Raw genomic sequence first — 432,176 nt, 5'->3', positions numbered from 1 at the left:
AACAACCCAGCATTGGGTCAATAGGTATTCTATCCAATATTAACCCATTACGAGTCAAAATAACCCAGACATTTTTGAGTGAACAAAGAAATTAATACAGGTTCGTATAACATGAGTGTAAGTAAGTGATGACAGAGTTTTCATTTTTGAGTAAACTATTCCTTTATTTTTGACCCAACAATGGGTTAAAAGAAGCTTGCATTTTGGTTGAAACAACCAAACACAACCCATCAGGTTTGGTTTTGCCCTTTTTGACCAAAAGCGGGGTTGAAAATAACCCACCATTGTTTCGACAGTTAAAGCCCCACTAACGATACTGTATCCTACTGTATATCATTTTACAGTGGGTATAACCCATTTTAAGTGTATATAAATAGGTGCTATTAATTATGAATTACTTTAATGGATTTGGTAGATGCATTTATCCAAAGCCACCCTCAGGAACCAACTGAGCTACAAGCTTAGAATAGAATATTAATCAAAATCATCAAAACTAACTAACATATATGGCAACATTTTTTGCCTCATTGTCTACATTTTTCATTAAATTGAAAATAACCCTGCTGATTCAAGCTCACATAGCCTATGCTGACCAAATTTGAACCCCTTTCAGACTATGAGTTGATCCCATAAAATTGACAAATAATTGCCAGTGTGCCTTCTGTGTGAACACAAACACATGGAATTGATTCTGGGAATAATGGTGACCTTGCCATAACATTTTCGTGAAGTGTTCTGTGTGACCAAAAGGCAGGAACAATGCCATAAGTGTGTGTCGCAGTGAGGACGTGTGTGTCATCACAACAACACAGTTTTCACTTAGCTTTTTGACATGAGGGGTTTTAAATGCAAACAACGCTCGCAACGACAAATGTCTACTGAAAAGAAAAGAATGAAACAGCACGCAATGTTCTAGTTTATGATCAGAAACAAATCAGAAAAAATGCGTGGTTTCACTAGAGTACATATGTGAAGTTGTAGCTCAAAGTATCCCATAGATAATTTATTATAGAATTTTAAAATTGCCAATTTGTAGGTGTGTGCAAAAATGTGCTGTTTTTGGGTGTGTCTGTTAAATGCAAATGAGCTGATATCTGCACTAAATGTCAGTGCCGTGGTTGGATAGTGCAGATTAAGGGGCGGTATTATCCCCTTCTGACATCACAAGGGGAGCCAAATTTTAATGATCTATTTTTTCACATGCTTGCAGACAGTGGTTTACCAAAACTAAGTTTCTGGGTTGTTCTTTTTCACATTTTCTAAGTTGATACAAGCATTAGGGACCCAATAATAGCACTTAAACATGGAAAAAGTCAGATTTTCATGATATGTCCCCTTTAAAGCCACAATATGTAGATTTTCACCACTAGAGATTACAGACGGGATCTTTATGGGGATGTGTGTGAATCAGTTGATTGAGGGACCCCCTATAAATCACGAAAATATAAATTAGGGGAGTTCCCTGGTTTTATTCAAATTAAAAATACTACACGAATTTAAAATTCTCATGCTGCACTGCCACAAAGCGATACTGTCCATTATGTGCCCCAATTTTGCAATAAACTACAAAATGTTGATCCAGGATCACATCTTACTTTGTGAAATCACGACGGCTCTATAATGATGGGGGGCTGGGGGGCTTAACTAGGGGACCGCCATATCTAACATAATTCGAACACTGCAAGCACATATTCCAGAAACTTGTTGGGAGCAGAGGCGTCATGCCCATTCAAATTGAGGGGTTCTTGGTTTTTTTTGAGCCAAATGGATTTCGCATGCAACCTCAAAATCAAAGAAACATCCATTAATCTGTTGTCTTTTAATCAGTTTAATATGCACAACATTATCAATTCTGTGCTGCATCCTTGTTACTTTTCGGAGATTTTGCCATTTCAGATGTAAATATGATACCAATATGTCATTATTCTGATTGAATAGTATTTGATATGAAAGTTAGTCAACCCTTTATTTTGGAGGTTTTTGCATAAAAGCAGGGGTGTTCAGATTATTAGGAATGCACGTGCCATGGAAAAGATTAAAAGCTCTATAATATTCCGTTTGATGTCTCTGTATGCACAAATTTCTGTAAGCTTAAAAAAAATGGTGCATGACGCCCTGATTGGCAGTGTGAATGAACCAAAATCAAACGATTCCCGGACACATTTTCTGTCTATTTTCCTGAATCTGTGTGTGAAAATGACTTTTTTTTTTTACTTTTGTCTTCTACATATTCCAAGCATACCTACTTGACACATAAGCCCATACTGAAAGATGTACATATTATATACACTGTCACTTGTGAACATTGATGTACAGCAGATGCTCATATACACAGACTTCAACTCTGTTCCTTAATACCAGTTTATCCTTGTCACGGCATGATTAACAATCTTCCCGATGGCTCCTCTCATCTGCTTTAACCCACTGGGGAATGTGACAACTCTACAGGGGTTGGAGGGGGGGTGGGCGATGTTTAAAGGATCTACAACTGAAATGAAAGGAAGGATCCTGGCCCTGGTGTCCAAGGAATGCTTGGCTTGTGGTGAGAAGGTAACCTGTCCATCTGTCATTGGGTGTCCATTTCAGTGTCGCCATGAATTCTCCCGTCTGACCACATGGAGCAACGCTTAATGCCATAGCCCCCCGGATAACAAATAACAGCCCAGCCTAGTCTGAGGTCATTGTGGTTCACACTATACCCCATGAGATGGCTTTGGGTGGACATTAAACTTTAATACTGATAAATGACCAGCTTGTACTATCTAGAATGTTACACAGAAAGCCATGACTGGTCCCAGATCAGCATCCACCGCTGCATGGACACCCTATAGATGAGTGGGGAGGAAGTGAAACAGATGGTTCCATTGAATACTGTTGCTCGGAGCCACATATGTCATAGGTCAGTACTGGTGTGACCGGATGTCACTGAAAATTGCGGTGGACTTCCTTTCTTACAGAGTTTTCAAGGTGTTTCCTGCGGCTTGAACTCCTTGTGGGATGCACTATTTGCTTCTTAAGGAGTAGCTGTGACAGTCGAATTATTGGTTCAACTCTGCAAACTCCTCTGTAAAATCTGCAAATAATATAATAATAATTTTAATTTTGACTATGTTGTCTCTACAAGATGCAAAATGTACTACTGGAAAGTTTTTTAGAAGATTAGTTCTGGCTGTCCGACAATCAAAAAAAGTTTGTTATTGGCCTGTTGGAGGAAATTGGAGTACCCGGAGTAAACCCACGCTGACACAGGGTAAACATGCAAACTCCACACATAAAGGCCACCTGACCTAGCTTGAGCTTGAACCGGGATCCTTCTTGCTCTGAGACAACAGTCACTGAAGGAATTAACATGTTGGCTGTCTGGGCCTTGACTGAAAACAAATGATTACTGAGCGTTTGAGTGAAAAATTACCAAGTGAATGTCAGGAATTGGGTTAATTCAGTAACAGATCTCCAGGGCATTAATGATGTCTATTGTTATGACAACGCTTTGGTGCAGATAACTGCTGAAAGTCAAACAGATCAGTATCCTGATGGCAGAAGCTCACTGGGTTCAGAGAAATAGAGCAGAAAAGAACAGTAGATCAGTTCCAGCTTTTTCTGTCTCTCCTTCCTACTGGGAGCCAGATATAAATCATGTTTTTTAGTATCCGGTTTGAACACTATATTCCCTTAAGCTCTACTGTATATCCATCTCATTCTCTCCCAACCCATGCAGTTAATTTGTGGGATGCAAAAGTGGAATAGCGTTCTTAGATGATGAAAACTGCCAAGACTTACAAATCGGTTCTAGTCATTATGATCTACATGCTATATGATATTGATACATTAAATGTCCTGTACTTTGATTTATACATTCCAAGTGTCCATATTTGTCAGTCGGTTAAATATGCTATTGGTAGTTTATTCTTATATGCTTCAATTTTACAAAAAATTTATCTATAAAGTACACTTTTCTTGGCTTATTTATTTAAATTCATTTTTAAATGAAACATTTACAGCAATTTGGTTCTGATGTTTAGGTTCCTGAATATTTTTAAACTTAAAGGTTGCAGTGTGTAATTTTAAATGTGTCTCTTGACAGAAATGCTAAATAATATACAAAACTATATTATCATGGGTGTATAAAGACCTTTTTATAATGAACCATTATGTTTTTATTACCTTGGAATGAGACATTTTTATCTCATAGACCGAGGGTCCCCTTACGTGGAAGTTGCCATTTTGTGCCGCCATGTTTCTACAGAAGCCCTTAACGGACAAACTTTTTTACTAATTTGTCTCCGTCGATGACATGTTTTTCTGGTGGCGGCTACTGTAGCTTCTCTATTTGTTTTAAAAGCGAGGGAAGATCAGTGGACTGAACCATTGGTTGCAATTCGCAACCTCACCACTAGATGCCGCTAAAATCTACACACTGCACCTTTAAAGGAAAACACCACTGTTTTTTAGTATTTTGCTTTGTTCTTACATCAACTTAGACAATAACATACCTATCTTTTTTCATTCAAACTTTTAATCTTTGTACAGCGCTTTGTGAATGTGTTAGCATTTAGCCTAGCCCCTTTCATTTCTATGGCTCCAAACAGAGATGAACTTAGAAGCCACCAAACACTTCCATGTTTTCCCTATTTAAAGACTTTTACATAAGTAGTTACACGAGTAAGTATGGTGGCACAAAATAAAACTTTTGTTTGGAGCCATGGGAATGAATGGGGCTTGGCTAAATGCTAACACATTTACAAAGCGCTGTACAAAGATTAAAAGTGCACACATTGAAAATAGATAGGTATGTATTAATTCATCTAAGTTGAGGTAACAACATAGTCAAATATTAAAAAACAGTTGCGTTTTCCTTTAAATGTGGTCTTTTTTTATGTTAAGCACTTTAAAATCACCATTCTGTATAAAATGTAGTGTAGTTGTAGACGGATATATCTGCATGGCCAATATTGGCTGATATTTGGATATTTTTTCACTATTGGCCAAATAGAAAAATCCCGCACACTATCCACTGCAAAAATAGAAAAATTTATTGCAACGTTTCGATCTTTCGATCTTCTTCAGGCATCAAGCATCTATTAAATACATAATGTCACTTCCGTGTATTTTAAAAGGTTATCTTGACCAATCAAGGTAGGTTATAGGTTATCTTCACTATTGGCCAAAAAAATATTTTTGTTGTTATGGCGTACAGCTAAATATTATTTAAACAAGTAAAGAAAAGCAATACATCTTTTTTGATCAGATATATATACTTTGACTCAATTTAATAAAGTGAACCACCTCTTATTGGGTATAATAACTAGAGAAAGCTGCAGAAAATTTTATTTTTATTTGTACAAAGATCTTCCAAATATTTTAGAATTAATTTAGAGGATATATTAATAATTATGCACAATATTGTTAATTTTAGTTTAAAAAATTCAACCACAAAACCAGCCATGAGGGTCTTTGATAATGTTTTTGATGAGATTTATACATAATATTAAAACTCAACAAATAAGCTTTCCATTGATGTATGGCTTGTTAGAACAGGACAATGTTTGGTCAATATACAACTGGTACAAATCTGGAATATGAATGTGCAATAAAATAAAATAAAATCCAAAATATTAAGAAAATCGCATTTTAAGTTGTCCAAAATGAAGTCCTTAGCAACTGCATCCACTCACAAAATCAAGTTTTGATACAGTATTTATGGAAATATATCGGTAACACTTTATTTTACGACCCGCAAAGTACCGCATAATTAAACCGAATTTGCAGCGTGCCTATTTGTAACAACAGGGTACCTCTACAGTACGTACTTGTGGTTATAGGGGAACGGTGTTTTGAGTTTGGGGTAATAAGGGGGTAAGAATATATGGAAAATTATTCTCTTAGTATTTCATAACTACAGGGTACCTATTGTAATATTACGTGGTATGTATGAAGTGTTTTGTTTAGCCTATACAGTTGATGTCTACAAGCCACGTCGGCAAATAAAATATAACACACAATAAAAATAATAGCAACTTGTACCTCTTTGATCTGTATATGTATACATGAGTTACGAGGTAACTCTTATATTTGCGGGCTGTAAATTAAAGTGGGGCTTATTCCCCGATTGTTCTGTGTATGTACCAGGTAACTCTCATATTTGCGGGCTGTAAACTAAAGTGGTGCTTTGTTCACCTCTTGTTAATAAATGTTATAGGGTAAATACCTTAAACATACAGAATATTGTTATTTTTATTTTAAAACAACTTATTTCAAAACATCTTTAAAACACTATAATTAAGCCAACACTTAATGTTTATTATCACATAACTTTTATGTAAAATAAAAAGTCATGACAATTTTTAATTGTTTTTGCGGCTTGGCTTCCTCTGTTGGTGTTCTTGTCCACTCGGATGATGAGTTGATGTCGTCTCACAAATGCTGTTCTGCATCACATATAAAAAACATAAATGAAAGCCTTCAGTAAATGTTTCTTTACTGTGCCTTGACAGAAACAGAGTTTTCTGAGCCAGTTACGTTAATAACTTTAGGCTAACTTATGTGCTAGCTAACCTGCGTGAGTCATGCATTAACAAAACCAGTCACCTTATCCAGCATGCGGATCCTGCTAACATCACTCGCAGCCGTACTCCACAGTGTAGAACGTTTTTAAAACCTTTTAAAGAAATTTCACCTCAGGATCGCGTTCCAGCAAACCTCCTACAGACGGCCGCGCGCTCTACACCTGCGCAGTAGCCTACGCATGTAGTCGTCTTTTGCTTTAGCGGGAGCTGCTGTTGTTTCATTCTGGTTTGCCATTGCATAAATTATATTTGGCTAAAATACTTGTGTTTACAGTAAATAAATTTCAAAGCACCACTTCAAATATGTTCGCAAATGTAGGAGTTTCCTGGTAAATAGGAAATAAGTTGCTATTTTTATTGTACTTACCTTAAAAAAAGATAACCACATTAAATCAGCTGGACTTTTGTTATTAAAAGCAAGTATAGGCTACTAAAATAAAAGTGATGTGCTGTTATATTTATTTGCCGATGTGGCTCGTAGACATTGACTGTATACAACATTCAGTAGTCAATATGAAAAATTCACAATAAAAAATAAATAAAATAAAACATAATTTCCCCATAGACTTGACTAAGTCATACATACCACGTAATATTACAATAGGTACCCTGTTGTTATAAAATACTTAGAGTATAAATAATTTATAATTCTTCATATTCTTACCCCCTTATTACCCTAAACTTAAAATATTATTTCCTTATACCTACAAGTACGTACTGGTGAGGTACCCTGTTGTTACAAATAGGTACGCTGTAAATTTGGTTTAATTACGCGGTACTTTGCGGGTCGTAAAATAAAGTGTTACCGCTATTTGCTACAAATATACCTGTGCGACTTATGACTGGTTTTGTGGTCCAGGGTCAGAAATCATATGTGCTACTGTACATTAAAATCTCTCTCTCTCTCTCTCTCTCTCTCTCTTTCTCTCTCTCTCTCTCTCTCTCTCTCTCTCTCCCTCTCTCTCTCTCTCTCTCTCTCGATAAGCCAGTGAGTTCCAAATGGTGTTGCATTTACCAGTTGGGTCCAGCTGAGGTAAATCCTAAAGAAAAAGCTATTTTTCTTTAAAAAGTTAAACATCCAAAACAAAGAGATTGTCTGTCTTGGTGCCCAAATAACTCACATGCAACCGTTTGTGTACGTACTGTACAGTACATTCACAAACTGTCAAACATTTTCACACAGGTGGCTATAACGTACAACAACATGCACTTTATGATAGCTCTCGCAAACATGTTGTTGGTAAACTAATGTAGTTCTGCCACAGAGGCCATTAAGCAGCTGTTCTGAGGTCAGACCTTTTGCTTTAGAATGCTTCATTATATCATAATTACCAGACCTTGTCAACAACAGTCTCAAATAGCTACGAATAACGCTTGCCAACACAAACACTCACCATGCTAATCCCAATTTGACTTAGAAACCTGTTTGCTGAACCTCGGGGGGTTAGCCTATGCTTTGGGACATAGTCAAACTTACACAAGGGGTTTGAGAAAACCGATTTCAAAACATCCTGCAAGTGCTAGAGTACTTATTCCAACACCAAAAGATTTTTTGAGGAATGATCGGATATACTGTAATCCTCTCCAAGCCTCTTATTTTCACAAACATGTTAATACTGACATTGGATACACTGGCTCACTTAAAGTGGGTAAAATTATTAACTCTTTAAGATTGGTCAGTCTGAGTTACTAAAATACATAAACAAATCAGGGCTGTATTAACCCAATAGGTTTACCTTCTACCAACTAGCAAAGAGGCCACACTGAGCGGTTTGGCTCATTGCTGCGATGTGTCAACAACACCATCATAAACATATTCATTGATGTGACGTCACACAGTGGTGCTGGCACCATTTGTAGGACCGAACTGCAATATGCTTATATGGCTGTGTTAACAGCAAATCACAAAGAAATAGATTATTTTACAATATCCCACAAAACCCTGAGCATCGTCAGAAATGAACTGCTGCTATCAAGAGCTATATATCCAGAGCTTCTGTTGCATACAGATGGTATATTGTCTGGGAAACAATACTGGTATATTACCAAATGCATAATAAAAATAGTTTTTAATTGTGGGTGTAGGGTCGGCCAGAGCAGCCACGCAAGGTCCTATAGATGTTGGCAAAACAAAAAAGTCACATGCCTGAAACTTATTAATACAAGTGCATGGAGCAACCGCATTTTTTTGTGGGTGAAAAGCATGATAATGTTTACAGGACACTATTTCAACACTACTATTTGGGACACTCTAATTTGCATAGATAATTATGTGAATTTGGACACAGGGGCAGAACTTAAAAACATCTGAAACATTCCATATTTGCATATATCCATTTTAATTAGTACTGTATTTTGTAATATTAATACAGCAAGTATTACTAACCGTATTTGTAGTATTATATTATTTTTATTTATAAATAATACTGAATAAACAGCACTACATAAGAAATAATGAATAAAAAAGAATGAAAAGTTGAGTTATATTTTGATGTGTGCTTTCGGTCACACGCAATCCGGCCAACAGCGCCACCCTGAGGCGGATGCAAAACTTGCCGTGAGGTCAGTGAGGTAACTCGTTTACTTGTTGCAATTACGCAAAATCAGTAGCTCTAAGCAGTACGCTGACCCATCAATATAATGACATTTCTGTTCAGAAAGAAATATATTTAGGAGTTTGGGCTAAGATTTGCTTATGTTTTCAGTGAATTAACCATATGATGATGACGCTGACGGAGCGAGGCCTACAGACAAGAAAACATTGATGACGGTGGGTGAAGCATAATTTTTGTATTTGTTACCTGGCTGTTTTTGTGGTCTTTGTAGCACGCACAGCAAACGTTAGGGGGCGTATATAATATTAACTAGTACGTGCTGAATTGATGGTTATTTACAGTATGTCACATGAATCCAGAATTCACAATAGACCCTCGATACACTGAAAAGCTTTTGTACATTAACACAGTCCGCTGTAAATTATGGCATGACTTTTCAGCCCTACTGATAAATCCAGCAAAGACCAGCAAAGCTGGTAGCTGGTTTTAGCTGGTTTTAGCTGGTGCTTGCCTTCCAGGCAAAGCTGGGGAGTCAGCTGGTCTTCCAGCATAACCAGCTAGAACAGCTTAAAAATGGACCAAAACACAGCTACACCAGCTTGCTACACTAGCAATAGCTAAAACCAAGCTGGGAGACCAGCTAAAACCAGCTCACCAGCTTATGCTGGTCTTATCTGGATTTTTCAGTAGGGAGTGTAGGCTATTTCCACACTTTTCCTTACTTTGTTGTCAACACTTACACCAGATGGCAATTTAAGCTATATTTTCCGTCTTGATTTGGAAATGTAATATGCTTTATATTTATTTTTATGGATGATATATTTATTTTGTATTTAGTCGTGAATTTGTATTATGGCTCATGCTTGTCTGTTTTGCGACTGTGCAAAACGTTGTGTTCTTGACTTCTAAACAACCCCTGGGCAAATACATGAATGAAAACAATGATCTTAAAAGATTCGAGTTAATAGAAATAGAGATCAAGTCGATGCTGTTTATATATGCATATTGAAGTTGATTGGATAAAATCAATGCTATGAAAATTATTGTGTAAATATAAAATAACCTAGTTTTTGATCATAACTCTCTTGTGTTTACTTTTAGCATAATACTTTGTGAAAGATTTCTTCTTATGCTCTCTCTAACTCTCTTTGGTCAAAACAAATGTTGTGATGTATGATCAAAAAAGTAATAAGGATTTTTCAGTAAGACTTATTTTGTTTATCTTCAGTTTCCCAAGGAACATTATGTCAGTGATGTATTAAGATGTAATGGTCCAAGGAATACCTGTGTCAAATTAGCCAACAGGATTTTGTGAATATGTTCCAAAAATCAACGCTTACTGAAACGGCAAATTCTTCTAACATTCTACCCAAATAAACTGAATCATCTATATGTCAATAAATACATTTAATCTGAGTCTATTCGGCAGCTGTGATACTTGCAGCCCAGTGCTCACCATTATCGGTTTTCACAGCTGTCCGTAACCCATTAAAGTGTGCTGGCACGAGGCCTAAAAGATCCTGTTCTTTACCACCAAAGAAAAAACTCTGTTTTGAGATATCTATGTGCTGTCTTGTCTGTCTATTCTTGCATACCACACAGACACCTGTCAGATGTGTGCTTAGATTCTGTACCGTAAATGGATAAGCTTTGAATTGCAGATATTAAAAAGTAAAGTGCAGTCATATTCATACAAGATACACACAATTAATCAGCATGCTAACTAGAAAGAAAGTCATATTTTGATTCATTCCTAAAAAATTGCATAACAGATCAACACTAATTTGACAGTGAACTCTTCATTTCTTTCTTGTATTGTATCTAAAGTTTTTATGGTGAATGGTACCAGCTAGTGGACAACCTTTGCAACTTCATTCAAAAAGATAATGTGGTACACAAAAAAACTGAGTTCATGTGTTAAAGGACCCAACCTTCCTCAAAAGGACTTAAAGTTGCGAAAATAATTGTATTCTTTAAAAAAAATATATTTTATAATTTATATTATAATTTAAAAATGACACAAAACAAATGAATCGTACAAGATCTGATGTTTATGGGCATTGCTAAAATAAGTTTTATAGACTTTGCAGTTGTTTTTGATATACTTTTATCGTAGTTAGCTAGTAAATGCTGTAGTGACATTTGCATTCATGCATTTTACAGACACTTATATCCAAAGCAACTTACAGTGCTTTACAAGGCACTTTTCCTGCTGGGTTCAAACCCATTACCCTTTGCACTGCTGCTAACGCAGAGCTCTACCACTGAGCTAGAGTGAAGCTCTGAACGATATTTTGTAAGACACATTAATAACTTTTAAGTCTTTTAATATAGTGGTTTGCTCTAATAGATCCGATACTGTAGTGTGAAAAAGTTATGAGTATAGATAAAGGAGAATAGTTTAGTGAATCTTCTCTGTGTAAAAAGCTACATTGCTTGGCTAGATTTGGGCAGACACATTGCTACCCATTATGAACACTAGATTGTGCTGTTGATCTTTCACGGAATGGCAAAGCACAAAAATGATTTTACCAATGTTCACGTCCCAGTTTCCTATAGAAACGTGATCACAAGACAAAATTTGCATATCATATATTTAATAGCATCTATATGGGGAATATGCCTGTCAGAACATCACCACCATATTATCTATGGTATCACCACCATATTATCTATGGTATTGGCAGGCACAAGACCTCTAAATGTAGTTATGATTGAAATTGATATTGTAGCCTTTGATCTTGATGGCTCACAAGTCATTTCTCTCTGTCCCACATTTGTTACTGAAATGAAATTTAAACTTCGTTTGGAACAGGCACTTCATGCCTGGTGGATGTGAAAAGCAATACAGCTCAGGCATCCTAGGGGGTCCAGCTATGAAAGGTGACCAATGCCAACAAAGTGAGATTACTGTATAAGGTCCTAATGTGCACACCGTAAGTTTAACGTCACAATGTATTAAGAAAACAAAAAAATTAACCTTAAACAATCAGTTACTATTATAATTGTTCTTTGCATTTGCCAGTTTAAAGGCAATGCAGTTATTTACATCTGCACATTACATATATCATGAACAGATTCACAGCTTTTAAGCAAGATGCATTAAAAAATGTAAACTGTTGAGTGTTTATTTCACGCTATGTTTTTATGCTGTTGTATGCTCGTGCGCAATTCTACTGTATGCTCAACTGACATCAATTTATGCATTATAATCCCTTACTTAATAACATGAACAATATTAAACGATGCAGCTGTTGATTGAATCCGGTTGTTGGACTGTGTTGATTTGGAGGCGTGTTTTTGAATGGATCGCGTGGAATGCGCAAAGCATTTGCCGCTCGTCTGCGGTGTAACATCACTTGCCACAAAATCTGTCAGGGGTGCGTCGTAAGACTCCACAGTCTAGGTTACAACGCGTGCATGGGTTTCTTTCCAGTAGTGCAACAAGTTTGCAGAGGGCTACTACAAGTCGTGAAATCAGTCACAGCTCACACTGTCTCCCAGTGAATGAGCGCGCACCGGTTGGTGATCTTGGAAGTGCGCACCAGTATTACCAACGTCGCCGTAGAGAAAATCGACCTATTAGAGTGACAGAATAATCGTTTATTCTCCTTCCGTCGCTACTGGTTATTGCAAACAGTAGTATATGGTCGAGAAAGAGTCATGAGGGGTTTAGAAGCAAATAAAGAGTCCCGGAGCGCGGCGAAAATGGAGAGCGACAGCGGTCCTGGAAAGCGGCGGCACTGTCTGAAAGCTCTCGTGGATGTGATACCGTTTGTGTTTTCTGTTGTGTCCTTCGCCTTTTGCTTTTTGCTAAGTGTTCAGACCAGTGAGATTAAAGACAGAGTTGTGGATTTGGAAAGTGGAAGTGATGCGCGCCTATTAAGTCCCTTTCATGCGCTCACTATGGATGAGTTTAATTCATTGATACAGGAGAGATTGGACAAGCTACTCTCACAGGTGAGTAAACTCTTTATGCACCCATAGCCTCAACCCATAAAAGTTAACAGCAGCCTACTGTAATGGTTGCGTTATCCTATACATTTAAAATCTACCTAGGCTCCTACACCTGTCCGACAACTGTCCGATTTCTTTGACCAGTGCACCTGCGTGTTTTTACATGCATTGGTCACTCTAATGGTTTATTTGTTGATTTTGACAGCGCTCTTATGAACACATGGCTAGAGTGAGGACTGTCCGGCAAACCTCACCAGAATGCAACTGCCCACCAGGTAAAGTCGCATGGAATTTTATTGATTTGTGCAGTTCAGGATGATGTTTTTTTGTGAAAAAATATGGTTTAAAAAAATTGCATTTTTTGATTGGCGATACATACTTATATATGCGCGTTTATATTTTGGAAACATGCAGTGCGCACAGGATTATCAGATCTGCGCTTTATTGTTAGACGTAATGAAGCGTCATTCTGTATTTTGGCAATGTGACGTTACCAGTCAGTCTGGTTCCCCCCAAAATGATTTATTTAATTTTTAAAAGAAATGACATATAGCTTTATGAAAAATCTGAAGTCTGCTATGAATGACTTGGACAGCTGAATATTAGTGGTATTTAAAAGCTGTACATGAAAGCGCACGCGGTTTGGTGAGGAGTGGATGTCGGGGTGCGCTATGTGCTATGCTTAATACTACTGTAAGTTCATTTGATATCAGTCTGTTTCTTGAAAAAAATGTTTTTTAAAGAGCTTTATTTTGAGAGAGCAAAGTTATATATCAGTCCCAAAACCCTTTGCAAAGTTAAAAATGAGACAGAAATCTGAAAACCCTTAATTCAACCAGCAGATGGAAACACCAATGCTTGTACTGTACTGTAGTTGAGGTTTATCATGCAAGTACTACAAAGTCAGACTGGAACCTTAATGACCTGGAGGGTCACTGTAGTGGAACAAATGAAGTGCACTTAAAAGACTCGATGTGCCTGTAATATTTCTGCAAATGACACACTTTTATGACTAGTTTGGTTAAAAACCAACAACATTACAATTGATCGGATCAAACTTCCCATTTAAAGTTTCACACTAGAGACAAATCTTGGTGTTAATTTAATCTCCCCTCCTATAGGAATCAATTAAAGTGAATCATTAGTACTGGAAACATGGCAACTTTCAGAAAGTGGCATGATCAATAGTCCATTATACAGTACATTTGCTAAACCGTCTGAGAGGAAATTTGGAGGCACGTCAAATTTTGCTGAAAGGCGTCACTGTAAGTATACACCATAATGAGTTGCAGCCTCTTTTTCTCAAGCTCCATCAAATGTGCATAATTCATTTTTTGCCCTCTGGCTGTCTGGTTTGTGCAAAAATAAAACAAGCAAAACATTTCACACCAAGCACTGCATCAGCACAAAGTCTGTCCCCGTGGACCTCCCCTACAATCTGGCTGTCAAGCAGGGTTCTTTTGCATAAGCATGGCTTACAGTGAGACGCTCAACAACAGTCATTGCAAAACATACACTAGTACAGCTGAAAATAACATGAAAGTGATAAGAAAACATAGCCTATGGCTTATTCTTTGTCATGGCACAGTGTCTTCATAGTAGTCTATTCACAGTCTCTTTTATAAAAGATTGAGTGAACTAGTGTTCCCATAGCTTAACTGGTAGAACATTGTGTTAGTGGTGCAAAAGGTCATGGGTTACATCCCAGGGAACCCACATACTAATAAAATGTATAGCTTGAATGCACTGTGTCGCTTTGGATAATGCATGACATGAAAAATATACAGGGAAAGAAAAAACTAAGAGTTCATCTTTTACACACTTTACTGTCACTCTCCGTGTTTACATCGGGACATGATGGTTGCCAGATCATGCATGCTTCCATGAAGGGTGTTTCTCCAAACTGCCTTAATTGTTTCAGCATTGGCGGCACTTTCTGCTTTACTGTTCTTTTTTTCCACGTTCTCTTCCCTGAAATCTGCATTCTGCACGGGGGCCTGTTGTTTAATAGGAGCTTTAATAGAAAGGTGCAGTCAGCCAGAAGCTCTCTCAATCTCTCTTTATCTAATTCTTTCTGTTTTCTCTCTTTGTCCCTTCGATAATGCTATAAAAGCTTTGGCAGCTAGTTGCAGGCCTGATATGGTGGGTGAAAACAAAATGCAGAACTCTGCAGGGTGCCAGGTCTTGTGTCTGTGACATCTTCAATACTTGCATTTTCAAACACTGCCTGGATTTTACTTGGCCTGAAATATATATTCCGGTCTGCTTCCATTTTCTGTAAACTGTCAGAAACAAATGGTCAAAACACGTACCCCAGCTGTCACTGGGGCCTTTCAAAAGGTTTTTACCTAAGGAGTTTATATTAGTACAGTACCTTAAAGGTACATATTGGTACCAAAGAGAGTAGGTCGGATTTTTATTTATTTATTGTGATAACAGTATATGCAATATCTATATCTTAAAGGATTAGTCAATTTTCTTAAAAAAAAATACAGATAATTTACTCACCACCATGTCATCCAAAATGTTGATGTCTTTCTTTGTTCAGTCGAGAAGAAATTATGTTTTTTGAGGAAAACATTGCAGGATTTTTCTCATTTTAATGGACTTTAATAGAGCCCAACATTTAATACTGAACTCAACACTTAACAGTGTTTTTCAACGGAGTTTCAAAGGACTATAAACAATCCCAAACGAGGCATAAGGGTCTTATCTAGCAAAACGATTGTCATTTTTGACAATAAAAATAACAAATATACACTTTTAAAGCACAGCTTTTCGTCATGTAGATCCGGTCGTGATGCGCCAGCTGACCCCACGCAATACGTCATGACGTCAAGAGGTCACAGAGGACACTCCGCCCCATTGTTTACAAGTGGTTGAAAGAGGACCGTTCCGACGTTGTTGTATGTCAACTGATACTAATTAATGTCTTTGTGGCAGTTAATTGTTTAAAATGGTCCGCAAATGTGCATTTTATATATGTAACACGTGACCTCCCTACGTCACTACGCATTTACGTTAGGTCGCGCTGGACCGGACCTAGACGAAAAGTTGTGGTTTAAAAGTACATATTTTTTATTTTTCTCATCAAAATGACAATCGTTTCCCCAGACAAGACCCCAATGCCTCGTTTGGGATTGTTTATAGTCCTTTGAAACTCCGTTGAAAAAAAGTGTTGAGTTAAGTATTAATTGTTGGTGTCTATTAAAGTCCATTAAAATGAGAAAAATCCTGCAATGTTTTCCTCAAAAAACATAATTTCTTCTGGACTGAACAAAGAAAGACATCAACATTTTGGATGACATGGTGGTGAGTAAATTATCTGGATTTTTCTTTTAAGAAAATGGTATATTCCTTTTACTTAAATTTATTTTACGGGTCTATCATTTGTGTGTTGAACACTTAGATTGTCAAAATTAGACTAAAGGTGAACCTACCGGAAAGAGAGCGTAAAATAAATATGGCAGGAGTAGACGAGCGAAAAAAAACGGCAGTGATGACTTGTGCCTAAAAAGAACTCAAAAAAGTGGTGTAAAAATTGGTGTCAACTAATTTAAGGCAACCAGGTTACTTACTTTTTTAAGTTGAACCAACAATTTGTTTACAGTGTAATGGTACATATCAGGACTTTTTTAAAGGGAACTGCCCCTGTGACAGGTGGGGTACATATTTTGACAATTTGTTTGTGCGTTCACACGCAGAAGAGGAGGCAAGCGCGAGTGATTTACATGTTAAGTCAATGCAAAGACGCGAATAGGCATCCTGCGAATTGAGCATTGCCGCCGGAAACGCGCATGTTGAAAAATCTGAACTTTGGCAGATATTCGTGCTGCATTAACCAATCAGGAGCTTGACGTGATTACAGGAAGCGAGCAGAGTCGCAGAAGCCCCTCCCATGATGCGAATTTCCGCGTGAATGTCTCAAATGACTAGAATTTCACACGCGGCTTTCACGTGTGAATGAAGCGAGTAAAATGAAAACTTTCAAGCATCCAACTACGTGCGAATAGTAGTGAATCTGGTGTGAACACACATAACAGTGGACACTCTTAAAAATAAAGGTGCCTTAAAGGGTCTTCAAAATGGTGCCATAGAGGAACCACATTTGGTTCCTCAAAGAAACATTCAGTCAAAAAAACTATTTATTTTGGACATTTTCATAATCTAAAAAAAAACCAATCCTACAAAGTTCTTGATGGAAATGGTCTTATTTATTTGGCATTGTAAAGCACCTTTATTTTTAAGAGTGTAACAGGAACAGCTCAAACTCCTATTGAAATTCTTACTCTGCAAGCAACAATAAAAGATTATTCACTTACAATTTCCTCTGCAGGAACAGGCTAAAAGGCATCTGTCTCAGATTTCTGCATTTTGGATTTGAGCATCAACAGCCTGTCAATATTCCCAGTTTTTTGTAACCAAATTGTTCAGAATGATTAGACTGGCAGTTAATAAAAAGTAAGTGGGTTGGTTTCTGTGTGGGTTTTAGCCCTGAAAGGTTGGCTGCTTCATTACCACATGCTAGGTAAAGCAACGCAGATGCCTAGTTAGCCTAAAGACAGCTGCCAGCCGGCATGCGACAGTCGCAGCAACACGTGTGTTTGTTAGTGCTTGGAAAGTGGTGGTCGGAAGGAAACAGGCCCAGACCTTGCTACTGTGAACTGTTTGTTTTTTTCTTGTAATGTGGACCTGTGGAAAAAAATCAATTGTGCATATAGTATAATACTTTTTGCTTTGCAAACACCATATTTGTAAAATGAATTATACAAAATTAAGATTTTGTGAAACCTTACGAAAGCATTAGACACAGTAAGTTCCACAGTAGAAAATCGTATCTGTCTTGCCTCCTTTGGCCCTGTTTTTTAAAGTGACCTTTCCCCTCAGGTGCCAAGAAAAAAATGGGATAATAGTATGACAGTAGTATGCGATTAGCATTAAAACAGATGCCTTGCAGGCAGCCATAAAAAAGTAGTTAGTAAAAGCACAAGCGGAAGAACATGTCTGCTAATACAAAAGAGAATAGAGAACCGCCTCTGATGAGCTGTTGTGCCTTTCTTGGCTGCTTTCTATGGACAACAAACTGGAATCTTTTAGGAAGAGAAGTTGAGGCCACAACAGAGACTGCTGAAAGACACATGCTGCGGTAACTTCACCCCACAACATATGTGGCTCTTCTCCAGATCAGATCAGAGCAGCACCCTTGAAAGGTTTCTGACTTAACTTGTGGTTGAAATTCAAATATTTCCTAATGTTTCTTCTTAATAGACTGTCACAGAAAAAATTGTGAGACAAGGACTAAGGCAGAAAAGAAACCCCAGTAGATTAAGAGGTTGAATTAGTTATGAAGGTCTTAGTAATGGAAGAAGATTCTGACAATAATTGCTTTGGTTTTAAATGTAGTATCTAAATGTATGTAAAATCCAGGCTGAAGTGAGCATCAAATTGTGGTTTCAGTACTAGAAAGTTTTGTACTGCGAAAATGTACAGTAAGTCCAGTGTATAGTTTGTTTTTTACACATTTGCAAATGTACGGTACGCGCACAATTGAACGAACAGCCTTGTAAAGTATAGTTTATAGTCGCATTATGACAAATTGCAAAACCTCTGCAATGCCTTATACTGCATACTTCTGATGACAAAAATTGTGTCATGTGCACTGTACTCTACGCTGGCCTTAAAGGAAAACACCACTGTTTTCAATATTTTATATGGTCTTACCTCAACTTAGATAAATGAATACATAGCTACCTTTTTTCAATGCGTGCACTTCATTTTTGCACAGCGTGTTGTGAATGTGTTAGCATTTAGCCTAGCCCCATTCATTCCTTAGGATCCAAACAGGGATGAATTTAGAAGCCATCAAATACATCCATGTTTTCCCTATTTAAAGACTGTTACTTGAGAAGTTAAACAAGTAAGTAAGGCGGCACAAAATAAAACGTGGCGAAATTATAAAAAATGAGGAATGAATGGAGCTAGGCTAAATGCTAACACATTCACAATGCGCTGTACAAAGATTAAAGGTGCACGCACTGAAAAAAAGATAGGTATGTATTAAGTCAGTGCTTCTCAATTATTTTCTGTCACGCCCCCCCTAGGAAGAAGTAAACATTTCGCGCGCCCCCCCCCAACTCTCTGCCGCAACTGTAAATAGTTTAATTTATCTATAAAATTACACATCTGCAAAACATTGTATCCTTATTAACATTAAAGAAAACACAAAAAAGAAATATCAATCAACTTACAACAAATAATAACTTTATTAACATTGTTTTTTAGTCTGTAACAGAAAAGACTTAAAATGCATCAACTTGTCTGAAATAAAAAAAATCAACCCTTATTTGAAGTATAATATTTTTTGACCATTTGATACTGAAAAATTAAATTAAATATAATCAATAAATAATAATAAAAAACTCAAGCGGCTTATCAGCGTGATTGGGGTGTAATGTCTTTAAGTGAAAAAGTATTTTCCCCGGGGTCTCGTGCGCCCCCCCTGGTGTTGCTTCGAGCCCCCCCTGGGGGTCCCGCCCCACTATTTGAGAAGCACTGGTCTAAGTAGAGGTAAGAACATAGTAAAATATTGTAAAATAAAGTTTTCCTTTAACACCACATTAAATATTTTTAAAGGAACAGTATGTAAGAAATTTATATATAAAAAAAAAAAAAAAGAAATTTATATCAATTAATTATAAAATGGCCCTGATATGTCACTAAACATTAAGAAATCATTTTCATTTCAAATACTTATATCACTGACAACAGTGGTCCGGCCAGGATATTGTCATTTAAAAAGTGGAGTTGCAGCCCTCAACTGATGTTTATGTTGTCATTTTGTGTATTGGCCACCAGTTGGGTGATTGCAGTACCTGTTTTAGCCACAAGATTTGTGATTGCAATACCACTTTTGGCCACAATCCTACATACTATTCCTTTAATGTATTATTTTATCAAATTTTTTGTGCGCTATGCATTTTTATGCTTAAAAGAATATTAAGTAAGGTTCATTTAAAATAGTAAGATTAGCTTTAAAATAGGGCTGGACAATGCAGTATGTGATAACTTGCTAAAAATGTACGATATGATAATGCTTTACGTTTGTAAAATCAATTTATTTATTTATTTATAAAAAATATATAACCAACATACATTTCACATTCTTTCTGGGATAAAAAAACTTCCCAGTCTCTTATTGCAAACTATTACGGTATGAACATTTTATGATATTACAGTAATCTTGCAGCCCTACTTTGAAAATTGCTACATGTTAATGTCATCTAAAAATTTAAGTGCGAGTCTCCTAAGCTGAGCTCTATTTGTGTAGCTTGTGCATATTTAAAGTGTTTTCAAATCACTTACAGTATGAACTTTCATGATGTCATGATGAAACAGCTTACAAAATTTTGGAACAGAGCCTATTATTATATCATTCGCTTAGAAATAAGGTATAGTTACAAACAGTTGCCTCCTCCTTAATAACAGTCTATGACTATGAGGTTACACAAAGGGTTTCTGAGAGAGAGATCAGCACCTGTCATGTGTTCTACAGGGCGAATTTTTTTCATTTAAAATTTTATTCAAACTGTACTTTTGTCTGTATGCTTGTTTGTGTGTGTGGTTGATATGAATCAGTGGGATTCTCACCCACAGTCAGTGTTATGCTTCTGAAAGACCCCTCTGTCTTTCAGTGGACATATATCCACCTCTTCCTTTACACTGACCAGTATCTCATCAAAAGGGACTTCCCCTGACCTGGTCATTTTCACAATCGGTCATCTGTCTTGGTTTAGGCACTGTATGGGAGGTGGGTATTGGGTACAAGGTCTTACCAAGGATGGCCCGTAACCTTAGGGTCAAGTCTGTGGGTTCTAGACACTGAACCACTATGATCTGGTTCATGATTCTAATACTGAGTCTTTTGATTCTGACTTGAGTTAAGTCTGTGATCTGCTGTATGATCCTAATTTTAGCGTAAACTACTGAACAATGGATGACTAATGTATGCGAACAGCATCCCATGATCTCATGATGTGAAATCAATTCTTTAAAAACTCTTTAGAATAAAATAATTTATTTTCTTAGTTTTATTTTACTTTACTATTATTTCTTTATTTCCAATTTTTTTTTAAAGTCCATAGTGAGAAGTAGGTCACAATAAAAGTCCTAACAGGGGCCCATTCATGTGCTTTGGGGGGGGTCCTACCTGAAAACAAGGGTACTGCAAAACTTTGAAATAAGCGAGAGAGTGCGGCTTCATGGTTTTTAAATATGGTTTAAAATTTTAAATAAGATTTCTGTGTGTGTTTTCTGGAGTTCTGCTTTGTTGCGTCTATGAAAAGTTTCCGACTGACAACCCGTCAAACGGCACATCAGTTCCGGGTAGACCCAGTTCTGCGGTGGTTCCGCTACTTAAAAAAACCTGTTACCGATGACTTTTTTATGTTTTAGTAGACCCTGTACTTTTGACAACCCTAGCTCAGACAAAATCATAATTGGCTCTGGTCTGGGGGGGCAGTACCACCCCTGGCCCCCTAAACTCTGCCTATAGTCCTTTTATAATGAATTTTGGGCTTTGGCATGCATCATACTGTATAAAAAATATAACTTACACAGCTACCAGGGCTGGTGTCAGAAGGGAATGTAATCCCTAGTTGTGTGATAAGGGAAGCACAAAAGACTGATCAGCATTCGTGTGTTGATATGGAGGGGTTTAGTGATGGCAGAGAAAATGGCAGTCTATATAGATAAAATGTCCTTGTAATGGAGATCATAAAGAGAAAACATGTCCTGATGAATTTCTTCACATGTGATATTGTAGCATTCTTCAGTAAGCATAGACAAGAAAATGTAACAAAGAACAAAGTTATTATGTAGCCATGCAACACTACACACAGTATTTGAAGCATTAATGATAGGTGGTCATAAAAACCCTTAAAATACCAAATGGTCTGTAGGCTTGTTAATCTGGCAGCTTGAATTGTTGGTAACCTATGATCAAACCTTCAGAATACGTGTTTGATTGATTTTCTACATTGCAGTATAAAGAAAGTACTTGACGAGGAATTTCGGTAATGCACAATTTCACGTCATTATACAGTACTTTGCAAAGCATGAACATGCCAGAAAGAAGCAATCTAAATATTATAATTGAAATGCTTTAGATCCTTAAGCGGGGACTGGATTTCCCATTTAGAGTGTATCGTCCGTTTGAAATGTCTCGTGTGAACCAAACTCTGGCCACAACTGCTCCAAACACAAACGATTCGACCAAAACCAACACAACTGTCTCAATTGATGGATGCCATCGCAGCGAGAGACTTGTTTTCATACCTGAGCCCGGCACACAAATACGCTTCCAAGAAGATTTACGTCAGGGCTGACTTCAAGTTCGTTGTCCCGTAACAACGCAGGCGTGGGTGGTGACAGGTGAACCGTGAGATGTAACATCTTAGAAACAAGGTGAAGAAATAATTGAATTTAGGAGCGTGACGGCAAAACAAGGAACTGCCGATGTTATTTCAGGATCATCCGAGTTGGTGGTCAGATTTGAGGTTATATCTGATTCACTGTTGACATCATAAGCTGCTTTTTCGATCTGCAGTCGTTTAGGGTCAGTTATACAGTAGCCTAAATTTAATACACCACTTAAAAGCTGCAATTGTGACTTTTGCTTCTCTTTTGCCATCTTTATCTGAAACATAAATTATTTGCAGGTTACTTTACTTACTTATCTTTTGCTTAATTTTTGTATGATATTGGTTAAATCTTTGATTGTCTGGCTATTAGAGCGCTAGAGCTATTGCAAGTTCCAGGTCTTCATAAAATGTCTCCGAATCGATTCTGGAGCATCTGGATGCGTTTTTCTACTTTAAGACGTAAAAACGATCTGTCTTTATGAAAATATGTAAATTGTAATTAATTTAACAACAACAAAAATCACCCAGCATTTGAAGTGCAGGGCGAATGTAAGCGATTCTCAATGGGCTGCAGATTGCTGAGTCTTTTTAACCTGAAAGCATCGCCTTTTCAATATAAAAAACTGCCTTTTGAACTGTCGAAAATTGTTGATTCCCAATGACCCAAATTTCCCCAGAGTGCCTGAGTCAGAGAAAAGAAGCAGACTCGAATCATAGCCCCTTCCTGTCCTCCTGGCTACACACCATTAAAGATGAGACGGTCTTCAAGCCTGTTGGCCATGCATCTCCCCCACCTCACCCTTCACTTCCAAATAGCTTGGAAAAGACAGGGCTATGCCTGGATGATATAAGCCAAAGGTTTTCTATCAAAAGTCCAAGGACTCTTAGACCCTCAAGCAGTAACACATGTAATATGATTTTGAGTCAGACGTAATCCTTACAATCCTTAGGGTGAATACGCTTGCATACTCATACGACCTTTTCTTCCTTAAATCTATCATTCCTCTTTTCTATGAGGGACATATCCAACGCACGCAAATGTACACACTTTCCAAATACACTTACTGACCAACTGAGTTTGCCATAGTGGTTTGACACGCTTCTAATCCCATAGAACAAAGATGAATTGCTTTCATCGTCTGTTATAGGAAAGTTTCCTTTGGAAACACAAGGATTCATTCATAAGGTGCAAGGAGTTTTATAGATGTCACTTGGGATAGTAAGAATAAATGTTAAAAACATGATAACCAAATTGAATAGGTATTTTCCAAGGCCTACAGGGCTTGTTTTTTTGACATCCATATCTGTTTTAGATGAGGGTAACTCAGTGAAACCAAAGAATTTGCTTATGTTCTCACTTCCCAGCCCAGTGATATTGAGTTATTCTTCTGTGAAAGTTTAAAACCATCAAGAACAATTTGTTTGGCTCACATGTACATGCTAAACTGCAAAGAATAAAGGTTTTCTCCAACTTAGATACGCACTTAAAAAAATTGGTCAAAAAGGGACTAACACAGACCTTGCATTAATTAACCCAAAAAATTTATATTTGAATTAAAACAACCCAGCATTTTGGATGAAATAACCCACCATGTTAAATTACAACCCAATGGGTTGGGTTCATCCCTTTTTCACTCGACAATGGGTTAAAATAACCCAGGATTTTTTAGAGTGTGTATATTAAGATTTAAACTAAGATTTGACTTTGCATATATTATTGGCCCTAAATGTACAGTACTGTGCAAAAGTCTTAGGCCACCATGCCACAATTAGATTTGTTGTTTTTGCAATGTTATAGTGATCATATATAATTGTTTCTCAGTCTCTTTAATAGAATACATCTAAAAAATATAGGACATATGTCTATAGTATTAAAAACTGCATAAAAAGTTCACTGATATGTCAAGTATTTAGGGCAAACTCCCCTTCCAGTTGAGCAATAATAGGAAACTGTATGATCTCTTAAACCTAAATAAAATTAAATCTTGAAGAAGTTAGTCTTTTTACTTCATTCTGCTCAAAAACGCTCAAGATGTGTTTTCTGTTTGTATCTTAAAGCAACACCAAAGAGTTTTTTTTACCTTAAAATAACGTTTCCAAAAAAGTTTCAGTGGTTCATCCACACAAAACAGGGTGAATGGCACTTTCACATTCGCTTTGCAGCCCTCTATCGGCCAAAACCGCACTAAAGAAGTTTCCAACCGTCGGGTAGTGGTCCTGTAGTTCGAGTGAAAACTACAAAATCTTGCTTTACGGCAGACCTACAATCCAATCAGAGCCAGCTATGCTGCAGTATTTACGACAGTGGTAATGAACAATTACGCTTCTAACCTGTAGGGGGAGCAAAGAGCCAGAGTTCTTTAGTGTTGCTTTAATAAAATAGATTGAAAAATAAATGAAGAGTTTGGTTCCAAAACGCGATAAACGCCATTTTTGAAAAAAATGAGTTACTGCCAAAATCAGTATTATAATAGGTCAGTAGTTAAAAGTAAATTCTTCATTTTACGGAAAATCCAATATCCGCCGTGTTATTCTGTCATCTTTTCTCCCTTTTTTCCCAAAATGCGATAAACGCCACTCCCCCTTTTTTACAGAACGCAATAAATCCCACAGTGCACCATTCACGCAATGTAAACAAACATGGCGGCGAGTACATGGAGTCCTAGTTTTCCTCATCTACTTTGTACTTTGTGATCAACAAACAAAACAAAATAATACTTTAAATGCATTGATATAAACCTGTGATGGTTTTCTGTGATGGGAAAGAAACGTAAGCCATCAACATCTAATAATTTCCCTGAGAGGCACTCGGGAGACGGTTGCTTGTTCTGCCGACAGCATCAAGCTTCTCATGCTAACACATTGACCCCAGAGGATCTTATGAAAAACTTTCCATAATTTTACTCAAAGTCAACGAAAATCTGATCGCTGTGAAAGACGTTAAGCGAAGACGTCAAGTATAATCGCAATGACAGGGTTCTTAATATGACAAAGTAAGTGTTTTGATTAATAACATTAATGTTTATATTTTTAATTAGTGTGTACAACTAGTCAACTAAATGAATATGACATGGCAAAGATGCACATTTATATAGGCTATTGATTCAATAGATTTATAGCATTTTGAATAAAAACTTGTCATGGATTTATTGCATTTTGTGGAAAAAATAATCCGTTTTTATAATAAATCTTTGAAAATCAACTTATGGATTTGAATTTGTTGAAAATAACCCAGCATTTTTAGAGTGTAGGCGCTCATGTCACATTGCTGTACACGTGGTCACGAAAACGTAATGTTTGCATACGTTTTAAAGGACCACCGTTTTAAACCCAAACAACAAAGCTATATGCGCATGCTGTTTTTAAGAGGAGTGAGCATGTGGTGCATCTGCTGCTCATTGAGCTCATGAGCATTTTTGCCGCTTTACTGGCCTTAAATACACATATGCGTCAAAATGCCAGTCTTTGCAAGTATCCTCATAAACACGGCCATTTAGGTTTTAAGAGAAAGTAAACAGCTGAATAAGAAAACGTGTAACAGATCCACATTCTGTATTTCGTAAAGGGGAATTTACCTGATGTTGCTCCTGTCTGTCATTTATGTTAATCTCTCACTGCTCTTGATGACTTTTGTACCTTTAGTAATAAGAAATAATATTTAATATTAACTGTGTCGTGATATATATCATTACCATGATATAAAAGTACTCATATAATAATATAAGCTGTAGGTCAGATCCCCCACCCATAACTCAGGGTGTCTTTATCTATGTTCTGCATGACTGATCACCGAGTTGTACTTTTTACAAGCTGTACGTTGAATGATGATAAAGCAGTCTGGATATAAAGCTGCTTCTGAGAGGCGATGACTAAAGGGACGTAGGGTTCGATTACTCTTGTATTTAACAAACCTGTCTTCACCCTAGCTGCTGTAAGTAGCTGTATAAATTCAAGGGGCTAGAGTTAAAAACAGGGAGTCCATGTCACCAGCCTATGGAGATCCAAATGTGTGAACTTAGACCAACGGGAAGGGAAGCGAAATAAGAGGCTGATTTTTTTCTCGTAATAGACACATTATACTACAGGTAAATTGCTCCCCCCTGGCTTGTTCTCAGATTAGCGCACGCTAGCCAATGTAAACAGAAGGAAGTGGTGAAAATATTTTACTCGTTCTCACGTACACCACTAATGTCCCAACAGAGCCTCTGAAAGGAAGCCAATTTTTAATACTATACTTTCTTAAAACTACTGTATCTGAGAACTTTTGACACCCCTAAAGTATTGTAGTCTTGTATTTGGCCGAGGGCGGTTTTCGTACTATTGGATAGAAATACAGCAGCACCATATTTTCTATGCCAGAGCTGAATGGATATCCTGCGCTGTTATTGACATGCATACTTCACTATTGTAATTTTGTGGTTGCTTTCCTATGCCATGTCTGGAACAGAATTCGTAACCTATAAATCTGAGTCATTGCAGTTGGATTTGCCATTGCCAGTGTACTTTTGCCCCTTCTTTGATCTCCAAAACTGGGTCACACTCTTCCATTCGTAAATAGCCAAGTCTAATGGGCACTCATTAGATACTACCACATGTGTGAAACATGTATATGCCAGACTGGTGAGACTCCACAATTGTTCATTTATTGTGTTGCTGCTTGGGTTACAGCTGTCAGCTATACTCTTAAATTACTCTCATCAGATGCAGAGGTGTGAAACAGCATCCCTTCACCCCCCCCCAAAGAAAATCCATAACATAAAACAATCTCAAACTTACATTTTGAGTTAAATAATAAATATTGCATTGTACAATATAGTGCTGTTGGTTAGTAGCCTTATTTTTCTGAGGTTTCTGGGGCCCCTGGCACCATACTGAGGTGTTTTAACCCATGGTTGGTTAAAATTTGGACAAACCCAACTGTTCATACTGTAAAAACTATGCTGGGTTGCTTAACTAATGGTTGGGTCAAATACATGTATGGACATTTTCCAGCACAATCTCATGGTAATATTAATCTATACAATTTAGACAGCTTGTAAAATCTGTATTTTCAAGAGATTAGGTTGAAATTTTCTAGGTTAATTTAAACTAGTAGTTGCGTTTTCTGGGTTTCCCTCAGAAAATTTGTTAGCTAAGGTGGTGAAAATTTGTTAGTTAAGGTGGTAGGGTTGGGCGGGTGTTTGTTGTTTGGGGCGTGGCAATCAAAGGGGGGCGTATGCGTCATGATGAAAATTAAAATATTTTAATAAAATAAATAAATAAAATATTCAAATAAAAACACTCAAATAAAACTTAATTTTGAAGAAACTATGACAAAAAATGAACACACTAGATTATTAATGAATTAAATGTTTTTACCTCTAATGGGAATAGCTGCGTGATGAAGTGAAACTAAAGGGTTAATAAACAGAAACTAAAGCAGATGTTGTAGAACGTCTGGCGAACGATGATAGATGGCGCAAAAATGGTGAAAACAGATTATTTCCCACTATTAATTACATTATCTTAAAGGAGTATAACTACTGTAGCATGTAAATAATGCACATAAATAAAGTGAGCAAGAGCGCTCAACAATTATATCTAATCAACAGGCACGTGAAACCTTAGCAGGTTGCTCAAACAACAAAAATCACCAGCTAACTTCCTTTAAATTTGCAAGAACTATAGACTAATACAATCACAGGCTGGCTTAAATAACCCCAAAACATAAATCCACTTACAGTTGTCACGGACACACGTTTTATCAACTGGCTATCCTCCAGACAGTGACGGACCATTTTGGCCGTGTGGCGCACGTGCACGCTCAGGGCGCGTCTGCGCTATTCTCCGAGATGTTTTATCAACTGGCAAGTTATCCTCCAGACAGTGACGGTCCGGAACACGTCTTTCTCATTTCGGCCGTGTGGCGCGTGTCCCCGCATGCGGTGTGATGCGCATATGCGCTATTCTCCAAGATGCACTCAACGGCCTTTTGCGCAGCGATTTTTGTTTTTGGACCACCTAGTTAAGGCGGTAGGGTTTACAAGCTTAGGCGGGCCGCCTTAACTGAAATATGCTGCGGGAAACCCTGAGTTTTACTCAACCATGGGTTAAAACAAGCCAGGATTAGAGTGTGCTAAAGACTGTCTAGTTTATACCAGTTTCTTAACAATGACCCTTTTAGTAGCAAATGGTGTAAGACATCGAACTTTAAGAAGTTGTTGGGATATGTGGAGAAGTGCATACATGGTGAAACTTTTCGCTTGTGCTCCTGATGGTCAACCTCACCAATCGACTCAGATGTATATAATGTACAATTAATGTTGGGTTATTTTCAATTTGTAATTTATCCCATGCTGGGTTGTTTTAACCCATTGTTGGATCAAATATTAACATTTTCTGGCTTAATTTCATCCCAGCTGCTGGGCTCGTCCCTTTTTGACCCAACGCTGGGTTGAAAATACCTCAGCATTTTTTTGAACGTATTACGTCCTGTAAATAATAAGCCATAGTGTTTCTGCATACCTCCTCTGGATGGATAAATACATCTATCCGCAGCAGGTGTAGGAACCAGGAATAGACTTTTGGAGAATGTCAATATTTACATTTAGATATTAACGCCATACATTGTTTGCATCTTGCAACGTACATTATGTGTTTAAGGCAGTATATGGACTTTTGCCCCAAAACTCAGACATGTCTGCGCTCCGATGCTCAGTGGAGGCACGTGCGGCCGGTGGATTCCTGCCTGTCTCTTTAGTGATTCGGAAAAACACTTAAGCCTTTGCTTTCAAATGATTTTGTAAGCGTGACTCCAGGGGCTGCCAGATGAGGCCACTCTCTTGTGGGAAACCAGAGCACTCACACCCGTTTCTTCATCGTTGCTCTCTCACGAGACTGAGGAAACCAGGGCTTCTGGAGTATGTCACACTTGCAATATTGTCACTGCTCTGGCGTAAATAGTTTATGAAATTTAGACACCTGGAACACTTTGTTGTAGATATCCATGGCCTTAAAATGGATAAAAAGAACTTTCGCAGAGGGAGTATTAATATGCAGTAATTGTGAACAGACATACTTTATAAAAGCCGCAGTATTTAGTTACACTGCGGGGCACAACATCAAAGTTATTAGGTGGATTTACACTACCTAAAAGTGGCGGCCGGTGACTTCTTTTTTCGAGGGCGCTCAATGCGAAGCTCGTCACAACATGTATGTAGCCCGTCATGTGTGTGGTTTCTTTTTTCAAAATATCGAGGGATCATGTGTGCGTCACGTGTCTTGTCAAAATAAGTGCCTGCTGTAAATGCGTCTAAAGGGTTTATGATAAAAGAGACACTCGCGTTTGCCAGATACTCACATAATCTCATGCGTAATCAAAGTTTACTGTAAAGGGAGTGTCTTGGGTTAATGTTGTGAACGTGAGCGTCTCTTTTATCATAAACGGTTTTGACGAGTGTGCAGCAGGCACCTATTTTGACGTGATGCACACAGAATCTCTCGATGCGCAGAACACATTTTTAAAATAAAGGAAACACACACGTGACACTCCGAACACGTATTTTGAATAAGCGCCCCTCGGATGAGCAGTCACTGTTACCTAAGATACAGAAACTCCTTAAAACTTCAGTACGGTATGGATCCTTGTTACTTTGGGTTTACATTGATGATGTACGGCTTTCTTTTTGGTGTTGCGCTATTTTAGTGTCATTTTATAACTTCCTTCCTTCCTCTCTCACAGTACAGGCACACTAGGGAGTGAGGAAGTTGGTATGGTTCATTAAGTGAATGTTGCACACCACCCATGACACTCCACACAATGAGGTCTTTCTTTTCAGAGTGACACCAAAATCATGAGAAAAAAGGAAAAGTTTTCCTTTCAAATACTTGGACCATGACAGTTTTTGATGTCAGTCCTCTATTTTATCACTAAGAAGAACAACAAAAACAAACAAACAGAGGAACAATTAAAAGACTGCAGTTAAATGAGTTTTAAAATGTTATAGCTATTATAACATGGGTGTGATAAACCATAACATGTTTCTCTCTTAATACTCTTTAGCCAGCAAATGTCAACTTTTACAGGGTGCTGATGAAACTTATCTTCTCTTGTGAACATAAACGTCTTGAAGATACATTTATGCTGGCAAACCATCAAATCCTAGCCTGGTCCAACCAGACTCTCATACATTCATTTGATTTGTACAGAGAGTCTGGCCACGCTCCATTGCAAAGCGTTACTTCCGTTAAGGAGGGTCCTCTGTTGAAGTTTAAAACTATTGGATCTGCCCAGAGTCACTCTGGATCTGCCATAGGCGATCGCTAACGTGTGGTCGTGACGTATATCATGCGCCGAAACCGGACGGAAACAACAAGTCCGAATGATCAGACCAACAAAACTAAGCAAACATTGTTCTTGCTCCGGCTTTAACTTCTGTATATTCGGCAGTTTTGCAACAACGGACCGAATAGCTTTTCTTTCTCCGCTGCCATTACTGAACTAAAACTCAAACTGACGCACAACCTCAACGTCATCGTTCTTAGCCACCCCCCTCTGTTAGCTGCTTGGACCTGCAGATTTTTGCAGGAGAAAATGAAACTCTACGCAGCAGTCCCAGACGTAGTACTGAAGCGAAATGAAAATTAAGCGGAAGCACGTAGGAGGCGGAGCCAGTCTATTCAAATCCAGGAGAGTAGAGGAAACCCTATAGTTTGTTTCAGAATTGCATAGTAATTCAGGCACCCAAACTTGAAAAACATTTGAGTCTAAATGGTATGCTAGCATCCGAAGATTAGTGAATATGTAAATATAAAATTATGCTTTCTGGTGCATGATGCATGGCTAGAGATTTGCATATTTTGAGAAATAAGCCAAAACACGAAGAGTTGAATGATGAAGTGTCTCCATTATTTCTATACACTATAAAAAGTGGGGCCAAAAAGGGACAAACCCAGCTGTTGAGTTAAATTAACCCAGAAAATGATTGTATTTGACCCAACAATTGGTTAAAACAATCCAGAATTTAATTGCATTTCATGATAATTGCATATTTTACATTTTCACATTTATTCCACAAGACAAAAAACTTCAGGACTCACAAACATCTATTAAGAAATTTGCAAACATTCGTTGATGTTCAAAAATGCAACAAACTTAGCATTTGTTTATTTTTTTTTATTTTGTGGGAAGTGAAAAATAGGCATGTGAATGAAATAAATGAAGGGCAGTAGTACAAAAAAAATATTTTATGTCTTTTTTGTATAAATTGTGCAAACTTTAATGCAAAGTCTGGTCTGGAAATGTGACTGCAGAGCTTATCAACTAATGCATACCATAGCTTTGTCTTTATATAAATAAAGACAATAAAGATACTTAATTGTATATTCTGCAACTTCATGAAAAGTAATTGTCACAACACGCACAAGTACTTTGCTTAACAAGACTTTTAAAAAGAAATGTAAGTGCTATCATTTTCTTGACAAGACAGGCCGTGTAATGATCCTCAAGGGATGACGTTTTCAGAGTACATGTGGGAGCCTTTCCCATCTGATCGTAATCCCGTCTAGCGTGTTTCTACTGAGGAAGTAACCCGAGGTGTGTACACATGTGGCCCAGCTCCTCTATTTCAACCCAGACAGCCCCTGTATCCCATGAAGGGTTTTATGAATGGGGCCAGTAGGGGACTGTGGTGGGGAGCCAAGGCTCCAGGGACAGAAGAGTGTCTGCTTGCACATTAGACAAAGCACACTGAGGGAATTAAGAGTAGAATAGAGGGGTTGGGTCTGTCTCGTGCGCAATGCCCAGCTGCTAGTATTTAAAGTGTGCCATTGAAGCCGAAACCATATGCGCAAAAAATTGTAAAAGAGGGAACCGTGAGGCAGTCGTGCTCCTGCTTCTGTGCAACAGGCAAATCTCTTGTGATTTCCTTCCCAAGAGAGATCAGAAACGGCATTTGGGTGAATTTGATGTGGTTAGGGCTATTTTTTACCTTTCGTTAAGACGTGTCATTATCCCTCTTTTACTAATATTGTAGGTTGTCTGGTGCAAAGTGCTACCAGATCAATATGGGGCTCAATGCAAAGTGCATCCCATGATCCCTGCACCCTCCAAGGCAGCTGTGCCGTTTGGAGAGGGAGGCTCTGGCAGAGTCATACATCTTCAATTAAAGCCCTGATGCCATCTCTCTTTTTACTTGGGCTGAAATCGTAACCATGCATAATCCCATGGGATCAAGAGGTGTTTATCCTGTAGAGCTGCATAGATTTTTTTCTCTTGGAGCCTTGAAGAGCCTGTTTTCTTTGAGGCAGAAAGCTCAGAGGTGTTCTCTTTCAGGTAGGATAAGTCATGTGGTTTCACCCATCTTTGGCCGGTTAAATAACACATGTGTTCACGAAACCAGTGTAATTGCAATGAAGAGATTGATTAAATGTAATGGAAAGTCAGAAATTTTAAAGATATATTTGGAATCCAAACCAATCAAAAAAATGAAAATATGTAGTCCTTTTTTTCAATCACAAACTTTCCTTAAATCCATCACAGTTTCATGGCAATTCGTATGAGGGGGCAAATTCGTATGACCACATTCTTATGTTTTTGTACGATTTGCCATCACCCCTGTGACGTTGGGGTTAGGGGCGATCTTTTTATAATTGTAAATTTTTGTACGATTCACTTCGTTTGAATTCATACGAATTAGCCAACTTGTAAAATACGTTCAAATTCATGTGAGATCAGGCAGTACAATTCCTAACTTTATGAAATTACGACATGATATGAGGCATAAATCTTACAGTATTTAAATAAAATGTTAAATGTTCTGTAATCTTATACAGTACGTATCGATGTTGATAGTAGATTGTAATTGTTCATCACTGCATTGGATCAGCAGGAGCTTTTCATCTGTAAATAAATCTGCCAAGTAACCCATTACACAATCATTTAGAAACCCTTAGAATCACAACACAGAACATAAATCCAATCAGCGATCGCTTTTAACATGATCACGGACAATAATGTTTTATTATAGTCTCCCGAAGAAAACATTATTTCAGTGGTGACTCAGAACATATAATTACACTTGGGCTGTAACGGCATCAGATGTTATGGTCAGGTCAGGTCAGTAGAATGTAACGGTCGAGCTGGTTTATACTGACGGCAGTCTGTCTTTGAGAAGACCTTCCTGAATCCATTCATCAATCATCACATCTGAAAGGCAGAGGGGTTGCTGGGAGATACCACAGATGCCAGCCAAGCATCAGCATTGATCCCAGAAGAACACTGTATAGAGACTGACACTCTTTATGGCCTGGATCCACTAGTAGTATGATCTTTGACCACAGTGTCCTGGCATTGGATCAGCGAAGATAGCAGCTGAAAGCAGAAATAGAGAAGGTGTCCTCATGATCGGTCTTTGGCAGGAAAATAAGTTTCGTGCAGTTGAAGAAGAAATGCATGGGGGTAGTTGGAAAGTTGATTTTTAGATAGATTTGGTGTTAAGATTTTCTAAACATGTAGTTGTATTAACACATGCAAGATCCTGTCCACGTTGTGCCCTTGAGTGGGTCATTTAATCCCCTGATCGTCCAGGCAGAATGCGCCTGCTATTGGTTCACTGTATGCCAGTTAGATAATATGCCTCTGTTAAATGACAGAAGTTCAAAGTAGATCATAACATGTGCCCTCCATTAAAGTTAAAGATCCTTGAATACATTATTCTTTCATGAAAAGAAACAAGGAACGTGCTCAATTGGGTTTTTTACAAATCTAGGGCTGGTGGCAGCATTGGTAGGTCACGGCATTACAAACCTTACATTTGAAAAACTGCCAGAAGTTAGACCTAAAAAATAATTTACAGAAATGCAGAAAGTGCTACAATAACAAAAGCATCTTCAGAAACTCCTTCAAGTAGACGAACGGAGCCAGAAACAGTTGGCTCCAGACATTTATCTTTAGGAGACATTTGTGTCATCAACTGTTTTAGGAAATGAAGTGCTATTTAGTCCTCTGTCCAAACCCAAACTTGCGGATTCGCCCTCTTTGTACATATTTTCTTTTGTGTGTGGTACGAGACCGGCCGCAGATACATGGAGCAAATCGGGTGGAACCAGGCTAATGTTCTGTGCCTCAGAGCTACTAACTTCCCAACCCTACAAAAAAATCCTCCACTCATTTTTCAGATGTCTCAGAGAACGGGTTGTTTCGGGCCAAAACGCATTTGCTTGGAGGGGGTTACTGGATGCTTTTGGTGGACCATTGTTCTGGGAAAAGCTACTCTGGATGGGAGCTTGTGGTAGGGTATCTACAATCTGGCAAGTATTGCCAATTTAAGACGAAATAAGTCAGCACAGTGTAATCAATAAATCTTTTGTCTGTTGCTTGCCACAACCCTTTGGTATATAACCCATGTTATGTCTTGCAATTTGGTGCAAATGCTTTAGAGAGAGGAAAGTAGTTTCAACCTCAGATGGCATGCCAAGGTTGAGCTTCATCAGGAGTTGATTCGAGAATGCCTTAAATTCTTATTCAAAAACAACATTGTTATTTAAATTTCAGTACTTAAAATTAAAATGAATGAATTCGATGATAAATTGTGTTCCTGGTACTCTTTCTACTCCTGGTAGAAAAACACTGCATCAGCGGTGTAAAATGGGTCATGGGTTTAATCCTAGGGAACACACATACTGATAAAGGTATAGCTGCATTAATGACCTGCCATATACATAAATGTAAAAGTTTAATAGAATTAATTTATTTTATTCTATTAACTAGAAATTGAAAATCCATCGAAATCTTGAATATTGAGAAAGCCTTGTTTGTAAAGTTTATAACTTGAAGTTTGGATTCATAGGCCTTGTCCAGCAGACATTGGATAGATGTATTGATATGTTTGAAATCTCATCTAATATTTGAAAGATTAATCAGTTTAGGCTGCAGAAAGTCCAATACCATGTACTGTATTTGTAGTCTAGGTACCTGATGTTAAGGTCTTGGCTATATTGCCCCTACTTTGCTCTGTATGGCTGCTGGGTCAGTACCAAACTAATACTGCATGTTAAAGCTGACAGCTTCAACTGTCTCACATTACCAGAAGTGCAGGGGTGGACACTGACACTAGGATGGTTAAATGTCTCAATTAATATTGCATATTCAATGCTGTAACTTGATTGGGAATTTGAAAAATTGGACATTGACCACAAAAAATGGCTTCATACAGCATTACAGTACAGCACTGTATTTTTAACACAATGCATAATTGATGAAGCAATGAGTAATTTATATTGTTTATTTACTCAAAGCAAAAGAAACGAAAGTTATCTGATGGCTCAAAGATGACATGTCATCTGAGTTGTTGTGAACAAACGGAGGTGACTCGGTGACTCGGTCCACTACGCACCTGTTGTTAGGATTTAAAGAGCAGAATGCCAGTGTAAGCCTCTCCACTGCTCTTTGTCTTCTGATCTCTGTAGCTATCTGTGGAGTGCCTTGTGCTGCCTTTAATGCCATCTCATGTCTTTAAACTGTAGACAGAATTGATCCACTTACTGTTACTGTAAGCACAGCACAAATGCTACACTGAAAACTAGGCTGTGAGGTGCTCTTATGAGATTTGCACCTGTTCTTGTCTTGGATCTACTGACAGTGTGTGAAAACTAAACTGCAAGTCTAGGGTGTGTAGTGCATGTCTAGGGGAGATTGATTCCTAATCCACTTTTTTAACTGCAGTTAGTGTGAAACATTGCTGTTTAAGCACAAACAACATCTGAAGTTCAATGCAACGGGAGATATTTGCTTTAAAGGGGCCAACCTAGATAATGTGAAAAAGATCAACCCAGTAACTTAGTTTTTGTAAACCATTCTCTACAAGCACAAGAAAAAAATAGGTTGTTGAAATTTGGCTCTCCTTATGATGTCACAAGGAGCTCTTATTATAATAATATCACCCCTTAATCTGCACTATCCAACCACAGCACTGCTATTTAGTGCAGAGAAAAGCACAATTGAGTTTTAATTGCAACAAACCACCATCATTGTGATCAGTGTTTGAATTTCATCAGCTCATTTGCATTTTAAAGGACACACCCAAAACGGCACATTTTTGCACACACCTACAAAGTGGCAATTTTAACATGCTATAATAAATTATCTATATATATGGTAAATATATGGTATTTTGAGCTAAAACTTCACATATGTGCTCTGGGGACACCAAAGATTTATTTGACATCTTAAAAAAGTCTTGTGCCATGGCCCCTTTAACAGAAATTGCTTCTAAAAAAACTACTGAACTGCTTGATTACTTACAACGTAGCCCCTTCCTGAGTAGGTGATATCATAAACCCCAAAACAACCCTGCTCCCGGGAACACGCAACAAAGGCGGCGATGCCTAGGGCTGCATTTTATGTTGTAGAAATTGAATGTAAACCACGAAGAGCACTGTTTGACCTCGCTAGCTAATGCTAATTTATGGTTATCTGACAATAGGCTTTATGCCCAGCTGCACTACTTCCTGAACTTCAGCCAGCTCCTTGTTCCCTGTCTGCCATTATTGGACAAACTGTGTGTCTGATTATTGTTGACTACAGAGGTCAGGCACACCTGGATTAATCAGTTTGTATAATAATGGCAGACAGGAAACAAGGAGCTGGCTGAAGTTCAGGAAGTAGTGCAGCTGGGCCTAAAGCCTATTCCTAAAAAAAACTTGCAAACTTCTTTTTAATCCCACCAGCAAACTTTGAATGTTGGCATTTGTGTCATCAATGTAAATTATTCTTTGATTAGAGCTTTTATGTAGTGTTGGATTTGTTTTCGTAATTGGCTCATAGTTCTGGGGACAGATATTTGGCTACACTCATTCTATAAACTAAAGACAAAACTAACTTGGCTGTACAGTCAGTAGCGATCACTGTAAAGCCGCAGTCTGTAATCAAATAATACCTAAATGTGTATCTAAAAAGTTTAAGACAACTAAAAACAATAAACATACCTTTCTGAAATGTTCTGTAAGATCATCTGTACATGCACAGGTTCTGCTCGATCCTCTTCACTGATTTTCCTTGGGTCTGATTTGGGCTCAAATTGATAAGGATGCCACTGTTTACAATACATGGCACATGCAACTAGCCGTCATGGTAAGGGGGCATGACGTGTCCAATGTGTGGTAGTCAGCAAATCGCAACAGACTGGGCCAGCTAACCAATCTGAGCGTATGTCGTATTTCTGAGGGAACTAGGAAATTCAACAGCCGCTTTTCTGGAGGAGGGAAATAGGGGTTTAAAATCTATGAAAATATGCTTTTTTCATAACGAAGCATGAACACGTTACAGGGCACCACATGAACAAAATAAAGCTTTAAAAACGGGCAATTTAACCCCCTTTAATATTGACTAAGGCCATGTGAAATCAATGGGAGAAATTTTGATGCTGCTATAATCACATTATTAGATTGAGACTTAAGCCTGGATTTTACGGACAGGGTCTTTGGCAAAAAGTTTAGTTTAGTTTAATTGTTCTTTTTGCTATGGACAAGTATCAGGACTATGTTTTTTTTAAAGCCCTGCTGAAAAATCCAGCTAAGACAAGCATAAACTGGTTTAAGGTGGTTTACGCTGGTCCTCCCATCCTGACAAAGCTGGTCATGCTGGTGGGCCAGCTGGTCTTCCAGCCTGACCAGCTAAGTCCAGCTAGACCAGCTTAAAAAGTGACCAAAACACAGCTAGACCAGCTTGCCACACCAGCAAAACCAGCTTATGCTGGTTTTAGCTGGATTTTTCAGTAGGGAGGGCACCTATTTCATTCTAAAAACATTATCTTGTTTATTTGGTATAATACAATGTGTTTGCGTGGTTTATGGTTAAAAAACACATTATTTTCCACATACCGTACATTTTTGTAGCTCCAGATTTTACTTTCTTCCTGAAACGCACAGATTTTCATTGATTTGAAAAGCTCTGTGTCCCTGATTGGCCAGCTAATCTGTACTATGTGATTGGCCTGAATACCTCTGACGTCAGCCTGAAATGTGACGCTCCTTACCATGTTTGAAAGATTCGGTCATTGTGAGTCCAAGCAGGAGGAATTATGATAATGTCGGTCTTCTCTACATCACCAATCCCAGGAAGTAAGCTGTTGCCTACAATCCATGTGTTTGTTGTAGTCCAAGAAAAGAGATTTACGTTGGAGACGATAACTCGAGTCATCTTTTACTTTGGTGTATGTACCTTTTGCCTATCGTTAACACGTACTAATACACACCTACACACCAAAGGAAATGTAAAATCGTGAATCGGACCATAGGTGCCTTTTAAAAACTACTATTCATACTTCATATAATGTATGTTAAGTTTACATCTCTAATGATGCTAATGCAGACAGTGAGTTTCACAGCTGCTCCATGCATGGATAAGTAGACCTGTATCTTGATATCACAACTTCAACTTATTTCATAGTTGTTTTTGTCTTTTGCAGAGAATTTGTAGATTAGACATTATTGCAGAACAAAAGGTGAGCTGCTGGCCAGATAGAAATGGCAGAATGACAATTATACTTCAAAGCGTCTGATTAATTGAATAAATTTGACTGTACCGCATACAAAGATATATGAAAGGCATTGCAGGTCTTTGATATTTCAAGGCAAAGTCTTTATAAAAAGGATAATAAAAAGGAAAGAGCAGGCACTCTCACCCATGTCCTCAAGTGACAAAAGATTGCTTTCCTTTCAAAGAAACCATTCCGTTGCACTACATGTTGCCAATAACGTGCACTTTAAATCAAGAGACCATGCTTGCACATAAACAGCAGCCGATGGGCAGTTTTTTTGTGACATGGTAAATGAGGTCAGCTTGTCAACAGATTTGTCTCTCCATGTAGCCGAAAATAAAAGCGAACAGCAGGATAGGCTTATTGCTGACTCAGCAGAATGTACAGTAGGGTATCATTATCATATTATCAGTCTGCATCTAACCTGACTATGTTTACAAGCACTTTTTCTTCATTGTGTCAGATTGAAGGTTCCAGTTGTGCTTTTTAGACGTACCAAAAAACCTGAAATCCAATGAAAATATATTTTAACATGTACATTAAAGGACAAGTTCGGTATTTTACACTTAAAGCCCTGTTTTCAGATTGTTTATGGCGAAATATAACGGTTTTGACTGAAATTTTGACATATGCGGCTGCCCCCAGAATTTTTGGGTGTTTGTGTTTCACCTCCCACCTCTACAATGGGTCTATAGGTGCACTGGAACAATCCCTCCCAAAATGCACCAAACCTTCGTTCACAAAGACGTGAAACTCATTGAGTGGTCAGGTGCGCACTGATATGCTCACACAAAAATCGCTGAAAAAGATGCTTTCCAACCGGTGTTTTAGCATTCGTTGTTAACTTGTGGACCTATTTTTCCAAACGCCTCACACCCGTACATTCTTCTGACGAGAGCTTGAATAATAGACACTCCAGCCCAGGTGGTGGTGCTAATCCAATTGCAAGAATAGAAACAAAGTTCCCGGCGTGGAGTAATACCGTACCTCACAGCACATCTTATACAAGTCAATGGAGTTGGCAAAAACTAAGATAAAACCTGTTGGAATGCGTATTTTGCAGCGATTTTTGTGTGAGCGTGCCGGTTAGCACCCCTGGCCACTCGGTGAGTTTCGCGTCTTTGTAAACGAAAGTTTAGTGCATTTTAGGAAGGATTGTTCCAGTGCACCTATAAACCCATTATAGAGGTGGGAGGTGAAACACAAACACCCGAAAATTCCATTCCAAAACCATTCTATTTCATCATAAACAATCTGAAAACAGGGCTTTAAGTTTAAAATACCGAACTTGTCCTTTAAATGTACGCTGGACACAATTTTTGGGCATCTAAAGAGCTGCATTTGGTGTTATTATGCAGTATGTTATTATGGTGGTGAGAAGGTTCTGTTAAACTCAAATGTTAAACTGTAATTTGCATGTATTTCAAATTGACATAACTAAAAATATGCCAAGAAGCTGGTCTTCTCATGTTACTAACTCAATAAAAGAGAGCACCTTGAAATTCTGTCTTGTATAAACATATTAGCCATTATAATCCATTTATTCTCCAAGACATTTTTGGATGGGAAATTGTTAAAAAAACTTGAGAGAATTGTCCTTCACTGTCAGACAAAAATGGTCTAAAATGGCTCCTAGCTGTCACTGAGACTGTGCCCTTTAAAAAGTCCCAATATAGGTTCAGGTATACATTTGGCATCAGTATGTACCTCTGAGGTACTAATATGAACCCCATAGGTGCAAGAGTACTGCCCAGTGACAGCTAGGGACCATTTTTGTACACGTTTTGGTGTTCACTTCATTGCAAGTGTGTGCACAATATTTTTTATTTTGGTTGTGAAAGTAGTCAAAGATTGTAAATTTGTGAAATTACACTTGTTAAAGATTCATTTGTTTAAAGTGGGACCTTAAAGTCATCCCTATCGTTATTCACCCTACAGCCTTGATATTGAAGTCGAAATGTACAGTACACAGTAATCCCTGCGCAACATCATCATAACACCTTCACTGATATCATGATATCATTGCAGTGTCCTAAATGAATAAACAGTAGATGTCTAGTCCTTGGCTTTTGTCTGGATTCAGTGACTCCATGACAGATATAGTGATCGAATGTCTAGACTGGAGATCTGTATCTATACCCCAGGGCAATGCATAGAAAGCCACGTTTAGTCTTTTCGTGGTTGGCCTCTGGCGTAGTTGAGGTATTCGCTGACATAACCTTGCACTTCAGGGCAGAATAATAACAAACCCTCATGAAAAAGCGTGAGAAATGTGGGGATGGGGAAACAAATGAAGGGCAAAAAACCTTAAGTGACGTTTCAACTGTATTTTTTACATTTTCTGAAAAAGCGCTTGTTAATGTAGAGCACCGTCACTCCACGAGGGCATTGTGAGTGGTATCCAGGATTGTGGATGGTTGCTAGGGTGATGTTGCTCGATGCGAAGTTCGCCACAACATGTATGTGGCCTGTCATGTGTGTGTGGTTCTTTTTTTCAAAATATGTGTTTGGCGTCGAGTGAACCTATCACGTGTCTTGTCAAAATAAGTGTCTACAGCAGACGCGTCTAAAGGGTTTGTGATAAAAGAGACGCTCATGTTTGCCAGATACTCGGATAATCTCATGCGTAATCAAAGTTTACTGTTAAGGGAGTGTCTTGCGTGTATTTTGTGAACGTGAGTGTCTCTTTTATCATAAACAGTTTTGACAAAGAATCCTAATTTGTTTTTACATTTATCAGATGCTTTGATTTAAATCAACCTCAGATTTGAGCTCACAACCATGATGGCGCTAGCGCAGTGCTCACCAGTTCTCACCACAAGAATTTAAATAAAGGTTTTCATCAGATTCCTGATGCTTTAGGTCTGAAATACCAGGTTTTACAGGCAAAACATTGTAACTAATCGCCCGTGCTGAGCTCATTTAACAGGTCAACCTAGCTTAACGGTTGTGGGCAGTGGCTATTGAGGCTACATTCAGCTCCAGGGCAGTGCAAAATTTGGCTGTAGTATTAGAGAGAGGATAGAATTACCCCGACTGCCCACCCAGATCTGTTTGGCGAGGGCCAATGTCCAAAGGTGAGCTCAAGCCCCATGGCATGTACTGTGTCCGTGACAAATAAAACATCCAGATGCAGCAAAGTGAGAAGAATCGACGGCGTTGTGCGCTGCTGCTGAAGTAACTTGTTGCAGATGGTGTGTCAAGGTCATAGCAAACGAAGAAAGTTTGAATGTAGCAGCCAGCAAAATCCTAGAGTTATATTCCTCAAGGGAAACTTAAAGAAAGATGGAGACGATGAAATGGACCTTAAATTAGACTTATGGACGTTTGGTTTTAAACACTGAATCCTTCAAAGATTTAAAACTTGTTCGGATTAGCTTTAATGAAGTCTAGGAAAAAAAACGTTGGATTAATTTGCTTGTACTTTTAAACCTCTGAACTTTCGATTTACTGTTGTTTTTATACATTCCCGTGTTATGATGGCTATGGAAACAAGAAGAACCGGGCGAGCTGTTGATACAATACTCTATCTGTCATCCTCTGTCTTTTCATTTTTCTCCAGTGCGGTCCTCTTCAGCTTTTTAATCATAAGAGTTAATCAACCGCTAACTCATTAGATGTCTGAATGTCGGACAAAGGCCTCCTGATGGCTCACTGTCGTGCATTACTGGGTTTATGTGTTTGGTATCGTAGCAACTGTATAGATGGATAATGGTCCGGCAGCTTTTGAAGCTGGCCTCGCCTCCAATGAAAGAGCCAAATGCGGAGATATCTTTGTGCATTGATGTTTTCGAAGACCCCTTGTCATTTTTATAAAATTGTGTATTTGTTATCTCTCAATAGGAGGGTGATTTCATTAAATCTTGGCATTACTGACAGGTTCAGACTGATGCCAGATGAATTCTACGGGTGGCCACAGCAATAAGTTTCATAGCGCTTTTATCACATTTGACAAAGTTGGAAATTTCGTTTCGGTAAAATGTGTCTTGGAGGACTTATGAAGTTTTCCTTTAAGTTTGTATGTAATTGTCATCCAAATATAATAATGAAAAGTAAACGGTCAGAATTTTTTTTAATAAAGCCTTAATTTGATATTTTGCAATCTAGGTGAGTTTATATAACTAACCACACACTTAAAAAAATCTTAAAATAAACAACTATTTATGGCGCTGGGTTAGATGTGCTCATATAGTAGGTGTAATGTGTTTTGAGACTGAATTTCATGAGCAGGCAACAGAAGGTTTCTGCCAGCATCACTCACACTTGCAGCTTGATCCATGAGGCTTATGGCATCTCATGGCAAGTGTGAAATGGACTGAAGGGAGTGTGTGAAGTGACGATGATGGCTGAGGTTTTATTACAGCTGATGTAGGCAACCAGGCCAGTCCCAAAAATCAAATGCTGGCCCTACAACTTGGCTGCTTGTTTTCCATAAGTATAAATGACACATCAATGTGCCATAAAAATCAAGCATGTTTTTTTACACTGAACTACCATGCTTTACCCTGTAGGAGCCATGAAAACCTGACAAATTTAAAAAGTGAAATTAAAAATAACAGGAAGCTGTTAGCTTGAGGGCTTTTTTAAGTTCAAAGGACAAGTTCGGTTTAGAACGGTTTTGACTGAAATTTTGACATACTGTATGATGCTGGCCCGAGAATTTTCGGGTGTTTGTTGTATCACCCCCCACCTCTGCAATGGCTGAATAGGTGCACTGGAACAATCCTTCCCAAAAATGCATTAAACTTTCATTTGCAAAGACGTGAAACTCACCGAGTGGTCAGGGGTGTTCACTGATATGCTCACACAAAAATCACTGCAAAAGATGCTTTTCAACAGGTTTTATCGTAGTTTTTGTCCAACTCCATTGACTTGTATAAGATGTGCTGTGAGGTACGGTATTACTCCGCGCCGGGAACTTTGTTTGTATTCTTGCAATTGGCAAAGGTGGATTATCGCCACCAACTGGTTCGGAGTGTTTATTATTCAAGCTCTCAACGGAAGAATGTACGGATGTGAGGCGTTTGGAAAAATAGGTCCTCAAGTTTACAACGAATGCTAAAACACCTGTTGAAAAGCATCTTTTGCAGCGATTTTTGTGTGAGCATATCAGTGAACACCCCTGACCACTCGGAGAGTTTCTTGTCTTTGTAAACGAAAGTTGAATGCATTTTAGGAAGGATTGTTCCAGTGCACCTATTTAGCCATTGTAGAGGTGGGGGGTGATACAACAAACACCCGAAAATACTCGGGCCAGTATCATATGTCCAAATTTCAGTCAAAACTGTTTTATTTCATCATAAACAATCTGAAAACAGGGCTTTAAGTGCAAACAGGCAGGGGGTTAGTTGTAACACTTGCTAAAAATTAAGTTTGCAGGCAAATATTTCAATACTATTTTGTCTATATACTTGAAGTGGATATTGTTTATATATCTATCTATAACAGGTATCTACACTATTCATCCCTCATCTAACCAGTCTGTAAAAACCATACTGAAGTCTCAAATTTAAATTCTGAGATAATGAAACCAACGTCTGATTTTAGCCATTCATTTCATTATGATTTCAATCTTTGACATGACCTTATTCCATCAATATTAAAGATATGAACAAAAATACATTTTGACACAATTTTTGATAAGACAGGCACATTTATTTTGTTGGCAGCCCACAATTATTATTGTGTAGCCTATTTAAAACAACGGCCAAAATTACGCTAACGTTAGCTTTTTCATATTGTTAGTGCTGAGGGTTTAGTTGTAACACAGCGTTACAATTAACCCCGCTGGGTGAAAATATTTTCAAGCCACCAAAAAAGTTGCAGACAGATTTCAAAATGATGCTATGTTTTAGTCAACAAGACACTGATTAAGAAGACATAACATTGGTTTTGGTATTTTACACACCCAAGTCAGAAACCGAAAAAAACATATGATGAAAAAAATTTACTTGCAGGCCACCAAAACACTCTTTCATGAATGAAACATGATACATTTCCATAAATTTGCAGGAGACTGTCTTTTGAAAAAAATACCAGAAAAACAAATCGCTCAACCCTGTGCAACAATGTAAACGGTCTGTGTTACAATTAACCTGCATTAGTTTGTGCCCCGCGCACCCCTACTTAATTTACTTCAGTACATACTTTCAGTTTTGCATTTATTTGCATACTAATTTGTGATGTGTGAATGGTTGTTAGCTGAATAGGCTACTGAATGGTTGTCACCTGCAAAGCTTAGTTTAGTAAAAAAGGAAAATGCAAAAAATGTCAAGGATCTCCACTGATGTTACACAGGTATTCAATAGGGGATGGCAAAACTAGTTAGGAGCTTATCAGTTTTTAAGGTGTCTACAATATGTTTTATATGAACAAATCTGTTATGGTGGGTGAGGCATTGACCGGGAATGTGGAAATCCCAGTCTCCGTCTTTCTTTGTCAACATCAGAGAGGATATTGAACCTGTAAAATATGCAGAATAGAGAGACATTGATCTTGATCATTGTTACGAGAACAATGCAAGCTCGACAAGGTAACCGCTTCATGGGCAACAGGTCACAGTGATTAATTTGAAGGAAATTACACAGACTTTGACTGAGTGCTCAGATGATGAGACCAGAACAATACGTGCACAAAGAAAATGGATGAATAAGATATTGTATGGTTATTTCTGTCCAATTTTCTGTCATCAAATCTGTCGTCAGGTTTGTTTTTTCCACATATCTAATCTAAAGCATCTTTAAAGGGCCAGATGTTCCTGAAGCTCAACTAGTAGAGCTTTGCATCACATACGTGCTAATAAATATATAAAGCTTAAGTGCACTTGAAGTTGCTTTGGATAAAATGCATAAAATGCATAAATGTAAATGATCAAAAATGGAGATGATTTTTCTGTGGAACAAAAAAGAAGCAATGTTACAGACAGACCGCTTAAGTCACCATTTACTTTAATTGCATAGAAAAGACATAATTAAAAAACACTGAAAAAAATGATTCATTGAATTTAATCAAATTATTTTAGGTAAATGGTTGCAATCAATTTATTTAAGCTACATTTAAACAAAAAAGATTAGTAAAGTAAAATAAAATATAAAACTTTAGTTTAAATATAGCTTAAATAAATTGATTGCAACCACTTACCTTAAAAAAAATTGATTAAATTCAATGAATCATTTTTTTCAGTGAACGAAAGAATACAGTCATACAGGTTTGAATGACATTACAGTGAGACGGCAGAATTATTACTCAGATTAAGTCCTGCTATCATTTGTATTTGGCATCCCTCCTCAGCCCTGTGACTTAAAGCGGTGCAGGGCCCTGGGGTCTTGTTCCAGAATGCTTCTGGTGTTTGTCCAGCGGCAGGTGTTTCTGTTAACAGCCAGGCTTTAGAAATCGTGGCATTTTACAGTCAGCGTCACAGCACTGAAAATATCTCTCATCCACAAGGCCTATGTCCATGTGTTTGTCAGACAGTCATTGTCACATGGGTCACTTACTCACAACTGTTGATACAAGCACGTGAAGTCATTAGACGACCCCTCCGACCCCCAGATTTTACTGCCTTGTGCAAGATTGCATGTTAGTTTGCATGCACAAAGATTTGCAACATGCATGCATGCGTGCGTGCACACACACACGCACACAGAGTAGTGCCCAAAAGTGATGTCCGGGAAGGAAATTTGCTTTTATTTCCCACTCAAGTTAGAATAAACCAGCAAAATATGAGGTGTGTGGTACAAAATGGACAAACTAAACATTTAAGGTATTTATTAGACAAAGTAATTTGGTGATAATGCAAACCACAGAGTATCAGGGAATCTGGGTTTTATTATGCATAGAAAACAAAAAGCTCACAGGTAATAAAACACAATGACTACCATTTGATCTGTTGTTAATATCCGTTGAACCTCTTTTTTGGTATATTTTGTTGTAGTCATTATCCTGGTCTATGTCTTTATACACTTGCCCATTTGTTGTGTGTAATTTTTGCCAAGCCTCCTTAAATTCTTTTCGTGCTGAGCTTTTCTGGCATTTCAAACACATTAATGCAACATGCATACCAAATTTTTCATGCATCTTCAATAAAATATTTGAATAAATATCATTGTCACTACTAACACACATATTTTATTTGCATAAATCTTTCTAGCTATACTAGAAATATATATCATCAATGGAAAGCATATGACCTGATCAGCAGATGCTGGAAGATAAATGATGCACCTGTTATTTACCACAGGGTATTAAGTTTACAATCTTGTATTCCTTTATTACGCAACACCCAAAAAAAGCTCAGCATAGCTGACTGTGCCACGCAACAGACCAATATGGAAGCAAACATTCACACGCCCTAACTCGCACTGTTAACTATCATCTACTGCTCGATCAGTCTAACTTGACTGGTTAGAAACTGGAAAGTTGTGTGTGATGTGACTAAAAATAATTACACTTTAATGACTTTAATGCATTACGCCTGACCTCATTTCCTCCCCTTTCATTTCTCTCTTAACCCCTAATACGCACGGGGCTTGTGTGTTTTTTCTCATGTCGCACGCATGCCATGCAGTGACTCGGATGACAGAGTGAGAGATGGCGAAACCACAGAGACTGCGTTCGTGTGCGGGGTGAGATGTTGTGGGGCCCAAAGGAAGTGGCCCTTAGTCACAACCTTAACCATTAGCAACAGCTGCCACAATACCTCCATCTGACAGCTCTCATCCTTAAAGATGAAACTCTTAACAGGCATAGTTGTCATTTAAAAGCCTATGTTTTCGTAGTCGGGTCACGTTGCGGTAGAAGTTTCCTTGTCTGAGAACAGTAGAAACGGCTGTTAAATATACACCATGTTCCCTGACAATTGTGGTGTGGTTCTTCCACCATCCACTGTAATTATGGCAGGGGGGTTTATGTCCATAAATAGAGAAGACAGACATTTTATAGTGTTTAGAGTGAACTGACATCTGTGAAATTGCTTGCTATAATTGTACAGAACTCATTTACACGAATTAAGTGGAAAGAATTTCAATTGCTAGAGCTGTTATTAGTCGTCCCCAAAAATGGAAACGTGTGAGAGTAATTGCGAATTGAGACGGGAATACCTATTGGATTGGTTCTGGTATTGTGATGATCCCATTGTCAAGCACATATTTTTCACCTCATAACGTGTGCTGTAAAAATAAAGTACATTTCCAATATGTATTTTTGTCATAATAGCCGGTACTGTGCAAAGGCTTTAAATATTCCAGCATGTGTTGGTTTAGTCACGACCGTACCGTAGCGTATCCTATGCCTAGCTAAATCTTTTCGTGCAGTTAACTCGATGGTTTCGACACGATGCACACCGCCCTTCCTCAGAGACCCATTTTGATATCTGCTGTGCCCGCTTCTCTTTGACACAAGGAAATCAAAACAGAGTGTCGCCTTCAATCCTAACATAAATATGTACTCGCCTCCGATCGTTTCACTTCACACACACTGAGAACTCATAATGTTGCCTGTATCCACAGGCCACTTGCTATTTTTTATAAAGCCGAGTGCGGTCGAGTTACATTTTGATTGGAAAGTGAAAATGTTTACACTTCTGCATGGCTTAATTTCTCATTCAAAAAAATCATGGCGCTGAAAGCTTTCGCACCGCCTCTGAACCGTGAGTGAAAATAAGGACCCTTGTTGTGGTAGTAAATTTTATGCCCACTAATTTTTCTTCCTCGATGGCCTTCATAAGTCTTCAATCTTAACAGGCACTTCCAGTGGCAGTTTATGGCACAGATCATGAAACTAAAAGTATTTCACTGACCGGTGGCAGGTTTAGACTCTTGCCTTAAATGTAAGCTCTGATGTTATGTATGCTCTTATCTTGTATCGGTTATATTGCCGATTGTTACTCATTTCATGTGCCCTTATGAAGAGTAAAACGCTGTTTATACAATGCTAAACCCTGGCAGGTTTTTAAATGGTTTCACTTTAAAGGGATAGTTCACTCAAAAATGAACATTCTTTCATCATTTACTCATGTTTGTAATTTTTTTTGTTCTGATAAACACAAAGGAAGATATTATTTGGAACTTTTTGTACCAAAACAATTAGAAGCCCCATTGACTTCCATAGTATTCTTTATACCTACTATGGATGTCAATGGGGCTTCTGATTGGTTTGGTTACAAACATTCCTTAAAATTAATATAGGTTTGTAACAACATGAGGGTGAGTAAATGATGACAGAATTTTTATTTTTGGGTGAACTATCCCTTTAAGATTTTACTTTTAATTCAGAGGGGTAAATTTACCTTGATGTGAAAGCCTGTTTTATTCATAAGCTACCAACAGCTGAGTTTTACCAGGTGCTAGATATACTGAAATAGGACTATGGTCTGAGCATTTAAAGAGCACCTATTGTCCGATTCACGTTTTTGAATTTCCTTTGTTGTGTAAGCGTCTATTAGTACATGTTAACAATATGCAAAAGGTACAAACCCCAAAGTAAACAATGGAGTGAGTTATCGTCTTCAACGTAAATCTTTTTTCTTGGACTACAACAAACACACTGATTGTAGGCAACAGTTTACTTCCTGGTATTGGTGATGTAGACGAGACGGACATTATCATAATTCCTCCCGCTTCACAGCCTGTAAGTTAACTCATGTTAGCAACCGAATCTTTCAATCATGGTAAGGAGCGTCACGTTTCCGGCTGACGTCAGAGGTATTCAGGCCAATCAATTCAATACAATTTAATTTCATTTATATAGCGCTTTTCACAATTGGTAATTGTTTCAAAGCAGCTTTACATTAACAGAAGCAGGGTAAAACACAGAAAAATCGTCAGACAACATAAGTTGCAAAATACAGCGGGTATGAATACATTTTACAAGCGAGCGTATTAATAATGTAACGTATAGAAGAGGGTGCTAAGCTAAGTCAATATCAGCTGATTTCCTGGGGTTGAAAACCCCCCTAGGAGAAATATGTAGGGGCCGTTTACATGTAATGCAAGTGTCACACAGTGTTGTGGTTTAAAATCCGCTCGGCTCCAGACAGGGTAGCTATTGCAGCATTAGTATATTACCCAGAGGAGTTATGTGAATGCTTTGTTCTGTACAAGCTAACTATTGCTATCACAACGTACAGATTAGCTGGCCAATCAGGGACACAGAGCTTTTCAAATCTGTGCGTTAGACAGTGAAATCTGTAGCTACAAAAATTTATGGTATGTGGAAAATAATGTTTTTTTAATCATAAACCACGCAAACGCTTTTTTGTCCACTCGTCTTCTTAATTTAGGAATGATTATGTGTCCACAAGATGCGACATTGTGGCATGCATTAAATGTTTTTGTTTTAACCAGCCGTGATGCTGATACACAAGCAGCGAAGTTGGCTGAAAGCTCTGCCACACAGAGATTTCATTCGATGGAAGTTCTAAGCATCATGCATATTAATAGCCACAATGATAACGACAATGGATATTTTATGTCAAATCTTGAAAATAAATTATAACATGAACGTTCAAACTGTGAACTATAAGTACATACAACTGTATTGCATAACAAAGGTTATTGAGTATGTATTTTTAATAATGTAAAATAGCAAATAGTAATAGTAATACCTGCAAAAAAATAGCAGCTGCTAAAAAAGTTTAATCAGAAAGAAACAATGTAAATTCTTTAGTGATCATGGCAGCAGTAATTCATCAAAAGAATTATCAATTGTAGCCGAGAGCGATTTGAATTAAGGTTCTGCTATCTGTATCATAGTGGAGCGATGCTTTACAGTAGGATACCGGCAAATAATGCCAGATCACGGTAGCTAGTTGTATCTACAATCTAGGGCTCAAAAGCTAGAAAAAGAGGCACGCAAATTTGGTGAATCGTGTGCTACAATAAAACCTGGTGCAGACCACCACATGCAAATAAACAATCTTTTCTTCTTGATGAATTCCCTCCCAGGTTGTCTTTATTCTTGTTTTTAGAGAGAAACTTCAGAAAAAGGTTCAAATAAAGGGCCCGAGCTGTCACTAATATATACCATTTAGGTACAGATATGTAAATTTAAGGGACTAATATAATATGCACTTTTTGCAGGGTTCCCACGGGTCCTTGAAATCCTTGAAAGTTTGTGAATCTGGGGGAAAAAATTCAAGGGAAGTTTTTGAAAATTTACATACATAGATACAGGTCATTGAAAGTGCTTGAATCTATTTTATGCAAGAAGTTTTCTGCAAAAAAATCCCTGTGTAGTTTAGGATAATATCATAAAAACTTTTTTTAGACTTTTTAAGCACACATGCTAAACTGTTTGCTTTAAATGCTTTTATATTCTGTATGTGAATGTTGATTCATACCAAAATGCTATATTGCATAGTTGTGTTTGACACGTGAAAACGTCTCAGGTAATGTATGTAACTGTTGTTCCCTGAGTGGAACGAGATGCTGCGTCTCCCTTGCCATACTTCCTGCGTCGCTGTAACGCCGTCTTTGGCAATATTTCAGATAGCGATATATTTCCTGGCTCTCGCGTAACCCTGTCTTTGTCGTTAAGCCTCACCATTGGTTGAATTTGATATACACATTCAGACGCACTTACCCCTGGAGGCGTCCCCAAAGTGTCACCGCAGTGACGCAGCGCAAGTTCCCTCGCAAGGGAACTGTAAAAATGTATCTTATAAGGTAAGACGATGTGACCTTGTTTTCACTTGAAATGTGTCCCCACATTTAGTCCTTGAATTTGAGGGTATTGGACCTGGAAAAATCCTTAAATAGGTCCTTGAATTTAAAGGTGTGGGAACCCTGTTTTCGGTACCAATATGTATCTCTGAGGTAGTAATATAAACGCTTTAGGTGCAAAGATGTACTTTTTAAAAGGATGCTGCCCCAGTGACAGTAAGGGACCATTTTTTTAGTAGTAGCATCCTCCTATCATTTTATTTTAAATGTAAAATCAAGTGGACCAGGAGAGATAAAAGCCTGAGCAAGGTCTCATCTCAGATAGACAAGCTGCACTTCAGCAATGACTGATGACATCAAAGAGTGGATTTGGCACTGTGATGGCGATTCGCCTCATGGCAGATGCCTTATTACGGACTATAGCATCATTTGCTATTCACTGGCATGGCTTACTGTACTGTTTACTGTTTATGAGTCATAGGTCATTTAGGATACTTTCATCTATGCCAGTCAACTCAGGGCAGCCCAAGAACACACTCCAACAAGAATCAATTACACTATAATACAAGGCAGTTCAGTGAGTTTAATACCCCTCCTAAAACTCATATTTTCCAGAGTTTAAAAAGGACAAAACACAGTGGGGAACATTTACAGACTCCAATTGTTATTCAAAATGAATATTATATATAGGGTCACTCAAAATAAATAAACTTTTGAGCGGATGATCTTTTTAAAATATGTTAATATCTGAAATATATCAATAGAATAGATCAGATAAATATATAAATATCAGCTGTAGTCTTACCCTCGGATGACACATTTACAGACCGCCCAAGTTACACCGACTGATGTAAATAGTCGGTCAGTTTAAGTATATTGCTCCTAATAGTTGAAAGATATTAAAGATATTGTGCTAATGTTAAGTACTGTAGTAAGCAAGCTACATATTCACTAAAGGCATGTTTATAGTTTCATGTACATAGTTTCACTACATTTACATAACAGGTTGGGGGTTTCCTGGGATTGAACCCACAACCTTTCGCTCTGCTAATGCAATACCATACCACTGAGCTATAGAAACACTATAGTAGAACTATTTGTAAAAAGCGGCATGGTATATTACAAATATAAAAAAAAATTCTTAACATTTGTATTATTGTGATTTCATCGAATTCATATTGATCCACCCCTCTAACAAAACAAGCTCTGATTGGTCGCTTTACATGCTGGTCCATATTGAAAGGATAATGGCAGAATGCCGGACTCCAGCATTTGTGCTTATTGTTTTAAAACCATTGAGCATAGAAGGCCACACATGCAGATCCTGAGAGAATAAAAAATAAACCACATCCCTTCATCCAACCTCAGAATTGTAAATTTAGAGCTCTCGCTTTTAGTTCAACTGTGCTATCATTTCGTGCTGCAAAATAATACTGCTTTGAAATAATGCTCATATTGTGGATGTTAATGGTAAGTTGTTTGCCAATAAAGCAGGACATATTACACAATGTCTGCAGATCATATATTGGGTTATTAATCAAGACAGTGACAGGAAATCTAACAGTCATTTATCCATAGTGAACATCGTCCAACATCTGGTCAATGTGGTCTCCTCTGACTGTCACATTTGCAGATCTCAACTGTGCGTTCCTCCAAACCAACATCTTAAGGTTCTAGATTTAAAGATTATTTCCAAGTGTGCAGAAACAATAGCAGATGAATGATTTATATAAAGGGACTTGATTTGATTTTAGCCTATAATATATATATATTTCGCCTTCAGAACTGCCTTAATTCTAAGTGGCATTGATTCAAACAAGGTGCCGAAAGCATTCTTTAGAAATGTTGGCCCATATTGATAAGATAGCATCTTGCAGTTGATGAAGATTTGTGGGATGCACATCCAGGGCACGAAGCTCCCGTTCCACCACATCCAAAAGATGCTCTATTGGGTTGAGATCTTGTGACTGTGGGGGCCATTTTAATACAGTGATCTCATTGTCATGTTCAAGAAACCAATTTGAAATGTTTCGAGCTTTGCGACATGGTGCATTATCCTGCTGGAAGAAGCCATCAGAGGATGGGTACATGGTGGTCATAAAGTGATGGACAGGGTCAGAAACAATGCTCAGGAAGTTCGTGGCATTTAAACGATGCCCAATTGGCACTAAGGGGCCTAAACTGTGCCAAGAAAACATCCCCCACACCATTACACCACCACTAGCAGTCTGGACAGTGGTAACAAGGCATGATGGATCCATGTTCTCATTCTGTTTACGCCAAATTCTGACTCTACCATATGAATGTCTCAACATAAATCGAGACTCATCAGACCAGACAACATTTTTCCAGTCTTCAACTGTCCAATTTTGGTGAGCTTGTGCAAATTGTAGCCTCTTTATCCTATTTGTAGTGGAGATGAGTGGTACCTGGTCGGGTCTTCTGCTGTTGTAACCCATCCGCCTCAAGGTTGTGGCTTCACAAATGCTTTGCTGCATACCTCGGTTGTAACGAGTGGTTATTTCAGTCAAAGTTGCTCTTCTATCAGGTTGAATCAGTCGGCCCATTCTCCTCTGACCTCTAGCATCAACAAAGCATTTTTTTTTACAATTTTCTATAAAGACACTTATAATATTGTTTGCACTTTTAGTAATTTATGACTGTAATATGTGGCATTGGATATATAGGAAGTTTAATCCTATAAATCTCTGCCTCTAAACAGTCTCACAGATCTGTGGTTTCTCAACTTTTGTTAAAAAAGTTAAAGAATTAAATAACATTTTATTAAATCTAAAGTGAGTATCTGCACAAAAGTCATACTAGACATACTTTGACATACATATCATCAATGTTTCATTTGTACCACATGCAAATTAGAAGCCATTAAAAGAAAATGATGATCAACAATACTTTGGGTGAATTCCAAATGGCATTTTTGCGCCCTTGAAGGGGATGCCGCATAAACAGTTGCTCTAGATGAAGAGAACATTACATTGTTATTCATTGCTCTATTCGCCAAGTGTATTTTTATCGACCACAGTATGAGACACAATTGTGCAACTCCCTCTAGAGTTTACATATTTGATCATTAAAGGGCTAAATGATGATCACTTCCGATTGGAATTCACCCTTTGACTTAGCCTATGCACAGGTGACAAATATGCAAAGATATTTAATAACACTATTGAAATTATAACCTTTGTCCAACAGATGGCCTCTAATGAACTATTATAGTGAGCAAACACGCGGCACACATGTTTACTTATCTAAATGGGGACATTCCATAAACTTCTATTGTTTTAATTCACCCGCAATAAATACTGTAGCCTAACCCACACTTTAACCCTAACAGTAACCACACATTTGTCCCCAAAATATAATAAGTACACACACACACACACACACACAGAGAGAGAGAGAGAGAGAGAGAGAGAGAGAGAGAGAGAGAGAGAGAGAGAGAGAGGTTGTGTTTCCATGTTTTATAGGTACATCCCATAGATGTAATGACTGTACAAATGGTATATTCTTACAGAAAACTTTCTGCATTTAATTTTTTCAAAAAACATACTTTCGTTTTATTTATAAACTTTTCTTCTGACCAAAACATGCCCCCACACCAGTGATGTGCAGGTTGATCCAAAATGAGCAGGTGGCTGCGGTCACCCGCGGTTACGAAATTTTCGGGTCATGGTCGGTAGGGTCGTTCGAAATAAACATGCCAATTAAAGGCCAGGAAGCGGTACAATACTTTTTTTGAGTTGCGGGCGGGTTAGTTAAAACGTTGGTCGAGTGTGGGTTGTAGCATCACTGCCCCGTACTGTCAAAAATTGCATAGTATTACGATCTTTGTGGGGACCCTGGACCACAAAACCAGTCACAAGTATATTTGAAGAGTTTGGTTCCAAAACGCGATAAACGCCATTTTTTGAAAAAAATGAGTTACTGCCAAAATCAGTATTATATCAGGTCAGTACTTAAAAGTAAATTCTTAATTTTACACAAAATCCAATCTTAGCCATGGTATTCTGTCATCTTTTCTCCTTTTTTTTTCCCAAAATGTGATGAACGCCACTCCTCCTTTTTTACAGAACGCAATAAATCCATTCCTGAAATTACAGCCCACCAGTCACGCAATGTAAACAAACAATGGAATCCTAGTTTTCCTCATCTACTTTGTACTTCGTGATCAACAAACAAAACAAAATAATATTTTTAATGGCATTGATAAAACTGTGATGGTTTTCTGTGACAGGAAAGAAACGTAAGCCATCAACATCTAATAATTTCCGCAAGAGGCACTCGGGTGCTTGTTCTCCCGACAGCATCAAGCTTCTCATGCTAACACATTGACCCCAGAGGATCTTATGAAAAACTTTACATTATTTTACTCAAAGTCAACGAAAATCGAGCTGGACCAAAACATTTTACAGCTGATCGCTGTGAAAATGTAAAGAGACGACGTCAAGTATAACCGCTGCAAAGTAAGTGTTTTGGTTAATGCCATTAATGTTTATTTTTTAATCATTGTATACCACTAGTCAACTAAATAAATATAAATGGTAAAGATGAATGCACATTTACACATTGATTTAATAGATTTATAGCATTTTGAAATAAAAAACTGTCATGGATTTATTGCATTTTGTGGAAAAAATAATTCGTTTTTATAATAAATCTTTGAAAATCAAGTTATGGGTTTGAATTTTTATATGTTTTTATAACCTGCAATGTGAAAGTTTGTAACAGAAAATAGTGGTTTTCATCTTGTCACTTTCTTGGTATAGAAAACACGTTTTTACCGAAATTTGTCAAAATGGATTTATTGCGTTTTGGAACCAAACTCTTCATTTGTAGGAAAAGCCAAATATACATTGTATTGGTTAAAATTATCATTTTTTATGCCAGAAATCATTAGTGGATGCAGTTTTTAAAGGCAATTTTCTCAATATTTTGATGTTTTTGCAAACTCCATCCTATATCCTAACAAACCATACACGAATGGAAAGGTTGTTTATATATAATCCCTATTAAATAAATTAAATAAATTAATAATTATCAATAAATCTCAATTGTCAGGGTCATGTGGCCCACACCGTAGTCTCTGAAGTAAACTTTTCTCTAGATATATAGGTTCTTACAGTGTGAATGGAGATGAAATTCGAATGATATGCAACTAAAGTTGTAGTGAACCAGAGCGCAAAGGATATTTGGATGAAAGCAATTGGAGGCGTGTCATTGTCAGTCTCAGATTTCAATAGCCTTTTAAAGCTTCCTCCCATGTTTGAAATCTTCAGTTATATCTACATGAAACAGGTTTAAAAAATAAATAAAACTGTGTCAGTAGCAAAGAAAAATATATTTCCACCTAATGCACATTTCTGATTCATTTCCATAAAATACAAACAGACTGCAATGTTCTCCTGCACCCTAGCTGATTGTACCCTAAACCAATCATCAACACAAAATGCCATTTTATTGTGCCAGGTAGATGAAAATCTGCAGGAATATTTGGCAAAAGAAACACAAATTTTGAAAGGCAAGCAATCTGTTTTACATGTGCAGCTGCTCCGGCTTATAAAACATTGTGAAATGATGCAGGTTGTATTGTTGAAGAGCGTTTTAGTAAAGAGGAAACAATCACGGTGGTTTCGTATTTAAATGACTGTGTTTAAGCGAACCATCCTAAGTAACCAAGTCTACATTGGCATGGGTTCTGGAAAAAGTTTACTTTCATCTTACATTTTTTTTAGAAAGATATGTATCATCTGATTGAACTCTTGAGTTAATGTTAATTTCTATAAGAACCTTTATTCTGTATAGGCCGGCACATGTTAATGTGATGATCTGAGGTCTGTGGTTAGTTACAATTGGGGTAAAACGTTTCTTGATTAGTATTAAATGACAGCCGTGTTATGTCTGTGATGTTCGGAGAGCTTGCATTTGAAAATTTGGGTGCACATCGCAGCCCTAAACACACCCAACTGGTTTCAGCTGTTCCAACCTGTCAACAGATAGTTCAGATTCCCTATCATCCATGGAGAGTGTTTCTGAATGTCCTTCTCTAAGCAATGGTAGATCGTTTTATAGATGCTATACTGTAGCCAGCCTGAAGACACTCAGAGCCAAGAAAATGCTGTAATCTAAATCCAAATATACATGATACGATACTAAAGCCAGTTGATGTGAGAAGTTGATGTGCAGGTTCCCAATTACAGAACGTCACTGAAATTCGCTGAGCGGATGTGGGAACCGAAAACCTTCTCAGGCGACAGCCAATTAACAGATTCTTTTCTAAAATAGGGAAGCCGGCCATTATTAGAAAAACAAAGTGGTATAAGATGAATAGACAGACAGACGCCGTCTGGATGAGGACTCTTGCTATTTCAGTGGATGTCCATCACCACACCTGCTGGCGCCATGCTGCATGCAAAGGCAACTACTTAAGTACTTAAAGTACAGTCTGGTTGTGTGTCACTGCCTTGCATCCAGTCATAACAAAGCTTAGAAAAAGTTATACCAATCATCACAGTTCATCCGTTATGAAAACTGTCACATTTCTTCAGATACATGATGTTCCTCACAAGGAATGTGGCAAGTAAAGCGTTAACTGATTTAGTTGTTGTGACTTAGCATGGCTGCTTTATTGTCTGTCAAATTGACATTTCAAACAGAACAAAGGTTTAGGCATGAGGCTCAGAAATTCATAGGGCCCCTGTCACTTCCCAAAAACCTGACCACAATAATTTGGACCATGTGATGGTTTTTATAGAAATAAATCGAAATCTCATGCTCTTTTAAGGAAACCTTGTTTTTCGTGCATCAAATGCAGACATGGGATGCCCATAAATAAGTGAATACATGTGATAAACATTCATTCACTTTCTCAAGGAAGATATTATAATAAATGAGTTAATTTGCAAAAAGCTGGGATGCTTTAGGAATGTTTTAATGGAGCCACAGTGTTTCAACTTGCAGATAATATTCATTGTTTTGTCTGCATATTAGACTGAGACTTGGACTTGGACTGTACTGTATATGTGGACAGCAAACTCAACAAAAATATTTTCAGTGAAACTTAACAGTAAGATTGTATTTGCCTAAAATATAAAGCCTAAATGGTGAAAATAAATTTTCAGTGTTATTTAATGGGCACCTATTATGGCTTTTTTACAATATGTAATATAAGTCTCAGGTGTGCCCAGAATGTGTCTGTGTAGTTTCAGCTCAAAATACCCCACAGATCATTTATTATAATGATTGGGCATGTCCAAAATGCCTCTATTTGAGTGGGAGCGAAAACGCGCTGTTTAATGTTTGTACCTTTATATGCAAATGAGCTACAGCTCCTCACTTCCTTACAGACAGTGAGCCCTTTTAGTTAAAATAGATCTGATTAATACAATCTGAGACAATAGTACCTAGTGGACAGACTTGCTGAGGGTGGAAACTATGGTAATGCAGGACTGTAAGTGGGCTGTGCTTTATCAATGTGACCTCACATTGATAAGAAAACCAAAACAGACTGCTTTGGTTTAGTAGGGATAAAAAAAGGAGCGGGTGGATTTTTTCATCGTAGGGTGGTTGTGTTCACACACTGCCAACACACATTATGTCCAAACACCTTGTAAAAGTGGATTTTGCATAATAGGTGCTTTTTAAATGTCTCTGTGGTGTTTTTAATATGCTTTAAGACAAACCACATGTAAATTCATAATTTAAAACCATTACTGAGTATTTTATCCATAAAATTGTATCTTTTCAAAAACATAAAAGCGCAGTTTAAACACACAAACTAGTTTCTCTACAAACAAGCAACCACAGCTCAATGAGTGGATCAGGCAGTCTGAGCCATTGATATGTACAGATGCCACATAGACTCGCAGCTAAAAAGATCTTCAGCTTCAGCTAAAACAGCTTCAGCTAAAACGATCTTCAGCTTCAGCTTTACTTCTGTGATGCGAGCATGCGCTGTTCACACGTCCAATGTGAATGATTTAGCACTGAAAACATGTGTTGCAAATGTGAAATTATCAGCTACATGCCTGGAACTGTGGAATATGGGATCTATTTACATATATATATATATATATATATATATATATATATATATATATATATATATATATATATATATATATATATATATATATATATATATATATATATATCTATGGTCGGAGCTGGTGCGTGAACGGGAAAGGACCTATTTGTTTATTACTTAATGCACAGTGAACTTGAACATAACAATTGTATTGGCTTTAACTAAGATAAACCACATTATTAAATGTTGAAAACTAAATTGCTTATGTTAACTAATGCCATAACAAATACAACCTTATTATGCTGCGTTTACACCAACCGTGTTTGAGGGGTCAAAATCGCGTCTACCGCGCCTAGTTTGCCGCTTGAACAGTTTGAATGAACAAGCATTTGACAAGGCAAAATATGCTTCTTGTGGGAGGGGCAAGTGCTATGCGGTTGTCTGTTTGCAAGATGGCTGATGTTGATTGTGCATTTATCGAGAGAGTTACCGGTTTGTATTTAGTCACCTTACTATAGGGGGAAAGTAAAGGGCGCAGGTCATTAAACGTCACGTGACTCAAAAGTGAAATGTGTATTTACACCTTACCAGTTTGCAAAATGTCCTCACTGACACTCTTCTAAGTGAGGTCCTTTTTATTCCTGTTTCTATAGAAATAAGAACTTGTGTCGTAAAGCTCCGGGTGACTGCTCACGGACAATATCAAGCGTTCCTTCATGTTGAATGAGAGACTCCGGGCGGGGCTGCTGCCACAGCAGCAAGCAGGCTTCTGATTGGTTAAAACAGCCCGAAAATCCGCCAAAGTTCAAATCTTTCAACTCGGGCGTCAGCTGCAAATTCGCGTCAAACACAAAATGCACAAAAAGCACCATTCACGCGTACCGCGCCAGACCCTCAATTCGCACAATTCGCGCGAACTAGATGCGCAAATTAGGCGGAATTGCATCTACCACGTCAAAGGCATCATCCGTGCGCAAGACCTCCTGACGCGCGTCAACGCGTCTTCACATTGACTTAACATTGAAATCACTCGCGTTTGATGCCTCTACCGCGGCTGGTGTAAACACAGCATTAGGTGTTACTAAATTGCTTTATCTTTATTTGCAACTAGGTCCAAATAATGTAGCATTTATGTCCCCAATGCTTTTCTACAATTCTAATTAGATTTAAACACGGATCCCGGGAAAATTGCAAAATTATTTTAAGAAGAACAAAACTATCCCACATTATGATTTTTCGGTTGAGGCTCAAAAGGGATCGATGATCAAAGCTTTTCACTCATGTTCCATTTGGCTCCAGTTTGACATTTTCTGGGTGAAATTACATTCAACAAATTATTGCTTGTTAAGACCCTCATGATAGTAAGACTTTAATCTTGCCAAGTGTTTGTACAAATGAAATCTGAGAGAAAAGACACAGTATTAAAGAGCAGAAGAGACGTCAGAGTACAGTTTTTAAAGAAAACTTTAATGGAAAAACAATTAATGGAATGTATTCAATGGATCGGCTCCACTCCTGGAGCTAGTTAGCATCTCTGGGACAGCCAAAACATGAGGGTGCATAGCAATGACTGTCCACATCAAGGCATTTTCCAGTGAATTAACCATGCGAGGGCCGTAAACGAGTCCTCGTCTCAATCCATAATTTAGTCTTCATGCATTAAGATCAGTAAAGCGATTTATTTTTGTGGCATTGTCTTCTGTTGTGCATTCAAATGCTCTGACGGTGCAGATGTCTTGAATCCTTTTAAGATCATCCTTCTTTTTAGGGAGTAAAAATTTATAACTGTATTTTATAAGAGAGGCACCTTGTCTTGCCACAGGCCGCTGGAACATTTTGATGATGTTCCCGAAGGTGTTCAACAACCTTGATCACTGTCAGATAAAAGAGGAAAGATGGTAGATGTAACAGTGCTTTGCCTGGAAAAATGACATACCATGGTCCTATCCATTACATATCTTATACGGAACATATAGCAAGCTGGTCATGATACTGAAAGGTGATTTAACAAGAATGCATTGCATGAGGCTGTTATTTTAAAGTTTTATTCTGTAAAGACAAAGACTTGTTAATGTTTAATGCTCATTTCACTTCAAACTGTTGCCAGTAAATAACATACATTTAAATCTGTTTGTATCTTAAAGTTCACATAACACACGCTGTTTCTGCATTTCTAATGTTAATCTGAAGTACCTACTGTATAGATCTCCAAAGAGTCTTTAGTTTAATCAGATTTATAAAAGAAAGATTAGCTTTACCGAATCTTTCCGATAACGTACGAAAAAATGAAGAAGGAGGAGTTACTACCGCGGGAGGAGTGAGTACGAGCCATGCAACACTATACAACACTGTTTAACTTATGATTCACTACATGTTCGTATTATTTATATAATATGCACGTGCCTATTTCCAACATAACACAGAAGTCTTACTTACCGCATGCAACTCATGACCCGGTTGGGACTTTTCAATGAAATCCAGCGTTAAACAAACACACACGCAAAACTCCGCTGCTACCCGGACAATAAACTATATCCATTGTTTTCATAAGGCTGGCTTTCTTCTCCCTACATCCAAAATCACACTTCTTCTTTCGTGCCATTGTTGAGTTTTGAAATTAAACAAAGCTGTCGCGTGATGTGATGTTTGTAAGTTCTAGCATCTCCCGCTGATTGCCGGGTGGGCAGGGTTTTCGTGGGAAGTACCCATAAAAAGAAGTGATACATATAGAAACCCCTGAATCGTCAGCTGGACACGAAATCGAAAAAAAACTTTCCGAAACTTGTACGAACTCTGGCGAAGTGCATTCGGCACAGAAATACTCGGCAACACACTGCTTTTTTGACACTTTTCTACATTTAGCATGAAGAAACAACTCTATAACTGTGTTAATAAGTCAGAATGCATGAAATACCATTGAACCACTCCTTTAATAAAGAGACTGAAAAATATGGATGGTTCTGTAAACTTTACTAAAACAACAAAAATGGTGGAGGCCTAAGACTTTTGCACAATACGAATGAATTTGTATCTATGATTTAATATTTGTTTCTGAGCCCAGAAAATGCACAAATTGATTTTTATTGTTTTGATGGGCACATCATTATAAAAAGGAACGGTATTTTGGCTTCAATACTACAGTATGTGCTTTGGGTATCGTAGGGAGCCGACAAATACTAAACATCCTTTTAAGGGAATCGAGAGCATTTTAAAGTACAAGTGTTAGCGTGCCAACCTTACAAGTAGCAGACAGTGTGGGACAAAGAAACCACAGATATTTTTGCTGGAGGATGTACATTGCAGCCAGCACAAACAGCTGTCATCAACTGGTGGACGATTCTTGTAACAACATAGTTTAGGCTTTGAAATCAGAATTAAACAACAACAGGACCATTGCATGGTCATGAATCCATTTCATCAAATGCATTTGATATTTTTACAAAGTTTGCGAAGTGTTGGCGGTGCATTTTTTTTAGCCCACGCTCTCACTGAAGGATTTGGGGAATGGAAAAGGATGTATAAAGATTTAAAGCTAAATCCTCAGTGAGAAATGCAAGAATATAAGGAAGTGAGTTTGACATTGATGAATGACAATACTAACCAGATGATACTTACTAACCAAATTTTTGGTGTTTTCTTTTCTTTTCTTCTTGACATGTTCCTGGGAATCCAATGGTTGTTCTGTGTTCGCCGCGGGTCAGGTATGTACTTTCAGCTCTGTTTTATAAATCCTTACCAAAAGTTATGACCACAGTCATCGCATCTTATTTACACTGCTGTAATTTTAAACTCACCTGACACCATTTTAAGACTCATCACATGTAGACCACACAGGGTTTTGGGATCATTGTGTGCTATTTAGATCTATTTCAAAATACATTTTAATTTGCATTAAATGCAAATATATTCCAAAGACCAGTAAATCCATAGTGGATTGACAGCTTTAGTCCATCAGAAGTTTTTCCAGTCTGTAAAGTGAGAAGGATAGCTAGACGTCTATACTAACCAGCCCAAAGACAAAATGAGTGAGGGAGACAAATGTACAAATGTAGACAAATAGCAAGAAAAGAAGAAAAACTTTGCTTACCACAGAAATGTCGCTGGAGCAATGGTGGAAACCTCTGAGTTTCTCACATCTTGGTTATTGTACAACCTGTAATTTTCCTCGCACCCCTTGAATGAAGTATAAACGCGTTGTGGCTTGACAACAAATTTACATTCGCGACTCCCGCAGCCATTTTTTGAAATAACAAGTGATTTATTCAACACAAGAGTGGCAAAGCTGGTGCGAGCCACAGATTCCGAAGGATTCCATCTTGGCAAAGTAAACTTCCAGTCTAATGTGAGTCTCTTAACAGACCACTTCAAATAATAACTAGCTATAAATGTCAGGAAGAACAAATTCGACCTGTGGCAATATTACATGTGGTTGCTTTAGAGCTGATGTACGCTATTGCGGCTTTAGTGGGAGAACTTGAATCCGAGCAATGTCGGAGGTCAGTCATCAGCACACAGATGCTTGATAATCAGGTTTAGATTATTAGTCCTTGGTATAGTGTAGTAAATATGGATTTATGTAAGGCATTTGATTCTTTATTTTTTTTTACGCCCACTGTGTGTGGTGAATTCTGAGCAGACAGCATGTGACAGGGTTTTTTCAGCCACGGCAGAGAATGATGATAACTACATAATTAAACTGCGGGAGATCGTTTTATTCCAAAACAGCATGAAAATGGACCGACTTCATTTGTATTTCGTTATTAAATGGCATTTCTAAAAAAAATTCAGCCGTGATGTGGGATACCACAGAGATTTGGTGCTTTACTTCGATGCCCAGTCTTGCACATAATGGTCCATTTAATACTTGGGTTGTCAACCTTATATGACCCAGCGACCCCCAGACAGACTCTAAACCAAACTAAGGTCCCCAAAGACTAGATTTTCTTATTAACTCTTTAAGAGCAACCAGAGCATCTACAGATGATTTGATTCCTAGGTTTGATTCCTTGTGAACTCACTGATAAAAAATGCTTTGGATAAGTGTCTGTCAAATGTCTGAATGCAAGGTTCCCACGGGTCCTTGAAATCCTTGAAAGTTTGTGAATCTGGGTGAATAAATTCAAGGCCCTGGGAAGTTTTTTAAAATATACATACATAGATACAGGTCATTGAAAATGCTTGAATCTATTTTATGCAAGAAGTTTTCTGAAAAAAAAAATCCATATTATTCCCTGTGTAGTGTAGGATAATATCATAAAAAGTTGTATGACTTTTTAAGCACACGGTCTAAACTGTTCGCTTTAAAGGCTTTTAAATGCGAATGTTGTTCATACCAAAATGCTTTTTTGCATAGTTGTGTTTCACATGAAAACGTCTCGGGTTACGTATGTAACTGTTGTTTTCTGAGAAGGGAACGAGACGCTGCGTCTCCCTTGCCATAATTTTGAGTCCCTATGACGCCGTCTTTGGCAATATTTCAGATAGTGATATACTTTCTGGCTCCCGCGTCACCTTATCTTTGTCGTTAAGCTTCACCATTGCTTGAATTTGATATACACATTCAGACACACTTAACCCTGGAGACGTCCCCAAAGTGTCACTGCAGTGACAGCGTGAGTTCCCTCGAAAGGGAACTGTAACAATGTATCTTAAAACGTAGAGAACACTGTGAATGTATTGTTTGTCAGATTCATAAATAGTTCAATAAGGATGCTTGTTTTGACTATACAAGTTTTAATTTAAAAGAGATCAAATAATTTACCATATTATGATATGTGGAATATTTAGGTCCTCTAGAAGTATAGAATAGAGGAAAATGTCAAAAATGGTCCCTAGCTATCACTGGGCCAGTACCCTTTCAAAAAGTACATATTTCAGATTTTATTCACGTTTATGACAACTGTCATTAAGTGTCATTCGTTCAATTATGTAATTTTTAATGCAAAGATGACATTGTTTGAGATGTCTTTGTTATGACAACTTGATATAAACCAATACATCATAACTTCTTATGACATTACCAAGAAAACATAACTGACCACTTTTTACCAGTGATACAAATTGAATTTGTCATTAAAATATCATTAAGTGTTAATACTCTGTCAAATAGTTTTATAACAGCGTCATGAATATTTTTCTGGACCTCAACTACAGTGGTACAAATGTAATTTGTCATTAAAATGTCATAAAGTGTTAAAACTCTGTCAAATAGTTTTAAACAACATCATGAATATTCTTCAGTTCATAATGTTTAAGTTTCCTCCATGTGTTAAACAAATAAAATTAATAATTCAATCATTCAATAATAATAATAATAATAATAATAATAATAATAATTATTATTATTATTATTATTAAAATTTAAATTGATAAAATTATTTTTTTTTGCATTTGGAGACTGATTCATCTAAAATTAAATGAAAACAATAATGCAATAATGGGTTAAGCCATGCAGTGTCGGGTCCATATTGCTGCAAAGTTAATTACATTAAATTAAATTGATGAAATATTTTGTCCGAAAATTTCAGAACCCTCTGTGTGAGAAAAAACAAGTTCTGTTAGTTGTCCGTTTTTTTTTAAAATATTGTGCACATACATAAAGTTAAGTATAATATTCTGACGTGTCAGTTGCATTTGGTTAAGGTATTACATTTTTTTTGACAGTATTAACACTTAATGACAAATGACAAATAAGTTTAATGTAATGTTTACCCATAAAGCTAGGTAGTTTCTTAAGTTTGAACATTATTCTGCTATGTCATGTTTATGACAGATTCATGACAAGTTGTGATGTATTGGTGTATGTCGGGTTGTCATAACAAAGACAATTCAAACAATGTCATTTTTGAAATGACAATTGTCAAAAAATTAATGACAATTGTCAAAAAATCTCCTTGCATTAGAATGTCACTTAATATGTTGGTTTATACTATATTTTCTGATTTTTTTTATATGTCGCCTGGCGTTAGGGTTAGAGTTGGGTTTGGGTAGGGATGTCATTTTATGTAAATCGAACCCTAAACCGAAGCGACAATGGTAAGAAAATAGGACAAAACAGTTGAGTAACCAATACGTGATAACCACACGAAAACAGGAATTCGTTATACGGTCACGAAAAAACATGTTCATTCGTGATAATATCATGAAAAAAGAATAAAAATAATTACGTGACTATATAACAAAATTTCGTGAGACTGGGCTGAAAAATGAAACGAAAAAGAAAGTCGCAACGGACACAAAAAATGACATCATTGAACAAATAATACTTAATGACAATTGTCATAAAATCTCTTTCATGTTCATGACACATGTCATGATTATGAAGGTGTAATGTCAGCCTTATAAACACCCCTTCAAGTAAAGAGTTACCTCTATATGCTTTACAAATCAGCTCAGACCCCTTAAAAAACCCCTAAAGATCAAATACAGTACATTGGTGTCTTGCATACTTCAGAGGACCTCCAAATATGATGAAGGGGACCCCTTAGAAACTTTTGGGGGGCCCCTGGCATAATCAATCTGTTATTGGTTTTCAACTATTACAGTATCTCCAAAAAGCTTGGAATGATCTACATTCACAATTCAGCTTTCATTCCTTAGAAATTTCTGCCGATATTTCCCCAGCTGCAATTCTTTCTGCCTAATCGACCCTTAATGTTCACTCAGAGCTCTATCTCTGACCCTATAGTGTAAACACAGTGCCAGCTAGCCTCTCCCACCCAGTGCCTCTGAGCTCCGCTGGCAGAAACACAGGCCTGCTGTCAGTGATAATAGATGTCACCTGCTGGGTTTGGGTGCTTATTACACTTTATGCTGTAATGCTGCCAGCAGGAACATAGTGAGGCGGGTTTAGCTGGCACTACTACGCTGGTTTGTAGACCTGGCATGGACAACACATTTTTCCACAGATGTTTAGGCGGCAGGCCGAACTATACAGCTGACAGTCATACTGATGGGATGTAAGGCACTATGAAGGTGATAGATTTATGTTTGAGGTTATGTGCATGCAGGAATATTTGAAATGACAGTTCTTGGTTTATGTATTTGTGTTGCTGTGATGAAGCTCAGTATTGTTTTGGCAGGACATAGAAAGCATAATGGGGTTTTCCCAAATATTTAATAAATTAACAGGTAAGGGATGGAAAGTGTACTAGGTCTTTCTGAAGGATGGATGGTCCGGTCTTCTGGAAATCATGTTTTGCAAGGAATCCATATGTTTATGCTTAAACCAACTGCCTGTGTTTTAGATTTACAATCTTGGTCTTGAGAGAGATTACAAGGATAGAGAATAAGCTATCCTGGTTGCCTGGTATATGCCTTTGGACAAAGTAAAAGCAAAGTGCACATGGTAATCTGGATGGATTTGCAGTCAAATATCTTACCTTATGCTTTGTGCGTACATAATTATTGAATTGAATATTTGACATGTTGGTTTAGAATATTGTGTCTTAGTCAAGACATGGAAATTTGTAACTATTTTACAGTATGTTTTAGCATCAATGGTGCCTAATTTTTAATTTGTACTAGCTTATTTTCAACATGATCTCAGAAAGTTGTGTTATAGTCACAAAAATTTGATTAATTTATTCATGTCCATGGCACGAAATTCAGCATTTTTCGTGCCTTAAGCACAAATGTCTTTTTTGTGTCGGTGGCACGACTTTCTTTTTCGTGACATTTTATGATTGTTTTCTCATTTTCCCCCCTATTTTTAAATCATTGTCGCATGGAGTTGGGGTTAGATTTGGGGTTTTAGTTAGAATCATAGACTGTAAAATTCAATTCAATTTCATTTATATAGTGCTTTTCACAATTGGTAATTGTTTCAAAGCAGCTTTACATTAATAGGAGCAAGGAAAAACACAGAAAAATCGACAGATAGCATAACATAATACAGATAGCATAAGCAGCAGAATTTGCTCCGGCTATGAATCAACATTATAGAGAGTATTAAAGGCAGGGTAGGCAGGAATTATATAAAAAACTTTTTTACAAATTTGTTTAAACTGTCTTTATATACAAATACATAATTAAAATGTAAGTACTCTGAAAAAGAGAGTATAAAACTCAAGTGTCTGTAGACCTCTCACGACGTTTTAAACACAGCTAATTATTTCCATTTGGGACGAAACAAATGATTAGCTTGCGCGAATATCACTCTCTCTCGCTACCATGGCACCACTGGTTGCTATGGGATCTGCCCAGACATGCGCACACCCGATTGATTTGAACGTGCACGAGGCACTCTAGAAAGAGCACAAGCATGGCAGAGAAAGTGCATTTAAAACTCCCAGAAAGTGAATTCAGAACTCACAGTACCTGCATATCCAGTCAGCGAAGGCAAACAAGGCAAAAAGGGAATAAACGAAGCAATCAAATGAGAGTAAATATCACGTGGCTTTTCCTCGAGTCGACGATGCGACGTAGCGGTATTGTCTGCGGAGTGTAGTCCTCGTCAGAGTCAACAATGCTTTCATCACGGAAACTCTTCCATGCAAAACACTGGCTTAATAGTGCATCCTATCTGTTTATATTCCTAGTGATAAAGTTAGGTGTATTATTACATGTGATTGTGACATGATGTTATTACATGCACCGCGCTCCTTCCTCTCCGCTTGTCTGAGGTAAATCCTTCTCCCAGCAAAGCTGTCGGTGTCGCGCGTTCATGTGTTTTGGGGGCGTGGCTTTAGAAGAAACCCAGAAGGGAGGGGGTGGAGTGAATGGAAAAAATTAGCCGTGTTTAAAACAGTGGTGAGAGGTCTACAGACACTCGATTTTTATACTCTCTTTTTTAGAGTACTTGCATTTTACTTGTGTATTGGTATATAAAGACAGTTTGAACGAATTTGTAAAAAAGTTTTTTGGATAATTCCTGCCTACCCTGCCTTTAATAATGTAACGTATAGAAGAGGGTGCTTCTTTATCACAAATTTCTGCGTTTTTTCGTGATCGTATAATGAATTCCTTTTTTCGTGTGATTATCACGTATTGGTTACTCAACTGCTTTTTCCTATTTTTAAACCATTGTCGCTTCGGTTTAGGGTCAGATTTGGTGCTTGCATTAGAATGTCACTTTATATATTGGTTTATACAATTTTTTCGGATTTATTTTTTATATGTCGCCTGGCGTTAGGATTAGAGTTGGGTTTGGGTAGGGATGTCATTTTATGTAAATCTAATCCTAAATCGAAGTGACAATGGTAAGAAACAGTTAAGTAACCAATATGTGATAATCACACAAAAACAGGAGTTTGTTATATGATCGCGAAAAAACGCGGAAATTCGTAATAATATCACGAAAAAAGAATCAAAAAATTACGTGACTATATAACGAAATTTCGTGAGACTGGGCTGAAAATGAAACGAAAAAGAAAGTCGAAACGGACACGAAAAACTATTTATAGAAATGTTATATTTTTTTTTAGATATTTTATTTATAGAGTGAAAAAGCTCAAGGCACGAAAAAAATCTGAATTTCGTGCCATGTACACAAATAATTTAATTAAATTTTGCGTGACTATAACACGACTTTTATATGATCAGCTTTTGCCCTATTGACTAATTCATAATTTTTCTAATAATAAACAGTCATGTTTTTCTTAAGAACAGGATGGTTTCAATAGAGTATGTGTAAGAGTTCCTGTAGTTGAACTTGTGTTAGCAATGCAAAAGGTCATGACTTTGATCCCCAATGTACACCATGTAATGCACTATAAGTTGCTTTGGATAAAAGTGCCTGCCAAATGCATAAATGTAAATGTAAAGTAAATTTGAGTATGTACTATTGCATTTTAATGGAACATTAATAATAAGCTTGCGGAGAGCAGTTAGTGAACGGTGGTTGAAAGATGAGGTCATGGCAAAGGTTGTGAGACGACAGCAGATGAAAGTCCTGGAGGTGGACATGATCTGAGAGTGATCATAGGGGGCATAGGTCATCGCTCTCAGATATCTTTAAAAGATACAGCAGCCCCGTTTACTATGCTTTGAAATGGGAAGCACGCCGTAAGCTTTAGCGTATCAGAGTTCCTGGTCACATTCTCAGGCTACGATTCAGACACAGTTGTCGTGTCAGGTGCTTCTGTGGACAGGTTATTTTTACTGCTCGATGCGTGTGTGCAGATGGTTGCTTGTGGTTACTAGTGTCTGTCTGCGTTTGCCATCTGCCTGATATTTCAGCAGCAACCAAACCATATAGACATACGTTTATACAAACAGACTAACCACAGTCTCTAATAGAACGCACGAGGGGAATGACGGGGAGCCGCGTGTCAGTATGCATAGACGCAGAGAAAAGAAAATCACCTATTGGCACAGCTGGCACCACAGACTCATGAATGTCTGTCCAAAATAAACCACAGCACGCTGTGAGCTCCCCACAAATATCTGATGCTGACTTAGAATTGACATTCAACCACTTGGATGAGAAGTACATAAATAAATGTTAGTGACATGTTTAATTGAACGAAATAAGACATTCTTGTTCTAGCCTCATTTTTAAAAAAACTGTATGGGAATGTTTAGACTAGCAGCCTTTTCTTGTCGAAATAGTAAAAGTTGTGGACATCATACTGTATGTTACAGCATTGAAAAGATTGCACACTTCACATTTAAAGTTTAAGAGGTGTCTTATAAAATCAGAAAGTGAGTAAAATAAAATGACATGATATTTATCCAAATAAACAACAGTTCCTTTTTCAGTCAATGATGCTGACACACTGTTATCTCTTCTAATCCCCAAGCTGTTTCATGTGTCTCCTCTCTTGTAAATAAAGTGTAAGTATTGAACTCTTATGCCGCACACACATCCTCCGTAGCACTAGACTGAATGGATTTATGAACGCCTCAGGGCCCTGTTCGCTCATAAATGTATTCATCGAAAGAGGGAGAGAGAGGAAAAGGGCGAGAGACAGACGTGGAAAGAGAGAGCGAGTTTGTTTGCTATGTGGATAAATATACACGTTACCGCTGATTATGAAATACATCCCGCAAATTCGAAGCATCTGTTGATGATGATGTTGTGATGACAGTGTTGCTGAAGAGTAAAATTAAAATCAGGATGAACCGTTGTGATTCGTAGACATTTTGGCATATGCGATTCTTAGTGATGATGTATACATTATAAAGATAGATCTATTCTACTGGACTGTATCAAAAACCTAGATTAAAAGAAAGTTGCTAATTTAGCAACTTCAATAATCTATGACATAAGGAGAAGCTAAATATTTTACTTAAGGCCATGAAATTAATACAAATTGGCCCAGAACCAAACATTGCTGTGGTTGTAATCATTTTAGTTATGCTTTACATTCAACTGAGAAACCAAGTCTGATATCTAGGTTAACTGCGTATGTCACCTCTCAGTCACCCGATACGTACTGTGACATATTGCCAAAATCATGACGAATCAGTTTTATGAGAGACGAGGCAGACGGAGCTTGTTATAATGTCAGAAAAGGGTTGATGGCCTCACGAGTGACCTCACTGTTTAGTTTCCTGTTTTTAAAGGGTCTTCCATGTCAGGGGTGACCTTAATAGTCACACAGGGCCAATGCCCAGCTTAAACATCAACAAACAACAAATGAACAAACAATCGGGTACCAATGAACTCATTCTTTACTATTTTTAAAGGTCTGGCAGCAGTTGGAAGGCTGCAGCTTATTTGAGGAAACCTAAAGTTTAGAAGCATATAAAGGTGCCAGAAAATAACCAACACAATCTTATGGCACATATGTATTTTAGAAGGTGGCTATGTTGTATGAATTTGTGACATTGGGTTTTAGCTGCAGGGCTAGGGGTGGGGCGTTATTATTGTTTTTTTTCCTAATAATCGCACACTCTAATGCAACAAGTTGATTACGCAAGTCAATTCAACCTACTTTGTAAAGTTTTGACTTGTGATTAGTTGACGTAACTTAAAAAAATAAGTTGAACAATTTCAAATAGTTTTTCTAAGTTAAAGAAGTATAAAAATATATGAAGAGTTTGGTTCCAAAACGCAATAAATCCATTTTGACAAATCTCGGTAAAAACGTGTTTTCTATAACAAGAAAGTGGCAAGATTAAAACGTCTCAGGTTACGTATGTAACCCTGGTTCCCTGAGAAGGGAACGAGACGCTGTGTCGCCATAGTAACGTTTTGGGAAATGCCACAGAATTGCTAAGGCGACACAGCTCGAGTTCCTTGAAAGGGAACGTCTCAGGTTTTTGTATATAACCCTGGTTCCCTGAGAAGGGAATGAGACGCTGTGTTGCCATAACAATGCTTTGGGAAACGCCAAAGCATTGCTATGGCGACGCAGCTCGAGTTCCTCGAAAGGGAACCACTATTTTCTATTACAAATTTTCACATAGCATCTTTAGGTTATAATAACATTAAAAAGTCTAATCCATAATTTGATTTTCAAAGATTTATTATAAAAACTGATAATTTTTCCAAAAAAATGCAATACTGTAAATCCATGAAGTTTTTTTTTTAAATACTATAAATCTATTGAATCAATATATAAATGTGCATTCATCTTTGCCATGTAATATTCATTTAGTTGACTAGTGGTATACACTGATTAAAAACAAACATTAATGGCATTAATCAAAACACTTACTTTTTTGACAAGGATCAGCTGTAAAATGTTTTGGTCGTGCTCGATTTTTGTTGACTTCGAGTAAAGTAATATTTCTCTACGAGCTCCCCCTAGTGTCTGAAAGTAAATTCTTTCAAACACACTGTCGTAAAAACGAACTGTTGTCCCTCCCCCCTCGGAACCAAGTTTATCAGCTTATTTCCAATCCAGTTATGTTTCCCTTCCGTCAAGGGTTTTCGATGCTTCTTCCACGGCTCTGCCATTTGCAACAATCGCTAGCCGTGTTTAGCTCGCCTGCCTCTGTGTTGTTTGCTGTAAATTGATACTGCTTCTCGCGATATCCGAGACTTTGCGAGACTGAAGGACACCGGGTCGGATACAGCGAAGTTGCAAGTGGGGTATTCTTCCTACAGACGGTAGGGGCGGGCGAGAGAGACTTCATTCGTCTGGTAATAAGTCATTTAACCATATACCGACTTACAAAGATGATTTATTAACATAAAAATGCTGCCTTGTGTCCCTTTAACATGACAGAAGCTTGATCCTGTTGTGTGAGAGCAAGCAACAGCCGCCATTTTTCCTTCGCCCGAGTGCCTCTCGAGTAAATTATTCGATTTTGATGGCTTCATTTCTTCCTCCCCACAGAAAACCACCACAGGTTTAGCAATGCCATACATTTTTTTGTTTGTTTGTTGATCACAAAGTACAAAGTAGATGAGGAAAACTATTGTTTACAATGCGTGGAATGGTGCGTTGTGATTTGTTGAGCAGATTTATTGCATTCTGCAGAGAAGGGAGAAAATATGACAGAATACCACTGCAGATATTAGATTTTGTGTAAAATTAAGAATTTGCTTTTTAATACTGACCTGATAAAATACTGAAATTTTTTAATGCCGTTTATTGCATTTTGGAACCAAACTGTTATAATTTTTTAAAAGTGCACATTTTTGTACAGTTTATACGAAGCCAAGTTCTGAAATACATTCAAATTCCTGAGATTAGGTTGTAAACAACAGTTGTTTTTTGCTATGAATTGTATTCATATGAGTATCTACATAGTCCTTCAGAAAGAGACATTTCGAATAATCTTATTTTTGGTTATATATCAGAAATGCAAGAACTTAATTTTAGAAAGTATAGAAAAAACGCAAAGCTACAGTTTAAACTGCTGCATGGTTGGAATGAATGAAAGCCATATTAAATTGGTGCTGAATGTTGTAATGTATATTTTGCTACTGTGACCTCAATATGTGCATAGTCAAGAGCTTTGCAGATGCAATGAAGTGGAAGTGAGAATTTCAAGTTGGCAGCGGCCTGTGACTTCCCATCAGTCCCATTGACAGCAAAATACAGAAGTTTCCAGCTTTAAAATGTGTCAGCACCAGGCTGCAGGTTCTTCTAATTCACACTTACCGAGTCATGTGGGTTACCATGACATCAAAATGACATTTACACAGTACAAGAGCTGTCACAATATCTGAATAGGCAAGCGGGACAAGTGAAAGGTGAATAAATGTATTAAAAAGCAAAAGAACATTCATCTGTCTTATTACAATGCATTTTACACTAACATAAACATTTCATGTTTTTTTAATAAATTTGTCTAAGTCAAGGGTATTGACAAACATAATGTATCTAAAAATAATTACACAAAATTCAGATCTTTCATGTCTTTATTAAACACACTCATTCAACATTCAAAATAGCAGTGGAATAAGTAAGTGAACCCTTAAAATTAATAACTGGTTGACCCCCCTTGCCAGCAGTAATCTCAACCATACGCTTCCTGTAGCTGTGAATCAGACCTGCTCATCGTTGAGGAGGAATTTTAGCCCATTATTTCTGGCAGAACTGCTTTAGCGCTGTCATATTTTTTGGATGTCTCATGTGTGTGGCCCTCTTGAAGTCAATCTATAGCAACTCTATGGGGTAGAGGTCTGGGCTTTGACTTGGCCACTCCAAAAGGTGGATTTCGTTTTTCTGAAGCCATTCTGTTGTGGACTTGCTCTTGTGTTTTGGGTCGTTGTCCTGTGGCATTACTCACCTTCTACACAGTTTCTGCTGACATACAGACATTCTCACATTATCCTGAAGAATTGTCTGATATACTTGGGAATTAATTTTTCCATCAATAATTGCAAGCTGGCCGGCCCTGATGCAGCAAAGCAGACCCAAATCCTGATGTGACTGGGATGATGTTTTCATGATGATATGCCGTGCCCCTTCTACGCAAGATTGTGTGTTTTTTTTCCAAATAGTTTAATCTAAGTTTCAGCAGTCAACAAAACATTTTGCCAATACCGCTGTGGAGTGTCAGTGTGCTCTTTTGCAGACTTCAGGCATGCAGCAATGTTCTTTTTAGTAAGTAGTTGCCATATATACCCTGCTTGTTTATTGTTTTATGTATTGTAGACTCATGAACAGAGATGTTAGCAAGTTTCAATGATGCTTTAAAATCTTTCGCTGTCATTCGGGGGTTGTTTCTTTTTACCTCATTAATGAGTCTTCATTGTGCTCTTGGTGTCTTTTTGACTGGGCGCCCACTTCTTGCTAGAGAACAACAGTCCTAAAGCATCTCCATTTGTCTTTGAAATAACTTTGTAACCCTTTATGTAAAGCAACAATTCTTGATCGTAGCTCCTCTGAAAGCTCTTTTTGCCGAGGCATGACTTACATAAGCGTGTTCTTCTTATTCAGAGCAAACTCCAAAAGTTTGAGGGGTTTTTAATCAGTCAAAGTAGCTGTAGTCCACACCTCCAAACGTATTATCTTAGCAATACTTCAGGTGTGCTAAAACCTGACTCCAATTAGCTTTTTTGAAGTCTGTTTACATACAGTACTGGAGCAGGACAATGGCTCAGTTGGTAACACTGTTGTCTCACAGCAAGAAGGTCCCTGGTTCGAGCCACGGCAGTGTGGGTTTACTCCGGGTACTCCAGTTTCCTCCCACAGGCCAAAAACACACAGGCTAAGTGAATTGACGCTTCCTCAATGTGTGTGTGGATAAACTTGTGTATAGATTAACCACGTCTCGCCATAGACGGTTTCATTGGACGCACGTGCGGTCACGCGATTGCGCGTATTGTCAGAAGTTTACTTCCGGTTTCTGTTTGTTTATTGGTCTGGGCTGCGTTCCCCGAAACCTTCTTAGCTCTACGTCGTTCTTAAGTTGTACCTTAAGCTGTACCTTATCGTTAATACGTGTTTCCCGAAACGTTCTTAGTTACGTATCACTTCTGTAAGTCGTTCGTTCGGAAGGTTGGTCTGAAGCACTCTTAGCTTTACCTTATCCCACTTGACTCCGCTAGGGGCCATGACTGTGATAAGAACTTGTGTAGATTGCAGTCTATATAACTAAATATCTGTTTAAAAAAAGTTGAAGTACACTCCGTGTTAAATTAGGCATTTTTTATTCATTTAAAGAATAAAACATTCACATAATTAGACATTATTACACTGATGGTTGTTAGATTTTTTATATTTTTTTCCAAAGGAACATCAGCTGTGAACTATTATTACAGGCTAAAGAAACTATTAAAAAAAGATTTTGGGTGGAGGAGTTGGTGAAACTATGGCAGGCAGCTATACAGCGAATCTTACTATTTTATTTGTGCATTTCATATCCGTTAAATCTTTAGTTTACCGGCTATTTTAGCTGCAAATAAAACAAATCAAGTTAAAAAATTGCATTCCATACGGGAGCACATTCATCACGAAATCATAATTGTTGATTTTCCTAAATATTATTATTGATGTTAATTCGACTTTGCATCGAAGTTTTTTTAATGTTTTATAACTTTGAGGCAACTGCATGCCATATTCTTTATAAACATTAAAAAGAAAATGCTCCACTTGATAATTGCTTGTATAAGGTCAACAAATTTTCCACATTAAAACTAATCAAAGCTTAAACCTAAAACAATCATACTATATATTTATATAGCATATAATATATATTTTATGTTATATTTAAGGTTAACAGACAGGCGCGGCTCCAGAAATGCGCCCATTAAGCGTTATCCGCATTGTAAACGCGCTGCTTGCGCAGTGTCCAAACACATAAACGCGTGAACTAATGAACAACAATTTGGTTTTTTATATTTTAAGTGTAATGCCAAGCCAGGTGACTTGCACGACCTTATTTCCCTGTGCAACGCATTTATTAACCCCTAATATAAATTATCCTTTAAAGTGAAGGAATAATGGATGCATTGGAGCAGTTTATGCATTATACTTCTGGACATGAAGTTGCGAGTTTTGCAGGGGTTTGATATAAAATAAAATATACAAGGTTTATATTAAATTTGAAATATTTTTACCAGATATTCCTAATAAATGTAACTTTTTCTATTTCTGAAATGTTTCTTTAATAAATAACACCGCTCTCTCATAACGCAGCGAAGTACCTATTACATAAAGTGAACAATTGATTGTCGAGCAATCGATATCAACCTATTCAGCACCATCGCTATGGACAGCACCTGGTAACGTCGTACGTAAGAAAGTATACCTTAAGAAACCCGCTAAGGTACAGTTCGGGAAACGCGCCTAGAAAAGGTAAACCTGTAGTTAAGGTTTAACTTAAGAGTCTTCGTAGCGCGCTAAGGGAGAACGTTGTCGGGAAACGCAGCCCTGACTAGTTGCTGAACTGAACTCGTAAACAAATACCCCATCGAAAATAACAAATGTTTTGGTTTCCTAGCTAATCTACATGTTGTTTATTTTGCTTGTTATGTAAATAAACTACTTTAAAAGGACTTCGTTGTTATTTAGTCTTAGCAGAGTTTACCGGAAGTTACGTGATGACCACGAAAGCCGCTTGTTTATGTTGTTACTGCTGAAACCGTCTATAGCCATATATGCTGGAATGGCCTCAAAAATAAACAAACAAACATACATATTGAACCATCTGTATTGTTCTGGTATTAACAAATATGAATAAATATTTTATTTTATAATGTCAATATTTAATCACCATCAAATAATTTTAAACCTGCATGACTTGCTTCATCAATGTAATAAAAAGTTAAAGTTTTTAAGACGAGCCAAGCCACTATTATATAATATAAATATATAATGAAAGCAAACAGGGTGTCATTTCTGGGTGAACAATTTCATATACGTTTCAGCAAATGTCCTCTGCTGAGTGTGTATAAACCTCCATTAAATCCAATATTTTGGAAAGGAAATGTCCCAGCAGCTGTAAATATGACGCTAGAGATTTCGTTTCGCAATGTCAGCAAGCCAGGCATTTTGAGAACAAAGCATATTCATTTTTTATGTGTTAATGGCAAAGTCACTGTGTTTGCCACATGAGTGAAGTTTGTGCTTTGCAGTATAAAAAAGAGGGCGTCAGCACTTATTATTGATCGGCTTACCTTGTAGCAAGTAACTTCATTAACTCAGCTTGTTCGGATTCTTTATAGTGTGACGCTTTATTAAAAAGCTTTTTCACCCTGCAGAGGACAGGTGTCGAAAGCAACTTCTGTTAAGGCATGTAATTACCAGCATGGTGGCAGAAACATTAATGAAAGCTCCTTTAAGTGTAGAGATGTCCTGTAATCATATGAATTACCGTTGGCTGTAAACAACGTGTTCGAAACGTTCATTGTAAGGGTCATTTGCATCTATTTTAATGGTATAGAAGCAAGAGTCAAATAGGAGTGCTTATTTAAGTCGCAGGATATAATTGTTGTCCTTACCTCTGCTGGAATTGAAATTGTTTTTCACAGAAGCAATTGGAGACCTTTATTTAGGTGATGTTCTTTCAATTTAATGAAGCAGGTTACTCCCTGGGGATGTTAATTTAAAACTAATGAAGAGAAACTTTCTTAGTAAAGAGCATTATCATTAGAAACAGCCACTTTGGCGCTTTCTTCTGTTTTTTTACATAAATGAGTCTTAAGTAATGGTCGTGGGTTTTGACATTTCCCCATCGTTTCAATAAAAGTTGCAAAATGTCAAAAATGAATGATTTAGAAAATGACTATGACATCAACCATGCCATGCTGGTTTAGTTGTATTTTATTGCACACCTTGTTACACTGAATCCTCCACACTGGCACACACTGCTCCTCTGTTCTGATCTATTATAATTTGAGGAATTCACTTTAGTGCTGTTCATGTTCAGCAGATGTATAATTGACATTTTTGTGGGTACAGTGAGTAATAGATGGATTGTGATTTGAATTAGATTGAGTTTGGCACACACTTACCACAACTGTGGTCAAAAACCATAGTTCATATGTTTGATGTACCCATCTTGAAAGGCCACTCTTATACAGTAGAGTGGCTACTGTATGGAAAGCTTCATGCTTTGTGTAACTCAATCCTCCTGCCATGGACATTGTGTAAAAATTGTCCATTCAATCACTTGCTGTGGTCTGGAAGCCGCAGGCTGCCTTCCAACATTGTTAAAGTCAAGCTGTCAAAATAAAGATGGCTGCATTGCTTCTCTAGTTTCTCTGAGCAATCTTTAACTTTATGGACAACTACAGGGTCAGTTGATTGAGAGTGCGAACACACACACAAGCTCCAAGTCTGTAAACAACAATATATCAGCAGCAGTCACAGTTGGCTATTTGTTAGACAGAATTCCTGGTCTATAGTCTCATCTCATGGTTTGTTAGATGCACTGCCATTAGCACAAATAATTACTACCTAGTAGCCTTACAACCCCAATTTCAACTTTTTATTTGAGGACATTTCCCAATTACCTAAAAAACTTTGACACGACAGCATTTTATTTTGCTTATATTTAAAATGTTTTGACAACAACGCAGCCAAATTTTTAAAAATATGATTGTCCTGGCCATGCAGGTGCTCTTTCTGTAAATTCAGCATTCATGGTATTAAAGTTTAATCACTGAAAAACGATGGTGTGGTAGTTTTTCAGGAAATGTTTGTTATGCACTATAGTTGCTGTGTTACACTGTCAGAAAAAAAAATGGTCAAAAATTGTCCTTTCAAAAAGAACACCTTTATAACAGTTTATTGGTACCAAAAGTGCATATTAGTACCACAGAGTGACATATTGGTACCATATGTATACATACATGTACAGCGGGGAAAATAAGTATTTGACACATTAGCAGTTTTATCACTAAGGGGATTTCTAAGTGGGCTATTGACACAAAATTTCCACCAGATGTAACCATCAAGCCAAATATTGAATTCTTACAAAGAAATCAAATCATTTAAGTATACAAGTTGAGTCATAATAAATAAAGTGAAATGACACAGGGAATAAGAATTGAACTATCATCTGCATTGCTCAGGAGTGATTCTGGTCCATTCTTCCACACAAATGGTCTTTAAATCTTGAAGGTTCCTTGGGCCTCTTTTATGAACTTTTGATCTTCAGTTCTCTACATAGATTTTGGTACACAAATATGAGTTAACTCAAAATTTTAAGGCAGCCAGGTAACTTACTTTTTTAAGTTGAACCAACAATTGTTTTAGATGGTTTTCTTTAGTTTGTATTTTTGTATGTAAACTAATTTAAAACATTGAAGCATGCATCTTTAAATCAAGTTGTTTTTTAAAATTATAAGTTAACTTTTATATAACTTTCTATATTGCATCTGCCTTGTTTGCTCAACTTATTTGCACATTTCCTTGTGCAAATAAGTTGATGAATGTGGCCCAGATGTGAAGATCAGCAGAGATCAACTCCATGAAACATGAAATATAGTTAGTATTATGCATGTCATTTATTTTCCTTTCTCAGTCGTAAACCAGCATATACTACATCAGCTTTTACTCAGTTATATTAATGTCATTAAAATTTCATTTAGGAAAAACAGTTACTGAGTGTTGTTTAAATATGATCTAAAGATAAAACCACTTTAAAAGATATGAACAAGTAGTGTTAGGGATCCAAGTGTATTTTGGCTGTGACAACAATGAATGTGTCTTTTCCACAAAGTTTTATTGAATATGGATACATAATAAATCTGATTTTAAACTCTCAACACACAGTACATGGTTAAAGTGATTACATTGGCTTTTGCATATATCAATATCTTCAGACTAGATTCGGCAAAAAACACAAATGGTGTTTGCCTAAGATGTTTTGATGTTTCTTAGGTTTAGTACCAAATTTTGTGAAATTATAACCCCTACAGACCTCTATTTTCAAATATGAGCAATTTTTATCGTGATGTTTGCCAAGTTATATTTTCTAACACATGATTGATGGACAGTTGAGTTTAGGTTACAGCAGATGGTAAGAATTTAAAGTCTTTATTCGTCACATATGCTGAATAAGTCACTAGTATTTTTGTGCTTGATATCTAATCGGTCAATAAACCCAATCTAAAGTACAGTAATTGAGGATAATGAAATTATGGATGCAGCGATATATCTGCCTATAATCGGCATCGTCAGATAAAAGCTTTTTTATACCACCATCAGACATTGGCTGATTGGTTAAAAACAGCCGATGATTAGGGCAGATTATATCCTAGGAGTCAAAAGGGGTGGAAGATGCATTAGAACTCATGCTGTGTGATTATTTTGAAGGTGACAATGACGCAATGAATTACAGTTTGTACACTCCACACTTCTAGGATTTAAAAACATAATACATTGAAACAAGTTGTTCAAAGCAAAACTATCGGTTTCTATCATTAATGGTAGATGCTACTGTAAATAATTGAATATACATCCCTAAATAAAATGCATTTAAAAAGCATCCATGTTGAGGCTTTAGCATGTTTTTAAATAACATTTATGTAAGGAATAATTGTTAAATTATTCCAAAATAATGCACACCCAAGGTGGTAATGCTACCACAGGCATTGCTGTGGTGGTTTTTTAAAGACATTTAACAGGTCAGGTGTGCGTTTATCGAAATACATCGAATACATACACAAGGAACATTTCTCAACCAATCAGAAAGAAGCATTCAACAGCCCCATGAAATAAGTAAGGAATAATTGACTTCGGGCCGTTGAATTATTTGAAAAATAATGCACATCCGAGATGGTGATGCGACCACGAAGCGGAGTGGCAGTTACACCTCGGGTGTGCATTATTTTTCAATAATTCAACGGCCCGAAGTCAATTATTCCGCTTATACTATGGTTACCACACCTCAAGACATCGGTCACATGATATATTTAAAGATATTCGTTCAATCGCTAGTGTGAGTAGGACTATTTCTGCCGCGTGTCATCCAACGGCTCTTTTGCTTGTTCCAAAACGTCATTTAAAGCTGGCAATTGAGGCTTGAGCTGTTGATAGCATTCTAAGGGGCCAGTCACACCAAAAGCGCTTAAAACGCTTACAAACGCACCGCGAAGCACTGCCTTTTTTAAAAAAAGAGCAGTGCGACGCGGCTTTTCATATTGCTAAGCAACCACAGAGTCAGCTGTCTTGTCAATCAAATATTGAAGCGTGAGCGCTCTTTTGCTGTTAACTGTCATATTAGCAGAAACTTTAAAAAGAGGACGCTTGCTCTGACCTTGTTTGAGGGTGAGAGGTGCGCAAACACACAGGAGAGCGAGCGAGTGGTGTCCGGTTCTTCAAAACAACTGTAGACTTCCCTCACCACAACGTAAGGCCCGCCTCTCCCCTCAATTTGACAATGGAAAGACGCGAATGACGTTGGGTGCTTCTCCGCTCTCAGCGCTCCTTCAAAAACGCGTGAGCGCGGCAGGCGGCAAAAAAAACGCAAGGCGCTCGGCGCGCATAAACAGCGCACAAACACGCCCTGCCCATAGAATATCATTAAAAAAGGCGCCTGCAACTGCCATAAACGCTTTTGGTGTGACTGGCCCCTAATGCAGTTATTAATGAAGTTTTTAGAGAGATAGATAGATAGATAGAGAGAGAGAGAGAGAGAGAGAGAGAGAGAGAGAGAAATTGTGTGAACGAGGCTACCTCTGTGCGTCTCTAAACAGCGCTGTCATTGCCTCGGAAAATCGTCTGTCATGTTGTTTTTGTTAGTTCGTTATTACAGTTAACCATGCAAAGTAATATGGAACTGTAATGCGGTTAAGAGAGCTGCCTGGAACAACGTTCGCCGTGCATTTCCGAAAAAATTATTGCACACCTCAGAACTTTTATCAGCCAATCAGATTCAAGCATTCAATGGACCTGTAGTATAACAAGTAATAACAAAAATGCAGTTATCACTTAAGTCAACTCATTCTGTCATAAGTTACTTCAGTCGTCCTAAAAGTCAAGAGTGCGGTGTTTAAAGGTCCCCTGAAAAAGGTGTCGTCAGAATCCCCAAATGTACAGTATTTGAGATTACATACGGTATTCGGTGTTCAGGTTCAAGGGCTAAATAAAGGGGAAGGTATGCCCAGTATCATGTGTGTGCAGAAATTCTGGCAGGCATGATGGATAGTGTAGTGTGCCCAGACTTCTGGGTTAGGTTTTAGTTCTTGGGAAACAAGGTTTGCTTAGCCCTGTAAAATACTGCCAACAAGAAGAGTTAGCTCACACTGTAAGTTGTATTTACATAAAACTCAGCAAGTACTGGAATGGAGCCCACCCAAATTAATAATATTTCATCCCAAACTTTGGCCTGCGGCTGTGTAAGGGAATCTTTTGGGCACTTTAGGCTTGTAAGATCTGCCATTATTTGGATATCATCCACAAGGAATTCAATTCCTGTGTGCTGTTTTATTTGTTTTTAAAGATTGGCACGCTTTGACTTTGCCCTCTGCCATCAGGTTTAATTTAAAAGATTGATGTAAACAAAACAATGCTTAATAAGTAACAATAGGTACTTTCTGTTGTTTTAAACCAGATGAAAGATGTAAATCTTGTAAATGAACACCACGTATCAGGCAATTTACCATTTGGCCCTGATGCATTTCCTTTAGCACAGTATTGCTTATAAAACACCAAATTTTCTGTTAGATGATTCCCAAGGCGGAGATCTTTGGGTGGGTCCTGTTTGTGTGCAGTGTAACATATTTATGCACCAATAGTCTCATTTATAGAAGCTTTGGAAGCTACGTTTTTAAGTAATGTCGAACATATTTCCCAGGGTATTAGTCACCGGTCTAGCTTCTGTATTTTATACAGCTCAATAGTTTTCTTTCCCACTGTGAGGAGGACTACATTCAGAAATGGCCTGAAGACTTTTTCCGAGCAGCAATCTGTATAATTATATTTGAAAAATGTGACCTATAGAGACGGTAAATCAGTGGTGATTCAGTTTCCTGAAATAAAAGCAGCGAAAGAAAACTATATCTCTCTCTGTTTGTGTGTTTGGGCGTATTTACGGTTGGGTGTGATGTAATGGGAAGAGTTTGGAAGCTTTGGTACTGAAAAACATTAAATTCAGCGATGTAATACTAAAAAAACTAATTTACCGCTGGGTAATTTATAAACTCGAAGTAAGAAAGAGGTGAACAAAGCAAATGATGACTTCAGTTTTTGCTTGGACACAACAGGATGGTTTGTGTTACATTGATCCATATGGACTGTCTGGGGGTCAAAAAGGTTGCTGCCCACACCTTTAGGGTTAGCTATCCGAGCTGGCTGCATGCTGTTTGTGTCCATCAGTTTACAATGGCTCACTCACTGGGTCAATTTGGGAATTGTAAGCCATTAGTGATCTGAGGTCAAATGTCAGAGTTTGAGGAATGTGCAGGTGGTCAGTAGGAGCACTGCTGAACATTTGATGAAAGAATGGTTAAACTTTCAGCATCATAAATACATTTTAACAGTGAATCTGACCAAGTACATGACTTTGACATCTAGCACAGATCCAAAAATTCTGCAACTTTTGTAAATCTTTCAATCCTTTAGGGCAGAAATGTGATTGTCTATATATTGTACATTTCCAGGCTATGACAGTGTGTCAGACTTGTTCTATTTTTTTCTGTTGTATATATCGGGTCCTATACACCTGCCTGAGGCCACCCACATATGCAACTGTTGTTTGTCTATTTGTTTATTTGCTTAGCAAAATGTCAAAAGCAAGAATGTCAAATATACATGGAGGCTAAGCAAAACAAAGCATGTCAAACTTGTTTGTCTGAATTAGCAACATTAATAGCTCACCCTGTCGTGAAAACCTTAACAGGACGCAATTATCACTTCAGGCTAATGTTAAATTGAAAGATGCAGTCGACTGTTGTCTTCCTTCCCAAGATGATTGCTATTGATTTTGAGCTCAGACTTATCAACCACCTTGTTTTTCGTCCCAATGCACTAAACATTTAAGGGACCTTTTTCTTACATGTCCATATCGCCTGTAGTAATATGTATTTACTTTGCTACAGTGCACAATTGTATAAAGCTATAGAGAAATAAAAATAACTTGAAGTTCATCCAGTCTTGTTCATTTAAATACAGAAAAACAAACCCTATCTGTGATATTCAGGCTAAAGTTTCATAATCTAAATTTAATTTCAATCATTAATTTTAGATTAATTTCAGTTAAGTATTTATTCAATAGGTTTTTTACATTATGTAGGATGATTTTATGTAGAAAATCACAAAAGGATTTGTCTTTGTCTCATCTTTGACTAAAAGAAGGCATGCTGTTCTAGTTGTGTTATGAGTAGTCTACAAGCATCTGTGAAAAGATTAGGAAGGTATAAAGTAACTGAGGTCCTTTGCGTCTGACCTTGGTTGGGAGTCGGGGAGGTGGGTGAAGAAAAACTTAATATAGCATCAAAGCGCCCACATAGTGAAATTCTAAATGGTATAATTTAAGATGCGGTTTCTCCAGTAATGTCTAAAAGCCAAATGTACTAAATCAACACCTGAGTTGCCCCCTTTCAGCTCCCCTTAAAACATTCGCACTTTAACCAGTTTGTTTTAAACATCAGTAAACCACAGGAACGTACCATCTTATTCAAAAGCAATTTCATATACTTTCTGGAAAATACTTCATAAATCAGTATATATAAGTCATAATAATTTTACTACAGTATATTCCTTAATTCTAACAAATGCTATGTTATTTTAAATTATTTTCATTGGGTCAAACCCAGCCGTTGGATTATATGCATAAAAAATTATATTTGACCCAACAATGGGTTTAAACAACCCAGTATTTTGGGTTGAAACAACCCAACATAGTTTAAACTACACCCAACTGGTTTGTTTCGTACTTTTTTGATCCAACGCTGGTTTAAAAATAACCCAAGATTTTCAAAGTTGCAAAAATATTATAATCATTTTAAAAGTGTATACGGAGTACATGTGTTAATTGTGTATTGGTCAAAAATGGTCCCTAGCTGTCAATGGGACAGTGCCCTTTCAAAAAGTCTACCTTTGTACCTAAAGAGTTCATATTAGTGCCTCAGAGGTACATATTGGTACCAAAGGGTGCATATTAGTATAGCTTAAAGGTGCAGTGTGTACATTTTAGTGGCATCTAGTGGTGATGTTGCAAATTGCAATCAACGGCTCAGTCCACGGCTCACCCCTCACTTTTGAAACGCATAGAAAAGCTACGGCAGCCGCCACAGGACAAACATATCATCGTTGGAGACAACTTAGTAAAAAAGTTTGTCCGTTAAGGTCTTTTGTAGAAGCGTGGCGGTACAAAATGGCGACCTCCATGTAAGGGGACCCTCTGCGTATGTAGATAAAAATGACTCATTCTAAGTTAATGAAAACATAAGAGTTAATTATGTAAGGTCTTTATGCACCACTGATAATATAGTTATGTATATCATATTGCATTTCTGTCAAGAGATCATTCAAAAAGTTACACATTGCACCTTTAAAGGCACATATTGACACCAAATGTATACATATCTGTACAGTACCTAAATGGTTTATATAAGGACTTTTTCTAAGGGTACTGCACTAGGGACAGCTTGCCAATTTTTCTGTCTGCTGTGTATAAATAATGTTTCGTCTGACAACCTACATTCTAAGAAACTGTGTGTTCATTTTTATGCTATTTAACACATTACAGTATGTGTTGATTTTGTGTTCAAATAAATAAAAGTGACAACACAAGATGTGTTAAAACAACACAAAATATGTTGTTCCAATAATAACACATTAAACGTGTTGTCCTAGACACAAAATGTTTTGTTTTAACACAAACGTTTTAAGAGTGATAATAGTATGTAGAAGCATAATCATTAGTATTTTAAGGGATAGAGTCACAGACCCTTAAGGTATCAACAGTGGGAGTAAATTGTAATTTAATGTATGTCTGTGGACTGTAGGGAGCCATTGAATGATCTGGAACTGTACAGTAATGATCCTCTGACCCAGAGTACATAACTGGTTTGGAGTTGGTGGTGGAGAGCCTGGAAAAGAAAACATGGGAAATACTCCTCTGGTGCAAACTAAAAAGGAAAATGCAACTGGCAAATTTGACCTTGGTGTTTGACTTGGCGCCTTGTGATGGAAATGACAATAATGAGATACAGTCCAGAAGCCTTTTATCGCTGCCTGTACGTCCTGCTCGCTTGATATCTTCTCTCTAATACTACTACGTCCTCCATATAACCCGTTTGTGCTCAGTTCGTGTCTTGTTCTCAGTCTCGTATACCTCACTCACCCTTTTCACTCTCTCTCACACTGTCTCATCCCTTTGTCAGCATTCTGAGATCAGTTTTACACCCAAAGCTAATAAATGTTGTCCGTCCCTTAAACACTGGTTGTTTATTAACCACCATCTCTTGCCTGTAATGGTGATGTGATAATGATGATTTACACATTAGAGTTTGTCTCCATACTGCTTTGTTGTGGATGGCACAGTAGTGGATCCGACATCTCTTACAGTAAACAAACAAGACACAATGTTTGGCAACGGTATGTTCACTGCTGCAGTGTCCTCTTCTTACATTTTTTGTTTGCTGATTGGGGGAAGAAAATAGAAATGGGGCACCTGAAGTCCAATTACATATTGGCTTCTAATGAGAATGTAATGTTAAACAGGTGTCTGGCTTTCAAAAAAGACAACAATGCAGAGAGGGACACTGTTCATTTCTGCCCATTTACTTTTTTAGGATTTTTAAGTTTTTAAGATATCGATACATGTGAGTATTGTGATTTTTTGTACCTAGGTTAACACACCTGCCTTGCTTTTAAACAGGCCAGTCTCACGAAATTTCATGATATAGTCTCTAGGGCCGGGCAAAAAAATAGATTTTTCGATTAATCGTTTTTTTTTACGTGGTCGATTCAAAATCGATTCTCAAAGAGCAGAATCTATTTCCGCAAACATTGAACGTAAGATTAACGTTAATCAAATTAATAGTCTTCTTTACTAGATGTCACCCTCTTTCTTGTCTTGCACAATGTTACCAAAAAGCGAGAGGCGAGCTTGTCATTCATTCATCCATTCAGTGCTTAAAATGGCGATTTCAGGTGCTTCATCGATGTTGATGCCCCCTTCTAATAAAAAGTCACAAGTATGAAGCATTTTAGATTTCGCAAGCAAGACGACGACGATTTTTGTTGTGGCTTTTAATTTCTTTTTATTAATTACCCACTTGTAAACTGATCTTCACTGTTCTTTTTTATTAATGTAGTATTTGTATTAAATCTATATTCATTGAGTTGAATGGAGTATAAAAACCGACCAGAGAACAGAAATCGAAAATTGAATCGAGAATCAAAAACCGGCCTGAGAACCGGAATCGAAAATTGAACCGAGAATCGAATCGATTTGATAGCTTGTGAATCGAAATCAATTCGATCTGGAACATCTGAATCGATACCCAGCCCTAATAGTCTCGTAACTTTTTGATTCTTTTTTCGTGATATTGTCATGAATTTCCGCGTTTTTTTGTGATCGTATCATGAATTTCTGTTTACGTGTCATTATCACGTATTGATTACTCAACGGTTTTGTCCTTTTTTCTTACTATTGTTGCTTCGGTTTAGGGTTAGATTTACATAAAATGACATCCCTACCCAAACCCAACTCTAACCCTAACGCCAGGTGACAATAGAATTTTTTTTATAAACCAATACTTAAAGTGACATCCTAACGCAAACACTAAATCTAACCTTAAAGGTGCAGTGTGTACATTTTAGCAGCATCTAGTGGTGAGGTTGCAAATTGCAACCAATGGCTCAGTTCACTGCTCACCCCTCGCCTTTGAAACGCATAGAGAAGCTACGGTAGCCGCCATCAGACAAACGTGTCATCGTCGTAGACAGCTTAGTTAAAAGGATTTGTCCGTTAAGGGCTTCTGTAGAAACATGGTGGCACAAAATGGCATGAAAACGTCTCATTCTAAGGTAATAAAAACATAACGGTTCCTTATGAAAGGTCTTTATACAACCCTGAAAATATTGTTTTGTATATTATTTTGCATTTCTGTCAAGAGATCCTTATAAAAATGACACACTGCACCTTTAAACCAAAGCGACAATGGTTTAGGAAAAAGCAGTTGAATAACCAATACATGACAATGACATGATCACGAAAAAACGCGGAAATTCGTGACAATATCACAATTTTTTTTAAGTTATGTGATTATATCACGAAATTTTGTGAAACTGAGTAGCTTTTACATTACCTTTACAGTATCCACTTGGGTGACGCTATTACCCAAAGTGACTTACAATGCGCTCAATGTATACATTTCTCATCATTATTTGTGTTCCCCGTGAATCGAATTCACAACCTTTTGCACTGCTAACGCAATGCTCCACCAGTTAAGATACACATCAGGTTTATTCATGCATTTTATCTTGAATAACACAAACTGCACATAGTCAAAGTACCACAAACTTTTACCATTCAGGTAAAGAGTTGACTCATCTGTGAATGAGCATTGCTCCTGTACCGTGGTAATCCCTCTCATTGGGCTTTGCGTGCTTTTGTGAGTCATTACTGTGCTTGGATTAACAATGTGCGTAATGAGGAAAGGAAGAAAAGGTTTAATTCATTTATTAAGGAAGAGGTTGCCAAGCTCCTTGCTCTGTTAAATTGGTGCATCTGTAATTACCAAAATGGGATGCAATTTTATATTTGTTTTGCTTGAGGTATTTCTGCATTGTGATTAGCATTTCATTGGCCGGTCTGAAGGTCAGGTGAAGGCATAGACATAAAGCTGCTGCTAATAGGTGGCATATAAAAGCGGAGCGGAAAAGTTTTGTAAAAGCTGTACAAATAATAAATGGGGCAATGTTGTGTGTCTTTCAGCCAGGGGAGGAAAATTAATTAAAAAAACACAAATTAACTATGGTTTGCTATAGAGTAGCTTACCCATAGTAAAACCATGCAAATTCCCACAAAAAACATTGTTACCATACTTTACTATAGTTAAACCCTGGGTAATTTTTATAAGGGATACAGGCAAACTAGAACAGAGCCAGTTAGTATGACCATGTGCACGGCTTAAACAACAACAAGCAAAGAGTTTTCACAGTCTTGTGTTTTTATGACAAATATCTCCTATAAAAATAAACACGTAAAGAGACCACTGCATCCGGTTGAGGTTTGAAAACACAGCAGGCATGATTTCTGCCTACATGTGTCTGTCAGCACTCGCCAATGATGCACGTCTCAAAATGAACAGCGAAGTCAAAACAGTGAGGGGCCGTGTGAAGTGTCTTGTGTGAACAAGTGTTCAACACTTGCTGACACACCTGTCCCCTGACCCTCTGAAAGAAGTTAACCAACTCCAGGGCCATAGGAGGCTGTTAAGAGATCAAGAGAGGGAAAAAGCTTTGGAGAGAGCGATCAAAGCTCATTTAGTTGTCCTGGTAAGGTAATGTTTAATATAGTAGTAAAATGTTATTAGACAGTCTGATGTCTAATGTGTAAAATTGATATCGTGTGATGTTGTACAACCTAGTTGATTTTTTTATTGCTCATGCAGATGTTGCTGTTTCATGGCTCAGGAGATTTGATGGAGTTATCAGTTGTGCTTCATTTAAGTATCAACTTACCCAGCAAGCAAAAACCGAAACAGTGAAATGACGGCTAACTATAGACCCAATATATTGTGGTCCAGCTATGAACCTTGAATTTGGTTGCATGCCGTTTTTGCCAAAATAACTTGGAGAAGTACTATATTTCATTATGTAAACAAAGTAGACAGGTGTTCCACTTTAATCTCTTTTACATGTTCTAAACGTCTACGCATCGTCTATTCTTGAGCTATGATTAGACAACTATTAGACTTTTACTGACAGCCCAACGTTTGCCTTGTTTTAGCCAAAACTGCTTGCTGGGTAGTTTCAGATGTTTCTCCTAAAATTGCTTGGGAGAACTAAAATAAAAAACAAATTATGTAATTGTTAAAACTGTAACATTAACGTAAATTGTATAGGTCAAATGTATAGATGTAATCATCAATAATATTGACTTTTGATTGCAGAGTTGTCAAATCTGAGGTCAGTTTGTGACATTGTTGTTTTCTAAAGCGCTAATGGAGACATTTGGAGGATTTTGGAGACTTTTCACGGTAGAAATATCTGTGATGCAAGAGACTTGAGTAAAAAACTTTCCTTTTGCTCTCCATTGAATCTCATTAATGTCTTGGAATTTTTTTTTATTATAGATGAATTGAGATATTAAAGAACTTTTATCTGTGAATTTACTCTGTTATGCACTCTTTAGGGCAGGGTATTCCTTTTTTCCCCATCCAGCTCACGTGCCCACGCGTCCGGGCAGGTTTCATCGGACGCACGTGCAGTGATGCGATTATGCTTCTAGTTGAAACTTTACTTCCGGTTTCTGTTTGTTTAATGGTCTGACTAGTTGCTAAACTGAACTCTAGAAGAAATACCTCGTCGAAAATAACAAATAATAATAATAATTCAATAAACTGAATTTTTATAGGGCTTTTCTCTAACTCAAAGTCGCTTTACATGGCAGATCAAAAAAAAAAAAAAGCGTGGGGGCAATGGATAGGCAGAGGCGAAGAGATGGTAAGGGACTCAGAGGTGCGGATCTCAAGGGGAAGGGAGTTCCTGAGCCTTGGAGCTGCCCTTGAGAAAGCGCTGTCCCCAAAACTGCAGACCTTGGACTTGGGGATGGAGAGGAGACCGGCTGAGGTGGATTTTAGAGACTGTGAGGGTTGGTAGGGGGAGAGGAGGTCATTTAGGTATGATGGGGCCAGGTGGTGGATGGCTTTGTAGGTAAGAACCAGAATTTTGTATTTGATCTGGTGGGAAATGGGAAGCCAATGCAGTTGTTTTTAAACTGGAGTGATGTGGTGCCAGGATTTGGACCGGGTGATGAGTCGGGCGGCTGCGTTTTGGACCAGTTGTAGTCTTTTTATGTAAGTTGAGCTTATACCAAGGAGTAGTGAGCTGCAATAGTCCAGTCGTGAGGAGATGAAGGTGTGAATAAGTCTATCAGCAGCAGGAGGTGTAATTGAGGGTCTGATTTTAGCATCGTTGCGGAGGTGAAAGAAGGAGGTTTTAATGACCTGACGGATGTGGGGCTCAAGGGAGATGGTTGAATCAAAGATCACACCAAGGGTGCGTGCCTGGGGAGATGAGGAGACAATGGTGCCGTCAATGGTGAGAGTGGGGTTATTGGTTTTGCTGAGTATGGATTTGGAGCCGATGATGAGGAATTCTGTTTTATTGCTGTTGAGTTTGAGGAAGTTCTGTTGCATCCAGATTTTAGTAGCTGACAGACAGGAGTTGATGTGGGAGAGGGGAGGATTGTGTGGGGACTTTGTGCTGAGGTAAATCTGGGTGTCATCGACATAGCAGTGGTAGTTCAGGTTGAAATGGCGAAATATCTGACCAAGGGGAAGGATGTAGATGATAAAGAGGAGGGGGAACGTAGCCAGCTGAGTGCCGTACCTTTGATAACCAAGGTTTTTAAGTCTGGTGAGCAGAGTGTTATGGCACATGGTATCAAAGCAAATGTTTTGGTTTCCTAGGTAATCTACATGTTGTTTATTTAGCTTGTTATATAAATAAACTACTTTAAAAGGACTTTGTTTGTTATTTATTATTAGCAAGTTTACAGGAAGTTACGTGTGTTCTGCGAAAGCCACTTGTTTATGTTGTTACTGCTGAAACCGTCTATACTCCTAGCGCATATTTGCGGATGGCCGCGTTTGACACATACGCAATAAAAATGATTTCTTATTCATATTATTACTCTACTAGGGCGTCAGGACAGCACTGATTTGCAACATTTACAGTACATAAAAAAATTAGGATAGATGAAGAAAAATAGCGGATCCACTGTTGCAAACAAAGTTTAGAACAAATAAAAAGAAAACAAAGAACAGGAATTAAATATCATTGTGACAAAAATTCTCCACATCTTTCTGTTCTTCGAAAAAGTGAAAATAATAGAAGAAAAGACGATAGTGTATGTGCAAATGCTGTCTATTGCCTTTGTGTATTTGTTTGTAGTGTAGTAGTGTACTGTCTCACTGTTTTTACCCGCATGCGCTGCTGTTGTACCGCGGACCCTCCTGATGACGAAAATTATTTACGCGGACGACCTGAGTATACCTTCGGCTTTAGAACGGATGTGTTAAAAACAACACATCAGTGTTAGTTAAGGGACAACACATTTAGTGTTTCATGTAACACAAATTTTGTTTTATTTTAACACAAAAATGACACAAAGTGTGTTAATATAACACATAATGTGTTAAAAGCATATCAAATTAATACATCCTTTCTTAGAGTGTGGGAAGGGGTATATTGACTTCAAAAGTTGAAACCTTGGTCAATAGTCTGTCAGATGTATATAGCAGTCAAATAATGATCTTATTAATCTCTAAAATTATTCTGACTTCTGTTGGTTGGCTGTTATGAGTATTGACTGATATGAAACAAGCCCAGGATTTAACCAGCTGCTGCCTTATAATACTAGGTTGTGCTCATATGTCAAGAACTGAGTCTCACATGTGAAACTGTGGCAGCATAACAAAGTCTGATAAATGTTTAAATGTAATTTAAACCAGCAAAGAGTCCCTTGAGCTAGGCAATATTATACAATACTGACGACTAGCATGGTTCTTCATCTTGACTCCAACCAAGCAGAAAAACTGTTGCCCCCATCCTTGCTACACACTACATCATTTTTGTACTACTTTTGTTTTTGTAATATAGTCTTTGTAAAGGCCCAATTGCCAGAACAATCTTGAAGATTGAATTCTTGCATGTTCTTGCATCGATTAAACAGCATAACCCTTTTCCTGTCTACTGCTTTAGGCTGTTAACAAAAAGGATTACAGGTGTGAAGATCTCTTCAATTTCCTTCGATTTACATTACGAAAAGCAGACATGTTTACTGTTACACTGAAGTAATTACAGAAAAAGAATTTTGCCTTTAACTGGCTTCCCTTGGAAACATGTACAGCATTCTGATGGCATACAATAGATGACATAAACTCGAACATTGCCGTGCTGTTCAATCGTGACGCCCTTTCAGATTTGATTTGATTGTTGTACGGCCAACAGCTCAATCAAGTCAGTGGTACATGTACTTTTTGATGCAATTTCTGAAACAGGCTACAGTACGCTTAAACTGATGGTGAGGAAAACCAGCATCATCCCTGTGAAAAGTCACACAATAATGGCACTCAGTGTGAGGGGTTGCTCTGATGTGCAAAAGCCCCTTGAGGGGAGAATCTACCAAATTTTCTCCACACACTGTTTTTTCCTCTGCATCACCATCCTGGCAGCCTCTTCTAGCTGTACCGTGAGCTCATGTAATTTCCTTTACAACAAATCACAAAACAACAAGCGCTCATAGCAGCTTTGGTCTACTTCTTAATTTTTTGTATGTCAAAGAATGCGTAAGTTCCATTACTCTATAATGGAAAATACTGTAAATGCCTATGCCAAAAAAATTTTGCCCCTCCTCTGGTAAAGAATTACCAAGGAGTGTTAAAATCAACAGGAAATGTATGTCACAACCTAATTTATCATACACCCCCAGAAATAAAGGTACAAAGTTGTCACTGGGACAGTACCCTTTCACAAGGGTAGACCTCTGTACCCAAAAAGTGCATATTAGTACTTCAAAGGTACGTATTTGCAGTTCAAAGAAACATATTTGTACCTAAATGGTACATATTAGGACCTCTTTTGAAGGGTACTACCCCAGTGACAGCGTTGTACCTTTATTTTTGACAGTGTAAACTAATCATGTTTTTGATTGGAATAGGATATTGAATAAAAATAAAATGCATTGAGCTGATCGCAAACTGAAATTCATAGCGTATAGGTGTTTATAAAGAAAGCGAAGTTGTTTCAATGGTACACTGTCAGAAAAAAGAAACAAAAGCTATCACAGTGGCAGTACCCTTTAAAAGGTCCTAATATATACCATTTAGGTACAGATATGTACCTGTGATGTACCAATATGTGCCTTTGAGGTACTAATATGCACCATTTAGGTACAAAGGTGTACTTGAACAGTATGTACAATGCACCTAAATGAATAGGGTTATGGTTTTATGTTGATGGTTTCATGTTTCATGTCAAGGGTTGGTGCGGTTCGATTAAATTGGATTCTTCAAAATCCCAGTCTGTTGTGCATATCAAAGAAAATCCGTGCTGCGGTATATGAAACCTTTTAGGAAAGATACAGATGTTAGAACCATCAGAAGTCCAGCGAAACGTAATACAAATTAAGATTGATAGCCAAAAGCTGACCTTTGGCCGTTTCCTACTCATTACACAGAGATGCTTTACAAACATATTTCAATCAATCAGAACTTTCCAGCACGATGGGGTCTTTTTATTTTTACCTTTCAATAGCAAATTTGGCATTTAAAGATGCCTTTAACAAGCATGTAGAGTATCAGGCTATTGTGTGGACAGAGCACAGTAGGTTTTATTGTATGAATAAATGAAAGCTGGGGTAAACTTCAGCTTAGCTCCCTGTGGGTCACTTACTGTATGCTTGAGGACCTATAGATTTTCATAAAGTTCCCCATTTAATCAAAAGTTATGTGTAAACCACTGTTGCCGGATTATTGTGACATGATTGTAAAAGAGTATAGCGGGTCTTGCTTCAAAGGGTCTCCTCCAGCAGTTTTTTGGCACGGGCTGCACAGAGGGGCCTGCTTTTGAACATCTGTTGGGGGAGAGATTGAAGCCTGTTGTTTCCCATTTTGGTCCCTATTCTCTTACAGACACTGATCATTTCTGATTTAGACCCAAAGACTAAACAGAAACTTCTTACCTTCAGCTCTCTTATTGGAGAAATAGCAAAAGACATTTTATATGAATGCTAAAGGGGACATTTCACAAGACTTTTTTAAGATGTAAAATCAATCTTTGGGGTCCCCAGAATACGTATGTGAAGTTCTAGTTCAAAATACCACACAGATAATTTATTATAACATGTTAAAATTGCCACTTTGCAGGTGTGAGCAAAAATATGCAGTTTTGGGTGTGTCCTTTTAAAAAGCAAATGCTTCTCTGCACTAAATGGTCGTGACGTGGTTGGATAGTGCAGATTAAGGGGCGGTATTATCCCCTTCTGACATCACAAGGGGGGCAAAATTTCAATGAGCTATTTTTTCACATGCTTGCAGGGAATGGTTTATCAAAACAAAGTTCCTGGGTTAATCTTTTTCACATTTTCTAGGTTGACAGAAGCAGCCGGGACCCAATTATAGCACTTAAAGGAACAGTATGTAAGAAATTTATATCAATTAATCATAAAATGTCACTAGACATTAAGAAATCATTTTCATTTCAAATACTTATATCACTGACAACAGTGGTCTGGCCAAGATGTTGTTATTTAAATAGTGGAGTTGCAGCCCTCAACTGATGTTTATGTTGTCATTTTGTGTATTGGCCACCAGTTGTGTGATTGCAGTACCAGGTGTAGCCACAAGTTTTGTGATTGCAATAACAGTTTTGGTCACAATCCTACATACTGTTCCTTTAAACATGGAAAAAGTCAGATTTTCCAGCCTGGTCTCACTGTTAATACGTAGTATTTACACGTAACTTTAAAAAGCAAAAAATATATTTTTTGTACGTTTAAATAGATGCTAAACCGTACAATGTAGACCTATTTACAACATTTAAACGTAGCATTATTACGTTTTGACAGCTAAAAAACTTAAAACATTTACATTTAATTCCATAAAGATTGCTGTATAATTTCCTTTTAACCATTTTAGCCAAAATTTACCACCTTAACCCTACCCCAAACCTTACCCTAAACCCAAACTCTTTTTATACAAAATGTTTAATTACGTAATGTATTCTTTTTATATTATGCAACGACGGACAGATATGTTAACATATTAGGAACATATTAGTAACAATATAGCATTCAAAAGATATTTTAAGGTGCTACAGTCCTACGCAAAACAGTTTATTAAAATCATTTAACGTTACTGTTTAAGAAATCATAACAGACAGTGTAATCACAGCAACTTATTTATTGCGAATATTAAAATCAGTACCAAAAGTAGTTAAAATGACGAAGTGCTACAGCCGCGGTCCTCTCTGGAGTATATGAAGTAAAGTAAAGAGAAGCATTAAAGTTATTAATCCAAGTGTTTGATCAGCGTTGATCCAGCTTCCCCTCTGTCATGGCGCGTTTTTTAAATTTTAAACGTACACCATCGGAAATGATGCAAATATGTCATGTGGCACTCAAAGAGCCAATGAGCTTTTGATATCACTCCCGTAAAGTAATGTGTCGTAAAGCTTCTTGAGGCGGGATATTTGAATTCACATTAACGAAAGCGCGATCTGACTTTACGGTTGCTGATGAGAACTTGAATCAAGATCGCTGGATAAAGGGCTGAATTTGGATCTGCTCCTCGCAATCGTATGAATTTTAAAGATGTCGATTACAACAATTGAATAAAAGTAACAACTTTTGTGAATTTATGTTGTATAGTAGTAATAATAGCGTATTGCATAGAAGACAGCAGGAGAAAAAGCGTTTTTGTGTGTCATGGCAAACAAACTACACACGTATAAAAATACACACGTATTCTCATGAGATCACGTTGGATTTTCATTATGTCCCCTTTAAATGCATTGTTATACAGTAAATGGCATATTGGTATACATACCAAATCTTTAATGAAGCTTTCTTGGTTCTTGTAAAAATTTTCAAAAACTGGTCCTTTGGGGTAATATTTACACCATTTGGTAACAATATGTACCTTTGAGGTAGTAATAAGAACTTTTTAGGTACAAATGTATACTTTTTGAAAGGGTACAGCCCCCGTGACAGCTAGGGAGTGTGGTGAAATGTCAACAAGTCACACAATTAAAAACTCTCGAACTGGATTTCATGAACATGAACAGATGGTAAATGTAGATATAATCAGCTTTTGGGGAGCAGTAAGCGTCTATTTATTCAACCGTTTATTTTAATTTATGGCAGAAACATTTTCTGCACACTGCAACAGAAGAACCACTGGGTTGATTTTTACACTTTTTGGCTGTTTAGTGTAGTATAGTTAAAGAACCTTTATCTTTTACAAAAGGCTCCTTGGAGTGGAAAAGGGGTCTTTAGAGTTTAGGCTATAAAATTATATGAAAGAAATCATCTCTTAAGTACGTCTGACTGAAGGGTTCATTGAGGAAACTTATTGTTATTCTATGGCATTACTGTGAATAACCTCTTGTAGCATCTTTAAATTTTAAGGAAGCATGCTGTATAAAATGCAGTGTTCTGATTGTGTTATGCTTCCATAATCTGTGCTTTTACATTTTGTAATTTTTGACAAATTTGATGCAAAGTTTATTGGATCTGTACTTTAGCCTATGGCAATGACTCAAGCAAACATAGTTATGCTATTGAGTGCATATAAAATTTGTTTTAAGAAATCCTTATATCAACATCAGCGTTGCCCAAATTGAAATTCCTGTAGATTTACACTGTCTTGGAATCATTTTGATTCGAAATAATCTTACAAGCATAGCAATGTTCCGCTGATTTAACAGGACAAATTTTGACTTGATCCTAATTAGTTGACCGTTGCCAATGTTTTCTACAAAAACAACCTGAGATTATATGCATTTCCAGAAAAGTAACATAATGAGTGAATGTGACGCGTTCACGCTGGTTATGGGTGAAGGTTTATGAGAAATGTTCTCTAAGATTCCAAAATAGTCTTTGTCAGGCTGTATGGTTCCATAAGGAACCTTTAACATCCAGAAAACCTTTCTGTTGCACTTTGCAGTGTAAAGGGTTTATCAGACTATTAAAAGAAAGAAATGGTTCCTTTTAGAACCTTCACTCTTAAAAATAAAAGTGCTTAAAAGGTTCTTCACAGCGATGCCACAGAAGAACCATTTTTTGGTTCCTCAGAGAACCATCAAAAGAGCATTTCTTTAATAAATTATTTTATTGTTTAAAAAACAGTTTTCACTATAAAGAAGCAGAAAGGTTCTTGAGATGTAACGGTTCTATATGGAACCATCAGTCAAAAATGCTTCTTTTATGGAATCGGAAAGCACTATTTTTTTGGAGAACCAAAAATGTGACTCTGGACCACAAAACCATATATAGGTCACTTTTTTGAAATCGAGACGTACACTCAGCTAAAGGATAATTAGGCGCACCTGTTCAATTTCTCATTAATTCAATTATCTAATCAACCAATCACATGGCAGTTGTTTCGATGCATTTATGGGTATGGTCCTGGTTAAGACAATCTCCTGAATTCCGAACTGAATTTCAGAATGGGAAAGAAAGGGGATTTAAGCAATTTTGAGCGTGGCATGGTTGTTGGTGCCAGACAAGCCGGAAAGTGTTTCTGTGCCTTAGTAGATTTAACAAAAATAAATTGAGTAAACTGTATTAAAAAAAATTAATTCTTGTTTTTTTTAATCAAAATATGAGTTAAAATAAAATAAAAATTGTAATAAATTGATTAGTTCTAAATGAACACATTATTGAGTAAATTCAACTTAATTTTATTATGTATAATCAATTAAAATTTTTAAGAAAGAAATTAACTTAATTGTTTTGTGTTAAAACTACATGAATTATTTTAGTAAACACAACTAACTAGGCAGTGGACTTGCAGTTCCCAGCATGCCTTGCATGGGACTGCATTTGGAGAGTGAAATTTGAATTGAAACTTTTTGTTTTGTTTTTAACTAAAAAGAAAGACTTGTTAGTGTTTAATGTTCATTTATATTCGATATTTGGAAGAGTTTCTGTTTCTTCTTTGAGTTTTGTAGTTACCATTGTTCAGAAGACTGGTGCTTGTGCATAGACTGCATACTATATGTCACGCTTTACAGCTGCCCAATACAAAACTGAGGTGGTGCGTTGTTTGAATAAACGTTTCTAGCCCTCATCTTACGGCATAAAAAACAACAACTAACCATAAATATGCTACCTGTATCAAGAAAAGTAGGTTTATCTAACTGAGTAATACTAGTACAATTAGTTAACTCAACTCAATTTTATTGCATTCATATTAAGTAATGTTAGTGTGTTCAATATACTTAAAAAAGGTTGCAAGTTGACTCAACCTAAAACTTCCCATGCAGTCACTTGCCTCACTTTTTATAAGTTAGATCTAGGTATTACTTTTTACAGTGTATTTCACAATCTGCTCAGTTACTGGGATTTTTACGCACAACCATTTCTAGGGTTTACAAAGCCACAAAGCCACAACACGCACAACCTTGAGGCGGATGGGCTACAACAGCAGAAGACCCCACCGGGTACCACTCATCTCCACTACAAATAGGATAAAAAGGCTACAATTTGCACAAGCTCACCAAAATTGGACAGTTTACTGTACTAAAATGGCCCCCACAGTCACCAGATCTCAACGCAATAGAGCATTTTTGGGATGTGGTGGAAAGGGAGCTTCACCCTGGATGTGCATTCCACAAATCTCCATCAACTGCAAGATGCTATCCTATCAATATGGGCCAACATTTCTAAAGAATGCTTTCAGCACCTTGTTGAATCAATTCCACGTAGAATTAAGGCAGTTCTGAAGGCGTAAGGGGGTCAAACACCGTGTTAGTATGGTGTTTCTAATAATCTTTTAGGTGAGTGTATACATCATCTAAAAAGTGGAATAAATCCACTTTCAACACCTTTCAAGTTGTCCAAATGATGTTGTTAGCAACTGCATCCACTTACAAAATACCTTTACATAATATCATTATGATTTTTGGCATAAAAGAAAAATTTATAATTTTTACCCATACAATATTTGGCTTTTACTACAGATATACCCCTGCTAGGCCTACTTATGAGGTTTTATGGTCTAAGGGCGCAAATGGTTCCTGCTATAAGAACCCTTTATTTAGAAGTGTGGTTGGTACAGGTGCTTCGCTGTGAAACAGGCACTAGCAAATAAACAAATATGCTGTTGCTGGTGCTCACAAGTGCTTAAGTGATCAACTCAAACAGGCAGCATGGCAAGTGCAATAAAAAACTAAGATGCTTGAGCAACCTCAATCTCCAAAACATCTTGAAGCATCGAAACACATAATGAAAAAGTTGGAGCCTGTTGATGTGAGATGTGGTTTTGAGATAGCTCGCATGCTGTTACATACGTACGCTTCTGTCCTGCAAAGGTTTTCGCTTGCGGATATTCAAAAGCTCTTGCGGCGTGCAGCAATAAAGAGTTATAATCACAGGCAATAAAACGTTATGAGGTCATATTTGCATTTCGTCGTTGCAGTAGCAGAACAATCAACATTATTCACAGTTTCAAATTCATAAACATTTTTTATTCCCTCAAAGAACTTTACACTGTTTAGTAAGTACAGAAAATCCAATTAAAATTTAAATTAAAATCCGTCACAGTGCGAGTGGTGCTTTGCGGTCTATAGTGATTTAGCAGACTCTTGAAAGCTTGTTTCTGCAGTTGAAGCTCTGCACTTTTGGCATAAGCAAGACATACTATACATTGAAAAGCAATTATGAAGATTAAAAGTTAAGTGTATACACATGTTAGTTAAGGAAAGGATAGTGCTCTCTGTTTCTTTAAAAGTGCTTCTCTAACCATGACATACAATCAGGGCTCAGTAACCTTAAACTGAAAGCTCAGTTTGTCAAGCATATACAAGAAAAGCATGAATGGATTATATTTTTGTGCGGGCCAGAAACACAATCACTGGAGATCATATTATTTTCTTTCCTTTTCAGGGGTGGCCTGTTAAAAGCAAACAAGGTTCAATCGTAATGTATTTTTCGTTCTGTTTCTTATATTTTGGCTTTTTCTTTGCTATATATATTGATCTACATCAGTGTTCATGACAACTAGTTTAATCAGTGCAACCTTTCCAGTCCTTGGAGTGGGACACTCCACTTTTTTGAAAGTAGGCTCATTTTTCAGCTCCCATAGAGTTAAACATTTAATTTTTATCATTTTGGAATCCATTCAATCGATCTCCGTGTCTGGTGGTAACACTTTGGGCATAGCTTAGCATAATCTATTAAATCTGATTAGATCATAAGCATCGAGCTCAAATATGACCAACGAGTTTCGATATTTTTCCCATTTAAAGGGATAGTTCGGCCAAAAATGATATTAAACCCATGATGTACTCACCCCCAAGCTGTTCGAGATGCATATGTCCATCGTTTTTTACACAAACACATTTTCAGTTATTTTCGAAAATATTTTAGATCTTTCAGTTAATTAAATGTGAAGTTACGGAGTCCACGACCTTCAAGTCCAAAAAATGTGCATCCATCCTTCACAAAATAAATCCAAACGGCTCCAGGATGATAAACAAAGGTCTTCTGAGGGAATTCTGCGAGGTGTTGTTGTAGAAATATCCATATTTAAAACTTTATAAACCAAAATAACTACCTTCCGGTAGTGCCGCCATCTTAGACTCCTCTGTATTCAGGAGAGAGTATTAGCGTAGTGTACGCACTTTTCTTAGTGATGTATGACAAATTCGGAGGGTGGGGGCACAGAGCAACAGCAGAGTAACCTCCGTACGCTGCGTAAGCTTTAATCCTGAATGCGGACGCGACTGGGATGGCGGCATTACCGGATGCGAGTTATTTTGGTTTATAGGGTTTTGAATGTGGATATTTCTACAACGAAACTGTGTGGATTACCCTCAGAAGGACTTTGTTTATCATCGTGAAGCCGTTTGGATTTATTTTGTGAAGGATGGATGCACACTTTTTGGACTTGAAGGTCGTGGACCCCATAACTTCACATTTGATTAACTGAAAGATATAAAACATTTTCTAAAATAACTGAAAATGTCATCGTCTGAAAAATGATGGACATATGCATCTCGACCGGCTTCACGGTGAATAAATCATGGGTGTAATATCATTTTTGGCCGAACTATCCCTTTAAAAGTTGACTCTTCTGTAGTTACATTGTGTATTAAGACTGACAGAAAATTGAAAAAAAAGTTGTGATTTTTTTAGACAGATATCCCAAGGAACTACTCTCATTCTGGCATTGTAACATTTGCTGCTGTAACATGGCTGCCACATGCGCAATGATATTACGCACTGCCCGAAAATTGCCCTTCGTAACTTTCAATAGCTGGGGACTATTTTCGTGCAGTGCGTAATATCATTGCGCCTGCTGCAGCCATGTTACGGCAGCAAAGTCCTTGATTATTACGCCAGAATGTGAGTAGTTCCTAGTCAAATCGGCCTAGAAATTGCAAGTTTTAATTTTCTGTACGTCGGTCTTAGTACACGATGTAACTACAGAAGAGTCAAGTTTTAAGTAGGAAAAATATCAAACTCTTTGGTCCTTTTTGAGTGTGATGCTAATGGTCTAATTAGATTCAATGGATTGTGCTAAGCTATGCTAAAAGTGGTACCGCCAGACCCGGAGATCAGCTGAATGGATTCCAAAATGGTAAAACTCAAATGTTTAACTCTAGGGGAGCTGAAAAATGAGCATATTTTCAAAAAAGTTGAGTGTCCTTTTAAATCCAGTTTGTTTCAGAATTTCCTCAGTTTTAACAGGCCTAAGAAATGCACACATCGATCCTGAAGGAACCATCAGATGCATAGCACAGGACTATACATATAGACGTGAATAAGGGATCTGAATGGGGTTAGGTTTTCATATTTTGTGTTTATATATACATAAGAACTCAAGGGGCTGCCACTGGGACATACAGTATTTGACTTGGACTGGTATGGCTGTTGGCGCCAAGTGCAACATATCTTCACCATACAGTATGCACAGAATCTGTAACAGAGAATCCTCGTTCAAAATTGGTCTTGGCTGCAAACATTGGTGATTTTTATCCAACTATATTCTGTCAGACACAGACTTTATTGATGAGGAACTGGACAGTTCCAATGCTCTTCAGTAAAGGTGTCTTGAACGTTTGTTTGTCCCTGAGGACAGAAACTTTAACATGAGCAGCACGATTATGTTTAATCCCTTGCCTGTCCATCACAATACTCCCAAAAGCAGCAGAAATTGTGTGTCATGGGATTAAAAGCCAATGTCATGGTCATTGTAACCTTTCTGGTTAATGTAGCATTCTTTTTATAAGAGTTTAGTTCCCACATGGTACAAAACCAAATGACTTGTTTTATTACTTTTGACCAGAATGCTTTTTATGTTTTATGAAGGTTTATATTATCTTTTCATAACACTAAAGGAAGCAAACTTCAACATGAGTGAAGATTTATTATTCATTTTTCATCCTGCCAATCGCTCAGCAAGTGTATAAAATACCAGCACACTTGTCTGAAAGCCCGACAGCTCCATGATGACTTTTTCCCAATGCTGTTTCTTAGACTATCAAGTTTGCACTGTTACTGAGTTTTATACATGCTTGAAATTAATTAAAGTTGAAATTATTGGGGAGCATATTGTGCCCTATACTCAAAACATATTGGATTGTTTTAACCCATGCTTGACCCTACTGGGCTGCAAAATGTCCATATTTGAAATGTCAGCATTTGAAACAACCCAGCATTTCTTCATTTACATGTGGGGTTTGTCCACATTTGACTAAACCTTGGGTTGAAAGAACCCAGCATTTATTTAATGTGTGTGTTTTCTATCCAAAGACTTTACATTTTTCATTGGATGTACTTAGAGAGTTAACTTTCAAGTTAATGACCATACAGCTTTTCGATTTCAGTTCTGTACATAATTAAAGTTAGGCAGCTCATGGCATTTCTAAAAGAGTCATAGCTTATTTCCATGCCGAGTGAAAATATGGAAAAGATTAACATTATTCCCCGGTTAACATGCAGTCATTTTGTTGCATTCTGTAGACAGAATGCTGCATTTATCACCCGTATAATTTAAACACAAACCAATATGTGTACATGACACTTAAAGCCATAGGAGGTACAGTGGGGTCCAACAGTCGACCTCTGGGAATTCAGTAAAGGGGTTTTCCTTTAAAGTAAATAAACTGAGACCAAGCTGTCTTTCAGCCTGAGATGCAGTGATGACATTGAATTTTTTTTCCACTTACAAACCTTCCTCAAACATAAGTGCCTTTCACCGTCCATAGAAAATGCCAGTCATGCTTCATAGACTTCATAGACTAAACGCCCATTTGTAGTATACATTGTAAACTTAAACAGCTAAACAGTTATTGTAACCCTCTGATCGGTGTAGACATGTAAAAACTGCAAGAGAACATTACATTGATTTTTTGCTCAATACTGTAAATGACAGCAGTACAAATAATACGTTTGTTCGATGTTTGTTGCATGCCCAGCACTGGAACTTTTAAACGTCCATTCATCCTCAACACTCCCACAATAAATCAGAATATTTTAAATCAGAAACAATGTGAATCCCAAATATTTATAAGGGGTCATAAAGTGAAAATCTGACTTTTTCCATGTTTAAGTGCTATAATTGCGTCCCCAGTGCTTCTATTAACCAAGAAAACATGAAAAAAAACTAATAATTTGCATGCAGGTGAAAAATTATGTTGTTTAGATTTAGATCACTATCCAACCACGGCACTGCCATTTAGTGCAGAGAGAAAGAGAGAGAGAAAAAAAGAATCGACAGCACAATTGAGTTTCAATTTCAACAAACCACAATCATGCGATCAGTGTTTTTATTTCATCAGCTAATTTGCATTAAAGGACAGACATTTTGCTCGCACCTACAAAGTGGTAATTTTAACATGCTATAATAAATTATCTGTGGGGTATTTTGAGCTAAAACTTCACACACGCACTCTAGGGACACCAAAGATTTATTTTACATCTTTAAAAAAATCTCATAATATGACCCCTTTAATTTAATATTTTAGCAGTATCCAATAATTTGGAATTTTAAATGAATTATTTTTGGAAGTGTAACATAAATCTACTTGGTTACCCATTGTTGGGTCAAAAATAAACACCTTCTTGGTTGATTTAACCCAACAACTGATATTGTTGCTTTTCACCCAACGCGGGGTTAAAATATCCCAGCATTTTTTAGTGTGTAATGTTTACTGCTCAAAATGTATGGCCTTTAAATGGCTGTTATAATGCACAGTTACCTGTAGGGGCTGGACACACCAAAATTTTTAAACGTGGCTGAAAACGCCTTGAGGACGCCGAATGCCAGCTGTTTTTCAGCCGAGCGCTTTTGTAGCTGTGATACTTCAGCTGTGAGCCGGTTGGTTGCTGTGATAATGTCCCGCCCCTCCTCCACTGTAATTGGACGGCCGTGTGAGAACTGACATTGACGAGCGGAGCTTTTCACTCAAAGTTGAATATTTTTGAACTCTCGGCACTTAGCGCTGACTGCGGAAAAACCCGACCTCCGGGTTTCAGCACGGAAAAAACCCTCTAGCTGCATGCTTATTTGAAAAACACAGAATTTCCATTGGAATCAATTGAAAACATGTGCCGGCCGCGGGTGTAAAAGCTTTGGGGTGTCCAGCCCCTTACTGTTATCATAAATGCAAGTTATGAACTAGAAACACCATTGGTTCAAATTCTCTTGCAGATATTTTTATTGTACATGGAAATGAAAATCAGTGATATAACATTACATTTGAGGAGTTATACTAGCATGTGCCGACCTGGGTGCTGAGGTTTGAGGCTTGTCATTGAGCTTAAATAGACTTCTGCCATCCCTGTTAACTGGGCGCCACGCTAAGCTGCAGTGATATAAAATGTAAAATGATTACACCCCTAAATCCCGCACATCAAAGCGCTAACGTTGGGACTCGTATCGTTTGCAAGGTCAAGCTGAAGTGATGGCCGTGAGCTTGTGTAAGGATATGTGATAATTGCACCTCTACAGACAGTATACTCTACATGTGCTAAACTGGAAGACATCCAAGGATGTTTTAGAGGCAGGTGGATGACAGCTGATCTTGGAATTCTCGAAGTCTCTTGTAGGAAGCACTTGTCAATGTCAGATTGGGTCCTTCACCTGTTGGCCTGTTCTTAAACTACATCTCATACTTAAAGGGACACTCCACTTTTTTTGAAAATATGCTCATTTTCTGCTTCCTAGAGTTAAACATTTGATTTTTACCATTTTGGAATCCATTCAGCTGATCTCTGGGTCTGGCGCTACCACTTTTAGCATAGCTTAGCACAATCCATTGAATCTGATTAGACCATTAGCATCGCGCCTAAAACATAACAAAAGAGTTTCGATATTATTCCTATTTAAAACTTGACTCTTCTGTAGTTACATTGTGTAGACTGACGGAAAATTAAAAGTTGCAATTTTCTAGGCAGATATGGCTAGGACTATACTCTCATTCTGGCGTAATAATCAAGGACTTTGCTGCCGTAACGTGGCTGCAGGAGGCGCAATGATATTACATAGTGCCCGAAAATAGTCCCCTGCTATTGAAAGATACTAAGGGGAAATCTACACACACATCTGTTGAGTCATCCAAGAGTCGTAGCGTTTGAAAACTATCCTTGACGGGAATCTTATGGTGCATGATTGGTCTCCTTTAAATGCATATATTATATCAAATATTAGACATAATGCCCTATTTGCCTCTCTTAGATATTTTGTAATGCTCATTTGTGCCACTTTAGACAGGCCTTGAACTGTCTGTTGCAGTAGAGTTTAAAAATCCAAATATAAAATGCACACTTAACCTTCACTATTCACAGTGGAGTAGTGAGCAGCTGTTGACTTGATAAAGACGTAAAGTGAGCTACTGGTGGGGCTGACAGAAAAACCTGCATCTGTTTAGCAATCTGGACATCTCACTTATTGGCCAGTTCAATCAGTCCAATGTAGATGTGGGACTTGCAGACTTTTTGCAGACAGGAAATTTATGCTGAGGAGTTTTGACAAAGCAATCCTGATGTTTCCTCTAAACTGCACGTGTATGCGGTCATCAGAGCGAGACTGATGTAACTTAATCTGAATACACAGACTTAAGAAGAAAAGCATGTCTATTTAAAGCTGAGACAGAGAGTCTTTCACCTGAGTCAGTTCAGTTTGAACTGCGAGGCAACAGCTTGGCAATCGATCAGCTCATTATTGAGCATCACCGGGGAAGGCTGTATATGTTCACTGCAGGTTTTGTAAGGAAGATAATTACATTGCATTGCACGTGCCGAGTAGTTTCAAGTATCATTGCTTTAGGTTCTGCCAAAGGAGAAACACATTGATCTCTCCAGGCCATGAAAGTTCACTAGGCGTTTGTTTGCTTGTGTGGGGAGCCTTAAAACGTGAGATGAATTACGTGGAATTTTCTCATAGCTGAAAATGATGTGAGCTGCTGATTGCGTTTGTAGTTTTTAAATGCACGTTCGATCTTTCGGTGAGTGATTCATCCATCACTGCATGCTATTCAGAGTAAAAACGTTTTTGCACTTTTTGATCAAAATGTACCGACTTGATTTGAACAGGGTTCCCACGGGTCCTTAAAATCCTTGAAAGTTTGTAATCTGGGAGGGGGGATTCAAGGCCCTGGGAATTTTGAAATACATAGATACAGGTCATTGAAAGTGCTTGAATCTATTTTATGCAAGAAGTTTTCTGGAAAAAATCCATATTATTTCCTGTGTAGTGTAGGATAATATCATAAAAATTCTATACTTTATAAGCACACGTGCTGAACTGTTCCTTTCAAAAGCTTATATCATCATGCGAATGTTGATTCATATCAAAAAGCTTTTTGCATAGTTCTTTTTTACACATTTTGAAACCTCTAGGTTACGTATGTAGCTGGTGTTTCCTTTGAAGTTAACTAAGGTGTGGGAACCCTGTTTGAAACACTATGGGCCCTATTTTAACGATCTAAGCACATTGTCTAAAGCACACAGCGCACGGTCTAAATGGGCGTGTCCAATTCCACTTTTGCTAATTTAACGATGGGAAAAATAGTTTATGCACCAAGTGCATGGCCTAAAAGGGTTGTTCCTATTCTCATAATGAGTAATGGGTGTGTTTTGGGCGTAACGTGCAATAAACCAATAAGAGTCTCAGCTCTCATCCCCTTTAAAAGCAAGTTGCGCCATGCCTAATCCCTAGTGGAATTTGTAAACTGATAAACTAAGCCGAGGAAGAAGACCACCAGTTTGAGAATAATGTTAAAAATTGTGTTGTGTCATTTGTATTGATTTTTTTTATTAAAACCTTCAAAAGCCGTTTTCTTTCAGTCATAGAAGTACAAATAGCAGGCATTTAATTGCTAGGTCTAAATGTATTTAATTGCTATTGCTAAATGTATTGATATCCTACATAATTATTTTAATCTCATAAAATAATTTTCAAATATGCAAGAACAGGTTTGTACTCTAAAAATACTTTATTTGTAACAAACAAGAAATAAAGAACTTACAAACGTGCATTGAGCCGTTTCAGCACTCGGACAGCGCCATGTTTTTTTTTTAAAAGCATTACTTAAAAATGTTTCTCATCTCAGCATATCCACAGGTACACAATAAATCTGTGTGCCATAAATCCCATTTATTTAAAGCAAAGCATTTATTTACTTACCAGGCTACAGGTTAAGCAGCTCTTTAGACCTTCTAACATCTAATCGATCCTCATTTATGTCCAAGAAACTCAATAATAATCTTTTACAGTTTAATCCTTTTTTAAATATATTTAAAATCGGTTTTGTGCTGCTGCGCGTCCATGTGTGTGATAAGCAAACGCGCGTTGTCGTCCCGTTTATAAGCGTATATTACTAACGCACTCATTAAAAAACAATATTGCGCCATTGACTTTAGACCAGGTGTTTGTTGGTCAATGACATAGTCTATTTTAGTTGCCTCAAAATAGCAACACGCCAACAATGCGCCTGAATACACCTCGTTTTCATACCAGAACGCCCATGGGTGCAAAGTTGGGCGCAAATGCATTTGCTATTTAAACAACGCGGCGCTAAACGTGAAAATGATCATTGCGCTGGGTTGAAACTAGCAAAAGACACTTGCGTCGCACATTGTGCTGCATTGCACCGCATTGCCCCGGGTGTATGATAGAGCCCTTTGTCACTTAATTCCATTAAAATTTGGCAAAGAATAGATCATGAATGCATTTACTGTATATGCACAGATCACACTGATCTCCAATGAAATCCTAATGTGTAAAATGGGAAATAAATGTTATCCTGCATGCATGATGCAGCATAGCTGCTTGTCCTATGCCAGATGGTGACTAATAGTCAAATGGCTTTAGTCATAGTCTATGTTAACTCACACTTTGATCTCCATTTTGATTTGGACACCCACTTTTAATGATGAATACATTAAGTCCCATCCCACTGTTTTGTCTTTTTTAAATATGATTACAATGCAAAGGCTGATACCGCATCTTAAACATTGAGTGACCAAAACATTTAGGGCTATGTATGTATATAAAAAAAATCAAACATTGGGGAGACAATTGGGCTTTTTCTGATTTTTTATTTTATTTTTTGGAGGTGGGACATGTCCCAATTAATGCCTATTGTGGTTACTGCACTGTTACATTACTAAAATATATTGTGGACAGGGTGTCATGTTGACTTCAAGGCTTTGATCTATAACTTTTGCCTCTCTGTCGCCATCTCTGTTTGAAACATAAAATTGCAACTTACTTGCAGAGATAATTTATTCAACTGGGTTGAAATCAAACTGACATCTCTTGCTAAATCATACCCGACAGCTCAAATATACTGTAACTCATTTCGTGAGCTTATCTTGTGAATCAGGACCGTTTTGAACATTGATTTTGTTATGTATTGCAAAATAGGTTTTTGTTTGTTCATCTGTATTTGTCTGTGTTTGGATTGCAGATTTAAGTATATTATAAGGATTTAATTTAGTGAGCAAAAAGTATAAATTTAATGAACTTTATGCCAAAAGCAAGGCATCTGAGGGAGAAGGAAATGTCTCATATCTGTGAAGCGCTCAAGGGTAGAAATGAACTTTTTGGCTTTTTTCTTCAGTTAAAAGCAGATATGGACTTTTAATTCCTTATTCAATCTAAGTTGTGTTAATTATGCTGAAATGATGGACGTGCTACCAGAGAGCTGTCAGTGAAATTAATGGAGTGGTAAACCAAAAAAAGTCTCTATAGTGCTGCACTCTGCTGAGTAAAGTCTTCACATATACATTAGCCTGCTTAAATGAAGGATGAATTACAAAAAGTGGAAAACACATATTGATACATTAAGAATATACAGTATGTTTTTTTCACCTTGTTTTCATTTCGTATAAGCGTAGTTAATTCCCAATTCACATAATTGCTGTTAATATTAATTATAATGATATAATGGGAATTGTGGGATTGCCGACATGCAACGAGCATCTGTTGTATGTTTATGTAATTGGGGATGCTGGATGACACGTTTAGTTCATAATCATCAGTAAAGCTATAATAAAATGACCATATCTAATGAATCTCTTTAGAATCCAGATGTCTTAATGTGTTACAATAAAATGAGCCATTGTTCGGCACTAATGAAGATCATTAGCAACAATGGGAGCTTTCATCCTCCACACACTTCAGCATGTACCACATCTGCACAAATGACTTTTAAAACGATTAATTCAATGAATCATCTTTAGCTTTTGTCAGAGTCAAACTAGTTTCAATTTAGTTTAATGTTACTGTAACGTGGGTGCTTCAAAGAAAGCGAAGGAGAGTGAATCCATGTGCAAAAGAGGTTTATTAAAGTAATTCCCAAAAGGGCAAGCAAACCCATCCAAAAGGGGCAATCCAAAACATAATCCAAAACCAGGCAAAAGGTCAGGGCAGGCAGCAAAACAAACAATATCCAGATGAACAGGCACAGGTCAAAAAACAGGCAGGCAAAGAACAAAATGCAGGATAACAGATAACAGGTATAATACAGACAGGTTATTTAAACAGGCTGGACATACTAAGTAATAATGAGTCAAAATAAAAATGCAACAAAACACAACACAAAACCCTTACAGTTACTCAGAAAAAAAAAAGGTTAAAACTGTTCCTTTTCTATCGTTGGGGTGGTGCCCTAAGGTTCCGTTTTGTACCTTTACATGTAAACTAAACATAATGCAATGTTGTACTGTACCTTTTTGGGCACATTCCTGTACCTTAAGGAGCTGTTGTGTACCTTTAAAGGGACAGTTAACTGTTTGTACCCCTTAAATTTACCTGGGACAAAATTGTTCCTTAAGGTACCCAAGAGGTCCTCAGGGTATAATATTGTAACCCAAAAGACATTTCAATGTGTTGTATACCGACAAAGGTACAAAAATGAATTTTTGAGGGTTCCACCATAGTTTTGTACATTTTTTCTGACCATGTAGGAGAACTAAAAAAAGCCTTGGACCTTCACCTGTAAGTTTACGGTAAAAGCATTCCAGTTCATTTCAGTGGTAGTTTTTTGCTGTCAGATGATATAGTTATAATATCTACCAACAGGCTGACTGAGCAATGCTAACCAGCCAAACCTTGACCTCTTGGGTCAGAGTGAGTCATGGTTAAGTGCTTACCGGACGAGCCACCAGACATACTTATAAATGCCTCTTTAAAATGCCAGCTTTGCTTTCTTGGTTTGACTTGGATAGGTAGAAAACTCCACAATATCCCCTCTAGAGTATGAAATGTCAGAAGATCCCTGAGTCATTCCCTTTTGATTCATTTCACTGTAAAACAGAAAAATATGTTTACATGTTTTTTAATGGATATAATAAAAGTCTTATCCTCTGGTGTGCTTTTATGCTCTCTGACTTAGTTAAGCTGAAAATTACATAATGAAGATTTAAAACTCTCATGTACCACTGTGTCTTGTGTGCAGTTGTGGTTAAATACTGAGGTTCAATACGACACCGAAATTGCAAAAGTACTTTAAACAAAAGTAATTTCAGTATCTAACTCTTGGGGCACCGCAAACATAAACAACTGCGTCTAGATTTCAGAAACAAGCTTAAGCGTTTCATATTGTTTAAAAGAAGTTTATTTTCAAACTCAGCTATTATTTTCTCATTATGTGTTTTGTTTTGGTTTTTATGTGTGTATTTAATGTCAATCTTTTCTTCTACCCTTTATTTACAGTAGCTGACCTGGTCACTCAGGTTTGAGAGATTAGTCTGACCAAAGGTTACAATAGGCCTGGCCTCTTATATAAAATCACGGATTTCCGAGCAACCTGCTGAGAAACTTGCCCTTAGATTTGATCTGTAACAGATGGGTTACTAATCCAGCTCCATTTTTCCAGGCAGTCAGTTTGTAGTGTTTTAATTTTTTTCCAGTCGCTGTCACCATAGCATTCCTATGTATTATTTTTCTACTTTTCTCCTGTCTACTGGTTTGAGTTCATAGGTATTCTGAAAAGCCACTTTGTTATAATGCACCATGTGAAAAGCGCTGTAGAAATAAAATTCAAGTCAGTGTAAAGTCCGATAACTAATTCCCCGCCACTAATTCTTAAATATGGGAAATTTTCTTAAAAAAATATTTTTTCAGCAAAAAGCAATAATAAGTGCATTTTTGTGAAGGAATTTTGTTAGAGATCAGATTCAAAATTATTATCAAAACATACACAGAGTTTAAAATTAGTAAATAACGTTTTGGCTTCAGTTTTTTCATAAATTGGGTAAGTGCGTGGATCCATCTAGTGGTTAATCATGGTATTGCAGATTAACATAAATAATATTCAGGAACACTTTTTTATCCAAATGTTTTCTCTTAATTGGCGAGATAACTCGTCAATGTCAGGGAAAGAGTTAAATATGTTCTCGGTTTGTGACATCACAGAAAAATGTGTTAACTACCAGTGTTGTTTTTGGCAGCCCTTTTAGTTTTAGTCTTAGTCTTTTGGACGAAAATGCTTTTTAGTTTTAGTCACATTTTAGTCACTTATAAACTTGATAGTGTTATTCAAGTTTTAGTCGACAAAACACAAAAAGGTTTTAGTCAAGTTTAAGTCAGTTTTAGTAAAAAAAGTAGTCTTTAACAAATTAATTTAGGTTAAGAAGTATTGGAAATGGGCTTAGGTTTGACATGTAGATACATGTATAACCTTAAGCTTACCATGAAATGTGTCATTGTGCATTGTGAACGTCAGACTTATAATCATTTCCGTTCCATCTTGTCTCGTCAACGAAAACTCGAAAGTGTCTCATCATGTTTTCGTCACCTAGAGCCATTTTTATCTAGTCGTCGTCACGTTATCCTAATAAAAAAGGTGCGTCAACGAAATCATTTAGTTATCGTCATCGTTGACGAATCAAATTGTTGGAAAACCGGGCAGAATTTTCTGCTCTCAAAAGCTGGGGGCGTGTCCACTGTCACAATTGAAACCACGCCCACTTACGGGAAAGCTGATGGTCTCTTAACTTAAAATAGATACTTACAATTGTGTTAGGGGTGAAGCCATGCTCAGTGGCTTCAGTGCGTCATCGATTGAGCACCGCCCAAATAATCGGTGTAACTCCACAAGTTCACAGTCTTTGCAACGTGTTTCAAAAAAAAATTCTAACATTTATAATATGTTTATAAACTGAAATGACTATTCACAGACTTTAAAGAAAAATAATGATGTATTTATTGTCCAAGGGTCCTAAATTTCTTAAATGTACCCCTAAAAGCATAGAACTAGTCCTAAGCTGCATCATGCATGCAGGATAACATTCATTTCCACATTAGGGTTTCATTGAAGAGCGCTGTGATCTGTACGCATATAAATGCATTCATGATCTATTCTTTGGCAAATTTTCAATTTTGCTTGTGTGCTGTGAGTTCGCTAAAGTATCGGTTCAAGGTTACGCTTAAATAAAGAGATCGTGAGTTGACACACTTGAGTGGAGGAAAAGTGCAGGCGGCACGGTTCATCTGCAATAATCTTTGTCATCCAGTGTTCCACACACAGCGGATAGCACTGTCTTTAAGACATCAGTCAGTGAAAAGCACAGAGAGATGATTTTATAATAACTTCCACATTGGGATTGCAGAGCAGCTATTATTGAATGCCCATGAAGATATAACAAAACACGCAGGCAAGATGTGAATAATAAGACCCTGGCCACGTCCTGGAGGGTTGAGCCAGAGGATTCTGCATGTCATAGTTATTAAAGAGCCAGCAGTGTAAGCACGCTAACTGTGTGATACTCGGAGGGTTTATGGGGGTGGGCAACCGGTCACTGTAGTTTGCTATGTAATGCACTTAATTAAACTCTTTTGGGTTTGGTTCAAATGTTATATTATGTAATATTTTAGTTATTTATATGTGACTTAAAAGAAAATTTCAATGTTATATATACTGCTTGAACTGTTCATGCAGGTAAGTTGGCTTTTTGGCAAAAACATTTGGAATGATACATGATAGTGCTCACTTACATCAACTGAATCTTACTTAAAAGTAAAGTAAGTAAAAGTAAAATAAATGCCTAGATACATAAAATATGTATATTTCAAAGACCACATACAGGTCTTTATGTTTGCATAACACTGTAGTATAAAACGATCAGGTTGGATGTACTCGAGTGTCTCATGCACAAAGCACACAGGATACTGTAGGACTACGCTATATAACCACAGAAATGATCTCTGCCAAAAATGTGTACTGTACCAGTGCAACCTCATGCATCATTACTGTTTTTCTTTTGCATTGACATTGGACTCAGTTCTTGAATTGTGTGCCTCTGGATGAGCATTGGCAATAAAGTCATATTATTATAATTTGTCTCTAGAAAAGATATTATGAAAACTGCTGTATGATTACATTCATCTGTAACCTGGATTTGCAAAACAGCATGCAGAAACATTTAGGTTTAGGTCAATGGCTTTCGATTGGTTTTGCTTCAGCACCTTTTGTACTGTAGATTTATATTGGACATTAAAGTGGTAACGTAGCATGATACCAAAATTATATATTGTACAAAAGTAAACAAAAACTCCTTAAAATAAATGATGATATTTATTAATATTACCATAAAGTGCAGCGACCCAACATTATGTGTAGAATAACGGAGTATATGGTTTCAATTTTAATGGCGTCACAAGCCAATAATTTACTGCAGAAAGGACATTGTGTTTGGCACAGACTGTTTATTCATGTTGCCAGTGAACTTGTATTTAATGGAGACTAGGCCAGATTTTAGTTTACCTTGTGTAAATTTGCTTTAATTGTGTTATCAAACTTGTTTATGTTAGCATCTGTCTATACTCTAAAAAATGCTGGGTTATTTTCAACCCAGCATTGCGTCAAAAAGGAATGAACAAATCCAGTTGGGTTATATTAACCTTATTTGACCCAATAATGGGTTAAAACAACCCATCTTTTGGGGTCAGCATACACACTCTAAAATGGCTGGGTTATTTTTGTCCCATAATGGGTAAATAGTGGACAGAACACTTGCTGGGTTAAAAATTTACCCAATGCTGGGTTATTATACCCCAAGGTTGCATAACAACAACCCAACATTGGGTAATTTTTAACCCAGCACGTGTTCTGTCCAATATTTCTCCATTATGGGTCAAAAATAACCCAGCCATTTTTAGAGTGCACTGTAAAAATAATAAATAATCCGTAAAAATATTTGTAAAATTCCGACAACTGGGGTGCCGTAAAAATACAGTAAAATAACAGGCACAATAAATTACCGAAATTTTCCGTAATAGAAAAATACATTTTTTTCTGTAATTTCACATTAGGTTAAATTACAATCCAATGGCTGGGTTTGTCGCTTTTTAATCCAACACTGGGCTGAAAATATCCCAGCATTTTTTAGAGCGTAGTTTACTAATTTGTTACATATAAATAAACTAGTTAGTTAAATGCTAAAGCCTAAATGATACTGTTATTAGAAGAAAAAAGGAAGTTTGCCATTTATTTATTTTGGCTCTTAACAAAGATTTCCTTCCTTAGCATTACTAAGCCTTCACTATATGCATACAGTGCCTTGGCTAATTTACATTTGTCATTCAGCGTCCATGCCATTAAGAGCATTTAACTAATGTTTTCTTGTCTGGCTCAGGTCCACCAGGAAAAAGAGGAAGAAGAGGACGCAACGGAGACCCTGGTGAGTTTGTTTTTTGACTCTGTATGTGCGGTTTGACACTGATTGTCTCGATCAATGGCCAGCCAATTAAAAAACTGTTAAATCCTGAAAATGATTTGTGGCCCTGAGTCTATGACATGGTTAATAAATGTTCCCCCAAACCACAATTTCCAAGTGCTTGGAAGCGGATTTCGGTACGAATGCATGCCAACATCGGATTCTGTGTCCACTGACTGACATTCCAAAGGGTTTGGTTTATTACATTAGCGATTACCAGCAGTTCCGTTTTAACTGGACCTCCAGTTAGAGGTGCCGATTCAGGCCAGCCATACAAATCTTGTTCAAATGGGCCAGAAAAACGGTTTTCTGGAACGCACGTGTAGTTAGAGACCCAAAACATGCAGTGTGAAATAGCTCCTGGATCACATTAATGGGGAAAACAAAGAGCATTTTATATCCAAATTATAATTTTATCCAGCGGTGTTCTAAAGTATAGCTCCCCTCCCTTCATAAAGGTAAACTTACATAAAAAAAGTCAATTTGAATGACTTCATATAAAAGTGCATTCCTTATTACAGGAAATATGGGCAGTAACTGGAAAGAAAAGCAGAGAACTGGAATCTATTTGAATTTTTTTCACTTAATTGTAGAGTATTTGTGTTCAGTGTTCCTGGAGTTAATAATAATTCATTAAATATTCAGGAATACAATTGGAAAGTGTACTATGGCCCTGTCCCAAATGGCACACTCCGAACTCATGGACCTCCTCAGAGTACACACTTTGATGACATCTTGTAGTGCAGACCTTAGGGACCCTTGATGTGAGTCCAAGAAGGAGCACAGGAGTCATATTTTGGGACAGATTCGAGCGTCACGCCGGAAATAGGACAAGAAGTTGCCCATCAGTGTGAACTCCAACCTTCCGTCGTCTGATTGGTCTGATTGCTTTTTCGCTAGGACTTCTGGGTTGGTAAAGTGCACGAAGCCTGCTACAGTGCGGGCTTCGCCGAAGACCACATCAAGAGTGTAAAGGGGGCGCTGATGAGCACAAAAATGACAGATGGGACATCCTACGGACTCGTCGACTACAGTAAGAAAGCACGCGCAATTTAAGGCAACAAGACCGAAAGTCCACATGGAGTGCGCCATTTGGGACAGGGGCTATATATTGGCAAAAATAACTAGTTACCCACTCTTGGGTCAAAAAGGGACAAACCCAGACGTTGGGTTAAAATAACAGAACATTTTAAGAATTGACCCAACAATCGGTTAAAACAACCCAGCATTTTAAGAGTGTAAACGGCCATGACACCTTGGCGTGTTTCAGCCTAAAACAATAAATAACAAAATGTGTAATGATTGCTAATGCCACTGCCATTGTACAGACAAAAAGGCATTGCTTCAATTTTCCGGAAAAAGTGTAGTGCCGAGCCGGTAGCTGGACTCACATGAGCCAATACCTTGCCTAACCTTGTCTCTGACCACACACACACACACCTCCATATGGGATGTGGTCCAGAGTAAAGCCAAAACAAATTAAATTCTTAGAAAAAGACCCAGAGACGGCTGGAGTTTTCCTTATTTCACAAAGTGTGCCAATGATCCAACTAAACTGATATGTTACAGACTCGCCCTCATGAAAAATTATTGGGATGTTTAAAATTGGTCAAAGCCATAAAGAATGCAGTAGTCGATTTGCATATTAAATTTGGAGAGCTGGTCGATTAGTCAACCACCGTGACCCATCTCTAGTATCTCTAGAGTATATTCTTTCAAAAGTATTTTAGTGTTTGTTTATGCTCCAGTAAGAGATTTTTCTGTTTGAAAATCCGTGTCTGGGTAAGTAAGGCTCATGGCAGTCCCATCATTGAATGAATTCTGTGTCTGTGCTTCTCATCAATCAACAGTTGTACAAACAGCAGAAAAGCTTCGCTATTTTGAGGGAAACCTTTAAATTGTACTGCAGAAGCTGAGCAAATGGATTCTGAGTCGCATTTATGTTTGTCTGGCCAGAGGGTTTCCAAGTTGAGAAGCTCAGATCTTTAGGTGAGACCGATTACCTCATCAGGGCAGGCTAAATGGGACATCCTTTCATCTGGTAATATAGGGACCACAACATCCAGCTGGTTGAAAGAGTACACTTCATGAGAGCATAAGTTAGGCACAGTAAATGAGATTTTGACAAGGAAGTGACTGTTGCTGGACTGGGATGCTGAGAGAAGACTTACCGTAGGCGGGGCTCGTGGTTGAGGAAGGCACCGGAAAGCTGCTGAGTCAGTCTTCTGCGGTCGTCTGTACCCAAGCAGAACTGGTGGTCAGTGTTTGGATGTACAAGGCTTTTCCTCACCCATTCATGGACAGTTACACACCTCGCTTGTGTAGAACTGAAGCATCCGTTTGGATTCTTTTTAAAAGTAACCGAAGTAGTAATAAAAAAGTTTGGTGAAAGAAAAGAAAGGATAACAAGGCCTTTTAAATATTAGCTGCAGGAGAGCTTTCACCTTCATCAGGAGGTCTGGAAAGAAAAGCAAAATAAAAACAAATTTTCCTATCACTATTCTCCAAACAGAAGAAAAAGGCAAATGCATTATAAACTATTTGATAAAAAAGTCACAAGACTTGTGTTGCAGATTGATTTGTGACCAAAATAATTGAGAAAAGGACACAAAAAACTAACAAGAACTTTCAAACAGCACACACAGCCCCAGTGGCCCTGAAATCCTAGATCTCAAACATGTGAGTGCCCCCTTCGCATTGTTGGCCAACAGTTTGTAAAGAGATATTCTGTCAGCATGCCAGTTTGAATGCCACGGGTATAAAAATAAGCTGCGATTGTGTGCGAATGTTGTAATGTGATGCTTGTCTGTTTGTGCCATTGAAATGAGAGTATCCGGAAGAAAAGCTATTTGGCTTGTACAGTATTTATGCCTCTGTGGGGGTCTTGTACATCAATGAGGGGGCTTATTTAAGACAGTGATGGTTGGAGCTGTCGGGTGTTTAACTCCATCATAATGGTGCGAATGATCTCACCTGTAACAAATTATGACTCCTTTTCTCTCTTTTCTGTTTTTATCCCCAGGACCTCCTGTAAGTACCATGCCAACAATCTGAGTGCAGTTTGCATGACTAATTCAACATCATTTCAGGTACAGTGTCTTGTTTACGATCCAGACGGAGAACGTCTCCTCAGTTTTAAAAGGAGATGACATAACGTAGGTCTTACATCTGTTTTTCTTTAAACTTTGTTATTTTTCTGCGTTCACTACTGTTATTATTATCAGATGCCTTTGGACCTGCAACAGTACTGTAGGTTTTATTCAATATTTTGTTTAATCTGGTAACTCCGGTGTAGTGTCTTGGCTTTGGTGGTTGCCATAAAAAACTCCCACATTCCCAGTGTAATCTTATGGTATGATTATTTATTTTTTACCCATGGTGCTCACTAAATGAGGAGAACGTTATTGCCATCCGAATAGGTCCGCGAATGCCCATAACGCCCTGTGAAAGTTATAAGGCCTTTTGAGGTTCCCAGACACTGCAAGGAAAAGTCTTACTTCATTATGTGCCGAGTGATCACAGAAACTCTCCACAGTACCTCACACGAAAGGAAAAAGTCTGCTGACCAAACTGATGAAACCCTTGTCCATATTTAAAGGGATAGTTCACCCAAAAATGAAAATTCTGTCATTATTTACTCACCATCAAGTTGTTATAAACCTGTATACATTTCTTTGTTTTGCTAAACACAAACAGGAAACAGGAGCACCATTGACTGTCATAGTAGGAAAGATAAATACTATGAAAGTCAATGGTGCTCAAAAACGGAAAGGTTGCAAACATTGTTCTGCTGAACAAAAAGGAAGATACACTCACCTAAAGGATTTTTAGGAGCACCATACTAATACCGTGTAGGACCCCCTTTCACCTTCAGAACTGCCTTAATTCTACATGGCACTGATTCAACAAGGTGCTGAAAGCATTCTTTAGAAATGTTGGCCCGTATTGATAGGATAGCATCTTGCAGTTGATGGAGATTTGTGGGATGCAGATCCAGGGCACAAAGCTCCCGTTCCACCACATCCCAAAGATGCTCTATTGGGTTGAGATCTGGTGACTGTTGGGGCCATTTTAGTACAGTCAACTCATTGTCATGTTCAAGAAACCAATTTTAAATTATTCGAGCTTTGTGAGATGGTGCATTATCCTGCTGGAAGTAGCCATCAGAGGATGGGTACATGGTGGTCATAAAGGGATGGACATGGTCAGAAACGATGCTCAGGTAAGCTGTGGCATTTAAACGATGCCCAATTGGCACTAAGAGGCCTAAAGTGTGCCAAGAAAACATCCCCCACACCATTACACTACCACCACCAGCCTACACAGTGGTAACAAGGCATGATGGATCCATGTTCTCATTCTTGTTTATGCCAAATTCTGACTTTACCATCTGAATGTCTCAACAGAAATAGAGACTCATGAGACCAGGCAAAATTTTTTCCAATCTTCAACTGTCCAATAGGCTTTATCCCCAGCTGCACTACTTCCTGAACCTCAGCCAGCTCATTGTTTCCTGTCTGCCATTATTGGACAAACTGATTAATCCAGGTGTGCCTGACCTCAGTAGTCACAACAACAATAATCAGACACACCTGGATTAATCAGTTTGTCCAATAATGGCAGACAGGAAACAAGGAGCTGGCTGAAGTTCAGGAAGTAGTGCAACTGGGCATAAAGCCTATTTTGGTGAGCTTGTGCAATTTCATATTTGTAGTGGAGATGAGTGGTACCTGGTGGGGTCTTCTGCTGTTGTAGCCCATCCACCTCAAGGTTGTGCATGTTATGGCTTCACAAATGCTTTGCTGCATACCTCGGTTGTAACAAGTGGTTATTTCAGTCAAAGTTGCTCTTTTATCAACTTGAATCAATCGGCCCATTCTCCTCTGACCTCTAGCATCAACAAGGCATTTTCGCCCTCAGGACTGCCACATACTGGACGTTTTTCCCTTTTCACACCATTCTTTGTAAACCCTAGAAATGGTTGTGCGTGAAAATCCCAGTAACTGAGCAGATTGTGAAATAATTTTTAACACACATAATTTTTATTTTTGGGTGAACTATCCCTTTAAATCTTTTAGGGGGATCTGACAGTCAAAAGTAGTAATGTTACTCCACTGAGGTCCTTACTCTCCTCATTTGTTGTCATTGTTTACCCCTACAGTATGTTGTTTCAAAACCATATGACTCTTGTGAAACACAAAAGTATACAGTATGTTAAAGGCGGGGTGCATGATTTTTACAAAAACACTATAGAAAAAGGAGTCGGGCCGACTACCAAGACACACTTGTAGCCAATCAGCAGTGTCTACTAACAGACATCGTTGCCTGGGTTGCTGGTCTATCAAAAGAAGGTCCAGATTCTATTGGGGAAGGGGCGTGTTTATTTATGTAATTTCAAATATCAACACTGGCTTCCAGAGATCATGCACCTCCCCTTTAAGCAAAAGTTATGGACTAAATGTCACCATTCACATTCATTGTATGAAAAAGAGATGCAATGCATGTGATTGGTAACTGAGTCTGTTAGTTTTATTTACAGTATATTTCATATACAACACCAGTAGCGGCTCGTGACTGCTCATCTGAGGGGCGCTAATTCAAAATAAGTGTTTGGAGTGTCATGTATGTTGTTTGCGTTTTCAAAATATGTGTTTGTTGCGTCATGTGAACCATGTGCATCACGTGTTTTGTCAAAATAAGTGCCTGGTGCACACGCATCAAAACCGTTTATGATAAAAGAGACGCTCACATTCACAAAAGACACTCCCTTAACAGTAAACTCTGATTACACATGAGATTATACGAGTATCTGGCAAACGCAAGTGTCTCTTATCATAAACCCTTAAGAAGCGTCTGCAGCAGGCACTTATTTTGACAAGACACGTGATGCACATATGATCTCTCAAACCACAGAACATATATTTTTAAAAAAGGAACCACACATGATGGGCTACATACATGTTGTGACGAACTTCGCATCGAGTGCCCTCGAAAAATAAGTCACACGATCACTATCTAAACTTTTCTAAAGATATTCCTGTAAATTTTTAGGGAAGAGCTTGAAAAGCATGTCTACAGTATGTCATGCCACTAATTTCATTAAGTAAAAAAACTTTTTAGGCCTTTTAGAGGATCATTAGGCCACATTAACTTAATATTGGCTCTTCTGGGAACTGCAGTGCACACATATGACAGACATTAATTTACATTAGTAAGAAAATATTGAGCGCTGGAGATTATTTAATCATGAATTTTCCAATAAATACCATTAACGTGTTTATGTAATATAAACCCTATTAGCCGAGAAGCAGTAGTGTTAACTTGTCACACTAAATAAATTGTTCCTTGCTTGAAATGGCATGGTTGGAAATGGTTTTAGTACCCACCTAACCACAATGATGTCACGATTGGAATGAAAACATGTATTAACTGTATGGGCCAAACTGGAAATTGCGTATAAAAATTACATGCCAATTATCTGAATTTCAGAGATGTCAAAGGTTTAGAGACTGCTCAAGTATAGTATTATTACTCAATCCTGGACGTTTTATGTGGCACTGAGTTACATTAGTCGCTCTTGGAAACATCTCTACCCTATTATACTTTAGGTTCTGTCTCATTAGCAAACAGAATGGTGTTTTCATTAAGCCTATCACCACTTTGTTCGTCATTTTAGGGCCCATAACATCTCCACCAGTACATGTTGTTATTATCATAATGGTGCTGAAGGTTATATCGAAATTAATGTAACCCCAGATGTTGCTTTTTTGTCCCTCAGGCTGAAATCCATGCAAACCACAATTTTTTTTCCTAACGGGCATTGTTGTCAATTAAGAGTAGCTCACACTACATCTGTCTTCCATTGCTTGGACAAACATTGGTTGAGCCATTGTTACCATGGTCAGGATATTTAAGCAAGCTCTGCAGAGTGTCATTGTCTGCAAAGGTCGAGGATTCAATAGCTCAGTGCATTACATTAGCAGTGCAAAAGGTCACTTATAAAATACTACAATAAAATGTATACAGTACCTTGTAATTCACTGTAAGTCACTTTAAGTACCTGCCAAATACGTAAATATCTGTATATTAAACCATGTTAGGTCAAACTGTTTACATTTATGCATTTTGTAGATGTTTACAGTACATTACAATGTATTTATTTCATCAGTATGTGTGCTTCCTGGGATCAAACCCATGACATTTTAGTGCAAATCCTCTACCAGCTGAGGTACAGGAACTACTTCATATAAAATGACTAACCTCATATTATAATAACTTTAGTTTCCACTTACATTATACACTGCTTGCCTTTTGTACTTTGTGTTTGGCTTTCCAAGTAAACTTTTTACTCGAAATATAAAAAAGGATTGCTGAAAGGTGGAAATGGAAAGGTTTTTCCATTTTTCATTCGTGCCTGACGTTAGGTACTATGTGTCAAGGTGAATAAATTATACAGTGTGCTTGACTGGAGGGAGAAGCACACTGGTGAAATCCAGGAGCTCCACATTTGGTCTCATCTATAATGCAGCGCATCTGTTAATAAAACATTTTCCAGCTGGTCTTTGATCAACCCTCCTCCAGGGGAGTCTCAGTTCAAACATACGCTAACTTGCTGCCAATTAGCATGACAGTAAGACGTGCGAGAGATAAGCACATTCAGTGAAAAAGACACAAGTATGTGCGCGTTGCAAAAAAAATCCTCTTTTTTGTCAACAGTCCATGAAAACGAATGAGCTGATCAAGAGTACACAACAAAGATTTTCTTATTGCAAGCTTTTAAACAAATCTATTTCAAAAGTTTAATGTTTAAAGTTTAAGTCAAAAATGATCCTGGATGTGAAATCCAGGCTAAAGTCTCATAATCTATTTCTGAGAATATAGGAGCATCAGAGTTGGATTTCACTCATTGATTTCACTTTAATTTTGACATGACCTAACTCAGTCAATATTGAAAAATATATAGGTTATATTTATACATTAAAGGCGGGGTTCATGATCTCTGAAAGCCAATGTTGACATTTGAAATCACCTAAACGTTCTTTTAATAGACCCACCCCACACATACAGCACTCAGGCAACAATGTCGGTTAGTAGACACACCTCTTACTGCTGATTGGCTACAAGTGTGTTTTGATACTCGGCCCGACTCCCGTTTCCAAAGCATTTTTTTAGAAATCGCGCACTCCGTCATGTCGAAAAAAATGAATCACAAAATTATTTTAGCTGGGTTTTCACAGACTGGGTCACATGATATATGCATTATATAGACATTTTTATCTAAAGCAACTGACAAAGCACTGATGCGAAATAGATAAGTTCTTCATGAACATCTTTATATGCAAGCATGTGAATGTCCAAAGGTCAGTTAAAGATGTTTTGTGTTGATTTTTAGCGGCATCTAGTGACTGTGAATTGCAACCAACAGCTCAGTCCACAGCTTGCCCCTCCCTTTCGAAACGCATAGTACAAACATGTGGTGATCTGAGACAAACGTGACAAAATGCACTCTATGTCAGGATTCGGAAGAACCCAAGCGCGGACGTGGATTGACAACACAGGACTTTATTAACAAAAATAGTAAAAACAGGAAAACAAAACCCACAACTGGGCAAAAACAAATCTAACAAAACTACACTAAACACTATCACTTAAACAAAACACTAAACATAAACTGGAACACAAGATATACACTTCAAAACTCACTGGTAGCCTCTTTGACAAACAGAGTAACACTGTCGAACCCGCACTGGACGACAAACACAAGGACTCTTAAATAGGGAGAAAATAAATAACATACACCTGGAAAAATCACAAATCACACGCATTTCCCACATAAAACATTGTACTGTCAGAACCCTGCCATGATGACTAGATCTAAATACAAACAAGGATCTGGCAGGATCCTGACACTCTATAGTTTGTCTGTTTACCGCTACTGTAGAAACATGGCGGCGCAAAATGGCGACTTTCCAGCTGTCCCTGGAAATGTCTCCGTTTTACAGCATGTCCTAAACAACCAGCTTTCTTCTGCTTACATAAAAAACCACTTCTTCTTTCGTGCCATTGTTGAGTTTTGAAATTAAACAAAGCTGTCGCATGAAGTGACGCCTGTAACTTAGCGTCTCCCGCTGATTGACGGGTGGGCGGGGTTTTCCGTGGGAAATGCCCATAAAAATAACTAATACGTATAGAAACCCCTGAAACGTCAGCTGGACCCGTAAAAAAAAAACTTTCCGAAACTTGTACGAACCCTGGCGAAGTGCATTCGGCACAGAAATAATCTGTAACACGCCCAACTGCTTTTTTGACACTATGACTACGTTTAGCATGAGGAAACAACTCTTAAACAGTGTTAATAAGTCACAATGCATGAAATACGATTGAACCACCCCTTTAATGACACTTAAAGGCGGAGTCCACGATGTTTGAAAAACGCGTTGGAAAGGAGACGGGCCGACTACCAAAACACACTTATAGCCAATCAAATCAAATCAAATGCCGGGTTGCGTATGTGTGGGGCGGGTCTATCAACAGAAGGTCCAGATTCTATTGGGGTAGGGGCGTGTTTGTTTAGGTGATTTCAAATATCAACATTGGCTTTCATACATCATGGACTCCGCCTTTAATGTCATATCTGTGCATTGTAAAAAGAAAAACAAAAAATTTGAATTTTTGAATTGAATTACAAACCCAACAACAATAAAAAGACGAAAACATTCAAAAATAGGTTTTGTCCCCGTTCTTTAATCTCTAGATAATAAAAAATGAGATTTGAACTATTGAACTATTTTCCAGGTTTTTATTTGAAAAATCTGATCACCTTAAAGGCGGGGTGTATGATCTCTGAAAACCAATGTTGAAATTTAAAAATCACCTCATACATATGCAACCCAGGCAACGATGTCCGTTAGTAGACACGCCCCTTACTGCTGATTGGCTATAAGTGTGCTTTGGTACTCGGCCCGGCGTTTTTTTAAAATCATGCACCCCGTCTTTAATGTATATTACATTGCATTTCTATCAAGAGATCCTTCTAAAAATTACACATTGCACCTTTAAGAGTGCATGTAGGTCTATGGTACCTCTGCCTGTGTTTACTTTATGAATAACTGTACTTTTGTGTTCATATGCTCAGATTCACTATTTTACTGTATGTTTTTTATTATAATTGGACACTATCATTGGATTTTCTTTACTGGAGTAAAATTTCACAGGATAAAACAGACCATCCGGAGCTTTTGTTAGGTTTGCCATCAGAACCACTGAGTAGTGAAGAAAACGTCCCAAAAATAAATAAAAACTGAAACTACTGCTGTTTAAAATTGGAAGCACAGTCGTAGCATCTGTTTGTAGTTGTAGCTGTTCATAACAGTGAAGGTAATTTCTCGCCATTGTTTATGTTGTAGATCCTTTGGGGCAAACATAACTTTTCATTTTTACTTCCTTTATGTACATGACTGAACCTACTGTATAGTGTGCAATGTAAGTGATCTTTGATCAGATTATTGTAAATAATTACTTTGTAATGTGTTACATGTATCAGAGCTGCAATAGATAGAAATCTGTAAATGTTATGGCAATGGATTATCTGCATCAATGGCAAGCCCTTGGCTGTGTTTCTTTAAATAGACTTTCCATGGCTCCTTTGTATGGCCCTGAAATTATCTTTTGTTAACTGAAGAGCCCTTGATGAAACGCTCTGCTGCGTGCAAGCGCTTTCATGTATTTGGGTTGAATTTTCATTCTCCAAGGATGCAGAAAAACACACAGCGGGTTGAGATTTCTGCAACAAAGGCTGTCCAGATCTTCCCAAAATCCAGTGGTGAATGATAAAGCGTTTCTCCATTTGAATTGCTATGAGCAATGTGTCGAGCTGTTTAAGTCGTCGCCCTGCGTATAATTTTGAAGAGCAAGGCCGAGACCCTGGGGTATCAAGAGAGGGCACCGCAAAGTCCATAGCATTCACGTGTGTGGCATTACTGAATTCGCGAAAAACATTCAGCTTCGCCTAAAATCTTTCCTTGTATTTAAGTGGGCCAAGTGCGGAAACAGATGAACGTTTTTCGAAAGGTTTAATATTGGAGTAGCGCTCATAATGAGAGCATTAGCAACAGGCAGTTTCGTTTGATAGGTTTTAATGAGGTTTTTTACAAATCTGTTAAAGCCACTCAATAAATTTGAAGACCACAGGAGTATGGAGCCTGCTGAGTGAGGGCTCCCCGCAGTCAACGGCCCTTCCTGTCAGAAAATGACCGGCTTCATTAGTGCTCGCAGGCCTCTCCCTGGCCACGCCACCACCAGAATTACAAGGTGACCCAGAAAATTAACTTGCCTGGCTGCGTGCCGAATCCTCAAGTGCTTTTATGACCGGTGCAAAACACTTTTTTCTCTCCGTCGACTGATGCACCGACGCATGCATGTAGTTGACATTAAGGCTTTTATGTTGCAAAGTAATTATGATAGGCTGTGGATATAAGAACCAGATGACGTTCCCAATCCAGTTTTCCAGTGTGGTTTTCCTATCCTAGCCTAACCTCCCTTACTGGGATTCAGCCGATGAGCACCAGCCGCTTGTGGTCATCTGTTTCTGCCCATTCTGCTCTGATTACTTACAGCCTCGTCCTCTATTGGTTTTCCCATTGGAGGTTGTTTCCCGTATAGCACTGCTAATATGATGAAGAGGTTCTCATGCTCACCTCGGTGTGTGCTAGTTTGACTTTTTTCATCTTAGTAATTCATATCTCAGGTTTGGGGGTTCCATGTATGGTTTTATATACAGTTTATGGGTTAACCAGTAAATTCTCTCCAGGAACCGCCTGAGAATGAAGAAGCAATTAATATCACTTCTCATTATACTATAATGATGGACTTTGTTTGTAAGCTTGCCCCAAATATGGTTCCCAAGCTGGTTTTTATATGAATTTACATCACTGATCTTAGAGTGTTCATGATATTGCTCACAATTTGAATCACTCTTTCTACTCCAGTGCTTATAAAGAATTAAATAGCTGCAAATATTTAATTACTAAAATTAACAAATGAAGCCGCATACATTAACAAATCAAATAATTTTGTATTTCTTTAAGACTTGAATTTCATAATTAATGCATCTATCAGTGTGTCTGTCTGTCTGTCTGTATGTATGTATGTATGTATGTATGTCACTCTGTCTGTCTGTCTATCTGTATGTCTGTCTGTATGTCCGTCCGTCTGTCTGTCTGTCTATCTGTTACTCTGTTTGTTTGTTTGTCCATCTGTCTTTCTGTCACTCTGTATGTTTGCTTGTCTCTCTGTCTGTCCGTCCGTTCATTCGTCTAGTCTGCCTGCATGTCTATCTGTCTGTCTGTATGTCCGTCTGTCCATCCGTCTAGTCTGCCTGCCTGCCTGTCTGTCTGTCCGTCCATCCGTCTGTTGGTCTGTCTTTTGGCTCTGTCTGTCTGTATGTCACACTTTCTGTCTGTTTGTCGGTCTATCTATCTGTATGTTACTCTGTCTGTCTGTCTGTTTGTCAGTCCATCCGTCTCTCTGTCTGTCTGTCACTCTGTCTGTCTGTATGTATGTATGTCTGTCCATCATCCTTCTGTATGTCACTCTTTCTTTCTGTCTGTCTGTTTGTCTGTCTATCCATCCATATGTTTGTCTGTCTGTCTGTTGTTTGTCCGTTCATCTGTATGTCTTTCTGTCACTCAGTATGTTTGTTTGTTTGTCTCTCTGTCTGTCCATCTGTCCATCCGTCTAGTCTGCCTGCCTGTCTGTCTGTCTGCCTGTCTGTCTGTCTGTCTGTCTGTCTGTCTATCCATCTGTCCATCCTTCTAGCCTGCCTGTCTGTCCGTCTGTCTTTCCTCTGTCTGTCTGTCTGTCTGTCTGTCTGTCTGTCTGTCCGTCTGTTCGTCTGTCTATCCGTCCGTATGTCTGTCTGTCTATCTGTATTTACTCTGTCTGTCTGTCTGTCTATTTATTTATTTGTCTTTGTGTGTGTGTCTGTCTGCCTGCCTGTTTGCCTGTCTGTCTTTTTGTTGGTATGTCTTTGGCTCTATCTGTTTGTCTGTCCATCCGTCTATCTGTCTGCCTGTATGTCATTCTGTCTGTCTGTCTGTCTGTCTGTCTGTCTGTCTCTATGTATGTATGTATGTCACTCTGTCTGTCTGTCCGTTTGTCTGTATGCCACTCTGTCTGTTCATCTGTCTTTCACTCTGTCTGTCTGTCTGTCTGTATGTATGTCACTCTTTCTGTCTGTTTGTCTGTCTGCATGTCACTCTGTCTGTTTGTCTGCCTGTCTTTTTGTCTGTCTGTCTGTCGGTATGTCTTTCAGTCCGTCTGTCTGTATATCATTCTGTCTGTTCGTCTGTCTGTCTGTCTGTCTGTCTGTCTGTCTGTCTGTCTGTCCGTCTGTCTGTTTGGCTGGCTAAAATCAATAATTATGCACCACTGGAGTGATGTAATTTTGGTAGAGCACCTGCACATAATGCAACACCTGTCCTAAGACAGCAGTAGCATCTTCTGTGCATTAGTTCATATTGATTTGGAATCTCAACTAACCGCTAAGTAGATAGCAAGTTTCTGTCAGTATCTTCCTAAATCGAAATTTAAATCAGTTGCATTACACAGTGCTGGAAAACAAGAGGCTGTGGGAAGAATCATAATGTATAGACTTGTTTACTAGAGGATTCGATCAATTTTTCCAGAGCTGCTAATAACCTTTATGCCATACAATACTAAAAGGGATTCTTATGTAGACCACTGAATCCTCAAAAAAAACGTTGCTATTATTAAGTGAACCTTATGAATGTCATTAGATTGTTTTAATCAGCTCAGGTGACCCTATAGCTGCCAATAATATTCACTGCATGAGTGCAGTTTGGCAGGGGATTTAACGTTTTGGTAACTTCTTTCACCTCTGCAGATTTACATCAAACAAACCGGTCGTCCAATGGCATTTCCGTAGAAGGTGGAGGCCAGCCTAAATTACTCTGTTTTACGACTGTGTTTTACAGCAATTGCCACCCTTGTTTTATTAGGGTCCCATAAGTTATGATCTGCCATCAATATCTTACATGCTTCCTCTTTTGTAGCTGGTACTTGCCACTGGCCTCAGTACCATCAGGCAAAGCCTCTTTAAATGTACATTGTGGGGGTCTCCAGCTTGTCTCACATAGGTCTGGGCTGTAAGATCAATGAAGTCCAACAGAGGCCCCCAATGGCCTTTGTTTCCTCCGGACCATTTCCGTTTACTATAAGCCTTATCCATTTATTTTTGTAAGACTCTATCATCTCAACAGGCATAATCTCACCATAAGCAATCCAGAAGATATTTTCATCTGGTTAATAAATCAAGTGCTATTTGTCACAGTTCTGGACTGCATTACTCTTTCTTTTACTTAATCTCAGTACCTAAAAGGAATGTGCAGGAAATGTGATGCTATACTTTCACATGTAAATGGAAAATGCATGTGTGATGGTCCGCGGTTTAAAAGGTGCCACCAGAAAGCACAGATTGTTTTGCTTGGTACACCGACCAATTTCACAGTGTAGAGAACATAATGTCAAATTATTATCTGTCATGACTTACGATAACGATTTGTGAGATTCCGAATGAATTACAAGATGTACTTGCTACTTTTTGGTTGTAAGATTTCAGCACTACATATTCTTTAAGATCATTATAAAATAATGAGAACGGCAGCTTAACCCACAACTGATTTATAGCCCACAAAAAGGGATGTATCTGATGATGGATTTTAAAATTTGCCCTTGTAGACAGTTTGTTATGTACAATGAATCAAGCAATTCAGAGTTGGTGAAAAGTAGACCTGAATTGCATGCGTATTTAGTGCACTGAACCAAGTTGGTATTTTGAGCTGGCAAATTCCTGCACTCGGGTTGGTTCGATGCTGGTTTTATAGACTGTTTTGTATCATATCTAAGCCAACCAAACTTTTAGGCATAATAACTTAAGAGTAACTCATAATACTGACTTCATGATTAACCTGATACTTAATGAAGTGCACACAAACCATAATGAGATATTCTGATTGATAACTTATCATGTTGTCATTAATATTAAGTAAACAGACTTTATCAGATTTGTAAACACAGACCTTTCTTGTCTGTATGTCCCTGTAATATCTTTTCTTTAGTGCTGGTCCCCAGTTTCATTTTATTTTTATCACAGAGCACCATGTCCTGTTTGTGTGCGATTGTGTGTTGTCATTTGTCTCTTTTGAAATGCACTTTTTCAAATGTATTCCCTAAAACAGCAGTCCAGCTGTCCTACAGACAGACAGAAAGATAGATAGATAGATACTGTAGATACATGCATATGTTATTTTTTCTTTATGTTTTTCTAAGTTTAAAAATTTAAGAAGCTTTTTTACTCCATAGCACCACCCTCTGGTCACTACAATGAATGGCAGCACATACAAAATGTTTTTAAAATCCTTGAGCTGAAACCAGAAATGACCAGAAATGTTGATAAAAAAAATAAATATTATATATATATATAAATGAAAACATTATAACGCAGCCCTTGTGTTTAGTTTATTTAAAAAATTATAGTCAAGGTTACATCTGATGCAAAGTGATGTTATTTGGAGCTGTGGTTGAGTACAAATACCATCAGAATTGTTATGCAACAATTCAGTAAGACATCAATATCATTTTACAAATTGACTGTAGCCCACACTATTACCTTGACATAACTGTTTAATCAAATAAGTTGCCCTGAATATTTTGCATAGTTAAATAAGATAGATAATGTGATGATTGACATCAGTTTTATGAATTGGTCTGGAATATAGTGCTGGCTTGTGTCTTGGCATCTACTGTACTGTATGCCTCTGGGCTCCTTCTTGTCTAGGTTAGTAGACTCGAGTGAAGCCAATAGGCAAAATGCAGCTTTTCCCCATCTGATAATTATCAAAGTTATTTAAGTATTTCTCTCTTTGCATACATAAAAAAGAATTTTTGGACCCAATCACATTTTTTTTCAAATAAGTAAATTGATAAACCATGAGAGATTTTATTACCATTACAGTATGTGTAGCACAGGTCTGTCAGCTCATTTGACCCAGTGGAGAGATATTTCACAATAACACTGTTAGTGTATCCTAAATGGGAAACACAAACCTGTGTTAAAAAGCAGGTGCATTGTAAGTTTTCTAAGTTTATTCACTTAATATTAAAGATATTAAGGCTATATTTTACAGGATGTTCTTTTATGTGGGATTATACCATGGGCTAATTAATGCTTTATTCTGATTGGTTGATAAATGTTCCACAGGTATGCGTTATCCTTCAATAAACGCACACCTGACCTGTCAAAAGTCTTAAAATAACCACCAGAGCAATGTTTTTGGTAACTGTGGTACTGTATAAGCAGAATAATTGACAATCTTTTGAATTATATGAAAATATTGCATACCCTCGGTGTAAGTTACACCGAGGGTATGCAATATTTTACATTTTACAATATTCTACATTAATGCACACCCAAGGTTGTAATGCCGTTACACCGTGTAGAATGGGTCACATATCTAAACATGTAGGTGTTGTTAATAGTTAATAGGCGGTCAAAAAATTATTTATGATTAATTGCATACAAAATAAAAGTTGGTGTTTGCATAATATATTTGCATGTGTATTAGGTGTAATTATTATGTTTATATAAACACACACATCTAAGACATTTAAGAAACATTATTTATGTATAAATTTGTACATTTACCTCCAAAAGAATATATGTAAAAATCTAAATAAAAAAAAAATATATATATATATATGTAAATATAAATGCAGCTTTGCAGCATAAATGCATGCATGTGTGTGTATTTATATAAACAATGTTATTGCAAACAGTGCACACACATATACAAACTTTTATTTGGTATGCAATTAATCGCAATTGATCTTTTGACAGCCCTAATTGTTAATAATACATTATCAATACATTATTGTTAATAATTTTGCAGTGATTCTTAAGTTTAAGCTTTTAACTTTTTTATTGTATTCTCTTTTAATTCCTTATTAGGGTCCACCTGGTCCAAAAGGCGAAAAGGTAAGACCTTTTTATAACACTTGCTATGTGTAAAAGTGCAGTATGTGTACAGTAGACAATAATATACAACCCCAAAACAGAAAAAGTTGGGACACTGTAGAAATTGTGAATAAAAAAGGAATGGAATAATTTACAAATCTCATAAACTTATATTTTATTCACAGTAGAATATAGATAACATATCAAATGTTGAAAGTAAGATATTTTGAAATGTCATGCCAAATATTGGCTCATTTTGGATTTCATGAGAGCTACACATTCCAAAAAAAGTTGGGACAGGTAGCAATAAGAAGCCATAAAATTTAAATGTACATATAAGGAACAGTTGATAGACCAATTTGCAACTTATTAGGTCAATTGGCAACATAATTGGGTATAAAAAGAGCCTCTCAGAGTGGCAGTGTCTGTCAGAGGTCAAGATGGGCAGAGAATCACAAATTCCCCCAATGCTGCAGCGGAAAATAGTTTTCTGAGGTTCTCAGAGAAAAATTGCAAAGAGATTGAAGTTATCATCATCTACAGTGCATAATATCATCCAAAGATTCAGAGAATCTGGAACAATCTCTGTGCGTAAGGGTCAAGATCGGAAAACCATACCGGATGCCCGTGATCTTCGGGCCCTAAGACCACACTGCATCACACACAGGAATGCTACTGTAATGGAAATCACAACATGGGCTCAGGAATACTTCCAGAAAACATTGTCAGTGAACACAATCCACCGTGTCATTCGCTGTTGCCAGCTAAAACTCTGTAGGTCAAAAAAGAAGCCATATCTAAACATGATCCAGAAGCACAGACGTTTTCCCTGGGCAAGGCTCATTTAAAATGGACTTTGGCAAAGTGGAAAACTGTTCTGTGGTCCAACGAATCAAAATTTGAAGTTCTTTTTGAAAAACTGGGATGCTATTTCATCCGGACTAAAGAGGACAAGGACAACCCAAGTTGTTATTAGCGCTAAGTTCAGAAGCCTGCATCTATGATGGTTTGGGGTTGCATGAGTGCGTGTGGCATGGGCAGCTTACACATCTGGAAAGGCACCATTAATGCTGAAAGGTTTATCCAAGTTCTAGATGCATATGATCCCATTCAGACGTCGTCTCTTTCAGGGAAGACCTTGCATTTTCCAACATGACAATGCCAGACCACATACAGCATCAATTACAACATCAAGACTGCGTAGAAGAAGGATCTGAGTACTGAAATGGCCAGCCTGCAGTCCAGATCTTTCACCCAAAGAAAAGATTTGGTGCATCATAAAGCGGAAGATGCGACAAAGAAGACCTAAGACAGTTGAGCAACTAGAAGTCTGTATTAGACAAGAATAGTACAACATTCCTATTCCTAAACATTGGTCCTCCTCCAGCTGTTCCTTACAGTATATGCACATTTAACTTTTCTGGCCTCTTATTGCTACCTGTCCCAACTTTTTTTGGAATGTGTAGCTCTCATGAAATCCAAAATGAGCCAATTTTTGGCATGACATTTCAAAATATCTTACTTTCAACATTTGATATGTTATCTATATTCTACTGTGAATAAAATATAAGTTTATGAGATTTGTAAATTATTCCATTCCTTTTTTACTCACAATTTCTACAGTGTCCCAACTTTTTCTGTTTTGGGGTTGTACTTGCAAACAAAACTAAAAGTAACTTCTGCAATAAGCACATTTGTTCATTCATTTATAGTACCTTTGTATTACATTTGTTTTTTCTTAAAACTTCACAAATATCCTTTAATATTAGTTTTAATATTAATATTAATGTTTCAAAGGTGATGAGTATCTGGGCAGAGGGTACACTCAAAAAATCCTGGGTTATTTTCAACACAGTTAAATTAACCAAAAAAAAAAAAAAAAGTTTATGTTTGATCCAGCAATGGGTCAAAAACCCACAATATCTTAAATTACAACCCAATGGGTTGGCTTTGTCCCTTTCTTGACCCAGTGCTGGGCTAACAATAACCTAGCATTTTTTAGAGTGTAGCTGAATAAGCAAACATTAATTTAAAAAAAATATATAACAAAAAAGGTCCCATGTCATTTCCCAGAAGGTCCCAAAAAGGTTTGATGTCATTCTCAGTGGGATTACATATCACATATACTGTACTGAAAAAAACACACAAACACACAATTTTTCTATTCCCAGCTGTAAGCATTCTGGTGTAATACCAAATTATTCTTCACTTTGTTCGTAATTAGATTTAATTCCATAAGGAATTGATTTGAATGGAACTCTGCAGTCATTTATTGCATATGTAGTGGCCGTGACCTCAAGGCTTATTTTCGAATATCAAAAACCCCACAGCGTTCACAAATCCACAGTGCACTACATTAATGCCTTTCCACCCGGCCCTAGGCTGAAGCGCTTTAACGCTTCACAGAGTATCCTTCTGAAAAACAGATGCCAGGCAAAAATTACCACATTGCGTCTTTATTAGTCCATACGGGCGGCGACCAATCAGTACCAATCTAGTGCAGAAAGATTAAAACCATGCAAGTGTCTGAGGTTCCTCGCATACGACGGCTGGACGGCGGCTTCGCTTTGCATTGTAGATAGAGCATGACAAGAAAACCACAAGCTGTCTGACAGTCGTCTCACTTGTTTTTCCCATTATCCGAAGCCATCTTGTTAGTATTTGTACATACAGTAGAGCAGGGGTCTTCAACTAGTTTTCTTCGCGGGCCAAACTTTTACCTATATGTATATAATACATAATATATAAGTTAATATATAATTTATAACATATATAATAAAATTATTAATAATAATATTTTATATATATATATATATATATATATATTAGTTATTTATATAACTTATGTTGTTTTTGTTACTTTTTGTTAAAGAATATATATATAAAACATGCATTTTCAAGAAAGATGCACACTTCTGTATCCAGTATTTCACCTTTTAATTATTGAAAACTCATATTTTCTTTTTTAATATTTTAAAAACAATTGCAGTTTAACATTGCAACAGCAAAATAATAATAGTTCAACTATGAACATTTTACAAAAAAGTGCAAGAGTAAAAAATCAACCAAATTTTTGTATATTACTATGCAGAGCTCTTAAATTTCTTTTGTTTATAACTGTTTAACTTTCATAAATTGATGCAAGTATTCACATTATATTGCCTTATATATAGTCTTGTCCTAATGACTAAAATTGCACTTCCTTTTTTTATATGTTAAATATATATAGGCTAAATTGCCTTTCCATTGTGCACCACATTTGAATGATCGCCCCCTAGTGGCATTCGTAATGAAGTTTCTGTTTAATCATAAATCCGTGACAACATGGGAGAGAAGCTCAATATATTTATAGTTTATATTAATAGTTAATAATTTACTTATCAGTAAGGGTTAGGGTTAGGATTCAAGTGTTACAGATATAGTTATTAATTATTAATAATTTACACCTTGCACACAGTGTTTTGATTGGGACGCACTGAAAAACATCAGTTCCGGTCAACATGTCACATGCAGTGTAGTCGCACAAGTTATTTTTTTAATGCATCCAAAGCTCAAATTGGATCCGTTAATTAATGCACCTGCAGATTGGCCCCTTTTCGATTCCATTTCCGGTTTATCAGCGGTATCCGCGCTGATTTTAAAACAGACAAAGATGAACAGCGGGCCAGGTAAAGATGATTGGAGGGCCGCATTTTGCCCGCGGGCCACCTGTTGACTAGCCCTGACATAGATTATACATTTCTGTAAGATTATACACAGTAGAAACACATAAAATAAAGTGTCTATCCAGATGTACACAATGCTGGTCCGTGGAACCAGCAATGCATCGCACTATGAGTTTATAAGTAACAGCTGGGCCCATTGGTACAATAATGATATTCCTCAGTTGCTTCAATTACGCAATGTAGAAGATCAACCAAAAGTATTGTGTTTAAAATAGTCACATTTTACTTTTTAAGGGCCGAACGAATACTTGTTTGATAGCGCATGGAGTCCAGGCAATTATACAATTGTCTGGAAATCCAGGCTTGCATTTAAGTTAAGCAAGAAGCGGAAAACGGACAGCATTTCCAAATTGGATCCACCCGTTTAGAGGTTCATGGCTCTCCGCACCCCAGTCGCTACCATTTAGTGTTTGCCGTAACGGTGACCGCAAATCCACAAATCGCATGTAAACTGCTCTCTGAAGGGATTCCAGCCCAACAGCCATGCACCTCATTTGTCTCAGACTCCTAAGCCAAAATATGAAGAAAGGAGTCATCAAACTAAACATTACTTTCATGCAGTTGCTCTGGAGTCACATGCCTACTTGGTCATGGTATAAGAACGACTGGGTGGGCTTTTTTATGGTAAATAAAAACTTAAACGTTTCTTATGCCAAGTATCTTCAAATTTGTGATTTCGTGTCCAAACGGTACAGTTCATACGTTCATATATTGGTCAAAGCGTACCATGCTGATCCTTAAAGGGGCAAGACTTTTTTAAGATGTCAAATAAATCTTTGATGTCCCCAGAGCACATATGTGAAGTTTTAGCTCAAAACACTATATAAATGATTTATTATAGCATGTTTAAATTGCCACTTTGTAGGTGTGTGCAAAAATGTGCACTGTAAAAAACATATTGTGAAATTCACAGTAATTAACTGGCAGCAATTGACAAGTAACTTACTTTAGAAAAAGCACAGTAAGTTACTTGTCAATTGCTGCCAGTTATCTACTGTGTTTTTTTCTATAGTAAGTTACTTGTCAATTGCTGCCAGTTAACTACTGTGTTTTTTTTCTATAGTAAGTTACTTGTCAATTGCTGCCAGTTAACTACTGTGTTTTTTGCTATAGTAAGTTACTTGTCAATTGCTGCCAGTTAAATACTGTGTTTTTTGTCTATAGTAAGTTACTTGTCAATTGCTGCCAGTTAACTACTGTGTTTTTTTTTATAGTAAGTTACTTGTCAATTGCTGCCAGTTAAATACTGTGATTTTGCCGTACTGTAAGTTACTTGTCAATGGCTGCCAGTTAACTACTGTGATTTCTTTTCCACAGTAAGTTACTTGCCAATGGCTGACAGTTAACTACTGTGATTTCTTTTCTACAGTAAGTTACTATTGTCAATGGCTGCCAGGTACTACTGTGATTTTTTTCCACAGTAATTTACTGGCAGTCATTGACAAGTAACTAAGCAGAGATTATATATTTTTAATATGTAGTTCATTGTGGTTTTCCCTACAGCATTTGATTGGTTAGTTATTTTCTGTAAACATTCATCAATGTTAAAATAAAGTTGTAATGGTTAGCCTTAAAGGTTTAGTTACAATTATTTAAAAACTCAAGACTGTTAAATGAAGGAAATACAAAAAACAAATCTAAAACAATATAAAAGTCCAAGCGTGTTAAAAGTCCAAATGTGCAAAGTTTCCACGGTGTATATAAAATCCAAGAAAGTGATATCCAAAGTCCATAAAACATAACTGGAACGGTACACCCAAATACACGAACTCCACACACCAGCAACCGCTTGTTTTAGCTATAGCGTCAGCTAACCATGTGCTCCTGCTCCTTTCTTTTATACAAAGTTCCATGTCATGTGACCCCTCACATGACAGGCAGACGAGGCAAAATAAAAGACATACACACATAAAATAGCAAAAGGATAAATTGGCTAAGAAAACATGTAAAACTAATTTAAACTCAAATATACATAAGTCACAATATAATGAGTGGTAAAACATGTATCTTGTGTGATCACGTCACCACGTTAATAATCTAATTTAAATATGCTAAATTACAAAAAATACAATACTTTTCTGATTTGAGGGAAAATGCTATGCTACTGTTTCACAGATATTTACTAAATTTATTTTTTTACAGTCAAATACATTCAATAAATGCATGCTAACATTTGTAAAATAACATTTTAATTTGGATGAAAAAGGATGAATTCCCAAGAAATGCATCTTAAAACATTTTAAACTTTTGTTACAATCTAAAAATAACTAAATATAATTCAGTTTGTAGATATACAGGACAATCTGTAAATAAAACAAAATAATTAATTATCAATCAAAAGTACACTGCAAGTAAACTGTAAGTTTCCTCCAATTCTTATTAAACACAATATTACTGTGAAGCATAATAACTGAAATGCAAAACAAATTTATGTCTACAATATTTTCACTCCAAAATTAATAGTTCTAGACAGTGCACAACACAACCATTGATTCTAAAAATGATTCTAAATTCAGAATCCTAATTTTACAGTGTATAAGTAACATTAAAACATGCCCAAAAAGGTCAATGAAACCATACCACAACAGACAATGTTAAGAGATTGAAAAGTTATTTTCATTTAAATTGCTAGTAATCTACTGGATCCTACAGTATGAATAAACATATTTACAAGATTTACTAAAAGTTAGAATTTATGTTTTAATTCTATTCAACATGCTTAAACACATTATTGTTTAATTTACATTAAACGTGCCTGTATTGACTTTTAAGTACGAAACAATATCAGCTTTGAGTGGACTAGTTATCCAAACAATGGACCCTTTCCTATATCATATGTATCATATATGTGAACAAAGTTATTTATTACGTTATTTATACACACTTCACTTTGATGAAACTGTGCAATTTTATTTTCTGTATGCAGGTTTAGCCACTGGTAAAACTCTAATGGGCATGCTCTCCATTCAGAGGGCTTGTGTGTTTTCATGTCTCACCAGCCAGTAAGATGATTTCAGTGTAATACTGTTTAAAGTATCTATTAGCCTACCATGTGTATTTTCTCTAAAATTAAATATTTAAGATTGTTTTTCATAATTAAGAACATAAACACTTATGTTATGTTCGTACAAGAAAAAGACAGATAAAAAAAACAGCTACAATCAACACTATTAAAACTGTACTTGTGTGTGTGGCACTTAAACAGACATACTGGGTGCATCCCAATTCAGGGCCTGTGGCCTTCTAAGGCCGTATCTGAAGGCAAATGACATCAAAGGCTGTCACAATTCGAAGGCTCCTTCATATAAAAGCCTCTTGCTGTGGCCTTTTCCCCCCTGAAACCGAGTTAGGGCTGTAACGATATATAGCTTGTCCCATTAAAAAGACCTGCCTGATTATGCATTGCTGCATCGCGATTCTGTGTTTCATGCACAGCTTGTGTGTGTACTATGGCGTTTTGGTCAGTAAGAAGTCCTTATCAATCTAAAATCATTATGAATCGGAGTCGTTTATAACGTGCATTTTAAAAAGCAATGCTCGTTAAACAAAATCATTGAAAATATTATTTATTATCATGAAAATACCTGAAACAATTTGAAGAACAGCAATATAAATATTCCTGTAGACATTTCCTGGAATAGCGTTTGCTATGCTAGCCTACTTCTTCTGTGGCACAAAGGAGGTTTCTGCACGAGAGCGCCCCCTGGCATTTGGATGTGGCGGCATTTCACCATAATTCATGCAAATTAATTAATTGAGAAAACACACATTTGCACGATAAATCGTTACAGCCCTACCGAGGATCCATAGATGTATCCTTCACAGCCTTGGCTATCCCAAAATTCAATATGAAGTGTATATTTTGCTAATTAAAGGTCCTTGTGTCTGTTTTACTATGATAAATGATGTTTTAGTGATGTAAATTAATATTATTGCTGCAATGTTGTGTGTTGCATTTTGCTTTTGTATATTTCTAAGGTTGGTGAATAATCAATGTGTTATATTTTCTAAAATAAAAAAATCTGCCACCATATTTATTTTTAAAAGTCTGATAGTCTCAGCTTTTGTGTCCCGGTGACAATCGTAGTGGGCGGGAAAAGCAAGTGATGCCCCCGTAGGCTAGACCGTCTCATTTCAGTTCACTTCGTGGCATTTAGAGGCTGCTGCCTTTAAATATTGAGCCTTGCCTTCAAAGTCCGCGGCCTTAAAAGGATCCAGACCCTGAATTGGGATGCACCCTCATTTTGTTCAAACTAAACCAATGCTCACACAGCTGTCATTGGCCAGTTTACTGAATGACAGTCATATTAACCAATCATACTCAAAGCAACATGAAGAGTCAGCCTATACAATTTGGTAACACTTTATTTCGATAGTCCACTTTAGACATTTTACAAATTATAAGTAACTTTGCAACTACTTATCCTACCTATCTTTACAGTATTAGTAGACTGTCTGCTTAATATCTACTAACACTTTATTGTGATGATCCCTCAACAGACATTCAACTGACTATAAGTATCTTTGCAGGTGCATGTCAACTTATTCCACTAACCCTAACCTCTTCCCTAACCCTAACAGTCTACTAATACTCTAAGGACAGTTAGTTGAAATATAGTTGCAATAAGTTGGTTGACCTAGTTGAAAAGTTATTTATAGTTGTATAAGTATTAAGTGTAACCTACAATTTATTTCAGTGTGGTAGCATATTAAATGGAATGTTGTGTGTACCATACTGTAGACAAAACAATAATCATAGTGAACTTTCTCCTTTAAAGAAATAGAAAATTAATCTAATTTGTCATTACTAGCATAATACTTAAAATAATACAAAATCAAATATACTTTAAAATGTTTTCCCAACAAAGATTATTGAAGAAATTATTTTCTTCAATTTATTTTGTGTATCCTGAATAAGATTAGACATCACCATGTTGCTAACAAAAATTGTTGTTGACTGGACTTAAATACATTTATGAGTTTGCAGAATGTAAAATGTGCTGTAACACATCATGAAGTTTGATTTCTCAGAGTTTTTCAAAATAAAAGTCAATTGGGTTTAAATGTCAGGAGTTCCTGTCGGGATGAACACTTGTTACTCTTCTCCCACTGCCAATACTGTTGCATTATATTGAAAATGTATATTTTTTATTTGATTTAATTTTATTGTGTTCACACTGTTACATTTTTTTGTTTTTTTCAACAATTCAAGTTTGTACTGTCAGGTTGCTTTAGAAACATTTGATGAAACCAAAATTTTACCGAAAATACATATAAACAAGATCATAGTCATGTTTATTTACTAAAAACAAGTGTAACACAAAAATCTATCTTGTTCTGTTTTGTTACTTTTGAGCCACCTGTGTTACTTTCGTCCCTGCTGACAGAGTCTAAGGCCACAATGCCAAAATTTCACCTGGAATTCATAGTCCACACTTGGGTACCGATCACAGCAAAAACATATCTGTCTAAAATATATCTTTTAAAATAATTTTTTTTCTGAAAAATTGTACTTTCGCCCCTGCTCACCCCTCCTGTGAGTCTCTACAGTACAATGTTGGTTACTGTGAGTCTCTACAGTACAATGTTGGTTACTGTGAGTCTCTACAGTACATTGCTGGTTACTGTGAATCTTTGCAGGAAATTTTATTCACTGTGACTTTCTACAGCACATACCTTTTTACTGTGATTTTTACAGTTTTAAAACACTACTGTGATTTCACACTGAATGCACTGTAATCCACTGTGAACTTTATTACAGTTATTTGCTGTGCATGAACACAGTTAATTACTGTAGATTTCACAAGCATTTTTTACAGTGTGCCGTTTTGGGTGTGTCCTTTAAAATGCAAATGAGTTGATGAAATTCAAACACTGATCAGAATGATGGTGGTTTGTTGCAATTAAAACTCAATTGTGCTTTTCTCTGCACTAAATGCAGTGCTGTGATTGGATAGTGCAGATTAAGGGGTGGTATTATTATAATAAGAGCTCCTTATGACATCATAAGGAGAGCCAAATTTCAACAACCTATTTTTTTAAGTGCTTGTAGAGAATGGTTTACCAAAACTAAGTTACTGGGTTGATCTTTTTCACATTTTCTAGGTTGATAGAAGCAATGGGGACCAAATCATAGCACTTAAACATGGAAAAAGTAAGATATTCATGCCATGGCCCCTTTAAAAAATAGATGATTTTGTATGGGTCTTTTAAAACGGTTTAAATGTCTCTGCTTTGCTTTTGGAGAGAGAGACTTTACCTAGTACCTACTGTGGTTCCTTTCTAACTCAATTTCCATTTATACGGATGACAACTATATAAGCATGACGGCTTGAGATGGGAATGGCTGGAGTTAAATCAAATCCCTCTGGTGGATGTGGACATGCAAGGGACCAAATTTAACAAAAAAACTCAATATGGTTGTTTTTCCTTAACCAATACACATACTGAACATATACGCCCCACTCACTCGTTTCGTAAACTCTGTCCGTATCAGTTTGTTATCATAAGTCATTTACTTTCAACCGCAGTGCATTTTTGAGGCCGTGGGTATGAACTTTCATCATCAATGTGTTTTAAATCACAATGGTGCTGTACTGTGCTTTTACACTCAGTCTATCTAAATATAATGTTACACAAATTTTATTCTCTCACTTTATTTTTTATAGGGCGATCAAGGCGATCAGGGACCACGGGTATGTGGATTTTTTTCATGCATGTTCGGTTCCGATGACTGAAAGAATGTGTGTTATGTCTCCCATATGAACTTGTGGGCAGCATGTTTGAGATGCATGGGGTTTTGTGGACAGTGCTGAGTCGGGCTTGCCAAGCTCAACAGAACCTCAACAGAGTGTGTGAATAAGTCTTGGAAAGGCCAAACCATAAACACCTTGAAGAAACTGTTTCGAAAGTTCAATACTTTGCCTGCTATCCATCAGAGACCTTCTGGCTTTAACTTAAGAGGGTCATATCAGTTATGGAAGAACCCCAAACAAACAAAACTGAGTCTTTTGCAATTTCATATACTGTAACTGAAGTTTTTTTTTACCAGAATAAGGTCCCAACATTCGGTGACTTCACGATGACATATGAGCACTTTAGACTAAATGCTCATTCAAAAAATCCTAATTATTTCCAGCTCGGTTGCTTGACAGCTTGATAAATTCACACTTCTTAAAGGATGATTATGAAAAGCTTGCTTTGCTACAGTTGGCAGATTATGAAATAAATCACTTGCATATCTCATTCCAGTATGCTTGCATGTGTGCCGAGTTTGAATTATCACTTTCCAGTTGGGCAAAATACAACTACGCTCTAACACAAAACAACCTATCGAGATTATTTCTCTATGAAGTTTGTTTCATTATGTGCTTTTTCCTTTTCTGATCTTTCTCTTTAATTTGGTGAATTTTTTCTGTGTCCATCATCATCTTGGGCAGACTTTAACCGGGTCACAGCTCAAATGGGAGCAGGTTAACTTTTTGAATACAACCGTAATGATGTTAATCTGATGCTGTCAGCTGTATTTGATGGTTGGCCACTCAAGCTTTCATAGCAAAACTTTATTTCTTGTGCTAATTTACCACGTTTCACGGGCGAACATCTTTCATGCTTGTAAATTTTATTTAGTAAGCAATCCCACTATATTTTGGTAATTACTGTAAGTGGAAATTGTTTACTAGAAAAATTCATGATCAGTAATTTTCGCATGTTTCTAGTTTAGATTGTTATTTTAGAGCAGAGGTCTTCAACCTTTTTCATGTAAAGGACCCATTGGTTAAAGGATTAGTCCATTTAAAAAAAAAATCCCCACCATGTCATCCAAAATGTTGTTGTCTTTCCAGGATTGCCTTCCAGGATTTTTCTCATTTTAATGGACTTAAATGGACCCCAATACTTAACAGTTTTAATGCAGTTTACAATTGCAGTTTCAAAGGACTCTCAACGATCTCAAACGAGGCATAAGGGTCTTATCTAGCGAAACGATTGTCATTTTTGGCAAGAAAAATAAAAAATATACACTTTTAAACTACAACCTCTCGTCTATCTCCGGTCATGTGATGCGCCAGCGCGACCTCACGTAATACGTCATCACGTCAAGAGGTCACGGATGACGTATCGAAACTACGCCCCAGTGTTTACATGTGTGGAGAAATAGGACCGTTCCGATGTTGTTGTATGTCGAATGATACTAATTAATGTCTTTGTGTCAGTTTATTGTTTAAAATGGTCTGCAAATGTGCGTTTCATATATATAACATGTGACCTTTCCACGTAATTACGCAATTACGTGAGGTTGCGCTGGTTTGTCACACAGCAGGGGGAAGAAGAGAAGTTGTGGTTTGGAAGTGCATATTTTTTGTTTTTCTTGCCAAAAACGACAATTGTTTCACTAGATAAGACCCTTATGCCTCGTTTGAAATCGTTTAGAGTTTTTTGAAGCTGCGTTGAAACTGCAATTTTAAACTGCATTAAAACTGTTAAGTGTTGGGGTCCACTAAACTCCATTAAAATGAGAAAAATCCTGGAATGTTTTCCTCAAAAAACATAATTTCTTCTTGACTGAACAAAGAAAGACAACAACATTTTAGATGACATGGTGGTGAGTAAATTATATGGATTTTTTTATCTTTTAACCCTTTAAAGAGGAAGAGCAGGGATCCCCAGTATATGTATCAAATTAGGACTGGATATACATACATTGTTATGATGGTTACATATCCAAATTATATTTTTAGGTATACACAGTCACATACTGTTAACATTCATAACATTTTTAATGTGCTGAATAGCTTTCAATGTGTGAACCTTTGAATTTATCAAGTTTTATTTTTTTAAATGAGCCTATTATTTCCTTTAGTTTGATGCCTAATTAAATTTTTCCCAAAAATATTTTGAATTTAAACAATATTTGTTGGAAAATACCACCACAGACCCCCTAGGGGCCCTGCACCCACTGTTGAACCCTATGGTTTATAGTGATTATGGCCTAAATTAATTATCCACTTTGATAGCATATTTGCACATCAAAGTTTTTATGTTCATGATCAACTAGAGAAATAGATGTCTGTGAAATACAGGCTAAATTCTCATAATCTGCATATAGATTAGAAGCATCAAAGTTTGATTTCAGTACATTGATGTCAATTTTTGACATGACAAGGCACACTCCACTTATTTTGAAAATATGCTAATTTTCTAGCTCCCCTAGAGTTAAACATTTGATTTTTACAGTTTTGGAATCCATTCAGCTGATCTACGGGTCTGGCGTTACCACTTTTAGCATAGCTTAGCATAATCCATTGAATCTGATAAAACCATTAGCATCACGCTAAAAATAACCAAAGAGTTTCGATATTTTTCCTTAATAAACTTGACTGTTGTCATTACATCGCAATGATATTATGCAATGAAAATAGTCCTCTGCAATTAAAAGTTACCAAGGGGACACTTTTTCGGGCAGTGCGTAAATCATTGTGCCTCCTGCAGCCATGATACGGCAGCAAAGTCCTTGGTTATTGCACCAGAATGAGAGTATAGTTCCTAGTCATATCGGCCTAGAAAATCGCAGCTTTTAATTTTCTGTCGGTCTTAGTACACGACGTAACTACAGAAGAGTCAAGTTTTATAGGAAAAATATCGAAACTTTTTGGTTATTTCTTAGAGCGATGCTAATGGTCTGGTGGAAACAGATTCAATAGATTATGCAAAGCTATGCTAAAAGTGGTACCGCCGGACCAGGGGTCTCATTTATAAAGCGTGCATATGCACAAAACGGGGCTGGAAACGTGCGTACGCCAGTTCCCACGCAAAGGCTGTGATCTATAAAAAACAAACTTAAAGGTAAAATGGGCTTGCAGGGTGGGATCTGAGAATGATTCGTGTACACACACTCACATGTGATCTGTGATTTATAAAGAGAACACTGCTTTGTTTTATAAGTCTTAATATTTTTTGGCGTATGCCATTTTTGGCTTTTCTGCGTACGTAGACTTTTAGTAACTATCTTACGGACAGTTTTGTAAGTTGGACCCCTGGAGATCAGCTTAATGGATTCCGGGAAGGTGGAAATCGGATGTTTGACTTAGGGGGAGCTGGAAAATGAGCATAATTTGGAAAAAAGTGGGGTGTCAACACAATGTTCTTTACATTATGTAGGATGATATTATGTAGAAAACCGTTAATGACTTTAGCTGGGTTTTCACAGACTGACTCACAAGTAAGATGAAAAATTATTTTACTCTATAAAATGCTGGGTTGTTTCAGCCCATGGTTGAGTAAAACATGAGTATAATAATACAGACAGTTGATTTAAATTGACCTAGAAAATGTCTATATTTGACCCAACTTTTGGTTGAAACAACTCACAGTGTAAGAAACATAATCCAGCCAATAGGAAATAAAGTACGTATTGGTAAGGTGCCCAAAGAATGTCCAGTTTTAATGGAAATATTTTTAGTCAACAGTTATACACTGACTATAACGCTACCATCTTCCTATTGAATTGCATGGATTCATGTTAAATTGCATTCAACAGTGTGGTTAAAGCCATTAAACTGCAAGGCTTATTTCACCCCATTGCACATATGTCAGGGTAATAACTGTCAAAAGCCACATTTACCATGCTAAAGGGGGTCACAGGGTCAAAGAGTGGATAAATAGTAAATAAAACATTCACAGCCGTGACAAATACACATGTTGCCACCAGCGCTGTGTGTCATCATTATGTTGAATTAGTGCTGTAGTTGGTCTATTGAAGGTGCTGTGTGGTCTTCATTTTCTCACGCTCGTTATGCATTTTTAAAGATCTTAATAATTGCCACAGGTGTGCAGGGTTTTTTGCCTGCCACTTGATTCATTTATTCACTACAAAGGTTAACAGGGAGTATTGCCAATGATTTTGTGAAAATGTTATAATGCTTTAAACACTAAATATTCAAACAAATTTGAGTTGTTGGTGCATTTTGTATGTTATCACATTAGAATATTCATGAGTGGAAAGTCTGTTGGCTTTGAGCGGCGTGTTCGCTGGTACACTTTTGTTTGTTGTCATTTTGGACTCAAAGCCCATTAAGTTTCTACGATTACATTCATTTAGCTTCAGGCACAGAATTACATAAAAACCCACAACAATACAAAACATCTCATGCAGCCAAACAGAACAATTTGCAAACCGCTGCTGTTCTCACCCATGTCCTTGTGACTACAAAGTATTTACAAACCCAAATGCAGTGAATGAGTCTGGCAAACAATCTGCATGCCTTATTTTCTTGTTTTGATGAAATGATTTATCAAATATTATTTGGTAGGCTCTTATGTCAGACATTTCTTTGTCTTTCCAACAGTTGAAGCGTATAACACGTGCATGTTTACAACTGAACCGACTATTGCAAAATGGTAACCAGGATAGTGGCTGGATTATTTTAACCACAGGAATTTTGTAAAAGGTAGAAGAGATCAGTATTAAATCTTACTGTCTCCGTACAAATTGATCAGACTTATGGTTAAACAAACAGGGATGAAATAGAGGAGGCATCCTGGCAGGGGCACTTTGTAACTCAGGAAGTTTATACTATATGGAGAATTGCGTTCAGCAACTATTCCCAGATATCTTTACGGGTGTCTGTTTTATTTTCACTTTATGCTGCACTATATCATTTAAAAGTCACATTACTCAAAGTTATCACTACTTTGTTTTGTGAGTGTATTTTGTTTGCTTGAGTACCAAAACAGAAGCGTTTTCCTTCACTTCCATATTTTAAATGAGGCATACAATTCCAATTACTTTCCGCATTATGCAGGATGGAAAGATGTTTTTTTCTGTGCATGTTTTTTTATACTAATAAATATTTTTTAATTGTTCCATCAAGTATTTACCAATAATCATTATCATTAGGGGGGAATATATACATATTTACCAAACATTCAGCAATTAGGGTTTTTAGCATTTTGAGTCAAATAGCAAATCCTAAACTATAAATAATATTGTTTGGATTTAAATGGGACATTTCACTATACTTTTTTTGTGCCATTTTTGGGTGCGCCCTTTTAAATGCAAATAAGCTGATCTCTGCACCTAAGTGCAGTTTTGTGGTTGGATAGGGCAGATTAAGGGGCGGTGTTATCCCCTTCTGACATCACAAGGAGAGCCAAATTTCAATTACCTATTTTTTACATGCTTGCAGAGAATGGTTTACCAAAGCTAAGTTACTGGGTTGTTCTTTTACACATTTTCTAGAAGCACGGGACCCAATTATAGCACTTAAACATGGAAAAATTCAGATTTTCAGTCCCCTTTAAGGATATTGGCACAATTTAAGAATAAGAGCACAAATCCAAAGAGTAAAAATAGCTATATAGTATTTCTATTTGGATAAGTACATTGCTGAAATGAAATGCAGTAATACTTTACAGTAAAATTGTATTTGTTAACATTAGTAAATGCAGGGCGAACCTAGCCATTGGGTTAAATTAACCCAGAAAATGTTTATATTTGACCCAACAATGGGTTAAAACAACCCAGGATTTTGGGTTGAAACTAACCAGCAAAGGTTAAACTACAACCCAACGGGTTGGGTTTGGGATGAAAAAGCCCAGGGGCCTCATTTATAAAGCGTGCGTACGCACAGATTTGATCGTAAAGTGTGCGTACGCAATAATCCACGGCAAAGTCCATATTTATAAAAACATGTCAGGGGCTGAGCAGACGTACGCACTTTTGCTTGTCCGATTGTTGCAGGTTTTTGGAAATATAAGCCATTCTTGCTGCTCGAAATTGGGTTTAAACATTGACAAGCGCTCTTTTATATGTCTGACATTAATTACGCATCGTTTAAAGGCGGAGAACTGAAACTGAAATCGGCTGCGCACAAGTTTAAGTTCATTTGCGATTTATAGATTTGAAAGGGGTACGCGTGTTTTCTGAATCACACGTACGCATTTTTGTTAAATGATCGTAGGATGGTTTTTATACGCAGCATTTTATAAATGAGGCAGGAGCATTTTTTTTAACTATTGTTAAAGGAAAACACCACCGTTCTTCAACATTTCACCATGTTCCTACCTCAACTTAGACAAATTACTACATACCTATCTTTTTTCAATGCTTGACTAAATCTTTGTACAGCGTGTTGTAAATGTGTTAGCATTTAGCTTAGCCCCATTCATTCATTCAGGATCCAAACAAGGATGAATTTAGAAGCCACCAAACACTTCCATGTTTTCCCTATTTAAAGACTGTTACATGAATAGTTAAACGAGTAAGTATGGTGGCACAAAATAAAACATTGCAATTTTTTTAAGCGAAAAAATGTAAACTATATTGTATGGCGGAAAAGCACTTAGTTTGCAGCACTTCGACCTCAGGTGCAATAATATTGACAGAAGTTGAGCGAGAGGGGGAGTAGTCAGGAGTTATGATGTTACTGCATGCCGAGGTCGAAGTGCTGCAAACTAAGTGCTCTTCCGCCATACAATATAGTTTACATTTTTATCCACTTAAAAAAATCGCATTTTATTTTGTGCCACCATACTTACTGGTGTAACTTACTCAACAGTCTTTAAATAGAAAAAACATGGACGTGTTTGGTGGCTTCTAAATTCATCACTGTTTGGATCCTAAAGAATGAATGGGGCTAGGCTAAATGCTAACACATTTACGACATGCTGTACAAAGATTGAGTGCACGCATTGAAAAATAAAGGTATGTATTAATTTGTCTAAGTTGAGGTAAAAACATAATAAAATATTGAAAAACAGTGGTGTTTTCCTTTAATAAAACCAACCTTATTGTAAAGTGTTACCTGAAATGCTATCAGCATCTTAAAACTCTTGTGTGTGTGTAAGTCATTTTGTCAAATAGACGAACAGTTTGTTTAAACTTCAGGTTCATGCACTCTGGTTCTTTGGAGTAAGTGGCTTTTATTGTCATGCCTTGTGCTTGTGTTTGTATTGTGCCATTTTTGTGCTGTTTGTCTCCAGGGACTTCCTGGTCCACCCAGTCTGGCTGCATTGCACAGCAATCAAATCCTGACTGTGAAGGTTTGTTGGCGCGGTCAAACGGCTCAGGCAGACTCTATGGACGGCACACACACTGAGATATATCAACAGAGCATTTGTCCCTATGAAGTGACAGACTTGGCCCAAACATAATTGTGTTTGATAAATTCGGTCCAACCAATCAAAACGTACTAGCACTCATTATAACCCCAAGCAACCAACTTTCCCATTTCCAGGGGTGTCATTATGCAGTGTGGTGACAGGAATGCATGAATTCACAGCAGGGCAACTGTTATTCCCCTAATAAACCAGTGATGTGTGATTAATTACAAACAAGATTCAGGTTTTCTAACCACCGAAAAGTCTGGACAGTGTCTGTTTGGATTTTACAAATGGAAAAACTCAAGATGGTGAACTACATACAGTGGCAAGATTCAGAGCAGATACCCTTGGTTCACCACAAATCCGCCTCCACCCTTGAATGTATGATTCTTTCACCACCTGCTTAAATGTTCAGAATTATATTCATATAATAAGCCGGTCTTTCTTTTGTGATATTTAAATCGGCAGTGACAGAATTATTTTGTTTCTCAATTACAAGTGGGACTCTTTAAATATCTCAATAAGAGACGGATAAATAAATCTGGAAATTTTCAGTGTGTGCAGATTCACGAGTCTGCCTCGGCTTGAAAGGATGAACTGTGACTGACAGTGCCTTTATTCAGTAGAAGTAGACATGTTTTTTTGGGTTGGCCCTTGCGGAGTCTCAGCGCCCATACGGTGGTAATTACAGGGTTTGCTGCCATATGCAATTGAGACTTCCGTTGTTGCCACCAGGAGAACTGTCAGTTTTTACCGATGCATGAAGGCATTGCTGCGGGTCCTCCGACTCTTATTTATTCTAATCTAATGTTGTACCTTTTTATTTCCTTTCTCCTTCCGGGACCTCGTGCAACTCTCTCCTCTCCAACCTCTCTCACCTTTGATCTCCGACCTCTTTTGACCTCACACACCTGCTCAGATGGTCTTCCCTAAGATCAATCATGGCTTTCTTTCTGCTGATCAGCAACTCATTAAACGTCGACTCATTAAGGTAGTGCTTGTCCATGTTTCTTTTTCATTACTTCACCAGACTGGGCTGTTACTCTCCCACCCATCATTTGTTCTCTAATCTTCAACTTTTAGATGTACTACTAAGAAATTAGTCAATAAATTAATCTTTAATATGATTTTTTAAGATTAGCTTTACAGTATAGAGTGGCTCAAAAAGTTTTTGAAAGCTTAACTCATTCCCTGCCAACCTTTTTTTAAAGTTGCCCGCCAGCATTTTTTGTGATTTTCACAAAAGTTTCCCAAAATGCCTTCTAGGAAAATTTTCTTCTAAAAATATATAAACATACAAATATATCCTATGAAAATCCAGGCCCTCTGCTTTCAAACAAACAAACAAAATGTTAAAAAAACTAAAACTTTTTCTCTGTTTATAAACTCTTAAATATGAGTATTTTTCTTCAAAATTAAAAAAAACTTTGAGCAAAAAGCTGAAATAATTGCATATTTGTAAAGGAATTTTGTTAGAGATCAGATTCAGAATGATTATCAAAACGTACACGGAGTGTAAAATTTATAAATAATTTTTTGCTTCTGTTTTTTTATCAATTGGGTAAGAACGACATCTAGTGATTACAGATTACCATAAAAGCTCATCAGGAACACGTTTTTTTTCAGGCAAATGTTTAGTCTTAAAGGATTAGTCAATTTTCTTTAAAAAATCCAGATAATTTCCTTACCAACATGTCATCCAAAATGTTGATGTCTTTCTTTGTTCAGTCGAGAAGAAATTATGTTTTTTGAGGAAAACATTCCAGGATTTTTCTCAATTCCAGGACTTTAATGGACACCAACACATAACAGTTTAAAAAATTGCAGTTTCAATAGAGTTTCAAAGGACTCTAAACGATCCCAAAAAGGGTCTTATCTAGCGAAACGATTGTCATTTTTGGCAAGAACAATAAAAAAATGTGCACTTTTAAACCACAACTTCTCTTCTTCCTCCGGCTGTGTGACGAGCCAGCACGACCTCACGTAGTTGCGTAATGACGTGGAAAGGTAATATGTTACATATATGAAACGCATATTTGGGACCATTTTAAACAATAAACTGACACAAAGACATTAATTAGTATCATTCGACATACAAAAACGTCAAAACGGTCCTCTTTCTCTACACTTGTAAACACTGGGGCCTAGTTTCGCATACGTCATCCGTGACCTCTTGACGTGATGACATATTGCGTGAGGTCGCGCTGACGCGTCACAGGACCGGATATAGATGAGAAGTTGTGGTTTAAAAGTGCATATTTTTTATTTTTCTTGTCAAAAAATGACAATCGTTTCGCTAGATAAAACTCTTATGCCTAGTTTGGGATCATTTAGAGTCCTTTGAAACTGCAATTTTAAACTGCATTAAAACTGTTAAGTGTTGGGGTCCATCCAAGTCCATTAAAATGAGAAAAATCCTGGAATGTTTTCCTCAATGAAACACAATTTCTTCTCGAATGAACAAAGAAAGACATCAACGTTTTGGATGACATGGTGGTGAGTAAATTATCTAGATTTAAAAAAAAATGGACTAATCCTTTAATTGACGAGATAAATTGTCAGTGGCGGGGAATGAGTTAAGCCACATGTACAATGTATAAATGTCACTGCATTTAAATCAGCACATTATTTATTTTATAAAGATTGCACACTTTTCGAGTCAAACATATCACAAAAAAGTGTTTTCAACTTGGAAACTATAAAAAATGGATACCAATGAATGTATGTTTTGGATTTTTGGACACTATGGTTTTCAAACGTCCATAGTTAATGTTTCTGAACACTACCCGAAAAATATTGTCACTGTGACAGTACCCTTTAAAATGCCTTAACGTGTACCATTTAGGTACAGATGTGCCTAAATACATTTGGTACCATTATGTACCTTTGAGGTACTAATATGCACTTTTTGGAACCAATATGTACCTCACAGGTACTAATAAGAACTCTTTAGGTACATTTCGGAAAGGGTACCTCCCCAGTGACAGCTAGGGAGCATTTTCCTACCCAGTCTCATGTAGATGCGTATAAATAGCACGAAGTGTAAAAATCGTGCAATACATACATCAAATTCCACTTTGGCGTGCATATGATACGCCAGTCCTTCCCATTCACTTAAACGGTGCATCTTTTTTTGTCGTTTTATTTATTGGTTTCTCAATTTTTTAAACCATTTTCACTTGGGTTTAGGGTTAGATTTTAGATTTGCTTAATGAGGTTATTTAATATGGTTTCTCCATGTTTTTGTCCATATTTAAGCCATGGTCGCTTGGAGTTGGGGTTTGGGTTAGGATGTAATTTTAATATAACAACAAGTTGTTCTAACCCTAAACCCAAGCGAAAATGGTAAAAAAAATAGCAAAAAGTTTGAGAAACCAATAAATAAAACGACAAAAAAAGATGCACCGTTTAAGTGAATGGGAAGGACTGGCGTATTATATGCACGCCAAAGTGGAATTTGGAATATGTATTGCACGATTTTCACACTTCGTGCTATTAATACGTAACTGCGTGAGACTGGGTTAGCATTTTCTCACAATTTTTTCTTATAGTGTACAGTACATTTACCTTGGGTCCTGTATGTTAAAGTCATTAAAGTGAAGTAAAAAGTAAAGTAGCAGCAAAAATGCATAGAAAAATTAAGTGGTGTTCATTCTGAGAGAGACCAATTTTGTTGCCTACAGTAATGCAATTGAATAAAATACATATCAACATATGCTTTACGTTACTTATCAAATTAAGTTAAGCAATTTTTTTTTCTAAGTAGCAACTCGACTCACATAAAAAAATCAGTCAAAATTTAAAATATTAGGTTGAAATGACTTCAACTAACTTTAACTTCTAATTTAGGGCAGCATTTTTTACAGTTTACATACTGTAAATATGGCTTAAATATTTACACATTTGAGGCCACTGTATACAGTATACTGTAGCTACTGTAAATATAAAGTAGTGTTTAAATGTTTGCACATGTTTAAAATCAAAGAAAAGATGCGGTTTAGAGTCTTTGTGTGGCTGTGACATTTCACACATGAATAAACAGCACATTATTGAGCATGGGTTGTCTGTCAACAGAGAAAATTCAGAGAATAACTAAACTGGAAACCAAATGAAATATAAATCACAAATGTTATTGTTACGCTAAATACGGAGCGACAGATTCTTCTGTTCCCCATCACAACCAGTGTGAGTGATTTGATTGAATGAACTCTACGTGTTGATAAATATGATTCATGCTCTTTGCTTGAAACGTTGGCGGGGTAGGGGCGAGTCTGGAAACAATTAAAAGCAATTACTGTAGGCTGCAAAATTGTGATGGGAAATTCTCAAGTACAACATTACAGTACATATATATATAAAACTTTACTACAAGATACAGTAGAATAGCCCTCCCTCACCATGTTCTTCCTCAATGATAGTTCTTCATCTTTATATTTCTTTTCTGAACTATGTGATATCTCTACCATAAGACTGAATGTTTACTTTATTTATTTGTCTGCATTATTTTCAAACTTTCTGACGTGTGCGATATTATTTCCATAGGGTGACCAAGGACAAGCGGGGCCCCCGGGACCTCCTGGGCCTCCGGGCCCCCCTGGCCCACGGGGTCCCCCAGGGGACACAGGGAAAGATGGTCCTAGGGGAGTCCCAGGGCTTTCAGTAAGTATCTACAAATACAAGATTTCCATAGTGGCTATGTAGGAACTCACATGGTTCACATGAACCAATGTCTGCTCTTGTAAGACTTATAAAAATTAGTCTGTTCTCTACCAATTGATATCCATTACTAAAGGCAACCATTTCCATATGTGAAACAATATATATGGACTTGTGCTTTTTATGTGCCTTGTTACCGAGAGATAAAAGCAGAAGACTCACTGATCATAAAAACTTTAACCAGACATTCAACTCTTCTGTTGGAGCAAGATAAAAGTGTAGAAATATAAAAACTGATAAAATTGTGATATAACAATGTGCATGTTGTGTGTTTGTGATAGAAACATTGTCCTATAAATGTATTGCTTTTTAAATGGTAGAAGAATATGTCTGAATTGTGTACCAAGACTCACGAAGAATAGCTTTTATAGAAATCATTCATCTCTGCTTATCTTGCATTTTACAGGGAGACCCTGGAAGTCCAGGCGAGACTGGTCCAATGGTAAGTGCCTTAATCTATTATATCTATAGGATTAAACATCCTCTTTTATAAAGTTACAGTTACTAAATGCTTATTTAAAGTGATTTGGTTTGTTGCTGTAAGTTATTTGTGTCGTGAGTCAGAAGTGGCCTACAGGATTGTTTTTAATTACATTTATTTATAGCAGATCATGGGTGTCTTTGAAAGGTTTTGATTATAATAATGAATGTAGTGCTAATTGATCACTAAAGGCCTCTTTCTTGACCCATTAAACCACTTTTATAACACAAACGGTGAATAAAGAGCTGCCACATCTGTTCAGGGAAATAAAAGGAGGACCATATGGTTTGTGGAAAAAATGATGTGTTGTCACAGTTTCTGCACGCCATCATTCTGTGACTATTTTACAAGGTTTATGCTGTTCCTGAGTAATTATGTTCAGATCCTTTTTTGTCACCCGTGTAAAGTCATTTTGGAAATGATTGTTATTACTCGGAAAGCTGTCTCTCATTTAGAGCACTCCTACTAACTTAAGTTCTGTTTTATAATACTGATTTATTAGAGCTGACATATTCATAGCCTCATTTCATGAACTCATATAAAAATTATTATTTTCATATATTAATAATCTAAATCATTCTACTTAAAAGTTAATAAGACACTTCTTTGTGTTTGTCCAATTACTGCCCATTTTTAACTATATAATTTTTCGCAAGAATATAAAGGTGCCATTATTAAGTATAGAAAGTTGGTGTTTATAAGATATTCTTATTATATTATTTTTTCCCCGCCATTGATAAGTTACAGGTATCTCGTCATTTAAGAGAAACTCTTCCCTGCCAATGACGCTTCTTTGACGAGTTTCCACGACAATCTAAATTTACGTTATTATCCACAAGGTGGCGCTCTTACCAAACTCATAAAACACTTAAGCATCCACTGATTCAGCAACAGTAAAATCTCCGTGTATGTTTTGATCATAATTCTGAGTCTGATCGCCAAGCACAAACGGAATCCCCGCCTGCAGATTTCCACTGAAAAATCTGCGGAATTCCCCCGGATTTAATGCCCGTCATTGACAAGCACACATACCCCATGCTTGAGCGTGTTTGTGAGCAGTAGCCGTCATTGACAACAAGCACACATACATAGCCTATCCTGCGCGTTTGTGAGCTGTAATTGACAAGTACATTAACCCTCCGTATGCAGTTTGCTTTGACCGTTTTTAATGATAGAGAGCATGAACCATTTGATATTTGAGATTAAAAAAACTTACCGCTGAGTTAAGCAGATCTCACTTGACTTTGTCGTCTATGTGACGCGCAACAGTCAGCACATTATCATTTCAAATCCGTTCACAAGACAAATGCTCTTGTTATGTTTAATATAAAGTTTACATTGCTTTTAAAATGATGAAATTATCTTTATACGTGGTAAATTCATAATGAGAACATATTAACACAAGCTTTATTTTGCTATAATATATAACACTATAAACAATAATATATGAAGAGTTTGGTTCCATAACGCAATAAATCCATTTTGACTAAAAACGTGTTTTCTATACCAAGAAAGTGACAAGATGATTTTTTCTGTTACAAACTTTCACATAGCATCTTTAGGTTATAATAAAATTAAAAACTTTTTTGACAGCAATCAGTTTTGGTCCTGCTCGATTTTCATTGACTTTGAGTAAAATAATGGTTTGAGTAAAATTAAGTTTTTCATAAGATCCCCTGGGATCAATGTGTCAGCATGACAGAAACTTCATGCTGTCCTGTGAGAATTTTTCATCGCCCGAGTGCCTCTTACGTAAATTATTAGATTTTGATGGCTTGCGTTTCTTTCCCGCCACAGAAAACCACCACAGGTTTATCAAAGCCATCAAAAGTAGCATTTTGTTTTTGTTTATATGTTGATCACGAAGTACAAAGTAGATGAGAAAAACTAGGATTCCGTGTGTATGTAACGTGCCACCGTTATTGTTTACAATGCGTGGAATGGTGCGCTGTGATTTGTTGAGCGGATTTATTGCAGAGAAGGGGGAGTGGCGTTTATCGCGTTTTGGGAAAAAATGGAGAAAAGATAACAGAATAACATAGCTGATATCGGATTTTGCTTAAATTAAGAATTTACTTTTTGATACTGACCTGATACAATACTGATTTTGGTGGTAACTCATAAAAAAGGCGTTTATTGTGTTTTGGAACCAAGCTCTTTATATGTAATTTTATATACAAACTATAATTCTATTTTGACATGCACATTATTTGGTTCATGTTGGTCCATTTTAATTCAGAGGACTCATTGGTTTGGTGTATTCATTTTCATTGTAAGCCTTTAAAAAGTAATTATTTTACATACAGTTTTGTAATATTTACAGCTTAAATTCTCTAATATATTTTTTAAAACATTTAAAATCATTCTGCAGATTTTCCCCAAAAATTCAAGCAGAAAATGCAAAAGTCAGCAGATTCTGTCTGTCCCTGCTGATCGCTAACTTTTAGCTTTTTGTTCAAATTTGGTATTTTTGAAGAAACCTACCCACATTTGAGAGGTGATAAAAAGAGAACAAGATGATTTTTTGTTTGTTTTAAAGCAGAGGGTCTGTTTTTTCTTTTGATATGATGTATATTTATATATTTATGGAAGAACATTTCCTGGAAGGCTTTAAACTGTTATGGAAATCATAAAATTTGCTGGCGCTGACAGGCTACTTTAAAAAACCTGGCAGGGAAAGAGTTAAGTAGCATTATTGCTAGCTGTTTAATGTGTATAATGTAGATAGGGGCTAGTTGTCACATCGGGAAGTAACTGTTATATAAAGTTGAACGTTTAATCATATGGGTGGGGGTTTATACATTTTTACTGTTATGTATGGTACATTTTCTGAAACAACATAAGCAATACATTTTTCAGTGTGTGAAAAAAGAATTGCATTTCAAGGTGCTTGCCTAACACAGAACTAAATTGTAATAAAATCTATGATTCTGATGTCACATATGCAAAAATCCACATTTTACAAAAGCATGCAGTGCATGTGGTGCTAGTTAGAAGAATTAAACTTTTGTGCATGGATGGGAGAAGAGGAAATATTTGCGGGAATCTATTTCGAATCATCAGTGCCATAAGATCTCTGGGGAAAATTATGAGAATCTCCTTTCCAGAGGTTTCCAGTCTTGCACAAAGTTTGCATTTATAGGGGAAGGTAAACGGTTTGAATTTGATGCAAAGGCTAAGTGTGGAGCACCAGTTTGAGCTGTGGTTACTCATAAGGTGTCATTTTAAGGAGCATACTGAAATGTTTTTATAATTTCATCCAGCTTTATTGGATTAAAAAAAAAAACAGTATCTTATTTGAAATACAAGTATTATTACTGTAGATGTGCCTATAGACATTTGAGGATGTAATAAAAACAATATCTAAGATGCTTGAGAGATTTGTAAAATAAATGGCTTGCAGCCTCATATATATCGACCTTGATGGATGTCAATATTTCATTTTGCGGCTGACTAGTCATAGACTTATTTATACTGGATAATTTGTCAGCATTGATGCTGCTTAAATTTTCTTTCAAAATGTCTCTACAATCAGGGGATGAGTATGAAATGCACTAAAATAGAGTCACATATAAACTTCAAAGTTTAGTTCACCTCTGCCTGAAGGGACATCACTATATTAAAAAGCAGCTTAAAGCATATATCTTCTGGAAATACTTGTTACGGCGATGACATGTTACATGCACGCTATAAAAACAAACTTTTTTTTAGTTTTTGCCTTTTTGGATGGCTTCTTATCCTTACTTTTCCAAGTGGCTTTAGACAAAAACATCTGCTAAATGTAAATGTAATGTGTATACTCTTTAAAAGAAAATGCTGGGCTGTTTAAATTCATGGTTGGGTAAAATATGGACATTTTCTAGATTAATTTATACCAACTTTGGTTGGCTTTTGTTGTTTTAAGCCATGGTTGGGTAAAAAATGGACAGCTTACCTCGACACACAAAATTTCAGTTCTCAGCATAATGAGGTTTAATATAAGATCCATTACTCAATGATTCATTAGTGTGCCTGTAGAAAGGGATAGCATTACAAAGTTTAAAAGAGGGACTGACTCTTCCTGTCTAAATGGGTTTTTTGGCCAGTTTAAGCTACATATACCACCAGATCTTTTGCCGTGGTCAGAGGCTTCGTGAGGCTCCCCGATGCTTGCAGGCCTCAGGCCTCGTGCTGGGGCATGAGCACAAGAGCTTTTGGAGCCTGGTCTGTGCCAAACGCACATCCAGCCAAGCCAGATGAGCGTGTGTATTTGGCGCAATGTGTCTGCTATGACATGATATTGTGAAGGCATAGTGCCCTGTCACATCTCGGGGCCAAGCCTTGTATTTCATCTACTGTGTGTGCCTCTGTTCCACCTTTGTCACCTGGCCAGACATCTGCTGCCACCACACAGGCCTGGGTTTCAATGAGTGTTCAACCCGACCCATGATGCATAACAATGTGATCTATCTGGTGTGGGAAAGCTTTGTGATAATGCAGATAGAGATTTGCATAAGACTGGCTTCTCTGCCCGATCAGTTTGTTTGGTCGATGAACTGAGCAGACTTTCTTTTTGGACCTGGGTATTGTGATATGCTCCAAGAGCTTGCCTCGTTGTGTGCTCAGCTTCATATATTGAGAAATCACAATGTGAAGGTTGCCAAGGAAAACACATTTTGAATGTTATCATGAGGAGTTTTCTTTATCCAGGCCTCATTAAACAGTCATATTAGTTTTTCAGCAGAAAAAGCACAGCACCATCTTTCAGGATTCCTTCTTCATCCAGGATCTAGGGTGGATGCATGTTGGGTGCATGTTTTAACGTTTGTTTGTCTTTTTGTGTTTATAGGGACCTGAGGGCCCTCCGGGACTAAAGGTATGATTTATGTTATTCTCTATTATACAGCTTTGCTTAAAAAATTATTAACAAGTTTGCTATAGTCTCACCAAACCATCATGCTGGTCTTATTTTATGGTTTATGGTTTTTGGACTTAACCTGGCTGGGAAACCAACTAAACCAGCAAAGACCAGAGAAATACCTCAAGCTGTTTCAGCATGGAGAATTCAGTTGTTATTTTAATGATTACAGTAAATGGCTGGTACAGAATTATGAATTATTAAAAGATAATTCAGTATGCTTTTTTATGGATTGGTCATAAGTTATAAGGGTGTTTATAAGTTAAACAACCCTGTAGAGATTTGAATGGATGATAAATCATAGTCATTACTGTAATAATCTACCAGTGGAAATGGAAAAAGGAGGTACAAAACAACATGAAAACAAATTGGTGTAATGTTCTGAAACATAGAAACAGACTGAGAGATCTGTTGTTTTATACAGGAAAATGATAAAAGGCATCAGATAAAGTTTAGTTTACAGGGTTTTTTTATCTCTGACAGACTGTTTCTCTACACAACCTCATAAAAGCATTAACCTTTCAGCCTGGTCTCACTGTTAATACTGTAGGTTGCATTAATACGTACTTTCAAAAACACAAAACTTACTTTTTTGTATGTTTAAATAAATGCTGAAGCGTACAATGTAAACTTATTTGCGACATTTAATCGTAGCATTATTACCTTTTTACAGCTAAAAAACTTAAAACATTTACAAATCTTTTATACATAAGATTGCTGTATAATTTCCCTTTAACCATTTTATTGATAATGTTATAACCCAAACTTTACCCCAAACCCAAACACTTTTTTTACAAAAATAAAAAATATGTAATGTATTATTTTTGTATCTGTAACGTAATGGACAGAAATTTGTAGGAGAATTAGTAACAATAGAGCATTTAATAAAGCAATAAGCCCCAAGAAGCAGGGGGTTACCAGTGCGTTTTATAACAGCTAAGGGGCGTTGTTAGGTACGACGTGAAGCGGAGTGCCTAAAACCCCCTTAGTTGTTATAAAATGCACTGTAACACCACTGCTTCGCGGGGCTTATTGCTTTTATAAAACAGTTACTTCATATGCATAGCAGGATTTCATAAAATAAAACACAAATAAGTTGTAATTATATTAGTACAAATATAACTCTTCCGCCAAACAAAGTAGTTCCTCAGAATCAAGCGTGGCTGAAACAGAGCGCAGTTCCCAACCAACACAGACACACCAAAGACACAATGAAAATACGATTAAAGACTGTGGTGTTTATTTTCATAAATCAACAATATTGATCAAATATGCTTGGAAGCATGCCTAACTCTTTTCCCGTCAACGTTTTTTTTTTTAAGTTGCCACCCAGTTTTAGTTTAATGCCTTACAGAAAAATTATCTTCTTTAAATAAACATAAAATATCAAATGAAAGAACAGACCATCCGCTTTAAAAAAAAACCCATTTCATCCTACCTTCATTTGTTCTCTTATCACCTCTCAAATTTTCAGCTAAAAGCTGAAATAATTCAATTTTTGTGAATAACTTTTGTAAGAGATCAGATTCAGAGCCTGATCAAAACTTACACAGTGTTTTAGGCTGTTTTCACATATGTTGGTGCGCACCTTGGTGCGGCCTCGGAGCGCACCAAAATACATTGTATCATTTTTCAGTTAGTGCGGTCCGTGTTCACATATACATATTTTTTACTTTACTTGAAATGCCGCACCGTACACCACGTGACAACGGTCAGCGCTGTCATTGGTCTCTGACAGCTCTTACCGTCTCATGACCACCCCCACGTTTCCACGACAACCAGCCTGACAGAGAGAGCGCAGCTATCAAGATGTGGAGATAAACAATGCACGTCTTTGTGAAGTTTCTTTGCTTTAACGCGAAATTGCGTAGCTGTTCTATTAAAACCTTTCTCACGGAGCCGTTTGCTAAAAAGCCCGTAATGTCACTATTTGTGTGTGGAGGACAGCTATGCATTTATAAAATCATCAGCTCAAACGTAAAGGAGACAGCGAATCTCTCTGCAACGGACCAGATTGGCTTGTTTGTTGTTAACCCACAATATAACACCCGGCTCACGTCACAACGGAAGCCCAGTGGCTCAAACATGTGGAGAACTTCCTGTATTTGGTTCGGTCCGAGGTCCGGCAGTGTTCACACCACAGGTGGGTCGCCCCAGAGTTCGGCAACAGCGGCCGTTTAGTGCGCACCCGAGTGCGGCTGTTGTGTTCACACTGACCCAAACGCACCGGAGCGTTAGAGTACTCGGAGCGACACGTCATTTGGGCCGACCTAAACAGTGTATATGTGAAAACACCCTTAGTGTTGAGTGAATGTGTCAGTGTTTAAGTTGGGTAAGATCGCCACCCAGTGGATAAAAGCGAAAATATGAATTTGAGGTAAAAACTCCTCAGGGAACATTTTCTCTTTATTGACGAGATGACTCAACAATATTTATTGACATCATCTGGATATCGCCCTTAAATGGACAATTGTAGACAAATTACAAATATGATTAAACTTATTAATGCGGTCTGAACCTGTGGGTTTACCGGGGTATTTTATCATAGCTTAGTACGCGTTTCAACCAATCAGAATGAAGAACCAGAACTTTTTATAATATATTTTACGCCGCTAATAGAGTCTTACCCCTAAACCCACACAAAACAGTTTTTTAATTCATGTACTGTTGGAAATTAAAAGCATTACAGACAGACCATTTTAATTACAATAATTTATCTATTGCAAAATTTCAAAAGTAGTACCAAAAGTAGTTAAAATGATGATGTGCTGCAGTCTCGGTCCTCTCTGGAGTATATGAAGTATACTACCTTATATTACCTAATATTAAACATTTCATTAGGTAAATGCGTAAACTGTCTGAAAATACAGAAAATACAGTCGACTGAAAACATGTCATTAATATGAGTAAAACAAGCCAATGTTCACGATTTTAATAATTATGAATAGTAATATGTACAAATCTGTACATCTGTAAAGCTATTAATATGTAAATTATTAATGTATTAGTCCTGTCAATATGTAGATATTATACGTTTCAGTGTGTATGAAAACATAAGTAAATGTACGTGTGGTACAACCACTCTATACGTAAAAAATACACACGTATTCTCATCAGATCACGTAGACTTTTTTATACCATGTGGCTGTTGAATGCTTTATTTTGATTGGTTAACAAACTTTCTACAGTAATCTCACACATAGTTCCAGATCTGTCAACCGCATTACAGTTCCATATCACTACGCCAACCAATGTATTTCATTTCACTAAATAAAGCTTTTTTTGGTATTTAAAAAAAAAATTAAAAAAGAATGAATGAAGAAGGAATTAAATAATTCAAAAGATAAGAAAATTAATACAGTAAATGATGGCCTGCTTGTCCAGTTTTGTTTTTGTGTCATTCACGATAATATAAAACAAGAACAAATTAATACAAATACTAAAGAAAAAATATATATTGATTGGACAACTTGTTCATATTGTTTATATTATTGCAAACACAAGTGCATGTTCATAGTTGGGATACACAAGTGCATTTCAAAAACAAAAACCTGTCAAAATCTTCAAATTAAATATCTGAACAATGTCTTGTAGTGTGGTAAACGTGGTAAAAGCGGAATAATTGACTCAGGTCCATTGAATTATTTGAAAATATTCAAGAAAACTTAATTCAAGAATACTTACCCTTTCGTCAATTATTCCTTACTTATGTATTGCATACATTAGCCTGGTTTTTTTTGCGTGAAACTTTTGCGATATTTTCTAAACGTCGAAAAACAAACTATTGCAAAATTACTGCATTTTCATTAACTGATATTATGCGACTAAAACGAAATTCTTCCTCTTGCGACGAGTAATTAAAAAATGGGGAAGGGTGCAGGTTACGTATTTTGCAGTCTCCACACTTGCCTTTTTTTATCAAAAGAGATGCAGGGGTCTTATCCAAGCATTAATGGCAAGAAAAGCCCCTTATACTTGAGACTGGGAGTGGTGCATATGAGGTGTTCCTGCGAGGTTATAATACGCAATGTTGCATCTTTAAAGAATGATCATGTGACTTTGACGCACATTGTGTGACCTGTAAATGAAAAAATATTTTTTCTTTTTTGAGTGGCCTGGAAAAACTTTTTGCATTATATGAGAGTTTTTGCAAAATTGTCGTGTTTATACGTGTTGTCAATTTCAATATGTGCATTTTGAAGGTAAATGGTTAACTTAATATTTTGCAGACCACCAAAATACCAATACTACAATATTGTGCGCTATTACTATATTGCCCTTGAATAACTGGACAGTCAGTTTACAAGACCAAAACCAGATCATTCACACAAAGCCTCAGAATCCCACAGGGCTTGTACGGTATGGATAGCAGATGTACTTTGCCTTGCCATCAGGTACAGTAGCTGCCAGTGTTTTCTAAAGTAACTTCATTAGAAACTTTTTGTTTGAGCTGTCAAAGAGCCTCTTCCTCAGGACACGGGGTCCATTGACACACTGCTGTGTTAATGACTCATAAATCATTGTGCTCACGTTCGGGTTGACCCACATCTTCAGAACCCAGCGTAAATAGTTTCACATGCGTGACCTTCGTACAGTAGATTTAAGCTTGTCAGAATCACTTCAAGCCGTTTTCTTTGGCAGATTTTTTGACAGAATATTTTGGATGATATTTGTAAAGAAATTAAAAGAAGATTTTGCTGTTTTCCAAGTCCAGCTGCGTAATAATTGAATGAAAAGCTCATAATGGACACAGCGCTCAGGTTCATTTATCACACGAAAACTCGGTTGGTGGGATTTTTAAGTTTATTAGACAAAAGCAGCACACTGCTGCTCTTAAGCGACACATGTGACATGAAGTATAAAGTGGATGCTAAGTAATTAGGTAAACGTCTATGTCTAGACATGCACACTGAGAGTTTAGAAACACGACAGGTTTTTATGTCCGCATTTATGTAGTGCTGAATAATCTTCTTTGTCTGACTTTAGCACAAACATCTTATATGGAACCTGCCTGCTCTTTGTTGGTTAGAACGTATCATTGTTTATTCAGGCACTGCTGACAGTTTTGGCAGAATAGCCATTAGCAAACCACTTCACACTGTTTGGTCTTATAATGCTTAGCAATGGAAAGAGGTTTCACACTCTGATGAAGATTTGTTCCTGTACAGCATTACAATTTCTCGTGCCAGATAGTTTGGAAGATCAGTGTTCTAAGGATGACTAAGGGCCTGTTTACACGAGAACGCTCAAGGGTGAAAACGTAAAAATATTTTATCGGATGTGCCTTTCGTTTACACGGCGACGACGTTTTGGGGGCTTAAAAACTCAAAAAAGAGAAACCACCCTTCAGAGTGGAAATCTTAAAAACGATCTACCGTCGCATTCTCGTCTAAAGAGTAAAAACGCAAAAGTCTGCTCACAGGCATGCGCCAGTTCAGGAAAATAACAACAAACATATCGGATTATTTCCATACGACGGACCTTCAAGTTGCCATACCAGCTCTGATAAATATACAAGTCTTTCCAGTAGTTGTACGAAATATTCACAGCTAGTATTACTGATCAGAGAAGGCGCCAATTCGTCGGATGCAAACCAGACGGCTTTGGACGAGACCTGGGAGAACCAGGAAGAAGGTTGTACGCAGGCACACGGACTTGGTGTTGTTGTGTGTCAGTGCTTCACATTGCCACCTAGCCGCCTGGAGTGCATACTACATCGAATATCACACACTTTTGCGTCACCATATGCATGCAGATTTCCCCCTCAAAACGCTCGTATAAACGCGGAATAAAAAGTGATAATGCAACGCCACTTTTGCGGTTTCTTTTCAGATCGTTTCCATATAAACGTAGCCTAAATTAAAAACAAAAATGTTGTCAACATAACTGCATGTTTAGAGATGTGACATGAACTTGTCTGATGTAGTCTGACTAAGAGATACATAAAAGTTTTTATATACTTTTGTAGAGTGTGTACAGCTTCACAAATGTATTGGCAATAGTAAAGTATTCTGTTCTCTATTGCTCTCTCTCTTTCTCTCTCTCTCTCTCTCTCTCTCTCTCTCTCTCTCTCTCTCTCTCTCTCTCTCTCATATATATTCTTTTTCTACAGTTTTTTAAATCTTTAAAATGGCGCAGTGCATTGTGAAAGCACTAAATGAATCATACTGGCCTAAATTATCAACACGGTTCATTAATCAAATATATAACAGATAATTAATTTAATTGACTATTTATCCATAGGAACTACATAGTAATTACATCTTAAAAGGAAAGTTTAATTTATTTAACTAAAAAATTATATAAGCAATTCCAACGTTATGAATGAAACATTTGCAGTCAAAAATATAGTTTCTCAGAGAATGCATTTATTACCAGTATATTGAGCCATATGCTTATATTTTCCTAAACCTCTGCATAACAGAGTTCAAACATCAGAAAATGTCTGTCTATTTACAAGTTTTCTATTTTAGATGAGGAAAACATGCATGCATTATAGATGTGACAAAAAGGACAGTTTTTAGGAGATAACATACTTTGTTGGAATTCTGCGAATTGAAAGGCAAAAACCAGAAGCAATAAAACCATAGACGGACGACGTGACGTCGCCTCCCTCCATTGTATTGAATTGAAGCCAAAAATGTCCGACCATGGTCGCCGCCATGTTACGTAAAAACGTCAGTTTGGTGCCAAGGCATGCGCAGAAGGAATCGTCCGTGGAGCCAGAGGCGGTCCCACGGTATCAAACTTCCGCCCAAACCACGCCAATCATAATGACACGCCCGTTTCTATAGCATCAAATTACTAGCTAAAATTAAACTTATCACAAAATGAACACTTTGAACATTTATCAGCGTGATAACAACTACTTGAAAGGACCAAAACTTTTATTGGAAGTGTAAATAATTTTTTTTATTTAGAGCAGAGTCCCATTCGTTTGAACTTGAATTCATTAAGCTTATAAGGTTTATGACTTGTACTGCAGCCAGCCACCAGGGGGCGATCAAAGAGCAAGCGGCTTCACTTTTCAAGACTTATGAGGCACACCCGAATAAAACCCAACAAATGATGAAAGGATGGCTCTTCAAAGAACATTTGTGACCCGTGCTGCCAAATTAGTTGGAAAATTAGAGTTATTTATATTTTGACATTCTCTATTTAAAAAAATTAAAAATGACTGCGTTTACATGCAGCCAATAACCCGTTCAAATCCGGAATATTAGCAATAACCCGGTCGCGCACGTCCATGTAAACACCGGCAAAACCCCGAATATGCTAATATTCCTGTTTTTAAAATCCCGAATATTACCCCTGGGTTACCTCTTTTCTAGCCCGAAATTTTGGTCATGTAAACGCGCATCGGGATATTCCCATCAAAAGGAACATTGATTTGTGTTCTGCGCATGTTCTATTCGCAAGGAATCTTGGTCTTTTGAGTAGAGGAACTTCTTATATACACTTTTAGAGCGAGGAGGAGGAAACCAATTGCAACAACCGCGCTTTGCACGTTAAATTAATATATTGCTATTGTTTTTCACATCATACATGTATAATAAAGTTCAAATAGATTGTCAATAGTTATGAGAGTAACTTGGTTTTTTTTTGTGAATTTGAATTCAAAATGTAATTCTATGCTATTCATATTTCGTTAAATACAGTGAATGTGTGAAAAAAGTGAAAGATGACAGAATAACTGCATAGCGTCGTCTGCATAGATGCGGTTTCTAAGATTAAAATTACTTTAATTTAACTGATCCACACAAATACAAAGCGGCATAATATAACTGATTGCTTACCAGCATTAAAACCACTTAAAATAAAAACCTTTTTTTCTTTGTATGCAGCGTCCGCTCTGTGGATTAGGATGTTGCAATAACGCCGGTGGCTTTATTATTAACTGACTGAATACTTGACTCTTACCTGACATTTAGATATGAACGTTTACCATCAACAGTACCTGCGCGAAACATTAAACATTGATGATCATCTGCCGACTCGACTGTTTCTGCACGTCCTCAGTCCGCTTAATTAACGGCTTTTCGTTCTATCCGCGTGAGCTAAACATTTTTGTTCTGTACTTTTTTACTTGCATGTATTTCTACATATTTTCGGCCAAGTAACACTCAGGATATAATGTAAGTTATTATAGATAGCATAAAAGCTTGTTCTGAAAGGATGACAATTATAAAAATGATCTTTCCAGCTTAATTTAGCCAAAATAATGATGTATTCGTTTTCATACTTTATATATGTTAATTTATCTACTAATATATTATTGAAAATGCCATAAATAAATATTCATTGCCTTCTGTAAGCTATTGCATTCGTTTTGTACATTTATAGGTGCATAAATACTGTCTAATTTAAATTTCTTTAAGACGTGGTTGTGTTCTCTATTTACCGATGCTCTGTAAATTTGCACTTAAAAACCTTCTTGTTAGAAAATTGTTCTTCAATTAATTTTTTTTTCAAAAATATATTTAGCTGAAGGCTAGTATATAGCTTGTTAATCTTTTTATCAAAAAAAGGAAAGACATGTAACTTAGCCTACCCTGCTTCTACATCGGTGCAGCTTGTTCTGGATTTAAATAATACCTTTATTTTAGTAAATGAAGGCAGTAAAACCGCAAAGCGCACTAGTGAGCCACGCAAAATCACAGCATTTACCTTTTAATCACAGTTTACATCAGGATATTGCCAATTCCATGTATACAGGGGTAACTCTCTCTGCTCTACGCATGTAAACGGGTTATTCCGAATGTTTCAGAAACCCGAAACCCGACCTTAACTCGACCATAACCCGAATATTGACAGCATGTAAACGTAGTCAATGATTCACATGTTTGAAGTTGATAGAGTCAGAAAGGACATTTTGAGAAAAATCACGTTAAAGATTTTTGAGGGTACAAAAGCAAAATTACTGCATCCATACCTTAAAATCACCATAAAACTAATAGATTTAGCACAAAAGTCAATAGACAATATCTATAGGATATATTCTTTTATTGTTTGATTGACATTGAGACAGACAGCTTTAATATGTACTGTAATGGAAGGATCTACAATGTTACACATCACATATTTTTAACAATTAACCAAACATTCACTTAAGACATAACAGATTATAATTGTGTGAATTTGGTCAAAAAAAAAAAAAATTTAAACCGTGTATATGTGTATACTGTTTATTGGGGCTGTGTGCATGCTTCAGATCTGTCAGTCAGCGCTAGGAAGATCGTTTTCTAATTCCTGCATGTTTTAAAACCATTTACATTGCTGTGAAGGACTTTTGCTACCATAAGTTTGGCTACGGAGATGTTGTTCTTCCTGTTAATCTTTTCTTTTCACTTATAGGGTGCCATTGGTCCACCAGGTATTGATGGAATGAAGGTAAGATAACATATCCTTAGTGTCTTACATTATTTAAATGTGCAATAAATATCTTATTTTGCCTTTAGCTACCTATAAGCTTAATGAAAATCCCAGATTCAGCTGGCAGGGGAAGTAATTGTTCTGTCTAGTTTATTATCTAAAACAGCAGCGCAAAGCCAAATGCATCATTTACACGAGGCATTACACTGGTATTGTCACTATTATAGAGAAACATTGAGGCATATTTTGGCTCTGTTAAGTCATGTTCGTTGCTTTATAGTGTGCATTTGAAATATTTTATTGCATATACATTTAGCCTTAAAGAGCACCTATTGTCCGATTCAAGTTTTTAAATTTCCTTTGGTGTGTAAGTGTGTATTAGCACATGTTAAAGATATGCAAAAGGTACAAATCCCAAAGTAAATGTTGATGCGAGTTATCGTCTTCAAAGTAAATCTCTTTTCTTGGACTACAACAAACACACGGATTGTCGGCAACAGTTTACTTCCTGGGATTGGTGATGTAGCAACACATTCTCACTCCCCAAGGTGATGCGATCACGTTATGCGACGATCGGCAGGATTATGCCGCTTCTGGACGGTAACTACTCAATTTTTTTCTTCCAATTTTTAAACCATTGTTGCTTGGGGTTAGGGTTAGAGTTGGGTTTGGGTTAGGATGTAATTTTATGTAACAGAAAGTCATCCTAACCCCAACCCCAAGCGACAATGGTAAAAAATTTGGAACAAAAATTGAGTAGTTACCGTCCAGAAGCGGCAAGATCCTGCCGATTGTCCCATAACGTGACGGCATAACCTTCCAGGATTCCCTTTCGTCTATATCCGACGCTGAGGGATTAGCATGAAAGCAACGTAGTTCCCATTTCGTCGATATAGTGACGCATAGGGGCACCCTTCGCGTCTTCACACTGACGCTGAAGGCGTTTGAACATGCTTCAGATTTTGACGCCTTGGGGAGTGAGAATGGGTTGGATGTAGACAAGACCGACATTATCATAATTCCTCCCGCTTTGGACTCCCAGCCTGTAAGTTAACTTCTGTTAGGATTGCATTGTGAGCGAATCTTTCAAACATGGTAAGAAGCGTCACATTTCCGGCTGACGTCAGGTATTCAGACCAATCACAAACGTACAGATTAGCTGGCCAATCAGGGACCCAGAGCTTTTCAAATCCGTGCGTTTCAGGAAGAGAGTGAAATCTGAAGTTACAAAAATGTACGGTATGTGGAAAATAATGTTTTTTAACAATAAACCACGCAAACACATTATTTTTTATCAAATACAGAAAATAACATTGTTTTTAGCAATGAAATAGGTGCACTTTAAAACATAGCCAGTGATGCAAACTGCATGTGAGGACAAAAAACTTTGCAATAAGGAAATTGCTGTAAAAATATTTCTGTACTATTTGTCTAATAGAGTGAGGAAAACTGATGCCTAACAGCTTTGCAATCTTCACAAGCATTTGGAAATGTATTAAAACTGAAGCGGGGCATTAATGGAAAACAGAGAAAGACCATTTTCTGGTGCAAGCAATATTCACTTTTGAAACAACAAAGGGCTCTGAGTTGTGAACTGTTGGATGCCAGGTCATGAAATGGATCTCAGATGCTGTGCACGTCAGACAAGAGCTCTGATAACAATGGATCTTACCACTCCAAAACCGTTCGCTTTTTCCTACACGAGTTTCCTAGTATCATAAAAGTGTATATAAAGAGACAATGAAAACAACTACTTTAAAAGAAAGATGGAAAATCGTGCAGTTTTTAAAATTGGCTGTACTGCAGGTCATTTTTGTTTCCTCATGATTTGCGTTTGATTTTCCAGAGCACTTGCAGATCTACAATGAATTTTAAATACTACTTAAATTTAGAGGAAACAGCCCTTAATTTCAAAATGATCTTTGCACTCGTTTTATGAGGTTACTTGGGTTTGCAGTGCTTTGGGGAGCTCTTTTTAAGGAATTTTAGAATGGAAACAAAATTAATAACAAAATTATTCTCATCGTGTGCAGGAACTTAATCAGGATCAGGGCCTGTAAAAGACTTTATGGTTTTAGGAGGTTGTAAACTAATAATAATTATCTCTGCCGGAAAAAAGTGCAAATTACATCTAAGCCCATTTTCATACCAATTCAAAATAGCAACAGTTGATTTAATCAGCATGTGCAATCCATGGCTAATGCTTTGTATCCTAGTTAGGTCCACTTAATAGGTCACTTTGTGTGTTTTGTTATTTGTAGGGAGATATGGGTATGCCAGGATTAGATGGAATCCCTGGCGTCAAGGTTTGTGTGCAGGATTTTATTACATGACAAGATCCATTTCATACCGTATGGAAATATCCATTCCATTGCAAGTTTCATAGAGATACATGATCAAGGTACATCTTGATGTCAATATTTTGACCATATCATTCAATTGAATGAAATTCAGTCCTTTGTCAACCATTGTTATTTGATCTTGAGTGAGACACATGGGAGCATGTTCATGAATCCAGATATCATGTGTGTTTCCATGCGTATGTGGCCTAGAGCTTGTCCAGGAAAGGGCATTACTCAGAGGTCATGTAAAATGAGTGCCTGTAACATGAGCTTCATATCTTAACTAAATGTGATTTTAACTCCAGAAGTGATCTGATTTAGCTGGACACTTTAATGCAGCATGATCCTAGACTTTCTAACCTTTGTATGTTTAACACCCTGTAATTTCTTTTCTGACAGGGTGACACAGGTGAACGGGGTGAAAAGGTAAAATTGTGCTTTCACACTCACATGTAGTCAATGATTTCTACTAAATAACCTTGGTGTTTTGTTTTATATAATAAAACATAAAGCCTATATTATTATATTTTCAGTACAAAGGAGCAATTTTCTATGTGCAGTAAGGTGAATATTTAAAGGAACAGTATGTAAGAAATGTATATCAATTAATCATAAAATGGCCCTGATATGTCACTAGACATTAAGAAATCATTTTCATTTCAAATACTTATATCACTGACAACAGTGGTATGGCCAGGATATTGTCATTTAAAAGTGGAGTTGCAGCCTTCAACTGATGTTTATGTTGTCATTTTGTGTATTGGCCACCAGTTGTGTGATTGCAGTACCAGTTTTAGCCACAAGTTTTGTGATTGCAATACCAGTTTTGGCCACAATCCTACATACTGCTCCTTTAAACTAACCTAAAATACAAGCATCTAAAGGGGTATCCAATTGTCTTATTTTGATCGTATTTTTGTAGTTAAAAAGTGGATTCGGATACGCCCCAAGTGCACCTGCGCCATGAGCTTCAAACCTGTAGATCAGTCAAATAGGGCCCTTTAGGTCCAAAGCTGTACTTTTTGAAAGGGTACCGCCCCATTGACAGACGGATTCATATTTGAACTATTTTTGACCGTGTAGGATATCTGTATCTATTTAACATCAACGTAATATTACAAACAAATCCTGCGGTACTGAAGTCAGTAACATTTTAGTGAGTTGATAAGGACAAGAAAAGTCCGCCTTAGTGAACACGCATGCTGTATTGTAGATTGAAAGGTCACTTAAACTCTTTCCACTGACTATCTGGCAGATTGTATACAATTATGATCTTGTGACTTTTCTCATTGACTTTAACTCTTTCCTCACCATTGACGAGTTATGAAAAAACGTGTTCCTGATGAGTTTTTGTAGTAATATGCAATACCGTGATTATCCACTAGATGGCCAGTTAAGGCTCTTACCCAATTTATAAAAATTGAAGCAAAAATAATGTATTAATTTTACCCTCCGTGTGTGTTTTGATCATCGTTTTGAATCTGATCTCTAACAAAATTCCTTCACAAAAATGCAACTATTTCAGCTTTTTGCTAAAAAAATTTTTTTGGAGAAAAATACCCACACTGTAAAAAATACGTTGCTGTTTTAAAAATTTTGTTAAATCAACTCAGATTTAGAAGTCATGTCAACAGAGATGAGCTGTCACAACTTATAAAATATAGTTGAGAAAAGTCAACTTAATTTTATAAGTTATAAAAACTCACCTGTAGTTATTACAACTCATCTCTAGTCAAGATAAATAATAGTAAGTTGAAATGACTTGTAAATCCGAGTTAATTCAACAAAAGTTTTTAAGGCAGCAAAGTATTTTTTACAGTGCATATTTAAGAGTCAACTTGATCTCACGAATTTCTGTGGGATAGTCACAGAATTTTTTGCTCATTTTTCGATGGCATTCTCACGGATTGGTTACTCAACAGTTTTGTCCTATTTTCTTACCATTATCACTTCAGTTTAGGGTTAGATTTACATAAAATGAAACCCAACTCTAACCCCAACACCAGGCGACAATTGTTTAAAGTTTAGAAAATATAAAAGAATAAATCAGAAAAAATAGTATAAACAAAATTTATTTAATAGTGACATACTAACGCAAACACCAAATCTAACCCTAAACAGAAGCGACAATGGTTTGAAAATAGGAAAAATGCCACGGAAAAAGACAGTCCGTGGCAGGACCACGGAAAAATGTGCAGATCCGCGAGAATGCCACGGAAAGTGACTATCCCACTTTGTGAGATCACGTTGTTAAGAGTTTATAAGCAGAGAAAAACATATAAATAGGCTGTTTTTTAAATGTTTGTTTGAAAGCAGAGGGTCTGTTCTTTCATTTAATATATTTGTATGTTTATATACAGTATTTCAGAAGAAAATTTTCCTGTAAAGCATTTTGTGGAACTTTTGTGAAAATCACCAAAAAAATGCTGGCAGGCAACTTTTCAAAAAAAGATGGCGGGGAATGAGTTAATTTAGCTTATAATCCAAATATTTTTTGATAATTCTCAATCTGAATCAACATCTTTTTCCAGTATGTTGAATGCAGGCCAGGATTAGATGGCTCTGTTGTAAATATGGAAAAAAGCACTTTAACCCTTTCATACATAAAATGTAACTTTCAATTAGCATGTGACAATGTTTTTTCCATTTATGCACTGTCATGTGTCTCTCTCACAAAGTTATTTTCCCTATAACTTTTAAAGCTAGTTGAATGTACATGGAATATCTGAAGAAAGTCTTAGAAGGTTTTATTTGCTTGTCAAAGGCTCTTTATCCAACTTACAGTCCATTAATCGTGAAAACAGTATCTCTGGAGCTGCTCAAGAAAACAATGTTGATAGAGTAAAGCTGTGATCTGTTACTCTTTAGTTCTTGGATCTCTTCTACCAGGGATCACACTCGAAGCTGTTGGCAGACATATCCTTAACCACAGGCTACCATCTCCCATTCTTTCAGAAATGTGCTCGTTTAGAGCAATTTTGAACTATTTCATCCTATTGAGTCAAAAACCCTCATAGTTTCAAACAGGTCAAACATAATTTATCTGATTCATCAATGCTAGATCTGCATTGCATCCAGACATTCTTACCAAACCAAAAATGTCCCTCGAGCATAAGGACACTAACACCAGCTGCAGAAATTGACATTTTATTTGTTGCTCGACCTGATGGCCACTGTTGCCTTTTAGCTGTTTTTCCTGAATCTTGACAAAATGTACAGCAAGTTACTTATCCAATCTTACTAATCTTATCTACTAAAGCCTTAAGGGCTTGACATAATGACACAGCAGTGTAGCTCTTATTATACGGCTCATTGAAATACTTGATTCTGATTGGTCCGTTGCTATTCCTAGATAACAACCACTCAAAACGAACTAACTCAAAACACATGGTAACCCGGATACTGCAAATCATTTTGATAGGTACAGTTTAATGTTACACAAAAATTAATATAAATATGACTTATATGACATTATATTTACAAATGATTAAACCAAATAATGTGTTGTGACATTTGAACGTCTTGTCTTATCGTAAAACCGAAAGTAAATGTATTTTCCTCATGGAAGGTCTGCATTTGTTAAAAATGGGCAATTAAAATATTTCAAATCAATATTTAAGAATTTTAATAGTTTAATTTTACTTACTTTACTTATGAGGTAAATAGCCATGAACAATAATAAGCGGCATAATTTACAGGTTGCCAGTTGTTATCCAGACACAACCAGCTGACTATACATTATTCCTTACATATAGTGCATAAAAAGGGTTTTAGCTTTGCAGGAATTCCAGTAGCTATCAACACCAAGGTCATAGGTTAACTGCTCAGGTAACACATACTGTAGACTGATCAAATGTATACATTACAGTAAATGCACTGTTAGTCACTTTGGATAAAATGCATAATGTAAATATATGAAATTCTTTAATACTATATACTTATTTTTATTTTAGGGAGATACGGGAGAGGAAGGCCCGAAAGGTGACACTGGCGAGAAGGTAAGTGTGCAATGATCTAATAGTCCGAGATGCGTAATAAGTTCCTGTGGCTCAAATGGTAAAGCGTAAGGTTGTGGGTTTGATCACAGGGAAGACACTTAAGTTTCTGATAAAATTGTATACTTCAAATGCACTGGAAGTCGCTTTGGATAAAAGGGTCGGATTATTGCCTACATTCAATGTAAATGTCTGTACCCAGGGGCGGAGTGGGACCAAAAAATCTACCGGGAAATTTCGTATACCAACGGCCCTCCCTCGTAAAATAAAATGTCTCGTAGCCTATTTGTAGTAAAACTAGGGTAATACAAATCGTAATCAAAATTTATCTCCATATGGCTATATATAATAAATAAAATTTTCATAATATTAATAAAATTTATCTCCATATGGCTATATATAATAAATAAAATTTTCATAATATTAATAAAATCATTAAATCATGGCTAATTTTCCTAAATGAGTAAATATACAAAATGATACCTGGTTGAAAGACGGAGATGCGCACCTCAATCAGCTATTACATAACAGAGCGAGACCACTGTCCAGAGATGAATGTGCTCATAAACGGAGTAATATGGAATAATTTGTGCCTCTTTGAATAACTGTAAGAATATTTCCTTTAAATATAATTTTTGTCATATAAAGTTTTGAGAGATAATAATGTTTTTCCACGGTTTTTGCTTATTTATTTTAACGTGTTTGGCGCATTACCTCAGAGTTTATTTCAGTATTATTGCTTTTTTCCCCCGCTAATAATAATACAATTTACATGCCAATCCTGCTTCCTTGTCTTTTTACTCATTTCATTATGCTGTAATCTTAATTTATATGTGGATATTTAAATGGCATATGAGACGTTCATTGCCGTTATATTATCTCGTCTAATATTCAAATCATATCTGGAATAATGTGTGCATCTTTGAATAACTGTAAGAATACAGTTCATTTGAAAATAATTTTTGTCAAAGTTTTGAGAAATAATAATGTTGTGAGGATATTTATATATTTCAGTTGAATACTCTCGTCTATTAATATGGAAATCTAATAGAAATCTAATAGTAGGAAATATAAAATGTGATACTGCAAAGTTACCCTTCTAAATTTTATTTATTATATATAGCCATATGGAGATAAACCTTTGCAAATGTGCTGATTTTATCCATTCAAGTACTGACCACCAGGCTAGAGATTTTAAACATCCTTAATCCACACTTTCTATCAAATAGTCTCCGCTTGATGGATCAATCCGACCGCATATGTACTGAAATAAACAGGCATTCGGCGACTCGGCTTTTCACATCAAAGGAGCCTTTGCAATTTGGAGAGGGGCCGTTCAATAATTCCCCTATATTTAAAAAAAAATCCTAAACATGGTTGGACCTGGTGAACAGGTTGAGCACTTTTATATAGCCTACTGTGTTGAGCAAAGAGGCTGTACAGTTTGACCAGCGGGAAGCGGCCGCACATCAGGCCGACAGATGGGGTTGCTATATAACTTGCAATGTATAACTATTATCCATTATCAGACCGGCCCTCACAGCATCAAAACACTACCGGCCCACCGGGAAATGTCCCGACTCTCCCGATGGCCACTCCGCTACTGTCTGTACCAACCTATTCTTACGGGAAAAATACGTATTTTACATTTTGTATGAGTTCATATGCAGTGTTGGGTGTAAAGCATTACAAGTAACTTGCATTACGTAATAATATTACTTTTCTGAGGTAACAAGAAAAGTAACGCATGCCTTTTAAATGTACACATTAATATTAGAGTTACTTTTTCAAAAAAATTACTTTTTTGTTGAATTAATTCGATTAAAAATGCGTCAAGGTTTTGATCAAGTCAGAAACTGAGATGGCAGGCCAGAGCTCGACATTTTTGTGATGAAATATGCAATTTCTGAATGCAGAACTTTTCAGTCATAAAAAACACACCTGCAACGCCTGAAAGAAATCAAGCCTCAGCCAAGAAAAAAAGTAATGCAAAAGTAACTAAAAAGTAACGTAAGCATTACTTTTCATGAAAGTAACTAAGTAACGCAATTAGTTGCTTTTTGGGGGAGTAACTTAATATTGTAATGCATTCATTTTAAAGGTAACTTTCCCCAACACTGTTCATATGATTTCAATTTCACAAAAAAACTTGCGTATTGTCTGATAAAACATGAATGAAACCCCACCTTTAACACCAACATCACTGAGGCAAAAGCAGATTGTGCTAAGACATACAAATGAGGGTTAAGCTACCTTGTAAAATGGGTACGCATTGCAGATGGTACATCTTGTACCTCTATACTGTAGGTCACTTCAAAAAAGTCTACTAAGTTATTTGTATCCTGCTTTATAAAGGTTAGCATATTGATAACTTAACATCATGTCCAACAGCGTGCCTGTCAGGTTCAATAAAATGTTCAGAAAGTGCACAAAAACACATGTGGGGTTTTCATAGACTGAAACTGTCCAGAAAGAAAACAGGGCTTGATAAAACGTTGTTCCCTGGGAAGGTCTTTGATTTTTGTACCTAGTTTAATAAGCTTGTCTAACCAAGGATGTAAAATATGATTCAGGAAGTTAGCATCATAGGAAATTAAAGCCTTGAAGCTTTTCTCTGCAGACACTTTGACAGAGTGCCTGTTTCGGTCTCCGAATAAAAGGAAAAAACTATGCAAAGCCTTCAAGCTTCTAGACAGTGATCATAAAATATTTGGAAAGCATAGATTAAGACCATGCACACATAACCAGAGGCATAATAGAGGCTCCTCAGGAGCAATTTGCAGCGGCTGTCTAAATAGATTCAAGTCAATTCAATACTGATATATTTCAAACAAACTGTAATGTTTGTGCACTTACCGCAAATTTTAGCACGATTTGTGTTTTTGTTAACATAATTACACATCCCTGTTGTCCACCTATTAAAGTGCTTAATAGTTTGCTCATTCGCTGTATGTGTTTCAAACAGTTTGCCATTGATTAAAGCAGGCGACTCGTGTGTGTGTGTGTGTGTGTGTGTGTGATTCACCGCTGACTAAGAGCACGGGGTGTGATGTCTCCCACACCATTAAAACACTTTCAGTCATGATCCGGATTCAATGTCAATAGCTTTTCCAAAATTGTCAATAGTTCGTTGTGAGTCGCTCCGAGAGGATACAGACCTTTTGGCATGTGTTGTGTGGGGATGCCAGGCCTTGGATTCGTAGACCCGGGGAAAAACATAGTAATACAGGCTTTAGGACTGAGATCCATACAGGGTGACACTAAGACGGGAAAAATAATGATGGCAGAGACAGGCAGAGTCCAAACTTTGTTGCCAAGTATTTTGGCAGTGACCTTCTGTTGTGTATGTTAAGAAAAAGTTAAAATGTCCCTTTTTTTTACTAAAAGTAAGATGTCTATGTTCACTATAAATTATTTATAGGGACAGGACATAGAGCAAACTGTGAGGCCAAAAAAGCATAAAATATGTTTACTGACTCCACCCACTGGCAAAATTTTAAAAATGCAAGAAAAGTGGGCAGACCCCAACGGAGATAGAGTGGACGAACTGAGCTCATACCAAGTGTGTGGTGAGATCGTAACAAGGGCGTGGTGAGCTTAAACCTGCTTATGTAGGGAGGACCGCTTATGTCACGCGGTACCGCAACATCCAATAGGAAAATTCAACTGCAGTAGCCATCGTTTAACCTGAAGAGGGCAGCACTCAGACCTTTTTACACCATACACTACAAAAAAATGATTTTCAAGAAAACAAATCTTAGTATTTTTGTCTTGTTTTCAGTAAAATATCTAAAAATTCTTAAATTAAGATGCTTTTTCTTGATGAGCAAAACGACAAAAAAATTTAAGCGATTTTGTGCATAAAACAAGCAAAAAAAAAAAAAACTGCCAATGGGGTAAGCTAATTTTTCTTGAATTTTTCTTGAATTTATTGTTTAAGAAAAATTTTCAAGATTTTTTTTACTTACCCAATTGGCTGATTTTTTTGCTTGTTTTATGTACAAAATCACTTTAATTTGATATTTTTGGTCTAAAAATTAGACTTATTTTCTTGGGTCGTTTTGCCCATCAGAAAAAAGCATCTTAATTTAAGAGTTTTAAATATTTTTACTGAAAACAAGACAAAAATAATAAGAACATTTTTTCTTGAAAATATTTTTTACAGTGTATATTGTAGTATTCAAACTTTATATCCAAAAGTCAAAAAAGTTACTCAAATCAATGAACAATACTTATAAAGCCCCATTCTTACAGATCATTAACTAATAATAGTTGGTTTAGGGTTTAGCTTAAAATTTCCAGAGAATGTTCCATTATGTATCACTGCAAAAAATTATTTTCAAGAAAAAGTTTTCTTAGTATTTTTGTCTTGTTTTCAGTAAAAATATCTAAAAATTCTTAAATTAATATACTTTTTCTTGATGAGCAAAACGACCCAAGAAAATAAGTCTAGTTTTTAGACCAAAAATATCAAATTTAAGTGATCTTGTGTATAAAACAAGCCAAAAAAATCTGCCAATGGTGTAAGAATTTTTTTCCTGAATTTAGTGTTTAAGACAAATGTTCAAGATTTTTTTGCTTACCCAATTGGCAGATTTTTTTTTTTTTTTTTTTTGCTTGTTTTATGCACAAATTCACTCAATTTTGATATTTTTGGTCTAAAAACTAGACTTATTTTATTGTGTCATTTTGCTTATCAAGATTAATTTAAGAATTTTTAGATATTTATACTGAAATCAAGACAAAAATACTATTTTTTGCAGTGTAGGATGATTGTATGTATTGTGTGTATATATATATAAACACATTTGTTAAACCCTCGTGCTTTTTTACAGTTTATGTGTCTGTCTTTGAATGACATGCGCGAGGTTCCGTCCCAGTTGAGATGCAAGGCTTTGGTACTTAAAACAATGGCTTTTGGTGTTACGTGTATAAATATTTAACTGGGTGTGAAATTAGCTGTGACTTGCTATGTAGCCCAGTTCCCACTAAAAACGCTCAGATCTCAGAGGTGGAAAAAGCCTCTTTGGGTCAAAACATAACACAAATAAACTCCGTAATTGGATTGCAAAAAGGTTTTGGGGTTTTGGAGGTTTGGCCGGTGGCACGGTCCCACGGCACTTCCCCATAATCTTGAGGTTGCAGCCTGCCCGAGAAGTCTGGCGGTTGTTCAAGCACTGGCAGTGCCATGCTAGACTCTGAGCTGCTCACAACCATAAAAGTTCCTCTTATTGTGTATTTTAGAAAACAGCAGGGTTTCCCAGAGTCAAAACTGTAGTAGTGTAGGCCTACGTACAGTATACTGTAGTTACACTGACACTTTCCCTTCAGGAATGTTTATTTTTGGAGCAGCAAAACAGATTCCTTATCAATTGATTGTAGTATAATCTTATTGTCTATCAGCATACTTCAGTGTATGTTTAAAAGGGGCATTTGATGATTGATTTGTTGTCAGGATTACTAAGCTATTAGGTTGGTTCATGAACTGTATCAGCATTGTGATTAACACTAACAAAGATAGATTTTCTCTTTGAAGTTGTGTTCTCTCACTCATGTTCATGTACTAGAGGTCTTCACGGATCCAAAAAAATGTACCCGAAATGACCCGAATCACATTATACACATTTTAAATTACCCAATGCCACTATTATTGTACCCGACCCGTGTCCGAGGCTTATGTGAAACTTTTAGACCCGATCGGGTCTCGGGTCGGACCTCGGGTTTTCGGATCTAACATGTACCGCGAACACAAAGCCTTGGAAAGTGTAGTTTATTTGACTCATACGTTTACACAGACGTTCGACGCATGTGCATTATGACCAAATGCAATGCATCTCCTCGGATTTTTTGGGGCCGATACCGATTTAAACAGACAACTTCTGGCCGATGCCGATACCGATATTAAACACTTGTATACAATCCTATACAGTTGGTCTATTAGCTAGTTTATTTCTGAATCAAATATTTTTACTGAACATGGATTGGATCTAATTAACATTCGACTGACCAACATAATAAGAGAGGTACAAATTAAGCTAAAACAAATATAACTAGATATGCAATTCCCAAGGAATTACCAGTGCATGAAAATGCAAAAAAAGTTGATTGACAGAAATGTTAAAGAAATTTAGTCTAGCAGTTTACCTGGCTGTTGACATGTTTTAGTGTGAAGCTAGCATGATTTAAAAAAGCATGAGTTAACATGATTTAGCATGAAGCTAGCAGGATTAAGCATGAAGCTAGCATGATTTAGCATGACATTAGTATGATTTACCATGAAGTTAACATGATTTATCATGAAGCTAGCATGATTTAGCATGACGTTAGCATAATTTACCATGAAGCTAGCATGAATAATCATGAAGCTAGCATGATTAAGCATGAAGCTAACATGATTTAGCATGAAGCTAACATGATGTTAACATGATAAGCATGACTAGCATTGAAGCTAGCATGATGCTAGCATGATTAGCATGACGCTAGCATTATGCTAGCATGATTAGCATGAAGCTAACATGATGTTAGCATGATTAGCATGATGTTAGCATGATTAGCATGAAGCTAGCATGATTAGCATGAAGCTAGCATGATGTTAGCATGATTAGCATGAAGTTAGCATGATGCTAGCATGATTAGCATGAAGCTAGCATGATGCTAGCATGATTAGCATGAAGCTAGCATGATGTTAACATGATAAGCATAATGTTAGCATGATGTTAGCATGATAAGCATGAAGCTAGCAGGATGCTAGCATGATTAGCATGAAGCTAGCATGATGTTAGCATGAAGCTAGCATGATGCTAGCATGATGTTAGCATGAAGCTAGCATGATTAGCATGAAGCTAGCATGATGTTAGCATAATTAGCATGATGCTAGCATGATGGTAGCATGATTAGCATGAAGCTAGCATGATGTTAGCATGATTAGCATGAAGCTAGCATGATGCTAGTATGATTAGCATGAAGCTAGCATGATGCTAGCATGATTAGCATGAAGCTAGCATGATGTTAACATGAAGCTAGCATGATGTTAACATGATTAGCATGATGGTAGCATGATGTTAGCATGATAAGCATGAAGCTAGCATGATGCTAGCATGATTAGCATGAAGTTAGCATGATGCTAGCATGATTAGCATGAAGCTAGCATGATGCTAGCATGATTAGCATGAAGCTAGCATGATGCTAGCATGATTAGCATGAAGTTAGCATGATGCTAGCATGATTAGCATGAAGCTAGCATGATTAGCATGAAGCTAACATGATGTTAGCACGAAGCTAGCATGATGCTAGCATGATTAGCACGAAGCTAGCATGATGCTAGCATGATTAGCATGAAGCTAGCATGATGATAGCATGGTTAGCATGAAGCTAACATTATGCTAATATGATTAGCATGAAGCTAACATGATGCTAATATGATTAGCATGAAGCTAACATGATTTAACATGAAGCTAACAAAATTTAACATTAAGCTAACATGATTTAGCATTAAATTAGCAAGATTTATTATGAAATTAGCATAAAGCTAGCATGAAACTAGCATGAAGCTAGTATGACTTAGCATGAAGCTAGCATGAAGCTAATATGACCCAAAGACCCAACCCCCATGTCTCTATGATGTTCGGATCCAGAGATATAAGGCTTTGTTTATTATGTTGCTAGGCTGCTCATATTTGGTTGCTAGGGGCGTGGCTTAATACCTCAATAAGGATGGTGAGAGACTGATTGGATGTCTGAGTAAAATGAGCCCACCCCCATGTCTCTGTGACACTGTGCTGCAAAGATATCCATTTGGGCATTTTATAATGGCAGTCTATGGGAAATGTTGCTAGGGTGCCCAAAATGGTTGCTAGGGGCGTGGCTTAATAGCTCAATAAGGATCCTAAGGGACTGATTGGATGCCTGAGTAAAATGAGCCCACCCCCATGTCTCTATGACACTGCGTTGCAAAGATATCCCATCTGGGACGTTTTTATTTCCTTATATGGGCATGATTCCTGCCCCATTATAAGTCTATGGGGAAATTTGGGGGCCTCTTACACCCCAGGGGTACAACTTACACCCCATTGTGAGGTATGTTCTTACAGAGCCTGCCAGCCTCTTCAAATGTGGCAAGTCACAAGTTTCTGTGAAATTCTAGGTCTGAGCTACGAATCGTCAAAGTTTGTCTCCATGTTAAGTCAATGGGATTTTTCGGCTGCTTTTTCGCCCCTGGGGCGAAGACCGTACCTCCGATCGCTTATAAAAGTCATAGCACAGTATTCCCGAATAGTCCGCACGTTTGAGAGTTTGAATGAAGTTTCTAAGTTAAACGGTTCGAGCCGTATTAATTGCGGAAATTTGGTTGGAAGAATAATAATAATAATAATAATAATAACTAGATAGGTACATTTCCTGAAGAAAATGTGAGTGGTGCTTGCCGTGGCAAAATTCTGGGGACCATATATGATTATACTCCAAGCCAAAAGTAAAACGATCCAACTCCCGTGTCTCTACGATGTTCTGATGCGGAGATATAAGGCTATGTTTATCCGGTTGCTAGGGTACTGTATTTGGTTGCTAGGGAAAAAAATTCCATCCACTAGTAATTACCCTCCGAGTCACGAGTCAAACGGTCCAACCCCCGTGTCTGTACAATGTTCTGATGCGGAGATATAAGGCTTTGTTTACTCTGTTGCTAGGGTACTGTATTTGGTTTTCCAGGGTGAAAAAATTGGCTTTCACTAGTGATTACCCGCCGAGTCACAAGTCAAATGGTCCAACCCCCGTGTCTCTACGATGTTCTGATGCGGAGATATAAGGCTTTGTTTACTGTGTTGCTAGGGTACTGTATTTGGTTGCTAGGGAAAAAAATGGCATCCACTAGTGATTACCCTCCGAGTCACGAGTCAAACGGTCCAACCCCCGTGTCTCTACGATGTTCTGATGCGGAGATATAAGGCTTTGTTTACTCTGTTGCTAGGGTACTGTATTTGGTTGCTAGGGGAAAAATGGCATCCACTAGTGATTACCCTCCGAGTCACGAGTCAAACGGTCCAAACCCCGTGTCTCTACGATGTTCTGATGCGGAGATATAAGGCTTTGTTTACTCTGTTGCTAGGGTACTGTATTTGGTTGCTAGGGAAAAAATTGGCATCCACTACTGATTACCCTCCGAGTCACGAGTCAAACGGTCCAACCCCCGTGTCTCTACGATGTTCTGAAGCGGAGATATAAGGCTTTGTTTACTCTGTTGCTAGGGTACTCTATTTGGTTGCTAGGGAAAAAAATTGGCATCCACTAGTGATCACATGCCGAGTCACGAGTAAAATGGTCCAACCCCCGTGTCTCTACAATGTTCTGAGGCGGAGATATAAGGCTTTGTTTACTCTGTTGCTAGGGTACTGTATTTGGTTGCTAGGGGGGAAATTGGCATCCACTGGTGATCACACTCCAAGTCACAAGTCAAACGGTCCAACCCCTGTGTCTCTAGGATGTTCTGATGCGTAGATATAAGGCTTTGTTTACTCTGTTGCTAGGGTGTTCATATTTGGTTGCTAGGGGTGGGGCTTAACACCTCTTGGCATCCACTAGTGAGTACCCTCCGAGTCACAAGTAAAACGGTCCAACCCCCGTGTCTCTACGATGTTCTGATGCGGAGATATAAGGCTTTGTTTACTCTGTTGCTAGGGTGTTCATATTTGGTTGCTAAGGGCGTGGCTTAGGAGTGGCCAATGATGTGACAAGTGATTACACTCTGAGTCACAAGTAATACGGTCCAACCCCCATGTCTCTACGATGTTCGGATGCCGAGATATAACTGTTTGAATTTTATGTTGCTAGGGTGCTCAAAAGTGGTTGCTAGGGGCGTGGCTTAATACATATGTAAGGATCCTGAGAGACTGATTGGATGCCTGTGTAAAATGAGCCCACCCCCATGTCTCTATAGACCCCTTCAAGGTTTGTAAACATTGGATGATTATCGGGTGCGCGCGCAGCACGGGGTCGATCTGTTCATACCATTTAGGCTTTATAATTTAATCTAACAGTGCTGAAAAATGATGACTTACCTCAAATGAAGTGAGCACTACAAACACAAGCCTCTTTGATCTTTGCATTGTCCCAGTCTGCACGTTAATTGCTTGCAGACGCAGATGTTGTATTTTTTTGTTTTTGAGATTCTGCATGAATCGCGAAAACTTAACGGAAGACCTCGTGCGATTTTCACAGCCCACGACGTAAGTAGGCATTTTTGACGATACCGAATAATACGCAACTCAATCAGCTGTAATGACTTTTCTGACCCCGACATGCGCAGTGGGAACAGCCTGTGACGTGAACCGTGAAGGGGTCTATAACACTGTGCTGCAAAGATATCCATCTGGGCATTTTATAATGGCAGTCTATGGGAGATGTTGCTAGGGTGCCCAAAATGGTTGCTAGGGGCGTGGCTTAATAACTCTGGAATGGTCCTGAGAGACTGATTGGATGCCTGAGTAAAATGAGCCCACCCCCTTGTCCCTACGACGCTGTAATGCGAAGATATCCCATCTGGAAATGTTTTATTCCCTTATATGGGCGTGTTTCCTGCCCCATTATAAGTCAATGGGAAATTTCGGGCTCCTCTTACACCCCAGGGGTACAACTTATACCCCATTGTGATGTATGTTCTTACAGAGTCTACCACCCTCTTCAAATAATGTAACCCACATGTTTCTACAAAATCCTTGAGCGGAGCTATGACCCGTCAAAGTTTGGCGCAATGTAAAGTCAATGGGAATTTTTGGGTGATTTTTCGCCCCCCTTTCGGAAATCCTGCACCCGATCACTTATAAAAGTCATAGCACACCTCTCCTCAATAAACCGGTCGATTTGAGCCCGCTTTCATGGGACTACAGCAAACCTTACGGTACGAGTTACGCGCCGAAATTTTGTCCAGATATAAATATAATAATAATAACTAGATAGGTACATTTCCTGAAGAAAATGTGAGTTGTGCTTGCCGTGAAAAAATTCTGGGGAACATATATGATCATACTCCAAGCCAAAAGTAAAACGATCAAACTCCTGTGTCTCTACGATCTTCTGATGCGGAGATATAAGGCTGTGTTTACTCTGTTGCTAGGGTACTGTATTTGGTTGCTAGGGAAAAAATTGCCATCCACTAGTGATTACCCGCCGAGTCACGAGTCAAACGGTCCAACCCCCGTGTCTGTACAATGTTCTGATGCGGAGATATAAGGCTTTGTTTACTCTGTTGCTAGGGTACTGTATTTGGTTGCTAGGGAAAAAATTGGCATCCCATAGTGATTACACTCTGAGTCACGAGTCAAACGGTCCAAACCCTGTGTCTCTACGATGTTCTGATGCGGAGATATAAGGCTTTGTTTACTCTGTTGCTAGGGTACTGTATTTGGTTGCTAGGGAAAAATTTGGCATCCCATAGTGATTACACACTGAGTCACGAGTCAAAGGGTCCAACCCCCGTGTCTCTACGATGTTCTGATGCTGAGATATAAGGCTTTGTTTACTCTGTTGCTAGGGTACTGTATTTGGTTGCTAGGGAAAAAATTGGCATCCACTAGTGATTACATGCCGAGTCACAAGTCCAACGGTCCAAACCCTGTGTCTCTACGATGTTCTGATGCGGAGATATAAGGCTTTGTTTACTCTGTTGCTAGGGTACTGTATTTGGTTGCTAGGGAAAAATTTGGCATCCCATAGTGATTACACACTGAGTCACGAGTCAAAGGGTCCAACCCCCGTGTGTCTACGATGTTCTGATGCTGAGATATAAGGCTTTGTTTACTCTGTTGCTAGGGTACTGTATTTGGTTGCTAGGGGAAAAATTGGCATCCACTAGTGATTACATGCCGAGTCACAAGTCAAACAGTCCAACCCCCGTGTCTCTACGATGTTCTGATGCGGAGATATAAGGCTTTGTTTACTCTGTTGCTAGGGTACTGTATTTGGTTGCTAGGGAAAAAAATTGCCATGCACTAGTGATTACCCTCCGAGTCACGAGTCAAACGGTCCAACCCCTGTGTCTCTACGATGTTCTGATGCGGAGATATAAGGCTTTGTTTACTCTGTTGCTAGGGTACTGTATTTGGTTGCTAGGGAAAAAATTGGCATCCCATAATGATTACACTCTGAGTCACGAGTCAAACGGTCCAACCCCCGTGTCTCTACGATGTTCTGATGCGGAGATATAAGGCTTTGTTTACTCTGTTGCTAGGGAACTGTATTTGGTTGCTAGGGAAAAAATTGGCATCCCATAATGATTACACTCTGAGTCACGAGTCAAACGGTCCAACCCCCGTGTCTCTACGATGTTCTGATGCGGAGATATAAGGCTTTGTTTACTCTGTTGCTAGGGTACTGTATTTGGTTGCTAGGGAAAAAAATTGGCATCCCATAATGATTACACTCCGAGTCACGAGTCAAACGGTCCAACCCCCGTGTCTCTACGATGTTCTGATGCCGAGATATAAGGCTTTGTTTACTCTGTTGCTAGGGTACTGTATTTGGTTGCTAGGGAAAAAATTGGCATCCCATAATGATTACACTCTGAGTCACGAGTCAAACGGTCCAACCCCCGTGTCTCTACGATGTTCTGATGCGGAGATATAAGGCTTTGTTTACTCTGTTGCTAGGGTACTGTATTTGGTTGCTAGGGAAAAAATTGGCATCCCATAATGATTACCCTCTGAGTCACGAGTCAAACGGTCCAACCCCCGCGTCTCTACGATGTTCTGATGCGGAGATATAAGGCTTTGTTTACTCTGTTGCTAGGGTACTGTATTTGGTTGCTAGGGAAAAAAATTGGCATCCCATAATGATTACACTCCGAGTCACGAGTCAAACGGTCCAACCCCCGTGTCTCTACGATGTTCTGATGCCGAGATATAAGGCTTTGTTTACTCTGTTGCTAGGGTACTGTATTTGGTTGCTAGGAAAAAAATTGGCATCCCATAATGATTACACGCCGAGTCACGAGTCAAACGGTCCAACCCCCGTGTCTCTACGATGTTCTGATGCCGAGATATAAGGCTTTGTTTACTCTGTTGCTAGGGTACTGTATTTGGTTGCTAGGGAAAAAATTGGCATCCCATAATGATTACACTCTGAGTCACGAGTCAAACGGTCCAACCCCCGTTTCTCTACGATGTTCGGATGCCGAGATATAACTGTTTGAATTTTAAGTTGCTAGGGTGCTCAAAAGTGGTTGCTAGGGGCGTGGCTTAATACCTATGTAAGGATCCTGAGAGACTGATTGGATGCCTGAGTAAAATGAGCCCACCCCCATGTCTCTATGACAGTGTGATGCAAAGATATCCATCTGGGCATTTTATAATGGCAGTCTATGGGAGATGTTGCTAGGGTGCCCAAAATTGTTGCTAGGGGCGTGGCTTAATAGCTCTGGGATGATCCTGAGAGACTGATTGGATGCCCGAGTGAAATGAGCCCACCCACTTATCTCTATGACACTGTAAAGCAAAGATATCCCATCTGGAACTGTTTTATTCCCTTATATGGGCATGTTTCCTGCCCCATTATAAGTCAATGGGCAATTTCGGGTGCCTCTTACACCCCAGGGGTACAACTTACACCCCATTGTGATGTATGTTCTTACAGAGTCTTCCACCCTCTTCAAATGTTGTAACCCACGTGTTTCTACAAAATCCTCGAGTGGAGCTATGACTGGTCAAAGTTGGGCGCAATGTTAAGTCAATGGGATTTTTCGGGTGGTTTTTCGCCCCCCTTTCGAAAATCCTGCACCCGATCCCTTAAAAAAGATATAGCACACCATTCCTCAATAAACCGGTCAATTTGGGCCCTCTTTTATGGGTCTACGACAAACCGTGTGGGACGAGTTACGCGCCGAAATTTATGCGACATAAGAATAAAGATATAAAAATAACTAGATAGAAAAGTTTGTTGACAAACTTTATGTTGGCTTGACAAAGCGTAGCCTGTACGTTTAAAAAGGTTTGACAGATGTATAGTTTAGTAGGCTGTTAGTATGTTTAAGTATGAAGCTAGCCTGATTTAGCATGAAGCTAGCATGATTAGCCTGAAGCTAGCATGAAGCTAACATGATTAACATGAAGCTAGCATCAAGTTAGCATGATTAGCATGAAGATAGCATGATGCTAACATGAAATAGCATGAAGCTAGCATGATGCTAACATGAATTAGCATGAAGCTAGCGTGATGCTAACATGAATTAGCATGAAGCTAGCATGATGCTAACATGAATGAACATGAAGCTAGCATGATGCTAACATGAATTAGCATGAAGCTAGCATGATGCTAACATGAATTAGCATGAAGCTAGCATGATGCTAATATGAATTAGCATGAAGCTAGCATGATGCTAACATGAATTAGCATGAAGCTAACATGATGCTAACATGAATTAGCATGAAGCTAGCATGATGCTAATATGAATTAGCATGAAGCTAGCATGATGCTAACATGAATTAGCATGAAGTTAGCATGAAGCTAGCATGATGCTAACATGAATTAGCATGAAGCTAGCATGATGCTAACATGAATTAGCATGAAGCTAGCATGATGCTAATATGAATTAACATGAAGTTAGCATTATGCTAATATGAATTAGCATGAAGCTAGCATGATGCTAACATGAATTAGCATGAAGCTAACATGATGTAAACATTAATTAGCATGAAGCTAGCATGATGTTAACATTAATTAGCATGAAGCTAGCATGATGCTAACATGAATTAGCACGAAGCTAGCATGATGCTAACATGAAATAGCATAAGGCTAACATGATGCTAACATGAATTAGCATGAAGCTAGCATGATGCTAATATGAATTAGCATGAAGGTAGCATGATGCTAACATGAATTAGCATGAAGCTAACATGATGCTAACATGAATTAGCATGAAGCTAGCATGATGCTAACATTAATTAACATGAAGCTAACGTGATGCTAACATAAGCTAACATGATGCTAACATGAATTAGCATGAAGTTAGCATGTTGCTAACATTAATTAGCATGAAGCTAACATGATGCTAACATGAATTAGCATTAAGCTAGCATGATGCTAACATGAATTAGCATCAAGTTAGTATGATGCTAACATGAATTTGCATGAAGCTAACATGATGCTAACATGAATAAGCATGAAGTTAGCAAGATTTATTATGAAATTAGCATGAAGCTAGCATGAAACTAGCATTAAGCTAGTATGACTTAGCATGAAACTAGCATAAGGCTAACATGACCAAAAGACCCCACCCCCATGTCTCTATGATGTTCGGATCCAGAGATATAAGGCTTTGTTTATTATGTTGCTAGGGTGCTCATATTTGGTTGCTAGGGGCGTGGCTTAATACCTCAATAAGAATCCTTAGAGACTGATTGGATGCCTGAGTAAAATGAGCCCACCCCCATGTCTCTGTGACACTGTGCTGCAAAGATATCCATCTGGGCATTTTAAAATGGCAGTCTATGGAAGATGTTGCTAGGGTACCCAAAAATGGTTGCTAGGGGCGTGGCTTAACAGCTATGAGACAATCCAGAGAGACTGATTGGATGCCTGAGTAAAATGAGCCCACCCCCATGTCTCTACGACACTCTAAAGTGAAGATATTCCATCTGGGACGCTTTTATTACCTTATATGGGCACGTTCCTTGCCCCATTATAAGTCAATGGGGAAATTTGGGTGCCTCTTACACCCCAGGGGTGAGACTTACACCCCAATGTGATGTATGTTCTTACAGAGCCTGCCAGCCTCTTCAAATGTGGTAACCCACAAGTTTCTACAAATTTCTCGCTTGCAGCTATGACCCGTCAAAGTTTGTCGCAATGTTAAGTCAATGGAAAATTTGGGGTGTTTGAGCGCCCCGTTTAGGAATTCGGTAGGTCCCATCAATTAGAAAAGATATAGCATAAATCTACGTACCAGTCTTAAAAGTTTTGTAAAGTTTTGTGGGTGTAGCTTGAAAGCTCTAGGAGGAGTTACTGTTAGAAAAAGTGTGGACCAGAAGAATAATAATAATAACTAGATAGAAAAGTTTGTTGACAAACTTTATGTTGGCTTGCCAAAGCGTAGCCTGTACGTTTAAAAAGGTTTGACAGATGTATAGTTTAGTAGGCTATCTGGCTGTTAGTATGTTTAAGTATGAAGCTAGCCTGATTTAGCATGAAGCTAGCATGATTAGCCTGAAGCTAGCATGAAGCTAACATGGTTAACATGAATAAGCATGAAGATAGCATGATGCTAACATGAAATAGCATGAAGCTAACATGATGCTAACATGAATAAGCATGAAGCTAACATGATGCTAACATGAATTAGCATGAAGCTAGCATGATGCTAACATGAATTAGCATGAAGCTAGCATGATGCTAACATGAATTAGCATGAAGCTAACATGAATTAGCATGAAGCTAGCATGATGCTAACATGAATTAGCATGAAGCTAGCATGATGCTAACATGAATTAGCATGAAGCTAGCATGATGCTAATATGAATTAGCATGAAGCTAGCATGATGCTAGCATGATGCTAATATGAATTAGCATGAAGCTAGCATGATGCTAGCATGATGCTAACATGAATTAGCATGAAGCTAACATGATGCTAAATTGAATTAGCATGAAGCTAGCATGATGCTAACATGAATTAGCATGAAGCTAGCATGATGCTAATATGAATTAGCATGAAGCTAGCATGATGCTAACATGAATTAGCATGAAGCTAGCATGATGCTAACATGAATTAGCATGAAGTTAGCATGAAGCTAGCATGATGCTAACATGAATTAGCATGAAGCTAGCATGATGCTAACATGAATTAGCATGATGTTAACATGAATTAGCATGAAGCTAGCATGATGCTAATATGAATTAACATGAAGCTAACATGATGCTAACATGAATTAGCATGAAGCTAGCATGATGCTAACATGAATTAACATGAAGCTAACGTGATGCTAACATGAAGCTTACATGATGTTAACATGAATTAGCATGAAGCTAGCATGATGCTAACATGAATTAGCATGATGCTAACGTGAATTAGCATGAAGCTAGCATGATGCTAACATGAATTAGCATGAAGTTAACATGTTGCTAACATTAATTAGCATGAAGCTAACATGATGCTAACATGAATTAGCATTAAGCTAGCATGATGCTAACATAAATTAGCATGAAGCTAGCATGATGCTAACATGAATTAGCATGAAGTTAGCATGATGCTAACATGAATTTGCATAAAGCTAACATGATGCTAACATGAATAAGCATGAAGTTAGCAAGATTTATGATGAAATTAGCATGAAGCTAGCATGAAACTAGCATGAAGCTAGTATGACTTAGCATGAAACTAGCATAAGGCTAACGTGACCAAAAGACCCAACCCCCATGTCTCTATGATGTTCGGATCCAGAGATATAAGGCTTTGTTTATTATGTTGCTAGGGTGCTCATATTTGGTTGCTAGGGGCGTGGCTTAATACCTCAATAAGAATCCTTAGAGACTGATTGGATGCCTGAGTAAAATGAGCCCACCCCCATGTCTCTGTGACACTGTGCTGCAAAGATATCCATCTGGGCATTTTATAATGGCAGTCTATGGGAGATGTTGCTAGGGTACCCAAAAATGGTTGCTAGGGGCGTGGCTTAACAGCTTTGAGACGATCCAGAGAGACTGATTGGATGCCTGAGTAAAATAAGCCCACCCCCATGTCTCTACGACACTCTAAAGTGAAGATATTCCATCTGGGACGCTTTTATTCCCTTATATGGGCACGTTCCTTGCCCCATTATAAGTCAATGGGGAAATTTGGGTGTCTCTTACACCCCAGGGGTGAGACTTACACCCCAATGTGATGTATGTTCTTACAGAGCCTGCCAGCCTCTTCAAATGTGGTAACCCACAAGTTTCTACAAATTTCTCGCTTGCAGCTATGACCCGTCAAAGTTTGTCGCAATGTTAAGTCAATGGAAAATTTGGGGTGTTTGAGCGCCCCGTTTAGGAATTCGGTAGGTCCCATCAGTTAGAAAAGATATAGCATAAATCTACGTACCAGTCTTAAAAGTTTTGTAAAGTTTTGTGGGTGTAGCTTGAAAGCTCTAGGAGGAGTTACTGTTAGAAAAAGTGTGGACCAGAAGAATAATAATAACTAGATAGGTACATTTCCTGAAGAAAATGTGAAGTGGTGCTTGCCGTGGCAAATTTCGGGGGACAGTATATGATTATACTCCGAACCACAAGTAAAACGGTGCAACCCCCATGTCTCTACGATGTTCTGATGCTGAGATATAAGGCTTTGTTTATTCGGTTGCTAGGGTAGTGTATTTGGTTGCTAGGGAGAAAATTGCCATCCACTAGTGATTACACTTCGAGTCACAAGTCAAATGGTCAAACCCCCATGTCTCTACGCTGTTCTGATGGGGAGATATAAGGCTTTGTTTATTTGGTTGCTAGGGTACTGTATTTGGTTGCTAGGGAAAAATTTGACATCCAATAGTGATTACACTCTGATTCACGAGTCAAACGGTCCAACCCCCGTGTCTCTACGATGTTCTGATGCGGAGATATAAGGCTTTGTTTACTCTGTTGCTAGGGTACTGTATTTGGTTGCTAGGGAAAAAATTGGCATCCCATAATGATTACACTCTGAGTCACGAGTCAAACGGTCCAACCCCCGTGTCTCTACGATGTTCTGATGCGGAGATATAAGGCTTTGTTTACTCTGTTGCTAGGGTACTGTATTTGGTTGCTAGGGAAAAAATTGGCATCCCATAATGATTACACTCCGTGTCACAAGTCAAACGGTCCAACCCCCATGTCTCCACGATGTTCTGATCCGGAGATATAAGGCTTTGTTTACTCTGTTGCTAGGGTACTGTATTTGGTTGCTAGGGAAAAAATTGGCATCCCATAATGATTACACTCTGAGTCACTAGTCAAACGGTCCAACCCCCGTGTCTCTACGATGTTCTGATGCGGAGATATAAAGCTTTGTTTACTCTGTTGCTAGGGTACTGTATTTGGTTGCTAGGGAAAAAATTGGCATCCCATAATGATTACACTCTGAGTCACGAGTCAAACGGTCCAACCCCCGTGTCTCTACGATGTTCTGGTGCGGAGATATAAGCCTTTGTTTACTCTGTTGCTAGGGTACTGCATTTGGTTGCTAGGGAAAAAATTGGCATCCCATAATGATTACACTCCGAGTCACGAGTCAAACGGTCCAACCCCTGTGTCTCTACGATGTTCTAATGCGGAGATATAAGGCTTTGTTTACTCTGTTGCTAGGGTACTGTATTTGGTTGCTAGGAAAAAAATTGGCATCCCATAATGATTACACTCTGAGTCACGAGTCAAACGGTCCAACCCCCGTGTCTCTACGATGTTCTGATGCGGAGATATAACTGTTTGAATTTTATGTTGCTAGGGTGCTCAAAAATGGTTGCTAGGGGCGTGGCTTAATACCTATGTAAGGATCCTGAGAGACTGATTGGATGCCTGAGTAAAATGAGCCCACCCTCATGTCTTTATGACACTGTGGTGCAAAGATATCCATCTGGGCATTTTATAATGGCAGTCTATGGGAGATGTTGCTAGGGTGCCCAGAATTGTTGCTAGGGGCGTGGCTTAATAGCTCTGGGATGATCCTGAGGGACTGATTGGATGCTGGAGTGAAATGAGCCCACCCACTTATCTCTACGACACTGTAAAGCAAAGATATCCCATCTGGAACTGTTTTATTCCCTTATATGGGCATGTTTCCTGCCCCATTATAAGTCAATGGGAATTTTCGGGTGCCTCTTACACCCCAGGGGTACAACTTACACCCCAATGTCATGTATGTTCTTACATAGCTTACCACCCTCTTCAAATTTAGTAACCCACATGTTTCTACAAAATCCTCACTCGTACCTATGACCCGTCAAAATTTTTGCAATGGTAAGTCTATGGGATTTTGCCCCATTGACTTTTCATTGGGCATTTTTGGGCACCTCTTACACCCCAGGGGTACAACTTACACCCCATTGTGATCCATGTTCTTACAGAGCCTACCACCCTCTTCAAATGTTGTAACCCACATGTTTCTATAAAATCCTCGAGCGGAGCTATGACTCGTCAAAGTTTGGCGCAATGTTAAGTCAATGGGATTTTTCGGGTGGTTTTTCGCCCCCCTTTCAGAAATCCTGCACCCGATCCCTTATAAAAGTCATAGCACACCTCTCCTTAATAATCCGGTCGATTTGAGCCCTCTCTCGTGGGACTACGTTAAACCGTGCGGGACGAGTTACGCGCCGAAAAAGTGTCCAGAAAAAGAAGAATAATTATAAATAACTAGATAGGTACATTTCCTGAAGAAAATGTGAGTGGTGCTTGCCGTGGCAAATTTCTGGGTAACATATATGATTATACTCCAAGCCAAAAGTAAAACGATCCAACTCCCGTGCCTCTACGATGTTCTGATGCTGAGATATAAGGCTATGTTTATCTGGTTGCTAGGGTACTGTATTTGGTTGCTAGGGAAAAAATTGACATCCACTAGTGATTACCCTCCGAGTCACGAGTCAAACGGTCCAACCCCCGTGTCTGTACAATGTTCTGATGCGGAGATATAAGGCTTTGTTTACTCTGTTGCTAGGGTACTGTATTTGGTTGCTAGGGAAAAAATTGGCATCCACTAGTGATTACCCGCCGAGTCACAAGTCAAACGGTCCAACCCCCGTGTCTCTACGATGTTCTGATGCGGAGATATAAGGCTTTGTTTACTCTGTTGCTAGGGTACTGTATTTGGTTGCTAGGGAAAAAAATGGCATCCACTAGTGATTACCCTCTGAGTCACGAGTCAAACGGTCCAACCCCCGTGTCTCTACGATGTTCTGATGCGGAGATATAAGGCTTTGTTTACACTGTTGCTAGGGTAATGTATTTGGTTGCTAGGGAAAAAATTGGCATCCCATAATGATTACACTCCGAGTCACAAGTAAAACGGTCCAACCCCCGTGTCTCTACGATGTTCTGATGCGGAGATATAAGGCTTTGTTTACTCTGTTGCTAGGGTACTGTATTTGGTTGCTAGGGAAAAAATCGGCATCCCATAATGATTACACTATGAGTCACAAGTCAAACGGTCCAACCCCCGTGTCTCTACGATGTTCTGATGCGGAGATATAAGGCTTTGTTTACTCTGTTGCTAGGGTAATGTATTTGGTTGCTAGGGAAAAAATTGGCATCCCATAATGATTACACTCCGAGTCACAAGTCAAACGGTCCAAACCCTGTGTCTCTACGATGTTCTGATGCGGAGATATAAGGCTTTGTTTACTCTGTTGCTAGGGTACTGTATTTGGTTGCTAGGGAAAAAATTGGCATCCCATAATGATTACACTCTAAGTCACGAGTCAAATGGTCCAACCCCCGTGTCTCTACGATGTTCGGATGCCGAGATATAACTGTTTGAATTTTATGTTGCTAGGGTTCTCAAAAGTGGTTGCTAGGGGCGTGGCTTAATACCTATGTAAGGATCCTGAGAGACTGATTGGATGCCTGAGTAAAATGAGCCCACCCCCATGTCTCTATGACACTGTGGTGCAAAGATATCCATCTGGGCATTTTATAATGGCAGTCTATGGAAGATGTTGCTAGGGTGCCCAAAAGTGGTTGCTAGGGGCGTGGCTTAATAGCTCTGGGATGATCCTGAGAGACTGATTGGATGCCTGAGTGAAATGAGCCCACCCACTTATCTCTACGACACTGTAAAGCAAAGATATCCCATCTGGAACTGTTTTATTCCCTTATATGGGCATGTTTCCTCAATGGGAATTTTCGGGTGCCTCTTACACCCCAGGGGTACAACTTAAACCCCAATGTCATGTATGTTCTTACATAGCCTACCACCCTCTTTAAATTTAGTAACCCACATGTTTCTACAAAATCCTCACTCGTACCTATGACCCGTCAACATTTTTGCAATGGTAAGTCTATGGGATTTTGGCCCATTGACTTTTCATTGGGCATTTTTGGGCACCTCTTACACCCCAGGGGTACAACTTACACCCCATTGTTATCCATGTTCTTACAGAGCCTACCACCCTCTTCAAATGTTGTAACCCACATGTTTCTACAAAATCCTCGAGCGGAGCTATGACCCGTCAAAGTTGGGCGCAATGTTAAGTCAATGGGATTTTTCGGGTGGTTTTTCGCCCCCCTTTCGGAAATTCTGCACCCGACCGCTTATAAAAGTCATAGCCACCATCTCTTCAATAAACCGGTCGATTTGAGCCCTCTTTCATGGGACTACGGCAAACCGTGCGGGACGAGTTACGCGCCGAAAAAACGTGCAGACATAAGAATAATAATAATAATAACTAGATAGGTACATTTCCTGAAGAAAATGTGAGTGGTGCTTGCCGTGGCAAATTTCTGGGGACAGTATATGATCATACTTCCAGTCACGAGTAAAACGATCCAAACCCCGTCTCTCTACGATGTTCTGATGCGGAGATATAAGGCTTTGTTTATTTGGTTGCTAGGGTACTGTATTTGGTTGCTAGGGAAAATTTTTACTTCCAATAGTGATTACACTCCGGGTCACGAGTCAAACGGTCCAAACCCCATGTCTCTACAATGTTCTGATACGGAGATATAAGGCTTTGTTTACTCTGTTGCTAGGGTACTGTATTTGGTTGCTAGGGAAAAAATTGGCATCCCGTAGTGATAACACTCTGAGTCACGAATCAAACGGTCCAACCCCCGTGTCTCTACGATGTTCTGATGCGGAGATATAAGGCTTTGTTTACTCTGTTGCTAGGGTCCTGTAGTTGGTGGGTAGGGAAAAAAATGGCATCCCATAATGATTACACTCCGAGTCAGAGTCAAACGGTCCAACCCCCGTGTCTCTACGATGTTCTGGTGCGGAGATATCAGCCTTTGTTTTCTCTGTTGCTAGGGTACTGTATTTGGTGGTTAGGGAAAAAATTGGCATCCCCTAATGATTACACTCTGAGTCACTAGTCAAACGGTCCAACCCCCGTGTTTCTACGATGTTCTGATGCGGAGATATAAGGCTTTGTTTACTCTGTTGCTAGGGTACTGTATTTGGTTGCTAGGGAAAAAAATGGCATCCCATAATGATTACACTCCGAGTCACGAGTCAAACGGTCCAATCCCCGTGTCTCTACGATGTTCTGATGCGGAGATATAAGGCTTTGTTTACTCTGTTGCTAGGGCACTGTATTTGGTTGCTAGGGAAAAAATTGGCATCCCATAGTGATTACACTCTGAGTCACGAGTCAAACGGTCCAACCCCCGTGTCTCTACGATGTTCTGATGCCGAGATATAAGGCTTTGTTTACTCTGTTGCTAGGGTACTGTATTTGGTTGCTAGGGAAAAAATTGGCATCCCATAGTGATTACACACTGAGTCACGAGTCAAACGGTCCAACCCCCGTGTCTCTACGATGTTCTGATGCGGAGATATACGGCTTTGTTTACTCTGTTGCTAGGGTACTGTATTTGGTTGCTAGGGAAAAAATTGGCATCCCATAATGATTACACTCTGAGTCACGAGTCAAACGGTCCAACCCCCATGTCTCTACGATGTTCTGATGCGGAGATATAACTGTTTGAATTTTATGTTGCTAGGGTGCTCAAATTTGGTTGCTAGGGGCGTGGCTTGGGAGTAGCCAATGATGTGCCCAATTGTTACACGCCTAGTCACAAGTAAAACGGTCCAACCCCCGTGTCCCTACGATGTTCTAATGCCGAGATATAACTGTTTGAATTTTATGTTGCTAGGGTGCTCAAAAGTGGTTGCTAGGGGCGTGGCTTAAACCTATGTAAGGATCCTGAGAGACTGATTGGATGTCTGAGTAAAATGAGCCCACCCCCATGTCTCTATGACACTTTGCTGCAAAGATTTCCATTTGGGCATTTTATAATGGCAGTCTATGGGAGATGTTGCTAGGGTGCCCAAAATTGTTGCTAGGGGCGTGGCTTAATAGCTCTGGGATGATCCTGAGAGACTCATTGGATGCCCGAGTAAAATGAGCCCACCCACTCATCTCTACGACACTGTAAAGCAAAGATATCCCATCTGGAACTGTTTTATTCCCTTATATGGGCATGTTTCCTGCCCCATTATAAGTCAATGGGGCACTTTTGGGTGCCTCTTACACCCCAGGGGTACAACTGACACCCCAATGTGATGTATGTTCTCATAGAGTCTACCACCCTCTTCAAATGTTGTAACCCACATGTTTCTACAAAATCCTTGAGCGGAGGTATGACCCGTCAAAGTTCGGCCCAATGTTAAGTCAATGGGATTTTTCGGGTGGTTTTTCGCCCCCCTTTCCAAAATCCTGCACCCGATCGCTTATAAAAGTCATAGCCACCATCTCCTCAATAATGCGGTCGATTTGAGCCCTCTTTCATGGGACTACGGCAAACCGTGTGGGACGAGTTACGCGCCGAAAAAACGTGCAGACATAAGAATAATAATAATAATATCCCTGAGCAATAGTAATAGTGATGCCTTGCATAAATGCAAGCACCACTAATAATAATAATAATAATAATATCCCTGAGCAATAGTAATAGTGATGCTTTGCATAAATGCAAGCACCACTAATAAGTATGCACAATAGTAATAGTGATGCTTTGCATAAATGCAAGCACCACTAATAATAATAATAAGCTTAGATCGAAGAACAGTATGTTGGCTTTGTCAAGCCAACATAATAATAAGCTTAGATCGAAGAACAGTATGTTGGCTTTGTCAAGCCAACATAATAATAATAATATCCCTGAGGAATAGTAATAGTGATGCCTTGCATAAATGCAAGCACCACTAATAAGTATGAGCAATAGTAATAGTGATGCCTTGCATAAATGCAAGCACCACTAATAAAAAGCCCAGTAACAACAGTACAGCGCATTTTCAATGCACTGTAATAAGACAGCATGACAACCTTCAAAAGGTGTTTTTTACTATTCAGCATTTATTTTATTAACAACATTAACTCATTTTATTTTTTTTTTACATATAATGGATTTCTTTATGCAGTTAATTAATAAACAATCTGTATCGGCCTTTCTCGTGCTATTGCTGATATGCCGATGGTTTCAAATTCATCAAAAATCGGCCGATAAATATCGGCGGCCGATACATCGGTGCATCACTAGCGCGCACTTTTCTGATGACAAAAATTGCGTCACGCGCACTGTACACAGACACTCGTGATGGACTGTACTTCTGCCTTATCACATGCCTCTCTTTAGTTCCTGGTATTGGTTTTGTAAAACCTTGATGTCTGTCAGTCTGTTAAACGTCTTTTGGCCATGGTCTATTCATGGTAAGCAACAAAATAATAAAACTCATTTTCAACAGATTATGTTCTCTGGCAGTAGCTCTTGCCTGTTTATCTTTAAAAAGAGCTCTTGTAGTACTCTTGCTTGATCAAAACCTTGTGTGTTTGTGTTAAGACATGGTGCTGAGACTTTTATGGATCTGAATAAGTAATAGTTTAACATTCACATGCACATGAACTTGTGCTGCGGTGTCTTTATAAAACAACAATAGTAAACAAAATGCAGACAAGTTAGATGTTTTGGTGGCTGAATATATTTTATTAGTTATTACTATTAGTTGGCATAGCACTTCATGTTTCCAAACAGATGGCTTATAAAATAAACTGATAAGGCCATGAAATACAAGTCAGTGAGAACCAGATGTGATGATTGGTTTAGCAATGCAAATCATCAGGTGCACAACATAATATACATTTGATGTATTATGTTCCATCTTTATGAGCTCTATAAAGTAAAACAAGAGTCGGGACTTATCTTTTTAGGCCTGACAGCTTAATGCTGTCATTTTGAACTAGACATAACTTCTACAGAGGTCCGCTGACAAATGAGCATTCGTCTTGCGAGTTCACAAGAACATCCACTTAAAGACATAAAGGTGGAGAATGGTGTGGGGAGGACTGGAGGTTTGCTGATATCCAGCTGTTAGTGTTAATGTAGTTTATGGCCAACAAAAATGCGGCAATTAAGCTCGCCTTGTGTGCTGTGCATCATAATTATACCCATAAAAGTCAAAGCATGCATTCCTCAGCAACCTCTGAGCAAAAGATGCATGTGTTTTGGAACCACATATTCAGCAGTAAGCAGAGGGCCCGAGCGTTTCTTTCCCACTAGGTCCAATCATCTTCTGCCCTCTGGTCCACACGTCACATCACATCGCCGAGATCTTCAACTACTCTCAAATGAATGTTATTGGGCTTTTATGTCTGTCGCAGCACTGGGACAAAAGTGAACTTGGTGTTTCATTGCAGAACAAAAATTATTTACTGTTTTTGTGAATTTTATCACAGATGAAGATGTACAGTATTGAGCAAGTCTTATGCTGCGTTCACACCAGCCGCGGGAGAGGCATCAAGCGTGAGTGATTTCAATGTTAAGTCAATGTGAAGACGCGTTGACGCGCGTCTGGAGGTCTCGCGGCGCAAATGAGGCGTTTAGGGCGGCGCGGGAGACGCAATTCCGCCTCATTCGCGCGTCTAGTTTGCGCGAATGGCGCAAATTAAGCGTCTGGTGGGGTATGCGCGAATGGTGCTTTTTGTGCATTTTGTGTTTTTCGCGAATTTGCATGAAGGCTTGATATTGTCCGTGACCAGTCATCCGGAGCTATACGACACAAGTTCTTATTTCTATAGAGACAGGAATAAAAAGGACCTCGCTTGGAAGAGTGTTAGTGAGGACATTGGGCAACCTGGTAAGTTGTAAATACACATTTCACTTTTGAGTAACGTGACGTTTATCGACCCGCGCCGTTTATTTTCCCCCTATAGTAAGGTGACTAAATACAAACCAGTAACTCTCTCGATAAATGGACAATCAACATCAGCCATCCTGTAAACAGACAACTGCACAGCACTTGGCCCTCCCACAAGAAGCGGATTTTGCCTCTGATGCGCGTCAAATGCTTGCTTTTTCCGCGCGTCTACTACGCTCTAGACGCACGAATACATTCAAACTGTTCAAGCGGCAAACTAGGCGCAGTAAACGCGATTTTGACTCCTGAAATGCGGTTGGTGTAAACGCAGCAGTATGCTGCGTTCACACCAGCCGCAGTAGAGGCATCAAGCATGAGTGATTTCAGTATTAAGTCAATGTGAAGACGCGTTGCTGCACGTCTGGAGGTCTCGCGGTGTGAATAAGGCGTTTAGCGCGGTAGACGCGATTCCACCTCATTCGTGAATCTAGTTCGCGTAAATGCGCAAATTGAACGTTGCTGTGGGAAACGCACAAGTATAAAAACTTGAACTTTGGCGGAAAAATGCGCCACATTAACCAATCAGAAGCTTTCTCTAGTTGTGACGTGATTAAAGAAAGCGCGCAGAGTCGCAGAAGCCCATCCCATTACGCAAATTTCTGTGTGAGTGTCTCGATGACTAGAATTTCATGCACAGCTTTTTTACGCACAAATGAAGCCAGTACACTCAAAATGTTCAAGCGTCCAACTACGCACGGTAGACGCGAATTTGACGCCTCAAATGCGTCTGGTGTGAACCCAGCATTAGGCCACCAACTGCTTTGCTGTTTTAGCAATTTTAATATCCATCCATTTATTTTTTGCTCTCTGTAGTAGGATACAAAGAGAAAATAAATATGTATAAATGTTTTTTCTTTAAAATTAAACTGGCTTTTTTAGCCAAAAATCTGTATTTAGCACTCTTGGCACTAAACACATCTTGAACTCTTTTAAAGAGATTAAAGTCCTGAAATCATTAGATTTTAATTAGAAAGTTTCATTTTATTTAGGTTTAAGAGAGGCTGTGTCCAAAACCACTCCCTATCTCCCGTATACAGTAGTGCACTATATTGGGTGTCCACCATTTTGTCGTGGTGTCTGAAACCTGAAGGAAAAACTTCATTGGCCCTGTCCCAAATGGCACACTCCGGACTTATGGACTTCCTCAGAGTCCACACTTTGATAAAAATCATGTAGTGCAGACCTTAGGGACCCTTGACGCAAGTCCAAGAAGGCGCACCAGAATCGTATTTTGGGACAGACTCAAGCGTCACTGTGTAAATAGGAAGAGAAGTTGCAAAGGGGGCGCTGATGAGCACACTTCGGAGCGAAAAATGACAGATGGAACACCCTACAGTCTCGTAGACTAATTGAGCATGAGCAATTTAAGGCCATAAGACAGATTGTCCAGATGAAGTTCGCCATTTGGGCCATTTGATGCGAAGTTCGTCACATCATGTAGCCCGTCATGTGTGTGGTTTGTTATTTCAAAATATGTGTTCTGCGCGTCAAGAGATCCTGTGTGCATCACGTGTCTTGTAAAAATAAGTGCCTGCTGCAGATGCGTCACACTAAATACTTGACACTTTAGCTTTTACTGCATACAAATGTCCAGGTTTTTTTTGTTGAATTGTAATAAAATAGACTGAGATAAAATTATATATTGTATAGTCACTATACCAATGCAAAAACAACAAATCTATTGCTGGTATAATGGCCTAAGACTATTGCACAGTATTGTACCTCACCCATTGTATTTTTTAAGAGATCAGAAGAAACACGTCAGTGTTTATCCCAGATTTGATTCCCCTGTGAAACGTTGGTCTTTGAAGCAGGAGGGCACTTTTTAGATCTTCTACTACACCTGTGCATCAACAGTGCCAGCTTCCTCACCTAGACTTAACTATCTGACAGAATGTCAATGATCTCCACTGCACTGGCACAGATTTTAGACAGATGCTATGCAGTGTCTGTGCACAGGAAAAGAAAACATTAACACAAGAATATTGTCTTTCGCTTTTTTTTAAGTCGCCTTGAATTGATATTGGGTGGGAGCTTACAGTAAATCCTGTTTCTCTTGGACAGTTTTTGAAACTCTCTTTGTAAAATAAACAGTGATGTCATTCAGCAGTAAAATGAATCCTTAAAGATTAGCCTGAATTTTTTAAAGCAATGCAAGGTCTATTTTTGGTGATATTTATCCGCTTTAGTAGATCAGATTAGATTACACTTTGTTGTCATTGTGCAGAATACAAGTAAAGAGCCAATGAAATTTAGTTAGCAACTAACCAGAAACTTAATGGAAATGACTATAAATACAAGATGCAGATATAGGAATATTGCAAAGGTTGAATTATTTACAAATACGTTATGATATATATAGCCAGTTTCCATTACAGGACACAAATGAGAAGTAACACAAAGTAATGACAATTACCACAAAAACTAATCTTAAAGGATTAGTCCATTTTCTTAAAAAATAAATAATAATTTACTCACCACCATGTCATCCAAAATGTTGATTTCTTTCTTTGTTCAATCGAGAAGAAATTATGTTTTTTGAGGAAATTGTTTGAGTTTATTTTTTTACATGGTCCGCAAATGTGTGTTTCATATATGTAACACGTGACTTTTCCTCCGCATTACGCAATTACGTGAGGTCGCGCTGGCTCATCACACAGCTGGAGGAAGAAGAGAAGTTGTGGATTAAAAGTGATATTTTTTCTTTTTCTTGCCAAAGAAAAGACTAGATAAGACCCTTATGCCTCCTTTGGGATCGTTTAGAGGGCTTTTAAACTGCATTTAAACTGCATTAAAACTGTTAAGTGTTGCGGTCCATTAAAGTCCATTAAAATGAGAAAAATCCTGGAAAAAAATACATACTTTCTTCTCGACTGAACAAAGAAAGACATCAACATTTTGGATGACAGGGTGGTAAGTAAATTATCTGGATTTTTTTTAAGAAAATGGACTAATCCTTTAAATGATCTGCCTCCATACCCTACTGTATACAATTCCAGTTGATAAAATCTTCGAAAACCTTCCTCTTCCTCTTTATCCTCCTTACTCTTTACCTTGCTTTTAGTGTTATAACAGTTGGAGAAGCTTGATCTAATTGATGCTTACATTTCCTACTTAAGCTAAGTTTTTACTTAAGCTAATCTTCTTTGCTTTGTACTGACAATTTGATGAATCTGGCTGGCTTGCAATAGAGCTTCGACCTCACCAGAGGCTTTGGCATGTTCAGCAATGTCGTGACTTAGTGATGATTACAATCTCATTAGTTTCCAAAAATATTTTAAAAAGCTAACTCGCAGTATAAATGAAAAGCTAGAACGAGCTCAGCGTGTAGATGTCTCCAAAAACAGCAGTTTTAAACACATGCATCGCACAGACTGTGTTTTACTCTTTGTAATCTGTCACAGGGTGATTCAGGATCATCTGCAGCCGGGATCAAGGTAAGACATCGGATCATTTTTATCTTCAAGGCTGTGCTTTTAGTGAATTTTTACTGTTCTCCCTTATTTGGTTACGTATAAGCTTTCTTGTTATTACAGGGTGAGCCGGGTGAGCCAGGACGTGGAGGACTAAAGGTAAGATTACAAAGCTCATAATGCCCTGCTGTTCAGAACATACAATTAAAAGGATAGTTCACCCAAAACTTTCTCTCATCATTTATTTGCCCTCATCTTGTTTCAGACTTGCATGAGTTTCTTTATTCTGTGGAACATAAAAGGCAGAATCTTGGAGACCGATGGCCTCAGTCACCATTCACTTTCATTCTTTTTTCCATACAGTATTATTGAATGATAACTGAGCCGGTCAGTTCTTATAACAGCTTGTCTAGCATCTCCTTTTGTGTTCCAGAGAAGAAAGAAGTCGTATGGGTTCAGAATAACAAAAGTGTGATTAAATGATGACAGAGTTTTCATTCTGTGGTAAACTGGAATGGAATAAATTAATCATTTTTTTGGAATAAAATATATTTGCTGTGCATGTACTTGAGGGAAAGCTGATTAGACGATGAAAACACTAAAGAGTTGTTTTAAGTCAGTGATCATTAACAATTAACCCAAAAGGGATTTTGTATCATGTGGCTGAAAAATACTTGCAAACATTTGCTTGCTTCTCTTTAATGCATGTGAATTTAAAGCACAAACCTCCTAGTAGTGCAACCCAAGATAAAAGTCCACCCAGTAGTCAACTCAAGACAAATAAACATTTAATTTAAAGGAAGGTGACTTTATTTCCATTCTTTTCTCAATCGAATGAAACTTTTGATATTGCAGCCTTTGAATAATGAAACACTTATCAAAATGAATGTAGTCTTTTTTTTGACAACATAGAGAGTTGAACATTTCTCTGGCACCAACTCAGCAAAAACACTTTCGCTGCGTCTGAAATAGCCTATATCGATACTAAAAAGTAAGTGAAAATCAGTATGCGACACAAATTAAAGGGACACTCCACTTTTTTGAAATATGCAATGATATTAGGCAGTACCTAAAAATAGTCCCCTGCTATTGAAAGTAAGCAAGGCGACTATTTTCAGGCAGTGAGTAAAATCACTACGCCTGCTGCAGCCATGTTACAGCAGCAAAGTCATTGATTATTACGCCAGAATGAGAGTATAGTTCCTAGCCATATCTGCCAAGAAAATTGCATCTTTTAATTTTCCGTCGGTATTAGTACACGATATAACTAAAGAAGGGTCAAGTTTTAAATAGGAAAAATATTGAAACTATTTAGTTATTTTTTACGCGATGAAAAAAATTTAATAAATTGTGAATAAATTGTGCTAAGCTATGCTAAAAGTGGTACTGCCAGACCCGGAGATCAGCTGAATTGATTCCAAAACTGTAAAAATCAAATGTTTAACTCTAGGGGAGCTGGAAAATGAGCATATTTTCAAAAATAGTGGAGTGTCCCTTTAAAGCCTGCTCATCTTTGTTATCTAGATTTGTGCTGTTTGGTACATAATTATAGTCATATGCAGTCAAACGCGCAGCATCCCTTGTGTCCTTGCGGTTTAATTTGAATAAAACTTAGCCGACTAAAACATACAGATGTATTTTGATCATTCATCACTGTCCCCGCTATGCTCTGTAAACAACGTATTTTAGGTAATGCAGACATTGTAGCCAGAGGTTCATAATTCCAATAAGCCTTTGTAGCAAAAAAAAATCGAATCGAATGATTTAGATACCAAGAAATGTATTTCTTGACGCATACGGGTGATTCTCACAAAATCCAGATATAGGAGGTGTCCAGCATCATAATTTTTGAAAAGCCCTTGAAGCCAATTTTTTTTGTACATTGTTATTAAGGTCTGAACTTACTATAACCATTATTTTTAGAGGATTTAAAAAATATTTCCTATTTACATTTTTTTTTAGATTATCATTATCAAAAATTGTCATTACCGCAACATGATAATTTTTTCAAACTCATGTTTCAGTAATGAGAACAAAAAAGTTGTCTAGGTACTGTGACTAACAAAATTTTAACTTTTGTCTGGAGAGAAAAAAATAAGAACTGCTTACCTGGTAGCCATCTTGAGTGTCACAGTCAATTATGTCCCTTCCAACATTTTTTTTAAATGTTAGTTCCTTGAGGGCTTAAATGATTGAAAATTGTTGCAGAGAATGAGAAAATTGGTCTTGGACACATTTATATTCCTAATTATTGTCTCTACATTTACCAATGATCACCAAATAAAATGTTTCTTTATTGTAAATGTTTATAGTATAACATGCACTGAAGCTCTTTATTTTGTTCCCTTAAATGTGGAAAAAACAACAACGTTGGTTTGCATGATTTCATTTGAAATCATGTGCAAAATAGTACACGAAGAGACGTTTGTAACTGTATGCTTCTTATTTTGATAGCATTTACTTAATCAAAATGTTTCATGACACCTCATAAGTCTAATTTTGTGAGAATCACCCTCATGGTTGTTCTGATTATGTCATGGGTAAAGGGACATACAGGTCACATGACAATGAAAATGTGGCAGATGCAAATGTTTTCATAATGAACCAGTACTAATAATAAAGCAGTACTTCATTAAATTCAGTATGTACTGTCACAATACGCGATTTCAGACGCAGCGTTTACCGTGTATCAAAAGCATGCTACACCAATGCACTATAGCTCGTCCAATTTGTCTTTTTGCTTTATGTGTTTTACATCACACTCCATAACTTCTGGTTGCCCATTAAAATACCGTTAGGCTTCACTGAATAATTCATTTGCTCAGAATTCAGCGCGACACCCGAGAGAACAGCTAGTTCTGCTCTTACAAAAATGTTCATCATATTAACAGCACTTCAAGGAAATGTTGTGAAATTGTTCATCTCCCAAATCTTGGATCTGTTTAGATCAGCCATTTTGAGCTCTGTTCCTACTCACATTCCACATGTGTATTAATTTCAGCAGAGCATGAATGACTAACTAACAATAAAATTTTATCTGTGACGTGGTATGTGCATTGCTTTTCCTCTTATGATTTACTAAGACCGCAATACAATAATACTACATCTTACATTCTAAATGTATACTCACAGCATAAGACATATAGCAAGCATGAGTGTATTATGGTTATAGACCCACCTAGCAATTTTAGTGTGCACAAAATAGTCCATCAAACATGGCAGTGCCATTAAAATGGCAATTCAGCAGCAAGAGAATACAAGTTTAATGGAAGCCATCCAACAGCATCACCATTAAATGGTCAATGCGCCTTTGCTTTAACTGCAGAATCTTGACGATTTTCACTTTACTCGGTGAACAAGGGCCAATCTTTTGATATAGTGGGCAAGAGGAAACCTATTGTGGTTGAGCTGGGTTTCCAGGCTCGCGGCCAGTGGTGGTGGCTTGGTTTGGCTGTAATTTGTTGCACTTTTCCTATGTAGGGAGAGCCAGGACTTCCAGGGCTGCCTGGACTCCCCGGGATTAAGGTAATTCTTGTGTCTTCATGCCTAAAACCCCAGTCCATCCTACCCATCCAGCCTGCAGCCAATAGGACATGTCTGTACTGTAGACTCCATAAAAGTTGTTAATGTGCAACTGCATTGTCTCCATGTATCATTCGCATGAACATGTTTGACATGGCTCCAGTAGGTATTGTTTTTGGATGGAGTGTGCTTTGTATTGGCCTTTTGAAAGCAAGATGCACATTGTTAGGATTACTGAGTCATTAATATTTGATTCATTATTCATTTTTGTTTATTAGTTTTCTAATGTTGTTTTAGGACGCTCATGTTAATACTTACACTCTAAAAAATGTTGGGCTGTTTTAACTCATGGTTGGGGGGAAATATGGAGAAACCCACCTGTTGGGTTATAAATAAATGTATCCTGGGTTGTTGTTAGCTAACCATGGATTGAATTGAAACAACCCAGCATAGGTTTACTTATAACCCAGTGGTTCAGTTTGTCCATATTTTACCCAACCATACCATGAAACAACCCAGCATATGTTTACTTTTAACCCAGGGGTTCTGTCCATATTTTACCCAACCATGGCATGAAAAAACCTAGCCAACCCTGTATCACAAAATACGTACCTGTAGTCACGTAAATGAGTGAATATTTTCGGTGACACTGTCACGTTTTTATGTGACCGCATCACGTATTTCTGTTAACGTGTCATTGTATTGGTTACTCAACTGTTTTGTCCTATTTTCAAACCATTGTCGCTTTGGTTTAGAGTTGGATTTGGGTAAGGATGTCATTTTATGTAAATCTAACCCTAAACCGAAGCGACAATGCACTGTTAGACTTAACTGTAATTTCTACAGTTACTTACCACAAAATGCCCAGTAAAATACCGTCATTTTCTTTTCCAGTTCATTACTGTAATATGCATTGCATTATGGGTATTAACATTTAATTTACAGTGATTTACTGTATGTTTTGAATTTGCGGTAGACTGCTGTAAAACAACACCAGTAGTGCTACTGTAGTTGAATAAAATAGTGTTATAAAAGCATATCAAATGGAAAAATAAAATATCTTTATGAAATGAAATACATTTTATTTGCTATGCTTTTAGCAGTGAAGCAAATTTCAAAATGTGAATTGTTTTTCAGCAGTGTAAATAATTTATTCAGAATTGTAGATAGAAACAAGAAAGTGGTTATGGATAAATGCTTGACCGTCAGATTTGAATTTGACCTCAAAACTAGTAACGGCAAGATTTTGCTCCTCTGTGGCACTGTGGTAGTGTTACAGACCTACGACACGGGTGATTCGGGTTCGATTTCCCTGCAAGGCAATATTTTTTTTAAACTAGGTTACAGTAAGGGTATAATACTGTAAAAAACATGTACTGTTATGGTAGTGTTGCCACTGTTGCCAGTGAGTTACCGCATATATACAATAAAAGTCTAATGCAGGGTTTACACCAAACGCGTTTTGGGCGTCAAAATCGCGTTTACCGCACCTAGTTTGCCGCTTGAACACTTTGAATGCATTTGCGCGCGTAGAGCGGAGTAGACGCGCGGAAAAAGCAAGCATTTGACGCGCGTCCGAGGCAAAATCCACTTCTTGTGGGAGGGGCAACTGCTGTGCGAGTGTCTGTTTGCAAGATGACTGATGTTGATTGTGCATTTATCAAGAGAGTTACCAGTTTGTATTGGGTAACCTTACTATAGGGGGAAAATAAACGGCGCGGGTCGATAAACGTCACGTGACTCAAAAGTGAAGTGTGTATTACAACTTACCAGGTTGCCCAAAGTCCTTACTGACACTCTTCCAAACGAGGTCCTTTTTATTCCTGTCTCCTAATAGAAATAACAACTTGTGTCATATAGCTCCGAGTGACTGCTTGAGTGAGTGACTCCGGGCGGGGCTGCCACCACAGCAGCAGGCAGGCTCCTGATTGGTTAACGCGGCGCGAAATTCCGCCAAACTTCAAATTTTTCAACTCGGGCGTCAAATGCACAATAGCACCATTTGCGCGTACCGCGCACAACGCTCAATTCGCGCCTTTCGCGCGAGCTTCACGCGCGAATGAGACGGAAACGCGTCTTCCGCTCCGCGCCGAACGCCTCTTCCGCGCCGTGGGACCTCCTGACGCGCGTCAGCGCGTCTGCACATTGACTTAACATTGAAATCACTCACGCTTCACGCCTCTACCGCGGTTGGTGTAAACGCACCATAACAGTGTGGTAAGAAAACAAAACACAACAGTTCAGTAACCAATACGTGACAATGACACGTAAACAGAAATACGTTATACGGTCACGGAAAAACGCGACAGTGTCACGGAAAAGATTCACAAATTAACATGACTATAGGTACGTAATTTTGTGATAGTGGGTTGACCCAGCATAGGTTTACTTATAACCCAGTTGTTCTGTCCATATTTTACTCAACCATAGGTTAAAATAAAAAAAAATGTAGAGTGTAAGAGTAAGTTAATTTACATACACACAAAAAAATGCTGGGTTATTTTCAATCAAGCTTTGGGTCAAAAAGGGATGAGCCCATCCCGTTGGGTTGTAATTTAACCTATGCTGGGTTGTTTTAACCCATTGTTGGGTCAGATATAAAGATTTTCTAGGTTAATTTAACCCAACTGCTGGATTTGTCCCTTTTTGACCCCAAGCTGGGTTGATTATAACCCAGCATTTTTTAGAGTGTAAATTTGATGTCTGACTATTATTTACTGTAGATTATTTTAACATTTCGACCATAAAAATGTATTTGATCACTTGCTTGTATTATGATTATTCACTTTAAAAAATACTTACATTTTTTTGTTAAATCAGATTTACAAGTCAACTTAATTTTATAAGTTATAACAACTCACCTGTAGTTATAACAACTCATCTCAGTCAAGATAAATAATAAGTTGAAATGACTTGTAAATCCGAGTTGATTCAACAAAAAATTTTAAGGCAGCAAAGTATTTTTTACAGTGTTCAATCTCATGAGAATCATACAGAAGATATACTTTCCCATAGGCCATTTCATCACTTGTTTTCATTAAATAAAACTTGTTTTTCTTCAAAAATTGAATCAAGCGGCTGACTGCCACGTACAGTCCTGATCTTCAAGATACATTTTTTTTTAAAATAAGGAGATAATGAGTGGAAAATCTTTGGAGCAAAAGTCCTTCTGGGTCATTATCCGAACGTTCCGTAGTGTGCAATGCAGAGAATGCACAAACAGGCATGAGCTAATACTTGTTGCTGTTTTGGTTTGTTTGCCTGCGTTCGTTTAGTACGCTTGCAACCTGCTGGCCTTGTAAAATCCCTCCCATTTTATATAACCTTGGGGCTGAATGCTTTGGACGCTAACATTGCGCTCTCATTTTTTATGAAAGGAATTACATTTTTAATGTTGTTCCTCGGATATTCACACAATTCAGATAAATAGCATATTACTGGGACAAATACATGGAGATTTTAAAGCATGTGCTGTTGAATGAATCTCTCACAGTCAATAAAACAGAAGAGAAGCGTTACTCTTTTCAAACTGTGATAACTCAGTTGTGATCTCAGTTATCTTTTATCTTTTTCAATGTTAGCATTTTGATTTAGGTAAGCAAATATTTTATCAAAATTAGCATCTAGACAACTGTATCAAATAACTCAGAGAGATGAAAGTAGGATTATATTGTAAAGGTCATAAAAGTGAGGTAGATTGAAGTTGATTTAGATTCTGAATACTTGAGTCGCATTGATTGACAGTTCTATGTGTTGCTTCTACTAAAAGACTGATGTTGAATTGGGAATAGTCCTGCTTTAATTTTTTCTCATCTCTTTCTTCAGGGTGAACCTGGTTTCTATGGGCCTCAAGGTGAGCCTGGTCTACCAGGCCTGCCAGGGACGAAGGTGAGTTTTATCTTTCACTTTCTTCAGATGTTCTGTTCAGTCACGGATAACAAAGGAGATTTCTCTGTCATCTATTTGAAAACAAATACGACAATCGGCATGCTGTGGGTTACAGCCTGAATACATTTAAAAAAGTTGAAATCGTACGGTTGTTCACTGCCTAAACTTAATTAAACTCAAAAAAGTGGGGCCAAAGATACAGCTTGTAACTTTGCAGTGATTAGTTCATTGAACTTTCTCATTGAACTTTTCTGCTTGAAATTCATTCACTGGTGAATGAAAATTGAGCTGAAACCTCAAAACAGAAAATCAAGGAGAAATGGCAGGAACCGTTTTGGCAAGTTCAGTGGATTAAAGGACTGTAGGATGAAGTAATTATCCTTTAATATTCTATACTTTCTGATCTGTGCAATTGTGTGGTCATTTGGCAATGGCAAAACTGGGAAAAGCTGAACATAATAAATGAATAAATCCTTCAGTGTTGAATATCTGCCATTTTCATTCCAGTATAACTTTAAAGCCACTCCTGCCCACCCAGACTGAGATGATGAAGTGTCTCAGTGTCCTGAGGAATTTCAATTTCCTCCCGTGGAGATTGAACAGACTTATTGGGAGGACAAAAGTTCCATTAAGGGAAATGACAAGATAGAAACAACTTTTTGACAATGCACTTTAATATAGCGCATACCTGTAGCATTACCGCACTGATGCTGTGATGTTAAATGACCAACAACAAAAACTATTAGGGCAAACAACAAAATGACTTCAGAGATTTGGTATGGGAGCAGTGTTAGATTTGTCTGTTGTTAGGAGTATTTTTTGCCATTTTTGTAATGCTAGATATATGATGCCGAAGCTTATAACCGAAGCTTTGTTTTTCTGCCATTGAAACTTTCTGTCAGAAAATATGTCAAATAAGCTGTCACTCAGGACAGTATCCATTAAAGGGATAGACCACCCAAAAATAAAAATTCTGTCATCATTTATAGTCATGTTGTTACAAACCTGTATAAATTTCTTTGTTCTGATAAATACAAAGGAAGATATTTAGAGGAATGTTTGCAACCAAATGGATCATGAGCCCCTTTGTCATCCATAGTAGGAAAAATTTATATCAATGCGACTTCTTATCGGTTTGGTTTTTAAAATTAAAAAGAACATGTAGGCTACTATTTAGGTACAGATGTGTATACATTTGGTACCAATATGTACCTCTGAGATACTAAAATATGCACTCTTTGGTACCAATATGTACTGCACCTATGAGGTACTAATATGAACTCCTTAAAGGGATAGTTCACCCAAAAATGAAAATAATGTAATTAATGACTCACCCTCATATCGTTCCAAACTCGTAAGACCTCCGTTCATCTTCGGAACACAGTTTAAGATGTTTGACCCTTCTTGTTGACCCTTCATTGAAAATCTATGTATGGTATACTGTCCATGTCTAGAAAAGTAATAAAAACATCATAAAAGTAGTTCATGTGACATCAGTGGGTCAGTTAAAATGTTTTGAAGCATCGAAAATACATTTTGGTCCAAAAATAACAAAAATTACGACTTTATTCAGCATAGTCTTCTCTTCCGCATCTGTTGTGAACACATGCACAAGACTAAAGTCACGTGACTGCAGTGACGCGGATGACGTACGGCGCGGCTGACGTGTTATCTGGTGCACCACAGCTGTTTTTTTTGTGTGCCCGTCTGAGGGAGACGCACGCTGTAAGTTTGAAAAAAAAAAACTTTGCAAACTTGTCTGAGGATAACACGTCATCCGCGTCGCTGCAGTCACGTGACTTTAGTCTCGCGCTTGCGCTTCACAACAGACGTGGAACAGAAGACAATGCTGAATAAAATCAGAATTTTTGTTATTTTGGACCAAAATGTATTTTTGATGCTTCAACACATTCTAACTGACCCACTGATGTCACATGGACTACTTTGATGATGTTTTTATTACGTCATCCGCGTCACTGCAGTCACGTGACATTAGTCTCGCGCATGCGCTTCACAACAGACGCTGAAGAGGACGTGCACTACTTTGATGATGTTTTTATTACCTTTCTGGACATGGACAGTATACCGTACATAGATTTTCAATGAAGGGTCAACAAGCTCTCGGACTAAATATAAAAATCTTAAACTGTGTTCTGAAGATGAACGGAGGTACGAGTTTGGAACGACAAGAGAGTGAGTCATTAATGATATTATTTTCATTTTTTGGGGAAAAATTCCTTTAAGTTCAAATGTGTACTTTTTGAAAGAGTACCGCCCCATTGACAGCAAGGGACCATCTTGTCACCATTTTTTCTCACAGTGTATTAGGACAATACATTTTCTTCTGCTGGATTATTAGGTAAATGTACACTTTTAAAAAATAAAAGCTTTAATGGTTTCTTCACCATGATTCCATAGGAGGTCAATTTTTGGTTCTCCAAAGAACCTTTTAAGTCAAAGGTTTTTAAAGTACTATTTCATACTTATCATTTTATAGGCTGTAGAACCTATTTCCACTACCATAGAGCCAGACAAATAATCTTTCAGGAACTTTTATTTTAAGAGTGTAGGTACTGTATGTGTTGATTAAGGTGTGATTTGTGTAAGTGACAGTTCAGATAGACCCCTATAAAGAGAACAATGATAGGCATGACAGAAAAGTTGTTGCCTCAAGATAGTGCTGCTATACTGCCCTCTACAGGTCATTTATCAACAATTACACTTACGTAGCACAACTGGTGGAACATTGAGCTGATAATACCAATGTTGTGGGTTTAATTACCAGAGAATGCACATCAATTTCATTGAAAAACTTTGGATTTCACAAATGCATGCATTTAAATGAATTTTCATGAAATGAAAAGGTAGTACATGTATTATAATATTCACAGGGTACATTTTAACTCCTAAATTCTATTGTTAGAGTTTGTGCTAAGTAAACCTGCATTACTTAGCACAAACTCTAACAATAGAATTTAGGAGTTAAAATGTACCATGTGAATATTATAATACATGTACTACCTTTTCGTTTCATGAAAATTCATTTAAATGCATGCATTTGTGAAATCCAAAGTTTTTCAATTACTTAAAGTAGGTTGGACAGAAAGCAAAGTATTTCTAAAAACAACTTTCTTTTTTGCAGGGAGAAAGAGGAGAACTAGGGCCACCTGGTAAAGGTGAACGTGGAGAGCAAGGTCCATCAGGACACAAGGTGAGCTTACCAATATTTAAATGGATAACTTTGCAGTAGATTTATCAAAAAATGTGTAAACTTCTGTACCACAATGAGCACATTGTTGCGATGTCACATTGAGCACATACACATATCCAGCCTACATGGTTATATGTATAACTTTGATTTGAAGATTAGTTGCTTTGCAAATTAATGTACAATACAAGCAAACATGCATTTGCATTTGAAATATCAAAACAATGATACTGTACTCCCCCTTGTGGTGATGTGTACACCTTGGCAAAATTCTGTCTTGTGTAGGCCCATTGTCAAACATGACCACCAACATTTCACAGACTTTAATTGCGTGTTGACTTTGGTAAAAATATTAAAACCACTAGATTTCCATGGGGATATGAAATAATTATCCTGCCAGACTTATTCAGGAAACTATTTACTTTGAATGAGGTTTAGACAAGGGTTAATTTCCTCTACCTGTGATCTTTTCACAAACGACAATAGTGAAATTAACTGTGTTTATGCTGTGGGTTGGCTCTGTGGGGTTTTGTCTCAGTCTGAACAACGACAAGACATGAGATGTAATGAATCCCAGAGACCCTTTTCTTATCAGGACTCCCAAAGGAAACTCGATCTATTGATGGACACTCTGTCTTTCCAGAGTTCAAATAAACAATCTGTTAATAGTACGTCAAGCAAGCTACGTCATGAAATGTTATACGGGTGTAAACCACACAATCACCTTTGTAATTCTCATGAGGGGTTTGAGGAGCGAACAGACGTGTCTTTGTTGTATCACCAGAATTTAATCAAATTATTGCTCTTCATGTAACATTAATCATGATGATTAATGCGAGCGTTCACAGTTTGATACTTTATCAGTTTGCTTCTGTATGTGTTGTTTAATAATAAATCTTTAACTTATTAGGGAGAGCCAGGGGAAGCAGGAACTCCAGGCCCTAAAGGTTCAAAGGTCAGGCAAACTCTTACAATTAAAGTTAAAATGAAGTATGAAATAAGGAATGCTTTTAATGTATTGTAATAACCAAGAGTCAGTATTCCTAAATGTTTAAATTTGAGTGAATATTTTAAATACAGGGGGACACAGGCGACAAAGGAGATGTTGGCCCAACAGGACCACAGGTAAGAAACTGTACACTGTAAAAAATTTGCTGTAGTTATGCAATTTTATGCGATTTATATTTATGTTATTTATTGTTCAAAGTTAAATGAATATTAAACATTAACAAGTCTTTATCTTTACAGACTAAAACTATAAAATAACAAATAATTCTGCAAATCATTCTGGAAACCAGAAATCCTCATTAACCTTTTTTCCTTCAGATTTTGGTTCCCAGAATGCTTTGCATGAGGCTGTTATTTAAATCTACAATAAGATACTGGCAAACAGCTGCCAGTAATACTGTCATTTCTACAGAAATGTTTAACAGTGTAATGTATTTGCCATTGGTCTGTAAATGAGCTTTGTTCTGACATCATGCCATGATGTGACATCAGGCCTGAAGATTGCCGTGAGGTTAAAATATGCAAACTGACATTTATGCAAAATAAACTTTTCCATAATTTGAAGAGTTGGATAAACGTACAGAAATAAACGTGTGAATGTAAAATCCTTGATTTTTCTTCCCCAAAAATGCTCTGTAATGCTTACGTAATTGGGTTAAGGTTACATTTGACTAAAAGAAACCAGAAAGAGCCAGATTAATTGATTATTCACAGATCTGGGGCATAATGCAATGAATCAGGTCAGTAAATAAGTGACTTGGGCTAAATATTTGACGATGAAGTGAAAAGTATAGTGTCCAAGCATGCTCATCCTGGAGTAAAGACCTTACTGTAAAAAAAAAGATTTGGTTTCAACATAAAAATGTGTTCATGCTGCCTTAAAGGAATAGTCTACTCATTTTCAATATTAAAATATGTTATTACCTTAACTAAGAATTGTTGATACATCCCTCTATCATCTGTGTGCATGCACGTAAGCGCTGGAGCGCGCTGCGACGCTTCGATAGCATTTAGCTTAGCCCCATTCATTCAATGGTACCATTTAGAGATAAAGTTAGAAGTGACCAAACACATCAACGTTTTTCCTATTTAAGACGAGTAGTTATACGAGCAAGTTTGGTGGTACAAAATAAAACGTAGCGCTTTTCTAAGCGGATTTAAAAGAGGAGCTACATTTTATGGCGTAATAGCACTTTTGGGAGTACTTCGACTCGGCGCAGTAACACCCTCCCTCTCCCATTATGAGAGGGAGAAGGGGAGCGGACTTTTCAGGCGAGTCGAAGTACTCCCAAAAGTGCTATTACGCCATAAAATATAGTTCCTCTTTTAAATCTGCTTAGAAAAGCGCTACGTTTTATTTTGTACCACCAAACTTGCTCGTATAACTACTCGTCTTAAATAGGAAAAACGTTGATGTGTTTGGTCACTTCTAACTTTATCTCTAAATGGTACAATTGAATGAATGGGGCTAAGCTAAATGCTATCGAAGCGTCGCAGCGTGCTCCAGCGCTTACGTGCACGCAGGGGCGTCATGCACCAATTTTTTTTAAGGGGGCACAGTGTCAACAGCTCACAGAAATTTGTGCATACACAGACATCAAACGAAATATTATAGAGCTTTCAGTCTTTTCCATGGCACTAACATTTCTAACAATCTGAAAACCCCTGCTTTCATGCAAAAACCTCCAAAATAAAAGTGACGACTAACTTTAATATCAAATACTATTCAATCGGAATAATGACACATTTGCATCATATTTACATCTGAAACGGCATGTTTTATTTATTTAAGTCTTAATGGCTTGTTTAATTGTGTCATAATAAACAACGAAAATGACATTATAGCCACGTGATTGATTTTAATGTTCAATAATGATTTAAAAAAATATGTTTAGATAAAATTATTAGAGGAACGGATTTTTGCATTAAAATTTATCTCATATGTGAGCATGTTAGATTCCGCGCCCGCGTGAACTCTGGCGAACTTTGGCGTTGTGCCAAGAAGATGAATCTCTACTAATATAACGTTGAGACGGTCACATTTAAAACCATACATTTTCTACACAGAGGAGGTTAACTGGACATTACCGTACTGGGGTTTGGAAATGTTGTGAGCGTTTCTAACATGTTTTAATTCCTCAAATAGCCAAATGCAGCAGCAAGCCAGCAACAGGAGAGAGCTCGTGAGCGCGCCCAGACGCTGATGACGTCTGCGACTGTGCTGAGTGCAGCACCAGCTGCCGCCAGAATAAAAGTAATGTAACATGATCAAAACACTATCAAAACGGCGAAAATCTCCGAAAAATGACAACGATGCAGCACAGAATGTATAATAGTGTGCATATTAAATAGATTAAAAGTCAAATAACAGATTAATGGACGCTTATTTGATTTTGAGGTTGGATGCAAAATCCATTGGCTAAAAAAAAAACCAAGGGGGCACGTGCCCCCTTAGTTTGAATGGGCATGACGCCTCTGCGTGCACGCACACAGATGATAGAGGGATGTATCAACAATTCTTAGTTAAGGTAATAATAACATATTTTAATATTGAAAATGAGTAGACTATTCCTTTAAAATATTTGTCAACTTAAAAATATTAGTTGACTAAATTTTTTTAAGTTGAATTAACTCAAGATTTTAAGTTATAAAGTGATATATATATACAATTATTCCGCTTATACCACGGTTACCACAAACATTGCTCTGGTGCATATTTTTAAGACATTTGAAAGTAGGTGTGCGGTTTACAGAAACATAATCAACACCCATAGAACATTTCTCAGCCAATCAGAATGCAGCATTCAACAGACCCGTGGTATAACTTGTTATAAGTTTGGTATGAACAGAAAACTCCACATGCATGTTAAATTAACTTACCTACTTTAGACTTTCTTTTTCAGTCAATCAAACTTGTATTTGTCACTCAGGGTCTAGCTGGAGAAAAAGGTGACCAGGGTACAACGGAAATCATTGACTACAATGGAAACATACAAGAGGCTCTTCGGGTTAGTCACCTTTGACCTTTCATATCTCTGGCCTTTGATAAACTAAGCAGGTTTAGACAGTACATATCACTAGCGTAACCAGTAAATGTTTGTCAGTGGTGGATATGACAATAGCAATGACATTGCAATAAAAATGTCTGATAATTGAGGGTTACCAAGATAAAGTGAATAGGCGTTTGTCTGATATTGTGATCTTATATCTGCACCCATCTAATATAAAACATCTTTCAGCTTATGTCAGTTTATCATTAACAAAACCCTTTAAAATGTAACATTTATATACATATAGGGCTATTTTTAATATTAAGATACAATTGCAGAGTGCACTTCTAATAATGGGAAACAGATAAACATCCACTGTAATGTAAGTGGCACTTCATAGTCAGTGGGGACACACAGTAAGCTTGCTGACACATGGGATGGTCTGGTGCATAACTATAATCTTATCTCTTACCTTTTCTTCCTGGCCGCCTGCAGAAGATAACTACTATTACAGTTACGGTAATTCACCGTCTTGTCTATGTGTTACATGAGTGATGTATCTTTGCTCAGCATGAACTCAACACTTCCATAAACATATTTAATCTCTTGATTTGGCTAATTCTCTTAAAGGATTAGTACATCTTTTTAAAAAAAATCTAGATAATTTACTCACCACCATGTCATCCAAAATGTTGATGTCTTTCTTTGTTCAGTCAAGAAGAAATTGTGTTTTTTGAGGAAAACATTCCAGGATTTTTCTCATTTTAATGGACTTTAATGGACCCCAACACTTAACAGTTTTAATGCAGTTTAAAATTGCAGTTTCAAATGACTCTAAACGATCTCAAACGAGGCATAAGGGTGTTATCTAGTGAAATGATTGTCATTTTTGACAAGAAAAAAAAAAATCACTTTTAAACCACAATTTCTCTTCTTCCTCCAGCTGTGTGACGCACCAGCGCGACCTCACGTAATTACGTAATGACGGCAAAAGGTCACGTGTTACATATATGAAACGCACATTTGCGGACCATTTTAAACAATAAACTGACACAAAGACATTAATTAGTATCATTCCACATACAACAACGTCGGAACGGTCCTCTTTCTCCACACTTGTAAACACTGGGGCGTAGTTTTGCATACGTCCTACGTGACCTCTTGACGTATTACGTGAGGTCGCGCTGGTGCGTCACAGGACCGGAGGAAGACGAGAAGTTGTGGTTTAAAAGTGCATATTTTTTTTCTTGCCAAAAATGACAATCGTTTCGCTAGACAAGACCCCCATGCCCCGCCTGAGATCGTCCAGAGTCCTCTGAAACTGCAATTCCAAACTGCATTAAAACTGTTAAGTGTTGGGGTCCATTAAAGTCCATTAAAATGAGAAAAATCCTGGAATGTTTTCCTCAATAGAGCGCAGTTTCTTCTCGAGTGGACAGGGGGGGACATCAGCATTTTGGGTGGCGTGGTGGTGAGTAAATTATCTAAATTTAAAAAAGAAAATGTACTAATCCTTTAATGCCGCCTCGTTGTGTAGGGAAAACAATGTGTGTTGGTATTGCTGTGACAAAGTTTGTTAAAGCTCGTCTTATCTCAGGTCACATACCTGAGAAGGCATAAAACATAAGGACTACTGTACTCAACACTTGGATGCTCCTAATATTACTAATATTATAGTTTGAGTAATGGTCCTCCCTGCTCCATTCTGTCGCATTTTAATTTAAATCAGCACAGAGAAGATCTAAAAATTTGTGTGGGTCCTTTCATAACATATTTGTGACCCTGTCTGTGAAATCCAAGATGAAGTCTCATAATCTTATTTTTAGATTAGCAGCATTGAAGTTTGACTTAACAGTAAACAGTAAATTAGAAAACAGTTTGATAGAAAACAGTAAATTAAAAAGCTACGTATGCTGGGTTTTTACAGGCAAAGTCACATTTTTGGATAACCATTAGTAATGGGTTCAGTCAGGGACACAGCCTAAACCTTTCCAATGGTATAAGTGCTCTGATTCGACCCCTGACTAACCATATATTATAAGTTAATGTGTGTTAGCACAGGTTTGAAATGACCACTGTTTCTTAAAAGTAATTTTTTATTCATCATTGTGCGTATCTATGCAGAAAATCGTTTGGGGCTTTTAAGTTCACATTAAAAATATTATGATCTCTTTTTATATCTTTTTTGTGATTTAGGGCCCACCTGGACCTCCTGGGCCAGTTGGACCAAAGGGAGTGAAGGTAAGCACATTCATGCTTGATTATCTATTATGGGTAATTAAAAAGGGCGAGAGTCTAGCATTTTATGTGCCTGTGCATGGATATAAAGATAATATATGCAACCTCTGTTATGTCCTTGAGATCACAAAGTGAAATATTGCTTTTCACAGGGTGATCAAGGTGTTCCTGGACTTCCTGGCCTGGATGGAGAGCGGGTAAATGGAATGGGAATATTCAAATTGTCTGGATGCCGTTGTTTGTTTTGTTTGCCCCAAATATCTAAATCTGTTAGTTATTACATAACAATATTTCATAATTAAAGGATTAGTCAATTTTCTTAAAAGAAAAATCCAGATAATTTACTCAACACCATGTCATCCAAAATGTTGATGTCTTTCTTTGTTCAGTCGAGAAGAAATTATGTTTTTTGAGGAAAACATTGCAGGATTTTTCTAATTTTAATGGACTTTAATAGAGCCCAACATTTAATACTTAACTCAACACTTAACAGTTTTTTTCAACAGAGTTTCAAAGGACTATAAACAATCCCAAACGAGGCATAAGGGTCTTATCTAGCGAAACGATTGTCATTTTTGACAATAAAAATAACAAATATACACTTTTAAAGTACAACTTCTCGTCATGTAGATCCGGTAGTGATGCGCCAGCTGACCCCACGCAATACGTCATGACATTAAGAGGTCACAGAGGACGAACGCGAAACTCCGCCCCAGTGTTTACAAGCGTCTTGAAAGAGAACCGTTCCTACATTGTTGTATGTCAACTGATACTAATTAATGTCTTTGTGGCAGTTTATTGTTTAAAATGGTCCACGAATGTGCGTTTTATATATGTAACACATGACCTCCCTACGTCACTACGCATTTACGTTAGGTCGCGCTGGACCGGACCTAGACGAAAAGTTGTGGTTTAAAAGTACTTTTTTTTTCTTGTCAAAAATGACAGTCGTTTCGCTAGACAAGACCCTTGTGCCTCGTTTGGGATTGTTTGTGGTCCTTTGAAACTCTGTTGAAAAAAACTGTTAAGTGTTGAGTTAAGTATTAAATGTTGGGCTCTATTAAAGTCGATTAAAACTAGAAAAATCCTGCAATGTTTTCCTCAAAAAACATAATTTCTTATCGACTGAACAAAGAAAGACATCAACATTTTGGATGACATGGTGGGGAGTAAATTATCTGGATTTTTCTTTTAAGAAAATGGACTAATCCTTTAATATCATCCACACATGTTCATACTATAGGGCCACAAAGGTTCAAAAGGTGACATGGGAATGCCGGGAATATCAGGAGAAAAGGGGGCAATGGGAATGCCAGGCTTACAGGTAAAATTGTTTTGTGCATATGGCTAAATCCAGGATAAAGTCTCATAATCTCAATATTTGACATGACCTGAATAAGTTATCAATGGTTATATTTTCGTATTTTATGTAGAAAATAGTAAATCACCAAAAAAATAACTTTAGCTGCGTCTGCAGACTGGGTCACAAATCAGTTGTTGACAATAATAGCATTAGACTTATCAAAAGTACCATGGTGATACTATGTTAGGACATGGATCTTATATATTATCATGTTTTTTCAACTTACAGTAAGTACTATAGGGTTCCTTGGGGTACCATGTAAATACCATGATACATGAATGTCAGTACCACGATTACCAAAGTGCCGTTATTACCATTCCATACCCTCCCTGCATCATAGTATCACCACAGTACATTTTTGTAAGTGTAATCCTAAATGACAGATTCTGAACAGAGCGGCATTGTTTGGTAAGTGAAGTGATGCCTTGGTGATGTGCCCGCAGGGTGTGAATGGTCTGAAAGGAGACAAAGGAGACGCCGGCCTTCCTGGCCCTCAGGGACCCTCAGTAAGTACAGCCAACAATAGTATCCAACCAAAATGTGATGTAAGAGTACGTGCATAATTATACTGTTTAACTTAGTGTATATTTTGCTAAATCGCTTCACATAAAATCGTATTTGACAGGTTGTGTGTGATTCAAGGTTGTATGATTTAAACTGCATTCTCCAAGCAAGTATCCTTGTGTCCTGCTGTTCCTGTCTGCTTTATATGTATTTCAAACACGTTTGCTTAAGAGCGTCTTGTTTTTCCACAGATTATTGGGCCGCCGGGGGCACCGGGGCCACATGGACCACCTGGCCCCATGGTGAGTTGAAATGCTCAGAAAATATGTGTCTTTACACAAAACACCTGCTCTATTACAGGATATGTACAAGTATGCTATATAAACACAAAAACAGTGCACACCTGTTGTTTGTACATAAGGACAGTTATGTAAGAGGAGCGTTACGCGCTTGAACTGAAATGAACTTCGGGTCTGTGTTTATTTATCGGTCAGGCTAGTGGCTAAACTGATCTATGAAACAAATCCCTTGTTGAAAAAAAAATGTTTGGTTTGGTAAAGGCGAGGGGAGACGACGACCATGGATCACAATTTTGTGGAGACCTGTAGCTAGCATCGTATACATTCATATACATGCATTTAGTATACAGTATAATGTGCAGTGCCTTTTTCTTGGAAAAGACTGAAACATGGACTATGTACTACACAAATTTTTTGCTTTCTGAACAAAAATGTCTGCCCTCCCTTAAACCACTAGCACCAAAGGCCCTTTAGGGAAGTCGTGCCACTAGGTGATCATGTTTCCAATAGCTCCTGGCAGTTATTTCAGTCATGCAAGACTAAAGTCCTATCTACTTGAATAGGGAAAGACTAAAATTGTGTGCTAAAATCAATTTTAAACAACAAATTTATGATCAACAATTAAACCTGACATCAACTGTACCATAACTTTTGTTTCAGAGTCTTAAATTGTGCTAGAAAACACCTGTTTATGAGGTCGTTTCAGCTACTGTGCATGGCCACAGGTTGGCAAGCACTGCATGTGATTCTATATTCCTTAAACTGTAAAAAATGCTTTGCTTCCTTAAAAATGTTTGTTGAATCAACTCAGATTTATAAGTGATTTCAACTTACTATTATATATCTTGAAAAAAGTCAACTTCATTTTATATGTTGTAACAACTCATCTCTTGTCAAGATAAATAATAGTAAATTAAGGTTCTTTGTATGACCTATATCTAAAACCCAAAAATCACAATTAAAGCACTATATAATGATTAAAAGTAAAACACTTACCTGTTATGTATTTGTTGTAGGGTCCTCATGGGGTCCCTGGGCCAAAGGTAAGTCCTATAGTTGAAATCATTATCACAGTCGTATCAGGATCTTAAAGGGATAGTTCACCCAAAAATAAAAATTCTGTCATCATTTATTCAGCCTCATGTTGATCTAAACCTCTATGAGTTTCTTTATTTTGTTGAACACAAAGGAAGATATTTTGATAAATGATGGTAACTACACAGTTGACGTACCCATTGACTTCCATAGTAGGAAAAACAAATATTATGGAAGTACATAAACTGTGTGCTTACCATCATTTATCACAATATCTTCTTCTGCATTCAAAAAATGAAAGAAACTCATACAGGTGAGTAAATAATGACAGCATTTTCATTTTTGAGTGACTATCCCTTTCACGTTGTTGATATTAACTCATTCACCGCCAGCCTTTTTGAGGAAAGTTGCCCACCTGCATTTTTGTGATTTTAACAAAAGTTTCACAAAATTCCTTGCAGGAAAAAATATCCTTTTATAAATATATAAACATACAAATTATATCAAATGAAAGAACACACCCTCTGCTTTCAAACAAACAATAAACAAACAAACAAACAAACAAACAAAATGGGGAAAAAACGTTTCATTATATATTTACTTTTTCCACTTAATTTAACCACTGAAATATGGATATTTCTCTTCAAAAATACAACATTTTGAGCAAAAAGCTTAAAAAATTGCGTTTTTGTAAAGGAATTTATGTTAGAGATCAGATTCAGAATGACGATCAAACATAAAGGCAGTTAAAATAAATCATTAAATCTTTTTAACTTCCGTTTTTGATCCATCTAGTGGATAAAAGCGGTATTACAATTTCACTTTGAAATTCGTCCAGAAAGGCGTATTTATTAGTTAAATATTAACTCATAATTGACGAGATAACTCGTCAATGACGGTGAATGAGTTAAGTCCAATCAAACTGATCCCTCCCTAAATTCCTCCACTTAATCCCACCCTCTATATAGAATAATGATGTGGTGTTTAAGGCATGCTACAGAATAACACAAATCCGTCAGGGAGCAAACTGTATTCTGCTGAAGATGAAAGCAGTTGGTTGAAGTGTTTACGCTATGTAGAATCTTGTAGCAGGTCTTACTCACCACTTTGACTTCTTTCCCAAATTAAAGGTTCTTACTTATCCCGGTCACCGTAGAACATAACATAAAAATATTCAGGAGCATCTGGTGCTCCTGAGTGAATTTTACCCAGCATTCCCTAAACAACCCTCTGCCATTCTTCTCTATTTAGGGGGAACCCGGGTTGCATGGTGTCAAAGGATTGCGTGGGGAGCCTGGGCATAAGGGTGACAGAGGACCCCTGGGTCTCCCTGTAAGTACTGTACCTGACAGCCGTGCATCCTGGGATCTCAGTGCTCAACTCCAACCCTACTTTTCTCTAACCTTTCCCACCATTCCCTGCTATCCATTTGTATGCTGTTGAGAATGTTTCACTTTTCTTAAAGGGATAGTTCACCCAAAATATATATTTTTGAAAAGTAGTAAGTCATACTGTACATGCTTTGAAATGGCATAAGGATGAGTAGTAAACAATAAGAGAACTTGAATTTTTGGGTGAACTGACCTTTTAATTAAATTAATTCCACCTGCTATGCTGCCCCTTAAACCTCACGTGTTGGTTAAATGTCCATTTGTTGTTATGTTGGTTAACAGCTGAGTTGACAAGTTTTTTTGTCTGGTTCACTGTGTGGTTCATCATGTACTAATCCCACTTTTCATACCTCCACTCATACCTCCATAAATGCACAGGGAGCATCTGGCTTAGACGGCAAGCCGGGACCCAGGGTGAGTCTCAAGCAACCACGAATCATCCCCCCACTACCATCATAGATCTTTAAAAATACCAAAATGGGTCATGAGACACATTTATGGTTAATGGGGGAAAGTGGTTAGACTCAGTATTGTAAATTAGCATTGATTGTCGTCAAAAAGTTGTCAGACAAAAAAATAGTTTTTTGTTCGAGAAAATGCATAGCATGTCAGTGCATTACTTTAAAATATTCTTGTAAACTCTTAAATTATTCATTGCAAGAATTATTTTTAATAATAACCATTACAAAATCATTCAGGTGTTTTTTTTCTGCTGACCACTTATGGTTAATCTTACAGCGGTACCATGTGTAAATATCTCTGCAAGGCCCAAAATGTTTTATCAGAGTCTCTCTGCCAAAGAGTGTGACATTAACACAAGTTTAACACTCACTCATCCATTAACACACCAGTTATTGTTTCTTCATGCTTCCCGGTGTATTAAATTATATCTGTGTGCATGAGAAAATAATAAGAGGAAGATATGTTGCATTAAATGATATGTTGCTCATTTTAAAGTGCAGACTGATTGTGTTGATACTGAAGTCTTTATATTTTGTATTTATAAAAACACTCCTTTATTTATAGGGTATGGATGGACCACTTGGTGCTTCTGGTCCAGCGGGTCCAAAGGGAGATAGAGTAAGTTTATATTTTGGGTTTGTGATGTTTGTTGTTGTTGTTTTTGCTATTTTACCCATCATATCGTGGCCATATTATGGTACTGATTTGCCATTAAATTAGAGTGAAATTTAATACTGCAAGCACTGTATTATTTTTTTCATAAGCTCAGAAATTCAAATGGCCCACATAGGGAAACCTCATGACCTTCCCATGAGAATTTTCACACGTTTCTCTTTATAGAAATTGTTAGTTTATACTATACACTAGATTTGTTTATATAAAAGGTGCTGTTCAATGTACCTGTCACAGGGTGAGAAGGGTGATGTTGGTGATCCTGGACCCAGAGGGCCATACGGGTTACCTGTGAGTACTCCAAAACAACGATTTTGTAAAATAAACAGACAAAACCCTAAGTAATTATTTGACTATTTAAAATCTTTTAGTCATAGATGATTTCCATTTATATTTCTTTCCTCCCTCCCTTTCTCTCTGTCTCTCTATCTTCTTTATTTTAGGGAGCTGCGGGGACACCAGGAATGGATGTGAGTTATCCAACAAAATGTTCTTTTGGTGTTAACATTGCTTTTGTTGTTTTCTGGGTCACTATTCTGTCCACCGGTAGCTTCCTACAATGGCAGTGAAGTACTTTGCCCCTGGACCAATCAGATTCCTGGCTTGTGTATTTATCTGTAGTTATGTTTGCAGGGGTTGCCAGGCTTAAAGGGAGACAAGGGTGACGAGGGGGAAAGAGGAGAAAAGGTGACCGTAAAACAGATGTTGTGAAATAGGAAATTAACCTCTTTATTAGATCTGATGTCAATGGACATTTACAGAGTAGCTCAGGAATCAGAGTCTATAGAGTATATAGACCTAATATGGGCCACAGATTGAGAGATCAGTGTACATTTAATGCTTTTTTTTCTATAGTGGGAAAGCATTGCTAAATCGCTCTACAATAGGTATTAGGTATTTCATCATTCAAAGTTTTATTTGTAATCATCCCATAATCATAAAAGCCTGCAACAAGTCATTCATAGTTTATTGTCAAGTGGAAAATATTGTTTTACTCCATATCATTTTATACAGAGTAAGTCCATTGACAACAGGTAGTTGTTTTCTAATTGCTCTGTCTTGACCTTTTTTCTTGCATGTTTTCTATCATTCCTATAATTACCTGCACGCTTTATATACTAACACTTTGCCACTATCCTTTTATTAATATCATAAAATGTGCCAATTAAGTAAGCAATTCAGATTCATTGTATTAAAAAATTTCGAAAAGCGGTACCGAAGTTCTATTCAAATGCAAATACGTATATTAAACAGCTGTCACTTGTGATTTCATTGCGCTTGTTTAATGCCATTTAAGTTAACGACTAACTTGTTGTTATGACGGCATATGTCACATGATGAATCAACATGGCAAATGTACTACATCCGAATTCATTCATACTATCCATATTCATACTATATAATGCCTACTGTTTTAACAGCCGATGAGTAGGTACTTCATCTATTTCAGTAAGCGATTTCAGATAAAGCCATTAATTACGCAACACCATAATGCTAGGTACACACCAAACACGGGGCATTGCCTTACTCGCTCTAGATTACTCGCGGGATTAAACATTGTTTTATGTGAATTTTTCGCTCAAGTAGAATATTTTCAGCTTGGGTGAAGACGCGTTTTTGGCAAATAGCACGTGTTTTCGCAGCAAATGGCGCAGCCTATATTGCATCATTCGCATTGCCCCACGTGAAGACGTGTCTGGTCGCATCTTTGCATTGACTTTGTATGTAATTTACTCGCCAAATCGTTGAACTCGCGTCTGATGTGAACTCACAGTAAGGGGCAGTTTGCATCTAAATCCGTGCGGAAAACTCTACCGTCGGTTGGTTCTTGTCACATGACCTTTGGTGCGCTTGGCGGCATTCTAGAAAGTTAAAAATGTTTTAAACTCGATGCGGTGCGGACGCACCTGGAAAAAACGAGCACGTTGCGACCACGTTGCTACATTATGAGCGCACATACGCAAAATGTGAACTGCCCCTAAAACACTCTAATGCAGTGGTTCCCAAACTTTTTCAGCGTGCGGCCCCCCCTTGTGTAAGGTACATTCCTTCGCGGCCCCCCAAAGAAAATTTGTGACAAAAAACTGTTCTAAAACTCAAAATTTTAATTTAAAAAAAAAACATTAAATTATACAAAAAAGTTGTGCTTTTGGTTAGTAGCCTTATTTTTTTTTAGATTTAATTACACAGAATTTATGATAAATTAATGTATTTCATAAAATGTCATAAAACTGGGGCCCCCCTGGCACCATCTCGCGGCCCCCAGTTTGAAAACCACTGCTCTAATGTATGTAACTGATAAAAACAAGTGGGAAAAATTATTTAAATAAAATATCATCAAATGTGAAGAATCATGCAGGAAATTTTGTGAACGTCCTTTTGCTGCTTTTCACCAGTGACTTTTTAAACTAATTACCCAACACCATAATGCTACGTACACACCAAACGCGGTGTATCACGTTACTCGCTCTAGATTACTCGTGGGATTAAACTTTGTGTTATGCAAATTTTTCGCTCGAGTTGAATATTTTCAACTTGGTTGAAGACGCGTTTTTGGCGAATAGCGCGTGTTTTCATGGCAAATGCGCCACCCATATCGCGTCATTCGCATTGCCCCCATGCGAGGACGTGTCTGATAGCGTCTTTGCATTGACTTTTTATGTAAACTACTCGCGTTGAACTCGCGTCTGGTGTGAACCCACAGTAAGGGGCGGTTTGCGTCTAAATCCGCACGGAAAACGCGACCGTCGATTGGTTTATTGTCACATGACCTGTGGTACACTTGCGGCATTCTAGAAAGTTGAAATGTTTTTAACTCGATGCAGTGAGGACGCGCCTGAAAAAAACTGAGCGTGTCACGACCGCGTCGCTTCCATTATGAGTGCGCCTACCACGCGCCCACATTTAAAATAAGGAACTTGAGCGCGCAAAAGACGCGAAATGTGAATGCCCCTAAAACACTCTTATGTATGTAACTGATAAAAACTAAGTGGAAAATAATAATTTAAATAAAATATCATCAAATGTGAAGAATCATGCAGAAAATTTTGTGAACGTCCTTTTGCTGCTTTTCACCAGTGACTTTTTTAACTCAGAAACCATAATTTTAACAAAATTTTACAGTAAAAATACATGTATAATTACGTTGAATATTTTAGTAAGAATATTTTGAAGACCGTACATTTTAATTTATTTCACTGTAAAATTAAAAGTAATCTTTTTTTAAATCGATTACAGTTTTTAACCGTATATGTCAAGGTTTTTTGAGTTAGCCAATTAACGTGTTTTTTACTGTAGCATTATTCAGTTTTTTTCTGTTTTGTGTGCAAGCATTATATCACGTATTGTGTTACATATACTCATACTTTATACATTTATTTTACCAGTCAACCAGTCTTCCATATTTGACATACATTAATCTTCACTAACTTGCATCATTTCACATTTAAAACCAATACAAACAGGTTTGTTTATATCATTCACAATGTATAATTTAACTTGGAAGCACATGATGTTTTTTCTGTGTTGCTATAAATTGATGGGGGGATACAGTTTTATTGTCTGTGCAGGTAAGTAGGTGGGTCGGTGTTTTTTTTTCTCTGCTGTGGGGTGTTTTCCTGCTTTTCTTTCTCTTCCCCCTGTGCCCTTAAACATTATGATTGCTGTTGATCCTGTTCCCTTCATCTATAATAGACCTGCTCTCACCCCACGTCCTTCCCACGTATCTGCCATTCATATCTAACTTTTCCTGTCCCTTAATGCATCCAGCGTAATATCTTATCTACCCTTTCGCTAGTAACACTTTTTTTATAAACTGCAGAGAAACCTTTCCCAATATGGCATCATTTATAATAAATTAATTTAACATTAAAGAAACTAAAATTTTTGTCAGCAGAATTGAATTGTAAGTTAAATGTGAAGTGTGTGATTTATGTGCCTCTTGATTGGTAAATGATTGGTTTCCCCAGACACTCCCCCATCTGACATTGGTCGGTCAAACAAATAGTGCCCACCCCAAAAGCAATGAATCAGCCAATATTGCTATGTCAGACTGGTTGGGATCCGTAAATGAACAAAGTTTAAAAGCACCAAAGAGCAAGAGTGTCATTTTTGGATAAATCACATATTTAGCTTGACGGATTTGAACAAAAATAAATAAATAAAAATACACATTTAACCCTTAAATTACACACATGCTGGTCTCAACTGTGCAGATCTTTTCTCATTAGACCTCGGCTGATCCAACTATTGTGTCCACAGGGGGAGAAGGGAAAGAAAGGCAAAAAAGGGCCTAAAGGGGAGAAAGGAGAACAGGGTGCCCCTGGATTAGATGCACCCTGCCCATTGGTATGTCCCAGCTGAGAGCTGGAAAACTGCCCCTGACAGCGGACCCCTAAGGGAAGAGTCGTCCCGTGGTCAAAACGGCAATCCGCCTCATCCTTGATGTCTCAAATATATTTCACTATACATTATTCAAATGAGATAAACAAATTGGCTTAAACATGTCAAGGAATGGCGATCAAACATGGTTGCTAGGAAACCACTGGACCGCTCCTCTCTGCCCTGTGCCGTGTTCTCTCGACCAGAGACCGGAAGGGCGCCTGCAGCCTCTATCCCAATAACACTCCCAGTTCCCTTTCTATGATACAGGGTTTCCGGGGCTTAAAGGGTGAAAAGGGCGAGCCAGGTCAACCTGGCCTGGATGGGCTGGATGCCCCGTGCCAATTGGTACAGTATCTTCTTTTCCTACCTCTCCCATGCATGTTGCCTCAAGCCGCCACACTGCTGAGCTTAGTGTTAATGGAAAAGAGCTACAGCAGAGCACCTCCATGCATGGCTTATAAAGCAGAGCTTATCTCACTGTCATTTCACCTTTAACATATATAGTACTGCATGGTCTGCTAACACAGATAAAGTCACATGCATTTCACCACAGAGTAGTAGTATTAAACACCAATTTCCATTTATTATTAACTCAATTCTTACTTTTTTATACATGTAATATTTACCTCCTATAGTAGCATCTAAGTGATTTTCTCCACACTGGAATAAACATTATAACCTCCATCTAACTATTAAATACAATGCTTTCCTATAAGATAAGATAACTAGTACTAACAGCCCTGGATCCTCATAATAATCGATTTTACGATGTAGCAATTTGGTGGTTTAGTAAAGTTTAGCATGACTCCCTCTACTCCAGCCTTTAACCCTTTCCTGTTCCTTCTCATACTGTATATCTGTTCCAATTGGGCACTCGATCCATCTGAAGAAAGAGGAAATTCAGCCTTCAAATCAATTTTGATTCACCATGTTAAAATACCCTGATTTATTTTTCACTGTCATGACTGATTTCATTAAAAATGTATGTTATCAAAAGTAAAGAAGAGTATTAGGGCATGTGTGTGTTCATGATATACAGTGGGGTCCACATTCGAAAATTTCAGTTCAGTTATGAAGTTTGATATTTTTTGTTATATTTTAATAGTTATGTGGAGTCGGGCTTGTAACCTGAGAGTTGCTGGGTCTAGTCTCACGGCCGTTTCGAGTATGCTTGTCACTTTCATTTTCACTGTATATAATTACTGTAATATACTAAAACGTTCACTTGTGGACTCCACTGAATATACTTTATCACACAGGATACTTACTTTATGCAAATATTTCGTTTTAATAAATGTACATATGTGACCCTGGACCACAAAACCAGTCATAAGTTGCACGGGTTTGTTGTAACAATATCCTAATGATATTTGGTATAAAAAAGTCATAAATTGACCCATACAATGTACACAGCAAAATCAGCAGTGTTAAATCAACACTGCTGGTGTTTATATGAGTAACACCAGACCTGGTGGTCCCCATATGGTGAACCAATGGCTTAGTTAACTGCTCACCCATCGCATTTAAAACGCATAGAGAAGCTACGGTAGCCACCACCAGACAAACATGTGGTCTTCGGAGACAGCTTCGTAAAAAAAAGTTTGTCCATTAAGGGCTTCTGTGGAATCATGGCAGCACAAAATGGCGACTTCCATGTTAGGGGACCCTCTGTGTATGTAGATAAAAATGTCTCATTCTAAGGTAATAAAAACATAATGGTTCATTATAAAAGGTCTTTATACACCCCTGATAATATAGTTTTGTATATTATTTTGCATTTCTGTCAAGAGATCCTTCTAAAAATTACACACTGCACCTTTAAGTAAATATCATGTTCTATGGGGATATTTTGTAAATTTCCTATCATAAATATATCAAAACTGTATTTGGATATTAAAGGCAATTTTTTTTCAATAGAATTTTGATACCAAAAAGTATTCCAGATTTTCAAATAATTGTATAACTGCCAAATATTGTTATATTATAACAAATCATACATCAATGGCAAGCTTATTTATTCAGCTTCCATAAATCCTAATAATCCCTTAAGACTTTAAAAGGTTTTATAATCCAAGGTCACATAAAAAATTTGCATGAAGTTCAGTTTGCTGACTTGCATAGTTTGTTAGGGTTTGTCAAACGTTTGAGCAACCAGTTTGCAGTGTCATTGTGGCCAACCTTGTTTTTTTGTTGTTGTTGTTTATGAATCAGCAAGCAACTTCCTCATTTGCATGACTTGGTTATTTGGACACAAATCAATAAATAGCTTTTATTGTTATTGTATAATTCTTTGCATGCACCATTGACCAGCACATGATCAAGGTCTTACAAATAAAATATATTAGTTGGCCACTTAGGGTTTTTTGCCATATTTCTGCTAATGTGGTTAAACAGAATACTTCAAAGGTAAGGTGTATTTACCAGCAATGTGTAAGAAAAGTTACTGATACTATTTTTTTATCTTCACAACAGGGTCCAGATGGACTTCCAATGCCAGGCTGTTGGCAGAAGGTTAGTGCCTCAAACCTTTTGGTAGATGTTTGGGTAACACTTTACTTGAAGGGTGTTCATTAGACTGACATGACACAATTATCATTCTGACATGACACATGCTATGAACGTGGGGGAGATTTTGTGCCTGTTTGTGACGGCTGTCATTGGGTGTCGTTCGATCAATTATGTTATTTTTAAAGAGTAACTAAACCCTAAACCAACTTTTTTTAGTTAATGATCTGTAAGAATGATGCTTTATTAGTGCTGTTCATTGATTTTAGTAAGTTTTTTGACATTTGGATATAAAGTGTTTCAATACTACAATATATGGTGTAAAAACGTCTGAGTGCTGCCCTCTTCAGGTTGAACGGTGGCTACTGCAGTTGAATTTTTCTATTGGATGTTGGGTCCAAAAAATAACTCGTGATGTAAGCAGGTTCAAGCTCACCACGCCCTTGTTATGATCTCACCACACACTTGGTACGAGCTTAGTTCCTCCCCTCTATCTCCGTTGGGATCTGCCCACTTTTCTTGCATTTTTCAAATATTGTCAGTGGGTGGAGTCAGGCTCTGACCAGGGGTTTAGTTACGCTTTAATGCGAGGGTGACATTGTTTGGGATGTCTTTGTTGTGACAACTTGACATTAACCAATACATCATAACTTATTATGACACAACATTACCAAGAAAACATAACTGACCAGTTTTTACCAGTGATACAAATATAATTTGTCATTAAAATGTCATTAAGTGTTAATACACTGTCAAATAGTTTTATAACAACATCATGAATATTCTTCAGTTCATAATTTTTTTTTTAAAGTTTCCTCCATGTGTTTAACAAATAAAATCGATCATTCAACAATAATAATAATAATAATTACAATTTAAAAAATTATATTTTATTGCATTTGGAGACTGATTCACCTAAAATTAAATGAAAACAGTACAATAATGGATTAAGCCTTGCAGCGTTGGGTCCATATCACTGCAAATTTAATAAAATGTCAGAAAAATTCAGAACCCTCAAGTTCTGTTATTTTTCAGGTTTTTTATGTACTGTGCACATACGTAAAGTTAAGCATAATCTTTTGACGTGTCTGTTTCATTTTGTTAAGGTATTTGAATTTATTTGACATAGTACTAACACTTAATGATATTTAAATGACAGTTTAATGTAATGTTAACCCATAAAGCTAGGTAGTTTCTTAAGTTTGATAATTATTCTGCTATGTCATGTTTATGACAGATCTATTTGAAGCTATAACATATTGTTTAATGTCAAGTTGTCATAACAAAGACAATTCAAACAATGTCATCTTTGCATAAAAAAATTCATAATTGAACAAATGACACTTGGTGACAGTTGTCATGAATGTGCATGAAGTCTCCTTCATTTTCGTGAAACGTGTCATGTCATGATTATGAATGTGTCGTGTCAGTCTTATGAACACCCCTTTATGTAAAGTGTTACTGATGTTTGTTAGGCAGTCTTTAAAGAGTGAGTAAATGTTAGTGATCTAGAGTTTTTTTTAATACAAAGTAATAACATTAAATGAAAGTTTAATGTTATTCATTCATGTAAACAAATAAGTGCTGACTCACATCCTGTGAATGTTTGTCTGTACCTTCACTGTGTATCAACATATTCGTCTTTGTGTTTTCTTTGCAGTGATAACTCTAACTCAAAACGCATGGAGTTTGTAAATAAGGCTTCACTTTTTTTGTATTTATATTATTTTTTAATTCAGAAAAGCATTATGTGAGTAAAACATAAAAAAGTGGATATCGATGTGTGAAAAAAAGAGCTAACACGTAGCTGCTTCATACTCCCATGTGGTCATGGCGACATGTGTTACATTCACATCAGCACTGTGGAATTTAAACACTTGACCGGCAAGAGACTCTTATTCATGAAGGCGCGATTGCTCGGCTTTGCATGGCCCTTGGATTGAGAGCGGAAACCAAAGCAGACTAACAGGTTAAACAGGATAAATGGAGGAGGTTTGAGGCGGAGGAGGATCGGCTTTGGCTCTTGGACAAGCTCTTGGTGTGCTTGGTGTATTGTGTTCATCTATAAATCCATCTTCACATCATACTACCAGCTCAAAAGACTACTTCATCCGCACACCTTGAAACAAGCATGATGCCAACTTGAAGTTCTGTGTATACATATCACTTTGTGGTGTGTGGCTTCTGTGATTCACTAACTGCCTGTCGATTTAAAACAAAAGATGTGTTCCTCTAAATGGGAATTTTATTTTTTTCACCTCATAAAGGGCGTCACGCCTTGGCTGGTGGCTTGAGAACGTGATCGTTTTCTCTGGAAAAGTGTGATTGCTGGTTTTCTTTATTTGCATGGAGGTCTGGCCTGTCGTGCATCATTGTCGCACACAGAGCCTGTCAATGTGACGACTTGCATTGTGAGAAGAACAGATCCACTGTACTTTCCACGGCCACTCCTGAGAGGTTTTCCGGATGTGCCTACATGTTTGAATCTCGGAAATACTTAAGTAGGATGGTGTACGTGATGATGCACGGAAAGTCGGTACGTTTATCCCTCCACCAGCAAAGCCATCTTTGTTAACTCTTTAAATGGGTTGTTTTGGTAGCATTGAGCTGCACAGCCTAATCTACTGAGAACAGAAGGATGGATCTCAAAGACTTTTGTGTTAATATTTTGATTTGCTCATTTTGTGTATTATAGCCTTTGGTGCCTGAAATCATTTGCTATTCATTCCTTTATTGGAAACAGTTTATATGCTTTGAGTTGTAGATATGACATTTCAGAGTGTATTTCGGTATTGCAGCTATAAAGGCTCACAGGTGCCATTCATGCACTGTAGGAGCAGAAGTCAAGAATTAAAGTGATTTTTTTCATAGCTTAAGAAGGTCAAAGAGAGTGTTTTTACCTAACTACGTACATACCGTGGGTGTTAAACGTTAAAGATCTGTAGGTAAAGGTGAACCAACAGGTTTGTGACGGTTTATTTACCACAGTTCAAAATGCCTCTACTTTGTGTCCGTTTCACAAAAACCTAAGCTATCGGTACTAGTAAACACATACAGCAGACCCTGGTCCATAGTCAGCAATGATAATATTTTATATTATATCATATAACAACCAGTTCCACTACATTCCGTTATCCATCGAAAACTTATCATTTTTAATCATGTATTATTACAGCTTTTATACCATTGAAATGTTTAAAGGAGGCCACAAGCTACAGTATTAAATAAGCATGCATAATGTTAATATGTTTTATCTGTATGAAGGTGTCTTTCAAACCTATGATGGGCATTTAAGTTATGAAAACCTCAATGCAGAAAACGTTGGTAGTTTTGTTGTGTATGTACTGAATTTAATGATTATCGGTAGATAATTTATCTACCTAAATTAACGTACAGCAGGGTTCGGGTCATTCTTAAGACAGCTGGTTGGTTTATCGACAGTCATTCCTTGTGTTGAAAGACCTTTTACCATACAGTGTTTTTTTTGTGTGTTCAAATGCAATTTCATATTAGGTCAACACATTTGTTTGTTTGTTCTTATGGTTGTTTTAGCCGACAATTCATCAGTTCATAAATATATTGCTGAAAATCAGTGAAACTGTGTTGAAGGAATAAGTCTCATTGTCATTAAGCAGTATATGTTATACATTTTTCTTTCTTTCTTTCTTTCTTGTCGTTGTTGCATTGAATGTAGATTAATATATGTATAGTGGACAATGAGTGTGCAGTTAAATATGTGTTCATTTGATTTTCAAAAGTGCAATTTATATTTCTCTTATGTAATGTGTGCCATATGCAAATGCAACTTGATGTCAGTTACTCAGCAGTATTGTATTAAATGAGAATATATTTTCATGTTGGCACTGATGTTATTTCTGTTATAGTACAACATGCAAACGAGGCTGAAAACAGTAATGGCTATAGGCTGGAATTTTACTTTTTTTGTTTTCAAACTTGCGTCACTGTTTTATTGCATGCATACACCTCACATCGATTTTTTTTTAAAGCCATTTGTAGGCATTTAAATGAATATTTTATGAATGTTTGTGTCCATTTATTGTATAATGTCAGGAGCTGTCTTATTTTTTGTATATAAAAGGCATGAGAGCCAAATGTATATTTTAACTCATTTAGTCCTTTCTGGATTTGCTAGATGTTTAATGATGGTGGTGCTGAATGAAACATTTCCTTGATTTTCCTGTTTTTGCCAAATGTTTATTTCAGAAAATTCCATTGCTTTATTTTCCTACACTTTGTAAGTTATGACAATCTATGATTTTCTAACATGTATGTTTGTACAATGTATTATCTATTACTTTGTTTTAGCATATAGGACAATTTTTTCAACCACTTTTTTGAATAGGTACAGACATTTACAACATAAACATCCCTTGCCTAGATACACACACGCACACACATACACACACACACAATCTAAAAAAATAAATCTAAAAAATATTTGCTGTATCTTAGCCTGCGTACTAGTTATATACAAGATTTCAACATTCATTGTTGGCTCCATACACTGCAAAAAATGATTTTTTTTAAATCTTAGTATTTTTGTCTTGTTTTCAGTAAAATATCTAAAAATTCTTGAATGATGATGCTTTTTCTTGATGAGCAAAACGACCCAAGAAAATGTGTCTAGTTTTTGGACCAAGAGTGTCAGATTTGGGTGGTTTTGTGCAGGAAACAAGCAAAAAAATTGCCAATGGGGTAAGCAAAATTTTCTTTAATTTTTCGTGAATTTAGTGTTTAATAAAGAGGTTCAAGATTTTAAAAAAAAAAAAAATCTTAGTATTTTTGTCTTGTTTTCAGTAAAATATCTAAAAACTCTTAAATGATGAAGCTTTTTCTTGATGAGCAAAACAACCCAAGAAAATATGTCTAGTTTTTAGACCAAAAATATCAAATTTAAGTGATTTTGTGCATAAAACAAGCAAAAAATGTGCCAAGGGGGTAAGCAAATTAATCTTGAATTGTTCTTGAATTTAATGTTTAAGAAAAATGTTCAAGATTTTTTTGAAAAAAAAAAATCTTAGTATTTTTGTCTTGTTTTCAGTAAAAATATCTAAAAATTCTTAAATGATGATGCTTTTTCTTGATGAGCAAAACGACCCAAGAAAATATGTCTAGTTTTTAGACCAAAAATATCAAATTTAAGTGATTTTGTGCATAAAACAAGCAAGATATTTGCCAGTGGGGTAAGCAAAATTTTCTTGAATTTTTCTTGAATTTAGTGTTTAAGAAAAATGTTCAAGGTTTTTCTGCCCCATTGGCGGATTTTTCTGCTTGTTTCATGCACAAAATCACTTGAATTTGATGTTTTTGGTCTAAAAACTGGACTTATTTTGTTGGGTCGTTTACAGTAGCTCATCAAGAAGAAGCATCTTAATTTGGGATTTTTTGGATATTTTTGCTGAAAACAAGACAAAAATACTAAGAATTTTTTTTCTTGAAAACCATTTTTGCAGTCTAATTTGAACAGGTGTTGCAATATATGCCTATTTTAATATTACAGTAGAAAACGATCAAATCACGACACAAGTCGTTTCTTTAATTATTACATTATTAACTTCATTTGTGGTTAATGTTTGCTGAAATATTGTTGGGGATTTGCTACAAGATTGTTTATTGTTGTGCGTGTTTATAAATGACTCTGTCACTTTAAATACATGCTACAGTTCTGTTAGAGCCAAATAAATCCAGTTTTCTCAAGTTATTTTGCTGATGCCTTTCATTTCAACTGACTAATTGAGTAACATCGTTGCAACTGTAATTCAAACGAAAATGACGTCATCCTGACCTCCTCTCTCATTCTTTCTCACTCCTTTCGCTCTCCCTCTTTCTCACTATGTCCTCTATCTCTCTTTCTCTCGCCCCTCTCTCCCTCCACCCTCCTCTCTCACACGTGCCCATGTACTTTAATGGAGTGGACAGCTCCCTCGCGCGCGCACACGTATCAGCACTTCTTACCTCCTACAGCACGAGTAGCCCAAAATTAAAGCGTCTCGTGTGTGAGCACAGCCAAGCACAGAAATGGCAACAGAAACTCTGGACAAACAAAAGACGATCGATCTTCGGAAGAAACACGTCGGGTAAGAAAACCGCGCTACCCGGGTGTATGTTGAAGTGTTGTGTGTGTGTGTGTGTGTGTGTGTGTGCACGCGCGCGTTATGACAGCTGTTAAATAAAGTCGGGCATGTGTCATATACTTATATGTATAGAAATGACTGGAGTAACATATCACTAGTATGTCTGTTATATATGAAAAGAGATTTGTATACAAGTTTTTTTAATTGTTTGTAAAATAATAATAACCATAAAAGTTTAAATTCGTTATGCATTTAATACTGAATAAAATATGACTGGCTTTTTATGTGTTTTATTCTCTTGGTTTTGCCTTCATGTGTAGTCCGTCTTGCAAAGTGTTCTTCAGTCATGACCCTATCAAAATCGTGCGGGCGAGAGGTCAATACATGTACAATGAAAAAGAGGAAAGATATCTGGATTGCATAAATAATGTAGCTCATGGTATGTATGAAGCTCCTGCAAAAAACACAAGACTGGATCTGTATCATTAAATTTCACCTCAAGACCAACACTATAAAACAGAAAGTTAACCCAGAAAAGGAAAAAGTTGTTATAATTTTAGCCCAGTTTCACGGGGTTGCGTGTGGGTGGCGCGAGGTGTCAAAATCGTCCAATATTGGCGTGCATCTTTTTTGTCGTTTTATTTATTGGTTTCTCAATTTTTTCTGTTTTTTGAACCATTTTCGCGTGGGTTTAGAGTTAGATTTGAGATTTGCTTAATGAAGTTATTTAATATACAGGTTTTCCATGTTTTTGTCTATTTTTAAGCCATGGTCGTTTGAAGGTGGGGTTAGAATTGGGGTTTGGGTTAGGATGTAATTTTTATGTAACAAAAGGTTATCCTAACCCTAAACCCAAGCGACAATTGTTTAAAAATAGCAAAAAAATGGGAAACCAATAAATAAAAAGACAAAAAAAAAAGAATTTGGCGTATGTATTGCACGATTTTCACACTTCGTGCCATTTGTACGCATCTACGTGAGACTGTGTTGATCATTTACTCACCATCATGTTGTTACAAACCTGTATATTTTTTTCTTCTAAACACAAAGTAAGATACACAGTAAAAATTTGCTGTAATTATACAGCTGGTTGCCAGTAACTTACTGTAGAAGATAAAGACTGAAAATGTTTCATGTTCATTTAAGTTTGAACAAACTGTTGCCAGTAAATAACATAAATGTAAAATCTACAGTAAGTTACTGGCAAACAGCTGCCAGTAATACTGTAATTTTTACATGTGGACAACTCTTTACTGTATTTGTCATTAAGCAGGAAACAAAAGCACCATTAGTTGAAAAATACTACTATGGAAGTCAATGGTGCTTAAACGGTTCAGTTACAAACATGAATTCCTTTGTTGGGAGATATATTGAGCAATGTTTGTAAACATTGCTCAATATATCTTCCAACAATGGAATTAATACATGTTTGTAACAACATGAGGGTGAGTAAATGATGACAGATTTTCATTTTTGGGTGAACTATCCCTTTAACATCTATTTGGTAGACAATTTTGGTATTATACAGCTGTTTCTGTTTGATCTTCATGTGGGTCATTCCCATCCAGACGTGGTGAAAGCAGGAGCAAAGCAAATGGAGCTTCTCAACACCAACTCTCGCTTCCTGCACGACAATCTCGTCTTGTATGCTCAGCGTCTCCAAGCCACCCTTCCTGAAAAGCTTTCTGTCTGCTACTTCGTCAACTCCGGGTAGGTTTATGAGCTCATTATCAGATGGTGGCCAAATACCATCTGGTAATGATGTGGGAATGTGGTGGTTAGACATCATAAACATCACCCGACTGAACAGATAGGAAGCCTTTGCATTTTTCTAAACAGATGTAAACGCTCATCTGTTCCTGTAGGTCTTTGTGCATTCTGTAAAAGTTTCACGGTACGTGCACTGTTGAGTGTTCTGTTCACTTTTAAATTATACTGCTGAAGAGCAATCCTATATTTCCGACCTTACCAGAAAAACTAATCTTGCAAGATTTAAAGACACCTCCTCAATAATATTAAGTACACAAGCACAACGGGATTTAGCAACCGGACTGTGCACTTGAAAATAGTTGCATAAGAACACAACCCTTCACACCCATGCAACCAATCATATTGCATCTACATGACATCTATGGTTCCTGGCCGACTGCCATTGGTCTTGTTTAGAGTTTAAAGGGGACATTTCACAAGACTTTTTTAAAATGTACAATAAATCCTTGGTGTCACCAGAGTATGTACTGTATGTGAAGTTCTAGTTCAAAATACCATATAGATTGTTTATTATAACTGCCACTTTGTACGTGTGAGCAAAAATTTGCCGTTTTTGGGTGTGTCCCTTTAAATGCAAATGAGCTGATCTCTGCACTAAATGGCAGTGCCGTGATTGGATAGTACAGATTCAGTGGCTGTATTATTAAGATGATTCCCTTCTGACATCACAAGGGGAGCCACATTTCAATGACCTATTTTTTCACATGCTTCCAGAGAATGGTTTAACAAAACTAAGTTACTAGGTTGTTCTATAACACATTTTCTATGTTGATAGAAGCACTGGTGACCCAATTATAGCACTTAAACATGAAAAAAGTCAGATTTTCATGATATGTCACCTTTAAATGTGGGCAGTTACAGATTTGTAGATTTGGGTGGCTTTTGTTTGCTCACTCTGTAATGACAGATTTTTAAGGTTGTGAATATGCTAATTGCAGGTTTCACAGAGTTGAGATCTTTTCAATGTTGCAAGCAGCAATTTCAGGTTCAAGTCCACATGTTTCATGGTGACAGTGATGAACTTTTTCTTTTGACTGATAGGTCAGAGGCAAATGATCTGGCCCTGAGGCTGGCTTGGCAGCACACCGGCCACAAAGACATCATTACACTGGAGAAGTAAGTCAACAGCACACACTGTTTCTCCTTTTCCTCCGCTCCTAAACAGTAACCAGGTTCTTAGAAGCGTGATGTTCACTGTTTAAATATTAACCTTATCTTATGCCTTGTATATGAACTCATCTGGGCTCACTGCGGAGAACCTTGACATTATTTTGTTTATAGGTATGCAATGCATCCCCCTTATCGGCCATGACAAAAGAATTCATTATCTGTTTTTTTAAAGGCGACCTCTCTACACAAATATTTGAGTTATTGTAAGATTATTTTAATGAATGGCTGTTTCTTCATTCAGTCTGTTTTGTCTGCAGTGCCTACCACGGTCACGTGTCATCGCTCATTGATATCAGTCCATATAAGTTTCATCAGATGGCCGGTGCCGAGCAGAGCCAGCATGTGCACGTGGTGAGTGTTGCAACATGAGACGGTGGATTTGACATAAGGTCGCCGGCACATACTCAGAAACTATTTGCGAATTGAAAATAGCCAGATGTCGTCAAAGCTTGGCTCTCATTTTTGACTCTTTATGCAGTGGGCAGATGCTTTTATCCAAATTAAATATATGACTAAAAACATAAATTGCTATATGTTTGGAATGCAAATCTTTGGAATTCATCAATTGACACCTCTAAGGGGTGCAGGTGTTGTTGTGAATGTCTGTATGTATAGGGCGTGTATGTGAACTAGCCTTTAAGTCATTTCTTCATTATAAGAAACCCTGTCTGACTGTGATGATTGATCGCTATTGTGTTACAGCTTAGTGAGCCAGATCAGTATGCATTACAGTCTAGCATGCATTTTTTATGAAAAGTGTGTATAAATATCCTCCCTCTATAATGCCTCTAATGTCAAATTGGACTACAGCACAATTCGGTGGACTTGTGAACCTTGCTATGGCACAGAAATGCCGTTCCGCAAATAGCGATAAGTCTGTCCTGTTTACAGCCTGCATGTTTTCAAGGGGTTCAGATTACCTTCAGTTTGCTTTCTATCTGCCTATACAGTACTAGCTTAATAATGAACTTCGAAGTTCAACATATATTCAATTTATACAGTTGCTGTCAAAAAAGTCATGTATAAAATTTAAATACTCTGTGTTGTGTTTGAGAATATGAATTTCTAGTCAATCTGACCAAATAAGATTAGTTTAACCAATAATTTGAGAGATTGTGATTCTGTCTAGCTTCTGTATGTGTCAAAGCAGCATGAAAGGTCATGGGTTTGAATCCAGGCAAGACACATGCTGATAAAAGTGAATACTCTATTGTACATACAGTGGTGTGATTCCCTCCAGATTTCTTGTGTTATTGCATATTTGTAACACTTTAATGTTTCAGATCATCATACAAATGTAAATATTAGTCAAAGATCACCCAAGTGAACACAACATGTAGTTTTTAAATGAAAGTTTTTATTATTAAGGGAAAACAAGTCCAAAACTACATGGCCCTGTGTGATTAAAACATAACTTAAAGGATTAGTCCATTTTCTTAAAAGAAAAATCCAGATAATTTACTCACCACCATGTCATCCAAAATGTTGGTGTCTTTCTTTGTTCGGTCGAGAGGAAGTTGTGTTTTTTGAGGAGAACATTGCAGGATTTTTCTAATTTTAATGGACTTTAATAGAACCCAACATTTAATACTTAACTCAACACTTAACAGTGTTTCAAAGGACTATAAACAATCCCAAACGAGGCATAAGGGTCTTGTCTGGCGAAACGATTGTCATTTTTGACAGGAAAAATAAAAAATGTGTACTTTTGAACCACAGCTTTTCGTCTTGGTCCGGTTCAGCACGACCTAACGTAAATGCGTGGTGACGTAGGGAGGTCACGTGTTACATATATAAATCGCACATTTGCGGACTATTGTAAACAATAAACTGCCACAAAGACATTAATTAGTATCAGTTGACATACAACAACGTAGGAACGGTCCTCTTTCTCAACACATGTAAACAATGGGGCGGAGTTTCGCGTTCGTCCTCTGTGACCTCTTGACGTGATGACGTATTGCGTCGGGTCACGCTAGCACATCACGACCAGATCTTGACGAGAAGTTGTGCTTTAAAAGTGTATATTTTCCTTGTCAAAAATGACAATCGTTTTGCTAGATAAGACCCTTATGCTTCGTTTGGGATTGTTTATAGTCCTTTGAAACTCCGTTGAAAAAACTGTTAAGTATTAAATGTTGGGTTCTATTAAAGTCCATTAAAATTAGAAAAATCCTGCAATGTTTTCCTCAAAAAACATAATTTCTTCTCGACTGAACAAAGAAAGACATCGGCATTTTGGATGGCGTGGTGGTGGGTGGATTGTCTGGATTTTTCTTTGGGGAAAATGAACTAATCCTTTAACTGTAGTTTATCACACTTGAGTTCAACTTCTTTAGCCACACCCAGACCTGATTACTGCCACACCTGTTCACAATTAAGAAATCACTTAAATAGGACCTGCCTGATAAAGTAAAGTAGACCAAAAGATCCTCAAAAGCTATACATCATGCCAAGATCCAAAGATATACAGAAACAAATGCGAAATAAATTGACATCTATCAGTCTGGAGAATGTTATAAAGTCATTTCTAAAGTTTTGGGAACTCCAGTGAACCACCGAAAGAACCATTATCCACAAATGGCAAAAACATTGAACAGTGGATACCTTGGCCGACCAAATTTACCCCCAAGAGCGCAGAGAAGACTCATCCAAGAGGTCACAAAAGACCTCACAACAACATCCAAGGAGCTGCTGGCTTCATTTGCCTCAGGATCAGTGTTCATGACTCCACCATAAGAAAGAGACTGGGCAAAAATGGTCTGCATTGCAGAGTTCCAAGACAAAAACCGCTGCTGAGCAAAAAGAACATAAAGGCTCGTCTCAGTTTTGCCAGAAAACATCTTGATGATCCCCAAGACTTTTAGGAATACTTTGTGGAATTACGAGACAAAAGTTGAACTTTTTGGAAGGTGTGTGTCCCGTTACGTCTGCCGTAAAAGTAACACCGCATTTCAGAAAAAGAACATCATACCAACAGTTAAATATGATGGTGGTAGTGTGATGGTCTGGGGCTGTTTTGCTGCTTCAAGACCTGGAAGACTTACTGTGATAAATGGAATCACAAATTCTGTTGTCTACCAAAAAATCCTCAAGGACAATATCCGGCCATCTATTCGTGACCTCAAGCTGAAGCGAACTTGGGTTCCCTTTCAATACGGTTCACTTCGCATTGCGTCAGTTAGCTGACGCTATGGGGGAAACTCCTGTTTACTCCGTGACTGAAGCCTATTGATTAACGTCTGTAGAAAATACAGACCAATGACGTTTGAGCCCGCGCGGGGCGTGGCAAACACGTCCCTATATAAGACGGGGAAATACGTCAGGAGCTCATTACTTTCTCCTTCAGCGCGAACCTTCTCGCTGCTCCGAAGAAGAAGCCCTTACTTTGGGGTAACTTTGGATAACTTTGGAGTGGCCTAGTCAAAGTCCTGACCTCGATCCTATTGACCTTAAAAAGGCAGTTTGTGCTCGAAAACCCTCCGATGTGACTGAATTACAACAATTCTGCAAAGACTCATTGCAAGATATCACAAACATTTGATTGCAGTTGTTGCTGCTACACTTTTTCAAACAGGGCCATATAGTTTTGTATTTTGAGTTATTTTAACCCATTTGTGGGCCTTCAACCCAATGGTTAATATTTACCCAACCTTGGGTTAAAACACTCCAACACTTGATGTACTTTAAATGAAATACAGTATTAATTTAAATTAAATGTTTTAATTTTTAGGCTCTGAGTCCAGACATTTACAGGGGCAAATATCGTGAAGACCACCCCGATCCTGCCACTGCCTATGCTGATAATGTCAAGGAAATAATTGAACAGGCGCACAACAAGGGACGAAAGGTATGCAAATGTACACTTTAATTATTTATTTTCCACAGAAATCAGCTTGACTGGCTCTACCTTTAACTGCTTGTCCACTTCATAATAAAACATAATTTGTTATGTATGAATGTTTGAATGAATCACTTACAATGGTTTCCTGTATAATCTCTTTAATTCTTCATCATTAACTGATTTCTTCATTATCCCCTCCTTTTCCCTCCCCACCCGTTACTGTTTCCTTTCTCTCCAGGTTGAACAAAGACGGGAATGTTTGTGCAGAGAATTCTTGTCTCCTCAAGGCCTGAAGGCTCACTGATTTGCAGAAATGCATGTGGGTCTTCAAACAGCCTTTTAACTCTCTGTTTCAGGAAAATCGGGGGGTCACTGCATTACATACTCCTTTTTCAGAAATGTGATTGTGACTGTTGATAATGGATCCGAGTTTGACGTAATTCTGCGCAGGTCGATGAATGCCTTTCTCCGTTTGTAATGGTAGCCTTGCAATTGTCAATCTCACGTGATGATTCTCTTCTATGTCTGTGTTATCTGTCCTTCTCTTGAGCTTGTATTCATGTTACATTGTTAACTGTCTGTGCTTGTGATCTTTCTGCTTCCGTTCATTGCAATAGCTGTCATGTCTTAAGCAGTATTCTACCAATGGGACCTTACTTTTAGGTTACCCCAAGGGTATAAAGGTCTCATCTGTTATATTTTCTTGTGTAGATTGCTGCTTTTATTGCTGAGTCGCTGCAGAGTTGTGGAGGACAGGTCATTCCTCCTGTGGGCTACTTCCAGAAAGTGGCACAGTATGTACTACCAAGTCCTAATAGTTACAGTATGCCTAACTGGCTCCGAATGGATCCTTTTACATGATTTATTGCTTGCCTCATTAAGTAATGCAGTTTGTCTGTAACGTATTTTTACTTGCATATTTTGCATTTGTATTTCATCTTTTCTCACATAAGAATTTAGTAGGCTTTGTGCTTTTACATAAATCTAACATAAACCCTTTAGCCATTAGTGACGGTAAAAAAAAGTGTTCATATAAATCGCTTTCAACAGTCCATGTGTGCATTTTCAACCTATGATTATGTCATGCCGTTTAGTACATGCATTGTGTTTCTGAATATATATAACACTATTGGCCAGTTTTCCGGACAGGGTTTAAGTCTAGTCTCAGACTAAAATGTATTTTTGTGCTGAAAACAGCTTGCACTGGCATATCTTAATATATATCGGTGCCATTGTTTTGTTTCAAGATGCACATCAGTAAGTTTCTTTCACAAGCCTTTTTTAAGATGTGAAATAAATCTTCGGTGTCCCCAGAGTATGTATGTAAAGTTCTAGCTCAAAATCCCATATAGATAATTTATTATAGCATGTTAAAATTGCCACTTTGGAGGTGTGAGCAAAAATGTGAAAATTGAAGCATTGCTGTCCTAATTATATTAAATAAATCGTATTTTCTGTTTGTTATTTTCTTTAACATATTCCTATAGTTATTTTTAGTGTTATAAATGGCATTATAACACAAAATTCATGACTGACAACAAGTCAGTCATTGAATAAACTTGATTCGGAAAAGAAATGCACACAAACTGTGAACAGGGTTCATGTAAAGAAACACTGATCACCTAAACGGTGACTTCACAAAATTATTATTTACATCAAAACAACATCAATAATATAAGAGCTTAAACCTTTATGACATTTTGCTAACAAATATTTAAGTAGTTAAAGTTCTTCTTATCAGTTCTTATTCTGTGATAAAGCTTAAAAAAATAAAAATATTCAGGCGCAAAGAATTGTGGGTATTCTTTACAACATGTGCAAATAAATGTAAGTAAATTTTACTTAGATTTTTTAGTTTAATGGATTTAATATTTTTAAGTAAAATGAACTAAGATTTTTTACTTGAATCTGCTAAAGTTTTTGATTAAAATGTACTTAATTATTTTAGGACTATGTGCAGTGACTATAAAACAGTTAAATAATACAAGAAAATATCTAATATCTAGACTTACTATTCACACACAGTTCATTTTTTACATGAATTAATTGTGTATTTATCATCATTTTACTTAGGAAAATCTAGTTCTCAATAAATATTAATATTATTATGTAGAAATTATGAGAGTTAATCTAATAAATATTACTACACCAAAAGTTCGTTTTTTCAGTGTATAGCCTACTGTCTACAAACATTAATAATATTAACATTACTATACATCGTTTAAAAGGTCTACAGGAAACATAACTGAAACATAACTTCTTTAGACTTGTGGCTTTGGCATCATTGCATTTCTAGGTTTCACACACATATTTATCATTAAGATTTTTAGTTTAAAAAAAATATGTTATGCAAAAACATTTTAAATAACAATCTACTTCAGCCTCTCTAACTTTTTTTATTTTTATCTTAAAATAATTTTGAAACCTGTAAAATGAAGCTCAAAGTGTCTTCTTTCTAATGATACTATAGTTATGCTTATACTGGTTTAGTAAATGGTTTCGTAAAAACAACCCTTTTAGTGAAAGTAGGTATTTTCATCCAGAGTGGGGGTGCTTTTCAAGAGGTTAAAATGCAAATAAGTTGATCTCTGCACTAAATAGTAGTGCCGTGGTTAGATAGTGCAGATTAAGGGTTGGTATTATCCCCTTCTGACATCACAAGGGGAGCCAAATTTCAATTACCTATTTTTTCACATGCTTGCAAAGAATGATTTACCAAAACTAAGTTACTGGGTTTATCTTTTTTTTTTAGATTTTCTAGGTTGATAGAAGCGCTGGGGACGCAATTATAGCACTTAAACATGGAAAAAGTCTGATTTTCATGATATGTCCCCTTTAAATGTTTCAGGGGCGGATTCCCGTACAGGGTTTAAATTAATCCAGGACTTGGCCTTAGTTATATTAGGACATAATAACAATACTTGTGTGCTTCTTGAGACAAAACAATGGCACTGATATATGTAAAGATATCAGACTAAAATGCCTGTTTGAGGTGCCTTAATTTAAAAATACCTTGAACTGTATACGACACTGAGCTAACGTTGCTGTGTAAAATAATGTGTACAATGTTAACTACAAATTGGCTGCCAAACCTCACATAGTGGTTCTCCATGATCGCCGTCTACCCTCTTTAGGAAAACAAAACATTTATTTTCGACGAGCTATTTGTTCCGGAGTTCAGTTTAGCCACTAGCCAGACTATTAAACAAACAGAGACCGGAAGTTAAGTTCCACCCAGACGTGCGTCCATTGATTTTGTCTATATCAGTGCCATTGTTTTGTCTCAAGATGCACTCCAGTATTGTTTTTTGTAAAGTCTGTTTGTAAAAACTACTTAATTGTCCTAATATAACCAAGCCATAGTCCTGGATTGATCTAGACCCTGTCTGGGAAACCACCCTAAATATTCCAATTTGTACATTATTGTGCTTTTGATGTACCACAGACATGTGAGAAAAGCAGGAGGACTTTTCATTGCTGATGAGGTCCAGGTGGGCTTTGGCAGAGTGGGTTCTCATTTCTGGGCTTTCCAACTACAAGGAGAAGACTTTGTACCAGATATTGTTACAATGGGCAAACCTATAGGAAATGGCCATCCAATGTCATGTGTTATCACCACCAGAGAGGTTGCAGAGAGCTTCATGTCATCAGGAATGGAATACTTCAATACAGTGAGTACACTGACACATAAAATATTGTGACAATGGCAGATGAAATTTTATTGCTCCAGTCCTGTAGAGCTTAAATTTAATCTTATTTAAAAGAATAATTAATGTCTGTCTTTGTGATTTCCAGTTTGGTGGTAACCCAGTATCATGTGCCATTGGATTGGCTGTGCTGGATGTAATTGAGAAGGAGGATCTTCAAGGCAATGCCCTGCGCGTTGGAGGCTACCTGACTCAGCTTTTGGATAACCTAAAAGAAAAACATCCTTTAGTGGGTGACGTGAGGTAGGTTTTTTATCATTTTAAATATATTCATCATTCATAATCCTGTGCTATAACTCTATTATTACAAGACCAGGTTTTTATTGCTATACAAACAAATGCTGCTGTTTAGAGTGTGAACCGCGGCTGGTCGCCCTCCATTAGAGAAATAATGTCATAAAACCCAAACAACTATAAAGCTTTTGCTTGCATCACACTTGAACCTTTACCTTGTGTTTTCAATAGATTGTTGAAGTTACTCACGTTGCAAGTCTTACGTAAATCATTCCCAAGGTTAGTGACACAATAGTTTGTGACAAAAAGCGTCAAACATGGTGTCATTTTGCTTCTAGGGGTCATGGCCTTTTTGTTGGGGTGGAGCTGGTGAGAGACAAGAAGCAGCGAACACCTGCTACAGCTGAAGCTCAGGATGTTATTTACAGGTAAAGTTGCATAGCAAGAGAAAAATTTCAACAAGTTTTTTTACGTTGTTATACAAAACACACCCCATAAAGAAATACCATATATAGATTTAGTTCTGTATTTGACAGACGCTTCTATTCAAAGCAGCTGACAGGTAAATGTATAAGTGTGTGTGTTGTTCACTGGGAAACAAACCCATTGATCTTGTCACTGTTAGTGCCCAGGGGCCTCATTTATAAAGCGTGCGAACGCGATCGTAGAGTATGCGTACGCAAAAATCCATGCCATGTTCATATTCATGAAAATTGTTTTTGATGTAGAAAAGTGTTGAGCTCTCAGTTAGGTCTGAGCAGATGTACACACTTTTGCTTGTCAGATTGCTGCAAGTTTTTGGAAATATAAGCTTTTCTTGATGCTTGAAAAGCTGTTTAGCTGTGCATAATTTTAAACCTTTATAGGGCACTCATTGAAATCTTTGGAAATTCTGATTTTTAACCTCAGAAAGCTAATGTGGGATGTTACAGTACATTCTTTATTAAAAATGTAACAGTATTTTTCACCTTTGGCTGAGAGAAAACTACATTACTCTATTACTTCAAATGAAGGCAGGGGGAGGGCACTTTGAATATGTGCGGAAGTGACTAAATATGGGCATATTTTCAAAAAAGTGGAATTTCCCTTTAAATATATTTTTTCTTTACAGACTGAAAGAGCAACGGATTCTGCTAAGCGCTGATGGCCCACACCGGAACGTCCTGAAGTTTAAGCCTCCCATGTGCTTCTCTAGAGAGGATGCTGATCTCGCAGTGGGAAAGATCGACCAGATTCTGACAGGTACGTCTGACAACTCAAGACCTGGTTTAGGGAAGACTCAGTTATACCCCTGATGCTCATTTCTGTGCTATTCCTTTGTCTCAAGACTTAGAAAGGGCATTGAGTCTTGTTACTCCCGAATCAACGATCTTAGAAAATGGGCACAGTAAGAGAAAGGTAAACCGTATAATTAATAGTACATATAAAGAGAAAATATTTTAAAACATTTGTACACAATTGTGCTTTTCTTCTTGTTTCAAGGAACCCAGTGAGGAAAATGGCCACATCCATCCTTCAAAAGACAGCAGCCATAAGCAGAACGCAACACATCCATCCAGCAAAAAAACAAATAAGAGACTCAGAACTTAATACACAACACACGGATACAGCAGGGGATTCATCCGAGAACTGCTTTTAATTACAGACAATTTAATTATGTCTGTAATGATTTATAATCACTAATCCATGTTTTAATGGATATGTATGAGCATTTTACGATTCCTTGCCATATATATATTTTAGAACTACATCTGTGTTTTGGCTTTTCTTAAGAAATTTGAAATAATGTCCCTTTAATGAAATATGTTAGCTTTCACGCACACGTCATAGCTTTAAAGAACTAATAAGGAATATGCAGCATATAAAATATACAGCATTATGGTTATGTGATAGCCATATCTTTGTTTTCTCTGCTTAACTACTTTGTACATTGATTTATACGTAACCATATCATGTGTACCTTGAACATTGCTTGTTTTGCAAGAGCCTGTTTAAGTGTACACATACCTAAGCAAATGCACACTCAGCATGTTTTAAATGGTGTCTGCCACAAAAAGTGCTGGAGAATCACTCTCATGTCTGATAGTAATGAAGTGGAAAATGCCCTCTGGATAAAAGGCAACGTGGAAAAACAAGCTGGTGTGGAATTAAAAAAACCTGCAATACCATATTCACTAAAAATCTAGAAAATATATTTTTATTTACATATTGAATGGTCTTTATAAGATTAGCTGAAAAGTTATACTTTTGTACATTGAAACTAAAAAAAGCCACAAATAATTTTTGTTCAAGATAAACACAGTATGAAGAATTTGCTTTGAACATCTCAACTCAATTGTGCAGTTAATTTTATGCTGCCCTCTAGCGTTTGTCAGCCATAACTTTTGACATGACTACTATGCAAATGTAGCATTATGAAAAAATAAAGATTATTCAACAATGACAGTAAAATAATGAATCATTCAAACATTACTGTTGTGGAAAGTAAACTTGTTTATTATAAAAAAACTGCACACGAACTGTTGCCACATTTAAAGGCTTTTTCTCTGTCGAGCTGTCTACAAAATAATTATACAAGAAGATTTCCGAATTGTATTGTCTGACATTTTATATCAAGAGCATCATTATAGTTTGCCTACCCCATCCCAGTTTGCAGTACTTATTGTAAACTATAAACATGGTAAATGGTAATCTCTAACAAATTTGACTGTGTTGATAAACCAGTAACTCAAAAAGTCATATTGGACAAGTTGCATGTACTTCACAAACACGCATACATAAACACACAGAGTGAGAAATTCTGGGGTGGGGAAATGACGCTGATAGATTACACTCAGTTTAATAACAGACTGTATAGTCCTTGGCACTAAAACAGGATTTCTGCTGTGGTCTTTCCAGTCCCTGCCTGTGGCATGTGCCATATTGAAGGTGTTGACGCCTTATGGAAGGTATTGATGCAGCATTAACCCATGAGATAACCACTGCAACACAAACACATTAAGATCACAATTTGCACAAACTAAAGCAAAATATCTTCAATTTACAATTTTTGCTCAGATTGTTTTCTTGCTACATTAAACTACAAAATAAAATGCATTGAATGGAAAAAAGACTTAAGGGAGACAGCACTGAAGTGTGTGCATAAAGATCTAGCCAAACAGCAATTCATACAATGTGGCGCAACAGTACATTGCAATAAAATAATCGACTTTACGTTTAACCAACATGAGCGCCCCCTGCCGCCAATGTCTACAATTACGCTTTGTTGACAAATTCAATGGGTTATATCAGTGTTTCCCAACCAGGGGGCCTCAGCAGATTTCCAAGGGGTCTCAAGATGACTTAAAATGATTAAAATAAGCTAAAACAAGCCATTTTTTTGGCCATTTTAGTAGTGAATATACATCTGTCTAGTCATTCCAAGCTCTAGTTAATTTTTTTGGAAAAAAATTAGTGAGTGGGGGACCTTCAAATATTGTTGTGGGCAACTAGGGGGACTTGAAATGAAAAGGGTTGGGAACCACTGGCCTATATATTATAAATTTAAATTAAGATGACATTTTTAGATGGATAAGACTTTCATGTCTTATTTCATAAGTTAATATCATAAAATGTGTAAAACAGCCATAATAAACAATGAGCAGGTGTGTGTCAAAAAGTTTGCCCTATAATGTAAATAATATAAATGTAATAATTGTAATGCAGTGACTTACGGCAGTTTCATTCTCATGAACACTCTGGCCATGAAAAAGCTCAGCAGCACGCTGACAAAGCCAATGAAAAGCAGAAGGAAACGGTTCAGTTTGGGAATGTTAGGAGCATTGGAACGATCCAGGATTATGAAGCCAAGGCCTCCCATAGTGAAAAGAAAGCTGGAGGCAAGTCCCTCCATGATGTACTGTCCATTCACCCTGTAAGAGAGAGATAAAAGCATTTGTAAATAAGTTAAAAAGTAACTGCATTCTAATACTTACCAACATTCTGGCATTTAATTAAGTTTGCCAAAATCATAAACAACTACCATGCTGGTGGATGCTGTACCTCTGGGATAGACATTGTAGTAGACAAATATTTTGACAAAACATTTTGCAAGCAAATAAATGGTAGTCAATAGTAGTTGCTGAAATCGCAACCTGGGGGCAACCAGCAAACTTCCAACGGGGAAATTTCAAGATGTCATAATTATTTAAAATAATACAAAACAAGGCCAATATTTCTGTATGTATCACAACAAGATAATGACTAGTAAGGGGCCTGGGATATCTGTGTTTTAGTGGTGCCATCAATGTTTTCTTGCCATTGAGATGGATTGTAATGCATCTCCGCCCCCTGCTGGCAATTGTTACGACTGCCTATAATAATTAAACTTATTTACCTGTACGCCAAAAATGCCACTGGCCTCTGATGTCCATGCTCATCTGTCATTGATCCAACACTCGGTGGTTCAACGATCACGTCGTAAATGATGCCTAAAGAGTTTAGAAGATCATAGCGGAGTTATTAATACAGGTTGGTCAAACCATTTAGCTAGCTTAAAGTCAAGAGTATACTTTAAAGTTAAAACAGACTACTTTCGGCCTTAAATCTTGCAATTCACATCTGCAAACTATAGAAATTCTACCACCATCTTGATTCAAGTAAGTTAATGTGTAATATTAAGGTACAACATCATCAATGTATCTGTTTGCTGAATGCATGATTGTTTAAAAGCTAACCGCATAACCAGAGAGATCAGGTTAACCCGCAATAGCATTTCAGAGACATTAAATCTCTTAATAAAATCAAACCATAAAATCAATAAATATCCACTGCTCGCGTGTTGACAAAATTGTGCTGTTGTGTGCACAGCTATTACACGTTAGGAATAAGGGTTAGCTGAAGGCTAGCTTAGCCGGAGATGATTTTAGACGCTTACCACCGGTGATGAGAAAGTATGAAACAATCACGACGGCATAGACGGTCATCGCTGAAGGCATATGCAGCCATGATGGCTTTTTAAGTTTAATGTTTGGACATTCCAGTACAGTAAACGGTAGACTTAAGAGGGTTTCCATGGTTTAATTCAGTGCTGCGGCTGCCTGCCTGGCTAATGATGCATACGTCACACTGCCCGTAGAGCGACGTGTACAGGAAGCGACTTTCTAAGCACTTTTTTCAGATTGACAACTTGCACAACAAATGCAAAGAAAATATTATTATTATTTAGTTTATTAATAATAATATAATACATTAACAAATTAACGTGTTAAACAATTATCAAAAAGTGATAAATTATTTATTTAAGTGATAAATTATCAAAGAGAGCTATAAAGATAACTTCTAAATCATTATGACCTCGCTTTTATTATTATTGTTATATTGTTACTTATTGTTTGAATACTTTTTCGTAACACTATGATCATAATTTAGTTTTTCAGAGGTATGAATTTTTGCTCACCTTTATATTTTAAAGTAATTTGTTATTTGTGCAATTCAAAATGTATGTGTTGCTAAAAAGTATAATATTCAACAAACAAATTGATCATTAGCAATACTAACAGAGAAAACGGACTATAATTGCATGTTAATTAATCTAATGTGTACATTTCTGGGACTTTTTCTTATCCAGCCACATTGTATGGGTAAAGAATATTTTGAATACCTAATAACAATAGCCGTTTGAGCTTGTTGCACATTTTGTGACGTATTTATTTAAAATTATTGGTACTTTTTGAAATTGTTTAATTTCGTATCATTTCAAATCATCAGGGGCGTAAATATTCCAGAACTTGTATTTTATTATTGTACTTTAATTGTATAAAACCTGGAATTAAAAAAAAAATCCTTTTTCCTACCGATAAACTTGATAAATTATATGACCCCTTAACACATTGAGAGAGGGCGGCAACTTTCCTGTGGGTGGGCGTGGTTTCAGCCCACCAGCGGACACAACTTACTTTGAAAAGTATTTGGCCACAGCAGTTTACAGTTTCATGCTTTCAGTTTAGTTATCTTTAGAGTCAGATCAGATGCATAAATGTAACTAGTTAATTTACCACTATATCACTTTATAAAGCAAAGAGAAACTAAATGCTTTAAACATTTTTGAAAACTTGTATAAACTTTTGGATACTTTTACATGGTACCAATCCACGAAAAGTTCATGACTTGGAGCCATTTAAAGGCAAAATTGGAATTAGAACAAATTTGAACACTTCAAGATACCTAATTTAGTTTGATCGACTCTCATACAAAACAATCGTTGACTTAAATACTATTATTAATGCATGCAAAACTGTTTATTTGATTTTAGTAGTTTTTTTTTTGTAGGCCAAGCCTGGAGTTTTTTTTTTTTTGCCAAGCCTGGAAGTTAACAAGACACTGGTTACCTAGCTGAAAAGACCATTTATTTTTCCCATAGACTTTTAGCATAAACAAAAATTCTGGGTTTACCAAAAATTTATGAAATTTAAACATATCGGGGTGGTTTCCTGGACAGGGATTATCTTAAACCAGGACTAGGTCTAGTTTCAACAGACATGCTTTGTGTGCATTTTGAGGCAAAACAAAAAGCTCTGATGTATATATCTATAAGATATGTCAGTGCAAATTGTTTTCAGTTTGAACAGCTCGTCCATTTGTGTAGTCTAAGACTAGTCTAATCCCTGTCCGGGAAACCGCCCCTTTGTCCAACAAGTTAATCTTCACATATAAACAGAACTTATACATTTTGGAGTCTAAATGCATTTAATAGAAATTAATCAAAATAGTTAAATAAAATCTGTGTTCATCTACAAAGATTATCTTGTTGGACAAAACGTGCAAGTGTCAAACTTGTTAAACAGAGCTTTTTTTAAAATCCAAAAGTCTATGGGATAAATTAATGGGATTTTTAGCGAGGGAATCAGTGTCCTGTTAACGTCTGAGGTTGGCCTACAAAAATACATCATCCCTGCAGCACTCTGAATTTAAGCTCAAAATGTTTTAAGATTATTCATAGCTGCACCCATGTAAATTGGGACAAGCAAATATCATAAATATTTCCCACATGGTTGGGTTATTATTCAGCTTTTCCAATTAATAAAATGCACAGAAAAAGACACATGACAGTGGTTTCCAAATCTTTTATTTTAAACAGTACAAATCCTCATTTATTTAGTCTTTTGGCTCTGTGCCTGTGCCTTCAGTACTTTGACGACGATCTTCTGCTCCTCAATAAGAAAAGCTCTCTTGATCCTGAAAAGTGATACACAATATGGGTCATATGCTCAAACAGTACTCAGCAAGTAAACATTCAATTTTTCCATCCTTGTTCAAACATTCTACTTCGATAATGCAGTTTAAAGTTTGTTACCTGTCTCGTACACACTTGGCACACATGGAACCACCATAGGCTCTGCTGACGTGCTTCTTGGTTTTTGACAGCCTCATGAGGACCTGGGGTCTGACAGCACGAATCTGTTCCACAAACATAATATCACTTTAATCACATCAATTGTAAATTGATTGTTTTTGTTTCAAACTACTCCTAAACAACCATATAATGTCAGTAAATACAATCTCATCGGGGAAAAAATAAGGGGGTGGTCAAATTTTAGAAATAGTTTGAAATGATTAAATAACAGCAATCCATAACTCCATAAAAGCATGGTTGCCTATATAAGGGCCAACAAAATCTGTATTTCAAACATATTCTGCCAGAGATGTTACTTTATCAATATGCTTTATATCAGTGTAACATGAATCTTAAAATTGCAATATAATTCAGAAATGGAGATCCTCTTAAATGTAACAAATTTGGCTTTGAATTATAAATAAGTGTTACTTGCCAGCAACTGTAAAAAGAACTTTAATATAAAATATGTCTTGAATAGTAAATTATATTAGTCTGACCCTTACTGATGAAAGTCTGCGATTCAAATTAAACTGCTTATTAAAGAAGGCATTTGTCACAACTTGAAAAAATAAAAAATAAAGGCTACTAACCAACAGCAATACATTTTATAATTTAATATGTTTTGTTTAATTAAAATTTTAAGTTACGGAATGTTTTATGTCATAAATTTTCTTTGGGGTGGGCATGAAGGGATACACCGTACACAAGGGGGGCCGCATGCCGAAAAAGTTTGAGAACTACTGCCTTACATAAAGAAACAAACCACCACAACAAATAAGAAAGAAAAAGGTGTTTTAGGCAGTTATGGGTTGCTGCAATGCTTCTAGGCCATATATGATTCAAGTCTAGGCTGGCAACATGGACAGCATCCCAGACAGAAGTGTTTTTTGAAAACTGTCATTAATTCTTTAGATCACAACTTCTCTAACATCACCGTCAAATGAGAAGTGACCAAGCAATTTGTGGTGGGTTGCTAACATTCAAAAATGAAGCCAACATTTGGTGTTTTTCTAAACGGACAAACTGTTGTCTTCACATGGATGGTGCAACTAATAATAAATAGGTTCCCCTCCTAATGTAATAAGGGCCCAGATTTAATTTAGCATTTACGTTTTCAGCTTTAAAGGCAGGCATGCGATTTTGGACCAGTAGTGTGTTTTGACCCATATACAAGAAAATTATATGGGTCACATATTTATATGATCCATTACAATTCAATGCTATAGAAAAACAATGAAATACAAACTTGGGTAGGAAATATTAAAAAGAAATTCTTAACTCGCTTTTTATTGACAGCACTAAGTAATTTTGGACCCTGTACACATGGACTAAATAAACACCAAAAGGCTGTAATAATATAGTTTACTACTTACACCACGCAGTCTACCAGGGCAGATTCCGCATGCTGACTTGGGTGCTTTACCAGTCTTCTTGGTATACAGGTATACAACGCGGTTACCTGGAGTACGGGACCTGAGTGACATAACACATCCATATTAAATATAGGTTAAATGCTTGTGTAACAGGCTAGTATAAAGGATGCTGTACATGGTGTTGCTGAGGCTGGCCAAAAACCATTCCCAATGTAGAAATTATACTCACAGTCTGGTCTTGTTTGAAGTGGTGTTGTAGGAAAGCCTACGGCGGTAAGTCAGGCGCTGCACCATCTTGACCTGAAACATCAACATGATTTTGAATCGTTTCTGCACATGAGCGTTTAGCTCGAGTTACTAGCATAACGTTAGCTGACTTTGCTTGTATGATACATTAATGCAAACCCAAAAGGTGTGCGTTTAAATAATATGACCTTATGAACTGTAAACATAAATGTGTTACAACCTCAATTTCGTTTGTAAAAGTATAACGCGAGTATTTGAGACATTCGGGTTGGTAAGGGACGAGAGAGTGACAACTTCACGGTAAAACTCAAGCAGTAACGAAACATTTTCAGTCCTCGAATTAACTTAATATCGCCAGTAATTGTACTGTTAGACTTTGTACTACGTGTATAGGTCTAAATATCACATATTTCGTCTTTTTAAACAGCCGATTACAGTGGATGTATGAAACATACTTTCAAGGGAAAGAAAATCCGCCATACCTGCTATCACTGCAGACGGAAGAGGAAGGACCGGTGCAGGGTGAAAGTTCAAAATCTGCCTGGACCGGAAATCAAAAGGCAAAATAAAAGCCATCACACACGAAATTATTTTAGTGCTATGTCCAGTCTGTTAAACTATTAATTTAACATAAAATAAGCTAATATGTGTTTATCTAAAAATACACATTTAAAATGTTACACAAACGTTCCCCTTGTACAGATACATTATCACGTGTCAGACATTTACTTTTAATTTGACAGCCTACCGGTAAACACAGTTTGGTGGTGCAGCGTAATGATTTTGTACTCGTAGTTTGTGATGAACATTACTCTTGTAATGTTAATTTATTGTGTTTAAATTCCCAAAGGGGTCGAAAACATGTCGAAACTTTCTGAAATAAATCTTACGGATAGGTGTCGACCAGAGAGTCTGTGGTCCGCTGTTGATGTATGGATCAAGAAACCTCATGTTGTTAATAAGAGACTATGTGGAGTGACAGAGTCAGAGTACAGGGACGTGGACACTGCTGGACTCAAGGAGTTTTTATCTTCTGTTCTCGGGACAAGTTTTCTGACTAATGATATTTGTCACTTTCTTCACGTTGATTTTGTGGATGAGGGACATGAAACTGCAGGACGCTGGAGTGTTTGCCTTAGAACCATTATTCCCAAAGTAAACAAAACAGTGGAGTGTCTGTACAAAGACATTACTATTAAAGGTAAAAATACAATGAAACCAGATGAAATACTGTAGTATAGCATTTATTATATTAAACTATAGTAACATTCCTAGACACTAGTGTTTTCGGATCTTTCTATAGTAAATATTAAATCATTTTCAATTTACTATAGTTAATATACTAAAGAATACTTTAGTAATATATACTCTTCCTAAGTATTTATGTTTTTTTATTACTAATGTATTTACAACAGTAAAATGCTAAAGAAAACAATAGTAATTTTACTGTAATGCGGGCTAAACACTTATTGTATCTTTCAAGATATTGTTGGACAAGCAGTGACATTTATCCCTTTTGAAGAAAATGATGTGGGAAAAGTTTCTATCAGAAGCAGCAACATTTATCAAATCCAGATGCAATTGAAGACTGAAGATTGGTGAGTATAAACTCGGACGGAGACCTGAACATGACAAAAATCTGAGAGGCAACACGACTGTAGTGTTTCATGCAAACCCCATAGGACCAAGGCATTGTTCGTTACATTTTATACAAACATTTCTACAAGACTTAAAGGAACATGCCCAGATTTTGGGAAATTAGCTTATTCACTGTATCCCCCAGAGTTAGATAAGTCCATACATACCTTTCTCATCTCTGTGCGTGCTGTAACTCTGTCTGACTAAGCCCCCGCTAGCTTAGCTTAGCACAAAGACTGCAAGTGAATGGCTCCAGCTAGCAAACTGCTCCCAATAATTAACAAAATAACGCAAAATTTTCCTATTTATGTGTTGTGGTTTGTATAGTCACAACGTGTACAAATAACAAGGTCATATGAGACACAGCAATCTTTTAACAGTATACATACTGGGAACTATATTCTCAGAAGGCGAAGCACTGCTACTGGGTGGAGTGATTTGCTCGCAGCACCCGTGAAGCACCCTGGTGAGGAGCAGAGAGTTCGGTCAGAGTTGTGCAAATCACTCCGCCCAAGTAGCAGTGCTTCGCCTTCTGAGAATATAGTTCCCAGTATGTATACTGTTAAAAGATGGCCATTCACTTTCAGTCTTTGTGCTAAGCTAAACTAGGGGGGGCTGCATCAGACCGAGTAACAGCACACACGGAGATGAGAAAGGTATGTATGGACTTATCTAACTCTGGGGGATACCGTGAATAAGCTAAATTCCCAAAATGTGGGCGTGTTCCTTTAAGTGCATTTATATACATTACATTTGCATATACATTTTTAGTTTCTAAATTCAAATTAAATGGGGTGCATTTAATCAGGCTTAAAGGGGACATTTCACAAGACGTCAAATACATTTTTGGTGTCCCCAGAGTACATATGTAAAGTTCTAGCTCAAAATACCATATAGATAATTTATTATAGCATGTTAAAATTGCTACTTTGTAGGTGTGAGCAAAAATGTGCCGTTTTGGGTGTGTCCTGTTCAATGCAAATGAGTTGATCTCTTTACTTAAGTGGCAGTGCTGGGGTTGGATAGTGCAGATTAAGGGGCGGTATTATCCCCTTCTAACATCACAGAGGGAGCCAAATTTCAGTGACCTATTTTTTCTCATGCTTGCAGAGAATGGTTTACCAAAACTAAGTTACTGGGTTGTTCTTTTTCATATTTTCTAGGTTAATAGAAGCACTGGGGACCAATTTATAGCGCTTAAACAAGGAAAAAGTCAGATTTCCATGATGTGTCCCCTTTAAAAACTTTTTTCCAGACTAAAAGTCCAAATAAAATACAAACCTAAAAACAAATGTACAAACATAAAATAAACAACAATGCATAACATATAAATAAATATAGTGGTAGATAATATAGTGCAGAATTCATATTGCTACAAGAGAAAGTGGAGATATACAGCGTGGCAGTAGGGGGCAGTTTGGACAAGGGTAATGGTGATGTAATACATAACATTTTTCAAGGGAATGGTTTATATTAATTGTTAATTTTAATAAAACTGCTCTCTTTTTCAGGATATTGTCTCTTCATGCTTTGAGACCTGAGCAGTGGTACAGTGATGGAGTGGCTTACGCCAAAATTTCCTGGCTCTGTACAGAACTCCTTCCTAAACTATCACGCTGGGCTCTGGAGAGCAAGACCAGTGAATTTAAAAGCACCTTGTCCCTCATACCTGTAGAGAAATATAGCATTCTCTACCAGCAACTGAAAGAAAAGTACAAAGCATTGGTGAAGGTAAGGAACATTATATGGTTTGCAACACATAAATTAATTACTGTATATTCTCACATGCATCAGGGATAAACTGCCTGTTTATATACCATCAAAGAAGGGGTGCCCACACTTTTGCTGCTATTTGTGGATGCCCTCTATAAGCTAAGCACAGTGGATTGTAATGTTAACAGCACCACTATACAGTACAGGTAAAAAAAACAGTACAAGAATCAAGTCACAAAATGAATGCAATCAAATCCTCCCCCAGCACTTTATTTCGGTACCTTCTTGACCTGATTGCATGATTACTCCTGATGCCGATGACTAAAAAATGACTCACTTTTAACTTTTTGGCATTCATGTACTTCTATAAGCAAGCTTTTTACACAACGGAGTATTTACATCACTTTTAACCAGCTTTTAGCATTACATAACCGGGTGATTCTCACGAAATCCAGAATTAGAAGGTGTCCAGCATCAGATTTTTTTTAAAAGCCCCTGATTTCCTTATTATTGTCTCTACATTTACCAATGATCACCAAATACCACATGTTTCTTTACTGTAAATGTTTATAGTATAACATGCACTGAAGCTTTTTATTTTAGATTTTTTGTAATTATAAATATTTCCATGTCAAAGAACCAAAATCCAGTCATGGACACGTTGCAGTAATAAAAATGTTCCCCTTAAATGCGGAAAAAAACCACAAAATTGGTTTGTATGATGTAATTTGAAATCATGTGCAAAATAGTACATGAAGAGATGTTTGTAACTGTATGCTTCTTATTTTGATACTCTTACTTTGCATTTACTTTTTTATCAAAATGTTTCATGACACCTCAAGTCTAATTTCGCGAGAATCACCCAACCGTGCACTTTTGCAGTGTAAAACATTTACAGAGAAAACCAATTTATATCAAAAACACTGTCAATAGTTTCTTATATATGCGCATGTGATATGTAGTGTGGGTTGGGATATGCCTGCATTTGTTTTAAATTTGACATTTATTTGCTATTTATTGTTTTCAAGGTTTGGCCTGAAGTTACTGATCCTGAGAAGTTTGTATATGAGGATGTTGCAATCGCAACATATTTGTTGGTAGGTTGAAAGTCTCTTATTATGCTTTTTATGTATATTTGTGATGTTTTGGTTATTATGTATAACATTTGTAAATTACATTTCATTTCGAATATAAATTAAATTTATAAAATACATATTCATATGGCATTTTTGACCCCGCCATAACTCACAGAGGGTTCCCATGGGTCCTTGATATCATTCAAAGTTTGTGAATCTGGGAAAAACATTTCATGGTCCTGGAAGGTTTTTGAAAATAAACATACATAGATACAGTTCATTAAAAGTGCTTGGAAAATCAATATTATTCCCTGTGTAGTGTAGGATGGATGATGTCATAAAAAAATCCTCAAAAACCTTGCTCTGACTTAAAATGTGAGGTCCTTGAATTTTAGGATATTGGACCTGGAAAGTCATTGAAAGGTCCTTGAATTTGACGTTAATCAAGGTGTAGGAATCCTGTCACAGATAGTGCATGTCAGACTTTATGCACAGTGCTAGTTTATCTTAAATAAATGGGCTTTATGGACATGTTTTAAAGTCCTATTGACTCTCAGCATATCAGAGGAAAACACACACTGTCTCTGTCAACCATGCAGGTCTTGTGGGGTGAGGAGCGCATTGAAAAGGGAACAACAACAAAACAGTCCTTTGTGGATCTCGGCTGTGGAAATGGCCTGCTGGTTCACATATTAAACAACGAAGGGGTAGGTTACCGAATACATCTGCTGCTGTGTCGAGTTTCTACATTGTATACTGCAGCCCCTCAGCGTTGAGCTCTTTTCATTTGTTAATATTCATCCAGTGTTAAAATCAATGATACAGTAGAGACCATATAAATATAAACACCATGAAAAGCCACCTTTGGTCTGTGGTTTTAATTATACAAGAGATTAGAAATTTGACTCCTTTCCTCTTAGGGCTAAAATGAAATTATATACACTTACTTCCTGTGATGAACTTGGTGCTCTTTTTTGATTAAACCGGCTGAGGATTAAGTTAGTCATGTGGGTTTCAGCATCCTGGAAAGGGCATTGACATTCGCAGGAGGAAAATCTGGGACATGTACGGGCCTGATACACATCTGGAGGTAAGACATAATTAAGGAACGTCATGTTCCCAAACAAAAATCTTTGATGATGTGAATATGTTGAACTTAGATGAAATTAGTGGTGCTTGCTAAGGCAAGTAACACCAGGTGTATCACTCAAGCATGGTCGTCTGCTTTGTAGATGGTACGGCAAGAGAAAATATCCCTTATCCCTTTCGTTGGAGTGAACCATATGTAGGAACCTAAATATAATTGAGACCTAAAGGGAACACATTTTTCTTGCTATGCTGTTGCATACTGGCACAACTTACAGTAAAAACACCCAATGCACAAAGAACTCACTACCAACTGCCCAGAACACCATGGCAAGGGTCTAGCAATGTGGTACATTTAAATTTATGCATTTGATTTGCAACTTACAAGCAAGGTGTACATTTCCCCGTTTGAGTGTTGTTTCATTTTCTTCCAAAAATGTATCATTTAGTTACACTGAACAATTTCGGGTTACTGACAGTAATTAAAAATCAGTATTTGATCTCTTGAGCCAAATCTCCAGACCGGGTTTCCTCTCCATGTAGTTCTGTTGTCAGAAAAGCCTTTTTTTCAATTTTGCTCTCGTAGAACAAGGCTTATAACACTCCCTCAGCTCCATTATTTATAGTGTCCTGCCGTGAAAGAGATGCGGAGATGCTTCAGTGGCAGGTCTAGTGGGAATATGTGTGAATTTAGGGGGTGCATTTGAGCGCCAGTGAAATCCCTGTAGTATTTCAACATCGGTGAAACACATGGTGTGCCCATCTGAACAGATGCAGTACAATCTGGGATGTCACGAGTGGGCTGTCTGCTGGGAAAATTGGGGGGTCAAGGCTCAGATGGTTCTTGTCATTCTGCATGTAGCGTTGCGCATGAGCTAATGATAATTTTTTGTCATATTTGGCAAAAATGTTATGCAACTCGTTTCTAGTAGTAGTCCTGCAGCAATCACTTTATACCTTACAGCTATCAGAACAATTTTTATATTAATGTACCTGAGCATCACCATTATCAAATTCAGATGGTCCCTTGCTACAAAACTTAAACTTGGAAATCGAGTCCCTGGTTGATTTTCCTAGACGCTCGCCTCCCAAAGTCATTACGCTTTCAGCCAATGATAATGAAATGCAGCGGGTGCTCTCATCTATTTCAGGAAAATGCCATCATGCCCAGCAACGGCTTCCTCTTCCCCACCACAGACTGGCTGATTGGAAACCACTCAGATGAGCTTACACCATGGATCCCTGTTATTGCAGCCAGGCAAGTCATCAGCACTTGTGTTGAGTAGACACCTGCTCTCCAAGTAAATTACTTTGAAGTGATTTGAAACTTTATTCTGTCCCAGAATTAGTGTTGGTTTTGAGGTCATTAAAGAAATGCTAATAATGAATAAAACAGGCTTTGTGACAATATTATAGATTTTAGTGATTATTAAAAAATTTTTTATTGCTACATATTTAATTCGGCCTTATTTCGCAAAGTTGTGGCCATGGCACAAAACTTTTTAAAGATGTCAAAAAAATCTTTGGTGTCCCCAGAGCACATATGTGTAGTTTTAGCTCAAAATACCATATCAATTATTATAGCATGTTAAAATTGCCACTTTGTAGGTGTGTGCAAAAATGTGCCATTTTGGGTGTGTCCTCTAAAATGCAAATGAGTTGATGAAATTCAAACACTGATCACAATGATGGTGGTTTGTTGCAATTAAAACTCAATTGTGCTTTTCTCTGCACTAAATGGCAGTGCTGTGGTTGAATAGTGCAGATTAAGGGGTGGTATTATTATAATAATAAGAGCTCCTTATGACATCATAAGGAGAGCCAAATTTCAACGACCTATTTTTTCATGTGCTTTTAGAGAATGGTTTACCAAAACTAAGTTACTGGGTTTATCTTTTTCACATTTTCTAGGTTGATAGAAGGACTGGGGACCCAATCATAGCACTTAAACATGAAAAAGTCAGATTTTCATGCCATGGCCCCTTTAAATAAAACTTTACCTAGATGGTTTAAATTCATCGTGAGATTAAAACTAAAATATCTAAGGGGCCTTAGATATATTAGGACTATTAAGTAGTTTTCCACAAACCTACATTACAAAAAACATTACTGGTGTGCATCTTGAGACAAAACAATGGCACTGACTTATGTTAAGATATGTAAATGCAAGATGTTTTTAAATTAGGCAGCTCAAACATCCATTTTAGTCTGAGACTATAAGCCCTATCTGGAAAACTTACCCATATAAGATAACTATTAAGTATCTAGATGATTTACTTAATTGCATTAATATGTGTGACTTTAGGCTAAAGTCTCATAATCTAATAATGAGATTAGGAGCATCAAAGTTTATTTCAATCATTGATTTCAGTCTTTGACATGGCCTTAGTCAGTCAATATTAAAAATATCAAGGTTATATTTTCACTGAATGGTCTTAATATAGGATGATTGTAAATGTAAATGACTTTAGTTGGGTTTTCACAGGCAGGATCACATTTCTGTAATATTGGAACAGGTTGTCTAGATTAGATTGCATAAGTGTTAGTTTAGTTCTAATCGTTTGGCACAAAAAAGTAAGAGTAAAAAATTAATAACTTTATGCTCTTATGTTTCAGTGTGACAGTAACCACGCAGAGATAAATGATGTCACTGTATAGTGCAAGCCCAATTGCTTTTTTATCATTCATCCACATGGGTTTAAAAAGCTGGTATTAAGTGTATTCAGCAGAAGTCATTGACTTAATATTGTCCACGTGAACAATTTTTGGCAGATTTGTTGAGAATCAAGCACCCATTGGCTCAGACACTAGGTGGAGATGGTTAGCTTGATCAGTCCAGTCATCATTTATCTCTGTAATGCGTCTTGATGACCTAAACTTACCCCAGATGGTCTAGATCTGCCCTACCATCTTGTTTTGATGTTAATGTTTTTTTTTCCATTAGATATTTTTAGTTACGTTTAGAGAAGTTAGATGATTCACAGTGTTGAGGAGAGAAGAGGTTTGTTTATGTATCTCTCATACGCAGGAAACAACACCTTGTATGTTTTAACATCTCATTTTTAAAGATATTGTAAAGTCTTCATTGTTTAGGCGAACAATAACATCTAGGCATCCCATAACAACTGTTATTCTTAACTGTTAGACTTAAACAAATCGTGTACAATAACATACACCTACACTCTCGGAAATAAAGGTGTACACAGTACCATAAAAAAAATATTTTAGCTGTATCGTTGCATAATAAACCTTTAACATCAGAAGAAACTTTTAGTAGCACTAAAAGTTCCTTGTAGTTAGTAAAAATATATTTAGACTAATAAAAGGTAGAAAAGAAGGTTCTTTGGGGAACCAAAAGGGTTCGACAATGGCATCACCATAAATGTTTTTGTAGCATTTTCATGCATAAAAAAGGCATCACCTAAAAAAAAACATTTTGGATATTCTTTATTAGAAGAAGACAATGTTATTTGTGGATGTTTATTTTAACTTTTTATAAAATATACAGTACATGTTTTTTATAAGCGTTAAAGAAAAATCTAGTTATTAAAAGGAATGTAAATGTTTTGAGATAAATGTAAATTTTTCTAGATTTTAAATTATTTAACAGGTTACATATTGTTCTAAGATAACATTTATGCATTTGTCACACACTTTTATCCAAAGCGACTTACAATGCATTACAAGCTATACATTTATCAGTATATGTGTTCCCTGGGTTACAAACATAACCTTTTTTTTTTTTTGCTGCTAACACAATGCTTTACCACTGAGCTATACAGCAACACATAAAATAGCATTGAGGTGCACTGTATTTTCCATACTATAAGTCGCTCTGGAGTATAAGTCGCATCAGTCAAAAATGCATTTTGAAGAGAAAAAACACATATAAGTCGCACTGGACTATACGTCGCATTTATTTAGAAAATGATTTCACAAAATCCAAACCGAAGAACAGACATTTCATCTAGAAAGGCAAGTTATTCAACTAAACAATAGCACAGAACAACAGCCTGAATAGGTGTCCATACATGTTAAAGTAACGTTAGTAACAGCATACAGAACATACCTGAGTGGTTGAATAGGCAAAATTAGCATGACAAGCCAAATCAAGTTCAAAAAGGTCCCGAAGTCATTCCACATCACTGAATCCATTGAATTACATAAATACAGGAGCAGCAAACTCTCGCCGCTGTAGACGGTAATGGTTTCTCTTGGTTCATATAAAATATTTTTGACGTATAAATCACACCTGACTAGAAGTTCCAGGACCCGCCAAACTATGAAAAAAGTGCGACTTATAGTCTGGAAAATACAGTAATTTGGTTGAAACAGAAACAAACTTTTCTGAATGATTCATCTGTCAATTTACAGGATTTGTTCATCACCTGCAACTAGAGTAAAAGGTTACGGAACTGTCATGGAAATTCATTAATTATAAAGTGTGGGAGAATTGAAATTTAATATGGCAGGTATTGTGTGTGTCCATTTTGTCTAGATCTTCATACTCGTGCCGCTACTTTGTACTTCCATGCTGCTTCTTTGACTTCTGTGGGAAGTACCAGCGCAGGCAGTGTAAGAAGTCCCAGTATAAGGAGTACATTGACTTCATTACTGATGTCAGCACAGCATGCGGCTTTAACACAGAGGAGGATTGCCTGAGGATCCCTTCCACCAAACGGGTAGGTTGAACCAGTATCTGTATTGCCAGTGTTCGGCTTGACTGGTTTATTCAGTTTCATACTCCATGACATGTAGACAGTGGTGGAAATAAATGGTTTAATAGAGATAGTTTAAACCATATATGTGACCATGGACCACAAAACCAGTCATAAGGGTCAATTTTTGGAAATTGAGATTCATGCATAATCTGAAAGCTGAATAAATAAGCTTTCCGTTTATGTATGGTTTGTTAGTATAGGACAATATTTAAAAATGTTGAATTTAGGTGCGAGAATAAAAATATTGAAATAATGGCCTTTAAACACTGCAAAAAATGACTTTCTTACTTAGTATTTCTGTCCCGTTTTCAATAGAAACATCCAAAAATTCCCAAATCAAGATGCTTTTTCTTGATGAGCAAAATGACCTAAGTAAATAAGTCTAGTTTTAAGACAAATAATATACAATTTAAGTGAAATTGTCCTTATAACAAATAAGATTTGTTTTTTACACTTAATTCAAGTAAAATTTTCTGTCTCCATTGGCAGATATTTTTGCTTGTTTTAAGCACAAATTCACTTAAATTGTATTTTTTTGTCTAAAACTAGACTTTTTTCTTGGGTAGTTTTGCTCATCGACAAAATTCATCTTGATTTAAGAATTTTTGGATGTTTGTACTGAAAACAAGACGGGAATACTAAGTAGGAAAGTCTACATTATGTAAGAAATTTAAATCAATTAATCTTAAAATGGCCCCGATATGTCACTAGACATTAAGAAATCATTTTCATTTTAAATAATTCATCTAATAATAATAATAATATCAATGACAACAGTGGTCTGGCCAGGATATTGTCATTTAAAAAGTGGTGTTGCAGCCCTCAACTGATGTTTATGTTGTCATTTTGTATATTGGCAACCAGTTGTGTGATTGCAGTACCAGTTTTAGCCACAAGTTTTGTGATTGCAATACCAGTTTTGGCCACAATCCTACATACTGTTCCTTTAAATTTGCCCAAATTAAAGGGACACTCCACTTTTTTGGAAAATAGTCTCATTTTTCAGCTCCCCTAGAGTAAAACACTTATTTTTACCATTTTGGAATCCATTCAGCTGATCTCCGGGTCTGGCGCTAGCACTTTTAGCATAGCTTAGCATAATCTATTGAATCTGATTAGACCATTAGCATCGCGCAAAAAAATAACCAAAGAGTTTTTAAATTTTTCCTGTTTAAAACTTGACTCTTCTGTAGTTACATCGCGTACCAAGACCAACAAAAAAATTAAAAGTTGTGATTTTCTAGGCAGATTTGGCTAGGACTATACTCTCATTCTGGCATAATAATCAAGGACTTTGCTGCCGTAACATGGCTGCAGGAGGCGCAATGATATTATGCAGCGCCTGAAAAGTGTCCCCTGCTGTTGAAAGTCACCAAGGGGACTATTTTCGGGCAGTGCGTAATATCACTACGCCTGCTGCAGCAATGTTACAGCAGCAAAGTCATTGATTATTTAGCCAGACTGAGAGTATAGTTCCTAGCCATGTTGGGCTAGAAAATCGCAAATATAATAATCACAGTTTTAAATAGAAAAAATATCGAAATTCTTTGGTTATTATTAGCGCGATGCTAATGGTCTAACTAGATTCAATAAATTATACTAAGCTATGGTACAAGTGTTTCCGCCAGACCTGGAGATCAGCTGAATGGATTCCAAAATGGTAAGAATCAAATGTTTAACTCTAGGGGAGCTGAAAAATGAGCATATTTTCAAAAAAAGAGTGCCCCTTTAAGTCATTAGCAACTGCATCCACTCACAAAAAGTTTTCATTTTTTTTACAGTAGGAAATAGATAAAATATCTTTTTGTAAGATGATCTTTAATTAACTGACTTTTTTTAAGTTGCCCGCCAGCATTTTTTGTGATTTTCACAAAAGTTTCACAAAATGTCTTCCAGAAAAATTTTCTTCTGAAAATATATAAACAAATATATCATTAAAAAACAGACCCTCTGCAAACAATAAAAAAAAAACGTTTTATTCTATCTTAATTTTTTTCTCTGTTTATAAACTCTTAAATATGGGTATTTTTCTTCAAAAATACAAAATTTTGATCGAAAAGCTGAAATCATTGCATTTTTGTGAACGAATTTTGTTAAAGATCAGATTTATAACGATTATCAAAACATACACGGAGTGTAAAATTAATAAATAATATTTTGCTTCAGGTTTGTTTATAAATTGGGTAAGAGCGGAACCTAGTGGATATTTGCGGTATTACAGATTACCATAAAAACTCATCAGGAACACGGTTTAGTCACGTCAATGGCAGGGAAAGTGTTAATATCCTAATGATTTTTCAATGTATTTTTGGCTTTTGCTACAATATACCCATTCTACTTAAGATTTTGTGGTTTAGGGTCACATATAATTTAAGAAAATACCAAGAATGTGCAGATCTGTTAAGCAATAAAGACTGGGTACCTGGAGTAATCCAATATATGTTTTTTCTGTTCCAATTTTTTTTGTTGCTGATTACATAATTTCCATACTTTGTTGTAGTTAATAGTTTTGATGACTTTTATAGTATACTATTTTAAAATGTGGAAGATAAAATTATAAAGTATGAGTCAGTATGTCCACGTTTTCTGGTCCAGAATTTCCACTTTTGTTCCCAAGCTGTGCTGTAGCATTATTCTGAAGCGAGGGTGTGAATCTCTCCATTTCACAAGAACTCAATTTTCACCTTATGCAGCAAAAAATAGCCAAGCGCCCTCCAAAATCAGCTCTAAACACACAGTCGGGACAGTAAAAACTCCACTGGCGACTCTGAGGTTGTGAATTAATGTTAGAAGCGCAGTCAAAACAAGCTGTGCCCTATACGACTCCTGTTCTGTAATGTCACACTCTTTTCAGGTATGTTTAATTGGCAAAGGCAGGAGGTATACAGAGGAAGAAGAGGCTCTGATAGAGGAACAGAGGAACGATTATATCAGGGGTCGTCAGGCCTTATTCACAAGCTCGGGGGGCGCCACGAGTGCCAGTCAGGGCGACCAAGATGGACCTAACTCCCTTGAGAATAGTCAGGATATCTCAACTCCTGAAAGTGACTGGGGAAATGGCTTTCAACCAAGAGAAAAGATAGAGACCATCAGGAATTGCGCAACCCTTCCGAGAGATTTTGTGGACGGCGTGGTTCTGAAGGTGGCAAAGTCCTTGCTAAGTCTGACCGAGAGGAACACAGAGAGAAGCGAAAGCGGTGACGTGTGGAACACAGGAGGTAAGAATAGTTCTACATCTGTTTCCACTGGGAGATGTCATGTGACATGGATGTGTAGAGAAAAGCAAGTGAAAATCATACAGTAGCCAAGATTATGTGCGACCTATATTTCAGTATGTTTCCATGAGGATTTTGATCATTTACTTAAGAATTAGTATGGAAATCATATAAATTATAAATTTTAACAAAAGGCCCAAATTAAGAACTGGACCAGGATATTGAAATTAAGATGGACTCCATGTACCAAATGGCTCTGTTATTTTATCTTTCTCTCAAAGTTTTTTTGTTTTTTCTTAACGCATAACATCTTACATAACTCTCAGCAGACTCATTCTGGACAAGCAGAGACTAGCTTTGAGAATTGAGGGGGATATTTTAATGGATTGAATGCAAAGTTAATACAACATGGTAATGTGTGTACTGGCATACATGGTTCCCATGTCCTCATATACGAAATGGCTTAAAAAAAACGAAAGGTTAATTTTTTATAAATTAAAAAATGGCGAGGGTTGGGTTTAGGGGTTGGGTTAGGGCACGAGGATAGAATATACAGTATAAAAACCATTATGTCTATGGGGAGTCCCCGTAAATCACGTGTGTGTCTGTGTGAGAGAGAGAGAGAGAGATTATTCCTGAATACAAATGAGAATTTAAATGTTAAGCTCCAAATTCTTGATGGAAATCTCTTGAATTTTTTGGAAGTATCATAAACAAGATAGTTGTGGGTTGCACATCATTAGGTAGCCTGGGCGACTTCTGCCAATCTTGCTGAACTATTTCAGTCTTCTACTTTTGTTGCCACACAGTATTTGACAGGCGGACTTGTGCACATGCACAATTCATGTCCTAAATCCAATTATAGCCTTTACAAAGAATACATACAATATTATTTAATTCACCACTGGGAGAAAGAGTATTAAATAGACAAAGAAAGACAAATGCCCTTAGGGCAGACCCTGGATGTAGCTGTCTGTTTGAATTATTCTCCCTCACTTTTATGTTTTATGCATGAGATATATTGGTGTAGTGGTATTTTGGGAATGTTTTATATGACATTTAAGGACTAGTAGAGGCAAACTTGTGTGTGAACTTATGTTTGAACAACCCTGAAAGAACATTGATATTTTATCTTATATAAGAAACTGTTCAATAAACTGCCTGTGTTTTGCAATATAAAGCTTTTTACAAGATTATATACTCTCAGAAATAAAGGTACAAAACCTGTCACTGAGGCGGTACCCTTTCAAATAGTACACATTTGTACCTAAAGAGTTCATATTAGTACATCAACGGTACATATTGGTACCAAATGTATATACATTTGTACCTAATGGTACTAAGTGGTACATATTAGGACCTTTTTTTAAGGACAAGTTCGGTATTTTACACTTAAAGCCCTGTTTTCAGATTGTTTATGATGAAATAGAACAGTTTTGACTGAAATTTGAACATATGATGCTGGCCCGAGAATTTTCGGGTGTTTCTTGTATCACCTCCCACCTCTATAATGGCTGTATAGGTGCTAGGGATGGGCATAATTAATCGACGATCGATAATTGATTGTTAAGAATTTCGTCGATTTCGTAATTTGTTATCAATTAATCAAATGCATTTTTTTATTTTACTCCTGTTTCACAAATACTCCGTATGCAGTGCGTTTGCGTATGTGTGCGGCGAATTCCTCAAGCACTCGTTGCAGTGCGCTGCTGACCGCTTATTCTGCATATAAAACGTTCATGTGATTGACACTTTCTGTGAACACTTTTCCGCATAAACAATAGAACAAAGCATCATTTTTTTTACAAAACAATATATTTTAGATATTATTTGACAGACTCGTAAGTGTGTATTAAGGATGTTTAAAATCTCTAGCCTGGTGGTCAGGATCTGAATGGATCAAATCAGCAGTTTTGCAATGCTTTATTTATCTCCACATATATCATAAATAAAAATAAGCAGAGTAACTTTGCAAGTCTACCCTTCCACATTATATATTTCCTACTATGTATGTATATGATTTCCAAATAATAAACGAGAGTATTCAACGACAAAAAGCGTCTCATATGGAAATATATCCTCACAATATTATTATTTCTCAAAACTTTATGAAAAAAATAAGCAACTGTATTCCTACAGTTATTCAAAGATGCACACATTATTCCGCATATAATTTGAATATTATACAAAAGTATTCATATAACGGCACGTTTCATATGGCAAATAAATATCCTCACATTAACATAACAGCATAATGAAATGAATAAACAGACAATGAAACAGGATTGAAATATAAATTGTATTATTATTACCGGAAAAAGCAATATTGCTAAAATAATCTCTGATGTAAATGCGTCAAAAACGCTGTTACCCGCACAATAAGTCTAAATGAGCAATAAAAGTGAAAAAAGCATTATTAGGCCATGTCTCAAAACTTTATATGACAAAAATATATTTAAAATTTACAGTTATTCAAAGATGCACACATTATTCCATAGTACTCCCGTTTATGAGCAAGTTTGTCTCTGGCCTCGCTCTGTTATGTAATAGATTGACAGGTGCGCATCTCCGTCTTTCAAACATATATAATTTTGTAATTACTACCTTAGGAAAATTAGCCATGATTTTATCATTGTGAAAATGTTTTTTTTTTTTTGCAGATTAAAAACGATTTGTATTTCCGCAATTTTACTACAAATACCATGGTTATGGTATATTGTGGAGTTGGAGACCATAGTAAATGTCTACTGTTGTTTTACTACAAATAAAAACTAAAAGACTATGTTAGTATAATTATACAATGGTAAATGGGGCTCACAAAACGCACGCTGTTTCACACATACTCTGTATGCGGAATAAGTTAGCGCTGAGGTCAGGGCTGGACTGGTAATCTGGCATACCGGGCAAATGCCCGGTGGGCCGACGCACTTGGGGGCCGGTGAATAGCCTATATGATTTTTTTAATTGGCCAACGACCGGCCCATAAAGCAGGGACAGCGGCCCATTGGTTAATTTTCCATACTGACACTGGGCTGGCCCAATCATCTCCTAACAGGCTCCACCTCTCCCTCTCTGTTTCTTGTGTCAGATGCACAAGAAACAGAGGAGGAGCATCATACACACGACACGACGCATCAAACATCTCACACTATTTCTGTCTGACCAGCCCATAACACTCGTACATCGCGCAACGCGGCCCGTTGCTTTCTTTCTTTGTTTCTGTTTTCACGTAATTCATTAATGGCGCTAAAAGGCGCGGTGGCAATGTACTGCATTTTACCAAACAGTTAGCGTTAGATTTTTTGTCTGACAGACCGGCCCAGGAGACACCCAATCAACAGCCCATTGGTTCTTTTTTATTTGACATTTGGCTAACCCAATCACAACTTTTCGGGCTGTTTTATGGAGCATGTAGCGTCAGTGTGCCTGAGAAGCGAATTGACGTGCGGTAAGCAGAACCGCTTTCGTTAGATATCCTCTTGATAAAAACGCAGTCAAAAACACAAGTGGTAGACCGATGGCTGTTTGCAAAATGACAGTGATTACATTGCAATAAAATACAGTGTGGGCAGAATTATGAGGTAGCTACATCAAACTTTTTATCACAGTTTTTATCAAACATATTAACTAATTCTAAAGCAAATTAATCTTAATAACTACCATTAATTAAGTAAATAAAGCATTTATAAGTCTTACATTATTGTTAATGATGGCTGGCTGGAGAAAAAGGCACCTTATATTCAGGTGGGCAGAATTATTAGGCACATTTTCTTTTACATTTAAAATGGATTAAAAAAAGGTTTAACACACACAGTGGAAATTCATTATTTGATGTCCATAAGAAAGATGCCATGCATGGAAATTGCAAAATTGAGGTTTGACCATTAGACAAGAAATCCTGATTCAGCAAGGTCATAAAATAGGATGAAAAGAAAAATATACACAAAAACGAATGTTAGTTTTTAAAATTACTGTGGTTTGGAATTGGTAAAAGGTGCCCAAAAGTGATCAAATATTCTGCAAACATTGTAATGGGACTCGTGGCTCTGCCGTGAGACTGCGACTTCATTGTAACATTTATCAGGTCTCAGTGTTATCATAAGGTGTTCAGAATGGTTAGTTTAAACATTGTGCACACTCACTGGCTAAAACAATTAGCAGATTTTTTTAACTTGCAAAGCTTTTTACAGCGCTTACATTTTTGTAATGTCACGTGTCAGCTCTTATACTTTTCTACTTAATCATTATATAGAATTAGTAGTCAAGATTGCACAAAGATTTGTGATCCTATGTAGTGGGCCGGTGTGGGCCAAAATGCCAGGGCCAATTTTTTTGTCCCAGTCCAGCCCTGGCTGAGGTACCTGTGCATCCCGGTCAGTCTCCTCGGAGCGGCTGTTTTCGGCGGCGGCTGGACTGACGGTCACCATGGGTTGTGGTCGCGTCTGACCCCAAAACATGCTTTTATTTCTCAAAAAAAATTAGTAGACTGGTGCAGAAGTTTTATGCGAGTTACTAAATTTAGTTATTTTCACGAGGCTTTAAGTAGCCTAATTTGTTATAGCCTAATGTTAGGAAGGCTAATATCTTGCACTTTCTTCTGGCTTGAATAATTTTGAGTTACATTTTGACAAAACCTTTCAGATCTAAGTATTATGTTTTTTGTTTAATTTAATGTTAAACATGAATCTGTTTTTTATTTTGGAACTAATAATGAGGTCTCTATTTTAGAAGGCTGGCTCGCAGCTGCAGGTTCCGCTGCTTTGAGCACTGCACATGCACGCACATATATGTTTGAAACATAGTTTAACTGTCTGCCACAAGTCTCATCGAGGAAAAACACGCTGTATATTTGTATTCATTGCATTTTTTAAGTATAAAAGTTAAATAACAAATTTTATTATAAAAATATTAATGATTAATCGATAGTCGATCGTTAATTCTCCCGACGATCGACAAAGAAAACTTAATCGAATGCCCATCCCTAATAGGTGCACTGGAACAATCCTTCCTAAAATGCATTAAACTTTCATTTACAAAGACGTGAAACTCACCGAGTGGTCAGGTGTGTTCACTGATATGCTCACACAGATATCGCTGCAAAATACGCATTCCAACAGGTTTTATCATAGTTTTTGCCAACTCCATTGACTTGTATTAGATGTGCTGTGAGGTACGGTATTACTCCGCGCCGGGAACGTTGTTCGTATTCTTGCAATTGGCAAAGGCGAATTATCGCCACCACCTGGGCTGGAGTGTCTATTATTCAAGCTCTCAACGGAAGAATGTACGGGTGTGAGACGTTTGGAAAAATAGGTCCACAAGTTTACAACGAATGGTAAAACACCTGTTGCCGGAGGGCATCTTTTGCGGGGATTTTTGTGTGAGCATATCAGTGAACCCCCCTTGACCACTCGATGAGTTTCACGTCTTTGTAAACGAAAGTTTAATGCATTTTATGGAGGATTGTTCCAGTGCACCTATACACCCATTGTAGAGGTGGGAGGTGATAGAACAAACACCTGAAAATTCTCGGGGCAGCTTTAAGTGTAAAATACCGAACTTGTCCTTTAAAGGTTACTGCCCTGGTGACAACCTTTGTACCATTTGTCTAATACCCGGGATACACTGCACGATTATTGGCTGTCCCAGATGAAAGATTGGCATAGTGAAACAATCGTCGTGATTTCTGTGATTGTGGCTCTTCATCGGTGGTCCTATGTCGTACAGTGAGAGAGGTTCAAAGACGTCAATTTTCCCGGTCTTGCGTCCAAAGATAGCCTACGATAGTTTTCTGACAGTGTCAATTCGGCTTAATCACCACACAGTGTGTTTGCTGCTACGACCTGTGCGCTGGTATTTGTTTACCACGAGCGCATGCTGGTGACGTTTCGCTAACGTGTGACGTAGCCGCCGAAGCTTCTGTGTCATCATCTACATGCTTGTCGTACCCGTCTCGAGTTTAAAGGATTCATGCCGCACAGTGTGATAAGGTAATGTTCTTATAGGAGGGCAAAAATCCTGCAGTGTATTCCGGGCTTAAAAGTGTATGAACAAGTAGTACAAAAAATAGACTTTTAAGAAAAAGTCTACTCAAAAATGAAAATTATTTACTCTGTCCCCTGCCATCCAAGATGTATATGGCTTTCTTTCTTCAGTGGAACACAACCGTAGTTATTTTTAAAAATGTGCCGGCTCTCCTTGTCTTGGTAGTCCCATTAGAGAGTCCTCAGTTATTTGAAGCTCTGAAAAGCAAATTCATTCATCATCCAGTGGGTTAATAAATGCCTTGGGTTTCTGTAAAAAGAATCGCATTTACATTTATGCATTTGGCAGACCCTTTAACCAAAGCGACTTACATGTATACATTTTCATCAGTATGTGTGTTTACTGGGTTCATGACCTTTTGCATTGCTAACACGGTGCTCTACCACTAAGCTTATACAGGAGCACTTCAAACTTTTAAAGGACTATTTAAAACTATTTACTTCCAGGTAACATTCGTATATACATTTTATAAAAGAGTCGTATATACATTTTATAAGAGAGCCAATAAATATTAAATGTAAATCGTACCATAGGGGCTCTTTGAATTTATAGGGGCTCTAAAGGTAAGATTGTGAAACCAAGGGGCAAACTTACGGTTTCTCTCGTGAAGCCAACATGGAAGGGAGTCAATCCCATAGACGCCCCATGTTAAAATGGCCAACCTTACAGTTACCGTCTGGTACAAAAACTGTGACAACTATGAGGAGGTAATTTTTTTGTAACTTATACATTTAAATTATATTAAGCCTTAATATCTAATTAATGTGCCGCTACTGTCACTACCTTCGGGCTAGGGGGGTGTGGTTTCAGTCACCAGACACCTCAGCTCCTCCCACGTTCCGCCTCTTTGACCATTTTTGGTTTTCCAAAAGTGACCCGCAGTGCCATGAGGGGCTTCAAAAATGCCCTTCAGAAAAATACGGGTGATGTCACAGACACTACATCCATGTTTTTTACAGTCTATGGTATAAAAACACTCAACAATGTCAAAAACGGTAATCGGCTGGTACAAGAGCACTAGATTTTTTGTTCCATTGACCTCCATTAATGCATCAAACCGGAAACGCAAGCTCATATGAAAAGTTTCGCATTTCGCTGCACTCGGAAGTTCAAGCATAATGAACAGGGTTCCCACAGGTCCTTGAAAAAGTTCTGGAAAAAATCCATATTACTCCCTGTGTATTGTAGGATAATACTATAAAAATTCTACACTTTTTAAGCATACATGCTAAACTGTTCACTTTAAATGCTTATATCTTCTGTATGTGAATGTTGATTCATACCAAAATGCTTTTTTGTATAGTTGTGTTTGACACATGAAAACGTCTCGGGTTACGTATGTAACTGTTGTTCCCTGAGAAGGGAACGAGACGCTGCTTCTCCCCTGCTATACTTCCTGCGTCCCTGTAACGCCATCTTTGGCAACATTTCAGATAGCGATATACTTTCTGGCTCCCGCGTCACCCTGTCTTTGTCGTTAAGCCTCACCATTGGTTGAATTTGATATACAACTTCAGACGCACTTACCCTTGGAGGCGTCCACGAAGTGTCACCCCAGTGACGCAGCGCGAGTTCCCTTGAAAGGGAACTGTAACAATGTATCTTTAAAGGTAACACTAAATGTAACCTTGCTCTCACTTGAAATGTGTCCCCACATTTAGTCCTTGAATTTGATGGTATTGGACCTGGAAAGTTCTTGAAAGGTCATTTTAATTTGAAGTTAACTAAGGTGTGGGAACCCTTAATAAAATTTGACCAGTAGATGATCGATACGTCAAAGCGTGGCCTTTTCAGGTAAAGACTGAAAATAACAATATCACATAATTTTGTACAACAATAATAAAAGCAACCATAATGCACGTCAGAATCCATGGTGTGTAAATAAAAAACACTTTAGCGTGTGATATCCGGTTGCTGTAAGGGTCTGTTTATAAATTTTGCATGCTGAAAGTCTAGTGTTACTGCTGCATAAGACATTATCAGTGCAGGTATACCGACTGAGTCATTTTATTTTTTTTGGTCTGGCCATTAATTCCCATTTGCCTTTTCTGCTCAAAATGGCAACACAAATTGCACCATTATATCTGTATCAGATATTGTATTAGGATCTCGGATGCAATGATGTCTAGCGTCTGCGATTCTAATCTGATAGCTGCTGCCTGGTCACATTTCGTTATTAAATTTTTTCTTGCACTAATAAAAATGCGCTTATGTCATAGCAGGTATTGATGTTTTCGCATTTTGTTCTCTTTGAAAGAGCTGTAATTATTTGTTTTGTTCGTCACCAAGCGCAAGGACTCGATCTCCTACCGATGAAATAGCTGTAGACCTCTCAAGATCATTTGTGATATGTTCCATCTCTTGCTCGAGAGGGGATGGGTGCATGTTGGGTGAAGGTTAGGAGAATGATATGCTTCTTAGATGAGCTTCAGCAGACCCGAACTGACATTCACTGATTCACATCATGAACCGTTGGGTCAAGCCTTCGGAGATTGGGTTCACCAGACGCTGGCGGGGGAAAGGCTCTAGCGGCACATCAGGTCTTACAGCCCATGGGTCTGCCTCTGGTTGCTATGGTAACAGGTTTACGGTCTAAAGATTTCAGCCAGCATTGTTGAAAATGTGCTCCGTGAGTACTAGGAGGGATTTTGGATGCTATTTATAAGCGTTCGTGAAAAGGATGCTCATTTGATCGCAATTCTGAAGGCCTCTTATAGGAAGATGAACTTATTTGAAGTGTAAATTTTGCTGTAGGTGTACATATAGTATAGCTTCCCACAGGGACCACATGGGTGGTGAAAGATGAAAAATGAAGGTGTTCCATTACTGAGATCATAGGTTCAACTCTTAAGTGCGGTGTACGTGGTTTTTGAGACCATTTTTTAGTGTAGATTGCTTCGAGAATTTATCTCTGCGAAAGATCTATTTGCTAGCGCGTTGTTGACTTCTAGAAGTGACTAATAGCCTTATTATTACACCATGGATGACCATGTTTTTCTAGTTAACAGAAGGATTTTTAAACGGTACTATGAATTATTCTTTGCTTCGTGGAAAACAGGACTGCATTTGGAGTCCAGGATCTCTTAGCCAATAATTATTTTCTCAGATTTCTCACTTTGTGACATTATGGGTTCTTTGGCAAACATCGTCCATTACCTCAGATGCTTAAAACGGATGCTCGCAGCAAGTCACAAAGCACCAAAAACTGACCACCATTCTTACAAAGGCCAGTGGGAAAGTTTCAGATTAAGTGATTACAACAGCTTCAGAAGATATGAAGTCACGTATTGACTGATGTCAAGCAGTAATGTTCAGCGATGTTTGTGAAACAACTGGGGTGTGTTGAATGATCTAATGACATAATGGAAATAACAGGAGATTAAGATGTGCACTATGAGACGAGCAAGAAATGAGAAAATCCTCTCACTGTTACTTTCATCCCCCTTTTTTCCATTTATGGGATACAGACAAGCAGAACAAAAGCATCACTTTTGTTTTATAGATTTTGTTTTACACTGCCAACATCCTATTTCCAAGATACAAGAGAAAAAATTATTTATGAAAGGAAAGTTTTAAATGCGAAAAACAGTTTAGTTCATGAAAACAATGAAACGCTGATTTCTGTAACGGTTTGCACTATTGACTACAGCAGTGGTTCTCAACAACCCCCCCCCCCCTTGTGTACGGTGGATCCCTTCATGGCTACTAATGACAATGTATGGCATAAAACATTCCAAAACTTAAAATTTGACTTAAACAAAAAATTTAATTATATAGTAGCCTTATTTTTCTGGGGTTTAATTACATAAAATGTATAATAAATTAATTTATTTTATAAAATGTCCTTAAACAGGGGCCCCCTCTGCACCATCTCAGGGCCCCCAGTTTGAGAACCACTGGACTACAGTATTGTGATTTGATACTACTTATCCACAAGTGTCCTGGGGGAGATACTGTAAAAAAGAAAGTGGGTGAAACTTTTGGTGAGGTGGCGGAGTTAGTAGGGCTGGGTATTGTTAGGAATTTCACAATTCGATTTGATTTCGATTCTTTAGGCTTCGATTCGATTCAATTAAATATTGATTTACTTCCTTCGATATTGATTCAATAATAAGTAGATACACAAGCAATTAAGTACTTGAGTATATTTTTAAATAATGTATGTAGTATTACTTATGTTCAGAGGTGGAAAAAGTACTAAAATATTGTTCTCAAGTAAAAGTAAAGTTACTTTAATAATATTTTACTTAAGTAAAAGTAAAGTTACTGGTCTAAAAATCTACTCAAGTAAAAGTAAAAAGTAAATCATCTTAACTTTACTCAGAGTAAAAGTAACTTTTTTTTACAGCGGGGAGAGGTGGAGGATTTTAGTATAGTTCAAAAACGACAAGGGAATATAAATCTCAAACTAGTTATTTTTAATTGTAGGAACATCTTTACAATTAAAGTGCAATAACAAAAAGTTAATAAAATAAAAAGCTTTTTTAAACTAAGAAACATTCATGGAATTATTTAAAGATTTTACATTATGTCATACTTTTGACACGTTTATTGTCTTCTAGCTTCCCTGACCTGGGTACCTGATATCAGACCTTTATTCTCTCTCTGCATTAGCGCGCGCCTGTCTCGTCCGTCTCCATGGTTCTTTTTGCGCGTTCCCCCGCTCAGCAATCATCCGTTGCGTGTCTTTATCACCTTGCTTTAAAAAAAAAAAATTACTCAGTAACGGATATGATTTAAAATGTAGCAAAGTACAATACTTCAAACAAAACATACTTAAGTAAAAGTAAAAGTACAGATTTTAAAAACTACTCAAAAAAGTAAAAGTACACAAAAAACTACTCATTTACAGTAACTTGAGTAAATGTAATTCGTTACTTTCCACCTCTGTTAATGTTTGATCACGTTGATGGTACAGGCTTAAAAGAAGTGCTGCTGTTTGCCATCTTTGATCTTTCTGTTTTGATATAGCGCGGCTTGTACAACGCTGAACGCTCCCACTAGAGTGTTGCCCACAGCACCGCCACTGGCCGGGGGGGCTGAATCAATTCATAGGATTTGATGAATCGATATTGAATTGAGAAACAATTAATTGCAATGCATTGATGAATCGATATTTTTACCCAGCCCTAGGAGTATAAACGGTTTCATCGGACGCACGTGCGCTGACGCGATACACATCTGGATCCGAACTTTACTTCCAGTTTCATTTTTTTTTAATGGTCTGACTAGTTGCTAAACTGATCTCTTGAACAAATACCTCGTCGAAAATAGCAAATGTTTGGTTTTCTAGGTAATCTATGTGTTGTTTTTTTGCTTGTATTATAAATAAACTACGTTTAAAGAACTTTGTTGTTATTGCGGAGTTTACCGGAAGTTGCGTGCGGACCATGACAGCCACTTGTTTATGTTGTTACTGTTGAAACCATCTATATCAAATGGTATTTTGTGTGGTGTATAGGGAACAGGTTAGGTGTTTTTCGGATAATGTTTTTACTATTTAGGGCGGTTTCATATTTGTTGCGATTGCCTGGTCTGAACCCGAGTTCTATTGCACCCCCCTCCCCATGCCCCCCATGGACTGTGTTCACATATTATTTTTGCATCCGAACCGCGGTACGCTTGATTTCGGAATGCCTTCGCAAAAATTGACGTCGGCAGACAGCCCGTTGTCATCGAAACGACTCTAGTATATTTGCGGCAGACATACGCAAGTGCGTTTCTGTATTATTTATTTGAAAACAAAACCAAAGGTTTAAAAAAATAAGAACAAAAGTCAAGCAAGTATTCTATGCATTTTGTTTTCAAGGTAAGTGCACACACAAGTCTGTTTTGGTATCTTATGGCGCTTTTCCATTGCATAGTACCCCACGGTTTAATTTAGTTTGGGTCGGGTCAGCTCACCTCACTTTGGTGTGGTTAGCTTTTCCATCGAGTTTGGTATCACTTCGCAGCGGGAGGGATTATAGGCATGTCGTTATATTTGCGCTGCCTACTGCTGTGACATCATACAAGTGAGAGCTTTCTTGTACATTCCCATACATTTATTTATTTTTCAGTTCCCCCACAAAATTAAAATTGGCAACCACAAATAGATGTTTGCACATCGCGTTTTTCACTAACGTTACTTCAGATTCACAGGACATTTTCTGTTCAAACACCCGTGGCGTCAGTCGACGGCGCTCCCCTGAGCCTCATTGAAGTTGCATTTAAGCATATAATGCTGACATGCTCGTCGCGAATGTTCCGCCAAAACTGCAAGTTTGGAAAAAATGTTATGGTGTCCCTGATTCTCAACCTGTGGAGGTTTTTTGGGAGTTTGCGAACTTAAAGCAGAGCACAGATGACAACATTTTTGCTCGAGACAGCGTAAGCTAGCCTAGCACAGGTAAAGCTAATTTACATTATAGCGATGACGCTGTAGTGACAATTCTCTCAGACCAATCAATGACCTACAGTGTTTTCGCGTCACGTTTGGTATCAGCTCGGGTCGCTTGGAACCCCAACCGAGGTGGTACGAAAAAAAGTATTGGGTACTACGTACTGCCCCCAATGGAAAAGCTCCCAAAAGTAAGCTGACCCGACCCAAACTAAACCAAACCGTGGAGTACTATGCAATGGAAAAACACCATTAGTGGGGACATTCCACGTAAACGTAAATAACAGGGGTTCACTTCCGCAATTTGGTATGATTGCGCTCACATCAGCAGCAAACCGTTCTGGAGTTCACATGAACCGGACCACAAACCTTTATGAGAGATGTCATTATGGAACTCAGGCACAACATGTGCTGTTCGTGGTTGTACATATAACCGGAATAAACGTGAGTGTTTTGAACATAAGCCTAAAACTAAATAGAAGTCTTCCTGCTGTACAGTTTCCATCACCTCCCAAATACGACAAATCAAAAAGAATATGGCTGAAGAACTAAAACTTAAAAACACCCCCAAAACACTTGTTTGTGTGCTCGTTTCAGCCAACACAGGATAACCCGTACCCAACCATCTACTGCGGAGGGTACTGGTATTTCACCCTTTTTTAGGTTTCGTTGAGGATGTGTTCCCACATCGTTAACAAGTTTGGATCACTATATCTTTAGTGACTGTCAACTAATGAATAAGAGTGTCACGTCTCGCTATGCGTCCCGCTTGTTTACTTCGGACCGGAAGACGCGCCCACTTTTGACGCAGGAAACTTGTGGAGCTTTGGTAGAAAATATAAACTAAGCAAAATTGTATATGTCTTGATTTAATTTGTCTTTTGGTTTCTTATTCTTTAGGAAGTTTGTTAATAAGTGAAGTTGCTGATCTTCTGGATCAGTCCACTCTGCAGACACTGAAGAAAGAGTGTGGAGGTCTCCAGACCCTGCTGAAAAACAACCACCAGGTGTTTAGAGGTATTCAGATCTCTTCCAGCGCTATGTTCTCCAGCTATGATTGATGGTTGACAGATGTTGCTTTTCTACTTTGCCTTGGTTTTCTACAGTTTTAAAGCATTTATGCATTTGAAGTTGTGTTTAAAAATATACAGTCTGATCATTTTAAATTAAATAATGGTTTTAATAGTATTAAATATATACATATCGGTTGTGTTTAAAAAAATAGCAGTGTACTAATAAAAGTGAAAAAGTGCAGAAATGTTATAAATACATTTTATTTCCTTATTTTAAATGTATTGAAAACATTACACATTCAATTTTAAATCAAATCATTAACAATATTTACAAGTCTGTCTTGTTCTTTAAAAGGGAAGAAAAGAAAATTTATATTAAGCTGTTCAAAAAATAGCAGTGTCAATATTTTTCTCTGTAGACACTTAAAACTGAAAAAAATTCTTAAGATTTAACTTCACTTTAAACTCCTAAATTACTAATATTTAGTTGCATAACCATTGTTTTGGATAACTGCTGCACATCTGTGTCAAATTAAGTCAACCAACTTCAGGCACCTAGAAACAGGTATTTCAGCCTAGGATCCACAGTTCCTGTCAATTTTTAGGTTTTGCTTCAGAAACTGCATTTTTAATGTCAGCCCACAACTTTTCAGCATAGTAGAGATCAGAGGATGGAGTTGGCCACTCTATAACCTCAATCCTTTTTGTCTAAAACCAAGATTTTGTCCTCTTTCTTGTGTGTTTGGGATTGTTGTCTTGTTGAAACACCTGTTATAGGGGCATTTCCTCTTTTGCAAAGGGCAACATAATCCATCCAAAACATCCAAACACCATCATTTTTGCACAGTGTACTGTGGCTTGTATTCAGTACCGAGGGTCACCTGAGGTTCTAACCACTAAACCCAAAAGAACAATTTTACTCTCATCGGATCGGAAAAGGGAGTTCTAAACTATGAAAGTACCTCTGGTGAACATTACAGGACAGTTTAAACCTCCACAAAATATTGCTTTTCAAAGGAATGCTCTCGGGTTGCCAGTCTGTATTAATATTCTTATTTCTAGTGTGACAGGTACGTTTAAAATGTTTCTTTCTGGATTTCTTTGCTTTTTCATAGTGGAGGGTGGGAAGGTGCTTATTCGGGATTGGAGAACACATACAACAGCGCAGGGTCCTAGAGCAAGCTCCAAGCGCAAACCCCCTCCCTCTGGTGCCCTGAAGACCCGACTGTGCTGGTTTCATACCCACCATCCACATGGTTGCCCTCTACCCAGTGAGGTCTGTGCCTTTGCTCATGGAGAGACTGAGTTAAGACCCTCCACTAAACCTCCAAAGATGATTCGAAAATAAACAGGAGACTGAACTTTTTTTTTAAGGTGGCTGTTCTACTGACTATTTGGAGAAAGAAAAAAGTACCAAATATTTTAGTTACTTCATTGATATTCATTAAGTGTTCATGGTGGACATTTTAGGAATTTTTTTTATAGGAATGGAAATGAAGTTATCAGCAAAACTGTATCTCTGTTTTATGAGAAACGCCTAAAGCCAAAATTTTTGTCAAATAAATCTCAAAACTATAATGAGATGCATTGAATTTTGGCAGGATATTCACCCACTGGTGCATAAAAGGTTTCTGTTGGGGCCTGTTGCAGTGTAAATGTTAGGGGCATGAATAATTTGGAGTGCATGTGGGGGGTTGGAGCGTGTGGGGCTCAATGCCCCTCTACTAAAATGTCATCGGACAGGATGTTCATCTCAAACCGGTGGGAGTCGGTCGAGGTCAGGATATTTGGGATGTGTGATGCAAACAGACTAAACATTTGAAAAATGACCCCTGGAGAATTGGCACATTCATAAATCAGATAAATCACAGTTTAATAGACCGAATATTAAAATGCTCATAGTAACAGAATTGACACTGATTAATTCGGACAACAGGAAATCATGATTTTCAGCCATATAAGACACTTTTTACAGAAAATATTGTTATGGCCTATAACATCTTGTGATCTATGACAATGTGCACCAAAATATAAACCATTTGAAAAAAGCATAAAAATTACATGGATACCAAATGTACCTGCAACTACATAATCACCCATGTACAGTATATATGAAATGATATAAAGAATAAATGCATACATTACTTAAAGGATTAGTCTTTTAAAAAATCCAAATAATTTTCTTACCACCATGTCATCCGGGGTGTTGATGTCTTTCTTTGTTCATTCGGGAAGAAATTGTGTTTTATTGAGGAAGACATTCCAGGATTTTTCTCGTTTTGATGGACTTTGGTGGACCCCAGCACTTAGCAGTTTTGATGCAGTTTGGAATTGCAGTTTCGAAGGACTCTGGGCGGTCCCGGGCGGGGCATGGGTGTCTTATCTAGCGAAACGATTGTCAGTTTTGACAAAAACATGCACTTTTGAACCACAACTTCTCGTCTTCCTCCGGTCGTGTGACACACCAGCGCCACCTCACGTAATACGTCATCACGTCAAGAGGTCACGGATGACTATCGATATGCCCCAGTGTTTACATGTGTGGAGAAAGAGGACCGTTCTGACATTGTTATATGTTGGATGATACTAATTAATGTCTTTGTGTCAGTTTATTGTTTAAAATGGTCCGCAAATGTGCATTTCATATGTAACACGTGGCCTTTCGACGTCATTGCGCAACTATGTGGGGTCGCGCTGACACGTCGCACGGCCGGGGGAGGAGGAGAAGTTGTGGTTTAAAAGTGCATATTTGCTGGATGGGACCCTTGTGTTTCGTTTGGGATCGTTTGGAGTCCTTTGAAGCTGCAATTTTGGGCTGCATTAGGACTGTTAAGTGTTGGGGTCCATCAAAGTCCATTAAAAGGAAAAGGATCCTGGAATGTTTTCCTCAAGGAACATAATTTCTTCTCGGCTGAACGGGGAAAGACATCGACGTTTTGGATGGCGTGGTGGTGAGTAAATTATCTGGATTTTTTTTTTTTTTTAAGAAAATTGACTAATCCTTTAATATTAAATGGTGCATAATGACAGGTAGCAGCCACGAAAGTCTTAACTGCCAATATGTGCATTGTACACAAAGTATAAAGAGCAGTTGAAATAATGCTGACTTGAATCAGGCTGATATACATGTGTCATAATACAGTGTGTTTCTTTATGGTAAAGAACTATCCACGTTAATATTCCCTTATTTTCACTGGAAGGTATTCTGCTCAAGCACGCTTCCCAGTACGGCCTATTTATGTCAACCCATGAAGAGAATGCCCTGTTTTACTTGTGCATGTGTTATGTTTGCGTATATATAGTATATTCATGCAGTTGTTTGTCGTTCCTAGATACACAGATCCATTTAAATATGTTTTCATATCTTTGAAAATTAGATGCTATGGATGGAACTCTCCGTACACAGATATCAGAAAATTTTTCATTTGGCCTAATTATTTTAAAAGCATCTTTGTAAGGTTTTTATATTTGCAAAGCAAGCAGCTTGGTTCTGGTTTGACAAGTCTCCAGCGGCAGCCTGCAAACCTAATGAAGATGCATGGCTTTATTGATTGCTAGAAGGTTTAAAACAGACCACCGTGTGTTTCTTTTATGTTGAGCCAATTCGTTAGATGTTGGGTATAACCAGGGTGCAGATACGTGCGACCCTTCACAGTGTTTTTTAGAGTTTAATGAGGCAATTTATGTAAGGTCATATCCAAGTCTGTAGGGATCTGTCAGTCTCTCTTCTTCTGATGAGAGATCAGTTTGTTAATAGGTCCGGACTTCCAAGGAAAACACTGATGATTAATCGAGTGACCTCATCATCTTAGTTGGACGTTTCTGGAAGAGCAAGGAAGATAGTTGGTGACGATTTGTTTGTGTGTTATTTGCACGTGAAGTCTGTACCTGTTACCTTAACTGAGATGATTTTCATATATGTATACAGTATTTCCTTGTGACATTTGACCTGCATGGCAATGATTGATCTGCAGTTCATTTTTGCTGTGCTACCTGTATCATCATTTGTTCTCGCCTCCCTTGTGCAAAATAGTATTAGTGGGTGCATGATAGATAGATAGATAGATAGATAGATAGATAGATAGATAGATAGATAGATAGATAGATAGATAGATAGATAGATAGATAGATAGATAGATAGATAGATAGATAGATAGATAGATAGATAGATAGATAGATAGATAGATAGATAGATAGATTTATAAGGGCGCTCAACTAGGGAAAAAAAGATATAAGCTTCCCAAAGACCAAAACGCAGTCAAACTGTAGCTCACAGTTTAACCCAAGTCTCTGCTTCATCTGTTTATCTTCTTTATAAAAAATCGTAGACACACTTGACACTGAATAAGCACGTCTGATATATGGGCAGTTAAAGTTGAATCTGGGTCAGCGGAGGGAGGAATTAACCTGCTCCTGTCTCTCTTACACATTGTACTGTACTGCTGTTCTGCAAACTCTGTCTTGTCTTTTTAAGTGAATATGAGTTTCCAAATATGAATCTTTCTTTACTTAGTCATAGGAAATATTGTATTATACTGACTCGGGTCTGTAAAAATAGTGAAAAATGAATTGCATTAGGTTTTACAGCTGTACAAAGGAGAATTTGAGGTCATAACTGGCTGTAATGTGGGGTGTGTTTGTTCTGTTTATGAAGGGAAACAGGAAACTAATGGGATCAATTTGAGGTTGTTGGCATCACTATTGGCAGTGGTGTCTGGTGGACAAACCCTCTTTGGGTTTGGTTTGGGATTTTCTTTGTGAAATGTAAATTCATGTTGCAATCCATTTGATGTTTATAAGTTACAAGAGTGAAGTCATATGGAAAACGATTGTCATATGACAGATGCTTTTATCCCAAGTGACTGCAGTGCATTCAAGCTATACATTTTCTCAGTATGCATGTTCCTTGGGGATTGAGCCTGTGACCTTTTGCACCACAAATGCAGTGCAAGTGAGCTACAGAAACACGACCACCTGGGACCGTCGGAAAAAAATCAATGTCAAGTGTTTTGTAAGCCGATGAATGTTTAAATAAACAATATTAATGTTAATATGAAGTGACTGCATCTCCGAGATTGCTGGCGTTGCTGCGGGAAAGTTTTACTTGAGAAAAAACATTTTCTTTTTGTAATATTTGTTTTTCCTTTATTTTTGTACTGTCAATTATTGTCTAGCATAAATGGTTTCTGCCTCTCCTTCTCTTAGAGAAAATGCCTTTAGGTCTTGGTTATGGTAAGCCTCTGTACTCTGGAACACATCAAGGAATGTTTCTGTAAGGCCAGGACTCTACTGTGAAGAATGTTGCTGTAAAGCCGCACATCTTTCAAAGCAGATTCATAATAAAACTTTTTCTCTCTCTCTCTCTCTCTTTTTCTTCCACATATTTTTCATTCTCTGTTTCTTGTTCTTTGTTTGAAGGAGAGTCGTGCTATCTAAACCGTTTGTGATTGACACTAATTTCAGGCAGCACTCACTGAAAATTACAACACATTTTCTGTCTTATCAGTATTGTACTTAAAACAGAGTCCTCAAATTTTTTTCTAATGCAAAATCTTGCCATTCCTATAATATAGGACAGTGGTTTTCCGCAAGATGGTGCCAGGGGGGCCCCAGTTTTATGACATTTTATGAAATACATTAATTTATCATGAATTCTGTGTAATTAAACCTAAAAAATAAGGCTACTAACCAAAAGCACTGCTTTTTTGTATAATTTAATGTTTTTTTTTATTAAAATGTTGAGTTTTAGAACAGTTTTTTGTCACAAATTTTTTTTGGGGGGCCCCGAAGGAATGCACAGTACACAAGGGGGGCCGAATGCTGAAAAAGTTTGGGAACCACTGATATAGGATATATATGACCCTGCCTGTGACAACCCAGTTAAAGTATTTTTTTGTGTTTTACTGTTTTCTACATAAAATCATCCTAAGTAAGGTAAAGAACATTCTGTTAAAGGTGCAGTGTGTAATTTTTAAAAGGATCTCTTGACAGAAATGCAAAATAATATACAAAACTATATTATCAGTGGTGTATAAAGACCTTTTTATAATGATTCGTTATGTTTTTATTACCTTAGAATATGGCGTTTTTATCTAAATACACCGAGGGTCCCCTTACGTGGATGTCGCCATTTTGTGCCGCCATGTTTCTACAGAAGCCCTTAACGGACAAACTTTTTTGCTAAGTTGTCTCCGTCAATGACATGTTTTTCCGGTGGCGGCTACTGTAGCTTCTCTATGCGTTTCAAAAGCAAAGGGGTGAGCAGTGGACTGAGCTGTTGGTTGCAATTCGCAACCTCACCACTAGATGCCGCTAAAATGTACACACTGCACATTTAAAATAAAACCTTGATATTTTTAATATTGTTTGAGCAAGGTCATGTCAAACTTTGATGCTCCTTATCTCATTATTATCCAGACTTTAGCCTGGAGTTTAAAGGGTCACATAAAGTTCCCAAAAAGTATTAGTGTGCCTTTGATTGCATTGCATAACAAAACATCAAATGAAGTAGCAAGTAACTTTTTAAAGTGCACCTATTTAAAAAAAACTTATTTTGTGTATTTGGTATTATACAATGTGTTTGCGTGGTTTATGGTTAAAACAATTCCACATACCGTACATTTTTGTAGCCCTAGATATCCTACCTTCCTCAAACACATTGTTTTTGTACAAAAATCGATCTGAAAGTGCTGTGTCCCTGATTGGCCAGCTAATCTGTACGTTGTGATTGGCATGAATACCTCTGACGTCAGCCCGAAATGTGACGCTTCTTACCATGTTTGAAAGATTTGCTCACAATGCAATGCTTACAGGAGTTAACTTACAGGCTGGGAGGAATTATGATAAGGTCAGTCTTGTTTACATCACCAATCCCAGGAAGTAAACTGTTGCCTACAATCCGTGTGTTTGTTGTAGTCCAAGAAAAGAGATTTAGGTTTGAGACGATAACTCGCATCATTGTTTACTTTGGGGTATGTACCTTTTGCATATCATTAACATACTAATACAAAGGAAATGTTAAATCATGAATTGGAAAAGGTGCTCTTAAATTTACCTAACTGGTCCCAAGTCATTTTTGGAAATTAAGTAACAGTTTACCCCAAAATAAAAGTTGAGCCCATATTTTTTCTCCCTCAAAAGTATTCTGGTTGTGTAATTTTTCTTTCAGTCAAACACAGTCAGAGTTACTGTATGTTAAATAATGTCTCTTTATAATGGCATTGAATAGTTCCCCATTTTTAAAGCTTCATCTAACCATCAGAAACGAATCCATGTCTAAGGTCAGCAATTTTATGGCTTGAGGTTAAGTAAAATATGTCCTTATTTTCATTTTGGGGTGAACTATTTCTTAAATACAGGGGTAGTTCAATACATAAACTTTGGACCTATAATTTCCTCTAAATTTGAGAATATGAAAGTTAACCCAAACCAATATATGTATTGTTTTATTATTTTAATCCAAAAAAAAATTATCAAATGTTTTACTTACACTCTCAGCAAAAATGTCATTGGGGCAGTCCTAATATGTACCACTTAGGCACCAATATGTTCTTCTGGGGTGCTAATATGACTCTTTAGGTGCAAAGGTGTACTTTTCGAATGAGCAGGGGTGAGCGGGGCATAAACTAACGCGGGGTTAATTGTAGCGCAGCTACGTTACATATTTCTACAGGGCCGAGCAATCTGTGCTTTTGGTCTTTTTCTCTTACTGTCAGAAAATGATCTCCTGTGAATTTGTGAAAAGTTTTGATGTGTTTTGGTTAAGATATTGAACAAAGAGTGTTTTGGCGGCATAAAAGTAAATTTCTTCATCTTATTATTATTTTTTTCCGATTTCTGAATTGGGTGTGTAGGTCACCAAATCCACCCTTAATTATTTTAATCATTGTCTTGTTACCTAAAACATAACACCATTTTAAAATGTCAGCAACTCCTAGTAACTGATAGCTGGGATTGAAAACATTTTTACTCAGTGGGGTTAGTTGTAACACAGCGTTACAACTAAGCCTCCAGTATAAAATGATAATGAAATGAAAACAATGTAAGTATTATTAATCAAAATAATAACTGTTAATACAATATCAGGGGAACTAACACACAATTTTTTTTCATCTTAATTGTGCAGCCACTTTAAAAAGTATTTATATGCATTGATGCATAATACAAGGATTGTTAGATGAAGAATCATGGATGGAGTATTCACCTTATTCCGCCACGCCCCTTTTTAATTCTTCGCTCTTCCGCATTTTGTCAACAGACTTCCGCTGCTAATATGGCACAGTGCATTCGGTAGTTAGTTTGGTGGTTAGATGATTGTTTGTAGTTCACTATAACTTAAGCGAAATGACAAATATCGCTACTGCTGTAAGTGTTTTAAATTAGGAGCACGGTTAAAACTTCATACGACGCTCGGATAGTCTTATATTGTCCCATCAATCGTCTCGTGGTTAGACGATATGAAGCGGCCGCGGCAAGTAACCTATGGGACATATTACCTCGTCCTGTCAGGATGTTGATGGAGCAGCATTGAAAATTATTAAATTACTTATGCCTACTAATATTTACACAGTGATTTCGTCTTTTTTTAAAGCAAATGTGCACCTTAGCCAGTCCAATAACAATTTTGTTTTTATGTGGTAATGTACCATGATAGAATTCATTTGCAAACTTGCCAACACTTATTCCTTCAAATCAGGAGACTTAAATCCTTTTAAGTGGAATCTAAAGCTCACATATGGTTTAAGAAATTCCTTACAGATCATATCTGATCACATTGTAGGCTAAAGGTTTATATAACTGTATGACAGGTAACATCTGATCACATAGTAAAGGTTTAATATAACTGCACAACATCTGATCACATTGTAAAGGTTTAATATAAATGCATGGCAGGTAACATCTGATCACATTATGAAGGTTTAATATAAATGCATGGCATCATATCACATTGTAAATGTTTAATATCACTGCATGACATCTGATCACATATGAAGGTTTAATGTAACTTTACAACAGGTAAAATCAGGTCACATTGTAAAGGTTTATAAAAATAACTATGGACTAGAAACCGCTAACTTTTCAGCAAGACCACCCTGCAATAAATTAAGATGCAGCTTTATCGGAGTCATCAGGAGCTGATCCCAAGTGTTTTTCTGGAAGCTGTTGGTGTATGTACTGGTAAAGTGCTTGGCGACTGTGTAATGGATGCAATATCAACCCTCTGTAAAGCTGACAAGGATGGTTGTTTCTGTACATTTGTGCCAGCTCAACACATTGGAGCAGTTTCTCGGACAGGGTTTACAGGACTAGGCCTTAATTATATTAGGACATTTTAGTTTTTACAAACAAACCCTACAAAAAAACAAGACTGGTGCGTATCTTGTGACAAAACAATGGCACTCGTTAAGGTATGTGAGTACAAGGTGTTTTTAAATTATTGTAGCTCAAATATGCATTTTAGCCTGGTACCAGAATAAGCCCTGTCCGGGAAACCGCACCATTGTTTTCCCATATCAGATGTAGGTTGCTTCAGGTTGAGTTGTGATTTTAAAGTGTAGTTGTGGTCAGAGACGGATGGATCCTCCCATTGTGTTTCTGCATCACAGTTTAGGAACATGTTGATTATATCATCCTCACAGTTGTCCACTGCATCATTACACATCAATGCATCTGTGAAAATAATATAACCATAAACATTTTTATGTTAGTATTTAAAATAAACGTGCATCATGATAATTAATATATAAATGGCACACATACTTAAACAACAGTGTGTGTGAGAGAGAGACGCATTAAAAAGAGACAGTAACATTATACACACAACCTCTAACTTCAGTGTTAAATAATACGTTGTTTAATATGTCATTATCAATATCTGAATGAGAAATGAACTGACATTCTAGCATCTGAAATCTCAGTAACTTGTAGGAATCACGTGGGCTACTGTAATAATTTGATGTATGTACTATAATATCTCGTTGTACTATCGTCGTAAATATATAATGTGGACAATTAAAATAATTCAAAATAGTTGCATTTTATAAACTAACGTTACTGATCTTAAGTGTATTTGTAGAACGGAGTTCACAAATCTAACTTTAGGCGAACGAGCACAGTTAGCTAAGATAGCTTACCTGAAACTGGACACCTTTGCAACACCCGCTGTGGTTTAAATTTACCGGAACATCGTAGTCGAACCTTTACTTGGGATAAGGGTGTTCCTCAGTCGGCTTCCCGTTCGTTAAAATTGGTAAGAAACAAACATAAAGGCGCTTGAGTGAGCTTTTTAAGTTTAACGCGTCGCCTTCAGCCACTGCCTCAGCTTCTCATCATGTATGCGGCCGGAAGAACGTTGACAAAATGAGCGAAATGGCGCCGCCCTTGTTGTCGTGAAAAATAAGGTGAATAAAGTATATAGATAAACTTATATACTTAAGAAGTCTATATACTTCTTTAGTATATAGACAGAATTGTATTGAATTATTTGTGTTTAAACAAAATTTTCTAGCAGGTGTTACAACAAACCCTCTGTTTGTTACAATGAACCCCACCTATGCGGTAAGTTGTAATGTTTGCACTCTTTTCACTTTCGGTGTAATTGTAATTGTTGTGTAAAAAATAGATAAAAATTAATCTAATTTAAATATTTTTGAATGATAGAGCCAAAGCCAAAAAGCATTAGGTTGTGCCTTGCTCTCCCCTACTGCTAGCCTGGTTAGCCAGACCTACATCAAGATGTAAGGTCTGGCAACTCTTCACACAAACGGCTCAATGCAAGGGGCGGGATATAAGGTTGTCCCTCAAAATGCCTCTGTACGCAATAGGATAGCGCTATGACCAATCAGAGCAACGAAGAAGGTGACGTATGAGTCCCATGCGTTTCCCCACCAGTGGAGCTAATTGGTATATCAAACTTTTACCGTAACCAGTCGGCAAAACTCCAAACACATCTTTCTTGCTTAAAAAGGACTTCAGTAGGGTTATTTGCTCTTCACTCAAAGAAAAACATAAGTCTAAGTCCTCCAGAGTCGCGGCCAAAGCCGCTTCAAAAGAAAGCTGTTCGCCAGCAGCAGCAGCCATTCTTTGTTTTCAAGTAGGAACCGTCGCAGGCAGCTCTGTCGTCATCATGTTAAGCCCGCCCCACAGACGCTACACACGATGTGATTGGCCTGACCAAATTTTGGTTTTTGGAGCTGTTAAGTGTATTGTGAGTGCCTAGACTAAACCCTGGCAGCAAATATATTTTGCGGCCGCTAGGGTGCGTCTAGATTTCTAGGTTACCCTACTGCCCCAGTGACAGCCATTTTGACCATTTTCTTTGAAGTGCTAATTGGCTTTAAAATAATCCTGCATTCGTTTGGTATTTCATGTATCCAAGTGCTTTTTGGGGTTTACTGTATATCATTTTATTTTGAGAAGCAAAAAGGAGAACAGGAGAAGCATGAACGCTTATAAAAAACCTTTCCATTTTCTCAGATTTCATAGCGTTACACAAGCTACAATGACAAACGCCTCAGGGGGCTCACGCAATACTTGACTTTCTCTCTTTTTGTCTGGGTTATTACCACAGACACTTGTTCGCTATATGTGCTGTCATAAAGAAAGCACCGCCATAAAATTCAGTCAAAGCCCCTTTACCTGTCTCCCGTGTGTGTGTGTTTGAATCTGAGTCAAGCTGACAGATACCTTTCTCACCTGGGCTGAGGATGAACTGTGCCTTAAATTTCAGGTTCAGTTCAGTCTATCGCATTCAGCTTTGACTTTATTTTCGGCTCTTGACGTGTTCTTTAGTCCAAATGCTGAATATGTCGGCAACACAGTAGCAGCGTTGGAGAGGTTTGCCTCGTGAAATTCTTATTCAAAAGCCTAATTAACCATATGCACACTCCAGTGTTATTATTATTTCACACTTCTAACTGCTCTCTATATAGCCCAGCACATCAACTTTTGTTTCTGTGGAAAAATGAGCCGATATACTGTGATGTTAAATATGACCTGCATGATTCTGCCTGCTGTAATGTCCGTTTTCGTGTGGTTTTCTTCAAGGTTTTGCAATGTGACACGTGGATGTGACTGTTCTTTATATTTTTTAACCTTCAGATAATTTTCACCTCCACATAAAGCTTAGTAACCTCTCTCTATCTTTCTCTCTCTCTTTCTCAAATTTTGAGTTAACCCCTTAAAGTTCCAATTATTTTAACTTAAAAATATTAGTTGACTCTAAGAACTCAAGTAAAAAGTTTTTTTTAAGTTGAATTAACTTAAAATTTTAAGGTAACCAAGTAACTTACTTTTTAAAGGGACATTCAACTTTTTTTGAAAATATGCTAATTTTCCAGCTCCCCTTGAGTAAAACATTTGATTCTTACTGTTTTGAAATCCATTCAGCTGATCTCCGGGTATGGCACTAGCACTTTTACCATAGCTTAGCACCATCCATTGAATCTGATTAGACCATTAGCATCGCACTAAAAAATAACCAAAGAGTTTTAATATTTTTCCTATTACTTGACTCTTCTGTAGTTACATCGTCTACCGACAGAAAATTAAAAGTTTTTATTTTTAGGCAGATATGGCTAGGAACTATACTCTCAAACTGGCATAATAATCAGTGGCTATGCTGCTGTAACATGGCTGCAGCAGACGTAGTGATTTTACGCACTACCCAAAAATAGTCCCCTTGGTTACTTTCTATGGCAGGGGATTATTTTCGGGCACTGTGTAATATCACTACGCTTGCTGCAGTCATGTTACATCAACAAAGTCCTTGATTATTGTAGCTTTTAATTTTCTGTCGGTCTTAGTACACTATATAACTATAGAAGAGTCAAGATTTAAATAGGAAAAATATCGAAACTCTTTGGTTATTTTTTAGCGCGATGCTAATGGTCTAATCAGATTCAATGGATTGTGCTAAGCTATGCTAAAAGTGCTAGTGCCATACCCAGAGATCAGCTGAATGGATTCAAAAACTGTAAGAATCAAATATTTAACTCTAGGAGAGCTGGAAAATGAGCATATTTTCAAAAAAAGTAGAGTGTCCCTTTAAGTTGACCCAACTTTTTTTTTAAGTGTAGAGAAACATTCACCTTACTGTATTAATATTGCAAAATTTAACTTCCTGTATGCACACTATTCTTCCCTGCCATAAGAGGGGAAACTCTTTTTGCTACTGTATGCATTTGCTAATACGGACACAAAAGATGACCGAAGGGATTTTATCTCATCCCCAGTGTAAACAAAGTCAGTTTTGAGTTTTATTTTTTATTTTTAAATGCAGGTTGCACCCACCGCAGCATAATGCAATTTTCTCCGGTTAGCAAGTTAAAATGATGAATCGTAACATTATAGGGATATGTTGAGTCTCCAGTTCTGCTGAAATGAGACATTACAGACGTTCACATTAATCTTGTGGTAAATATGGGTGACATTGGACAACCATGAGGATTAGTGGAAATATTTCGATTGCATCTCAACAGCTTTGTGCTAATCGCTTTTCAGTGTGTTTTGGTTTGGACTGTTTGAAGCCTAAAATGAAGGCATTAAAACTTAACAAGACTGGCTGGTTTGTGAAACACTTGGAATGGCTTATTTGTTATCTCTCCCTTTGGAATGCATTAAGAATGTTCACATATTCCCTTGCTGATATTTTTGAACAGAGTAGAGGTAATGGAAAGCTATTACTATTAGGAAAGCGGTTTAGTGGTTAGATTTATGCAATATGACTACTATATTTTTGCACATATTTCTTGTACAAAACCTCTTAAAAATACGTCACGTAAAGATACAAGTTAATAGGCAACATAGAACAAATAAAATGTTTGTACACTGTCAGAAATAAATGGTCAGTAATGGACCCAAGCTGTCACTGCCGCAGTACCTTCTCAAAAGTAGACACTTGTACCTAAAGGGTTCATTTTAGTACATCAACAGTTTATAATGTATACATGTATGTACCTAAATGGTACAGGACCTTTTTAAATGGTATTGCCACAGTGACAGCTAGGGACCATTTTTTTATATAAACCCTCCTCAAACCAGAGGTGTTCCTGGTTTGTTTTTACACGTGGTAAAGTGCCAGCAGCTTGTAAGGCATAAAATACCTTCATTTAACCTTATCAAAGAGGAGAAGGTTGACCAATGATTAAACTAAGAGCTTTTCTACTTATTAGCCAAAGTGCTGTTTAATTTTTGAAGGATATCTTTTAGAAATCCACCTTACTTTAAGTTCACTCTGGTAGAGTCGTTCCCTCAAGCCTTGTTTTTGATCCGCATAATATTTGAACCTCTTTATAAGACAGATAAGCTTAAGGCTAAATGTTGCATGTCTTATCTTGCATAATTATGACATAAGTATTCTTCATATATATTTGCTTGATCCAAACTCCCTGCTTGAAACCTGAAGTCAAGTTGCATCACTGCTAAAATCACAACAACTATCACTGACTGTTACGCTAACATTTTTCATGTTACTAAACATAAGTTTCACATCAAAGGATTTCTGTTGTTGAAAAGATCTACGATGGACCTATCACAGCGATTACAACCAGTGGTGCATACACTGTAAAAAGTGAAAGGTTAGATCAACTTAAAATATTTCAATTGGTGGTAACTAATGTATTGTGTGGTAGCAGTTTCATAAAACCAATAAGGGACTCAAGGCTGGTGCTGTATCGTGAATAAGTCACGTATGAAGGGGTTGCAATGCCATTTCATGATACAGCACAGCTTCTTATACCTTATTGCTTACTTATATACAGTATACACTTACCTAAAGGAAGGTGCTGAAAGCATTCTTTAGAAATGTTGGCCCATATTGATAGGATAGCATCTTGCAATTGATGCAGATTTGTGGGATGCACATCCAGGGCACGAAGCTCCCGTTCCACCACATCCCAAAGATGCTCTATTGGGTTGAGATCTGGTGACTGTGGGGGCCATTTTAGTACAGTGAACTCATTGTCATGTTCAAGAAACCAATTTGAAATGATTCGAGCTTTGTGACATGCAGCATTATCCTGCTGGAAGTAGCCATCAGAGGATTGGTCCAATTTTGGTGGGCTCATGCAAATTGTAGCCTCTTTTTCCTATTTGTAGTAGAGATGAGTGGTACCCGGTGGGGTCTTTTGCTGTTGTAGCCCATCCGCCTCAAGGTTGTGCGTGTTGTGGCTTCACAAATGCTTTGCTGCATCCCTCGGTTGTAACGAGTGGTTATTTCAGTCAAAGTTGCTCTTCTATCAGCTTGAATCAGTCGGCCCATTCTCCTCTGACCTCTAGCATCAACAAGACATTTTCACCCACAGGACTGCCGCATACTGGATGTTTTTCCCTTTTCACACCATTCGTTGTAAACCCTAGAAATGGTTGTGCGTGAAAATCCCAGTAGCTGAGCAGATTGTGAAATACTCAGACCGGCCCGTCTGGCATCAACAACCATGCCAAGCTCAAAATTGCTTAAATCACCTTTCTTTCCCATTCTGACATTCAGTTTGGAGTTCAGGAGATTGTCTTGACAAGGACCACACCCCTAAATGCATTAAAGCAACTGCCATATGATTGGTTGATTAGATAATTGCATTAAAGAGAAATTAAACAGGTGTTCCTAATAATCCTTTAGGTGAGTGTATATAGTAAATATATGCTCTCTCTCAATAAAATGCTACATCCTATTAACCAACATTAATCAAATTGTCAATATAAAATAATAGTTCAGTGCTTGCTGGGAATTAATAGTTTTTTTGTTTAAAAGTTACGATTTTACATGTAAATGGTCGATAGAGATACTTGCTCCCAGTGATGGGGACACATTGTTCTCAAATGACTTGTCTAACATCCTCCTGTAAACCACAATTTCAATGAAAGGTTTACGAACTAAATAACAGTACCAGTTGTTGTAATGGGATGCAGTGTTTTTCAAAAGCTCATTTTTGCCCCACATGGTCTCTGAGTGGGCGACACTCTCTGAAAATAGCTTCCACCAGGAACAGATGAATCGACTGCGCACCTTGTTAAATTAAAGATTAATAAGGATTCGCTTTGTGTGCAATGCTTTCTTGAAGCTTCGCTTGCGCCACTGATGAGACTTATGTAACACTGTTGCTTAATACTGCATGTCCTTCAGAAAAGAGATGGCTGTCATATGCTGCAGAAGTGTTGTACCCATCATAGACAGTGTTAGGGACAATGTAGTTTAAGGTTTTACATAATGCATTGACATGCTGTCTACAGTAAGTCTTTAATGTACAGTTTAAAAGGTTGCACGTGTGTATGCAGGAAAAACAAATTAAGCAGTAACTTAGATATAAAGAAAAAATGAATCAAATCTTAAAATAAGCCATGATACTTGCTTGCTGTTCTTCAGCTATAATACTTTTGCTCTGTAGCAATAATACTTTGTTGGAGCCTGTACAGTATAATTACTCCATTGCATTGAAGAGTTAACAGTTTTGTGTTTGCAAGGGTTTCTGTTGGCTAGCATTAGGTCATGATTTGTCTATATGCACTCACAGAGATAATGTACCCTTTAAAACGGTCATATGTACCGATTATGTACAGATGTACTTTTGAGGAACCAATTATGCACTATTAGGGAGTACTTTTTTAAAGGGTACCGCCCCAGTGACAGTAGGGAGCTCTTGAAATTGAATCTCTTGTTAAGATAAAATGTATGTTTTATATATTATTTATCTTATGTAACCCCCCTAGGAACAGTCTGGACTGTTTAGATAAGAGTAGTCACTGTACCTGGCATGCATGTCAGATATCTGCTTTTCTTTCTTCTGGGTTAACACTTTTCAGGACTAGTACACTGAAGATGTGGCTTTAAGGTTAACATTACAAACAACAATTGCAGGAATAACCATACTAGTCGTTGATGTACTGTTATAGTTGATTCAAATAAAACATATGTGAAATAGATACTGAACACTTTTTTTGTTATGAAGATTATTTTAACCCTATTAAACCAAATGTGTCGTCAACAAATAAAGAGTCGCAGCCAAAAATGTTTTTATTCTAAGGCATCATGATGCACCTTTGTTGTTATAGTGTAGTGTGTCATGTTGTTTTAAACCTGTATGAATTTTTTTCTGATGAACACAAAAGAAGATAAATTATAGTAAAACACAGCAGATAGTGACCATTGACTTCCATAGTAATAAAAAATATGATGGAATTTAATGGGTACTGTCAACTGTGTGGTTACCGTCATTTATCAAAATATTTTCTTCATCATTTATCACAATACTTCCAAAAGATTTTTTTCCTACTATGGAAGTCAATGATCACTACCTGCTGTGTGTTTACCATCATTTCTCAAAATATCTTGCTTTGTGTTCATCAGAAAAAAGAAATTCATACAAGTTTAGATCAACATGAGGATGAGTAAATGATGACAGAATTTTTATTTTAAAGTGAACTATCCCTTTAATTTGGTAGAAATCTGTATATGAAATAGTGTGTGGCACTCATAAACAGCCTGCCAGTTTAATATTCTTACTGGTTGTACTGGGAACATCGTGTCTGAATGTGATTATATTTCACACTGGGCACGTGTCGGGCACCATTTGTTTGATCTTACCTTATCTCACCTCTTCCCCTCCATCTCCCTCCCTTTCTCTCTCTCACACACACACACACAGATGCACACAAAACTATCATGACTATTTAATGTTTGTGTTTTAGGCACTGTTTGCTTTCATCTGTTTTATCAGGTTTCTCTTTGTAATGCACCTAATGAAGAAAGACATAATTATGAGCAACATCATCAGCCATATGGTCACTCCATCTTTGATGGCATAATCCATGATGAGTCCAGACAACACTGAAATATGTTCAGGGATAATTATCACAACACCTGGATACAGGGAGACTGCAAAATAAAAACACACATAATTTAGAATCGACAGACTTACATTTGGTTTTAAGCAAATGTTTGTTATTTGACATATCAGGACCATATCAGACACTAATATTAGTACATTAGTAATATGTTTCATAAAAACCAACATCATTTAAAAAGACATTTAAAGTCCTTTTAGGAAAAGTACTCAGACAAATAGCCTAGCAACATACTGTACTCTAAAAATGCTCCATTGTGAAGTATTTGTATTGAGCTCTGCAAATAATGAGGCTTACGGTCTTGGCAGCAAGTAACAGCACTTATAGATCCGAGTTTATTTTCTGGTGATTCATGTATCTTTTATTGTATTATTATCATTGCTCTATATGTGACAGACTGTTTAAAATAGTTCTTAGAAGATGGGGCCAGGATTCAACAGTGAGGTTCAGGCTTGCTCATTCCCCAAAACATATACTGAGGACAGCATATAAATTGAATAGGCAGTATTGAGGCATTACATAATCACCATAGACATTTAGATAAACAAGTGAGTTGGATCATTAATAAAACAATAAAGCGTATCTTCAAAAATCTCTTTGTTGTCTGTGGTCGAACAGGCTCAATTCTATGTTTTTGCTTAGCAGTAAACTGTAAAGGCTTTATTGATGCGAATCCTTGCCCTGGTCTTTCTCCAGTTCTTTTGGTCTCTGGATAAAAGGAGCTTCCCCACCATTTAAGCAAAGGTTGACTGTGCCATGGCCAGTGGCTCCCTGCAGTGGGCAAAACCAATCAGTTTTAAGGGGAAGAGATTTGTATACAATCATGTTTGCTTTGCTTCTGAACACTCAGAGATAAAGGTACATCAGATACGCGCTTATGTAATTTAAATATCTACTCATGCTGTTAAAAATCGAGCACTGACAGCCAACAAACAGCTCGGCAAAGTTTTGTTTTCCATTACAAGTTAGGAAACTTCACATTCTTTCTAATCCCATTTTTTAAACCCTAGTTAGTGTGTAATGTTGCTATAATAGCATAAATAATACATGTAAAAGCTAAAGCTCAAAGCAGGCTCACTGCCAGGCGATATATTTTCTTTAACATAATTCGCCTTTCAAAGCCTACAACGAACTGTTTCGGTTAGGACTACAGCCCTCTACTTCCTGCTTTAATGATATCAGTAGAACAGTTTTTTCACTAAACTCCGCCCACAGGAATACGTCAGTCGCCAGCTAAGCTAACGGCTAGCTAAGCTGCTATCAAATCACAACAGACTAAACAAACTACACAATCAGAACTCGATATGTATTTCTGAAAGAGGGACTTCATAGAACAAGGAAGACATCAGCCCGTTTTTAGGACAGTGAAAACAGCGCTATACAGATAAGTAAATTGTGTGGAAAAATACCGCGGTGTTCATAAACATGTTACTGTAAAGAAAATCAAAGCTTCGGAAACACAGAAAGAAAGGAACCTTTAATGTTAATTTGAATGTAAAATAGGAGATCTTTTTAAATTAAATAAATTTAGGAAATAAAAACGTTAGCCCAGTAATTGTGTGTGTGTGTGTGTGTGTGTGTGTGTGTGTGTGTGTGTGTGTGTGTGTGTGTGTGTGTGTGTGTGTGTGTGTGTGTGTGTGTGTGTGTGTGTGTTACACTAAATCATGTACATATTTTCCAAAATCTCCATCTCTAAATCACCGCAGACATTTTCCATACACTTTTGAACTCTCTGTTGCGTAACTGTCTCATGCTCGGTAGTTGTGTGGGACTGTTTGGATTGGAAAGTGCTGTTTACTTTAAGCAATGTGGGATGTGCGACTGGGTTAGTTTAAGATAGGAAAAGCATCTCCACCAACCACACACACACAGTTCATCAAAAACACAATATGTCCTGATCTGTTTAGGAAAATGGCCAAAGAAGTATTTCAGTATTTCGAGAACTATAATATGTCATGTCGCTATTCAAGTGAAATGTGTAAATATTGCATGACTCTTATTGACGGTGTGTCGATGTTTTGAAGTTCACTTTGCAATGCTGTGACAAGTTATTTTAATCCGCTGCCATTTCAACTGCAGACAAAACCTTACAAGACCCTCCGTTACCATGACAACATGACTCACAATAACTCGTGCGTACCTGTGCCAGCTGGGAAAGCCGTAGAAGAGTCATTTCACGCTGTCTCTGTTGCCAAACACCTCTCTGTTTAGTGCCTTTACCGTTTTAATTTTCAATAACAGCACCTGCATTAAGTGTCCCGTGGATTGCACAAAAGAGCCATTGTGAGCTTTTAAAATACAACATCTTTTATTTATACTATTGAAATACACGTCATTGACCATCATTAAGTCTGATACTGACTGGAAACGTTGAGATGCCATAATCTGTTAGATTCACTATACACACACATACACACTGGTGTGCCACCTGTGGCTATAGATGCACATGTTAGAGATAGACAGTGAATGCAATGATAAATTATCTCACAGCTGCAATGTTTTACACATGCTTACACCACACTGCAATGTTAAGTAAGTTACTGGAAAATCATCATTGCACAAAAACACGCACAATTTTGAATAGATGAATGTGCATAAAATGATGGGTAAAAGTTTTTTTTTCATAAAATCATCCTATAATGTAAAGATAATTCTGTGAAAACATAACCTTGATATCTTTAATATTGACTGAGTATGGTCACGTCCAAGATTGAAATTAATGTAAATTCAGTGATTTAAATCAAACTAGATTATGAGATTTATGTTTGCCCAGTCTGTAAATTTTGACATTTGAAAACAGATGCACAGCTTTGTATTAAAATATCATTCAGGCCTAATAGTCATGCATGCTGTAATAAAGGACTTGAGTGCAATACAGGACAATTCACTGAAGGGCACTAGGACAACAATGATTAATCTTTATTGAGAGAAACTGTGTGGTCATTTAATGTCACTGTATGTTTTTTATGAACCTTTGCTTTTTTGAACAGTCAGTCGCTGCTGGTTGTGTTTCATTAGCATTATCCTCTCACTTGGCTGTTGTCACTCTCTGTTGTTTAGATTACCATCTTATTACACCCACGGCGTGTATATATATGCATATATATATATATATGGTAACTCCAAGAACAAGTAAACTTTCTGCATTTCTGCCTAATAGTCCCTGGTTATTAATGTTCCTCTGCTATTAAAGGAATATTCCATTTTCTTAAAAGAAAAATCCAGATAATTTACTCACCACAATGTCATCCAAAATGTTGATGTCTTTCTTTGTTCAGTCGAGAAGAAATTATGTTTTTTGAGAAAAACATTGCAGGATTTTTCTCATTTTAATGGACTTTAATAGACACCAACAATTAATACTTAACTCAACACTTAACAGTTTTTTCAACAGAGTTTCAAAGGACAATATACAATCCCAAACGAGGCATAAGGGTCTTACCTAGCAAAACGATTGTCATTTTTGACAATAAAAATAACAAATATCCACTTTTAAAGCACAACTTCTCGTTTAGATCTGGTCGCAATACGTCATGACGTCAAGAGGTCACAGAGGACGAACGCGAAACTCCGCCCCAGTGTTTACAAGTGGGGTGAAAGAGGACCATTCCTAGTACGTTGTTGTATGTCAACTGATACTAATTAATGTCTTTGTGTCAGTTTATTGTTTACAATGGTCCGCAAATGTGCGTTTTATGTAACACGTGACCTCCCTACGTCACTACGCATTAACGTTAGGTCGCGCTGGACCGGACCTAAACGAAAAGTTGTGCTTTAAAAGTGTATATTTGTTATTTTTCTTGTCAAAAATGTCAATCGTTTTGCTAGATAATACCCTTATGCCTCGTTTGGGATTGTTTATAGTCCTTTGAAACTCCGTTGAAAAAAACTGTTAAGTGTTGAGTTAAGTGTTAATTGTTGGTGTCTATTAAAGTCCATTAAAATGAGAAAAATCCTGCAATGTTTTCCTCAAAAAACATAATTTCTTCTCGACTGAACAAAGAAAGACATCAACATTTTGGATGACATGGTGGTAAGTAAATTATCTGGATTTTTCTTTTAAGAAAATTGAATATTCCTTTAACTCTAGTCAAAGTTGGATTACATAATATCTTTTATGCTTTGTCCTTGTCATATTAGCTTTGTGTAATCACAAAGATTATTCTTCTAGCCCTTATGCTGTTTTGACCTCTATTAGACAGATTAGTATAGCTTGAGGTCAACGTTCAAACGGTCAGTTATCTTTAAAGTCCCACTGTGGGAAAAATGTGTAGGTTTTTATTGTTGTTTTTATGTCTGTGTGTTGTTTTAAATGTGTTTTAAGACAAGCTATGGGCACATTCATCATTTAACAGCATTGCTGGGTTTTTTCTCCATAAAATTGGAGAAAGTCTCATTCCCGTGGTATAAAATGTTTGGATGCTTCATAGACAAGGCTTTGAAATGATCACAGCACTGCTGCTTCAGCTTTGCTTCTGTGCTGCCCACAAATACAGGGTTAGCGCTGTAACCTGTTAACATCAGCGCTCAAGGATAAGTGCTGCAAACGCGCATTTCACATATGCATGTGTGAAACTGAACTTAGCAGTTATGTGTCTGAAACTGCTGAATGTAGCATCTATTTACATATATATCTATGGTCCGAGGTGATGCGAAAGAGTGGAGGCGGGAACTCATTTGCATATCCATAGATCTGCATATCTTAATGAGGCAAAGGTGTAAAGTTACATATAAGCTGTTTTAAAGCATGAAGAAATTACTGTGACTGGTAAAACTTTTTTCTATTTAAATGATTCAATTCTTGACCACAAGGAAACTTTAACACTGTTAACCCTGATTTAGTTTTAACCCAAATAAATGAGTACACTTAACTTACACTTTGAAATATACCCCCATTACAAGTGTTTTAGTTTAATGCGTGATTTGCATGATTTCTTCAAGAACAAATTTTAAAGGGGACATATCATGAAAATCTGACTTTTTCCATGTTTAAGTGCTATAATTGGGTCCCCAGTGCTTCTATCAACCTAGAAAATGTGAAAATGAACAACCGTTCTCTGCAAGCATGTGACAAAAATAGGTCATTAACATTTGGCTCCCCTTGTGAGGTCAGAAGTGGATAATACCGCCCTTTAATCTGCACTATCCAACCACAGAACTGTCATTTAGTGCAGAGATCAGCTCATTTGCATTTAAAAGGACACACCCAAAACATGCACATTTTTGCTCACACCTACAAAGTGGCAATTTTAACATGTTATAATAAATTATCTAGATGGTATTTTGAGCTAAAACTTCACATATGTACTTTAGGGACACCAAAATTTTATTTTACATCTTTAAAAAGTCTTGTGAAATGTCCCCTTTAAGTTGAATCAACTTATTTTATTTTAATCTGTGGATTTGATAATTCACCCATCATGCATTGCACCATGCATAGATTATACTGCTACTGTTATAGGATTGTTGCTTTGTTTGGTGTCTTTATTATACTACTGCAGCTGTTTTGTCACTGTAAATGATTATTTTTATGGTGAAATTAAGAGCTCATACACTCACCTAAAGGATTATTAGGAACACAATACTAATACTGTGCTTGACCCTCTTTCTGGTCTGCCTTAATTCTTCATGGCATTGATTCAACAAGGTGCTGAAAGCATTCTTTAGAAATGTTGCCACATATTGATAGAATAGCATCTTGCAGGTGATGGAGATTTGTGGGATGCACATCCAAGGCACAATGCTCCCATTCCACCACATCCCAAAGATGCTCTATTGGGTTGAGATCTGGTGACTGTGGGGGCCATTTTAGTACAGTGAACTTATTGTCATGTTCAAGAAAACAATTTTAAATGATTCGAGGTTTGTGACATGGTGCTTTATCCTGCTGGAAGTAGCCATCAGAGGATGGTTACATGGTGGTCATAAAGGGATGGACATGGTCAGAAACAATGCTCAGGTAGACCATGGCTTTTAAACGATGCCCAATTGGCACTAAGGGGCCTAAAGTGTGCCTAGAAGACATCCCCCACACCATTACACCATTGCATTAATGAGAAATTAAACAGGTGTTCCTAATAATCCTTTAGGTTAGTGTATTTTCACATCATGAAAGGTTTCTGCAAAGATTGCATTAATATTACAAGTTTTATAAACTATGTCAAAATAAGACGTGTGAAATAAAGTTTCTCATATTGTTAATTATTTGTGGAACAGGAAATGTATTTCTGGATTAAGACATTTTACATTCAGTGACAGAAAAATTGACTATTTAACAATCTTAAGTACATTTAAACAATTAAAATGATCATTTTTAGGATAGCAAGCTACCATATACATATATATACTACAACTGCTGGGTTGTTATTTAACCTGTGCAGAGTTGTTTCAACCCAAAATGCTGGGTTGTTTTAATCCATTTTTTGTGACAAATAGAAACATTTTCTGGGTTTAATTTAACCCAATGGGTCTGAAAATGACCCTTATATTATATTATATTTGGCTTAATATAAGGTCCATTTGTGCCATTAACAGCAACACAACATCTTCAAATGTAATAAGACATTCAGCAAGTATATCAGGACTATATATCTGTACTGAACACACCCCCACATTTCTAGAATTAAACTCAAAGTCGAAAGAGGAATAATGCTCTTCTATTTTCAGTTGTAAGTCATCTTTCTTTTGCAGTCACAGGAATGGAAATCTCACTAGAGCATGGAGGGAATATTTTACATGGCTGACATTTCAGCTATGCAGAACCCTCAAACTTGTGCACAAGTCATTTAATATTAGCTGCACTGGTTTACAGGAAATTTATTCAATGTCTCATCAGGCTTAGTAGTTTAAGTCTCTACATTATTATGAAAAAAAAAATGTTGGTATAACCTGAGCTTGTGAAATATATTTATGTGATAGGGGAGAGCGGGGTATGTTGTCACACTTTTCACACTGTCTAACATTTACTGAGCACCATACATCAAAATGGTATAAATCTCATACCAAATGAAAGAAGGAAGTCTTGGGCACATATGTTGTATTCATAACATCTTTATATCTTATCTCATTACAGAGTTGTAGACTGTTGAATAGTGACTGTGCACTTGTGACAATTTGCCCCATCGGAGGGTAAGTTGTCACACTAGGGCGGGTAAGTTGTCACACTAGATTATCTAAAAATAAGAACACAACTACTTAATTGTGAATATTGATTTTAATTTTTAAACTCAAACCAAACTGGAAATATAAACATCCGTGCCTGGAGAATCTGGAAAAACAATTATTTCAATCCAAATAATGCACATTTCAATTAAGTGGCAAGACCACTTTACTTTGAACTTTGGTTCAAATGTTCTATGGCTTTCACATAAAACCAGATAACTGAATGGAACGCTGCAGATAACTTGCTTAACTTAACATGTTTAACCTCTGAACAAAACAGATGCCCTGTATGACTAATAGGACTCATCTCCAGAATCACAATTCTGACACACATAAATTGCCTGGCCTGAGGTGAAAGAATCATGGGCCCAATTGTTGCATTTTACACATATTACCCAGGTCTCCTTTGGACGACTCTTTGAAAATGGCTCTACACAGACGAGGCAGAAGCACTCTTCATCATCTGATGATGACTCTTGCATGATTTTTCTTCTTTTAGCTGCCTTGTTTTTCATAGGTCCAGATTTCTGCTTCCCTTTCTTTTGAAACAGCTTTTTGCTAGATTGAGGCTTATTCTTTTCTATATCATGTTTTCTGAGCATGTTCGATGTGTTTGTTTGTACAGGGGCAAGTTGTCAGATGTGACGACTTGCCCCAAAGTCATTGAGACAACTTGCCCCATACTTACTTGTGTGCTAATGTTGTCTAAATCTCAAGTTTAGCTCATCATATCACTTTAGCTAAAGTATCAAAAGACACTTTACGGTCTCCTCTATTTTGTGCAAAATAATCATTTTAAACATTCACACCTAACAAAGTTGTATTGCATAAAATGTAAAGTGATTTTTTTTTACTTTTTAAGCAGAAAAATAAGAAAATTGTGCTAACCTCAGATTACAGTGATCTTGACCACATGTGAACAGGAAGTTCACTATAGAAGAAGAAGTCACATAAAGTGGCTATTTGATTTTTGAGATAGAGCCTCTAGTGTTGGAGTTATTAACAGTGTGACAACTTACCCGTGTGACAACTTACCCCGCTCTCCCCTATTAATAAATGTGTTTAAAGCACTATACAGTCTTTATTAAATCGCACAGCACTCACATCCCCAGTTGTTTATTTTGACCTTTCTTGAAAAAATAGAATGCCATTTTGACCCATTTCCCCTTTGGGTTTTAATAAATGCAGGGAAATCATGTGGGATTGCTGATATAGTTGTGGAAGGGACAATAAAAAGCACTTAACCTTCTCCCTCTTGACCTTAGCTATATACAGTACAAGTATGGGCTCTGTTATATAATGCTAGGAAAGCTTTAGAAGTGCCCTCGCCTTAACTGGCATAATATTTACTAATATCCTGTGTGGAGTCCGTTTTTTATATAAATGTATTTCACGTGTTCTGCATATGGACTTTCATTGTCTGTTCATTATGAGGACCTAAATATTTCTGATTTTTGATGTAATTCTAAACTGATTGGTCTCAAAAGTCCTTCTAAAACAAATTAAAGATTATCATTAAGATAAAAAATACTCACTAAATCACTAATATTGGTTGATTTATTTACACTAAACAAAAACAGACATATAGGCAGATATAAAGTGATAGATAAAGTGCAGGTGAGTACTTTCAAAGGCTCTGATTGTTAGAGACAGATACAGGTGGGATAATGAACCTTTATCATGCTGATAGATTTACAATAGGTGACACCCACGGCTCTCTCTCTTGTACCCAGAAGCACAGCTGGCTCTGCCCCCCAGCTATTGTCTTCTTCCTTTTTGATTTGCCATTTGTAAAGAGCTGATAGTGAGCCATGCTTCTGACTCACATGCTCCCAGGGGAAGCCCTTCACTGACGAAAAGGCGTTGTAGCGCGGCTTCATTAGATGCTTTAGCTTCCTCTTTACTGCTTGTGGTCATTACACTCATTATACACCTCTAATTCTTTATCTCTCTTCAATTATGCAAAATAATTATGAGTAAAGATGTTGTTGTTTTTTCTATCGATTGGCCAACATTTGCTGTAACTTAGAAAATAGAAATTCAAAGTTTTATATGTGTCTGTTAACAATGAATTTTCATTTTTAGTTTTTGTCTTTATTTGTGTGACAGTTGCTTTAACTTACAGAAAAACAATGTAATTGGTTAATTTATTATGATGATTTAAAGTAATGTAAAGACATATACTGTCATGACTTTTTGATCACAGTAGTTTTTACATTTGTGCACAAGTGCTTTTGTAAAGAATGGAATGGATTTTAGTATAACAAATATATTTGTCTTATATACAAAGCTGTATTTCTGTAAAAAGGCCACCCACAGTCAATGCCCTTGTGCGCATGTTCCAAGAACAAAGCGTGACAGAGTCCCCGAGCTCCACCAACACCAGCGTTGAGAAGCGCAGGAGTAAAAGCCTGTAGCACGATGGAAATTAAACAGCTTTTATTATTAAAAGTCAAGTGCAATTTACTTTAGCCAGTATAATGATTACAAATAGTCACAAATCCGAATTGGAAAACGCGCTTGTGTAAAAAGACGCGACTGCGTTTCAGCACTCTGGACAGCGCACGCAAGTTGCGCCTGACGCGACTTACTGGAGTTATTTTGTTTCTGCTTAAAAAATATAGGAGAAGAATCATGCACTATTCAACAACAGGGTCAAATACACCGCAAGTGGACTTTTAAAGTGAGAAATGGACTTTGCGGAAATTCTCTTTGCTTCTTTCATCGTTGTGGTTGCGATCGTTTCTCTGTTGTCCAACTTGCTGGTGTTGCTATGCTTCATCCACAGCGGCGAGATACGCCGACAGGTGCCAGGTGTGTTCACCATGAACTTATCGTTCTGCAACATACTCATCTCCGTCCTAAACATGCCGTCCACATTAGTGGGGATCGTAAGCAACCAACAGCCTTTTGGGGACCGCTTGTGTCGCACCGTCAGCTTTCTGGAGACCTTTCTGACAGCCAACAGCATGTTAAGCATGGCAGCGCTCAGTATAGACCGTTGGATAGCCGTGGTGTTCCCGCTGAGTTACTCCAGCAAAATGCGCTACCGGGACGCGCTGGTTATGGTGTGTTACTCGTGGCTTCACTCGTTCACCTTCTCCCTCATCCCGCTGCTTTTCTCCTGGTTTGACTACAGTCCCGTTTACGCATCCTGCACGTTGCATTTGGTCGAGGAGAGCGCGCGGATTAAGTTTACCGTGTTTACCATTGTATTTCATGCCACCAGCTTCATGCTCTCCCTCCTGATTTTGTGCGTTACATACTTAAAGGTGTTAAAAGTTGCACGCTTTCACTGCAAGAGGATTGACATTATAACCATGCAGACCCTCTTCTTATTGGTAGATATACACCCGAGGTATTTATAACTATTTATTCTCAGTTTGATATTTGTAGGGTTGTGTGCGCAAGGGTTCCCCTCCTGATCTCATTTACATAATTTAATACTCTTTTGTAGTGTAAAGCAACGTTGTCTTGCAGAACAAAAGAGAAGGAAACAGCGCGCAACTAAGAAAATCAGCATTTTTATTGGGTCTTTCATCATCTGTTTCGCGCCTTATGTCATTACAAGGTATGTACTGTTTATACAAACTCATTTGATCTTGAAATAAATTGATGTAACCTTTTTTATAATATGTGATGTAATAAAATAAAACAGAAAAGACTGATTAAGACTGACGATTACGCATTGGAGCTGTTTAACATCGTTTTGTTTATTATTAAGTTAATTGGTTTCACTAAGAAACGTGTCTCGAAATGTCGTCATTTAATTGAGTCGTGAGATGACGTTAACAAGACTAAAAGACTGTTTCTAATAATAGCTCCTGTTTGCCAGAGGTGACAGGACACATAAACACTCACGATAAAGCTCACCTGATCTAAAAACACCTTGTTCTCTTTCAGTTTCTTGCCTGTAACATTTACTATCCCCGTAGCTCTTTCTTCTTCTTCAAAAAAAAACAACACATATAATTACGTCATATAACGTTATATCATATTTTTATCATGCAAACAAGACTAAGTTTTGTTATTTTCTACAATACATTCATAGTTATGCATTTGGCACACACAGTCACCCAAGCGACTTACAGTGCATATTATCAGTATGTGTGAGTCAGGGATCAAACCCATGATCTTTGCTTCACTAACACAAGATAGCTACAGCATATGCTGTCAATTACGTTATTAATAGATTCTTTTCTACTTCCAAGGTTGGTCGAGCTTCTTCCTCTTGTGGAAATTAACCGACACTGGGGTATTATCAGCAAGTGTTTAACATACAGCAAGGCAGCCTCGGATCCTTTTGCCTACTCCCTCCTGCGACAGCAGTACAAGAAAGTCCTGGTAACAGTAGCCAATCGCCTACTAAAGCGTGATTTATACCCCTCCTCTGGACAGAGCAGCTCTATGGACACAGAGAACGACTACAGTCTTCAAAGAATTAGCTAGTGACACTTGCACAAACTGGAACGTCTCAATGCCTTCATTTCAAAAAGTGTGCGTGGGAATTCAAAGAATGAGTGACTGTGTGTGAAACAGAAAAACAGGATTGTGTGTCACAGTAATGGTACTGTAACAGTGATGGCCCCGTGTAATGTAACCAGGGGGTTGTGAAAACAAGGACAGCGGTACGGCGCAGAGCATAATCATATTCACACATACACACTTTTAGGCTGCAGTGTAACATCGTGCCAAATCTTGGTGCACTTTATGCTCCCAGCTAATAAGATTCAACCAAGAAGATTTTGCTATAGAAACGTTTATTTTTTCTGGGAATGTACTCATGGGACTGAGGCTTTGGACATCTGCACTACCATTCAAAAGTTTAGGGTCCCTTTTCATGGGGAAAAAATTATGTTTTTTAAACTCTTCAAAAATTACAGAATAACAAATGGAACTGTGAGATCTCAAAATGAATCTAAATATATTTTAGCATCTTTTAGCATTACCAAAAGTATTTTCTTAACATTTATCACCCTGAAAACCATATTGACGGTGTTCCCATCTATGCTACGCTCTTATTGGCTTATTTGTTTCATTATTTGGTCATAGTCATTTCAAAATGTTTTATTAAATACCTTTTAAAGAAGGATAATATGTTTGCACAATTATATCTACAAAATAATTTATATTTGTAAGGTAAAGAGAAGCATTTCACTCAAGTGACCCCCAAATCTTTGAAAGGTAGTCTACAAAATGCCAGTTCATATCAGAATACTTCTCAAGTTAGATAAATGTATATTTTTGATTTGTCTAAAGTTGCCATTACAGTGGACTCTCTTCTTAAAACGACTTTATGTTGGTCACTGGACGGTGATGCACTTTGTTACATCTTAGTATTTGATATTAGTGACAGAACAGCCAAAGTTGAACGTCTCTACTACTGATATCAAAGCTGTTATTGTATAATTGAATGTACTAGATTTATGTAACAGCTGTTCATAGTGCTAGTACATAAAGGTGAATTTGTTGGGGTCTTGATGTAGCTACTGTACACAGCACAAAAATGTATAGTGTACTTATTTATTTAATAATTTATCTGCTGAGCAGTTGTGAAGTTTACTCTAGTTCATAATTAAGTGCTTTATACAGCTGTATTAGTGCCAGATTTGTTGAATTTACTGTTTTGTGACAATAGTGCAATAAAGATATATATTGAAAGGATGATCAAGTTAACCTCTACATCAGAAGGCTGTGATCGTGTCTGTGAAATCCAGGTTAAAGTCTTATAATCTAATTATTATGATTTTAATTTTTGACATACTCAGTCAAAAGTAAAGATAGTCTTCCTAGGGTATATTTTAACATAATGTTCTGTAGAGTGATTTTAGGTAGAAAACAATAAATAACAATAAAATGACTCTAGCTGGGTTTTCACAGACAGGGTCACAAATTAATAAGTGCTAAGAGTGTTGAAGCATTAATTTAACAATACAAACATTTATATGCACGTTTTAAAGAATTTATAGTTATGAATTCATTAGTAAACTGTATCTTTATTCCTAAAATTAGCTTTTATATTTGATTGTAAAAAGAGTGTAAATTGCAGAATATTTGTAGAATAGAAATATGAAAAATAGAAAAGGTATCAAACACTTTACGGTTCTATTCAACACATGAATCAATGCATAAGTAAACATAAACTAACAATGATACTGGGATGCGCTACAGGTGTAAAAGTAGTACACTTCCATAGTGTACTTAAAGTGCTTTATTTTCACACAGTAATTTTGTACTTAACATACTAAAAATTCATCTTTCGTACTTCTTAAGATGTTCATTAGTGTACTTCACTGCGCTATTTTGAGACACCATAAATATGTATTTAAAATATATATTTAGGTACCAAACTTGAACCCATCTTTGTATGAAAGTTGAGTTCAAGTTTAATACAGGTGTTAACTAAATTTTTTAATACAGAGATAGTGTTAAAAGTGCATTTTAGTTCATATTCAGGTGTCTCAAAATAGCACAGTGAAGTACATTTAGATAATCTTAAGAACATCTTAAGAAGTACTAAAGATTATTTTTTTAGTATATTAAGTACATTAGTGTGCACTTTAAGTACACTATGAAAGGGTACTAGGTTTTCACCTGGGTATTTCTACAGTATTTCTAGTCTTTCTTGATGTTAGTCAACTGTGCCATAATTAATGTCACCAGATGCAACTGTTGAAATTAATATGTATCATTCATTGTTAGTTCATGTTAATGTAGTTTACTAATGTTGCGTGATGCAACCTTATTTATAAAGTTTTACCATTAAGTTTTGAATATTTTAAAATATTTATGTGCTGCTGCAAACGATGACACTAAACGCTACAGTGAAAACTGGAAGTTGTGAAGTGACGTTTACAAGTGTAAGGCTTGGTTAAAAGCCATCACCGCCACGAGTGAAGTAGTCCAAATCTTCCCTCCATTTCGTTTCGTCTTGAAGGTTCTTGCTGGTAACGCTTTTAAACTTGACAGCTTTAAGAGGATAACCAATAAAAGTTCGTTTTTATAATGAAGTAGTTGCTGGAACAAAGTGCGCAAGGAAATGCGATAAAGTTTTAGATTGATTCAAAAGGAGTCGTAAGTAGTCTGGACTGGAATAAAATAAGAAAAATGAAGCTGATACTTCTGCTAAGTGTTGTGACTCTGGTTCAGTGCGCTCTGCCTCGGTGTGAACCTGGCAACTATTTTCAGGGTAAGTTGTCGTTTTCACATGGATTTTACCAGAAACATTCAAAATATGTTGGAATTTTAAAACGCATGTAAACTAATAAATATCGCACGAAGACGGAAAGTGCAACTGTATGAAGTTAACACAGCCAATAATATAACAGTTTGCAAAATATGTCTTGCTAAATCTATTCATTAAAAATCTATATATGTTGATTTGATAAAGCAATTAGGTTGTTAAAAACGCATTCAATATATTGTTACAATAATCGATTTATAGCGCCATCAAGTGTTGTATAAGCCTATAGGTTTTCTCACAGTAGCTTCTGTTTTTTATAGGTTGGTGCAAAGTTTTCAAGGAGCCAAAACGTAAGATCACATTTGAACTTTTCATCATTTTGAGTCATTTTAATTTGGCACACATTTTACCAGGATTCATTCCTTATGTTACACAAAAGTTAGGGGACAGTATATTCCTGTTTGTCCTTTAATGGTTTAGAAAGGTGACCTTTTCCGCACAGCTCCCATTTTTGGGATGGAGGTTTGATACATGGTGACAGAACAAAGAAAAACTCAATACTACATTTTTCTGTAGGCTAAGAAAAGCTCCTGAAGAGAAATGAAATGAAATCTTCCTGCGGGCTTCAATCTCATATGGCTGCCTAAATGATCGATTGCACTATGAAATATTGATATCTTAATCTGAGAGAGAAACAGAATAAAGCAGAGAAGTGGCCTAATAAGATAGCCTACATTCACAGTCAGGTTTATATCACTTGCTTTTTCATAGTTTACCCTTAGCATTACTATTTCAATGAAGGCATATATCAGAGACAAACTAACAAACAATTAACATTAGCTCAATGTAGTTTGTAATACATAAAACATAAAATCTTCCTACATAATAAAAAACAATGTGTGAAATTAAAACCATGTCAAAGTAATATGTCCTAATGTTTAGGAAGCCATGATTTTGACTACTTTATGCTCGAGACTTAAGACTGTATCTCACAGACAGACAAAACTATGCTATGGCCTATAACAAATCACATGACAGGACTACATGTTATCATATTCTATACGTCTATGTTTTTCTTTCCTCTCAGCAAAATGCACAGACATTGTACTGGGATATTGCGATGACATGTCTTATTCCGAGACATTTTTCCCAAACATCCTTGAACAGAAGACACGTGATGAAGCCGAGCTGAGCACAGAATACCTGCTCTTGAGTGTGATTCATTCTTTACTGAATGGAGAGTGCAGCCCGGACATTCGCATGCTCGGCTGCTCGGTGCTCGCCCCACGCTGTGACAACGGCAAGATCATAAAGCCCTGTCGCAGCACCTGTGAGTCAGTGCAGAGGAGCTGTGCGAATGCATTTGAGCGCATTGACATGGCTTGGCCCTATTTCTTAGACTGTGATCGTTTTTTTGTTAGTGAAGAGGAGGGCTGCTTTGACCCTTTGGAAGGCCTGAGAGGTAAATGTGCACTGTTTATTACTTAGAACTGGCATAGTTCACAAAAACTCTGTGGAGCATTTATAACATTTTCCTGGATGTTTAGCAGTGTGGTGCTGTGTATGATGATTTGTGTGAATGCGATCATAAATTGAAACTCATTGAACCAAATTATTTGCAACTCATGCTGTCTTTTGCTTTCACAGCAGTATTTGTTGCTATAAACCAACCCATTTAACAACAGATGTTTTCCACATCCTGTAAACTTTTTAATTATTTCCATACCATGTTTTTGTTTTTTAGGAGCTTGACACCGTCTAATCCCGCAAGGCTTAGTTCATTATCTTTGATCTTTAGTTAAGCCTGTGAAAACTGCGGCCACAGCAATATATTTTTTGTGTTAGCCAAAGGTGTTTACGCAGCTTTCAAGTTTATCCAGATAGCAAACAAGCATTGAAACAATGTTAAAAAATGTTGATTTGTCAATGTTGAGCCCATTGAAACAATGTCACGTTTGCACCCTTAAAAAATAGAAATTTCAATAAACCACCATTATGGTGATCAGTGTTTGCTTTGGTTTTGTTTAGCCTTAAGTTAAATATTCCTTTTTTATTTTAAGTGTTTGTATGTGTTTATGTAGAAACACGTGTGCATTGGAAAAGAAAAACCCAGCTAACACACAACGTCCTAGTTACGTAATTTATTGGTCATTTTTGGTAATTTCATGACTTACCAGCCGACAACGTAGCTGTTACGTCCTAGGGAGGTAATTTCATTATCATAACAGTACCAAATCACTACGTCGCCAGTATGGTCTCCTAACGTCGCGAGGTAACCAAGTACGTCCCAGTTAGGTAATACATTCGTACTATTTTGGTAATTTCATAACTTACTGGCAACATAACTGTTACGTCCCAGGGAGGTAATATCATTACCATTGCAATTATATAAACATTCATTTAATTTTCTATTTAGGTTAGCTTGTTAAAACTTTTCAGTCTCAAAGTTCCCCTTAAATAAGTCAAAATAGAATAGATATTTAACCACCATACGAGCTGCTCTTTACATAGGAAACAAAAAACAGCACGCTTCAAAGTTAAATTAAAATTAGTTGCTTTTTATGAAGAAGTCAAGATGAGATCAAAATAAGCTGCTTTACAAAATTAGGTTCACTCATTCTACAAATCTGGACAATGGTGACAATCATCAAACTAATTTAGATTAAACGATCAACTGCAATGCATGCTGGGAGTCATGGATTAGTTCAGTACTATGTTGATACCCAACAGCCAGTTGATACTTCAACAGCCAAAGAAAACTTAACATTAAAACCCCAGACTCAAGGGCCCAACTAAAACAAACACTTATCACCATAACAGTGCTTTTTTTCGATATTAGTGGAGGGTGCAAAAGTTATATTGATTCAATGTGATTAACATTGATGACAAATCTAAAATTTTAACATTGTTTCAATGGTTGCTTGGTTTCTGGGTGTGAAAATGTTCTGCTTTATAAATAGATATGTGACACTGGGCCACAAAACCCATCGCACGGGTATATTTGTAGCAATAGCCAACAACATATTGTATGTGTCAAAATTATTTTATGGCAAAAATGATTAGGATATTAAAGATCATGTTCTATGAAGATATTTTGTACATTTTCTACTGTAAGTATATCAAAAATGTATTTATCATTACTAATATGTGTTCCTATATGGACAGTTTTAAAGGCGATTTACTCAGTATTAATTTGCACCCTCAGATTCCACATTTTTAAAAAGTTGTGTCTCTGCCAAATATTGTCCTATCCTAACCAAAATAGACCATTTGTGTCTGGTTTTGTGTCCAGGATCACATATTCAGTAATTTGCATTTTTGGAGAAATCCAGCCACTGATAGATTTATTTAGAAATTAATTTGATATAAATATAATTATTTACTCATTTATTTCATTATGCACTCCAAAACATGCTGGGTTGGTTAAACTCATGGTTGGGTAAAATATAAACCCATCCGTTGGTTTAAATTAACCTAGAAAATATCCATATTTGAACTAACCCAGCATAGGTTAACTTACACCCAGTGGTTGGGTTTGTCCACATTTTACCCAACCATGAGTATGCTTGCGATCTTTTTTGGGGGTTGAGTAAGCTACTTTGTTGTCATTTCTAATTTAAACTATCTCTCTTGTGTTGTACTATTGTATATTGCATTAATGGTTGCATTCATCTACATATAGAGAGCCAGGAGATGATCATGGCTAGTGTTTCACCTGAGGAGCCTTCCACAGTTATAAAGTTCACCCATCACTCCAACACCCAGATGTTTGACATTCTGAAAGAGACAGCGGCCCGCTGCCCAAATATTTCCAGAACGTACAGCATTGGCAGAAGTTTTGAAGGCAAAGATCTGCTTGTGATCGAGTTTTCAAGCAGTGTTGGAGAACACGAATTGCGTGAGTAACATCTAAAGCCCCAAGCAAAGCCCGAGCGAAAGTAAATTCCAAGGAATTTTTCCACTGTTTGATTTACATCACTGAAGTTTAACATGAGATAAGAAGTGTTTATAAAGTTTCAGTCTGAAAATGTGCCCATAAATCAACACATAAATATTAACTCACTTTTCGTAAAAGAAAAACATATACAATATATTTTCTTTGCAGTGAAACCAGAGGTCAGATTTGTTGGAAACATGCATGGGAATGAGGTCATGGGCAGAGAGCTTCTGATCTACCTCGCCCAATACTTGTGCTCTGAATACTTACTTGGAAACAGCCGGATCCAGACTCTTGTCAACACCACTCGCATTCACATCTTTCCATCCATGAATCCTGATGGGTACGATATGGCCTCTGCTGACATGCAAAGTGGAAGCGACAATGATTATGATGAGGTAATAACAGATGCAGAAATAAAGATGTCTGTGAGGTTATCCTAAATTTGCTGTTTGTAATAAGTACTCATTAGAGAAGACGGTAACAGGTAACACTAATGACAATTTACAGAAAAAAAACAAACATTTTAACAAAATGGCTGCCATTAGCCATGTGCTATTTCATCAGAGATGTAACAATCACATACTTATTCAGTATAATGTATTTTTATGTAAAGATCTTAACACTTCCAGCTATAAAAAAGAGTAACACTAATGACATCCAAAAAATCTTATCTCAAAATTCTTAGATATATCATGATATTTCAGACAAATAAGGTAAGACATCTCACAAACCTTTTGCCTTCCTCCACTGATCTCTTGCCCCAAGAAAAACTTCAAAGAGCTGATGCATTGTTTCAAAATAAAGGTGCTTTGGGTACGGTAACACCAATGACATAAATTTAGGGGGCAAATATGTATTTGATATTATTCATATAAATAGTGTATTTTTTACCATTTCAGTGTTGTAGTAAATTCATACAGGATTAAAGGTAAATGTAAATTAGATTTGTTTTATAAAAATCATGGTTTTAAATAATAAGTACACAGTTCAACTTCCATGTATGATCAAAGGGACAGGGCAATTTTCAGGACCAGACATTTAAAAAAAAGTTTAAAAAAGGAAACAAAATTACATAAATAAACTCTCTCATCATGTTTAGGACAGTCTATATTTATTAAATATATATCATTATGGGATTATTGGGTCAAATTAAATGATTAAGGGGTCTGCAAAAGCAAGGGACAAGCATTTCCACCTTTTTTGTAGAATGACCCAAATGTGAAATCTGCAGGTTGCACAACCCAGAGTGAATTCTATTGGCAGAGCCAACGCGCAGGGTATAGACCTAAACAGGAACTTCCCAGACCTCACCTCCATTGTCTACAACCGACGAAGATACAAACGATACCGTAGCGATCATGTTCCCATCCCTACCACTTACTGGTTTGGTAAGGTAGGAGTTTACATCCTGAACAAAATCATAAGCAAATGTACTTTTCAATACAATTCATGTATTTTAAACCTACAAACATGACTGCATTATGCACTGCCATGTGTGGCTTGTACAGGTGGCTCCAGAAACATATGCTGTTATGAAATGGATGCGCTCGATTCCGTTTGTCTTATCAGCTAACCTACATGGTGGAGATCTGGTGGTCTCCTACCCATATGACCGTTCAAAACACCCGCTTGAAACGAACATGTTCTCCCCCACTCCAGATGAACAGGTCAGTGTGTTTTAAATGGTTATCATATCATCTGAACTAAAAAAGAAATACATATTAATTACATACATAATTCAATCAAAAATATTAATAATAATAATAATCCAAATATTTAAAGGGAAAACTATTTTTCTCACCCCCATGTCATCCAAGATGTTTGTGTCTTTCTTTGATCAGTCTAGAAGACATTACGTTTTTTTAAAAGGAAAACATTCCAGGATTTTTCTCCATATACTGGACTTTAGTGGACCTCAACAGTTTACAGTTTCAATGGTGTTTAAAATTGCCCTTTCAATGCAGCTTTAAAGGGCTTAACCGAGGTATAAGGGTCTTATCTAGCAAAAATCAATTGTTATTTTCACAAATAAAAAGTATTTTTAAACCACAACTGTCTGCTTGCACTAGCCGTGTGACGCGCCAACACGACCTTACATATTACGTAATCACGTCGAAAGGTCACGCGTTACATATCGTCGCTGCCAGATGAAACTCACGTATGTCCAAAACGGTTACTTTTCAGGAAGTAAAAAAACACCGTATTTCAAAAGCAGTTGAATGTAGCGTTGTCATACTTGGTACGGCATCTTTACATGTAACCATATTCTTGCCAGTGTAATGATATAATCCACATTTGACCAAAATTGAGTTTAAATGGCCATACATGCGTATTTTATAGTAACTGTGGTCGATACGCGTTCTTAGGATCATTAATTAGAATGGCCAAGTCGCATTTCATATTGACAGATGAATACGCTCAGTTTATTAACGTCTTAGTTTATTAAATATGCTTAGTTTATTTAATATTAATTATAAATTTATTAAATGTCTATTGCAAACTATGAAGGGACAATGAATCAATACACTAACATGGTAATGCTAGACAGATACTTTGTTTACACAGTCCCATCGTAATTTTGTCACTCCTAGACGTACGTCTGGCGTCAGGGGGGAAACGTTTACCTCGATGACGGAAAGTCATTGTCTCACAAAGCTATGCTTATTCGGCTATCCAGTGCTGAGCTAATCAGAAAAATCTGATGACATGATTTCACAACTTTTCATTGGCCATTTAGATATGTGAAGCATACTGTATACGGAAATGAACCTGGACATTCAATCCGTCGAAAAATTTCAAAAGCTGCAAAATGGACATAGGTGGTTTTCATCGGACAGCGACGATATGTAAAACACACACTTGCTGACCATTTTAAACAAAAAAACTGACACAAAGACATTAATTAGTATCAACATGCAACAACCTCAGAACGGTCCTCTTTCTCCACAGTTGTAAAAGCTGGAGCGGTTTCGCATATGTCATGCGTAATGTCATCACAAGGTTAGTGCAAGACAAGAAGTTGTGGTTAAAAAGTACTTATTTTTATTTTTTGGGGGCCGAAAATGACAATCGTTTTGCTAGATAAGACCCTTATGCCCCGGCACACCAGCTACCGTATAAATACCGTAAAATAACGGGCACAATAAATAACTGAAATTTTCCGTAATACAAAAGTATTTTTTTCTATAATTTTACAGTAAATTATCTGGATTTTTTTTATAAAAGTGGAATATTCCTTTAAGAGTGTATATATACAGTAGCCAATAGCCTACAGTAAAAATGCCACTTCACAGTTTTTGTGTGCATGATTATAATAGCAGGTTTTACAATTGTTTGTGCAATTGCAGGTGTTTACAAAGTTAGCCAGAACATATGCAGAGGCACATGCCACCATGTCTGACAGTGACATGAGCAGGTGTGGAGGAGTGTTTGCCGGTAAAGGTGGTATAGTAAATGGAGCCAAATGGTATAGTATCGCAGGAGGTAAGATGACTCTTTAGACATGTTTATAAAAATGTAGACAGTTTAGTGTAAAATAACCAGCTGAGAACTGCCAGACTAGGATGAGAGAGATTTCAGTACGTTTTTGATGTCTCATCATCTGCCTTTTTCTCTCGGGCAGGAATGACAGATTTCAGCTATCTTCACACAAACTGCTTTGAGATTACTGTAGAGTTGGGCTGTGATAAATTTCCAGCAGAGGAAGACCTTTACACAGGCTGGCAAGAAAACAAGGAGGCTCTTTTGAGCTTTTTGGAGGCGGTGAGCTCATCATCTTTTTGTTCAGCGAAGCGAGAGCGCTGTGCTAATGGAGACACTTGGTTGCTCAAGCCCTTTGCACTGCATATATTTTTTATGCGCCTTCCCTGGACCATTTATTAATTTCCTCTTCAATGTGAAAAGCAAATGAAAAGAAGAACAAATCTATTTATGCCTGTTACATTTACACTGAAGTGTAAATGATGCACTACAAAGTCACAGTTTGTTCTCATGTGTTTTTCACAGGTGCATCAGGGGATTAAAGGTATTGTGAAAGGTGAAGATGGAAATGGGATCAAAGGAGCTACAGTTTCCGTCAAGGGTATAAGGCATGACATCAAAACAGGTGCGGAAGTCAAGCTATATGCTTACAGTTACATAGGTACAAATGTAAAAAATATAAGGTATGTAAATAATTATATACCTATGCATTATAATCTTAAATAAGTAGCTTTACTACATTTATTCTCTCCAATTATCAGCCGAAGATGGAGATTACTGGAGATTACTGAATCCTGGCATCTACATTGTGACAGCATCCGCACCAGGGTACGCCAAGGCCATGAAGAGGGTCCATCTCCCTGCTCACATGCAGGAGGCTGGCCGTGTAGATTTTGTGCTGAAAAAGGATGAACTAGAGCCGGAGATTGACACATCTGTTGATGCCTATGGACGATTTGACCCTTTCAACCAGTTTGCTCATTATAATATCAGGGGTGTTGTGCGGAGAGAAGAGGAAATACAAGAAAAGCCCTGGTGGTGGTCTTATTTCACTCGCTCCACTTTTCAAGCACCATCCTGGCTACTTAGAAATCATTAGAGCGCCATCTACTGGTCAAATACACACGCAGCCTCATCTTTATTTTAATCATGCACATGAAGTGAAACGTGTATTAAAAATGACTCGTCTATAGTTACACGAATTTGAACAGATGACAACAGGATTAATAATGGTTTATCAAGAGTAAAACTCTCAGATGGCCACAGTTCTCCAAGTGTAAAATCAAGCTGTTATTTCTTTTGACCAAAAATATAATTTATACATGATGTCTAAATGCTTTTCAGTGTATGTAACATTTAAAATAGATTTTTAAAGAATAGATTTTTTTCCTGTACTCATATTTTAAAGTCAGATTTTTTTCACTAAAAATAAACAATAATTTGATTTCAGTGCTTTTTTCCAGTGTTAGTACATTCAATACACAAATTCAAGACTACACAAAAATGTTTTTCGTTTATAAACAAAAATGGTGCCCTAGCCATAAGCCGACAGTTTATTTATTATTAATAATAGCTTAAATTAAAAACAGCTGGGCTATTCTTATAATAGTACTGATGTCAATACTATATGTCAAATTTGGCATTATTTGAAGCAATATTTGTCGCCATTGTGCATCTCTACGGTCTGCAAAGGCCGTTTCATGTTTCTTGCTGCGCAGACCGATTGGTGTATGACATAAAATACCGCAAGATCTACTTTAAGGTAAAACTCACGTCTCGTTCTCGCGGTACTTTGATGTCATGTGCCGAAGGGTCTGCGCAGCGCCGCATGACACACCCTATCGTCATGTAAACAGACTCGAAACATCAAGTATTTCGTGAAAGCCGATTAGTGTAACTGGATTTGACATGGATTCAACTTTTTTATCGCCAGGGTTTCTATATACAATAGGTTACATGAAAATGTAAAGAGGTATACAGAATTTGTATATTAAAATATTAGAATAATAAGAAAAAGAAAAATGTGTGATGGATCCAACTCGGATTGGAAAACCAAACGGAAGGACGTCATTACTGCAAAGTTAAGTGTTCCCCTGCCTTTAGTGTTTCAGGTAAATATTGCGGTTTATTTATTAATTATGTGTACTGTAAGCCTAAACGGCAGCTTTTGACTTATAACAGTTAGCAAGATTACATTTTGGTTCTAAAACCGTATTACTAAATTGTAGCTCTTGTGGTGGTGGCGATTGGCACTAAGTCTAAAACTGAGGTGATACTAGAAGAGATTAATTAAAGTTATGTTTTATGCCACTTGATGTATTACGTAACTTTTGATTCATATAACTATGTTACCAGCAACATAAACTTTTCGAAGGGTATGTAGTCCCCAAAGGGGAAAAAATTAAGAATGCTAAAGAAAACAGATGCGTGACAAGTTTTTTACCGGAAGAGGTCGCTGCTGTATAACTATAAACAAACATTCAGCTAAAATTGACGGAGAATGGGAAATGTTATTTCAGTTACTTTTAATTTACTATTAACGTGCGTTTACAATATTCTTTGTTAATATTACATACTTTTTAGATGTATTAATTGCTTTAGTGAAATACAATATATGGGTTAGCTAGGTCACGTTGTTGCTGCTTCTTTGTAGTTTGTTAAATCGAAGTTTTGCATTGAACCACAGAGAGTAACTTTTCAGATTGTTTGTAAGAGCAGTACATATTCATTACAACGACTGGTTTTGGAAGGACGTTATTATGACAATGGATTACTGTGTCAGTGTCCGGATGCAGTAGAATCAAGATGCACATAATTAAAACGTGAAATTACATTTAACAATAATGCACTACATGTCATTTAACAAATGCAGTGTTGTGTAGATAACGTACTGTGCTTACCCTGTGTAAGATAGGGTTTAATGAGGGAAACATGAGATTCACCTGCCATTATGACGTCACTCATTATGACATAGAGTGGCGGTCATTTTGTCATCATAAGCATTATGATATCTTTAGGCATTGGGCTTGTTTGAGATTTGCCTAAATTTCTCGTCTGGGATTTGGGCGAGAGCGGGCGGCTGCGGTGGGGGGGTAAGTGGAAAAGAATAGTTCGGACACTTGCCCTGTTTCGAAGCCCAGTTTCGGAGCCCCATTACTGTGGTAATTCATAAACTTCTTTTCTGTTGTGTGAAATATAAAGAGCTAAGAGTACACATAATTTAGCACCAATGCAAAAGTTTAAAGGGGACATATCATGAAAATCTGACACTTTCCATGTTTAAGTGTTTGGGTCCCCAGTGCTTCTATAAACCTAGAAAATGTGAAACAGATCAACCCAGTAACTTAGTTTTTTGGTAAACCATTCTCTACAAGCATGTGAAAAAATAGGTAATTGAAATTTGTCTCCCTTTGTGATGTCAGAAGCATAGCGATCACCGGTGATTGATTTTGCGCAGAATTAGTTAATCTCAAACGAGCCTATTATACCATCATCCTTTATAATGTCATACACCGTTATTACTGTGGGTTCACACCAGCCGCGTTTAAGTTGTCAAAATGTAACTTTTTCAACTCGCGTGTTTCCCACGGCAATGCTCAATTCGCGCCAATGAGGCGAAATCGCGTCTACCGCGCCGAACTAAACGCCTCATTCGGGCCGCAAGACCTTCAGATGCACTTCAACGCGTCTTTACATTGACTTAACATTGAAATCACTCTCGCTTGAAGCCTCTACCGCGGCTGGTCTAAACGCAGCATTACATCATCATGTATTATGACTATACACTGCTATTATGATGTCTATATCATAGAAAAAAGAGATTTTAAGTTATACACTTCCCCAATCTCGCAGTCCAGTCGACCACAATCATCACCTATTATGACATCATATGCCCTTATGACATCATCGTCATCATCTACTATGACATTAGGCTCGTTTGAGATGAGCAAAATCGATCACCGGTGAGAAAAGTGTCAAAGTTACGTCCAACTTGCTCTGATTTTATGCTCGCGTGTCCCAAAAAACTTTGCACGACGGCGAAGCAGGCTTGTCGGATTCTGCAGTCGGGTGCAGTTGCTCTACACCGAATGTGAAGAGACTTGCTGATGACACAGTTTAATGCTCATTGGCCCAGGGATGTCAGTTGATCAATTCTTAATTATAAAAACGCCATTATAGTTTTATTAAAGTTATTTTTTTTACTTGTTAGACATATGACATTTAGATTTTTTTATGAATTCCTTTAAACTTTTGTATTGGTGCTGAATTATTTGTACTGTGAGTTGTTTATATTTTAGACAACAGAAAAAATTGTAATACCACTAGACTTTGATTTATACATCCTAAAATTTACTAAGTAGTCTTTATGATAATGAACAGTTCACCTTCGTTGATTCTCCTTATAAACATCTTCATGTAAATGCAGTTAGAGGTATTTCAGTTGCATAATCCATCTATTTCATCCGCGATATAATACGTGAACGCGTATTGGTTGACTGGACTGTGAGATTGGGGAGGTGTCTGACTTAAGAGCTCTTTTTTTCACTCCTCTCCTCGCTGCGGCCGCCTGCTCTCATCTAAATTTAGGGCGAGGCGGGCCGGATCTCAAATAAGTCTATTATATGTCATTGTGACATCATAAACACTATAACATCATCACCTATTATGGCATCATATGTCATTATGACATAATCCCACATTATGATATCATCACTTCATGATTATCAGTATTAAGACTGAAAAATAGTGAACAAAATACTACATGAACAAACCAAACAAATTGTTTAGATTTTGATAAAATCCCAAAGAACACATACTGAAAAAACTTTGAATAAATGTTTCTGAGATGCCTCATAAATGTATGTGTATTTTACATTTACTAAATGTTGGTCAAGTTGCTGTTGTTTTATTTTGCTAAGCAAACTTTTTTAAATGCTATACCTTGTAGGTTGCTACAAAATGTAAATGTTTTAAGCCCTTGAAGACAAGCCCTTACAAATGAAGCTCAACTACAGAGCATGAAGCTTGCATATGTTGTGGGTTCAATCCCAGGATTCACACATATTGTGAAAAAAGTCTCCCGTTAATGCACTGTAAGTCGCTTTTGGTGAAAGTGTCTGCCAAATGTTTAAATATAAATTAACATGACAATAATTCATGATGTGCAATCATAAAAGTGCCGTCTGATCTTAATGCGTATATACTGGTATGTCTTTCAAATTAAACACTTAAAAGTGAGCCAGGGAGCCATAGGGGGATCCTGGGGACTGGAAGCATTTCTGTGTTACTCTCTTAGCTACTTTAGCTGTCATGCTGTAAGATTGTAATGCATCGCTGGGTGCAAAGATGCCAGCTTAAGCTCTTTAACTGCACTTTTGTGAACTGAACCAGATCATTTTTTATCTTTATCGCAGAAACATTTACACCTTACGATCAAATAAAAAATCTATCGATCAAAGAAGATGTCAAAAAAAATGATAGCGTGTTGCAGTAAAGGATAGTCAAATTTGTTAAGGCCTTTAAGTTCACACAATGTGAGATGCACTGTAGCTTAGAGAGAAAAACCCTGATACAGATAAAGTGCTTTTTAAACCATGAAGGAAATCAACATGACATCCGACTTAACTAAGCCTATGGGATGACTGATGGGAAAACCAAAATACAACATGAAATTGTTTGTGACGTGTTCTGCTGTTATCACAAAGTGTCTGCTTAAAAGATGCCCTGATGCATTATGGGTTATTGCAGTAATGGTGCACTAGTGAAGAGCTAAAACGCTTTATGTATGCATACTGTCAGAACAAATCTTGCATATGCACTACTAAAATGTTTTGACAAGTTGCTGAAGCAAAGCAAGTGGCACAGTGATAACTGATGCTACGCACCAGTATTTTAAGAAACACAAAGCAGTTGGGGTAGATTTTATTAAAGACTTTTATTGGGTTATTTTTTTATAGAAAGAGTAGTGAAACACAAAAGAAGTAATATTTAATGTATTGCTTGTTCTTTTAAAATAATAATAATAATAAACGTGGGTTTTGAAAATTATGTCACAATTTATTTTTTTCACAAGTTACACTTTTAAAAGTAAAATTGCTTAAAAGGTCAGATCATTATAATTGCTATACATTGTCAGTGTCTTTATACGCTTAAGAACATGCCACTGACTCATATCATAATTTCTGATAATCAGGTCAGGTGGAAAGATTGACTTTTGAATTGGCTTACAATAGAGAACTTGTTTACATGTTGTTGTTGCTGCTTATTAGCATTACTTCACCTTTGTACCAGTATAGTTATATGAAAATGAAACGCAAACACTGAACGATAAACACCACCATAAGCCCCAAGCATTTTCTGCGGAGCACCCAGATGGTAATTGAATTTAATCCTCTGCACATGACCTTTAAGCATGCATTTCCCATCAAAAACAATGTGACATTGGAGTGCACTGAAGTGATCATTTGCTAATGGGGCTTTTAGAGTCCATATGGAGCATAACATATATGTTAACTGATTTACATTTTCCTAGATACCAGTATAATATAGTGTAGTAGAGGGAGTCAGATCAGACCTACTCTATATATGCATCCCAGGGTTCTTTAACCCTTTAATCTAGCAGACGTTGACCCCTGGTTTCAGATTGTATATCATACACTCAACTAAAGGATTATTAGGAACACCTGTTCAATTTCTTATTAATGCAATGTTGTAATGGTGTGGGGGATGTTTTCTTGGCACACTTTAGGCCCCTTAATGCCAATTGCACATTGTTTAAATGCCATGGCCTACCTGAGCATTGTTTCTGACCATGTCCATCCCTTTATGACCACCATGTTCCCATCCTCTGATGGCTACTTCCAGCAGGATAATGCACCATGCCTCAAAGCTTGAATAATTTCAAATTGGTTTCTTGAAATGAGTTCACTGTACTAAAATGGCCGCCACAGTCACCAGATCTCAACCCAATAGAGCATCTTTGGGATGTGGTGGAACGGAGCTTCGTGCCCTGGATGTGCATCCCACAAATCTCCATCAACTGCAAGATGCTATCCTATCAATATGGGCCAACATCATGCTTTCAGCGCCGTGATGAATCAGTGCTACTTAGAATTAAGGCAGTTCTGAAGGCGAAAGGGGGTCAATCACAGTATGGTGTTCCTAATAATCCTTTAGGTGAGTGTATATACAGTTCTATGCAAAAGTTTGCACACCCCAGACAATTTCAATTATTTTCATTTCACTACTGAAATATTACTGTGTTCTTCAGTTATTTGATAGATCAATTGAAATTGCTGATCCAAACACCCAAATATTTATAAATGAAAATCATGAAAATTGTCAGTGGTGCCCAAACGTTTGCATACGACTGTAACTTGAACATTTTAACTTTGTAATCTCCCATTTATTGTGAAATTACAAGGTGTGAAAAGTCACGTTAATACAGTAAGCTGAAAAATCTTGCTTTTTGGAACTTGTCTATATTTGTTTGGTTAACTTAATATGTAAAAATAAAGAATAAATGCACTAAAGATAACACATATATGCACACACATTATACATTATATTTAATGTATGTATTTTTATATAATGCTAACGACGCATATGTGTGTAAGTGTGTTTGTTACATTTACATTAGATGACATTAGAGACTTTACAGTTAAAAGCTAAACTACACTTCTGGTTCTTTATTAACTGATGGATATTTTCAACTTCAAAGTGAATTGCACATCTGGATTGTGGAAGGTTTGAATAGGTTTCAGTTACCGTCAAAGTTTTGTTGTGTAAATTTTGGTAGTATTTGCTATGCAATCCGCTATATCAAATTAAAGCCGTCGGTGCTTTCAGTGAACACAAATATATTAAACAAGACTTTGCCCTAAAAGGAAAAAACTGTGTGGCACATCAATACTAATCAATGACAAGGTCTTCATACTTATTTTATTTTTTATATGCATTTTTATTGGCTGCTTTCTTCTACTTCAAGCCTTTTGATGGGTATAGTTCTGCTTAGCAAAAATCCAGATTGACAACGGCAAAGTAAAAAAAAATCCCTCCATTTGTCAAATCAAAAATCATTTTATTTACACATTTTTACTGTAAGCAGAGAAAGAAAGAAAGAAAGAGAGTTCTTCAACAAGTGTAACATTATAGTATTAGGTAATATGAAACATTGGCAGACATTAAAAGGTTTTGCACCTTCTTGCCAAGCTGAGGTTAACATGTTTTCACTTACCAAGAGGTGTTGAAGCCCACTGATGTTTTAGAACAGCATCAAGTTAAATGCATGTGATTCAAATAAATGTCCAAAGGAGTTGTGGAAATAATAATTTCTGAGAAGACATACCACAGGCTGTTTGGTACCATGATTATAATCAAACACAGCTCAGCATGCAGATGAACAGGCCTGTAACAAAAGAGGGATGTAAAATAGTGGAAACCTTCATACTGTTTGATTGGGTGTAGTTTTTCTTTTGATGTCAGTTTTAACTAAATCTTTTTCATTGCCCTTAAAGTCTCCAGCAAAATGAATGATGAAGTTTGACATGTTTTGGTTTGCTTGGAATAAAGTAGAATGCCGATTTTGATGAGCCAAGTTTTCTTGCTCATACGCTTAAAGGAACATGCCCGTATTTTGGGATTTTAGCTTGTTCACCGTGTCCCACAGAGTTGGATGGGTCCATACATACCTTTCTCATCTCCGTGTGTGCTGTAACTCTGTCTGATGCAGCCACCGCTAGCTTAGCTTAGCACAAAGACTGGAAGTGAATGGCTCCAGCTAGCATACTGCTCCCAATATATGTTGTGATTTGTATAGTCACACCGTTTACAAATAACAAGGTGATATGAGAGACAGCGGTCTTTTAACAGTATACATACTGGGAACTATATTCTGAGAAGGTGAAGCACTGCTACTTGGGCGGAGTGATTTGCACAACTCTGACCGAACTCTCTGCTCCTCACCAGGGGGCTTCTGGGGTGCTGCGAGCAAATCACTCCGCCCTGAAGAAATTCAGGTTTAGAACAACATGAGGATGAGTAAATGATAACAGAATTTTCATTTTAAGGTGAACTATCCCTTTAACAGGTTGGAGCATTCACACAGCTCTTCAGCGTCTACCCGAGTCTATGCGGAATACATATCTATGGCATATCTAAAACTACCAAAAATACGCTTAAAATTTGATTTTCACCACAGGCGACTTGCATTTTAAATTAGTATTTTAAATTTAGTTACACTCATTTATTCTAATCATCATAAGACGATATTCTAATAATATTACACTCACTATTAAAGCAATGATGATCTGCTCTTTATTTTGTTAATAAGTAAGGCCATGTTAAAGTTTAAATTAATGTGAAATGCTTCTAACCTCATACTGTAATTATAAGACTTTATCCTGGATTTCAAAGGCAGGGTCACATATAACTTAAAAAAAATATATATATTGGCATTGATTAATCATCCTGTCATTTCAGTGTTGTCTCTCTCTCTTTCTCTCTTCTGTGTGAGCTACAACAAGGCTGTCACACACAAGTGGCATGTTATCCTCTCGCTTGAGTGTTTAATTTGCCCTTAACAGCACGAAAAGTGACTGAAGCCCAAGCTGCAATGTCAGGCCTCATTACCCCTCAGTAAGCAGTAGTTCATAGTTTGTCTTGGAGCTTTTTACTCCAAATGAATTGATTCCCTTTGCTATATTGCGGTTGGCATATTTGCACAAAAACAAAAGTGTCCTTAACTTACTCTTATAGTGCCTTTTACTGTAAGTATTTAATGCCACTTTCCTTCTATTAAGTTACTAGATACCATCAGGGGAGTAGCTCCCCAAAAATCAAAACCAGCACTTTTAACCCCTTCAACATTTATATAATGATTTATGAAACGTGTGACACTGATTATGGGATTTCCTGTTGTGTATAGAAAATTATCCTGCATAATGTAAAGAATATTCTGTGAAAATATAACTATAAAAATATTAGAAAATCGTAAAAAACTGTAAAATTCCGTCAGCTGGGGTGCCAGAAAAATACAGTAAAATAACAGGCACAATAAATTACAGAAATTTTCAAAAATATTAAACAAAAATACTGTTTTTTTCTGTGATTTTATATATCTTTATTATTGAGGCCAATAAGTAAAATCAAACTTCACTCCTTCACTCATAATTCATAAGACTTAATACCCCTCTGTGTATATAGTTCTTATTTTTGTTGATTTATTTAGTATTTTCCTTAATTTTTTAAAGAGCCACACAGATCCAAAATCGAAAATGACCTGTATTGCAGTGTGTCATGTAGCTGTCCATCAATGTAAACAATGTGCAAAGAAGTTGAACCAAAATGTGCACAATTAAAGGCGGAGTCCACAATGTTTGAAAAACGCTTTGGAAAAGTAGACGGGCCGACTACCAAAACACACTTATAGCCAATCAGCAGTAAGGAGCGTGTCTACTAACCGACATCCTTGCCAGGTTGCGTATGTGTGGGGCGGGTCTATCAACCGAAGATCCAGACTCTATTGGGGTAGGGGCGTGTTTGTTTAGGTGATTTCAAATATCAACATTGACTTTCAAACATCGTGGACTCCGCCTTTAATAAAGTTATTGGCTTCTAAAGTAGGGAGTCGACTCTGAATCGCTGAAACGAGTCTTTATATGGATTTGATCTCCTGCCTGACTTTTTCCACGTCACACAAACGCTTCCACATCACACGAGATACTAATCTCCGCCTACAGCCTTGCTCGCAGGAGAAACGAAAACTATGACTCGCCTACAGCTAGTAGTGTGTCAACATCATATCACGTTGTGTTTTCAGTTTGTGTTGTTTTCACTACCAAAGGAGACTTTTTCAAGGATGGATATACGTGTCTGGCTGTGAAGAATCAGTGGTTAAAATTCATTTTTAACAGAGGGATTTAGACGTTTTGGCAATGAAAGTTGTTTCAGTACCCACTTTATTTGGAACAACATGCGTCTCCTAACCACAACCTGTAAGTATGATTATAGCTACATACTTGCTTAAATGAGTGTAAAATGTCTATTGTCGTTTTTATTGCTTGGATTAATGATGAATGATATCATTGTTTAAACTAACCTGTCGGAGAGTCGCGATAGCAAGCGGCTTATGCTGCACTTACGGGTTTGCTATGACCCGGTTAGTTTACATAAATGCTTAAATGAGTGTAAAATTGTTAGTTTCTATCATCGTGTTTACTGCTTGGATTAATGATGAATGATGTCGTTGTCAGAGAGTCATGTTAGCAAGCGGCTAACGCATGCACACTTACGGTTTTGCTATGACCCGGTTAGTTTACAAAAATGCTTAAATGAGTGTAAAATTGTTAGTTTATATTGTCGTTTTTGCTGTTTGGATTAATGATGAATGATGTCGTTGTCAGAGAGTCACATTAGCAAGCGGCTAACGCATGCTCACTTACGGTTTTGCTACGACCCGGTTAGCTTACATAAATGCTTAAATGAGTGTAAAATGTTAGTTTCTATCATCGTTTTTATTGCTTGGATTAATGATGAATGATATGTATTGATGTCGATAATGTCTTCTCAGTTAGGGTGACCATACGTGCCATTCGTCCCAGACGCGTCCTGGCCAGGATTTCAGGTTCGCCTTCCGGAAGTCGTAATTTTCGACCGCATACGTCATAGATGATTATTATTACTGAAAAGCAACCATTACATTTGAAGGTAAGAATAAAACTACGATTGTATGTCTTATGTTTTTAACTGAATGGCGTATGCTGTCAACAAATACGACTTTCAGAAGACGCACTGAAATCCTGGCCAGGACGCGTCCGGGAAGAATGTCACGTATGGTCACCCTATCTCAGTAAATCATGTTAGCACTAGGTCAATACATGTTGCACTATTGTTGGTCTGTGCCACTGATCTGTGGTTTGTGCAGAGACTCTGTCAGTTGACCAATCAAAGCAAAGTAGGCTACTGAAATGTGGGGTTTAGGCAGACTGAGGGGCTGTCCACACGGAGACGTGTATCACTGTATACGTTTACATTTTTTATCGTATTGGCGTTTCATCCACAGGTATCCGGCGTTTTGGGAGACTGATAAATCTGAAATCGACACCCTTGCGGTTTCGTGTGTACAGCCAATCCGTATATTTTGTGAAGCGAAAACGTCATTACATCACGTGTCGGAAGCGTCACACGTAACAGCAACAACAATAACGGCGGACTACGTGATTGTGTTCATGCTACAGAAGCTACTAAGCCTACTAGCTTTATTACAGCAAAATCTAATGCGTCTATGCAATTGTGGTGAGCAACAAGCGATAATGGACAACACCATACGTTGGTTATGCGCATGTTCACAGTCTTCTTCTCCGTGTATAGTGTATATCTGTGGCAGAATTACAGCGCCCCATACTGGTCCGGCATATATACTACACCGCGTCCAGTCGGTTTCAGTGGTTTCATGTGTGCGCAGATATTTCTTGAGACCACGCCGTTTTTATGGATCATTTTTTTAGAACAAGGAAAAAAAATATCGGATAGGGAATGCACCGGCTTCGTGTGGACAAAGCCTGAGTCGTTGAACGACTTCACACGAATCGTTTGGGGATCTCTGAGAAATGTGGTAATTTTAAATTAATATTTTGAGAAAATTACAGTGTTTTTTGACCTTGCATGCATTTAAAACTGTTGTCCGGGACTTATAATCAGTGATAGGATGCTTAAAATTGGCATCTTACTGGCTCTTTAAGAATTATTGTCTGTTGAATATATTGACATTTTTGCTTTTATTTTGAATTTGTATGTGAATTTTCACTAAATAAAGCTTGTAAAATAATGATAATAATTCATAAGACTTTATCCTAGATTAAGATTTCACAGACAGAATAAGGGCTCTATCTTACACCCGGCGCAATGCAGCGCAATGCGCGACGCAAGTGTCTTTCGCTAGTTTCCACCCTAATTTTCACGTTTAGCGCCGCGTTGTTTAAATAGCAAATGCATTTGCACCCCCTTTGCGCCCATGGGCGTTCTGGTCTGAAAAACGAGGCGTGTTCAGGCGCATTGTTGGCGCGTTGCTATTTTGAGGCAACTAAAATAGACTACGCCATTGACCAACAAAAACCTGGTCTAAAGTCTAAAGTCAATGGCGCAATATGTTTTATGTTATTTAAAGAGCGCATTAGTAATATGCGCCTATAAACGGGAGGACAACGCGGGTTTGCTTATCACAAAGTACATAAATGCGCAGCAGCACAAAAAGCTTTTAAATATGAAAGATTAAAGGATTGAATGTAAGAGATTATTATTGAGTCTCTTGGACATATTTATAAAGGAGGACTGATTATGAGACGTTAGAAGGCGCAAAGAGCTGCTTCACCTGCAGCCTGGTAAGTAAATAAATGCTTTGCTTTAAACAAATGCGTCTGTTTTTAAATGTTTTTTTTAATGCTACCTCACGGATTTATTGTATATGATGTACCTGTGGATATGGCGAGATGAGAAACATTTGTAAGTAATGCTTAAAAAAACTCTTTGCTAAAAAACCGCTGTCCAAAGTGCTGAAACGTGAGGAGAGCCGTTTGTAATTTCTTTAAAAATACTTTATTTGTAACAAACAGGAGATAGAGTACAAACCTTATCTTGCATACTTGTAAATTATGTTTTGATGATATTGGATAGTCATACATTTAAAGCAATTACAAGCCTGCTTTTTACTTCCATGACTAAAAGAAAACTGGTTTTAAAGGTTTTATTAAAAAAAGAACAATTTCAATACAAGTGAAAAACAACACAATTATTTAACATTAATCTTAAACTGGGGATCTTCTTCCTCCGCTTAGTTTTTCAGTTAAGTTCGTCATCTAAATAGGGATTAGACATAGCGCCAGCGCAACTTGCTTTTAAAGGGGATGAGAGCTGAGACTCTCATTGGTTTACTGCACGTTATGCCCAAAATACTCCCATTAATCATTAAAAAAATAGGACCAACCCTTTTCGACCATGCGCTCGCGCACAAACCATTTTTCCCGTCGTTAAAATAGCAAAAGTGGATTCGGACACGCCCATTTAGACGTTGCGCTGTGCGCTTTAGACAATGCGCTTAGATCGTTAAAATAGGGCCCTACATGTTTTATATATGTCTTATGTGTATGATTAATATATACCAGTGAGGATGTAATGCTTAATGTATACCATATGTTTTCACATTGCCACTTTTACAAAAAATGTGGCCAGATCTACATTATTTACTTAACAGTATTTCAATCCATACTAAAAGTTTTTTCCTAAAATATTCTCTCAGATCTACTTCACCTCTACTTACGCATTTGGCATATGATTTGATCCAATGTGACTAATAGGTCCACACTCATGGTCCACATGCCTCTTAATAAAGTTCCTTCTTCACAGTGATGTCATAGAAGAACCATTTTTGGTTCCCCAAAGATCCAATCTTTCTCCTTTTGTGTAACAGAACGGTTGTGTGGATGTTTAACATTCCTCTATAGCATCATTTAGCACCTTTATTTTTATGAGTGCATGCCAGTTTACTAACATTCACTAAAGCCTTTATTCTGCATGACAGTTATTAATTTGCCATCGCACAGAGCCAGTGAAGCTTAAGTGTAATTTACTCTTTAGTCTCTACTGTCAAGTAGAATGTGCTTTCCCAGCAGGGATGAAGTATGCTATCTGGCACAGACGCTCAGCAAGCTAGCGGAGAGGGGAAACCTGCAGACCTCAGCCGCTCCAGTTAATGCAGCATGATGTGAGCTGAGCAGACAGGCGAGAGGAGCGGCCCCTCCGGTCATACAAAATGCAAAAGGACTATGACTTTATTACAGCCCTCTAATGGTGACATAACAATCTGTTAAAGCATTTCTTCAAATCCTCCAGTGCTCCACTATCTCACATGGAGTGTGTGATGGTCACCAAAATCACTTCTTTATGTAGACACAACATTAAGTCTTGGTTTCACAGACGAGGCCAGGACTTAGTTAAATTAAGATGTTTAAGCATCTTGCTTAGAAAAAGAGGTTACTGGTGTTTATCTTGAGACATATCAATGGCACTGGCATATTTTAAGATCTGTCAGTGCAAGTTATTTTCAGTTGAGACAACTCAAACATATGTTTTAGTCTAGGACTAGCCTTAAGCGTAGTCTGTGAAACCGTGGGGAAAGTCTACAAAAAGTAATTTGTAGAGAACGATTGATAAACATATGAAAAGATGACGTAAAGGCAGGCATAGCATATATAACCATGGACCAAATATCTCTAAGTCATTTTGTTCTTAAATGCCACAGTCAATAAAGTAAATCCGATTGTTACGTTGTTTTGAAATCTAGTGCACGGAGGGCTTTTTATTTTTTACAGTTTGTTCCCTGTGACTTCAAACAAATGGAAGGATAAAGCATTTACAGAAGGTGCCAGAAAATGTGAACTTTAAACTTTTAAAAGATCACTCATCCTTACAGAGGGCTAATGTTAATAGTCATGTTAATAGCAGCATGAATAGCCTATGACAGTTTGCATCACATGGTTCTCTCCAGGGCATAGGCTGAACGCTGGGGTGCTATGCACACTGATCAGACGTTCATTTTTACCTCAGGCCCCTGTCATCTCGGTTAGGCTTTTGAGGTGAAATGTAGTGTAAGTGGTTACCATTATATTTGCAACACATGTGCTTTAAATTTCACTTGTCTTGGTGTGAAATGTCATTGAGATGAAATTTGTGTGCAATGTATTTTGTATGATGCGTGCTAAAAAAGCTTTTTTCTTTGAATAAAATAATAATACAACTGATATTTTGTGAAGTTGCTAAATAGGCCTCTTGATTCCATCCTGATATAGATTTAATGCCAAGCCAAATGACCTTTGTATTTTATATCATGCAAAATGCATTTAAGCATTTTTTTATATTCTTATCTCGCATCAACTAAGTTCAGAAAATTTAAATATAGTATTTCTTAAGTTTTGTGAACTAAAAACATTCAGTTATTACTATCAACACTGAACATCAAGCTGGTGATGTTTCTTGACACTTTCTGTACACACAGTACAGTTTGTTGCGTGTCCTGACCCTTTTTAATTGACAGAAATAATCGTCCGATCATTTTTAAACCACCGGCTGATACAGATAATTGGCCAATATATCGGTGCATAATTCTTTTAAATCTAAAGTTTTGTCTGTTGATGTTAGTTAATGCACAATGAACTAATATGAATTATTGTTATTAACTATTTACAAACATTAAAGGACACCTACTGTAAAAAGTAATACCTAAATCTAACTTATAAAAATTGAGGCAAGTGGCTGCATTTGATGTTTGAAGTTGAGTCAACTTTTAGCCTTTTTTAAGTATAATAAACACTGTAATATTACTTAATACAAACACAACAAAATTAAGTTGAGTTGACTAATATTTCTAGTATTACTCAGTTTAATTTACTTTTCTTGGTACAGGTAACTTTTTATGGTTTGTTGTTGTTTCCATAAACATTGATTTAGACTTTATCTTTCTGTGAGATGAGGGCACAAATTGTTTATTCAATCAACTCGCCCACCCAGTTTTGTTTTTGGCAGCTGTAAAGCGCAACATACTTCAGTATGCAGTCTATGCACAAGCACCAGTCTTCAATGGTTACAATGGTAACTACAAAACTCAAAGATGAAACAAAAACTCTTCTAAATCTCGAAGATAAATGAACATTAAACACTAAAAAGTCTTTCTTTTTAGTTAAAAACACATAAAATAGCGTTTAAATTTCACTGTCCAAATTCAGTCCCATGCAAAGCATGCTGGGAACTACGAGTCTACTAGTTAGCTATGTTTACTAAAATCATTCATGTAGTTTCAACACAAAATTATTAGTAAAGTAAATTTCCTTCTTACAAATTTTAGTGGATTATACATGATAAAATGAAGCTGAATTTACTCAATAAAGTGTTCATTTAGAATTACTCCAATTATTCATCTTATGTTATTTTAACTCAAATTTTGATTAAAAAAATTTTTTTTAATACAGTTTACTCATTTTATCTTTGTTAAATCTACTAAAGCACAGAAACACTTTCATTTCTAAAAAAAATGTTATTTTGTGTATTTTGTATAATGCAATGTGTTTGTGTGGTTTATGGTTTAAAAACACATTATTTTCCACATTTCGTACATTTTTGTAGCTCCAGATTTCACTCTCTTCCTGATGCTCACGGATTTTGTACAAAACTCAGATTTGAAAAGCACTTTGGCCCTGATTGGCCAGCTAATTATCTCTGACGTCATCTGGAAATGTGACGCTCGTTACCATGTTTGAAAGATTTGCTCACAATGCAATGCTAAAAGGAGTTCATTTACAGGCTGTGAGTCTGAAGCGGGAGGAATTATGATAATGTCGCTGTTGTCTACATCACCAATCCCAGGAAGTAAACTGTTGCCTAAAATCCGTTTGTTTGTTCTAGTCCAAGTAAAGAGATTTTCGTTGGAGACGAAACTTTACTTTGGGGTTTGTACCTTTGGCATTTCGTTAACATGTACTAATACACACTTACACACCAAAGGAAATGTAAAATCGTGAATCGGACCATAGGTGTCTTGCTCATTGTTAGTCCGTGTTAGCTAATGCATTAGCAAATGTTAGAACCTTATTATAAAGTGTTACCACTTAAGTTTTGAGATGAAATAATCTGTTTATACTCTCTATTATTTCATTTAGCCATTTAAAAACATCTCAGTAATTGCAATGCTTCCATGTTAGCCAATCAAAAGCTCTAACTGATAGGCTGTGCTAAAAGTTGCTTATAATGTATTGACCATGGACATGAAGGCTATGTCAGGCATATCTTGTCACACCCACAGGCGCCAGCTGGACCCTAGTACGTGTAGTCTGAACAGCCTGATCAAACCCAGTCAATAGACATCCATTAGAAGAGGATAGATTGTCATTGTAAACTTAAGCCTCTGTCAGCCACACAAACATGAATTTAAGCCCATATCTCTGTCTTCACTAAGCCACATCCATTAGCCCAATATCAGTTTCTTTCAACTCGTGTTATTGATTCTTACTAATATCTTTCACCAGATTTTGTACAATGGTCTGAAAACATGAAGTCTTTAATGTATTGGGCAGATGGAGTAAGGAAGATTTACCCTAGAGGCCTTCTGTGGGACAAAGGGTCATACCATTTCATTTGTATTGTCCAAATTTGACATTTACATTTACATTGTAATCGATGATGCAGCAGGTAAATATTAGATTCCTAATGGGTGTGTGTGTATTAAATGCAATTCTCTGGTGAAACCAACTTTAATTGTCTATGTAACAGAGATTAAAAAAATGCCCATTATCAGTGTGTAACATTTATGTGTGGAACCTTATTGAGACCATTTGGAGGAGTTGTGCTAGAGTGGAAAAACTCCACTTGCTGTAACACGGTATACTATAAAATAATATAATTAAAAACCCATATGTGTGTGTGTGTGTGTGTGTGTGCGTGCGTGCGTGCGTGCGTGCGTGCGTGCTATGGGAAACACTGCACTCGAACCTTGAAAAATAATAAGACCATTGTTACTGCAAACTTGTAATTGTATATGTTGTAGTGAAAAATAAAAATATTATGGTCCAATTGGAAACATGTGCACAATATGCAGACTCTTTAAAAACATGAGAAAGGTGTTGACAAGTATGATTTAAATGCAGTGCAGCCTAAGGTAACCAAATGCATATACCTGAATGTGTAAAATATTTTAGCCCTTTGTTGACAGTATATCTGTATCAGGCATTGGTGCTTGACTTTGTATGGATTTCTGATAAGTTTGTTTTAATGGATTTTTGTCTAACCTCAGACGCCAATAGGTGACTATCTTTGTTTAGTTTTAATCACCACACTCATAAACAAGCACAAGCAATCTTACACAATGCTCACAACTGTGCACTTACATATACATTTTAGTTAAATTTTAAAAATCATTAATACTAATGTAAATTATATTTTATATTGAAGTATAATTTGTTGTATGTTATAAAATTTCACTTTGCTTATTTTCTCTTAAAATCATTGTGGACCAATAACAATAATATCATTATCTCTTTTTTGACAGAGGTGGCGTTTAGGCTTTTACATCTGAGTTATTGATACCATATAGTTCACCTTGAAAAATGAACTCTTATTGGTTACAAATTGAACATATAACACAACCTAACTAATAGATCCATGGTGACATATGATAATATGATCATCATGATGGTAATATGATAATAGTGCAATCTCTATTTTTGTATGATGTTTAACCTGGTGCCTCATGGCTTCATGGTCAAGGTCAACAAACACCATTGTACAAATCTAAATTTAAACCAGTCTAGAACTCTACTGCAAAAAGATTAATTTATTTTAACAATACAACTTAATCAAAAGTCATCAATCATAAAAAACATTATGAAATCAATGATGCAGGAACATGTAACTTATACATTATTGTAAATGCTAGCCACTCGATAAATTGTGAAGGCTAAAGGAGGTACAACATTAAAAAACCCGAAATTATTCAGATAATGCGGTTAAATTGATACATTTATTCTAGCCATTAATACAAACATTGTATAACAATTAACAGTTTATATAATAGGATGCCATTACATTTTTTTATATCTGTAAGCAGGTAATGCATTAATGTTTGTTACGGTTAATAAATTAAGTTACACACAAATTTATTTTTTGCTCTTTGGAGTGGATGTCCAGACATGTTTACAATGTTGTTTTGGGCAGATAATCTCAGAATAGAGCATTTAGGCATATTTACAGTATGGCTTGGATGTGACATGTTGTGAAAAGTAGAAAATTATGAGCAAAATTTACACAACCTCAATTTAATTATTTAAACATACATTTACAAAGAAGCAAATAAGGAACTGGCAACAGTAGTTAGTTGATGAAATTACAAGAATGTTTCTACGTATTTGATTGCAAAAATCCTATATTTTAAAGAAATCATTGTTTTATATTAAATATTTTTTATGTTTTGAAATGTAAAAATTAAGTAGCAATATGCTTGTAAATAGCATTAATGAATGTTGGTTAGTAGTTTTCAGGAGTGGATTGAATTATTTTGAAATACTGAGAGATTGCTGCTCTTTGTTATTGTTTTCTTTGTTTAATGTCCACGTGTAGATTTAACTGGCACTTTAGAACAAGAATCAAATAGTCTAGTTTTGTCTTGCGGCATTATTTCACATCAAAGACCTTATTGACGGAAACCCCTATAGATTTACCTTAGCTTTATTTTTGAAACAACAAAGATGCAACATTCAAAAATAGGCCTAATTTGAAACCAAAACATGCCCTCAAATTGTCAGTGGGTGTTTCTGGAAACCATGTTTTTTTTTTTTTTTTTGAATCACCTCGTGTTTGTTGTTGCTTGACCAGTTTTCTGAATCCTTGTCTTAGAGCCTTTTCATTGTGATATTTATGAATACGAGGCAAATATGCTCCAGTTGTCTTTACAAGGGAATGATGGTATTATCAAATGCTTTCCCCACAGACTGAGTGCTTGAATGCACCGATTAACAGGGACTGGACCTTAAATGGCTGTGACAGGAAGGAGGCAGCCCATGGCTCCACGCAGCGAACCAGTGACCCGAAAGAAGCGAAGTACTGTACTGTATATAGCTGGAGTAGCCCTTGAGGAAAATCTTCTTGAAGTGAACTCCTTTCAATTTAAAAAATGGCGATAATTATATAAATATTTATTTTTACTATCACAAAACACTGTGTGCGTGTACAGTACCAGAAAACGAATACACATTGGTACAAATTTGTTTATTTTAATCAATATTTTTGTCCCACTAAACGACTCAGATTTGTACATTCTAGGTACAATATGATAATAAATACACTGTAAAAAAAATCCGTAGAAATTACAATGTTGTTGCAGCTGGGTTGCCGGTAATTTACCGCAGATTCAAATTTATGTTGTTTAATGGTAAGAGTTTGTTCAAAGTTAAATAAATTTTAAATATTAACAAGTCTTTTTCTTTACAGAATAAAACTTTACAATAACAGCCACCAGAACCAGAAATCATCATCTACCTTTTTCTGTTTTTTGCTTCAGATTTTGTTTCCCAGAATGTTTTGCTTGATGCTGTTTTTTAGTTTTACTCTGTAAAGACAAAGACTTGTAAATGGCAAATGTTCATTTAACTTTAAAACAAAATGTTGCTAGTAAATAACATAAATTTAAATCTACTGTAAATTACCGGCAACCCAGCTGTAATTTCTACGGATTTTTTTACAGTGTAGCTAAATTACGTTAAAATAATCCGCTAGACTGTATAAAAATCTAATACACTAATTTTGCATTAACGCTCACACACGCACACCTGAACTGATTAAAAAAACAAGGCAAAGTTATAAAAAAAAGAGTCGTGTTTTATCCGTGTTTAAATAAAAAAGATACAATATCAGTAGATCATACATTTTACAAGATATGCAATTTCCACATGTAAAACTCCATGTTGATATAACGTACTCATAATGTTAAAACATAAAAAAAATATTGGTTATTTGGTTTCTCTGACAGAGCACATGACATCAACTCAAGTTTGGGTTTCAAATTTTGAAAATTAACAACCTGAAGAGAAATTCATCAGTCTAATTCTTTTATTATTATCATTTTTATTATTGTTCGAAAAATGTGTTCGAAACTTTATTTCTTTAAACCAGGACAGAGATCAGAAATTTAGAAAGTTCTTTGAATTCACATGGCTTAAAAACTTAAAAAGTTTTGTCGGGGTCCCAGAGTATTTCATTACACATCTCCATCGAAAATCCTGAAATAGTTACTTGTATTAGAAAGGTACAAGTAAGAAGAAATGTTTCCAGGATACATTAAAGGAAAAGGCATCAAGCACCCTTTCCATAAAGTGTTCCCAACACTCTCTCTGTATAAACTGGGTATCTGCAGTGTCTTTGGAGGTTCAGATGACATATCTTCAGGTGAACATGATCCATCACAGTCCGTAGATAATTGTCGCTTCAATTTATTTCGACGGTTTTGAAACCATATTTTCACTTGCGTCTCTGTGAGCTGAAGAGAGTTGGCGAGACAGGCGCGCTCGGCGCTGCTGAGGTATTTTTTCATGTCAAATGTAGATTCCAATTGAAATATTTGTCTTTTGGAGAAAATCGTACGTGTTTTCTTCTTTGTTATTGGTTTGGGTGTCTTTGCGGTTTTCTGTTCGCATTGCTCCTCTGCGCTGCTGCTGAGTCTTTCCAGTTTTGGACACATGGCAAACACTCTGTGAGCATCATCTTGTTCAACTGCCTCGAACGCACACGCGATGTGCTGCACTGAGAAGTTATATAACAATAATCAGATAAATGTGAAAATGTCACAAGAATAAAAATAATGCAAAAACGAATATGCACTGCCTACCTGATTCGTTGGATGTTTTGTGTGGTGAATGATGCCTCCTTTCCTTTTTGCATTGATAAGTGAAGTCCCATGCAGGTTGCGATTTTGCGGAATTTATGTTAAATACATCTTTATTAAGAATGTTATCGATGGTAAATTTTAAAGAGGCCGGTCGGCATATCACATCCTCTTTGCTCATACTTCCAAAACAGTTTCCTCATGGACCAAACCAAACAACATAGTGCAACACTGCGCGCTGACAGAAACCAGTGGTTATGTTTTTACTCCGTTTCATTGGCGATATGGGGTGAACTGGATGACGCCAAAATCACATGACATTGACTAGCCTACTGGGAGACTATGCACTGGACCTATCCAAGCGGACTAATCTTTCATCCATTTTCAGTTTAAAAAAATATTTCGGATAATTATGATTCACGATTTATTATAATTACGTTTGCAGCCTTTTAATAGCCTGTAGTCCATGCTTATACAGTCAATTGTTATATATTCCCATTTAATACATATTTGACAAATTATTCGGTGTATTAGGAAATGTGCAGTTCTATGCAACATCAGGCAGAATGCAAGACAAAGTCGTTTCATGCTTAAGATTTTATTTGATGATATGAAGAGTTTCGTTGCAAAACGAGATAACTCCGTTTTTAACATTTTTGTCAAAACATGTTTATTATTATGTTATCATGTTATTATTTTGTTTTATGGTGCTACTTAGCTGTATTTTTTAAGTTATGACGGTTTAAATCAAAACAAACCAACTGCAGTTGAATTGATATTAATTGGAATGCACAACCAAAAAACGAGATTTCAGAAAAATTAAAAAACGGAGTTATCTCGTTTTGCAACGAAACTCTTCATATTTAATTTAATGTTCTACTTTATTTGACTATTTCATGTAAATAATGGAATAAAAATGTCTAATCTAAAAAGTGTCTTACAACAGTGTAAAATGTGACTCTTATTGGATATTGTAGAACATTTGACTAAAATAAAAGTTCTTTGTCAGGCTTAATCAACAGATTATAAATAAGAAATCTTTAGGCCTAATTAAAAACCTTTTACTTAAAATGTTCATTAATGAACCCACAATGGCATCACTTCGAAGAACCGCCACTTAAAAGCTTTTTTTAGGTGTAAAAGAAAGCTTTGTCCACCGTGTCACAAACTTAATAGTTTAATATTTAAAAAAAAAAAAAATTTGCTAATAGATTTATCGAAAAATTTGAATCCGCGAATGTAAAATTGGTTAGTCTGTTTTTTTTTTATCATTTGTCTCAAACAATTTTGCAAATAATTATTTAAGACAATTTCAATTAATAAATCTAGGGTACTTGTTTTGACATCTCGTAGCTTAATCGTTATATTCTCTCAGAAAACAGCTGATACTGGGGCTTTTAAAAAGCTTCTCACAGGCCTATACCATTTAGGTATGTGTATATTTGGTACCAATTTGTACCTTTTGAGGTAGGCCTATACCACTACAGCTTTTGTACTTTTTTTTGTAGAGTCCACATACAGATTTAGTATCAAGTGTATAGGCTACTCTAAAAATGCTGTTGTTGCAGCCCATGGTTGGGTCAAATATAGACATTTGTTAATTTTACCCAGTGGTGGACAGTAACGAAGTAAATGTAATTCGTTACTGTACTTAAGTAGTTTTTTCGCGTATCTGTACTTTACTCAAGTACTTTTATTTTGGGAGACTTTTACTTTTACTTTACTACATTTTAAAGTCAAATATCTTACTTTTTACTCTACTACATTTTAAAAAATCGGTCGTTCCTTTTTATTTATCAGTGGATAAAAAACGTAACTGGGCAAACTAAAGCTGCACAAAAAAAAACTAAGATGCACACGTGATGCGTCAAACCACCAATCAGGGTACAGCATGCGCTTGAACTTGTTTCACGTAAGCTACGCGAGTCACGCGAGTGCAGCAGCCAGCCAATGCATCGTTTGGAGAATGAAACTGCATTCAAAAACAACGGAGGAGATAACTGACCCGTCACAACAACAATGGCCTTATTTACGCGAGTTTTTTTAAGTCCTTGAATAAAAGAACGAGTCCGTGTCTTCTCTGCCTGCCTTGAAACTGTGCTATTTCGTTTTAAAAGAATACTCTTTCAAATCTAAGGAAACGCGTAGAGGTAAGCCATTTTTATTCTGGTTATAATTTTAAATGAGCAATCTTAACAGTAGCTTGCAGAAAACTGTTAATTGTGTTGCTAAAATATATACAACGTTATCATGAATGAACTTTAAGCTATGCAGGCTGAAACTATTTTTAGCCGTATAGTTAGCTGTTTCACTTAAGTTCATTGTATTTGAAGCTCAGTACTCTGTTATTTTGAAATGACAATTAATCACTATCAACACTGTTGTAAAATATAAATGACATTTTGACTAGCCATGCAGTGTATGATGCTTAAACAGGCAGGTGGATTGAGTGCTCCCTATTAACTGAGATTGTTATTAATATTTTCAAAAGTTTTGCTTCCAAAATATATAAATACATTTAATTATGTATTACAATATACATATGACATGCTAAAGCACATGAAACGTTTCTGAAATTATATTCTGTAAGGCTTGTTTTATTTGTCAAAGAAAGGGAGACTGATTTCTAGATAACGTTATGTATTTAATGTTTTGAAAACTATTGTGAACCTGTGCTTAAGTCAAGTTTTTATTACACTTAAACTGATAAATTATTTAACAAATAAATCTTGAAATGAGACTTACTGCTCTCAAATCCTGTTATTTCATTTGATGCAAAAGGACATTTTTTGTTTTTAAGGTTTTAGGCTTATGATAATTTTAATAGACATCAGTGTCTGATTTATTCATGTCCTTTTATTAATTGATTGGTTAGCCAAGAGAGTTATTTCACATAATTTGAGTTTTGTGACAAAAATGATACGGCCATAATAAATCACAGTACTTTTGTACTTAAGTACATTTTGAGGCAGATACTTTTGTACTTTTACTCAAGTAAAAATTTTAAGCAAGTACTTCTACTTTTACTTGAGTAATATTTTACCCTGGGTATCTTTACTTTTACTCAAGTACACGATTTGTGTAATTCGTCCACCACTGATTTTACCTAACCGTGGGTTTAAACGAGCTAGCATTTGAGAATGCATATTAAAGCCTATTTTTTCTTAATTCTTTACGTCTCAAGTCTTGCTTACAGACAGTGACGTTTCAAATTATCACAGATGTTTTGCTCGATTTAAGTGCTGGCCTAATAAATAAAGAATAAGAAGATAATAAAGTGCAGCAAACCAGTAGGTTGATTAGCACCTCCTAGTGGCTATCTCTGTAATTGCACCCCAAAAAAATGCAAAATTAGTTTTTCACTTTCTATTACATTTAGCAGATGCTTTGGAAACATATTTTTAATCCCTGGGAATAAAACACTGACTTAATACTCATTCAGTATTTCAAAAACATATTCATCTACATATTGTAATGTTTCCCAAAAGTATAAAAATAACTCAAGTTGACTACTTTTGATTAAGCTTTATTTATAATGCTCAATAATCCTCAAAAATCAATAATCACATGTAATGCATATACACTAACAGAAAATAAACAGGAATTTTTACACAAAGACTAAACCGAAAACCAGAACCAGTACTAATGCAAAGAAGTAAAATAAATGTAGCAAAACAAAATACTACATGCATATATTGGTATTATCATTCTGTAACCAAATTTTTGCATAACTATTAAGAAATAATATTTTCTCGTATCAGACATAAAGTTTAAGGGCCACAACCTGAAGAGCATTCAGCCACACCACCACCCTAGCATTTTAAACTCAAGTTTAATTACTATAGCACTTTTCATAATTGTGCATTATTGTTAAAAAAACTTAAAGAAATACTTAAAAAAAAAACATTATAGATAAATGTATAACCCTGATACAGTGACAGTTGTGTAGAAGAAAAAAACAAACATTTAGGAATTTCTGCAGTATATGCATAAACCTTTTAGGAGTGAAAACTATAAAGATAGTTTAATATCGTTATATGGTTAATAAAAAATACATGTGTATCTCTTTATACTGATGGTCTGTGACTTCTGCTTTCCTGTTGATTGTATGAAGTCTCGGTATGATCGGGTCACTGATTTTGAGAAGAAAGTAAACAAATTCAAAAGTAAAATAAGAATTAAAAAATTGTAATAGTGTTTAAAAATATTGTATTATAAGTCAGGTTGTTTTTATAAACCAAGCTTTTGCTGTGGGGATTTCGACATTATCAGTTGCTGTTTATCATTTTGAGTTTCCAGTAGACACTACTAAGATTGCTTTTGAAATGGTTTATCAGCTGAAAGACAGAACAGATTAAATTATTTGATTTCAGTTGCAGAAGACACCAAGCTGACTATAACATGACCATACTTCTTTTTAAATAAAAATCCAATGTAATATAAACATATTTAAAGGTGCAGTGTGTAATTTTTAGAAGGATTGTTTGACAGAAATGCAAAATCATATACTAAACTATATTATCAGTGGTGTAAAGACCTTTCATAATGAACCGTTATGTGTTTATTACCTTAGAACGAGACCTTTTTATCTACATACATGAGGGTCCCCTTACACGGAAGGTGCCATTTTGTACTGCCATTTTTCTACAGAAGCCCTTAACAGACTTTTTTTACTAAGTTGTCTCCGACGATGATATGTTTGTCCGGTGTTGGCTACCGTAGCTTCTCTATGTGTTTCAAAAGCGAGGGCTGAGCCGTGGAGTAAGCCGCTGGTTGCAATTCGCAACCTCACCAATAGATGCCACTAAAATTCACACACTGCACCTTTAAAATGTCTAAAAATGAATATAACTCAAATTTTGTGAGGTTTATCGTTCTATTACTTTCATTTTCTCCTTTAGTATGTTACAAATGAACAAATACATGTGCATGCATGCTGTAAATGTAAAGTTGCTTCGTGAAGTTTCCTGTAATCATTCCTCACCTTATCCAGTGTTTGATTCCGTGTTGGAAAGTTGTTACAGTGAAGTGGCACACTACTGGAACACATCATCATAAAGCTCACTATCTTCTTATCAGGCTCTAAAAAAATATGGAATATGGACATCACATAATATGGAAATAAACGGCAGGCAAATATATACGGTAAACATAAAAAGTGCTGCAGTCATGAAGAATCTCAATCACAAATTTGTATGTCATAGTTAAAACAAGCGGCAAGAATTGTACCTGTCTGGTTACTAACACAGGACGGATAACTCTTCAGATCGCCAGCGACAACACTGACATTGAAGTTGTAGTTTACTCCTGAACTTAAATTTGTAAAAGTGACATGATTCTGCTTTACATTTATTGAATCTCTGTGATTCCAGTAAGGAGACTCAAATGTCACCTCATATGTGATGTCTGAGAATCCCATTGACTCTATTGGAACTTCCCAGGTTACAGTTATGGCACTTTTGTTATGAACAATGGTAGTTGCCGGTCCAGGAGAAGTAGGCTCTGTTAGCAGAATAGGAGTTTGTGCAATGTTATATAGCTGGTATATAAAAGTCTAATGAACAGTAAAGAGTACCTGAAGCAGTATTGTGCAGCACTGATAATATCATAGTTACTTACTTGTGAACACTGATTGATTAACAGGATCGCTTCTCAAATCAGGTTTCTCAGAAAGAGTGACGACGGTGATGGTGTAGTATACTGCTGCTCTCAGCTCCGTGAAATTATAATTCGTGCTATTAGTGATATAAGACTTGTTGTAATTGCCACCTATAATGCTTACATTGAAATCTTTATAACCTCCATCTAACGTCCAGTGGGCGTTTATGTAGTGGCTAAACGGAATCAAAGAAAGCTCAACACTGTTTGGACCTATGTGGACAGAATTAAAAGAGGGTAAACAATATGTAAATTTAAAAAACTTAATTTATTACAGTGATGCAATCCCTGAGAAGTTCATTTTACCATTATTACTTAACCTCTTTTGTTCTATACCTTTAGTAGTCATAAATATGTGTTTGTTGCATCATGTGAACCATGTGCATCAAGTGTTTTGTCAAAATAAGTGCCTGCTGCACACGCGTCAAAATCATTTATGATAAAGAGACGCTCATGTTCACAAAATACTCGCAAGACACTCCCTTAACAGTAAACTCTGCTTACGCATGAGATTATGTGATTATCTGGCAAACGCGAGCATCTCTTTTATCATAAACCCTTTAGACGCGTCTGCAGCAGGCACTTATTTTGACAAGACACGTAGGATCTCTCGACGCGCAGAACACATATTTTGAAATTACGAACCACACACATGATGGGCTACATTCATGTTGTGAAGAACTTCGCATCGAGCGCTCTCGAAAAAAGAAGTCACCGGCTGCCACTGATTCTATGAGCTTCGTTCATTTTCGAAACGCAAATGTTGATGTATGTTTGGTCAAATCTGAGAGCTTTCTGGCAACGCAACACACAACTTTCAAGGCCTAAGTAGGGAGTAAAGACATTGTTAAAATGGTTCAGGTCACTACAGTGGTTCAATCTTTATTTCATGAAGCGACATTTATTAGGAAAACTTATAATAATAAGTTAAACAATATCTTGTTTTTTGCACCCTCAGATTCCTGATTTTCGAATAGTTGCATCTCAGCCAAATATTGTTTTAACAAACCATAAATCAATGAAAAGCTTATTTATTCAGCTTTCACGTGATGTATAAATCTCAATTTCAAAAATGGCTGATACCTGACACCGGTGTTTACGCACTCCTCCACTTTGTTTTTACCGTCGCAAGCGGAAATGCCTATAAAGAAAGGCGATGCACATATTTTGACCTGATGGGAGGGGTTCTAGTGGACCAATCACAACGCACAGGCTACGCACAGCCTACAGCATAGATCCTACGCGGGACCATAAATTGCACTCCCAATCTGGGCCTTAAAGGGATAGTTTGGCCATAAATGAAAATTACCCCATGATTTACTCACCCTGAAGCCACCCGAGTTACGCATGTCCATCCTTTTTCATACAAACACATATTCTGATATTTTAAAAAATTTCTTAGCTGGTGTGTCTGCTCCTTCAAGTCCAAAGAATGTGCATCCATTCTTTGCAAAAGTAATCCACATGGCTTTGGGGGATAAATAAAGGCCTTTTAAGGGTAACTGATGTGATTTTGTAAGAGAAATAGACTCCTCCGCATTTATGAGAGAGTATCAGCGCACTGTACGCACTTTTCGTAGTGAAGCATGACGAATGCGGAGCGTTGTTTTGCTCCTTGCTCTGTGCCTGCGCATATGAAAAGTGCGTACACTACGCTGATACTCTCTCCTGTATGTGGAGGAATCTAAGATGGTGGCGTTTATTGGAAGCTATTTTTTTGTTAAGTTTTAAATATGGATATTTCTCTTACAAAATTGCATAGATTACCCTTAAAAGGCCTTTATTTATTCCGCAGAGCCATGTGGGTAACTCTCTCGAAGGATGAATGCACATTTTTTGGACACAAAGAGCAGACCACATATTAATTTATTATAAAGACTGGAAGAGCTAGGACATTTTCAAAAACAGTGTTGGGGGTAACGCATTACAAGTAACATGCATTACGTAATAATATTACTTTTCTGAAGTAACGAGTAAAGTAGCATATTACTTAATAAATGTACACATTAATATTTGAGTTACTTTTTTAAAAAAGTAATGCAAGTTACTTTTCAGTTTAATTAATTCGATTTAAAAAAATGTACTAAATTAAACTGAACGTAGTCACGTAAAATTACGCACTCTATGCATGCGCCTGAGCGGGAACAGTTCGAGTGAAAAACAAAAATGGCAGGCCAGAGCTTGATATTTTTGAGATGGAAATATGCAATTTCTAAATGCAGAACTTCTTAGTCATGAAAAACACCTGCAAGGCCTGAAAGAGATCAAGCCTCAGCCAAGTTAGCAAAAGTAACGCAAAAGTAACTTTAAAGTAATGTAAGTATTACTTTCCATGAAAAGTAACTAAGTAACGCATTTAGTTACTTTATTGGGGAGTTACTAGTAATGCATTACTTTTAAAAGTAACATTTTCCCAAAAATATCTGAATATGTGTTCGTATGAAAAAGGCTGGACATATGTAACTCGGGTGGCTTCAGAGATTAAATCATGGGGTAATTTTTATTTTTGGCTGAACTATCTCTTTAAATATTGAGTAGGGTTGGTCTCTATGGGGGGTTTTGAAAGCTCTCAGGTTTCATCAAAAATAAGCAAAGATCTTACGAGTATAGAACGACATCAACTAACCCTTTAATATTACAACGGAAATCTACTAAAATGCTCAACACAAAGTTCTTATTTAACACATCAAAACCAGCAAGTGTATTTAAAGGGCTTAAGAAAATACTCACGTGTGTATGCTTCAATTTGAGTCATTTCTCCTGCTATTTTGTTGCTGTCTGTCAGGGCTGCCGCACACAGAAAGTATTTCTTGCCAGGTGTTTTATCAGTAAATTCTTTGTGCTTCTCTGCTGTGATACTGCAGTTTGCACACTCACTGCAGCTTGCACACTCACTGCAATTAATGCATCCAACACAATGAATGCATTCACTGCAATTAATGCATCCACTGTCTTCATTAAGACAAACAAGATAACCTGAACACTCTCCATCAGGTTTTGTCCAAGAAGCGTTTATGACTTTAAAATCTGTATCTTCTGATGTTAGATTCAGGACACGTGAAGGCTCTGAAAAACATACCAGTAAAAGTTGTTAGCCTGTTAAAAGCACACAACAGTTCAGTCACACACAGATGTGTGTGATTGTGACATATTCAGATTAAAAGCACTCATTTTTTTAAAGTAACTTTAATTTGGTAATCGTCCACACTTACTGGTGTAAGCTGCAGTGCTGTTTGGCTCACTTTCAGTATCATTTACCACAGCAGTAACTGTAAAATTATACTTTTTCCCTGGTTGGAGATTCTCAATCTTAGATTTTTGTGCATTCTCTTGTTTCGAGGTTTCATCTGACACCCTTATTAGGAAGAAAGTACAGTTGCCAGTATGACTCCAGCTCAGTTCAATGACTCGAGTCGTCACCTTCGTCACTGTCAGGTTATAAACACTAAATGGGGCTGAAAGAAAAATTTTGCTCATAAGAATCGATAAATTCAAAATGATTGTATTCATAAAGATCATCAACTGTATGCATTATTACATTTGGATAAATGTAAATCATGTGTAAATAAATGCAGATATCATCTTAAGATACATACTAACATACGTATAGGTTAATCTTTAAATCCATTATCTTTCTTATCAATAAATGATTGTTGTGCTTTAAAATAATGCATCATCATGTAATGCAATAAAAGGCACCAAGTCCAGGTGTACTTACGGGTATAGAAAGAGATATTCTGAGGATTGAGATCCCTGTCACATTTGACGGGGAACACCTGGACATTGTATTGAGTTCCTGCTGTGAGCCCCCCTAATTCTGTAACCAAGCCTGTCACATTAAAAGTCTGGTTTGTGCCTTCTGTGACTTCCACTCTGTAGTGACTAATGTTCCCAGGTCCTTCACTCCAGGATAGGTTGGCCTTTTTGTCAGTCACATTGGACACATGTATTTCTCCAAAAAAACGCTCTACAGACATATATAGGTGAAATAAAATAAATGTATAAATAATCATGCTGTTAACATTTTGATTGCTACAGACTGACGATTACGTAGGAGGATAAGGGACAAGCAAAAAAACCATCTCGAGTTGAAGTCATTATAGTGCAAGGTTTAACAAGAACTTTGTCTGGAATAAAAGTAAAAACAATTACAAGAATTAAATCGTACTGGTTTGGGTAAAAGAGTCAAAATATTTGAATAAACTAATAGCAATATGAGATTAAGTCGTAATATGTTCATGTACAGTCGAGTAGACTTTATACCAAATTATGCATAATAATAAAACCTATGTACAGGCAAGATGAAGCAGATGCGCTTAGAATATAAATGGAATGAGCAAAGTTTATGTCTCGAGATGTTAGACATATTCCTCATTTGCAGATGCTTGTAAAAGGTCATGAAAATAATATAAAAAAATTACTTTTTAACTCTCATTCTGGCATAATAATCAATACTTTGCTGCTGTAACACGGATGCAGCAGGCGCAATGATATTACACAGCACCTGAAAAGTGTCTCTAGCTATTGAAAGAAACTAAGGGGACTATTTTAGGGCACTGCGTAATATCACTATGCCTGCGGCAGCCATGTTACATCAGCAAAGTCTTGATTATTACGCCAGAATGAGAGTATAGTTCCTAGCATATCTGCCTAGAAAATCCCAACTTTTAATTTTCCATCGGTCTTAGTACACAATGTAACTACAGAAGAGTCAAGTTTCAAATAGGAAAAATATTGAAACTCTTTGGTTATTTTTTAGCGCTATGCTAATGGTCTAATCAGATTCAATGGATTATGTTAAACTATGGTAAAAGTGGTACCGCCAGACCCCGAGATCGGCTGAATGGATTCCAAAACAGTAAGAATCAAATGATTAACTCTAGGGGAGCTGAAATTTTTGCATATTTTTAAAAACAGTGGCGTGTCCCTTTAAAACAGAATGGATACTCACATGTGACTTTAAGTACACTTTAAAGGGATAGTTCAGCCAAAAATGAACATTTTGTCATCGTTTACTTACCCTCAAGTTGTTACAAACCTGTATAAATGTTTTTGTTCTGATGAACACGAAGGAAGATATTTTGAGAAATGTTTGTAACCAAACCGTTTGTGAGCCCCTTTCACTAGTACTCTTTATTCCTACAATGGAAGTGTATGGGGATCACAAACGATTTGGTTACAAAAATTCATTTATACAGGTTTGTAACAACTTGAGGGCAAGTAAACGATGACAAAACCTTCATCCTTGGCTGAACTATAGAGTCAACTAGAGTTGATAAATGATGACAGAATTTTTATTTTTGGGTGAACTATCCCTTTAAAAAAACAGAAAAAAAAGAGTATAGTGCTGTGCAAATTTTATCAAATTGGTTATGCAAAACAATTGAACCTACTATTTTAAGTTTTTGAATAGATTATAATTGACATAACTTCTAAACAAGTTGAAATGGTTTAAGTTCAAGTAAAGCCAAAATTTATGTTGATATTAATTTTTTTTACAATGTACTTTAAGCAGTAATATTTCTAATAAAGAGCTTCATCCAACAGAGATTTCATATACATCCTTGTTTGTCATTGACCCATAAATAAATCAAAATCTTAAACTGGCATTTCACATGTAATGGCAAAGTTTCAAATAATGACGTTACTTTAACTGTCAAAAAAAATGGTCCCTAGCTGTCACTGGTTACCAGTACCCTTAAAAAATACACCTTTGCACCTAAAGAGTTCATATTCATACATCAGAGGTTATAATTCAATTAAGCGATGGCAGTAAAAGTGTAACGTATAGAAGAGGGTGCTAATTTAAGTCAATGTCAGCCGAATACCAAAAGGGAAAAACCCTAGGGAAAAAAACTCCCAGCTTTTTTTAGTCAGGACGGAAAAGTCCTAGGAGGGAAAAACCCTTGAGAGAGAGCCAGACAAAGCAGGTTCTATAGAGGGTATATACGATTTTAGACAATTTTATGGGAATAGAAATATATATACGGGTACTGGGTATTGGTTTTAAGACAACTTTTAGGAATGGTTTTGATCCACTTCAAATGTTGACTAGTGTATATATATATATATATATATATATATATATATATATATATATATATTTTTTACCTCAAAGGTACATATTGATACCAAATGTATACATATCTGTACCTAAATGGTACATATAAGGACCTTATTAAATTATACTGTCCTACTTCGGGACCATTTTTGGACCATTCTTCCGGACAGTATTGTAAAACAAACTCTTACCATCATAGCAGATGAAGGGAAGACGTTCGTAGCATTGTTTTTCTTTCCACATGCCATTTCTGAGCAGGGCCACACAAGCATCCTCAATATACTCTGGAGCTTTGGTATTACATGTTCCTTGTGTGCTATTAGATGTGATATTGACAGGGGATGGGCTAGTGTATAAAGCATGAGGAGTTGTAGTCATAGTAGTCACTGTAGTCCCAGTTACATTTCTAAGGTCACTATATGTCATATTTAAGCAGGAAAGCATTTCTGTCAGTAGGGAGCACCGATCTACTGTGTTGTTCATTTGTGGTGCCGTGGTTGAGTGCATTGGGGTACTCGCTGAAACGGTCGTTGGGGTACTTGCCGAAACGTTCGCTGGGGTACTTGTTGGAGTTAAAGAACATGTTTCTTCTTTTGGCACAGGATGGCCAGGATACCAGTTCTGAAATGCAACTGGATCCCCATTGGACCAGCTGGACCATGGTGAGGTGCCATTGAGGCTCCTGCGAAGTCCAACCCAGTAGTCTGAAGTGAGATTATGCACAACGCCGCGGACGTTCCAACTAGCAATGGTGGTCAGCTCTTTGTAACAGACCTGACAGTGCTGCCTGGCTTCATCCCACGTTAAGTTATCGAAATGCTGAAAATGCTGCTCCTCTGCCCATACTGAGCCTGATGTGATCAATTTATAAGAGACAAATTATTATTTTGTATGCATTTAACAAATGAAACGGTATTAAGTGGAGCGCATCTGCAGGGCACATTTAAAAATGTCCATGCATGTTACTGTACAACAGATGCAAATTATCTGAAAAATTGTTCATCGTTCAGGTTGGTTTATGCAAAAATGAGGTGTGCAAGTTCTTCCTGGAAGTTTTTTGAGGCTGTAAATGCAAACCAAATGGCTGCAGAATCAACAGCTACAAACAGCTGTAATTAAATACATGGGTGATTCTCACGAAACCATTGAAACACCACGACACTAATGATTTTAGATATAAAATGTGTGATATAGTTATATTAAAAAGCTTTCGAATTAACACAATACTGTGTTCTACCTTGCACAATGTGTTATTTCAATACTTTGTCAATTTTATCTAATTTTCTGCTGAAATTCTCATTACCGCAATGCGTCCGGCTGTTTGAACATGCGTTAGGTTGTACTTTAAACAAATTAACACAAAAATATTTAGAAAAAAAATAAATGGATGTTTTGCTAGACTACTTTAGATGACAGAAAAATAATTTACTGAATATTCATGTATAATAATAATGAAGAAAAATTAGGAAAATGATGTGTCCATGCCTGATGTTCTCATCCTCCGCAACACTTTTTGAGAACAGTTTAAGCACACATAAATTTTTTTAATAAAGTTTGATTTTTTTGAGTGACCAAGCACATGGACCAGTTACTTCAAGATGGCTACCAGGTAAGATCGTCTCTTTATATCTTTCCAGTTATTATTCTCTTGTCAGAATGCTTACATGACATTTTGATTATCATTACCGAAACAAGTAGTTTTCTATATTTCGAAAATTGTTTGATTAACTTTTTTTATGAAAATGTTCTTTATTAAAGTCTAATTATATGCACTGAATAAAAATTAGCCAAGCCTACATGGCTTCTTTATTTTTAGGAAAACATACTGGGGTACCTCATCCTCCGCAACACCATTCTCATATACCGCAACCATTTAATAGCAGTTGCGGTAAAGAGAACTTCTGTTTTGGAAATGAGGACATAGCCTCTCGGGTATGCTTTTTCGGACAGGTGTGCTGTCATGAGGTTTCACTACCCTCAAAGCTGTGCCACACCATCCAAGGAAATGGACAAGAGGCAGAGGTGAGCAGCCACAGCGTCCTTGATGGGGGGAATGCACAGGTAGCCTACCTAAGAAAAAAATCACAGACCCGCCGCCACAAGTGGATGCCCTGGGGGGAGGGGTTGCTCACGCTTTGGTGACTTTCCTCCGAGCGGCAATGCTGTCAGAGACATCTCATCTCGCTCTCTCGTGTGCATTAATCGAAACAGATACAGAATGGTAAAAGGACGGAAGACCAAATCATATCCAGCAAGGAAATATTTTTCATCTCATTTACACAAATGTTTTGTGATATCCAGCTGACATTAGCTGGCCATTTCTCAACCCGATGGCTGCAGCCTTCAGAGCTCGCATTTGTAGGCAGCATATGTCATTAAGACCATCTTATTTCAGTATGTTAAACAACCACTTCTCATCGAGGAGCATAAATGGGGATTTAAATATGACACAAAGGGATATTAATATAAGCCTTCCTATCCTGTATTTTTTTCAAAGACTACACAATAAAACAGTTTTGAACTTGAACGCGTTATGCTGAAAATATTATCATTTTTTTCTACTTTAAAATTTGTCTTTAACAAAATCTCAAGCTAGTATACGTATTCTCATTACCGAAATAATTAACCCCATTTCCGAAACATATGTATCATTATCACAACAGATGATTATTAAATGTTAATTTAATTAATAGATTAATTTTGATTGAGTCTCCAGTGCTTCTATCAACCTAGAAAATGTCAAAAAGATCAACCAAGTAACTTAGTTTTGGTAAACCATTCTCTGCAAGCACATGAGAAAATAGGTAGTTGAAATGTGGCTCTCTTTATGATGTCATAAGGAGCTCTTATTATAATAATACCACCCCTTAATCTGCACTATCCAACCACAGCACTGCCATTTAGTGCAGAGAAAAAGAGAGAAAATAATTCACAGCACAATTGAGTTTCAATTGCAACAAACCACCATCATTGTAATCAGTGTTTAAATTTCATCAGCTCATTTGCATTTTAAAGGACACACACAAAATGGCACATTTTAACATGCTATAATAAATTATCTGTGGGGTATTTTAAGCTAAAACTTCACATATGTGCTCTGGGGACACCAAAGATTTATTTGACATCTTAAAAAGTCTTGTGCCATAGCCCCTTTAAAAATGTGAAAATGTATTAGTTTTTCTAAGTGTTGATGTTTTCTGACAGTTGCGGTAATGAGATTTTTTAGGACTCATTTTTGAAATTATGTTACAAAAAGTGTAAAATGATAAGTAAAAGTTTTAAATTAATGTTCCAATATACTCCAGACTTTGTTTCTAATGTCTGGTGGGGAAAAATTCATGCTTGACATTTTTAAAACCCAAGTTTTCATGAGAATCACCCACATAAACCTTCTACTTTTTAAAACATCTTTTTGATTTGTAAAATACTCAGATATTTCAAATTGTACTGTGAATAAAGGTAAGGACGTTTGACAGTTAACAAACTCACCCAAGAGAAGTGGCAGCCACAGTATACGCATCTTGATTTCATCAACGTCAGGTCAGGACAGGAAATTCTTACCTTGCTTATAAATGATGAAAAACTATTTTAAATCTTCAGAAAAAAAAAAAATTTTATTAATCTGGAAGGAATGAAACAGTCACCATACCTGGGAAGGTTTGCTTGTCCACTGATCTTCGTGATTTTGCACTGCGCTGTCTAATAACCACCTATACACCTAACATTTGCATAGAAGACCCCAAAAATTTCCATCGAGACAGGACATGCAAATAACTGTACTAAAAACAAAGTTTATTCGGTTATTTATTTAAAATGACTGATAATATACCTCTTAAAACAAATTTTGTTGTTTTAACACATCTCTGTGTTATTATTGGAACAACAGACTACACTTTGTGCCATTTAACAGATCTTGTGTTGTCTCTTTTTTTATTTATTTAAACACAAAATTAACACGAAATGACACAAAATGTGTTAAATAGGATAATGCAAAACAATGTGTAAAAATTAACACATCCTTTTTTTGGAGTGTGTGACATTGTCTGTAAAATCCAGGCTAAAGTCCATCTAAAGCCCTTTTCACACCGACATTACATAAAATACGCGGAAATAGCATCAGGGATTTGTCTGTGATTGTAAGATTTTTGGTTCCATCACACTGCCAATTACTTGCCAGAATCTGTGTGTATCACAAAGATACCGTAAAGATCCCGTAAAGACACGTGATGCGTTTAAAAATAATACTATATTGCAGTTTTAATTTATTATAAATTAATGTAAACTGCTATAAAAATATATATATATTTTCACCTCCAGACACTTCCGCAAAAAACGTGTCTTCTTTAAAACAAGACCAAAATTAGGCTTCTAGACCAAAAAAAAAAAAATGCCAGAGTTATATTAATTTGAAGGTGTACATCACCTTTTCACCACCCCTCCAATCAAAAAGAGCTGCACCAAAGGCTTAAAGTCCTGAACTTAGTAGTTTTTTTCTCCGCAGCATCTGAAATTTGCTCAGTATCCGCTATTTCTCTCTCCAGAAACAACTCGCGTGCATTTTTGTATATGATAATGCATTACAATATTAAGTTACTCCCCAGTTACTTAGTTACTTATCATGAAAAGTTATGCTTCCGTTACTTTTGCTTTACTTTTACCTTGCACGTGTTTTCTGTGACTAAGAAGTTCTGCATTTAGAAATTGCATATTTCCATCACAAAAATATCAAGCTCTGGCCTGCCATCTCTGTTTCGGACTCAAAACTGTTCCTGCCAGGCGCGCACAGATATAGTGCATAAATCAGAAGTATGTCTACCAATTTTACGGGCATTTTCTGGGACCACTATTTGAATGAGGTTTAACTATGAGATATGGATAATTAAAATCTGATTTCAGGGCTTCATATCAATCTGACATGACCTGTCAACATTAAAGATATCAAGGTTATATTCTTACAAAATGTGCTTTAAATTATGTAGGATGATTTATGTAAACTGTAAAAAAATAACTTATAAAAACTAGTTAAAGTCAATTAACTTAATTTAAGTTAAAGTAGCATAAAATATATGTTGATTTGACAAAAATTTTGAATTCTTTTACAGTGTAGAAAAGGGATCATAAAACATAATTTTAGCTGAGTTTTACAGACAGGGTAATTTCTAATTCAGTGAATATCATACAGAACTGATGGGTTATGGTATAACACAACGCAACAGTTTTTAGAGTGTTTCGACCCTAATGATGGGCAAATAATGAGGAAACCCCAATGAGGAAAACTAAGCTTCTATCTTCACATTGTTTTGTTATTCTTTTTTTATGTATCTTTCTAGCTTGAATTTTTTTTAACCTGATACTTTTAAATTACAAAGTAAAAAATAAAACACTTTCAAATAAAGTTTAACTTATATTTTTTTACAATCATCCTGTCTGACATTACTGTAAGTAAACAAAACTTTGCATGTGTGAATCATATGCAAAAAAATGGTGATAATGGAATGTAGGTGTGTGTGAGAACATAATTAGAGGAAAATGATGAGTTCAGAAAGAAGTTAGAAACAAAACATATTTTATTTCAAAAGACAATTATAAGAAAACAATGGGCTGAAACCCAATTCAATACATCATTTTGGTACAAAATGCTGACGCTCAATACAAAAAACCTCGGGGTAAACACCTAAACGCAGAAAAAGTGTTGTGTGTGCACAGAAATACAACATTAGCATAAATGCCAAACATAAAAAAGTATCACATGATAAAATCAGAATAGTAAAAAAGAGGGTTTCATTCCGTATCACTTTTGACAAGCAGTTTCTTTCCAGTTTTCGGTTGAACGCAGGCCTGATCGAGCTTTTTTTGGGACCTACAAGTCAAGGGGAAAAAATACTTTCATTTGACATGCAAAAACATTTTTATCAGGTTGTCACAACAAGGAACAAAAACAGTTCAATCAATGAAACCTTTGTGGATTTAGAGACACAATGGCTTCCCGTCATACCGTTTCATTTTGTATTTCTGCTGTTCGGTTTCTGGCATCAGGTCCATCAATTCCAAACTATTGTTTATAGTCTTTAACATCTCGAAGCGTTGCTTGCCACGTACCTAAAACACATTAATGATTTAGTTTGGTATAAAGATATTTGAAATATATAACTGCATTTTGCTTTATAAAACAACAAGTGATTTATTCAGTTACTCACGTGCAAAATATATAAATCATCATCACTGCTGCAGTCAGACTTGATCTTCTTGGATGCAGAATGAGGTGTTGGAAGAGACTCTTTAAATTGATTGGTGAAAAAAGTTTCAGTATAAATAATAAAAAATATTAATAACAACAACAAAGTTTAATGTTATTTAAAAGCAAATTGTCTTTAAAAGTATCCCGACTATGAAGACTTATATGCTTTAATACTTTGTATATTTTCTTTCATTGACTAAAATTCATTGATAGAAACTTAAAAAAAAAAAAACTACTAATTTTCACCTATGAGGCCACCATTATGTTTGACGTTCTGAAATTGATACCGTGTATTTGTTGTGAAAAATTACTACAATTTACTATTTATTTAGTAAATACTATGACATCTTTTCATGTGATAAATTTTAATTTCCCACATATTCTTATCTCTCAGATCGCCTTTATTTTGATCTTCTTTCATTAGTATGTTTCCTGTATTAATTTTCATTAACGTTTCTCTTTGTGAAAGGGCTGAACAGAAGACCTGATGCTGTACTTTTTATTTAATGCGGCCAAAATAACGCCACCTTCGGTCTGTGTGCATTTATAAATCTTATCCTCTGTTTCACATAATTTCATAACCTACTTATTTTAGCTTACCTCGCTGTAGCGTTAATAGAACGGGTTTTAGTGCAACTATTTGTTGTATAGTGATGAAAACAAAATGTCAGCCTCCGAATAAAAAAAGATCTGTTACCGTTTTTATTTTCACATTCATATTGTCAATCCCAGTGTAAATCTATCAAACCAAACATGTGTTTAACACCAGTGTAACTTTTTCATGAATAAAAAACAGGGCTTTTTTAGTGAATTGTCACTAAAAGCAAATTCTTAACATTCAGAAAATGTTGATAGATGTTGATTTCAGACCCTGTCACCACATCTGGGATGCATAAAAAGCTTAAAGTTTAAATAGGTATAGTTTATAGTTTAAAACCCTTTAATTGAAAACTCCCATTTTAAGGGGCCTCTTCATATATCATATTGATGTTATATAATGTCTATATAGTTCATTGTATAGTTTTAAAAACTAAAAAACTGAATTTGTGCAGTACCATACACATAAAAGCCTCATATCTACATTTACAGTTCATGATTTAGCAAAACATTTTATATAAAAAAGCAATTAATCTTAAGGGAAAATATTATAAAAAGTGCATTAATAAGTAGGGCTGCATAACGATTAATCGCAACCGTTTGCAGAATAAAAGTTTTTGTTTGCATCATATATGTGTGTGTACTGTGCACAACAAAATCTGCAAAAATAAATACACACACGTGCATGCATAATTAAAAAAATATATATATATATATATTGAATATTCATATTTATATATAATATAAAATATATATATATATATATATATATATATATATATATGTGTGCAAATACTTGTTAAACGTATACATGCAAGTATTTGTATTTATATTCAGAATTATTATGCATAGTACACACACATATATGATGCCAACAAAAACTCTTTCTAATTTAAATCATTATGCAGCCCTATAAATATGTTTGGAAAAAAATTTACTTCAAGTTTATTGTCAGTCCACTAATTTAAATTCACTTACTTCTCTTTGTCCCTGTAACTTTGTTTCCAGTAATACTTTTAATATTCTCCTCTTCGGTTTTGCGATCACGCCCTGGGCAGGCACATATGCGAACTTCAACACACTGGCGACCAAGAACCTGCCCCCTATTAACAAAGAACACAAAAAAACATTAAGCCTGGTCACCGGCACCAGCAATACTACAACACCACAAAGTGAGAAAAAGAGAAAGAAAGAAAAGAAAGAGGTGGACTCACTCGCATGTTTCCAGGGTCATAATAGTTAAAATGGGACGCCGGAACATCCCGCCTTGGCAGCTGCTGTTGCACATAAAATTCAGCAGCATGGTAGTTGCAGTTGAGCCTAGCTAAAGAGACAAAACCCAAAGACATACAGCCAAATGAAAGTACAGACATTTACTTACTATTTTCTTTACCTGAATGCAGGATCTCACACACCATCAGACTCAAATGATCACAAAAATATAACCGTTAATCAGGCCTGCAAAAGCTTTGGTGTTGGTTTTCTCGTAATCTCAAAATAAAATAAATTAAAACTTAAGGAGACAAACAAAAAAAATTCTATGTATTAATAATACATGAACAAAGAGGGGGGAATAATATTACAAAAAACACATTTAACAGGTGTGATCACAGCCTAGCTGCGGAGCTTCGTACGGCAGTGTCACACTGTGCCTTTTGGTATAAAAATCCTCATGGTATTGGGCTCTTGGGTTTCCCTCCACACGGATAAGATGCTTGCGTTGAGAAATATCTGATGAAAGAGAGAGAGCTTATCGATACAGACATGGTAATGTGAATACATTTATAATGCCTTTTCTGATGAGATGACCCAAACCAGCTTGGATCTAAACAGAAAACTGGGATGCAAAATTGGTACTCGGTCTGAAAGCTTTATTTGTAAACTGCAACAAAAAAGCATGACAAAAACGTTCCTGTGGGTTTATAAGGAAATTAAGATGTTTACAAATATTTTTTAAGAATTTAAATAAAGATACGATGTAATGTATTCATCACTGGTGATTTATGGTGATTTTATTTCCTTTACACCATTGCCTACAATGACGCTGATGCGGGGTTCCCCTGTTTCAAGATGGCGGCTCTATTTGACGCATTCAAATGAACTGCCGTAGCCAAGGCGACATCTAGTGTACATATCTATGACCAGTCATTAGGGACCTTTAATTTTATTGAGATATATGGGTCAGTGACAAAAACAATTTGGCAAGATGAGAAATCTTTTTTTTTAAACTTGTTTTAAAAGCATGCATGAGGTTGAATTTCAATGCACACTGTATTTATGTTAACTTTATGCAATTAAAAATTACATTTGCACCATTTTTATGAAATTTAAAACTGAATGGACCTGAAAATGTCAAATGGTGTAACCGCCAATTGTGCCAATAAATTAGAAATATTAAATATTTTATCCACCTTGGTGGCATGTAAGCGTAATTAAAAAAAACAAAAACATTTTAAAATATCATTTTATTTGTTATTTCTAAATGTACATTTTAATGTGTCTTTGTAATATTTGTCCTGAAATATGCTGAAAACAGCTCTGTTTTCTAAATAATCTTTGATAAATGATGTAAAAATGTATGTAAATAAATTACACTAAACTAGATGATTTATTCCATATTTTTTATGAATATATTTATATTTTAAATAAAAGAAAATACTAGTTACACCAATTGACACAGACTGGTTACACCACGTTGATATTTTTGCAATTATCCCCCAAATATATTTTCAACATGAAATAAAACTAGAAACCACACTTAGTCCTCAAAAAAAGAATGTATGCAAGTAATCTGCAAATTTATTTTGAAATTTTAACCCTTTTACATTTAATTTATCCATACGAACACAAAATAATTAACGTCACGTCATTGACCCATTTACACCATGGATGGTTAGGATAGTAGTAAAATATTTGGCCCCTATTGTTTTAACAATAAATACATTTTTCATATATTTCGTAAAAAATTTACAAAATATCTTCATGGAACATAATCTTTACTTAACATCCTAATAATTTTTGGTTTTAAAAAGCTAATTTGATCCACTGTATTGTTGGCTGTTGCTACAAATATACCCGTGCGAGTTATGACTGGTTTTGCGGTCCCACAACTTTGAGCCCTAGTGCCATTACACCACATTTACGAAAGACTACAATTACAATAGTGTTTGTCAAATGTAATAAAAGCATGGGATAAAAGAAAGACATTTTTAAATTAAATGTACTGGGTTCAGTACAACTTCAATTGCAAAATTTAAGACCACATAAAATAAACAAGACCCTTCAGTAAAATAAAACAAGGCAATGTACTTGGTATTGAAAGGCAAACAGTAAAAATGAGCACACACAAACCTTCGGTGTTCTCTGCAACATTCTGGTGGTGTGGACATCTGATAACAACTTCGGAAACATGCTCCGATTTTTTATAGACTGCTGTGGCTCTTAGCACGGCACCCTGAGGTGGCTCTTTGCCAACCAGCACATCCACGGGGCAAGTTTTCGCGAGCTGACAGAACAGCTTATTTAGCTTCGGAGAATACTGTGAGGAAGACAGACAGACAGGGTTAAAACAAAACACAAATTTATCAAATCTAACAAGTCATTGTTATTAATTAATGAGCAAAAAGAATTTAAAAAACCTTACTGGACTAACAAAACTAAACGGTTTTCTCATTTCAGTTTCCTCTGCTAAGCAGTACTCACATGTTTTTCCCCATTGTTCCCTTCACCTTCTTTAGCACCAAATTTTTGTCAGACAGACAACTACTAAGCTTTCGTCAATATACCACCAAAAGGTCCCTGGTTTTGTGGGTTGGGGTATCTTAACCCCTTCCTTGCCAATACGCATGATCGCAGCCTTAGGACATGCCCAGTCATGTTACGTTCCTATTATCATCCTCAGTCCTTATTGGTTGCAAAAGTGCTGACTTGAGATATTCGCTCTGATTTCAAGTAAAACAAGAGGTTCTGGTAAAGAATGAGGACAATCCCGACCTCAATTCAAGTCCCATCTACAGTAATTACGAAATGTAGGGAACCATTTAACCCCGCGTGGAACTAATATTCAACAACAAAGCATGGTAAGAAAATACAAGATTCTTATAGATAATTTCATCGGACGCACGTGCTGTGACATGATTACGCGTCTAGTCGATGCTTTACATCTGAATTTTGTTTGTTTAATGGTCTGACTAGTTGCTAACCTGAACTCTTGAACAAATCCCTCGTCAAAAATATATCTTTATGTTATAGTACCACATGGATGAATTTCAAAATGTCTACGAACAAGAACAACCCATTTTTTGCAATGATACTGTGATCTAGGGATGCTCAGTTATATGCAAAATCATAATGACGATTATTTTGGTAAAAATCATAATCACAGTTATTTAACACAATCACTATGTGACTTTGAAAATAAGCATTTATTTAAGCTTTTTATTAAGTAAGTGTTGCAACAGGCTACACGTATCAAAGCAGTAGTGCCTTCAAAGTGCCTTACGATACGTTTTACCTCGATTATCTTGTTGTTGTAATAGTTTGAATCAAAATTGAAAACGATTAATTGTACAGCCCTACTGTGATCTACATTCACACTAGATCTGTGTATTCAATAAGAGTAAACATTGTTTGCTCTTCACTCACAGTAGACGTGGCAGACTTTGCAATGCTGGACTGATTGAAGCGTAACTTGAAGTCATATTCTCCGGGATAGTCGGTTGTTGAGGGCACTACAGTGGAAGGAGGTGCTTGGTTGTCCACTACTGGCGCCACAGAAGCAGGCACTTCGGCCGTATCATCAGTCTCCTTGAGTACCAGATCAAAGGTGTCTGCCAAAGAGCCATTGGGCAATGCCTACAGTAATGCAGAGGGTTACAATTCAGGTGCAGTTGACATGTTTTCTTTTCTTTAGCTCGGTTACACTTGTTATTGATTTCATAATGATGTCAACATTTGACATGGGTGTACTCAGTCAATATTAACGTTATTAACTTCACTGAATGTTGTTTACATTATGTAGGATGATTTTATGTGACAGTAAATCACAAACGAATGACTTCAGTTGCATTTTCACAAGCAGTGTCACTTACAGCATTAAGCCAAGCATCGCTGTTTGTACGAGGCAGCTCCATGAGCAGTGTGCTTAATCCTCTAAGGAACAAAAAGAGAGATTATAAAAACCTGTTGTATGAAAATGTATTTCTGAGAAACATAATGATCTAAAGGAGATTATCCCAGCATGCTCTTAACAAAATAATTTGTAATTGACACTTTACTACTTATGGTGTTAAAACAGCTTGGACGTACATGTCACCCCAAAACTGCTCAAACTTGTCATCGCTCATGGGTAACTCGGCTGGCACTCTGTCACTCATGGCTCTGGTTCCTTGCAGCCTCTTGAGGGACCACTAGGTGGCAATAGAGAAAAGAAAACTAATGGTTTACACTGCAAATACCATTATAAAAATCTACTGTTTACCATTAAAACCATTACATACTGAATTACTGAATTAATTCTTATTTCAGTTAGATCTGATGGTGTTCTGTTGGTTCCCATCTACAAGATAACATCCCATCCATAGAACACAACACATTACCAGCTGATACCACAGAGATAGTTTCCATTTAAACCAGTACAATTCCCATAATGATATAACAAAATACAACAAAATTATGCGATGGTTTATAAAGTTAGATCTTTGAAACATAAAGTGACAATAAAAGAATCACTTTTCCAATTTTAAAATCTGAACTATTACACGTCATAAGTTTTGTTTTTGGGAGGTGTATCGGATGTCATACCCCACTGCATCTTCGCAGTCACTGAGAACCAAAACAAAGGAAGTTGGTAGGCCACACGTGTGATGATCAGATCTCGTTTAAAAACTAATGATACACTAAAATTATCATTTATGTTGCGTTAGAAAACACGAAACAAATAAATCAGAGTTCTGACTTTACAGATAAACTATATCATGGCGGCGCAGCAGGCCTTAATCTAATCAATAGGAAACACCATTAACACAAAACAACGCGATAAAACCACACAAGATAACCAGTAAAAAACGAAGTAAAGCGCATGTTGATATCAATCATGTTGTTTGTTTAGCTTGATAATTTTTTTCTTTTTTTTTTTACATCTATAACATTCATTGAAAGACGACTCAAACTTCAATCTGCCCCCGTATCAATACCTTGCCTCTTCGTAAAGTTGCTTTTAAAAATCTCCAAAAGCCTCCAGAGTAATCCAAGTGATCTTGCAGGAAAAACAATCTACACGTGCTATTTTGCACAAACAGTTTCGCCTTTCACGCAGTTACTTCCTGTATTCACGAGAGTTTAAAAAAAGGCGTGTTTGACGACTTTATGAGGTGCTGCGCTGACTGGTCGCCGTGTTACATCATAGTACCGTAACAGTAAAGGCAAGCAGTGGTTTCGAATCGTTCTCGCGGTACTATGATGTCATATGTCGACCAGTCTGCGCAGCGTTGCATAAAGTCTGATGCGCGTAAGGAATGGCGCGATCACGTGACGTGACAAACCGAAGGCGCATCTTTTGAATTCACAATCAAAAACAAATGTCAGAGTCTGAGTTTCATCGTAGATTATTTTGGGCAAACAGTGAATGTTTTGTGTCGCTGCAAGCGTTTCAGAAGATGCTTTAGTCACACATTTATCTTGCAAGTCAGCACCGTCGTATATATAATGTAAAAATATATTTATAAATATAATATGATATTTTTCTTTTTTGACCACTAAATATCTGCAATGAATTCACCTTTACAATGCTTAATAGAGATTTAACTCCACCAAACTGTTTTTAGCCTTTAGTTGCTGTTTGGTTTTATTTTTCAAGAATTTTAATATTCCAATCTAAAAAAGAAACGTTGACATTTGTTATATAATATAAGACCCAATAAAAGATTCTTCTAATGCTGTATTTGTTCTGAAATGTGATCCAATGATCTTTCAATTATTTAATGTAATTCACATCTAAAGAGATATGTTAAATACTTTGACTAAAAAAGATAAGTTGTGCAAAAGAATAAAATGTTCGGAAACATAAAAAGTGTACATATTACATAAGTGTACATATTATGCACATTTTTACAAGATGTATTATAAGTCTCAGATGTGCTTAAAATGTGTCTGTGGCAAAAAAGTGCTGTTTTCGTGTCTGTACCTTTAAATGTAAATGAGCTACAGCTCCCAACTCCCTTACCAACAGACAGTGGGTTCTTTTGGATAAAATAGATCTTTATTCCTAATACAGTCTGAGACAATAATATCTTTAGAAGCATTAGTGCTACAATGTGCTAACAAACATATTTAGAAAAGCTTATGGGTAAAATTAATCAGTGGTTGTGGGTGGGGCTTTGTTTGTGTGATGTCGCATTAACCAGAGAATCAAAACTGCTTTGGTTTAATAGGGATTAAAAAAGAAGGGTGTATATGGTTGCTGTGTTTACACACAACACACATTTATGTCCAAACATCTTGTTAAAGTGGATTTTGCATAAATTAATATGTGCCCTTTAAATGTCTCATGTTGTGTATACTGATCACAAACTCTGCAATATTAGAACCTGTCAAGCTGCATCAGACCATGAGTACGTCTATAACAGATCTTGTTTCTTTGGGTTTAGTGAGTAAGGCACACATGACTCTGGCTGGGGCCCTTACTTCAGCTGACAGGTGTCGGGTTCACCCGCTCTTTCCGAGCCAAGAACATCAGAGGATCAAGGAGAGAGGGAATGAGCTAGGAATAAAACAAGAAAGGTAAAGAAAATGAACTGGGGGCGTGATAACCTACTAGGGGTGTGTACTGGGGTAATACACCATCAGACATTTTTCCATTGCCTTGCTGACTGTTTCTATGTCGCAGCACGGATGAGACCCATTACCCCCGGTCGCAAATCTCAACTTGAAAAAAGAGCCACACGTGTAAAAATATAAGTGGTACAGTCCACAATTGAGGAACACCTGTTGCCACGAGGGATTCTTTTGGTGTGACATGGGAATGAGTTGCAGAGGGGGTATAGGCAGAGTTTGTGACCCCTTAGGCATGTGTTCTAAAATAGTAAAGGATTTATGTTCTATGAAAAGCTGGACAATGGAGACTAGGTTAGCCCAGCTACCCACTCTTAACTAAACTGTCAGGGTGGGATTTGTGCTTCTACTTCAATATAGATTCTTTACTTGTCCCAGCTGTGAAACTGTATATGGTGAAAATCCTTTTAATAATAGTTTCATCCTCTAATTGAGGATATACTCATTCTGAGCAACTTTTCTTTAAATCAATTTTGGTAATAGTTAACTTAGCACCTCAAAACAATTGTGTGTCTATAAAGTAGAAGTTAAATTTTCTTTAGGCCTATGCAATTTAGCCTTAAATTTAGTTAAATGTTGGCCACGCTACTGTGACTCATATAGTATCCTTACTCCTCATTAAAGCAATGACACAAAAGGTCAAGGAAATTTTGTGCACGTGCAAACCAGCCCTGTAGGACCGGACCTAATGGAAACAGCCGGTGAAGAGATTCCTTTCACGTAGATCTAAACCCCTCCCATTTGCCTCAGCCCACTTCAACTTCAAAAATCTCTGTGGGTAAAGAGTGTGCCAGCATGTGTCCTGATATCCTGTTCTTTAAATCTCTTGTGTCATAGAGGAAATTATAGACACTGGTGTAATAGGGAAAGACAAACAACAGAACAATCCAGAGTCTTTGGTTTATTGCCGTGTTCTCGTGTGTTTGTTAAAAGGACCTACTCAATTTCCCAAACAGTTTTCTTGGAATAACGTCTTTCGGGGAAGTTTACAATCGTGTGTACGAGACAGAACCGAGGACTTGAGTCTCGTGCGCTCAGCGTCATGCCGGCTGGGTTTCAGCAGTTAGGAGGGGAGGTAATGACAATATAGTTTATAGTTTTGATGGTGTTTATTTTAATTATTTAAATCTAGTGTTATTTTGAAACTGTGCTGTTAAATAATATAAGTTTTTATACCAGTTGTTATAATTATTTATAATAATAGTAAACTCAAACTATTGAGTAACACAAATGTTATCATGAATTATATAATTATATAAAAAGAAAATTAATAAAGCAAACAAATGAAATATATCAAACTATGTTGTATTTTAGCATTATCGCCCTTTGTTTAGAATTTGAAAAAGTACATATGGCATTTTATCAAGCAGTTTTTTGAGGTCTCACCATGACATGCGTTTTTAAACAGTATTGCCATTTTATTATTAAGTCACAATCATGCCTTTTATTAATTTTTTAAAATAAACTTGTAGTTGAGAGAAATTATTATGTTGGCACAATTATTGTTTACAAAAATTATTTTAAACTTTTAAGCACACCTTCAGGTTAAAAGATTTTTAAAATCATGAGAACCATTTTAGTCAAACATCCCTAAACTTTTACAGTGTAGTGTAAGCTTACTAAAAGCATAAACAACTTGCTCGTGTGCTGCATCTATTAAGGGTTTACGGCAACAATGTCAACACTGAACACAAAATGTGTCACAAGTTTCAAGGTCAGATGTTTACCTTTAAATAACCCAGAAGTATAACATTGCATCACACAGTGGACTTTAAAATGACATGGCATGAAAGGTCAGTACCTCAGTTTATGGACCGTACAGTAATAACAACACTGAAGCTGATTCATATGCATAAAAAATATGCTTATAATGTCGGCATGTATAAACTATACATTTGAATAGAAACCAGAAACAATTGAATTTGCAAAACATATACAGTATAAACAATATGCAATATATAAATATTACTGCGCAAAGGTCTTAGGCCGCCACCACCAGACAGAAAATATAGGAAATATGTATTTCAGGACTAAATGTCTTCTTTAGGCATCGTCGTTGTTTAGTGTGACCTCTCTTGGCACTAAATACATCTTGAGCATTTTTGAGCAGAATGATGTAAAAAGACTAATTTCTTTAAAATGAGAAATTAGGATTTAATTTTATTTAGGTTTAAGACATCCTATAGTTTCCTGCTATTGCTCAAGTGGAAGGAGAGTTTATCCTAATGCATATACTGTTTTTAATACTACATACACATTTCCTGTATTTTCTGGTTGTATTCTATTAAAGAGACTGAGAAACAATTATATATGATCACTATAACATTGCAAAAATAACAAATCTATTTGTGGCATGGTGGCCTAAGACTTTTGCACAGTACATACACATCAAGAAGCCTTATTATGAACACTTTTTCTTACAAGCAACAAGCATTTTTTACATAAGAAACGAAAGTTGGTTTTGTACAAGCCTGTAAAAATGGTGTTACAGTTAATAATGATAATGAAGTATGAATCTTTGATTTAGAGGTTAAAAATGTACACAGTACACAGTAGGGTCATGCTAAAACAGTGCATTTCAAATTGCACAATAGCATTTAGTTACAATAATTTTGTATTGACCTGTAAAACTGACTATAAGATGGCAAGACGTTTTAATTAAAAGAGACATTTCAAGAGACTTTTTTAATATGTTAAATAAATCTTTGAACATATGTGAAGTTTTAGCTCAAAATACCATATAGGTAATTTATTGTGGCATGTTAAAATAGGCACAGTTTTTATGTGTATCCCTTTAAATCCAAATGAGCTGCTCAGGTGGGCGGAGTCTCAAGCACTCACGCTGTAGACAAGACAGAGCATCAAGAGGGAGATTCTCTCACGAAAGAAGTTAGTAAGCGATGTTAAGCATTATATATTTAAACAAGTTTAAAAAGTCAATCATCTGTTTTATGTATACTAAATACATGTTTATCAGCAGATGGGGAACATTGTGGAATAAAAATAAAGACTTTTAGGTCTCATGCTGCCAATTTTTTAAACAGGCACAATGATACAATGTTACAATAAAATACACTTCTACAAACCCTCAGAAGTTTACCTTTTTGCCCAAACCACACGAGCACATTTAAATGATCTGTAATAAAACAACACGTTTAATGCTTAAACTTTATAGAAACAGATCAAATGACATGTTTAAGTTTATTGTGATTGAACACATTCGCGTTTCTGTCAGTCTCTCACTCTCTGTCTTGTGACTCCTTGTATTCATTTGAAACTTCAGAGAAACATTAAACAACATATTTACTTATTGTGTATGATAGTGAACACGCGTTGTTCTCTCACTCTATCTCATGCAGTGCATTAATCCTCGTGTTCATTCACATAAACTTCAGAGAAACATATTAAACAACATACTTGTATTGATGAAAGTGAACCGTCGCGTTGCTCTCTCTCTCTCTCTCTCTTTCGTTCGTTCACTCACGCACTCTCTCTCTCTCTCTTGCACTAAGGTAACGTTAATCCTCATCTTCAACTTTTAGAAAGACCATTAAAACTACAAGTTATAAGATTGTAGGCTACTGTTTGTGTTTGAGGGAATACAAACGCATCGTGCTGTCAGTCATTCTTTCTCTCCGTCTCTCGCATTCGCTTCATGGTTGGATAGCGCAGATGAAGGGGTGGTATCATTATAATAAGATCCCCTTACTACGTCATGGGGGGAGCGAAATCCGAATGACCTATATATTCACATGCTTGCAGAGAGAGCCTTACCAAAACAAAGTTAAAGGGTTGCTATTTCTCATGTTTTCTGGGTTGGTAAAGGCACTGAGGACCCGATTATAGCACTTAAACATGGAAAAAGTCTCCTTTTCATGGAATGTCCCCTTTAAATGTGACCCTGCCTGTGAAAACCCTGCTATAAGGTCATGTTTTGGTGATTTATGTTTTCTACATAATATCATAATGTAAAGGACGTTCTGTGAAAATATAACCTTGATATCTTAAATATTGACTGAGTAAGGTCATTAAAATGTATGCTTCTGGATCTCTTAATTAGATTGTGAGACTTTTTCACAGGATGGGTCAAAAACGTATATAAAATTGTAAATATATATGTCTTTCAGTTACACAACCTGTGCTCGATTGAATTTTTTTAAGACAAATAGATTTCTTAAACCACATTAAAGGACAACTTTAATCTATTATTTGAAGACTAGTTAGTGCTTATGTGGATTTTATTTTCAGTGTTGTATAATAAATACAACCTCTTTGGATGGACAGGCACATTTTGCACTTCTTGCGGTTAGCCAGCAGATATAAACAGTACAGACTCTTCCCGCGCTCCTGTCAGTCAATGAAAAGACAGGTGTGGGGTTTGTACCGCTAATTCAAAAGTTCACAATAAATGTCGCATGAAACACAAAGACAAGGCACTGACTGAATCTTTTTTATTTGAACAAATGGCAACCCAGATTTCCTTGTTAGAGCTAAGCAATATTTTGATATTTGTTTTTATATTTTGAAATGATTCAACTGTTGCGGGTGTAAACATTTAATATGTGTGTTGTTTTTGTTTGCAGAGAATAACAGGAACTCTCGCACTATCAGTGTTCTCGGCTGTGCTGGGTTCCCTTCAGTTCGGTTATAACATTGGAGTGATCAATGCTCCTCAGAAGGTAAGCCTGTTAATGTGTTACTCATAAAAATATTATTAAAGGGATAGTTCACCCAAAAATTAAAATTCTGTCATCATTTACTCACCCTCATGTTCTTATAACTGACTTTGTTCTGATAAACACGAAGGAAGATATTTTGAGAAAAAAGCGTTCGTGGACCCCATTCACTTCCATTCTTTTATCCTATTATGGAAGTGAATGGGGTCCACAAACGGTTTGGTTACAAACATTCCTCAAAATATCTTTCTTTGTGTTCATCAGAGCCAAAAAATTTATACAGGTTTGTAACAACATGAGGGTGAGTAAATGATAACAGAATTTTCATTTTTGGGTGAACTATCCCTTTAATGTATAGATACATTAGCAAATCATTTAAAGCTTTTGTCTTTGAAAAGACAAATCCAAACAATTTATCAGGACTGAACTCAAAAAAATCTGGGTCTTTGTCAACTCAGTGTAGGGTCAAAAAGGGACAAACCAAGCCGCTGGGTTAAATTTAACCCAGAAATGTTTATATGTGACCCCCCCAACAATGGGTTAAAAGAACCCAGCATAAGGTTAAATTACAACCCAATGGGTTCATTTATTTTTGACCTAACACTGGGTAGAAAATAACCCAGCATTTTTAGTGAATAGATCTTGTGAATAGCAAAAAAATAGAAGAATCAAACAGTAATTTGTTCAAAACATGTTTCAATTGCATAAAAGTATTTGGATTATTTTCATTTTATTTTAAGTGAGACAGATAAAAGGCTTTCATAAATGATGCACCCAGATAATCTTTAAGCACATTTATATAATTTCTATGTCTATAATATGCAAACAAATGTACTTTTATTATGATGTACAGTAAACAATGTACAGTTAATACTAGATCATCCCATCAAGTGCACATGAGGGAGAAATATTAGACGTGACATTTCCACATTTGGGCCTAGAATAACACACAGCTAATGCCTGTGTTATTGTTTCATCTACTCAAAGGTCAAACTTTAGGAATCACTTTGATCTCTTCACACCAAGTATCTGAATATCAATTTTTTTCGTGTATATATATTACTTTTAAAAATGCAAATGTATGCATGCACACACAAGCGCGTGCGTATACTGTGTAAACAAACATATAGTCGCCACCGGAGTTAATGTTTATGTCTAGGTTTCCTTTACAAAACTCTATGTCTTATGTTTACTTTTTCTCTGTGTGAAATTAGCCTTATATCATAAACTGAATAGCTGTGCATAAGCAGTTGTCTATTAAAATTCAAATTTTGAACCGACATTACACATGCAAACGGCTAAACTGGATGGATTTTCACATCATGTAATCTTATGGGTGCATAACTGTCTGTTGTACTGATGTCTCACTGATCTTCTCGCTCTCACCTCAGATCATTGAGCAGGAATATAACTCAACATGGACGGAAAGATACTCAGAAACAATCCCTCCACAAACCCTGACATCTCTGTGGTCCCTCTCCGTGGCCATCTTCTCCATTGGTGGCATGTTGTCCTCCTTCTCTGTGGGAATCATCTCAGAGTTTTTCGGCAGGTGGGAATGTTTCTCAGTTTTATAGAGAATGACATGACAATGCTAATACTATGGGTCCGATTAGCAGAAAAAAACAGACGGATGAACGAATTATAGCAAGATAAAGGCAAAAAGTGACATGTGGGATAGACAGTAGTCTCATTTTAGATTATTATGGTTTTTGATAAATTATCAGCATTTGTGTCTGAAATGTATCCAAAGAGAATTCCTATGTACAAATTATAGCGACCTTGTTCAAGGGCACAATGGTGATAAAGTAACTCAAAAGCTCTCCAGTTGCAACAGGTTATAACAGGTCTGTAGGTAACAACGTGCCCTTAAGCCTTCATGGTCAGTAAAGGCCACAGTGACGTCCTTTGTATTGGTTTTACCTGGGCTGCAGAACATAACTATGCGGTTTCTGTGGCTGAGCTGGTATTTGCTAGCGACACCAAGGTCATGGGTGTGATTCCCAAGGTAACCTACACACTAATCAAATATGTACCTACAGCACTGAAAGTCACTTTAAATTAAGTCTCCTAAATGCAAAATAAAAAAATTAAGTCTGCACACATGTCCGAGCCATACAAGGTATATAATGAGGAGAAGGTGTAAAGACTTTTCAGAGGATTGTTTCTAAACACATTATAAATGTTAGAAATGTATTGCTGAATTATTTGGGCAAGGTTTAAGTAATGGTTCGATGATGCACCGGAGCCACCGAGCATGGCCCCCCTAACATGATTGCAATTCGAGAGATGGCATGGTTTCAATGCCAACATTTTTTTACAGATTTTGATAACTTATTTTATTTACTTGCCATTTTTATAATTTAGATTTGGCTGGGTGGTTAATTACCAATTTTTCTGTGTTGTGACAAACTTAGAAAACATATTTAATATCACTTTACACAGACTTTAAACTGAAGTTTAGATGTAAAGACTTCAAGTTTGCATGATTTGTCCAAAACTGTTGGCAATAATTTTATTTGATAAAATGTTGAGTATTTGTAAGTCACTGTGGATAAATGGATCTGCTAACTGAAGAAATGTAAAATATTTTCTGTTTAATATAATAGGAGGAAAGCAATGCTTATCAATAACCTGCTTGCATTCATTGGTGGAGGCCTGATGGGGATGTCCAAAATCTGCCGATCATTTGAAATGATGATTTTAGGACGCTTCACGATCGGGGCATATTGTGGTAAGATTACCGTCTTTTCTTACACATCAGTGTTTTTTAAAGCAACACTAAAAAGTTTTTTTACCTTAAAATAACGTTTCCAAAAAAGTTTGGGTGAATGACACTTTCACATTCGCTTTGCCCCCTCTATTGGCCAAAACCGCACTAAAGAAGTTTCCAACCATCGGGTCACGGTCCTGTAGTTCGAGGGAAAACTACAAAAACTTACTTTACGGCAGACCTACAATCCAATCAGAGCCAGGTTTGTTGCAGTAGGCTAAAATATTTATGCCAGTGGTAATGGACAATTCCGCTTCCAACCTGTAGGGGGAGCAAAGAGCAAAAACTATTTAGTGTTGCTTTAAAATATACAAAGGTATCTAAATATCACAATTTACAAGGGACATTAAAAAAAATTCAAAAGGAAAAAGTGACGTGTTTGTCAAGTATGGTAGTCCTACTCGCAATTTGACCTCTGCATTTAACCCATCCCAGTGAATACCAATTGGGCAAAACATGCCTTGCTCAAAGGCACCTCAGTCGCAAAGACTCGAACTGGTGACCTTTGGGTAACAAGCTCAACTCTCTAACCATTAGGCCTTACATATTCTTAGAATATTATGTATATATGGAGAGACTGAATACTTTTCAATGACATTGTGTGCTTCTTTAAAAAAAGGAGTTAATCTCAGTTCATATTGCATCCCTCTTACTTCCGTCTTATCCCTTTAAAATTGAAAAAAATCTCTTTGCTTTAGAACTTAACAAACTGAAATAAATCATGTAGTAAAAATAATAAAATCACCGCACTTGTTTAGTACACAGCGTAAGTGAAAGATCTGTGCAATGGTGGAAGGTCAAGAAGTGCATGACCGGGTTTGATTGCATGGTTATGTCAAGCATGCACTTGCAGTGTGCAGCAGAGCCCCATCATGTGGTGTCAGGCAAACTCACACACTACTGTGTGTATGTACACTACATGCTACACTACATGAAATGTGGAAGTATCTTTGTACCAATCTACTGTTCTGTTAAATTAAGACACATCAATAACTGCCTCGATGAAAGACAGAAATCATTCACTTTAAATTTGAGAACTCAAGCAATGATTTAATATAGATAACGAAACATTAATGTCAAAAAAAATTGTTTCTTAGCTATCACTTTTCCAAGCCATTTTAGCTAAATGTCATTGTTGTTGGGTATAAAGTAATTGCCTCTCTAGTTCACATTGAAACTTCAAGTGTAGATTGTCACATTAAATATATACTTTGCTAAATTTGACATCCAGATGTCCCAAATCTTTTTTTTAACAAATATCCATTTTGTTATGTATACCATGCAATGCAATGTCATTATCTTTAATGCACTTTATGATTCTCTTATCAGGGTTAGCATCAGCATTGGTGCCTATGTATGTGGGTGAAATTGCCCCAACCAATCTGAGAGGAGCACTGGGTACACTACACCAGCTGGCCATTGTCACAGGCATCCTAATCGCCCAGGTACAGCAAGTTTTTTTTAGTTTTTCTATATTATCACTGGATTCGCTCCAGTCTCCTGTTTTTTAGTTTATTTTTTACTTATTCTTGTACGTCACCCTTTAAAGTCTATCATCATTTTGTGTGTATTCTCTGCAGGTCTTAGGTCTCGAGTCTTTGTTAGGCAGTGAGAAACTATGGCCTGTGCTCTTGGGAATTACAGTGATCCCTACAGTCCTACAGATGGCGCTGTTGCCTTTCTGTCCTGAGAGCCCACGCTTCCTCTATATTATCCGGTGCCAGGAGCACCATGCAAAAAGTGGTGAGGCTTTGAGATGCATAAAAGTTTGTGCACATCTACACATATATTTGAAGAGTTTCGTTGCAAAACGAGATAACCACCATTTTTTTAATTGTTCAGAAATCTCGTTTTTTGGTTGTGCATTCCAATTAATTTCAATGCAACTGCAGTTGGTTTGTTTTGATTTAAACCTTCATAACTTAAAAAATACAGCTAAGAAGCACCATAAACCAAAATAATAACATGATAACATAATAATAAACATGTTTTAAGAAAAATTAAAAAAAAATGGATTTATCTCGTTTTGCAACGAAACTCTTCATTTGACTACTATAGCGTATATAACTACTACTATATTGGACAATATCACTGAATCTCTCAGTCTTAAAGTGACACTTCACAGAAAATTACAATTGTCATTTATTTCATGTTGTTCCAAGAAGAAAAAAAAATATGTGGAAAACAAAATATGCCTGAAAGTCTCAGTTCACTTTAAATGTTTCAGTGATAAACGAACCTTTTAAAGGACTACAGATGTTTTATTACAAAGCAACTTACTGTACATTTAGGCTATACATGTTTTGTCAGCATGTGTCCTATTGAGCTACCAGAACACCTATCCAAGAAACCAAGTACTATCAGTGGGTGGAAATCAACACTGGTTAACCTTTAGACAAACTTTTATTGCTTCTTTAACATGTAAATCAAGCTTATTATGGCCTAAGGCAGACCATAATATTTGTAGACACTTTTATCAGACTAAATGAAAACCTAACCTTTGAAGTTTAAACCTACTTTCTAACTGGGTTGTTTTAACCCAGGTTGGGTCAAATATTGACATTTTCAAGGTTAATTTAAACCAACGTTGGGCTGAAACAATCCAGAATTTTGTACAGGACATTCTTTACATATAAAGTAAAACATATATATTTCAAATAGTGGGGGTAAATTCCGTTGTCTTTACAGTATTTTAAAACACATATATTCATGAAAACAGTAAAATATTGGCCATGACAATGCTATGGCCAAACACAAACATGCACACACTAACCTATTTCTTTATCTTCTTCTCAGCTTTAAGGCGTCTTACTGGGCGTCTGGAGGTCAGTGAAGATCTGGCTGAGATGAAGGAGGAGAAGAGAAGGATGGAAATGGAGAGGAAGGTGTCTATACCCGAGCTCTTCCGTTCTTCTCTCTACCGGCAGCCCATCATCATCTCCATCCTGCTTCAGCTCTCTCAGCAGCTGTCGGGAATTAATGCTGTCAGTACTGCACATCCAACTTAGCTGATAAAATAAAAAAGATGTTAAATATAAAACTGAATGCAGCTTACCCACAATTTTCACCATTCCTGGCACAGGAAATAAAGCTTTTGCTAAATCTGTGAAATTCAAAAAAGTCTCAATCTAATTTTAAGAGCATCAATGTTTGATTTAAATCGTTGACATGGCCTTACTCAGTCAATATTAAATATATCAATGTTCTTTACATAATCCATAATGATTTCTTGTGGAAATCACAAAATTTTCATTTGTTTCAGCATCATTTATTAGCATTATGGGAATAAAAAACGTTTAATATATGTTTTAGTTTACAGCTGTGCAGCTTTTTAGTGAACTGATATATATAGTGTTATGTACGTCTAGGGTTTAACTTATAGATGCTTCCTTACACTTGTGTTGTTCTGCATTTTCAGATCTTCTACTATTCAACTGATATCTTTAAGAATGCTGGGGTGGAGAGTCCAGTATATGCCACTATAGGGGCTGGAGTTGTCAACTGTGCCTTCACTGTGGTCTCAGTATGTAAAAACAGATCTCGTGATTTGAAATATATACATATATGATCTATATTTCATCCTACACAACACATTATCTAAACAAAGGCAACATATGATGATGATCACTGACCTCACTATCGCTTGTTTATCCAATAAACAGCTTTTTCTGGTGGAGAGGATGGGCCGCCGGACGCTGCACATGCTAGGGCTTGGAGGAATGTGTATCTGTGCCATTATCATGACAATCGCCCTCGCGTTATTGGTCAGTCCTACAATGTTTTCAAAGAATATTATGGATTACAGTTGCATCTTTTTTTTTCACAAAATTCAGCTACTTTCACAAAAGTACATAAAGAAAGAGTTCCTAAAAAGTACTAAAAGCTGGTTTTTCTAAAAACATTTCAGAAAGATGACAGAAGTAACTTAGTAAATATTTAATATGCTTTCATTTTTGCTGGCCAGCACAATGGGTGCTATACAATTTTGATAATATACAAAATCAATGCTGCTTAGACCAGAACTTAAAGGTCCCGTTTTTTCTGAGTTTTTGAAGCTTTGATTGTGTTTACAGTGCGCAATATAACATGTGTTCATGTTTCACCTGTAAAAAATGCGGTATTTTTCACCCAATATACTTATCTCTATAGCGCTGTTTTCACTGTCCTCAAAACGGGCTGATGTCTTCCTTGTTATATGAAGTCCCTCCTTCAGAAATACGCATCGAATTCTGATTGTGTAGTTTTGTTTAGTCCAAAGCCGTTTCTCAATATGCGTTCTTGTCTGTACTTGCGTTCTTGTGGACTTGTGAAACGTCATCAGTCGCGGCCCAAGTACTGTTCCAATTCAAAGTTCGCATCAAGCCCAAGTTCACATAAAATCCCCGGATGTGTTCTTGATCCGCCCATTTTATCGAGGATGCATCAGAGGAGACTTGTGTGGACTTATGACAGCAAAGTTTCCCATAATGCATTTCGCGTCAGGAGTTCGTTCTTCCGAGTCTGAACTTGCAAGTTCGAACTACGAAGGACACAAGTCTGAGTTTGGCGTACTTGGTATTGAGAAACGGCTAAAGAGTAGGTTTCGTGTGTTGTGATCCGATAGCAGCTTAGCTTGCGGTTAGCTTAGCTAGCGACTGACCTATTCCTGTGGGCGGAGTTTAGTCAAAAAACTGTTCTACTGACGTCATTAAAGCAGGAAGTAGGGGGCTGTAGTCCAAACCGGACGTTCGCTGTAGGCTTTGAAAGGCGAATTCTGTTAAAGAAAATATATCGCCTGGCAGTGAACTTTGAGTTTAATCATTTTACATGTATTATTTATGCATTGCTAACATTACACACTCACTAGGGTTTAAAAAATGGGATCTGACCTTTAAAAGACCTAAATATGAAAGATGACTTTTAAGCACCCAAGTGTAACAGAAAATGATTAGACTCCTTAAGCTGTCTGTACTTTCTTATCACTGTTAACATTTGACGTTTTTGTCTTTTTATCGGCAGGACACCGTTCCTTCAATGAGCTATATTAGCATGCTGGCCATTTTTGGTTTTGTGGCTTTCTTCGAAGTGGGTCCAGGACCTATTCCATGGTTCTTTGTGGCTGAGCTCTTCTCACAAGGACCTAGACCTGCGGCCATGGCAGTGGCTGGCTGCTCCAACTGGACAGCCAACTTTATCATTGGGATGTGCTTTCCGTATGTTGCTGTACGTAATCAATTTACACAATTTAATTATCTCTATCTTTTATTTAAACTGACTTCAAGGGAAAAAAATATTACCTGGGAATTTGCGGTCTAGCCAGTTACCTTTCCTTTAGTTTCGAAAAGAGTACATTTATGTTAAATCAGTCAAATACTTATCTCTTAACTCTCTCTTTACTGCAGAACCTGAGTGGTCCATACGTCTTCCTCATTTTTGCCATTTTCCTCCTCTTCTTTCTGTGCTTCACGTTCTTCCGGGTTCCCGAGACACGAGGCAAGACTTTTGACCAGATCTCAGCTTCCTTCAACAGTTTTCCACAAAACACGATAGACATGGATCTGGATATGGATCAAGGGAAGCACAGTACGGAGTTGGACTACCTAGGATCTGATGGGACAGAGAACTGAAGCCTGAGAGTGGAGATGGTGGATGGGGGCCAGAACTGACCTTTCATGGGGCTTGGAAAGGATCCAGGAAAATGAAACACATACCAATAAGGAACATTCAGAAGAGTCTGGATATAAGGCATTATGAAGATGATGTTTGTTGGACAGTTTTGGGAGACGCAATGGTTTTTGAAAAGAAACGAGACTTATGGATTACTGCACTTTATCTGCACAAAGGTTTCTGTTAAGACACAAAGCCAGATTTTTATTGTAATTCTTATTTTGCCAGTTTTATTATCAGAATTGTTTTAACTTTAGCCAAGAAGAGAGACATTCTCATAACTAACTATATGTCAAAATGCTTTTTTAATAGTCTTTGCACAAAGCAAAAATTTCACCAGTACATTTTAAAGACAAAAAAAAACATACAATGGACACTGTTGCTTTGAAGTGTTTAGAATTGAAAAATTAGTTAAGATACTATGGTTTAAAAACGTGTTTTGTTTAATGTTTTATTAACTATGTTAGAAGTATGTTTGCATAAATTGCAAAAGTTAACCATTAATGAATGTAAGGTTGTGCTGTGTGATTACTAAGGAAATGACAAAACGGGTTGACTTTTTATTCTTTACTTTGTGATTTGTTTTGCATAAACTAAATTTACGATTGAGGTGAATATGGATAAAGGAAACTTGCACCAGTCACACACTAAATCAATCCAAAAGATTAAGAGACAAATGGCTTTGCAAATACTTTATTTACTCACTAACATTGCACATAATCCCCACCAAAAAAAAGTAGTACATATAAAAGAAAAAAAAGGGACAAAAGTTTAAACCAGTTTGTTTTCTGATCGGATGTATTTTTCCCCTTGTTATTTAGCTTTAAATGAGAAGAGCCTGTGCAGTATTGGATGGCCTTTCCTCTCATTGATGAACTTAAAGTAGCCAAACTGGTCATGTTTTTCCTACTGCTCAATGCCCATAATACAGAACAAAACTATACAGGGGAAATATTGTAAATCTAAATGGGCCTTTTGAGCAGTTTTCTTATTTTCTTTGAAATTTTATTTTAAATGGCTAAATATGCATCAACCCAACCCTCCGCTTTTGCTCCCTGACAGACGAAGGGTCCAGACCACACGGGGTGGATCAGGTGAGGGGGAGGGACAGGGATGTAGAACTTGTTTGGACAAATGGTTGAATGTTTGACGAGACAGGTGAGGTCCTACCCCCCAAACTAACCCACCCAGGAACCTATGCAGCGACACAGGGAGAAAAAGAGGGGGGAAACGTGAAAGGGAGGGAGAAAGACAGGCAACAGGAGGTAAGAGGTGAGACAAGAACGCAATAGTTATTTTAAAACATTCAAAAGTAGGGTGAATTGGGACACATTCATCATCTCGATAATAAAAAGTGGCCTGAGTTCACCCCGAGAACATAATGAATACAATCTGTTCCGTTAAACGGTAAACAAGCGAATGTCCTTGCCAATTAAAACCAGAATGAAATTGAAAAAATAAAATTAAAGCCTTGTCGAATTCAGTGCCTGCTGCTTAATTTGACTTGGGGGTCAGCAGACAACATCTGATGCGTTTTAGCAGCGGTTGTTGTTTGATGGGCGAAACTCTATACCACTTTCAAAAGACAGCACCAGTTTAGCTCAGGAAGTCCCACCTCTTGCCGGGGTCACATGATTCCTTCCAGGTCACAGAAATCATTCTGTGCTCTTGGCAGCTGTAGCGGCAGGTGCCTACAAGAAGGAACAGTAGTTAGTATACATAAGGCCTAACACTGACAGAGTTGATAATTTTTGCCCGTGTTGGCAGACACCAAGGTAATATTGTAAAAAACAATATAAAGTACCAGTTGGCCAATGTACAGCATGAACTCACAAGGGATGCACAATGCAAAGTGGGATCTTTAAACAAATGAAACTAGAGTTTTTTTAATCAGAACTAATGTTCAGACGTTTTTGCAATTACTTTTCACCAGTTGGTCCCCATGATTTTTCTTCAGATGTTCCATTACATTTTATGACCAGTGTCCAAATATTTTGCATACATTTTTACATTTAAAGGTGACATAGAATGATTGAACGGAGTATTTATCCTTGTTCTGTGATGTGACATGTAGACATTTTTTTTGTTTTGTTTGGGTCTGTAATGCATTAAAAGCTTCCTAAAAACCTCTTTCATATAGCTCTATTAGGATGGGGGATTTTAAACAAGTGGTTTTGCACCTATTTGGCTCCCCCTACTGGCTTAACTTGCAATCTCATTACTGATTGGCTGACTTTGCTGCCACTCAAAAAATGTAGCCAATTATTTTAAAGTGGAGGGGCAGTTAGATGCCTGTGATGTCATAAGCATCAGTTTTTCAGATTGGGCTGTTTTCTGGCTGACATTTCTAAAAGAGGAATTTCTATGAGATGTTTAGCACTTTTTGTATGTTTGTGAATGCGGGTAGACTACCATTATTCAACAAAGACAAGGTAAAAATGGTTTTTCATTCTCTGTCCCCTTTAAAATCTAACAAACATTTTATGTAATGCTTGTCCTATAATACATGCATGATCAAAATTGGTTTAAACATTTAGCAGATTTTTTTTATCCAAAGCGACTTACAAGTTTTAGCAAACAACAATCTGTTAGATTTTGTAATCTTATGCAATTAAAGCCATAAATTAAATGCAAACCGAGTTTTAATACTTTTGGTTCAACACAAGTACAACACCAACATCCCAACAATGGCACTCTTTCATTCACCTCAGTTGTTTTAGGAGATTGTTTTGGAGAAGTTTCAGAAGATGGTTTTACATTAGCAGGCTTGGAGGCCTCAGTCGGGGATGCTTCAGGTGCTTTTTCAGGTTCATCTTCATCCTAAAAATTGAAAAGCCGGTTTTAAATCCAAAAACTGATTGAGAGTGGACACATTAATTGTATTAAAAATGATCAAATGTTTTGAGGGAAGCATTAGACCTTTTTTACCAAATCATCTGCATATCTAATTAAGCAGACAACCAATTAAGATCTCATTTGGCTCTTAAAAGTAACAACTTTGCTTGTCAAAAATAAATTTTCCTGAAAATATACTCACTTTAGAAGCACCGGATTCAGATTTCCTCTGTCTGCGTCGACTGAACTGTCTACGGGGTTTTCGGGGTTGTGCCTCAACCTGCTCCCCAACCTGTTCCCCAACCTGCTCCCCATTGGTCTGTTCCTCTTTAGAGGGTGACTCCTGTTCCTCAGCAGGGGCAGCTGTTGGTTGAGCATCTCCAGGGGCTGGACGAGGACGGAACGGCCTGAACGCCAGGAGAAAGTTTTACATTTACTCCTTGCTGGATTTATTGCAGTTAAAAGGCCGATTTTAAACCCTTTGTTGGGTCAAATATATTTTCTGGGTTAATGTAACCTAACGGCTGGGCTTGACCATTTTCGACCCAATGCTGGGTTGAAAAATAACCCAGCATTTTTAGTGTACACATACATAGTTATTCTAGATATTGTGTTTAGCAATCCAAAGTTTGATTTCATTAATTGTTTTTACTACGATTCAATCTTTGACACGATCTTACGCAGACAATCTTAAAGATATCAAGGTTATGTAGGTTTATAAGGAAAACAGTAAATTACAAAAATAAAAAATGACTGTAGCTGGGTTTTTACATGCAGGGTCACAACTCATATTAACAGTGACTCTGGGGTACCATTTAAATGTCATATAATGCACACTTTTATTGCAGAGCTCCCCTTTGGGAGTGTAAAGCAATCTTTTTTGAAGTATCTCCTGGACTTCCATACCCAAATCTAAAACAAAGAATTTAGACGCATTATATCATAGTGCTGGGCAAAGATTAATTACGATTACTCGCATACAAAATAAAATATTTTTTGCATAATTTGAGTATGTGCTGTCTGCAATTATTATGCATATACAAATACACACACACACACACACACACGTAATTAAGAAATATTTATATATTTTATATATTCTATGATATATAAATTTAAAAAAAATACATACATATACATATACATATACATATACATATACATATACATATATAATTTTAAAATGTTATATTATATTACAGACACACATATTATGCAAAAAAAAAAATTGTATCGCGGTTAATCTTTGCCCAGAACTAATCCTCAAGTATACTTTTAAATTAAAAGCATGAATATTTTGAGGATTTGCGCATACCATTTTCAAAATTCCCTTTCAACTTGACATAAGTGAACATGGGTGTATTAACAACAAAATATATTAACCTTCGAAATCGAGGTCTGAACCTGCGTTGTGGAGGCCTCTGCTGGGCACCTTCTCCCTCTACATTCCTGTCGTCTCCTGCTTCTCCCTAGAGCAGACACATGACAAACTGCAAAAACCTACTGTGTACAGTAATAAAACAAAACAATCTTGACTTTTTTTCCCTAATGTGTGTGACGTATTCAAATTGAACAAATCCTAACCCACAGTCTTTAAATTGCTATTTTTTGTTTGAGTTCAAAAAAAGAACCTCAAATCATAATGACCTTACCTCAGTTTGTGGTGCAGCAGGTCTTCTGCGCGGTCGCTGGCGTCTGGGGCGTGGCTGAGGGTCTTCTTTCTCTTCAGGGCCTTCTCCCTCAGAAGCCCCGGATGTTTTTGATTCTCCCTGATCGTTGCGTGCATTCCGAGGATAAAATCGCCTACGGAACCTGCGTTTATTAGGCGCGTATCGGCTGCCTTTAACAGGTACACCACCAGGACCAGTCACGTTGGCTGCCTCTGAACCCTAAAGCAGATACAAAGTTATAAAAGACAAGTTTGGAAAAGATATTCCTCAACAACACTTCCATTAAATCAGGTGTGCTTACTTTAGACGCCTCGACAACGTCAAACTCCACCACCTCACCGTCCCCCACACTTCTGAGAAACTTTCTTGGGTTATTCTTTTTTATTGCAGTCTTCATTGAGAAATACATAACATGTCGTTGCTAGCATGTGAAAGTAGAATGTAATGTTGTTGTTCGGTAGGCGTTATACAGGGATCCCAAAATTCCCTGACTTTTACAGACTAAAAAGCTGAATTTTCATGAGTAATGTACAGAATGCCATGAGCCTGGATAATGCAGTGTACACCGTGAGTTTATAAAAATGTAGCTTAAAACCATTAAAAGGCATAAACAGTGCCAATAAACAGCTGCTTAAAGGGACACAACTTTTTTTGAAAATATGCTCATTTTCCAGCTCCCTAGAGTTAAACATTTGATTTTTACCATTTTGGAAACCATTCGAAACTCTTTGGTTATCTTTTTGCGCGATGCCAACGGTCCAATCAGATTCAATGAATCATGCCAAGCCGTGCCAAAAGTGGCAGCACCAGACCCGGAGATCAGCTTAATGGATTCCAAATGGTAAAAATCATGTGTTTAAATCTAGGGGAGCTGGAAAATGAGCATATTTTTTAAAAAAGTGGAGTGTCCCTTTAAATCAAGTTAGTTGGACCCAGAAATGGCATTCCTTGTCTCACAAGTTAACAAGTGGATTACATTTTGACGAATGGAAACTACAATTTAAAGCAACAAACCATGTAATATTCCATGACTTGGACAAAAAAAGTCCCTGACTTCCTATGTCTGTTAAAGACCTTTTAAAATTCCATATTCCAGAAATTCCATGACCCATGGGAACCCTGGTTATAAAAGCACTACTCAAACTGTAGAAATAATGTGTCTTTTTTATAGTTAGATCAAAACAATGACTGTATTGTAAGGCACGACTGAACTGGTTACATATTTCAACTTCATAAATTTGACTCAGAGTAAATGGATTACCTGATGAACAAACACATCTTCTTTGGTATCATTTCTGTGGAAATAAAAGGCAAGATTTCATAAATCAATACTTTGAGGCCTTAAAAGTTGTTTACCAAAAAAGGTGCAAATCTTGACATTATAGACGTAATGAGGGGAATTAAATAACCTCCATTTAAAATGCTCCCATAAAATATTTGATTATGATGCATAGTAAAGTTTAAAATTTCAAAGGCCGATTAAGAAAAAAATGAATTTGAAAAAAATTTATGATTTGAAAAACTATAAATGTGTATTACTTTATGGTAATGATATGAGATAATACACTTTTTTCACGCAAGCTCTAATGCTCCTTTATTGAAAAACAAAAAATTTAAAAATAAAAATTAAAAATTTAATGGCGAAGTTATTCATCAGAAAACATAAACATACCTGTTGATGAAGCCATACCCATTGCGCACATTGAACCATTTTACAGTCCCCTGCACCCCTGTTGCTGCAACAGAGTAAAGGCATTTAAGGAAATAAAAAAAGTATCTAGTGAGAAACACACACACACAAAAACAGAACAAACACTATGTATTTAATAGTAAATATTGGTGAAAGCCACTTATTTGTACCATCTAGGCCATGCGTGTGAATTATTAACCATAAACTTTGAAACGGATTACCGCATAAGTAAAGCTGGAGACCGCTTGTTATATAATATATATTTAAAAATGGATACGAAAATTGTTAAAGTTTTAAAATACTTTTGGTTGCAATCGAAACGCTCTTAAAATGATGATTGTTGGAAGCGTACGGCCAAATAATTGCAAACGGATGATAATGTAAAGCTTTTACCTAACGATATGCAGCACACCTGCAGCGAAATCCCTCCCACCTAAAGCACATGGTGACAGAGCCCACGAATATGCGTCATGTTAAACGCACTCTCACTGTTTAAAACACTTGTGTGCTTCAAATATGAACACCTTTAGATCCCATCAGACCTGCTAACTTATGTCTTTACGTAGTAGTCACAGAAACATCACACGGAGGATTAGACAAACGTAGTATAAAAACGAATGCCAAGTTATCTGAGGGATAAATGGGAAAATAAGTCGGCCAGTTTCAAAACACTTTCAATATGATTTCAATAGAGGATCAATTGTAACAATGTTTATTCACAGCCGCAAACACGTGGTAGTTGAAACTGAATTAAGTTTCTTTTTACTGCGCTTCAGAAATGAAACCATGATCTGAAAACGATACTGTTACATAAAAACACGTCAGAGAAAGACGCTCTTGAGAATAAAAAAGTAAAACGCAGTCATACAGAAAATCATGTGTTAGTAGCCTTTCTTAGCTTTTCGTAGTATTTCTGTGTCGACTATCTTGTCAGTCACAGCTCGTTGGATATACACAAAGTTTGGATGAGCAAGTCTCATAAATTAAATGTCTTAAATTGGTCGATTAAAGTCAATAAACCCCTACCGATAATTTTTCTCTCAGGTTGAGGTTGCTCAGTCGGTGCTGCGCTCTGCGCCTCTGTGTCGCTCATTTTCTCTGTCGTGATTTTACCCCCTCCCTCCGACTCAACAACCTTTTACTCAAGCGGCCACCTCAAACTTTTTATCCCGACTCCCTGTCAGGAAGAATCGACTGAGCCTCGATTTAATTGGTGTTCGAGCGACCAATCGGTGAGCCCCATCTTCATACTCGCGTGATCAATTGAAAGCCAGTGACATGTCTCGCGCGAAAACCAATCCCTATAATATTCAGAACGATTTTTGAGAGATAAGATATGGTTTGCTTTATCTCTACTGTTCAGCATAATAATTTTAAAGTACTGCCTTAAATGTGTGTCATATCATTTATTTATTTTATTATATAGCACACATAGCCTAATTGCTGACAAGTGTACACACTTATTTATACATGATTATATTAATTTCATATTTATAGGTGCTTCTTTTGAAACAGGGATATAGTCTACTGCGTAATTCTCTTGTATAAGCGTATTTTATATATATATTCTTCTTTGTAGAGGTTTTGAGTCACTATAACCAAAAGGTTTATATTTTTTATCATTTGAGTGTGTTTTTAATAGTTTATTATCATTGTGCGTAGTTGTTGCTCATTTTATCACATTGCCTCGCACAAGCCCCTGTACACATAGGTCACCAGATTCAAGTTTCAATCGACTATATTTATCCAAACGACTACACAACTTGCCAAGACTGTGGGCAAGTCGTGCATTTGATTATGTTATTCACAGTCTGATAATTTTATTGAATATTTTATTAATTTGATCGTTATTTAATATGGACATCTGGATGTAAAAACAATGCGTTCAAACATAGGCAATGGCTATGTAATATTTTCTGTTCTTATAAAACAGCTTCTTTCTAAACCCTTGTACATATGTTGTCTATGCTGTGTCGGTAGTTAAATGTGTGTACCATTATAAACCTACTATTTACCATTGTGAGCCAATAAATAAGAGCTATTTGCAGAATAAACGAAAAAACAACCCAGACACAATTTAATTATCCAGTAAATAATAGACGTGCAAATACAAAATACATCGTTTCCAGCTTCATTCCTGTGTTGTGATATTACAAAAAAAAACGTGCGCTCACTCAATCTCAAAGCCAGACAAGAGAGACTGAACTCACGCTCCAGGACAGACTGCGCCCCCACCCGCCATAGAATTTAAAGAGCGAGGGTGAACGCGCATGCGCAGTGAAGAGGAAACTGCCGAGGTTCGTTTCATGGTATGTGTGGTTGATTTTGTACGAATCAGAGAGAGGGAGAGCAAGAAGAGTGTTTAGGATTCATTCGTTGGGACAACCCTTATCACCAACCTGTCACTGAAACTGAAATCGGAAAGAGAAGAACGCCTGTAATGACAGCCGTGTCAAGATAGCTGAATGATTGAATAAGCACAACAGAGGCATCGATAGCTGATAACAACTAAACAGCAAACAGATCTGAGAGAAAAGAGGAAAAATATCCAGTCGGACTATCTAGCTGTTGGGCTGTCCCTGAAAGCGTGTAGTGTGGGAAAGACTGTAAACTAGGTAAGTATCTGATTAAACCATTCAAATAACGGGCGTGATGCTGCGTACCAACAGTCATCTCTCTCTCTGATCATCTATTTATACGTTTTTATTACTGACCCAAAAACAACGACGGGTATACGCAAAACAGTCAAACAAAGATAAGCGCATCTCATTAAATCTTGAATGATGTGCAAAGCTTTCATTGCGCCTATAATTCACAATGACGACAACATATTTTCCTTGGGCGTTGGGTGCGTACGCGGAATTTGATGAGCAAAATCTGCGCTCGTTTCAAAGTTAAATTGTGCTACGAAGACAATGATACAAAAAACTTAATCATAACTCAAGACGCCTTAGTCCACGCTCGTTCTGTTAGTTAACATCACAGAAAACCTCGCGTGTTAGCCGCAAAACATTTCTTGCGGCGTTAAACTTGCGCTGTGTATCTTGTCTACGCGCTGTCATGTGCGGTTTAACCGGCTACAGTGCTGCACCTGCGTGGCCGTAATAAGCGCGCGGCTCGGCGGGCCTTTCATTTGCGCTCAGTGCGCAGCGGCGGATCCAACAGGCCGCGCACAGACATCAGCCAGCTCACTGCAGACACGCGTGTTCTCGTGAAAGCGGCTCAAAACCGTACTGTACTTCTTATACAGTTAAAGAGGTTTGTATGTAAAATGTGTCTGGTTGTGATAGTTGCTTGTGCAGTTGTGTAATTGCCTGAAGAACGTCATTATTTATATTGTTGTTACATTTTAGAGTTAAATAAGAAGTTATTTGATTGGTATAGTGAATGCAAATATTCGTGGACATTGTGCATATCTAGCGAAATGAATAGACCTTTCGGCCCTTGCATGTGAATACTTTGAATACGATCAGCATATTTATGTAGTTACGCAAATGTTGTATGTAGAGTCTTAAGCATATCAAAACATTTACGATTATTATTTAGTGTTAATTAACCATTTACAACAGTTGGGCAAGTTAACAGGTGCCACGTTCTTGTTGCCTAATATAGCTTGCTGCCTTCTGCAAACCCAAGTTAGCCACGAGACAACAATAAATAAATGCAGGTCTGCAATAATAAAATAGGAATTTAATATATTAAAAAAACAATTCTAGACCTGAAATGCACTAGATAAATATAAAAATGCGTAATGTACTTTCAGACTGGTGCAAGCGACTTACACCGTGTTTGATTTAAGACCTAGTTCAAGAATAAGTGTTGTATGACAGGTCTTGCTGTTTACCCAACCATCTTTCATTAGCACCTTCCTAAAATATGATGAATCACCATTCCTTGTAATGCTTATGCAGACTAATATTAACCTCTGTACTCATGGCAAATCAATCTTTAGGAAAGACATGGCAGACTCTGACTTGGACTTCACAACAGGCGATGCTGGTGCCTCCGCTACCTACCCCATGCAATGTTCTGCCCTGCGCAAGAATGGTTTCGTGGTGCTTAAAGGTCGACCATGCAAGATTGTGGAGATGTCCACATCCAAGACTGGCAAACATGGACACGCAAAGGTGAGTCATGTTTGAAGCATGACAGAAAGCTAAGCTTTGCAGGTTGGGGATGCAATGGAGTAAATAATTTACATTGGGAGGACCTCATTTACGTTAAAACGTCATCACATATGTCCACCAGAAATTGGTAGATAAGTATGTTTGTTTTGCATTAGAAAGGCCTTCCAATTGTCCCTTTAAAGGTGTCATAGTGTGAAAATCTGACTTTTTCCATGTTTAAGTGCTATAATTGGCTAGAAAACGTGAAAATGAAAAACCCAGTAGCTTTGTCATTTTCTGCAAGCATGTAAATAATTAGGTCGTTCAGATTTCACCCCTTTTTATTTGACGTAGGTAGCAAGTCTTATTACAATAATACCGCCCCTTAATCTGCACTATCCAACCATGGCACTGCCATTTAGTAGAGAGAAAAAATAATAATTGACAGCACAATTGAATTACAATTTTAACAAGCCACCATCATGGTGATCAGTGTTTGGACACACCCAAAAACGGCACATTTTTGCACCCACCTATATTTTAACATGCTATATAAATTATCTGTGTGGTATTTTGAGCTAAAACCTTAAATACACAGTCTGCGGACACTTATTTTACATCTTAAAAAAATGTAATTTTAAATAAATGTATATGAATGAGGTACAGGTCAGTACGAGGCATGATGCGGATGTAGTGAACAGAATGCCGTACTTTGTTTTTGTCAAAGGTTCACATGGTGGGCATTGACATTTTCTCTGGCAAAAAGTATGAGGATATATGTCCCTCAACCCACAATATGGATGTCCCTAACATCAAAAGAATGGACTACCAGGTATGTGGTTGGTATTATAAGAAGTATTTCAAACAACCAAAATCTACCAGTAAATGTTTCACCAACATCTGCCACGTTTCAGCTTATTGGGATACAGGATGGCTACCTGTCCCTGCTCCAGGACAGTGGCGAGGTCAGAGAAGACCTGAAAATGCCAGAGGGAGACCTGGGCAAAGAGATAGAAAGCAAGTTCGATGCTGGTGAAGAAATCCTGGTAAGTGCAGATAGATTAAATATCTGAATATAATCTTCATATTTGTATCTACAATAAACAGGGTTCCCATGGGTCCTTGAAAGTTTTTGAATCTGGGGGGAAAATTCAAGGCCCTGGGACGTTTTTGAATATATACATACATAGATACAGGTCATTGAAATCTATTTTATGCAAGAAGTTTTCTGAAAAAAAAAGTCCATATTATTTCCTGTGTAGTGTAGGATAATATCATAAAAATTCTAGACTTTTTAAGCACACGTGCTAAACTGTTCGCTTTAAATGCTTATATCTTCTGTATGCGAATGTTGATTAATACCAAAATGCTTTTGTGCACAGTTGTGTTTGACACATGAAAACATCTCGGGTTACGTATGTAACTGTTGTTCCCTGAGAAGGGAACGAGACGCTGCGTCTCCCTTGCCATACTTCCTGCATCCCTGTAACGCCGTCTATGGCAATTTTTCAGATAGCGATATACTTCCTGGCTCCCGCGTCACCCTGTCTTTGTCGTTAAGCCTCACCATTGGTTGAATTTGAATATACATTCAGACGCACTTCAGGCATCCCCAAAGTGTCACCGCAGTGACGCAGCGAGAGTTCCCTCGAAAGGGAACTGTAACAATGTATCTTAAAAGGTAACACGATGCAACCTTGCTCTCACTTGAAATGTGTCCCCACATTTATTCCTTGAATTTGAGGGTATTGGACCTGGAAAGTCCTTGAATTTGAAGTTAACTAAGGTGTGGGAACCCTGAATAAAACTTTTTCTCTGTGTTTGTGCTGTGCAGATCACGGTCCTGTCTGCTATGAATGAGGAAGCTGCAGTAGCCATCAAAGCCATGGCTAAATAAAACACAGCAGGTATATGGAGCACTCACTGCTGCGCGTGCATGCTCACCTGCAAACTAGGTCCGGAGCGACTGTGCCTCACCAGTGTGCTTACAGCAAAACACTAATTTAAAAGTTTACCTTAAGTATTTCTGTTAACCCTGCATGAATAGGATTACATGCCTCAGACATATTGGCTGCAAAAACACCCTAAAAAAATCTAAGGATGGAAATTTAATAGGGTATATGTCGAACGTCACGTGACCAAACCGGAAAACTGGGTTGATCGCTTCCGGTTGCCAGTATATGCTATTATAAAAATAATATGTATTTTGTGTTATGCTCTTTTTTTTATTCTAATATCTGAATGTATATAAAAAGAAAATGCCTTTGTCAAAAGCTATAAAATATAAAAAATCTTTTACTCAGCACCATGTCAGCGTAAAGCATACAGAACCGGAAGCGATCTACTATGTTTAACAGGAATGCGGAAGTAAGTTGCGCATATACCCTATTGGAGGGTGTCTACAAATGACTGACAGGAGGATGCAGGCCGTGTCATAGACTGTGGATACAAATATTTATCCTGGATTGGTTAGGTTTATAACTGGACTGAGAGGTTTTTATTTATTTCTTTTATCCAAAATGAAATGTAAACAGTGTTTAGAAATCACCCCATGGTGTTCTATAATGTATATAAAAGTTTTTTGTTACGAAGTAAGCACTTAACACTTTGCTGTTTGCATACTGGCAAATGCACTTTTGACTAACACCAAGATGTAGTACTCCTGCAGCTTTCAGTGTGTCAATTTGAATCTTGTATGTAAAGCAACGACTGATATGTACATAGAATGTTCAACTTTGTATTTTACACTACCAGCTTAGTTACTGTCTTATGTATAACTAAACATGCTGTATTGTAAGATATTGTTAAATAAACAATAACCATCACTACTTAAAGAGACACTCCACTTGAAAAAAGGCTCATTTTCCAGCTCCCCTAGAGTTTAAACATTTGATTTTTGCAGTTTTGGAGTCCATTCGGCTGGTCTCCGGGTCTGGCGGTGCCACTTTTGGCATGGCTTGGCATGGTTCATTGAATCTGATTGGACCATTGGCATCGCGCTAAAAAATAACCAATATCAATATTTTTCCTATTTAAACCTTGACACTTCTGTAGTTACATTGTGTACTAAGACCGGCGGAAAATTAAAAGTTGCGATTTTATGGCTAGGAACTATACTCTCAATCTGGCATAATGATCAAGGACTTTGCTGCTGTTACATAGCCGCAGAAGGCGCAATGATATATTGCGCAGGGCCTGAAAATAGTCCCCTACTATTAAAAGTAACCAAGGGGACTATTTTCAGGTGCTGCATAATATCATTGCTCTTTGGTTGTTTTTTGGCGCGGTGCTGGTGGTCTGGTCGGATTCAATGGATAATGCTAAGCTATGCTGGGGGTGATACCGCCGGGCCCGGAGATCAGCTGAATGGATTCCAAGATGGTAACAATCAAATGTTTAACTGGGGAGCTGGAAAATGACCATATTAAAAAAAAAGTGGAGTGTCCCTTTAAACAGTCATATACAACAGTTTTAATGCAGTTAAAGGCGGGGTGCATGATTTTTGAAAAACACTTTGGAAAAGGGAGTCAGGCTGACATACTTGTTGCCAATCAGCAGTAAGGGGCATATCTACTAACAGACATTGTTGCCTGGGTTGCGTATGTGTGGGGCGTATTTATCAAAAGAAGGTCCAGATTCTATTTGGGTAGGGGCGTGATTGTTTAGGTGATTTCAAATATCAACATTGCCTTTCATAAATCATGCACCCTGCATTTAATATTACCTATAATGTATCTGTTGTTCATTTAAGTTATGGAGATGTCATTGTGCATATTGTTACTTTTCAAGGCTGCAAAATGAAAGATTTTTAAGTATTTAAGAGTTTCTTTTTTGTATTAGATATCACATTCAGTTTTCGGTTGTTACATTTTGTAGGCATTTTTTCGAAAATGTAGGCATTAAATGTTTTTAACAATAATCGTAAATCTTTTCAACAGCTCACTTGTATATGCCCCAATTTATGTGCATCAACGTTATCCCTCTCTACTGTGTTTCTTCATCTTTTTCTATGTCCACTCACTCATCATTGTGCTTAATCATTCTTTCTGTCCCTCTCACTCACTCCTACGTCTACTTCTCTTCCTTCTCTCAGGGGTTGACAAGATGCACTGGACCTGGATAAGAGAGAATCAGACCTCAGCAAATGCTATCCTCCTTTTTGTTTTTTCATTCTTTCTCTACTTCTCTTTCTGCATTTAAACCCCATATGTGGGTAAAAACTAGAAAATAATTGGAACAAAAAATTCTGGGAAAATCAGAAAAAAATCAACAGAAAGTTGAATGTATTAAAAGAGACAGAGATGGAAAGTGAGCTTAAACGCTGTAGTGATGGACAATTGGGGTGGGAAACATTTTGGGTCTTCACTGGTATATGGCATGGCACTGGTATGTGATTGGCCAAACTTATGCATTTTCGTTCAATTCAAAACAATAAATAGGACATATAGACCCCCCCATCATAATTCACAATAGATGTAAGAGGTCTTTTATGCAAAGGAAAAACACATTTTCCTGTGAAGTACAGATATAAAGGCCATGACATGAGTAATAGAAAGCAGTTTTGTCTCTCTTCGCTACAGGACCAAGTGATTGTACCTTCCCTTTCATCTTCCAGTACCTTAATGTAAGCATCCCTTAGGAAGGGACGACAATATCACACAAGCAGGTGTGCATGTATGGATACAGGAAGACTGACCCCAAAATAAAGAGAGGGGGGGGATCACCATTGTATCAAAATTTCACAAGGATTTGCTTTCTTTCTATGTGAAAGATGCAAGGTGTCGTAAGCCTTAGATCTCTTGCTAAATCACACACCACACATTTCTGCCTGTAATGTCCTGGCCTGAAGTGGCCTATGGTGGCTTGCTTTACGACAGATTACCACAAACTCCTGTCTTCAAGTATAGGGGCTGGATGAAAATTTGAAAGAATGGTAATCACCCCCTTTAAAACTGGTTGCGTCCTAATCGGGTCATGATTACAGATATTACTGTCCTACACATTACTCTACTGTCAAGTGAAGTGTGAGTAATGTTGTTTTTGTTCGTTCAGAGACTGTGATTAAGAAATAAAAATATAAAGTCATTTGTATTCTAGCAAGGCAACCCAACTCGATATTAAAGAGAGCACATATAAATCACGACTTTGTTTCAGTTTGTGATGGGTTTTGGGCTCTTTGTACTCATTGTTTATAGTCAAATATTACCTATAATGGCATGGTTGCTGGCAAACTCAAAAAAGAAAAGAAAATTGCATTTAAAGACAAAACAACTGAAAAAGTTTGACAAAGTTATCTTAATTGTATAGCCGGGATAAAGCCATGTAATGCAAGACATATCTCTGTTACTCATCTACTTAACTGTATTACTAACAAACACAAAGTTTATTGTGAAATTTTTCTTCTGAATTTTTTATAAGAGCTTGTACTTAACTTCCAACCCAAGAAAATCTTCTGACATAAAGCGACTCTCTGCATCATAATCACAAAGCCAACAACAGCAAATTGTGTACAACCTTTTATGTAGTTGCTCAAAATACACTTTTAAAACAGTTTCAGATACACATTATCAAGAGGCATTCCCACCCACAAAGGAAATTAATGTCTGCCATAGATCGAGAACCTTTATAGTCCATAATTATTTATGAACCACAGGTTTTGTTGCATGGGACATTAATTACTCAATGTAAAAAGACTATTCAAATTGACTGGCTTTCTTCTAAAGTCTCAGAAAAGAGCTTTGTGTAACATGCCACCTTGTTATGATCAGATTTTAGTTGTTAATGTGGTTTTCCATGATGATAGAATCTCTGTCCAGGCTGAGGAAGAAATGCGTGCCGTGATGCCGGCTGAGGAGAACTCTGAAATGGAGCCTAAGACAGAATAAAGAAGAAAAAACTCTGTGTAAACTATTGTATAATATTAAAAACATATGAAATTAGCTGAAAGGGATAGTTCACCCCAAAATGTAAATTTTATCGTAATTTAGTCAACCTCTTAATCAACCTTTATTCTGTTGAACACAAAAGAAAACGGTAACCACGCAGTTGACGGCACCCACTGACTTCCAAATACTATGGAGGTCAGTCGTTGCCATCCCTGTGTGGTTACCATCATGTATCAAAATATCATCTTTGGTGTTCAACAGAATAAAGAAACTTATACAGGTTTAGAGCAACATGAGGGTGAGTAAATGATAATAAAATTTACATTTTGGTCTGAACTATTCCTTTATCTGTGATAAAACGTTTCAATATTGCTAAATATTGTTTTAATACTAAAGGATCAAATGATGTTTAATTGTAGAAATTATGGTTTGTGGTAATGCAGAATGTAAAGTAGACATGAGCACTGAAAATAACAGCAAGAGTGTTCTGTAGCTCAACTAATACGAGCAACACAGGTCACGGGTTCGATTTATGGTGAATGCATGAATTGCTGAAACAAATATATACCCTGAATGCACTTGGATATAAGTATCTGCCAAATGTATAAATGCAATGTAAATTTAAAAATGAAGCAAAGTAATAATACAACTTGAGATGGATTAAAGGAAATGAAATAATGACAACATAAGAGGGTGTGCTGTCTTTTTTTACACTATATAATGTCTATTGTAATGCAAATCACAATATGCAGCATGTTCGCTTGCAAACTTCCAAGGAGAAACTTCATAAAACACGGCAAATCAAAATTGGTCATATTGAAGAACTTAAACCTAATGACTATTTAAAGGAAAACACCACAGTTTTTCAATATTTTACTATGTTCTTACCTCAACTTAGATGAATTGCTACATACCTATCTTTTTTTAATGCATGCACTTATTCTTGTACAGCGTGTTGTTAATGTGTTAGCATTTAGCCTAGCCCCATTCATTCCTTAGGATCCAAACAGAAGCCGTCAAACACTTCCATGTTTTCCCTATTTAAAGACTGTTACATGAGTAGTTACACGAGTAAGTATGGTGGCACAAAGTAAAACGTGGGAATTTTTTTCAAATCTGAAATATATTGTATGGCAGAAGAGCACTTAGTTTGCAGCACTTTGACCTCGGCGCGCAGTAACATCATTACTCCTGACTACTCCCCCTCTCGATCAAACTTCAATATTCAAATATTCAAAGTCAATATTACTGCGCCACAGCTTGAAAAAAAAACGCCACGTTTTTTTTTTTTTTTGGTGCCACCATGCTTACTCGTGTAACTACTCATGTAACAGTCTTTAAATAGAGAATACATGATAGTGTTTGGTGGCTTCTAAATTCATCATCTTTGGATCCTAAGGAATGAATGGGGCTAAGCTAAATGCTAACACAGTCACGACGCGCTGTACTAAGATTACGCGCACGCATTGAAAAAGATAGGCATGTATTAATGTGTCTAAATTGAGGTAAGAACATAGTAAAATATTGAAAACCGGTGGTGTTTTCCTTTATTGCAGGTTGGTAAGCTTACCTTTGCAGTAGAGATCTGCACAGCCATTGATGGGGTAGACAGCAAACCAGCTGCACTCACATGTAAAGCCTGTGGATGCATGGGTCGAAGAGCAGCCTAAAAATGGCACAAAAACACCATTACACAACCACACATGGCACATTTTAAGTAAAATACATATGAACACGCCTTGTGAGTACTTACCGAGTCAGTAAAGCCAGACTGCTGATTGGCATGTTCGAGCTGTTTCTGAAGGGGGATACTCGCACTGGGGATAAATCCTGTTAAGATCAAATGAGTAATGAAAGACCCAGGAAAAATAACATTTATCGGCCTGGCATCTTTTTCAAAGACGAACAACAAAACAAATAAGAGCAGTGACAAAAATAGTGCATTCATTAGAGGACAACTCACCTTGCTGGGAGGAGAAATGGCTGAAGACAGCATGGCCAGGAGGTTGATGGGTCAGGAATGGCATGCTCTGGAATGGTGATGCCCCTACATGAAACAAAACAGGAGAACTTGAAATATTCATGTGTCCTCAAAAGTCAACTCACAGTGTCATGATTTAAGACTAATTATTATGGTAAATCCCTATCTGAAATCTAAAGCAGCAGCAGACACGTTTTCTATCTTGTGAATCAAATTATTTATGACATAAGATTTTGCGGAAATAAAAACATAGTTTTAATGTTACCTCTAATCTGGGTGGCTGCAAAGCTGATGGGCACGGAAGCAGCAGGTCCGTAAGAAGAATGGTGCTGGGCCTGGGTAACTGTGTATGGCTCATGGACCGCAGCGCTTCCTGAGAACTGGCCATGCTCTGAAGAACCAGAAGGAAAACCTGGCTGGCTGGGGAAGTGATGGGTCTACACAAGACAACAATTTAGAAATAAATGTTTTTTTTTACTTGAACTATAATATTGCGACTGCTAATATAATCATATAACGACCATCAACCAAACCACTACTATAAAATTAAATGCATAATGTGTTTCACATGTACTCTTTATTTAAACAAGATTGTTTTGGAGCATAACTAAACTTTTACTTACAGGCATCAGAGGTGTCTGGAATAACTGTTTACTGCGCTCTCCTAAAAGAGCACTAGCTCTATTGTGACTCACTGGACTGCCTTTAACACACACAAACACCAACATTTCAATACTACAAAAACAGTAAGCGCACTCGAAATGTCAATCATTACAAGAAAAAATTGTCACAACAAACAACAGTTTTAGACACTTTCACACCTTGTAGGCTGAGTAGATGCTGTCCTGAATGTAGAGGTAAGCTGGACTGGTAACTTGCCGAGGGCATTGTTGTAATATCACTATAAATGAACAGTTAGGAGTGTAATAGATAGCATGGTTACTTTCCATACGCATTAGGTTTTTGATTAATGGGGAACAAATACAATTAGTAACAAATGACATACACCTTGGTATAATACTAGATAATAAACTAAGGTGGGATGCATGGACTGATTATTAAGCTCCAGCAGAAAATGTACTTCTTAAAGAAATGAGCCTGCTGTCTTTTAATGTCCATAGCATTTAGCAATGCTCTTATCGTTTTACAAGGGGCATTTATTGAAAGCATTATAACATTGTGTGTGATCTGTTGGTATGGTAAATGCTTTCCAAGGTTTAGAGGAAGTCATTGGAGAAGGCTATAACAATAGCAAGTAAATTGTTAGGAATAAAGTTACAGAGCATAAAGAGTATATACAAAGGAAAAGTGCTGAATAAGGCTAACTTCATTGTGAATGATAAGATGCATCATAAGAGGCACAATATCGATGATATTGCGTTCCCAGATGTTCGGAATAACGGTTATGTATTTCCCAAGCAATTACGTTTTTTTAATTATTCTTCTTCTAGTGCAGCGTTTCTCAAAGTGTGGGGCGAGTCCCACTGGTGGGGAATAGGAACATTACAGGTGGGGCATTTATTGACCATACACTCAAAACGACACATATAAATATAAGCCTAACTTAAAACAACATCAGACTGCGAAGAAAATGTCACGCGGAACCATAGCTTCAAGAATGAATTAACGTTGGAATGTTAATTAAAGCGGAAAACTTTAATGTGGAGAGGCGGTATAGGATGTAGCGGGTATACAAATTAACAATGGATATGTTTGTGACACAGAATGAAAAAAAAAACGAGATTCAGCAACAACAACAAAAAAACCAAGACAGAAAGTGGACCTAATCAACCAAAAATCCAGCCGAAAAGAAAGTATGATAACTTTTGTCAGAGATTGTTATTTACTTTGAACAAAGTCTTATTTTATGCAAAGTGATACTACATTTGCATGTTTATTTTCTCTATTGAAAATGTTTAATGCTACTATGTGATTAAATACATTTCAACAGTTAACTTAAAGCCTAGATGATAGGGTGATTGGGGACAGGTGGGGCTCGGAACCGTTCCCTACCTCCAAAGTGCGGGATGGCAGAAAAAGAGAAACACTGCTCTAGTGATGGAAAGTTAATCTGGTTATTTTAATTATATTCACTTGTATTAAATTGTTTTTATATTTATTGATATATGCCTATGTGAATTGTCAAATGTCTGTTTGCTGCAAACATACTTTCCCTATGGGGACACATAAATACTACTAATTGCAAATTTTACTTACCTTTGCTCCTTTCGTCGTCGCTTTTCCTCCTCATGAAGGACCTTTTTGAGCTGTAAGAAGAGTTGATGTTTCTCCTCTTGCAAAATTTGCAATTTTTCCCCCATTTTTTGAACCTGTTCTTTGGTCTCTTCCAGTGACATTCGTTCCTCCATTTCTTTAGTTCGTTTTCTTTCCTCCTCTTCTTTCAATTTCTGTTCCATCATCTTATCCACTTCTTCCTCTTCTACAGTACGACAAAATTAACATGCTATGTTATGCTCACTCTGTTAATACTAAATGTAACCTTTCACTGTGTTGGTTACTGATAGCAGTCAAGTGTTAACACATGTATACAGTACTAAACCCAAGTTTACTTTTGCTCTAGAGAATGAACACAGTCATACCTTGTCTTTTCCTCTCTCTCTCTTTCATAATGTGCTTATGGAGGGCTCTGGCCATCGCATTTGATAGCTTTGGTCTTTCCAGTAAAGCAGGCATTGTAGCGGACAGTGGAGGAGCCAGCTTACGGACACACACACATAATTATATTAGTACTACGTTTGGTTTATTTTATGTAAACACACCAGCGAAACTTTAAAATAAAATGCAACATTTTACTCATATACATACATAAGCTTACTTTCGGTTTGCTGAAGCTTTTCTTTAGTGTCCCCTCTGTTCAGAAGTCTCTTTTATTGATGAAACAAACTCAATGTTGTTTACGAGCGCTACGCGCAAAGCTAAACTGTTTTTAAGATTCCCTTCCGGTGTAAAGGGTAAGTGGAGACAGTCTCTTCCGGTTCAGCAGCCGCGTCGCGTAGACTTTAAAATGAAACGTGCCGTACATCCTTTTCTCCTCACGTTATCAAATCATAAACAGCAAACATTAAAGAAACAACGTTACGACCATACGTTGAATTGAACGTTGCATTGTTTTTCTTTAACGTATAAAGTTAACTCTTATCAGTGTGGATAAAAACATCGCCATCTAGCGTTTACACTTTTTGCGTGCAAATGCTGTGGCTTAATAAATTATGTATTGCATCTTATTTGCTTGGTCACCATTTAATGGAAGTTTTTTAGAAACACAAACCTTAACAGAAACTTATATCAGTTTATTCACTACTGTAAATTTAGCCTACATTTTAAGCGTCAATATACAACAGTTGAGAAATAGCTACAGAATTGGGTCAGACCACCCCTGGTTCATATCAAATATTCACAAGGACATTTTGGACAAGACTTTGCATATCCGTGTTAATTTTTAATTTAAGTATTTGTGCGTGCTGCATTGTTACATGACAAATTTGTAAAACTGACATGATAGTACTTCAATAATTAAACCACATACTCAAATTAATATCAGACCAACTTCATGTAGAAAAAAAATGCAGTCAACAGGCAACAGCATGGCAATATGAGCTTTATTGAAATAAAATCTTGAAACTTCACAAGTTCAAAAGTCAAATGCCACATGACAAATTAAAAAGGGTACACAGACTAAGCCAAACATCATAAAATGAGGAAAAAAGCTTCTTTGAAGCCACGTTTGAAAAAAATACCCCAGAAATGAGTAAATGCAGAGACGGACAATATAAAGTCTTAAAATCCTAATCTACAGGGCAAACAAAACATCCAAACACTTTCACGTCCTAAGACATCTATCACACGACGATCTGTTTACACTGTCTTCTGCTGTCCCTTCTTTCCAATAAGTGACTTGTGAATGTGGGGTATAACACCTAAAAAGACAAAAGGATCAAATAAATGTGGGTCAGACAAATACACACAAATTTGAATAACTGAAAGGAGTTGATCAAATTTAAAGAGCACTTACCACCACCAGCAATAGTCGCCTTGATGAGGGAATCCAGCTCTTCATCGCCTCTAATGGCAAGCTGCAAGTGACGTGGGGTGATTCTCTTCACCTTCAGATCTTTTGATGCATTTCCCGCCAACTCAAGTACCTTAATACAATAAACACAAGTCAGTCACTCTACAGGCCGGGTCGTTTGGCTTTCTGATATCGCCTAATTAAAAGCAAAACTCACTTCAGCGGTTAAATACTCCAGGATAGCAGCGCTGTACACTGCAGCAGTGGCACCGACACGTCCATGGCTAGTGGTCCTGGATTTCAGATGTCTGTGAATACGGCCCACTGGAAACTGAAATAAGCACACACCGACTTAACGGATTAACACACGTGTTTACCAAATAAAGTTTAAAATAAAACGAACTGCAAATCCGGCAATCAAGCAACATTTTTAAATAAGTTACAGACATTTAATAAAACACAACAAACGGCTAGAGTATTTAAGTTAGTGATTAATTAAAAAGCCAACATTAGACTCAAGAGTCTTTGTTCATTGTGGCGGTACTGACCTGCAGTCCAGCCCTCTGCGAGCGCGAAACTGCCTTGGCTTTCGCCTTCCCGGAGTCTTTTCCTGCTTTTCCTCCAGCCTAAAAACATAAAACACACCGATAAATTGCATTTTATTTGGAAGACGTATAAACGGTCTAGATAATCCAGCATGGGAATGCCTGTAGTAGATGGATGGAAGTAAATAATTCGTTTGCTTTACGTTTTTCGCGACGCCAGTTAGCAAAGAAGCTAAAGCTAACTAGCCGGACACTATTACGCAACACATACTATTTAAACAATTCCAACACAATTGTAACCTGGTAATAAAATATAACCAAAACGACGTGCAAAGCATGTACAAAGGATGGCTAAATAACTTACCATTTCGCAATTCTAAGTGACGGTTGCTCTAGCAGAAAACACGCAAGACCTCGCCAAATTCAAACTGAGTTACGCGCCTTCAGGGTGCTAAATATAAACCGCCTTTACATCCGGGACTTTACGCTTGTTCACTGACCAATCAGCTATCGCTTTGTGTTGTTTGGCATGTTATTGACCAATTACATTGCAGAATTTGTAACCCTTTGTTTTGCCGGGTATTGTAGTTTTTACTATAATGCGGGCGTTCATTCATTTAGTGAGCAATACAACTTAAATAAAAATCTGTTTTCTATACTTTACGGCTTTATTTCTTTAGCGTTTAGCTCAGAAAAACCTTGAAAACAGACTTAAATATAAATACCAGAATAATGCTATTACTTTAGATTAACTGTTTATTTTAGTCTTCATATTAGTAGCGCATACCAATTAAAGACCATTGCAGTTTAATAAAACAATAAAAAAATACTACTTACACATTCATAAAAAAAGTCTTTTAGGCTATATTACAATTTTATCAAATGAATAATATTCCTACTGTGATCTTGTAGTGTTTATTATAGTGTGCCTACTTAATTTTCAGAATGTGATATTTGTTCACCACATTTTGAAAATAAGTAGGCCTACCTAAATTAAGGCCTAAGACAAGTATAACCAAATTATAGCCCATAGATAAGTCCAACTTAAATAAACTGCCATTTTACTTAAATGTTCAATTAATGTTAAAGTAAAAAAAAATAAAGTCAGTAAGGCCTGTTGCTTTGTAAGTTTGCAGGTTTTACAAACCCCAGTCCCTGTTTACAAGACAATTAAAAGAACTGTAGATGATGGAGATTGAATGAAGGGTGTGAAATGAGGACAACGGCTCTAAACTGGTTCATACAGAGGGTGTGAAATACCTGAGAGGGTCTTAAGCCAAGGTCATTGGCGAACCTTTGTCTTTTAAACATTCTTGTATTTAGGTCCTCCAGAGAAATTTAAATAATCGGCGGGCGTCAGACCTTTGAAAGACTGATGAACAGTTTTGTTTGCAGTTTATCTATTCTATTTTCTATTTTGATGATTTTTGGATGTCTGGTTCAGTTATAATTGCCCCTATCCACAATTGTGAGTTGCTTTTTTAGCTTTGTAAAGTTCTCTTCATTACTTGTTTCTTGATGTCCACAAGGTGGCTGTAAATTGTCATATCATAACATGGATTAGGTGGTGCAGTTATGTTTCTAAAGGACTGAAAAGCACATAGGGTAGGTTCTCTAATATTTAATTAACATGAAAATAGCTTGACCTGTTATAAGACAAGGTTTAAAAATGTTGTGATTTCTGCATAAAGCATTATACAAAATGGAAAGAACATTCTATGAAAATATAACTTTGATATATTTAAAATTGAATGAGTAAGACCATGTCAAAGATTAAAATCAATGAGAAACTAATGAGACTTCAGTCTGAATTTCACAGACAGGGTCACATTTTACTTTTCTATTTATTACCTTTTCTAATTTCTACACAATTTTATTGTAATACTTTTTTGTATTTTTAGTAACTCAATTGTCTTCATTTGTTTAAAAAAATAAAGCTTATGGCACAATAAGTAAATGCACTACTGTAACAGCTCCTCTTACATATGATACTTGCTGCTTCCTCATTATATTTTCTTACCTCATTTTTACCTTCATGCAGAACTGATCTTTAGACAAGAAACACAACAATCACACTCACACACTACTGGTTGTAGCACAGAGAAACTTGAGACCCTGATGCAACATTTTACATGCGTCTGTTTGTAATTCATCATGTCCTTCAGACAGCTCTGACCCATTTCTGCCAAATGACCCAAACAGAAGGACAATTTTTTAAATATATATTTGTTCTACTGGTGTTAACAAATGACCAACCAGATGAGATAGAATTTATATAATTTTTTTTTGAATGATACAAGCAAAATATATCAAAATATGTTTTGGTGGGATACGTGCAAAACTTTGTAAGTGATGCATGTTCCAGTTTGTGTGGACCAGATCCAGGTTTATGAATTGTGACAGATCAATGGAGCAACTGCTGTGGTGTCAAAATGAATTCTGATATCGTGGTATGGCCAGTATCCCTCACCGGTCAGGTCCAGTTTCACACATGCGAATGCATACAAAGTTGCAAGCCCATTCAGGCTTCAATCACTGCAAACCATGCACAGATTTTCATGCAAATGCATGGAAATGCCTCTAAAAGTCAAAATTGACCCTGTGGCCGTAACATAGCATGTGTTTTAAGAATGAGTCTATCTAACTACTTAGGACTTACTTACTAGTTATTATTTGGATTTAATTTAGGTCAGTCTACATTTTTATATCTTGAAACTAACTATTAAGACTATAGGCTATGGTTTCTGCAATTGGTGCACAGGTTTTAAAAATAAAAGACAGAAATTTGTCTTCAAAACATTTTAGAAAACATAACAAAAATGTTAATGCTCAAATGTTGCACTTTCATAGCTCAGGAGATTTTGATGGAGTTCTCAGTTGTGTTGTGTTTAAGCCATTTCTCCTAAAATAGCTTTTTCCTAAAATTGCAATTGTTAAAATGCATGCATCAAATAATGTAGAATGTATTAGTAAAATAATAAATTATAAATAAATTTGATGATAAATGTTCTTGTTTGTTTTAAATCTTCAATTATATTGACTTTTAATCAACATTATTGATCATTTGATTTGAGTTTCTCTTCTGAAACTCTAATGGAGACATTTGTGAGATTTCTGAGTCTTTTCCTCAGGATAAATATCTGAGTTGCAGAAAACATTTCAATTTGCTCTCTAATCTCATTAATGTCTAGGAGAAAAAAATATATTAAAAATCTCATCTGATTTTTTTCTTATGGGTTTGCAACTTTCAACAGTTTCAATGAGCTGCATCTAGTTCTCAAAAAATATATATACATCCGATTGTATTTAACCTGCATGGTTTTAAATTTTCGAAAAAGGATTTGGCTTAAAACACTCACAGCAAAGCAAAATCTGCCTCCCATTTACCCCAGAAGGTCACCTCAAATGGACAGCTGTCTCTGAGGGCAGATTTAGAAAATGAATTCCAGCCAGGATTCACTCAGCTCTGTGTAAAAAAAATCATCTGCTTCTAATGGCCCATCTGATAAATGTATTGGTTGTAATCTTCTTCTAGCCAGCAAAATGATACAAATATCATATTTAATGAACTGTAATAGCAAAGCCATTGCATAAGGACAGAATAGACAATTTTAAAAACTGCTTTAGTATGGATGAATTATATAGTTAGTGAAAGATAACACGATTCTATAAAATCACTGAATTAGATGCACAATGTGAAGGGAAAATTTTGTTCTGTCATTTTCCATGACAAAGTTGTTATTATGTAACATTGTATGCCTATCAAAATGTTTCTACATTTACATACATTTGGTAGCTTTTAGAAAAAAATGGATACAGTTTACCAGTTCACCTATAGGTGTTGCTCGATCTGAAAAGTTACAGGAACACCAGTTTGCCCTGCCCCCAAATGTTTTTCATCTTCCAACACCCTCTTCACACTGTGTTAGACTTAGTTAAAAAAGTGTGTTTTGATATTTTTGGACAATCAACTCGTGTGAGGTATGCCAGAATTACTTTTTACTAAGAAACGCAACACAACACAACACAATGCCAGAGATGTGGCCTTGATGCCAAGTATATTAACAATTTCATTCCAAATAGGACATGAGGAGGACATTATGACCCATCAAATGGCATAACAGGTAATTGAGAGGTCACATGAGATAACATGCAGATTTTAAACAACTAAACCAAAATATTTGTTCTGTGCAACTTCTCATCATGGCTTGCATAACTTTAGTAAAATGGTATATTTATTGGTTCTTTTTCATATTTTTATCTATTATAGTTCTTTATCTGTGTTTTCTTAGCATTTGTGTATCATTGGCACAGTCAGTTTGTTTAATATGTTATTAATATTTATAATTTTGCATCAAATAAACACAAAGACTCCAAAAAGTAGGGCCTTTAAACGTTTTACCCAAAAATGTTGCAGATCATTCAGATCAAAATGTAAAACAAGCAAACAACAAAACCAGAATGTGTTGCTCAGATGATGTGAACGCCATATGGGTACAGGGACACACATAAACTTGCAGGGCTCATGTTTGCGGGACATATTATTTCACAGGTTCAAGTCACATGAGGTAACGTGCGTAATATAAACCTGATGTGAACTAGATGCCCAAGACTGAATGACTTCTGCCTCTTTGGAATTTTATTTGAAAGTTAAAAGCCTTGGTTAAAAGTATGCATCATGCCAAATACAACATGTTCCTGCTTCAATCTCCTGTTGGTCCTACAACAACATTCTTTCATTCAACATTCTTTCAGAATTTAGTATTAGGTTTAGGATAATGATATGCTTTAAGCTGGGTTAGGGTTCATGCTTGGTAAACTATATGATTTAATGCGTTTGAAGTAGGAGTGGGGATTAGGTAAGGATCATGTTTTTTGAAAACTTCTTACGTTTGGCAGTGTTCCCTGACCAAACCAAAAATCTAAAACACAATATTTCAGAATCACTTTTAGAAATAAAGCCATGTTTGACTTAAGCTTTTATTTATTATGCTCAGAGGAAAGAATATATGTGTGTATACATTGGCTTCCATGGGCCTTTGTTTGGTGTGGATCTGCAAGACATTCTGCTGATTTAGCATCTGGAAATACACACACGCACACATACACACGCACGGACACATGCACGCACTCACACAAACAACCCCCCTACACACACAGTCTGGTTTACTATCACCATGGGAACATTCCATAGACGTAATGATTTTGTATACTGGACAAAATGTACCGCCTGCCCCTATAACCCCAATATATCATTCTGTGTGATTTAGCATGTTAACCCATGGGGACCTCAATTTAGGCCCCTACTTGACATGAGTTTAGACCCCTATACCTCAATTTAGTCCCCTACGTCTCAATAAGTCTGTGTGCTTTCAGGTTGAAGTCCCCATCAGGATACAATAAGGTTATTACAGGTATTTAACAGTGGCGGCTTTTGACTACTCATTCGAGGGGCGCAAATTCAAAATATGTGTTTGGAGCGTCAAAACCGTTTATGATAAAAGAGACGCTCATGTTCACAAAATACACGCAAGACACTCCCTTAACAGTAAACTTTGATTACACATGAGATTATGCAAGTATCTGGCAAATGCGAGCGTCTCTTTTATCATAAACCCTTTAGACGCATCAGCAGCAGGAACCACAAACATGATGGGCTACATACATGTTGTGACGAACTTTGCATCGAGCCCCTAATAAAAAGAAGTCACCGGCCACCATTGGTATAAACATCATTATACTGTACAGACTGTATTTTATCTCCTTTCACTAAAACCTTACCATCACAGGGAACTTATTCTGTAATGTATAAAAACATCATTTAGTATGTTTGGACCACATAGAACACATATACACATGTTGTAAAAACTAGTGACCTTCAGAGATGATTGATTGTTGGAACGGATGGCCTTGAACTGTTTACTTGCAGAGGAACACGATGGCAACATGATATGATACTCATAGATCCTTGATGTTAAGCCAAGTTTGTGTACTAAATGGACAGCAAACAAAATTAGTTTCTTAAACACAAAAAAGTGTTACTGATTTACATATTTTACATGGAATACAGTTTGTCTATGGAGAGAAATGAAATGGCGTTTTTGCTTATATCAATATTGAGGTTTTAATGGTAACGTTTTTTCATGCTAGCAGAGTTATTTCACTAGCAGATAATAACATTCAAACTATTCTCATATTCTCAACATTTCGTCTATTATCAACTCTTATAGGGTCACAATTCTTCCTGGTCCAAGCAGTTTAAACGGCCTTGCCATGATATGACTAACCAAAGAATTGCTGATCCTGGTAATTCACTTCACGCAGCTCTGCACACATGCACTCGCAAGTCATTTTCTGACTATGAGAAAGCAAAGTCAGCTCACTAAACAGATGAGATCACTAAAATCATGTTACAGGTAAGTCAGGTGAATTCTCTATTAAAGGGGACATTTCACAATACTGTTTTTAATATGTCAAATAAAACTTTGGTGTCCCAAGAGTACATATGGGAAGTTTTTGCTCAGAATTATAGCATTGGCCACTAGGTGTGAGCAAAAATGTGCCATTTTTGGTGTGTCCTTTTAAATGCAAATGAGCTGGGGCTGGTTGCACCAGCTGTGCGTAAGTTACAACGTAGCTTAGTTACGACTTAAATGGGCACTAAGTTACAACTTACGCACTACTAAATGTTTTTGCGTTGCACCATTAAACTTAGTTTAAACGTAGTAATACGTTGTAACTAAATATTTACGGAAGCCTCTGTCCATGAATGACGATTGGAATAAGATGTCAGCCAGATTATATTACATTGATGACCTCATAATTAATTATGAAGAGCCGCAAGTTCGTCAACGAGTTTTCAAGAACTGTTTTGTTTTCTGTGTATCCATCAATTAAAATAAGATATAAAATTTCTTCCTGTTTATTTTCTCCTCCATGTGTGGGATAGATATTTTCAATTTAAAGTGTAATGTTTTGAGTTCGATAATATTTGCTTTAACGTCTTTTTTAACTTTCAGTTTAGGCGAGTCAAGGATGTGTTTGAAATTACGTGCTGTTCAGACTATTTCCTGTTTACCCATTATAAGGCTTGTGATTGTGTTAAGAAAAATAGACGTCATTCTTTGCGACAACGCAATACTTTACGGAGAGCTTACGACCTACTAGCTACGTTCTGCCTTAAGAAGAAATGGTGCAGTAGTTTGGACTTTACGTCACAGTTTAAGTAAGAATTTACGAACGACTGGTGCAACCCTACCCTGATCTCTGCACTAAATGGGATTCCGTGGTTGGATAAGTGCAGATTAAGGGGCCGTATTATTCCCTTCTGACATCACAGGGGAGCCAAATTTCAGTGACCTATTTTTTCACATGCTTGCAGAGAATGGTTAACCAAAATTAAGTTACTGGGTTGATTTTTTACATTTATTAGATAGATAGAAGCACCGGGGACCTAATTATAGCACTTAAACGTGAAAAAAGTCAGATTTTCATGATAAGTCCCCTTTAAGATAAATTTTATCTAAAATGTCTAAATATTAGGTCAATAAATCCCAAACTGGTAGCTTAACAAGTTCCACAGTGAACATGAAAAGATAAGACACATTTCTTAAATCAAAACAATTTTTTAAATTTAGAGTTGCCAAATGTTTTAAGTTATTTGCTGAATATACATGCATATACATTTGCAACATGGAACATCTGCCTTTTAGCCCATGTTATTATTGCATTTTATGCAGACTTTTATTATTATTAATAAAATAATAATTATTATTATTAGTAGTATTTCATTTATTTATTTACGCCATTCCAGCATCTATGGCTTTCAGGGTAAGGACCGTTTATCTATTTCATATCTCCAGCTCACCTTTGCTTGAATCCGGAGCACCCGGTGTAAACCTATGTTGAAAAGAGAGAACATTTAAACTCCATACGGAAATACATCCTGACACTGCATAGAACCTATATGCTCCTGTTTAACTCAGTGGTAGAGCGTTGCATTAGCAGGGCAAATGATCACAGGTTCGAAACCAGGGAACACACTTGGGTGATTCTCACGTAATCCAGACTTAAGGAACAGTATGTAAGAAATGTATATCAATTAATCTTAAAATGGTCCCATATGTCACTAGACATTAAGAAATCATTTTCATTTTAAATACTTATATCACTGACAACAGTGGTCTGGCCAGGATATTGTGTATTTAAAAATGGAGTTGCAGCCCTCAACTGATGTTTATGTTGTCATTTTGTGTATTAGCCACAATTTTAGTGATTGCAATATTAGTTTTGGCCACAATCCTACATACTTTTCCTTTAAAAGGTGTCCAGCATCAAAAATGTTTAAAAAGCCATTGAAGCCAATTTTTTTTGCTGATATAAGATTAAGGTCTGAACGTACTATAACCATTATTTTTAGAGGATTTAAAAAAATTTCCTATAGAATTATTTACATTTTTTAGATTTTCATTATAAACAATTATCATTATCGCACCATGATATTGCATTAAATATATGCATTTACAAACCCATGTTTCGGTAATGAGAACTAAAAAGTTGTCTAGGTACTCTATGACAAACAAAATTTCAACTTTTATCTTGAGAGAAAAAATAAGAACTGCTTACCTGTTAGTCATCTTGAGTCTCACAGTCTGTTAGTCCCTTCCAACAATTTTTTTTGAAAATAAACAATAATTGAAAATTGTTGCGGAGGATGAGAAAATTTTTCTTGGACACATTTATATTCCTTATTATTGTCTCTACATTTACCAATAATCACCAAATACCACGTTTCTTTATTGTAAATGTTTATAGTATAACCTGCACTGAAGCTTTCTATTTTTTAGATTTTTTAATTATAAATATCCATGTCAAAGAACCCAAATCCAGTCATGGACACGTTGTGGTAATGAAAATGTTCCCCTTAAATGTGGAAAAAACAACAAAATTGGTTGGTATGATGTCATTTGAAATACTTTTGCAAAATATTACACGAAGAGCTCTTTAACTGTATGCTTCTTATTTTAATACTCTTACTTTGCATTTACTTTTATCAAAATGTTTCATGACACCACATACGTCTAATTTCGCAAGAATCACCCACTTGTTGATAAAAAAGTCCCTGAAGTGTCTGCCAAATGTGTAATGTAAATGACCCAGATGAGGCTCAAACTGGGGACCTTCTTGTTGTGAGCAACCTTACAGCAGGATGCATATGCAAACACAGTAAGAGTTACTCTTCTGTTGATACTACAGACTTCAGTTGAACTAGTGCCCCTGCAAGTCAAGTGCGAGGTTCTTAAACTTTCATTACGGTACTCATAAGTCTTTGAGTAATTAAATTCCACATGTTGTCATGAACCAATAGTAGTTTCATAGCAAAGAATTTTTAGGCCAACACACAGGAGACTTCATTTAACGGCAGAGGTGAAATGTAACAAAACACTTGCAGACCTTTCCTGTAGATTCATAAGAAATCACATCCTTTAAGGCGTTTACTGCTGGTTTTGGCAGAAATTTGTATTTTAATAAGATAAAAAAACACACACAGGGTGTTACAACTCACACTAAATTAATGAAACTTGAGCTAAAATAACAAACTATAAAACGCAAACAAAATTTCTTCAACGGACCACAATATTGGTCTTTTAAAACAGATAATAATTATAAATAGGCTATGTATAGGTGCTTTAAATAAAAATGGGCTTTAGAGCAGATCTACCACTTACCACTACCCTTTGTGTTGCACAGTCACGTGAAGGGGTACAAGTGTCTCTTTCTCTTTTGGTTGGAGGGTTAGGGACATATAGCCCATCTAGAGATATTTCAGGACCTCACTTCAAACAAAGGGGTACAAGTAATTTCCCTGCATACATGGAGACCTACAAGCAGATTTTAATGCACCAAAATTATTCGTTTTAGGTTACACTCAATATTATGCTTATATGGTCATTTTGCATAAAATAAATGATTCACAAACACTACACAATTGACTGATGGAACGATTGTCCCACAATATTTTCATATCTGACAACTGGTGACTTGACAGCATTGAAATAAAACTCCATGTGGCAAGGAATTTGCTTTTAATGCACGTTTGGGACAGTAGTGTCTGATTACATAAAGGAATATTATGAGCCCCCCACCATATAGATCTGCAAAGATATGTGTTATTGTGTGACAAAACAATTTTACACAAGTTCCACATTTGTAACCATTTTAGGCTATACTACAGTGGACTGCTGCAAAAAAGCCAAATTAACGCAAAGTTTTGAAAATATAGTTTATTGTCAAAAAAGACAAAGCTCTCCAACTTCCTGTAACAGGAACTTCGTAAAGAAAAATGCTCAGCTGCCGTAACAGCACTGCAGGGAAAATGTACAAGTGTATTCATTGACAAAGATAAAATAAACTTTAAGCACTAAAAAGGACAAACACTAGATGAACAATTGTGCAATGACCATTAACAGTGTGCATTAACTAACAGGGGTTTTAAAAAAAAAACCTTCCCATAATGTCTTTTTAAACAGTGACACGTTAGAAACCATGACATTTAAATTTAGACTTCATGCCTTTGAAAAAGGTTTACAAGCACAGACACTTACAGAAAGCACAATACATTGAGTAATATGGCCCCAACTAGAACATCAAAAGGCAATTGAGAATTTCATGACGGATTTGATTAAGGGGTTTTAAAATTTTGAGTAAAGCAAATGCTTCGAGTACCAATTATTGAAGCATAAAATTGTGTTCTTCTTGGATGAGTACCTACCCAAGCAAAGGCCACTAATCTGAACACCACTTGCTTTAATACTTCCAGAAACTACAGTACACCCATGACACCCATTATGATGCAAACTCCCCATTTTGTTCCAGTGTCACCCGAAAAGTCTCAATTTCAACAGTAAAAAAACTTACAAAAACTTGAGCTGCTACTCAGCAGTGTTACATTCATTATACTAAAGTTTGTAGTGCATTGTACCCTTAAAAACCTCCTGCCCTCCCCTTCAACACTCCTCGATTACAGTTCCAGCCGCAGAGGAGTACAGTTTCTTCTTAATCAGCCGGAACCCAGGGCGGAGTTTAAGTGCACGCCGTGTTCCAGGTGGAAAACATCTACCTATGCGTAAAAACTCACGCAGACTTGGCCAACCACCACAATCCTGTTTGAAAACCAATGTCAATTCGAAAGTTGGCACCACGCTTGCGTCGCAGGCAAGGCGCTCGAGTCTCTCGCAACGGTTTTGCTGTTCCTCTAGCTCCAGACGGACGTCCAGGACGCAGCCCCTCAACCCACAAGGTTCCCCCGCAGACAGTCTGAGCACATCCCGGGCCACCCGTCGGGTCAGAGTCTCTGGAACGAGCACATGGGCACACTGCAGCTTGCTGGTCTTGGCTCTTGCCAGACAGCCTTCCAGCAGCCGGGCAAGCTGTTGACACGCATGCTCCTCACACACTTCTGCCCCCAGGTAGGGTGCAGCCAAGCACCTCTCCCAAAAGTCCATTTCTGGAAGGAAAAAAACACGTTAGCCCAGAAGTGGAAAGAAACGTCTAATTAAAAAGCGATTCTTAAAATAGCATGCATCTTCAGAGCCACTAATTGTATGTCAATTTCGCACGCCCTATCACTAGTCATGGTCACAAAGGAGATGAGCTGGGATACACAATGACATCATCTCTGTTGACATCACCTCTGCAGCGCTACTGCACCAACAGTGTAGTAAACAAGTCATTCACTTACTTGTTTTAAAAATCACATTATAGCTTTGCAAATCTTAGATATTTAACGGTATACAACACGTAATGAAAGTAAAATAGCTTACCGTAATCGATACAAGACGGGTCATATCCATGATCAGCAAATTCAGAAAGGCATTCAGTGTTTCGGTTAAGTGTGCTTGTTGCAACCATTGTGAATCAGTTTCAGTTGTATAAAGTGCTGGAAGGGGAAACAATCGGATTAAAATCTGTATATTTACGGTTATGCAAAGATGAAAAAGTCTAGCAATGCAAAACTACGAACAATAGATCTTAACAAAAGTGTATGCTGGTCATATGCTCGGTTCTATTGCAAATGTTTTACTCAATAGCAGATTAACAGCAAAACTACATAACTGACTTCTATCGCAAACGTACAATTTCCAAATTACAGGTAATAATAATAAAAACTAATTGACATAAAAGCTGCATTTAAATGATCTACTAACAATAGGTTCATTGCTACTTAACATGCAATAAAAATGACACTTACCGTCGTAAAACAAATATACTTTTTAAAATAAATTACAAAATTTTATTAAATAGCCCAAAGACACACACACAAACGTTCCGTTTATCACAAACATCCACACACATTTACAACAAATGGGACGCAGCGAGCTCCCGCAGTATTTATAGTCAAACTCCACACCCCCTCGCTCGTCAAACATCACCGACCAATCAGCGAGCGTTTTACATTCTAGAAATTACTGACTTCTACCAGGCAACCAGTTCGAGCCTGGTTTGATTCGCGCACAGTTAGATTCTAGCGATCCGCTGTTTCGGGGATTTTGATTGGCTACAGGTGTTTGCGCTTTAACCAATCGCTCTGCAGTGGTATTTTGTTGCTACCTGTCACTCCCACCACAACTTCCTTTGTTAACCATTTTTTATCGATCGTTTAGGAACAAGAAATTGAATGTAAGAGACACACATCTCGTTATACTAAAATGTAAGACGTGTAATAATAAATAAAATCTCATTAGAGCACACTTTGTAGATGTGGATGTCAACAAAGAGATACCCAGATAAGATCCGCTCCGAAGCTCTGCCTCTGTTGCTATCAGGGTACGGACTTCTTAAAGAGATAGGTCACCCAAAAATACAAATTCTGTCATCATTTATTCATGTTGTTACAAACCAAATGTATTTTTTCTGATGAACACAAAGGAAGACATTTTGAGTAATGTTTGTAACCAAACCAATCAGATGCCCCATTGACTTCCACAGTATTTAATAAGCTATCTGATGAGTTTGGTTAAAAACTTTCCTCAAAATATCTTCCATTGTGTTCATCAGAACAAATAAATGTATGCAGGTCTGAGCACGTGAGTGATTAAATGATGACAGAATTTTAATTTTTAGGTGAACTATCCCTTCAAAGCATTACAACAAAGGTGTCTTAAATCACACAACTCGAATGTTATACGTTTTTGAACTGGTCAGCACTGCTCAAATGAATGCATTGTGTAAATGCCATAGCAAGGTTATTGGTTGACTAATGCAGGACCTGAAAAAGAGAGGTGGATTGCACATGTGGGATGGGGAGACTATTAATAGAAAGGGGTCCACAGATACAGTGCTATTTCATTTCAGGTTTTTGGCAGCCAAGACACAAAGTGGTGTTTTGTTATGAACACTACTGCCTTTATTTCACTCTGTGTGCAAAAATACCCTTTACAATAAAAAGCATAATTTTATATTAAAGGGGCCATGGCATGAAAATCTGACTTTTTCCATGTTTAAATGCTATGATTGGGTCCCCAGTGCTTCTATCAACCTATAGAAAAAAATCAACCCAGTAACTTCGTTTTGGTAAACCATTCTCTACAAGCACATGAAAAAATAGGTGGTTGAAATTTGGCTCTCCTTATGATGTCATAAGGAGCTTTTATTATAATAATACCACCCCTTAATCTGCACTTTCCAACCACAGCACTGCCATTTAGTGCAGAGAAAAACACAATTGAGTTTTAATTGCAACAAACCACCATCATTCTGATCAGTGTTTGAATTTCATCAGCTCATTTGCATTTTAAAGGACACACCCAAAACGGCAAATTTTTGCACACACCTACAATGTGGCAATTTTAACATAATAAATTATTTATATGGTATTTTGAGCTAAAACTTCACATATGTGCTCTGGGGACACCAAAGATTTATTTGACATCTTAAAAAAGTTTGTGCCATGGCCCCTTTAATCTGATCAAGATAGAAAAAAAAGAGTTTTAAACAATAATGCAAATCAAGTTAAATAAGATATGAATTTCAACTTCAAGCATATCATCACTAAGTTAAATGAGATATGATAACCAATCTGAATATTGTTTTGACCATTTTTTGTTTACACTGAAGCACATCATTTTATTTCTACAAGTTCTAAGACTAAAATATTGAGCATTGTGCATCACACTGTAAAATTGATGTGATCAATAAGTCATGCAAAAAAAAAGTATATTGTGACTTATTGTAAATTAAGGAAATTAAGCAAGTTACAGCAATTCAACACTATTCCAAATTAAAAAATTAAGTTAAAATAGCTTAAAAATAACTTTGTAAACTTTAATGCTTATACTCGAAACTAAATTGACGGTGCAAAACGTGAATACTTCAAATATGGCCTTCTTGGCAAGCAGGCGCAGTTAAACCACTGTTGTTGTTTATGGCCACGCATATGTTATGTACTATTGCGTCAAAACTCAGGGAACACAGGACGCATTTAGCAGCCAGACGTAGCAAGAGCAAAACAGAACTCCAGCACACAGCAATCAAAAGCCGTTTTCATCCATGAAATCTGACTCATACAAACACGCACACACACACATACACACACATAGAGAACTGGGAGGGTAATGAAATCCAGCAGTCCTGAGGCAGGTCTGTGCCGGTCACATGGCATGAACAAGATCCTGGTAAGAAAACAGTGTCACGCGCATTTGCTAGCATAGAGTATCTCATAGAGACTGACACAGGCCGAGCTGATATTGCTGAATAGGGAGAGAGAGAGAGAGTGTGTAGGAAAGAAAGAGACAGTGGGCGAGTGAGGATGAAATGTAGAGTGAAAGAGAGAGAGAAAGAGAGTTAGTAAGTAGGGCAGTTTGGGAAATTTACAGTAAATTTTAAGACAATTTTAAGGTTTTATTGTTTAAAATAGCAAATGTATCAAATAACAAATGATTGGAATTGACAAGGAATTCATTTATTTATCAAAACAAAAACATTCCTTTAAAGCGATAGTTCACCCAAAAATGAAAAAACTTTCATTATTTACTCCCATGTTGTTACAAACCTGTACAAATTTCTTTGTTCTGATGAAGATATTTTGAAAAATGTTTGTAACCAAACCGTTCGTGGACCCCATTCCATAGTATTATTTTTTCCTACAATGGAAGTAAATGGGGTCCACAAATAGTTTGGTTACAAACATGTATGCGGGTTTGTAACAACGTGACAGTGAAAAAATGGTGACAGAACCTTCATCCTCTGGTAAACCATCCCTTCAATTTATGCTTATCAGAACGTCCAACAAATAGATATATTGCAACTTTAACAACTTTTGTTACACTTTTTTTTATTGTTTTCCTACCTACATTAACATTTATGTTTTTACATGAGCCGACGAGGAAATGAAACAGAGAATTCACAAATTTCTCAAGTTTGTGAGAAAATTAATACTTTTTTGTTAACATGCATCACTGCAAATCTAACCTCTGATCTTATACTGTACATGCAATGAAGAAGGAGTAAATACTGAGGCTGACCAGTAACAAGATTATTGTTGTCATATTTAATGTGTTTAATAGAAGTTACAATTTATTATCTTCCTAAAAAACAAACAGTGCTAAATAGCACTAAAAGTGATTCACTGACTCATACTCATAAGGGAACCATTCCAAGTGCCACACAGCACCTACGCAGCGCCCGTGTAGAACCATATCTGGTGCCATAGTGGTGCTATATCACCCCCATAAGGTTCTTCATATGTGCCCCACAGGTGCTACATAGCACCAAAAATGGTTCCCCTATGATTACGAGAGTGTATGTGATATTAGGTTTTCCAGTGAAACTGTGTGTTCACGTGAGTTTGTTTTGCATATACATAAGCCACTATTTTTGTTCTAGTGTTTATAATAGCTTTTTGAAGATTCTCAGATTGAAGTGTGTCCACTCAATACTTCAGTGGAAGTGAATGTTGAATTCAGCAAGAAGTGGCGTGATCAATACACAGCCGTGGTTTAAGTGTCCACGCTCATTACCGCCTATGCTTGCCTAGAGTAGGGAGTCTTTTATTCATTTTTCATGTGCTGAACAGACAGGACTCCCACACATAACCACTTAAGTTGTTTTTCCAAACAGTTCAAGTGATTCCGTATGTGTGGGGTCTAAATTATTTATTTTTCTCGAAGCCTTGTGTGTCTCAGATGGTAAAACCTAAAAAGGTTTAATGAACATGAGTCCTTGAAAACTTTTTAATCGTGCTCCCTCAATAGCTTTATTATAAAGCAGAAGGGAGTGAATGTTAAAGCTGATATGCAGGTCTGCAAAATGTAAGAGTTTGCTGTGATGGTCAGTTTTGATTGGTTGAACTGAAATGTTGCACCTTTGTACAGGGTTAGACTCTCACATAGAGATTTGGGTGAATCAGTTATAATAGTAAGCTTATTGTACATAAAGATGTTGATTGTGATAAAATAAAAAAAAGTAGTTTAAGTTGTTAGTAATAAGATTTGACCACAGGAATAAAACAACAAGTCACTTTTTTAAGTGTTGTTTGGGGTTTTCTGGTTCCTATGGGAGTGACCACCGCGGTCAGAAAAAGCTTCAAAGTGACCCAAAAGTGTTAAATAAATCACTCCACTTGACTCCTAAAGACATTTACACCTCTACTTTCTTGTTGTGGATATCACTGTTGTATCAGTTCAGTTGTTTCACATTATTTAAAACTGCCTAAACAACAAAATGTGCATTGAGAAGTTTTGACACTTTTGGATCATTTTGGACCTTGAAGGGTGAGTATTACAGGTGTGCATTGTAATTGTACTCTGTCGGACACTACTTAAGTACTTTGAGTACATTTTCCTATTATCAGAGTGTTTGTCTTGCGAAAAAAAAATTACTTTACTAAAAAATGTTCACTACATTCTAAATCACATAATTATACTGTGTATTCATTTTATATTGCATATAAAATTGATTTAATACCTAATTACATACAAATTTTGTAATTTTACTTTCTTGAGTAAAAGTACAAAAGTAAAAAACATACTAGATTTTTAATGTACTTAAATATTAAATATAAACCAAAAACTTGAAACTATGAAATGAAGTGGAGTAAAAATTATGATAATATGCTTTGGAATGTATGTTTTCCAAAGAAAAACACTGATAAAATACAAATACTTGAAAATTTACTTTTATGTAGAAAGTAAAAATACTTAAGTAGTGTCCGCCTCTGCCTATAGTAACCAGAAAATCCCAAACAACTTTAAAAACCACCTCGGTCACCATACACTCC

At 36.9% G+C, this 432,176-nt stretch overlaps 15 protein-coding genes across 25 annotated transcripts; 7 read left to right on the top strand and 8 right to left on the bottom strand.

The window, feature by feature from the left end:
- Positions 1-12,426: 12,426 nt before the first annotated feature.
- On the top strand, positions 12,427-242,591 carry LOC129449695 (uncharacterized). Its single transcript, XM_073859333.1, has 37 exons — positions 12,427-13,081; positions 13,284-13,353; positions 117,504-117,548; positions 120,607-120,614; positions 134,611-134,637; positions 145,010-145,036; positions 153,361-153,432; positions 156,984-157,100; positions 157,564-157,599; positions 162,467-162,493; positions 171,890-171,925; positions 174,169-174,213; positions 174,649-174,675; positions 178,203-178,247; positions 208,485-208,517; positions 208,617-208,652; positions 211,974-212,018; positions 215,841-215,903; positions 219,046-219,114; positions 220,022-220,066; positions 220,192-220,236; positions 223,050-223,127; positions 223,605-223,628; positions 225,306-225,350; positions 225,500-225,544; positions 226,591-226,671; positions 227,154-227,216; positions 227,466-227,516; positions 228,530-228,556; positions 229,800-229,880; positions 230,966-231,019; positions 231,311-231,364; positions 231,517-231,543; positions 231,707-231,760; positions 235,724-235,801; positions 237,929-237,967; positions 240,229-242,591. Exons 1-37 carry the CDS (start codon positions 12,785-12,787, stop codon positions 240,253-240,255), a joined length of 2,043 nt encoding a protein of 680 aa, XP_073715434.1. The 5' UTR covers positions 12,427-12,784; the 3' UTR covers positions 240,256-242,591.
- Positions 242,592-243,856: 1,265 nt separating this feature from the next.
- On the top strand, positions 243,857-256,529 carry etnppl (ethanolamine-phosphate phospho-lyase). The gene is made up of 13 exons (XM_055212094.2): positions 243,857-244,059; positions 244,377-244,495; positions 245,607-245,766; positions 246,868-246,942; positions 247,254-247,347; positions 250,730-250,846; positions 251,552-251,634; positions 254,286-254,511; positions 254,636-254,790; positions 255,120-255,209; positions 255,893-256,023; positions 256,109-256,179; positions 256,264-256,529. The coding sequence occupies exons 1-13, from the start codon at positions 244,001-244,003 to the stop codon at positions 256,369-256,371; spliced, it is 1,488 nt and encodes a 495-aa protein (XP_055068069.2). The 5' UTR covers positions 243,857-244,000; the 3' UTR covers positions 256,372-256,529.
- A 725-nt stretch (positions 256,530-257,254) lies between these two features.
- Positions 257,255-259,904, bottom strand: ostc (oligosaccharyltransferase complex subunit). Its single transcript, XM_055212095.2, has 4 exons — positions 259,697-259,904; positions 259,157-259,250; positions 258,495-258,692; positions 257,255-257,762 (listed from the first exon to the last, which is right to left on the bottom strand). Exons 1-4 carry the CDS (start codon positions 259,833-259,835, stop codon positions 257,744-257,746), a joined length of 450 nt encoding a protein of 149 aa, XP_055068070.1. The 5' UTR covers positions 259,836-259,904; the 3' UTR covers positions 257,255-257,743.
- trmt44 (tRNA methyltransferase 44 homolog) lies at positions 259,271-292,239 on the top strand. 3 transcript variants are annotated; one of them, XM_055212092.2, is made up of 12 exons: positions 259,271-259,290; positions 264,626-264,976; positions 265,259-265,373; positions 266,925-267,144; positions 268,155-268,223; positions 268,802-268,909; positions 269,221-269,292; positions 270,440-270,546; positions 273,787-273,970; positions 276,864-277,227; positions 290,549-290,665; positions 291,777-292,239. In XM_055212092.2, exons 2-12 carry the CDS (start codon positions 264,637-264,639, stop codon positions 292,007-292,009), a joined length of 1,929 nt encoding a protein of 642 aa, XP_055068067.2. In that variant the 5' UTR covers positions 259,271-259,290; positions 264,626-264,636; the 3' UTR covers positions 292,010-292,239. The 3 variants fall into 3 exon arrangements, with proteins under 3 accessions (XP_055068067.2, XP_055068066.2, XP_055068068.2); XM_055212091.2 differs by lacking the exon at positions 259,271-259,290 and adding an exon at positions 264,020-264,335; XM_055212093.2 differs by lacking the exons at positions 259,271-259,290; positions 269,221-269,292 and having other exon boundaries at positions 264,450-264,976.
- Positions 261,870-264,322, bottom strand: rpl34 (ribosomal protein L34). Its single transcript, XM_055212096.1, has 5 exons — positions 264,258-264,322; positions 263,759-263,829; positions 263,530-263,629; positions 262,115-262,218; positions 261,870-261,996 (listed from the first exon to the last, which is right to left on the bottom strand). Exons 2-5 carry the CDS (start codon positions 263,821-263,823, stop codon positions 261,912-261,914), a joined length of 354 nt encoding a protein of 117 aa, XP_055068071.1. The 5' UTR covers positions 263,824-263,829; positions 264,258-264,322; the 3' UTR covers positions 261,870-261,911.
- A 25,733-nt stretch (positions 292,240-317,972) lies between the features above and the next one.
- Positions 317,973-321,784, top strand: gpr78b (G protein-coupled receptor 78b). The gene is made up of 3 exons (XM_055212082.2): positions 317,973-319,018; positions 319,118-319,231; positions 319,872-321,784. The coding sequence occupies exons 1-3, from the start codon at positions 318,351-318,353 to the stop codon at positions 320,107-320,109; spliced, it is 1,020 nt and encodes a 339-aa protein (XP_055068057.2). The 5' UTR covers positions 317,973-318,350; the 3' UTR covers positions 320,110-321,784.
- Positions 321,785-322,528: 744 nt separating this feature from the next.
- Positions 322,529-331,702, top strand: LOC129449385 (carboxypeptidase Z). The gene is made up of 11 exons (XM_055212075.2): positions 322,529-322,849; positions 323,164-323,193; positions 323,931-324,305; positions 326,526-326,741; positions 326,949-327,178; positions 328,015-328,176; positions 328,292-328,450; positions 330,131-330,266; positions 330,406-330,545; positions 330,789-330,888; positions 331,025-331,702. Exons 1-11 carry the CDS (start codon positions 322,768-322,770, stop codon positions 331,360-331,362), a joined length of 1,968 nt encoding a protein of 655 aa, XP_055068050.2. The 5' UTR covers positions 322,529-322,767; the 3' UTR covers positions 331,363-331,702.
- Positions 331,703-356,209: 24,507 nt separating this feature from the next.
- LOC129449369 (receptor-type tyrosine-protein phosphatase eta) lies at positions 356,210-368,610 on the bottom strand. Of its 3 annotated transcripts, none has more exons than XM_055212074.2 (10): positions 368,049-368,610; positions 367,889-367,964; positions 364,591-365,250; positions 362,057-362,305; positions 361,551-361,793; positions 361,069-361,404; positions 358,300-358,551; positions 357,910-358,182; positions 357,665-357,762; positions 356,210-357,017 (listed from the first exon to the last, which is right to left on the bottom strand). In XM_055212074.2, exons 2-10 carry the CDS (start codon positions 367,917-367,919, stop codon positions 356,949-356,951), a joined length of 2,211 nt encoding a protein of 736 aa, XP_055068049.2. In that variant the 5' UTR covers positions 367,920-367,964; positions 368,049-368,610; the 3' UTR covers positions 356,210-356,948. The 3 variants fall into 3 exon arrangements, 1 of the variants encoding a protein (XP_055068049.2); XR_012360055.1 differs by having other exon boundaries at positions 356,978-357,017; positions 357,910-357,992; positions 358,073-358,182; positions 367,889-368,610; XR_012360056.1 differs by lacking the exon at positions 356,210-357,017 and having other exon boundaries at positions 357,726-357,762; positions 357,910-357,987; positions 358,073-358,182; positions 367,889-368,610.
- Positions 368,611-369,948: 1,338 nt separating this feature from the next.
- LOC129449447 (cellular tumor antigen p53) lies at positions 369,949-377,586 on the bottom strand. 2 transcript variants are annotated; one of them, XM_073859329.1, is made up of 11 exons: positions 377,429-377,586; positions 376,542-376,659; positions 376,325-376,385; positions 375,879-376,088; positions 374,586-374,772; positions 372,849-372,965; positions 372,449-372,554; positions 372,213-372,337; positions 370,597-370,676; positions 370,395-370,498; positions 369,949-370,259 (listed from the first exon to the last, which is right to left on the bottom strand). In XM_073859329.1, exons 2-11 carry the CDS (start codon positions 376,607-376,609, stop codon positions 370,181-370,183), a joined length of 1,137 nt encoding a protein of 378 aa, XP_073715430.1. In that variant the 5' UTR covers positions 376,610-376,659; positions 377,429-377,586; the 3' UTR covers positions 369,949-370,180. The 2 variants fall into 2 exon arrangements, with proteins under 2 accessions (XP_073715430.1, XP_073715431.1); XM_073859330.1 differs by having other exon boundaries at positions 376,542-376,642; positions 377,429-377,584.
- A 1,311-nt stretch (positions 377,587-378,897) lies between these two features.
- Positions 378,898-392,708, top strand: LOC129449401 (solute carrier family 2, facilitated glucose transporter member 4). Of its 3 annotated transcripts, XM_055212076.2 has the most exons (12): positions 379,834-380,139; positions 381,882-381,953; positions 383,648-383,743; positions 385,132-385,292; positions 386,350-386,474; positions 387,843-387,958; positions 388,094-388,256; positions 389,310-389,497; positions 389,932-390,036; positions 390,176-390,277; positions 391,512-391,715; positions 391,895-392,708. In XM_055212076.2, the coding sequence occupies exons 1-12, from the start codon at positions 380,107-380,109 to the stop codon at positions 392,117-392,119; spliced, it is 1,590 nt and encodes a 529-aa protein (XP_055068051.1). In that variant the 5' UTR covers positions 379,834-380,106; the 3' UTR covers positions 392,120-392,708. The 3 variants fall into 3 exon arrangements, with proteins under 3 accessions (XP_055068054.1, XP_055068051.1, XP_055068052.1); XM_055212079.2 differs by lacking the exons at positions 379,834-380,139; positions 381,882-381,953 and adding an exon at positions 378,898-379,013; XM_055212077.2 differs by lacking the exon at positions 381,882-381,953.
- Positions 392,709-392,836: 128 nt separating this feature from the next.
- On the bottom strand, positions 392,837-399,541 carry LOC129449515 (uncharacterized). 2 transcript variants are annotated; one of them, XM_055212086.2, is made up of 10 exons: positions 399,381-399,541; positions 398,337-398,400; positions 397,926-397,959; positions 396,966-397,055; positions 396,647-396,883; positions 396,378-396,463; positions 395,197-395,401; positions 394,866-394,979; positions 393,775-393,850; positions 392,837-393,354 (listed from the first exon to the last, which is right to left on the bottom strand). In XM_055212086.2, the coding sequence occupies exons 1-9, from the start codon at positions 399,445-399,447 to the stop codon at positions 393,815-393,817; spliced, it is 933 nt and encodes a 310-aa protein (XP_055068061.2). In that variant the 5' UTR covers positions 399,448-399,541; the 3' UTR covers positions 392,837-393,354; positions 393,775-393,814. The 2 variants fall into 2 exon arrangements, with proteins under 2 accessions (XP_055068061.2, XP_055068060.2); XM_055212085.2 differs by having other exon boundaries at positions 392,837-393,850.
- Positions 399,542-400,617: 1,076 nt separating this feature from the next.
- On the top strand, positions 400,618-409,032 carry LOC129449557 (eukaryotic translation initiation factor 5A-1). 2 transcript variants are annotated; one of them, XM_055212088.2, is made up of 6 exons: positions 400,618-400,969; positions 402,307-402,481; positions 403,188-403,292; positions 403,375-403,506; positions 404,295-404,367; positions 406,554-409,032. In XM_055212088.2, exons 2-5 carry the CDS (start codon positions 402,314-402,316, stop codon positions 404,355-404,357), a joined length of 468 nt encoding a protein of 155 aa, XP_055068063.1. In that variant the 5' UTR covers positions 400,618-400,969; positions 402,307-402,313; the 3' UTR covers positions 404,358-404,367; positions 406,554-409,032. The 2 variants fall into 2 exon arrangements, with proteins under 2 accessions (XP_055068063.1, XP_055068064.1); XM_055212089.2 differs by lacking the exon at positions 400,618-400,969 and adding an exon at positions 401,290-401,612.
- Positions 407,964-413,326, bottom strand: LOC129449489 (G protein pathway suppressor 2). Of its 2 annotated transcripts, none has more exons than XM_073859332.1 (10): positions 413,153-413,326; positions 412,927-413,044; positions 412,544-412,766; positions 411,148-411,227; positions 410,950-411,029; positions 410,592-410,763; positions 410,309-410,392; positions 410,099-410,175; positions 409,916-410,011; positions 407,964-408,331 (listed from the first exon to the last, which is right to left on the bottom strand). In XM_073859332.1, the coding sequence occupies exons 2-10, from the start codon at positions 413,018-413,020 to the stop codon at positions 408,239-408,241; spliced, it is 999 nt and encodes a 332-aa protein (XP_073715433.1). In that variant the 5' UTR covers positions 413,021-413,044; positions 413,153-413,326; the 3' UTR covers positions 407,964-408,238. The 2 variants fall into 2 exon arrangements, with proteins under 2 accessions (XP_073715433.1, XP_073715432.1); XM_073859331.1 differs by having other exon boundaries at positions 413,163-413,324.
- Positions 413,327-413,929: 603 nt separating this feature from the next.
- Positions 413,930-415,415, bottom strand: LOC129449583 (histone H2A.Z). Its single transcript, XM_055212090.2, has 5 exons — positions 415,266-415,415; positions 414,905-414,982; positions 414,574-414,687; positions 414,360-414,489; positions 413,930-414,264 (listed from the first exon to the last, which is right to left on the bottom strand). Exons 1-5 carry the CDS (start codon positions 415,266-415,268, stop codon positions 414,203-414,205), a joined length of 387 nt encoding a protein of 128 aa, XP_055068065.1. The 5' UTR covers positions 415,269-415,415; the 3' UTR covers positions 413,930-414,202.
- A 9,754-nt stretch (positions 415,416-425,169) lies between these two features.
- LOC129449353 (DNA damage-inducible transcript 4-like protein) lies at positions 425,170-427,309 on the bottom strand. Its single transcript, XM_055212073.2, has 3 exons — positions 427,152-427,309; positions 426,724-426,839; positions 425,170-426,407 (listed from the first exon to the last, which is right to left on the bottom strand). Exons 2-3 carry the CDS (start codon positions 426,809-426,811, stop codon positions 425,908-425,910), a joined length of 588 nt encoding a protein of 195 aa, XP_055068048.1. The 5' UTR covers positions 426,812-426,839; positions 427,152-427,309; the 3' UTR covers positions 425,170-425,907.
- Positions 427,310-432,176: the final 4,867 nt, after the last annotated feature.

The sequence above is a fragment of the Misgurnus anguillicaudatus genome, chromosome 21 (genome assembly GCF_027580225.2).
Source record: "Misgurnus anguillicaudatus chromosome 21, ASM2758022v2, whole genome shotgun sequence".
NCBI classification, from domain to species: domain Eukaryota; kingdom Metazoa; phylum Chordata; class Actinopteri; order Cypriniformes; family Cobitidae; genus Misgurnus; species Misgurnus anguillicaudatus.
This window is presented reverse-complemented; position numbering and strand designations above follow the sequence as displayed.

What these genes read in the sequence shown, in the direction of transcription:
- LOC129449583 (XM_055212090.2), bottom strand. An exon ending in CGCAGAGGGCTGGACTGCAG is followed by an intron (nt 414,688 to 414,904) that starts GTCAGTACCGCC and finishes TGCTTATTTCAG; the next exon opens with TTTCCAGTGGGCCGTATTCA. An exon ending in GGCGACTATTGCTGGTGGTG is followed by an intron (nt 414,265 to 414,359) that starts GTAAGTGCTCTT and finishes TTGTCTTTTTAG; the next exon opens with GTGTTATACCCCACATTCAC.
- LOC129449369 (XM_055212074.2), bottom strand. Translation starts at nt 367,919, where the DNA reads ATGCGTATACTGTGGCTGCCACTTCTCTTGG. An exon ending in GTGGCTGCCACTTCTCTTGG is followed by an intron (nt 365,251 to 367,888) that starts GTGAGTTTGTTA and finishes TGATCACATCAG; the next exon opens with GCTCAGTATGGGCAGAGGAG. An exon ending in GAATATCTCTTTCTATACCC is followed by an intron (nt 361,794 to 362,056) that starts GTAAGTACACCT and finishes TTTTTCTTTCAG; the next exon opens with CCCCATTTAGTGTTTATAAC.
- gpr78b (XM_055212082.2), top strand. Translation starts at nt 318,351, where the DNA reads ATGGACTTTGCGGAAATTCTCTTTGCTTCTTTCATCGTTGTGGTTGCG. An exon ending in TTGGTAGATATACACCCGAG is followed by an intron (nt 319,019 to 319,117) that starts GTATTTATAACT and finishes ACTCTTTTGTAG; the next exon opens with TGTAAAGCAACGTTGTCTTG. An exon ending in GCGCCTTATGTCATTACAAG is followed by an intron (nt 319,232 to 319,871) that starts GTATGTACTGTT and finishes TCTACTTCCAAG; the next exon opens with GTTGGTCGAGCTTCTTCCTC.
- ostc (XM_055212095.2), bottom strand. Translation starts at nt 259,835, where the DNA reads ATGGAAACCCTCTTAAGTCTACCGTTTACTGTACTGGAATGTCCAAAC. An exon ending in ATACTTTCTCATCACCGGTG is followed by an intron (nt 259,251 to 259,696) that starts GTAAGCGTCTAA and finishes TAAACTCTTTAG; the next exon opens with GCATCATTTACGACGTGATC. An exon ending in GTGGCATTTTTGGCGTACAG is followed by an intron (nt 258,693 to 259,156) that starts GTAAATAAGTTT and finishes TCTCTCTTACAG; the next exon opens with GGTGAATGGACAGTACATCA.
- LOC129449557 (XM_055212088.2), top strand. Translation starts at nt 402,314, where the DNA reads ATGGCAGACTCTGACTTGGACTTCACAACAGGCGATGCTGGTGCCTCC. An exon ending in GCAAACATGGACACGCAAAG is followed by an intron (nt 402,482 to 403,187) that starts GTGAGTCATGTT and finishes TTTTTGTCAAAG; the next exon opens with GTTCACATGGTGGGCATTGA. An exon ending in TCAAAAGAATGGACTACCAG is followed by an intron (nt 403,293 to 403,374) that starts GTATGTGGTTGG and finishes GCCACGTTTCAG; the next exon opens with CTTATTGGGATACAGGATGG.
- LOC129449489 (XM_073859332.1), bottom strand. Translation starts at nt 413,020, where the DNA reads ATGCCTGCTTTACTGGAAAGACCAAAGCTATCAAATGCGATGGCCAGA. An exon ending in GAGAGAGAGGAAAAGACAAG is followed by an intron (nt 412,767 to 412,926) that starts GTATGACTGTGT and finishes GTCGTACTGTAG; the next exon opens with AAGAGGAAGAAGTGGATAAG. An exon ending in TGCAGCCACCCAGATTAGAG is followed by an intron (nt 410,393 to 410,591) that starts GTAACATTAAAA and finishes TGTTTCATGTAG; the next exon opens with GGGCATCACCATTCCAGAGC.
- LOC129449515 (XM_055212085.2), bottom strand. Translation starts at nt 399,447, where the DNA reads ATGAGCGACACAGAGGCGCAGAGCGCAGCACCGACTGAGCAACCTCAA. An exon ending in ACCTGAGAGAAAAATTATCG is followed by an intron (nt 398,401 to 399,380) that starts GTAGGGGTTTAT and finishes ACTCTGTTGCAG; the next exon opens with CAACAGGGGTGCAGGGGACT. An exon ending in AATCTCCTAAAACAACTGAG is followed by an intron (nt 393,851 to 394,865) that starts GTGAATGAAAGA and finishes TCCTTCTTGTAG; the next exon opens with GCACCTGCCGCTACAGCTGC.
- rpl34 (XM_055212096.1), bottom strand. Translation starts at nt 263,823, where the DNA reads ATGGTGCAGCGCCTGACTTACCGCCGTAGGCTTTCCTACAACACCACT. An exon ending in ACTTCAAACAAGACCAGACT is followed by an intron (nt 263,630 to 263,758) that starts GTGAGTATAATT and finishes TATGTCACTCAG; the next exon opens with GTCCCGTACTCCAGGTAACC. An exon ending in GCCCTGGTAGACTGCGTGGT is followed by an intron (nt 262,219 to 263,529) that starts GTAAGTAGTAAA and finishes TTTGTGGAACAG; the next exon opens with ATTCGTGCTGTCAGACCCCA.
- LOC129449353 (XM_055212073.2), bottom strand. Translation starts at nt 426,811, where the DNA reads ATGGTTGCAACAAGCACACTTAACCGAAACACTGAATGCCTTTCTGAA. An exon ending in CCCGTCTTGTATCGATTACG is followed by an intron (nt 426,408 to 426,723) that starts GTAAGCTATTTT and finishes TTTTCCTTCCAG; the next exon opens with AAATGGACTTTTGGGAGAGG.
- LOC129449695 (XM_073859333.1), top strand. Translation starts at nt 12,785, where the DNA reads ATGAGGGGTTTAGAAGCAAATAAAGAGTCCCGGAGCGCGGCGAAAATG. An exon ending in AGAATGCAACTGCCCACCAG is followed by an intron (nt 13,354 to 117,503) that starts GTAAAGTCGCAT and finishes TGTCTGGCTCAG; the next exon opens with GTCCACCAGGAAAAAGAGGA. An exon ending in TTAAACGTCGACTCATTAAG is followed by an intron (nt 153,433 to 156,983) that starts GTAGTGCTTGTC and finishes TTATTTCCATAG; the next exon opens with GGTGACCAAGGACAAGCGGG.
- trmt44 (XM_055212092.2), top strand. Translation starts at nt 264,637, where the DNA reads ATGTCGAAACTTTCTGAAATAAATCTTACGGATAGGTGTCGACCAGAG. An exon ending in ACATATTAAACAACGAAGGG is followed by an intron (nt 268,910 to 269,220) that starts GTAGGTTACCGA and finishes TGTGGGTTTCAG; the next exon opens with CATCCTGGAAAGGGCATTGA. An exon ending in ATCCCTGTTATTGCAGCCAG is followed by an intron (nt 270,547 to 273,786) that starts GCAAGTCATCAG and finishes CATTTTGTCTAG; the next exon opens with ATCTTCATACTCGTGCCGCT.
- LOC129449447 (XM_073859329.1), bottom strand. Translation starts at nt 376,609, where the DNA reads ATGAGTGACAGAGTGCCAGCCGAGTTACCCATGAGCGATGACAAGTTT. An exon ending in GAGCAGTTTTGGGGTGACAT is followed by an intron (nt 376,386 to 376,541) that starts GTACGTCCAAGC and finishes TTTGTTCCTTAG; the next exon opens with AGGATTAAGCACACTGCTCA. An exon ending in ATGACCCTGGAAACATGCGA is followed by an intron (nt 372,338 to 372,448) that starts GTGAGTCCACCT and finishes CTTTGTTAATAG; the next exon opens with GGGGCAGGTTCTTGGTCGCC.
- LOC129449401 (XM_055212076.2), top strand. Translation starts at nt 380,107, where the DNA reads ATGCCGGCTGGGTTTCAGCAGTTAGGAGGGGAG. An exon ending in AGCTGTCGGGAATTAATGCT is followed by an intron (nt 389,498 to 389,931) that starts GTCAGTACTGCA and finishes CTGCATTTTCAG; the next exon opens with ATCTTCTACTATTCAACTGA. An exon ending in CAATCGCCCTCGCGTTATTG is followed by an intron (nt 390,278 to 391,511) that starts GTCAGTCCTACA and finishes TTTTATCGGCAG; the next exon opens with GACACCGTTCCTTCAATGAG.
- LOC129449385 (XM_055212075.2), top strand. Translation starts at nt 322,768, where the DNA reads ATGAAGCTGATACTTCTGCTAAGTGTTGTGACTCTGGTTCAGTGCGCT. An exon ending in AGTTTTCAAGGAGCCAAAAC is followed by an intron (nt 323,194 to 323,930) that starts GTAAGATCACAT and finishes CTTTCCTCTCAG; the next exon opens with CAAAATGCACAGACATTGTA. An exon ending in GCGACAATGATTATGATGAG is followed by an intron (nt 327,179 to 328,014) that starts GTAATAACAGAT and finishes TGAAATCTGCAG; the next exon opens with GTTGCACAACCCAGAGTGAA.
- etnppl (XM_055212094.2), top strand. Translation starts at nt 244,001, where the DNA reads ATGGCAACAGAAACTCTGGACAAACAAAAGACGATCGATCTTCGGAAG. An exon ending in TACTTCCAGAAAGTGGCACA is followed by an intron (nt 251,635 to 254,285) that starts GTATGTACTACC and finishes GATGTACCACAG; the next exon opens with ACATGTGAGAAAAGCAGGAG. An exon ending in GATCGACCAGATTCTGACAG is followed by an intron (nt 256,024 to 256,108) that starts GTACGTCTGACA and finishes CTTTGTCTCAAG; the next exon opens with ACTTAGAAAGGGCATTGAGT.